At 39.6% G+C, this 503,693-nt stretch overlaps 2 protein-coding genes across 9 annotated transcripts in view; both read left to right on the forward strand.

The window, feature by feature from the left end:
* CEP152 (centrosomal protein 152) overlaps positions 1-630 on the forward strand; it is a 119,594-nt gene extending 118,964 nt beyond the window's left edge. For all 6 annotated transcript variants that reach the window (XM_082452984.1, XM_082452983.1, XM_082452986.1 and 3 more), the window contains one exon: positions 1-630. This exon is cut by the window's left edge and continues 2,353 nt beyond it. The gene's annotated coding sequence lies outside the window, so the exon portion shown is untranslated.
* A 108,507-nt stretch (positions 631-109,137) lies between these two features.
* FBN1 (fibrillin 1) lies at positions 109,138-362,524 on the forward strand. 3 transcript variants are annotated; one of them, XM_082452979.1, is made up of 66 exons: positions 109,138-109,284; positions 110,472-110,816; positions 146,113-146,195; positions 148,218-148,316; positions 157,710-157,805; positions 161,192-161,287; positions 222,120-222,317; positions 225,728-225,853; positions 234,060-234,185; positions 239,824-239,982; positions 244,798-244,977; positions 245,954-246,094; positions 247,804-247,923; positions 250,969-251,094; positions 252,751-252,873; positions 256,441-256,563; positions 257,658-257,810; positions 261,413-261,466; positions 263,063-263,188; positions 265,572-265,697; positions 266,262-266,381; positions 266,604-266,741; positions 267,585-267,635; positions 269,284-269,409; positions 271,195-271,422; positions 273,131-273,256; positions 273,376-273,504; positions 274,323-274,448; positions 274,552-274,677; positions 275,890-276,012; positions 277,285-277,410; positions 279,402-279,527; positions 287,288-287,410; positions 287,564-287,686; positions 289,139-289,264; positions 291,060-291,182; positions 292,929-293,051; positions 293,350-293,514; positions 295,681-295,749; positions 295,835-295,960; positions 297,188-297,310; positions 297,970-298,128; positions 300,903-300,974; positions 304,467-304,592; positions 307,490-307,612; positions 311,265-311,390; positions 313,353-313,469; positions 314,287-314,415; positions 315,013-315,132; positions 317,666-317,791; positions 321,586-321,735; positions 322,081-322,146; positions 322,421-322,537; positions 324,979-325,098; positions 327,085-327,207; positions 328,506-328,637; positions 330,580-330,705; positions 331,293-331,499; positions 333,343-333,468; positions 333,737-333,859; positions 344,105-344,221; positions 344,488-344,616; positions 345,385-345,504; positions 357,077-357,308; positions 359,847-360,021; positions 361,225-362,524. In XM_082452979.1, the coding sequence occupies exons 2-66, from the start codon at positions 110,653-110,655 to the stop codon at positions 361,612-361,614; spliced, it is 8,616 nt and encodes a 2,871-aa protein (XP_082309105.1). In that variant the 5' UTR covers positions 109,138-109,284; positions 110,472-110,652; the 3' UTR covers positions 361,615-362,524. The 3 variants fall into 3 exon arrangements, with proteins under 3 accessions (XP_082309105.1, XP_082309106.1, XP_082309104.1); XM_082452978.1 differs by lacking the exon at positions 109,138-109,284 and adding an exon at positions 109,666-109,842; XM_082452980.1 differs by lacking the exons at positions 109,138-109,284; positions 234,060-234,185; positions 239,824-239,982; ... (54 more) ...; positions 359,847-360,021; positions 361,225-362,524 and adding exons at positions 109,660-109,842; positions 228,035-228,102.
* Positions 362,525-503,693: the final 141,169 nt, after the last annotated feature.

Below are 503,693 nucleotides of genomic sequence, written 5' to 3' on the forward strand. Positions count from 1 at the left end.
ATGATATAAAGGAAAATATACTTACAATGAATGAAAAGATACAAAATTTCAGTAAGGAAATAAACCGTGGAAAGAACAAAATATATTCTTAATTGAAAAATTACCAGAACTATAAAATTTACTTTATGAGCTTAACATCAGAAGGAGATGCCAGAGGAAAGAGCCACTGAACTAGAAGACAGATCAACGAATATCTAATCTGAATTACAGTGAGCACAAAACACTTAAAAGAAAGAAATAGGACCTCAAGGATTTGTGGTACAATATCAAAAGGTTAACATATGTATATTTGCAGGCCTAGAAGAGAGAACAAAAAGTAAATGGGACACAAAGAAACATTTTAAGAAATAGTGGCCAAAATACCCCTAATTTTGTGTAAACTATAAATTTACATTTTAAAAAAGCTCAGCAAACCCCAAGTCAGAGCACAAACAGCTGAAAACTAAGGATAAAGAGAAAATCCTGAAAGCAGCCAGAGAAAAACAATACATTACATACAGGGGAACAATGATTTGAATGACCACTGAAATCTCAGAAACAATGAGGATGGAAGACAGTTAACCAACATCTTTAAAGAAATGCAAGGGAAAAAACAACCTGTCATCCCGAAATTCTATATCGACAAAAATATTCTTCAGTAAATGAAGGTAAATAAAGATGTTTCAGATGAAAGAAAGCTAAGGAAATTCAGAGAACTTGTGATCATAACTGCACTAAAGAAATGCTAAAAGAAGTTCTTTGGGCTGTAGGGAAATAAGAGCAGATGGAAACCTAGTTCTTCAGAAAGGAAGGAAGAAAAGAAGGGAAAACATCAGAACTGGTCAGTATAAAATAATTTTTCTCCTAATTTGTTTAAAATACATGACAGTTTTAAGCGAAACTTATAACGTTGTCTCATGGGTTTACAATATAGAGTTGACCCCTGAACAACACGGTTTTGAACTATGTGGGTCCACGTATAAGCAGGTTGTTTTCAATAAATATATTGGGAAATTTTTGGAGATTTTTGAGCCAATTTGAAAAAACTCACAGATGAACCGCACAGCCTAGAAATATCAAAAAAATTTAAGAAAAATTTGGGTATGTCATGAATGCATAAAATATATGTAGATACTAGTCTATCCTGACAAAAGCATAGGGTGAGTGATGCCCCTCTCTTCTAATTGGTGAAACTGTATCAGCCTATCATCAAGGTAAGTGTTTTTTTAAAAAATGTAGCAATGTTTCTGATTCTGTATTATGAATATGAACTAAAACTGTATGCCATAAAATTTTATAATGATGTATTCAATAGTGTATAGATTGGGCTACTGTGAAGCAAGTGTATCAATTACACTCAGCTACTATAAAGCTACTATAAATTATATTGCTGCTGACACACTAGGAAACCCCTACACTGGAGGAGATGGGGGATGGAGGGGGGGAAGCTTCGGAGCCAAGGAGGAGAGTGTAGTAGTAGGGTTGCAGAGGGCAAAGTGGAGAGATTCCCGCACAGAGGATCAGTGCCAACCAGCATTCACCAGCCTGAGAAGCTTGTCTGCTCACCCACCGGGGTAGGTGGGGGCTGGGAGCTGAGGCTTGGGCTTTGGAGGTCAGATTTCAGGGAGGGGACTGGGGTTGGCTGCGTAAACACAGCCTGAAGGGGGCTAGTGCACCACAGCTAGCTGGGAGGGAGTTCAGAAAAAGTCTGGAACTGCCTAAGGGGAAAGAGACCATTGTTTCAGGGTGCACGAGGAGAGGGGATTCAGAGCACCGCCTAAACGAACTCCAGAGACGGGCGTGAGCCGCGGCTATCAGCAAGGACACCAGAGATGGGCATGAAACGCTAAGGCTGCTGCTGCAGCCACCAAGAAGCCTGTGTGCAAGCAAAGGTCACTATCCATACTTTCCTTCCTGGGAGCCTGTGCACCGCCACTGCCAGGGTACTGTGATCCAGGGACAACTTCCCCGGGAGAACACATAGCATGCCTCAGGCTGTTGCAACGTCACACCAGCCTCTGTCACCACAGACTCGCCCTGCATTCCATACCGCTCCCTCCCCGTGGCCTGAGTGAGCCAGAGTCCCTGAATAAGCTGCTACTTTAACCCCTTGTCTTGTCTGAGTGAGGAACAGATGCCCTCAGGCGACCTACATGCAGAGGTGGGGCCAAATCCAAAGCTGAACCCCAGGAGCTGTGCAAACAAAGAAGAGAAAGGGAAATCTCTGCCAGCAGCCTCAGGAGCAGCGGATTAAATCTCCACAATCAACTTGATGTACCCTGCATCTCTGGAATACCTGAATAGACAACGAATCATCCCAAAATTGAGGCGGTGGACTTTGTGAGCAACTGTAGGCTTGGGGTTTGCTTTCTGCGTCTAATTTGTTTCTGATTTTATGTTTATCTTAGTTTAGTATTTAGAGTTTATTATCATTGGTAGATTTATTGATTTGGTTGCTCTCTTTTTTTTATATATAGATATATATATTATATATTCCTTTTTCTCTTCGTGAGTGTGTATGTGTATGCTTCTTTGTATGATTTTGTCTGTAGAGCTTTGCTTTTACCATTTTTATTTTTAGTAATTTTTTTATTTTAATAACTGTTTTATTTTTTATTATTTTTCTTTCTTTTCTTTTCTTTTCTCCCTTTTCTGCTGAGCAGCAATGTAGCTGACATGTTCTTTGTGCTCCGGCCGGGTGTCAGGCCTGTGCCTCTGAGGTGGGAGAGCTGAGTTCAGGACATTTGTCCACCAGAGATCTACCGGCTCCATGTTATATCAAACAGAGAAAGCTCTCCCAGAGATCTCCATCTCAACGCTAAGACCCAGCTCCACTCAACGACCAGCAAGCTACAGTGCTGGACACCCTATGCCAAAAAACTAGCAAAACAGGAACACAACACCACCCATTAGCAGAGAGGCTGCCTAAAATCATAATAAGGTCACAGACACCCCAAAACACACCACCGGACGTGGTCCCGCCCGCCAGAAAGACAAGATCCAGCCTCATCCACCAGAACACAGGCACTAGTCCCCTCCACCAGGAAGCCTACACAACCCACTGAACCAACCTTAGCCACTGGGGACAGACACCAAAAACAATGGGAACTACGAACCTGCAGCCTGCGAAAAGGAGACCCCAAACACAGCAAGTTAGGCAAAATGAGAAGACAGAGAAACACACAACAGATGAAGGAGCAAGGTAAAAAACAAGGTAAAAACCCACCAGACCAAACAAATGGAGAGGAAATAGGCAGTCTACCTGAAAAAGAATTCGGAGTAATGATAGTAAAGATGATCCAAAATCTTTGAAATAGAATGGAAAAAATACAGGAAATGTTAAACAAGGACCTAGAAGAAGTAAAGAGCAAACAAACAATGATGAACAACACAGTAAATGAAATTAAAAATTCTCTAGAAGGAATCAATAGCAGAATAACTGAGGCAGTAAAACGGATAAGTGACCTGGAAGATAAAATAGTGGAAATAACTACCGCACGGCAGAATAAAGAAAAAAGAATTAAAAGAATTGAGGACAGTCTCAGAGAGCTCTGGGACAACATTAAACACACCAACATTCGAATTATAGGGGTCCCAGAAAAAGAAGAGAAAAAGAAAGGGACTGAGGAAATATTTGAAGAGATTATAGTTGAAAACTTCCCTAATATGGGAAAGGAAATAGTCAACTCCAGGAAGCTCAGAGAGTCCCATACAGGATAAATCCAAGGAGAAACATGACAAGACACGTATTAATCAAACTATCAAAAATTAAATACAAAGAAAAAATATTAAAAGCAGCAGGGGAAAAACAACAAATAATATACAAGGGAATCCTAATAAGGTTAACAGCTGATCTTTCAGCAGAAACGCTGCAAGCCAGAAGGGAGTGGCAGGACATATTTAAAGTGATGAAAGGGAAAAACCTACAACCAAGATTACTCTACCCAGCAAGGATCTCATTCAAATTTGACAGAGAAATTAAAACCTTTACAGGCAAGCAAAAGCTAAGAGAATTCAGCATCACCAAACCAACTTTACAACAAATGCTAAAGGAACTTCTCCAGGCAGGAAATGCAAGAGATGGAAAAGACCTACAGTAACAAACCCAAAACAATTAAGAAAATGGTAATAGGAACATACATAGCGATAACTACCTTAAATGTAAATGGATTAAATGCTCCAACGAAAAGACATAGACTGGCTGAATGGATACAAAAACAAGAGCTGTATATATGCTGTCTACAAGAGCCCCACTTCAGACCTAGGGACACATACAGACTGAAAGTGAGGGGATGGAATAAGATGTTCCATGCAAATGGAAATCAAAAGAAAGCTGGAGTAGCAATTCTCATATCAGACAAAATAGACTTTAAAATAAAGACTATTACAAGAGACAAAGAAGGACACTACATAATGATCAAGGGAGCAATCCAAGAAGCAGATATAACAGTTGTAAATATGTATGCACCCAACATAGGAGCACCTCAATACATTAGGCAAATGCCAACAGCCATAAGAGGGGAAATCGACAGTAACACAATCATAGTACGGGACTTTAACACCCCACTTTCACCAATGGACAGATCATCCAAAATGTAAATAAATAAGGAAACACAAGCTTTAAATGATACATTAAACAAGATGGACTTAGTTGATATTTATAGGACATTTCACTCAAAAACAACAGAATATGCTTTCTTGTCAAGTGCACATGGAACATTCTCCACGATAGATCATATCGTAGGTCACAAATAAGCCTTCGTAAATTTAAGAAAATTGAAATCATATCAAGTATGTTTTCCAACCACAATGCTATGAGACTAGATATCAATTACAGGAAAAAATCTGTAAAAAATGCAAACACAGGGAGGCTAAACAATACACTACTGAATAACCAAGGGATCACTGAAGAAATCAAAGAGGAAATCAAAAAATACCTAGAAACAAATGACAATGAAAACACGACGATCCAAAACCTATGGGATGAAGCAAAAGCAGTTCTAAGAGGGAAGTTTATAGCAATACAATCCTACCTCAAGAAACAAGAAACATCTCAAATAAACAACCTAAGCCTACACCTAAAGCTATTAGAGAAATAAGAACAAAAGACCCCAAAGTTAGCAGAAGGAAAGAAATCATAAATATCAGATCAGAAGTAAATGAAAAAGAAATGAAGGAAATGATAGCAAAGATCAATAAAACTAAAAGCTGGTGCTTTGAGAAGATAAACAAAATTGATAAAACATTAGCCAGACTCATCACGAAAAAAAGGGAGAAGACTCAAATCAGTAGAATTAGAAATGAAAAAGGAGAAGTAACAACTGACCTTTTGCAGAAATACAAAGGATCATGAGAGATTACTACAAGCAACTGTATGCCCATAAAATGGACAACCTGGAAGAAATGGACACATTCTTAGAAAAGCATAACCTTCCGAGACTGAACCAGGAAGAAACAGAATATATAAACAGACCAATCACAAGCACTGAAATTGAGACTGTGATTAAAAATCTTCCAACAAACAAAAGCCCAGGACCAGATGACTTCAGAGGTGAATTCTATCAAACATTTAGAGAAGAGCTAACACCCATCCTTCTCAAACTCTTCCAAAATATAGCAGGGGGAGGAACACTCCCAAACTCATTCTACGAGGCCACCATCACCCTGATACCAAAACCAGACAAAGATGTCACAAAGAAAGAAAACTACAGGCCAATATCACTGATGAACATAGATGCAAAAATCCTCAACAAAATACTAGCACACAGAATCCAACAGCACATTAAAAGGATCATACACCATGATAAAGTGGGGTTTATCCCAGGAATGCAAGGATTCTTCAATATACGGAAATCAGTCAATGTGATACACCATATTTATGTATCACCAATGTGATACATCACATATTTTTGTGATACCATACACAAAATTAAACTCAATGGATTAAAGACCTAAATGTAAGGCCAGACACTTTAAAACTCTTAGAGGAAAACATAGGCAGAACACTCTATGACATAAATCACAGCAAGGTCCTTTTTGACCCACCTCCTAGAGAAATGGAAATAAAAACAAAAATAAACAAGTGGGACCTAATGAAACTTAAAAGCTTTGGCACAGCCAAGGAAACCATAAGCAAGATGAAAAGACAACCCTCAGAATGGGGGAAAATATTTGCAAATGAAGCAACTGACAAAGGATCAATCTCCAAAATTTACAAGCAGCTCAATGTCAAAATACAAACAATCCAATCCAAAAATGGGCAGGAGACCTAAATAGACATTTCTCCAAAGAAGATATACAGATTGCCAACAAACACATGAAAGGATGCTCAACATCATTAATCATTAGAGAAATGCAAATCAAAACTACAATGTGGTATCACCTCACACCAGTTAGAATGGCCATCATCAAAAAAATCTACAAACAATAAATGTTGGAAAGGGTGTGGATAAAAGGGAACCCCCTTGCACTGTTGGCGGGAAGGTAAGTGGATACAGCCACTATGGAGAACAGTATGGCGGTTCCTTAAAAAACTAAAAATAGAACTACCATATGACCCAGCAATCCCACTACTGGGCATATACCCTGAGAAAACCATAATTCAAAAAGTGTCATGTACCAACAATGTTCATTGCAGCTCTATTTACAATAGCCAGGACATGGAAGCAACCTAAGTGTCCATCGACAGATGAAGGATAAAGAAGATGTGGCACATATATACAATGGAATATTACTCAGCCATAAAAAGAAATGAAATTGGGTTATTTGTAGTGAGGTGGATGGACCTAGAGTCTGTCATACAGAGTGAAGTAAGTCAGAAAGAGAAAAACAAATACTGTATGCTAACACATATATATGGAATCTAAAGCAAAAAAAAAAAAATGGTTCTGAAGAACCTAGGGGCAGGATAGGAATAAAGATGCAGATGTAGAGAATGGACTTGAAAACACGGGGAGGGGGAAGGGTAACCTGGGATGAAGTGAGAGAGTGGCATGGACATATATATACTACGAAATGTAAAACAGATAGGTAGTGGGAAGCAGCTGCATGGAACAGGGAGATCAGCTCGGTGTTTTGTGACCACCTAGAGGGGTGGGATAGGGAGGATGGGAGGGAGATGCAAGAGGGAGGAGATATGGGGATATATGTATAACTGATTCACTTGGTTATAAAGCAGAAACTAACACACCATTGTAAAGCAATTATACTCCAATAAAGATGTTAAAAAATAATTGCTGCTTCTTTGTTATCAATGCATAAATTGTTATACCTATAAATAAATATGAATTTATTTTTCTCATTATCTTTTCATTTTTGATGTCTAGTTAAGAATATATGTAACATGTACAGTGTTTTGTATTATATAAGACAGTATTGATATAGGTACTGACAGATAATTTGTCTTGTAAACAGATGATATAAACTTACAGTATTGATAAATATAGTACAGTACTATATATGTATTTTTTCTTCCTTATAATTTCTTAATAATATTTTCTTTTCTCTATATTACTTTATTGTAAGAATACAATATATAATGCAGTATAATATACAAAATATATGTTAATCTACTGTTTATGTTATCGGTGAGGCTTGTGGTCAACAGCCTGCTATTAGTAGTTAAGTTTTGGGGGAGTCAGAAGTTATATACAGATTTTTGGCTGCATAGGGGGTCATAGGGCTGCATAGGCTGCATAGGCTGTTCAAGGGTCAACTGTATTTAGGTGTAATACTTGTGACAATTATAGCATAAAGGATGGAAGTGACTGATAGGTAGACCTATATGGTTGCAAGGGTTGTATATTTTACATGAAATGTTACAGTGATATTACATCTTGATAGCAGTTTGCGTTGCACAGGTGCATGCATTTTTCAAAGTTCAATGAAAGTACATTTCAGATTTGTACATTTTACAGTATGTGAATTTTACCTCGAATGAAAAGTACTACAAACAGTTTTAAACTCTAGTTTATAATATGCAAGCTGCAACATTTAAAGAGATGTGTACTAATGTCTGCTATTTTATTGAAGTACATAAAGAATTGAGAGAGATTAATATATGGTTAGAGTAATGTATAAATGGATAGATATTTGATAAAGCAAGTATAGTAAATATTATTGGTATAACCGAAATAGTAGATATACAGTTGTTCACTGACAAATTTCTTTAACTTTGCTATATATTTAAAATGTTTATTAAAAATTTTGGAAATATGAGATTAAAGTGACATAAAGATTTATATTAATATGCTCCTTTGTTAATTTTTATAATGTAATGATGATATTTATTACTGGTTTAAAGATGACTTTTAACATAGCATAAGGACACTTTTTTAAACCCAGGCATAAAAATAAACACAGGTTCCAGAAATATATTTAATATAGAAGAATCTTAGCTTGGGCTGCTATAACAAAATACCACAGACTGGGTGGCTTAAACAACAAACATTTATTTCTTATTGTTCTGGAGACTGGGAAGCCCAAGATTAAGGTGTTGGCAGGTTTGGTTCCTGTTAAGAACCTTGGTTCCTGGTTTTCAGACTGCTGCCATCCCTGTGTTCTCACATGTTGATGAGAGAAAGCTCTAGTTTCCCTTCCAATTCTTATAAAGAGTTAATCCCATTATGGGGGCCCACCTTCATGATCTCATCTAAACCTAATTATTTCCCAAAGACCCAACTCCATATACCATCACATGGCAGGGGGGAGGGAGAGGGGGGTGTCCGAGCTTCAACATATTAATTTGGGGGGAACACAAACATTCAGTCCAAAGCAAGAAGGTACTAAAATAGCAAGCTCCACAGATTTTTATCATACAACAGTGCCACTTTTAGTATTTTGGTGAATACTTTCAGTATTTTATTTTATTTTATTTATTTATTTTTATTATTATTTTTTTTTTGGCTGTGTTGGGTCTTCGTTTCTGTACAAGGGCTTCCTCTAGTTGCGGCAAGTGGGGGCCACTCTTCATCGCGGTACGCGGGCCTCTCATTGTCGCGGCCTCTCTTGTTGTGGAGCACAGGCTCCAGACACGCAGGCTCAGTAGTTGTGGCTCACGTGCCCAGCCGCTCTGCGGCATGTGGGATCTTCCCAGACCAGGGCTCGAACCCGTGTCCCCTGCATTGAGGCGGATTCTCAACCACTGCGCCACCAGGGAAGCCCTACTTTCAGTATTTTATAATGTTAATTTAATCTCCCTTTCATCTAGGTAATTTTATTATGACATTAAATATTTCTCTAAAATATGATTTTAATGGGTAAATTATATGAAGTTATCAAATTAAATTAATATTTTTCCTATTATTTGACATGTCAATTATTTTTGAATTTTCACATAAATGTCACATAAAAAGAGATCAGAATAAGAGTCAAGAATCAGAGGGCAAGAGACTTCTCAGTTGCAATGAGTAAAATTCAAAGACAGTGGAACAGTGCCTTCAAGATTCCAATGGAAAAATGATTTTCAATTCATAATTCAATAGTCAGCCTGTCAATAAAATGGATAATACAAATTTACCTCAAAAAAACACTATGGATGTGCTTCACCAAAACAAGTTGGCAAACAAAGTGAAAGACACAGGATCCAGAGAAGGATCCAGTGCAACGCAGTGGAGAAGGCAGGACATTCCCAGGATGTTTGTGAAGGGAAGTTCCAAGGGTACAGCAAGCCTAGCGTGGAATCAGTCTGGAAAAACGGAAAAGGACGGAGATAGCTGAGACAGAGAGTTCTTAAAGAAAAATGAAATGTAAAGAATATCTTATGAGTTGAACTTGAGACAGTATTTTTAATTCCGTTGAAGAATTGTGGGTGAAGTAGGAGAGGTACGTTTAAAAAAATTAAGGAAATATAGAAGAGCAGTATTTCCTTTAGAGAAAACAAAAAGTTGCATGTGGAAAGAAATCTTATTGTATTCTATAGGCTCATTCCTGAATCATATTTAATTTATTATAATAAACACTTCATACTGATTTAAGCAAGAAGGTTAAGTAGTTTTATTGAGATTATCAGGGAGGAAAAGTATATATACGTCGGGGCAGGCAGGGTACGTATGAGCTGAAACTTTATTTTCTATAGTTGGAAATAAACTATAAAACTAAAAAAAAATTAAGAATCAGTATAAACATGTTATCTAGAAATTTGGAGGTAAATACTAGAAGACACATCTAAAGGAACCGAAAATTGTCCCTGGAGAACAGTAACTGGGTGTAGAAAAGGATGGGGCATGATTTTGCTGTTTTTCATTATACATGTTTTTCTTTATAAGTTTCAAAAACTCTTAATGGGAGATGTGTATGTATTCTGGTAGTCTAAAAATTGAGTTCCTTGTGTTCCGGGTTGCAAGAAGCTCTGAGGGGGGCTTACAAAGCCTAACCACGTTATCCAGTAGCCCCTATCCCCTACATGTAACATTGGGGTTCTGGTAGAATTTCTTACATCATCACCAGACCCATCCTATGACATTGTCCACAGACTAAGATAATGACTAGTTATCTCAGAGGTACAGTTGAATTGCTGCTGTGAAAGAATGACTCACTTGCAGGCATGCCAACTGGTTAAAGGCTGGGAGGGCGCTAGACGTGGTAGGGCTGCCCAGGGACCCCCACAGCTCCCTATCATGGAGAGGTTTAAACAAAAGCTAGATTAAGGCTTAGGGGAATGTTACGGTGACTTTTGTATTCGGTATAGAGTTGGAGTAGGCAACTGTGAAGTACCTCCACCCTGAGATTCTGTGGAGTTTTATTCTTATTTAGAATGGCTCCTAGTTAATATTTGGGACAAGGATTAGAACCCAGGAAGAGGTGTTAATTACCTCTTTACTTCTTTTTCTATCAGCATTAACTTACACTCAATATCTTGTCATTTTCTGTTAGTGTTCCATGTGTGTTTTAAAAGAATGTATATCATCCATCTCAGAAGTCCATGTTCCATATGTGATCATTTGATTAGCTTGACAAGTATGTTTGTTTAAATTTTCTATGTCCTACAGTTTTTTGTTCACTCAATCTGTGGACTATTATAGGAATGTGAAATCTCTAAGACAGTGAATTCATTAATTTCTCCATGGAGTCATCTCAATTTTTCTTATATATTTTGAAACTATCCTATTATGTCCATACACATTTAGAATTCTTATTCCTTCCTGGTTTATAAAACCTTTTTTTTCTTCCGGTTTTATTGAGATATAAGTGACATACAGCACTGTATAAGTTTAAGGTGTATAGCATAATGATTTGACTTACATGCATCATGAAATGATCACCACAATAAGTTTAGTGAACATCCATCTTGTTATATAGATACCAAATAAAAAGAGAAAATATTTTTTGCTTGTGATGAGAACTCAGGATTTACTCTCTTACCTTTATAACATACAGCAGTGTTAATTATATTAATCATGTTACATTCCTAGAACTTACATATCTTGTAACTGGAAGTTTGTACCTTTTCACTACCTTCATCCAATCCCCACCCACACCTCCACTGCCTCAGGTAACTACACATCTGTTCTTTTTTCTATGAGTTTGTCTGTTTGCTTTTTGAAGTATAATTAACCTATAACACTATGTTAGTTCTTGATATACAACATAAGATTTGATATTTCTATAAATTACAAAATGATCACCACAAGTCATTACCATCTGTCACCATACAAAGATATTATATTATTTTTGACTATATTCCCCACACTGTACTTTTCATCCCCATAGCTCATTCATTTTGTAACTGAAAGTTTGTACCTCTTAATTTCCCTCACCTATTTCAGGTATCCCTCTCACCACCAGCCCTCTGTCAACCACCAGTTTGTTCTCTGTGTCTATGACACTGTTTCTGTTTTATGTTTAATTTGTGTTTCAGATTCCATGTATAAATGAAATCATAATATTTGTCTTTCTCTGACTTATTTCCCTTAGCATAATACCCTCTAGGTCCATTCTTGTTGCACAAATGGCAAGATTTCATCTTTTTTATGGCTGAGTATTATTCCATTTTGTGTGTGTGTGTGTGTGTGTGTGTGTGTATGCATATATATACACACACACATACCACTTCTTATCTATTTTTCCATTGATGGACAGTTAGATTGGTTCCATATTTTGGCTATAGTGAACAAAGCTGCAAGGAATGTAAGGGGTGCATATATCTTTTTGAATTAGTGTTTTGGTTTTTTGGGGGGAAAATACCCAGAATTAGAATTGTTGGATTGTATGGTAGTTCTATTTTTAATTTCTTTTTTTTAAAATTTATTTATTATTTATTTTTATTTTATTTATTTTTGGTTGTGTTGGGTCTTTGTTGTTGCGCATGGGCTTTCTCTAGTTGCGGCGAGTGGGAGCTACTCTTTGTTGTGGTGCGCGGGTTTTTCATTGCGGTGGCTTCTCTTGTTGCAGAGCATGGGCTCTAGGCATGAGGGCTTCAGTAGTTGTGGATCTCAGGCTCCAGAGAGCAGGCTCAGTAGTTGTAGCACATGGCTTAGTTGCTCCACAGCATGTGGGATCTTCCCGCACCAGGGCTTGAACCTGTGTCCCCTGCATTGGCAGGCAGATTCTTAACCACTGCGCCACCAGGGAAGCCCTATTTTTAATTTCTTGAGGAACTTCCTTATTGTTTTCTATAGTGGCTGCACCAATTTACATTTCCACCAACAGTGCACGAGGGTTCCTTTTTCACCACATCCTTGCCAACACTTGTTATTTGTTGTCTTTTTGATAATAGCCATTCTGACAAGTGTGAAGTGGTATTTCATTGTGGTTTTGATTTGCATTTCCCTAATGATTAGTGATCTTGAGTATCTTTTCATGTGTTTGTTGGCCATCTGTATGTCTTCGTTGGAACAATGTCTATTCAGGTCTGCCCAATTTTTAATCAGGTTGTTTGTTTTTTCGTTGTGAGCTGTATGAGTTCTTTGTGTATTTTGGATATTAACCCCTTATCAGATATATCATTTGCAAATATCTTCTCCAATTCAGTAGTCAATGTTTTCATTTTTTTTATGGTTTCCTTTGCTGTACAGAAGTGTTTTAGTTTGATGTAGTCCCATTTGTTTATTTTTACTTTTGTTTCTCTTGCCTGAGGAGACATATTAAAAAAATATTGCTAAGACTGATATCAAAGAGTGTACTGTCTATGTTTTCTTCTAGGAATTTTAGGGTTTCATGTCTTATATTTAAGTCTTTAATCCATTTTGAGTTTATTTTTTGTGTTTGGTGTGAGAAAGTAGTCCAGTTTCATTCTTTTGCATGTAGCTGTTCAATTTTCCCAACACCATTTATTGAAGAGGCTACCTCATTGTATATTTGCCCCATTGCCCCATTGTATATTTTTGCCTCCTTTGTCATAGGTTAATTGCCCATAAAAGTGTGGGTTCATTTCTGGGCTCTCTGTTCTGTTCCATTGATCTATGTGTCTGTTTTTGTGCCCATACCATATTGTTTTGAATACTGTAGCTTTGTGGTATAGTTTGATACCAGGGAGTGTGATACCTACAGCTTTACTGTTCTTTCTCAAAATTGTTTGGGCTATTCAGGATCTTTGGTGTTTCCATGAAATTTTTAGAATCGTTTGTTATAGTCTGTGAAAAATACCTTCAATATTTTGATAGGGATTGCACTGAATCTATAGATTTCCTCAGGGAGTATTGTCCTTTTAACAACATTAATTCTTCCAATCCATGCACAGAGATATCTTTCCATCTGTTGTGTCATCTTCAATTTCTTTCATCAGTGTCTTATAGTTTTCTGAGTACAGTTCTTTTACCTCCTTAGTTAGATATATTCCTAGGTATTTATTCTTTTTGATGCACTGGTAAATGGGATTGTTTTCTTAATTTCTCTTTCTGATAGTTTGTTATTAGTATATAGACATGCAACTGATTTCTGTGTATTAATTTTGTAACCTGAAACTTTACTGAATTCATTAATGCATTCTAGTAGTTTTTTTTTTTTTTGGTGGTGGTGTTCTTAGGATTTTCTGTGCATATTATCATGTTGTCTGCAAATAGTGACAGTTTTACTTCTTCCTTTCTAATGTGGATACCTTTCTTCTCTTTCTTGTCTGATTGTTGTGGCTAGGACTTCCAATACTATGTTGAATAAAAGTGGTGAGAGTGGGCATCCTTGTCTTGTTCCTGATCTTAGAGGAGAATATTTCAGCTTTTCAACATTGAGTATGTTAGCTGTGGGCTTGTCATATATGGCCTTTATTATGTTGAGTTATGTGTCCTCTATTCTCACTTTGTGGAAAGTTTTTAAATCACAAATGGATGCTGAATTTTGTTAAAAGTTTTTTTTATTTTGCATCTAGTGAAATGATTATATGATTTTTATTCTTCAGGGTGTTAACATTGTGTATCACGTTGATTGATTTGTGGATGTTGAACCATACTTGCATCTCTGGGATAAATCCCACTTGATCATGGTGTATGTTTCTTTTGATGTACTGTTGAATTGAGTTTGCTAGTATTTTGTAGAGGATTTTTTCATCTACATTATCTATGTTCATCAGTGACATTGGCCTGTAATTTTTTGTGTATGTGGTTTCTTTGTCTGGTTTTGATTCTCAGGGTGCTCCTGTCTTTGTGGGATGAGTTCAGAAGCATTCCTTCCTCTTCAAGTTTTTAGAATAGTTTGATAAAGATAGGCATTAATTCTTCTTTAAATATTTGGTAGAATTCACCTGTGAAGCTGTCTGGTTGTGGAGATTTGTTTGTTGGGAGGTTTGTTTGTTTGTTTTAACTGATTCAGTTTCATTACTGGTAATTGGTCTGTTCATATTTTGTATTTCTTCCTAAGTCTTGGGAGATTGTATGTTTTTAGGAATTTATCCATTTCTTCCAGGTTGTCCATTTTATTGGCGTATAATTGTCCTTAGTAATCTCTTATGATTCCTTTGTATTTCTGTGGTGTTGGTGGTAATTTCTCCTTTTTTTAAAATTTTACTTATTTGGGTCCTCTCTCTTTTTTCTTGATGAGTCTTTATCTTTTTAAAGAGCCAGCTCTTAGCTTCACTGATCTTTTCTATTGTTTTTTGAGTCTCTATTTCATTTATTTCTGCTCTGATCTTTATTATTTCTTTTCTTCTACTGACTTTGGGTTTCATTTGTTCTTCTTTTCCTAGTTTCTTTAAGTGTAAGATTAGGTTGTTTATTTGACATTTTTCTTATTCCTCTTAGAACTGCTTTTGCTGTGTTCTTTATACTTTGGATTGTTGTGCTTCCATTTTCATTTGTCTCCAGGTATTTTTTGATTTCCCTTTTGATTACCTCAGTGATCCATTAGTTGTTTAATAGCATATTGTTCAGCCTCCACATTTTTTTTTTGCAGTTTTTTTTTCTTATAGTTGATTTCTAGTCTCATAATGTTGCTGGAAAAGATGATTTCAATCTTCTTAAATTTACTGAGACTTGTTTTGGGTTCTGTCATGTGACCTATATCAGAGAATGTTCCATGTGCATTTCAAAAGAATGTGTATTCTGCTGCTTTTGGATGGAATATTCTATATAAAACTATTAAGTCTATATTATCTGTCATTTAAGGTCAGTGTTTTCTTATTGATTTTCTGTACAGTGATGTATGTGGGGTGTTAAAGTCCCCTACTATTACTGTGTTACTGTCAATTTCTCTGTTTATTTTGTTAATATTTGCTTTATGTGTATTTTCGTGCTCCTATGTTGGGTGCATATATATTTACAATTGTTATATTTTCTTGTTGGCTTGATCCATTTGTTACTATGTAATATTTTATTTTTGTCCTCTTGTTACAGTCTTTGTTTTAAACTCCATTTTGTCTGATACAAGAATTGGTATTCCAGCTTTCTTTTTATTTCTATTGGCATGGAATACCTTTTTCTGTCCCCTCATTTTAATGTGTGTCTTTAGAACTGAAGTGAATCTCTTGTAGGCAACATATATATGGGTCTTTTAAACAAAATCTATTCAGCCTTTGTCTTTTGATTTGAGCATTTACTACATTCACATTTAAAGTAATTATTGATAGGTATGTATTTATTGCCATTTTTTAAATTGTTATGTTTGGATTCTTTTCTCTTTTTGATGTGTATGTATCATAGTTTTTGGTTTGTGGTTACCATGAGTTGATAGATAGATAGATAGATAAATAGTTATTTTAAGTTGAGGATATCTTAAGTTCTAATGCATTCTAACGACCTTGCGTTCCCCCTCCCCGTCTGTTTAATGTATTTTTACATCACATTTTACATCTTTTTCTTTCGTGTATCCCTTAACTGCTTATTGCGGATATAGATTATTTTGCTACTTTTATCTTTAAACCTTCCCACTAGCTTCATAAATGGTTGATGTACTGCCTTTACTGTATATTTGCCTTTACCAATGAGATTTTTATTTTCATAATTTTCATATTTCTAGTTGTAGGCTTTTCTTTTTCACTTAGAGAAGTCCCTTTAACATTGTTTGTAAAGCTGGTTTAGTGGTGCTGAACTCTTTTCGCTTTGGCTTTCTTGTGAAACTCTTTATCTCTCCTTCAAATATGAAGTATAGCCTTACTGGATAGAGTATTCTTTTTTTTTTTTTGAACAAATTTATTTATATTTTTATTTATTTATTTTTGGCTGCGTAGGGTCTTTGTGGCTGCGCGTGGGCTTTCTCTAGTTGCGGTGAGTGGGGGCTACTCTTCGTCGTGGTGTGCGGGCTTCTCATTGCAGTGGCTTCTCTTGTTGTGGAGCACGGGCTCTAGGCATGCGGGCTTCAGGAGTTGTGGCACACAGGCTCAGCAGTTGTGGCTTCTGGGCTCCAGAGTGCAGGCTCTGTAGTTGTGGTGCATTGGCTTAGTTGCTCCGCGGCATGTGGGATCTTCCCGGACCAGGGATCAAACCCATGATCCCTGCATTGGCAGGTGGATTCTTAACCACTGCACCACCAGGGAAGTCCCGTGGGTAGAGTATTCTTAATTGTAGGTTTTTTCTTTCACCACTTTAACTATATTGTGCCACTCCCTTCTGGCCTGCAAAGTTTCTGGTGAAAAGTCAGCTGATAATCTTATGGTAGTTCCCTTGTATAAACTAGCTGCTTTCCCTTTCTGCTTTTAATGTTCTCTTTTTATCTTTGATTTTTGCCATTTTTATTACATTGTGTCAACCTTTTTGGGTTCTTTTTGTTTGAGACTCTCTGTGCTTCCTGGACCTGGACGTCTGTTTCCCTTCAAGGGTTAGGGAAGTTTCCAGCTATTATCACTTTAAGTAAGTCCTTTACCCCTTTCTTTCTCTTTCCTGTTTCTGAGACCCCTATAATGAAAATGTTAGTATGATTAATGCTGTCCCAGAGGTCTCTCTCTTAAACTTTCCTCATTTCTAAACATTCTTTTTTCTGGCAGCTTATGTGATTTTCACTATTCTGTTTTCCAGTTTGCTGATCTGTTCCTCTGTATCATCTAATCTACGTTGATTCTTTCCAATATATATATTTTTAAATTTCAGTTATCGTATTCTTCAGCTCTATTTGGTTTTTCTTTATATTTTCTAACTCTTTGTCAAACTTCTCACTGTGTTCATCCATTCTTCTCCAGAGTTCATTGAGCATCTTTATGATCATTACCTTGAACTCTATATTGCATAGATTGCTTATCTCCACTTTGCTTAGTTCTTGTTTCTAGGGTTTTATCCTCTCTGTGTTTATTTGCATGTATTAGGTAGGTCAGTTATATTTCCTAGTCTTGGAGAAGTGGCCTTTTGTAGGAGCGTCCTATGGGGTCCAGCAGCACATTCCCCTCTTGTCACCAGAGCTGTATGATGTAGGGGTGACCCCTGTGTGGGCTAAGTGGGCCCTTCCGTTCTGGCAGGGATGACGACTGTGGGCACACTGGTAGGTGGGACTGATCCTCAGCCTGATTGGCTGCCAGGCCTTACCTCATGTGGAGGCTGCCAGCCACTGGTGGGCAAGGCCAGGTCCTGGCTAGGCTGGCTGCACAGCCTAGGGGTTCCAGCTGGTGGCCAGTTCTGGGTCCTGGCTCAGCTGATTGTGGGCCCAGGGGCTCTGGGGCTGTTCCTGTCCTGCTGGTATGTGGTGCTAAGTCCCAAGATAGCTTACTGGAGACCTTGGGGGAGTCCAGGACTGATGCCAGCCTGCTGGTGTGCAGGGCTCTGTCCTCATGCAACTGGCTGCATACTTGGAGGGTGTCTGGGGACTGATGCCGACCAGCTGGTAGATGAAGCCAGGGCCCAGCACTAATAGCCTAGAGAGAGGACTTCAGCATGGTGCTTGCCAACACCAAGTGTTCTCATGGTAAAACAAGATCCCCAGCATGGCTGCCACCAGCATCTCTGTCTCCAGGAGGAGTCCCAGTAGCCTCCTGCCTTTCTTGGAACCTTCTCTAAGATCAGCAAGTGGTTCTGACCCAAGTTCCTTTCAAATTACTACCTCTCTGCATCTTGGAGTGTGAGATTTTACATGCCCTTTAAGAGCAGAGTCTCCATTCCTTACAGCCCTCAGGCTCTCCTGTATACATGCCCTGCTGGCCTTCAGAGCCAGACATTCTGGAGGCTTGTCTTCCCAGTGCAGAAACCCCAAGCTGTGGAGCCTAACATGGGCCTCGGAACCTTCACTCCTTGAGGAGAGCCCCTGAAATTGTGATTATCCTCCCATTTATGCGTCCCCTACCCAGGGGTGTGGATCTTAACTATTCTGCATCTCTGCCCCTGCCTACCTGTGTTGCAGTGGTTACTTCTTTAAAGCTTTTGTTGTGGAAAATCTTTTCTGCTAATCTTCAGGTCATTACCATTGTTAATAGTTGTCATTTTGGTGTGCCTAAGGGAGGAGGTGAGCTCAGCTTCTTCCTACTCTGCCATCTTGGCCACTCCCTTATTAAAACTTTTTAAACTACCTAGTGGCCTCCATTATCTTTAGTAATGTTTTCCCCCTCCATTTAAAATGAATATAGCTATACCAGATTTTTTCATTAATATTTTCCTGGTCTGTCTTTTTCATCCTTTGGCTTTTAACTTTTCTGTATAATGCTTTCCTTGTGCAGGATTTTAGTTCACTTACAATGCAATCCCACAAGTTAGATATTATTATTATTACCATTAGCTATTGCTTGTTGAGATTTGTCCACATTCTTATTATTTTTCTTATTATTAATAGTATGTCTTCTATTTCATAGTATTTTATTCTATTTCAGACCTTTCTTTTGAGATTATTTTCTTTCTTCCTGATTTACTTACTTTAGTAGTTCTTTAGTAAAGATAAGTTGGGAGTTAATTCCTTCAGTTTGTTTGTCTGAAACTTTATTCCTTTTAATTTATTTTATATTTCAATATTCAGTATTTCAGAGTTCCAGATTAGTCGTTATTCAAACTTCTAAATCCATGATCTAAGACTCTTGACTTCTTTTTCATGTTTTCTATTTCTGTATCTCTTGAGTTACATTCTAGTTAATTTCTTCAGCCCTATTATTCACTACACAAAGTCTTTTTTCAGCTGTGTCTAATCTCCTGTTTAACCTGTCATTGAATTTCTAATTCCAGTTTCTAAACGTTTTGTGATTTTCAAAAACTGATTTCTAGCTATTTTTCATAAACTCTTATTCCTTGCCATATTTTTTATTGCCTCCATTTTTGTTTAAACATATTAAACAAAGTTATTTTTGTTTTTGATTTTTCTAACATATCCAATCTTTATAGATGCAGTTCTGAAGTTTGCTGTTTCTTCTGCTTCTGACTCATGGTGTTTGGTTTCTTTATGAGTTTGGTGATGTTTTTTAAATGAGAGCTCAAGTGCCTAGGGACTTTATCCTTAGGAATTTACCAAAACCTGGGTTTAATTAAGGTGTGCTACTCTGCAAGGAATAATGTTTGCTTCTCAACATATCTGTGGGGCCTTTCCAACTTGAGAACACTGAAAATAAAAAATAGGGGAGGAACTTCAAGATGGCGGAAGAGTGAGACGTGGAGATCACCTTCCTCCCCACAAATACATCAGAAATACATCTACATGTGGAAAAACCCCTACAGAACACCTACTGAACGCTGGCAGAAGACCTCAGACCTCCCAAAAGGCAAGAAACTCCTCACGTACCTGGGTAGGGCAAAAGAAAAAAGAAAAAACAGAGACAAAAAATAGGGTTGGGACCTGCACCAGTGGGAGGGAGCTGTGAAGGAGGAAAGGTTTCCACACACTAGGAAGGCCCTTCGCGGGCGGAGACTGGGGGTGGCGGAGGGGGGAAGCTTTGGAGCCGCGGAGGAGAGCGCAGCCAACAGGGGTGAGGAGGGCAAAGCAGAGAGATTCCCGCACAGAGGATCGGTGCCCACCAGCACTCAACAGCCCAAGAGGCTTGTCTGCTCACCTGCTGGGACAGGTGGGGGGCTGGGAGCTGAGGCTCTGGCTTCGGAGGTCGGATCCCAGGGAGAGGACTGGGGTTGGCGGCGTGAACACAACCTGAAGGGGACTAGTGCGCCACAGCTAGCCAGGAGGGAGTCCGGGAAAAGATCTGGAGCTGCTGAAGAGGCAAGAGACTTTTTCTTGCCTCTTTGTTTCACCGTACGTGGAGGAGAGGGGCTCAGAGCACCACCTAAACGAGCTCCAGAGATGGGTGTGAGCTGTGGCAATCAGCGTGGACACCAGAGACGGGCATGAGACGCTAAAGCTGCTGCTGCAGCCACCAAGAAGCCTGTGTGCGAGCACATGTCACTATCCACACCTCCCCTCCCGGGAGCCTGTGCAGCCCGCCACTGCCAGGGTCCCGTGATCCAGGGACAACTTCCCTGGGAGAACACATGGCGTGCCTCAGGCTGCTGCAACGTCACTCCAGCCTCTGCTGCCACAGGCTCGCCCTGCATTCCGTACCCCTCCCTCTCCCCAGCCTGAGTGAGCCAGAGCCCCCGAATCAGCTGCTTCTTTAACCCCATCCTGTCTGAGCGGGATCAGATGCCCTCAGGTGACCTACACACAAAAACGGGACCAAATCCAAAGCTGAACCCCAGGAGCTGTGTGAACAAAGAAGAGAAAGGGAAATCTCTCCCAGCAGCCTCAGGAGCAGCAGATTAAATCTCCACAATCAACTTGATGTACCCTGCATCTGTGGAATACCTGAATAGACAATGAATCATCCCAAATTGAGGTGGTGGACTTTGGGAGCAATGATATATATATTTTTTTCCCTTTTTCTTTTTTTGTGAGTATGTATGTGTATGTTTTTATGTGTGATTTTGTCTGTGTAGCTTAGCTTTTCCCATTTGTCCTAGGGTTCTGTCTGTCCGTTTTGGGTTTTTTTTTAGTATAGTTTTTAGTGCTTGTTATCATTGGTGGATTTGTTTTTTGGTTTGGTTGCTCTCTTCTTTCTTTCTTTCTTTTTTTAAATTTTTAAATTATTTTTAATTTTTAATATTTATTTTAATAACATTTTATTTTATTTTTTTTCTTTCTTTCTTTCTTTCTTCTTTTCTCCCTCTTATTCTGAGCTGTGTGGCTGACAGGGTCTTGGTGCTCTGGCCGGGCGTCAGGGCTGTGCCTCTGAGGTGGAAAAGCCGAGATCAGGACATTGGTCCACCAGAGACCTCCCAGCTCCATGTAATATCAAATGGCAAAATACTCCCAGAGATCTCCATCTCAATGCCAAGACCCAGCTCCACTCAATGACCAGCAAGCTACAATGCTGGACACCCTATGCCAAACAACTAGCAAGACAGGAACACAACCCCACCCATTAGCAGAGAGTCTGCCTAAAATCATAATGAGGTCACAGACACCCCAAAACACACCACCAGATGCGGACCTGCCCACCAGAAAGACAAGATCCAGCCTCATCCACCAGAACACAGGCACCAGTCCCCTCCACCAGGAAACCTACACAACCAACTGAACCAACCTTAGCCACTGGGGGCAGACACCAAAAACAATGGGAACTATGAACCTGCAGCCTGCGAAAAGGAGACCCCAAACACAGTAAGTGAAGCAAGATGAGAAGACAGAGAAACACATAGCAGATGAAGGAGCAAGGTAAAAACCCACCAGATCTAACAAATGAAGAGGAAATAGGCAGTCTACCTGAAAAAGAATTGAGAATAATGATAGTAAAAGTAAAGATGATCCAAAATCTTGGAAATAGAATGGAGAAAATACAAGAAATGTTTAACAGGGATCTAGAAGAACTAAAGAGCAAACAAACAATGATGAACAACACTATAAATGAAATTAAAAATTCTCTAGAAGGAATTAATAGCAGAATAACTGAGGCAGAACGGATAAGTGACCTGGAAGATAAAATAGTGGAAATAACTACTGCAGAGCAGAAAAAAGAAAAAACATTGAAAAGAATTGAGGAGACAAAGGATTAATCTCCAAAATTTACAAGCAGCTCATGCAGCTCAATATCAAAAAAACAACCCAATCCAAAAATGGGCAGAAGACCTAAATAGACATTTCTTCAAAGAAGATATACAGATTACCAACAAACACATGAAAGAATGCTCAACATCATTAATCATTAGAGAAATGCAAATCAAAACTACCATGCGATATCATCTCACACCAGTCAGAATAGCCATCATCAAAAAATCTACAAACAATAAATGCTGGAGAGGGTGTGGAGAAAAGGGAACCCTCTTGCACTGTTGGTGGGAATGTAAATTGATACAGCCACTATGGAGAACAGTATGGAAGTTCCTTAAAAAACTAAAAATAGAACTACCATACGACCCAGCAATCTCACTACTGGGCATATACCCTGAGAAAACCATAATTCAAAAAGAGTCATGTACCACAATGTTCATTACAGCTCTATTTACAATAGCCAGGACATGGAAGCAACCTAAGTGTCCATCGACAGATGAATGGATAAAGAAGATGTGGCACATATATACAATGGAATATTACTCAGTCATAAAAAGAAACGAAATTGAGTTATTTGTAGTGAGGTGGATGGACCCAGAGTCTGTCATACAGAGTGAAGTAAGTCAGAAAGGGAAAATCAAATACCGTATGCTAACACATATATATGGAATCTAAAAGTAAAAAAAATCATCATGAAGAACCTAGGGGCAGGATGGGAATAAAGCCACAGACCTACTAGTGAATGGACTTGAGGACACGGGGAGGGGGAAGGGTAATCTCGGACAAAGTGAGAGAGTGGCATGGACATGTATACACTACCAAATGTAAAATAGATAGCTAGTGGGAAGCAGCCGCATGGCACAGGGAGATCAGCTCGGTGCTTTGTGACCACCTAGAGGCGTGCGATAGGGAGGGTGGGAAGGAGGGAGAAGCAAGAGGGAAGAGATATAGAGATATATGTATATGTTAAGCTGATTCACTTTGTTATAAAGCAGAAACTAACACACCATTGTAAAGCAATTATACTCCAATAAAGATGTTAAAAATAAATAAATAAGTAAAAAATAATGGTTTTTTTGTTTGTTTTTTGCACCCAATAGAATTTCAACTGCAAACTATGACTTTGGTTAGAAATTTCAGGAAATAATTTTTATTTCCTTCAACCTGAGGCAAGTATGAAGTAACAAAGTTTTTTTATAATTGACCTCTTTGGAGCTTTTGTTTCTTGTTTTTCTATTTTGCCCACTAAGAGGGTTATCTTCCAGAGGTCTCACTTTCTTCTGTACCCCTTTTCCCATAGGCCAACAGGGATTGACAGATGGTTTTAGTGCAACATTTGGCTTCATTGTTGGCCCACCCTCTCAATTCATGCTGTCTTGTGATTTTGGGCCTCTGAAGATTTTCCTAACTTTCTTTCTGTATCAACTATTCATTTAATGACTTGTGGGTTTTTAAAAATGCATGTATCTTTTATCCAGTATTTTAAAGTGTATTGTACTAGGAGAAAAATCTGTTACTATTTAGTTTAGCATACTGAAGAAAATATAAATACCTTGCTTCCTTTCATTCTTTCTTCTTTGACTTTTTCTTTTTTCCCCTCTCTCTTTCTTTCTTCTCTGTTGCTTTTATTGTTTATTTTAATCCTTTTTCATTATTTCATTTTTCTTTTTGTCATTTTATTTTTATTTTCAGTTGTCCTTGCTATTTTTTTCTCTTTTCTGTTTACTCTTACGTTTCTTTTCTTTCTGTGTTATCCTTCTTGCCCTTTTATTCCTTTCCTTTCCTCTATCCTCTTCTTTTTCCTTCTATCATTCATGTAATTTTCCACCAGAGGCCAAAGAATGTTTCTTGGTTTAACACAGAATAATACTTTAATAGTCTCTTTTTAGAAAATTAGCTTACCCATCACTAATTAGGGCAAAGTTTCTATGTCATTGGAATGAGATCAAATTTATAGTGCCTTTCAAATTTATAGTAAGTGCTCAATAAATGTTTGTTTTTGAATAAAACTTTATTAAAGGTTCCAAGTCTACTATGGTAAGCACATTGTGAAATCAAAATGTGGCCAAGTAGACTGTACCTGTGACTCAGTCAAGCCTAACTCAAACTGACAGAGAAATCGATGGAATGTTAATTGATAGCAGCTGGATGACTGGCATGAGTGCAGCCACAGCAAAGGGCCAAGGATCTCTCAGGGAGTATAAAATTTACATTTATCAGAGACCCCAGAGGCTTTTTAATGAGAATGACCTCTGGTTAAAATTAGAGTAAAAGGGAAATAAAGATAGTAATTTGGAGACTTTTGGTCTTAGCATATTTTCCACTTAATAGCCACGGACTTAGAAAATGAAACTCATGGAAGTCTCATAATAGTAGTGACCTGGCCTTAATGATCTCAAACATCCCATTCGGTGGGTTCACGACTTGTTGGTTAGCAACACTGGAAAATATATTTACTAAGCGGAGAAAACAGGGATAAGTCCCAAATTTTTTAGCAACACTGGAAAATATATTTACTAAGCGGAGAAAACAGGGATAAGTCCCAAATTTTAAGTACTCTTATCAGTGTCTTGGCTGGTAGAAAACAGGCTGTGGTGATTGACTTTGCCTCTTAGAGTAGCCTGAGAGGGATTGCTTACTCACTGGAATTGAAAGATAATCTAGATGGGTTTGAAGTTAATAAGACTGGAGTTTTTGTGGATTACTAGCTGGCTGTGTAACTGTAAAGACCTCCCACTATACAAAAAGTCCTAAGTTGGTACTGGAATAAAGTCACAAGGCTAAACCTTACTGCAGGTTCTAAGATATGTTTTTGTTGGGGGACTTGGACAGTCTCCTTTTGGGGGCTTGGGATTTTCCTAAGAGAAATTAGTAGTCACCCTCTCCACTAAATGAGGCCTCCGGTTTGTGAATATAAAGCTGGCTGATGCAACTAGGTTGGAATACACTAGTTTGACTTCGGGTATGTTCGAAATATTGAAGTATAATTAGTGTTTAACTGTATACTGGTGAGTTGTTTATCTATTTTTTCCTTCGTCAGTAAACACCTTTATTTTCTGGAACATTGTAAAGCAAATTCCTGACATTGTAGTATTTTACCCATAAATAATTTAGAATCCTGGCTACTGCTGAGAAGGGTCAAGGTTATCCCCAGCTGGTCCAATAGATAGAGGAAGCCCCAAGACCTGAATCTAGTACATGATACTTCCTCCTCACCTGCTGATGCTAACATTTGCATAGCGATTTCTATGTATATGTCAGGAACATTTTAAGTGCTTTACATTTGTGAGCCTATTTAATACCCTTGATAAACTTGGAGGGAGTTGATTTACTTAGGGACCCATAGGCTATCAAACCAACTCTACCACCACCTCGGCCATCAGCACATGCCCCACTTCTGTAAGAAGTGCTGGGAACTGTGACAGTGTGGACCACTCTTGGCTAGGGTTTCTCCTTTTTTCTTTCTCTCTGAGCCTCAGGAAGATGGAGCTGACTTTACTGCTTGCTAGTGTTTTACCTATATGTAAAAAGTCTATTTCTCTGAATAAAAGACCATTCATTCAAGAGAAAAGGATCTGTTTTCATTCTTGGAACTTGAAAGGTATTCCTTCATCAAACTAGTACTCGACGTCATCTTTACATGTTTACCATTAAATAGTGTTTATTTCAGTATGGGTTCTGCTTCTTTATGATGATTATGAAGAAATGGAAGAAGGTATACTGAACAGATAGACTTAGTCTGGAACTAACCAGCTTGCTTTCCCTCAGAAGGTACAAGGAAAGTAGGCAAATCAATAGGGTATAATACTATATCCATCTGCTGTAAATTATTATCTACTATGGTGATCGTTCAGGTTGGAATATTTTAGCTTGGAAAAGGGAGTCTTTTCCAACTCTGTAACCCAAGGAAGGCTGATCATTTGCATTTTAACAGGAAGGCTGATCATTTGCATTTTAACTCAAAAAATAAAATTTGAGAGTTACTTGGATATTTTAAAGGGAACAAATGAAGAAATTGTATAATATTTTATTTCATAGTTTAAAAGTTATGAATATAAAGTTTTGCCTCTGAGAATTCAGGTATTTAAAAGAGGAATTTTTCACCGGAGAAAGGCCCTGAGTAGGGATCTTCCTCCGAGATTATGTAATTATTTTCATATATAACTATTTCTATATGCGTGTGTGTGTGTGTGTGTGTGTGTGTGTGTGTATCCTTGTAGCACTCTTATGGGTTCATGTTTACATTTAATGTTTAGTCCTTGGAAATATTTTTGGTCAGTATTACATATTTCTAAGTAGTCAGATAGTGGTCACAATGCTTTATATTGAATAACCCATCCTTTCTTCAAATGTATAAAATCCCACTTGGTTCCCAGAGTAATTTCTTAAATATAAGTGTTTCTGACCTTTTATCCTGTTCCATTAGTGTCCATAGTTCTGGCACCAATATTATACACTGTTGAAATTCAGATAACTTTAAAATAAACTTTCATATCTTATAAGGGAATTCTTCTGCATCAGAATTCCCTAGAAAATTCTGAAAAATTCTGATTCCCGGGCACATTCCAGACCTACTTAATCAGACTCTTAAGGAGAAGAAGTCCGAGAATATGTCTTTTTGGAAACCTCCCCTTCAACCAGTTAATATAGAGCTATATCATGATATTTAATGGCTATATAATATCTATTCTATGTGTATATACTTTATTGCTATTACAAACAATATTATAAGAAATATTACTGACCCATAGGCATTTGTCCAACTATTTACTTAAAATCAATGCCTAGAAATAAATTTTCTGAGTCAGAGTGTGCATATTTTTATGAATTTTGTTACCTAATTCCTATTGGTCCTCTAGAACGATTTAACACTCCCCTTTGTTATTGTATGAGAGTACCCAGTACCTACATCCTTCCCAATTCTGGGCATTCTATTTAATCTTTGCTCATTGTATGAATAAAGACTATTTTACTGTACTTATTTTTTTGAATTTTGTTTTATTTATTTTTTTATACAGCAGGTTCTTATTAGTCATCCATTTTATACATATCGGTGTACACACGTCAATCCCAATCTCCCAATTCATCACACCACCACCCCCCCGCCGCTTTCCCCCATTGGTGTCCATACTTTTGTTCCTTACATCTGTGTCTCAATTTCTGCACTGCAAACCGGTTCTTCTGTACCATTTTTCTAGGTTCCACATATATGCGTTAATACACGATATTTGTTTTTCTCTTTCTGACCTACTTCGCCCTGTATGACAGTCTCTAGATCCATCCACAACTTGACAAATGACCCAATTTCGTCCCTTTTTATGGATGAGTAATATCCATTGTATATATGTACCACATCTTCTTTATCCATTCGTCTGTCGATGGGCATTTAGGTTGCTTCCATGACCTGGCTATTGTAAACACTGATGCAATGAACAGTGGGATGCATGTGTCTTTTTGAATTACGGTTTTCTCTGAGTATATGCCCAGTAGCGGGATTGCTGGGTCATATGGTAATTCTATTTTTACTTTTTTAAGGAACCTCCATACTGTTTTCCATAGTGGCTGTATCCATTTACATTCCCACCAACAGTGCAAGAGGGTTCCCTTTTCTCCACACCCTCTCCAGCATTTGTTGTTTGTAGATTTTCTGATGATGCCCATTCTGACTGGTGTGAGGTGATACCTCATTGTAGTTTTGATTTGCATTTCTCTAATAATTAGTGATGTTGAGCAGCTTTCATGTGCTTCTTGGCCATCTGTATGTCTTCTTTAGAGAAATGTCTATTTAGGTCTTCTGCCCATTTTTGGATTGGGTTGTTTGTTTCTTTAATATTGAGCTGCATGAGCTGTTTATATATTTTGGAGATTAATCCTTTGTCCATTGATTCATTTGCAAATATTTTCTCCCATTCTGAGGGTTGTCTTTTTGTCTTGTTTATGGTTTCCTTTGCTGTGCAAAAGCTTTTAAGTTTCATTAGGTCCCATTTGTTTATTTTTGTTTTTATTTCCATTACTCTAAGAGGTGGATCAAAAAAAATCTTGCTGTGATTTATGTCATAGAGTGTTCTTCCTATGTTTTCCTCTAAGAGTTTTATAGTGTCCGGTCTTGCATTTAGGTCTCTAATCCATATTGAGTTTATTTTTGTATATGGTGTTGGGGAGTGTTCTAATTTCATTCTTTTATATGTAGCTGTCCAGTTTTTCCAGCACCACTTATTGAAGAGACTGTTTTTTCTCCATTGTATATCTTTGCTCCTTTGTCATTGATTAGTTGACCATAGGTGCGTGGGTTTATCTCTGGGCTTTGTATCCTGTTCCATTGATCTACATGTCTGTTTTTGTGCCAGTACCATATTGTCTTGATTACTGTAGCTTTGTAGTATAGTCTGAGGTCAGGGAGTCTGATTCCTCCAACTCCATTTTTTTCCCTCAAGACTGCTTTGGCTATTCGGGCTCTTTTGTGTCTCCATACAAATTTTAAGATTTTTTGTTCTAGTTCGTAAAAAATGCCATTGGTAATTTGATAGGTATTGCATTGAATCTGTAGATTGCTTTGGGGAGTATAGTCATTTTCACAATGTTGATTCTTCCATCCAAGAACATGGTATATCTCTCCATCTGTTCGTATCATCTTTAATTTCTTTCATCAGTGTCTTATATTTTCTGCATACAGGTCTTTTGTCTCCCTAGGTAGGTTTATTCCTAGGTATTTCATTCTTTTTGTCCCAGTGGTAATGGGAGTGTTTCCATAATTTCTCTTTCAGATTTTTCATCATTAGTGTATAAGAATGCAAGAGATTTCTGTGCATTAATTTTATATCCTGCAACTGTACCAAATTCAGTGAATAGCTCTAGTAGTTCTCTGGTGGCATCTTTAGGATTCTCTATGTATAGTATCATGTCATCTGCAAACAATGACAGTTTTACTTCTTCTTTTCCAATTTGTATTCCTTTTATTTCTTTTTCTTCTCTGATTGCCATAGCTAGCACTTCCAAAACTATGTTGAATAATAGTGGTGAAAGTGGGCATCCTTGTCTTGTTCCTGATCTTAGAGGAAATGTTTTCAGTTTTTCACCATTGAGAATGATGTTTGCTGTGGGTTTGTCATATATGGCCTTTATTTGTTGAGGTAGGTTCCCTCTATGCCCACTTTCTGGAGAGTTTTTATCATAAATTGGTGTTGAATTTTGTCAATAGTTTTTTCTGCATGTACTGAGTTGATCATATGTTTTTTATTCTTCAATTTGTAAATATGGTGTATCGCATTGATTGATTTGCGTATATTGAAGAATCCTTGCATCCCTGGGATAAATCCCACTTGATCATGGTGTATGATCCTTTTAATGTGTTGTTGGATTCTGTTTGCTAGTATTTTGTTGAGGATTTTTGCATCTATATTCATCAGTAATATTGGTGTGTAATTTTCTTTTTTTGTAGTATTTTGTCTGGTTTTGGTATCAGGGTGATGGTGGCTTCATAGAATGAGTTTGGGAGTTTTCCTTCCTCTGCAATTTTTGGAAGAGTTTGAGAAGGATGGGTGTTAGCTCTTCTCTAAATGTTTGATAGAATTCACCTGTGAAGCCATCTGGTCCTGGACTTTTGTTTGTTGGAAGATTTTTAATCTCAGTTTCAATTTCATTACTTGTGATTAGTCTGTTCATATTTTCTATTTCTTCCTGGTTCAGTCTTGGAAGGTTATACCTCTCTAAGAGTTTGTCCATTTCTTCCAGGTTGTCCATTTTATTGGCACAGAGTTGCTTGTAGTAGTCTCTTAGGATGCTTTGTATTTCTGCGGTGTCTGTTGTAACTTCTCCTTTTTCATTTCTAATTTTATTGATTTGAGTCCTCTCCCTCTTTTTCTTGATGAGTCTGGCTAATGATTTATCAATTTTGTTTATCTTCTCAAAGAACCAGCTGTTAGTTTTATTGATCTTTGCTATTGTTTTCTTTGTTTCTATTTCATTTATTTCTTCTCTGATCTTTATGATTTCTTTCCTCCTGCTAACTATGGGTTTTGTTTCTTCTTCTTCCTCTCATTCCTTTAGGTGTAAGGTTAGATTGTTTATTTGAGATTTTTCTTGTTTCTTGAGGTAGGAGTGTATGGCTATAAACTTCCCTCTTATAACTGCTTTTGCTGCATCCCATAGGTTTTGGGTCTTCCTGTTTTCATTGTCGTTTGTCTCTAGGTGTTTTTTGATTTCCTCTTTGATTTCTTCAGTGATCTCTTGGTTATTTAGTAACGTATTGTTTAGCCTCCATGTGTTTGTGTTTTTTTACGTTTTTTTCCCTTAATTGATTTCTAATCTCATAGCGTTGTGGTCAGAAAAGATGCTTGATATGATTTCAATTTTCTTAAATTTACTGAGGCTTGATTTGTGACCCAAGATGTGATCTATCCTGGAGAATGTTCCATGCGCACTTGAGAAGAAAGTGTAATCTGCTGTTTTTGAATAGAATGTCCTATAAATATCAATTAAATTTATCTGGTTATTGTTACATTTAAAGCTTGTGTTTCCTTATTAATTTTCTGTTTGGATAATCTGTCCACTGGTGTAAGTGAGGTGTTAAAGTCCCCCATTATTATTGTGTTACTGTCCATTTCCTCTTTTATAGCTGTTACAAGTTGCCTAATGTGTTGAGGTGCTCCTATGTTGGATGCATATATATTTGTAATTGTTATATCTTCTTCTTGGATTGATCCTTTGATCATTATGTAGTGTCCTTCCTTGTCTCTTGTAACATTCTTTATTTTAAAGTCTATTTTATCTGATATGAGTATTGCTACTCCAGCTTACTTTTGATTTCCATTTGCATGGAATATCTTTTTCCATCCCCTCACTTTCAGTCTGTATGTGTCCCTAGGTCTGAAGTGGGTCTCTTGTAGACAGCATATATATGGGTCTTGTTTTTGTATCCATTCACCATGCCTGTGTCTTTTGGTTGGAGCATTTAATCCATTCACATTTAAGGTAGTTATCAATATGTATGTTCCTATGACCATTTTTTTAATTGTTTTGGGTTTGTTTTTGTAGGTCCTTTTTGTCTTGTGTTTCCCACTTAGAGAAGTTCCTTTAGCATTTGTTGTAGAGCTGGTTTGGTGGTGCTAAATTCTCTTAGCTTTTGCTTGTCTGTAAAGGTTTTGATTTCTCCATCAAATCTGAATGAGATCCTTGCTGGGTAGAGTAATCTTGGTTTTCGGTTCTTCCCTTTCATCACATTAAGTATATCATGCCACTCCCTTCTGGCTTGTAGAGTTTCTGCTGAGAAATCAGCTGTTAACCTTATGGGAGTTCCCTTGTATATTATTTGTCATTTTTCCCTTACTGCTTTCAATAATTTTTCTTTGTCTTTAATTTTTGCCAATTTGATTACTATGCGTCTTGGCATGTTTCTCCTTGGGTTTATCCTGTATGGGACTCTCTATGCTTCCTGGACTTGGGTGGCTATTTCCTTTCCCATGTTAGGGAAGTTTTTGACTATAATCTCTTCAGATATTTTCTCTGGCCCTTTCTCTCTCTCTTCTCCTTCTGGGACCCCTATAATGCAAATGTTGTTGCGTTTAATGTTGTCCCAGAGGTCTCTTAGGCTGTCTTCATTTCTTTTCATTCTTTTTTCTTTAGTCTGTTCTGCAGCATTGAATTCCACCATTCTGTCTTACAGGTCACTTATCCGTTCTTCTGCCTCAGTTATTCTGCTATTGATTTCTTCTAGTGTATTTTTCATTTCAGTTATTGTATTGTTCATCTCTGTTTTTTTGTTCTCTAATTCTTCTTGGTCTTTGTTAAACATTTCTTACATCTTCTTGATTTTTGCCTCCATTCTTTTTCCCCGGTCCTGGATTATGTTCACTATCATTATTCTGAATTCTTTTTCTGGAAGGTTGCCTATCTTCACTTCATTTAGTTGTTTTTCTGAGGTTTTATCTTCTTCCTTCATCTGGAACATAGCCCTCTCCGTTTTCATCTTGTCTGTCTTTCTGTGAATGTGGTTTTTATTCCAAAGGCTGCAAGATTGCAGTTCTTCTTGCTTCTGCTGTCTGCCCTCTTGTGGATGAGGCTATCTAAGGGGCTTGTGCAAGTTTCCTGATGGGAGGGACTGGTGGTGAGTAGAGCTGGCTGTTGCTCTGGTGAGCAGAGCTCAGTAAAACTTTAATCCGCTTGTCTGCTGATGGGTGGGGCTGGGTTCCCTCCCTGTCAGTTGTTTGGCCTGAGGCGACCCAACACTGGAGCCTACCCAGGCTCTTTGGTGGGGCTAATGGCACACTCTGGGAGGGCTCACGCCAAGGAGTACTTCCCAGAACTTCTGCTGCCAGTGTCCTTGTCCTCATGGTGAGACACAGCCACCCCCCGCCTCTGCAGGAGACCTTCCAACACTAGCCAATAAGTCTGGCTCAGTCTCCTATGTGGTCACTGATCCTTCCCTTGGGTTCCGATGCACACACTACTTTGTGTGTGCCCTCCAAGAGTGGAGCTTCTGTTTCCCCCAGTCCTGTCGAAATCCTGCAATCAAATCCCACTAGCCTTCAAAGTCCGACCCTCTAGGAATTCCTCCTCCCATTTCCGGACCCCCATGTTGGGAAGCCTGACGTGGGGCTCAGAACCTTCACTCCAGTGGGTGGGCTTCTGTGGTATAAGTATTCTCCATTTTGTGAGTCACCCACCCACCAGTTATGGGATTTGATATTATTGTGATTGCACCCCTCCTACCATCTCATTGTGGCTTCTCCTTTGTCTTTGCATGTGGGGCATCTTTTTTGGTGATTTCCAGTGTCTTCTTGTTGATGATTGTTCAGCAGTTAGTTGTGATTTCAGTGTTCTTGCAAGAGGGAGTGAGAGCATGTCCTTCTACTCTGCCATCTTGAACCAATCTCCCTACTGTAGTTTTAATTTGCATTTTTTGAATATATTTATATGTGCATGGACACCATTTTTAGATTGGACGCTCTGAAAATTATTTCTTTTTGGGAGAAGTGTATCTGTGTGTGAGTTGAGACTGGAGGGCCTCAGGAAGAATGAAGAGGATGAAGCATAACTTGAACTCACATTGGTGGAGAGTTCACTCTGGGGGAGATGGGATTTGGAGCAATGATACTGTTGTACTATTTTCCTAAATCCTTCCTTGTAGGGGTATAGTACTTCTAGAAATTACTGAAGCCTAGCGGTTATTATTCTGGGGTGGGGTGGGGCTGAGGGTGGAGATTTGTATATAAGAGATGGAATTTTCTGTAAACACGTGGACATCAGACAGTTGTTCTGAAATTGGCAAGGCCATCTAGGAGAAAACACAGGTGGGAGTTTGGAGTAGAGTTTGCGAGCAACCATGCAAAAGAGTAAGTCTCGATATTTCAAGAAATATCAAATAGGAGACTAGATTTCTTACAATTACCCAAGATGGATGTTTGAATTATTTTATTTATCCTTTTTTATATCTCAAGTAGTTTCCCTGTGTCATAGATATCGCAAATATTTTCCTCTATTTATTGTGTCCTTTTTTAATGTTTATGGTGGCTTTTGTTTTTTGACATATAGACATATTGTTTTCTTTTATGATTTTCATCTTTAGTGCCTGGCTGTTATTCACATTTTTCCAGGCGAAATTTTTTATCATTTGGCTAAGTTTTTAAAATGGCAGTGAAATTCTGTGAATTTGATTAATTTAGGTAAAATTGACATTTTTGTGGTGTTGAGTTTTTCAATTTGAGACATATTACATCTGTCCTTTTATTTTTTAATTATTTTTTAAAATTTTATATTGGACTATAGGTGATTTACAATGTTGTGTTAGTTTCAGGTGTACAGCAAGGTGATTCAGTTATACATATACTTATACCTATTCTTTTTCTAATTCTTTTCCCATTTAGGTTATTACAGAATATTGAGCAGAGTTCCTTGTGATATACAGTCGGTCCTTGTTGGTTATGCATTTTAAATGGAGCACATCTGTCCTTTTAATTTTTTATGTTTTTCAGAAAAATTTTCTACTTGTATTGCCTTTGCTTTCTTTATGCAAGTCCTGCATATTCCTTAAGTTTATTCCTAGATATTTTATAATTTTTGTTGCTCTATTTTATAATTTCTAATGGACCAATATTGGAATATAAGGAAACTATTGATTTTTAAGTATTAATTAGTAAAAAGCTGGTTTTTTACTAGTTTTAATAGTCTTTCCAGTTGTTTTTCCTGTTGGTCTAGGATGGCAATCATCAGCAGTAAATAATAATGATTTTGCCTTTTCCTTTTCAAAAAATATATATTCCTTGTTTTGTTAGCTTCTCTGCTTGTGTTGGTTAACACTTCTAGAATGATTTTAAATCATAGTAGTAACAGGATCCATTCTTGCCTTATATCTACTTGAAAAGAGAATGTCTTTGTAGCACTGGTTCTCAAAGTCCCATCTCATATTCTTTAAAAAAAGTTCAGTAGTCAAATATATTTTGGAGACAAATATTAATATATTTAAGGCTCTGAAGTATCTGTAGTAAATATACTTGTTTAAATTTGTTTAATATATGCTTGCCACTTTCTAATAGTATTTAATAATGAACTATAAACTCCTCATCCCTTATTTTTTTTAACACAAGAACTACAGTCTTATTCAACTAGTGCTCTACATGTTTAAGTGTGTTATTGGATTTGGTTTTAAACAATTTTAAGCCCACTTTACATAAATTCCTTTGATTCCTATTTTACTAGTAGTTGAACGACAACTCTTACAAAATACATTTTAGTATTTACTTAAGATGATTTAAATGCATTTTCCTTTGATCAATGTGATAATTCATAATAATAGATTTTTTATATTAAACTATCTTTGAATTCCAAAAATGAACCATTCCATGACCATTGGGTTTCGTATCTTTGGTATTCTTCTTATTTGCTAATATTTTATTTAATATTTCTGGATTTACTCTCACAAATGGCATTGATCTCTAGTTTTCTTTAACATGTTGTTATCAGCCTTATGCCAGCTTTATAAAATGAATTAAAGTCTTTCCTACTTTCTCTGTACCTCAGACCAGTATTGTAGCATAAAAATTCTCTGTTCCTCAAATATTTGAAAGAACTTGCTGGTGGAGCACATAGGGTCTGATGCATATTTTGGAAGTAGTTCTTTTGACAACCCTTTCAGTGTCTTTCATGGTATATCCAGATTTTCTCTTTGGTCAGTTTTTGTGGCAGGTTGAGTGCACCAGAGGACCCAATTAATGATATCCTTGTATCCATGTTCTTTGCAGTGTGGCTTTGCAGCTCTTCCCATCAAAATGTGAATTTCCTTTCTCAGCACCTTAAATCTTGGCTGACCTTGTAACTTGCTTTAGTCAGTAAAATCTGATAGAAGTGACAATGTTTCATTTCCAAGCTTGGACCTCAAGTAGACTTGTGTAATTCTGCTCTTGCTCTTGGAACCCTGCTACCTCTATATGAATAAACCCAAACTAGCCTGCTGGAGAATGAGAGAGCACATGGAGGAAACTGCAGTGTCCCATCCTAGACTGCCTGAAGTCAGTCATCTGCTAAACATGTGCAAGATCCCAGGAAGATTAGCAGAGCTGCCTAATCAGTCTGCAGCTGACTGCAAACTAATGAGTGAGCCCAACAAGATCAAAAGAACTGCACAGCTGACACACAGACTCATGAGCAGTAATAAATGCTTATTGTCTTAAAATACTGACTTTATTATGCAGCTATTGTTAACTAATAGTTATATTTCCTTAGAAAATTATCCTTTATGATGATAGTTTAACATTTATTGCAATAGTTTTATATGGCTTTCTCTTATGAATTTTCTGTATTTCCTTCATATTGGTAGTAATACCTTCTTTCTTAATATTTTTACTCATTTCCTTTTGTGTGTAACTATGTGTTTAGTTTTGCCAATGTTCTATTTTATTGGTCTTTTCAAATAATACACTTCTAAAATATACTTAACTGTAATATGCTCCAGTATATAATTCTCTTATTTCTTCTCATATTTTCTTTTTTGTATTTTCCTGGAATTTATTATGTTGCTATTTTTTTCTAAATTTTTTCATTTAAATTCTGACTTCATTTTTGTTATTTTTTATTTAATGAAAATGCATTAAGACTATGAATTTTCCTCTCAATTCAGCTTTGGCAGAATCTCGTGTTTTAAGGTACAACATTGTCATCTTTGTTATGTCTTATTATATATAAATTATAATTATAATCACTTTTATTTCTTGTTTCACTATAAAATTATATAGAAAATGAATTTTTGGTTTTTAAGTGTCTTTGAAGTTTTCTACTTATCCTTTAGTTATAAACTCCCAATTTTATGGCACTATGATCAGAAAATTTGGTCATTACAATTTTGAGAACATGAGAATTTTTGGGTGGCTTGGGAGAGTGTTACTTTCTGAAAATAAACCCCTCAATTTTCAACCAAAACAAACCCCTTGATTTTGCTTATTAGTAAAAGGTGAGACTCTTTATAGTTCGGGTGTTCAATAATACATTGGGTAGTTACTATAATATTACAGAAGAGAATTATAAAACAAACAAGAAGGAGGTAATACAAAATGGGCACAAGAAATGTTGATGGAATTGCCAGGATAAGCAGAAAGGGAAAAGAAATTCTTGTTAGCACTGGTCTTGTTTGATAATGTTGCCTTACTGTTTTAGTTTAGTTAAGGATTGTGTAAGTCAAGACACCCTGAATGTTGTCCTATCCCCCGTCCTACACCCACTCATCCTAGTCCATGGGAATATAACTTTTATCACTTGGGGAAAAACAGCAATTTTGCCAGCAAGTACCAATAGGTATAACAGTCATGGTGTGGACCTGCGTGTAGGTTCTGTCACCTAGCCTGCCCTGGGGAGAAAGCTATGGGGTTCCGCACCTGGATGGCTAACTGGGAAGACATGGTTCGTAATGAGAACAGCCAGGCAGTAATGATCTAGGATGCCTAGATACAAGAAACCCACCAACCCTTGCAAATGACTTTTACCAACAATAAATAAGATATCCATGTCTAACTTCAAACTACTGTGTTATATACAAGCTATATTCTTAATATATATTGATATGATCCCAGCTGATAATTTTGCTGCTATTCACATCTTTGTCTATGAAAGACTGGATATAAATTTTTACCAGAAAATCAAAAGGAATTTCAGATCTCTTCACTATCAAAAATACAATACTTTCTTCTTTTTATCTCTGACATTAAAAAAATACAATTTTATCCAGTTTTGTTAGTTTTTAATATTAAAGAATAGGAGAAGAGAAGGGAATTAGTTATGGCTTCTTAATCAGCTGGGTCAAACCATGCTTGTCAAATGGATGATTTGAAGGAGGTAAAGTACTTTGAAAGAAATAAATATTGTGTAACAGTAAATCTTGACTAGACTCTGAAATAGATAAACAGAGAGTAAAATTATTCAATCTCTTTTTTAGGGGAAGAAATGCTTCTTTGCACATCAGGAAGGAAACCACCAGGGGGCCTAGTAGTGTACAGGCTTGGTAAGTTGAAGTTCGAGTTTAATATGGCTGCATCCTTCCACCCTGTGTTAAGTTGCCAAGAGCCCTTAGCAACTGCAGATATCAGGGAGTATTTCTGTTTTTCTTTTTTCTTGCTAGATGTTTATGAAAATGAAAAAAACCCCAACACATTTTAACAAAATTCTATACCTGAGGTAGAAAACCTAAAGTCCAAAGGGCTGAATCTAGGTCTTTGCTTAATAATTATTCCATGTATGAGGACAATTCTGAAAACAAGTCTATTTTATCAGTAGTTGCAGGTTCAACTTCAGTAGCATTTTTAGTGGGGGTAATTATAACCTACATGACAATGAATATAAATGAGTAAGCAGTAACTTGTGACTTTGTTGCTGATTGTATCTGTCAGGGTTTGGGACAAGTTTTAGAAATCACCCTATGGAGGAACCTGTCCTCCATGTACCTCCTAGGTCCTTGTTTAATGTTTCTTTGTGTCATTCCCCCAGCTTCTATAAGCCTTTGCTTTTAGCCACCCACACCTCTCCGAGGACTGACCTTGTGTCCCTGGAGTCACTTTCTCTGCAAGCACAGGGTGTCCCCCTGCACCCACAGTGTGGCCCATAGCCAGTGACAGGTGGTGTGAGGGTCTGAAAGCCCAGCTAGCTACATTGCCTCAACTTAGGTCAACCTCTGAGATATAATTTATCACGAGAGCACTTCTGTGAGATCTGGCTGAGACTGGAACTATGCCTAAAATTTTACCCTAACTTGGCTTCTTCCCTTTCCCAGTCCCACTCCCCCAACCCCTTAATGGTTTCTCCTAGAAGCACTTCATTAATAAATTACTTGTATACAAATGCTCATCTCAGACCTGCTTCTGGAAAACGTGACCCAAGACACAGCTTAAGTATTTTAAGAAGGGATTTAATACAGGGAAGTACGTGCTTTCAAAATCATTGAAAGAGAGCAGAAATCAGAGGCCACCCTTAATTTTAAGAATATACTGCCACAGGGGACTTCCCTGGAGGTCCAGTGGTTAAGACTCTGCTCTTCCAATGCAGGGGACGCCGGTTTGATCCCTGGTTGGGGAACTAAGATTTCACATGCAAGCTGCATGGCCTGGCCAAAAAATAAATAAATAAAATAAAATAAAATAAAATAAAAGAATATACTGCCATAGTCATAATCCAAGGGAAGCTGCTGCCACCATGGGCACAACTACTTCTCAGCAGCTAAAGCTGGTGACTCTGGCTACTGTCATGTAGATGCCATGTCTTTAAGATGTTGCTTCCAGATGGAGCTATCTAAAATCTAGAGCACATTGGGTCTGACTCAGTTCCAACTTCCTACTCATGATACTGCAGCTAACTTGCAGAGCCTATTTTAAATGTAGAACCTAGCTGCAAGGGAGTCTGGGAAATGTATTTTTTACTTCTCAGTTTCCTCAGTACAGGAAGACACCCTAAAAGTAAGTAGAAACAGTAACTGGTGGCTAATTGATCATAATCACAACACTAGGGATGACAGGAAATGAAACAACATGCATTAACTTCAGGGACCTCGTGTGTAATGTGTTTTGCCTGGGACATGTGTCTGCTACTCTCAATTCCTACTATACCCCAGAGCTGGCTAATTGGTACTCATCTTTAGTGTTTGATTTACATCAGCATTTTTCAAACTGCAGGTTATCACTAATTAAAGGGTCATAAAATTACTGTAGTAGGTGTAGTAGGTATTTTTTAGCAAGAGAAAAAGTATAGAATTAAATGAAATAGAATAGAAAAATTGTATTGTTTCATGAGATGTCTGTTTTGGTTTTGTGTGAATAAGTGGGTTGCACTCTAGATTATATTTCTTAGTGTGGATCATGGTCAAAAGGCTTGAAAAACAGTCCCTTAAATGTAACTCCCTCAATTCCATGGTAGTTTAAGTCTGGGTGTGGCACCTCTCCTGTGTATTGCAGGGAACTTTGATTCACTCATGACAGTTCTTATTACACACACACACACACACACACACACACACACACACACATTCACTGTCTGTGCTTCTCATTGGACTCCAGCTCCCAGAAGAGAGGTCAGATACTGTGTTTGTCTTGCTTTCTGTTACCTTGGCATGAGGTCTGTCACATAGTAGCTTTTTACATCTGTTGAATGAATAAAGGAAAAAGGGATTGTTTTGGACCCTTGTACCATTTAGCTACTCCTAGGATTCGTAAGAAGACTCAAGACTCAGAGAAGACTTTGAAGAAGTACATAAGCTAGAAATAAGATTAGTAACAGGAGAACTGAAAGGATATCCCAGCACAGATCAACCAGTAATATAGAGCAAAAGCATCATGGTTCCTCTTCACAGAGGAGATACTCTGACCAGATCAGCATAGAGGCTCCTCCTCTAGCCTCACTGCAAAGGCTGGTCACCAGGTCCTTAGTGCAGGGGAATAGGAAGCATGTGAAAAACACATTCCAAATGGGTTTGTGTAATTTATTGACTAAAGTTCTCATCTGAGTGTGGGTTCCATTATTCTCAGAAAGTCTTTATGTATTCCCGAGGAAGTCTTGAATCAACGAACCCTTAATGGAATGATATGTAGATCATATCATTCCATTAAGGGTTAGGTGTTCCTACCTAACCACAGAGTGAAGATTCTTGTGAGTAAAGCCAGTAAACAGTCTCTTACGCCTTGGAGAATTCTTCTGGAGGGTGGGTATGTGCAACTACCATGTTACTTAATGAAATGTACTGATGGTGAGTTGAGTCATGGTACAACAATATATTGAAAACAATAAATGAATAAAGTCAGCATATATTAAACGTTTATTGTGTGCCAGTGACTGTGCTAAGAATGTTATGTCATGTAATTCTTACAACTCTGGAAGGTTTTAGCCATATTTTACAGGTCAGGAAACTCAGATTCAGAGGGAGTAACTAACTTGCTCAAGGTGGTGGAGCAAAGACCTGGCAGTGAGGACTCAAACCCAGATACATCTCACTCCTGCGCCTGTGCTCTCAACCCTCTGGCAAATCAAGTGGTGACTAATTGTCTAATCCCTTTTCTAGCCCTTAAGTATTGCCTTCTGCTTCTTTGTGGCCCAAGATCTACTTTAATTTTTCCTGTGGTTGATGACCCATGATATAAGATTCCACATTCATATACCATAATTGCAAAAAGCTTATGTGGATGGCCAAGAAAAACTTCCCCTTCAGATTGCAATCACTTGGAAACACTTGCCTTTACTCTCTAAGCTTGGATTTACGGTTGGAATGCATAAGCATTCCGAGTTATTCTGCTTGTTCATCTATTTAAAAACAAATTTGTTGAATACTTATTACGTGTCAGGCAGAATTCTAGACATTGGAGATACTGGCCAAGTCCCTTCTCTGACAAAGTGTACATTCTCATATCGACATTATCTTACTGGAGGAGATAGATAATTAAATTTCAATTTGATGTCTATAAGATAAAAGGTGGTAGGGAGAGGGGCAATACAGTGGTAGGGGATTAAGTGATATAAACTAAATATTATGTATAAAATAAGCTACAAGGATATATTGTACAACACAGGGAATACAGTCAATATTTTATAATAACTATAAATGGAGTATAACCTTTAAAAATTGTGAATCACTATATTGTACACCTGTAACTTATATAATATTGTACATCAGCTATACTTCAATGAAAAAAGTGGTAATAAGTACTAATAAAACCAGTATTGGGAGATAGTGACAGCTGTATATGTGTGTGAATGTGTAATGTATTTTTTCTGGAATGGTCAGGGTAGGCTTTTGTGATAAGATGACATTTGAGAAAGGATATAAAAAAATGAGAGAGTCCTGTGGATATGTGGGGTAGCACTTTCAAGGCAGAGGACCAACCAGGGTAAAGGCCCTGGGGTAGAAGTGCATTTGGCTAGTCTGAGAAACAGCAAGGAGGCGGATTTCACTGTAGTTAAGTGAGGAGGAAATGGTAGAGATAAATGTAAGATAATATTTGGTCTTACAGGCTCTGGTCAGGACTCTGGCTTTACTCACAGTGAGACATTATAGAACATTTATCAGGGGAGTAGCATGATCTGAGTTACTTTTCCGAAGGATCACTCCTGTTGATGGAGGGAGGCTATAATAAAGGGAGGCAACGATGGAGGCTGAAAGCCAGCCAAAAGAGGAGGCTATGGGAGTACCCCAGGTGTAACAAGTATTGGACTCACACGGCATTGGTGGAGCTGGAGGAAAGAGGTGAGAACCTGGATATAATCTGAAGAGAAACTTATAGGATACAGAGTTCAGGTGAGTGGATGGGGCTGGAGATATTTCAGGGGAGTTGTCAGCATAGAGATGGGAATGAATGAGACATTTGAAGAGGGAAGGTAGAGAGAGGGAAGAAGAGGTCCTAGGATTGAACTCCGGGACACCAGTGTTCAGAGGTCAGAAAGATAAGGAGGAGCTGACCAAAATGCCTGAGAAGCAGTGGACAGTGATGGACAAGGGAAACCAAAAAGTATGGCATTCTGGCCAGAGCCAAGTAAAGAAAGTGGTTCATGAAGTGAGGGATCAACTACATCAGATGCCGCTGAGAGGCTGAGTAGGACGGGTTTTAGATGATTGAGGATTTCCCGTTGGATTCGACAACATTGAAACTGTTGACAATTTTGATAAGAGCTGTTTAGGGGAGTAGTGGCATAGAACAAATGAGAAGAGGGTGTTGAGATAGCAGGAGATATTCAATGAACTTGAAGAGATGGCAAAAAAAAATTTCTCAAACTAAATGCAGAGGAAAAAGAAAAAAAAAAAAAAACCCAATCAGAACAGAACGTCCAAAACCTGCAGGATAATTTCAAAAGGTATAATATACATGTAACTACAATACCAGGAATAAAGCAGAAGAAATATTTGAAGTAATAATGACCAGGAATTTTCCAAAATTAATTACAGACACCAAATCACAGAATCAGAAACCCAGATAACAACAGGCAGAATAAGTACAAAAAGACTACCCTTGCACACATTATATTCAAACTGCAGACAAAGAGAAGACTTTGAAAGAAGCCAGAGGAAAAGAGCTCTTACCTATAGAGGAACAAGGATAAGAATTACAACAGAACTTCCCTGGTGGTCCAGTGGTTAAGACTTCATGCTTCCACTGCAGGAGGTGCAGGTTTGATCCCTCGTTGGGGAAGTTCTGCATGCTGTGGTGCAGCCGGAAGGAAGGATGGAAGGAAGGAAGGAAGGAAGGAAGGAAGGAAGGAAGGAAGGAAGGAGAAAGAAAGAAGGAAAGAAAGAAAAACAACAAACTCCTCATCATGCAAGAAAAAAGCAAAGTACTTAAAATGATGAAAGAAAAAAAAAAACCCTACCAACTTAGATTCTGTATCCAATGAAATTATCCTTCAAAGTGAAGGAAAAATAAGGTTTTTCTCAGGGAGATAAAACAGAAAATTCATTGCCAAAAGACCTGTCCTGCAAGAAATATTAAAAGAAGTTCTTTAGGGAGAAGGAAATTCATATTGTTAGAAACTTGGATCTATATAAAGCAGGGAGAAGCATCAGAGAAGAAATAAATGGCGATGTATAAAATCATTTATTTTTCCTATTCTTAATTGTTCCAAAAGATAGCTGTTTGTTTTAATTAATGATAATAGCAATGCATTGAGTGATAATGTCATACAGATAAGTGAAGGGCAGTGATGTCATAAGAGACAGGGAGATGAAGGGGATACTCAGTTATGAGGTGCCTGCACTGCATGTGAAGTGGAACAGTGTTATTTGAAGGTGGACTTAGATTAATTATAAATGTGTATTGCCAACTCTAAGTCAACCATTCAAATTTCTTTTAAAAAAAGTATCATTGATAAGAGAGAAAATGGAATTATATAAAATTAATACCAGAGAAGGCAAAAAAAAAAAAAAGAAAAAGAAAAAAAGAAACAAGGAATAAATACATTGAATAGAAAACAGTTAACAAAGATGGTAAATAAGTTTACATTATATATCTTTGCATATACCATTGCTTGTTTTAAGGGACTTTATCATTACCCTCCATCTCTCAGTTCCAAGCAGATCAGGTGTGAGGGTACCCGCTGCATTTGTGGAAACAGTTCCCACAGTTCCCACATCTGTGAGAACACAGAACAACAGTGCCCTCAGTTTGGGTTCCTTTGCCTATTCCTGGGCCTCTTTTGCCTTTGCCACCTCCTTTGTGCAGTTGACTTGAATGGAACCCGGGGAGTCTTAGACCAGAGGGAAAACCCTTGACCAATGTTGGGGAAGAATTGTTTATGCCAAAGGGAGACTGTGTTGACTGTTCTGCTCATTTCTCTGCCCCACAGAGCCCTCAGGAAAGATGTCTCCCTCAGAATTTTCTGATAAGCTAATGTGGGTAGGAATGACAATAAACCCTTGGGGAAATAACCATACAATTCATATCCTGGAATTCCATGACGCTATCTACCCATGAGAATAATAAGCAAGTTCTGGCTCTGTGCTTCCCCCACTGGAATAGTCTAATTTCCAGGTGCATTTATCAAATGTTAGTTTTGCTATAAGTCATATACCACAAAGCTTCAAGAGTTGATATTGATCTAATGAGTAATCATTCGATAAATATTGTCAATTGACATAATGTTCAATTTTGGGATTCATATGGAGTAAGTAAAAGGGCTCTTGCCAGTGCAGGACCTTCAGAAATATTTCCATGTTTTTTCTCATCAAGCATCTCCTTCCCATGGTGCCTTTCTACCTCTTCTTCCTCTATTAAAATTCTATTTTTAATCTTTATTTTTACTGTAGAATTAACATAGGCTCATTTTGTCACAGTAAAAAATATACAAGTGATTCACTGTTATATTTATTTGTCACTGAACTGAGTCCATTCTTCATGCCCTATATAGAATTAACATTTAACTTGATCATGATAAATGTGTTTTCAAGTACTGAGAAACAATTGCCTAGGGTTATGATGTTCTGGAGTGACAAAAGATCCAGTTCTCACTCTTCAGTTTTTCCTAGGGATTCCAAGAATGTCTGTTAGGAAAAAAATAGAATCTGCCTTTATTTTCCACACTCAACAAATACTGGTCAGTTTATTTGCCTTCAGAGGTCCATCAAATATTAATCATTGTAAATTACTACAGCTTCAGGTTCCCAAGAGGGCATTTAAAATGTTTCCCGTATTTTAATGCATTCAGATGCTTTCAAATAATTAGACCAAAATTTCCTAAATTGATGTTCCACGGATGTTAATAGCTTGCCACAAAAGTTTTTTGCTAAAATATTTTTGAGAAATTGTACTAAAATAACTTTAAAAGTATAAAATACTAATATAATAAATTTCTAGAAAGGGGTGTATTGTTAAATACTTGGACAGTGTTTAATAGGACAGTTTTTATAAGTCCCTGCATGATGAGTTATCAGTTAACAGGCAGCTTTATTATTAGTTTTTAGTAGACATTTTCAAGGGAAACTATGGTAATATATTAAAATTCAAGAAGTCTGAACTCACAAAACACCTTAGTAACCTTGTTTGTGTTGTGTTTGTTTTTGTGCATGAGGCACTAATCATGTAGCTACTTGGCTTGAAGATAAGATGATAAAGTTTATGATAGAACCAATATTCTGGCTGATTAGAAGAGATGAAAAGATTCTTAGGACAGATCAAATACTTAGAGTAGGAAGCTGGAGGTGGGGATAGGTGGGAGGAGATTTTTTTTTTTTTAATTTATTTATTTATTTTTGGCTGTGTTGGGTCTTCGTTTCTGTGCGAGGGCTTTCTCTAGTTGCGGCAAGCGGGGGCCACTCTTCATCGTGGTGCGCGGGCCTCTCACTATCGTGGCCTCTCTTGTTGCAGAGCACAGGCTCCAGACGCGCAGGCTCAGTAGTTGTGGCTCACGGGCCTAGTTGCTCCGCGGCATGTGGGATCCTCCCAGACCAGGGCTCGAACCCGTGTCCCCTGCATTGGCAGGCAGATTCTCAACCACTGCGCCACCAGGGAAGGCCCTGGGGGGAGATTCTTGATAAAGAACTTGGAAGTTGGAAATAGGTCAAGGGGTTGGTGAAAGGAAGAAAGGAAGAAATGAACTGACTTCCCCAAAGCGATACAAAAGATCAGATCTTTTGTATCTGATCTGGATCTGTGTACTGGATCTGTAGCTGCATCTGCAGAGGGAACATCCAGAAATGAAGCCGTAGCATCCACTTCTTGCTCCAGAATATTATGGAGCCTTCTCAATTGTTGGCAGTTTATGGAATCCTATTATCCTAACCTGAGGAAGAAGAGACACATCCATGGCAGTTGGTATAGACTCCTTGCTGAGAAGAATGGAGGTGGCCAGAGAGAGCTCATACATGGTGAACAGGGAAGAATGCATTTCTCCTGGGTTATATTTCCAAAACAAGATGGCCTGTGCTAACCCAAGTTGCTGCTGTGTCCTTTTGCAGGTTAACGTGGAATAAATTACGTTGCCTCAGGAGACACAGACTGTTTATCAAGCGGTTGCACTCCGCAGAAGGGAGCTGAAGGGCATGTAGCAGAAAATAGTGAGTTTGGAGTAAAAAAATCTGGGTCCCAATATAGGCTGTCGCTCACAAGTAGTGTGATTTGGGACAAGTTACTTAACCTTCCTAAATCTGTGGGTTTTTGTTTTTTGTTTTTCATTTCTAAAATGGGGATGGTGTCTGCTTATTCAGAACATACTAAGATGTCTAGAATAGAATTTTGCACATAGAAGCCACTTATATGAATACACTTTAAGAGCTCCAAATATCTTTAATTAAGCTCTGATTCAAACTAAAACAAGAGGCCCACAAGTTATTTCAAGTGAGAAACTTTAGAGACTAAGAAGCAACATGGTTTTAAAACATGAAAACATGATATTTTGGAAAAGAGAAAACTATAGAGCTTCATTCTCTGAGTTCATAGTCTCAGTGCTCACTTTCCCTGCCTGTCTCCCTCGTCCCTACCATGCTTTTCCTTTAGGAATGGTTTCTGGCTCTGGGGGATTCCACACCAACATGGCTCAGGTCCTTATATTCTGAGTAGACACAAAACTTCACTCAGGAGCATGAATCAGCCTGTGCCCAGAAGGGAACACAGGTTGCAGCAGCCCTGACGCTGGAGCCTGGGCACAATGCAAGGAGCGCGATGGCAGCACAGCAGCAGGCGGCCTGATGGGCAATATGGATATTCTCACTGTCCACATCCTCCCAGCACCGTGTCCAGGGGGCTTTAGGCAGGACTACTTCCTTTCTTAAGGCAAGTCCATTGACTGACAATCAAACTCGGGCTCAAATTTGACCAGTGCTTTAAAATACAGTGATTAATAGAAAATTTGGGATCTAGTAAGACCAACATATCAGGATGCAGTTGCCATTGGAAAGATGGTTTATTATTCACAGTTCCCAAGAGGACGGGGTAAGCCATGCCGTGGCAAGGGTGCGGTTTGGGGGGACACATGGGGAAGTACCAGGGTGTTGAAGAGGCAGAGGGAAAGGGAGAAACTGCTGGCAAGAGATTTTATTGTGGTTTCTGCAACGATGGGATTTATAATTTGCATCAAAAGCATTGTCATACTCTCCATCTAACTGGACAATTTGTATTATATTCTCATTCCATCATTGGTTTCTTGATGCACCATAATATTAAAAATAATGTAAACTATTCTAATTAAAATAGAATTATCAGCAAACCCAGAGGCAAAGGAAGCTTTTATGTCAAGGTAGGATGGTTTTGACCATTCAGAATTTGCATAGTGGCTGACTATGAGGAGAATTCTGAACTTTCTGTGTAGTTACAAAGCAGGTAACTCAGAGACTAAAGGTGGTAGACTTGACACTTTTGTGGTCCCCAGAGAGTAGGCTATATGTGAATGGAGTTTGAACTAAATAAACTCTATACCTATCCAGCTATAGGGACCATAAGATAACAGATGGAGCAGCTCAAGGAGAGAAGACAATAGGCCAGCTTGATGCCCAGTTCAAGTCTTGGTTTTCATCTCAAGAATACCAGACCACAAAGAACTAGGCACCACTTCTGGTCACAATACAGCCAGAGTATTTTCTGTGTCTCCATAGAGATAAGTTGCTGCTGACGTCAACCCCAACATGCCTGAAACAGGGTGGCCAAAGGCTCCCTGGACAGGGCTGGCTGGTAAACCGTATGTGGAGTGAGCCATACTAGGAAGTGAGCGGAGGCAATCTTGTAATAGAACAGGGGATCCTGAAACAACAGAGAAGATGGTCATGTTGGTGCGCCTAACCTAGGACAGTTCCCCATGGTTTTCTGGTATTTATGTTACTGCTTATTTTTCTGTAGCACTGACTAATAAATTGAGGGCTGAATGGGGTGGTGAGTACCAGTCTAGCCCCCGCAGGGATGACTTCTTACTTCTGACTTTGTGAGTCCTTGCTTTGGATCCTTGTCAGTTTTGTCTTCCTCTGCTACCTCCTCATCCCTCCCAGTTCACATATTTCCCTAATGATATCTGACTCACAGCTGGCCCTCTAGAGAGTCTGAGGAATATCTTATACTAAGTGCCTGCATTGTTCACCTGTGTGAAATCAGTTGGGGGCTTTGCACTATTGGATCATTTGTTTTTATGTTGGGCCACCTAAGAGGACATTGGCTCTACTGCTATCTAAGTTTTTCCTTTCCCCTGTGGTGTCTGGCTCCAACCTTCTGGTGATACCTCAGGGTATATCCCCTTTACATTTGTTTTGATCACCGAACTGACAGCTAGAACTGACTTAGATGTCCTGGGTGGTAAGATTTAATGAGTAGATTTTATTAATTCCTACATAATAGAATTTTAAAATAAGTCTTCAGAAGCATTTAAAAATGTGTCATGTATTATTTTAGGCATGTGAACTATGAAATAATGGCAATAATGATGTGTTTAAACCCATTAAATCATGTAGCTAGCTGAAAATGTTCCATAAATTAGAGTGGGAGTAATAACTGTAGGTCAAATTGAATTCTGAAAGATGACCACACAGGGACTCGGCAGGCTCAAGAACATGAATATACTCTGAGGCAGAAATCATTTTAGTGGAATTTCCTGAGGTCCACAGAGAACGTATATAGTTTATAAGACAAGGATAGTGTGAAGGTCCAGGCATTCAATAACTGATGCAGAGGTCAAGTAGGATGGCCTGCTGGGATAGTTCTGCCATGTGTCAATCAGTGTTGGACAAGTTCTGTGTGTAAAGGAATCTGGAAGGCACTGAGGAATTCACAGCCGATTGGCTCTAAGGTGCTTTTATGCATCCCATTCAGTTCTCTCATGAATCCTAGTAAGGTGGACAGAGCACCTTTTAAGTTTTAATGCACATAAGAAGCAACTGGAGCTTCTGTTAAAATGCAGATTCTGCCACTGTAGGTCTAGAGTGGAGCCTGAAATTTTGCATTTCTAACAAATTCCCAGATGATCCTGATGCTGGTGTGTGTGGTAAGATCTTACAGGGCACAAATGATTCCATTTGGTCTGGCCAGGAAAAGTCAGAAAGTTTCAAGGCATAGTGGAGAAATCAATGGACATCATATGTTTGCTTGAGTAAGTTTTACCCTGATGCTATTGGCTAATAGTTAAAGTATTTAGTGCAGACCTCCATAATAGAACTTATCATGATGAATTGTATCTTTCTGAAGACTGAGCTGCTTCCTCTAGTGACCTGTAGGTTCCTTGAAGAGAAGTAATAGCAGTGGTGTTGGTGTTGATGTTGAGAGGGTGAGGTGGTAATAAGTAACGACATAGATGTCAATCCTGAGAATAATAGCTAAAATTTATTGATCACTTACCTTGTGTCAGGCATTGTACTAAGTCCTTCATATTGCTGCCCTTAATTGTTACCACAATCTTTACCATGGGATAAGTACTATCACATCCCTAACCGAAAGAGGTATTTAAGGGCTAGAGAAGATGAGTAGCTTAGAGCTGATCTTTGAACTCAGGTCTGTCTAGTTCAAGACAAAGGCCATATCTTACTGTTCTTTGTCTTTTGACAGCTGGCACAGAACTGGAGAGGGGAGGCTCTCCAGTTCTTTGGGACCAAGATGAGGTTGGACTTCCTCAAAACTGTCACAACAATAGAATAGGCTGCCCTGATGGAGTGAATGCCCTGACGCATTCTTGGATTCTTGAACGAGGTGGGCAAATGGACTAACTTGATGGTTTTCCAACAGTGTTTTTCAGAGCTGTTTCAGAGGTGACCTGAATGGAGTCTGAAGTATAGGCTTAAAGGGCAAGTTCTGAACCCTCCTCTTCTTTTACCAGAGTTAGCACTGTTTTATCTGATTTGTATATTTGGGTCGGTGTAAGGTTGTGTTTGAATAAGGTTTTCTGATGCTATACATATATTTAAAGTCTTCAGACCAGTTGATCTCTAAGATCTTGTCTAAAATTAACATTGTGTAATTTGGCCAAGGTCTTATGCCCATGAGTGGGCAGAGCTTGGATTAGAATTCAGGTCAACTGGCCCTTTCTTCTAATCATGCTATCCTGATGCCCAGACCTAGTATCCCCTTCCTCACACAATTCACTGACAAAGTTACTGCTCGGAGGCCCAGTAGTCTGCAGAAAAGAACTGAAGGTTGAGTAACAAAACCTGACTCCTCCACTAATTAGCTGTGGAACTTTGACCAATTGTATATTTATCCATCAAATATTTATTCTACCTCACTGTGGACCAGGCACTGTTTTGTGCACTGGGAATATAATGGTGAACAAGGCAGACAGAGTCCCTGCTCTCATTGAAAGGGTGATACAGAGAATAAAAAGTAGATAGATAAACAAGGTAATTTCTACTAATAAGGACCACCACACACACAAAAAGAAAATAAAATGAGTAAGATCAGACTGGAAGTGAGAAGCCTCGAATGAGGATTTACCTTGGGTTATAGCAGAGGCTCATGAATAGCTCTTTACCCTTTCACCTTCCAACAGGATGAAAAATTCTCTAGAAAAACAAATTTTAAAAAACCCCAAGGAGATCCACATTTCTTCCCAGTTGGATCCATCCTTTTGGTGTTGGCTGACCGTACTCAGTGGGAAGGAGCAGACATTCTCAGATCTTCTGACACCCCATCTTCAGAAGACCTGCCCTGGGACCCTGAACAGATGCTCAGGTAGGGACAAGAAAGCCCCGGGTGTGGCTCTGAAATATTCTGGGTCTCCCTCCCCCTTGCTTCTCACAACCAGCCTAAGCTGTGAGCAAATGTCATAAGAAGCAAACATTGGCTTCCACGCGATTATGCTGTTTCCTCCTTCTGCCTTGCCTTGGCAGGCGGTTTGCTTTTGTAAAAAGAACACTTCACTAGGAGGCCTGAGCTCCAGTTAGAGATTTGTCACTAACTAGTTGACTGGCCTTGGAGAGTCCTGAAATTTTAGAGCACAAAAAGATCTTAGGGAAATTCTTTATTTTACAGAGAAGGAAATGCGATTCCAAGAGGTCGACCTTAATTCAAGGTCATTTGGTGCGTGCCGTCAGGCCTAGACCCTCAGGTCTCATGATTTCCAGAGTGGTGTTCTTTCTATCATAAAATGTTCTTACCCCTTAACTGGGCCTCAGGTACCACATCTGTAAAAGGAAGGGACTGACTTGACTCATGGGCCTGAACAATGCACAGATGTGCTTTATCCAGCCAGCATGGGGTTGTAAAAGTCCCTCAACGGGAGTCCTTGGGGTAGGTCATCGAGTCTCCAGTTTGACACAGATCCGGTGACTCCCTTTCACCATTCTGTCATCTGCCCAGCCCTCGTTTGCAAGACGTTAGGACCCTGGACCAGAGGAACCCTAAGATCCCTTCTAACCTTGAATGTGTCTGATCCCGAGTCTTCTCCCTTCACGTTTTTAGACAGCAGACAGGATTTCTTATGCGATAAGAGAATCCTTTGGACTGACTTTGTCCCTTTCTGGCAAAAATACCACCCATCAAATCAGAGAGGAGTGAGAAATTACAAAAGTTTAGTCATCTCAACCCAGGGAGGCCAAAATCTGACTAAAGACAGCCTCAACTTATTAAGTTTAACTTGTAGAAAACCACCGGGCAAGATCAAGGGGGTGAGCTCCTTTGGGCTTAGGAATAAAGGGCCCCTTATAGCTAAAACTCCACCCTTTTGGGGAGACCCCTGCATCACACATGCAGAAAGTATGTGAGGCTGGAACACCATGTTTTCTGGGATGGCAGCGTCCCAGTGGATCCAATCTGAAGTTTAGTGCTGGGAGGAGTGATGTTGGCTGCAGACATTGGCTTTGAATGAAACAATGACTATGCATGCTTCAGGGAATTTTACTATGAGATCACCCCGGCTGTGCTGGGCTTTCTTCACACAGCCTGTTATCTATAACAGCAGAGTTAGAAAAGGCAGTGAGCCTTTCCCCTGCCCCCCAAAGTGAAACTCCTTCTCCACCCCTGCTGTATCCCTGCCCACAGAACACTGGCCCCAGATTTAAGGGGGATTTTACCTCACGTCTCTCTGCAGTCGAGATGCAAATTGCTGCGTGGCTTGCTCCCTCAAAGGACCCGTGTAGCCTGAGTGACAAAACGTCAATTCCATTTTACCTCATCTTCCTGATCTCTTTATCCGTTCATTTACTCATTTCTTCAATAATTAATGCCTGCTATGAGGGCTTGCTAGGTACCAGACATGATTCTAGTTCTTGGGATACATGAGTGAACTAATCAAGAAAAAAAATTCTTGTGCTTACATTCTATCTGTGCAATAGGTAGTTATTCCGTATGTATCCTAAAAAGGTCTAGAGTTTTTATGGGTATCTTTTTGGCTACCCGACAGTCTCTTTGATGGCATTTTAAGGGATACTAAGGGTCTAACACATGTTCTCTTCACCCACTTTTCTCCTTACACCCTCACTGACTGTGGGGAGCAAAAACATGATTTCCAAGATTCTACACCTCTTTTTCTTCCTCCAATTTTTTTTTTTTTTTAAACAACAGCTCCTGTTTATTTTCTTATTTTTATTTATTTATTTTATTTATGGCTGTGTTGGGTCTTTGTTTCTGTGCAAGGGCTTCCTCTAGTTGCGGCAAGCGGGGGCCACTCTTCATCGCGGTGCGCGGGCCTCTCACTATCGCGGCCTCTCTTGTTGCGGAGCACAGGCTCCAGACGCGCAGGCTCAGTAGTTGTGGCTCATGGGCCCAGTTGCTCCGCGGCATGTAGGATCTTCCCAGACCAGGGCTCGAACCCGTGTCCCCTGCATTGGCAGGCAGATTCTCAACCACTGCGCCACCAGGGAAGCCCTCTTCTTCCAATTTTATAACCAGTAGAAAGCCTCAAGGCTTAATTATCATAGCCTCAACTCCCTCCCTAGCCTTCTGAATGCCCAAAAGGGGCTTTTTAAGCCCCCTGGTTTATACCTAGAGTTTAAAGGCACTTCTCCGATGTCCATGTGAAAACTCAAGCTGCCTGTAAATGAACTGGTCTCTCCACAACCAGGTATCCATCCTGGTTTTGATATCTCTGTCATCAACACCAGTTTTTGTTTTTGTTTTACCCCCTCTCATTTTCCAGGTTTGAAACCTTGTGTTCAGTCACTTCTTTTTTTTTTTTTAATTAATTAATTAATTAATTTATTTTTGGCTGTGTTGGGTCTTCGTTTCTGTGCGAGGGCTTTCTCTAGTTGCAGCAAGCGGGGGCCACTCTTCTGATATCTCTGATACTCAATCAGCTAATCTACTGCCTGCCTTCATCTTGTTGCTTGTGTCTGTTCCTGTCTCTTTGTTGTCACTGCCTCCCCCAGCTCATTCTTGGATCAGAACATCAGCCTTGCAGGGAACCTCCCTGACTTCAGCCCCCCGCCCCGACCCCACTCCAGTCTGTTCTGCACGTGGACCCCAGACGACTGTTCCCTAAACATTGCTTTCATCTCACCACTCCTTACCCCTAGCAAATGTAAATCCCTTGCCAGGTTTCTGAGGCCCTTCATGGTCTGACTCCCCTTTACTGATCCAATAGCTTTTCCATTTTCCTCTACACGTGCTCTCTGCTCTTAGTCAGGTGGGTCTCTTAATGTTCCTCAAACACACAAAACTCATTCCACTTATGTTCACGCTTTTTCTCCCCAGCCTGGGCAGCCTCCTCTTCTTCCTTTAGCCTAAACAGATCACACACCTATCATTCGGAGTATAACTCCAGTGTCACCTCCTCCGTGAAGCCTTCGTTGACCAACTCAGAACCCCCTTCCCATGAGCTTCCACAGGTCTGCAGTTCAACCACAGTGTTTAGCGATCGTTTCCATTAGTCTTTAATGGTTTGTCCATTGTTTCACCTATTAATCACATCTCCCCAAATGAGTCCAAGCTCTCTGGCCAGGAACGCTGCACTACACCATACTATACAATTTCATACCTAAGTCTTTGAGTCTAAGCGCTTTGGTTGACTGTATTTAGGTAGACTCTGTCCCAATCCACATTTCCCCATGAAATAGAACGCTATGGCACTTCATCGTCCACTCATAACTCCACCATGTCAGAGATAAATACTAGTTTATTTTTATTAAGAAAAAACTGTATATAACTAGCCATGTTTATCCCATCTTTTAGAATCCTTATTTATGCACACAGATACATTATGAATTTTCAGGCACATGGTTTATTCTGGTGTTCTTGCTCATATCTTTTTAAATTTGTTTAAAAATACTAATCAAATAAGAATTAATTAAAACCCCTCACTTTTTTTTTTTTTTTTTTTAAAGTTCTTATTTTTTTTCACAATTTATTTATTTATTATTTTATGGCTGTGTTGGGTCTTCGTTTCTGTGCGAGGGCTTTCTCTAATTGCGGCAAGTGGGGGCCACTCTTCATCGCGGTGCGCAGGCCTCTCACTATCGCGGCCTCTCTTGTTGCGGAGCACAGGCTCCAGACGCGCAGGCTCAGTAACTGTGGCTCACGGGCCTAATTGCTCCGCGGCATGTGGGATCTTCCCAGACCAGGGCTCGAACCCGTGTCCCCTGCATTGGCAGGCAGACTCTCAACCACTGCGCCACCAGGGAAGCCCCCCTCACTTTTTTTAAACCTTCTAGTCCCCTGATACCAAAGGAGGAAAATAATTTTAAAACACCATTAGAGAGGTTCACTCATCTTCAATATGGGTGTTTTCTTGTCAGAGGGCTAAGGTTTTACGATCATTTACATCGAAGAAAAATCACTTTATGCCTGTCAACGTGAAAAATAATTTGCTTCGAAGAAACGGGAATATGGTTGTTTATCCTTTGGCAATATATGCAACTTCAAACTCAGTGAGCTAAAAATCTGTTCCTTTCAGAATATAAATTGACTGTCAGGAGTCTGTGTACCAAATGATTATGTGCTGCATATTTCTCTCTTAATTCATGCACACCATGTATTGTATAACATTACCTCATATGCCGTAATCATCACGTGTCACATGCAAGATACATAAAATACATCATGAGTGTCTCACCAGATATCAAAGCCATCCAAGTATAATTAACTTATTTACAGACTGTTTCTAGTTCTTGCCCCAGAACATATAAACATCAGATATCAGAAGTCAGTCTAAATGTTTGAATATCCTATTGTAGTAAGTTGTAATATCTTAAGTTTGCCACTCTTCGGTTATCTGTACGTTTAGTCTGGATTTCTTTCAATTGTACTTCTTGTTTTCTAATACTTTGGAGCAGTTTAAAAGATGACACAAACAGAAACTCCTTTTCATATTGAATAGGCTCATGAACTGTGAATTATTGCCTGCGGGTCAGTCACCATTTTAATGCACCGTAGGTTTTTCCAGAGTTAAAAGACTCTATCTTGCTTCGTTGCAGAGCAAAACTTATACTCCTTTTAATTCAGGAGAGTCCATAGGGGATAGAAAAATCTGCAGAAGAGAATGGAGCTGATTTTCTTCACAAATCTCATGGACATGTTGAGGTTTCTAGCAATTTGGGATCTGTACTACCTCAGTGAAAGATAACACCCAGAACTTGGAGGCCACAGAAGGAAAATGCATGGTGTGGCTTGGCCTCCATTGTCTTTTCAGTGCAGGGTGATTGTGTCCACAGAGCTCAGACATAGAGGATATGAGCTCTGGTCCATGACTTTGTGCATGTCCCTTACTCACCAAGGGCACAAACCTTATAAACAATACTCCTCCACCCCACTCCATTCCCCTCTTCTTCTGACAGCTGCCTCATGTACCCTCTACTTTTCCCATGTGCATCAGTGTCTGGAACAACATAGGGGTAACACAGGCCACACAGGTTGGGGAGACTCTGTGTCAAGAACAGTTATTTGCTCCCCTCACTTCACACTGGTTAGAATGGCCATCATCAAAAAGTCTACAAATAATAAATGCTGGAGAGGGTGTGGAGAAAAGGGAACCCACCTACACTGTTGGTGGGAAAGTAAATTGGTACAGCCACTATGGAGAACAGTATGGAGGTTCCTTAAAAAACTAAAAATAGAACTACCATATGAGCCAGTGATCCCACTCCTGGGCATATATCTGTAGAAAACCATAATTCGAGAAGACACATGCACCCCAATGTTCACTGCAGCACTATTTACAATAGCCAAGACATGGAAGCAACCTAAATGTCCATTGACAGAGGAGTGGATAAAGGAGATGTGGTACATATATACAATGGATTATTACTCCACTATAAAAAAGAATGAAATGCCATTTGCAGTGACATAGATCATCCTAGATAATGTCATACGGAGTGAAGAAAGTCAGACAGAGAAAGACAAATATCATATGATATCGCTTATATGCGGAATCTTAAAAAAATGGTACAAATGAACCTATTTACAAAACAGAAATAGAGTCACAGATGTAGAAAACAAACTTATGGTTACCAGGGGGGAAAAAGGGGGAGGGATAAATTGGGAGATAGAGGTTGACATATACACACTACTATATATAAAATAGATAACTGGTAAGAACCTATTGTATAGCACCGGGAACTCTACTCAGTACTCTGTAATGACCTATATGGGAATAGAATATAAAAAAGAGTGGATATATGTATATGTATAACTGATTCACTTTGCTATATAGCAGAAACTAACACAACATTGTAAATCAGGTATACTCCAATAAAAGTTAATTAAAAAATAAATAAGCAACAAGAAAAAAAAAACAGTTATGTGCTCCTTGCCTTGGAAGAAATAGAAATTCTTGGGCTTCCCTGGTGGCACAGTGGTTGAGAATCTGCCTGCTAATGCAGGGGATACGGGTTCGAGCCCTGGTCTGGGAAGATCCCACATGCCGCGGAGCAACTAGGCCCGTGAGCCACAACTACTGAGCCTGCGCGTCTGGAGCCTGTGTTTCACAACAAGAGAGGCCTCAATAGTGAGAGGCCCGCGCACCGCGATGAAGAGTGGACCCCGCTTGCCACAACTAGAGAAAGCCCTCACAGAAACGAAGACCCAACACAGCCATAAATAAATAAATTAATTAATTAAAAAAAAAAAAGTAATAGAAATTCTTCCTCTCGAGAAAACTTGCTGATTTCAAACAAAAAGAAGTAAGAAAAAGAAGCAATCCTTACTCCTTAGAAGCCCTCACCCATTCCTACTTTAAAAAGCAGGACCTTGTGCCTCTTGAAACAAAACCCTCAGGCCAAGGGTTAAAACGTCTGAAGTTCAGAAGCACACTCAGACACTTGTTGCCGGTCAAGAATCAGTGGCCGAGTATCAGGGTTCACCAACCATCTACCCTGAGGCAGCTGGCTGTCTCCACGTTCATCCTGGTAAGTCTGCTAGGAAGAGCCCCAATCTCAGGGTGGAGGAAGCCTGAGCTTTCCCAGAAGACCGCAAAGGAAAGGAAAACTCTTAAGAAATCTTGCCAGCTTGGATTGTAATTTCAGCACTTTTATGACAAATTCTTGTAACGTTTACTCATTTTTCCAATTTTTTTTTCCCAGAAAAGGGTACATCTCTGCCTCCCAGGGTTTTACAAGTAATGCTGACACATTTTTGTAGCAGCTGTCATTGAACGATACTTACTTTTCTCCTACTTTTCATTATGAAGTTAGAATTCATTGATGTGGGACATATGAAGTATTTTTTTCTGTGGTTTGAGACCATCTTGAGGCAGCAGCAATAAAGGAAATGGGTGGGGAATTGTTACTGACTCTATTGAACTTGAGTTCTCCCAAATTGAACACATTATCTTTCTATAAATTTATTCTGAGCTCCCTAAATACCAAATTCCTTTCTTTTGCTCATTCCAACTTTATCTCTTCTCTTTTAAACTAATCTGAAATGTGAATTATTTTTCCTAGTGAATGACATAGAATAACTATGTGGAACAGGGATTTACAAATAATAAGTAGTCAATAAATTGTTCCAGAATGAAAGACATTCAACTGTGGTTTTAACTGTCATGCTTAGGAGAGGTGAATTCCAACAAATCATTCTTTTCCTGCCCTTTAAAATCATGTTGACTTCTTTCTAATGCATATTTATAGTAAATTATATATAGTATAAATGAGATAGTAAAATATCTCCCATAATTGCCTCATTACAATGATAATATTTTGATGTGTATTTTTTGTATTTTATATATATAAAATACATACACATACATACATACAAAGAGAGATTTTATTGAGGTAACATTGGTTTATAACATTATATAAGTTTCATGTGTACAACATTAAATTTCTGCTTCTGTGTACCCTACAGCATACTAACCACCAAAAATTTAGTTTCCATCCATTACTATACTGTTGATCCCCATTACCTGTTTCATTCTCCCCAACCCCTTCCCCTCTGGTAACCACTACTCTCTTCTCTATATCTATGTGTTTATTTTTGTTTGGTTTGGTTTGTTCATTCATTTTGTTTTTTTGTTTGTTTGTTTTTTATATTCCACATATGAGTGAAATCATATAGTATTCGTTTTTCTCTGTCTGACTTATTTCACTTAACATGATACCCTCCAGGTCCATCCATGTTGTCGTAAATGGCAAAATTTCATCTTTTTCACTTTTTTAGGCTGAGTAGTATTCCATTGTGTGTATGTGTGTGTGTCTATATATATATATATACATAGACACACACACATATGTATACATACACATATATATATAAGCATACATACCATGGCTTCTTTATGCATTCATCTGTTGGTGGGCACTTAAGTTGTTTCTATATCTTGGCAATTGTAAATAATGCCTTGATGACTATAGGGTTATATATATCTGTTTGAATTAGTGTTTTTGTTTTCTTTGGGTAGATACCCAGAAGTGGGATTGCTGGATCATATGGTAGTTCTAGTTCTAATTTTTTGAGGAACTTCCATACTGGTTTCCATAGTGGCTGCACCAATTTACATTCCCACCAACAGTGTATGAGGGTTCCCTTTTCTCCACATCCTCACAACACTTGTTTATTTCTTAACTATTTGATTTCCTATTTTTAAAATTTTCCATTATATTGTGAGCATTTTCCCAAATCATTAATGGCATGATTTTTAATAGGAATATCATGTAATATCATATGCCATATTCATATGAATATATCATAATATATTTAACTATCGCCCTTTTGTTAGTCAACAAGATTATTTCTAATATTTCAGTCTTATAAATATTGAAATAAGCAACAAAATGACATAGAATAACCTTATACAAAAATCTGTTTTTATTTTTTATTTTTATTTTTTATTTTTTTTTAACATCTTTATTGGAGTATAATTGCTTTACAATGGTGTGTTAGTTTCTGCTTTATAACAAAGTGAATCAGCTATACATATACATATATCCCCATATCTCCTCCTTCTTGTGTCTCCCTCCCACCCTCCCTATCAAAAATCTGTTTTTAGTTCTGAGTGTTTCCTTAGAGTTGATTTCTGGAATTGAAATTACTAGGTAAATATGTATTGACATTTTAAGACATTTTTATTATATACAATTTAAAGCATAAAGAAAATGAAAGAAGAGTAAAGTGAAACCCATGTACCCATCACTCAGCCTCAACAATGATCAACTTACAAACAATCTCGCTTCTTCATCACTACCCACACTCCCACCCACGCCCCCACCCACAACCCTGGGTGTTTTGAAGCAGATCATACCTTCTAGGTCTATCCATGTTTTGCAAATGGCAAGATTTCATTCTTTTTTTTAACTGGCTGAATAATATTCCATTCTGTATATGTACCACATCTTCTTTATTCTCATCTATTGATGGACACTTAGGTTGCTTCAATATTTTGGCTACTGTAAACAATGCTGCAATGAACATAGAGGTGCATGTATCTTTTCAAATTATTGTTTTTGTTTTCTTTGGAAAAATACTCAAAAGTGGAATTGCCAAATCATATGGTAGTTCTATTTTTAATTTTTTGAAGAGCCTCCATACTGTTTTCCGTAGTGGCTGCACCAATTTGTATTCTCACCAATAGTACCTAAGGGTTCCCTTTTCTCCACATCCTTGCCAACACTTGATTTTTGATGTCTATTTAATAATAGCCATTCTGACAGGTGTGAGGTGATATCTCATTGTGGTTTTGATTTGCATTTCCCTGATGATTACTGATGTTAAGCATCTTTTCGTATGTCTTTTGGCCATATTCTTGAAAAAAATGTCTTTTCAGGTCCTCTGCCATTTTTGAATTGAATTGTTTATTTTTTAAATACTGAGCTGTGTGAGTTCTTTATATATTTTGGATATTGACCCCGTGTCAAATATTTGCAAATATCTTCTCCTATTCAGTAGGTTGCCTTTTCATTTTGTTGATGGTTTCCTTTGCTGTACAAAACATTTTAGTTTGATGTAGTCCCATTTGTTTATTTTTGCTTCTGTTGCCCTTGCTTGCAGAGACATATCTAAAAAAATATTGCTAAGACCGATGTCAAAGAGCATACTGCCTATGTTTTCTTCTAGGAGTTTTATGGTTTCAGGTCTTTCATTTAACTCTTGAATCCATTTTGAGTTTGTTTTTGTATAAGGTGTAAGAAAGTGGTCCAGTTTGATTCTTTTGCATGTAGCTATCCAGTTATCCCAACACCATTTATTGAAGAGACTGTCTTTTCCCCATTGTATATTTTTGCCTCTTTTATTATAGATTAATTGACAATATAAGTGTGAGTTTGTTTCTGAGCTCTCTTTTTGTTCCATTGATCTATGTATCTGTTTTTGTGCCAGGATGATATACAGTTTTGATTATTATAGCTTTGTAGTGTGGTTTGAAATCAAGGAGCTTAACACCTCCAGCTTTGTTCTTTCTTGTGATTGCTTTGGCTATTTGTGATCTTTTGTGGTTCCATACAGATTTTAGGATTATTTGTTCCAGTTCTGCAAAAAATGCCTTTGATATTTTGATAGGGATTGCAATTGAATCTGCATATTGTTTTGAGTAGTATGGACATTTTAACAATATTAACTCTTTTAATTCATGAGCATGGTATATTTTTTCCACTTATTTGTGTCGTCTTCAACTTCTTTCATCAGTGTATTAGAGTTTTCAGAGTACAGGTCTTTCACACCCTTGGTTACATTTATTCATAAGTGTTTTATTCTTTTTGATACAATTGTATTTTTTATTCATTTCTCCTTCTGATAATTCATTGTTACTTTATATAAACACAACATAGTTCTGAGTACTAATTTTGTATCCTGCAGCCAATTCGTTTATTAGTTCTAATAGTTTTTTGGTAGTGTCTTTAGGATTTCCTATATATAGTATCATGTCATCTGTAAACAGTAAGAGTTTTAATCTTTCCTTTCCAATTGGGATGTCTTTCTTCTCTTTTTCTTGTCTGATTGCTGTGGCTAGGACTTCCAAAATTATGTTGAATAAAAGTAGCAAGAGTGGGTTTCCCTGGTGGCACAGTGGTGAAGAATCCACCTGCCAATGCAGGGGACATGGGTTGAAGCCCTGGTCCAGGAAGATCCCATATGCCGTGGAGCAACTAAGCCCGTGTGCCACAACTACTGAGCCCGTACTCTGGAGCCCATGAGCCACAACTACTGAAGCCCATGTGCCTGGAGCCTGTGCTCTGCAACAAGAGAAGCCACTGCAATGAGAAACCTGTGCACTGCAATGAAGAGTAGCCCCTGCTCTCTGCAAGTAGAGAGAAGCCCGCGTGCAGCAACAAAGACCCAATGCATCCAAAAATAAAAAAATAAAATAAATAAATTTATTTTAAAACAAAGAGTAGCAAGAGTGGCATCCTTGTCTTGCTCCTGATCTTAGAGGAAAAGTTTTCAGCTTCTCACTGTTGAGTATTGCATTAGCTGTAAGTTTGTCATATATGACTTTTATTATGTTGAGGTATGTTCCCTCTATACCCACTATGTTGAGGGTTTTTATCATAAATGGGTTTTAAATTTTGTCAAATGCTTTTTCTCCATCTATTGAGATAATCATGTGACTTTTATTCTTTGTTTTGTTAATGTGGTACATTACCTCGATTGATTTGCAGATATTGAAATATCTGTCCTTGCATCCTGGAATAGATTCCACTTGATCATGCTGTGTGTGCCTTTTATTGTATTCTTGAATTGCGTTTGCTAATATTTTGTTGAGGGTTTTTGCATGTATGTTCATCAGTGATATTGGCCTGTAATTTTCTTTTTTTGTGGTATCTTTGTCTGTTTTTGGTATCAGGGTGATACTTTCCTTGTAGAATGAGTTCAGAAGTGTTCCTTCCTTTTCAGATTTTTGGGATAGTTTGAGAAGGATAGGTGTTAATTCTTCTTTAAATGTTTGGTAGAAACACCTGTGAAACTGTCTGGTCCTGGACTTTTGTTTGTTGGGAATTTTTTAAAAAATTCTCATTCACTTTATTACTGGTAACTGATCTGTTTATATTTTGTATTTCTTTCTGATTCAGTGCTGGGAGATTGTATGGATCTAGGAACTTATCCAATTCTTCCAAGTTGTCTATTTTATTTTATTGGTGTATAATTGTTCTTAGTAATCTCTTAATGGTCCTTTTTACTTCTGTGGTGTTGTTTGTAACTTCTCCTCTTTTGTTTCTGATTTTATTTATTTGGACCCACTCTCTTGATGAATCTGGCTAAAGATTTATCAATTTTGTTGTCTTTTCAAGGAAACTGCTCTTAGTTTCATTGATCTTTTCTATTGCATTTTAAGCCTCTATTTCATTTATTTCTGCTCTGATCTTTATTATATCCTTTCTTCTACTAACTTTGGGCTTTGATTGTTCTTTTTCTAGTTCCTTTAATTGTAAGGTTAGAGCATTTATTTGAGATTTTTCTTGTTTTTTGAGGTAGGTCTATATTGCTGTAAACTTCCCTCTTAGAACTGCTTTTGCTTCATCCCATAGATTTTGGGATGTTGTGTTTCCATTTTCATTCATCTCAAGGTATTTTTTGTTATACTCTTTATTTGTTGACTCATTGGTTTGTTTCGTAGCATGTTGTTTAGACTCCATGTGGTTTTGTTTTTTCCAATTTTCTTATAATTGATTTCTAGTTTCATATGGTTGTGGTAGGAAAAGATACTTGATATGATTTCAAGTCTTAAATTTATTGAGACTTGTTTTGTGGCCTATCATGTGATCTATGCTGGAGAGTGTTCTATGTGCACTTGAGAAGAATGTGTAATCTGCTTCTTTTGGATGGAATGTTCTTTATTTATATCTATTAAGTTCATCTTATCTAATGTGTCATTTAAATCCAATGTTTCCTTATTGATTTTCTATCTGGATGATCTATCCATTGATGTAAGTGGGGTGTTAAAGTCCCCTACTATTATTGTATTACTGTCAATAACTCCTTTTATATCTGTTAATATTTACTTTATGTATCTGGGTGCTTCTATGTTGGGTGCATAGATATTTATATGTGTTATATCCTCTTGTTGGATTGATCCCTTTATTATTATGTCATGCTCTTCTTTGTCTCTTGTTACAGTCTTTGTTTTAAAGTCTGTTTTGTCTGATGTAGGTATTGCTACCCCAGCTTTCTTTTCATTTCCATTTGCATGGAATATCTTTTTCCATCCCTACACTATTAGTCTGTGTTTTAGATCTGAAGTGAGTCTCTTGTAGGCGCATATGTATGGGTCTTATTTTTTTAATCCATTCAGCCACACTGTCTTTTTATTGGAGCATTTGGTCCATTTACATTTAAACTGATTATTGATAGGTATGTACTTATTGCCATTTTGTTAATTGTTTTCTGGTTGCTTTGTTGTTCTTAACTGTTCCTTCCTTCTTCTCTTGTTCTCTCCTCTGATTTGATGACTTTCTTTAGTGTTACTTTTGTATTCCTTATTTATGTGTGTTACAGATTTTTGTTTTGTGGTTAGCATGAAGTTCATATATAACCACCTATGCATATAGCAGTTTATTTAACTTGATGGTCACTTAAGATTGAGCACATTCTAAGAGTGTTACATTTCTACAACCCCCCCCCCCAATGTTATGTTTTTGATGTCATATTTTACATCTTTTATTTTGTGTATCACTTAACTAATTATTTTATATATAGATGATTTTGCTACTTTTTTGCTTTTAATCTTCATATTAGCTTTATAGGTGGTTGATCTACTACCTTTACTGTATGTTTGCCTTTACCAGTGAGTTTTTTTTCCCCATAATTTTCTTGTTTCTAGTTATGTCCTTTTCTTTTTTATTTAAAGAAGTCCCTTCAACATTTCTTGTAGGGCCAGTTTAGCATTGATGAACTCCTTTAGCTTTTGCTTATCTTGGAAGCTCTTTATCTCTCCTTCAGTTCTGAGTGATAACTTTGCTGGATACAGTATTCTTGACTGTAAGTTTTTTCCTTTCATTCCTTTGACTATATCATACCAGTCACTGCTGGCCTGTAAAGTTTTTGCTAAAAAAATCAGCTTATAGTCTTATGGGAGTTCTCTCATACATACTAGTTGTTTTTATTTTGCTGCTTCAAGATTATCTCTAATTTAAAAAAAAAATTTATTGATTGAATGATTTGATTTTTGGCTGCATCGGGTCTTAGCTGCAGCATGCAGGATCTTCGTTGTGGTATGTGGGCTCTTCGTTGCGCCACACGGGCTCTCTAGTAGTGGTGTGCAGGCTCCAGAGTGTGTGGGCTCTGTAGTCGCAGCACTGGACTCTCTAGTTGTGGCTCACGTGCTCAGTAGTTGCGGCGCACGGGCTTACTTTCCCCGCAGCATGTGTGATCCTAGTTCCCCGACCAGGGATCGAATCCACATTCCCTGCATCAGAGGTAGATTCTTAACCACTGGATCACGAGGGAAGTCCCTCTCTTTAACTTTTGACATTGTAATTATAACGTATCTTGATGTGGGTCTCTTTGGGTTCATTTCATTTGAGACTTTCTGTGCTTCTTGGACTTGGATGTCTGTTTCCTTCACTAGGTTAGGGAAGTTTTCAGCCATTATTTTTTCAAATAGGTTTTCTGTTCCTTTCTCTGTCTTGTCTCCTTTGGTACCCCTATAATGCAAATATTAGTATGATTGATGTTGCCCAGAGGTCCCTTAAACTATCCTCATTTTTATTTTTTATTTCATTTTATTTTTTATTTATTTTTGGCTGCATTGGGTCTTTGTTGCTGCATGTGGGCTTTCTCTAGTTGTGGCGAGTGGGGGCTACTCTTCATTATGGCACACAGGCTTCTCATTGTGGTGGCTTCTCTTGTTGCAGAGCACGGGCTCTAGGCATGTGGACTTCAGTAGTTGTGGCTCGTGGGCTCTAGTGCACAGGCTCAGTAGCTGTGGCATGCGGGCTTAGTTACTCCACGGCATGTGGGATCTTCCCCAATCAGGGCTCGAACCTGTGTCCCCTGCATTGGCAGGTGGATTCTCAACCACTGTGCCACCAGGGAAGCCCCTATCCTCATTCTTAAATATTCTTTTTTATTTTTTGCTTTGCTGTTTTGATTGATTGATTTCCATTACCTTGTTTTTCAGTTCGCTGATGGTTCTACTGCATCCCCTAATCTATTGTTGATTCTGTCTAGTGTATTTTTTATTTCAGTTATTAAGTTCTGATTGGTTTCTTTTTACATTTTCTATCTCTTTGTTGAAGTTCTCACAGAGTTCATCCATTCTTCTCCTGAGTTCAGTGAGCATCTTTCTGACTATACTTTCAAATTTTTATATGGTAAATTGCTTATATCTCCACTTCATTTAGGTTTTTTTCTGAGGTTTTGTCTTGTTCTTTAATTTGGAATGTATTCATCTGTCTCCTTATTATGCCTAACTCTCTATGTTTGTTTCTATGTATTAGAAATATCAGCTACATCTCCCAGTCTTGAAAGCGTGGCCTTATGTAGAATGTGTCCTGTGTGGCCTGGTGGGGCAATCCCCCTCATCACCAGAGCTGGGTGCTCCAGGGGTATCCCCTGTGTGGGCTGCATGTACCCTCCTGTTGTTGTTGGGCCACAATTGCTATGGATGCACTAGTATGCGTGGTTGGCCCCCAGGCCAGCTAGCTGGGAGTCCTGGCAGCAACTGCTGCAGTTGTCTGGTGGATGGGTCTGACCCCCACCCTGACTGGCTGAGATGTTTGGCTTCAACTGCTATGGGCGTCATGATGTGCAGGGCTGGTCCCCTGGAGGGGAAGCTGCTTTGGAGGAGTTCTGATGCCAGCTAGGGGTGCCCACCAGGTGGGGCAGGGTGGGAGCTTCTTTGGAGTTGTGGGGGGGGGGGCAGTTCTGGCCCAGGCGAGTAGGTTGGGCAAGGCTGGTCCTCAGAAGAACACTGGGGCAGGGAGCATGGTATTCGCTATGTTGATTCCTAGTGACAGAAATGACACCCTCCAGCACTGGGCCAGTTAGATGGAAGGAGAGTAAACAGGAAGGAGAGTAAACAGTGCTTCCATCTCCAGAGAAGGTCCCACCAGATCTCTGCCTCTCCAGCACACACTCTGAAAAGTAGTCAATGAATCTATCTCTTATATGACCCAGGTAATTTTCAAGCTCCTGCCTCTGCACTGGGATTTGGAGAAAGTGAGTCTGTGCATGAACTTGGTTTCCCATAGCCCTCCAGCTCTCCTGGACGTAAGCCCTGTTGATTTTGAAAGAAATACGTTATGGGATCTTATCTTCCCAATGCAGGTCTCGTGGTCTGGGAGCCTGAAGTAGGGCTCAGACCCCTCGCTCCTTAGGGGGAAAACTCTGAGACTGTGACAGCCCTCCTGCTTGTGGGTCACGGTACCCAGGGTGTAGGTTCTGACTAGACTGTGTCTCTGCCCCTCCTCCCCATCTTGATGTGTCTTTTTCTTTATATTTTTAGTGGTAGAAAATCTGTTCTGCTAGTCTTTAGGTTATCCTCTGAGGTAGTTGTTCTATATGTAGTTGTAGTTTTGGTGTGTTTGAAGGAGGAGGTGAAATCAGGATCTTCCTACTTCTACCATCTTGATCAAGAGCCTCAGGCAGCTCTTATGAAATACTTCTGTTCTCTTTGTCTCACCAGTCTGTTTGGCAACCAGCTCTATGCAGAGTTCTTCCAGCTTCATTCAAGTGCAATGGTATAGCCACTTCCTCAAGATGGCCCCATGGCTACTTCACATGCCTCTCACCTTCTGCACACATATACTTCCCAGTAAAGCCTGCTCTAAGCCCATGCTTGGAAGAATGACAGAGTTAATGCCTGGTGGGGTAAAACATAAATGGATGTTACTTCCTTTCTTTGCCTGGATACGGTTCTATGAAGCATTTTGTAGTGCTCTTTGTCCACTTGCTAACACATCTTGTCCTGACTCCCCATCTTTCCCTGTGCTGTGCCCACCCCGCCTCCTGTGGTAGGCAGTCTCTAAATGGCCCCCAATGTACCACCTCACGATGTTCATGCCCTTGGGTAATCCTCTCTTCTTGAGTGTGGGCTGGACCTAGTGATTCTTCTAAGAACAGAATATGACAACAGTGGGAGGATGTCACTTCTGAGATTAAGTTGTATAAAGACTGTGACTTCCATCTCGTTTGCCCTCTCTTGCTCTCTTTCTCCCTCTTGGAACTCAGCTTGTGGGGAAGGCCCCCTGTCATGTTGTGAGCCTTGTGTAGAGGCCCATATGGCAGGAGACAGATATCATCGACCAACAACCAGCGAGGATGTAAAGGCTGCCAACCCCCACCTGAGTGAGTTGGGAGCAGATCCTACACCAGTCCAGCCTTGAGGTGACCACAGCCCCAGCAGATGCCTTAATTGCAGCCTTGTGAAAGACCCTGAGTGACAGGCAACCTCACCTAAGTTGCTCCTGGATTTCTGACCCACAGAAACTAGGAGATAATAAATGCATTGTTTTAAACAGCTGTGTTTTGGGGAATGCATTTGTAACACAGCAACAGATAATGAATGCATCCTACACCCTATATCACCCCTATCCTTCATTCCTTCTCCCTGGGATCACACTCCACAATAACGTGCTCACACATAGGTTTTGTCTCATGCTGTGCTTTCTGAGGAAACTTGGCTAAGACATATTTTCTTCATGCTCTCTGGTGTTTATTTGTTCTTTAGCTCATTCTTTTTTCTATTTTTAAATTTTATTTATTTATTTATTTATGGCTGTGTTGGGTCTTCGTTTCTGTGCAAGGGCTTTCTCTAGTTGCGGCAAGTGGGGGCCACTCTTCATCGCGGTGCGCGGGCCTCTCACTGTCGCGGCCTCTCTTGTTGCGGAGCACAGGCTCCAGACACGCAGGCTCAGTAGTTGTGGCTCACGGGCCCAGTTGCTCTGCGGCACGTGGGATCTTCCCAGACCAGGGCTCGAACCCGTGTCCCCTGCATTGGCAGGCAGATTCTCAACCACTGCGCCACGAGGGAAGCCCCTAGCTCATTCTTTATGTTCCATGCAAACCTATTTATTTATTTATTTATTTACCCTAGAATAAGGTAAATCCTTTTGATCTGCTCTCTCCTCTCTTTTCTCAGCTCAGGATAGTTTTCCTCAGGATAGTGGTGTTTTGGCTGTTGTTTCTGTACCAGGTTTTCTCATTTCTCCCTCGGGAATGCTTATAAGTTTTTTTGCCATGTGTCTTCCTTCCCTTACTATTATTCATTCTCTCTCTCTCTCTCTCTGTCACTTTTCCTTTGCATCCTGAAGTACATTCTCATGTTGGTATTTCACATTTCTGATTCAGTTTTCAGCTAAGTTAGTTATTTTCATTACCAGCTCCAAATGATAGTGACTTATAGAATTGATAAAGATACCTTTTATGAAAAACCCTTATTTCTAATTAAGTTTTACATTTCCCTTTATTTGGTTGATAATATAAAAGGTTATGGTAAAAGCCTAGTACCCTGTGGAATTCAGGAGAGGGGCAAATCAATGCAGGACCAGGTGGCAGTGACTTGAGGACAATGTAGAGAGAGTGAAGGGTGTGCTATTAGCTTGCTTTAACAACAAGCACAACTGTATTATGATCAGCCTACGTTTCCCATGAGATTTCACCAGAAGAAGTGCAGGCCACACAGTATCATCCTCTTCTGCGTTCCCCTAAGACTGCAGGTAGCCTTTCTGTGATTTCTTGTCTCCTTCAAAGCTACACTTGATATGCATTTGAATTAGGTTTCATTTATGTCAGAATATTTAGGGTGGGACCATACTACTGTGGTTTATTCCAGGTTCCACCCTCTCCCAGGAATGGCCTTGGCAGTAAGCAAGTAGTGTCTTTATTTCACAGCTGGGAAAAACTGGTTCATAGAGAAGTTAAATAATTTATCCAAGATCAGAAATTGAGGGGAATGGCAGAGAACTTTATAACATTCTCCTATATGCAGAAATTATTCATTTTAACAATTATACTGTTTTGAAATAAGTATATTTGAAAGTTTTTTTTAATTTAAATTGGGGAAGACTTTTGGTGAAGTCCTCAAAATTTATCTTCAGTATGTCCAGTTTTCCATTTCTTTTCCTCCTTCCCTCTTTTTCCTATCTCTGCGTACCTGCGATGTTTCAACAAATGATCCCTTATCAAAACATGGTCTAGGCAAAAGAGCTGTATCTGTACCCTCGTATAAGAGAATTATTTATCAGTGTTTAAGTTACTACTTATCCCTAAGATTTATAAATAAGTGAGTCTCTAATTGTGGAATATGGGAACTCCAAAACCTGAGATAGAGATTTGGTGAACTGAGGTGAAGAGTGGGGAAAGAAGTTTGGAAAAAATTTCTTTTCTTGGTTCTTGGAGCTTACCATGTAAGTTCCACTTACTTCTGCGGTTGGAATCTGCCTTGCAGTTACTAGCAGGATGCCCCTAGGAGACTACATCAGGAATAGTTATCCTACTTGGCTCAGGCTTTCAAATTTAAAAAAATAGACTGTATTTTAAAAATCAGTTTTAGGTTCACAACAAAAATGAAGAGAAAGTACACAGAGTTTCCAAGTATCCCCTAACTGTCCCCACCCACAGCCTCTTCCACTGTCAACATCTTGCACCAGAGTGGGACATTTGTTACAACTGATGAACCTACACTGATACATCACCATTACCTGAACTCCAAGAGTATACATTAAGGTTCATTCTTGGTCTTATACGTAATATGCATCTGGGCAAATATATAATGACATGTGTCCACTATTATAGTATCATGCAGAATAGTTCTACTGTCCTAAAAATTCTCTGTGTTCTGCCTATTAATCTCTCCCTCCTCCAACCCCTGGCAATCACTGATCTTTTAACTGTCTCCGTAGTTTTGCCTTCTCCCGAATGTAATATAGTTGGATTCATACCGTATGTAACCTTTCAGGTTGGCTTCCCTCACTTGGTAATGCTAAGGTTCTTCCATATCTTTTCACAGCTTGATAGCCCATTCCTTTTAGTGATGAATAATATTCCATTGTCAAGAGGTATCACAGTTTATACATCTAGTTTACCTACTGAAGGACATTTGGTTCCTTCCAAGTTTTGGCAATTATGAGTAAAGCTGCTGTAAACATCCAAGTGCAGGGCTTTTTTGTTTTTTTGTTTTTTAACTAGGAGGCCATCAGCATTATTTTTTCTACATGTATGTATGTTATACAAAATTAATACATACATATGTATGCTTAGTATACAAAATTAATAAAGAAAAAGCAAACATTTCAGTGTTCATTGTATTTTTTAACAGCTTTACTGAGGATTAATTGACATTCAAAAAAGTGCAGTGTTATTCATTTTTTATACAGCAGGTTTTTATTAGTTATCTATTTTATACATATTAGTATATATATGTCAATCCCAATCTCCCAGTTCATCCCACCACCGCCCCACCACTGTTTTCCCCCCTTGGTGTCCATACGTTTGTTCTCCACATCTGTGTCTCTATTTCTGCCCGGCAAACTGGTTCTTCTGTACTGTTTGTCTACATTCCACATATATGCGTTAATATACGATATTTGTTTTTCTCTTTCTGACTTACCTCACTCTGTATGACAATCTCTAGGTTCATCCATGTCTCTACAAATGACCCAATTTCGTTCCTTTTTATGACTGAGTAATATTCCATTGTATATATGTACCACATCTTCTTTATCCATTCATCTGTTGATGGGCATTTAGGTTGCTTTCATGACCTGGCTATTGTAAATAGTGCTGCAATGAACATTGGGGTGCATGTGTCTTTTTGAATTATGGTTTTCTCTGGGTATATGCCCAGTAGTGGGATTGCTGGATCATATGGTAATTCTATTTTTAGTTTTTTAAGGAACCTTCATACTGTTCACCATAGTGGCTGTATTAATTTACATTCCCACCAACAGCACAAGAGGGTTCCCTTTTCTCCACACCCTCTCCAGCATTTATTGTTTGTAGATTTTCTGATGATGCCCATTCTAACTGGTGTGAGGTGATACCTCATTGTAGTTTTGATTTGCATTTCTCTAATAATTAGTGATGTTGAGTGGCTTTTCATGTGCCTCTTGGCCTTCTGTAGGTCTTCTTTGGAAAAAGGCCTCTTTAGGTCTTCTGCCCATTTTTTGATTGGGTTGTTTGTTTTTTAATATTGAGGTGCATGGGCTGTTTATATATTTTGGAGATGATTCCTTTGTCCATTGATTCGTTTGCAAATATTTTCTCCCATTCTGAGGGGTGTCTTTTCGTCGTGTTAATAGTTTCCTTTGCTGTGCAAAAGCTTTTAAGTTTCACTAGGTCCCATTTGTTTATTTTTGTTTTTATTTCCAATACTCTAGGAGGTGGGTCAAAAAAGATCTTGCTGTGATTTATGTCAAAGAGTGTTCTTCCTATGTTTTCCTCTAAGAGTTTTATAGTGTCTGGTCTTACATTTAGGTCTCTAATCCATTTTGAGTTTATTTTTGTGTATGGTGTTAGGGAGTGTTCTAATTTCATTCTTTTACATGTAGCTGTCCACTTTTCCCAGCACCACTTATTGAAGAGGCTGTCTCCTCCATTGTATATCCTTGCCTCCTTTGTCATAGATTAGTTGACCATAGGAGCATGGGTTTATCCCTGGGCTCTCTATCCTGTTCCATTGATCTATATTTCTGTTTTTGTGCCAGTACCATATTGTCTTGATGACTGTAGCTTTGTAGTATAGTCTGAGGTCAGGGAGTCTGATCCGTTTTTTGTTTTTCTTATTTTTTTCCTCAAGATTTCTTTGACTATTCAGGGTCTTTTGTGTCACCATACAAATTTTAAGATCTTTTATTCAAATTTTGTGAAAAATGCCATTGGTAATTTGTTAGGGATTGCACTGAATCTGTAGATTGCTTTGGGTAGTATAGTCATTTTCACAATGTTGATTCTTCCAATCCAAGAACATGGTATATCTCTCCATCTGTTTGTGTCATCTTTGATTTCTTTCATCAGTGTCTTATAGTTTTCTGAGTACAGGTCTTTTACCTCCTTAGGTAGGTTTATTCCTAGATATTTTATTCTTTTTGTTGCAGTGGTGAATGTGATTGTTCCCTTAATTTATCTTTCTGATCTTTTGTTGTTAGTATATAGGAATGCAAGAGATTTCTGTGCATTAATTTTGTATCCTGCAACTTTACCAGATTTATTGATTAGCTCTAGTAGTTTTCTGATGGCATCTTTAGGATTATCTATGTATAGTATCATGCCATCTGCAAACAATGACAGTTTTACTTCTTCTTTTCCAATTTGTATTCCTTTTATTTCTTTTTCTTCTCTGATTGCCGTGGCTAGGACTTCCAAAACTATGTTGAATAATAGTGGCGAGAGTGAATATCCTTGTCTTGTTCCTGATCTTAGAGGAAATGCTTTCAGTTTTTCACCATTGAGAATGATGTTTGCTGTGGGTTTGTCATATATGTTGAGGTAGGTTCCCTCTATGCCCACTTTCTGGAGAGTTTTTATCATAAATCTCTGTTGAATCTTATCAAAAGCTTTTTCTTCATCTGTTGAGATGATCATATGGTTTTTATTCTTCAATTTGTTAATATGGTGTATCACATTGATTGATTTGCGTATATTGAAGAATCCTTGCATCCCTGGGATAAATCCCACTTGATCATGGTGTATGATCCTTTTAATGTGTTGTTGGATTCTGTTTGCTAGTATTTTGTTGAGGATTTTTGCATCTATATTCATCAGTGATATTGGTCTGTAATTTTCTTTTTTTTTGTAGTATCTTTGTCTGGTTTTGGTATCAGGGTTATGATGGCCTTGTAGAATGAGTTTGGGAGTTTTCCTTCCTCTGCAATTTTTTGGAAGAGTTTGAGAAGGGTGGGTGTTAGCTCTTCTCTAAATGTTTGATAGAATTCACCTGTGAAGCCATCTGGTCCTGGACTTTTGTTTGTTGGAAGATTTTTAATCTCAGTTTCAATTTCATTACTTGTGATTTGTCTGTTCATATTTTCTATTTCTTCCTGGTTCAGTCTTGGAAGGTTATACCTCGCTAAGAGTTTGTCCATTTCTTCCAGGTTGTCCATTTTATTGGCACAGAGTTGCTTGTAGTAGTGTCTTAGGATGCTTTGTATTTCTGCGGTGTCTGTTGTAACTTCTCCTTTTTCATTTCAAATTTTATTGATTTGAGTCCTCTCTTTTTCTTCATGAGTCTGGCTAAAGGTTTATCAATTTTGTTTATCTTCTCAAAGAACTAGCTTTTAGTTTTATTGATCTTTGCTATTGTTTTCTTTGTTTCTATTTCATTTATTTTTTTTATTATTTTTTTTTTTTGTAGTTCTATTTTTCTTTTTTTTTTTTTTTGTTTCACGGGTTTTTTTTTTTTTCCACACACACACACTGTATTTTATTTTTACAAGAGATAAATAGACTGTCACCAAGCATTGTACATGGATGACCACAACAAAAGCAACAATGATTGCAATTACCAAACATGAAACACACTCATACTATGTCATAATATTGACATTCAGTCCAGTAATCCTCCACTGTAACAGCTCCTTTACTTTGCAGTGAAAATTGATTTGTATATTCTTTGCCTCTGAGTCCTTGTGGGATTTTTTTTTTTTAATTCAGACAGAAAGTCACAAAAATTATACTCGTCCTCATCAGTTCACTCAGTCCCATGTAATTAATTGTTTTTCATCTTGATCTTTTGTTAGCACTTTTATGAGTTCATCAGTTTTTCATCAGAGTTCTGAAAATGCTTATTCATTCAGTTCAGCAGTATAGTCAGTTACCAGAAACCTGTACTTGTCAGAGTCTTTTCCATGAATTTTTTGTAGATGAAACCCTTTTATAGGAACATATTTGCAAAATCATCAGAGTACACCCAGAACTGTCTGTAAATGACAAAAGACTTAAAAATGACCACGGTAAAAGATTTGATGAAAGTTCATAATAATGCAGATGACAAGAAAATTAGTTATTTCTGAGATATACATTTTAAAGTAATAACTAGGATTGTTACTTATAACATTATACCAGAACATGTAAGATTTTTAGAAATTTCATGTAATGTCTGAAACATTTATATTAACATATTTCCATACATATTTCCATACAAATACAAGATTTTTAGAAATTTCATGTAACGTCTGAAACATTTATATTAACATATTTCCATACAAATAACCCAATGAAAGTTTAGTATTAGTTGTTTTGTTTGCTTTTTTATACTGCAGGTTCTTATTAGGCATCGATTTTATACACATCAGTGTATACATGCCAATCCCAATCGCCCAATTCAGCTCACCACCATCCCCACCTCACCGCAGTTTTCCCCCCTTGGTGTCCATATGTCCATTCTCTACATCTGTGTCTCAACTTCTGCCCTGCAAACTGGCTCATCTGTACCATTTTTCTAGGTTCCACATACATGCATTAATATACGATATTTGTTTTTCTCTTTCTGACTTACTTCACTCTGTATGACAGTCTCTAGATCCATCCACGTCTCAATAAATGACTCAATTTCGTTCCTTTTTATGGCTGAGTAATATTCCATTGTATATATGTACCACATCTTCTTTATCCATTCGTCTGTTGATGGGCATTTAGGTTGCTTCCATGACCTGGCTATTGTAAATAGTGCTGCAATGAACATTCGGGTGCATGTGTCTTTTTGAATTACGGTTTTCTCTGGGTATATGCCCAGTAGTGGGATTGCTGGGTCATATGGTAATTCTATTTTTAGTTTTTTAAGGAACCTCCATAGTGGCTGTATCAATTTACATTCCCACCAACAGTGCAAGAGGGTTCCCTTTTCTCCACACCCTCTCCAGCATTTGTTGTTTGTAGATTTTCTGATGATGCCCATTCTAACTGGTGTGAGGTGATACCTCATTGTAGTTTTGATTTGCATTTCTCTAATAATGAGTGATGTTGAGCATCTTTTCATGTGCTTCGTGGCCGTCTGTATGTCTTCTTTGGAGAAATGTCTATTTAGGTCTTCTGCCCATTTTTGGATTGGGGTGTTTGTTTCTTTGATGTTGAGCTGAATGAGCTGTTTATATATTTTGGAGATTAATCCTTTGTCCGTTGATTCATTTGCAAATACTTTCTCCCATTCTGAGGGTTGTCTTTTCGTCTTGTTTATGGTTTCCTTTGCTGTGCAAAAGCTTTGAAGTTTCATTAGGTCCCATTTGTTTATTTTTGTTTTTATTTCCATTACTCTAGGAGGTGGATCAAAAAAGATCTTGCTGTGATTTATGTCAAAGAGTGTTCTTCCTATGTTTTCCTCTAAGAGTTTTATAGTGTCCAGTCTTATATTTAGGTCTCTAATCCATTTTGAGTTTATTTTTGTGTATGGTGTTAGGGAGTATTCTAATTTCATTCTTTTACATGTAGCTGTCCAGTTTTCCCAGCACCACTTATTGAAGAGACTGTCTTTTCTCCATTGTATATCTTTGCCTCCTTTGTCATAGATTAGTTGACCATAGGTGCGTGGGTTAATCTCTGGGCTTTCTATCTTGTTCCATTGATCTATGTTTCTGTTTTTGTGCCAGTACCATATTGTCTTGATTACTGTAGCTTTGTAGTATAGTCTGAAGTCAGGGAGTCTGATTCCTCCAGCTCCATTTTTTTGCCTCAAGACTGCTTTGGCTATTCGGGGTCTTTTGTGTCTCCATACAAATTTTAAGATGATTTGTTCTAGCTCCGTAAAAAATGCCATTGGTAATTTGATAGGGATTGCATTGAATCTGTAGATTGCTTTGGGTAGTATACTCATTTTCACAATATTGATTCTTCCAATCCAAGAACATGGTATATCTCTCCATCTGTTGGTATCATCTTTAATTTCTTTCATCAGTGTCTTATAGTTTTCTGCATACAGGTCTTTTGTCTCCCTAGGTAGGTTTATTCCTAGGTATTTTATTCTTTTTGTTGCAATGGTAAATGGGAGTGTTTCCATAATTTCTCTTTCAGATTTTTCATCATTAGTGTATAGGAATGCAAGAGATTTCTGTGCATTAATTTTGTATCCTGCAACTTTACCATATTCATTAATTAGCTCTAGCAGTTTCCTGGTGGCAGTTTTAGGATTCTCTATGTATAGTATCATGTCATCCTCAAACAGTGACAGTTTTACTTCCTCTTTTCCAATTTGTATTCCTTTTATTTCTTTTTCTTCTCTGATTGCCGTGGCTAGGACTTCCAGAACTATGTTGAATAATAGTGGTGAGAGTGGACATCCTTGTCTCGTTCCTGATCTTAGAGGAAATGCTTTCAGTTTTTCACCATTGAGAATGATGTTTGCTGTGGGTTTGTCATATATGGCCTTTATTATGTTGAGGTAGCTTCCCTCTATGCCCACTTTCTGGAGAGTTTTTATCAGAAATGGGTGTTGAATTTTGTCAAAAGCTTTTTCTGCATCTATTGAGATGATCATATGGTTTTTATTCTTCAATTTGTTAATATGGTGTATCACATTGATTGATTTGCGTATATTGACGAATCCTTGCATCCCTGGGATAAATCCCACTTGATCGTGGTGTATGATCCTTTTAATGTGTTGTTGGATTCTGTTTGCTAGTATTTTGTTGAGGATTTTTGCATCTATATTCATCAGTGATATTGGTCTGTAATTTTCTTTTTTTGTAGTGTCTTTGTCTGGTTTTGGTATCAGGGTGATGGTGGCCTCATAGAATGAGTTTGGGAGTGTTCCTTCCTCTGCAATTTTTTGGAAGAGTTTGAGAAGGATGGGTGTTAGCTCTTCTCTAAATGTTTGATAGAATTCACCTGTGAAGCCATCTGGTCCTGGACTTTTGTTTGTTGGAAGATTTTTAATCCCAGTTTCAATTTCATTACTTGTGATTGGTCTGTTCATATTTTCTGTTTCTTCCTGGTTCAGTCTTGGAAGGTTATACCTTTCTAAGAATTTGTCCATTTCTTCCAGGTTGTCCATTTTATTGGCATAAAGTTGCTTATAGTAGTCTCTTAGGATGTTTTGTATTTCTGCGGTGTCTGTTGTAACTTCTCCTTTTTCATTTCTGATTTTATTGATTTGAGTCCTCTCCCTCTTTTTCTTGATGAGTCTGGCTAATGGCTTATCAATTTTGTTTATCTTCTCAAAGAACCAACTTTTAGTTTTATTGATCTTTGCTATTGTTTTCTTTGTTTCTATTTCATTTATTTCTGCTCTGATCTTTATGTTTTCTTTCCTGCTACTACCTTTGGGCTTTGTTTGTTCTTCTTTCTCTAGTTCCTTTAAGTGTAAGGATAGATGGTTACTTGAGATTTTTCTTCTTTCTTGAGGTAAGATTGTATTGCTATAAACTTCCCCCTTAGAACTGCTTTTGCTATGTCCCATAGGTTTTGGATCATTGTGTTTTCCTTGTCATTGGCCTCTAGGTGTTTTTTAATTTCCTCTTTGATTTCTTCAGTGATCTCTTGGTTATTTAGTAACGTATTGTTTAGCCTCCCTGTGTTTGTGTTTTTACATTTCTTTCCCTGTAATTTATTTCTAATCTCATAGTGTTGTGGTCAGAAAAGATGCTTGATATGATTTCAATTTTCTTAAATTTACTAAAGCTTGACTTGTGACCCAAGATGTGATCTATCCTAGAGAATGTTCCATGTGCACTTGAGAAGAACGTGTAATCTGTTGTTTTCAGATGGAATGTCCTATAAATATCAATTAAATCGATCTGGTCTGTTGTGTCATTTAAAGCTTTTGGTTTCTTATTAATATTTTGTCTGGATGATCAGCCCATTGGTGTAAGTGAGGTGTTAAAGCCCCCCACTATTATTGTGTTACTGTTGATTTCCTCTCTTATAGTTGTTAGCATTTGCCTTATGTACTGAGGTGCTCTTATGTTTGGGTACATGTATAATTTTTATATCTTCTTCTTGGATTGATCCCTTGATCACTGTGCAATGTCCTTCCTTGTCTCTTGTAACATTCTTTATTTTAAAGTCTATTTTATCTGATATGAGTATTGCTACTCCAGCTTTCTTTTGATTTCCATTTGCATGGAATATCTTTTTCCATCCCCTCACTTTCAGTCTGTATGTGTCCCTAGGTCTGCAGTGGGTCTCTTGTAGGCAGCATATATACAGGTCTTGTTTTTGTATCCATTCAGCATGCCTGTGTCTTTAGGTTGGAGCATTTAATCCTTTCACATTTAGGGTAATTATCGATATGTATGTTCCTATTACCATTTTCTTAATTGTTTTGGGTTTGTTTTTGTAGATCCTTTTCTTCTCTTGTGTTTCCTGCTCAGAGAATTTCCTTTAGCATTTGTTGTAGAGCTGGTTTGGTGGTGCTGAATTCTCTTAGCTTTTGCTTGTCTGTAAAGCTTTTGATTTCTTCATCAAATCTGAATGAGATCCTTGCCAGGTAGAGTAATCTTGGTTATAGGTTCTTCCCTTTCATCACTTTAAATATATCATGCCACTCCCTTCTGGCTTGTAGAGTTTCTGCTGAGAAAGCAGCTGTTAACCTTATGGGAGTTCCATTGTATGTTATTTGCCATTTTTCTCTTGTTGCTTTTAATAATTTTTCTTTGTCTTTAATTTTTGTCCATTTGATTACTATGTGTCTTGGTATGTTTCTCCTTGGGTTTATCCTGCCTGTGACTCTCTGTGCTTCCTGGACTTGGGTGGCTATATCCTTTTCCATGTTAGGGAAGTTTTTGACTATAATCTCTTCAAATATTTTCTCTGGTCCTTTCTCTCTCTCTCCTCCTTCTGGGACCCCTATAATGCAAATGTTCTTGCATTTAATGTTGTCCCAGAGGTCTCTTAAGCTGTCTTCATTTCTTTTTATTCCTTTTTCTTTATTCTGTTCCGTGGCAGTGAATTCCGCCATTCTGTCTTCCAGATCACTTATCTGTTCTTCTGCCTCAGTTATTCTGGTATTGATTCCTTCTAGTGTATTTTTCATTTCAGTGGTTGTATGGTTCATCTCTGTTTGTTTGTTCTTTATTTCTTCTAGTTATTTGTTCTTTAATTCTTCTAGGTCTTTGTTAAACATTTCTTGCATAATCTTGATCTTTGCCTCCATTCTTTTTCCGAGGTTCTGGATCATCTTTACTATCATTATTCTGAATTCTTTTTCTGGAAAGTTGCCTATCTCTACTTCATTTAGTTGTTTTTCTGGGGTTTTATTTTGTTCCTTAATCTGGTACATAGTCCTCTGCCTTTTCATTTTGTCTGTCTTTCTGTGACTGTGGTTTTCATTCCACAGGCTGCAGGATTGTAGTTCTGCTTTTACTGTCTGCCCTATGGTGGATGAGGCTATCTAAGAGCCAGGTGCAGGTTTTTATGTGGAATAAGTTTTAAGGAGAGTGTGATTGTTGGATTGTATGGTAACAGTATATTTAATTTTGTAAGCAACTGCCAAAATGTCTTCCAAAGTGGCTGTACAATTTTGCATTCCCACCAGCAATAAATGAGAGTTTCTGTTGCTCTATTTTCTTGTTAGCATTTGGTGTTGTCAGTATATTGGATTTTGGCCATTTTAATAGGTGTATAGTGGTATCTCATTGTTGTTTTATCTTATAATTCCTTAATTGCATATGATGTGGAGCATCTTTCCAGATGCTTATTAGCCATCTGTATATCTTCTTTGGTGGGATATCTGTTCAGGACTTTTGCCCATTTTTAAAATGTGGAATACATTGTCTTACTGTGAAGTTTTAAGAGTTCTTTGTATATTTTGAATAACAATTCTTTATCAGCTATGTCTTCTGCAAATATTTTCTCCCAGTCTGAGGCTTGTGTTTTCATTCTCTTGAGACTCACATTTCTATACATGAAAAATACTTTCTTTTTCATGTTCATTTACAGCCTCGTTCCTGAGAAGCAGCCAAAAGAGCTGAGGTGAAATGAAAAGGACATTATGTTCTGGTACCCATGGGGTATGGGGAACCTAAAATGCACAAGTTATTTCTTGTATCTTCTCAGCTGCTGAATTATATACATCTCATAACTAGAAGCTTATATAGAGGGACCAAGGAATGGGGTATGTGGCTTCTGGGATTGAAGTTACTCTTAGGGATTTCTGCTATATTGCTTGGAACCTCAGGACCTTGTTGTCTTGGACATTTCAGATTATAAATATGTGTTTCTTTACCATATTGACTGCAGGACCAGCCCTGCCTCACAGACCTACTTATCAATGAAATGAATTCCTCCAGTGTGTATTGATATCATTGTGGTTTTAATTTGCATGTCTCTGATAACTAATGATATTGAACACCTCATTATGTACTATTTGCATATCTTCTTTTGTGAAATTTAAATATTTTGAACATTTAAAAATGCGTTGCATTCTTATTATTGAATTGTAGGAGTTCATTATATATTCTGATATAAGTACTATGTCAGATATATATACATAATATATATATATATGAAACACATAAATAAGATAGATAGATAGGTCTGAAACAACCATTTCTCCTTTTGCCTTTGTATTTTCTTAACAGTATCTTTGATAAGCAAAAGGTTTTAATTTTGATGAAGTTCAATTTATCAATTTTTTCCGTTTATGATTAGTGCATTTGTTTTACCTGTCTAAAAAATCTTCGCCTACCCAAAGTTCACAAAGATATTATACCCTATATTTTTATCTAAAAATTTAAAATTTTTATTTTTCACATAAATCTTTTCTGAGTTAAGTTTTTCGTATTGTGTGAGGTAAAGCTCAAGACTTATTTTTACCCATGTGACTCTCAGTTTTCCACCATCATTTATTGACAAGACCATCCTTTCTTCATTGACTTACCTTGGCTCTTGTATAAAAATCAATGGATCAAAAAGTAGAAGGGAGACCTTCAATATAGCAGAGGAGTAAGACGTGGAGATCACCCTCCTCCCCACAAATACATCAGAAATACATCTACATGTGAAACAACTCCTACAGAACACCTACTGAACGCTGGCAGAAGACCTCAGACTTCCCAAAAGGCAAGAAACTCCCCATGTACCTGAGTAGGGCAAAAGAAAAAAGAAAAAACAGAGACAAAAGAATAGGGATGGGACCTGGACCTCGGGGAGGGAGCTGTGAAGGAGGAAAAGTTTCCGCACACTAGGAAGCCCCTTCCCTGGCGGAGATGGGAGCTGGGTGGCAGGGGGAAGCTTCAGAGCCATGGAGGAGTGCGCAGCAACAGGGGTAGAGAGGGCAAAATGGAGGGATTCCCGCACAGAGGATCAGTGCTGAGCAGCACTCGCCAGCCCAAGAGGGTTGTCTGCTTACCTGCTGGGACAGGTGGGGCTGAGAGCTGAGGCTCTGGCTTCAGAGGTCAGGTCCCAGGGAGAGGACTGGGGTTGGCTGTGTGAACACAGCCTGAAGGGGGCTAGTGCACCACAGCTAGCCGGGAAGGAGTCCGGGAAAAACTCTGGACCTGCGTAAGAGGCAAGAGACCATCGTTTTGCGGTGCCCGAGGAGAGGGGATTCAGAGCACTGCCTACATGAGCTCTGGAGACGGGCGTGAGCTGTGGCTCTCAGCACGGACACCAGAGATGGGTGTGAAACTCTAAGACTGCTGCTCCAGCAACCAAGAAGCCTGTGTGCAAGCACAGGTCACTATCCACACCTCCCCTCCCAGGAGTCTGTGCAGCCCGCCACTGCCAGGGTCCCGTGATCCAGGGACAACTTCCCCAGGAGAACACATGCCGTGCCTGAGGCTGTTGCAACGTCATGCCAGCCTCTGACGCTGCAGACTCACCCCGCATTCCATACCCCTCCCTCACCCTGGCTTCAGTGAGCCAGAGCTCCCTAATCAGCCGCTACTTTAACCTCTTCCTGTTGGAGTGAAGAACAAATGCCCTCAGGCGGCCAACACTCAAGAGGCGGGGCCAAATCCAAATCTGAACACCAGGAGCTGTGTGAACAAAGAAGAGAAAGGGAAATTTCTACCAGCAGCCTTAGGAGCAGTGGATTATATCTCCACAATCAACTCCAAGGTGAAACACGCCAAGACACATGTTAATCAAACTGTCAAAAATTAAATACAAAGAAAAAATATTAAAAGCAGAAAGGGAAAAACAACAAATAACATACAAGGGAATCCCCATAAGGTTAACAACTGATCTTTCAGCAGAAACTCTGCAAGCCAGAAGGGTGTGGCAGGACATATTTAAAGTGATTAAAGGGAAAAACCTACAACCAAGATTACTCTACGCAGCAAGGATCTCATTCAGATTCAGAAGGAGAAATTAAAACCATTACAGACAAGAAAAGTTAAGAGAATTCAGCACCACCAAACCAGCTCTACAACAAATGCTAAAGGAACTTCTCTAGGCAGGAAACACAAGAGAAGGAAAAGACCTACAATAACAAACCCAAAACAATTAATAAAATGGTAATAGGAACATACATATGGATAACTACCTTAAATGTAAGTGTATTAAATGCTCCAACCAAAAGATGTAGACTGGCTGAATGGATACAAAAACAAGACCTGTATATATGCTGTCTACAAGGGACCCACTTCAGACCTAGGGACACGTACAGACTGAAAGTGAGGGGATGAGAAAAGATATTCCATGCAAATGGAAATCAAAAGAAAGGTAGTACAGCAAGTCTCGTGTCAGACAAAATAGACTTTAAAATAAAGACTATTATAAGAGATAAAGAAGGACACTACATAATGATCAAGGGATCAATCCAAGTAGAACATATAACAATTGTAAATATTTATGCACCCAACATAGGAGCACCTCAATACATAAGGCAAATGCTAACAGCCATAAAAGGGGAAATCGACAGTAACACAATCATAGTAGGGGTCTTTAACATCCCGCTTTCACCAATGGACAGATCATCCAAATTGAAAATAAATAAGGAAACACAAGCTTTAAATGATACATTAAACAAGATGGACTTAATTGATATTTATAGGACATTCCATCCAAAAACAACAATACACTTTCTTCTCAAGTACTCATGGAACATTCTTCAGGATAAATTATATCTTGGGTCACAAATTAAGCCTTGGTCAGTTTAAGAAAATTGAACTCGTATCAAGTACCTTTTCCAACCACAACGCTATGAGACTAGATAACAGTTACAGGAAAAAATCTGTAAAAAATACAAACACATGGAGGCTAAACAATACACTACTAAATAACCAAGAGATCCCTTAAGGAATCAAAAAGGAAATCAAAAAATACCTAGAAAGAAATAACAATGAAAACACGACGACCCAAAACCGATGGGATGCAGCAAAAGCAGTTGTAAGAGGGAAGTTTATAGCAATACAATCCTACCTCAAGAAACAAGAGACATCTCAAATAAACAACCTAAGCTTACACCTAAAGCAATTAGAGCAAGAAGAGCAAAAAAAAACCCACAAAGTTAGCAGAAGGAAATCAATCATAAATATCAGATCAGAAATAAATGAAAAAGAAAAGAAGGAAACAGTTGCAAAGATGAATAAAACTAAAAGCTGGTTCTTTGAGAAGAGAAACAAAATTGATAAACCATTAGCCAGACTCATCAGGAAAAAAAGGGAGAAGACTCAAATCAACAGAATTAGAAATGAAAAAGGAGAAGTTACAACTGACACTGCAGAAATACAAAGGATCATGAGAGGTTACTACAAGCAACTATATGCCAATAAAATGGACAACCTGGAGAAATGGACTAATTCTTAGAAAAGCACAACCTTCCGAGAGTGAATCAAGAAGAAATAGAAAATATAAACAGACCAATCACAGCCCTGAAATTGACACTGTGATTAAAATTTTTCCAACAAACAAAAGCCCAGGACTAGATGGCTTCACAGGCGAATTCTATCAAACATTTAGAGAAGAGCTAACACCTATCCTTCTCAAACCCTTCCAAAATATAGCAGAGGGAGGAACACTCCCAAACTCATTCTACGAAGCCAACATCACCCTGATACCAAAACCAGACAAAGATGTCACAAAGAGAGAAAACTACAGGCCAATATCACTGAACATAGATGCAAAAATCCTCAACAAAATACTAGCAAACAGAATCCAACAGCACATTAAAAGGATCATACACCATGACCAAGTGGGATTTATCCCAGGGATGCAAGGATTCTTCAATATACACAAATCAATCATTGTGATACACCATATTAACAAATTGAAGGAGAAAAACCATATGATCATCTCAATAGATGCAGAAAAACCTTTCAACAAAATTCAACACCCATTTATGATAAAAACCCTCCACAAAGAAGGCATAGAGGGAACTAACCTCAACAGAATAAAGGCCATATATGACAAACCCACAGGCAACATCATTCTCAATGGTGCAAAACTGAAACCATTTCCTCTAAGATCAGGAACAAGACAAGTTTGTCCACTCTCACCACTATTATTCAACATAGTTTTGGAAGTTTTAGCTACAGCAATCAGAGAAGAGAAAGAAATAAAAGGAATCCAAATCGGAAAAGAAGAAGTAAAGCTGTCAATGTTGGCAGATGACGTGATACTATACATAGAGAATCCTAAATATGCTACCAGAAAACTACTAGAGCTAATCAATGAATTTGGTAAAGTAGCAGGATAGAAAATTAATGCACAGAAATCCCTTGCATTCCTATACACTAATGATGAAAAATCTGAAAGAGAATTTAAGGAAACACTCCCATTTACCATTGCAACAAAAAGAATAAAATACCTAGAATAAACCTACCTAAGGAGACAAAAGACCTGTATGCAGAAAAGTATAAGACACGGAATCAACATTGTGAAAATGGCTATCTACCCAAAGCAATCTACAGAGTCAATGCAATCCCTATCAAAAAATCTATGGTATTTTTCACAGAAGTAGAAGAAAAAAAATTCATAATTTGTATGGAAACGCAAAAGACCCCAAATAGCCAAAGCAATCTTGAGAAAGAAAAACAGAGCTGGAAGTTCAGGGTCCCAGACTTCAGAACATACTACAAAGCTACAGTAATGAAGACAATATGGTACTGGCTCAAAAACAGAAATATAGATCAATGGAACAGGATAGAAAGCCCAGAGAGAAACCCACACACATATGGTCACCTGGTCACCTTATTTTTGATAAAGGAGGCAAGAATATACAATGGAGAAAAGACAGTCTCTTCAATAAGTGGTGCTGGGAAAAGTGGACAGCTAGTTACATGTAAAAGAATGAAATTAGAACACTACCTAACACCATACACAAAAATAAACTCAAAATGGGTTAAAGACCTAAATGTAAAGCCAGACACTATAAAACTCTTAGAGGAAAACATAGGCAGGCAGGACACTCTATGACATAAATCACAGCAAGATCCTTTTTGACCCACCTCCCAGAGAAATGGAAATAAAAACAAAAATAAACAAATGGGACCTAATGAAACAAAAGCTTTTGCACAACAAAGGAAAACATAAACAAGGCGAGAAGATAACCCTCAGAATGGGAGAAAATATTTGCAAATGAAGCAACTGACAAAAGATTAACCTCCAAGGTTTACAAGCAGCTCATGCAGCTCAATATCAAAAAAACAAGCAACGCAATCCAAAAATGGGCAGAACACCTAAATAGATATTTCTCCAAGAAGATATACAGATTGCCAGCAAACCCATGAAAGGATGCTCAACATCACTAATCATTAGAGAAGTGCAACTCAAAACTACAATGAGGTATCACCTCACACCAGTCAGAATGGCTCTCATTAAAAAATCTGCAAAGAATAAATGCTGGAGAGGGTGTGGAGAAAAGGGAACCCTCTTACACTGGTGGTGGGGATGTAAATTGATACAGCCACTGTGGAGAACAGCATGGAGGTTCCTTAAAACCTAAAAATAGAACTACCATATGTCCCAGCAATCCCACTACTGGGCATATACCCTGAGAAAACCATAATTCAAAAAGAGTCATGTACCAAAATGTTCATTGCAGCTCTATTTACAATAGACAGGACATGGAAGCAGCCTAAGTGTCCATTAACAGATGAATGGATAAGGAAGATGTGGCACATATATACAATGGAATATTACTCAGCCATAAAAAGAAACGAAATTGAGTTATTTGTAGTGAGGTGGATGGACCTAGAGTCTGTCATACAGAGTGAAGTAAGTCAGAAAGAGAAAAACAAATACCATATGCTAACACATATATATGGAATCTAAAAATTAAATAAATAAATAAAAATGGTTCTGAAGAACCTAGGGGCAGGACAGGAATAAAGATGCAGACGCTGGGAAATTACTTGATGACACAGGGAGTGGGAAGTGTAAGCTGGGATGAAGTGAGAGAGTAGCATGGATTTATATGTACTACCAAATGTAAAATACATAGCTAGTGGGAAGCAGCTGCATAGCACAGGGAGATCAGCTCCGTGCTTTGTGATCACCTAGAGGGGTGGGATAGGGAAAGTGTGAGGGAGACACAAGAGGGAGGAGATATGGGGATATATGTATATGTATAGCTGATTCACTTTGTTATAAAGCAGAAACTAACACACCATTGTAAAGCAATTATAGTCCAGTAAAAATGTTAAAAAGGGGCTTCCCCAGTGGCACAGTGGTTGAGAATCCGCCTGCCAATGCAGGGGACACGGGTTCGATCCCTGGTCCGGGAAGATCCCACATGCCACGGAGCAACTAAGCTCGTGTGCCGCAACTACTGAGCCTGTGCGCTACAGCCCGTGAGCCACAACTATGGAGCCCGTGTGCCGCAACTACTGAAGCCCGTGCGCCTAGAGCCCATGCTCCACAATGAGAGAAGCCACTGCAATGAGAAGCCCGCGCACCTCAACGAATAGTGGCCCCCGCTCGCCGCAACTAGAGAAAGCCCGCGTACAGCAACGAAGACCCAACACAGCCAAAAATAAATAAATAAATAAATAAAATTAAAAAAAAAAAAAGTTAAAAAAAAATCAATGGCTCATATACATGTGCATCTAATTCTGGACTCTCTTGTTTATTCCATTGATCTATGGAATATCCTTTCACCATTACCACACTGTTTGGATTACTCATTTGATTACTTAATCATAGGGTAAGTCCTCTAACTTTGAGGTTTATATTTCCAAATTATTTGGGGAAATTCTGGTTCACCCAAGATTGCATAGCCCTATCCCTCTCAGCGCCTTCTCCTTACAACTCAAAGTCCCTGGACAAAACACAATTATGAGCATAGGAAGTCTCTGAAAGGTGGAAAAAAGAAGATGGGCTGCCTAGAGATTTCACGACTTAAGGAAGAATAGGTGGTGAGTTTCTGAGTTTCCCTATAACCTCTTATATATCTTGAACAGGGAGCTGCAGAAACCTCTAACCTAGAACCACCAACAGGCACAGACAAAATGCTCCCCCAAATCTCCCAAACAAATGACAAATAACTCTGTTCCTCCTTGTCAAAGAATGGGGAAAAGGGTGGCCTAACAACAAAAAGCATTTTTGGCCATACCTGCACTACTCCATCCAAACACCAATGGAAAAACCACAGCCCCCTCTCCAAACCACAAAAACAGACTGTGTGCTCCAGTCCCTCAGCCTGTCATCAGGGCTGAGTGGGAAGCTGATCTTCCATTCCCTGCTCTGATTTTCACATCAGGGTAGTGTCTGCAGAGTCCACTGGTAAGCTGAGACTCCATGCCCACTGAGCAGCAACAAGAATTAAGGAGGCAGTGCGAGGTAGTGTTAGTCACCAGTAGGTTGAAAGGAGAGATAGATGAATCCACAATTATAGTTGGGGACCTCAATACCCCATTCTTAGCAATTGATAGAATTACTAAGCAGAAAACTGCTTTGGCTATTTTAGATCCTTTGTATTTTCCCTATAAATTTTGAATCAGTCTTTCAATCTGCATAAAAGCCTACTGGGATTTTATATGGAATTATGTTTGTCTATAGGTTGTAGATCTATAGATCAGTTTAGGAAGAATTTGCTTCTTAATATTGAGTCTTTCGATCTGTAAACTGTTATATCTTTCCATTTATTTAGGTCTTTAAATTCTTTTTGCAATGTTTCATAATTTTAAGTGTACAAGTCTTGCACATATTAAGTTTATTTTCTATTTTTGATTATATTTTAAATAATAGTTTTTAAAAATAAAAATGTCTTTATTTAGCCTTCAAGATATTTTTGCTAGATATAGAATTTGGGACTAACATTTTGTTTTGTTTTGTTTTAATTCTGGAGGCATTGTTCCATATTTTTCTTTCCTCCATAGTTTCTGATGAGCAGTCAATATTCATTTTTGTCATTGTTCGCCTGTATATAGTGTGTAATTTCATTGTCTCCTTTCAGGATTTTCTCTTTCTCTTTGATTTCCAGCAGTATCAGCATAGTTTTCTTCATGTTTATTCTTCTTGTGGTTTGCTGAGCACCTTCAATATATAAATATAATTTTCTCCAAAATAGGAAATTTTTGGGTCACTATTATTCAAAAGTTTTTATGCTCTCTGCTCTCTCTCTCTCTCCTCTCCTTCTATAATGTCAAATACATGCATGTTTGACCCTACTGTGTTCCCATAAGTCCTTGAGATTCTGTTAATTTTTTTCTCAGTCTTTTATTCCTGTGTTCTTCATATTGGATACTTTCTTTTGATTGATATTCAAGTTCTCTGACTCTTTTCTCCATCATCTCAATTCTATTGTTAAGCTCATCCAGTATATTTTTAATTTCAGATATTTGTCAATTCTGGAATTTCCCTTCTGTTCTTTTTTATCATTTCTATTTCTCTACCTTTTCATTCATTATGGGCATATTTTCCTTTACTTCATTGATCAGAATTATAATACCTGCCTTAAAAATTCTTGTCTGCTAATTCCAACAACTGGATCACTTTAGGGTTTGTCTCCATTAATTGTCTTTTCTCCTGAAAATTACTTGCATTTTTCTGTTTCTTTGTATGTTGAGTATCTTGGATTGTATCCTAGACATTGTGAATTTAAGTTGTATAGACTTTTGATTTTGTTGTATTTCTCCAAAGAGAGTTGTGATTTTGTTTTCTTAGGAGGCAAGTAACTTGTTGGACTCAAACTATGAACTCAGTCTCTTTGGCAATAGTTCAAATTACAGTTCACTTCTCATATCCTTAACTGGGTTTGTTGCAGTCTGTCTACCTATACAAATTTAAGGGTTAGGCAGATATTTGGGATGAATGTATACACAAAATTTGTGACTCCCCCTCTCTGGTGTTCTCCTTTTTGGGGTTACACCCTCACTTTCCAGCAGCTATGTCGCCCCAAACTTTGTATTCTGTTTCTTTGGTCCAGAAAGTCTGTGGATTGTCTCTCAAGTTTTAGTCACCCTGCAGAATGCTGGTTGCAGCCTGTCATCAGACTTAGTGCCATAAAAACGGGATACACACCGCACCCTGTGCCATATGCTTCCTTTAGGTGTGAACTCCCCTCCGTAATCTGACTGCTTTTCTTCACACTGCAGTCTTTTAGATAATTTTGTGGTGGTTGTTGTTATTTTTGTTGTTTTGTTCTTTATATTTTTTCCAGGATTTATTGTTATTATCTGTGGAAGGGTCAGGCTAGTAGGAGCCTATTCAGCCAAACTAAAAGGAGTCTACCCAATGGTAGTGTTTAAAAGTTTTAAAAAATCCATTTTACATTATTTTCTATGCTAGCAAATAGAATTATAATGGACTTCTATAAAGATCTGTGTGCTGTATCCTTGCTGAATTTATAGTTCTAGTCACTTTTTTGTAGATTCTTAGTGTGTTCTATATACACCATCATTCTAAATTTTGAACACACCATCATACTATTCCTTAACCTTTTAATGTCTAGAATATTTAATAACGCCCCCTTTTTTATATTCCTGATAATGGTAATTTGTATCTTCTCTCACTTTATCTTGAAGAGTGCTGAACTTATATTATCCATAACAAGCTTTTAGGAATGTTGAAAATATTAGACCGCACCCTAGGAGGTGTCACCTTGGGCTAGGCAGTTCCCTGTGGCCAAGGGCAGTGTTCAGTTAGGGACACAGCTGTGAGCTGTTAGCAGTTAACATTCCCAGCAACTGGGGGATGGGCACATTGATCCAGAAGAAGAGATCTTGGCAGAGAACAGTATATTATCCACTTTGGAAGAGAAAACACATTTTGAGTGTGAGATAACTTTGAGCAAAAGCAGGGTGTTAAATAGCAAGATATTTGCAGAGACAATATTAAATTTGGCTTGGTGAGGGCCAAGGGGCAGAGAGGTAAACGTGGAAAGGGCCCAAAACAATGCCCAGAAACTTGGGTTCCCTGGGCCCCTAGGGGCCAAGGAAATTAGTAATGTCTAACCTAGACACAATGATAAGTCTGCCCAACTAACTGTCAACTTTGCTTTCTAATGCTCATGGTTATCCTGTGCTGTAGGGCACCTAGACTAATGGAAATGGATATTTATTTTTACTCAGTACAGAATAAAATATTTCAAAACATGGGTCTTCAGTGAAAAATTAATAAAGGGAGCCTTTGGTGGTAAAAGGTTGGAGGTCTTTGGCCTGGAGCATCAGGTGAAAGCCTTTTGGCTTAAAATCTGCAGCAGGAATATACTTCTAGGTTTCTGACCAAGAGGGTAATTCTAATGTACTCTCAAATCTTAAGTAAATTTTTTTTGCATATTGTAGACAGGTTTTAAACAAAGAATTCTCTTCTCTTAAAAGAATAAAACACATTTGTAAAGTTTTCTTTAACTGATGTCATTTGAGTATCTACATGCAATTATAATATTTATCATTCACAGATCATCCAGAAGTGAGTGTGATACATGAATGTAGTTTCTTAACCATCTCCCCAAATTCCAACCACTGCTCCAAATGGAGGTGTGTAGTTCTTTTTTATCCTGGTGTTTCCTAGGAAAAGAGTTCGTTTTTGGTGTCCCACCTTTCCTCTTTAATTACTCAAAATTATTACCCTGCTTGCCTTCCGAATCTCTTCCTAAGAATATGTCTGAAACTCAAAGAACAAATGCTGGTTAACAAGAGGGTTATCCGTTCGAGATCAATTTGCAGGTTTATCAGGAATCAAAACTCTAAACTCTAGGAGAATGCAATTTTAATTAGCTGATGAATGTGATTTCTTACAGATGCTCAAAAATCTAAACCCCGAATCTCTCCAAAGCAGCCCTCTGCATCTCCTTGCCTACTGGCTACTCCACCTTGGTTGAGCTGCCTTCAGAATTGCCACGTAAAAAAAGAATCAAACTCACCATCTTCTCCCTTCTGCATTCCCAATTTCTCTCCTCCTCCATTTCTCAATTTTGTTCATCCCCCATCCAACCATCTTCAAGTGTCAGTGTCATCTGGCTTTCCCTCTGCATTGCTTTTCATATTCAGTCATTCACCCAGCCATGATGGTTCTACCAAAATCACACAATCATTTTTCTATTCTGTTTCATGTGTGCTCCCACCTCCCTGGAGAATGCTCTCATCACCAAGACCCAGAGGCTGCATTAGCCTCCTGACCTCCTTTCTTAAAGATTTCTGTTCTTCAGTCCTTCCAGCATGGTGACAAAATATTAATTTTCTAAGTCATGTCACTCCCATGCTTTAAGTTCTTTAATAAGGTGTATTTCCTTACAGTCCTCAGTCCTCTGGCCGCAACCAACTTTCTAATCTTGTCTCTCACCCTCCTTCTGCTTTATACAGCCCACCTAGTTTTATCCACCTTCTACACAGGTTGTATACTTCCCTGTTTTGTTTGGCCTTCCCTTGTACAAGAATTCCCGCTCCCATATGAGAGGAGGGCTCCACTGCTCTCCTGCAAAAGATTTTTCCAGTTTTCAACCTCTGGCTAATCTCCTCTTTTCTCCATGTCCTCTCTGGCTCTACTCTCTCTCTCCTCTGAACATCTAGAATTCCGATTCTCTGTCTACTTAGTATTTAAGTATATATTACTTAATTTTGTTAGTTCCACTTTCTTAGTGTACAGGGTTTAAAATATTATATTAGACATAACTGTGACCCTGTGTCTCCCTTCAGCTGAAGGTGGATCCCAGGCTGATCCTTTTCTTTTGTGGAACACATAGGAGAAGCTGAGAAAGGGGAAAACTCTGCCTACCCAAGGTCTGTGGGCTGGGAGGGTAGGTTGCAGAATCCTAGGAGAGAGGGTCGGGGAGGAGAGGAAGAGAACCGGGGTGAGGACAGGTGGCATTGTTGATCTGAGAGATTTGGTGAGAGTGAAATAGGGTTTGAGGGAGGGTTTCGGCAATAAAGTCTTGCTGTGTGCAGCGTGGAACAAAATTCCCTTTACACCTCCTCAAGAGACCTTCAGTAAAGACTTACAGTATTTTTTACTGAAGATTGTATCAGATGTTTTCTCATGAAGTCAGATTCTGTTTCTTTTTTATGTGTGCTATGCACTGAATGTGTCCTCCTCAAATTCATTATGTTGAAGCCCTAATCTCCAGTGTGATTATTTAGAGATGGCGTCCTTGGGAAGTAATTAGGGTTAGATGAGGTCATGAGGAAGAGGAAGAGTGAGAGCTTGCTCGCTGTCTGCCATGTGAGGACTCAGAGAGAAGACTGTCATTTGCAAACCAGGAAGATGGCCCTTACTAGGAAGTGAATCAGCCAACACTTTGATCTTGGACTTCTGGCCACAAAAACTGTGAGAAACACAACTGTCTGTTGCATAAGCCACCCAGTCTGTGGTATTTTGTTACGGCAGCATGAACAGACTAATAAAATGTGACACTGTGCTGTGATAGGCTTTCAGGTGAGGACAAGAAGGTCTAACTCTGTGTACACACACACACACACACACACACACACATTCTCATCCAGTTTGTAAGTTCTTTTGGAACAATATCTTTTATTTCTCAGTATCTCATACAATGCCAAGCAGTACCGTGACTATAAGAACCCCACTTGCTACCCTGACTTGTTGGTTTGTCTTTGGTAATCCTGGACCTTTGTGCCCCTCTTCACCCAGTTCCAATAGATCTGTCATGGTCTTCATGGGGTCTCCCAGTGAAGTGCATGGGTCCCAGTGACTATGCAAGGAGACACATCAGGGTTTGGGAAGAAAAGAAAATGAAAACACATACATATATGCACACACACAAAATCATCCTTTAGAATTTTAATTTTTGGTATAATTTATAATGTACATGCAAAGCACAATAGGCATATAATGAAAACTTCTTGGTAATTACAGTATTAGACTTGAAATCTCCTTTGGGAGGATGTAGTTCAGGATTCCCATTCCTAGATTTACTTCAGGGAGCTGGTCACTTTACAAATACAGATGCCTACGGCCCATCTCAGTCCTACTGCCTCAGCCTGGGGTGAGTGTTAGGAGGAGGAATATGAAGTTTAATAAACTCCACAGTTCCTTCCGAAGCAACCCCCTCATGGCTCTGTTTCCCACTGAAATCTAACACCCTCATTTTCCTGAAGAGAAAAGTGACTCTTGAAGAAGTAAAATGACTTGCTGAGGACACAGCAGATTAGTAGCAGAGTCTAGACCCATGTCTTCTGTCTTCTAATCCTGTGCTTGTTCCATCTCACATAAAATGTGGTTCATTTTCAAGCTATAAGCATAGTTTCCTAGCGTTTCCCAGACTCTCCCTTCTCCCATTCTATCACTCTGGATACTTCCCAGGGGTTTATTATTTGTGGAAAGATATCCAGAGTGATGTCATTAATATCATTGCTCGCAGACTCATGCACAAACCGAGAAAGTTCAAGCTGCAGCATGTTATGTTGCACAAATGACTTAGTTTCCAGATGGAACTCACAGGGGGCAAATTTTAAACCTACTAAGTCATGTTGATTGGGATTAGAAAATACAAAAGCATGTGAACTTTTGTAGATGTAAGAAACACAAAGGGAGGACCACTAGCAAACCTATTGTCAGCATAGGTGGATTAGATACATAGCAGTCCTAGCAGTTAAATAGAGAATTTAGAGGAAGGAACAGGTTTGGGGAGTTTGCCGATACATTAGTTATCTATTTCTGTAGAACAAATTACCTCAAAATGTAGTGGCTTTAAACACCACACATTTTATTATCTCATAGTTTCTGTGGGTCACCAGTTGGGCACTGCTTAGCCAAGTGCCTCAGACTCAGTGTCTCTCACAGCTGCTAGCAAGGTGATGGCTGGGGTTGCAGTCTCCGCTGAAGGCTTCCAAACTCACCCATGTGGGTGTTAGCAGAATTTAGTTCATCCAGGGCTGCTGGACTGAGGGCCTTAGGTCCTTAATGGCTGTTGACCTGAGACCTCCGTTGGCTGCTTGCCACGAGGCCTCTCATAGGGCAGCTCAGAACATGGCAGCTGGCTTCCAGCAGCTGGAGCAAGCAGGAGAGCCAGAAAGGGTAAATAAGATGGAATCCAGAGTCTTTTTGTAATTTAATATTGGAAATTATGTCCCATAAGCCCCACTCCGTGGGTCCAGCCCACACTCAAGGGGAGGGGATCACCCAAGGGTGTGAGTACCAAGAGGTGGGGCTCGTTGGGGGCCATCTTGAAGGCTGCCCACCACGCCTGTGGGAGGACTAGGTGGAGATCCCCAGCAGGAACATGGACATCTGAATTTGAAGCTCTAGGGAGATATCTGGGCTGCAGATACAGATCTGGGAGTTAGAAGCATTTTATGAGCAGGAGGTGAAATCATGGGAACAGATAAAGTCAGCCAAGAAGAACATTTTTTTTAAGGTATCCATTAATTACTAGTATCCACAAATTGTTAACTTCTTAGAGAAACTTCATCCTGAAAGTAAAAACAAAACCATGTAGGAAAAGATAAATGTCACTAACCAAAGCTGCTTGTCACTCCTAATGTGATTAAAACTTTCAGATTGGCCACGAAAATTTGGGTTAGGCCATGTGGCATTTCCTGTTAGGATTAGAATATTATTAAGATTCTGAGGAAAAGCTCATTCCCCACAAAAATTCCATAACATAGGTGACTAAATGAAACCTGGAGAGTCTCCTGATGAAGAAAAATAGTCTAGCTTGTTCTTCATCAGTTTCAAACTACAGATCTGATGGATCTCAGAGTTTCCAAGTTTGGGGTGGTGAATATTATAAATATTCATATGATTAATTGTAGTCATTTAAAGGCCTACTCCCACACTCCCACGATACACCTCCTGTTCATAAACACCCAGCCCAGGGCGTGTCACAGAAGCTTGGAGAGCTAGGACTATGTCATAGTGAAGGATGGGGAAACACCTCATATGACCCCTTTGGCCCTTGATCTTTCTCCCCTCTGTGCCTTTGCCTCATGGCCATTGCTTCCTCCTGGAATGTTCGACCCAGACTGTTCTATGCAGCCAAATCCTACCCTCCCTTCAAGGCTCTGCTCAAATTCCATCTCTTCCATTAAGGCTTCCTGACTGGACCACCCCACCTCCCTCCTCCCTGGACTCCTGTTTTGGTGCCACTCATTTTTGGATACTAATGGCCGGGGACATTTTCTGTGCTTGCTTTTATCTTATTCATCAGGGGTTGGCAAACTATGGCCTGTGCGGCAAATCTGCCCCCACTGTCTGTTTTTAATGCGGCCTGCAGGTTAAGAATGGTTATTGCATTTTCAAATTGTTGAAAAAACTTGAAGAATGCTAATATTTTGTTACATGTGAAAATTATATGGAATTCAAATTCAATGTCCGTAAAGTTTTATTTTGGTCAATAAAATGCTTGCAGACATTTGCTTTCTTTTGCCTCTCGGCCCACAAAACCTAAAATATTTAGTCTCTGTCACTTTATAGGAAGGTTGCTGACCCCTGCTACAGGCACTCAGTTCCTCCCTCCTGAGAGAGGGTGTTGCCCTTCAGGGAGGTCACCATTCTGACACTTTCTGGTTGCTTCTGCCGGGTCTACCGTGGTCTGGAGCACAGAGCTGGTGTTTGGTAAATGCTGTTGAATGGAGCTGAGAGGAAATGTGTTTTTAATTTGTGTTGGATACAATGTTATGTCCTTTCTTGCTATCCAGGCCTTTTCTTTATTCCCCTCTGCTGTTGGGTTGGTATCTGTTATGTCTGGTAGAAAAAATGACAGGGAATACCAGGGTGGGTCACAGAACTCACGGAAAACACGAATGAAGTGAGGTCTGGGAACCAGAGCTTTTGTTTTGGGTGGAGAGGAACTGTTTGCTTTGGAGGATTGAGGTAATGAAAGTTATTTCAATAACATAATTTAACAGTTGTACATGCTTTCTGCCAGAAGTACAGCTAGGCAAACCTCGCCCAGGGACCCCAACTGCAAAATGCAAAGGTTAAACACTGAATGAGTTCCCCTAACTGTTCAGCAGAACACAAAACTATACACACACCTTGGTTAGACTATGTAAAATATACCATATGGTCAAAGACTGGAGGGTAACTGAAAAAATACGATCGTTGTGTTAGGGTGGTAGGATTATGGGAAAATACTTTTTAAAAAACTTTTCTTTAGTCGCTAAAATATTTCTATAATAAACAAAGCTTCTGAAAATGATTAAAATGAAAAAATTCTTTTAAAAAATATTATTCTTTTTTTATTGAAGCATAGTTGATTTACAAATGATGTTAGTTTCAGGTATACAATTAAAATGAAAAATTCTGTTCCTTCACTGCATGTAAAAATTTTTACCTGTTTCTTTTTTTCTCTTTTTCACCTTTCCCCCTCACAAAAACAGAATTTTACAGTGAAGTGGGAATTTCTTAGGATCCTGAGCATAAATACAGACACAAACATGTACAAATTTTCCCTAAAAGAAATATATATTTATGTCATTTTAGACTGTTCTCCATTAAACCTTAATCTCACTAAAACATTAAATGGGAAGAACATTACTAACCTCTCACTTAACACAGTACCTGCACAACCAAGGCTTAATCAATGGTAATTTTAACTGTAAGGCCCTCTTCCAATGCCCTAGACCTTGTGATTCTTCTAGGCAGAAATGGAATCTCCTTCATGGTTGAATCCTGAGTTTCTGACACAGTGTCTGGCACATAGTGCCTGGCTTTCAGTTAAAATGGTTAAGTGAATAAAGAAACTAAGCAATAATTTTAAAAAAGGGAGGGAACATACGTGGAGGTACTCTGCTAGCAAGAAGGCAACTTAATTCTTTTTTAAAAAAAATTAATTATGAAGTATAGTTGATTTCCAATGTTGTGTTAATTACTGCTGTATAGCAAAGTGACTCAGTTATACACACATATATATATATACATTCTTTTTCATATTCTGTTTTTTACATCTATGTGCTGTTTATTTACATAGATTATGTCTTCATTGCATTTAATATCTTTTTTCTTTTTGCTTTTCCTTTTTCTTTTTTTCTTTTTTTTAAACATCTTTATTGGAGTATAATCACTTTACAATGGTGTGTTAGTTTCTGCTTTATAACAAAGTGAATCAGCTATACATATACATATATCCCCGTATCTCCTCCCTCTTGTGTCTGCCTCCCACTTTCCCTATCCCACCCCTCTAAGTGGTCACAAAGCACTGAGCTGATCTCCCTGTGCTATGTGGCTGCTTCCCACTAGCTATCTATTTTACATTTGCTAGTGTATATATGTCCATGCCACTCTCTCACTTCATCCCAGCTTACCCTTCCCCCTCCCCGTGTCCTCAAGTTCATTCTCTACGTCTGCGTCTCTATTCCTGTCCTGCCCCTAGGTTCTTCAGAACCTTTTTTTTTTTTTTTTTTTAGATTCCATATGTATGTGTTAGCATATGGTATTTGTTTTTCTCTTTCTGACTTAGTTTACTCTGTATGACAGACTCTAGGTCCATCCACCTCACTACAAATAACTGAATTTCGTTTCTTTTTATGGCTGAGTAATATTCCACTGTATATATGTGCCACATCTTCTATATCCATTCATCTGTCGTTGGACACTTAGGTTGCTTCCATGTCCTGTCTATTGTAAATAGAGCTGCAATGAACATTGTGGTACATGACTCCTTTTGAATTATGGTTTTCTCGGGGTATATGCCCAGTAATGGGATTGCTGGGTCATATGGTAGTTCTATTTTTAGTTTTTTAAGGAACCTCCATACTGTTCTCCATAGTGGCTGTATCAATTTACATTCCCACCAACAGTGGAAGAGGGTTCCCTTTTTCTCCACACCCTCTCCAGCATTTATTGTTTGTAGATTTTTGGATGGCCATTCTAACTGGTGTGAGGTGATACCTCATTGTAGTTTTGATTTGCATTTCTCTAATGATTAGTGACGTTGAGCATCCTTTCATGTGTTTGTTGGCAATCTGTATGTCTTCTTTGGAGAAATGTCTATTTAGGTCTTCTGCCCATTTTTGGATTGGGTTGTTTGTTTTTATATTGAGCTGCATGAGCTGCTTGTAAATTTTGGAGATTAATCATTTGTTAGTTGCTTCGTTTGCAAATATTTTCTCCCATTCTGAGGCTTGTCTTTTTGTCTTATTTATGGTTTCCTTTGCTGTGCAAAGCTTTTGTTTCATTAGGTCCAATTTGTTTATTTATGTTTTTATTTCCATTTCTCTGGGAGGTGGGTCAAAAAGGATCTTGCTGTGATTTATGTCATAGAGTGTCCTGCCTATGTTTTCCTCTAAGAGTTTTATAGTGTCTGGCTTTACATTTAGGTCTTTAATCCATTTTGAGTTTATTTTTGTGTATGGTGTTCTAATTTCATTCTTTTACATGTAGCTGTCCAGTTTTCCCAGCACCACTTATTGAAGAGACTGTCTTTTCTCCATTGTATATTCTTGCCACCTTTATCAAAAATAAGGTGACCATATGTGGTGGATTTATCTCTGGGCTTTCTATCCTGTTCCATTGATCTATATTTCTGTTTCTGTGTCAGTACCATACTGTCTTGATTACTATAGCTTTGTAGTATAGTCTGAAGTCCAGGAGCCTGATTCCTCCATCTCCGTTTTTCTTTCTCAAGATTGCTTTGGCTATTTGGGGTCTTTTGTGTTTCCATACAAATTGTGCAATTTTTTGTTCTAGTTCTGTGAAAAATGCCATTGGTAGTTTGATAGAGATTGCACTGAATCTGTAGATTGCTTTGGGTAGTATAGTCATTTTCACAATATTTATTCTTCCAATCCAAGAACATGGTATATCTCTCCATCTGTTTGTATCATCTTTAATTTTTTTTCATCAGTGTCTTATAGTTTTCACATACAGGTCTTTTGTCTCCTTAAGTAGGTTTATTCCTAGGTATTTTATTCTTTCTGCTGCAATGGTAAATGGGAGTGTTTCCTTAATTTCTCTTTCACATTTTCATCATTAGTGTATAGGAATGCAAGAGATTTCTGTGCACTAATTTTGTATCCTGCTGCTTTACCAAATTCATGGATTAGCTCTAGTAGTTTTCTGGTAGCATCATTAGGATTCTCTATATATAGTATCATGTCATCTGCAGACAGTGACAGCTTTACTTCTTCTTTTCCGATTTGGATTCCTTTTATTTCTTTTTTTTCTCTGATTGCTGTGGTTAAAACTTCCAAAACTATGTTGAATAAATAGTGGTGAGAGTGGACAACCTTGTCTTCTTCCTGATCTTAGAGGTAATGGTTTCAGTTTTTCACCATTGAGAATGATGTTGGCTGTGGGTTTGTCATATATGGCCTTTATTATGTTGAGGTAAGTTCCCTCTATGCCTACTTTCTGGAGGGTTTTTACCATAAATGGGTGTTGAATTTTGTCAAAAGCTTTTTCTGCATCTATTGAGATGATCATATGGTTTTTATCCTTCAATTTGTTAATACGGTGTATCACATGGATTGCTTTCCGTATATTGAAGAATCCTTGCATTCCTGGGATAAACCCCATTTGATCATGGTGTATGATCCTTTTAATGTGCTGTTGGATTCTGTTTGCTAGTATTTTGTTGAGGATTTTTTCATCTATGTTCATCAGTGATATTAGCCTGTAGTTTTCTCTCTTTGTGACATCTTTGTCTGGTTTTAGTATCAGGGTGATGGTGGCCTCGTAGAATGAGTTTGGGAGTGCTCCTCCCTCTGTCATATTTTGGAAGAGTTTGAGAAGGATAGGTGTTAGCTCTTCTCTATATGTTTGATAGAATTCGCCTGTGAAGCCATCTGGTCTTTGGCTTTTGTTTGTTGGAAGATTTTTAATCACAGTGTCAATTTCAGTGCTTGTGATTGGTCTGTTTATATTTTCTATTTCTTCCTGGTTCAGTCTCGGAAGGTTGTTCTCTTCTAAGAATTTGTCCATTTCTTCCAGGTTGTCCATTTTATTGGCATATAGTTGCTTGTAGTAATCTCTCATGGTCCTTTGTATTTCTGCAGTGTCAGTTGTAACTTCTACTTTTTCATTTCTAATTCTACTGATTTGAGTCTTTTCCCTTTTTTTCTTGATGAATCTGGATAATGGTTTATCAATTCTGTTATCTTCTCAAAGAACCAGCTTTTAGTTTTATTGGTCTTTGCAATTGTTTCCTTCATTTCTTTTTCATTTATTTCTGATCTGATCTTTATGATTTCTCTCCTTCTGCTAACTTTGGGGTTTTTTTGTTATTCTTTCTCGAATTGCTTTAGGTGTAAGCCTATGTTGTTTATTTGAGGTATTTCTTGTTTCTTGATGTAGGATTTTATTGCTATAAACTTCCCTCTTAGAATGGCTTTTGCTGCATCCCATCAGTTTTGGGTTGTCGTGTTTTCATTGTTATTTGTTTCTAGGTATTTTTTGATTTCCTTTTTGATTTCTTAAGTGATGTCTTGGTTATTTAGTAGTGTATTGTTTAGCCTCCACGTGTTTGTATTTTTTACATATTTTTTCCTGTAATTGATATCTAGTCTCATAGCATTGTGGTCGGAAAAGATACTTGATACAATTTCAGTTTTCTTAAATTTACCAAGGCTTGATTTGTGACCCGAGATATGATCTATACTGGAGAATGTTCCATGAGTACTTGAGAAGAAAGTGTATTCTGTTGTTTTTGGATGAAATGTCCTATAAATATCAATTAAGTCCATCTTATTTAATGTATCATTTAAAGCTTGTGTTTTCTTATTTATTTTCATTTTGGATGATCTGTCCATTGGTGAAAGTGGGGTGTTAAAGACCCCTACTATGATTGTGTTACTGTCGATTTCCCCTTTTATGGCTGTTAGCATTTGCCTTATGTATTGCGGTGCTCCTATGTTGGGTGCATAAATGTTTACAATTTTTATGCCTTCTTCTTGGATTGATCCCTTGATGATTATGCAGTGTGCTTCTTTGTCTCTTGTAATGGTCTTTATGTTAAAGTCTATTTTGTGTGATATGAGAATTGCTACTCCAGCTTTCTTTTGATTTCCATTTGCATGGAATATCTTTTCTCATCCCCTCACTTTCAGTCTGTATGTGTCCCTAGGTCTGAAGTGGGTCTCTTGTAGGCAGCATATATATGGGTCTTGTTTTTGTATCCATTCAGCCAGTCTGTGTCTTGGTTGGAGCATTTAATCCATTTACATTTAAGGTAGTTATTGATATGTGTGTTCCTATTACCATTTTCTTAATTGTTTGGGGTTTGTTATTATAGGTCTTTTCTTTCTGTTGTGTTTCCTGCCTAGAGAAGTTCCTTTAGCATTTGTTGTAGAGCTGGTTTGGTGGTGCTGAATTCTCTTAGCTTTTGCTTGTCTGTAATGGTTTTAATTTCTCTGTCGAATGTGAATGAGATCCTTGCTGGGTAGAGTAATCTTGGTTGTAGGTTTTTCCCTTTCATCACGTTAAATATGTCCTGCCACTCCCTTCTGGCTTGCAGCATTTCTGCTGAAAGATCGGTTGTTAACTTTATGGGGATTCCCTTGCATGTTATTTGTTGTTTTTCCCTTTCTGCTTTTAATATTTTTTCTTTGTATTTAATTTTTGATAGTTTGGTTAATATGTGTCTTCGTGTGTTTCTCTTTTCATTTATCGTATATGGGACTTCCTGCACTTCCTGGACTTGATTAACCCTTTCCTTTCCCACATTAGGGAAGTTTTCAAGTATAGTCTCTTCAAATATTTTCTCAGTCCCTTTCTTTTTCTCTTCTTCTTCTGGGACCCCTATAATTCGAATGTTGGTGCGTTTATTGTTGTCCCAGAAGTCTCTGAGACTGTCCTCAATTCATTTTATTCTTTCTTCTTTCTTCTGCTCTGCGTTAGTTATTTCCACTATTTTGTCTTCCAGGTCACTTATCCGTTCTTCTGCCTCAGTTATTCTGCTCTTGATTCCTTCTAGAGAATTGTTAATTTCATTTATTGTGTTGTTTATCATTGTTTGTTTGCTCTTTAGTTCTTCTAAGTCCTTGTTAAATGTTTCTTGTATTTTTTCCATTCTATTTCCAAGATTTTAGATCATCTTTACTATCATTACTCTGAATTCTTTTTCAGGTAGACTGCCTATTTCCTCTTCATTTGTTTGGTCTGGTGCGTTTTTACCTTGCCCTTTCATCTGCTGTGTGTTTCTCTGTCTTCTAATTTTCCTTCACTTACTGTGTTAGGGGTCTTCTTTTCGCAAGCTGCAGGTACGTAGTTCCCATTGTTTTTGGTGTCCGCCCCCAGTGGCTAAGGTTGGTTCAATGGGTTGTGTAAGTTTCCTGGTGGAGGGGACTGGTGCCTGTCTTCTGGTGGATGAGGGTGGATCTTGTCTTTCTTGTGGGTCAGACTGTGTCTGGTGGTGTGTTTTTCGGGTGTCTGTGACCTTAGTATGATTTTAGGCAGCCTCTCTGCTAATGGGTGTGGTTTTGTTTCTGTCTTGCTAGTTGCTTGGCATAGGGTGTCCAGCACTGTAGCTTGCTGGTTGTTGAGTGGAGCTGGGTCTTAGCATTGAGATGGAGCTCTCTGGGAGAGCTTTCGCTGTTTGATATTACATGGAGCCGGTAGGTCTCTGGTGGGCCAATGTCCTGAACTCAGCTCTCCCACCTCAGAGGCACAGGCCTGACACCGGCTGGAGCATGAAGACCCTGTCAGCCACACAGCTCAGAAGAAAAGGGAGGAAAAAAAGAGGTAAAGAAAAATAATAAAAATAAAATATTGTTATTAAAATTAAAAAATTATTAAAAATAAAAAAAATCAAAGGGTAATTTGAAGACAGAAAGAGAGAGCAACCAAACCAAAAAACAAACACACCAATGATAACAAGTGCTAAAATATATACTAAAAAATAGCAAAAACCAAAACAACAAAACAAAACAAAACTAAACTAAACAGACCGGCAGAACCCTAGGACAAATGGTAAAAGCAAAGCTATACAGACAAAATCACACAAAGAAGCATATACATACACACTCACAAGAAAAAAAGGAAAAAAAAAATATATGTATATATTAAAAAAAGAAAAGGAAGACAGCGACCAAGTCAATAGACAAATCTACCAATGATAATAACCTCTAAATACTAAACTAAGATAAACAAAAAACAGAAACAAATTAGACGCAGAAAGCAAACCCCAGGTCTACAGTTGCTCCCAAAGTCCACTGCCTCAATTTTGGGATGATTCGTTGTCTATTCAGGTATTCCAGAGATGCTGGGTACATCAAGTTGGTTGTGGAGATTTAATACGCTGTTCCTGAGGCTGCTGGGAGAGATTTCCCTTTCTCTTCTTTGTTCGCACAGCTCCTGGGGTTCAGATTTTGATTTGGCCCCGCCTCTTCATGTAGGTCTCCTGAGGGCGTCTGTTCCCTTTTGGGAAGCCTGAGGTGTTCTGCCAGTGTTCAGTAGGTGTTCTGTAGGAGTTGTTCCACATATACATGTATTTCTGATGTATTTGTGGGGAGGAAGGTGATCTCCACGTCTTACTCCTCCGCCATCTTGAAGATCTCTCCATATTCTTTTCCTTTATGGTTTCACCGGATATTGAATATCGTTCCCTGTGCTATACAGTGGGACCTTGTTGTTTATCCATTCTATATATGCCAGTTTGCATCTGCTAATCCCAAACTCCCAATCCATCCCTCTCCCAACCCCGTCACCCTTGGCAACCACCAGTCTATTCTCTATGTCCGTGATTCTAGTTTTGTTTCATAGATAGGAGAAGGCAACTTAATTCTACCTTTAGTTCTTTTTCAAAGCCAAGTCCCATTCATTCATATCACATCCCAAGAGGGACTGATCGACACAGAAGCACAACCAAGCAATGTAACACACTAGGGCTTTGTCTATGGCTGGAGAGGTTTAGGTCTTTCCTTAACACACAGAGTGATAAGGAAGACTGGGGTGAGGTTTTAAAGTTGCCGTCATATCACCATCTTGAAAGGAAGTTAATGCATTTATCTGTTCATTCAACAAATATTCTTTGAGCTCCTGTTATTCACAAGGAATTCTTCTATGTGTTGGGGATGTGAGAGGGGCTAGAAACTGAAGCAGAGAGGCAGAGAAGTTGACTACAGCAGCTTTTATGATCCCTTTGTTTCCTGGGAGATCTTAGTGACTGCAGCATGGAATAAATGGAGCTCTCACATAGGATGCAATGTAGGTTCGGATTGCAATGAAGCTCCAGGGGTGAAACCTTAGCTTCCCAGAAGACACCAGGGAAGTGTTATGGATACAGGGAATAGCTCCAGTGTACTGAAAACCAAGATCTTGAGTGAGATTTTATGGCAGATGGATGAGGTGATGAAATGAAAAGTACTTTTAACTTGTTGTCAAAAGCAAGGTTTTGAATCCAGCCCTGACTCCAGTTCTAGTTCTATGAATTTAAGCAAGTTTCTCAGTGTTTCCGAATGTGAGTTTATTCATCTATAAAACTGAGACAGAAATATTTTCCCTTATAAGTTTGTATTAGTTATCTATCCCTGTGTAATAGACTACCCTAATAATTAAGTGGCTTAAAACTATAGTGATACTGTATATTTATTCTGTGAATTCACTGGGCAATTTTTCTGCTGATCTGCTAGGATCACACATGTGGCTGCATTTAGTTCGTGGCTTGGTGAGGGTCTCAGATTAGCTGGGGCATACTTCTTCATCCTGAACTTCTCCAAGCCATGGCCATTTCAGGGCAGCATCTAAGAGGGTGAAGGAGGAAGCTGCAAGGTCTCTTAAGGCCTAGCCTTGGAAGTCACACAATGTCACTTCCACCATATTTCTATTGGTCACAGGAAGCCACAAGACCAGCTCAGATTAAAAGGGATGGGAAATAGACTCCAGTTCTTGATGAAAGATGATAAGAAATATTGTGGCCTTATTTTACAACCTCCTATAAAGTGCTGGTGAGGATTAAATGAGATTATCTATGTGAGGGCATTGTTTTTCTGCTATACGTATGTATGGTTTTTGGTAGCGTCATATATGCATTATACTTTTGTAACTGCAAAATTCTACAACACTCAGTCAAAAGCTAGTTTTTGATGATATAGCTGGTTGTATTATAAATGATCTATTTACCACCATCCATGGATCAATGGAGGGAGTTAGGACTACATGAGCGTCAAGTTAACTCATTTCATAAAGAAAGGTTTTAGTCTGTAGTGAATGGCTTAGTATCTGATTTTAGAGTATGCTTCTTATGCTCTTGGAAATGGTTTATCTCAATCAATTATAAATATCCTCAAAAGTTCTTGAGATGGTATAGGGAACACCTGGACATTTTGTGTGTGTGTGTGTGTGTGTGTGTGTGTGTGTGTGTGTGTGTGTCTGACAAACATACATGCTCCCGGTTTTTGGTAATAGTATTTCAGTCATTCTTTATAGAGTAACCCCTTTCCCATGACATGCATTCTTATTGGGACCATCCATCAGGATGCTCCATCAGTCTCTGGCCAGGACTGGGGGCAGCTTCCTTATTCTAGCTAGGCCAGTTGGACCCTAGCCTTTGAATCTGAACCCTGAGTGGGGTGGCAGAAGGATCCAATGATTGGAATCAATTCACCCAAATAGTATCACGCTGAAGAAGGTCTCCATTTGTTTCTGCTGCCTCTACCCAGACCTGCCTGCACTAGTCCCCATATAATTCCAGCATCAGGGTCAACGAGCCCTCTTATAACCTGATAATACTTAAAGCAGTTTTTTTGCTTAAAGTGTCTAGAGTTAGTTTTCTTGCTGGTAGATAGAGAAGCCCGCTGACACATGTATTTATTCAGGGGATATAAAGTGATGAGAATGGTCTTGAAGCTAAAATATCAGAAGATTCCAACTGATAAAACAACAAACTAGTTATCTTTTGTAACAGTTTCTAGGACACTGTACACATTTCCTTGAATAAGGATCCTTGGCCTTAAGGATCCATAATCCATCTAGGAGGAATAAGTACAGTGATTTAAAAAATAGTTTAGCACAACAATGTAATAAATATGCCAATTATCAGTGCCCAACATAATGCTTGGCACACAGTAAGCATACTACAATTATGTATTACAATTAATAAATTATTAAATGAATGATTCAGCTAATAAGTACAATGAAGTTTGAACAAGAGAGAGATATCACGAGCAAAAAGTCCTCATGAACAAGGAGGGATTTGAGCAGATTCTCTTAGGATGGGTGGAGTTTTTTGAAATGAAGAGGAGAAATAAGGGAATTCTAGCCCCGTGGACTTATTTTGCAAAGACTATGATAAGTTTAAAGAGAGGTGGCTCCTGAATCATCTGGCATCAAGAAAATCTTATTGCAAATACATAATTTTCTTCATTTGCTACTGAATTTTGGTACTGGTAGCACATTGCTCTAATATATGTCGATTGCCTAGATAATGGGTGTATTTCTTACATATTTGAAAGAAATCTCTTTCAGTAGTTATGTTTTCTCCCCCTTCTCACGCCAACACTATAGTTAAATCATGAGACTTATTGCCTAAAGAGGGGAATATATGGCCTAGGACTCCCACCCAATATGAAGAGGAACTAGAAAGTCTCTCCTCTACTCGAGGAAGGGGCCAAGGAGAAAAAAGGAGGAAAAAAAAAGGGCCAAAGCCTGAAGCAAGCATTTAATCTAAATCTCCTTTAGAGGTGAGACCCTGGAAGGCAGTTTAGGGTTAGGTTAGGAGGTAATAGAAATGTTCAGAAATGCTGGAAGGGGGGACTTGCAGGGCACCAGCGTTCACTCTTGGCTTCGTGGGCAAAAGCCTTAGAAAAGCCCTATGTTCAGCTGCTGCTGTCCAACACGTCACTGAGGGAGGACTCTAAGAGAGAACACAGGGTGTCTCACATGCTGCTGGAGTGTAGAGAGAGCAGGCAGTTTCCGGATTCCCCAGAGGGTGCAGCACAGTCCAGAAAACTGGTGGGCAGGACAAGGCCTTTGTGGATCTCCAACGAAGCCCTGCTTCTCCTGAGCCGTGGTCCCCCTGCCCAGATTCTTTTCCCAGTCTGAACACCACCCTTACCTCTCCCTACCTGGGGAGCTTTTAAAAATGCCTGTGTCAAGGCTCCACTCGAGACTATTTAAATCAGAACCTCCAGGGGTTGAGTCCTGGTGTCAGATTTTTTTTTCAAGTTCCCAGGTCATTCTACTGTAGAGCCCGGGTTGAGAACCACGGCCGTAAGTAAAGTCTAGTCACGTGTTTGGATTTAAGTTAAACATCACTTCCTCAGGAAAGCCTTCCCTGGTCAGCCACAACCTAGGTCAAGTACTCCGTTATATATCCTCCAAGCAAACAACCAGGACTTCTCCTTCTTGGCATTTAAAATTTGAGTCATCGTTTGTCTCGAGTCTGCCTTTCCCTGTAGACTACTATGTGAGGGGAGAAACGTTTCTGCCTTGCTCACCCAGGAGCTTGGTTCAACCACACACCAACTGGGACACAGTTTGTGTTCAGTAAATGCCTCTTGAACAAAGGCTCGCCTTTACTCAACCATGGGTGTGTGATCAAGGCTCCAATTCATGAATCTGGTAAGAGAATTTTTGCAGGTGAGGACTCAAACTAGGCCACATACTTATAGGGCTGTGATTTTAAATGGGCTCCTATTTTTGACAGTTTCACTGTTTTCATCTTCGAGATCATGGTGTCATAACAGTTCGGCAGGCTCATCATCACCATTGCAACCCTGGGTGGTCAACATTACTATTCCCGTCTTGCAAGTGGAAAGAAGTTAAATAACTTGCCCAGGTCCCTATACCCTATGGTCCGGGCACAAATAATCGCAAATAAGGAAAACCCCTTTCAACAGGATTCCTGTTTGTTTGTGCTGCGCTCTTATTTCTGGCTTGACAGCTGGTGGCTACTCCACGGGGATTTTCTGGGGGTCTCCAGTACCAGTGCCTAGGGCCCAGTGTGTGATTTCCTGCCCTCCTACACCATTATAGGGTGCAGGCACCACGGGGCCTTAGCTATATAAGGATACCATAAATACTATATTCTCTAAAGTCACTGTGCCCTGCTTGTCCTGGAGAGGAAGCCGTGTGTGTGTGTGTGTGTGTGTGTGTGTGTGTGTGTGTGTGTGTGTGAGAGAGAGAGAGAGAGAGAGAGAGAGAGAGGGAGAGGGAGAGGGAGAGAGAGAGATAGGGAGAGAGAGAGAGAGAGAGAGAGGGAGAGAGAGGGAGAGAGAAAGGTAGAGAGAGGGAGAGAGAGAGAGAGAGAGAGAATATGAATGTTCGGGGAGGTGAAATAGGGTCTAGGTTCGTCCAGGAGAAGCCCAATCTTAGCTGTGGGCTGGGGAAAAGGACCGCCCCTTCAATGCCTCCATCCCAAATCCCAGGTTCCAACATTCACAGGCCTCTGGGTCGTTATCCCACTCAGACTCTTGGAGCATCTTGGGTTCAGCCTGGGTGACTTGAACCAAGACCCAGAACCGCGCCTCGAGTGGGCTCTCGACGCCGGTGGCAGCGGCGGAGCCCCCTCCCCCGCTCGCACATCAGCCCCGGCCGCCGCCGCGCCCCCGCGGCGCCCTGCCCCGGCCTCCGGGCCTCCGGCCTCCGCTCTGTGCCCAGCCCGAGAGACGCAGTGAGGCGGCGCCGGGGAGACGCGAGCAGACGGGACGCGTCTCCTCTTTCGCCGGGGCCGCTGGGGCCTCCGAGCCGCCGTCTCCAGCGCGCGTTCTAGGTACAGGTGGCACAGCCTTCCGCGCCCGCAGGGCTTCCCAGGTCGCGGGGGAGGCTAATCTCGGGTCTAGATCTCCCAGCCGCAGAGCGGGTGAAACCGCTACTCGACTTCTTCCCATTCCCTCAACTCCTCACCCCAAAACGCGAAATCCCAGGCCGGGCAGGACCCGATCACCTCTGCCTCCTCCCACTGCGCTAATCCTGCGAGCGAGGGAGGCCCCCGCGCCGAGGCGGTGGCTGGCAAAGGGGAGTGGAAAGGGAGGATGGATGGGGCCGAGGGGTGGGGTGGTGATGAGGGGGATGTAGGAGGGGGTGTCATTTTCTTTTTCTTTCTTTTTTTAAAAAAAGTATTTCTCTCGCGAGAAACCGCTGCGCAGACGATACTTGAAGAGGTGGGGAAAGGAGGGGGCCGCGGGAGCCGCGGCAGAGACTGTGGGTGCCGCAGGCGGACAGGCGGCCACAGCTGGGACAGCTGCGGGCAGAGCAGGGCAGCGGCTGCCGCGGCCAGGACCAAGGAACAGCCGCCGCCGCCTCGGGAGCCGGAGCCGCCACTTCTCCAGTGGGTGCAGCCGGGGTCCCGACAGGGGTCGGGCGGCCACCGGGGCTGGAGCTTCAGCCACGGCGGCTTTTGCGTTTGCGCCGCGCTGAGGGCAGGGACAGGGACTGGGGTGAGGGGCTGTCCCGGAACGTCCAGAGCTGGCGCTGGCCCTCCCCTGCCTGACAGCTTCCTGGCCCGGGGCTCCCGGTGCCGGGCTCGGCGTCAGATGCTCGGGGGGCGGTGGCAGTGCCCGGAGCCGGCCGGGGACGGCGCGGCGGGCTTCCAGCCCCGCGGCTTGGCGGAGAGGACAGGCTGGGGAGCTGGGGCGTCAGAGCGCGCATCGTGCGCAATTCGTGCTAGTAAAAAATAAACGCAGCGAGCTTGCCCCAGGGTTTAGAACTGCTCGGGACATGGGTACTTTGAGGCGCTTTTTTCAGGCGGCGCCCGGGAGGCCGAGGGGCTGGCTGGAGCCGCTGCCGCCGGGGGCCTGGGCTTTTCAGCCAGCTGTGGACCAAACGGTCTTCACTTACCCAAAGTAACTGCGCCACGCGCAGGCGGCGCGCGGGTTGGGCTCGGGAATGGGGACCCCGAGGCTTCAGCATCCCGAAGCCCTGAATGTCTCCTCCGCTTCGGCGATTTGTCTGTTGCAGCTGGCAGGGGCCGCCTGAAGTGGGAGCAGCGCCTGGAGAAGGCGGGAGGAGCCCGGCCCGGGGGACGGGCGGCGGGAGAGCGGGACCCCGGCGGCGCGGCGCGCTCCAGGGCGCAGCGGCGGCCCCGGACCGAGCCCGGGGCGCGGCGAGAGGCGGCGGGAGCCGGCGGCCGCTCGACATCATGCGGCGAGGGGGGCTGCTGGAGGTCGCCCTGGGATTTACCGTGCTCTTAGCTTCCTACACGAGCCATGGGGCGGACGCCAATTTGGAGGCTGGGAACGTGAAGGAAACCAGAGCCAGCCGGGCCAAGAGAAGAGGCGGCGGAGGACACGACGCGCTTAAAGGGTAATGGAACGGGCCAGCTCCTTGGGTGTGGGTGTCCCCTCCCTCTTCTCCCGAGTATCAAGATCCAGAGGAACTGACAGGGTCGTTTCTGGACAGTAGAAGGATCCTTGACAAGACCTCCTGGGGGCACCTTAGAGATGCAAGGGTTATCCAGTTCTCGCCGCGTTTGTGGCTAAACCACCTTGCCTGTACGCTTTAAGGATTTCTGCCCCAGAGGAGAGGTCATGGCTAAAAGGAATCTTGGGCCATTGTCGAGGCTGATTTTGGGAGGTGAGAAGGGTTCTTTGAGGAAGAAGGGGAGGAGCTGCGACTGGGAAGAGGGGCAGCCCAACCTTTCCCTTCATACAAATTCCGGTTGTGTTTAGGGAAAGTACTTGCCTCGTGGGCATCTTTGTAGATGCTCTGTTTTTAAGGGAGCAAGGAAAGAAAGGAGTTTCAGGGACAGACAGTCAGAGAAGACACATAGTTAATGGTTGGTTCTCCTCTAAGTTATGCTTGTTAAAATTAGGGACTGAGTTTTCATTTCAGATGTCTACACTGGAAGCAGAGCAGGGCAAGTGTTTCTGAGAAGTTGTTCTGCGGTTGTTAGAAGCTCTTTATTTCATCCGGGCAGTAATGCTGCTGTGGCTGGCCTTGAAGGAGTGTTTTTAACCTGTCGTGTGTGTTACTCAGATGCAACTGAGCATTTCACCAGCTTCTCATGCCCCTATTACAGAAAATGTTTCAGCAGAAAATATTTAAATCAAGCAGGTTGACTCTATAAGGATGGCCAGTTCCCTGAATTGAAGAAGGGTGGGAGTACCCTTCCCTTAAAATTGTTCAAATTGAAAGGGAAGTATCTCTTTCTGAGAGTGTTTAAATTCAAGCCTCCGGAGAAGCAGCAGGATGGATTATAAATGACCCATTTTGTCCCCTTGGAGGATCCTGTAATGAACCTAGACAGTAAATACACCGAGGTTTCTATTAAGTTCTTAAGATTCTCATTGCTGCTCTTTTTTGAGTAGTTGTGTAGTTTGATTATATGACCCTGAGTGACCAAGTGATGGTGTCCACTTGGATATGTGGCTGGACATTTCACGTATTCTTTTTTGTTATGGGCTGTTTTTACTATATATATGTAGTGAAATTTGTGTTTGTATGGCCCAAGTATGGGAAGGAAAAAGTACAGTAAACTGAACGGACCAGTTTTTGAGTCCTGCTCTAGATCTGGGACAACATGATTGTCAGAGCCAAGCACTTAGGCCGTGGTGAAATATGCATGATTTTCTGACCCTAGGAAATAGTTATGATTAACTTAGTTCCATCTTGGCCTTTGTGGAAAATAAATCACGGATTCCAACAGTGCTGGAAAGGAAATTTGCTTATCATGTTAAGCCTGATACTGATCAGGCAGCAGACGTGTCTTGCCCTGTGTGCACGGCCCATGGCCAGTTCAGTAGATGGACTGAAACTGATTTTCACCCGTTCTCAAAAGGACCTGATTTAGCCTAGCATTTTTCCTTCAAAAAATGTATTTCTGCCATATATATTATCTTAATAGCTAAGCTCGATGGCATTGCTCCCATAGAGAGAGAGGAAGTAGGGGTTTAATTCTGTGGATGAAGGTCTGCAGGGAGACATTAGGCCTAGCCAGACATTTGTCTCGTCTCTATGTGCTATCACCAACCAGCATGTTTCCTCGGGAGGCCCTAACTCAACGTGAAAACAGAAACTAAGCCTTACTTTGTTGCTTAACAGGCTGTCCATGCTTTTACTCACACCAGCACTTAGTTCATCTGGGTTTTACATTTTTTTAAGATTATAAAGAAACACTTCTCTGTGTTATAGTATTTGGTCACTAACGTGGACGTTACCTTATTGCAAACTCTTCATAAAGCCTTCCCCAAAACATGGTATTAATAGATCAGTAATTATGAGTGTTCCTAATTCTCATGTTATCTATGAGATTTTGCATACATATGAAAAGTTTAACAAATAATTATAATTAACTTTTATAGCATAACAATATATATTAATATGCTATAATAATGAACCTTTATAATATAAAGGTTTTTATTTTTATAGTTCTTATGTTATCTAAAATGTTATATGTATATAATATATGTATTATATACATATACTTGGGGTAAAAAATAAAAATTTAAAAGGATATACAATTAAAAATATTTAATCGTAAATACCTCTCAGACACCATTGTCTTATGTATTTTTCTAGAGATAGTATAAAACATATCCATATATATATATATAATATATATGTATATATATATACACACAGATAGATATGTGTGTGTATCCTTTTTAATGCATGGAATATACCATAAATACTGTTCAAACCTTGCTTACTCTTATATATCTTTAGTGCATCCATCAATCAACTCATAGGGATCTACTTCGTGCATTCTCTTGGCGTATAGAATCCCATAATGTGGCTGGAACATTTCCCTAATGATGGCTCTTTAGATTATATTAAATTTTTTGCTGTTACCAACATTCTTCTACTTGCATGTTTGTGTACATGTGAATATTTATATGTAGTATAAGTTAATAAAGGAAAATAGAATTGCTGGATCAAAGGTTTACCCATAAGTTTTAAACAAATGCCAATTTTGATCTTAAATTTGAATAGCCTTTAAGATGTATTCTCTCTGCTTATTGCTATTACAGTCTCACATGAATAAGTCTTTTAACCACACCGTGCTGTATACATCATCAGGAAGAGCAGTTGTGTGTTCCATTTTTCCAGTTATTGCTTAAAACTTCTACTTTTTCTAGTTAAAATAGTACCAGCTTCAGAACTAACCTCTCTGACTACAGTAAAACCTGTTTACCATTTTGATGCACAGTTTATGAAGTGAAAGTGATTTGTAACCCCTAAGTCCGCCTGATGCCCAGTTGGTGGCAGCAACTTTCAGCACCTCACTAATATCTTCTCTAGGTAAAAGGTGCTTTAAACTCATCAGTGTCTTCCCTGCGTTGGTCTGGGCTCTCCTACAAATTACTGCCTTCTTCTCTTTCTCTGATGTGACAGGTGACCACAGAATTTGCCTGGGTATTCTTCTTCTTGGGATATGTATTCCTTTCCTGTCAGCTCCTTTGCGTCCCAGACTAGGGACCTGCGTGGTTTTTCCCTCTTTGGGTGTGTAGTCCTAGGCTGTCTTTCTCTCCTCCCATCCTGTTGCAGGTGTTCTTTTTTTTTTCCCTTCTCACTGGGCAGCAGACATTGTTCCACAGTGGAAACTTAAGCATCCTCAAGTTTCTTCCCAGCTTTCGCTGTGTTTTCTTAGAGTAAATCGCCAATTTCTGTTTTTACAGGAAATCCTTTTTTTAATGGAATGAGTGTGGTCCCCAGTCACTCTGAAAAAATTGCATTTCTCTGTATTTTGAAATGAGAGTTTTGCAATTTTCAAAAACGTTTTCAAGTAATAAATGTATAGTAGTTTTTGTTTGTCTGGGCACTGCTTAACATGTGTGAGATGACTTTATGAGAAATAATAAAATCCTAGCTTTATTGTTTGAATTTTAGTTCAGAAGAATTTTTCTCAGCTAAATTCTTAACTTCTGTGATTAGGCAAAAAGTGTGGGAGACAATCTAATTTAAAAAAAACACATAACTCTACTTGAATAGCAGTACTTATGCACCATTTATTTATGTTTGCCTTATTGCTTTAGCTCCCAAATAAGGAAATATTACAGTTTCCCATCAAAGGGAAAAATTCTTTAGAGTGAAACCTCCTTTGCCCAAATCTCTGATAAGATGGACTGAGAACGTCTATGCTTATTGCCTGGCTTATAAGTGTATGAGACTGGTTGTATTTCACACAATTTGTCCCCTTGTGCATGATTCCTTTTGGTCTTTGTTTATTTGTTTATTTTTTTTCCAGGGGTCTTGTTACCAGAAATACACATGGAACAGTTCATACACAGGATAGATTATGTGATGACAAACTCAGAGGGATTAATTACACAGACGTCTGTTATTAAAATAAAGAACTTTAGCAGGGCACACAGAAAAAGTTCTGTAGACTTCATAAAGTCCATTTTACTTTATAAAGAAGACTTTAAGACTTCATCCGAAGTCAGATAGGCTAATAATTAAATATGGGGAAAAACTCCTGCAGTGGTATGATTTGTCATTTCATTTACTGAATAGATTAAGCTAAAATATTGCAACACCATTAAAAAAAGATATTCTTAAATAAAAGGTTTCAGCAATTCCACATTTTAAACAAGAAGATGGAAACAAAATATTTATTTATGGGATTTATTTTGTAGCATTTAAGACATAGAGATTATTTACAAAAATGCATAAGTTGTTGGTATCACAAATTAATTTAAACATATTGATACATCAAATTATAGTGAAATGAGGTTAGGGATGATGGAAATGGCAGTACAGACATCCCTACAAGCTTATTTGGAATTTTTTAAAAAAATAGTGAAACATTCCTCTGTCTTCTTGTATAGCAGGTACTTAAAAAGATTATAGTATTATGCTACTGACTCTAATCAAGCCAAATGCTGAACAAATTATTAGGATACTCACACATAATTTGTTTGCTTTTTCCTGCAATAAACCAAACAATAAGCCTAACCAATTTCTGAATTTTAGCGTTAATTTTCAAGGTGAAAATAAGATTTAAAAAACGTTTTCTTGAAAGAGAAATAAACTGTATTAACAATTTCTGTGTGTCTAGAAACTAACCCAACAAATAGGCCTATTCTAGAAACTTAGAATTTTGTTCCATGAAATTTTTAAAGAAAGCTGACATCAGTAACATATCAGGCCTGAGTTATATGGCAGGCATATGAGAGTTTAATATTTCAAGTTTGTTAAGCTTGATTTTCCCATTAGATTGTAAAATCATCAAAAGCAAGAATCCTGTCATAAGCATTTTAACACTAACTTGTCGAAGGTGGGATTCAAAGAATTCATTAATTCAAGAAGCCTTGATTGAATGCTATCTTGAATTTAGCTTTGTGGAATGCCAGAGACATAGCACCCACAGCCTGGAGAGGCTTAATATTTGGTAGGAGAATCAGATGCATTACAAAAATCAGGAGGCAGCAGAAAGGTATGAAGGGACATGGGATCTAGGAGCAAGTAAAAAATACATAATAATAACATTTGTAGCAGTGGTAGGTGACGATTAGAGGGCATTTAAGTACCAGGCACTCCTCTCAATGTTTTACATATTATAGCTCATTCTATGCTCATAACATCTCTATAAGGTGAGTCCTTTTATTACCTTCCCTTTACAGCTGTGAGAGCTGAGGTACGCAAAGGTTAAGTTTTAAAGACAAATTCTTAATATTAAATTTTCTTTCTCCATTAATTTTAGTTATGGTTTTGGTTTTCATTCCTCTGGACAAAAATGCAGTACTAAGACTTTGGTAAAATTCCACTTAAAATTCCTAATATTCCTTCATGCTAGTTCACAAATCCCAGGTATAGTTAATAACATAGTAATATAATATTTTGTCAAACAAGAAACTTTGATATTTCTGCAAAGACACTAATAAAACACAGAAGGACTTATAGAATGTCTGAGCTGTGGGGTCTTTGGATAGCACGTGTATTTTAGTATTATACCTTGAACTTCTATTGAGTGTGGTAGGTAACCATCACAGGCACCCTCCGTCTGCATTGCCCATGGTTCTGAGCTGGAGACGTTCCTCATTATGTCATTCAGAATCTCTTGCTCTCATGTTCCACATGCGGAACTTCTTTCAGAATAGAGTTGCAAGAGATGTTTCTCTTTCCAGGGGAAACTGGTATGTGTCTTAAGTTTTCATCAATATGATGAGCTACTTAATTCTTTCTGTGTCATTTTTCACCTTGGTTGTATCCTATGGGAAAGAATAGCAAGCTCTGGTATATCACTCACTATTGCACTGTACATATATTATTCATTTAATACACAGCTCCTTTATGAGGAAGATTCTACCTGCTTGCCCATTTAACAGATGAGGAAACTGAGGGATGCAGTTTTTCAGTAATTTTAGTTATTCCTCCAGGGACATAAACTAGGAAGAGATAGAGTTGGGGAATCTGGCTTCCTAGTGAGCGCTCTTAACCAATATATTTTAATGATTCTCAATTACAATAAATCCTATATGTGGTAACTTTCTTTCTTCCACATTCTTGATACCTTCATTTCACCAGAATCTTCTACCATTGCTGTGGAGAAAGACTCAGTGTTTATCGAAGGCAGATGCAGTCCCTATGACTAGGGACGCATCATTGTGGGAACCGGATTTTTCAGAAAAGACTTCACAGTGAAAGTCTGTCAGGGGTCAGCAAACCGTGGACCAGACTGCCTGTTTTAGAAATAAAATTGTATTGAAACAAAGCCATGCCCATTTGTTTACGCTTTATCTATGTCTGCTTTCACACATAGTGGCAGAGTGAGAGTAGTTGTGACAGACAGTAGGGCACCGCAAAACTGAATTATTTGCTGCTTGGCCCTTTACAGAAAAGGTTTGCTAATCTCTGGTCTATGTGATAAATAAGTGACTATTTAGTAGTACTGAGAACTTCTTGAAGGCTCAGTTTTTGTTTGTTTTATCACTAGGTATACCTAGGAACTGGGCACATGGTAAGAATTCAGTAGACAATTTTTGAATGTCTGACCGATTTGATTGATTGACTGGGTAAGGTAAATTATATATATATTAGAGCTTGGAGGAAGTATAGGAGAGAAATAAGGAAAAATTTGAGTGAAAAAGGCATGAAACAAAAAGGATATGAGGTGTTTGGGATTGAGGGACATTGAGTATGATGGGCAGGGTTTGCACTGCATGGCTTCTGGGGGGGGCACGGTTCATAGTGTAGCCTATGCAGGTAGTGCCCCCTGAAGGTGTGCAGCATGCAGCCGTGTGTGTCTGTCCATAGATTGGGGTGGGAGAGGGACTAAAGGACACATGATGCTACTATCTGATTGTTGTGAAAGCTGAGGATGGTGAGCTAGTAAAGGATTCTAAGATGGGAACACGATCTGATCTCTGCCACTCTGGCCAAAGTGTCAAAGGTATGTGGTTTAGCGAGTAGGGAGACTAGAGGCAGGGAGATTTGGGAGGCTGATATAGGAGTCGAGTCATGGTGAGAGTGGGTGATGGCCAGAGCAACAGCAGTGGAGGGGGTGAAGAGGAGGCTTGAGTGGCAGCATGAGCAGTCCTTGACCACTTGGTTGTGAGAGGCAAAGCCGAGGAGGCACCTAGGGTACTCCCACGTCCATATACATTGAAACTCATTATATGTAAAAACATCATAGCATCATTAATGAGAAACTAAAGAGAGGCAAAGTCTTTCCTAGTCCCTCTACTACAAGGAAACAAGCTATCTTTGTTTGTGAGTGTTTTGGTTATCTTATTGCTATGTAGCAAATTACCCCAAATGTAGTGGCTTAAAGCAGCAATAGTTTTATTATTTCTTATGATTCTGGAGGGCAGGAATTTGGACAGGACACAGTGGGGAATCTTGTCTCTGCTTCCCACAGTGTCTGTTGGGTCTAGAATGAGTAAGATGACTTCTCCACATGTGTTTCTGGTTCTGTGATCATGGACTGGCACCTGCAGCTCTGTTTACTTTGGTGTGGTTGGTCCAAATGGATGGACAGAGGAAGGGACGAAAGGAAGCAGAGAGCCACTCGTCTGGCTCTGCTGGGGGCCTTACAGGTTTTAAAGCTATCTCCTATGTGATCTCCTGCCTAGGCCTGCCCCTGGGGATGGGGCCACTGAGTGTCTTCTTGCCAATGGGGAAACTGAGCCCCAGGTGCCGCTACCAGGCCTTGTTGAGGGTAAGTGTCTGTTGGGGCTGGATCTTGAACAATAGCCTCTTGATCTCTGGTCACATGTTTTAACCCCATATGTTGTCCACAGACGGAGTTGAATGGCTAAGAGCTGGCTGGAAGGGCTTAAGTGGGTTCATATGTTATCAGACTTGGCTGAGTTTCTTGGTTCTCCTGCACAGAGTCTCAGATTGTCTCCCTTTCAATATGGACCATCCAGCAGCATAGCCAGACTTTTTACAAGGCAGCTCAGGATACCAAGAAAACAAAAGTGGAAGCTACCAGACTTTCTTCAGACAGCCTAGTCTGAAATTCCATGCAAGTCACAGACCTTGCTCAGGTTCAAGGGCATGGACTAATAAGCTCTGCCTCTTGATGGAGGTGAGGCGCAGCCTATGTCTGCAGGGAGGGGAGGAATTTGGGGCAACCTCTTTGGAGATTAGCTGCCACAGTGAGGCAGCGGGTTTTTGAGAAGGATAATCAGATGTTTCAATTCTAACTTGATCGAGTCTGATTGACTTAGTTTCCCATTGAAGATGCTTCATTGTATTTTGCTTACTGCAACCTCAGAATGCAAAACGCAACATGAATAATGTATCTCTGTGCTCTTTTAGATTAATGTTAAGGGCATTATTCTTAGTTTGCATTTAAAGAACTCACAAACCCCAGTTCCTAAAAAACTGGCAAATTTTGTTTTTCCAAATAAAAGAATTATAAAACTCCTAACTTTCCGCCCATTTCCTTTAGCCTCTAAGAAACTCAGGGACAAATTTAATGCACAGTCACTTAATTTTATTAATTTAGGTATCTGATATGTTTTACATTCCTTCTATGTGTGATTTTACTTTCAATTTCTATTAATGGCCCCATTTCTATATATCTGTTGGTATAATATACCTCAGAAACATTTTTTTTCTGGAATCAGGGATTATAATTAGTAAATAAAGATAGATGTGCAATTGTCAATAGAATTGGTATTGTAGTGAGCTGAACTAGATTATTTTTTGTGTAAATGGAGTAGCCACATTGTTAATAGAATAAAATTGGGTTAGGAATACAGTCGTTTGGATTGTAAATCCAGAGCTCTATGATATCGAATCCTAGTTTTAAGTTCTTGTGACTTACCACTTTCTCAAGTGGCTTTTTTTTTTGTTGTTGACGTTATCACTGAGTCTATTTATTCAGCCTCCTCAGAGCGGAAGGGAGAGAGGAAAATTCGCTATCTCCACCATTCCCAGCCAAAGATGTATTCCAGACGGCAAGCAGGCTCAGAGCGGGGGAACTGTGCCGTTAGACAAGTGATTTGGTTCAGTGTTTTGAAGGGTTGTGAATTCCTAGACCATCAGTCATACTTACATTCAAATATAAGTATCCAAACACATCTAAGTCCAAATATAGTACAACCATTCTATGATGTTGGTGTTGGGAGGCAAGATTTATGTCGGCTCTATGGACGCATTATGTCTGCTGTTAAGTTCATGGTTTTGAACTGAAGTGTAGTAAAACCTCTATTAATAAAGAGATGTATTCCAGAGACAGGCTTTCGTTTTATTTTGTTTTGTTTTTCTGTTTCTTCTCCTTTTCCTTTGTCCTCTTCCTCTCTTTCTTCTTCTTTCTCGTTGCCATTTTCTCCTCCTTTTTCTTTTTCATCACTGTCATCTCATCTTCTTTTTCTTCTTCTTCTTTAACTTCCTAAGCTGAGCTACAAATAAATAAAATAGGGATAATAAGAATATCAAATAAGGGTTAAACATTAAGAAAAAGAAATTCTAAATAAAATGTTCATTTTTACTTGGGGGTCTTGGGGTGTTCAAAAAGAAAACCAGAGGTAAGGTTTTTGTTAGGGGAGGAAGGAGAAAGATTGAGGGAGGCAGGAGGAGAGAGTTTGGAGAAAGTTCTAGAGTGGAGTCCAATCAGCCAGTGGACCTGGGCTGGACAGAGAAGATGCTGGTGTCTGACAGATACTGATGACAACCACCTCAGTCCTGGCCACATTGGTACCAGGCTCTTCAGGATACCGAGGGCTTATGGAGGAGAGGCGGGACATAAAAGAAAGATGCTTGGATGTCAGAAAAGATTCCTGTAAAAACATTTAGAGGAATATCATGGAAAAGCAGGTTAATCCATCATTTATTATGAACTGTGTATATGGTGCCGTGTTGCTGGGTGCATCCCCTCTCCTCATGGATAATGTTTTTTTGCCTGCCATTTCCCCTTCCCATTTGGTGCTAATTTATGAGATCGTGTAATCAGACCCTAATAGGTTGGTGCCTTTGATGAGTAACTGTTAAAGACTCTTCTTATTTGTAGATGTTGTTTTTTCATGACTCTGATCTTCCTCCATAGTCAGGCCATCCATCTTTATCAAAGTATTACAAAATGGTTGTAGTGGCACAGACTTTAGAAATTTATAGATGCTGAAACTGCGGCCCAGAGAAAGTTCGTTAGAAAGTTCTCAGGGTTCTTATTTTCTTCTCGACTTCATAGGTGTGGAAGCTGAGCCACACGGTGGCAAAGGCGGATTTAACTAGAAGTGTGTTATTGGGTAGGAGATGATGCCTCCTATTTGTCTCCTTACCCTAGAAAGGGTGACTGATATCTGCAAGTCCTCAACTGTGCTGCAAATAAGCAAACTTCCTACATCATGTGGTCATGAACATTTTTCTTGTTCTTGTTTATTTGGCCTTAGGCAGTGCGATCAGTCTCTCAGTGGGCAACCCTGATGGCAGGCTGCGCACTGGAGCTTTAGCTCCACAGTTCTACCTTGCTGTCAGTGGAAGCCTCCAGATTAGGTGGGGTTGAGTGGGATGGGGCTGTTTAAGGGAGGTGATTGCTAGTGAGGGTTGTAGGGAGGGGGTGGGAGAAAGAGAAGTGGGAGCCTTCTCTGGGAGTCTTATGGGTAACTCCCCCCATCCCCACACTCACACTAATAATTAGCAATTAAAGCGTCAGATGTCCTAGGATGAACCATGGCAGTTCTAGGTCTGTAAGCTCAGACTCTTATCTTATAACTTGCTGACTCAGCTATCTACACTACTAATTTATACTTTGAGATTCCAAGCAAGAAGCATGCCAGTGAAGAAAAAAAATCTTAAATTCTTGTCTTCTGTATCATCTATCCCACCAGTTTTGTAGAACACTTGCCTACTCCAAGTGACAACTATTTATTGAGCATCAGCTATGTTTGAATTGGACCTAATGCTGAATTCTCAGAAATGAACACCCTGTCTCAAGCCTGTTGATATTATTATCTTCTTCCAGTGATTCTAGGCAGAAGTACATGTGGACTCTCTTTCTCTCCCTTAACTGATGGGGTTAATGTCTGAGCTGATGTGAACAAGTGCCTTTCAGGGAAGGACTTGATATGCAACCTTCAAGTCGGCACCTAGTTTTTAGTCTTTCATGGACTGCTGCTGCTTCACACCCCAGAGTTTAGGCCACTGACCTCAAGTTCGCAAATTTTATATCCCATTACCACCCTGTGAGCTCTGTATCCCCCAGGGCCACATAGTTGATGTTTTAGCTGGAATCTGAGAAAGTGTTTGCACATTTCCTGAAGAGTTGGCTAAGAGTGATTTGGCAGTTCAGTCATAAAAACCCAGAGCTAGTGGCTGGGGTATACGTTATAATTACCTCACACTGTTTCCTATTTGAGCCTGGTTGTGGGTAGCTGGGTAGAGTGGTATTGCTTGTGGGATTATATTTGAAAGGACCAAGGAGTCATTTTCAGTGAACACTAATAACCATTGGCTGTGTTTTCAGGGAGGCTTGGAAGTGTGGATACAGACATGCCTGGGGTCAAATCCTGGCTCCACCACCTACTAGGAAGGAATCTCAGACAAGTGCCTTGACCTGTCTGAGCCTCAGTTTCCTCACTTGTAAAATGAGATTATAATACCTTTCTGAGTTGTCCCAAGATTTAATGAGATAATACATTTCAAGTTCCTAGTACAGGGCCTGATGCATTTATGTAAAGTTAGATGATCATTAATATCTGGATACCACAGTCTCCACTTTCTCATCTTGGAGCTAATTACTCTCAGAAACGTAGGAAGCAAACTTGAACTTCAAAAATTTTTAAATTATAATCTTAATGGAAACTTACTTTGTCTGTGGAGATCTGGTTATACATACCTAAAGTCGACGTATGGATAAGGTTTTTATTTTTTCAATTTCCCCTTCCCCCAAATTATTCCTTGTTAGTATTGCCCCCCCCCCACCACCACTGCCCCGCCAATGCGTCCAAAGAAGTTTGCATTTTTTTACTGGCAGATCTGGCAAACGGTCTTGTCTCCTTCCTGATGAACACTTTTTTTTTCAAGAACCTTTGTGAAAGGAATTTAGATTTTAGGAAATGGAAGCACTGGCCTGAAAACCACTTTCTTTGGCAGTATTGCAAAGAGATGCCCTGAGAGTTGGGACCGTTTTGTGGTCACATGGTTGGCCGTTTTGGAAATGTGCTTTAATTGCCTTATCAGTGTAAAGACTTGGTTATGATTGGTTAGACAAGATGACCACTGGTAATTCCAAGTCATACTACCTTTCAGCTTTTGATCTCAGAGGTAAAGAGAGAAACTTTCCCAGCGTTCACACATCAGATCTCACTGAGAACTCTGGCACTGCTCCTGTCACGTGCCCATCACTGTGACCAAAGAAATTGGGCACTTGGGCTGTCCAGGACTGAGGGATGTGGAATGGGTTCCTCTTAGGAAAGAGGAGTTCAGGTAGCAAAAAAGAGGAAGAGGTGCCGAGTGGGAAACACAACACATCTGCCTCTGGACCAAGAAAGCTCCCTTTTCCACAGACCCAGTACTCCATCTCGCTCCGTCGTTGCTGTTCTCTCTAGGCGCCTTGTGGACAGGCCTTGCTTGTGTGATTTGGGGCCAGGCTGACTCAGATTAGCCGCCCCTGAGAAGAGCCATGGCCTTCACTTTCCAACTGAGCATTCCCTTCCTTTGGCTTCATGCCTTGCAGCAACGTAATGCTCAGTCAGTACAAAGGGATTCTTATTTGTTGTTTTTCTTCTGTGCCCTATTTCTTTTGAGAAATTGAAAATCTTTTTAGTTTTTTCATTTTCTTTTAATGATTCCCATTTTGATTTTAACGAGAGTTGGCTTTGAAGAGATCTTAAACTATTGAACATCTGGGAAAGTGGACCAAAACATACATTATCTTAATTTAGACAAAGCTTTGACAGAATTCCTATACCCTGCACCCTTATACACCAACCTCTGGTTAACTGATTGTCAATAAACTCTAAGAAGTTGCGGTTGCTTCTTATTTATTCACAGCCTATAAAAATAAGACTGCTTTAAATAAGGAATAGTTTAAACAGATAATAGTTATTTTTCTGCTTGTCATTAAAACTGTTCAAATTACCTAATATCTCTCATTCCCTTGGGGTAAATCACGCAACCACCAATACCATAGAAGTTTATAAAAAAGCAAAAATATAGATACAAACAAACAAACAAATACCAGGTACTTTCTCTACTCTGCCAACTTCCCAGGAAATAAATAAACCTCAAATAACAAAATAAGCTTTTCTTTTTAAACTTTTGAACACCTTTTAAGAATTTTACAAGAATATGCACGCCAGGTTTTCCTACTGCTTCTTCTTCTTTCTTTTTTTTTTTGTCAGCAGTTCTGACTTATTATATTGTTGAACATTTGGCAGAATTCTAGATAACATGTCTAATTTGACCTTAGATTGACCCAACTGCTCATATGCATTTGGGCCCCTCCTTGAAAATAAGTTGACACATTGTCACACATCGAGGAATAACAGGCTTCCTTGCTAAATTATTTCCTCCTTTCGTTTCCTATTTCCCATGACTATAAGAATTCTTCCATTTGTGAACATGTCAGCCCTTCTACGGACCGGATACAAATCAGTACCTTTCCCCTCAAACTCTTTTATTAACTGATAGATTTATGTTTGTCATAAAGAAAGATACGGTGTCCTTATGAAAATGAATCATGTCAGAAAGTAGTTCCATGCCCAAGGGAACCCATTCCCTGGGCTGATATGCTTAATTATTTGCACAAGGGTGATTAAGTCATTTGTTCTTGGATTCCTCGTCTAATGAACATTAACCTTATTTGAGTAGCCGCATATGTGAGATTCATAGAAGCATTTTGGTTGGTTCTTGCCACTTGCTTAAGATGGTAAACATGGTGAGATTGGACTGTTATTATATCTACATGGGAATCCCCATCCTGCTCAAGAATGTTGGGTTGCATAGCAGATAGAAATGGTTGTTATATGAATGGAAAAAAAAAAAAGCAGAAGTGTGGTGTCATGATATGTAGGAGAGTATGGCTATAGGATGAACTAGGCCAGATGCTGGTGCAAAGTTGTTGTTTTCTAACTTTTTAATACGGAAAATTTCAAAAATATACAAAACTGGAGAGAGTACTACAATGAAGCTCCCACTTCAGCAGTTATCAATGGATGGTCAATCTTATTTTATCTACTTCTCTTCCCTGCCACAGATTATTTTAAAGTGAATCCCTGAAAAATAATTTAATTAGCAAACGTTTCATTATGCATCTGTAAATGGCAAGGACTCTTTAAGAAACAAACACAATGATAACTAATAAGAACCTGCTGTATAAAAAAATAGTAAATTTCAAAAAAAGAAACACTATCACATTTAAAATTAGCATTACTTTAAAAAATATCAAATATCTAGTGAGTATTTGATAATATTATTTTGATATTTGCTAATACATAAATTTGATTAGTATTATCAAATTTCCCTGATTAGGTTATACATTTTATTTTTTTTAATAGTTCATTCAAATCAGGATCCAAATTAAGTCCATATTTTATAATTGGTTGATAAATCTCTTAAAATATTTTAAAATATATAGATTGTCCCTCTGTCATTTTTTTCCTTGTAATTTATTTATTGAAGAAATTGGTTCATGCTGTATATCACTTCTATGCGGAATGTAAAAAAGCTGAACTCAGAAGCAAAGAGTAGAGTGGTGGTTTCCAGGGGCTGGAGGGTGGGGGAAATGGGGAGAGATTGATCAGAGGGTTACACACTTCTAGTAATAAGATGAAAAAGCTTTGAGCGTCTAAGGTGCAGCATGTTGAGTATAGCTAGTAATATCGTATTAAATACTTGCAAGTTGCTAAGAGAGGAGATCTTAAATGTTCTCACCACACACACACACACACACACACACGTAATTATGTAACCAAGTGCAGGTGTTAGCTAATGCTTTGGTGGTAATCATTTTGCAATATGTAAATGTATCAAATTGTCATGTTGTATACTTTAAACTTATACAATATTATGTGTCAATTATATCTAATAAAGCTGGGGAAAAAATAAAAAGAAATTGGTTCATGACCTGTAGAGCAGTGTTACTTAAAATGCCAGTCCATTAGATGCTTGTTTTCAGTCTGTGATGAGATGAGAAGCAGGTGCCAGACTATAAATGCAGTATGTCACTAAGCACACTATTTAGCTGAGCTGGTATTTTTTCATAGCAAGACTTTCTAGATGAAGGAAGCAGTGAGGTGACTTACATTCAAGCTTAAGCTCCTTATCTCCTTATAGATTAGTAATATATAGTGTGTGGACCAGCACTGGCCAGTCCTTGGATCACACTTGGAGTACACAGCTGCAGGGTTTCTTACAGTCTGTTGGTAACTGCTTCCCAGTGGTGGTGGTGCTTATTGTGTCCCTCTGTTCCCTGTATTTGCTGTGACTTGCTAATTAGAGCTAGAAGCTTGATTCAATGCAGAATCAACTTTTTGGCAAGAAGACTTTGTAAGTGGTGTTTGTGCTTCCATTCAGAGGCGTATCATGTCTGCTGGTCTCTCTTTTTGTGATGTTAGCGGCCATTGATGATCATTGTCGAGGTCCATTAATTTATTAGGGGAGCAGAATGGGAATATTTGAATTCTGTCATTTCTTATAGGTTTATTAGTACTGGAAAGTTTTACATCTAGTTTTGAACTTACGCTCGATGCCTCACAGCCAGCAATGTCTGCAATGCTGCCAGACATGCTTTTTCTGCCCTTGTCTAAACTGACCCATGACTTCGACGGTTGTGGAAGGATTATTCAACATCTAATGCTAGGCATAGCGATTATGAGGTGTAACACTGTGGAAAATTTACACAGAAGGAGCCAGGCACTTGTGAGGGCAGATAAGGAAGGATATAATTCTCCAAGGGTTCATTCCTCTCCTGTCAGCCCATTATCTTTTGTGCGAGTCAAGACGGAGACACTCAATGCATTTAGTAGGAGTTTCAGGCAAGGGGTTATAAAAAGTTGGTGAGCTTTTGGACAATGAGTGGAAAGAAGATGTTTGCAGATATTTTAACATCATTCAGAAGGGAATATTTGTACCCTCATTTCAACATTGCTTTCTCAGGAACGCTCTTTTTATTTAAGAAATAGGAGCTTTTAACTATACTTATTGTGGTAATCATTTTACAATATATGTAAGTCAGATAATTATACTATATACTTTAAGCTTATGCAGTGCCGTATGTCAATTATATCTCAATAAAACTGGAAAAAAAAAACAATCAAAAGGAGATAGGAACTAATACTAATAAGCTTTAGTGATTCAAATGAAAGATTCTGAAAAACACTGGTATATCCAGATCCCCTTGGGAAAGGTATAAAGGGGTTAGAGCTGCTCCAGTAGCTTCGCTGTGAGTGTTTGTGGGGCACAGTGTGTGTGTGTGTGTGTGTGTGTGTGTGTGTGCGCGTGCGCGCACACCCGCGGGTGCTTGCACTAGCATACAAGCTGCACTTCCTGTGTGTTTCATGTCAGTGAAAGATGTATGCCATTCTTTGGGGCCTGACATATTTCTACTACCTGGTGTCAAACTTCCTGGGAAACTGATTTTAAAACAGAAGCTTTATCTTTGGGAGCTGCTATAGAGAAGATCTGGAAACCTTTTAGGTATGTTAGGAGGTAGAATGGGGTGGATGTGCCAGCAGCAGCTCCTTCTCAGAGGCTGTCACTATGTGCAAGTGTTGGTTAGTATTTAGCACCCACTCTGCTTGATGATGAAACACCATTACTGTCACACCTTCTCCGGAGCCCAAAAGGTATTGAGAAGACACTGCTGGCATCGCTCAGGCCGAGAGGGATATCTTTTAGATTGGATTTCAGGAAAGAGCTGTGCTGGTGTTTGGGATGAGAGTTGCCACTTTCTCCATGTAATGGGCAGCGTGCCAGCAGCCTCTGAATGAAGTCATAGAGACGTGAATCTGGAGAGTTTTTTGGAACATCATCTGGGTCACCCTGGCCTTTGTGCAGCTTATTGTCTTCCTAAGCCAGGTCAGATAGTGCCTGCATGACCTGATGGTTTTGCTTGAAGCTACTTTTCAGAAGACAAGATGTACCTGTGTTCAAGTGTATACACAGAACACATTCCAGTAGCAGCTATGAGTAGGTGTTGAATTATCCACATTTTGAATCTCTACATTGCTCCCCATCCACCACTTCCCCAGACACTGAACATGTTAAGAGCTGAGAGATATTTTTTACCAGAGGGAACAGGGCAGGATATTCACCATGTAGAAACTTTCAGAAACAGAAGTACCAGTCTGTAGGAGTGAATGTTCCTAAAAATGTATTCCTTTTACCATTGCTTTCCTTCTCCAATATACTTTGTGAGATCTGCTTAAAAATTTTGTTTCTGCAGACCTAAGAAAAGAAAACCAGAGCACAAAAAATTATGCACAAATGAGTTTATATAAAGGAACACATTCTCTTTGGGGTATTTATGGAAACATCTTTTCCAATCTCTAATCTAAAAATCTTTAGTACTAGCCTTGGAATGTTTTATTAATAAATTCTTTTGGTTTTTAATTAGTGATTTATGACATGTTTCCATTGTGTAGCCTTTGAACAATTACTTCACTTCCCTGACTTTCAGGTTCCTCATCTGAAAATGAGCACAGCAATGCATATTCTTTTTTTTTTTTTAAAGATTGATTGATTGATTGATTGATTGATTGCTATGTTGGGTCTTCGTTTCTGTGCGAGGGCTTTCTCTAGCTGCGGCAAGCGGGGGCCACTCTTCATCGCGGTGTGCGGGCCTCTCACTATCGCGGCCTCTCTTGTTGCGGAGCGCAGGCTCCAGACGCGCAGGCTCAGTAGTTGTGGCTCACGGGCCCAGTTGCTCCGCGGCATGTGGGATCTTACCAGACCAGGGCTCGAACCCATGTCCCCTGCATTGGCAGGCAGATTCTCAACCACTGCACCACCAGGGAAGCCCCCGCATATTCTTGATAGGATTTTGGGGAAGAGTCACACAATCATTTTGTAAATTATAAAGCTCTCTAAACATTGCTAATTATTATTTTTATTCTACATGGTGATTTCATATGGACTAGATAAATTCGTGATTCAGATTCCTTCAAATTTAAATTAGACTGTTTTTATTAAAATTGTTCCAATATCCAAAAGTTTAGAAATAAATGCTTACAACCTTACCTTAATTGCAAAGCTTAAAAAAAAAAAACTTTGTCAAGTTCTTAATTCCTAATATTGTGAATTGTTAATTTCTATGAAATAATCTCAACTACCGCATGCCATTAACTAGCTTCCTCTGCCTTTTTAGAAACTTAAATTCTATCAATGATTTATTTTTCTTTTTTTTGTTGTTCCTTAGCAACAATGTTGCCTCTGTTCTGATGATAAGGTTTCCTAGAGAAATGTTTTTAAAAGACCCATTGCCTGTTGGCACTTGTGAAATAAGAGTTTGAGATACAAGATCTCCAAAGCTTTTGAAGCTGTAAAATATTTCTAAATGATCGATCAGAAACATGGAAAAATTTTACTGTCATACCCCATGAATTCCATTTATGTGTGTCTTTTGTTATGTATTTGATTTTTCATTTTAGTTTTTTAAACTTAACAATGTGGATGAAATGACATTGATTTCTTATTAGAAATTATCTTTTTCATCCCTTTATTTTATCATTTAATTTCTTATAAACATATTTATCTTTTTGTTAAATGAAATCCTCACCACTCTGGCAGAATTCTCTCAAACTTAGGTTGTCTTAATTGGAAGTACATTTGAAATCCTAAACCTTCATTTACCATTTAAGATGCAGGTATTGTGTGAGGTGCTGGGCTTGTAAAGATAAATCTGAACTTTCTGTCTTTAAAGAGCTCACATTCTAAAAGAGGGGGTAATTACTCAGTTCCAGGGGATCTGAAATGCCCAAATAACTTGAATACAAGAGTGAAGCCACTAAATACAGTTCAAAACCGACCTGCTCCCTCGCTTCATTTGGAAGCCGCTCTTTTTGGAAATGGCTCATGGAACCCTTTGGTCTGTGAACTAGTCCTGGGTCCTGATTTTATATCATAGTTGCTGGTGACGTAGGATCTTCTGGTTTGTAGAATAATTCAGGTACATTGAGGATTAGAATATCCAGTTACTCCCCGTTTTTTAAGTTCCTGATTTATGGACTTAGGGATATCCTGTATTGGCCCTAATGGGCTCCTGCTGGGGGTGGGGGATGGCACTGGGCCTGGGGCTGGGAAGGCTTCCATTCTGGCTGCCCTCTCAGGACTCTGGAGTGGCCTGGGTTTAAGGTGGTTGGTTCTCACAGCTCACCGGGCAGCTTGCTATGGCTGCAGGGACCATGGGTTTGAGTGGCCAATTTTTCCTCTGGTTGCCTGCCGTGGAATGTGTTTTCCCATAAAAACAGCATTTTAAGTCTGTGGTCAGGTTCCCAGACCAGCCTACAATAGCCTATTTAGCTGATAATGTAGCTGAGAGGCTGCTATTTGGCTAGACAGGGGACCAAACCACCACCTATTAACATTGTTTCTATTGGAAAAGCCATTCCAAGTTCTAAATACCAGTATAGAAGTGACATTTTGGAGCCCTACCTGTTTGTCAGTTGGGAGCTGCCACTCCTTGGAACTGGAGTGTTGAATCACCCTGCACTCCCGACTCCTGAAGGATGCCATGCTTTCGCCTAAGCCTGACCCCACTGGCCAGTTTTCCTGTCTTTTCCTGGGGCTGCCGGTACATTCAGAAGATATTATCTCCCTGGACAGAGCTCTTGGTCTGAGAACTTCTGGGAAGTGGTGAGAATCATGGTTTCAATCCCCTGTTTCTTCTGTGGGTGGTAAAGAGGTGGAAAGGGACCAGTTGGAGCTTGGGAGCAGTGAGTTCCATAGACACCATCCTGGGCCTGCCTGTTCTGGATCACCTGCTTACTTTGTTTGTATTTCAGTCATCTCTAGAATTTTGCCCACCCTTTACAAAAGTACGGTATAGCTTTGGCTTGAGTAAGTGGAGCAGATATCCCAGTCTAAGACAATATCACGCTAGTCTTGAACTCATAGGTAAATCCAAGGGATTGCAGAGTTCTGGGAAGCAGTTCTTTAGAGGGATTACGGGTTTATGTGATACCGCTGGTTAAATCCTCGTAGAGGCTGGAGAGATGCAATTTTGAGACACACTTTTTTTTTTTTTTTGTCTGTTTTGAGGAAATCCCTCCTCATCCTTATAGAATCAAATAGTAAAGTTTCAACTTCATAAACAAATACACCTCTCCCCATGTTTAGATGGGAGTCCCTTTTGTACACCCAGCTAGGGGTGTGATGCCAGCGGGCCAGACAAAGATCCCTTGCTTTAGAGAGAAGTAGGTCTAGTGCAAGTTTACTACGGCAGCGAGTTAGTCAAACCATTGCCTTTAGAAGCTTACGAGGCCGCACAGGTGATTTAGTAGTCTGCGCAGACTTTTGTGTTCTCAGTACTGTGCAATCCACAGTACCAGAGGCGGAAAGTGCCCCACGTATCAGTGGGATTAGGACTTGCTGCACACATCCATGTGCTTCTGGTCTTCATGGTTCAACCTCTGGTTTCCTGTTCCAGTGCACCCTGTGGCTTTAAGTTCTTCCTTTTCTATTTCAAAGAAAAGCACACACATGCACACGTTCCAGTCACCTATAAAAGATTCCAACAGGATTTAAGTTGGCCGCCACTCCAAAAAGACCTCCCGAATTTGGGGAACTGCCTTGGCAGCTCTCTGTTTCCTTAGCTAAGAAAGGCTGAGGGTGTGTGTGTGTGTGTGTGTGTGTGTGTGTGTGTGTGTGTGTGTCCCTGATATGGTGACCTAAATTCTTTGGCTCTTAAGTTCTTGAGCTATTGCTTCTGATCAACACAAAATTCCCACCAAAACACAACTTAGGGTATACAGCAAATGAAACTGTGGAGGCCACACCCTCTCTGTGCTGTCCGGTGCTGAGTTACCCTGATCACCGTGGGAAAAGCCTCCGTTCAAGCAGCACATCTGGAGGAAGCTCTCGAGGCTGCCTGGTGAGCTTTGTGATGGTTGTCTTTTGGAATTGGCCACACATTCTGGCTCCATCGATGACTTTGATCAGTCGCAACAACCTGCCCTAAGAAAATACACTTATAACTTTTGCTGAGTTGAGTTACCTTCGGGATTTTTGATTTTCTTTTGCTAAATAAATAAGGATAATCAGATATTTATATATGAGTGTTTTCTCTACACTGGTTTTGTATTTTCTAGAAGGAAATATATTGATCCCTGAGTTATAAACATTGATAACTTCACTGATTAGAATAAGTTAATGATCAGAATATCAGCAAAATAACCAAGGCATGAAACCATTATGTATTACTGTTTAACTGTCTATAACCTTTCAAATAAGCGTGAAATATTCTTCCCTTAAATAGGTTCGTTTTTAACAAATAGTTCTCACTATTAGTTCTCCATGTTGGTGGCATTTACAGATGGCCTCTTTATGACACCAAAGTTCATCTTTGTTAATTGTGCTTTGTACTTACTAAGGCATTTAGTCAGTGTTATCTTGTGTGCTTCTAAATGGACTCCAAGATATTCTAGGCATAACAAGCATGGTTTCTCTGCTTGAAAAACTATTAGACTGGGATCAGAGGGGCTGGGGGCAGGTTTCACAGATGAGACTCTAGACATAGAATTATTTAAAGTATATAATTGTAATAGAGCATGTGTAGGTTTATGAGAAGTGTGTCTGGAATTGTGTTGGTGGGTTGAAACATGGTGGGATTAATCAGGGAGGAGGGATTAACACTCTGCGGGGGGAGGGGGGATGGAATTATACATTAAAAGGGAAAGATAGAAGAGCTAGTATAAAGATGGAAGAAGAGTTTAGATTTAGTGTGTGTGTGTGTCGGAGGAGGGGGCTTGTGCCTGACAGACCACTGAGTCGGCGAAGAGAAGGAGTAGGGCAGGAGGGTGGAAGTTGATGGTGATGAGAGCGGGCAGGTAAGACAGGCCTACCTGGTGGGGATCTGAAGCTAATAGTGAGATGTTTAACATTTTACAGAGAGTAAAGATCCATCTCTGGATCAGAGGAGAACAGAATTAAGCATGGTGAACATGAAAACATGCTTAGCTCCATTGTCCTAACGGAGTAGAGAGGAACTAGGAAGCCAGGAAAAACAGAATGTAGTATTAGTCCAACAGTGAAAACACCAGGATTTGGACAAGGGATTTACTTATGGAGTTAGAGAATTTAAGAGTAGTTTCAACAGTGGGATGAAATAAAACTAGTGACCCCTCTTAGCAACTGGGAAACATCAAGTTATAATTCAGAGAGTCCCCTTCCATGCTTACCCTGGGTGATGAGGCTAAACACCCTTGTTCTGGGCTCCGTTAGCTCCCCAGGCAGACCTTGATGTCAGTGTTTTACCTGTCATATTGACAGGCTTTGCATACGGGTCCATCTTCTTTCGAGAGCAAAGACTATGTCTTAGTCAATTTTGGGGGAATGTAACAGTTTAATTATAATTGCATGGTAAAAATATTATTGTTATTTTACTTTTTTAATAAACTTTTAATTTTAGAACAGTTTTAGATTTACAGAAAAATCACGAGGATAATACAGAGAGTTCCCATATATCCTGGACACAAATTCCTCTGCTGTTAGCCTCTTATACTAGTTTGATACATTTATTACAGTTAATGAACCAATATTGATATATTTTTGTTAACTAAAGTCCATTCTTTATTCAGCTTAACTGATTTTTTAACTGAATGTCCTTTTTTATGTTCTGGATCCCATCCAGGATACCACATTACATTTAGTTATCATATCTTCTTAGGCTATGACAGTTTCTCAGACTTACCCTATTTGTGATGACCTTGACAGTTTTGAGGACCGTTGGTCAGGAATTTTGTAGATTATCCCTTAATTGGGATTCTTTTGGAAGGAAGTCACTATGCACAGCTCACACTTGAGGCGTAGGGAGTTATGCATCACCTTCTTGAAGGCAGAGTATCTACATAAATTATTTGGAATTTGCCAGCACAAGAGATTTCTCTCTTTTCTACCATTTATTTATTTATTCAATCATTTATTTATCAGTCTGGACTCATGGACATTTATTTTATACTTTGGATTATAATCCAATACTACTTTTGTTATTTTGTTACTTAAATGGTGCTAGCTTTGGCCACTGGGAGCTCTTGATTTGGCTTTTGTATCCCTGACATGTCCCCATCATTGTGGATATTTGTTTCTTTGTTTGGCACTTTCTTACTTTCTTTACTTTCTGTCGCCACAAGATGCTCCAGACTCACCTTGTACATTTCTTGCCCAGTCCTGGAGTCAGCCATGTTTCCCAGGAGCCCTGGTTCCTTTTATTGGAGAATGGTATCAGAAACCAAGTGTTAGGTCTGGGTGTTAGGTATACTTGTCTTAGTCACTTTTATTTATCTAACACACTGCCTAACACATAATAGATTCTCACTAAATATTGTTGAGCGGCTTTGTGCTGGTGGACAAGATGATTATTCATGTGCCCTGTTGTGTGCTCAGCAGTGAACTTACTAACTGCACAGGAAGATAAGTTATGTGATCTTGGATACCTTGAGTTTGAGGTAGTAACAGAACATTTGATTCTAGGTGTCCTGATAGTAGGAACTGAAGAGAGAAAGAGAGGGGGAGGAAGAAAGGGAAGGAAGGAGGGAAGAGAAGAGGAGGGAGGGAGGGAAGGAAGTCTTGAGAAACAGACAGACATTGACTTTGGAGGAAAGGATAATGGAGTCACCAGTCTACCAGAGATGGGAGAGAGCAAGAAGGGGATAAAGCTCCTGCAAATGGTTCTTCTTCTTGTTCCTTTTTGAGATCATTTTAATTAAGAAAAACTGCATGAGGTAGGTTAGAGGGGTTGGCTGGCTGGCTTGAGTCTTCAAAGGAGAAAACCAGGATTGTCTGTGTCCCAGCCAGTGTTGACTCAGACAATCCAGAAATGAGTCCCTGGGTCTGGAGGGCCTGGCTGAAGCTTGAGGAGGCCATGGAAGCTGTCTTCACTACCAGGGTTCGAAGTTTCATTGCTCGACTTGTTGTGACTGGCAGATGGGCTGGAACAGTCACATGTGGTGTTCAGATCACTGCTGGGAGATGTGACCTCTGCCTTCGGCTGTGAAGAGGGCCAGAATACAGGAAATAAAATAAGGGGGTAGTGTTTGCAAAGTTTATTGAAGCAGTGGATCCCTTTATCGGATAGCACTCATGGTTTTTCTTTTTACCTTGATAAAATTTGTCAAAGAACGAATAAACTAACGATGTGTGGTTCACAATATATGTAGCTCATTTGTGTTTTATAGTTTCTTCATTATCTGTCTCATTTTTGACAGTGAAAGTTATGATTATTTTTAAACTCTGGAACAGTGGGATATTAGGATGTTTACCTTGAGGCATGTTACATGGGCATTTGGGCACCCATCATTATGTGGGAGGCATATGCTTTTTGATACCCCTCCACGCTTATAGTCAAGAGGGCTAAATCATAACTTTTCTGCCTAAAGGTCAAAAAAGCAGGCAACTCACAGAGCAGGGTCCATCTCATTAACCTTTATCTAATGCTTGTTATTCTCCTTGCCCAAGGTTTTATCACTTCACAAGCTGAGAAACTCATGCATATGAAATAAGAGCCCCTTGAATTTGTCTTTATTACCCCGGTCATGCCTGAAAAGGAGTTTGCACTTGGGATAGGAAGCAGAAAGGCTCTCTTGCTGAAAGACAGGCCAGACTCGCAGAAGTGAGTTGGCTAAGGAATGTGGACACACTGCAGACATCTTGCACTGAGGCTAATTCTTGCAATGATGTGGTCAGACGTGGTAGAGCCCAGCTGTTTGCTCCATTGAGAGGGGCTTTAGCTAGCCCACACAGTCTCTGAGTGCTGTGTCTGAACTGGATCCAAATATCCAGCCTGCTGAGGCTCACCCAGCCCCCAGAGTGATTGGAGTTGGCTTATTGCAGAGCACAACATTCAAAGAAACTGGTAAGAAAAGTTACAGACAAAGACTAAGTAATTGAAAAAAATGTAATGTATAACAGTAAAGTGGAATCTAAACATATTTTCCCCTTCCCCCATAAACTATTAAGATACAGGTAAAAACCGTTTATGCTTAATCTTTGGTCAGTTGATGGACATTTTGTGATTTTTTTTATCCATGCCACCATGAATGCTACTGGGTGAATATCATCTTGTCCCCTAAATACATCTTTGCCTTAACATAGGGATTAAGACAGTGTACTCTAGAATAAGACTTCCTGAGTTTAAATCTCCATTCTCTACTTCCAAGCTATGGGACCTTGGCTAGTTTGTTCAACCTTACTGTTAAAACGGTAATAATAAGGTTTAGCTCGAAGAGTTTCTATGACGATGAAATAACGTATCTTTAGCACTTAGTATATCTTTTCCCTTTGAATTTTACCTTTAATTTGCGGAATACCACTGCCACTTGAATGGAGCTTTATCTCTGACTTTTATTTGGTGGTGGGTTGGTAGGTATGGCTGATGAAGTGAAAAGGAAGAAGAAGAGGTACAATTGCTACACTTTGATTTACACAAAAAAGTAACTCCATTAATGATTTGTCTTCTTTGTTAATGATTTTCATGCTGAAACCTTAGAGTAAAATCTTTTAGAATGGAAATCATCCAACTCGTCTACTTTAGACTTTACATATCTTAGAACTTTCCAACTTATAAATGAATGAAAGACATTCATTTATTTCTAGAATTATAGGTGTTTTTTTCTGTGTGTAAGTAGAACAGATGCCACCCAGCTTGTTTGAACATGTTCTGTTAGTTTGCAGTTCTCAAAACCAGTCAGCAGAGGAGAAATCTTACATCTTTCTAATACTTTGCATTAAGCCACAAGACATAGTAGTATTTAGTGTTGTTGAAGAATGAATGGTAACGAGATTAATGCAATTGTCATTTGACGATGTTGGTTGAAATTAAATAATATATTAGGCTTTCCCTGGTGGCGCAGTGGTTAAGAATCCACCTGCCAATGCAGGGGACACGGGTTCGAGCCCTGGTCCAGGAAGATTCCCACATGCCTCGGAGCAACTAAGCCCGCAAGCCACAACTACGGAAGCCCGTGTGCCTAGAGCCTGTGCTCTGCAACAGGAGAAGCCACCTCAATGAGAACCCCGTGCACCGCAGCAAAGAGTAGCCCCCGTTCACTGCAACTAGAGAAAGCCCGCACACAGCAACGAAGACCCAACGCAGCCAAAAATAAAATAAATTAATTAAAAAATATATATATATTACTTATTAAAAAGGACAAAGTTATTAAACTCAAAAAAGTCAGAGCATGCAAACACAATAAATCATAATTCAACATTATATAGAATTTTAAGAAATGCAGTGAAATGAAAATGAGATAATTAATGAAAGGGAACTGTGAATGCCTCATTCTAATGAAGCAGAAAGCACCTGTTTATGAGATAAGAAGTTCATACTTTTAAAGTAAAATTGTTGCTTTAAATAAAAGATGATGATTCATTCAATGAATGAATCCAGAATCTACTGTGTATCAGGAGACAGAAATGTAAAAATAAAATGTCTGCTCCCAAAGCACTAAAAATCTACAGGAAAGTTAACTAAAAATTACAGTGTACTATGAAAAGTAATGATAGAGGGTGTTTTAGAAACTCAGAAGAGGAGCTCCCAAAGGTGAAGGTAAGATTGGAAAATCTTCCTAGAAAAGAAGGTGCAAGGATTAGGAACCAAGATGGCGGAGTAGAAGGACGTGCTCTCACTCTCTCTTGGGAGAACACCAGAATCACAACTAACTGCTGGACAGTCATCGACAGGAAGACACTGGAACTCACCTAGAAAGACACCCCACATCCAAAGACAAAGGAGAAGCCACAATGAGACAGTAGGAGGGGCACAATCACAGTAAAAGTGAATCCCATAACTGCTGGGTGGGTGACTCACAGACTGGAGAACACTTATACCACAGAAGTCCACCCACTGGAGTGAAGGTTCTGAGCCCCACATCAGGTTCCCAACCTGGGGGTCTGGCAATGGGAGGAGGAATTCCTAGAGAATCAGACTTCGAAGGCTAGTGGGATTTGATTGCAGGACTTCGACAGGACTGGGGGAAAGAGAGACTCCAATCTTGGAGGGCACACACAAAGTAGTGTGTGCTTCAGGACCCAGGGGAAGGAGCAGTGACCCCAGGGGAGACTGAACCAGACCTACCTGCTAGTGTTGGAGGGTCTCCTGCAGAGGCGGGCGGTGGCTGTGGCTCACCGTGGGGACGAGGACACTGGCGGCAGAAGTTCTGGGAAGTACTCCTTGGCGTGAGCCCTCACAGAGTCCGCCATTAGCCCCACCAAAGAGCCCACGAAGGCTCCAGTGTTGGGTTGCCTCAGGCCAAACAACCAACAAGGAGGGGACCCAGCCCCACCCATCAGCAGTCAAGCAGATTAAAGTTTTACTGAGCTCTGCCCACCAGAGCAACAGGCAGCTCTACCCACCACCAGTCCCTCCCATCAGGAAACTTGCACAAGCCTCTTAGATAGCCTCATCCACCAGAGGGCAGACAGCAGAAGCAAGAAGAACTACAGTCCTGCAGCCTGTGGAACAAAAACCACATTCACAGAAAGATAGACAAGATGAAAAGGCAGAGGGCTATGTACCAGATGAAGGAACAAGATAAAACCCCAGAAAAACAACTAAATGAAGTGGAGATAGGCAACCTTCCAGAAAAAGAATTCAGAATAATGATAGTGAAGATGATCCAGGACCTCGGAAAAAGAATGGAGGCAAAGATCAAGAAAATGAAAGAATTGTTTAACAAAGACGTAGAAGTATTAAAGAACAAACAAACAGATGAGCAATACAATAACTGAAGTGAAAACTACACTAGAAGGAATCAATAGCAGAATAACTGAGGCAGAAGAACGGATAAGTGACCTGGAAGACAGAATGGTGGAATTCACTGCTGTGGAACAGCCTAAACAAAAAAGAATGAAAAGAAATGAAGACAGCCTAAGAGACCTCTGGGACAACATTAAACACAACAACATTCGAATTATAGGGGTCCCAGAAGGAGAAGAGAATGGACCAGAGAAAATATTTGAAGAGATTATAGTCGAAAACTTCCCTAACATGGGAAAGGAAATAGCCACCCAAGTCCAGGAAGTGCAGAGAGTCCCATACAGGATAAACCCAAAGAGAAACACGCCAAGACACATAGTAATCAAACTGGCAAAAATTAAAGACAAAGAAAAATTATTGAAAGCAGCAAGGGAAAAACGACAAATAACATACAAGGGAACTCCCATAAGGTTAACAGCTGATTTCTCAGCAGAAACTACAAGCCAGAAGGGAGTGCCATGACATATTTAAAGTGATGAAAGGGAAGAACCTACAACCAAGATTACTCTACCCAGCAAGGATCTCATTCATATTCGATGGAGAAATCAAAAGCTTTACAGACAAGCAAAAGCTAAGAGAATTCAGCACCACCAAGCCAGCTCTACAAAGGAACTTCTCTAAGTGGGAAACACAAGACAAAAAGGACCTACAAAAACAAACCCAAAACAATTAAGAAAATAGTAATAGGAACATACATATCGATAATTACCTTAAACGTGAATGGATTAAATGCTCCCACCAAAAGACACAGGCTTGCTGAATGGATACAAAAACAAGACCCATCTATATGCTGTCTACAAGAGACCCACTTCAGACCTAGGGACACATACAGACTGAAAGTGAGGGGATGGAAAAAGATATTCCATGCAAATGGAGACCAAAAAAAGCTGGAGTAGCAATACTCATATCAGATAAAATAGACTTTAAAATAAAGAATGTTACAAGAGACAAGGAAGGACACTACATAATGATCAAGGGATCAATCCAATAGGAAGATACAACAATTTTAAATATATATCTACCCAACATAGGAGCACCTCAATACATAAGGCAACTGCTAACAGCTCTAAAAGAGGAAATCGACAGTAACACAATAATAGTGGGGGACTTTAACACCTCACTTACACCAATGGACAGATCATCCAAACAGAAAATTAATAAGGAAACAAGCTTTAAATGAAACAATAGACCAGATAGATGTAATTGATATTTATAGGACATCCCATCCAAAAACAGCAGATTACACTTCTCAAGTGCGCATGGAACATTCTCCAGGATAGATCACATCTTGGGTTACAAGTCAAGCCACAGTAAATGTAAGAAAATTGAAATCATATCAAGCATCTTTTCTGACCACAACACTATGAGATAAGAAATGAATTACAGGGGAAAAAACATAAAAAACACAAACACATGGAGGCTAAACAATATGTTACTAAATAACCAAGAGATCACTGAAGAAATCAAAGAGGAAATCAAAAGATACCTAGAGCCAAGTGACCAAAAACAAATGACAGAAAACACAATGATCCAAAACCTATGGGATGCAGCAAAAGCAGTTCTAAGAGGGAAGTTTATAGCTATACAAGCCTACCTCAAGAAACAAGAAAAATCTCAAATAAACAATCTAACCTTACACCTAAAGGAATTAGAGAAGGAAGAACAAACAAAACCCAAAATTAGCAGAAGGAAAGAAATCATAAAGATCAGAGCAGAAATAAATGAAATAGAAACAAAGAAAACAATAGCAAAGATCAATAAAACTAAAAGCTGGTTCTTTGAGAAGATAAACAAAATTGATAAACCATTAGCCAGACTCATCAAGAAAAAGAGGGAGAGGACTCAAATCAATAAAATTGATAAAGGAGAAGTTACAACAGACACTGCAGAAATACAAAGCATCCTAAGAGACTACTACAAGCAGCTCTATGCCAATAAAATGGACAACCTGCAAGAAATGGACAAATTCTTAGAAAGGTATAAGCTTCCAAGACTGAATCAGGAAGAAACAGAAAATATGAACAGACCAATCACAAGTAATGAAATTATAACTGTAATTAAAAATCTTCCACAAACAAAAGTCCAGGACCAGGTGGCTTCACAGGCGAATTCTACCAAACATTTAGAGAAGAGCTAACACCCATCCTTCTCAAACTCTTCAAAAAAATGGCAGGGGAAGGAAAACTCCCAAACTCATTCTATGAGGCCACCATCACCCTGGTACCAAAACCAGACAAAGATACTACAAAAAAAGAAAATTACAGACCAGTATCACTGATGAATATAGATGCAAAAATCCTCAACAAAATACTAGCAAACAGAATCCAACAACACATTAAAAGGATCATACACCATGATCAAGTGGGATTTATCCCAGGGATGCAAGGATTCTTCAATATACGTAAATCAATGTGATAAACCATATTAACAAATTGAAGAATAAAAACCATATGATCATCTCAATAGATGCAGAAAAAGCTTTTGACAAAATTCAACACCCATTTATGATAAAAACTCTCCAGAAAGTGGGCATAGAGGGAACCTACCTCAACATAATAAAGGCCATATATGACAAACCCACAGCAAACATCATTCTCAATGGTGAAAAACTGAAAGCATTTCCTCTAAGATCAGGAACGAGACAAGGATGTCCACTGTCACCACATAGTTTTGGAAGTCCTAGCCACAGCAATCAGAGAAGAAAAGGAATACAAATTGGAAAAGAAGAAGTAAAACTGTCACTGTTTGCAGATGACATGATACTATACATAGAGCATTCTAAAGATGCCACCAGAAAACTATTAGAGCTAATCAATGAATTTGGTAAAGCTGCAGGATACAAAATTAATGCACAGAAATCTCTTGCATTCCTATACACTAATGATGAAAAATCTGAAAGAGAAATTAAGGAAACACTCCCATTTACCATTGCAACAAAAAGAATAAAATACCTAGGAATAAACCTACCTAGGGAGACAAAAGACCTGTATGCAGAAAAGTATAAGACACTGATGAAAGAAATTAAAGATGATACCAACAGATGGAGAGATATACCATGTTCTTGGATTGGAGGAGTCAATATTGTGAAAATGACTATACTACCCAAAGCAATCTACAGATTCAATGCAATCCCTATCAAATTACCAATGGCATTTTTTACAGAACTAAAACAAAAAATCTTAAAATTTGTATGGAGACACAAAAGACCCCAAATAGCCAAAGCAGTCTTGAGGGAAAAAAACGGAGCTGGAGGAATCAGACTCCCTGACTTCAGACTATACTACAAAGCTACAGTAATCAAGACAATATGGTACTGGCACAGAAACAGAAACATAGATCAATGGAACAAGATAGAAAGCCCAGAGATTAACCCACACACCTATGGTCAACTAATCTATGACAAAGGAGGCAAAGATATACAATGGAGAAAAGACAGTCTCTTCAATAAGTGGTGCTGGGAAAACTGGACAGCTACATGTAAAAGAATGAAATTAAAATACTCCCTAACACCATACACAAAAATAAACTCAAAATGGATTAGAGACCTAAATATAAGACTGGACACTATAAAACTCTTAGAGGAAAACATAGGAAGAACACTCTTTGACATAAATCACAGCAAGATCTTTTTTGATCCACCTCCTAGAGTAATGGAAATAAAAACAAAAATAAACAAGTGGGACCTAATGAAACTTCAAAGCTTTTGCACAGCAAAGGAAACCATAAACAAGACGAAAAGACAACCCTCAGAATGGGAGAAGGTATTTGCAAATGAATCAACGGACAAAGGATTAATCTCCAAAATATATAAACAGCTCATTCAGCTCAACATCAAAGAAACAAACACCCCAATCCAAAAATGGGCAGAAGACCTAAATAGACATTTCTCCAAAGAAGACATACAGACGGCCACGAAGCACATGAAAAGATGCTCAACATCACTAATTATTAGAGAAATGCAAATCAAAACTACAATGAGGTATCACCTCACACCAGTTAGAATGGGCATCATCAGAAAATCTACAAACAACAAATGCTGGAGAGGGTGTGGAGAAAAGGGAACCCTCTTGCACTGTTGGTGGGAATGTAAATTGATACAGCCACTATGGAGGTTCCTTAAAAAACTAAAAATAGAATTACCATATGACCCAGCAATCCCACTACTGGGCATATACCCAGAGAAAACCGTAATTCAAAAAGACACATGCACCCGAATGTTCATTGCAGCACTATTTACAATAGCCAGGTCATGGAAGCAACCTAAATGCCCATCAACAGACGAATGGATAAAGAAGATGTGGTACATATATACAATGGAATATTACTCAGCCATAAAAAGGAATGAAATTGGGTCATTTGTAGAGACGTGGATGGATCTAGAGACTGTCATACAGAGTGAAGTAAGTCAGAAAGAGAAAAACAAATATCGTATATTAACACATATATGTGGAACCTAGAAAAATGGTACAGATGAACTGGTTTGCAGGGCAGAAATTGAGACACAAATGTAGGGAACAAACGTATGGACACCAAGGGGGGGAAAGCTGTGGGAGGAGGTGGTGGTGGTGTGATGAATTGGGCAATTGGGATTGACATGTATACACTGATCTGTATAAAATTGATGAGTAATAAGGATCTCCCATATAAAAAAATAAATTAAATAAAATTCAAGAAAAAAATAAACAAAATATGATGATCAAAGTATAACAGCACATATTTAAGAAATTAACAGTTATAGTTGGGCATTAATTGAGAAAGCAAAAGAACTCTCTACTTCCCCAGATCCTCATCTCTTAAGGCAACCAGTTTTAACCATTTCTGTTTTTAGTTCTTCTCACATTTATGCCAGTGACACCGTGTTCTGTGTTTGTACTTCTATGTCTAGATTTAAACAGTACCTATTGGCTTCTTGCCATGAAAGATAGGGACATAGCTCACTTAGATCTATACCTTTTACTCTCTCTTCTCCTCCCATTTTTAAAATAATTATAGAATGACTTTCAGCCATTCTATAATTATTTGGTATTTATAATCACTTGGTATTTATAAACATTATATATCTAAACCTCTATTTCTTGGATCAGTTGCTTTATTTCTCTCCACACCTTTCTTTCCAACTCGTTTCTTGATTTATGATACATAAAGGTTTAAAACATTTACATTTTGTTTTGTAACCATTGTAAATTGTAACATTTTTCATGTTTTGTCTGTGGGTTGATTCTAAAGGTTGAGGAAGCAATAAAGAATGTCTATATTATTGTGATTTTTCATGTATCTTGGAAAATCTTTTGAATATCTTGCTTTGCAGGGCTGATAGGACTGATCCTGGACTCTTTTTTTCTTAGCTTTTTTACCCTGTTATATGTGTTGTTACTCCATAAATACACTCCTTCTTGTCAGACAATATGTCCTGAGTTTTGTCTGAAAAACATCGTTACTCCAACAGCAGACACCCTACAAAGGCTCAGGGATCCTCTGAAGTTATTCCAGGGTTTGATTTGGGGTTGGACTGAATCCAGTGGAGTTGTTGTAATGGGCTGTTGGTGGGGAAGGTTTGAGGTGGTTGACTTTGGCTTGGATTGTCATTTTAGATTGAGAGAACTCTTACGAAGCTTGCGTGTCCTCCTGCCCCAGCCTTCTACCCTATCTTTTTCCTCTCATTCCCCTTTCTAAGATTCTGAGTTGCCCTAGGAAGTTCTGGGCACTCTGAACTGAAGCTTGGGGCACTACTTTGTCACAGGAGGGAAAAAGAATTGAGAGCCTTTGGCTTAGAATTCCTAATAAAGTCTTTCTCTCTTTCTTAATCTCTTATGGTACCTTTGGCTGAGTAGCTAATTTAGGTCAGAAGATGATTCCACCACGATGCTGCTGTGTGTTTTCATTGTCCTTTTCATCTGTAAGCTTTTCATGTTCATTATTTCATCTGATACACACACACACACACACACATAATGTGGACAAGGCAGACATTTCATTATCCCAGTTGTAGAGAAATAAACTAAGGCTCAGAGAGGTCCTAACGTCACGCACATATTAAGCCTCTATCCAATCATTTTCTGTCTAGCCTTGGAGAAGCCTTGGGCTGTTGGGTATGGATTTGGGGCCCTCTCCCTGGCTCCTCCATCCTTCTTTCTATTTCTTTTTCTGACCTCGGCATCAGTTGGTCTGAAGTGTGCATTTTTCCCTGCAGAGTATTCCAGGTTCTCTGGGGCTGTAAAGGGAGTACAGGACAGGGCAAAGACTTTACCTCACTTCCTAATCCTGCATTTGGTTAAAGTAGTGAGTTCAGAGGAAATGCAAGAGGGTTCTGTGCATATACAGGTATGCATTTTAGCTCTGCAGTTGTTCTTAAAGGCTTATACTTATGGGACTACAGTATTTATACCAGCAAGCCTTGGAATAGCTCCTAGTTTGTGAAATTGATTGCAAAACCTTTGACCTGCCTTATCAGCCCCTGAACTCGAGGAACTGGCATCAAGGTTTAGGCCCTCAGATGTGGCAAAATGAAATGAATGAATGGTTTCTTTTGGATCTCTGTGTGTTATACCCTCTGCCTTAGTTTCCAGTGGAAAATTTGTTAGATCTTTACCCAGTTGCTCCCTTAAATTGTTAAATAGGATCATTTGGATCCTGAATGTATCCTGAATGGAGGCTTTGCTCCAAGACATGTGATGAACTGTAAACAAGGAAGCCAGAGTGACATTGGCTTTGTTTTCCTGTAACTGCTGGTATCAACTATGTTTCCAAATTTTGGCTAAAGAAATATTTACATGTTTTGGCTTTTTTTTTTTTTTTTCTAACTAATGTCAGAGTGTGCATTCCTGTAATTCTGGTGAAAGGAAGAATGTGGTCACGTTTTACAGGGTAGCTGGGCCATAGGAAAAAATATACACAACTTCAATGGATAGAAATATAAAACCTTACATTCAGTAGATTTTATGATGACTTTCCTTAATTAGATTGGTAAATTTATTGTTTAAACTAGTCTCATATGGCTCCATAAATTTTTATATCTGTGCATTGTGATAGAAAGCACTGCATTTTGTTCCTGTGGTTTTTATTTTCCTGATGTGCTGTATGCATAGGTGATATTAAGCATATCCGTATTGGTATCATTATGTTAAAATATCCCAAACTACTAAGCCAGCATTGAGTCCCATGAGTTTACTTTTCTTGTCTGCAAAGATTAATACTGTTCTAATAACTCAGGATTTTTTTCCTTTTATTTGGTCATGTATTCTTTTTTTTTTAAAAAAGTATGGCATTCTCATGATTGAATTTTTTTTGTTTTTGTTTCAGACCTAATGTCTGTGGATCACGTTATAATGCTTACTGTTGCCCTGGATGGAAGACCTTACCTGGTGGAAATCAGTGTATTGTCCGTAAGTAAATAGTCTGTCATTTTTCATGTTCTTGTTTTGTTGTTTTGGTTGCACGGTGATTCTTAGTATTTGGTCTTTTGTAAGTGCATACCATTAATATGTTTATAGCAGAGCCTTCCAGCTCTAAGATTTTCCTACTTTCTCTGAATCCAGCTTGGGAAATATATTAACTTGGTCAAACCACTGTTATACTTTAATTCAATGACTTCCTTTAGAATGTTTCTGAGATAGAGGGAATAGAGCCACAGGGATACTTTGATCAAGGTTTCATATCATGGCATACCTTGTGCCTGGCTGCATAGACTATGTAATCACTTTGATGGGGTTTTGAAAAACAGTTTATCATTGCTGCTTTCCTTACTGTAATTTCTAACTGTGTTGGCCACCCACAAGCCCACCCAAACCTTGAATGTTGAATTTGGGTGATCGAGGCTAAAAGCAGATCTAACTCTTAGACAAAGGAGAGAGGAAGCAGATAGAGCATCACATGAGGATGAGTGAAAAGACTAGGGGAAGAACTCAGATGGTACCAGAGATTCCTCTACCGACTCTGCTTCTATGGCAAAGCCCCAGATTCTCATCATACCCCACAGATGTTGAGCGACAAATCACATGCAAGACGAGGTGCTATTTAATGGCGATACTAAGTCAAGTTAGTTATGGCATCTGTCCTCCATGAACTTTTACAGTCATCATACCTGTGAAACAATTTTTGTTTTCAGAAAACTCCGTTTGTTTAATGGGAAATTTAGAGCTGAAAGGACACTAAGGAATTACTTCACCCCCCTTCTTATTTGGCCTAGAGTGGTCTGTGGAGAAGAAGAGATTATTTCAACCAGCATTCTCTTGGTGACCTGAAAAAGTTAATCCCTTTCCCAATTCTTGATTTTAACTAAAAGCAACTTATTCATTTGGCACATTGTGGTTTACTTCAAGATCAAAACTGACTCACTAAGAGAGGGATATAATGGTATTTGGAGTTTTCTAAATGAACTTGACAACAAAACCCTTTCCCTAGTGTTCTGTAGAATCTCTGAGAAATGCTGACTTCAGGTATTAAATAAATGTTTGTAGGATCCTTTGACAGCTTATTTCCTAATAGTTTTCAACCTCCATCCTAGGCTCTTCTGATGTTTCAGTGCACTGTCTATCAAGGGTATTATTTTTGGCCTTGTACATTTCATTTGCCCTTGCATGTTTGTTCAGGAGTTTGAAGGAAAGGATCAAGCCTATGAGTATAAAAAGTAGTGACCAAATCTTGGTCTTCTGTTAAATATAAATCATTTACCATTTGAACTTATTCTTTAGTCCAATAGCAGAGCATTTGGTACCAGTATGATATTAGTCTCTGGGTGGCATGAAAATGTTAATAATTCTCTAAAAGATGAATGGCTTCCTGACTGTAGGATCAGTACTACCGAAGTGGATTCACACGTCTTCTCTCAGACTTTGGATGTAATTCACAACAGGACTAAATGTAGGATACAAGTTGCTCCATAGATCATATGTTCTCAACTGGCAGGGTCTTATCTAGGGAAGTAGTCTTAGCAGGGCACAGTATTTTTATAAAAATTAGTAAACTTTAAGCATTTATAATAACATAGGCTCCCAAGAATACTGCTACAATTTTTATATTATTACATCTTAAAGTTAGTATAAAAACGATGTGTGTGTGTGTGTTTGTGTACACACACACACACACACAGGATTTTTGTTTATTTTATTTTCCCTTTATAGGATATCCTGGGCTTTTTGACAGATTGAGAGCTGTGGAATAAGCAAAGAGAGGCTGGAGAACCATTGATACGGATAAGGGAGTTGCCGAATCTTATAGCCAGAGTTTATTTAGTCCAACAGATTTGTTTTATAAATGCATAAATCTGAAGCCTAAAGTCACATAGGTCACGATGGCAAAGTTAACAAGGAACCTGATAGGCCAGGTTTCCTCACTTGAGGATTAGGGCCCTGTAAATCACCGTGCTCTGAAGCCATGTGCTAACAGACCTCTGGTTTTGTTCACAGCCATTTGCCGGCATTCCTGTGGGGATGGATTTTGTTCTAGGCCAAATATGTGCACTTGCCCATCTGGTCAGATAGCTCCTTCCTGTGGTTCCAGATCCAGTGAGTATAACATGTCATTATATATAATATTATTTTATGTGGTTATGCCCTATTTTCTCCTAAATTTGCTTTTGGCTTTTCTCTTGCCTGCAATACATTTTTTTTCACTAGAACATCTGCCTTCTCTGTTCTGCCCAAAATACTTGGAATGGCTTTCCTCAATCTGGGCTCTCATTTCCCTTCTTCACTTTTTATAGGGAAATTACCTATGGGAAATAGCTACTATGAATAACATAAAGATTATGGCTTCCTTCTGTGTAGGTATCACCTTATTCATTTTTGTGTCTCCAATGTAAACACCATAAAAGATGCTCAATGAAATGACTGTTTAATGAACATTTTTTGGCTCAAGAAAACTAAGCATTCTTCCTTGTGGTACTGAAATATGAATCTGATTAAACACTTTTTACAACTTGAGACCCCTGCTTTTGCAAGAAGAAAATGTAAGGAGTCATCATGGCAGTTTATTGGGGATGATTTATCATGAAGCACAAACATATTTTCCCTTTCAGAATTTTACCACTTTGTTCATTCTGTTCATTATTCAGAGACTTTGCTTGCTTGTTCTATTGGTTTTTGTTTTGAAATGCAGGGTTCTCAGCAGTGAATTAGGGGAAATGTGGGGCTTGGGAAGGAGGTGAGTCATTGGTTGTTAAAAAAGTTAAAGTTCATGTCTGTATAAATAGCCCCTCAACACCTTGACCATCACCAAGGCAAAAACTTAGGTTCCTTTTCCATTCCCCATTTCTGATGGGAAAATACACTCCTCTTACAGTGTGTTCTGGTTTTGACAAGGTTTTAAGGAGAGTATCGTGGAATAAGCACATTCTCTTTCGTCGATTGCAAGTAGAGACTTCCGCGGGGTCAAGGTGCAGTACCTGTTAAGAGTCCTCGCATTTAACCGTGGCTCTCATGAACCAATTAACAGGATGGGGCAAGTAGTGCAGGGTAGCAGACCCTCTTGGTGCCCACTCACATACCTTGGCATTCATGGGTGACACAAGTGACTCTGCCTGGGAGCTCTGTAACATTTTTCTGGCCATGGAGCATGTAGGACAAGCTGGAAGGCTGAGGGGATTAATTAGAAGCACCTTTTAACCAATGATAAATGGAGAGTGTTGGATAAGTGCCCATGCTTCCTTGCCTCTCCTTTTGCATAACTTCGAAGTGTGTTATGCACTGTCTTCTAAAGTTCCCTAGTGGAATTGAGCCCTAGTTGCCCACAGTAGGAATAGGCTTGATAATGTACTTTATAGGCTTTCTTTCACTTTCCCAGTCTCTTACCAGTGTTTCCTGAAATTACTTCTAAAATAAACTACTCACATTTGAATTATTGTCTCAGAATTTGCTTCTGGTGGAAACCAAACAGAGAAAGTCTAGCACTAAATACAGACAGTTTTAGGTTGGGATAGAAACTCCCCCTTGGGCTGGGACTCATTTACTTATTGCAATGAGTGTAGCATGTTCTTACTTGATCTCAGCTTGGTTTTAAATGTGTGTCCTCCAAGGAAGGGTAGGTTAGTTCTACATGTCAGGAGCACTTGAGCTGGAGGAGTAGCAAGAGGTAGAGAGCTCAGCTGGCAGCACTTTGGGGAACATGTCGGATGTCTCCATCTCCATCAGGATGACCTCCAGGCTGCCTCTGAGGAGAGAGAGCCTCGGGGTGGGGAAGGAGTCTCCATATCAAGTTGGGAATAGAACCATCTCTCAGATTGGTTCTTGAACCCACCAACAACACTGCACTCCACTGGGGGAAGAAAATATTGCCAGATGGCAAAACTGGGTATCCAGCTGGAAAGGTCTTCAATGATAGTGTGAGCTGCTAATGATTTAATCAAGTAAAAGTCATGAGATGTGGAGAAAGGATGTTAACAAGATCAGAGGGAAAAGCTGTGGTCCTAATAGACTTTAAGCTAGCAGTGAGGTGGGAGGAATATTGTGGTAAGGTCTTGTGGGCCAGGTTAGGGCAGAGGCTGAAGTTCAAGACAGGTGGGTGGTGCTCTCTGAGATGGTTTGGGGTCATCTACGGTACTTGGACATTGGACAAAGCCCCCAAGTAGCTGGTGGATGAGAGTGGTGTGAGAGGGAGGGTATGTTTTCATCAGGGTTTTTGAGGCATTTGAAGCCTTTAAAATCATTGGCTCGGACTCTACCTGAACTAATAATGTCCAGACAGCTTGCACAACTAAAGATGGCAGAATGTTTTAAATGAAGGGTAGCTGGGTATGATCAGAATTCATTTCTGATCTTTTTAAGTGATGTTCTAGGGAACAGCTCTGCCGTCCTATAGAACTTCCTGCCCGCGGTGTGGTAGACAAATTTGGATAGATCACTTTGCTAACTGCCCTGCTAACAGAAGAATAATCCAACTCAGTGAAATGTTTGCATTCACTACCTGTGGTTCTGCTAAGAGGGAGTCAATATCATTTTATCAGTATTTCCTATGAGAAACTTTATACTTGTTATGTGATGGAGTCAAGGAGGGCTAGGCAAGTTGTAGGACCTCTGAGGCCATAGCCTTCTCATTTGAAAATATAAAGAATGAAAGGAGGGTTTTTCTTTCAGGTTATTTTCAACTTGTGTCCTGTGACTTTTAAAATAGGGAATGATCTCTTAGTGGCCTGAATGAGAGATCGCATTTCCAGAAAGTCCAAATTGCCAGCCAGCAACTCCTTTGGACACCAGGAAGTCGTGGCTTCCCTTAACCTATTGGGAGTCTTGCTGCCAGTCATTGAGGCACCAGGGCAAAAAGAGGATTGGCTAGACAGGGTCAGCGTGAGTTTTCTAGACTTTAACTCCAGGTCTATTAGGACTGCTCTCTACTCTATCAGTCTCTGAGGCCAGAGATGGATCCTGAGCAACCCTAATTCTCAGAAAGACCTGTCATGGGTGATCCGTGAATTCACTCAAACTCTCCTTAAATATATAGAAATATAAAATAGATTATCTTCTTAAATAATATACAGTATGTTGTTATAAAAGGTGCTCCCTAAATTTCACATTTTAGACTTTGGAGATCAATTTTATGCTCATCCTGTTTTATTCTTTATGTTTTTAAAAAGGATTTAAAAATTAAACTTATTATTTTGAGATAATTTTAGATTCACATTCAGTCGTAAGAAGTGCTGTGTAGAGATCCTGGGTACCTTCTATCCAGTTGTCCCCATGTTAACATCTTGTGAAACTATAGTGCAATATCACAGCCAGGATATTGACACGGATACAGTCAAGATACAGAACATTTCCATCACCACCAGATCCTCATGTCACTCATATTCATTTCCTCCTACATTCTCCTTAATCCTGACCGCCACTAATCTGTCGTCTATTTCTATAATTTTGTCATTTCAAGAATGTTATATAAATGGAATCACACAGTATGTAACCTTTTGGGACTGGCTTTTTTCACTCAGCATAATTCTCTGGAAATTCATCCTGTTGTTGTTGTTGTATATATCAGTAGTTTGTTCTCTTTTATTGCTGAGTAGTACTACACGCTATGGATGTAACACAGTTTGTTTAGCCACTCACCCATTGAAAGACATATGGGCTCTTTCTAGTTTTTTTGATTTCCAAACAAAGCTGCTATGAGCATTTATGTACAGGTCTTCGTGTGAACATAAGTCTTTATTTCTCTGGGATAAACGTCCAGAACCTCAATTGCTGGGTTGTATTGTAGTTGCATATTTAGCTTTTCTAGAAACTGCCAGCTGTTTTTGGAGTGGCTGTACCATTTTACATTCTCACCAACAATACATGAATGACCCAGTTTCTCTGCATTTTTACCAGCTTTGGGGGTTGCCACTATTTTAAATTTTAGCTATTCTGATAGGTATGTAGTAATTACATCATTGTAGTTTTAATTTGCATTTTTCTACTGGCTTATGATGTTTAACATCTTTTCCTGTGTTTATTTGTCACCTGTATATATCTTCTTTTTTTTGTTGTTTTGAATTTTATTTTATTTATTTTTTTATACAGCAGGTTCTTATTAGTTATCTATTTTATACATATTAGTGTATACATGTCAATCCCAATCTCCCAATTCATCCCACCACCACCGCCCCACCACTTTCCCCCCTTGGTGTCCATATGTTTGTTCTCTACATCTGTGTCTCTGTTTCTGCCCTGCAAACCAGTTCATCTGTACCATTTTTTCACCTGTATATATCTTCTTAAGTGAAATGTCTCTTCACATCTTTTGCCAATAGGATTCTTAACTATTTCACTGTTTATATAATTTAAATACTAGCTCTTTGTCAGATATGTGATTTGCAAACATTTTCTCCCACTCTGTAGCTTGCCTTTTCATCTTCTAACAGAGCAAAAGTTTTAAAATTTCAGTCCACTTTATCAATTTTTCCTTTAATGGAAAAAAATCACGCTTTTGGTTTCAAGTCCAGGAACTCTTTGCCTAGCCCTAGATCCTGAACATTTTCTCCATTTTTTCCTAGAAGTTATAGAGTTTTACATTTCACATTTACATCTGTGATCCATGTTGAGATGCTTTTTGTATGAGGCGTGAGGTTGAGGTCTAGGTGTAGTTGATACCTGTGGATGTCTAATTGCTCCAACACCATTTATTTCTGAAAAGGCTATCCTTCATCCATTGAATTACTTCTGCATTTTTGTCAAAAATCAGTTGGGCATATTTGTGTAGATCTACTTCTGGGTTCTCTGTTCTATTCCATTGATCCATTTGTCTGTCCCTTCTCCTATACCATACCGTCTTGATTACTGCAGCTATGTGGTAAGTTTTGAAAGTTGAGTAGAGTAATTTCCTCCCACTTTATTCTTCTTTTTCAAAATTGTGATTCTAGTTCCTTTGCCTTTCCATATAAATTTTAGATTCATCTTGTCTGTATCTACAAAAAAAAATCTTTCTAGGATTTCGATAGGAATTGCTTTAAACCTGTGTGTCAGTTTGGGGAGTATTGGCATCTTTACAGTTTGAAACCCCTTTTAGTTGGATAAAATTTTATCATTTTTAATTCACTTCAGTTTAGTTAGAATTTGGGGGCGCTGGTACTCCCAACATGAATCCAAGCTCTAAGGGTGTCAGAAGGCCAGGGGAACAATTGTAGAGCAGTGTGTTAGTGAGTTTGAGTGAGTGTGCTGCAACCACATGCTGAAAGTGTAAGAACACTCAAAGGATGGGAAGGTGGCACTGTAGCTAGTCTGGAAGAAGTGACCTTTTTCAGGGCGGTGTGGGATTTATATGAACAGGAAGAAGAGGAATGGGTGGAATCTGCTCTGATTTGTCCATAGAAACAGTTGAGCTCTTTGCTTTCTAGTTAGCCCTCTATGGAAGTGCCTTTTTCACTGCTATCATATAACTTGTCTTTCTCTGGACTATTTGCAGCTCTGCTAGGTTTTTTGTTTTGTTTTGAGACACTTTAGTGAAGTTGCTTTTCTAAGGCACATAGATTATTTATGCACTTATGGAAAATGTCATTGCTGTTATCTCTCCCAGTGAAAATTATTTCTGTCCTGCAGTGACTCTGGTTGCCCCTATGGACTGTTGTCTCAGGTGTCAAGTCCAGAAGTTAGTCTAGCTGTTTAATTTGCCTTGTACTTTTCCTAGTGCCTACATTAAAATCACATGTTGCCATACAGATACTTATTTGCAAATTGCTCCCAGTGTTCTTTCTGCCCCTTGTGCCTGCCAAGATAATGGAAGTTTTTAGAATCAGTCCCAAGCTAATGCATCCCAAAGAAAATCATTACCTGAGAGGTATTTAGACCCAAGTCCCAGCCCTGCATCTCTCTTGTTCCAGTAGCGTGTTTACATCGCTCTCTTTTGGTTGGTTATTTTAAGAATTAACTTGTGCTGGGCTATAATCTAAAGAAAGTTTCTTCTACTCTTTCTGATACCTGGCAAATGGAAGGCATTCAGTAAATATTTGTTGAATGATTGAAGTGACTGACTGACATCTTCTGGAATGAACATAAAATTTGTTTGGGACTCTATGTGGAGACAGGTTAATGGCAACATTTTCTGTTAGTTCTAGGATGTTGAGCCTTACTTGAAACCCTTTGAGGCTGTCTGCCCATCTTGGAGGGGAAGTTCTCCTCAGGGCCAACTGCACGTGGCAGCATAGACCTGTACACTGACACTTAAACTCCCCTAGTATTTTCAGTTTCTGGTAAAATCTTAACACAGATTGAGTTTAGGAATCTATTCTAACTTGAGGTATTTAGAGCATCATATGGGTTCAAGTGAAGCCCTTATTTTTCAGTTGGCTTTTTCTAGCAACATAGAACATGGTCTCCTAATTGCCAGACATCTGGAATTCTTTGTCACATCAGAGTAAATTTAGAATATGCATCAATGGCAGGACTCAATCAAAAATAAAACCAGTTTGTATATATATACTGTCTACACTGTGTCTGCTGTGTAGCAAAGCTACAGATCTAGTTCCTTTATTTCCTCACAGAAATCCTGAGTGATCACTCCCACCTTTAAGGAAATACTTTTTCCCCTCAAGATCTAAGACTCACAAAGAATGCGAATTTGGTAAACATGTTCGTGGCAAAGCAGGAGATTAAGATGCTGTTATCTTTTGATGAGCTTGCCCCTCTGGCCCAAGGAGACATGGTTCATTGGTTTATTTCGACCACTGGACTAACCATGCCTTATTGTTTCACACGTCTGACCAAGTGCTTTTATTTTTTAAAGGAGAAAGAGTATTTTATGCTGGAAAAAGTTCACCTGAAAGACAGTGTAGGAAAAAGTATAAAAGCATATCAGGGAAGTTTTTATGATATTACATTTAAATGTAAGCTTACCATTCTTCCCAGAAAGAAGAATTCATTCTCTTTTTCAATTTGAACAAATAATGTAAAGTCACTATTTAAACTACTGTTAGCTTTTTTATCTCAAAGTAGCTAAATGGCTTTGTTGCTCATGTGGGAATGGAAATTAGCTCTTGGCATGAACCACTTTAATTGAAATCAGTTTGTGGGTTGAGTTCCTATGCTGCTTGACAGATGACATCATTTCCTGTGCTTTTCCCAACCCTCACTGTTTTGCTAAGATAGGATGAAGCTAAGTTTAACTTCAGATTTTAAAGCAACTATACACCTTTTCCTGACCTACTTAGAATATTATCCAAATTTTTCATCAAGTCATTTCTTTTGTATATCTGTAAATAGTTTTTTAGTTAAAAACGCATTTTGGCTGAGACGTTTTAATAGAAATCATAGGAGCCTAAAATAACTGTTTTAATCCGTTTTCTGGATTGGTTGATTTCTATAACAATGCTCCAATAAAGGAGTTATTTCTGCTTTTATATGTGGGGCAACAAAGATAAAAATATTTTTAATAGCAACCTATTGAGTGCTGTATAAGTGCTTAGGCAACTACACAGTCTCAGTGTTTGAGCATAGCTTTTGGTGTCATTATCATGGAGCATGCATTAAGTAAACAGGAATTAATGTAGCAAAGTTTTATACAGCACCTGTGTACGGGCAAGGGATGCTCTGAGTAATCATGATTCTTCCCACTCCCCACTCTCATGATGCCTTTAGACAAATGTGCTGGGGATAGGAGAAATAACTTAAAAAAAAAAAGTTTGATTATATAACATATATTTCCAGAGAGAATTATTAAGTACTCTGGAGTCAGAACAAAGAGGGCTATTATCTAGTGGCGGAGGGAGGAGAGAACAGAAATCAGAAAAGATCAAGGGAAAGAGCAGACATTTGCAGTGGGTCTAGGAGATAGGTAGGATTTCAGTATTTGGTGAGAACTGTGTGTGTGTTATATGTTAGGGGTTGGGGCGAAGAGACAAAGTGACAGGTTAAAGAGGAGATTCCATGAAGAGACTAGCACCAAGTGCCAGGCATTTGGTACGGCACTCAGAAATATTTGTTGAGTGAGTGAGTGACTGATAAAGTACACTGGGGACTGAGTCATAGGATGTATTAGGAGTAGGCAAAGCAGCCCTGATAGGCTCATGGGAGGGCTTTGAATGCTGAGATGGAGGGGTTCTTAACAGAGCAGACGTAGGAAGTCTTTGACGGTGTTTCAGCAAGTATGCGACATGTTCTCGAAAAGGTGCCTCACTTTCAACTTGACTTAGCTCTTCAGTACTCTCTGAGGGCATAGTAAGTATTGGGTTCTGGCACCTTCCTTTTCCCTGTTGGCATGCTGAGATTTGTGTAGCACTTGACGAAAATGGCCCTTTCTCCTGAAGTCAGCAGCCCCTTTGGGATTCTGAACTGAGCATCCTAACGAGGGGTACTGAAGAAGGTGTCTGCTGGGAGGGGTCTCCTCTCTGCTCTTGGGAGAAGATTTGGACCCTGTACTCCAAGAAGGCTGAGCGTAGGAGCAAGCATACGCAGCTGATTTCTGCTCTTACACAGAAGAAGGGCTTTTCGTCCCCTGATGTGAAATTGTTGAGCCTTTTTCTCTAGGGATTTACTCCCACAGCTTGGAGGACAGGGCAGAGTGAGCCAAATTTCCATGCCCACTCCTGGCCTCCTTGGGTAGGGATGTGTCAACAATGATTAATTCGATCAAGCCTTTAGTCTTCTCCAAGTAAGGTAGTTGACTGTTTCTAGAGGACTAAGGAACAGCCTGGGATTTTGAGAGTGCCTAAATTACTGAAGCAGAGGCAGCCAGAGCCCTGGAGGAGCCAGAGCCCACACCGCGCTGTCATTCTCTCTCCCAGGCGTCTTTCACTCCAGCTCCTTCTAGCGCCTCATCGTCTCAGTCTAAGTCAGCCCGCCTGCCCGTGGTCTTCCTGCTCTGGGTGCTGAAGCTCTCACACTTCTGTAGGTGACAGTGTGATAAAGAGTGGGTTTCAAACACTGTGGGTCTTAGTTGGTTTAAGGTTACAGTTTAAACCAGCAGCTCTTTCTGAGCCGAATCCAGCTGTCTCTGTTACCAAGCAGTCTTGTTATTAAATGCCGTTTTAGGTACTTTTTCCCTTCTTTTTGCTGCCTCCAAAATTTCTTTTAACAAAATTTCTTGGAATTTGTCACCCTGAATGTTTTCCTGCCCACCTACCTGGGACCCTGCATCTTTTAACAAGCAAATTATTGCCGTCATAATCTTGTCTCGTCTGGTCCCTCAAGGCACTCTTTTCTTGTTGGTGTAAATTACAGAAATGACATTGAGTGGTAAGTTCTGCTAAATTAGAGAAGTCATTGAGCATTATTAAAGTGAGTATCGAAGAAGCAATTACATTGCATTGTAAATGATTTTATGCGCACAAAATGACATGTTTAGCATTGTCAATTAGGTTATTTCTGCGTAAATATATGAATCTTGATAAACCATTTTATTTTCTCTTCCAATCACTGCAGATCAACTCGTGTGAACTGTTGCTATCTATGTGCTTAAATTGCAAAAATAAATCAGTCTTTTTTTTTTTTTTCCTTTTCAAGTCCAACACTGTAACATTCGCTGCATGAATGGAGGTAGCTGCAGTGATGATCACTGTCTGTGCCAGAAAGGATACATAGGGACTCACTGTGGACAACGTAAGTAAACCATAGTTATAAGTATTCTAGACGTTAATCTATAGAGACAAAGAGAAGACGGAGATAAGTGCTGGTGGATTTTCTTTGATTTCCTGGGACATGGCATTTTTAGAGATGTCCAGGGACTCTTACAGATGAACAGATCACTTACCCAACACACGTAGTACCAAATTTCTGACTGGAACCTTGGAAATGGGTTGTTTGATTCATTTTTCTTTCACTTACCTCCACTACCCTGCTTACCTCATCTCTGATTTACACCCAAGGTGCAGAATTCTTGTTCACTCCTGATGTATGCCTTCCGTTTGATTGCTCAACATCTCCACCATCTCTTGAATTTTCAATAAGCATCTCCAATAGAGTATTTCAAAACTCAACTTCACCTTTCTCCCCAAACATGTTCTTTTTTCTTGACTATTGATGTCTGTATCTCTCTAGTTTCCCAATCTAGATTCTGCTCTTATAATATTTATCATACTGCTGGCCAGTGTGTTGGTTCATTCATGAACACTGTTTATTGGGTGTCTACTCTGTATCAGCCCCTGTGCTTTGCAGAGATGAAAATTCCTCTAAAAGAGCTCACTTTTTATTACACTAAGAAGAATATATATACCCTGCAGAAAATTTAGAAAAGTTTAAAAATATAAAAAATAAAATTTTCTACAATCCCACCATTCCAGATATTACCTTTTAGTCTTTTAATGCATATTTGGTATGTGAGATCCATTGTATGCATAATTTTTCATATAACTTTTTTACTTAATATTTTATTAGAAGAATATTTCATTTTTTTGAACATTTAAAAATACATTTTAATAGTTGCATAATACTCCATTATATATAGGTTTTACTGTTTATTTAGTGAATTGTTAATGATGAGCATTTATTCATGTTGTTTCCAATTTTTGCCATTGTATATGTATTTGCTATGATGAATAATGCTATTATAAGTAAATCAAAGTTTATGTAATACCCTCCTGACTGTCTACACACTGCAATATAGTAAGAATGACGATTGAGTCTTTGGCAGCCCAGATCAGCAGCATGGAGGGAGGAGAGGTAGGACGGCCTCCCCAGTGTGGGAGACCCTTGAGCTGAGTCTTAAGGGGTGGGTAGGAGTTCCCTTGTCAGACGATAGGAGGTGGGCCTTTTAGGCAGCCGGCACAGCATAAGCCAAAGCAGCAGAACATGACATAGCATGGGAGGTCAGGCTTTGGCGTTGCTAGGACTTAAGTGCTGAGGGAAGTGATGGGAAGGAAGCTAAGGTCAGAATGGAAGTCATGGGCCATTGGAGGGCCTTTATGCGTACCGTTTTCTCACCCAAAGTAGAGCCAGGGAAGGGGAGTGAGAAGACAATGACCAACAACATTCATCTGTTGAGTTATTTACTCTGTTTACTGTATGCTAGGCACATGTTCAAACTCTTTACACGTATTAACTCATAACAACAGCCCTTTGAGGTAGAGGCCTTTTTTACCTTCTACGAAATGAAAAAGCTGGGGCAGTAACTTGTCTAAGGCTGTACAGGGAGTAATCAGCAGAGTTGGGATTTGAACCCAAGCAGTCTAACTTCACAGCCCATGCATTTAATGCTATGAAATACTGGCCTATACACATCACTTACAGTGGTTTACAATGAGAAAGACCACTGGTGGCCAGTGTAGAGTGGGAAGAAACAGAAGCAGGAAGAATAGTACTAAGGCTATGGCTAGAGAGATGGTGGGATGGGGATGGATTCAAAGGCATTTTCAGAAGGGGAATCAGAAGGAGCTGCTGTGCATCTTCTGTTTCCTTTGATGCTCCCAGAGGGAGTAGAGCCCAAAGCCCAGTGCACGACAAGCACTCAGGTAACACCCGTAGAATTAGAAAACCTTTCCTAGACTTCAGTTTCCTAATCTGTAAAATGGGAGGGTTGGCTTAGGCAATCTCAAAATTTCTTTTCTGCTTAAACCTCTTCATTCTCTCCTAACTGTAAATTAAGAAGCAAATTAGAACAATGAATATACGTAAACTTCTCTAATTTTGTGATGATCAGTGGACTACTGCTATAATTTTTGGCTATAAGGGGTTGTCTCAGTTCAAGTGCACTGATCCCAGTGGATGCTGAGACAGAATTAGATGCACAAGAGATTTATTGGGGAAAAAGCCTATGAGAATCAAAGGGAAAGAAAGCAGGAGTCAGGAGAGAGGACCTTCAGACCATGATGCAGGTCACACCCCTGGGCAAGGAGGGAGGGAAGAAAAGACTATCACGATTGTGTAGAAGGAGGCTCAGACTATAGTGCAACTTCACGAAAGCCTTGGTCAGGCTGATAGGGAGCCCAGAATAAAGATTGCCCATCAGAATAGTTTCATGATGGGCAGAAATGTCCAGTCTCCACCATGCTTAGTCACTGGGTGGTAGCAGCCAGGAGAGTGTGCCCTTGGCATGAACACAGTAGCAGATCTGAAGGTGTAGCAGCTTCAGGCTGTCGGCCAACTAAGCTCCTCTAGGTAGGTTTTCTTGGAGGGAGAGCTGAATGGCTCAACTCCATGACTGCCACAGGGGTACAGGAAAAATGTGTGGGAAATATATGAAGGAGGAATTAATTTAAATGGAGGTGTTAGGGAGGCCTCATGGAGGAGTAAGGTTTGAGCTGGGCTTTGAAGAGTGAGAGGGACTGGCAAATTTGGCAGGGGCAGACTACCACCTGTGGATTAAGATGCCTAGAAAGAGGCCATGCATAAGTGAGTTGCAGGAAGTTGTACGGAGAAGAGTGGTTCAGGGCATGAGCTTTCAGATCTTATTTTAATGCCTTTCTTGACAAGTAAAATGTCCCTCCCTCAAGGATGGCTGGACTTATCTTACCAATATTTTCCAGAGATTCTCTTATAACATTCAATTGGGTCTTTATTATGGTGCATAAATTACTGAATGTCAGTATTCATGTTTTGTCGTTGGCAGTTAATAGTGTGATTTAACATGCTGCATTTCTGTAAGGATGACAGTAGAGAGGCCAATGTTTTCCCTCATGAGAACCCTCTGGAAATTAAACATAAATCATAAGAAAAGAGTCAGCTTGCTAAAATGCAGTTCTCATCAGGGGTATCTCTTATAAACCACCATTTTAAGTGCAGAACTGAAAGCATTTCTCACATGCTTCCCAGGATGAAACTGTCAGCATTAACACAGGTGCATACTCACCTATTCCAGGTAGTTTTATCTGAGTTGACTGAGGAACATCCGGGAAACTTGAACTGTACAGTAACTGTTTAAGACAAATACCAGGGTGATTATTTAGTGTTTTTATTGTTGTCCTTTCAGGGGACAGTAAGTGTTACTTTATTAGCATCTACTATCAGATGAAGCCCGTCAGCCTCTCAGCTCCTGTCTCCTTATTTTACAGCTGTCTGTGAAAGTGGCTGTCTCAACGGAGGCAGGTGCGTGGCCCCAAATCGATGTGCATGCACTTACGGCTTCACTGGACCCCAGTGTGAAAGAGGTAATTTTTTTTAACGTATTGGTGTCAAGATGTTCTAGTGGCTAAAGCTATGACTGATTTCAACATGCATTGGGTTCTTGCGGCTGCTTCGTGAATTTTGCTGAGCTTTGAGGGGGTTTCTGAATTGTCACTGAGAAGGTTCCTAGGATGACAAGACAATGGCCCTAAGTCTATGCATGTTATTCAGTAAGTCTTGCCAGGGGACTGCAGGACTCAATAGTGCGCCTATGCATAAGTACCAGTTGGCATCAAGATAAAAAGAGGAAAATTTTCCATAGAGTAAGGATTGAGCTCATTATTATCCTAGTAAATTAGGGAGGTGGCTCCAAATAAAACATCTGTGTGGCAAGGGGAGAAATCCAGAATGGAACAAAAATTGCACCTAAAGATCTATTAGGACCTATTGGCTGTAGTGGCATACAAGCTCGGCATTCAAAGTTCACTAGAAATACTGACTGCTGAGAAACTGTGCTTTCACACCTGTAGTTTATTCAGTACTCACTGCAGCCCACTGACGTGTATAATCATCATCACTTTTCTGTCTGAGAAGATCAAGGCTCGGGGAGGTCAAGGGAGCTCCCTAAGGTCACACACATAATAAGCAGCTTTAATTTGAATGTGGGTTTTCAGTTTTCAAGTCTGATGTATACTGCTGCTCTTAATTAAAAGAGACTTCTACCTGATTTGCCTATGCATACGAATAGGATATTGAGATGTATGTAAATGTGCAGTCTTCTTAAATACCCACTGCCCTGACCTTTGCTTTGTTGATCATCTTGTCTTTACATTCATAGCCATGTTTTCATTGTTCCTAGTTTTATAGCGAAGATTTTATTGTGAAGATTTAGGAGGTTCCTTTCATACAAAACTGCAAAAATACTCATGAAAAAATACCCATTGAAAAATATTCATGAACTTTTTAAACTGCAGTCATCACCTTTATCCAAAGTTGTATAGAGATCATTTTATTCTAAGATGGAAAGTAAAGATTCAGTAGCAAGTGTTGAATATATGTTATTTAAAAGCAAAGAGCACAGAGTGGTATGTGAGAAATTGTCTTCTGTTTGTAGTTTTATGAGTTCGTCTAAATTCAGTTCTTTGCTGATAAAGCAACAATACCTATTTTAGCAAGTAACTCTATTATTACTGGATAGATTATATTGTATCTCTGTTCACAAGGCCACTGCATGGTATGGATATGTGATGCATTCTGGACTCTTGGCCCTTACATTGTACTTGGCATCGTTTTGGAGTCCCTCTTTAGAACTGTTTCTCTTTACAACTTGATGTATTTTTATTGACTTGGAGCTAATATATATCTAATGGTCTCAAGAGTAATGAAGACAACTGTTTTGATTAGGTAGTATCATTCTGTGGCCTTATTATTTACTCAGTGATTATGATATAGTATTTAAATTGTTGAGATTAAAGTTGTTAACATGTAACTTGAACAGTGTGAAACTAATTCTGGAAGTGACAATAGTGGGCTTAATTTGTTTTAGAAAAATCACTAATAGAATGAAGTTACAGAGCATTTTACCTCTAAGAATCTGGTTAATAATTTGCTGCAAAGAATATTGATACCCATAGTTACAGATATTGATAAAACAGTCTAAAATAAAGAGGGCATGATATTTAACCATTCCACACTTATTTCTTCAAAGACTTGATCATTGACCAAGATTAAGAAATGATGTGAATGGGTTAAGTTACTAAACTGCTAATCAAAACTGGCATATTACTTAGGGATTTCTCCAAATTTTGGGGTGTCTTTAACTGCTTTCCTCCGTGATAAGGGTATCCTAAAAGTTGCACTTAGGTGTAAATACATTTTGGCCCCATAGAATCTTCACAATAGTGATTATCTAAATAAAATTAATCCCCAAATGGCAGATTTTCAGACATTTGTGGTTGTGGAGAGTCGGGAGGAAGCAGGCTCTCTTTAATCATTGCCCTTTGCCTCTTCTACCTGGGAATACAGTCCCAAACCTTCAGTGGGAGAAGGGAAACATGAGTGTGATTTCTCTCACCACATGGGAGAGGGGAGGCTCTTTGATTCCAGGATTGTATTTCCATTTTTAGTCTTCACTGTTTTCTGCTCTTGTGGAAGTCATCTGCTTACCTCTTTAAAGAATTAGAGGCAAGATATCCTATTACTCAGACGAATGCTTGTGATTTCAAGAGTGATTAATAAAAATATAGGACTGAGTCAGGACAAATCCATCCTGAAGCATAGGGAAGTATTCAGTGTCACTTCTGATGGTGGGATAGTATACTTACTAAGTTGTTCAACTATGTAGGCCAGTTGCATTATGTTTTAAATGGAATGTGACTTTTTATTTATTTATTTTTTAAAAATAAATTTATTTATTTCTTTTTGGCTGTGTTGGGTCTTCGTTGCTGTGCGTGGGCTTTCTCTAGTTGCGGCGAGCGGGGGCTACTCTTTGTTGCAGTGTGAAGGCTTCTCATTGAGGTGGCTTCTCTTGTTGCGGAGCGCGGTCTCTAGGCACGTGGGCTTCAGCACTTGTAGCATGCAGGCTCAGTAGTTGTGGTGCATGGGCTTAGTTGCTCCACGGCATGTGGGATCTTCCCGGACCAGGGATTGAACCCATGTCCCCTGCATTGGCAGGTAGATTCTTAACCACTGCGCCACCAGGGAAGCCCTGGCTTTTTGTTTTTAAAAATGAACTTCCAGGAAGTCTTTACTAATTTTCTTTCCTTCTTCTAGGAGGCTGAGCCCAGGGCCTCTTCTGCATTCTCTCTGAGCACTCTCTCCACGTCTTTTGATAGCACTTACCACATTGTATTGAAATAGCAGGTTTCCATGTCCATCTCCCCCATTAGAGTGTAAGCTCTTCAGCAGCAACTGTGGTTTCATCATCTTTTAAATTCCTAAGCCAAGCTTAATGCATGATGCACAGTGTATGGCCAATAAATGTTGAACTGAATTTATTTTGAAGCGCCAGAAAATCTTGAGATATGATTATCAGATGATGAAAAAGTATCTCCTGGAAGTAATTGCTGCTTGCCTACTTGTGGACAATTCTGGATATTTCTCATTGGTTTCATTTTAAACAGAGCTTGCAGTGTTGAGTCCTAATTGAATTTGGCCCCATCTTTCAGGGCCACATGACTGTCATTTTTCAGTTGGCAAGGATGCAGAAAAGAAGGTATGTTTTGACCTAAGCCAGGTGGCAATAAACAAACAAACAACTTCCTATCATGATGTAATACACATGGAAGGGGACATTTCAAATGTGTTACGAGTACCTCTCAGGATAATCATCTTTGTCCCTGAGAGGTCTTGCAACTATATGTCTGCAGCTACATCAGAGAGCCAGTACAAGTGTAGACTATCCTTTGGGGGGGTGATACTGGCAGGATTTGGATCACTTTAAGCTAGTAAGTGAATCTTAATAACCCATGAACATAGTGTTTTGGTTTGTGATGGAGACAAGCAGTGGATCCATGCTTGAATTACGAATCATAACATTCATTCAACAGATGCAGTCAGACTATGAAGCAAAGTTGTCTCACTTGTAGCTTTTAGCCAGTAAAATATGTTGTAAAAAATTTTTTGACTAGTCAGCCTCATTGGGCAGGTGACAATGATACTATTGCCTGCCTATGTTCAGAGGAAGAAAAGAAGAGGCCTGTGACTTGTTTGGCCTGTAATGTTTACTTTTTAAAAACTGAATGTGAGTACCTTCAGTTATAGTCTCTAGCTTGCCACAATCCCTACTATTCCCTATTGTCTTACATCCTGCTCCCTTTATTCATTTAGCTTACTTTTTAACCCCTGTGGGCACTTGAGTTTGCCACCTCCTGCTACATTCTGTATCAAAGATTGCATCTCTTTGTGTTTTGTTTCACATGCCAAGTTTCTTTCATTGTTCTTCCTCTTATATATTTTTTTTTCTGTAAATTTACATTTATGGTTTTCCTGATTGCCCCCTCCCCCTCACTTTTGCCTTCTCTCTGCTTGGGTCTTGAGCAACCAGTAAAACTTATCATTGCCTAAGCTCAGTGGTATGGTGTGTTCGCATTTGTTATTAGAATATTGAAATGAGGTCAGTGCCTGTTTTGGCAATGACAACATAAGCTAGTTGTGTATTGCCATAGTTACTGCCAACAAGACTATTGGAAGCACACTTTCTCTTGCCATCTTGCCTCAGAATGCAGACTATTTAAAATCTTGTTAAATGCTCTTATATTAAACACAGTGAATCATGAATCATGTGAGTGGATGAGACTTCTCAAGCTAATGAAAAAAGAAAGAAGAATGATGGAGCTAGACCTGAACTTGGAGATGGGGTGGGGTTACTGATGAACAGGCCTGAGGAAGAAGAGAACAAAAGATAGACACTGAGAAAACATGGAGAGAGGCAAGAGAACTAGGGGAGCACTGAGCCAAAGAAACTAAAAGCAAGAAGGACTTCAAGAAATAGCTTGGCAGTTGTTAGACTCTTCAAGGATCAAGAAAGAATGAGAATAACAAAAGGCCCTTTGATGTGATAACAGGTGACATGGACTGGTTACTTAGAGGGGGCCAGACAGTATGCGGAACACTTGACTTTGGTGATTTGCAACAACCTTATGAGAAAACTCCTATAATGAGTCCCATTTTATAGAGGAGCAAACAGAGGCAAAGAGAGGTCAAAGAGCTTGCCCAAGGTCAGATAGCTTGTAAGTGGTACAATCAACAACTGGACCCAGCCGGTCTGGCTCATAAGCCTGTGTACATGACCACTGTGCCATACTTGGGTTTCACTCGGAAAGAGGTCATTAGTAACTACAGAAAATTTTCTGAGAAATTATAAGAAGAAATCTAGAACTAAGAGTTTTAGAGTGAAAGTTATAGATTGGGGGAAAAAAGCCTTTCAAGAAATTTGGCAAGGTAGGTAGTTTTCCTCTCTGGAGGAAGAGTTGAGCTAAGTTGCTTTTAAATCATTTTAAAAGCCAAGAGAAAGGAGTCTTGAGTATTGCTTGGGTGTATGTAATGCAGGGTTTGGGGATATTTCTCTGTTTGATTGATTCTGATATTTTAAATATAATAATCCATTCTTGGAGAGAGGATGATTCCTGTCTGTTTGCAGTACATATAAATCGACTCCAAATGACTGAACCAACATTCAAAAATGTAGCCATAGAAAATGAATATTGTCGTTTAGTGCAGTTACCATGGAAGGTTATATAGTTTTCCTACAATATTACAACTCTTCGAGCCATATATGGAAACTCTTTTCTGTAATTACCTTTACAGAGTCAGCAATTCATTCAAATGAGCATGTGACCATTTTTTTCCCTTTATGGGAGTCATTTGAGTTTTTAGAAACAGCCTAAAATAGTGTCAGTTCTAGTGACGACAGTCAATAATCAAACACATTCGTTGTTTGGGGTCGAAAATTGACTTAGATTAAAAAGCAGTGAAAAGAATTGTCTTGCATGGTTCTTAAAACACATGGAATTAGATTAATATTTTAATGTCAAACTTTAAGTGAGCCAGAGTATGAAGCCTTTTGGAAGCATAAGTGCTAATAACAAGAAGTTTTCTATCATTACTCCATCTGGAGGTCTTCATTATGTACCGTCTGAATGTAAGCATGGACACGAATTCTTCGAAATCCTGAATCGTTTGTTCAATGTTAAACTCCTACCCAAGTCTAAACTGTGAAGACAATACTTGGATTTTTCCCAAATCAAGAAAGTCTGTTGGCTGTTCTGCAGGCTATTAGTAGAAAAGGTATAGGGGAAAGCGTTACTGAACTGATAGCTTTAAGAAAAAGGAACAATGGGGGGGCAAATATGGAGTAGAATAAAAATCAAAGAACGGCAAAAATTAATAGTCCATCAGAGAAGCATGACAATGAAGGTGAACTAAGTCTGGTCATCATACTTGCCCTCTTAAGGGATTCCAGTATTAATGGAGCTGGAAAAGGCATTTAGTTTTTTGTTTTTGTTTTTCTCCAGTAATTGAAGAATAGAACAGAGGACAGGTAGGCTGGTTGTAATTCTCCTTCATTCTCTTATGTGCAGTTGATATATGAGCACCTCTGTTATCTTCATAACTTAGTTTCTCTGATGATTCACAAATGATGGTTTTGCACAGGGATCTTTTTTAATGATTTCATAGAAGAGAGTTCAAAAAGCTATCCTGAAAGCAGTTGATAAGCATTTATTTTGTAAAGCCAAGAAAGCAGTGTCTGCGTTGTGTCTAATGAATGGAAAAGACTAACATATAATGATCCAAATATATAAATAACCAGGTGGTGCATTTCAGATACATTTGCCTCATTAAAAGAAAGCAGAATCATGGCCTACTCTCAAAGGGCTGTCTAGAAAGCTTCATGGAATCAAGTGCTGATTTTCTTGTGCTTTTTTCCTTGCAGTTTTTCTGGAAGGTGTTAATGAAGTGTTTGGAAGTAAATTTTACAGCGCTGCATTTATGACACTAATTTTACATAATTTTATACTTTAGGCAGCTATTATTAAAGTTCCCAGAGTAAATGCCATAGGCGAACTCCCATTCTCACAGTGTCTTTGGAAGGCAGAGCTCTGGGAACTATGCTTATTTTCTTTTCTCTAAAAAGGCAACAAGTAATAAACTGTTGTTTCTAAAAAAATGTTGAAGCCCTCTGTGAGCCTAGCTTTTGGTATTTAGTCTAAATGGAAAGTAAATACTAATGTGTAGATAGCAGAGGCAGAATGCCTTAAGTGTTACTATGCATCTAAAGTGGTATTGCAACATTTCTCAGTTGGTGGCTCATTGAGTAAACTTGATTTTCCTAAAATAGTTCCAGGAAATACATCTGTTGACATAGACGTTCAGTTTCTGTGGTTGAGGAGCTGTGTGCAAGTAGGGAACGTATGCTACCATACCATGCACACGCCTGCTATCACCAGCAGGACTAGTGAGATGCAATCATAAAGCAGTTTAATTTTTGTCTCCCACTCACTGTCTCTCTCAGTCCACTCAGTGGGCTACGTTTTCCCCTGCTGGGGGATGAAATTTTCTGGTCCTTTTCAGACTTTCTCCCCTGCGGGTCTCTCACGTGAGCAAAGGCATCTATAGTTGACTTACAATGTTGTGTTAATTTCTTCTGTACAGCAAAGTGACTCAGTTTTATATATATACACACACTTCTTCATATTCTTTTCCATTATGGTTTGTCACAGGATATTGAATATAGTTCTCCGTGCTATACAGTAGGACCTTGTTCTTTATCCATCCTATATATAATAGTTTGCCTCTCCTAATCCCAAACTCCCATTCCTTCCCTCTCCTCCCCTCCCTCCCACAAGTCTGTTCTCTATATCTGTGAGTCTGTTTTTGTTTCATAAATATGTTGATTTGTATCGTATTTCAGATTCCACATATGGCATCTGTGTTCTTACATTTCCTTCCTCAACCCGGGGTGACCACTGGTACCTGCAGCCATCTGAGGCCTCTGCAGCTCTAGGAGCCCTCTGAGAAAGAATCTAAGCTCACTCCACATCAGCTTTCTCCTACAGTGGCCCACAACTAGTTAGCAGGAAACACTCATACATTTTTTTTTGCCACAATAAATTGCCAGAGTGCAAACCAACTTGGACATGGTAACAGCCTCTCCCTTGAACCGTGTCTGAGCATCTGGCCAGCCAGTTTCCAAGCGTTAGACAGTCTGCAGTCCACAGCGTCCTCCAACCTGTTGTGGATACATAACACACATCGTGCAGTCTGAGCATTCTCCTTGAAGCCCCTTTCATGACTTGTCATCATAATGTGGTCTTCCACCAGTTTCCTAGAGAGAGCTAGTGACAGTTCAGCCCTCTCCCAAGTAACTCCCGTCCCATCTCTTATTACCTCGGATGTTTTGATATTCTTGATATGCATGAGTGTTTAAGAGCCCTGTGACCAGATTGTCATCACATCCTTTGCAAATTCTGCATCATAGTGTCACACTTGACTTAGAATGTGGCATCGGTTGTCTTGTGCTCCAGTTCAAATATCCATTTTAACATCCTCTAATATTATCAAAGTGAATAATTTAATAAGCTATTAAATTTGATGTTAAATTTGGTATCATGGTTTAATCTTCAGGGACAGTTTTTTAACTTTATTGGTTTTTTTTCTTTTCTTTTCTTTTTAGCTCTTATGAACTTTAAAAAAAGATGAAACTAGTTTTTATCAGTAGCCACATTTAATATTTGCACCACTTTTCCGTTTTTGGATACTCAGAACACTAGAGCAGCACTGACTAATAGAAATATAATGTGAGCTACATATGTAATTTTAACTTTTCTAGTAGCCACATGAAAAAGTAAAGGGAAACAGGTAAAATTAATTTTAATAATATATCTTATTTAACCCAATATATCCAAAAGTTTTATTTTAATAGGTACCCAATATTAAAAATTACTGAGATATTTTGCATTCTTTTTTCCATACTAAGTCTTTGAACTCTAATGCATATATTATGCCACATCTCAATTTAGGCCAGCTAATAGCGACATGTGGCTAGTGGCTACCATATTGGATAGCACAGTTCTGGAGCTTTGTTTCTAGTCACATCATCACTCACCTAAGGTCTCTATCAGGTCTCTAATTTTCTTTCTTCCTGCTGCTGTTTATTTAACTCTTAAGAAAGCAGCATCTTAGAGAATCATAGCCTATGTTGATATGTAAAAGTAAACCAATTAAAAAAAAAAACACAGAGCTAGGGACCTCAGATTAGAGTCTAATTTCTCAGGATATTTGTCTAAGTGGAGTTTTGTTCAAATATATAAGTGATAAATGAAATCTCTTGTAGTCATGTCAATTAGATATAACAACTGTAGCAAATATTTCATAAAGGCTCAGCCCTAAGCTAGGCAATAAGGTGGAATCAGAGGGGAGTATATAGTTCTTGTCATCAGGGACTTAAAATTATTTTTTAGAAAGGTAGAAATACATCTGTGAAAGAGTTAAAAAAGCAGGGCAAAGATTTATTTAGTTAGGCAGAGTAGATGAGGGAAAGTGCTACAGATGAAGGGAAGAGACAGTACAAAGATTCAGAGGCTGGAATTGACCAGGGGAAAAGGGAGGAAACAGTCACCCTTAGGAAGTCCCTGCTATGCCAGACTCTCAGTGTTTGGAGACCTCCTAGGAAAGAAGAGGAGGGGGGCATGATGTCAACTTGCTTAACTCCAAAGAAGGAAAGGCCTATTTCAAGTCTCTCTGTGGTGCCCTTCTATTCTACTGAACTGTGCTTCTGTACAATTTCTATATGAGGCATGGTATTGGGATTTTAAAAAAATTCTCCTTTGTATATATAACTTAGTGGCTGGACTGGTCTATTTCTGAAACTGTTTTAGCTTAATCCTATGGATAGGAGTCTGGAGACCCTACCAGTTTTATATGCTCAATTGAGAGTCCTTTGCTTAGTGTTTACGTTCCTTAGCAGTTATGGCCTCTAGAGAATCTGTGCTGTTTTTGGTTTATAAATATATATGGAACAAATATATGGGACTTTGTGGTCCAGATGATGTGCCAAAGTACTTTTTGCAGAACATTAGTCCCATGGGGGTTCCATGAAATGAAGTTTCCATGGTCAGAAGGATTTTGGAAACTCTGTACCATGTCCTCTTCTTGAAGAGGCACTGGATGTGTTAGCATATTAGCTCTTGGGAGTCCTGCAAGAAGGTAACTCTTTTTACATAGTTTAACCCAGCACTTTCAAATCTATTAATTTTAGAATTAATTAATTTAATTTATAAATTAAATGTAATCCCCAGGGTTTGGTTCTTAAATATTCTAAAGTATGATGATGAATGGGTAAGATGTGGTATATAAATACAATGGAATATTACTCAGCCGTAAAAGAATGAAATTCTGCCATTTGCAACAACAGGGATGGACCTAGAGAGTATCATGCTCAGTGAAATAAGTCAGACAGAGAAAGACAAATACTCTATGTTATCACTTGTATGTGAAATCTAAAAAATAAAGTAAATAAACGTATATAACGAAACAGAAACAGACTCACAGATATAGAGAAGAAATGAGTGGTTATCACTGGGGAGAGGGAAGGCGGGGAGGGACGAGATAGGGGTGTGGGATTGAGAGATACAAACTACTATGTATAAAACAGTTAAGCAGCAAGGATATATATCATACAGCACAGGGGAATATAACTGTTATTTTATAATAACTTTAAATGGAGTATAATCTATAAAAGTATTGAATCACTATGTTGTACACCTGAAACTAATATAATATTGTAAATCAACCATACTTCAATTAAAAAAAATACAGTATGACTTAGGCAAAGTGAACTCTTCCATTAAATAGTGATAAGTTCCTGGTTCTGAAAGGTTTGATGTGGTTGGCATGCATGTCATCTGGTTCTTTTCAGTCCTTGGGAGTGCTACTTACCAGAACTAGCAGTATCAGATATTCTTGCAGCTAGAGCTTCCTTTTATAGATTGGTTAAATTCTCTTCTTTCAAAGTCAAGATTAAGATGTATTCCTTCCCCAATCCTTTCCTGACCATAGGGAACTCCACCACCAACCCCATCAATGTCGTTGCAACTTGACTGACATCACCACCTCTGTCTGCCTGGACCCCATTCACATTTCCATTTGATAGTTAATGCATGTATTAAACTTTTGGTATTTGTCATACACTTTACCCGAATCAGCCACGTTAGTATTTTTACTTCTCTAATTAATTCTTGTTTTTCTTGCATTTTATTACATTTTTAAATAATTGGGTGACCTAGTCCTTGTCTTTGGGGATATATACTGATGGGTTTCAATGTTGTTCACTAAGAGGCGAGGAATGAGTGTATTCATCTTGTCAAAAAACTTTTTTCCGTGACATTGATTTTTGTGTTGAAATACTTACATCAGCATAAAAATATCTAGAATCCTATTTCATGGCTTTTAAGAAGCCTTATAAGCAAGTTAAAAATATTTTCTTCACTAAATGAAACACAAATGACATTAACTTAAAATGTAGAAATATGTATATACAGAAATATGAATATATGTGAATATTTTATATATATTCAGTATTTTCTTTAAAAGTTAAATTCAGCCTATTAGACCCCACAATTTGGGAATTACAAAATTTGCTAATCTAGTTCTAGTTTGGGAGCTAATAATATGCTGATTTATATATAGTCTTCCAACCAGGCTATGATCCCTCCCATAGACCAAAGAACAAAAACTGTATCTGATATTTCTTGCTACCTCATTGAGTACCAAGCCCAGTGCTATGAAAAGAGTAGGTGTTAATTTACTTAATTTAACTGTGGGATCTCAAGGTTGATGAGAGAGAGTATTTAAATGTGAAATATACTTTAATACAATTTTATATCTGCTTAATACAACATTTTTTTAAAAAGTACTCTGAAAACCTACAAATACATCTGTATCCTATGGAAATATTAGTATAGCTATTGATAATTGAAGTATGTGGGAACTGAATTCTGTGGGACACATGAAAGGAAATGTTCTCCAACTTTCCTACCATATTCCCTCTGCAGCAATCCCTTTCCTCTGAACTGTTTCAGAAGAGCTTTATAAGTAAACAAGAGGTTGGAATATTTATTTCCTCCGGAAATAAAGAACGTTCTAAAGGTGCACTTCATAAAATAGGCCCATTTCTATCTCTCTCCCTGGAGAGCCCTTATCCTCCTGCCTGCCTTCTCTTAGGAGACATTGTTGACCTTCACTGTTGGACACTCAACCAGGTGAAAAGAGAAGACTTGCTGGTTTGGGGGCAGATTTTACCTACATTGAAAATGTTCTTTTAAATATGTATTAGCTCTTAGGGATCATTTCTTTCCTAACATCCCAGTGGAAAAGCTTATATTCTGTTAAGGATTCTGGTGAAGTAGTCTTTAAATGAAAACTAGTGAAATTTAAAAGACAAAGGCAAAGCCGTGAAGCTCCAGAAGCAAATTTTGATTCATTCTCTGTATAATGGTTTGTAAGCTTCACTTGCAGAGTGGGGAATATTTTAGAACTTTCTTGTTGCTCTGAGAAACATAAAAAAGCAGAGGCATGGGGCTTCCCTGGTGGCGCAGTGGTTGAGAGTCTGCCTGCCAATGCAGGGGACACGGGTTCGAGCCCTGGTCTGGGAAGATCCCACATGCCACTGAGCAGCTGGGCCCGTGAGCCGCAACTACTGAGCCTGCGCGTCTGGAGCCTGTGCTCCGCAACAAGAGAGGCCGCGACAGTGAGAGGCCCGCGCACTGCGATGAAGAGTGGCCCCCGCTTGCCGCAACTAGAGAAATGCCTCGCACAGAAATGAAGACCTAACACAACCATAAACAAATAAATTAATTAATTTAAAAAAAAAGCAGAGGCATACATCCATCTTAATAATATAAAGCTGGCTTTGGAAAGCAGCGTGTAATAGAAGTTAGAATTGCCTTCTTTGAGGAAAACAACCCTTAAATACTGTAGAATAGTCTCTAATTAAAAAAAAAAAAGTATTATGTGGAATTGGATAGAGCTGTTTCTTTTCAGGCCTTATTTAGTATTTACTTCTTTCTACATTTTTCCATAGTGCCAAACAAAGCGAGCTATCACAAAACCAAACAGAAGATGATGACTCTGAGAGGTCATTGCAGCCCTTTACTGAGTCAGCCTGAAGTGCGTACAGGCCTCCTCTGTTCTCATGCCTCCTGAGTTGTTATTCTTTTTTTTTTTTTTCCTGAATGAGAGGAAATGATAGGGAAATTGTTTTCAAAACTAAATTTTATTCCAAAGGAGTCCTCATTCCAACTTGTCAATATCACATGACATTCATTTTTAATGTCTTTAAGATACCTAATTAGGAGACATTGTGCTTTATAAATTACCTCACCATTCCTGGAAAACTGCTTAAGAACTCAAGAGTGAAGAAAATCCTGCCATTTCTTGGCTGTGAAGTCTTGTCTCTCAGCCACGGTCTCCGAATCTGTATCACGGGAATAATAATAGTACCTATCTCGTGAGATTGTTAGGAAGATTAAATGAGGTAATATACAAAGTACTTAGCATGGGGCCTGGAACATACTTAATACATGTTTAATAGGTATTTGCTATTAACATTCTCGTTCTCATGAAAGTGAGAGTAATCTTTGTTGAAAATGTTGTTTCAGAAAAGGTATCATGAAACTTTCAGCTGCTACTACAGTTAACCTAAATGTAGAGGTCCCAATGTAACTATGTTTTCCACTTAGAAGTTTTATTTTCTTACTGGAACAGCATGTTTTTTGGATCTTCTATACAGGTGAAGCCCAACATTCTTATTTTGATATCATATCAACCATATGCTTTTCTTTAACATACACCCAATTGTTGCAGTTGTAGCAAAGGCTAATACCCCAATAGTGCAAATATTAACAAAGGGAGGAGAAAGCGAAGGGGTGAGTGACAACCATTTCCATGAAATATAATGGTGACTGCAGCCCTGAAAAACATCAGTTTTCACAACAACTGACCAAGGGTTACTAAAAGATTTTGCTTACTTATATGCACAGATACAGAAAGAGAATGAACTTGTCTCTTTGTAAAAGGCCAGCCGTGAAATATAAGAGATACTTAGCTATTTTAGAAACGTGGCATTGTAAAGTCAGTGAGAGATAATAGAAAATTATCCATCACCAAATAAACTGAACACCTATGTAAAGTATATATTCAACTTTCTAGGTGAATATGAGAACTTGAGTCTATAAATATGGCATAGTCAGTTTAAGTGTGTGGCGAGGTGCTTTTACTTGTAGAATCCACATGCCATTCTTCTTTAGTTGCAAAGGACTAAAAGTGTTAGTCCCAGAGGACTAAAGCTAGAAAAGCCAAAACACTGGGGTATCTTAAACCTATAAATTTCAAACCTCACTCAGTAGAGTTCAGTTCTGTCAAATGTATCCATAAAAAGCTATGATAGTCATCTAAAAAGAAAATGTTCCAAGAAGAAGAGATGTGAGTTTATTCACCATGTAGCAGTTATATCCCAGGCACTATGCTAATGGCTGGAGATGTATAATAGTACATGAAACACAGTTACCCCTGCCCTCTGGAGTTACATTCAGGTGGAGGAAGCGGAGATTAAACAAACACAGAAACACCTAAGTACCAGTGTGGCGAAGGCCATGCAGGAATATAGAGGGGATGAGAGCAGAGAATAGTGACGCATACGGACTGGTGGCCAGGGAGGCCTCTCTGAAGGATGAGAAGTCTCCAGCCATGTGCAGAGTGAAGGGACGCTTTCTAGATAGAAGGAAGAATATGGGTAAAGGTCCTAAGATGGCAAACATCTGTGTGTTTGAGGAGGTGAAAGAAAGCTTTGTGGACAGAGTCCAGATGGTGAGAGTGAGTGATGGGAGACGAGATGGGAGCAGTGGTCAGGGGAACGTTGTAGGGGGGCACTGCACATTAAGACAAGTGCAGTAGTGCTGTGACACCATGCTCAGGAATAATAAGAGCACTGTAGACTTTCCTGCAGACACTAGAAGCCTGGTGTTCAGGTTGTCCACGAGAATCTGCCCTAAAGAACCCCCCAGTACTGACTCAGGGCCGGGAGAGTTCTTGTAGATTTCCTATGCCTTTCAAGACAGAGGGATCTTGAGTTTTGTGTTACTTGTATTGCCTTTCCTATTATCCTTGTGCTTTTACAGGGACTCTGACCCCTAGCTTTCCCCCAGGAAAGTAATTAAACTGGAACTCAGATGCCCTTAAAATACATAAAACAAGTACATCATGCAAACGGCTTGTTCAGGCATCAAGTATTTTGAGATAATGCATGCTTTTGAGTGGACGCATGCAGACTTGTCCCCAGGGAACGCATTTGGATGTCATAATAGCAATTCTGGTATCAATAAATCATTCACTATTTGGACAAGTCACGGCCACCACCTCAGTCACTAGATACATTTGTAATGGTTTCTGTGAACAATAACAACAACCACCTAGCAACATACTGTTTTGGTCATGTCATTTTTATATGACTTGTTGGATGGATAAACTGTGTCTAATATATCTTGAAAATTGAGCAGCAAATACTGGTGGAGGCCCACTGTACACAATACATGAAATCATGCTGCATGGTGTGTGACTTTATATAAGAATGACATGTGGGTGTTTTTTGCTAGTTTTTCAGTACTTTTCTGTTCCATGAGGGAAGGGCTGTATCTATCTTGTTTACCATTTTATCTCTAATTTTGGTCACCTAGTAGCTTGATAAGTATTTGTTAAATAGATGAATGGATAAGTGAATAGTTTTTAGGAAAAGTTTATTTCTTGAATTCCTTAGAACTCAAGTTAAGAAATGAGTGATCTAACATCTCTGCTTTTTTTTTTTTTTTTAAATTATTATTTATTTATTTATTTATTTTATTTTTGGCTGTGTTGGGTCTTCATTTCTGTTCGAGGGCTTCCTCTAGCTGTGGCAAGCGGGGGCCACTCTTCATCGCGGTGCGCGGGCCTCTCACTATCGCGGCCTCTCTTGTTGCGGAGCACAGGCTCCAGACGCGCCGGCTCAGTAGTTATGGCTCACGGGCCTAGTTGATCCGCGGCATGTGGGATCTTCCCAGACCAGGGCTCGAACCCGTGTCCCCTGCATTGGCAGGCAGATTCTCAACCACTGCGCCACCAGGGAAGCCCATCTCTGCTTTTAATGGATGGTTTTCCCCTTGCCATTTTTAAGCCATGAGGAGTGTCAAATATAGCCAAGTGAATTCTGCAAAGAGTTAGTATTTCAGAGAAGCCAGAGTTAGGTGATCCCTTCCATCTACTCTGTGCTTTATAGATGTACATACAACCTCATCTGGTCCTTGGAGCAATCTTGCAAGACTGTTCATATTGTACAGTAAAGGGAACACATTGTGTCTTGTCTAAGGCAGGTGTGTAGGAATGAGAGCTCTGTTTCCTAACTCAGCCCATACTGTGTGCATCCATATTCTCCAACAAATATTTGCCTGGCTCTTAGACCTACAGTAATCTCTAGGATTGCTTTTAGCTATCATTCATTATCTTTTTATCTTAGCTCTATCCTTCTTCTTTCCTCTCCATTTCATGCACCTCTTTGTTTTTTAGTTTATTTTATTATTTTTTTTTATTGAGGTAGAGTTGACTTACAGTGTTATATTAGTTTCAGGTGTACAGCATAGTGATATGAAATTTTTATAGACTATATTTCATTTATAGTTAATATAAAATATTGGCTATATTCCCTGTGCTGTACAGTATATTCTTGTAGCTTATTTATTTTATACATAGTAGTTTGTACCTCTTAATCCCCTATCCCTATCTTTCCCATTCCCCCTTCCCTCTCCCCACTGGTAACCACTTGTTTGTTCTCTATATTTGTGAGTGTGTTTCTGTTTTGTTATATTCCTGAGTTTGTTTTATTTTTTAGATTCCACATATAAGTGATAACATAGAGTATTTGTCTTTCTCTGTCTGATATATTTTACTAAGCATAATCCCCTCCAGGTCCATCCATATTGTTGCAAATGGCAAAATTTCATTCTTTTTTGTGGCCGAGTAGTATTCCATTGTGTGTGTGTGTGTGTGTGTGTGTGTGTGTGTGTGTGTGACATCTTCTGTATCCATTCATCTGTTGATAGACACTTAAATTGCTTCCGTTTCTTGGCTATTGTACAAATTGCTGCTATGGACATTGGGGTGCATGTATCTTTTTGAATTAGTGTTTTCATTTTCTTTGGATATATACCCAAGAGTGGAATTGCTGGATCATATGGTAATTCTATTTTTAGTTTTTTGAGCAATCTTCATACTGTTTTCCACAGTGGCTACACCAATTTACATTCCTACCAACAGTGTACAAAGGTTTCCTGTTCTTCACATTCTCACCAGCATTTTTTATTTCTGATCTTTTTGATGGTAGCCATTCTGACAGGTGTTAGGTCATATCTCATTGTGGTTTTTGATTTGCATTTCTCTTTCAATTAGTTATGTTGAGCATCTTTTCATGTGCCTGTTGGCCTTCTGTATGTCTTCTTTGGAAAAATGTCTATTCACATCTTCTACCCACTTTTAAATCTGGTTGTTTGTTTTCTGGATATTGAGTTGTATGAGCGGTTTATATAATTTGGATATTAACCCCTTATTGATCATATCATTTGCAAGTATTTTCTCCCGTTTGGTAGGTTTTTTTTTTTTCATTTTGTCATTGGTTTCCTTTTCTGTACAAAAGCTTTTAAGTTTAATTAGGTCCCATTTGTTTATTTCTGCTTTTGTTTCCTGGTCTTAGTAGACAGAGCCAAAAAAATATTGCTACAATTTTTTTTTTTTTAAACAATGGTTTCATGAGCAGTGATGGGGGGCCTCTGTGTTTTGTTTTGTTTTTTACATTTATTTATTTTTATTTATCTATGGCTGTGTTGGGTCTTCGTTTCTGTGCGAGGGCTTTCTCCAGCCATGGCAAGCGGGGGCCACTCTTCATTGCAGTGCGCGGGCCTCTCACTATCGTGGCCTCTCCCGTTGCGGAGCACAGGCTCCAGACGCGCAGACTCAGCAATTGTGGCTCACGGGCCCAGCTGCTCCACGGCACGCGGGATCCTCCCAGACCAGGGCTCGAACCCATGTCCCCTGCACTGGCAGGCAGACTCCCAACCACTGTGCCACCAAGGAAGCCCAATATTGCTACAATTTATGTCAAAGAATGTTCTGCCTGTGTTTTCTTCTAGGAGTTTTAGGGTTTACAGTCTTACATTTAGGTCTTTAATCCATTTTGAGTTAATTTTTGTATATGGTGTGAGAAAATGTTCTAATTTCATTCTTTTACATGTAGCTGTCCAGTTTTCCCAGCATCACTCATTGAAGAGACAGTAGTTTTTCTGTTGTATATTCTTGCCTCCTTTGTTGTAGATTAATTGACCATAAGTACATGGGTTTATTTCTGGGCTCTCTATTCTGTTCCATTGATCTTTGTGTCTGTTTTTGTGTCAGTACCGTGCTGTTTTGATTACTGTAGCTTTATAGTACAGTCTGAAGTCAGGGAGCATGATACCTCCAGCTTTGTTCTTTATTCTCAAGATTATTTTTGCTATTTAAGGTCTTTTGTCGCACACCTCTTTGGGCTGCTGATACTTGGCTATTTCCATTCTCTCAGTCTCTAGACGAAGTTTTAAAATAATTTTAGGTGACTAGGCAAGTCTCTTGGATTGAATTAGTTGGGAAGAGCTTGGTTTTAATGTAAGTAGATGTTGTATGATGAAAACACTTTTCCCAAGGCAAAAGACGAATATAGTGATGGATGTGGGAGTTTAGCTGAAATTGAACTGTGAATAGAATAAGAGAATGTAGTCCCAGTGGAACCTGAATACACATAGGCATGGAGAGTCTAGCTGTATGAATGAATGTACTGCTGCTGTGTCACTCTGCTCTGGTATAATTTCCATAAGCATGAAGTTAGACCAGCTATATTGGAGTCTGCGTTCAGTGAAGGGTTTGGTTTCTTTTTATGATGAGTTTGTTTACTTGATGCACATGCCAGGAGGTTTGCAGTTTTGTTCTTATAAAAATGACTGGGAATTTAGAGTAGCAGAATAGTCTCATCTAGAGCACAAGTTCCATGAGAACAGGGATTTTTGCCTGTTTTGTCACAGCATCTAGAATAATGCCTAATGCATAGTAGATGCTCAATAAGTATTGAATAAAAGAATGGACCTGACATACACCCGGCCGGTCACTTTTAGCAACAGGACTGGGTTCAGAGTGAACCAAATAATTTATGTGTGACTATAATGATGTAAGAGCTAACTCTGCCTCACTTACTCAAAGACAGTCAGCTCAGGCCGAGTTGGAGTTGGTGTTTGATTCTTGTCTGCCCCTCTGTACCAGTGCGTGCAGTTCTATTCACTGTTTCAGTGGGTAGCTTCCTACCCCTCTGACTTACTCTACTTGATTATGAAGTTATAATTAGCTTTAATTTAACCCTGTAGGACAGAATAGTAACTATAGCTAATCTGTGGCTGAAAATAGGGGGATATGAATGAAAAGAATTAAAATGAATTGCTTTGAGTAGCCTGAAGTGACAAGGATTAATATACTATCAATTTTCTTCTCCTGAGAAACATGTGATCACAAGGAGATCTTTCTTTCAGAGGACATTCAAATTTGGGTGTGTGGCTTTTGGTATAGTCTAGCACCACTGGAATGGTTGAAGTAGATTTTGTTTCTTTTTTTCCCATGCCCTTACCATGGTTGCTCAAAAAGAGCCAATCTAATCTCTTGACTGTAGAGTTATCTGTCATCTATAAGCTGAGCATTATCTTGCCAAGTCCCATTGAAAAGCCAATTTATGAAGTGTACTTGGGGCAGTATATAATACTATGTGAAGCATCTCAGAAAGCCTAAAAAGGTAATATCAGAGGGGATATAATGTGGAATTTCCAAGGAGAGGCTGAGAGAGAAAGAGATCAATTGATTGATTGATTGATTGATCTCCAAAGGGCAGGGAATATATTTCATATTTCGTAGTGCTAGGAAACTGAAGATTTTTAACAGATGCTTTTTAATTGCCCCAAGAAATACAAGTGTCACGTTTGTTAGATTTTCAGGAACTAATGGTCCAAAAGACCCTGTGTTTTCTTTTAGCCATGGTGTGTGCATAGTGGCCTTATGTTCTTTGATAGTGTCACGGTCTGGGTAGGTACGAAGATCTGTCAGCTGAAAAGCAACTGGGAAAACTGGAGAGGAAGAAAAAGAAAATTAAAATAAGATGTTGGATTGAGAAATAACAAGAAGGGCGGATATTTCAGGCTTTCTTTTTTAACTTCAGTAACTGCAAAAAAAAAAAAAAAAAGAAGAAACACAAATGTTTTAATCTATACCTTCACTTTCAACATTTACATTTTGTAGCTATCCACTGACTCCTATTTCTTCTTTAAACTCTAATTATACAATATTAAACATACTTCAGAAACTTCTTCACTAAATAAGTATAAAATGTTAACATGAGGTTATGCTATCACAGCAAGTATTCTCATCCAAAATATTTCAAAGAAACTACAGGGAAGGCCAATTACTGTCTTGAGAAACAAGGAAGAACTTGTTCCTTTATCCATCACAAATTTATTCTTAGACTCATTGTTTGGGCTCTTTTCCCATGTTATCTTTCACTAATTTGTTCCATCTTAAAATAACATTCGTATTAATATAGGATTAACTGATTTTAGAATGAATAAGTTGTTTAATGGACTCCCTTTCTAACTTCAGGAAGTTAATACTAATGATAACTCTCTTAGTCCTAATGGTTGCTAAAAAGGATATGCACCCTACCACATTTAGAGGAATTTGGACGAATCGAATCTAAGTATGCCTGGGTTTGATTAAATATGGAAGAGGTATTTGCACTTCCTAGGACATGGCGCCTGAAAGTCCCTGATTTATAACTTAATTTTTCTTTCCTTAACACTTTGTGAAGGGATAGGACATAGAATGCTCTTTTCTTACGTAGTTCTTCTCTGGATCAATGTGGACTGAGGTGAGACTTATAGATTAGTTCAAAGAACTCCACCTCTAAGTTAGAAGATTGCTCCAAGTTTTCTCCTCATTGCTCTTCAGAGTCCTGAGCTATTCCAAACATCCATAGGTTTCAGAAGGTTAGCTCCTGGGAAGTTGAGACTTTATAGAAGATAAAAAATGAAAGTAACAATTCTCTTCCTTCCCTGCTTTTTTGAGAGGGTGGTAGAGATATATGTTCAACTGTATGTAGTTGAAACCACATTGCAAAAAGAAAAAAGAAGGGCCATTATTAAAACTAAGCCACAGACATACCGGTACTCATGTAACTATTTAGTTTCATACTTGAAATTAGTCCTAAATTCAATTAGTATATTTCTAAGAATTGATTTTTGCCAGGGAATTATCCATTACGAGCACATAAAGAATAACTTCTTATCATTCTCTACGATAATTGCTACATTCAGACATTTATCATGACATCCCATAAGATGTTTCATTGCTCCTGGTGGCATCTCTGGTCGCCACATTGCATTTGCACAGCCTGCCCTCCTTTCAAAGCTGTATTCACCACTTGGGTATATGGTCACTGAAAGTGTCTACAAGCTTCACCAAGTTGGAGATGTGTTTTTCAGGCTGACATTTTTTACTTAAAAATTAATCACAGGATGCACTTTGGAGAGCACAGGTCTAGAAATGGAACAATAACAGAGGATAGTCAAACCACAAACATGTCTAGTCAGTCGAGCTCACAGTGTTGCCACACAGACTGAAAAAATAACATTATTACCAGCAAAAGTATTGTCTTGTCTATAACATTCAGTCACGATCCCTGCGAACATACTTTTTGAACATACATGTGGAGAGAGGTACCCTGTGCTTCTTACCTTGGAGATTTGAATCCTCTTCCTTATTTTTCTCTTTAAATGAATGAGCTAAAAATGAATCTGAACCATTTGCCAACTTTATTTTTTTCTTCTCAAATATTTGAACAAAAATACATATTCAAATCTTCAACTTCTTCTTGTGGACAGCCTATTCCAAGATTGTTTGTTGGTATAAAAAGCAACATTATTTTAGCAACAACTAAGTAATCACAGCTTAATTTCTTTTTGAATTGAATTGTTAAGCTGCACAAAGCAATCATTTTTTGTGCCAACTGAAGATTGCTTTTACAACAAAATATGTATCATAAATATGCTAATCTTAATTTGTATGCCATCTCAGACCTTATGGGAAGGGGTTGCAAATAGGATGATCATGTTGTATTAGCTAGCTCACTTCCTAACTTTCACTAATTAATTCATGCATTATGGAGAATCACCAACACACGAAATAGAAAAGTAAAAATGACACTGTTGAGTAATCACAAGCTGTTGACTATAGAATCTTCAGGGAAGGAGGGGCAGTGAGCATTCTTTGGACAACTTAATTCCAGAACGAACAGGCTTTGTTTATTTAAGAGGCTCCTTTGTCTGTTTCCTGATTGCATTCTTATTGTGCAAATGCCAGAGTGTATTACAATGGATAAAATGGGGAAAAAATAAAGTATAATTTAAGTGGGCCAGGAAAGAGTGACAGTAGATGTTTGAATGTTCCCTTGGAGTTAATCAGTGGTTCATAAACCTGAAATACTTTATCTCGAGAACTGAGTTTCTGACTCAAGATACATAGGAGAAAATAGTAGTTGGCTTGAGAAAGGAAGAACCTTGGTTCACATAAATTTATACACAGATTCCTTTATCATGGGAGAATTGTAATTAGGGATTGAGAATCTTGAGAACATGATTGTGACCTAGTTATTCCTGTACTGCAAGTGCTCATAGGAGGTACTGGCTAGACCTGCAAATAATGAATTAAGAGATTCCAGCTGGGATATGATGAAAGCATTTTTGGGAATCTCTGTATCTTGGCTGGACCACATGGGTTATAACTTGGAGAGGCCTAAACTAGTAGTAGTATATGACAGATTTATAGCCCAATTGATGCTGGGCATCAGAAAAAAAGGCTGAGGTTAAAAAAAAAATTGACTGGAGAATTACGAGCTTTAAAAGAATTGCCATTGGAAGGGAGGCTGAAGAAGGAAAGCATGAATTCCTTATATGAAGGGAAATAAAAATAATAAAGATTGATGGTGAGACATTGAATGGGAAGCATGGTGGTTTGTTTTTCACAGCATCTCTCTCCTCTAAGACGCCTTATCCACCTCCGTGCTCCGTAGCTCTCCCTGCCACGTCTTCCACCTAACACACTGTATAGCTTATTGATGATCTAGCTCTTCCCCTACATTATTAAACTTCTTGAGGACAGGGTTTACATTTCTGACCACCACTCTCAGCTACTTTTCTGTATCCTCACTGCCAGAGTAGTGTTTGACACATAGTTGGCTCTCAATGAAAGTTTGCTGAATGAATGAGAGAATGAGCCAGAAATTCATTTTAGTCTGTCTTTCTTCTTGATCCCTTCCTCCCTCCCTCCTTCCCTTCCTTCCTCTAGCAAGTGCTTACCAGGATATACCAGGCCACAAAGGCCAATAAAATAAGATGCCTGTACTCCTGGAGCTTGCAGTCTGTTGGGCCAAATCTAATCCTGTAAATGAGGGAGTCCAGGGCAAGGTGATAGTGCTGGGACAGACATGTGCACAAAGAGCCATGGGAATCTAGAAACAAAAGCATCTAAATCAGACTGAGAGGTCAAGGAAGATTTTTCTTGGAGGAATGGAAAATTAAGGGTTTATGGAACCTAGAAGGATGTGTATGAGCTGATGAAGAAAAAGACCTGGCCTGGAAGAACAAAACAGCATTATCAGGGAAACTGTAGGTAGCTCATTGTGAATGGAGAGATGCCAGAGCAAATGGAGTTTGTAGATAAGCAAAATGGAGAGTAATTTAAAAATCACTGACTTTACAAGGTGTTTCAGTGTTTTCATTGGATGAGTCAAATATACTAAGACGCCATAATACCTTAGACAAATAGGCAATACCGCTCACTATGATCATCCTACCTTTTCATTTCCCAGCTCCCTATTTGCTGATTCCCAGCTTGATATCCTAGGCTAAGGTTTAAGCAGAGCTCTAAAGCAGGGTTGCCATTTCCCTGCCACCACATTATTTGGAATGTGGAGACGTTCGTTTTAGCTTATGATAACTGGTTGCAAGGCTGTAGAGGCTATGTTAGGACAACAGTCCTTTCAGCCTAATTTTGTCATCTGTGACTGTGGGCAGGGGTTATCTCTGAGAGAATACTCTTGCCTTCCATGTTATTTGTGCATGAACTGTTTCCAGTCTGTAATCTGCACATGTTCTCTTCTGGACCTGTTTTTATGTTTAGCCTCTTAGGAATGCCCAGCTGTTGGGTAAAGTGGTAGTTCTGTGTTAATTGGATCTAATGTAACCTCCAAGTTTTAGTATGATTATCTTTTTATATGATGGATTTGTCATCCATATTTGTTCATTTAAATTGATATTTAAAATTAAAAGGGAAAAGAGTTTGAAAAAGAATAGATACATGTATATGTATAACTGAATCACTTTGCTGAACATCTGTAACTAACACAACATTGTTAATCAACTGTACTCCAATATGAAATAAAAATTTTTAAAAAATTAAAAAATAAAATAGCATCCCATCTCCAGCCAAAAAAATTAAATTAAATTAAAGGAACAAAGCAACAGTGATTTTCATAAAATTGGGTGCTGTTTTGTGCCTGGAGTTTCCAAATGGGAGACTCGTAGTTGTCTTGATCTCATGTCATCTGCAAGCCACTGCATACCCTTGACCTTTCCCGTGTTTTTGATCATTTTAACAGTTCTTGGATTATTTTCTAGCTCATTAAATTTATACTTTTCTTTTTTATAATGAAAAGAAGAATGGGAGGTGTTTAGGGTGTGCATGTATCTGTACATGATGCCTGCACAAAGTAGATGGCTTAGTACGTATTTGCTGAATGGGGTGATATGAGATATTTTTAAAACATACATCCGATTCATCTGTACCATTTTTCTAGATTCCACACATATGCATTAATATACGATATTTGTTTTTCTCTTTCTGACTTACTTCACTCTGTATGACAGCAAAAACTAACACAACATTGCAAAGCAATTATACTCCAATTAAAAAAAAAAATTTGGTGCCTATAATTCCATTTATTTTTAGAAAAATTCCCCAAACCAAATCCTAGAGTCTTAATGCCTATCATGTAGACAGTGCTTGAGCCCTACAGGTTTATAATGGCTAAGCAAAACAAAAACAAAACAAACAAACAAAAAACATACACTTGAGCATTAGCAGATTCCCACTGTCTTTAGGACAAAGTCCAGGCTCCTTTGCAAGAGCCACCAGACCATTTGCAGTCTGAAACTTATAAACCTTTCTGTTCTTGTTTCTTGCTTTCACAACCAACAATTCACATTCTGCAATATATGTTCACAGCTCCATGCTTTTACCCTTCTGTCTGGCAAATTCTTACTGACCTGCCAGATGTGAAAGCTTCTTCCCCTTAGCCCTACTGCGGAAGAATGACTTCTTCACTATTTCTAAAACATCTTGTATGTACTTCCATGATAATGTTAGCCCATCTCGTCATTTCACTTTATGTACCTATCTCCTCATCTAGGTCGTACACCCAAGACAGAGGTTCTGTCTTATTATTTTTTTTTATTTTAATTAATTAATTAATTTATTTATTTATTTTTGGCTGTGTTGGGTCTTCGTTTCTGTGCGAGGGCTTTCTCTAGTTGCGGTGAGCGGGGGCCACTCTTCATTGCGGTGCGCGGGCCTCTCACCGTCGCGGCCTCTCTTGTTGCGGAGCACAGGCTCCAGACGCGCAGACTCAGTAGTTGTGGCTCACGGGCCCAGTTGCTCCGCGGCATGTGGGATCTTCCCAGACCAGGGCTCGAACCCGTGTCCCCTGCATTGGCAGGCAGACTCTCAACCACTGCGCCACCAGGGAAGCCCGGTTCTGTCTTATTTACCTTTGTGTGTTAGGGTCTGATATTGTGCTTCTGACCAGAGCTAGGACTCAGCACTGTGTTTTGAATGAATAAATGAAGTGACTAGGCCAGTGCCAGGGTCTGAAGATCACCCAGTCTTATGGCCCCTGCTCTACGTCATAAGGACAGGAGCCCTAAACTCAGGACAAGCAGACAGGATGAGCAGGCCAAAGATGCCAGGGCATCTGCCGGGAGGAGTGACCATGGCCAGCTTCTAGACATCCATGGGGACCTGGCCTGTCTGCCCAGCTGGCCCTCTTCAGAGAAGAGTCCTTGAATGGTGCTGCCCTTGGTTTCTTGCCAACAAAGTCTGTCCCGAGAGATCAGGCTCAGTCTGAGGCCTGAAGTCTCATTTGCAGCGTTTCTTTAGTTGTTTGCCAGGCATCTGGTTAAAGGAAATATGACAGACTTCAAGGGACTGATGAGAATCTGAGGTCTCCTTGCTGGGCCACAAATCGTAATTGAGAGCCATGTTTTAGGAGCGAAATAGAGATTATTTTCCTTAGAACTGTGATTTTATGTTTGCTGAAGCTTATTTAATACCCAACTGCCCATCCAGTTAGCTTTGTAAAAGCTTACTATTTTATAATAATAGGCATTGTGCTTTATATTTTTAGTGCATAATAAGCCACATTGTTTAATTCATGATTTATTAGATTCTGTTAGGGTATCATGAGTAATGGTGGTGTTTAGTACAGCAGTGTGATTAGATGTCATTCGTTGTGCCATGTGAGATAAATGTGCTTCATCACACGAGCTACAGATATGCCAGTTCCAACATATAATTTGAATTGTGTGTGTATTCTGGGCCATTATTGTCACATAATTCAGACTACGTAGATATAAATATATACGCAAAAATACAAACTTTCAAAAATTATTTGAGACAGTTCCAAAAGATAGATCTCAAAGAAAGATTTCTTTCCTAATTGAAATGCTCTATTACCTTCCTATTTTCAGATAATGTTCAAACTCCTAAGCTTGGCAAACAAGACCTCTTATGATCTGGTCCTTGCCTACCTCCCCAACTCCTCCTCCAGGGCTCCCTACCAGCAGGTACCTTTCATTTGTCTGAGGAACCACACCCACTTCTTTTTGTCTTCCTGTTTCACACTTACAGGTTTTTCCCAGCATTGGTTGCCTTTGTCTGCTTTCAATGCCCTTTGCCTATTGTTTTTAAACTTTTTTTGAAACATAGAAAAATACAGAGAATAATAGGACAACTGTATGTAAACTTTCCACCTGGGATTAACAGATGTTAGCATTTTATGTATTTGCCTCTATGTGAAATAAACAAACCATAACATATCAAAAAAAGCTGGTGTCTTTCCCTTTTTTTTTTTCATTCCTAGTTCCTTTGCCTTTTTCTCTCCTGAGGCAACAATTTCTTTTTACAGAAATCATATTATCTTTTCATGAACTTGGTAGGTGGTAGCAGTGAGAACCTTTCATTTATAATGTTCAGAATTTTTTCTTGAAGCCCTTTTAAAATTTCAGCTTTTTACTTAAAAATATCCTGATATCAAAGTCATACATGTTTATAATAGACAATGTGAAAAGTATTTTTAAAAAGTCAGAAAAGTGCAAAGCAGTTGGAAGAAATGCTCACAGGCTCCTGGACAACTGCTATTAATATTTAATATGTTCATTTGAGACCATTTGGAAAAGGGGCAAAAACTACCAAACATACTACTATAATCACAGTTGATATTTCCTTGACTTTATTTACTTTTAGTTTTTATTTATCTTTACATAGTCACTTACTTTGCAATCAGGACATAAATGTAGTTTGTATTATATGTTTATCCACACATACACGTTTAAAAATATTACGTAACCCCGTGTTCCCATTTTGTTGCACATATGGGCTGTACCTTTAGTTTTTATTTTTTCCTGTTATATCACCATATATGTGTAACATCTTTGTACATAGAGCTTTTTCTATATTCACAATAAAGTGAAATTATCGGGGCATGACTATGGGCACCTTAAAGCTCGTGATACATACTGCCAGTGTGGCTATACGTGCTTCTGAGTGTCTGAGTCTTGGTTTCCTCTTTGTTACCAACATATGAATTTTTTAAGTAATCAAAAGAAAATAAATCTTTGCTCATTCCTATTAATAGCCATCAGCTCTTTATAGAATTAAGTTCTTAAATCTTTATCTTATTAACTTCAAATATTTTTTCAAGATGTTTTTGTTTTTATTGGTATATAGATATTTTTGTTAATGTTACATATGCATCTTTTCCTTATGATTTCATCTATGGCTTTTGAGATTTAAAGAGTTCTCCTGCTTCCAAAGATTTGACAATTATTTTGATTTATTTTCTTTCAGATTTTTTTTTGCGGTTTGATTTTTAAATATATTTGACGCTTTAGTCCAATTTGAATTTGTTGTGGTCTTGAGACAGTACTAAAGTACCACTGTTTTGCCACACCTAGTTTAAACCAGTGATGTATATGGTGGTGGGTAGATAAATTCCAGGATCTATCTTACATTTCTTTGTACCTGACTCGTATACGAAGTGTTATTTAAATCAGACGGATGGATGTTACTAAAATGTTGGGCTAACCTAGGACTTCCCATACTCATGACGCCCCTCTGTGGCTCAGTGGGAATCTGACATTTGTCCCTGAAGGGTGTATTGCTGTTGTTTTCTGGTCGTCCTCCAGCTAATTCACGCTGGTCTTTGGCCGTTCTCTTGGAATTATGATCTCTGCCTTCCAGCAGACAATTCACACTCAGCATTAGTCAACAAACCCATTCTCCTTAGGCTCTGGAAGGTCTAAAACACAGGGTCATTCATCTGCAGGCAGGATGCCTTCCAATCACCTTTCCTCTGGGACCTGCTCACCCATCTCCTGCGGCCTGGCCAGCAGAGGCCAGTTCGCCTGGCTTGGCCAGCACATCCAGGCCAGCTCTCCTTCCTTAGCTGGCTGAAAGCCTTTTTTTTTTCTAGCTCCCCTGCTCCAGAATAAACAAAAATTCTGTTTATAGCAACAACATTGTTTTTCTGTTTTAAAGGAATGAGTATGGGGCAAGTAATTCAAAAACTGATCAAGAATTGACTTTAAAATAAGCAAGACTTTGAGTTAAAACAGCTTTTAGAACTACCCAGTTTAAATGTAGTGAGCTCCCTTTTCACCCAAAGCATTCAACAGAGATGGGAAAACATTTTAAGAAATGGTGTACAGGGGAGTCATTTCATGAGGATAACCTCTTCACTATAAGGTTCTAACGTTATATGAACCTCTCACTTCCCACTTCCTTTGTTTTTCTCAAAGTTGTTCCAACATTTATAGTAGCAGAGGTCCTAAACAAATTTTTAACTTCTAGGGTCAGTTTGGAAAAAATGAATTCTAAAAAATATAGGAAAAATATGATTGGAAAATGGGTTAGTTATCTGCCCCAGGTAGTTAGAAATACAAAGCTTACTCCTCCAGTGAGTGAAACACACAAACAAAAAAGTAGTAAGTCTTTGTAGCTAAGATAGAACTAGGACGTCTAACTTCAGACTTGTAGGGTTTAGTGCATGGCTCTATCAGTTGACAATATGTGCATCTTTTAGGTAAATATAAGAATTGATGAGCCAACTGATTTTTTAAGACAGATTTGTGGAAGTTTAATTTGCATACCATAAAATTGGCCCATTCTTAGTGTACAATTCAATACTTTTTAGTAATTTTAGAGTTATGCACCATTGCCATAATCCAGTTTTAAAACCCCCCAAAAGATCCCTTGTGCCTATTTGCAAATAGTCCCTGGCCCCAGCCCCAGCCCAGCAACCACTAAGCTACTTTATGTCTCTATAGATTTGCCTTTTCTGGACCTTTCATGCAAATGGAATCTTATAATATATAGTCTTGTATCTGGCTTCTTTATTTTGCATAACACTGTGGTATGCGTAATATGTATCAGTAGTTTGTTCCCTTTCATTGCTGCATAATATTCCATTGTATGAATATATCACATTTTGTTCATCCATTCACCAATTGATAGACATTTGGATTGTTCCAGTTTGGGGCTAATAACCCTGCTGTGAACATTCATGTACAAATCTTTGGCGATATGTATTAATTTCTCCTGGGTGGATACCTAGGTATGGAATTGCTGGATTATAGGCTAAATTTATGTTTAACTTTTTAAGAAACTGCCAAATTGTTTTCCAAGGTAGTTGTACCATTTTACACTCCCCTTAGCAATGTGAGGATTCTAGTTTCTCCATATCCTCACCACCACTCGTCTATCATTCACATTGTAGCCATTCTAGGGGGTGTGAAATGGTGTCTCATGGTTTTAATTTATATTTTCCTCATGACTGAGGATGTTGAGCATCTTTTCATTTGCTTTTCAATATACCTTATTTGGTAAAATGCCTATTCAGATCTTTTGCCACTTTTAAAATTGGGTTATTTTTCTTCTTATTGAGTTATAAGAGTTCCTTATGGTTTTTGATGCAAGTTCTTTATCAGATATTGCAAATATTTTCTCCCAGTTTGTTACCTGTCTTTATTTTTTAATGGTGTCTTTTGAAGTATAAAAGCTTTTGATTGTGACTATATCCAGTTTGTCTTTTTTTGTAATGAATTATGCTTTTTGGAATTGTACCTAAGAACTCCTTGCCTAACGCAAGATCTTATAAATTTCTCTTTTATGTTTTCTTCTAGGAGTTGTATAGTTTTAGATTTTGTATAAGTCTATGATCCATTTTGAATTAATTTTTGTCAAGGGGGTGAAGTAAGGGTCATTTTTCTTTTTTTGCATGTGGATATCCATATTTTTTGGTACAATTTGTTGAAAAAAAACTCTTGTTGAATTTCCTGGACAATTTTATTGAAATTAACTGGCCATGATTGGAAGGGTTTACTTCTGGCCTCTCTATTCTGTTCCATATATCTGTATCTCTCCCTCTACTCCAGTACCATAGTCTATTGATTACTGTAGCTTTATAGTAAGTTTTGAAGTCTTCCAGCTTCTTTTACAAATTGTTTTGGCTATTCTGGGTCTTTTGTATTTCCATATACATTTTAGCTTCAGCTTGTCAATTTCTTCAGAAAATCCCACTGGGACTTCAATAGTTGCATTGAATCTACAGATCAGTCTGTGGGGGAATGTTATATCAACAATATGGAGTTTTCCATTCCATGGACATGGAATGTCTCTCCAGTTACTTAGTTTCTTCAGTTTTCTCAGAAATGTTTTGTAGTTTTCAGTGTGCAGATTTTACACTTATGTTGTTAAATTTATTCTTATAAATTTTACTCTTTTTGATGTACTTGTGAATGGAATTGCTTTTTAAGTTTCATTTTCAGTGTTCACTTGTTAGCATATAGAAATACGATTGCTCTTTATATACTGATATTATATTCTATGACCTTGTTGAACTTTTTTATTAGTTATAGCCATTTTTTTGTAGATTCCTTAGGATTTCCTACGTACAAGATTGTGTTGTCTGTGAATAAAGATAGTTCTATTTCTTTCTTTCCAAAGTGTATGCTTTTAATTTCTCTTCTTTGCATTATTGCACTGGCTAGAACCCCCGATACAATGTTCAAGAAAAGAGGCCAGAGCAGACATCCTTGCCTTGTTTCTAATCTTGGAAAGAAAGTATTTATTATTTCACTATTATTTTTGATGTTGGCTGTAGGTTGAGGAAGTTCATTTATACTTATATTTATATTTTGTTGAGCGTTTTATCATGAATGGGTGTAGAATTTTGTCACATGCTTTTCCTGAATTTATTGAGATGATCATGTGGTTTTTGTCCTTCATTTTACTAGTATGGTGTATTATATTTGTTGATTTTCAGATGTTAAGCCAACTTTGCATTCCTGGGATAAATCCTACTTGGTCATGGTGGATAATCTTTTTTATATGATGTTGGATTCAGTTTGCTAGTATTTGTTGAAGGTTTTTGTGTCTCTGTTCATAAGGGATGTTGGTCTGTAGTGTTCTTTTCTTGTGATTTTTTTGTCTGGCTTTGGTATCAGGTTAATACTGGTTCATGGAATAAGTTGAGAAGAGAGTCAATTGATTTTTTTTTTTTCAATTAGTAGAGAGGAGGGAAGGATGTTGTAGAACAGTGTTTCTTTATGGTGAAATTCCATTTAAAACTCATTTTTAATCTCTTGTAAACAATAAATCAGTAGAAAAATTACACAAAAAAATACAAGCTTCATTTATAAAATAGATTCACTTATATAAAATTACCCTGTCAAATTAATACAAAAGTTTCTAGAGGCTTATTACTCTTTTAAAAATTGTGATACAGTTGGCATAAGATTATATTAGTTTCAGGTGTACAACATAATGATTGGTGTTTGTATACATTGTGAAATGATCACCATAATAAGTCTAGTTAACATCCCTCCCTAAACACAGTTCCAACTTTTTTTTTTCTTGTGATGAGAACTTTTAAAATTTACTCTCTTAGCAGCTTTTGAAAGGCTTATCACTCTTAGTCTCTGTACTTACCTCATCAGAGACTGGATACAAACAGTCCTCACAGATCTTCATGAGAACCGACTTTGAGTAGTGCTGGTGTAGACTCATGCTTCTCGACCTTTAGGGTGCATAGAAATCACCTGGGGATTCTGTTCAAATGGGTTTTGATTTAGTAAGTCTGGGACAGGGCCTGAGGTTCTGCATTTCTGTCAAGCTCCCGGGTAATGCTAATGCTGCCTTTCCACAGACCATACTTTGAGTACTAAGGCTATGAAATATAATGCAGATAATAAAATAAATGTGATATTTTTTATAAGCCTGTCATAAATTGCTTTGGGACATATTTTGGTTTTTCAAAGATTGTTGGGTTGTTGCTCAACAGTCACGATTGTCTAGATACCAGTTGTTTTTCTTGGCCTCCAACCTTCCTGGGCCTCCAACTGCTCATCCGTAAACCGAGGGCGCTGGACTAGGAGATCTCTGAAGTCTCTTCCAGATCTCACAGTCTGTGATTTTAAGCATCCGTGTCAAAGGAGAATTACGGCTGCATCTGCATTTTCTTTTTATATAGACCTAAGAAAACAAGAACCCAAAGTGTGTGTTACAACAGTTCTTAACAAGATGTTAAAAATTAACAATGAGCACGCTTTACTAAATTTTGGATGATACAGAAAGATTAATATCAACATTCAAGAATTTTTCCATGTTGAAGCCTTAAAAAAGTGGGTGGGCGTCTTGTTTAAACTTATAGTTGGAAATCTAATTAAAAAATAATTGACTTGCCTAAACTGTGGAGAGACAAGTAAAATAGGTGTTTATATTATGAAATTCAAGTTGACACAAAATAGCTGAAAGGCTTTCATTTCAGCCAAGTTGAAATGATCTCATTTTCCTTTATATTTCATTTTATTTACTGAGATACTTAAAACATTTTCCCCCGTTACTTAAAACGTTTTCCCCCGTTGCTTAAAAGCAAATGAAAAGGGTGGTAAATCAGTGGTAGAAATGTGTTGTCAAAACCTCCAGGGGCCATATCCTCAGTCTTCAGTGTATATTAGCGTGATTCTGCTGTTCTTACTACAGATGATTACAGCACACCCTGCAATGCAGGGTGGAGGCCGTTGGTTAGCCTCCAAAGAAAGTGACTAATAATTGACCTAATGTACAGAGCACATGAATAACATATTCTCTGGGTAAGAAAAAATATGGTTTACAGGGTGTGTGAGAGTTCATATCCCTCTTTTCAGTTCTTCCAGAAGATTTAAGATAGTCAGCTGCTTTATTAAATTTTTAATTCTTCAGTCTCAAATTCAGATCATGCATTAGATGCCACTATGCAATTCAAGACCAGACTCCTGCTTCCAGGATTTTCTTAAATGAATTGTTTAGAATTTTGAAGAGAAATAGTATCAGTCTTGTTACATTTGCATTTGCAGTGGCCTCACACAGTAAAACAACTTTATTTTAGTTTTATATATCGTTAAGCAATTGTTTCCCTTGGTGAAGAGATTTGAAGTCTCCAAAATATATATGAGTTTAAATTTGCTGAGGAGATTAGTGGAAAGTTAGAATTTTCTTTTTCTTTTTTCATTTAACACACTGAACATCACTTGAATTATACACTTACTGTATTTCTGTTATTCTTGGCTGTTCTGCCAGATATTTGGTGGATTTCCTTTTATTCATTTAGTAATAATGGGGTCAGCTCGGCAGACCTTTTATTTTTAATTGACTAACTCTTTATTATGTTATGTGCTAAGACACATCCATTAATGTTAGGAAGGACATGGATCAAAACATTTTACAGTGGTTCTTTCTGGGTGAGATTACAGTTGAACTTTATTTTCTGCTCTGTAATTTTTTTGTATTTTTTGAATATTCTATAAAGGCCATGTTCTTTTTTTTAAAATTAAAACAACCACAATTATAAAAATTAACAAAATCTAGGAATTTCTAACTTTATTTCTGTAGAAAGAGAACTTTCCATGTATGTATTTAACATATATGATGCACCTACTATATGCCAGGCATTTTGGTGGGTCTGGGGTGATTAAGGCAGGTTAGACTCAGCTGTTATCCTGGATGAGCTCAGCCTCTAGTGGTCATCTCACCAAAGTATGGTCAGTGGGGACCAATAAATGGTACCCCCAATGAATTATCATTACCTGTGAACTGATAATTTCATGCCTCTGCCATGGGGGTTTAAAGAGGATTAATTGAGATGGTGTATGAAAAGTGCTTGGTCTAATAGTTGACACATAGGAAACTTTGTTCATTATTATTGTGCTTTGAACATTCATAGTGATGGGGAAGTTATTACCTCCAGAGGCAGCCCAATCTAGGCCTGGCCAGCTCTGGGAGAGAGTGAGACCATATTCCCCAGGTGATACAGGTCTCTGAGGCGCCTCCCTCATTCCTGCGGTTTGCTGTTGCACACGACATCCCTTTAAATACCACTCCTAGCACTCTGGGCTATTACCTTAGTTCCTCCTAAGCCAAGTTGCAGTCAGGATTTTTCTGAGAATGCATCCCTATTTGCATCAGGAGGGATAGTGATGCTGTAGATTGATGAGGGCCACCTGGGGTTTTGGCCTTGTAATTAACTAAATTGGTTTTATATTATTAACAGAAAATAAGCATTTGAGAAGACAAAGATATAACAAGGAGAAAATATGTGCTGGGTCATCTAAAGCAGTTCAGATGAAGACACTGAGTCCAGGAACTTCAATTCAATTCTCTCCAAAATGTCTTTTCTCTGACCTCACAGCAAAGCACACATAAAACCCCACTGGCTTTGTATCACAGAAATGCTTCCCTGTCCCAGCAGATGATTCTAGTACATATGCTTTATTGATCTGGTTGCAGGGGGCACTGTCCAACAAATAATCCTATACAATCAAAAGCCTTCTTGGGGGATCATTTAATAGTCAGGGTGATGTTGGTGTCTGTGTGACGACGGGGACGATGGGTGAGCAAAGGTCAGCTAATCACAGGTTTATTGTTGTACAGTTAAGCTGCCACAGCGTCACTCTCGAGCTTTCCGAACGCCTGCCTCCCATACCAAGCATTACAGCCTTCCCCTAAAATTTCCAGACCACCCACTGTAACAATATAGTATATAAAAGGATCCAGATGCTCGGAAAGAGAACGGGTGAAGTGCAGAGCACGCGTGATACCTTCTCATTTGTCCTTCTCGATTTTGAGCACGGTTTTTACATAGCTGGCTCACTAGAGAGGTCAAACTTCATCTCCAAGCCTCCTTTCCAGAGTGTTTAAAAATGTATACCAGGATTAAATTTACCACCAAAAATATGCATTTTAAGACTGTACTTGATTCAAGGGTCTCTTTGCCTTTCCAACTTTGCACCTCTCTTCACTATTCCCTAGAGGACAGAGGAGAAACAGATTGTGGGATGTGCACACACACTGAGCTCTAAAGATAGATTGGACATGCAGAGTGGAGAGTATGCGTAAGAGAGTGATAACCATGAGAAAAGAGTACCAGATACGTGTGGGGTATCCATTTGCAAAATGGGAGAAGAGAACTGGCTAAATACAGATGACTTATTATAGTTTAATGCCTAATTGCTTGCAAGTTTTAAAAATGCTTCATTTTATACACGTTTTGGGAATGAGTGTATATTTGGAACTTAGGCCACTTGGCAGCTTTGCAGTGGTTCGACTTGTGGTCTATGGCTTTGCAATAGTTTGTTCAAAATAGATTTAATGGATGTGACCCCCCCTCCCAAACACTCCATTCAGGACAGGTGATTATAAGAAGGAATCTTTTCCTATGAGAATCTTTAACTAATTTACTTATACTAACCCCTTTATTTTATCTCATCATCCAAATGTTTCCCCAGTCCCTGTTTATCATGTTACTATATTAAAATTTTTTTTTACCTAAAATGATATCTCACCCTCTAGAGAGTCAGCATCAGGAAAGCAGGAGCTGGCTGCCTGTTTTCTGCTATGTCTTCAGTGCCTAAAACGGTGCCTGGCATACAGTAGATTTTCAATACGTATTGATGATAAAACTTGGTCCTTCAAGGAACACCAGCCAGGATTATGAGGAAAACATCTTCTTGGTTTGTTTGTTCACTTATTCGCTCTTTCGTTCATTCCTCAAGCATTTATTGAGGACTTGGTATTTGCCAAGGACTGTAGTGCTAGTTACTAGGTAAATCTTGCTCTAAAGGAACTTATAAATAGATACAAACACATCTAACTATAATGCAGTACAGCCTCTTCATTAAAGAAAGGACAGAGTAATGAACACTGGGTTTAAAATGTTTCATTAAAAGTTTTAGTCTTTCAAAATATTTATTAAAACAACCAACAAAATTTTTCCTTCTAACTTAAAGGCTGTGGTCAAAGAAGTTATGAGCAAAGGGTTTGTGTGGGCTGCTCTCTTTGCCTGATTTAGACTGGGGGCTCACACTCGTAGGGAAGGTGCTCTCCCCATACCATGGGCAGAGCTTTTCTGCCCTTTTGCAAGTCAGCATGTCAGTGTTTGAGTGGTGATCCACCAGTGGGCCATCACTAAGTGCCATCTCTAAAAATAGCAGAGCTTTATCCTTGAAAATGAAAATGCTTTGGTTTTAAAAATATGTTTCTGTTTCTAATGAATCCAAGGCTTGGATTTGTTTAAAGGCATGCATATTTCCCTTTGCTGATGGCAGAAAACAAAACTTTCATGCCCATGCATGAAGGGCTGTTCCATTTACAGTCTCCTGACATTGACTCAATTCCCCATTTGTAATACACAACCTGGCCACCATTTGGCAAAAAAAAAAAAAAAAAAAAGTTTATGAAAGCAAAGAAAAACCATAAGTTACTATATTGTTTCAGAATATGTAAAGTTTCTCTGAAGTAGACACATCATAGTAATCCATGGTCTCTTTGGAGCCTACTGTGTATCAAAGTTGTCGAAGATGTCACAGCATCACAGCATGGACCTCCGGAGAGGAACCTTACAACCATCTGGCCCAGTCTCTGCCTTTTGTAGAGGATGCTGTGAAGATCCAGTGAACTGAAGTTACTAACCAGGGATCACAGAGCTAATTGATGGGAGTCCCGACTCGAATCCATTCTCCTAACTTCCAGTCTGATGTCTCCTAAAATGTGGTCTGTCGACCACTTGCATCCTAATTGCCAAGGCTGCTCAGTAAAAATGTGATTCCTATTCCTCACAAGAATCAGAATTGTTGGAGGTCCAGTCTAGAAATTTGCATTTTAATAAGCCCCTCAATTATTCTTATGTACCTATGACTGTAGTCTGAGAGGTAAAGCCCCTAGTTGAGAGAGAGATTATTTTTCCATAGTGTAACAGTAGGAAATTTTTCATTTGAAGGTTGTTGATTCATTGGCTTAACTGGAAATTGTTGATAAAGTCTGAAAAGATAAGTGTGATTCTTTAAAAGTTTGAACTGAGTCTAATGAAGCTTGAGTTGGCATTTAATATGTTCACATCTGCTTGTGTTTTCATAAATACCTTTATGGATGAATGTTGAGGGCACTAATAAAGTGGTTACCTGTTTGTTGAGAGGAACTGGGCAGAGGGTAAATGAGGGGGGGAAGAGATTTTTCAGTGAATACTTTCTGTGCTTCTTGAGTTTTGAACCCTGTGAGTGTATTGCCCATGTTGAATTTTAGAATCATATAAAGGTTTAAAAAGTGTTGACATTCACTATAGGACCTTAGCAGGTGATTGCTCTGACTCTGCCCAGGCTACATGAACACATGCTCTGGAATCTAGATCTCTCCGTAGCAGAAGGCAATGAACATTTCCAAAGGTCAAGGCCAGGAAGGGAAAGATTGCCGATTCAGTTAGTTTTAAGGAAATCAGTAATTGGCTTGAAAAGATAAGTCACTGTGATTGTGTACATACACCCATGATCTTAAAGCCCTCCCTGACAGACCACTCGCCACTGGGAATTCAGGTGACCTTGGGCAAATCACTCAACTCTCTTGAGACGTAGTTTTCTAGTCTGTAATAATAATGATGAAAGCTCACTCCTTTTCAATTTGCCATTATTTTATTTAACCTTCACAATAACCCTGAGGGGGCGAATAGTATGGTACCATCTCTATTGTTCAGATGAGGAAGTTATGGCCCAGAGAGGTTAGTCTGTTTAGGAAGGGTCACATAGGTGTGGGGCGTGTAACTTCCACAACCAGATTCTTTCCACTGTGACACGAAGTGGCATGGATTGGACAATTTCCAAGGTTCCTTCCAGAATTAAAGTCCTTGAGTATAGGAGCTATTCAGGGCTCAGTCAACTTTTGTTAGTCTTTGGAGAAGTCCAAAAGAAATTGAAGCCACGGGTCCTTAATTTTAGGAGCTCGCATTGTAATGATAGTATCAGAACATGCGTATATGAAGAAGACCGAGGAGAACTTACAAGTTCAGTACATTCCAAATGCACATTATAAATATACTAGAAGTTCTTGTATTGCATAGCACAAACCAATGCACCTAACTACCAAGAGGGTGGGGAATTCCAATTCCCAGCGAATAACATTCTCTTCCATGAATAATAATAGGAACTCTCTTTGAGCACCCATTGGGGTAAGCCCTTGTTATGCATTATCTCATTTAAACCTCACCACACCCCTCTGAGAAAAATACTATCCCGCTTTTATAGATAAGGAAATGGAAGCTTAGAGATCAAGTGATTTGAATAATTGTATTGTAGGTGATGGAACCAGGTCACTAAGCAGAATCCAATACTGGTTTTCGATGTGTGAGCTTCCCACAGGCCTGTTTTGTCTTCGTGTTTGAGAATGCATAGGATGGTTTTATTTTTCTTTTTATTTATTTATTTTTTAACATCTTTATTGGAGTATAATTGCTTTACAATGGTGTGTTAGTTTCTGCTTTATAACAAAGTGAATCAGTTATACATATACATATATCCCCATATCCCCTCCCTCTTGCATCTCCCTCCCACCCTCCCTATCCCACCCCTCTAGGTGGTCACAAAGCACCGAGCTGACCTCCCTGTGCTATGTGGCTGCTTCCCCCTAGCTATCTGTTTTACATTTGGAAGTATATATAAGTCCATGCCACTCTCTCACTTTGTCACTGCTTGAGGATATGGGGAGGGGGAAGGGTAAGCTGTGACATAGGATGGTTTTAGATAAGGGTGTGTTGTCGAGAAAATTTAACCAATCCCTGCCAACACCAAGGGCAAGTTTGGTTTCAATTTAAGTCACCTTTACTGTGTTCATTAGTAAACAATGGGCCTGTGAATTCTGCATTCGTGCCTCAAAACTGTTTATTCTATCAGCCTGGCTTCTCCTGTGTTACCTCATTTTGTAATCCGTTACCTCATTTTGCCTCCCTCATATATGAAGTAGAAATAGACAAACTCCCCCTTGCAGATAGATAACTGACGACTTGACAGCAAATGATGGGCGCACTCAACAATTTGACCGGCTTTGTCTCTGTGAAAAAAGGGTTTTGCGGATAAAGTACTTTAGTCTTTCTCTTCAGTATAATTTGTTCATTGCTTTTCTGCTACCAGATAGGAAAACTTTCCTCTGTCACCCTCATCTTTTTATATGCCATCATCTCTTTCAATCTTTTCCCCACTGCCAGAGTGAATCCATTCTGCAATTGAACGCTGCAGAAACCTCTTGACAGTTCAAAGTCTTAGCGTTTACCCAGTCATTCTGGGAATTGAGGACAGTTTACATTGTTTCCTTAGTTCACACGGACACAGGCAAGGTTCATAGCTTGCCTGGGTTGGCAGACAGTTTTTGAGGATTGTAAAAACTGTGCTTTGCTCGGGTCCCTGGCTCCTTGCAGAGGTCTGCCTGCCTATCCTTGGTCTGTGTCCTCGGCAGGCCTTTTGCTTGAGTCAGACACCTCTAATGAGAGAGTTCTTGGGTTTCAGTCTGGGGGAACCCAGCCTCCACCCGCCAGACTTCCTGGAGAGCTCTCTGCCGATGCTGAAAGTGCCTGGAGCCTTGAGGATTGGATCGAGCTGCCTTTCGAAGGGGTCTCAAAATTCCTTAGACATAATATATTTGTGGCTACAATTTGTTAAGAAAGGAACCAGGCTGTTCTAGCCAATAAATTGTCAAAGGAACACATACCTAAGATAGAGAAAATGGTTTGCAGTGCACAGCCCTCTTACTCCCTTTCCTGGTGTTCTGCGTTAAATATTTCCAGTAACTTTAAGTAAAGCTTATTTCTAAGCAGACCCCCTGGTTTCTGCTCTCTGCATTTACCAAAACCCTTGGGGCATATGTTGAGTGAGGGCAGGGCTTTTTATTCACCTGCTTCCTAGTCTGAATGATAACACTTCTTGTTCCCCGTGCAAATTCCAAGCGCTCTGAAACAGCTTTCTTTGTGGAAAATCAGGTAAGCAGGGCTCCCCTGTAAGGATGTGTATATGACTGTATATACAGTGCTGCATAGCTCCCTGAGTTAAGCTCTAACAAGAAAGTTGGAGCTCTATAGCACCTATAGCTACTCTTACATGACTTCAGAGATCACGTGGCTTTATAAAAATTAGCTATCAGAAAAACAGACCCAGCCGTATCACCCCAAAGAGGCTTTGCTTCTTTGAAAACACATTTGATGTCCATTCCCACTTAATCTTCTCTCTGAATCTTAGCCCTCTGCTCTGCATTTCTCTCTGTTTTTGTACTAGTACATACTGTAGCCAGATATTTTATATGATTTTTGGGGCCTTTTCATAATTCTGCCCAACTTCATATGTATAGAATTCCCAAAGCTAGTTGTCAGTGTGCCAAAATAGCCTTTACTTTAGCAAAATAACTTCATGCTTTGCTTGACTGGGCTATAAGATGACTTAGATAATTTATGCTTCTCTTTACCACACTTCAGGGAGTACCTGCTTAGAAAGGGTTTTACGTCCTGGCTTGGAGGAGCTCTAATAATTTAAACCCTCCCTTCTGAAGTTACCAAGATATCAAAAAACTCAGCCTCATGGTAATAATGTTGAAATGTTGTTCAAAATGATACCCAAGTATTTGTAATTCTTTATATCCTGAACTACACTACTTAAATAAACTGGGGGAAGGTATTCTGGGATGGGGAGTAAGTTGCAGGAAACAAATGTATATGCATAGAAATATATAAAATTTGTTATAGGATCAAAGATTGAGCAGTTTAGATGGAATAAAGAGAATTCAAGTAGGGAGATGGAAAATGGGGTTGGGTGGTAGCTTGGCTTGACTAAGAGGACGTGGGGTGTGAATTATTATTTATGACCAGCCTGTGTGGGTTGTTCTTTTACAGGAAAACATATTTGAGTGGAGAATAAAGCCACTCTAACTTGTGACTTAGCCACCAAAGGGAAGCCTAGTTATTCAGACCTCAAAGCCTTAATCCCAGCAAATTCATCTCCTGGTGGTACCTTAATTATATTTTAGGCATAGTGTTTAAGGTGAGTGTTAAGTTTATTTATTTATTTATTTAAGTGAAGTGTAGTTGATTTACAATGTTGTGTTAAGTGAGAACCTTGCAAATGCAAACGTATCAAGTGATGGCCAATGTCATAGGGACCCTCCGCAAACAGCTAAGTATGCTCAGAGCGGCCCCAGTGGAGGAAAGATGCCATAGAGAAAAACCCAGTAGTTGCCTAGTACCTTTCCTGAAACCTTCACTTCATCCCTTTCTTTTCCCTTCCCCAACCTGGACCCATCTTGCCTAGCCTTCTCAATGAATACTTGGCTTGAACTTAGTTCACTCAACTTTGTCGCTGACACACCCGTCGTACTGATGGAATCCTGGCTTAAATGGAGCTTGCTCAGCTGTGCTTTTAGACAAACCCTTCTGGCTGACCTGGTTTAAACCTGGCTTTCTTGACGCCATCTCTGGCATGTTCCAAGGTTAAAAAGGACTCTGCTGCCCCTTCCATCGCTCCCCTGGAGGGGAAACCAATTGCCACTTGGAACCGGAGTTTATCAGGCTCACATCCAGAGTAGTAACATGATTTAGTGAGAATAGTACTGGACTAGGAGGCAGGAAACAAGTTCTAGTGCTGGCTCTGCTTTTCAATAGCCATGTGATCTTGGGCAAGTCATTTCTCTGCCCTCATCAGTTTTTTCATCTGTAATGAAAAGTTAGGACCTTTTTGATCCTAGAAGCCAGGGAGTCACATAATGTTAACAAACTCTTGAATAAATGGAGATTTTGATTCTAAGTGCTCATCTTTCCACCTACCACACTGCTTCTTTCCACAAAGCACAGACTCTTTCTGTTGTAGTTTTGTAGTGTGCACTCAACACTCCTCTTAGTCTTGAGCTGGGGAACCTCAGATCCCTTCCTTCACCGATACAGTCTGCTACAAAGAAGGGCATCCTAAAAATCTGTGAGTTGGGGCAGGTGATTCTGCTTATTAATGTATCTTTAAGAAGCTTTCTCTTAAGTTAAATCACTGTGTTATCAGCCCCTTTCTGGGTGATGATTTCAAAAGTATTACTAATAAAAACTATGTATTTGGGACCCTTCTAGGTATTTGACATATAATATTTCACCTAAACCTTAACAACCATATAAGGAGCTGTCCTTATCTCCACTTGATGCATGAAGGATTTGAGTGGCAGAGTGGGCATGGCTGGAATTCGAATCAGACTCCTTGTGTGTGGACAGCCACTATCTTCGCTATGAGAAGTACCTGCCATTGACATAAAAAGTACTACCTGGCATTTTGTGCAAGAAATTGCAGGGCGACTCTCTTGTTAAGGTCTCAAAGAAAATGATTGTTAACTGCATTTCAGATGCTTGGAATTTATGCTGTGCCAAGCACTTTTCCACTTAATTTTAAATCCATGGGTATTTCAAGGGGAATTTAACCCATATGTTTCTGATTCACTTGTACTTAACTCATCAGAGAGGATTGTTTTGTAAACCCTAGCCTCTTCTTATGAGCACTTTCAAGCTCATATTTGGCTGGCATTGGCTGGATTTAGAATCTGCCATGGTTGGAGCTTGATTTTAAATCTTTCTTTCCAACCCCTATTTCATGGTGGTTTTATTCCGTGAGTGGATGGAAATTGAAGGTGAGTCATAAAGACTCTTCCAAAACTGTGCCAAGATTCCACTGATAGAGAAAGAGAGCCACTAACCTTTGAGGTTTGTTGTACTCACCTAAAACCTTACCCCCATTAAGCTGTTAACCTATGCATGGTTATAATCTCTGAGGGTAAAAATTAAATTCATAGATGTTGCATTTTCTCCTGAAATGATGTAGAGCAAAATTGTCTTTGAGAGATAAGGTATTTGTGGTGATTAGGTACATTACTACCTTTAAAAAACCCTTTCGCTTAAATCCTCTACTTGGGAGAGACCTGAGTTATACAGCTGGTGGAAAGATTCTTTCAGAGATCACCATTAGAAATTTAGCAGGCAAAAACTTGTTTATTATCTTAGCATGTAGATGAGTTGGGTACATTCAGTTCTGATAACCTGCTGAGTTGGAGAATTAATTAACTTCACATGAGCTCATCTGAGGAATGTGTATAATTGCTAGTAGTTGTGCATGACCCAAAGGGAAACAAGAACAATTTTTGTATCCGGTTAACAGCTTGGTACAACAAACATATATATGAAGCATCTTCTGTTCCTGGCATTTGGGGATAGAGGATGAGAAGTCAGAGACACACAAGAGACTATCCCTCCTCCTAGGGAATTTACCATTCATTAGGCTATACCTGTATGCTTCTATCTATGCCACAAGGCCAAATGGTGTGAATGCCAAATAGGCAATGTAAAAGGGCAATGCATCAGGGGAGCTCAGAAGATGAAGATGTTCATTTCGATTGAAACAGGGATTGTGTGTGTTCCTTGGGCTTCCCCCAAAATGAAATGTTTAAGTTTAGGCTTGAGAAGGCTTTTGAAGGGGGGAAGGGCATTCTGGGCTGAGACAACCAGACATGTTCTTGGATAATACAGACCATGCCAAATAGTTTTCCCAGATCTCTGCGCTGTGTGTAGACGTGGGGTGGGGTGAGTCTGCACAGGTGGATCAGAGCTCTAAAGCTCAAGCTGGGTTAACAGGTATTGTGTACATTCCTCAGTAACGAGCAGCTGGGATCAGCCTGACAGCCTTTAACTGGGCACAGATTTTCAGTGCTGGGAACCTTTAGTCTTGGGTCAAGGAGAACAAGGAAGGGAACAAGACACGAAGGAACAGTGTGTGAAATTTACATAAATACGGACATACATAACATATACAGATGAAATTAACATACATTATACATGGTCTTATGTTTGAATAGTGCACAAATGAGGGTCAGTTCTATCTGATGCAGAAGAAACCTATCTAAAGATGCATCTTATGTGAAAAAGAAACCAATCAAATGAGGCATCACCGTATCATTGTCATAGAATAAAAAGAGCTACTACTATACAAGATTAATTATTTTACATCCTTTATCTCATATTATTCTTACAAGCACGCTGGCTATTGTTATCCTTATTTATAATTAAGAAAAGTGAAGATGAGAGAGTAAATAATTTGCCCAGGGTCACATAGCTGGATTAGTCACTTACACCTCAGTTTGCAGATACATTGTGTATGTGGCTTAACCTTTTCTCTTTCTAATACTTTTTCAATGCAACATATGACACATTTAAAAATATATGTCATATATATGCTAGTTACAAAGCTAATAAAAGAATACACACCACCCAACATAAGCAGTAGAACAATGCCAATACCTATTTGAGCTTCCCCATCCCATTGCTGGCTTCATTCCACAGAGATAACTACCTCTGTTATCAATTTTAGTGCATATATTTTTCAACTGACACCAAAATTGCTTCTGTGCTATCATGGTTTAAGGTGAAAATGTTAATAAAAACAAAATTGGAATAATTTGCATTTCATGCAAACACCTCAACACCACTGAGGGTTTAAATATAACTCAAGATTTAAGAGTATGGGAAGTGGGATACAGACACTGATACAAACACTGCTTTAATCTCAAGGGTTGTGATTTAATCCTGTGGTACACGAAGACAGAAAAAAAAAAAAAATGAGACCTAAGAGGAGGTATGAAGTAACAGACAGGGCCTGATCTAAGATATGAGAGATCGAAGTTCTAATTCCATCTGCCATCAATTTATTTTATGACATTGGAAAATTACTTCACCTCTCTGAGTTTTAATTTACCCTTGTATAAATTATATGATCTCTTTGAGAAAGGCAAATTAGTATAGTGAGAAAAGCACAGATTTTAGAATCAGAAATACCAAAATTAGAATTTTCATTCTGCCACTTAACATTTGTATAGCCTTGGGCAATTTTCTTTACTCTGAGCCTCAGTTTCCTCTTCTATAAAATGGGCGGGAATCTCTTTCAGAGACTTGTGAGAATTGGGTGAGACCACATGTAAAAGTAACCAGCACAATGCTCTGTAAATGTTTGATTTCTTTTCCTTCTTCTATAAGTTTCTTTCCAATTCTAAAATGAGAGGTTCCAGTACTCATCTTATACATAAATTTTTGAAGCACACCAGCTCATAATTATGGAATTTCCTGTGTTAAAGGGCTAAGCGTTTCTCTCAAATCAGACTTGTCATTAGGAAGTTTTCCAAGGTCTGGATGAATCTTTTCAAATTAACAACCAGGATTAAGAACAAACAAACAAACAAACAAACAGACAAACAAAAACCAGTTCCACTCACACAGGAATGAGGGGAGGGGAGTGGAAAGGAAAGTGTGATAAAAGTTTACGTACCACCCTTTCCCTTCCCCTACTCTGAGACAAAACAACAGATTATGAAGCTAAGAATTCGTTTTTATTGGTTGTATAGACCATCTGTGTCTGTGTAAAGTATTAGCACTGTTACCCTATTTCAAGGCTAATTCCCCGTGTTAATGCAAAGGCAATAGCTACCTTCCAGCCTCTCTGGACCCACCAACCTCCTCGGCATTTACATAGTTCTTTGCTTTCTGTTCAGTACATTCTTATTGACATATAGTTTGAAATTGCCACTGTTTGGGAATAGCTCCAGAATTCCATGAGTTCCAGATGTCCACTGTATTTGTTTATGATTGTTATGGTAACAAACTGAATACATATATCAATTGGGAACCTGGGAGAGGGGATAGTGGTCTTTATTTTCAGTTAAGGGATGTATATGGGGGACATCACTTTAAAAATACCTCAACTGTTAGGAAAATAAGATAGAGAAGCATGGTCTTTTCAAACAGAGGTATCAGTGAGCTTATATAAAAAAAAAATGGAATGTATTTTACCAATGAGAGTTGGCAGTAGCTCTTGGGATGGTGATGATGCATGTGACCATTTCTCTGTTGATTAATTTAAAATGTGTGTACATCAGAGAGCAGAGTATTAAGGCGGGTTAGCAGAGACTACTCATGTCCCAACGCTAGACACCTTATCCAGTTGCCAGGAAGGAAAATGAAGTTGATTTTTAGAATATGAGTTCAGGAAGGAATAATATCTGGAATTCTCTTTTGAATTTGGGTGAAATTTATTTACGCGCTTGACCTGCTTTGCTTAGTCTTTTTTGCTCTCAATCTTTAAAATACATGCTACATAAAAATTCGAGGAATGCAATATCTTATTCTTGGATCATTCTCTTACATATATGTTGAATGACGACAAAATCTATGTACTTGGTGTCTCAGTTAGAAATGAGTTTGTATGAAGTAATAGAAAACCTAACCAAGGTGGCTTAAACAAATTAGGGGTTAATTCTTCTTATGCCACAAATGGATTTGGAGGTATCAAAAATGTCATCAAAGGCTTTTCTTTTCTTTCTGCTTTACCACCCTTAGTGCATGGACTTTTGTCCTCATGATTGCAAGCTGGCTGATGGACTTACAGGCATCACATCTTTCTAAAAGGGTGAAAAGGATAAGGGACAAGGGGGCAAAATGAGTGTGTCTCATTATATCAGAGAATGAAAAGCTTTCTTTGACTCTCCACCCTGTAGGCCTCCTCTTGCATCTTCTTGACCAGACCTGGGCACGTGTCCATTACTAGCTGGAAGGTGGCTAAGGAGAAAGTGATTGTGGATGGGGCTGGATCAGCTGTCCACCTGTGCCTTTTAACATGCACAGGGCAGGGCTTCACGAATCCAGGCTTGGACCTGATCTGCACGTCAGCCTTTCCTTTTGCTCTATTTTGCAAATCCCAACAATTGTTCAAGAGAGGGGACCAAGCAAGAGAGTAGAGATGACTTAAAACAAATCTATCAGCTCTTCAAAACAGATTAAAAGGTATATGTCCTGTCATCTGTGCATCAGCGGCATTATCTGTTTCTAAGAGTAGCTAAATAGATCAGCAGTCTGTAACCATGTTCTGTGTGGGAGAAAGGGAAAAGTAGAAGAACTAGGACCTCTGGTACGTATTTTGTGTACATGGTTTGATTTATTACTCATGCAACCCCAGGCGGTAGAAGAAACTGATTTAAAGGGTAACTGCTCACTGTCACATTGATAATTTGAGACTTAGGATACAAATCAAATGTGATAGATTCAGGGAATCACACGTAGCAAATTATAGCTTGGGCAAAGGGGATGAAAGTGTAAATGATTATGGATTCAGAATAACTTGGAAGATATGGAATTTTCCATATTTATCCATTTAAAAGTACTCGCATGCTTGTTACGGACCCAGAAACTAGTCTAGGCCCTGGGGATACAAAGTTTAATGATATAAAATATTTGTCCTTAAGGCTCACAGTCTGATAAGAGGTAGTTATGTAAGTCAGCAATTACTATTTAATAGTAGTTTAATTAGTGCCACAGAGGGAGGAAGAGGAAAGTGGTCAGGGAAGACTTCCAGAAGGGCAGTTAGCTGGAAAAATAGGGGAGGCAGGGCATTCCAGGCAGAGGGAACAGCATTTGCAAAGGCATATGTATTGGAAACAGCACCATGAGTTGAGGAACTACATTTCGCTCAGTGTCACTAGAGAGGGACTGCACATAGGGGAGCAGCAAGAGACAAAACTGGGTAGGGACCATTTTGCAAAGCACCTTAGGTTCCAACTTCAGTTAAGTTCACTCCTGCAGGTTAGAAGAAAAGGGGATCTAGAGCAAGGCAATGACAGCTGGGCTACAGAGGAGGGGCAAATTAAGAAGCTATTGGGATGGTAAAGTCTGCAGCGTTTGTGGGGATGGTTGAGTATGGGGTACGAGGGCTTCTGTGACACCCCGCCCGTCAGGTTTGTGGACTGGGTAATCTGGGCTATGACGACACACTTCACCGAAATAACAAGTATGGGAGGAGCAAGTCTGGTAGAAAAATGAGTTCCTGTCAGACACATCTTTCTACTCAACACTCTGCCCTTCTTGGGTGATGGAAACAATCTTCCCTCCCCAACCTGGTTGCTCCTGTCCTGACTCAGGCCAGCTGAAAGGCCACCAGGGCATCTGAATGGTCCATGGCTCAGCCACTTGAAGTCCATCAAACAGGTGGAGTGTCTGACTTAAGATCCACAGGAAATTAGTTGCTGAGCTGAGACTGAAAGGCAGGCCTCCTGACTGTTGAGGCTTACTGCCTTTCAGTTCTACCCCCGTGTTGTAGTCTGCCTAAACAGGTGAGATAAAACCATCAACAGTTGCCTGCTGCCGTTTGGGGATAATCAGCTAGAGCTTTGTGTGTTACGAGGACTTAGCTACCGATTTAAGTATGTCTGTGATAATTTTCCTGCAAGTTTATCTGTTTCCCTGTGGCCCCCTCTTGAGTTACAACTGAGATAAGAGGACAGCTTGCTGAAGTGGTTTTGGTTTGGGCTTGTGTTGGGAGGGGTTTTATATTTTCACTTTTCTCTGAGAATGTAAAGTTATATATTTTATAAAACTCAGATAAATCTGGACAAGTTATCAAAGCAGTGGCACACTCTTATGAATGCCTTTTTGTTAAATAGTGCAGAGGCTTATTACCTTTTTTTGATACTTTTAAGAATCTGATGAAAAAGGTACAAACGCACACACTGTATTGGGTGAAGTCGGTTGGTGAAGAAACAAAACTAGCTTACGATGCAGAAAGGCAGATTTGTTATGAGGAACCAGGGTGTCCCAGGAACTCAAGGGCAGTGGCGCAGCAGGGCTTTCTTGAGGGCTGGGAGCAGGGGCCAGATCCTCTCTCACCTCTCCCTGGGGCCACGTGGTCTCTGTCCTTGCTCCTCCCTGCAGACCTGGTCCCTACTCCATGGAAATGGTCTGCTCTGTGCTGCTTCCAGTACATACTGGCCCACAGCTCCCGAGTACCATCACCTGAGGTTCCAGCCACCGTAAAGATTAAGACCGGTGCCCCTCCATCCCATTTCCAAATTTCTGGAAGAGAACATATGATTGGCCTGCTTGGACCTGGCACTCAGATACCGGGCTCACTTTGCCATGTCTCCAGGTCTACCATGTTGCTACGTGTGATTTACATACAATTTCAGGGCACCTTTGGGTCTTCTGAGTCCCAACTGTGATCTTCAAGTTAAGAACCCCAGACTGAGGAAACTTGAATGCTAACAGCCCAGCAGCACTTCGTTTTAGCCGTAAAAATATTGTCGGAAATGGAACATGCATTTGAGTAGAAGGTATTTGCACAGGCATAGAGCTTAAGAGCACTTGCTGTGTGCAGGAGTTGTGAATTTTGAATATCAGTAGTTAAATCCCAGGATGGTGAATATGATGTAGATTGAATTATAACACTCTCCAAGGTCGTGGATATTATATCCCTAACTTTTACCCTGAAAGGTTTGGAAATTCAATTTTAATTATTGTTAACATGCTTCGTAAATATCCAAGGGAATACAATATAGACCTGTTCATACATCCAGAGAGCCAAAATCTGGCTCAAGTTGTTTTTTCTTCCACAGTTGGAGAAAATTGTGGTGTTCGGCTTGCCTCTTGGGGCATGTTAAACCACTTTTAATGCTGTCTCTTATTATTTTCTAACCATATGCACTTTCCACACGTATCTAACTAACAGCCTCAGATGAAACCCCAATGTCTGGCCAAGCTGATGTAAATCTTTAGTAAGTGGTAGGAAAGAGCAGAGTAACACAGTGCCTCTTTAGTGTTCAGACAGGACACGATTTAATAGTTGTAGACTTCGTAGTCTCAGGCACAACTTTAGATTTTTTTACCAGTTCTACAGAGTGGAAATTTCTGAGCCATACAGCATTCTCCCACTGGCTGCACTAGGCAAAACTTAGCTACAACTAGATTGGCCTATCTGCCTATATATTATAGTATTAATATTTAGCTCTTCAGATCATTAACCTGGGATGTCTGGGACATAATTATTATAATACTTCCAAAGAGCATGGTGCATATTTGTAGAATTGCTATCCTGTGCTGTAAAAACAGTTATCACGTACAAACATATAAATGTCCCAGAACATCAAAACTTGTATGTTACCAGTGAAGCTGCCAGGAGGCCACCATGATCGTCCAGTTAGTGACACATTCTCAGTCCGTGGGATAGATCTTAAAAATGGATGACTGTAAAATAACAGCAAAAATGCAGTTCTGAGGCTCTGATGCTTTTAAGTCTTTGGTCTCTGCCCTATTTTGATATCTGAGCATGCACAGATTTTTGTCAGGAATCTCCTTTTGTTGATTAATTAAACCTGCTGATTGGGTTTTGGTACTGCGGCCTTGCCCATCCTCTCAGCTTCGGTGCCTGTCTTCTACACGGTTCACTCACGTGTTCTGAGTAATGCTTGTTCTTTCTTCCAACTTGTCTGTCTTCAGTTGAGTTCAGCGCCAGACCCCGAGCTGGAAACAGTCTCAGGAATTTTTCATTCATCAGACATTTTCTTCCAAAGAAAAATTCTGAGAATAGGAGGGTCACCTTGAGAACTACTTGATAGTATTGTATATTAGCATAGTTCAGTGTTGCGTGTGTGTGTGTGAGTGAGTGTAGGGGTGGGAGAGGGAGAGAGGGAGAGGGAGAGGGAGAGAAGCAACCTATGTATCACATACCCATAAGCAAATGAACATTTGGTAAAAAGCCAATTTAGAAATAACACTTCCCAACCAGTATATCTAAACTATCTCACTGTCGTTTATCTGTCTTGGTATTACAGAAAGCCCATATTTATATGAGGCACTTCTCAGTTGTGGTTAAGTGGCTGAACTTTTGTCCTTGCTTTAAGTTTTTCACCAGATCTCTGAGAATTGATAATATCACTGGAATGTGGTATGTATCTGTTTCCTGTAGAATGAACTTAGGGCTGGCAGCTAGAATGCTAGTGGTCTTGGATTCCCTTGCCCTGTCATTTCATAGAAGCAGCAGTGAAGTTCCCCTGGAGGAAATCCCACCCACCACGCCAGGATTCCGTCACATATTGTTGGTCTGAGCCGTGTGTACTTTACACTCAGGTTTCTGTGAGACTTGGCCAAACGTGTTCGAAGTATGAATTTCAACCATAAAATTTATATATAACTATCTGAATGTGATACGACTAAATGCTTGCTCACAAAGAGGAAGAAAAGGATGAGAAGTTTCACGAAAAAGCTGAAGTACACAAAGACATAATTTCATTATACATAGGTTTTGTTTTGATAGCATTAAGATTGACAGAGAATACAGTTCTATGCAGAGCCAGCCTCATCGATTCAAATCACCTGTCCTTCACTGGGGACTTGATTGTGAAAATGTGAAGAACTTTTATACTAGTTATTGGTAGTTAGAGCCTAGTCTTCCCTCAGATTCTCCATTTCAGTAAGTGACTGGCCGTATATCCAGCTACTGAAGCCAGAAACCCAGGAGACATCCTTGTCTTTTCAGTTTCCCTCACCCTTCACATCCAATCCATCTTTCAGTTCTGTTGGTCCTGCCCCCGCCTCCCCCCCGCCACCCCCGCGAGGTGACTAAAGGACATCCCCCACCTGTCGACTTCTCTCCATTTCTACACCACCACCTTCCTTTAGTCACTACTACGTTTCTTCTCATTTCCACTCTTGAACCTTCTAATCAGAGTTCTTTAAAACTAACACATTGTGTTTTCAGTGGCTTCCTGTTGAATTTAGAGCCAAATCCAAACTCCTTACCGTGGCCTAGACTGTGCTGTGTAATCCAGTCCCTGCCTAATGTTCCGGTTTCCCCATGTGCCCCGTTCCCCTTCCTCTCTCAGCTCTGTTCACAGCGGCCTTCTCTCGTTACTAGAGAAGCCAGGCTACCTCCCAGCTGTCTCTGAAACCTGGAAAGTGCTTACTCTCATTTTCACAGATGGTCTGCTCTCAGCCTTTAGGCCTCAGTTTAAACGTCACCTCCTCCAAGAAGTCTTCCCTGATAACCCTTACCAAGTCAGGTATCCGCAATTACTTTTTATCACAGCAGCTTGCTTATTTCATTTGTAGACTAAATCACAACCTCAAATCTATAGTTCTTTTTAATGTATTTACCTGTATTTGTTGACTACCTCCCCCAACCAGGTTTTAAACTCCATGTGGTCAGGGACTTTATCCCATGCTGCCCACTGATACAACACAATTAATATTTGTTGAATGAATAAAGGATCCCTGATTACATTTTACAGTTGTAAAGTTTACTCATTGAACCTGATCATTGAACTCAGAATATCTGATTTTATTTCATGCAGTGGGATTTTTTTTTTTATGGTGGTGAAATACATATACATAAAGTTTGCTCTTTTAGCCATTTTTAGGTGTGTGGTTCAGCGGCATTTTAAGTACATTCACATTGTGTGTAGCCATCACCACCATCCATCTCCAGAACTTTTTCATCTTCCCAAAGTGAAACTCTGAACCCATTAAACAATAACTCCTCATTCTTACCTCCTCCAGCCCCTGGCAACCACCATTGTACTTTTTCTCTATGAATTTGACTATTCTAGGTACTTCTTGTAAATGGAAGTTGCAGTGGAATATTTCTAATCAATTTGTTTTTATTATCCCTGTACTAACATAGGCCTTTACCTTCCAAATATGAAAATATCATTTATCATAAAAATCTTCCAATTTTAATGATCAAACATTCTATTAGGATACTTTGGAAATTTAACTCATTGTTCGTAGAACTTATATTTGGAACTTAAGCAGTATTACAGGGCACTTTTGAGATATACGAGTTGATCTAAGAATATGTTGGTCCTGGAAATTTTTATATTGAATATCATTGATCATAGGGCCCTTTACTCTTATGTTGTTAATCTTGCTTTTGGATGGTAGAGAATGTTTTCTACTTCGTGGCTTTGAAGAAAATATAAAAGAACAAATAAATCAAATTGTTATATAATACTATTGTTTTTGTCTTGCTGTTCAATAGCTGATGCTCTGTGGTGAAACTGCAGTTTGGTTTAATGTGGCACTCATACAAGCCATTTTAAAAGTGAATAAATCAGAGCCAGCTGGTTCTTTCAAGTTGAATTTGCAGACCATTAAAAATGAAGACACTCTCTGTGATTTTATTATCTTGATGGTAAATATATGGCCTAAACCAGAATGTGACTTTTATCCACCCCCTAACTATTTTGTTTTTTTCTAGTAGAAGTAGTTTAGAGATAACTCTGGGGGAAAAATGGCAATCAGTAATGACTTGTAGGATGTACAGTGAGGGGATGAATAATGTCAGGTAAGTGATTATTTGGAAATGAGATAGTCTCTTCCCTGAACAAGATTGCTTGCTGTTTTCTTCATCATGGAGCAGAATAAAATGTGGTAATAATTTTCTGTAGTTGAATTGCTGACACACAAAATCAGATCTGCAGAACTATGGCTTGGATTTTGGTGGATTGCTTAGTCTATGTGCTAGATTAAATGCTATACAACAAATCACCTTGTTGCTGCAGTTTTTTATTAATTAATTAATTTGTTTATTTATTTTTGGCTGCATTGTGTCTTCGTTGCCACGCGCAGGCTTTCTCTAGTTGCAGTGAGCGGGGCCACTCTTCGCTGCGGTGCGTGGGCTTCTCATTGCGGTGGCTTCTCTTGTGGAGCGTGGACTGTAGGCGCGCGGGCTTCAGTAGTTGTGGCTCATGGGCTCTAGAGTGTAGGCTCAGTAGTTGTGGCTCACGGGCTTAGTTGCTCTGCAGCACGTGGGATCTTCCCCGACCAGGGCTAGAACCCGTGTCCCCTGCATTGGCAGGCGGATTCTTAACCACTGCGCCACCAGGGAAGTCCTTGTTTCTGCAGTTTTGAATGATAGTTATATTAAAGTTTGTATGGCAATACTTTTAACTTATGAATTAAAGAAGTTGAAAGACAGAGGAAAACATTAACACAGAAATAGTGTTGTGCTTATTCCTATGCTTTATTTCTAAAGTGCTTTAAAAAAATTAGTTATATATAATTAAGCTGTACCACAGATACAGTTGCTTAAAGTAAACATTTTGCATAGTGTAGTTTAGAAAAATTTGCCAAAAGGTCATATTCTTTAAATAACGTTGTGTAGACCATGTTTAATAGGCAGTCTTGCATGCAGTATTTTATAGAAACGTATGGATTGGAAATTAGATTCAAAATTTATTGTGTCATTAAAAAAAAAAAAAAACAGCTTGAATGAAATAGGAGATGCACTATTACATAGTAAAAGTATCCCTGAAAGGAATTCCCATCCCTCCCCAAGAATTTTTACTACAAAAAATTTCAAACCTACATCAAAGTTGAAATAATAATATAAAGTATACCCACATACCTTCTACCTATGCTAAATATTTAACATTTTCCCACTTTTATACACATAATACTCTGTATGTATATATGTGTATATATATATTTGTGTATAATATATTAATATATGTATATATTATATGTCTAGTTATCTACATGTTATATATTATATATAATTTATGTATATTTAATTTGTATATATTTAATATACATTATATATTTAATTATATATAATATACAATATAATTTATAATACATATTGCATAAGTATGTATTATTATATATGTATGATAATTACATATTGTGTATATATTTGTATATGTATATTTATGGTCTGTTTGTTTCGCTAAATGATTTGAAAATTAAATTGCATACATCATGGCACTTCACCTCTAAACAATAAGGCTATCTCGTATATAACTGTAATACCATGATCATGTCTAAGAGAACAATAATTCCACAATATCGTCTAATATCCAGCCCATATAAAATTGCCCCAGTTGTCTCTTTTTGAAAGTGTCCAGCTGAGTTTTGGTTATTATATCTTTTTAATCTAAAATAATAATTCTACCTTCTTTTTTGTGTATGAGGGGTCATTTACTTTTGGAAAAGTTCAGGCCAGTTGCCTTTGAAAATCACATAGGCTGAGTTTTCTGATTGCTTCCTTGTGGTGTTATTTATCTTGTTCTTCTATCCCTGTATGCCCTCTTGACTGGAAGCTTGGTCTGGAAGCTTGATTTAAGGTTTGACTATTTTTGGCCTAAACTTCTTAGATAATGTTTAGTACTGTGTATTTCATCATGTCAGCGGCTGTGTGGAAAGATTTCAAAATGGTCTGCAGTAGTGCAATTCTGGAGGAAATTAAGAGTTAACTTTTGGTGTTACTGATGGTAAGTTTGATCAATGTCTTTGGATCCTGCTTGGAGAAACCCCCTGGAATTTTACTCAAGTACCAGCTCCCACACTGGACAGGGAAGCTGGAAGTGGGAGATCATGGTAGTGGAGTGATGCCATGTATGTAAATGTGCTTTGTGACACTGGGAAGGGAGAGCTTGGAAATGTGAATTCTGTTGACTATTAGGACAGTGGAGTAGTCTGTGTTTAGCCTTCTTAAATTTTGATTTGTTGTTTGGTTTAGTGAGCTTGTGGTCAAAATAATTAATAAAGAATATGATAAAGTGCCTCATAGTCAATCAACACTATGGAAATGAAGACTACTTTGTCGTGATTAGAATGTCTCTCCTGGTTGAAAGATACTGAGTTATGTTGAGGGGCAATGATCCCAGCTTATGGACTGTCTCACATTTCTAAGGTTAGACTTTCAGGTGAGCAGTCAGCTGTCTTGCAAACATTTTGCAGACTCACTTTGGGGGCTTTTACAAAATGTGAATGTCCAGCCACCACGCCACATCTACTGAATCACATTCCAAGAGGGAGGCATATGGGAGGGCAGGGGTGAGGCCCAGGCATCAGCATTTTGCAAAACATCCCTAGGTGATTTGGTTATGTCCTAAGGGTAAGAATGATTGGAGTAAGAAGAAACAGCAGCAGTTATGAGACTGATGACGATCATGGAACGTCTTTGCTTTCATTTTGCTCAGACCGAAAGTTCTCTGACCTCCTTCCTCAAAAGGTTGTATTGAAATTCCACATGTTAGGAGCTTAATGTGTCCCAGGCCAAACTACCTGGAAGGAAGAAGCATGCTGTGACCCTCTCTATCATGGATAAATTGATATCTCATTGCTTTGTTTGTAATTTTTATGAAAAGATGGATTTAAAGTAATTGGAGGCTAGTGCCCAAAATTATATCCTTGTGCCTTCCCTGCAGTTTGTGGTTTAGTGACTGGGTAGGAGTGACAAGAATTCATTGTACTACAGTTCTTTTTCTGTGAATGATGCACTTGCTTCAGGGGGAAGTCTGATTGCAAATGAAAGTGAAGTAACGCCACAGGTCACAGCATTCTGAGCTGCAGGGCTGGGAAGGAGCTGAGGATCAGAGGCTGCAGATATACGTTGGTTAGATCCCAAGCCTTGAGGCCAAATCTGTTGGGACTGGGGAACAATCCTTGAGCCTAACCACTCATAATGGGAACATGTAGATGCAGAATTTCCCATGAACCAGCCACACTAGAGTAAGCCAGTTAAAAACAATTAAAATTGCATTTTAATTTTAGAAAGGCTTGGCCTATTGCCCTAGTTCATGGCGGTCTTATAAGGAAGTGATTGTAGAGCAACTTGTGAACAAAAAAGTGTTTTTAATATGATATTTTATTTGCATGAGGAATAATGATTTACGTTGAGGGAATGAGTCAGATATTATCCAAGCATTGAATTAGGCACATTCCCTGTCTAGCGCTGGGACTGTCTGAAAAAGAGTATGTAAATTTAGCCTAGTATCACGTAAGTGCTATGGGAATAATTGTAAATAATTGGATTATTAGTAAGGAATTGGGAGTGTGGGCAGATTTTTTCTGTGGTTGGAGTATTGGACTAAAAACAGCATAACTTTGGCAATCTAAATGAAGCACAGGACAAAAAGCACATGCTGCCAAATCGGAATGACATTTGAAAACCACGTTAATACAGCATTTACCTTCCAAAACATTTTTAGATCCAATTCTGTTTCATCCAGATTATGCCTCTCCCTCTGCAATCAGCCATTTTTGTTGAAAATTTGACTCTACAAATCCACTTATGTCCACTTACTAAGCTGCATGGTCAAATGGGCTGGTTCTTCTCTTTGTCTGTAGTGATAAGGATCTAGTGTGGAAATGTGTTAAGTCCATAGATTCTGTTATACATACTCAAACTATTTGCCAGATATTTAGTGTATTTACTAAAGATGGATCCCTATGGGCTCTAGAGATGCCTAATGAATATTGTCAGAATTAACAAGTGCTGTTTCTATTCCATGTGTTTCATATTGAAATGAGGGCAAAAAGTTGTTGACCCTGGAAAAGTTTTAAGGGTTATTTTTTCTTTTGATGCAAACCTTCTGATGAGGAATTCATGTCTGAAGTCATGAACCAGTGTTAGATAGGACTGACTCAGATTTTCCTAGCGTTTTCTAGTGGACCTTGATTTTGCTGGTGTCAACTCACAAAACACTGTATTTGCATGTACCCGGAATCTTTGCAATCCTCGTATGTAAGATAATTCCATAGAGTATCTTGGCAAAATGAAGAGGAAAAACAAATCCAAGCAGTGTTGAAAACTGCAAACTAAAATTCATGTTCCATTATGTTTTTTAAAGATTGAAAAAATGGCATACCAACAAGAGTCTATTTGATTAAAGTATTTGCATTTGTCTCAGTAAGTCAAGAGGAAAATAGGAAATAAACCTAAATTTCCTTCCTCGTTACCTAACATGGAAGGTTTTATTTATTTTTTGAACAGAAGATTATGTTGCTGTGATCTTTCTAGTCTCAAATATAAGATATATATAGTCATAAAAATCTTGATGGCTGTTGCATGAGATTAAATGATTGAACAATTTATGATATAACTTGATGGAAAATTATGCAGCAATTAAAGCCATGTTTTAGAATAGTATTTACATGGGAAAATGCTTTTGGCAATGTTAAGTAAAAAAACAGCAGGATTCAAAATTGAGTATTTGTTATAATTCCCATTTAGTGATAAAAAATAAAACACATGTAAAATTATGTAGGATAATATAACTGTTATGTTATCAGGCTTTCTTTAGATGCAATTACATGTGATTTTTATTTTCTTATTTATATGTTACTGACTTTTCCTAATTGTCTGAAATAGTTATTTTCCAATCAGAGAGAGGGGTGCGATGGGATAGGGAGGGTAGGAGGGAGATGCAAGAGGGAGGAGATATGGGAACATATGTATATGTATAACTGATTCACTTTGTTATAAAACAGAAACTAACACACTATTGTAAAGCAGTTATACTCCGATAAAGATGTTAAAAAAATTATAATATGAAAGAAACCATCTATCAGAGAAGTATTTAATAAATGCCCCTAAGTACTATTTGGAAGAACTGAGCCAAAGAAAGAATGATGACTACAGCATTTGACTTTGTCCAGGCAGTTACTGTGTTTAGGAGCGACTTGGTTGCACACCACCATGGTGCTGAGTGACTTTTTCTTTATTGACAGAATGAAATGAGGGCAGAGATTTTACTCAACAGATCAAGCATTTAATTTTTGTATTCTTGTTTGAATACAGTAACTATGGAAAACAATAGCAGATTTTGAATAGATCTGGCATATTATGAAGAATATTAAAATACACTTAGAATTTGACAATATAAAAGTAAAATGCAATCAGCATAAAAAAAATGCAGAAACAAAGTAAAAAGACAATAATAAACTAAAGAAGTATCAGGAGATAGGGCTGGAAAGGTGGGCCAGAGAATGTAGAGACACCAGGAGAGCAAAGGTCTGAGGTTGGTTTTCTGGAAAGATAATGCTGGTGGTGTTTCTGTACCGATTACACAATTTTTGGCCTATTTGCATATTCCGTACTAGTATTTACTTAATATTTTTCTTTAAATTGAATTATAAGGTTTTTTTTTTATTCGTTCTCATCATAGCAAACATATCTATGAAATTATGAGCCTGGTAGGTTTGTACTTTTTAATAATTCAAATTCAAATTAATATTTGACTATTCAAACAAGACAATCTAAGGTCGTCTTGCATCCCATCATAGCACACTTTGGTAAGCACTGGCATGGAGAGAGGGAGGTGTGGAGGTGAGGACTTGGCGTTTTGACCATTGTGTCCATCTCTCAAGTGCTGCCGTAATTTGGGCCTAATCCTCTTGCTGTGCTTGACTGGGTGAAGCTTTGTTTGTGGAATTTCTTAGAAGCCTCATCTTCCAGCACAGGCATTAATTAGGGCAGTGCCATTGACCACAGGTGGCTGACTCATTCCAGCAAGGAAGAAGGGAGAGTGAGGAAGAACATTTAGTGATGGGGAGCAGATGGGACTGTAATTGCAACAGAGGGGCAGGAGGAGGGAATACACAGGATAGAGGGATGCAAGCTGGGAAGAGTCAGCTATTGTCCAAATGTTGTCATGGTTCAGCCTGTTCACTCTTGTGGGTACTGTGATAAAGGGTTGTCCTTAGTGAATTGCATATCATGACTCATGAGCTACTCGGAGAAAGAAAGAAAAACATCAAAATGAAAGTATAGCCCAGTGGTTTATTAGCACACCCAGTGATTTTCATAAACCTGTAGAATTCAGTGGTGAAAGGAACTTACCGAGGTCATTTAGTCCATCCCTAGACTCATAGGAAGCACTCTTATCTGTGCACTTCCAGAAATGACACGAGGAAGCATGCGGTGCCGGTGGTGGATAGGAGCCCAAGAGTCTTGCCACGGCCCAGCCTCCCTTATCGGCCAAGGCCGCTGTAGAACAGAAAGGGTTATTATGGCCCAGATTTCTCCCATGGGGAGGCTGGGGACAGCCTGGCTTTGGTCCTCACTACATCTTAATCTTTCTTGTTTGCTGGCTGCTGAATCCAGATTGACTTTCTCCCTTTTCAAAAAAAAAAAAAAAAAAAAGGAGACAGATTTTGTACTGGTGAGACTGCTTGGAAATGGAACTTCTCCGGTGGTCTTAGCTTATCCCTGTTTGCTTTAAGATGATCCTTTTGCCCAAGGGATACAGTGATTTCAGATCAGTGCCCTCACTCTTTTAATACCTGATGTCTTTTGCATATCTAACTTTTCTGCTTGTTGATTTTTGTTTTGAATGGGTTTTTTTTTTTTTTTTTTTGGTTTGCTTGTTTTTTGTATTTGAAATAAGGTGGACCCAATCCAAAAGACACAAGTAACCATTTCCCTTTTTCAAGAAACTCCAGAGAAGAAGGTGCCATGATTTGCCTCGTTGCAAGTTTTGAAATTCTTTGCTTTCTCCAACCTAAATAATAATAGACTGTAAACTCTATGAGGGCAGGGATTTGGGATCTTTGAATCACTGAAGGATCTATATCAAGCATAGGGGCTGATTCATAATAGTCACTGATACAGTTTCTTAAGTGAATGAATGTGTAAATAATATTATGATGTCATGTTTGGATAGCATGTCACGGTTGTAAAGTATTTTCCATGAGCTCATCTGATCCTCACAACAGTGTCTTCAAAGTGGATAGGAACTGGTGTTTTTATCCTCATTTCGTAGGTGAGGTAAACGGGGCTCAGAGGCGGCATGGTCTGCCCAAGGCTTCACACGGAGTCAGTGATGTGCGGTTCTATTCCTGAAGACCGTTTTGCAACTTGGAGTCCAGGAAGACAGGCCCAGCTGTTCTTCTGCATGATAGTTCCTGCTTCTCTGGACTTTCATGGAATTCTCCTTCTTTATTTTCAGATTACAGGACAGGCCCGTGTTTCACTGTGATCAGCAACCAGATGTGCCAGGGACAGCTCAGCGGGATTGTCTGTACAAAAACACTCTGCTGTGCCACGGTCGGCCGCGCCTGGGGCCACCCCTGTGAGATGTGCCCAGCCCAGCCCCACCCCTGTCGCCGCGGCTTCATTCCAAATATCCGCACAGGAGCTTGTCAAGGTAAACCCCGGGCCGATGGAGTTATTAATGGATTCATCTTATTTGCTCTGGAGAGCCATTCTCCAGTGAAGTTGGAGAGAATGGAAAAGCAGTGTCAGAGGCATAACTTCACGATTTCGCTGACGGCATGATATCCAACTTAGGCATTAGGAGCGTGGCTCCAGAGACAGCAGCTGGCCCCCCTGGATTTTTCCTTGCCAGTGGTTCCCCCCTCCGACCCCAAAAGTGTTTCCCGGGGGTGGTATGATTCTGTTTAAAGCAATGCTGTATATTAGAGCAATGCTGTGTATAAACACAAAGCAAAATTTGTGAATAAGGTAGTTTGTTTTTCTTAATTTTTTCCCCCTTCATTTGAAATTGCTGGAGTTCCTCTGTCTCATGGGTTGTACTTAGTTGACCTGAGGAAAATTGTTCCTCTCTCCATTTTACATGCTACATGATGGGTTTCTTTTTGTTTGTTTGTTTGTTTGTTTTTTTACAAGTCAGAAATAAATTAGGATTTGTTTCACAGTTTTAAATATCCCCAGATGTTGCCTGCTTGCTTCTTCTCCTGCCTCCCATGGAAGCCCTTACTCTGTTTTTGGCTTTTACTCCTGTTCTTCCAGCTGTACAAATTCTTTTATTGTCTGGATGTCTGGCAGGAAATAGGAGGAAGTGAACAGAGGCAGCTTCGCACTAAACTGATGGGACTGAAAACTCCCAGGCTGTATCTGTTTCCTTTAGACATCTTCAGTGCTTTTTTAGCAAGTTGCAGTGTTTAGAGAAAATTCAAGGTATGCTTTTCTGAGGCAAATAGATACTAGTTCGATTTTGTTCTGTATGTTAATTCTAAGGATAGTATGCAATGAAACAGAACTTGAGCTTAATCACACAGTTCTGTGGATCTCCATTAAATTCTACTTCAGTAAATTTCATTTCTGATAAACACGGTTGATCCTGGTCCCTGGCTTCTATGTACAACGTGCAGCTCTTTCGTATGCCCTTGAATGTATCTTTCTGAATGTTAGGAGCAGCGAGAAGTCACTTTGAAATCCTAGAATTACAAAAGGGTAAATGGTACAATTTCATAAAATAAAGAGTAAGTTTTGTCCCCCCTTTTTCTTTCGTGCCTTCTTATTTTTCTCATCCTTGGAAAGTCTCAAGGAGTTTTGAAAAAATTCTTGGCCATGGTGTTTCGGAGTCAGCTAATACCCATGAACTCACAGAGAGTGACCAGAAAGCCAGATTTTGAGTACTCCACTGCCGCCCATGAGTCCTAGTCAGAGGCCGAGGTGCTGAGAGAATTCAGGGGAAGAGATGAAGAGGGAGAGGGAAGAGCTTCTCTTTAGCTTTGATATTCATTTCATACAACCTGGACTTTTCCAGCATTTTCTTCCCGTTCCTTCCTGACTCTTCAACATCCAGTGGAAAAAAGAGTTTTTTTAGCAGAAGAAAATTTGTGAGAACCCATGGACTCAAAGTGGTAGTTACATTGCCACTGTGAGAATGAAATTCTTCATGTTTGGTTGGTTTTTTCCAGAGAAAGTCTGTTATCAGCTTGGGGTACTCTCTCCTTGCTGGTGTTTTTAGTCTTTCGGCCACATGTGAGGGGCTGTGAGCAATGGGTTCAGAAAGGAACTTATTCTGTCTTCAGCCTTGGAACGTATGACCAGAAGAGAAGTGCCCTCGTGTATATTTCCTGTTGGCCAAAAATCATGATCAACAAGACTGCCTAGTTTTGCTTCTATGTCCAATTTTAATTTCAAATAACATTTTAATAAACATATTCAACATATCAAGAATGGAAAATTCTGGTGTAAGACAAAATAGAGATCAGCTGTAAAACATAATCTCATTATACTCACATATTCTCGTTCATCTGTGAGCCAGGACATTTCATTTAAAACAGTAAGTGATACTTTTGTACCAAAGTATCAAAAGTGATACTTTCTGTTGTTAAGTTAGTACCCCTTTTCCTGCATGGCAACTTGTTTCAAAAACACAGATTATTAGAGATTTTACAGTTGGCAATTGCTCTCTCACTTCACACAATGAAGAGTAAAACTAAAGGGTACATAGGCTTCCAGATTTCTAAAAAATACCCAGAGGAAGAAAAGTTAGACTGCCGCCCTGGGGTTTCTTATTAAACCAGAATTTTGTGTGTTATGGATGAAGAGATGGAGAGAATATACATGTACTTTTATAAACATCTTTCTAATGAGCCTGGAATGATTACTTTTGTTCCTGGAAGGGTAATATTTGGGGTTCCATGTAGGACCATAGTGATTTCCTAGGTGCTGGGGATTCAGCAGTGAACAAAACAGACAAACTGCTCCCTGGAATCTTGTATTGAAAACATTTGATTTATAGAATGAAGCAAAGCAAACAGATATTTATTAGGTCAGCAAGTGATTGGTCCTATGGGGCAAAATGAGCAGAGTAAGGAAGGGTGGTGAGTGATGGGGGGCGTGGTGGGTGTTGCCATTAGACTGGCATTGGGAGGGTCCCCTGCTGCAGTGGGGCAGAGATCTGACGGGTAGGACAGCGGGAGCCATGTAGCTCTACAAAGAGTAGTCCAGGCAGGGGGCCATCACTGCAAAACCCTGAGGCAGGAGCGACCTTGTTGTATTTGAGGAATGGCAAGGAAGCTATGGTGGATGGAGAGGTGTGAGAGAGGGCGGAGGATAGGAGATGAGTTCAGAGAGGAGAGGGGTCAGGTAGACTCCTCTAGGACTTAGCATGGCCTTAAGTGTTAAGCTGAGCTGGAACAGGATCCGACTTACCTTTAAAAAGGTTCCCTCTGGCGGCTGTTCTGCTCTCACTTCTTGGCCTGATTTCCTGTGTTGTTTAATTTTTATTGTGCAAGACAATTCTCCAGAATCTACGGTGAACATTTTCCATCTCATCTGTATAAAAGCATTAGCTGTCTCATGTAGTCTGAGTGATCTCATTCAAATAAATGCTGTTTGAACTGAATCACTCCATACAACTCTTAAAGACAGTGTTATTATAGAAATGTGTTACATTTTGATTCTAGGCATTTCTTGAATACTTCTAGTTATTACTGTCAATCTTTTTATCATAGTATCCTTGTACTTTGCAGCATGCATAATAAAACTCACAAAAGTTAGTACCAACATTCTCCTCTGCATGAGGGAAGATGGAAGGTAGGAAAATAAAGAATACTTGTGACTTCCAATAGAACATTATTGACCAAGTTATGTTACTCAAATAATTTATTTCGCATAATGTAATTGTGAGAAACAGTGTCTCTCATCATGTTCCAAATATTGTGATGGACAAATAGCTCATTGATATAAGTGTGATAATATAAATGTGGGCAAACTATCATGTTTTCTTCTGCAATGAATTTTATATGTATCTCTCCTCCCCCACCCCCTGCCCCATCCCTTGCTTCTGAAATCTAACAGATGTGGATGAATGCCAGGCCATCCCTGGGCTCTGTCAAGGAGGAAATTGCATTAATACTGTTGGGTCTTTTGAGTGCAAATGCCCTGCTGGACACAAATTTAATGAAGTGTCACAAAAATGTGAAGGTAAGAAATATCATGCTTTGCAGTTAAGGGGTGGAGGGGCAGGCAAAACCCAAATCAGTGACAAGCTTTTTTGCAAATTGTTCCTAAATCCTTCTGTCTTTGTCATTCCTGTGAATGTGTACATATAATATCCTTACCGGGAATAATATGCCTTTCTGCTATTGAACCAGAAAAAGCCTGCAGCTTTTTCCATTTTTATAGACCCAAAATAGGAGATCCATCTGAATCAAATTAAATATTAAAACATGAAATATTTTGAACCAATATTTGGGTTAAAATGTTCAAGATACATGTTTTTGTATAGCTCTAGAGACATGAATTTAAATTTGATCATTACATGTCATTCAGAATGACATATCTTCTGTTGTTTTTCTAGTCAAAATGTATGTTTGATTTTTTTTTTACCTTTGGAGAGATCTATTAACACTTATATTTATGCTCCTAGTACAAGTTTAGGATTTCCTTTTCTGCCTATCAAATGGAAACCTTTTAATGTTAATCAAACAGAAAAATAACTTGAGGTAAATTTATATATTTGCATTTAGTTTATAGATTGAGCTTCTAAAAATGTGTGTACAGAGAATGTGTTCACATTCACCACTTCTGCTATTTGCCAAAAAGAGCCCTGGTTTCCAAGTGTAATAAATATTTTTTTCATGAGACAGAAACATCCAGGAAGTAACTAGGCAGCATTGAATTCTTTTCTTTAGTGAGTTCATGTACCTTATATATGTAATGTCTGAAAACAATGTAACAGCATTCTGAAGGCAGCATCTCTCATCAAGCTTAGTGGAGAAAACTTTTTCCTTCATTCTCAACTCATTGTCTTTGGGGTGATATAAGATTTCATTTAGATGCAAGCACTTTTGTTGAAAGCAGTTGCTGTTGTATCTATATTCCTAAACCCTAGCACTGAGGAATACTTCATTCTAAGTCATTTGTCAGGAATTGGATCATTAATCTTCTTTGTTGATCTCCAGGGTATATCATACATGCAAAAGGCAGCTTTAAGTCTGAGTTACATTTAAGAAGTTTAACATCTACTTGCCCTGAAACTGAATAACTGTGTTAAAATTATCTTTATGGGTTAAAGTTGTTTTTAAGTTATTTATCATCCTATAATTTATAATGATATGTTCTTGAACATGTTATAAACAGTTGAGGTAGCTGTGAAAAATACTTAAGTTCTTTCTAAGGATGTAGGGCTTCTTAAGTTTCAATGAACAATAAAGTTGACTCTCTATAGGCCAATGTAATTTAGAAGTTATACTGTGGATTAAGTTAGAAGTAGAGAATGTTGATACTGAAAGGGCAAAGAACTTACCTGGTTTCACCCTTTTACATTATATATTAAGGAACTGTCTTGGGTGTGTTAAACGCCCTGACTGAGGTCATCAGACAGTGCTAAAATTTACTTTTTTTAAAAATAATTTTTATTGGAGTATAGTTGATTTACAATATTGTGTTAGTTTCTGCTGTACAGCAAAGTGAATCAGTTATACATATACATATATCCACTCTTTTTTAGTTTCTTTTCCCATATAGGTCATTACAGAGTATTGAGTAGAGTTCCCTGTGCTATACAGTTAGGTCCCTATTAGTTATCTATTTTATATATATTAGTACGTATATGTCAATCCCAATCTCCCAATTTATCCCTCCCCCCTTCCCCCTTGGTAACCATATTTGTTTTCTGCATCTGTGACTCTATTTCTATTTTGTAAATAAGCTCATTTGTATCCTTTTTTTAGGTTCCACATGTAAGCAATATCATATGACATAAAATTTACTTCTTTTGAGTCACATTCTGGTGCTTGTTGTACCATATTATATTGTCTGTTTTCCTAGATGCAAGCCATTACCTCTACTTTAATAACTCTATTTCCTAATATTTTGAAATACTTAAAATATTATGGTATAGATTTCCAGGTATTATCATACATATCTTTTATGACATTAATAAGCTCTTAAGGTTTATTGCATGTAAAATCCACATCAACAAATGGGTCATTTTTAGGCTTTCTCAGCTTACTATATTCAGTTACAAGAGATGTAGTCAGCTTCAAGATTTAGGGCAATATGCTTCCTGTGGCTTGTCCAGTCTGTGTTTTGTTTTCTGGAATTATGATAGCTTCCAGTTTCAACTAGAGTTGTTTTTCTGTGACACTTTCTTTCACTCAGACCAGTCAATTAACATCAGTCAGGATTGCTCACCTTCTCTCGTTGTGAACTAGATAGAAGATGCACAGAATTAATGCTCGGATTGAAAGAAAAGTGATTCAAAGTCCTTTTATTAGTGCTAAGAAACCTATTATAGTAGTGTGACCAATGGACCAGAAATTCAGGCTGAAAATTACTTAATCCTTTTCCACAATTTTTTTTTTTTTTCCGGCTACATATTGAAGTCAGTAGCAAGATAAAAACAGAATACTTCTGGCTAGACCTTTTTTTTTTTTTTTCTCTTCCCCATCTCCTGTTACGTTAAATTCAGATGATGGGTTTTTCCCCTTCCCTTTAATTTTTCTATGCAAAATTGATATTGGAAGAGAATGTCTTGTTAGTGCTGCATTTATTCGGGCCTGGAGACTGGTTTGGGCATTGCTGCCCCGCCTTACTCTGGTAGGAAAGTAGTCGGAAAGTCCTCTGAGAATGCTGGGTGAGTGGGTCCCCTCCTTCGACTTCCTGGCTCTTCTCCAGTTCCACCACTGCACCATGGGAATGGCATGACTTTGGGCCTGGGGTGATCTCCAGGCAGTCAATAGAAGGAATTCCAGAAAATCTGACCCCCACCACAGAGAAGATCAAGAGCCCATATATGCCCTAGGAAGATGGTCAGGCCACGGTGGGGTTCTGTGCCCTTGTGAAAGTGGTTCTGGCACCTTTGCCATTACTTTGAGTGGCTTTTTTTTTTTTTTTTTAACTTGAAATAGACTATTTTATTTTATTTGGTGATTTACAATTTTTTTGAAATTGTTATTAGAGTATAGTTGCTTTACAGTGTTGTGTTAGTTTCTGCTGTACAGCAAAGTGAATCTGCTATACGTATACATATATCCCCTCTTTTTTAGATTTCCTTCCCATTTAGGTTACCACAGAGCCTTGAGTAGAGTTCCCTGTGCTATACAGTAGGTTCTTATTAGTTGTCTGTTTTATACATAGCAGTGTATATATGTCAATCCCAATCTCCCAGTTCACTGAATGGCTTTTTAAATGTATCTTCCTCTTGACTTGGAGAGGAAGGAACTGGGTACCTGGAAGCCCAGAATAATTTTTAAAAATTCAATCAAAAATTGGTTTCAGCCAATTTACAAGATGCTTACCTTCACGCCGTCAGTGATGGTGAAAGCAGCTTTGTGTGAGATCTTCCTTTTGCAGAATTCTCCCTCACTTCTTAAAATATCCCCCTTTTCCCAAAACTTTTTGAAAATGTCATGTACCTAGTTTTATATCAACACATGCAATTTAGGTACCTTTGAAATGTAAATTAGCGAGCTGAAGCGATTAAATAAAAATTATTAAATTTTCATAAACTTAAGAAGAAAAAGATTGAGATTTATAGCTGTGACTTGAGAAAAAGGGAAGCAGAGTTCATGCCCACCTTCACTGTTGATTTTCCCAGTGACTCTGGAGTGTGCCCCCTGGAAGAACACACGAGCCTTTTCTTTTTGGAAACCAAATCCATATTTGCATAGGTTACTGTGGGAGGAAATTAAGAAATAAAACGTGTAATTAAAAGATTAAGTTTTATTTCTGGAAGAAGTCCCTTGCATTCCTAATTAACCACTAATATTTTGGGATTTAGATTATCACCAGCCCAGCCTTCAGCAATTACAACACTGTGTGATGCAAAGGACTTTTTAAAAATGTAACTCTTAAGTCTAGTCTCTCCCTATTATGTAAGCCAAAAAAACCTTAAGACTTCCCTTTTCTAAAATAATGGCCTATTTATCTGATGGCTACTTGCTATCAGGGACTCTTATCCTGCCAGACACCAAGGAGAATTCCTGGGGCTACTTAACCCATTGCTATCTTGGGGCTCCATCCTCTGCAGTTTGGTGCAGGCCCTGATTCACTGTTCAAGGTCACCAGCTCCTATCCAATTGCTGAACAGAATCTCTGTGGTATAGGCACAAGAGCCCTGGGAATCAGGTAGACCTGGGCCGAACCCTGGCAATGTCCCTCATCCTCTGTGTGATCTTGGACAAGTCAGTTACCAGCTCTGAGTTACATCAACTTTCAAATGAGGAGATTGAACACGATGGTATCTGGGAGTTCTTTCCAGTTCTGCAATCAGGCCTCCATCTCCACATTTCTTACTGTTTCTCAGTTGGGATCAGACAGCTGGGGCTACGTGAATAAGAAACCATGCAAACTGGCGTGCGTGGTGTGACTATAAACTGGTAATAATAAGGCTGATGTTTTTTTCGACCTGACTTGAAGTATCAGCTTGTTTGTTTTTTAGTCACATATTTTACATTGGATTTCAGGTGTCTAATAAAGCAATAATAATAATCTCACAGGTTCAGTGGCATTTATAATTATTAGTATCACATATTGCTTTTTAACAGCTGCCACAATTTTTGGTTGATTTTTTTCTCACTTCGTTAGCGATCTAGACAGTCAGGTTAGCTGGTTTCCCCCTTCTCTCAGTCATGTCAACATCCATGATCTTGGATGGAGCTCCTGGAGAGCTGGGTGTCCCAGGGATGCCTGTCCCAGAACTGGGACCCGGCTCTATCCCATCTGCCCTCCACAGTCCTTCCTCCCCTCCTGCTAGAGGAGCCCCAGGTTAGGGAAGAGGCCAAGGGATGGGAAGAATGCCTGGAGAGAGCAGATGAGACAGAGGGACAAGAAGGAAGAAGAAGAACAAAGGACAGGGCAGCAAATCAGGAGGAAAGAGACCTACCATTTGTGTATCTTCTTAGGTCCACAGCAAGAAGCCAGTGAGGCCACGGGCATAGCTACTTCCAGCAGCTCTGTCCTGCCCCAAGAAAACAGGGGGAAATGTTCAGAGCACAAAAGTAGCTCTTCCCAGCCAAGTTCTACTTCCCACCAGCCTCCTCGAACAGATTTACTTTTACAGCTGGCATTTGATACAGACTGACTTACAGAAACGCTGAGAAATCCACTGATCTCAAATTCTCTCCTGTGTAGGATCCCTGACATTCTATTAAAAGTGTGCTAAGAGCCTGGAAAAATAATAGATTAGTATGAATGAGTTTCAGAGTGTAAGTGATTTTGTGATTGAAATGCTTTATTCCAGACTTTTATTGTCAGGGACTCCCACCACGGCCTGCTCATGAAATCAGAACTCGCTTCCCTTGCTAGGAAGTGATGGGACTGAGAAGCGGGGTGGTTCAGGAAACTAGAAGGGCCCTAGACATAGAAAGGGAAAGGGTGTGTCACTGAGGAGAGGACATTGAAGGGGCCATTTAATAAGTTCCTTCAAATTGAACAGTTTGGCCTGGTACTTTTAGCTTTATCTGTGTGACAAGTAGGGAGGTACACTCTACGTTGTGTTTCCTGACCTGCTGACCTTTGAAGGTGTGCACCCTAAGTGGAAACCCTGCCCCTTCCTCCTGCCCAGCCTGTGGCAGTTGAAGACTTGGGTTTAACATCACTTTATACACGAACCTCTTTGCTCTTGTTTCAGGTTTTACATGTGCCAGTTTTCTGAAGACCTCAGTGGAATGCAAAAGCTGTGCCTAGGCACCGGAATTATAGAAATCAGGTTCTACGATCATACCTACAGTGTGAGGGTTAGATGAGTTGACACACATAAAGCATTTAGACAATGCCTGGCACTCAGTACATATTAATTCTTCTTCTTCTTCTTATCCTCAGTAAAGGGTCCAAATCTAATGTAGCCAGCATATGAAAGATGTTTCCTCCACACTGCCAAAGTTAATCCTTGTTTTTTTTTAAATTTTTTTTTAATTAATTTATTTATTTTTGGCTGTGTTGGGTCTTTGTTGTTACGCACGGGCTTTCTCTAGTTGTGGCGAGCAGGGGCTACCCTTCGTGGCGGTGCGCGTGCTTCTCATTGCGGTGGCTTCTCCTGTTGCGGAGCACGGGCTCTAGGTGCACAGGCTTCAGTAGTTGTGGCACACAGGCTTAGTTGCTCCGCGGCATGTGGGATCTTCCCGGACCAGGGCACCAACCCGTGTCCCCTGCATTGGCAGGCAGATTCTTAACCACTGCGCCACCAGGGAAGTCCCAGATTCTTGTTTTTAAATAACTTTTTTTTCCTGATATATGCTGTCACTTAAATAACCTCTTTGGATATGGATGTCTACTAAGTGGCCTTAAAAAGGATGACAGCAGTCATTTATACAAACAAGTAGAAAAATGTTTCTTTCAGTAGACTCTTTCTGCTCACATGATTTTTGATAGGCATCATGTGACTTAGACATTAACTTTTAGGGACATTTTGAGAAAGGTGCATTTGTGTTAATACCTTTGCGTTATGGTTATAACCTCCTCTCTCGTTAGATGAGGCTGTCAGATCCTCTAGGCTCTTTGATATACTTGTTTGGCTTTTTGTTGGTTTTAGGTCGTAGTGTGGCTGGTAAATACAGAAGGATCGATGTTAAAGAACTGCCTTAAAATGAGCCTTGAGAGTATGGTTAGATTAAGGTTATGCCAGTTGTAGACCCTTAGGCTCTGTCCTCGGCTGTTTCTCTGCCTGACTTTCACTGACTCCACAGTGACGTTTACATCTGTCGGAGTAGAATATGCACCTTTCCCTTACACAACTTCACAAGGACGATCTGTCTGGGTTAACACCGACCCTAACATAAGCGGTGACATATTGCTCGGTTTAGCCTCTAGCCTAGCCTAGAAGAATGGGGGTTTTGCTTTTAAAAAGGTTAAACTGCGTGGAAACAGTGTCACTGCTGTCTTTTTGACTAACAGGGTGAACTGGAGTCAGAAGACACTTGAACTCTATTTTGGCCCACTTAGAACTCTATTTTGTTTTACCAGTGAAGAGCAGTACTTTGACTAGAGAAGAAAAGTTCTTATTTTCAAACTACCCACACTGGCAGCCTGGCCATTGCAACGGTTCCAGGAGGCTTAGGTCAGACCGTCCCTCTCCCTGGGTCAGTGCAGAAAGCCCCACTTGTCTTAGGGAAGAGGCCACATAGATACCTTGGGCCCTGAGTTCACTTTTCACCTAAGCAGGACATTCTCAGTTTCTTCTCTCCCCACACTGGTGCCACATCTGTCCACAACTGCCAGTGTCTGACTGTGGCTCTTGAAAAGGTCTCCTTGAAGGAAATGGTCTGATTTGTCTAAGTGACTTCGACTGCTTCCTTAAGGAGACCCAGTGGCCTCAGGCCCTGAGGACTAACCACAACTCTGACCTCAGCCAACCCCACAGGGAATTGGGGAATTGGAGTGGTTTTCAGAGTTGTACCCTTTGGGGCGAGATGACCAGACCATTATCCTTCCTCCACAATCAGTCGGTGGATGTGGGCGCCTGGGAAGGTTGTAACCCCGGGTGAGGCAGCTCTCGGCTGCTCAAGTGGTCCCTGAAGGGGCTGAGAGCTGGAGGCCATCTCCTGACAGCACTCCCAGATCTGGGACAACAAGTCATTTCCTGAAGGGGGATTTGGGTGAAGCATCTCAGGGTTCACCACAATTCACTCTCTGAACCCAGAGAAAACCATCACAGTGGCAGTTTGGGAGCCCCTGAGAATACCAGGTTAGCCACGTCTTGGTCAGCAGTCAGACCACGTGGTCTTCTCTGTAGGATTTCAGTATCTGTGGAAAATCAGATCGAAAACAAATGCAGGAAGTGATGCAGAATATACAGTGAATAGAAAGGGAGCTTAACTCAATGTGCAAAACACGAAGAGAAAAGGGAAAACAAAATTTTAAACAAAATATTTGGAATATTAGCAGGCTGTAGGGGCTTGAAACAACAGTACAGTTTCAGATTTTAAAGGATTTTAAGAAAGGATTTAAAGAAAGAATTTCTTTCATTTTGCTCTAGTCTTTCAAATTTGCTAAATTCCTTGGGTAAACCTGTCTTGAGAGAAGAAACACCCATTCTTTGAATTAACTATTTTATAGGCAGCTTTTATTCTCTAAAGATCGCTGTTTCTGGGAACATGATTTGACGAGTGTTACCTCTGAATTCTTGTAATGATGAATGGTTTTATACTGTGTTCTACAAATACTGAAACTATTCTTTTCATTCCAGATATTGATGAATGCAGCACTATTCCTGGAATCTGTGACGGGGGCGAATGTACAAACACAGTCAGCAGTTACTTTTGCAAATGTCCCCCTGGTTTTTACACCTCTCCCGATGGTACCAGATGCATAGGTAGGTGTAATTAGAAACAGCATGCACAGTTTATGTAAATCAGTTCCATAATGGACATCATTCTAAGGGAGACATAAAATTCGTTAAGGGAGACATATAATTTCTCACTTGAGGTAAAATGTGCTTTTATGGAAATCTGTTAAGTAGTTGAACACCCTCTTGAAGAACAGAGGCAACTGTGGTCTTGTTTTGGGAATTTTTGCCTCCCATAAAGAGATGATCCAGGAGACCCTACAGATAAACTCAGTCTAAAATTAACTTTGCAGTTATGTGACCGTCAGACCTTGAAGCCATCTTTGACTCCTCTCTCTCTTTACCCCCACCCTCAGTCATTTCCCAGGACCTATGTTAATTTAGATCTGAAATTTTGCAATAATCTTTTAATTGCTCTCCCTGCTTCCTGGCTTCCCTACAATCCATCTTGTCAGATTTATCTTCCTAAAATGGTGCTTTGATTAAATAACTCTCTTGCTCAAACACCTCTTGTAGTTTTCCATTAGGATTTGGAAATTAGTGATTTTCAGTCTATATCCCATGGAATCTTCAGGTGCTGCAAAGCCCTCTAGGGCTGCTAGGGTTGGAGAGGGGGACAGGGCAAAGGGGGAGGCTGAGTGGAAAGGGTTCCTGCCTTCCCCTCCCCCTTCATACACACATGCCAGGCAATTTTCCTTTTATCTGGGTGGGTGTTAGGCTTCCATCTGGGTGGGTGTTAGGCTATCCATATTTTGCTATTACAAAATATCAATTAAATAAGAGGTTCTGTTGTTCAAAAACATAGATCTGACAATTGCTGGATTTAATGGTTGCTAAGAGTTCCTTCAAAGTCCAGTGTTCTAGAATAAAGTTCAAGTTCAAAAATGGACAGCCCGATAGAGAAGGAGCTTCACTCTGTGACCCCTCCCAACCTTGCTGACTTCTCAGCACAGTAACTGCTTCTCACCCCCAAACAGGCCATTCACAGCAATTGCTTCATTCATGTTGCACCACTCAGAACACATTCCCCAATGCAAGCCTCCTTTCACACTCCTACTCAGGTTCTCTATCTTTGAAGGTGTCCCAGATCAGCTTACCTGAAAGCAGTTTCCCCCCCGAATCTAAGGATATCTTATTAGAAATGGTTTTATAGGGAAATTCTGTGTTTCTGTATGTTTTTATCTCCCTAATTAAGTTGTAATTCTCCTTAGAGAACAGTGACTGCTATCCTTATATTCCTGGTGGTTCTCAGCACAATTCCTTGCATGTAGTAGGCACTCAGTAAGCATGTGTTGACTATCAAAATAACTAATCCCTTATTAATAGGACCAAGCTGGGGAGCCTATGGCAGAAGGCCTCGGAGGAAAGTGAAGTCTATCTTTTGATGTTTGTTTCTGGCCCGTAGTTTCAAAGACATGCAGCTTCACATCCTCACCACAGGCCATGAATTTCAGACCAAGACAGAATTGCACTTGAAATTCTGAATTCCTTTTTAGTTAGTCACACATAATAAAAGCTGAGGGCAGTCTCTCCGTTGACATTTGAATAAGTACAACTCATGAGGGAAACATATCTGGACTTTTCCTTAGAAGCAATGGTCGGTGGTGCCCGGCTTGCCTGATTTTCCAGAATCTATCCATAGATCTTGGAACTGCAGTGAAAGGATGGCAAGTGCAGTTCATGTAGCTCCTTTTTCTCCCCAAACTGTCCCAATTAACACATGACCTCCAGTGGATATGCCTAGCAGAAGTCCTTTCCTGGCCAGATAATAGGTAGATTTTTTTTTTTAACCTTCAAAGAGAGCCCCAAACAGCATTCAAATGATTAATCCTTTTAACACATTTACATATCAGAAAGTTGACATTTTTAAAGTTCTTTCCTTTTTACCTAATATATCCACGCTAACTTTTTACAAAAGAAGGGAACTAAGATTCCTGGGTCACCTCCTCGGTGTGAGGTATTTTATGGAAATTATCTGACTTAATGTTCAAAACAGTACTGTAGATGGGAAGAAGCTGAGGTTTGGGAAGTTTAGATAAATAATTTGCTCCAGTTGTTTAAGCAGTTAATAAGTGAGGGAGCTGGGATTCCAACTTGGGCTGAGTCTACAGTCCGGACTCTGCCCATTGCTTCCTCCCAATGACCATCGGATGCAGTAAACGTTCGCTTGCCATACCCCTAGGCAAGCACTGTTCCTCCTTCCTTGGAAATTTATGATACCCATAATTAGCAACTTACATAAAGTGATCCCAATGACATTTCTGCCTTCCCTACTGCTGCTGTTTCCTGCCATGGTAAACCACAGAGACCCCCAAAATTATCCCCAGTGGCAAGAAAATATGTATAGTCTCCAACTTTTAAACAAACCCAAGGTTTGTTGGCAAGTTGGTTATTTGGAATTAGTGAATCTAACCAATAGGAAACCCCACATGTAGATAGTGGTATGTGGTATCTTCCTTATACATCTCTTTTAACCATGACATTCGAACTGTTACCTTCTGTTACCGCATTCTGCGACTCTCTCACCAGTTCTAACACTGCCTTTGTCGTGTAAGCGCTGGTAGAATTATTGCATTTTATTTTTGGTTTTGTGATCTTCGTTTGGCACTTTATAATACTTTGTGTAAGGCTGTCTTTTCATAGTAGTGTGTTCTGTCTCATCAATTCCCAGGAGTCTTAGAGATGTCTGGTACCTAGCTTGGGCCTCACAGCTCCTAGCTCCTAGTTGGCCCCAACAATGTTAGTGATTGGTTAGGGGAGACCTGCTGACAGGCTAGGATGACCTGCAAACACCTATTGATATTTAATCCATCATATATTTGTTTCGATGTAATGTGATTTCTGGGTCCTGAGAGTAAGGCCAAGTGATTCAGAAGTGGAGAAAGGAAGAAAGTTTCTTACTCCTTTTCTGCCAGATGTCTTGGCCAGGGCAGATTTAAAATAGATGAAGGTGTCTAAGGTTTCTCCAACCTTCATTTACCTCCTCTAAGTCTTACCATGCTTCTCCCTCAGCTCCCATAGATCTTCAGATTACTTTAAAGCCACCCCTTACCCTCTATGCAAAGCGATCCAGCGCCAGATGATTTCCTTTCCACTTCCTTTGGCACTACCATCTGATGACATGGAAGACTTCAGGCTGGCATGCCCAAGGGTCAATTCCTCTGAATGGTTCCTGCTTTTCACAACTCTTTGCACTGGTTTTCTTTACAATTATAAGTTGTGTAAATGTGTGTATTCTTAACAAAAGCTCTCCTGCGGGGAAAAAAAAAGTTGTAAAATGATTATTGTATATGCAGGTGCCATTTATAAATCAGGAACTGCCAGCAACGCATATGTGGCTGGTTAATTCTTCCAGTCCTACCATTCACCATTTTGTTCAAGAGTCTCCGACCCATTGATTTATCATATAAGTCAGCCAGCTGGGCAGTAAAATAATATCATAGATAATTTGCAAAATAATAGACATAAGGCCATTAAGAGCTTGCTGTTGGCAGCTGTGGGTCCCAGTTTTGCTCTGAAAGATGGCCCACACTGAAAATTGTACATACAAATTTTGGTCAAGTGTTTATACTGGGTTTTGACCACCAAATTCATTTGAAGCTGGGATATAAGCCAGTTTTGAACATCTCTTCCCATTCTTAACAGCCTTTGGTTTCCATGCCCCAATATTAATCCTGGGGTATATGAAGTATTAGTGTCTTTAAGGCAAAGCAAATTAGGAAGCAGGAAGTTCTGTTTCTCCCCCTTCTGCACAGGGGAGGTGTCACCCATGTCTCCACAGAGCATTCTTTGTCTGCACTCCCCACTCCAGCCATTTACCCTGGACCAGGCTGGAGTAAAACTTGTTCTGCCTCTTTGCTGAGACTATTAGTCTGACCAGAGGTGCAGGAACTGGGACCACAGAAAATTTCTGGAAAGCACACTTATACTTGCTAGTGGTTTAAAGTACTTTTTAGAAATAATCTCATATCCTTTAAAGCTGGCCCATAATTTTCTTTTATAGTTTGTCTAGGTTTGATGTAGTCATCTTTACTCGACATTAATAATTTATTGCATTTTTATTTATTTATTTAATTTATTTATTTATTTTTATATTTATTTTTGGCTGTGTTGGGTCTTCGTTTCTGTGCGAGGGCTTTCTCTAGTTGCGGCAAGCGGAGGCCACTCTTCCTCGCGGTGCGGGGGCCTCTCACTATCGCGGCCTCTCTTGTTGCGGAGCACAGGCTCCAGACGCGCAGGCTCAGTAGTTGTGGCGCACGGGCCCAGTTGCTCCGCGGCATGTGGGATCTTCCCAGACCAGGGCTCGAACCCGTGTCCCCTGCATTGGCAGGCAGACTCTCAACCACTGCACCACCAGGGGAAGGGGAAGCCCCCTCGACATTAATAATTTAAATGTTTCTAAGTCAGCCTTGGTTTTTTCATTTTATTTCATTTTATTAATTTATTGCAACCTTCAAGAGTTTAAGGCTTTGTGTTTTTGAGAATGATGTAGATGAAAACAGTGATAGGGGTGACCCTGTCTGATCAAATGATGGTTAATATGCAGACTTACAGGAAACATGAGGACAGATTTTTGACTACAAACAAATTCTTCACCTTACAAAAGGGTTTCCCAGTTATATTCCTTCAAATGACAAGCATATTCAAAATACTAGTTACATTTCAAAACTTATTTTATAGGAACTGTACAGAAATACATTTTACTTAAAGAGAGATACACCCGTAACATATGATAGTTAGATCAAGGGGTTCTGCACTTGGCTACCTACCTCCTGTATTCCACAGCATGACCTCAAAGGCTCATGAAGCAGTTAGGTTTCTCCTTTGTCACAGGCTCTTTTCTGGTAACCCAGAGTTGTACTTCAGTGTATCAATGTTGTCACGACAGTCAGACATGATGTAACCCAATAAAAGTGATATATAGAAATGTCTTCCCCTGTTGCTTTGAGAAGATACCGCTCTGCCACAAAAACAAAGTTCCTTCAAGAAGTATTGTATCCTATAGCACTAAGAACTTGCAATCATGTACATTTTGAACTTGTAAAGAATTAGTGCCTTATCAAATCTGTTAGGGCCCCAGGGCAAAAGGAAACTTCGATGAAGGAGCAGTGGATCTGACTGCAAAATGGCTCGTTCCTTTAAAAAAAAAAACAAATCTCACACGTCTGACTCACGGTTTCAGACTGAAAAATGAGAAAGGTCTTTTAAGAGATGTAACCTACAGTGCAGACTTCATGTTGTTTTAAAATAGATTTATATCAATATTTGCCTAAAGTGGCTCAAATTAGGTTGTTTGAAACCAAGGACAACACAGTCTCCCTTCAGTATAGAGACATGTCTCTAGACCTAATTAACCATCACCGCCAGTGATTTTCTCCTTCTCTCTTTTCCTATGACCCATATGGTTGTAATCATTTGTTCCCACCTTGGGGACGGAATGTGGGACTTGGGCCAAGTGCACCAGCTCACAGGGGCAAAAGGTGTGAGATGGAGGGATTTCCGCCTGAGCGCTGTTCCCGAGTGGCGCTCACAGCTTACCTTCCAGGGCTGAGTGTCACCTCATCCTGCTCGAGCCCCACTGGGAAATGTGGAGGTGCTGGGGCAAAAGAGAGTCGTTTTACCTTTGATCTCAGTGATGTGTGTGGCGGTTTCTTTGTCCTCTCAGATGTTCGCCCAGGATACTGTTACACGGCTCTGGCAAACGGGCGCTGTTCTAACCAGCTGCCGCAGTCCATCACCAAGATGCAGTGCTGCTGTGACGTCGGCCGGTGCTGGTCTCCGGGGGTCACTGTCGCCCCCGAAATGTGTCCCATCAGAGCAACGGGTAAGAGCCCTTCCATTTATCCAGAGTATCTCTGCTCAACCCCCCGCGAGCCCAGGGGCAATGTTCGTGCTGCAGATTTAGTGGAAACCCGGGTAAGCGAATGACATTCCAGAAAATAAAAGAGATGGCCTTCAGGGAAATTTCCTCAGGTAATGAACAGGGGAAATACAGAGGTCCATACAAATGACACTGTTGGCAGGTACTGTATCTTACTTAGCTTGCGTATTACCACTGGGTAGCAACCTGACCAGTCAGAAGAACTGGTTCCTTCCTAGTCTCCTGTATTTCTTTTGGCTCTCTGTATTTCTTTTGTATCCTCAAAAGCTCAGCAGAATAAAACTCAACTCCCTCAGAGCCTTTCAGGTGAGTTATTCGGGATACACATTTCCTCCTTCCCTAACGTTTGACCCTCTCCTCTTCTTGGTTGCCAAGTCCTGTTGATTATTTTTTCTTTTCGATTTCTCTTTTCTGTCATATTCATTTCCACCTAAAGCTCATTTTCTTTCATCTGCACTATTGCAGTAGCCTCCTAACTGGTCTTTGTGAAATCCACAGCTGCCACGTAACATTTCCCAAAGCCTAACTCATCTGAAATTCAGTTTTAAAAAATTGTGTCTGGGGAAAAAGTAGAGAAAGGTGTCCAGAAAATTTTTTGCAGGATGAACTCAGGCAATATCCAGTGGTCCAAGTCACTCCATTTCTTGAAAATAAAATTTTACTACTTAGCAGGGCATTTAGAGTCCCCAAATCTGATCCCCGTTCATCTTTTAATTCTTGTTCTTTATAGTAGCTTTATTTTCTAATTAAATTATGCAATCCAGCTTTCCTTGAACCCAGTCGGAGCATTTCTAAACTCAAATATTCTTTTTTCTCCAAACTTCTCCCCAGTTCAGGTCCTTACTCCCTACTCCCCACCCCTGCTACCTCTGCCTGTTATTTGCCCTCTTGTTGGTTGAGATTCCTCTCAAATATGACCTAATCCCTGCACATCCCAAGACCACCACTGCTGAAAGTTCTGCCTTCTTGCTCAGTGCTCTAGGTTTGTACTGTTGCTGTGATACAGATCCCATCTGCTCAGGTTTGTGCCTCTGTGTGTTCATATACAGCTTTTTTACTAGTTAATAAATCTCATTAGGGGGTTTCAGTCATCATTATAGTGCCTTATTCCTTCTAATTTTTTAACACTTCTCTGGTACTTAGCGAGAACTTGCTGATGGGAGGCATTCACGGAGAGTGTACGACTTACTAGGTGACGTCTTTCCCACCAGTTCTAAGTAAAACTTGGGGTAGTAACTTCTTCTCAATCCGGTTCCTGAAAAGTATGTTTAAATCAGGAAATTTTAGGGGAGAACATCAAGATGCGGATGGATGAATGCAGAGCTAATGAAATACTTCAGAGTGTGCTATTCGCAGAATATGAACGCCCCATTATCATAGGTTATAGACCTGCTCACGGATGTTATTTCTAAATTTCTATTTATGACTGAGAATTATGTGTGTGGATTAAAGAAGCAAGAAAATCTTTCAATAAATTTTAACATATAACAAGTCATATATTTTGCCATATATTTTGACTGTCTCTGGCCTAAAAAATATAAGGCACCCTTCTTAGTTCACTAGGGGGACCATTTAGTCGGTCACTGTTTTGAAGCACATGACTTTCTACTAAGACATACAGCTTGGATACCAGGAGAATCACTTTTTAAATGTATATGTTAACTTAGGAACCAGCAGCATTGATGTGGATTCTTTCCTATGTTGAGACCTTGAATAGAAGAGGGAGGACCAGAGTAGGCTTAGGTGCTGAAGACCTACTTTGGGACTCATGGGGCAGAAGGCCGGGTTCCCCTATGTAGCTTTGCGGGGAGCTGCTCTCCCAAAGGGTACCACTGAAAGATGCACAACCCTGAGACAGGCCCAGAGCAGAGCAGATGGATAGAGCAAACTAATTTGCAGGTAGGTGTGTTTGTTTGTTCAAATGTTCCAGTACCAGTACTACAGAGCTCTGGGTTCTTAACTTATGGAGAGTGATGACATAGGAAGGATGATTTCAGATTGGTCAGCTTTTCACTTTAAAAAAAAATCAGTATCCTCTCCGGGTTAAATGGAGATAGGAAAGTTGGACATCAGTTGAACAAAATCAGCCCCAGCTTGCTGATTCTGAATGTAAAGGGGCTCAACGGAAAGTTATTAAGCTGAAGAAAGTAGGAAGAAGTACAGAGCCCAGCCTGATACACTTTCATGGAGAGGTTGAGATGAATTTAATGGCATGCTTAAAATAATATACCCACCTAGTTAGCAGAAATGCTGATAAGCTATCCAACTTCTTTTATAGAAATCCTAAAAGACTAAAAAAAAAGGTTGATTGGTGCTTGGAAGCTAATAAGTACAATTGCCATTCAATTAAATCCAACATAGTTAATAAATTCCTCTTCTGTGCAGTTTTCCAGGTGAGGCCGAGAGTGGGATTTCATCATGAGTTAGACACGATCCTTGACTTCAGAGACTGCACAGTCTTAGTGGTAGAGAGTTGGTAGAAAGCAGGTAGCCAGGAAATGATGGGTATGGCACATCCAGGTGATAATTCTATAAGGAAGATCACTGTGGTTTAACAACAGGGACTGTAGCATCCTGATTCAGGGAAGCATAAACAATATATAAATCCTTTCCAAATACAGTCAAGTACTACAGAATCTTTGTGGGTTGAAATTCCAGATAAACAATGCAGTAGTAGAATTCTCTGAAAGCATAAACTTAACCTGAGTTGGAAATGTCAAATATGATTGAAAAAGTTTTAGTAATGGACCAGAAAAAAACAACAAGGTACATGGTAGCTAGGTATGTTTAGCCAAATGTAAATGGACAGACTGTCCCATGAGGTTGAAATATGAATACATTTCAGTACGACATATCACTGTGTCATAGAATAAGCCAGATTCTAGTCCACAAGGAAAATAAAAATACTAGCCTAATTTCTATTAATGGATGAAGCTAGTATAGAAAGTACCTATGGGAGAATCCCTGTGTGACAGAGGTAATAAAATAATCAACATTCTGGAAAGAGGGAAAAAAGAAATTTAAAAAATGATATAGTTTACTTATAGAAGGGAACTATGACAAAATATGGCTATTTGTAGGAAACATGAAAATGAGTGGTTAAGTAAATACATTTCTCGACACCTGAATACTGCTTAAAAAGACCTGTTTGGAAGCCTCCCTCCCCTGAAATGTGTCACAAATCTAAACATGATTTATTCTAATAAAGAACTGGCATTGTGAAAAGTAGGAGTCAGTCTGTATGGGCAATTATAGGGAAAACAGTTGACTAAGTCAGAGTGTACTAGTTTGGGGGATCATTCTGCAGCATTAACACCAGACTCACCAGCCCCTGGTATTCCTTCTGCCCCATGGGCTGCTTCTTCTTTGTCACTTTGTTGTCTTTTACAAATAGGTGTTCCTCAGGGCTCTGTCTCCTTTCTCCCATCTCTTCACTTTCCACACCTTCCTTATGTGAGCTCATCCGTCCCCATGGCTTTAAATGACGCCTATCTACTGATAACCCCAAAACTTAGCAGCAGCCCTGACTTCTTCTCTAGGCTTCAAACTCTCTCTCTTTTTTTTTTATAACTCTATGAAATGCATACAATGACTCCTCCCATTTTATTTATATTTATTTATTTATTTATTTATTTATTTATTTTTGGCTGTGTTGGGTCTTCGTTTCTGTGCGAGGGCTTTCTCTAGTTGTGGCAAGCGGGAGCCACTCTTCATCGCGGTGCATGGGCCTCTCACTATCACGGCCTCTCTTGTTGCGGAGCACAGGCTCCAGACGCGCAGGCTCAGTAATTGTGGCTCACGGGCTCAGTTGCTCTGCAGCATGTGGGATCTTCCCAGACCAGGGATCAAACCCATGTCCCCTGCATTGGCAGGCAGACTCAACCACTGCGCCACCAGGGAAGCCCCAAACTCTCTTTTAAAACTGCTTTGTGACATCTCCATGTGGATGTCTGATATCTCAAAATTCATATGCTCAACGTAGAGCTTTTACCCACCAAACCTGCTCCCATCACAGTGTTGCCCATCTCAGCAAACGGCACCAATGTCTACCCTGTTGCTCAACTGGAAAACTAGAAGTCATTCTTGATTTCCTATTCCCTCAGCTCTGACATTACTCCTTCCCCAAACATAGCCCATTCATCTCGAAAATAATCTTCAAATGTGTTTACTTCTGTCCAGTTCCATCGCTGGCTCCCTTGTCCAGCCATCCTTGTCTTGCCCTTGGTCTCCTGTGGCAGTCTTACTTCCCTCCAGTACAGTCTCCAAATGCCAGTGAGAATGATCTTCTGAAAATGTTCATCTGATCATGTCCCACCCCTGCAGAAGACTACCAGTGACTTCCCAAGGCATATAAAATAAAATCCAAGCACTAAAAAGTGCTGTTTAGAGTCCTGTGGGATCCACAGGTGGGAAGACTGGGTGGAGATCATGGCATTTTATTCTGTTCTTCCTTGAGGTGAATTTTGACATAGGTAAAGACTTCCTAGGTTTTAGGAGGGACATGTGGTACACACTCTGGGGAGTTTGTTTCCAGTTTTGAGTTATTGTTCCAGTCTGGTTGCTGCTGTAGGTTTTAGGAATGCTGGCTTGGGAAAATAGCCAAGTCAGTTGGCTTTTTTCCTTTTCTCCAATTGACCTACGTGGTTTGATGATCAATTTTATTCAAAATTTCTTTACAAAATAAGGATGACTTCCATGGGCCTATGGCATATGCTACCGCTCAGCTGTTGTGTTGTGTTGTGTGTTTTTTTTTTCCAGAGGATTTCAACAAGCTGTGCTCTGTCCCTATTGTAATTCCCGAGAGGCCAGGATATCCTTCCCCACCCCTTGGCCCCATTCCTCCAGTTCACGCTGTTCCTCCTGGCTTTCCTCCTGGACCTCAAATTACAGTCCCTCGACCGCCAGTGGAGTATCCATATCCATCTCGGGAACCACCAAGTAAGAGCTCAAAAGTCATCTAATTACCGTTCTTGCATTAATCAGGTTAACTTTTTTTTTTTTTTTAAATCTCAGATCTTTGCTTCCACTCTTTTTATTTTTTTAAATTTATTTTTATTTTTGGCTGTGTTGGGTCTTCGTCTCTGTGCGAGGGCTTTGTCTAATTGCGGCAAGTGGGGGCCACTCTTCATCGCGGTGCGCGGGCCTCTCATTGTCGCAGCCTCTCTTGTTGCGGAGCACAGGCTCCAGACGCGCAGGCTCAGTAGTTGTGGCTCACGGGCCCAGTTGCTCCGCGGCATGTGGGATCCTCCCAGACCAGGGCCCGAACCCGTGTCCCCTGCATTGGCAGGCAGACTCTCAACCACTGCACCACCAGGGAAGCCCCAGATTAACTTTTTTGTTGTTGTTTATGCTGTTTAAGTCATTAAGTAAGTTAAACCAATCCTCAAATATTTCATTTACAGAGTGTAGTATATAAGTTTCTCAACTGGCCTGTTGCATAAAGGAAAATGGGCAGTTTCATATTCTCCAGAGATTAATGTCCTTTTGCTATTGACGTTGTGGGAGAAATTTAAATCTGATTCACAGGATCAATCCATAGAGGAGGCATAAGATGACTCTTTGGGTTATATATCATGCAAAGGAGTTTTGCAAATAGTTAAATACCAGTAACTCGCTGCCTTTGTTGTTTCCCTACGCTCGAGGCCTGAGAGTGAGGCGGAGGGAGGGGTGGGGAGAAGCGGGCAGAGGAGAAGGCTACAGCGAGGCCGCGGTACCTGGCAGCATGCGCCACGGTGCACACGTGCTGTCTGTAGGCGAGAATGGAAACATGCTCTGTTGACGCCAGGCGACCTTTGCCCAGAGTGTCCTCCTTCCTTTATGATTCAGCATCTTGCCCATTATTACTGGATTCAGTGCTGGTGGAAGATGCCCTAGTTAGACCTAATTTTAATGGGGTTTCATGTTATTCCTTCAGGGGTGCTGCCAGTCAACGTCACTGATTACTGCCAGCTGTTTCGCTATCTCTGTCAAAATGGACGCTGCATCCCGACTCCTGGGAGCTACCGGTGTGAGTGCAACAAAGGATTCCAGCTGGACCTCCGTGGGGAGTGCATTGGTACGTGATAGACCACTAGCTTGGCACCAAGAGGCTACTGCATTGCTGTTCCATGACTGTATAGGTTTTCTATGGCTGCTATAACAAATTGTCTCAAACTTAGTGGCTTAAAACAGCACAGATTTATTATCTTATATTTCTATGGGTTAGAAGTCCGACCCAGGTCTTTCTGGGCTAAAATCAAGGTGTCGGCAGGGCTGTGTTCCTTTCCGAGGCTCTTGGAGAGAATCCATTTCTTTGCCTTTTCCGGCATCTAGAAGCCGTCTGTATTCCTTGGCTGAGGGCCTGTTTCTTCATCTTCAAAGTCAGCAGTGTAGCATCTTCAAATCTCTAACTCTCTGGTTCTCTCTTTGCATTCCTTCTAACACGTTTAAGGATCTTTGTGATTACATTGGGCCCATCTGTATATAATCCAGGAGGGATGGATTCCGCTGATTAGCAACTTAATTCCCCTTGCCATGTAGCATATTCGCAGGTTCTGGGGGTTAGGACATGAGCATATTTGGGGGGGGCATTATTATGCCTACTATAGTGACTTTTAACTTTCATTGTAAAACACATTCAAGGCGTTGCTGGTAACTCTAACTTAAGCCATCCTATCGAAGCCTGACCATTAAAATAAAGCATTAGAAATGTCCCCAAATTATGAAACTTTGCATGGTTTACTAATTTGAATGGATAACTTACCAACTATCTCTAGTTAGCAAGGAACTGAAGCAAGGAACTTTAAGTTGTTGATAAGGCAGTTAAGCTAGTGAAGGAAGGAAATGTAACACAAGGATAATTTGTTGGATTGGATAAGAACACCCAGTTGCCATCTAATTTTTAAAAAATAAACTGCTCTCTTAGGTCTATTATAAATCCCAATTCCAATTATGAATCAGGCAGAAATAAGTAGTTCTTGGTTTCTCATGCTATATAGTTTCCTGGTGATATGAAAGCCCCTTCGAGTAGCATGTTAGGAGAGAGTCCTTCAATCCTGAGAGGTCCTCCAGAGCTGGGTAAGAAAGGCAAAGGGAACGTCTAGCTCAGGGTTGTGAGATCAGACTTGCATCTGCCACAAGAAGCATGTGACTTCGGACAAGTGGGTTACCTTCCATAAGCTTTAGCTTCCTCATCTTCACAAACAGGAATAAAAACCAGTTTACCGGTAAGTATACTGATAGCTCTAAATGAGTGTAAAACTAGTGGGAGCCTGTCTAGGGGCGGGGTGGAGGTGGTAGCAGCCTTGATGGTAGGTGAGAATTGCCCTTTAAACAACAACAGCTTCAAGGTTTGTTGTAATATTCTTAGTGGAACTCAGAAAGGAATGCTTAGATATGGTTAGGCCTTCTTTTCATTGAAAAATTGAGCTTCAAGAGACACTCAGAATTGTGTCCAGAAGCCACTTCTGAAATATTTGTCTGTTTGGTTCCCTTATGTCAGACCCAAGGAAGAGAAAATGTTTATTGGCTTGGAGTGTTGAGTTGCTACGTATTTGGCATTTTTCTCTGAAAAATGACACAGGAAAATAATACATTCTAACTGCTCAACCAGTTAAAGTGGCTGGTGACACCGTTATTGTAGTGGAAAGAAAAAAGATCTTTTCATTATGCTATTTATTTCTTAAAAGGAAAGTGTTTTAGCATGTAAAGGAAACCAGTAAAATGGTCTTAGAGTTAGGAGTTACTGCGATCTAATGTCTTACTAAGATATACTGTGTTTTGCAGATGTTGATGAATGTGAGAAAAACCCTTGTGCTGGTGGCGAGTGTATTAATACCCAGGGCTCCTACACCTGTCAGTGCCGACCTGGCTATCAGAGCACACTCACCCGGACAGAGTGCCGAGGTACGTATGGTCCTAGCTTGGCACGTCGGACATGTATGCTAAGTAAGGAGTTGGCTTTGAAGGAATTCCATAGAGTCTGAATAACCCTTGCCAGGAGAGGCTAATATGCTCCCATTGCTTTTTTGCACTTAATTCCAGAAATGGTTACTCTGAAGGATAGCATCATAAAATCTGGCAAACATTCAAGTTATTTTAAAAGATGTTTCTGGTGCCTGTGGGAATATCTTCTTTTCACTTCCTTTTTTTTTTTTTTTTGCCTCATCACTATATTGTCTTAACTTTTAATCCGAGAGCTAGGGAATGGGGTTGTCCTTTGTTGACACAGAAACTGAGAAAAGTTTCAGGTGAAATTTTACGCAATTAATTGCTTCATGGAAAGGCCTGAAGGATAAGAAGTGCCTGTAAGTTCTTGCTGCTTATTTCGTGTAGCCAGCGGCAGCCAGTTGGAAATGCAGCATCTCAGGCCCCACTTGAGACCTGCTGAATCAAAATCAGCATTTTAACAAGATCTTCCAGGGACCCTTACGCATGTTAAAGTTTGAGAAGCACTGCTATAAAGTTGCCTCACAAAAATTTCCCTTCAGATTTGTTTATTAATTGACTTATTAAGCCACCCAATATACCTCTTATTGGATGACTTTGATGTACTGAGTTTCTGAGATAGAAATAATTAAGATATGCTCCCCACCTCAGGGGACTATATCTATATAGATATAGTCCCTCAGGGGACTATATCTATATACATCTATATCTCTATAAGTTGGGTGCAGAATGATCTGTTATCATTGATCAGTAAAGCCAGATAAAAGCAACAGAACTCTGTTAAAATTAAATACAAGGAAAGATAGGGAGGTTTGTATCACTTTAAAAATTTGTCAGCCATTAATGAGTTAATTTTATTTGCCTCTTTTAGCAAAAGTTCTTCATATTAGTTGAAGGCATACAGATGTTTTTATTTTTTATTAGTGACTGTTTTCAAAATCTTTGAATTTGGTTCTGACTTAGGGATTTCTTGCCATCAGTGTATTTTAGTACTCTGCTTATAAATGGCAATTTTGAGCAGAAAAACCTGGAGCACAGCATTTCAATCTGTTAATATTTCTATTAATGGCCTACTTACTGAATTACAAATATAGTTTGAATTTTTAACTGAGTTTAGAACCTTCTTTATAACTATTGTTTTAAATAATCAGCACGTACAAACAGTATACGAGGCATTTTGCAACCGTGGAAGATAAACCGAAACCAGTGTTTCAGAAGACAGCACTACTAAATAAGCAAATAGGAGACATTCTTGAGAGCATTCAGCTGGGGCAGGGGCCAATCAGTGTAGATGCATGTTATTGTCATCACTCTGAGACTTAGTTTATTAGAGACTGAAGATTACCTAAAAGCCTCAAGCACTGTCTTCTTTAAGAGCTAGTGCTAAGTTTAGCCCAAGCACAAGAAGTTGGTAACGTGATCACATTTGGGGGTAGATGAAAGTTGCCACAGAATGGTCAGAAAGGCTGTATACTTAGCTGAGAAGGACACGAGGAACTGAACAGAGGGGACAGAAGAAACATACAGAAACACGGTAGAGACTTTGAATGGCAAGCTTTTCGTTTATTTTTGTAAGGCAGCAGGAGCCCGATGGCATTTTCACATTAGCGAGGAGAGAAAAAGCTGAACTCTTTATCCTGTTTATTTTATTCTTGGGCCTCCATAGATTATAGAATCCTAAAAAAAAAAAAAAAAAAAAAAGTAGATTATAAAATCTTAAAAAAAAAAAAAAAGTCTGCTGAAGAATATGTGGCTTTTACTATTTTTTGGAGTGTGGAGCAGGTCAGATTTTAGTAAGGATTAAGAAATAAATGAGAGAGAAAAAGATTGTAGGTTGTTGGCACAAAGATCAGACAGAAGAAAAGCCCAGACTGCCTCAGCTAGTCCAATGACTCGTGTGGAAACCACTGCTGGATCTGCCCAGAAAGAAAGTGCGTCTGAGGGTCAACCACAAGACACCGTGCAGACACAGGGTAGACAGAATAACCAGTATGCCATGAATGCACATTCTTGTCGTCCAAAGGATGTTTAGGGCCCTTATACCCAGGCACATGGCCTCAACTCTGCCTGGGTGGGTCTGCTCCCATCCAACTCCGCTCAGTGCCCTGGCCTCTATCTCCTGGGGAATAAGCCCTGGCAAAGGTTGTATGCTCTGTAGACAAGGTGGTTTGTGTTCATCCTTTCTGATGTTCATCCAGGCATGTAGCCTAGAAACTGAGGGGAATAGATAATCCAGGGTAACTCGTTGCCCACTTTAGGTGAATTACTAATCTTTAAATGAGAGATCAGATGCAGGTTATCTGAGCTATTGTCATTTTTAACACTTCCATATCATGCTCTGTTGTTTACTTTGGCATATAATACTAAACATGAAAGAAAAAAGGGGAAATGTCCCCATAGTACCAATATTTTGTTTGGTAGATAGAATACTCATAAAGTTATAAAAGAGACTAAGAATATATAAACAAATAAAACTGTATTTGGACCAGAGCGGCCGTAAGGAAGGTAGACATTTCAGAGTCAAATGATTGACGGTTTTCAGATGGAATTAGGTTTTTAAATTGGTTTTTTTTTTAAAATGTCATTTCTGTTTAACTGTTCTGATACAGCTAACATCAGATCTGCCTTTTTGATCGTGTCTTAAAAGACACCATCCAAAGTTCATTGTAAATAATGATATATACTGGCTCATTGAATTACCTAGGAAAATGGTGAAAAAGAACCTATTTTGTTTACAGAACTGAGATTTAGGGAGTCTTATTAGAAAGTAAAGTTAAATTGAATGCTATTATGTTGGCATTTTTTTCTTTCATATGTCTTTCAAACTTTTATTAGTAACCCTAAATTTTATATTATTTAATACTGAGTTTATGTTGAAGAATATTATTTAGTAACCAAAACCCAAGACTAAGATCATGAGTTTAGAGACGGTGAGAGGAAGAAATAAAATAACTTAAAATCCCCTAAATAAAGCTATTTCTTCCTTTTTGACTTCGATTTTAGACATTGATGAATGTTTACAGAATGGCCGTATCTGCAATAACGGACGTTGCATCAACACAGATGGCAGTTTCCATTGTGTGTGTAACGCAGGATTTCATGTTACGCGTGATGGGAAGAACTGTGAAGGTAATATAGTGTAATAATAATTACAGTATAATCATGTCATTCCCCTATTCCATTGCAGTTTCAGTATCAAAAGCCTTTAACAAGACCAAGTCAAACATTGAGTGAAAGGTCAAAGTATCAAATATATATTCACCTATTGTTATCTGGGAGGATGCCTAACTTTCAACAGTATTAGTTCCTTGAATTCACATTTGTGTGAGTCAAATAACATTGTAAGTATAGGAGCAGAGCTTACTATTTAAATATTCCTGGTGATGAAACTTTTGTAGCATAAATCATTACTTCCAAATTTTATACAATCAGAATTTGTACATTAAAAAAAATAGGACACACCTAATCTCGTATATTCTTCAGTCACTTATAATCCTTTTGTTTAAAGTGTCTATGTAGTAATGAAATATTACTAATGAGTATCTGAACATGTAAAATTTGAGAGAAATGTTGACGAGAGTCAACCCTTTTTATATTGCCTCTTGAATTAATCACCTCTCTTTGAATTGGGCTGTTTCATTTTGTCTTTTCCCCGGCCTTTTTTCCCCTAAATTGAAAATGTGACAATTATTGATGAGTTTCCACTTCTTAGACCTTTAGCAAAAAATGAAGAATGCTCCTTATCATCTTTCCCAATGTCTTCGGGAAAGATCCCAAGAATCTATTCATACATTAAAGGAATTTCAAAATTGTTCTTAGAAACATTTTTGGCAGAATATTATCTCAGTGATTCAATTCAAAGACTTAATGCCAAAATTCTCAGTTGGGATAGAGTCTTGTTTAAAAAAGAAAAAATCATAAATTACTTCGGTCTGACTAAAGCCTGTAAGTGAAAACACACTGTGTCTAGAAGAGCAAGTGCCTCCTAAGACAGCTGTAATATTAAATAAAATAGCATACTGATGAATTGAAAGAAATATCTGTATGCTCAAGGGATCCTAAAGGTTAGCTGTCATGGCTATACTTTATAGTCAAGTCTTGCATTTTAAAAATACATTTTTCCTACCCCTATTTAAAATTGCTTCAAACTACAAGCAGTTCTCTGGTTTCTACTTTTTAAAGAATCAAGAAGTAGCCTCAATACATTTCACATTTCATCATTCTTAGTTTCGATTTTGTTTTTATTTTCAGTATATTAGAAGTAATGTGGATCTGTAAATATAACCATCAGGCTGTTAACACACCTTTCAGTTTGTAAACTGCTGTTCCTAAAAAGAGCCTTGGTAGCTTTTATTGAGTTAAATTTCATATATATATTTATATGAAAATATATATTTATATGAAATTTCATAGATATATATTATATGAGTCTAATACATATACATGTGTATATATATATACATGCATATACATGCATGTATATATATATTACATATATACGTATATGCTTGTGTAAGTATATATATGTCTATATATACACACATGTCCTAAAATAAATTTAGCCCTATAGTTTGCATGCACATGTCAAAAATTGAGAACTTGAGATACATATTTCATATGGCCACTCTTCTCTTTGTAAGCTATAATTTGGGTGAAAATTAACCTTAGACAATAATAACAAAAAGTAAAGAAATGTGACGAAACAGAATTATATTGATCCAGATTGGCTTCCTTTGTAAGCTTACTCATCTGGCCATAAGAAAATATATCTTTTGTATTTTTCAGATATGGATGAATGCAGCATAAGGAATATGTGCCTTAATGGAATGTGTATCAATGAAGATGGCAGTTTTAAATGTATTTGCAAACCTGGATTTCAGCTGGCATCAGATGGGCGTTATTGTAAAGGTTTGTGCTATAAAACTCTAAATCATATTCTTCACCCGTTTTTTCTCCTCTGTACATTGCTTAGAGCTACCACCTTTCCTTATTGATTGTCCCTATTTAAAGTACCCCTAAATCTGGATTAAGAAACCTGACTGGAACTCCTTCTTAAGTCCAGCCATCCAGAGAGCTACGATTTATGCCCAGAAGGCTGTTCTTACTTCAGAAAGGGTGTTTGGTGTCTTCTCAAAGGAGCCTGGTAGGCTCCATAGCAAATGAATGGGAAGCTGAACTACCATTTGGACTACCAACAGCTGTGAGCATCTTTTTAGATAAGCTGAGTTCTGCCTCTTCCTTACAGTTGAGGAATAATGACAGTTGGCTTCTTGATGGCTGTCATTTGCCACCTCTTACATCTTCACCTGGACAGAATATTGTAGACTCTTATTGCGGTGATCTCTTCGTCATAATTTCCTCCAGATACCTTAAGAAACAGAATTTATTTAAGCTTTATCAAGTCACAGAAGCAAAAAAGGGAAACAGGATTAAGCAGAAGAAATAAAGGAACCAGGAGCCATTATTTAGCTTTGTAACTTTTGAAGTAATCTTATTGCTCCAAGTAGTGAAGCAAAATGAAGATTTTTATTTGTGCTGTTGAAAATTGGGGTCCTGAGAAGAGTTATCAGGAGATAACTGGAGTTATCAGGAGAAGAAGTTAAATTTGTGCTTAGTGTCTCTGCCTAATGCAGCCAAGGATGAGTAATTATTGCCCTTGTGTCCAAGATCTGAGCTGCAACCAGACTTCTCAAGGAATCTCATACTCAAAATAGATCCAGAGGAATCTGCTATAATAGACACTCACAACCATAGTTTCAGATGTAGGAGGTAGAGAGAGCATCAGGCTAGTCAAGATGGAGAAGGCAAGAAAAAGTCCTATGGTGCCTCTTCTCTCGGTGCCCTTGTATTAAGTCTTCAGCATGATGTGTATTTTCTCTAGGCTTAAAAGAGCTTCCAGCCCTTGGTTGTTTACCTACATTCTCTATGACCTTCACATCAATAGCTCTTAATATCGTGGAAATCTGCCTTCACAGCAAGAGGAAGTTGTTGTTGTTGTTGTTTTTTTCAAATTTGAAGTAGGAAATTGGTTTCCGTGCTTTTGAGCTATGCGTTGGGAGGAACTTATAGTTGGGGAGACAAGATTAACGCATGGAAATATTAAGACAGCATACAACAAAGCACCAAACTGTGCAGATTAAGTGCTGTACAAGTGAAAAAGAAAGGGGAAGGGAACGATTGCCGGAATATTTGGGACTAGGCTTCCAAACAAAATAACAGAAGGAAATGTGAAAGTCCCTTTGTGAACAGAACTCTTCTGAGAACATACACTCCTCTCTCTTACCTATGCACAGAGGATGCTAAGATTCACTTTCAGTACCTATAGGCTGCCAGTGACCCAGGCCACAGACTCTTAAGGGTGGCCAATCGATAATGCTGTTGTAACTATTTCAGAAGATATTATGACCTCACAGGTGAAGCTCGGTTTTGCAACTGTTTGCAATCAGTGAACTAGTATCTTATTGATAAATGGATTGTTCCAGTCATTTGAAAGAGCCTGATGATTAAAAGTCTGCTCTGACTTTTAACCTTCTGGCTTAAGAATCAGAGCTAGAGAGAAAGAGGGGGGGAAAATGCTCCATATTCTTACCTGTGTCATCTTTATTCTGACGTGTAGAGAAGGTGGAATACACACACTTGTAGTAAGAATAAAGGAAGAAAAAAGGAAAAAATTTCTTGTACGCTGAATTTCTTTTCCATCATTTTTCTCTTGATATCATGGGATAAGATTTTCTCTTAGTGCTGAGCATTTGGCTCTTTTTTTAAATTTGTTTTTATTTACTTATTTATTTATTTTTGGCTGTGTTGGGTCTTCGTTTCTGTGCGAGGGCTCTCTCCAGTCGTGGCGAGCGGGGGCCACTCTTCATCGCGGTGCGCGGGCCTCTCACCGTCGCGGCCTCTCTTGTTGCGGAGCACAGGCTCCAGACGCGCAGGCTCAGTAGCTGTGGCTCACGGGCCCAGTTGCTCCGCGGCATGTGGGATCTTCCCAGACCAGGGCTCGAGCCCGTGTCCCCTGCATTGGCAGGCGGATTCTCAAACACTGCGCCACCCGGGAAGCCCTTGAGCATTTGGTTCTGATCCCACAAAGATGTGACTGTTCAAAGCTGAATGAACAATGCTAATTTAATCGCTACAGTTAACTGATCTGATGAACAGCCTGGTCTCCCTGATCACTCTCTGAAGGTGGAGGCCACTCACTTTGAACAAGGCCCTCTGGATCTATGTTCCATCGCTGTCCCCAGTAAAAAACCTTTGGATTACGTTTCAGGCTGTAGTCACCACTGTTTCACTGTAGATCTCAATTTGAACAAAAAGGTGACCTGAATAACTGAACCAGTTTGAGTTCACGTATTTAAATATAACTGCTGTTTTAAAATACAATCTGTACACGGAATCTTGGACCATCTGAATATATTTTGTGCCAAATAACACAAGCTATGTAAAACGCAGAGGTGTTTCAGTCTCAATTTGCCTTTTTAAGGTCAGAAGAAAGGAAATATTCACCTACACCAGTTGTATATTATAAAAGGAGTTGTAATAAAACGACTTGTTTCTAAGTGTTATATGTTTTCCAAAACACAGTTTTGGTACCATTTCTATTTCCATGTTGGAAATAGAACATGTTTGGTACCATGTTCAGGGGGGAAAATATCTGCTATTATTAGTATGTGCCCAATAAAATCTTTTACCAGACCTCCCTAAGGATACACATACGATACTATAAAATATTTGTAATGCTTAAGAGAGATTTTTCTTTGCTGGGTTCCAATTGATTACAGTGCTGTTGTTGGCTAGGAATCGTCATCAAAATCATCTATATTCATTTTCTGTTCCTTTTTTACGGTGTTCCATCCAGGCTTTAGTTCTGTTGTCTCCTCATGCCATTCTAATTTTCCCAGAGAGTTAAGGCGTGAGTGATACTGGAATGGACACCAGTCTGGGTGTTGGATGCCAAAAGGAGAAGCTTCCTGCCCAGGCCAAAGATGTAGTTTATTATCAAGCTAGATTTCTGACAGTCCTGGAAAAACTGCCATGTGAAACATTACACAAGACCCTTTGTCTTTTAGCTGTCACTTTCCTTCTTCTTCCAATTCTGTTTTTGCCTTTGTGATTCTTACTTTGGATAAAAAAAAAAAAAAAAAAAAAAAAAAAAATCTCAGGAGAATATTATTGAAATAGCTTTCTATGGAAAAGAAATAAACTCAGACAGTTTATCTCTCTCAATTTTTGTTCCTGTTCTCTCAAAGGAAAATGAAATGCATCTCACTGAGCTTTTATTGTTGACGCTGCATATTATTGTAAATCTTCCCCATTTTCAAGTCTTAGAACTGTAAATATGTTATGGCTTTAGATAAAGTCACTTTATTTATTTATTTTTTTTCTCTCTTTTTTTTTAACATCTTTATTGGAGTATAATTTCTTTACAATGTTGTGTGAAGTCGCTTTATTTTTAATAAGTGCTTTTCCCCACCACAGATATTAACGAGTGTGAAACACCTGGGATCTGCATGAATGGGCGCTGTGTCAACACCGACGGCTCCTACCGATGTGAATGCTTTCCTGGACTGGCCGTGGGCCTGGATGGACGTGTGTGTGTCGGTAAGGTTGAAGCCATAACTAGATGTACGATAGAGATCCACCCTCTGTCAGTCAATAAAATCCGCCAATAATAAATGCACTTGACTGTAGCAGATATGATACAATTAATATTTGTGGGGGCAACAAACCAACAGGGTCAGTTCTTTTCTTGTATGACATGGATATTAGCTTAAGGGATAGAAAGATGAGCTGAGATAAATGCAAACCAAGGGAATCCCCACCTCTCCTTCTCCCTTGTCTTTCCTAATCACCTAGCTGTCCTCAGTTTTCTCCAACCCTCCTTTGTTGATAATGGTCTTTGAAATTGACCTGTATATGCCCATTATCTCAAGGTGAACATTTCATTTTCATCTAGGGAATTAAATGTCCCAAGGGAGGTATAGAATGCAAAGGAGGATATGGATAAGTAAGAAACTTATATGATAATAGTTTTATGTGGCTTTATAAGACGTTTGAGATTTGTTGATAAATAGATACAAAGTTTTTCCAAATTATTTTTAAGAAAGGTAGTCGGTAGGCCCTTTGAATTGGGAGAGGATTGGACATAGCTGGAAATCCCCTCCTGGTGGTAAAGATGATACTGCTTAGTTAGACCAATGTCTGCAGATTTGTATAAATGAACCTTTTACAGATTAAACATCCTCCTTTTTGAAAGTACATCTAATTCAGATATTCAATAATTGCATGTTTATTTTGAGGTGGTCTGTATTTCTAATGAAGATCTTATTTATCATAAGGTGAGATTGAATGGTCATCCATCATTCATTCAACATTTATTAAGTGCCTTCTCTGTACGCTCCTGGGGAAGAAAAACATGAGTGAGGTATAACCCTAGCCCTTAAGGACCTCACAGTTGGGTAAACCATAATAGTCCCTAGAGAACTGAAAGAGTCTAGTAATTAGTTTCCAGTGCTTGGAAGCTGAATGCAGAATGATTTGTTTCGTTTTGTTTTCCATTGGGACCTAATACCAGAGGCATTCTCTGTGAGTTAGAACAGGGACAATGGCTAAATAAAACCAGCTTCAACTTTGACCTGGGGGGTTCCCATCTGTTTGAAACGATAGTATGATGACAGATGCTTCTTCCTGTGTAGACACACACATGCGGAGCACATGCTACGGTGGATACAAGAGAGGCCAGTGTGTCAAACCCTTGTTTGGTGCTGTTACCAAATCTGAGTGCTGTTGTGCCAGCACCGAGTATGCTTTTGGGGAACCTTGCCAACCGTGTCCTTCACAGAATTCAGGTATGTATGTGGTGTCATGGGGATGCCCTAGTACTCCCAGCCTTCCGCCACCATCTGCAGTCTTTGCATTTTTGGAAGTCACGGGGAAAGATTGAATCTGCTCTCCAGGTGCATCATGTACCTTGCTGGGGTCTCGGCAGGGGCTGCTCAGCCTCTGCTCAGACGTTCCTCACAGGCCCAGCCATCACTTGGATTAGGCAGCACATTCATGCCTCCCATCTGAACTCCTCCACCTCAGTAACAGTCGTGCCCCTTAGGGTATGTGCAACTTGCCTTGTTTTCTAAAGTAGCTTCACAGTGTTTACATTTTGTAGGAACTATTATAAAAGCAGAATTCTACAGAGTGTAAAAGTAAATAATTTTCAGATTACCTGAATGTTTCCAGCTTTTTTTCCAAAAGGCCATTTGTGAATTTTGTTCAAATCCTTCATGCTGGTTTAGGTGTGCTTTTCCTAAATGATTTTATTCAACTCTAGGGAAAAAGTGTTTTTCCCAATTTGAGTGACATGGCATAGCGAAAAGAAAACTGGCCAGTGAGTCAGAATCCTGCTCCCCAGCCACAGGCAGACAAATTACTTAATTGGAGGTTCAGTTTTTTGTGGATTTTTGTTTATTTAGGAATTTTTCTCACCTAATTTCAAAAGGATTTGAGATGGCTTACATTAGTAAACAATTATAAAGTAGAATAACATGGAAAAGGGATCTTCGTTTTTTTCATCTACAAAATGAATTGTCTTAGGTAATCCAGAAGATCCTCTCCAGTTGTAAATTATTTCTGTTTGTAAGGCAAAAATAGTTTATTGAAATGAAAGCAACAGACTGTCAACATTTGAACGTAATTTTAAGGTAGCTTGGCAGTTGACTTCTAATGTCCTAAAATAGAATAAGTCCTAATATTGAAAACATGTAGCTCTGATTGGTTGGTTTACATCTAAGATTCAGTTAGTTCATTTCTGGCCTAGATACTATCAATTAAAGACGAACTCACAATTTTTAAACATTTGCCATTTTGAAAATGATAATATTTGAAATCAAGCAGAAATTAAAACGTATTATGAGAAGTTAGAGAAAGTTAAGTGGAAGACTTTAAAAGTCTTTAAAATGGGGGAATGCCAGTTAAAGAAAGAAAGCTTTATTCTGGATGACTGCTTCACCCCGTCATTTTATATATGATTACTAACAATTAAATACATGTTTGCAATAATACTTTGATTATATAGTATACAAATATAATTGTATCTAAAAAGATACTTCCATGCAACTTTACAGTTGTATATTATTAATATCATCCTTTTAAAGTAAAGTTTGTTACTTTAATTTTTCAAAGTACTTTCCTCGCATACTTTGAATTTACAAGATAGATGGGTATCCTAAAAACTGGTACAAGTATATAGGTGATTTGTCCATGTCTTGAATGAGTAGAATAGCCAAAGCTTAGAATCCAGGATCCTTGGTGCATATAGTTTTTTGTTTTTACATTTTCCTCTGGACCAATTACATCTCCAAAGAATTCTTATGCTCCGTAGGAAAATGAAATATAAAAGATGACCCAAAGAAACCAAATTTCTTTAAGTGGTAAAGCTTAAAGAGAGTTACATTTGAAGCTCAGTTCCACTACCTTCTGTTTTATATTTGAATCAATTTACACAAAAGTGGTCCACATGTGGAAATGGTTCCATCCCGTTTGGTTTCTCCACCTCTTTGATAGATGAAAATGCCAAATCATGAAGGATTGAAATGTAGGATGTCCCTTATTTCAGGAGAGAGGAGGGATTTTAAAGGTGACTGGAAATATCCAGAAGGAATATGTTTAGTCAATTTAATGAGAAATTCTAACCACTTAACATCTAAAGCTCATCTTTGTGCTCTGGAAGTCAAATAAACTATATGTGTAGATACATCTCACTGGCTGCTGAGCATTTACTCCTTGTAGAAATCGGTCAGTTAAAGCCACAGAAGAGTAATGATTAGGAATTTTCTCTTCTGTCCTCATTCCACTGTCTCCATGGCACAACACTGAGTTAGCTCAGCAACACCTACCATTTATTAAGTGCTTGAGTTGTGCTGAGCACTTTACATGTTCTCTCAGTAAATCTACAGCACTACCATGTGAGTTGGGTATCATTTTCTACACTTTATGTAAGAGGGAACTAGAAGAGGGAAAGGGCTTGCTCTCAAGACCCTCAGCAATAAGCACTGTCATCAGCATTCAAACCCATGCGGATCTGAATTCACTACAGAGTCTAGTACCAGATCCTGCCCAAATGGAAAAGAATAATGACAATAATTTGCTTCCATGTAGGCTAAGCATCAGCTAATTTAACGCTAATTATAAAACTGCTTTCAGCAAAACTGGCATGATTTTGTTTTTCCTGTTTTATTGCTTACCCTATTTCACAAGTGCTTTAATTAATTGCTAATGTGAGAGAATAAAGAGGATGTACTTCTTTCTGCTGCCAGTCCCTGGCTTTCAAACACAATGGCAGCCACCTTCCCATTTGTTCCCTTTTTGGCTCCTTTTAAGATGATTTAAAAATTAAGGGATTTCACCACTTTTCTCAAATTTATGTTTGGTAGAAGACAGAGGCTCTGAAGGAGTCAACCTTCATTTTTTAATCTGTATAAATCCTTTGCATCCCCTGTCATCAGGAATGCAATTTTCTAGAATGTGGAGGTATGGGAACTATTTGCTTCAGCACTGAGGTACAGGTGGCCTATGTAAAAAAGCCCCATCCCTAATATTCACTTCTCCTGCCACCTAAGCACAAATGATCTGCATTTGACCATGAGATTCTGTAGTTGCCAGAAACCATGGGCAACTAAGGGAAACTTAGTTTCTTTTCCTTGGATTAAGTGTGGTTCCTGTTAGTTCTCCATTTCCATCATTCACTCTTAGGTTTATCTAAATATTGTTGGAATTGTGTATAAAGCATTGCATCAATTTTAAGAAATAGAAATCTGATTCCATCACAAATTTGGGAACATATTCTATATACCTCCATTTCTTCAGTAAGATCCAGTTTTAACATTATGCAATACATTTCCTATGGATTTATGTAATAGAATGAATCTGGCATCCTGATAAATATTAACTTTAAATATACACATAAATGCAAGTGTAGATACCGTGTTATTCTTGTGAGGGGAGACTAGAGAATTTGCAGAGAGAAATGAGAAAATGTTAAGAACTTGATTGTACTGAAAAAAATAGCTCGAACTAAGAAAAAAATTTATTTCCAAGATGGTGGGAAAGAGTTTTATTAACAGTTAAGAAACCACATTTTAACAGGCACATTTCACTGTAAGTGTAAAGTGTTCCCTGGTGACAAAAAATCAAGCCATAGGAAAAACACCTTTTCCGAAAGTGCTTGTACAAGGAATTGCTGGAACTCACGTATATCCTTATAAGTCGTTTTTCACGGTGATTACGGAGCCTTTAAAATAGGAGCCTGGTGTGACTCCCCTAGGAGATGCCTCCTTTTCCGTTACCACTTTATTTCAGTTCCACTCACTTTGGAGGAAATGATGTGTGCAAAGCCAAGGGCAGGATTGACCTGGTCTGCAAACAAGGGAATCATTTACTATCTGTTAATTTATTGCAGCGGAATATCAGGCGCTCTGCAGCAGTGGGCCAGGAATGACGTCAGCAGGCAGTGGTAAGGACTTAGGACTTGTTTTGAAATTTACTAAGCATGTGCAGAGGCCGCACTGGGCCTTCCTGTGGGTTTCCACTTGGTCCCTTTACACCAGTCTGGTCCGACCCCCCTCTCTGGCCATCACTGCGTGATCTACCTGGGACACTTAGAAGCCCCCAGTGGCAGAACAGCTGTGGCACAGCGGGTCCTGGGATTGCTGGGTGTGGGTGTGGCACTCATCACTGAAGGGTTGGGCGCTCTCCCAGGGTCACTGATGTGAACGAGATACAGTGACCGTGGTGGCTCGTTCGTGAGAAGGGGCAGGCTGGCCCTCCTTTGGATCTACCACTATCCAGTACAATCCAGGGTTACGAGCTCAATTGAACCTATGCGCATTTTGAACACTTTCTTAACGGTCAAGTGCTCAGTCATTCTCAGATGGCAGTAGGGAGCCATCTTGTGTTTTGTAGCAGGTGGTGATAGCAATTAACTGAGTTGGAAGAAAATGAAATGTTTAAGTGTAGACGTTAGAAGTAGAGAAATACTGGTGCCATAAAAGAAATTAAAGGGGAGAATTGGAGCAAGTGTAGAACTAGGTGACAAGAAAGAGGAAGGGATTCCTTTATTAATAAAAAACTAAATGATTTGATTCAAGAGAGTTCTGGGAAAAAATTGACTGACTGAATTGATTGTCAGTTCATTCTCTTGATTGATTTCATTATTATGTGTGGATAAAGAAAGGGCGAGGTGGATATTTGGAGGAGAAAAGAGGAGAAGTAAGGAAATGTATAATGAATAAGGAGTTAGTGCGGAATAAATAAGTTGTGATACGAACCTGGATAAGGAAAAAAAAAAGGTCAACCTTGATTTATAGAAGAGTCGGGCAACAAGATTTGAGACTAGCCACTCACTGACTGCCACTCGGCATCACCCTTGACTCTTAGAGCTCTCCTCAGGCTGTGAGCAAACGGAAGAGGAGGACCCAGGTTCATCTGGACAGAGTAGCAGAGGCTTTTCCAGAGCAGGTGGTGGTTGAGCAAGCTTCGGACCAATGTGTAGGCTTGCTCCAGGCATTCCCCACACAGAGTGAAGAGGGCATTATGTGTTTATGGCAGAGTAAGAGATTTAAAGTGAATAAAGGGTTCATATTTTAATTTAATCTTGAGAATCCTGTCGAACCTACGAAAGTCTGAACCATGAGAATGACACAGTCACCTTGTTTTTAGGCCGTTAAGTCTGGTGGCAGTGTAGAATGTAGATTGAAGAAGGACAGGCTGATGGCAGGGAGACCAGTTGTAGGAACCTGGGCTCTGTATTTGATCAACCTTTCCACCTTGATGTTTGGACAAAAAGAAGTCCAGGAGTTCTCCTCTTGATTAAGGATTGGTAATCTTGTAGTTCTAGCTCAGATGCCAAGTTCCTCTCAGGGACTGATGGAAGGAAGACTTGAGTCAGAATATCTTGTAGTGAGAAAAAGGGATCAACATTCTCATCAAGGAGAAACTTTATTTTCATGAGGTCCTAAGGTCTTTACAGTTATTGTAATGTTATTTTTTGATAGTTCATTTGATGTTTACTTTAGAATGTTAATGATTTTGAACTTTTTTTGTGGTGTAGATATAAATGAATGTGCATTAGATCCTGATATTTGCCCAAATGGAATTTGTGAAAATCTCCGTGGGACCTACAAATGTATTTGCAATTCAGGATATGAAGTGGATTCATCTGGGAAAAATTGTGTTGGTAAGACGTTTCACCTGTTTTCTAAGACATTTCATGCATCATGCATTCTTTTGTTGCTTGAGGGAAACTGCTCTTGAGTAGATTAAAGGACTGGACAAATGGATGCTCTACACTTTGGGTGTCAACATAGCTGAATCCTGACAATTTATATCTTTTGTTTAACTATGTAAAGGATGGAACATGGCAACTGTCCCTCTCATACAGCGTGCAGTTCTCTAATTGCGCAGGTTGAAGCCGAGTGCTGCCCCTACGAGATGCCTTTGTTATTAGGGTGCTGCTAATTGTCATTATGTGCAAAGTAGATATAGCAGTTATTTTCAAAACAGCAGAAATCTTACTTTGAGCATTTTCACCTGCTTTCCTTCTAAACTATGTGGCATTTGTACTCACATAAAAAGAACTCACAGTAAATCAAAGTATCTTCTCTCCCCCCCATTTAAATCAGCTTTCACCTGAGTTTCAGGCTAAGCAAGTACCTAAAAAAATGGAGGATAGGAGCAGGTCATGGGAGTCCACAGGCTTATCACAAAACCCTCTGCTTTCGACTGCAGGTTTCTTCTTCTCTCCCTAACTTTTATTGCTGGCCTAAACCTGGCGCTTCCTTCTTTATGGTCTACAATTGAATTTTGAGAAATGATTTCTTTCTCTCTCACACCCTTAATTTTAGGGCCCCTTTTTTGGGGGTACAGTTGTTATATGAGCATACATGGTACTTTCAAACTAGACTCAACTCAAAAAACAGTTTTACTATTTCATTTTTCTGTAGGAGCCTCTCTGTATTGGCAGACATGAAAAATCATTATTTATTTGGGCAGGCCAGAAAGTCACAGAGATGTTTTAGCTTCATCCAAAAATCACGCAAAAGGGAGAGTTTGGGAGGCAGAAGGGATTCTTCCTTCAGTGCTTTAGTGTCTACTCCAAAGTTGGACCCATTATCATCAGGTCAGAAGTATGTTCATAATTCAGATTATTTTCAGAGGTGTGAAGCTAGGAATCAAAAATCCGCTTCAGCCACTTCCCACAGAGTTCCAGGGACTGGCTATTTTATATCTTAATCTTTAATTCCTCAAATTAAAGTTCCAGATTCTTCTGACATCATCAAAGTTTAAGAATTGCAATAGTGACCTTTTTGGGAAGTATGAGCATTCCTTATATGATTTTGACAGAATTCTCAGCATGCTATTTGCTCAGACAATATATAACTTTATACTTGATTTTCCCATATTTTAAGAACTTTATAAACACAGCCCTCCATATCTGTGAGTTTTGCATTCACGTATCTAACCAACCTCAGATTGAAAATATTTGAAAAAAAATTCCAGAAATTTCCCAAAAGCAAAACTTGAATTCGCCATACACCAGCAACTATTTTCATAGCATTTACATTGTGTTAGGTATTATAAGTAATCTAGAGATGATTTAAAGTGTATGGGAGGATGTGCATAGGTTATATGCCAGTACTATGCCATTTTATATAAGGGGTTTGAGCATCCACAGATTTTGGTAACCTGGTGCGGGGGGTGTCCTGGAACCAATCCCCTGCAGATACCAAGGAACAACTGTTAGTTGCTGATTTAAGTATATTTACTGCTGTGAACCCATGCAGCTCTCCAGTGCTGAATTTGTGTATCCTTTATGTAAGGGCTACTAGCTTGTCAAATGGTAATCTAAGCAGAATCTCTCAATGTATAAAACGTCTCTTGTGAATATGTAGCCTATTTTGTGGACTGAGTGATGTACCTTAGCTCAAAGAGGTATAACAAACTGTTTTAAGTTCTGCATTTCCTAAATTATCTAAGTAATACATATCAAAAGTTTGGTTTTGTATCAGACTTGCCTATTATTCAGCTGAAAGCAAGGAATTTTCCTCAGCTCTCTGAATCTCGAGTCTAAATTCCTCATGACAATTATAAACTCTACAGATTGCTTCATACTTTATAAACATAACTGGAGACCACTTAAATTATTCTAGAGAAGAGACACCCATCCTGGAACTAATACTTATCAAAGATGGACCATACTCTCTAAATATTTATTTAGTTCCTTAAGACAATAGGATTAGTCCTTTTAATTCTGGCACAGTGAAACAATTATATAAATATTAATGATTTCCAGCAAATCTAGGTTTTCTTCCTGCTAAAGAAAGAAGAGAATTAAATAGTGTCTGGTGACTTTAGACTTTGCAGATACCTAGTATAGATAATCAGCTCAAGCCCCTATTTTCCTAAAATAGGTAATTTCAGCAAAGATCAATGGTAGAGGAGTTTTGCCTCTTTCCTTGAATTAATCATATCATTATGACCTTAAAAACAGCCTAAAAATGCAAAGAAATTGCATGCAAAGGATGGGATCTTTTAAAAGTTTATGTTTTTTGGTTTTCCAGATATTAATGAATGTGTATTGAATAGTCTACTCTGTGACAATGGACAATGTAGAAATACTCCTGGAAGTTTTGTCTGTACCTGCCCCAAGGGATTTATATACAAACCTGACCTAAAAACCTGTGAAGGTAAGATGTATTTTTGTTCTTATACCATGTACTTTGCTGCCTTCTGGAATGCCACTGGAAAACCACGAAGGTAAATTAGAGTCACTTCTATTTTAGACAGTTGTGTCACTTCGTTGAGATTCTGTGATCCTAAATGACACTCCTATGCACTTTGTAAGCTACTGATGGTACTTACCTGCAATTGGTATTTTATTTGCCATTTATTTTGCATTCAAATGCCATTTAAAAGTATTCACTTTGTATTTGCCTGCAATTGGCATTTTATTTGCCATCATTTAATAGATGAAGAAAATATTAGATATGTGCTATTTGAGTTAGTAATTCAGAAATCACACTTACATTTGCTCCAGATTTTCTGAATAAAAAGATTCAGCCATGTGTTGAACATAGAGATGGGCTCAGTTATTATTTTTGGCATTCCATCTGGCCTAGAAAAAAAAATCTATCTAGGTCAGCTTTACTATCTAATGAAGACTATGTGGTAGCAATTGAGACCAAAGTTTAAATATTCATTTGTACCCAAGACTAGTCTTTAGCAGTAACGTAGACCTGTTTTTGTTTCAGACATCGATGAATGTGAATCAAGTCCTTGCATTAATGGAGTCTGCAAGAACAGCCCAGGCTCTTTTATTTGTGAATGTTCTTCCGAAAGTACTTTGGATCCAACAAAAACCATCTGCATAGGTATTTGTCTTTCTGAGAATGATTTTCCTATGTTTATCAGGGCTGCTGTATTTAATGTCTGCTTTTATTGCAAAAGGGTTTCAGTATGGAAGAACAAAGTTTTAAATGATCATTATTCCTTGTTTCATGATGCTATTCTTGCTGTAATTCCAATGCACATGTTTGAATTTTTGATATAGATTCTATTGTCTATTAAATATCATCACCCCCTTGCCCCTGCAGAAACCATCAAGGGCACTTGTTGGCAGACTGTCATTGATGGGCGATGTGAGATCAACATCAATGGAGCCACGTTGAAGTCCCAGTGTTGTTCGTCCCTTGGTGCTGCCTGGGGGAGTCCGTGCACCCCATGCCAAGTTGGTAAGAGAAGCAGGTGCTGCAGCTCCTGTGCCCACTGGGCACTTTGCTCGGAAAGGGGAAGCCGAGAACTTTGTTCATTTAGGTTCACACGGGAAGTTTAGAAGATTTCATTCTGATGACCTCAATGAAACATGTGGCTGAATAGGGAACTAAGAGAAGTGTCAAGGACAATAGTTTTATGTGATTTGGTTAATTGATTGTTTTCCATCACCACACTGTAATGTAGTTATCTGGAGTTGCTTTCCTAGATCAGCAATTCCTATTGGCTCTCTCAGGAACCTCATGATTAGGGGTCCTGAACTTTTTACAGGCGCAGATTTTCTTCCCCGCAAAATGATTGATGTAAAGCCACCAGTGTTCATCACTAAACTAAAGTTGTTGCAAAGCTGAGGTTTGAGAGCCTTGCTGATTCAATGTTTAGATATATAAATGTGTGCATTTATATAGTGTGAATGCTGCAGGGCATGAGATCTTCCAGTTCTAGACTTTGTTTTCCACATTCATGTTACAGTAATCCTATAGTGTGATTCATATTTTAGGGCTAATAGCAAGAGAGAAATTGAGTCAATTTCCTTCTTAGTCATCACCTTAGTTTGATCTTTAGGGTACCTTTGGGTCTTTTAGGATATCTCAGATGAATTGAGCTTTATTCAAGGAGACATTTCATTCTTCTCCTTCACCTATGCAATCTCAGAGACACTTTGTCGTCTCAGACTTATTCATAGCAATAAAATCGGTTTCATGTTAAAGGTCCTCTTTCGTGTTTCTTATACCATGTCATACAAAGTCTGGACATTGTTATCTCAAATTTGTTTTTTGCTTTTTGTTTGTTTTTTGGTACAGATCCCATATGTGGTAAAGGCTATTCAAGAATTAAAGGAACACAGTGTGAAGGTATTTATGATTATTTATAAATCATAAATTTCTGTGTGCCTGAAGAATGCTTGTGTTAACTTGGACTGGATAAAGCTGTCATATAACTTCCCAGTGAGAAATGTGTAGCAGGGGAAAAAAAATAATGAGAACTGCCGAACGTAACAGACGTGAGTTTCACAAGCATATATGCTATTGCCAGCGTCAGATCCCTGTGGCCAAAGGGCAGGGAGGCTGAAAATGCTTTAGGCTGACCATAGTTTTGAGTGACTACAATTTCAAACTGCTGTCTATGAGGAAGACAGAAAACGAAGTTTTTGATGAGGCTATATAATTTGCATTTTTCTTGGTTTGTCCTGTTTTTTTGTTGTTGTTGTTTGTTTGTTTCATGGTCACAGATGATGAGAAGGACACACTCTAGTGCCTCGTTTTTGAAAGTCTACATGGGTTCTCTCCAGTTTCCTGTGATTTTTTTCTCATGGAGTCCCAGATAGACATAGGTCAGGGTGACTAACACAACCTGACATGACACAGCAGCTGAAAAATTTTTAAAACAGCAATTAGTCCCATATGTGGAATGAAATGAACTTTTTTTCTCAGCTAAAATAAAGAGGAACACTACATCCCCCACCCAAGGTCTTGCTTTCCAAATGATGACTGAATCCTTTGGCCTCTCTCTGGTCCAGACCCACTGTTAATAACTTATCTGACCTCAGCAGCACATTTTGGTACACAAGTGGCCAGAACAAAACAAAACAAAACAACCCAAAAAAGGTAAATTTCCCCCTCCCAATTTATTTCTCTTATGAGGAGAGATTTAGAATATTTTTTTCAACATCCCTGGCTTGGAAAGTTATTTCTTCTAAATAGAGACACAGTGTGTGTGAGTTTCTTGACTAACGCTCCCCTTTTTTGGCATTGGCAAGTAAGTGCCTTTCTTTGGGTTAACTTGATGGTGAATATTTTTCCAAAAAAATGTGCAGAGAACATAATGCTCTCCATTAAGCAAACTGGGAAGGACTAGTATATTTGAGACAGATGCAATGAATGATGAATGAATGAATGTGAGTATCTTCCACCGCTCCCCAACTCAAGCTGGGACCACCAAGGCTTTGACAGAAGAGCCTGGGACCATTGCTGAGTTAGAACTAGATACGCACTTTCTTGGGATGTCTCAGCACTTCTCAAAGGAGACTCTTCTGACTGGCCCCACATATTCCTCGATGATGGATTTTTTTTCTATGCTCATCTTCAAGCTACTTCTTCTTTGCTAGTTTGAAAGACCAGGCTTCTCTTTCTCTACTCACTTGCAGCCCTCTGGTCTCATAAAGCTAATTGTATGGCCCCTGGGAGCCTTACCTGAGATGTCTATAGTACCCAGACCTGTCCCCAAGAACTCCCACCAGCTCCATGTCTTTACAACTCAAAAATTACTCCCTGAGACTGATGGAGAAACTGTTATATCTTTGGTAATAGGTGGGCTCAGTCTGGTTGCTTTTCAAACATCCCAGAAATTCTACATGAATTATTTGGAGGCAAACTAGTTTTGTAAACTTATCAGGTTTAAAATGATCTTTTCAGTTGTGGTAATAATATGACTCCATGAATGGAATGAAGTAGAATGATGTTATACAGATATATTAACTTCATGCTCTTTTTCCCCTCATAGATATAGATGAATGTGAAGTGTTCCCGGGAGTATGCAAAAATGGCTTATGTGTTAACTCTAAGGGATCATTTAAGTGTCAGTGTCCCAGTGGGATGACTTTGGATGCCACAGGGAGGATTTGCCTAGGTAAATACTGTTCGTTACTTTTCTAATGCATATTTCTTAACGATTATTAAAAACTCAGTTAACAAGATAGAGCTGAATATTTGGTTCCAAGTACAGACACACACACATCCCAAATTCAGCATTTCTATTAGGATGCATTGTGGTTTCCTTGACAAATAGCCTTCCTGACTCAGCTCTTTATTAATTCTTTATAAAAAGAGTAGAGAACATGTCAGTGAAGAGGAACTTTAGTTCTTTATTGTTATCCATCACGGTTATTATTCTAGAGCTCTTAAATCTGCCCTCCATGGGCCATGGGCAGAGAATCCTAGGTGACTGGTAAGGAGAACACTTTTGCTTAATTGGAAACTGTAGCCTTAGCCTGCTAGGCAGGGCTGCTGTAAGCCAGAAGGACAGGTCTTTGCAGGAAACTCTTGTGGGTATCAGGAGTGAAGAGTGTAACAGCCTGAGGAGGGAACCTGAGGGAACGAAGGCTGTTGTCAATATCAGCCATGATGAGATTCTCCATGACAACTGCTAGAACCCAAGCGACAATGACGTGGAAGAGACTGGACACCAAACCCTGAATTCTTAGAAAGCTGCCCTGTGGACTCATAGTGGCAGTAGATTTGAGGTCCCGCAGTCATGCTTGTGGCGTCTTAGGCTTATTCTGGTGTCACCACTATGGCTTCTGACCGCCAGGAATACGTCCTTTGGATCACTGGTTTCAGAGTCCGTGACTCTGCAGGTGATGCTCAGCCGTATTGTGTATCTGAAACCACTCTGAAGAGCATCTTTAGTGAAGGACCACTGTAGGTGGTTGCAAGAGCGGCATGCAGTTAAGGGATCTGCATCCTTTATGAATTAGGATTAATCAGCCTTTAAATATAAAACTTTATGGTTTATAATGTAAGCAATACAGAATAGAAAAGCTGGAATTCAGAGACTAGAGTCTTTTCATAACTATGGATGTCAGTTCATCCTATCCTGAGTCTTAGCTTCTTTGTTTAGGAGATATCAGCATGTAATGAGAACGCTTTTCCAGGTTCTTCAGTTGAAACATGCTTCAGGATTTAGTTTAGGATTCATTTTGAAATTAACCATCTTATTAAAAGAGGCAACCCGGATGTGAAGTTGCTCAGAAGGCTTCAGTAGCTTTCTAACATTAAAGGAAGCTCACACTCCCACAAGTATCCAGAAGAATGTGCACAAAAGCACATGTTGAGGTGAAAGAAATACTTGAGAAGGGAAGTGGATGGCTTTTCTTTGCTGTTTTTCCTCTTTAATCACAAGGAGGGCAGTCCTCATTTCAGAGTTTACTATTCCACCTCTCCAAAAATGAAGTGGATCTGAGAAAAAGGTGCTGGTGCTAGCTGAGATGTTCTCCAACAATAAAGACTGCAGTTGGCTTTCAGCTAGAGAGGAGATGTCAAGACATCATGGAGTGCATGCACTGGTAATAGGCATGGTCTGTACAGGGAGAAAACATCTCCCAAAAGAGCATTGCAGCATTTCTTCGAATACTGCTCCTTATGTAGAATTATCAGAAAATATCTAGAGTTCAAAGGATACTTGCCGCAAGAAGAGGTGCACATAAATAAGAGCTGCCAGCTTAAGAGTCTTTATTAAGAAGGAAAACCCACCACCAAGCCTAGGTTCCTTTGAGGAAAAAAAATTAATTTCAGTCAATAAGTTCGTAGTAAATTGTTATGTGTCCTGTACTTGGCCTAACACAACGTTGGCAGTTTGGGGCAGTGAACACAGAGTAGCTCTCCTCAGCTTCCCTCCGTTCGTCCCCTCTGGCAGATATCCGCCTGGAGACCTGCTTCCTGGGGTACGAGGATGAGGAGTGCACCTTGCCCGTGGTTGGCCGCCACCGCATGGACGCCTGCTGCTGCTCTGTGGGGGCAGCCTGGGGGACCGAGGAGTGTGAGGAGTGTCCCCTGAGGAACACACCTGAGTATGAAGAGCTCTGTCCCAGAGGACCCGGATTCGCCACAAAAGAAATCACAAATGGAAAGCCTTTCTTCAAAGGTACGGTGGTTTCAGTGGTTGATTTCACTCTTCTTTTAGGTCAACAGGATGCATTTTCAGGAGCACAGAGTTCTACTGACAGAATTACAATGAATGGCATCCATGCGGTCATCCCTGGATCATTTCGGTGTGCCTTCTCTGATTTCTGAATTTTATACGGCAAAATGTCCACTCTGTCACGGATTTTCTTTTTCTACATCTCAGGACTTCCTGAGTCACTTGCCTCTCCCATGTAGTCACTGTTAAGCGTTAAATAGATTTTAATACCATCCTAAAGCTAAGCAGAAACGAAAGAAAAATCTTCTTGGGAAATGTTTATGCCATCTACTAAAGCCCTAGAGGTAACCTTTATCTGCTGATTTGAAGCATCCAAGTCACTTTGGTCCACCTGACTATAGATAACGGTGTGAGAAACCCAGTGACAGGTCCTCTTTGGCCAAATACAGCAAAATTCATTCCTATGGCAAACACTCCAGTGACTTATATTTCAAATTTTATTTTCTTATGCTATAATATAAAACCCATGTTAAAAAAAAAAAAAAGGAAGTTACAGATTTAATCTAATTCCAAAATTGAGTTAACTTCTTATGCACAATGATACAGACCTTGTTTACTTCAGCATACGGAAAAATCATAATGGGTTTCTCAGAATTCCGATTATTCAGGGAGGCCCAGCTTATGTTCTCAGTATAGAGTTTTGTGTCAGTTGCCCATTGTGTCTGGACCTACTTATTATACTTCATAACTAAATGAATTTCTAAAAATGGGAAATGAGTATATAAATATCACTTAATTATCCTTATATTAAAAAGTGTAGACTTTTTTTTTCTACTGAGCATTTGGTTCAAGAAGTCCTGGGGTTAAAATTGTACTGTCTAGAGAGACAGTTTCTAGACGGCCCTCTGAAATGTCTCTTAAGTAAATTCAAAGGAACTTGGATGATTTGCTTACAAAAGCTGTGGCAATCCATTACCGCAGAAGGACTAGATGTTCTTGAGATTTAATCTGCCGGTTCTGTATCTCATGACATTAGGTAGAAATGAACTTGTATTTCTTGAGCTCTAGGTCTTGCTTTAGAAAGGCCCCTAAAAGGGGAAACTCAGATTACTCCAATTACATGTTACATATGCAGTCTCCAAGAAACTCTGGTACACATTAATTATATTAATGCAAACTTCATATTAATTGAGAAAATATTTTAAATTAGTACACATTATTTGAGAACATGTTTTAAATAGTATACATCATTTGTAAAGAATTAAAATTATAAATGGCATCTCCTTTGAAATTCTTATTTTTAGGTATTAAAAAAAAGCATCAGAAAGCATAAGTGAATATCTCATTCCACTACACACTCAATTGCTTCCTGTAGGACAATATATTTGAAAATCTTCCACATGCCTTACATATAGACACTAGTGGTTTAGAATTTCTTATTCTTTCATTCAGCAAATAGTTCAGCGTTTGGTGTGTGCTGGGCTTTTAGAAGTCCAAATAAACGCACTCTTTACTTCTTCAATAATACTTTCTAAAATGTAGACGTTTAAAAGCCTAGATCTGTTTACAAAGTCCTATTTCTCATGGATCATCACAGATGTTTTAAAATGAGTATGACCAAGACCCTCTAACTTCCTGGGTTTAAAATGGGGTGTTGAGATCTCCTAATCGGTCACTTACGGACTTTTCCCACATTTGATTTTCCTTGAAGACATCAATGAGTGCAAGATGATTCCCAACCTCTGCACCCATGGCAAGTGCAGAAACACCATCGGCAGCTTCAAGTGCAGGTGTGACAGTGGCTTTGCTCTGGATTCTGAAGAAAGGAACTGCACAGGTCAGTGAAGGGGCTCACCCTGGAGGGATACCCTTTGGAACTCTTGGTCTTAAACATGTTGCCACAAGAAGTAAAGCTATCCTGAGGCTCATCTGCTGCCACTTGTTGCTTTTGTGCAGACATCGATGAGTGCCGCATATCTCCCGACCTCTGTGGCCGAGGCCAGTGCGTGAACACCCCCGGGGACTTCGAGTGCAAGTGCGATGAAGGCTATGAAAGTGGATTCATGATGATGAAGAACTGCATGGGTGAGTGCGTGACCATTTGATCAGGCCAGGGAAGAAACATTCCAAGAAGCTTTGGTGACTCATCGCCTGTGTCGGTTCTTCCTGCTCCCCCAGTGCGCTGGTCTCCTGACCAGTGAGTCAGGCATTGGACTGTGGCAGAGGGAGACTGACATGTGGAAGGAATGAGGGAATTCATGCTCTGGGGCAGCGGGTGGCCTCAGACACCAGGTATGGGTCCCTGAGAAGTGAGTTTAACACCTGGAATAGACACCCCAGGGAAGAGAGAACAATTCAAACATAAGCTATATTAGGGGTCACATTCTAGGGTTTCGGTTCATCATTTTTAGAAAAGGAGATTGATTAAGATAGTTTCATTAGATCAGGTTCCCTAGCAACAGGACTGAGATGGGGGTATTTTTTGAGGGAGTGCTCTTAGAAGGAACCTGTAAAGAAGTGAGGGAAGCAGCTTAGGGCAGGGGAAGAAGAGAAGCAAACTGTTCGACTGGATTTTAGCTTTAACCTGATCCCACAGGGGCCTTGGAGTGTGAATAGTACCCGAGAGCCGTCCCACCTCGAGGCCAGGAGGCTGAGATTTTATACTCCCATGTCAGTTGAAGCAGTTATTGGCCATGGGCAGCCCCCAGCATGGGAGCGGGGTATAATTTCTCACCTCCCAGGCATTTCTGAGTGAGGTGGATAGAGGTTCTTCAAGAAGGAAACCTGTGAGCCATTAGCAGCCAGAACTCCCAGCAACTGGGCAATGAGTGCACTGGCCTGGTCGTGGGGACCTGGCAGGACCACCACCCACAGCTTCAACAGGGGTCATTTCCACTTTGCAGATATTGACGAGTGTCAGAGAGATCCTCTGCTGTGCCGAGGAGGCGTGTGCCTAAACACTGAGGGGAGTTACCGCTGTGAATGTCCTCCTGGCCATCAGCTGTCCCCCAACATCTCAGCATGTATAGGTAAGGAGGAAGACCACTAACCTGCCAGCAGTCGTTCGGCCCACACCCCTGCCAGAGTCAGAGGCTTACGGCTGGGTGCTTGGTATTCTCATCTTCTATACAGACATCAACGAGTGTGAACTGAGTGCGCACCTCTGCCCCCACGGCCGCTGCGTGAACCTCGTAGGGAAGTACCAGTGTGCCTGCAACCCCGGCTACCACTCCACCCCCGACAGGCTGTTTTGTGTTGGTAAGTTCTGTATGGTATGTTATTTATTTTCTTTAGTCTCTTTCGAAAGCACTCAAGCAATGTTCTCTGAGTTCTGTTTCCATCGCTAGTTACTTTTGCTTAATCTTTCCTGTTTTCCTGGAAGGAAAAGTCTTCTCAGGGTGGCTCACGATCTTTAGATCTCACCTCCCCCATCTGTTTAAAGAGCCAATTCAGTGAAGGTTGTACAGTGTTTTAGCTCTAGCAAGTATAATTTGACCCATGCTGCTTTGACTAGTGAACGGTAGCACACGCTTTGTTTCTGCCTATGCACACCCAGGCACATCAGCCAGTGATTACTAAGTACCGCCTGAAATAAACGCAACCTGGTGAGTGCCGGGAGGAAGACAGAAAGCTTAGGGTGTGATCTCCACCCTTAGGTGGTTTGGAGCAGCTCAAAGATTCCAAAGAATAATTATTGGGAAGAAGACCATAGCATGTTTATAGCTTACAATGCAATAGAGGCCAAGTCTGGCAGTCCTTAAAAATGAGGTTTTGTGGGACAAACGTTTTGCTTTGTGGCTGGCCCTTAGGAGGTTTAGTTGTGCTGGGAAGAGCGGCACAGAAAGCCCCATGGCTTTATTGTGCCCAGAGTCAAAGTGAAACTTTGTAGAAACAGCCAGTTTTTGCCTGATTTGAGGTATACCCCATGTGGAACTGCCAAGTCTCACATGGTTTCTACCCAAAATCATAAATCAGCCCAAATTCTTCTGAAGCATGGCCCAGGACAACTCAGAAGTCCAGCTCAGGTCCTTGAAAAGGATTGGAACCTCAGCCAAACTGAATGTCAAGTTTGCAACGGAATCTGTGACCCAGAGAATTTCACCCACGTGCCCCCTGTTGTCACTGAGATATGTCCTAGCGCCCAGCACTTCTCCTGCATTGTGTGTGGCACACCATATGTTGTGTTCATCTAACTCCCCAACTGCAGTGCAAATATTATGAAGGCAGGGAGAGTGTCCATCTCATTCACTGTTAGATTCTCATCTGTAGCACATAGTAGGTGTGTAGTTAATACTTGTTGAAGGAACCAAACAATGCAGTGACTTGCAGACTTGCAGTTGCCCTGGGATGCTTTTATAATTTTGTATTTTGTTTTGTTTTATTTGACCCATACATACATACCTGGAAACTTCAAACGTGTGCCATCATCACAAACACAGAGGAAGGTGATATTATTTTCCTTTTTCTTAGACATCGATGAATGCAGCATAATGAACGGTGGCTGTGAGACCTTCTGCACAAACTCTGAAGGTAGCTATGAATGTAGCTGTCAGCCAGGATTCGCACTAATGCCTGACCAGAGGTCCTGCACTGGTAAGTCAGTTTTAGCTTCCTGGGAACTCTCTCACTAACAGGTCCCTATGTAGAGTGGTTCAGGGCCTGGGCTTTGGAGTCAGACAGTCCTGAATTCAAATCTTTGTTTTGTCACTTTTTTGGCTGTGCGTCCTCAATGAAGATCCTTGGTATCTGATCCCTCATCTATAAAATGGGGTTCACATTGCCTGTGTGGAAGAGTGTGTACAGCACTCAGCAGAATACCTGGCACATGCTCAATAAGTGGAATATAAAATACATTTTCTTCATTGATCAGAGTTTTGAAGAATCTGATCTCATGGCCTATTTCAGTGCTACTCAGGGTGTGTTCCTTGGACGGGCAGTCTCAGTACCACCTGAGAAAGTGTTAGAAATGCAAAATCTCAGGCCCCACCCCAGACCTACTGAATCAGAAACTCCTACGGGGGCATCTCAGTAGTCTGTTTTCACAAGCCTTCCAAGTGATTTTGGATTTGTGCTAAAATTTGAGAACTGCTGGTGTAATTTACACTGCCTGTTGTATCACATGGGCTAGAAGAGCCATGTAATCAGCCGAAGATGGGAAATGAAGTGGGTAATGTAGATTTTAATTTTGGCTCAGGTTAAGAAGAAAACTTAGGTTTAGGAACCAAAGTTATTTTATTGGACCTAGTAAAATCTCCGTTAAAAGCCCTAGATATAAATTTAGCTATAAAAATTAAATTTTGAAAATCTAAGCAGATATGCTTATTTCAAGCATTTTTTACCTTAAAATATCTGTAAAACAGCAAACAATGGACATTAGGCATTTAAATTTGACAATTAGAAAAATAAGATTCATAATCATTTTTGAATGATAAATTTGTATCAGAGATAAAAGTGCCAATTAAATGGTGGTCTTTTTTTTTTTTTCCTGAGTTTGGACTTTACCTAAATGTTTATTACATTTTATTAAAATTTTATTACATATGTAGTACTAGTAGTAGCTAATTTATTGAACACTTAGTATGTACCAAGTGCTGATGTGCATTTTTTTTTTTTTTAAATGATGGTCTTTTAAGTGCATGTGGACCTCCATCCTGAACTGTAGGTTATAAATCTTGAAAATGGTTCTCTCCTTTTTTACCCAAGATAACCTGATGGGATAATTTATGTAAAGTGTCATTTGGATTTCAGAGCTAACAGTCTTATGCGAGCAGGCTGAGTTTACTTGACTTGGGTCACTTAACTTTTTCATCAGTGATTAATGGAACCCTATCAACAACATGCCATTGTTGGTTTTATTCTCTGCAGACATTGATGAGTGTGAAGATAACCCCAATATCTGTGATGGTGGTCAGTGTACAAACATACCTGGAGAGTACAGGTGCTTGTGTTATGATGGATTCATGGCATCTGAAGACATGAAGACATGTGTAGGTAAGCAAAGGAGACAGAATTTTCCAATTTGCTAGTTATTCACAAACACTGTTAAATTACATAAAGATTTGTTTGGGTAGTGACTAGATCCTAAGGGAAGAGTAAGAATATTTAGGAGCATAGTACTCATAAGAATCCAAAGCTAGCATTCCAAAAAGCAACTTTCTTGTGACTGTGATATGATGCTCTTGTCAGATATGTTGTATGGACTGAGCTAACCATTGGTCAACTCCAGTGACCAAAAGACATTTCTTTTATGTCTATGCATTATTTCTGTCCACTTAACCCTCCTTCTGCTGTGACTAGAGTTTAGGCTTTTAAATTGTTTGCTTAAGGCAAGCAAAATTTATTTCTGACAAGAATGCAATAAATTCTAGAATGGATTGTTTTGGAGAGTTTCTGTTGCTGTCTTCAAATCTGTCAGACTTTTTAATGTAATATCTAATCTGCCTTTCATCCCATTTAGTATATTTTTAATCTCAGACATTGCAGTTTTCACCTCTAAAAGTTTGATTTGGGTCTTTTTCTTTGTATCTTCTGTGTCTCTGCTTAATATGTCCAATCATTTCTCTAGCTTTTTAAATACAGGAATACAGTTATAATAACTGTTTTAATGTCCTTGTCTACTAATTCTATCACCTGTGTCAATTCTGGATCATTTCAATAAATTGACTTTCCTCTTCATTATGGGCCATATTTTCCTCCATCATTGAATGCCTGGTAATTTTTGCTTGGATGCCAGACATTATAAATTTTGCCTTACTAGGTTCTGAATATTTTTGTATTCCTAAGCTTTATTTTGGAACATAGTTAACTTATTTGGAAACAGATCGGTTCTCTCAAAGTCTTGCTTTGAAGCTTTGAAGCAGCAGTTAGGGTAGGGCTAATTTTCTCTATTGCTGAGGCAAGATCCTTCTGGATACTCTACTCACTTCCCTGTGAATTACAAGGTTTTCCAGTCTGGCTGGTAGGAGAAGGCACAATTCTACGCCTTCTGGGAACTCTGATGATTGTTCCCTCTAATTCTTTTGGATGGTGCTTCCTCCAGATTCGAGAGTTTCCTTACATGAAGGTACTGATCACTACTCATCTGGGTGCTTGACTGGGACCCTCTGCATATCTCTGGAGTTCTCTCTCCTTCTCTCTCTCTGTACATCTCTATTCTGTCCTTTACTCAGCCCTATGAACTCTAGCTACCTTGGCCTTCCCCCTCACCTCTTCAACTCATGGACATTTCCTGGTTCCATCTGTCATCCCCCTCCCTATGCCATTGCCTTAAAACTCTCCCTACACAGTAATCTGGGGCATTTGTAGAACCCACCTAGTTTGTTTTTTCTCTCAGGGATCATTGTTTTTGTTGCCTATATTGTCCTTTCTTGTTGTTGTTATTTTAGGTGAGAAGGTAAATTTGGTTCCTATTATTCCATCTTGGCCAGAAGCAAGAGTCTAGAATTGAAATTTTAAAAATCACATCACATTTGTGTCTTTCAAAAAACGCTTACCGAATATTTGTGAAGTCCTAGAAATTAAAGTGAATGTCATAAAAAAAGATAATTTTTAATTTGGGAAAGAAGTGCAGTTTGTAACTATCTGCACTAAGACTACTAGTTTATCTATCTTTTCTTTCAAGATATGGAACTAAAATGTTGGTATCATGCAGTCTGAATTAAAATTTTCATCTTGCAACGGAATAGGCTGTTTTAAAAAGTTTTCTAGACTGTCACATAAACAGGCTCTATCCCCAACCTCGAGTCAGTCAGTTTATTTGATTACTTGACCTCCTGCTTGTGGCCCAGAAAAAAAGCAGGTCTTCAGGGTTAGCCTTCAACGTAGAAAGCAAATGTGAATTGGGCTACATAAATATACTTTTTTTTTGAGTGAGAACATTTCATCTTTTCTATTTGTTTGTCATAGTTGCTTTATCTCAGGGGAAAATTTTCAGTGATATCAAACAAATGGTTATATGTATTAATAATATCTGTGTTTTACAGATGTCAATGAATGTGATCTGAATCCAAATATCTGCCTAAGTGGAACCTGTGAAAACACTAAAGGCTCATTTATCTGCCACTGTGATATGGGATATTCAGGCAAGAAAGGAAAAACTGGCTGTACAGGTATGTTTTCTCAAATTGAACAATAAAACCGTAAGTGGTTAAGAGATTGCTACCATAATTATAGATTAACATAAGTTTTAAAACTATTAATATTTTAATTGCATTATAAAGCATTTTGTATAGTATTTTTTCATTAACTTAGCCTGCACTTCTTTGAAATTTGTCATACTTTAGATTGGCTCTAAGGTGAGGTTTTTTTCCCTTCACCTGTGAAAAAAAGGCACATGAGATAAATTACCACCATAAATAACACTATAAATATCAACATTTTATGAGGTTAAAATAACATTTTTATATCAAAGTAGTTAACGTGCTAACTACCAAACATATCCCTTTATTAAAGCAGACCTTTCCCAATAGCCTCCATTGCCAACCCTTTCATTTAAGGTTTTATAAGTGAAATGACTTTTTAAAGAAACACATCCTATTGTAAAGCAATTATACTCCAATAAAGATGTGGAAAAAAAAAAAAAAACCCAACACATCCTACAATTCATATATTTCATCAAGTCTCATCAGTCTTCTAGTTTCTTAAATTAATGTGCTTTTGTTCAATTAAGTTGCTTTAGCCCTAATTAGCAGTGATACTTAGTACATGGAACAATAAAGTTTTACTGTAGTTACCTATAGTAATAAAACAGATTATGGCATCTAACATAATTTAAAACATAATGGAGACCCTGGTGGGCTTGAATTAGGTAACTGCATCATTTCTTTACAAATAATAGACTTTAATTTCAAAAGCCAGTTTGGCAAGCCATCGTGACTTAAAACAAACGTTAAAATATTTGCAGATTGGCAGTGTGGTACAGGTACAGGTCCTTTTCTTAATTATATCAACGTTTTTCAAGAAAGTTCCCAATATATGCATGATCACTTTAAACTGTTCAGTTATGCAAAGTTTCAAATAGAGATATACAGACATCACCAATAAATAACTATTAGTTCAAAAATGACAGATTCTAGCCAAATTATTAAAAAGAAGCATGTAGCTAGAATGCTTTCATGCTCACTGTATTAGTCTTCATATGAAGCATGTCTAGGGGTCCATTCTGATAAAGGGCACAGAGTTTAAAATCTCTAGTCCTCATGTGGTCTCTGGGGTACAAATGATGCTTATATCAGCATATCTGTGGTTCAAGATATATTTTTAGCTTTCATTAAAAATATAGGACTTAGGGTAAGGGGTGTTGGTCTGGTAGTAATGCAGGGGAAAGTAGGACAGTTCTATATTGCATTTTACCTAATAGAGGCTAATACCATTGTTTGGCAAGGTTGAACTCACTGCAAGTCAACCCAGAGAACCGTGATTCTTATGAAGGGAGAAGTTAATCTAATGGGACAGTCTTCTTTCCCTATAAGAAAAAGATCTCTAGAATGTCATGCTCCAAATTCCCGCTAACAGAGGCATGTGCAGAGGCTGACTGTTTTAGGCCTCTTATGAAGAAAGCTTAAATTCTCATGCAACATTAATATCATTTTAGGTACATGAGGTATAATGCATGTAATGCCCTTGGCACAGTGCTTGGCATACAGTAGCTGGTCAGTAAATAGTAGCTATTGTTGTCCTTATAAAATGAGACACATAGACACAGTGTCTAGAAGCCATTTTAATTAAAAACATAACTTCTGGTCTAGCAAAATTCTGTACTTCTATTTACTGATATGCTTGAAATCAGTTTAGAGAAGGAAGATCTTACTCTGTATATTAAAAGGCTTGTTTTTCATAATTGAGTGACGAGAGCTGTGTACTCCACATTAGATGAGATGACACCAGTTTTACATTAAGAACAGCAGGCTTTTAGTAAATTACATGAACAGAAACATGGATTTGAAGTCCAAGAAATATTCTGTGTCTTTCCCCAAGGGGCAACATCCCCCTTCCCACTTTTAAATTATAGCCTAAAATGATTTTTCAATTGCATAAAATTCAGCTAGTCCTGTAGGGAAAAGCATTGAATTTCATGGCCCTTCTGATACCATAGCAGCATGGTATGGGATATCCTCATGTAAAGGAGTAGGCCTCTGGATTTTATTCCTAGTTCTTTTACTGGTTCATGAGCTTGAAGAAATCACCAGGGTACTCCATAGTTACGCAAGTGTTCCCCTCGGGTAAGAGCAGCCCTGCAGTGAAGTATGGAAGGAGAGGGTGTGTTAGGGCAGGAAGAAAAAGAGGTTCTCTGTAAATCCTGCTATTAACAACCAAGGGTATCACATGTGATTGGAAATGACTTACACAAACAGGAATTGGCAGCAAGTTCGCTATACTCAAAAACAAGTTTTAAAAAAATCTGAGCCAAAATGTTTTTTGAATCCCATGTAACTAGGGCTTTTTTAGCCTGCTTTTAGTTTAAAATTTGTGTCACTCACAACTTAGAACACCATCGGGTTACCTCGGTGATAGTATGTTAAAGACAAGTGTTTATAATGTCCCAGGCAACTAATGTAAATAGAGATATGTATCTTGCTTATTAATGGGGTAAGCAAGCCTCACAACAAATAACAGTGAAGAACAGACCTGGAAATATGTTTTGATGACAGACAAGAGAAATATATCTACTTCTATTTCCGTACATATATAATACGTATACATACATATCGTATGTACACATATATTTTAATGAGTACCTTGTAAAGGAATTATAAAAATATGTATGCTATTTCATAGGGAGGAACTTTGTTTCACGAGAACTTAAAAAATGTCCTCTGGGTTCCATTACAGCTTTGTCTAAATATTTCAGCTCCCTTGTCATTACTGATTGTTTCCATTTTAACAAATAAACATGTTTTTTTTTCCCCCCAATCACTTTAGCAGTGTTCAGAATCCACCCACTGACTTACATTCCCAGCCCACACAGATGTTAAGTGTTTCTTTTTTCTCCTTAAGCTTTGTTCAAATCGTGGATATGGCTGAGGGGAACGTTCAATTTAATGAAGGGAGAATGGACATTTTCCTGTAACCTAGAACACATCTCTTCTATCCTTGGCTTAAGGGGGCTGGATTACAGTTTTTCTGTGGCCCACACATACAAGGCTTCTGATGCCCATTCTACATAATTGTAGTCAGACAACAAATTGAAGGAAGAAAAACTAGGTTGCTGCCAGGTGCCATCCTTGGTGCGTCCTGGCTTTCCCATGGTAATCTGTAAGAATGTACCTACCATCACATGCTTGCTCACTCGGTCAGTGAGTAAGGCATACAATTAAAATCAGGATTGTTTTCAGTTAAAATAGCAGGATTGCTGGGCAACTCCATTTCTCAATCGTTCAGCTTTTCATATGAGACATGTTGCTATGGGTATAGTCCATGAAAGAGAATCACGTACTTCAAAACCACCAGCACTCAGTGAAAATTTGCCCTCATTTCCTTCCAGCTCCTTATCACTGCTAATTGTCCTCCACTGGCTGTCAGCCTGTGAAAACTCTGTGGGTGTTCAGTTAAATAGTCGTGGCTCAAATTTGGGTCCAAACTGAAAAATCCAAGTAGCCTTCACGTTTGGCCTCTCCATTCACCCTAACGCCCTCTTCCCCAACGACTCACCAAGGAGATTCCACAGTGTGCCAGCCCTGCTGGACTAGGGTTCTCGTGACTGATGCCCAGATGGCAGGAAGGCAGGCGTTTGTGTGGGTGACACAGCCTCTCCCGCCATGACTGTCAGAGGAAGCCAGAGCAGCTCAGAGCACAGTCTCTTTCTCGAGTGTCAGATTCAAGTGGAACACACCCAGAACCTGTGCATGGGGTCTGCTCAGACCACACCCTTGCCCTTCACGAGAGCCATGCAAGTAGGACCTTTGAGTCTCTGTGAGGGAGCTCTGGTGGGGTGAAGGAGGTTGCAGTGTCAGCCCTAAATTTGAATTTCTTTGCTTTTCTTGGCGTGTGCTTAATCTTAAAAAGGAATTTTCTGTCTGGAGCAAACTTGTGGGGGAAAGAGAACATTTGTACAGAAAGAGATGTTCTTGGCAAGCGTGTGCTATGTTTCCCTCACATTATTGAGGAGTGGAGTGTTTGAATATGGTGTTTTTGTTTGGTTGTTTCCCTTATGGCTCAGTTTCCCCTTCTGTCTGCTTTTATAACGAAGTACAGTCTTAGGCCCATGTCTGCCGTGGAAACAATTAATGAATAATAGTTGGTGTGTACACGCACACACACACGTGAAGAAACCTTTTATTCAGAGATGCCTTTAGACATTATGACCAAGTCTTTCTAATTCACTTGTGACATACCGGTAGTGTAAGCCATTGAGATAATGACTTATACAAAGATTCACAAAATGGAAAATTGAATATGGGCACCTGAGTTACTTGTCCCTCCTATTCCAAAGCCCATGATACACGGCCTCTTGCAAATATAATTTATTTTCACCCTGAAAATGTTGGGGTAAAACTGCAAATATTTTCTTGAATTAGAAATTTATGTTCATATATTATTCATGATAACAAAAAGGAGGGAGACTCTCCTTTTAAAAAACAATAGTTATTTTCTTAATTGCAAGATTAAATATGGAAGGTAAAAAACCCACATGAAAATAAGAGTATCTTTGGACATTAGAAAATTGAAAAGAAAAAGATAACAGGATTACTAGATTGACAGGCTATGATCATCTCTGAAAATTGTACTTAGTAGAAAAGATTAGTGAATATTTCTATAAGTCTGTTAATACCGCCAAGATTTCGAAAGCAGACCTTTAATCAGGACTTAGAATAAAGTCCTGATGTGACTAAAGAAATCAGCTTGACTAGGCAGCTGTGGCTCAAGACAAAGAGCACCAAACAGGGGATGGGAAACTGAGTTCCAGGTGTGCTGGCTCTGCCCCTCACTGACCTTGGGGCCGTGACAAGTTCCCATGCCTTTGGGGACCTCTGTTTGCTTCTCTGAGAAACTGAAGATTAGGAAAGTCAAATTCTAAGGTCTTTGCACTTAGAAAATTCCTTGATTCTTTAAGATCTGGAGGTTTCAACACTTAGGCAATCGAAAGTCATTGTTTCTACCTAACTCAGAGATCAGGACAAATAAAGCAGGGACATTATGGCAGCACACTGCAAGAGTGGTGCTTTGCATCATTAACTCTGAAGGGAGTGATTATCTGAGGAAGAAAGAAGTGTCCGTGGCCCTGCCTGGGAGCCCTTAGGTCAGGCTTCCTTTCTTGAATTCCCTGCCTATTTACCACTGTTATCCCTGGGCTGGGCTTCCTCCTCATTTCCTTGGAATGTGCCGTGCTCAATTAGTCAGTTGATTAAAGCTCCCAGTCACAAGTTTAAAGCTGCCTGGCATGTGCTTCCCTTGACCTGCCTTAATAACTCAGTAGGTTCATGTGGCTGCCAAGGTTACATTAAAATTCACCTACACAATACATTGCAACTGTTAGAACATTCTTCTAGGCGTGTTTTCATTTTATACTTATTAGTGATATTGCAAAATATTCTTGTAGGAAAAATAACATTATTTTATTTTGTGCTTGCTCTAGAAGTTATAACAAAGCCAAAGATCTCAGGACCATTTCAGAACTTCAGATGGAACATTTGGCAAACAGCATGTTTCCAAACACTTTCAAATCATTTAATTGGGCTTCTTAAGTAAACAAAAGGGTAAACCTAAGTTGCTTGCCCAGTTTATTTTTCATGTCGCTATTCAAGTGATCACTGAAAATTCTTGCAACATTTCGTATGCCAAGATTTACCTTCTTAACCTAAGTTTTATGTTAGACATTGGTTTCCGTACGGAATCATTGTATCCATACTTAGGAGTTCTTGTTCTTAGTTAATGAAAAAGTTGGTTAGGAGGCTAAGTGCCTGTCTTTCATTATGAAATAGATCAATTTCGGGAAATAAGATTCTGGTACCAATTCCAATAATGATCACCAACTCCCTGTCTTACAGTTCAACTCAATTCTGACAACCATCTACCTGGAGATAGTGTCAGATTCCACAGGTTAAGGACTCAGTCCCATGAAATTGTCCACACTTCAGGTGCCAGCCGCAAGTCTAGGTTGTCTGTTATGAGTGCTTCTGACCAGTTGGCTATAAATCAAAGGTTCCCACCACCTCCTTGAATTTGATTAATTTGCTAGAGTGGCTCACAGAACTCAAGAAACCAGTTTACTCGTTAGGTGTATCAGTTTACTATACAAGAGTATAACTCAGAACAGCCAGATGGAAGAGGTACATGGGGCGAGGTATGGGGAGATGGCACAGAGCTTCCATCCCATCTCTGAGCAAGCCACTCTCCCCAGGTCCTCACTGTTCACCAACCTGGAAGCTGTCCAAACCCTATGTTTTGGGGTTTTTCTAGAGGCTTTATGACAGAGGCACGATTGATTAAATCACTGACCTTTGGTGACTGATTCAACCTACAGCCCCTCTCCTCTCCCTAGAGGTGGGGGGTGGGACTGAAAATTCCACCTCTCTAATCATGCCTTTGGTTCTCTTGGCAACCAGCCCCCATCCTTAAGTGCTTTCCAAATGTCCGTCACCTCATTAACATAACAAAAGACACCTTTTTCACTCTTAGCACTTAGGAAATTCCAAGGGTTTTAGGAGTTCTGTGCCAGAAACAGGACAAAGACCACATATACACTTCTTGTTATAAATCACAATATCACAGGAAACAAAACATATTTTACTTTATAATTTATAGTCTCTTCTTTTTTGTTTTATTAAATTTTATTGGAGTATAGTTGCTTCACAGTGTTGTGTTAGCTTCTACTGCACAGCAAAATGAATCAGCCGTACATATACAGATCTCCCCTCCCTTTTGGATTTCCCTCCCATTTAGGACACCACAGTGCATTAAGTAGAGTTCCCTGTGCTATACAGTATGTTCCCCTCAGGTACCTATTTTATACATAGTATCAGTAGTGTATATATGTCAATCCCAATCTCCCAATTCCTCCAACCCCGCCCCTTTCCCCCTTGGTATCCATACATTTGTTCTCTACATATATTCTCTTCTATAATGCTTTTATATTATAGAATCTATCTTGGCTAAATTTGGAAATGGAATTTTGAAGAATGGAGAATTTTTGAGAATTTGAAGTCTTTTAGCAATGTGGCCCTAATCTGGTTCTCCCTTTACTGAAAAATCTCTCTTGAATTGACTTGAGTTTTACAGGAAATATGCAAGAAGACTTGGGTCCCAAAGTGCTAGCTAGAGAAAAGATAGTTCACACACTGCCTTAAGGAATATTCTCTGCAAATGCTTGAATTAGCAATACCTAAAGTAAAACTTTTATAGAAATAAAGCGTGATTAAATAATACGGTGTTTTACATTTAAGAATAAAATATATTTAGTGTATAGAATATGATTGAAAAAGCTTTTTAACATGCCAACAACATTGTATTCCTTTGTCTATATGAGATATGAAAGCAATGTGCATCATTTCTCTATAGTTGATTTAATAAAAATATTGGGAATAGAAACAAATGACCATGAGCATTAATAGGATAGAATGTTAGGCAACTCACTTTTTAAGATCTTCAAGTGGAAGGAGGTTCATTTTGTTTTGCAGTGGCTGGACACTTACCTTAAAATAATGGAAAATAATTAGAGTTAACAACAGCAAGTAGCATTATGTTGTTCTTAGTACATTGAAATTTAAATCTGTTCAATTTATGTAGCATATACCTGTGGATGCTAAACCAATCTATGTTATACTGTGAGAAATGTGAAAGCAAGTCACCTTTTGAATATTGCTAAGTTATTTAAAAGACCCAAAAGGCATCTTTGCTAAACTTTTTTTAAACCACTGGTTATTTTTTCCAGACATCAATGAATGTGAAATTGGAGCACACAACTGCGACAGACATGCTGTATGTACCAACACGGCAGGAAGCTTCAAATGTAGCTGCAGCCCCGGGTGGATTGGAGATGGCATTAAGTGTACTGGTGGGTTGGAAAATAACAGAAACTGCTTCTCATGAACTGCATGGATTATAAATATGAACATATCAGTTCTGTAAAGAAAACTTTAATTTGTGTTTTACTGATTTTAAATGTCACATTTTCTGTTCATAATGATGTGTGACCTCTTTCCTTAAGATCTGGACGAATGCTCCAATGGAACCCACATGTGCAGCCAACATGCAGACTGCAAGAATACCATGGGCTCTTACCGCTGCCTCTGCAAGGAAGGATACACAGGCGATGGCTTCACTTGTACAGGTAGGCTCGTGCTGGAAACAGCTGTGTAAACGGCAGTCAGAAAAGCAAGGTGCTCGAACGTCTTTCAAACCATCAGTTCTTTTCTGAAGGCTGGGTCAGTTACAGACAACTTGGAACAGAAAATATTGGTTATTTGAAACGACATTCCTGTGGAATGGGAATCTGTAGCCGACTCAATTAGGGAGACCTCAGAAACTAAATATATATTTACATAGATGTATATATAGTTATATAGTTGATATATGTGTCACTGTATGTAATGATGTCATGAGTTTAAAATAAATCACACTTCCTTTCATCACCCTTAGCCTTTATATTTTTGTGCCTGTTTCTCACTGCTGACTTGTTTTCCATATTAAAACCAAGTGTGAACTTGCTGTAGGAACCTATGTGAGGAAAAGAAATTAGACATTCTGGATCAGATCAACAGCATATATTTTTCTTCCACTTGCCATCGTTGTTATCATTCCACATTGGTATAAGTAAGAGTTTCATAACTGCTTTGAAAGGAATTCATTCACTTCCAGTTTTACAATATATTAATGACATTTTCTTCTCAGTGCTAATGAGTAGTCGTAGAATTAATGTGAACTATTACATATATTTAAATATGTATGATTAGAAACATGATTATAAAGAAATGATATATACACTTATCATGACCATGTATAATACAGACAGCACGTTTTAAGTCAGGGCATTGGTATTAAATAAGATACTGAAGTACATTTTTCATTGGCCGTTAGGTGGCATAGAAGCTCATAGGACCTGAAGCGTCAGTTTATCCTTAAATGACTTACAAGAAGTCATTTAAACATAAAAGGGGCTGAGGGCCAGTAAGTGATTTACCTGGATTTTGTTTTAGCTCACTAAAAGTTTTATCATTCTTGAAATTGTTTTTGCTTAACCCAGTGAAGTTTTGTCATCATAAACTTCCCATTGCTTTTTAGAAAATATTCCAAGTTTCATGTACCAGGCATGTGTGGTTCATGTGTCTGATATTTAACACCTGTGATTAGTAGCAAAACTCAGAAGAGATTAAGCAGGAATCTTTGGTCTCCTCTGTAGTTGCTATTCTAGGTCTTTTGCTGTGCCCATCTGAGCAGAGCCTGAAGCTTGAGAATCAGGCACAAACCATGACGTGTTATTTCCTGTCATGGATGTGTCCTCATGTTGATGATCCTGCTTGCAGAAGTCTTAGTGTGAATGATCTGTTTGACTCATTACCCATTAGAGATAATTTAGCATTCAGGATTCTGTATCTGAGCCCCATGTTTACTATATAGTCAATATTAGTATTCAAAAGAGAAAATTGAGTTTAATGTGTCAAGTAGAAATTATGATGAAATAGCGCTACCCTCAGGAAGCTGACAATTATAAAAGTTGCTGGACCTGAGGAATCAGAAAACTCCTAACTAAGGAAGAGTAACTTGTGTTTCTTTCTGGCTGTAGATCTTGATGAGTGCTCTGAGAACCTGAATCTGTGTGGCAATGGCCAGTGCCTAAACGCCCCGGGAGGATATCGCTGTGAATGTGACATGGGCTTTGTGCCCAGTGCTGACGGGAAAGCCTGTGAAGGTGAGTGATGGGCAAGCTGCCGGGGGGGCCTTGCAGGGCCTGATGAGATCAGGTTATTGAAACATTCCTGATGCCTTTCATTTGTTTGTTTTTTACACCAAGTTGTGTTTTGGCTTCCCATCTAACCTGGTCAGTTCAGTTTGTGGACAGATTGGGTCTCCAGCTGGACCATTTCTCTTTGTGCAGAGAAAATCTCAGCTCTTTGGCCATAAGCTGCACATCCAGCCCTGGCCAGATGATTTGCAAGAGTACACCCATTAGTCGTAGGAGAATGGGGGTAACCAACTCAGTGCAACATATGCATCCCCATTGCTGGTGGAGAGAGCTCAAAGTGCTGGTGCCCTGATAGCGAAGGATTCTTTCCAAATATGGAGACACAGTTTTTAATCTCTGCTATGGTTTTGTTTCTAGAAATAAAGGCTTTAAAATAACAGCAGAGTGGATAGTCTTGTCCGTAGGTAGAACAATGTCCTGGCTATGTCTCACACGGTCTCCAAATATCTAACACATATGGACGTGGAACAGTCTTTCGCAAATCCACTCAGTAAGGAACCCCGAGGGATGATACCCTATGTCAAGACGTCTCTCAGTGTAAGGCTCCATCTTCCTGAGAAGTGTTGGTCAGACAGGAAGAGTCCTGAGAGCCTGCTGGCTGAGGATGGATCCCACTAAGAAACACAAGATTCTCCTCTTTACCCACACTTGTCAGATTTAAGCACATTATCCCTCATTGAGAAGAATTAGTGACCACAGTGAACTGAAAAAATTTCAGTAGAAATAAACACATGGTAACGATCGACAGTAGAGGTTTAAACAAGACCCTGATTAATGTCTTAACTAATCGTTGTTGCTTGTTACTAGGACATTAACTCAAAAGTCAGTCTTCAGCTGTGACATGTATACTAATTCCCTCATATAGTTCTATGTAAATACTTTTCTTTGTTATGGAACCATTGGATGTTCTTTATACAGTTTATATGAAATAGGCAGAGTTTGATATAAAATTCCTCTGAGGCAAGAAACTAATTATGCTGTTGATCATGTGCCTAATGCCTTGTTTACTTCTGTGACTGTGAACATCCAAGGAAAACAGGTACTGTGCCACCTCTGGGAGCAGAAATAGGCACAGTGAAAATTTTGCTTCCCTTAATGCTATAAGGGAATGTTTTGTTTGTTTGTTTGTTCTTAATATAAATCATCACTGGCAGAGTGTTCATGGCTATTAAAAGCCAGTCTCAAGGCTGCAGATGTGCCTGCGTGCCAATTACACAAGCAGCATGTTAACCTGAGGCAGGGACAGAGGCCTGGAAAAAGCCTCCGCAGTTTTTAGATCTCCATTAACAACTGCAAACACGCACCATGGTACTAGGGACACAGAGGACTATAAAAACTGATGATAAAAGTTACCACAAAGCCTTTGTGGTTCTTAAAATTTTAACTCACAACAAAAACAGTGAACGTGTAGATAAGAACAACCAAAGAATTTAGTCTAAGTTGGCTTGTTTGGCTCTTACTTCACAAAAGCGATGTGGAGCTACGTAGAACACCATAATGAGATACATAAAATGCTTAGTCCACTGCTTGGCATGTGATAGGGGCTGAGAAAAGGGAAGTTCTCACCTAGGAGACTTCCTTACAGATGACAGATCATCTGAAAGTCTATAGGAGAAGGACCTAGGTCGATGTCAGATAGTCTTCATTTTCTTAATAATAACATCGTTTGCCTAATTACATTAGGCAGTTTCTTTAGCAAAAAAAATAATTTAATTTCTCCCCCTTTTCCTCCTTTCCCAAGATATTGACGAGTGCTCTCTTCCGAACATCTGTGTTTTTGGAACCTGCCACAACCTCCCTGGCCTGTTCCGCTGTGAGTGTGAGATCGGCTACGAACTGGACAGAAGCGGGGGGAACTGCACAGGTAAGGCATCCGTTTGCAAGGAAATCTGCTCCCAGACGTCCCAGGGGACCCAGCTGTTGGGGCCTCGCAGGATCGCACAGGGATATCCGCAGAGTCACAAAAGAAAAGCAGGGATGAAGAAAAGCATTAGGAATCACAGAAGAAATTTCTTCAGACCTGGAACTGATTAGATGTGAGCATGCAGAGGAAAAAGTTGAAGAGAGTTGAAGGTGCAGAATTAGCAGCCTAGAATCAAGCTCATGGTTACAGAGGGGCTTGCCGTTCCTTTTCTACTTGGGCACATTTTTGGAGAGTTTCCTTTTGAAGGATGTGCCCTGGGATCATGGGTTTTGTCTTGAACTTCTCTGCTGAGATACCCACTCCTTCCGAGCCCTGGCCTGTTGGTGGTCACCAGAGAACACGGTACCTAGAAGTCAGCCACTCATTTCTAGTGTGTAGATCATTTTCTCCTAGAGCAAAGAACTCTTCAGGAACATTAAAAAAAAAAAAAAAATTAGAAAAGCCATAGCGGGCACTCTGTAGACCCTCACTGGTTGATTTCGGCACTGAGTTAAGACTCTGAGAGCCATTTTCAGTTCTCCACCCTAGCGTCCCCTTCGATTCAAGGATACTAAGGAAATAAGTTCCATTCTGTATGGGCTCAGGATTTCAAGAAAACCCTAATTATTCCAGCTGCCTAAACAAGCCATGACTCAGTGGCTCTCCAGTTATGACCACCTCCCTGAAATTGCTCAGGACTAAGGTATTCTTGCCCAAGCACACCTACTTCTCTTGGTTTTTCAAAAAACTATTATGACACCAAGCCGGCCTCTAGCACACAAGCAGGAAGTCACCTCTCCACTGCCATGCCTTCTCCTCAGTTCTCCGAATCACCACCAGCATCATTCTACCCACCCTGATTTCTGTTAGTCTATCCTGTCCCTCTAAGGTCACATGCGATTTGAGCAAAAGAATTTTACCACAGTGGAACCTCCAAGAGGGTTACCAGGGCCGAGCAGGAGGACCGGAGCAGAAAGTGTCATCCTCATTTCCCAATCTCTTCTCTCTGAATCAGCGTGTCTGTTCTTGAATATTTTACACGTATTCAGAATAGACAAAAGGATTGCACAGGGGTGGAATTTGCCAAAACCCATGTCTTAAATATCTGGAATTCTGTACATGTTTTTGGAATAGAAACTGAAAGGGAAATATTCAACCCAGCATCAGTGATGGGAAAGAGACTCTTAGCAGGCCTGAAGAAACACGCTAGGCCTTGTGTGTGCGTTTGTGCTTGCGCTCAGCTGCACCGAGGCAAGCACGCCCAGCGGGGGAGGCAGCAGAAGTCTCCTGCTCCTGACGGTTCCCTGGGACATCTTGCTCTCATTTGATAAAATAACAAGCTGCACATATTAAATATATTTTCTTAAAACCTGTGTCTGAAGTTTTGGTTGACCGAGGTCACAGTAGTGTTTTGCTTTCAGTTACCTTCACTGAAATATTTTTCCTAGTTCCAAAGTTATATTTTCTCCTGATGACAAATTTGAATGCTAAATGTGTTCCAGGGGAAAAAGACCAAAGACCATGACATATTTCCTTCCTGAGGGGTTTTATTTAAGAAGTGGAAGACTATATTTCTAGGGGTAATTACAACCGGAAACTCTTAAAAATTCTAGTGGGGAGCCCTAGATTTGGTGCTACCGTTTTATGGCGCTGCCTTCCCCGCGTTGGCTCGGGTGATAACGCTGCCCCTTTGCTGTTTGGTTTTAGACGTTAACGAATGTCTGGATCCAACCACGTGTATCAGTGGGAACTGTGTCAACACCCCAGGCAGCTATACCTGTGACTGTCCACCCGATTTTGAGCTGAATCCAACTCGAGTTGGCTGTGTTGGTAAGATCTTAAAAAACTTTTCAGAGAAACGTACGGTTTGTTATTTTTAAAGCAACATTGAACGTTGCATTCTCAAATTTTTTAAAAAGTAATCGTATAAAAATTTAAACATTTCCTAAATATGGTTTATACTTTCAGGTCCTTTTCTCTAGGTAAATTCCCAGTATATGTGTTTTGGGCACTTTTTAGTTTCTTAGTAAATTATGGTTATTAAACAATTTTGGAAGTGGGTTTGAATTTTCAACCCTTACGTAGAAAGAATTTGCCTGACGCTATTTTGTTTGTATATGGTAAATAGATACCCGCTCTGGAAATTGCTATTTGGATGTTCGACCTCGAGGAGACAATGGAGATACAGCCTGTAGCAATGAAATTGGAGTTGGTGTTTCCAAGGCTTCCTGCTGCTGTTCTCTGGGTAAAGCCTGGGGTACTCCTTGTGAGCTGTGCCCTGCTGTGAACACATGTAAGTGGACATCCTCCTATTTATTATTATCATCCAGCTCAGTCCAGTTCTCCTTTCTAGCTCCAGAGAATAGAAGCCACAGAGGGAGGGAGCTGCCACTGGTCTCTACTCTTTAATCAGGGAGGGGAGATCAGTCCTTTCAGCCCTGTTGAAGAATCCCACTCCCAGTTTGGAAGTCAGAACATGTCCCCAGTTGGCTTGCACTAAAAAGTCAAGTAGGGCAGGCAACATCTCATTTCTGTCTGAGTGAAAAGAAGATAGCAGTATTTTAAAGAAGATTTTCCAGGCTAGGTTACTTATATCATATTAGGACACATTGATCTCTCCTCTTGTCATCTATTGGCTAGTCTTAGAAGCTCTAGGACAGACGGGAGTTTCCCTGGGTGAAAAAGAAGCAATTAACTAAGCAAATATGAAATGGAAGATCATTCCATTCTTGTGGTATGACTTGAAAGAAAGCTTTAGAGTGTGATTTTAAGGACATAAATAATGTCTTCTAAAAACATAAAAGGCTTTCCTTTTTTCTAAGTGGATGCTGTATTACGATTTAGAGTCAGATGTAGCTTCTGGGGCAAAGGTCAGTGGCTGCTGCTTACAGGGTATATTGGGATAGGTATTGATTCTTTCCTTGCTGAAGGGTCACTTATTTACTTTTTCTAAAATTATTTGTCGAGTACCTAACGGATGTACTTTGGGTGTGCAGAGGTGATAATTTATGGATAATTGGATGGCTAATTCTCGTCTAATGGGTGGTTCCTGCCTTCCAGGAGTATACAGTCTAGCAAAATATGACCTAAACATAAGAGCTGTAATTCAATGTAGACCTCAATAAGGCAAGAAAGAAGAGCAGACTCAGTGCCATGAGTGGGAGAAAGAGCACACCTGGTTCCAATTAGGACTGTGTCACTTGCCACCCATGTAACTTTGGAGTCAGCAAGCCTGTTTCCTCATTCATAATAGGCCTCATAGGATTAAATGAAGTCACTCATGTAAAGCACTCAGCACAGGGATGGATGCTTCGCAGGCACCTCCTTCTCTCCTTTATTCAGAAGGGGAAGTCAGTTGTGATTGGCACTGTGTGGTGATAACTTGGTGCATGTCTTAATTGGGGCTTGAAGGAAGGGTGTGACATGAAAGAGGGGACTTAAAAAGAGTGGATGGTTGCAGAAAGGGGAGAGAAAAATAAAAGAGGAGGACAGTTAATTTCACTGATGTTGAAAGAATCAAAGCAAGATGGTTAGGTGGGGGGGCAGGGGGAGTCGGTTCTATTGAGTAACAGTGATTAACCAAGCGATAGAGGTCCACCCCACCTCAAACTGGATCAGAGCTAGAACTGCAGTACATACATATATACATTTATGCATATATACATATAATTTCAGAAATCGAGGAGGGGGATTATCAGATTTGGAAAGACCATGATCATTATGAAAGAACTGATTCTTACAGACGCTTGTCAGGATGATACAGCAGATTCGGGTCATTCTCATCCAGGTGTTCCTGTATGAATCACACTGGCTGGTGCATGGCACTGAAAGAAGTGTTTTCGAGTGAAATACTTGGATGACAGAATTAATGGAGGGAATCAAAGGACACTGTAAAAAGTTGGTTTTGGAAACCAGGGGAATTAGTGTTGCCATCCATAGAAACAGAGGGGCACGAAAGCTCTCTAGTCATTAAGGAGAGAAGTGGGATGGGAACCAAGAAAGAACAGCTTTTCCTAAGGCTCTGTTTGGAAAGGGTTTTGGAGACAAGCTGATTAACAATATGAAGGGAAGTTGTGATTCCCAGGAAGTAAGACCGAACAAAACATAAAAATGGAGGAGATGGTTACAAAATAAAAAGGGAAAGAAAAATCTTTAAAAAGAAATAATGATGGAGATAGAGAATAAAATAGTTCATAAGAACATAAGACCAGAGAGTAGGCGGAAGGTTCAGAGACTGAGGACAGTAGCCTTACATTTGGCACACATAGAAAAAGCCATTTGAAAGGACAAGTATATACAAAGATGTTAACCTGCTTCAGGTGAGTGGGGTAACTGCCAGAGATTCCTGAAAATGAATATTTTCAGATGGATATGTCAGTTTTTCTCTTGAGGATACTATTTCTAGAAATTTTAGATTCAGAAGAACTCAGTCTGATTTTTTGTTTGTTTCTTTCCATAGCTGAGTACAAAATTCTTTGTCCTGGAGGAGAAGGTTTTCGACCCAACCCTATCACGGTTATATTGGAAGGTAATTCTATTTCGCTGATCTTAAAGCGCGCACCTTTGGAACTGCCTCGGGTTTATTTACAATGCTGTCGTTGTCATTTTGATAGATATCGACGAGTGCCAGGAGCTCCCAGGGCTGTGCCAAGGCGGGAAATGTATCAACACCTTTGGCAGTTTCCAGTGCCGCTGTCCGACGGGCTACTACCTGAATGAAGACACCCGAGTGTGTGATGGTAAATGGCCCTTTTAGGATGACAGGTTCTTTCAGATATTAAGAACTGACCTCAAAAACCAGCATACAGTCAGTCACCAGGGAAACTGAGACTCTAGCAATACAGCACAATAGTCCAAGTGCAAACATGGCCAGGAAACGATGCCACACATGTGGCAGCTTGCGCTCATGTTAGTGACAGAATATCATGTCCAATACACCCTAAATCGCCCTGTTTTTTTTTTTTTTTTTTTTTTGAGAGAAATGGTGTTTTGTTATCTTGAGCCATAGTCCTGTTTATTCCTGCAGAGTTTTCCATGCTCTTCAGAAAAGCCATTTTTATTGGAGTAGCACAGGTCTCGTTTCAGTGGCTTCTATATTCTGGACAGTTCTGGGCTCTTCTTCTTGTCCTTTACCACTTATCATTTGTACTAAGCATTTAAATGCGCTTCTCTTTGGAGGCAGCCCCTTTGGTTTTATGATGCAAGTGATGACTCCTGTTCATCCTGTGTTACTGGGAAGATGGAGACTATCGACCACTGTTAGCTTTCAGAGCACGTGGACCATTGACCAGCGTGGGGAAATGGTTTTCATCTATATACAGGAGTCACACAACAGATTTGGGAAGAGACCTCCCTGTGTCCTGGAGGGGAAATATTCCTCTGGTTCTCCAAAAGGCTTATTAGGTGACCCGGCAGTGACAACCTTGTTGAGTATCAGTCAAGCATCACAATACACATGACACAGCTTAAGACCCACGGAGTTAACAAAAATTAGAATCAACCCCTGTGTTTGAACATGGGGAAGGAGGCGTGATATACCTACTTCTGTGCTGTCTTACCAGTGCAGATTCATGAAGCCAGTTTTTGATGGCTTCAGGATATATCATATCCTTCCTGAGATTTTGTGAACATGTGAAATACCTAGCTATCTTCCTGAAAGATACTTGAGAATTATAATTTCTCCACATTACCATCACTGCACATGTTTGAGGATGTTTTGGACTCGTTTATTAAGAACTCACATCAGAAGGTAAAATCTCCTTTTCTAAAACTCCTCTCCTGAAAATGCACACATTAGCACAGACTAAGGACACTGATGAATGACACATCCATTTTCCTTATCCAGGTTGCGAAGTGCCCTGTGGATTTTCTCCAAGACCATCAACATTTATACTGACCCTGAGTACCAGACCATTCCAAAGAGTGAAATTTCCATATTCACATACCACTTTCTCTTTGGATTATAGATGTGAACGAATGTGAAACTCCCGGAATCTGTGGTCCAGGGACATGTTATAACACCGTGGGCAACTACACCTGTATTTGCCCTCCAGACTACATGCAAGTGAATGGGGGGAATAATTGCATGGGTAAGTCCCAACTTTTCTTTATAGTGCATGTTTGTTTGGTCCTCATCTGCAAAGAGAAAAAGAGCTTCCGAGCCAGCAATTAGTCCTCAGCATTATGTTACTCATAAGAGCGAGTACTGCCACCCTTTCACTGAGAGAGCCTCCTCCCCTGTAAAGCATAAACTGGGCCTTTTCTCACCACCTCGTGTGGGTGGTTGGGAGTTTTCTTTAAAATGTAATGTTGGAAAATCCCAAACAAAGGTTTAATAGTACTTCTTTTGTTTGACTTTGGGTGTATCTTTATACAACTATATTTACAGCACTGACCTACAGTATTAAAACATCATGAGTCGGAAATGAGAAAATCACTGCCAAATAGCAGGGGAGAATTGTTACTAGGAGACTGGGTGGAGAGTCACGTAAAGTTTATTAACACCGTAGCTACATAATGACTAAGTTCTGTGGCACAAAACAACAGGGAATATATTTCTCAAAGTCCTTTTTCTTGTAGTAGCGTAGGACGACGGAGAGCTGTGTGAGAGCAGGCTTTTCCTGCCCTGATTGAACTCAAGTTACAATACACTTCAAAAGAGATTCACTCCTTAAGTATCCCCTTAGAATCTCCCTGTCGTGATTTCCCCATGGCATCACCATTCCCTTAACTTCTTCCTTTCTTCTAGATATGAGGAGAAGCTTGTGCTACAGGAACTATTATGCTGACAACCAGACCTGCGACGGAGAACTGTTGTTCAATATGACCAAGAAGATGTGCTGTTGTTCCTACAACATTGGCCGGGCCTGGAATAAGCCCTGTGAACAGTGTCCCATCCCAAGCACAGGTGAGTTTTAGTTTCACCGTTACCAGAAAGATAGCTCGGTACATTACCCACAAATTGTTGGGGAGATGAATCTCAGCAAGGGAAGAAAAGGGTGCATCGTTGATCTTCATAAGAAAAGATTAGCTCACAAGGGCAAATAGTTAAATTCACAGTTGATCTTGGTCCTTGCAGCTGAAAACTGAGTCACAGAATATGCTTTCTAATTTATACCCAGGTTCATTCACCAGACGTATAGACTCAGTATATCACAAAAATATAAACACTGTTATCATTGTTATGGAGTCTGCCATATGACTAAAAGTCTGGAAACACTGGGCAAAGCAGTATGACAAATAAATAAACCATAGTCCTATCAGTTTTACTTATTTATAACTAATCTTGTTCCAGAAAGAATTCAAGGTGGCCCACAAAGATGCAAATGTAAAATAAGAAGGCCTAATGCAAATGGCAGGCAAGGGTAAGAAACTCAGAGCAAGGAACAAGGGTAATACACACGATCCACGTTGGGAATTCCTACACACTTGCCAGCAACGAGCAATAACTTGGGCTCTAAACCTTCTAGCAGCTCATATAGAGAGAGATGTGATCGAATCTAAGAGTCTCAATGACCACAAAGCAAAATCAACACTAAAGACAAGCAGAAAAGATCAACTCCTTGATATTGAGATCTTAGAGAAATTTCTTCTTATATCCTCATGCAGAAAAATCCAAATAATGTTATCTGTTTGGAAAAAAAAAGTCTAATTTACATCTTAGCAGTAAATGAAGCAAAAACTTTGGTGCAGTGTTCTTACACGGTAGATGATATATGTCATATATATCATGAGGACATCGTTTACTAATGATGATCTAGATTATCTTTATGATTTAGATTGAATGAACTACCATGCAGAGTACTGATCTGAGAATTGTGTGGGACCTACTGCATTCCCCACAGTGATATGTAAAATCCTAAACCTATTGTCTGGTGCTACCTGACAGTGCATAAAACAGAAGATTCTTTTTTAGTAAAATATACCATTTCATCCACTGTTTACTCTGGAAAGAGTGTAATAAGCATTGCTTAGAATTACGAGTTGTCTCCACTCTGCAAGATGTTGTTCGACCAGGGGTTGGCAAACAAGAGCCCATGGGCCAAATCCAGCCCTCCTCCTATTTCTGTATGGCCCACAAGCTAAAAATAATTTTGACATTTTTAAATGGTTGGAAAAAAAGTCAAAGGAATGATATGTCATGACCTGAAAATTTTATGAACTTCAAATTTTAGTAAATAAAATTTTACTAGAATTCAGCCCCACTAATTTATTTACATATTATCTATGGTTGCTTTCGTGAAATAGTTGAGTAGTTTCAACAGAGACTGCACAGCTTGCAAAACCTAAAATATTTACTTTTTAGCCCTCTAAGAAAAAATTTGCTGACCCCTGATCTTGACCAATGGCCTTCAAATCTTTTGATCATACATACCTATCGTTAAAAAACCTGGAGGTTACACACACTTGCTGTGTGTATTTACAAGTAAAAGTATATGTGTATATGTCTCTATATGTTTGTTTTCAATTATATTGAGAAATGCATTGATTATTTTCATAAACTGTTCTATTATAAAATATACACAAAATTAATTTTAAAATTGGATTTTACAAAGACAGACATCCTAGCATTTTCTTTTTTACCTTGCTGGATCATTGTACATTCCCCTGCAGACCACTTTGGAGATCTCTGATAAAGACTATCATTTACTTTCAGAAATATCTGTCTGAGTTTTAAGAATCTGCATACTCTTAATATAAAATGCAAGGTTTCGTCTTCATGTTGAATATTGGCCAAATCCAGCCATGGCTGTTCATTAGCTATGCAGTCTGCACACATTTTAGGAGTCCCTGAAATTTGGATGGTCAGTGGAGGTGGCGTGACACTTGTTGGAAGTGGACCCTCACTCCTTTTTCTATAAGGAAATAAAAGCACTAGGAAGAGAACATGTTACATTTTGATTAAAATACTTTTGGAAACCTTTTACTAATTTTCAGTAGGTTTGACCCACAAGGCAATGGCCATCTTGAGCTTAAATTGATACCATGCTATACTGGTTACACTCATGATCTGGAATTACAGAATCGCAGAGTTAAAAGGGACCACAGATGACATTTAGTGCATCCTTTATTATCAACTTTGATGAATTCAGGTGAAGGAGAGAAAGATAAAGGGTCGGGGGGAGGGAGAGAGAGAGAACAAGAGAGCTGCACCAAAAGAAATCCAGCTCCAAAACTTGAAGTAATGAGGTAAGTTGGTTCTTTGACGTGAATTAGTCATTAATAGACCTCATATCAAGAACTTAGCTAGATTTGCCATGGTCTCCCCCAGTCTATCGAGGAAATGGCTTTTGTATACATTCGTTAAATCCTAGATCCCTTAATGCAGAGTGGAAAGAGGCACTCATGCCAGTCCCTGGGTTCAGAGCTGAACAACATCCTTATAGAAACCCAGATTCCTACAGGCAAGATCATACAAATGAGTGGCATATGATATAGAAACCTCTGCTTCTGCCTCATTATTACATCAACATGAGGTCACTTTTCCTTCAGTGTTTGTCTTAAGGAGAAGTTTACACCATCTGTAGGAATTTTCAGATTAATTTTTTATTTTAAATTTTTCAAAATACAGGTAAATACCTTTCAAGAATGGATACAAAGTAATTTTGTTCAGCCTAATTATTGCTCTCTGCTGACCCCTGTTCCCACCCCGCTCAACCCACCTTTGTTCAATCACTGCAGATGAATTTGCTACACTCTGTGGAAGTCAAAGGCCAGGATTCGTCATCGACATTTACACTGGTTTACCTGTTGGTGAGTTATGATGCCTTTGTTGGAACTTTTTGTCTCTGCCTATGTGTTAAGAAAAGGAAGTACACACTGTTATTTTCTCAGTTTGCTTTTTTTTTTCTTAGAAGGAACAAATCATTAAACAGTGCCATTTAGCTTTATTGAAACTCTGATTCTTAGTTTGAAACAAACAGTACAGACACCCTGTGTAGCTCCACCTAATTGGCAGCAGCATTTGTCGGTCATGATTAAGGGGACCGGAAAGCTTTTCACAGAATTACAATCAAGCTTAGTTAAACCAACCCTAGGCATCAACAAAGAGAGATTCTGGGAGTAGGGCCAGTTGACGTTTGATTTGACTATAATTCCCAATCCTTCCATCTGACTAAGACCTGAGTTTAATATGACTGTTCATACCAATCCTTATGTGTAGGTGGATCAATTTTATCTCACATAGAATCTCCTCAGGTCATCCGCTTTGGGATTTTTAGATGTGAAATTAAAAAAAAAAAAAAATCTTTCCAATCTGAGGCCCTGTCTGGTAACTGGAGCAGACACCACTGCGGTGCTAGTGAAGCTTATGCAAGATTCAGAAGTACTGCACAGCGTTCAGCCAATGGAAGTGATGCCTTTGTGGTTTAAAACCAAATAACATGAAAGCAGATGGAAAGCTACTGCATTCTCAGTCTTTCCCCAGTGTGATTTATATGGCTCCTTAGATGCCCCTGTTAATTCTGAGCAGTTGTGTCTAGTAGCAAACATCACCACTTGGTCTGTTCCATCTTATTCCTAATAAGTAAACTGAAATCCGCATCAGCCTTTCCAATGACCTTGTTTAAGAAAACAAGGGTCTGCTCCAGCAATCAGCGTGGCTCTCTTAGTGCCAAATACATATGGCTCCGTAGCCTAGTCAACATCCAAAGAAACTTCATGATTTGGAAAGAAAACCTGTTAAATGGCATTGGCCTGAAACACCCGGCTCTAGCTGCTTTGTTTTTCCCCTTCCCAAAACAGATCTTTTCATCTCCTTAGAATCTCTGATCTGAAGATAAGCGGTCTTTAATTGTAGAGTCCATCGTTCTCCGTGGATGGACCAGGCGTGTACCCCAGCAAGGCCTACCTTCTAATGTTGGCAGCAGGCAAAGACTCAAAATAGCATGAACAACATCCACTAATAAAACTGGAAAGGCCTCAGACATCCTCTAGTCCACATCAGCTAGGCCTTGCCTTACCGTTGAGGGGACAGAGGCCGAGACAGGCGAAGGGACTCAGCTGAGGTCACCTGGCTAATTAATAACAGAGCTGAGACCAGAATCCAGTCCTGACTCACAGCTTGCTTTGCCGCTAGCTCTTGAAAACTGGAAATGTGATAGTTAGCAGTATACTTATTGTTAGCAAATTCCAGCATGACAAAATATTTAGATGACTGAGAAACTTTGTTTTATTTAAGCTTTATACTCTTCTTCTGAAAGGTCTGAAGATTGTTGGCATATAGAACCCATTCGTGTGGGGTTAAAACTATAGCAAGTTTATTAATCTTGTCTTTAAACGTAAACTTTTCCAAGTTGAAGTTCAAATGGAATCCAGACAGGAAAAGAAAATATAATTTTTAATATATGCTTTTGCTCTTTTATGCCTAACAATGGCTAGAAATTTGACCCAGCCTGTTATTGTTAAACTTGAAAATACATCTCTTATATTTAAAACAAATGAATGTGAACATAACATTTCATGTTTTAACCCGTACCTAGTTCAAGAATGTCTGAATTTTTTTTTTTTTTTGCTTTTTGCTGATAATTCATAGTTGTGATATTTCTTTCCCTAACTTTTTAAGAACATGAATGACAAATGTGTGAAAAATCTAAAACATAATTACTTGTATTCAAAATGGAAATATACCCTTTGATATTCTAAGCTGGTTTACTTCCATTAAAGAGGTCAATTTGTCCTCAAACAAAATCACGCCCTTTAGAAAAAGGTCCAACATAAGTCCATGTCCTGTCAAATTTCTTCTTTAAAACAGATTGGCTTTAGGGTGTGATTCTTCTGAAAGCTCTTGTGAGTTCCACTTAAGTCTATAGCCATCTTCTTACAATTTATGCAAACAAAGTATCTTGCAGAGGCTCCTGACTGTGATATGTAAAGGAAAGTATCTCAACAACAATAACAGAAACCTAATGGATTGGAAAGACCAAAGCTTTACATTCCCTCCCGGCTTCTGAAGTGTTTTGTGAAACTCTGCCAGAGGGCTGGTAGGGGGGCCCTCTGGGAATAACAAGCACTTCGCTAACGGTTTTGTGAAGATTGTTTGACTGTGGAAAAGCATACGAGAGACAGGACAGCCTGTTAGCGGATTCCTGGTATCGAATCCCAACTCTGCCTCCTGTTGGCTGTACAGTCTTTGGCAAGTTCCATGCTCTCACTTGGCCTTAGTTCCATCATCTGCATCATGAGGATAGTCAGAGTACCTAGAGACCATCTCATAGGGTGGCCCTGATGATTTGGTAACTAAATCCAGGTTAAATGTTTGAGAAATATACCAGGCATATAGCAAGGGAGACACTACTGTTACTGTCACTGTTACCGTTACTATCCTAGAGGACACTGAATGGTCAGGAGTTCAGAGCAGGTCAAACAGCGAGTGGACCCACCAGGCTGGTGAGGAGACCAGACTTGCCCACGTGGCTCCCTCACCAGCTGGCCAGCCTGCTTTAGCAGCCTTGGTCCTGGCCCTGCTCTCACTCCTACTTTGGTCCTGTTTTAATGCTCACCAACCCCACTTCCAGGTACTGGCTCTTCATTGAATACATTTTAATTGGCACTTAACATTTGTCAGACAGTGTACCAGGGGCCGGTAACACCGTAGCGTAGAAGCCAGCCCCAGCGCCTGGGCTTGGGAAGCCACGGTCTACTGTGACAGTCCTTCCTTGGTGCTTGCTCTGTCTTCATGGTCAGCCCAGGCCCAGCTTACATCCCCAGACCTGACTTAACCTCCTTTCGAAAGCCATGTGAAGGAGAAAGGGGGTGTTGAAGTGGAATTTGGAAGATCAGAGTTGGCCGTGACCATGGGCTCCTCCTCTGTTCTTCACCAGCTCTCCTCTCCCATTCTAGACCAACACCACCACACAATTGGAGAGAGACCACTTTCTCTTGGCAGTCACTTTTATTCTACTCATCTGGTGCACAGGGCCCGGTGGGGACAAAGATGGCTCCTACCTGGACAAAGCCGATGTTATAAAACAAAACCAGAAAAACAGATAGTCAATCAGATAGACACATGCGTGTCTGACACGCAGTCTAGTTATCTCAATTTGCCGTTCACTGACGTCCCCGCTTCCATCACCACCCCAGCACACACGCACACACGCATGTACAACACATACACACGCACTTTCTCTTCTTTGGCTTTAGACCTTACATAGAATGAATTAGAAGCAGCTGACTTTCAATTCCAGTTTACCCTGCAGAGGCACCATGTGCCGTTCCGTCACTCACACGTACCTGCTCTGTTTCTAGATATCGATGAATGTCGGGAGATCCCAGGGGTCTGTGAAAATGGCGTGTGTATCAACATGGTTGGCAGCTTCCGATGTGAATGTCCAGTGGGCTTCTTCTATAATGACAAGTTGTTGGTTTGTGAAGGTAAGAGAGGCTGTCACTATATCGCATCCAGAAATGAGCCACCCCATGAGCTACATACCCACACACACGCACGTGGTCAATTTCACAACATTGGAATTTCAGAAATCCATCAAACTCTAGCAATGGTGAAGGGCACCATGTGGATCAACAGACATTTCATGTAAAAATTCCCTAGCACGCAGCGGGGAAAGCAGGATGTCCATTCCCCAGCCCTCTCCCCCCACACACAATGTATTAGATTTCCCAGCTGATATGGAAAAGCCTCGAGATCCCGGGTGTGTCCAATAGATGGCTATTGTTTCACATTGCTTGAAAGTGAGCATGAGTGGTGGGCAGTCATCTTGAGCTGAACCTCAAAATCAGTGTTCTCTTCCAAACGGAGCCTTTGCTCCTCCCAAATGAAAACAAGGTTAATGCAAATATTTCAAATGCATGAGAGAATTCCAAATGGCAAGAACAGCAAATTCGATTTTATATGAAGAATGTTGGCATGCGTGCAAATGGTACTTTTTTCATTTTCAAATTACCTCCGCTTGCCATGTGTTTGTGCTGTGATTCTGCGCATTCCTTACCGCACTTCATATTTTTCCGACATCTGGGGAAGATAGTGTTCTTTTACATTTTAGTAAAAGGGACGTTACTGGTTATTAAATATACCATGGGCCCTAGGACAGCTAGAATAATTTTCTATTTAATACTTAAACTTAGAGCCTCTAGCAGAGTTTTTGTTCATGTTAGAAAGGCTTATTGCTCCTTAGAGCATGTATTAGAGCACATAGGTCAACATTTTAATATTAAAAAATCTTTTTCTCCTAAACTGGGGACAACTTATAGACCATGAGTCAAGTTACAGCCCCAAGCACATGCTTGTTAAATTCTCCTCACCAGGCTTTCTGTTCCTATGGCCAAGTTGGCCCACGTCCCTTCCTCTGCCTGCTCTGCGGGGGAGTGGGAACAGGGTGACAGCCATTCCTAGCCTTCCTAAGGAGATAGTCATTTTGGGCTTTGGTTCGGGCCCTGGGCTTCAGGTCGTCAAGGATCAGGTGTGGGGAGGAGGCATGATGTGGGAATGGAGAAGAAAGCCCACAGCAGGTGACCTTACAGTGCGAGAGGTGGCTGCCTGCTCATAGCCACTGTCTTCCACCTGTCGTACATGCCTCAGGATGTCTGCCGCCTTCTGTGGCATCTCCCCTTCTCTTCCATTCAGAGCTGGTTACTTTACCCAGGTGCCTCTTTGGCACTTAGATCTGCTGAAGCAGCAGCCATTGGCCAGAAACCAGAGGCAAGGCCACCCAGGGCCACCACGTCAACCTAGACCTTGCTACACACATGAGACTGAAAACCTACAGCTGCACCAGCATAAGGCACTTTGCTGTCAGGGTAGCATTCAGTGGATATGGAGATTACAAAGCGCTCCAACTTTCGGTTTCCGTTTCGTAGGATATCCATCTTCAGGGTGAATGTTTAATCCAGGGTCAGCTGCTTCCCAGCACACTCTTAGCTCGCAGAATCAGAAAAGGAAGGTTGATTTAGTACATGCCTCAGCCAGACTGAAATTGGAATGGATTCCAGAAGTGAGTTAGGGAGGATCCCTGTGTCTGCCCTCCCCAAGTAGGTCTATAATCAGATGTTAGGCATCTGATGCATTACAGAAGTGCTTGTCTGTGACACCGGTTGGCTTCTCCAACTACACAAGGTACCCTCTGTGTTTCTGTACACCCTTCATTAAGAGCAGGGCAGGCCTGGTGGGTGAGGTGGTGCTGGGTCCTGGGTCCTGGGTCCACTGTAACCCAAGGTAGGCATATTCTGCTTCTGTATCTGTTGTACAGAGAGGCACACCCCATATTAGACGGTAACTCCCACTGACTGCCAATAGTCCTGAGGTTTTCCCACCACAGAAGCACACACCTAGGAGGCCTAGGTTGATGTATTTGCCGCCCCCTGGTGGGAACTTCTTTGGCTGAGCCGACTTCTGCATGAAACCCCAGTACTGGTGCTGGGGCTGACTCCCACCTGTGTTACAGGCTATTCCCTTTACTGGATTTAGACTGAATTAGAATGTTTCATAAGAGCAGGGGAAGGGAATACGTATTTTGCCCCATGCTATAGCCTGGACCGTGCAGTAACTTTTGCAATGCCGTGAATTTGAACTGTATTAGGTAGCTGTCAAAATTTTTAAAAGATAGACAAACAACTCCCTGAGCATAGTCAAAGCCCTGGAGCACACAATATCCATTTTATTCTTTCCTTTGATAGTGAGCGTTTGGTTATTTTCAGTGGTTTTATGTGCAATCTCTCATGTTAAGTCTCCTTGACTTGACTGCCATGTGGCAGAAGTTTCAGCAAGAGCCTGTGCAGCCCTGCAGTTCAAAGCACTGTCTGTGGACCAGGAGCACCCAGCATCACTTGGGAGCTTATTGGAAGCACAGAGTCTCAAGCCTCTCCCCAGACATGCTGAATCAGAGATGCCTTTCAAAAAAATCCGAAGTGATTCATATGCACATTAAGGTTTGAGATGCTCTGCTCTGCAGACCTCACAACCTTCCAGACAAAAGCAACCCAACTGAATCCTAAAACCCCCAGGCTTTGAGCAAATACAAGATTTCCTAGGATACTGGTCTATACCCGTGTCAAGTCCTGGCCCTTGAAGCTGAGTTTCACAGCTTTTTCTAGACATTAGCAGCATTAGAAGCCGTGTGTGGTGATAAATCAAGTATTTGCATTTCTGAAAAATATCTGTAAAACAGAAAAATTAGAAAACAAATTTTCCATCTTCCATGGTTTGTTCAGTAGAACCGATCAAAACGAGAAAATATAAATCCACGTTGTTTGAGTGGCTTCATCAGCTTGACACCAGATTCTGCCCTCCCTGTAATTCAGTTCTCTCCTGCTTGTAGATATCGACGAGTGTCAGAACGGCCCGGTGTGCCAGCGCAACGCGGAGTGCATCAACACTGCGGGCAGCTACCGCTGCGACTGCAAGCCCGGCTACCGCTTCACCTCCACAGGGCAGTGCAATGGCAAGTAGTCCCCGCCGCCCAGCGCCCACCCGACGGGCCAGCCCCATTGAGCTGCAGATACCTGGATTTCTTTGAGATGGTTAGGTTGAAGAATACATGACTTCTGAGTTGTAGTAACTAAACTGGGAAAAAGGGAAAATTGTTGAAATGTCTTCACACTTAGCTCTTTTCTCCCTTTGGAGGTGTGACGTTTCCAAATTTGCCTCTCTGCTGCCCTGCTGCAAACGCCCACTCCCACAAATGCACACACACACATACACACTCCCTAACTGGTATTCAGGACCAGATACTTTTTTTTTCCTTTCACATAATCCCCCTGGAGTGGGTGAGGTTATCACCATTCTGGCCACATACCCCAAGTCTAGATGGCAAAGCTCTCCTGAGCTGGGCAAGATTAAACTGCACAAGCCAAGGAAAAAGAACCAACAGTATCACTTTTTCTCCTAAACAGCTTACACAACTGAGGGCAGCAAACGTTGAAAGCCTTTTATTTGCTATGTCACCTACAGTAAAATGAGAAACTGTCTGCTAGAGGTTAAATTTTTTTGCTGTTCCCGTTTGTCAGGGATGCGGCAGAAATAAGAAGGATGATCGTGCTACCAACTTAAATTGATGGTAAAATTATTAGGTATCTGATGGTATCCTGTAGCCAGTGGTGTGAAAATAAAAACACTGGTGTTTCAGCCCAGGAGGAAAGTAGTACCTCAGAATGATTTTCATCTGAGTTTTTTAGTAATTATAAATCACTGTATATTTAGCAAGGAGGTCAGGAAGAGTGTGTTATTTTGCTTCTGGCTCATTTCACAAGGAATTTCCTGGATATTTTATGCATTTGTGAATGAAACAACACCAAGGAACGTGGTCAGATTTTCCTTGGATTTCCTTGCCCACCAGTGATTAAGTGGTGGGAAGTGCACTGCTTTCCGTAGGGTTATTTTGCATTGTTTTATGAGACTTTGGTGGGAAGAGGGTGTAATACCAGAACAAAAACTCGTTTTGAGAATCAAGACTTGTTTTGGGGGTTTAAAGGAACATGTGCAAGTATTTAGCATTTTGTCAGCAGAGCAGTTGTTATCCTCGTACTGAAAAAGAAAACAAAACAAAACAGGACAGGAAAAGTGAGGACGTCTCTGATATGAGTCACAATGCCCTCATGAAACTTGGCACTCATACCACTTCCCTGCATTTTGCTTGTAATTTATATTTATTTGAAACTGCGTGAAATAATTCCAATCAAAATAAGGAATTGCTGATAATATAGAACATGTCATTTCACACCATTTCATGCTCAAGCAAGATGAGGGAACAACTATTTTATACATCAAGACAAGACGTCCAACCAGGGCCTGCTGGGGCTTAAGCCCTGTCATGTTTTCTTGTAGAATAGTTACATAAATAAAGCTCATCCAGCGTTAACCAGCGATAAGTACTGTGAAGGAGTGTTGTCTGTAGCCAAATCTTCATTTCCCTCATTCATCGAAATCCTCACAAGAAAGGGAATGTACTTGAATTTGAGTTTTGCAGCTATTCAGCCTCTAGGGCTGAAGAATTCACTCTGGAAATGTCTTCACTTACATCTTACTTTTAAAATCTTTTAAAATGTCTTTAAATACTGTCCTATACATGGCATTTTTTCAGACATATTGTAAAATACTCCTGTCTTCCTGTGTTTAAGATGAAAAGAACTAAAACTTCCTTATCATAATAAGATTTTTATTTGAATCCATAAGTACATCATTTCAACAGCTGGCCATAATACCCGCATTGTTGCTGAGAGATTTTTAGAGAACAGTTAGGTATCGAAGCCGAGGATGCTGGTCTGACCTGAGGAGGTGTGGCATTAGAGCAAATGCAGCCCCCTTCTGAAATGTACTGCCCAGCTAAAGACATATTCTTCCCAGCCATTTCCTCATGGTCTCCTCTCTGTCTGCTGACTGCGTGGGTGTTTTTCCCCAGTACCCTGTTTAAATCTCCCACCTCAACCTCAGACAGAACCTTCTGGGAGTTTAAATCTTGCTGCCTGTGGAAACCTAGTTTTCTGGTCTCAATACAAAGTGAATTTCACAGTTAAGTTCTCTAGAATTGTAACTTTCTCTTTCACCAGTAGAACTGCAAAGTAATCCACGTTTCATTTTTTAAAAATCATCATGAAATAGGCAACGTAGGAAAGAAAATCCCTAATTGAGGATCCCTTTCTAATAAGATTCTTAATGCTCTCCATTTTCTGTGGGTCCAGAGATAAGACAGACCTGGTCCTTGCATTCTCCCAGATCCATATTACCAGAGGTTACCCAAGGTTTGGGCCAACCCTCCTCAAAATCAGCTCCCTCCACAGAGCTTGGCAATGGAAATCAATTTCCTCTGCCTATCTCAGGGAGCAGCTTGCTCATTTTAAATCCGTTTTCTCTGATGGAAATAATCCTAATTTGTTCACTAGCATTTCTGCATAGGCTAGCCGTAGCTCCCAAGCTACTCTCTCCCAATTTCCCCTCTTCATGATATACTCAACCCCACCTGAGACTTTTAAAGGATATGGTGATTCATCAACTCTAAATGTTTTGCATATTGGAAGGAAGTAGTTCTAAAAATGGCAGCCTGAGCGCGTGAAATGGAGGGAATATACTCTCTCCTGGCTTGGGCACAACTGCTTTGTGCAGCACAAAGTGCCTGTTCCCAGTTGCCGTCTTCTCAGTAGATAGGGCAGGCAAACAGCAAGTGTGGATAATTCAGCTGAGAGCAGGGTGCTGCGGTGCTCTACAACATCTCCACCCAAGGCGGCATCCTGCCATTTGCTTTCTTTTGTGACAACAGGAAAATCAGGATAACGCAGTGCCCCTTGAGTTAACATTTTCCCTAAACGTAGACTCTTGAGAGCTTTAGAAAATGAGAGGCATAAGTAGGCATGTAATTATGTCACCTGTGGATTCCTGCAACAAATTTGGCCCCTCAGATAATCAGGTTTCAGGAGAGCATCACTTGATGACAGATATAATTTAAAGCCTAAAGACTGGCAGAAGCAAGATGAGAGGGCTTCCTTCTGAAAGAATATGGATAAAAAAGAAAGAAACATCATTAGGATTGTCAAGTGCTGAAAGGAGCCATGTGTAGACAGGAAGACTTGGTTCAGATGGAACAAAAGGTTATAGGAGTGAGACACAATAATGCTGGGTAAGTGGAACAAGGGACGATGCGGGCTGTCCATCATGAAAACCTATCTCAGCAATGGGATTTGTTTGATTTAAATTTCTAGAGGAAGCCATGAAGCTTCCATGATTTGAGGCACCAAATCTTGACTAGACAAAATACTTCCATCAATTACACAGTCTAGGATACTGCTTAGGCAGATCATCAAATGGATTACCTACCCGTTTGGACTTTTCCTCCCCATTCTACTTCTAAGTTTTCTCATCTTTTAGAAGATCTTTTTGGATACCGCCCCTGTTTTTTTCATTGCTTGTGTACTGTTAATATGGTCTGAATGTACCCAGTAAATGAGAGTAAGTTTTAACCAATTTTGAGTCAAAAATAAATATGTCGGCATCTGTCTTACTGGCTTAGTTTAGAGCTAGGATTAATCCTGAGAGCAATACCTAGAAGTAAGTTATTTGATTTGATTTTGTCTTCTAAGTTTTCACTTAATTTTTATCTACAGATCGCAATGAATGTCAAGAAATCCCCAATATATGCAGCCACGGACAGTGTATTGACACAGTTGGAAGCTTTTATTGTCTTTGCCACACTGGTTTTAAAACAAATGCTGATCAAACCATGTGTTTGGGTGAGTATGTGACTATCATTTCATTTTTTCTTCATAACCTATTGAAAAATTCATTTGTATCTGAATATATTTAAAGTTAACACTAAACCTTTCAGTAGTTGTTTTGTTATTTATAAAACAAAAACAGAAGCATGTGTGTAGCATTAATATCCTTTGGTATTTAATCTTTAGTAATCTGAACATCATAAACCTCTTTCTTGATAATCATTTGGCTGTCAGTTCAGAAAAACTTTTGACTAAGAGATAAATTGAGAAAGATATTAAGACAAAAAATTACTATTTATTAATGTTAAAAGCCTATTATTCTTTTATAATATTTATGTGAGTTTGCCTTATTGGAAAGGGGTTGATTGTTTGCGTATGAGCATTTTTTGAGACGCGTCTGTAGTTTGTATCAGATCCTTAAAGACAAATTTACAGATCATTTTCCCAGGGGAAAAGAGCTCAAGATTTTAAACCTCTTCCTTGGTCTTAGTACTGAATCAGAATGTTGATTTAGAATAAACTTCAAATATGTAATCAGTCAATTTCTCTCTTTCCCTCCTTTCTGTTTCTACTTTAAAGCAACATCCATTAAGTCTTCTGGGGACTTCATGAACATGAATCAGTTTCACAGCTGGAAAAAGAACAATCAATAGAGTAATGTTTCAAGTGCTTGCCTTTGGCTGTAATTGGCTTTATCCATTAGGGAACATTCTCATAAAGTTTGGTCATCTTCAGAGCAGATAAGTTTTAAGTTGAAGATTATAATAGGCCCTGCTCATCACTGGAGAGATAATCCCTACATATCAAATGAAGCCCTGCCCAACTTTCATTCTCCCTCTTCCATCTGAATTATCTAGAACCCTCTACCAAAGAACCTGCCCAACTAAAGACCTTCACTTGCTTGGCTAAGAATGAATCAAGGCAGAAGTTTTTGACTCCTGGCAGGGTGACTCATCTGGATACAGTCTTCAACCACAGACACACATGTTGGAGTCACACTGGGCTCAGCAGTAGCTTCTTGATTTAAGATCACAGATAACTTATCTTTATGTCCAAAATTTGAAAGGAAAGGAAATCCTAACTCTAAACACTACATTTTGCTAATCTGAGGTGTTCCCTTCCACTCCTTCCCCATCTCTTTGTCCTTGCCCTCCTCCTTCTGCCTGGTGATATAACAAACCAGCAATATCAACTTTTTTCATTTTAATTTCTTATTTCCTCCTTAATATAATGTACACCTACTCTTTACGAGAAAAGATCGATAGCCGCTGTCACAAGATGCAAAGACACGGAAGATGCCAAAATAGCTTTACAAATAGTCGAAGTGAAAAGTCATAGACCAATAAAAAGACAAAATATACCGCAAGAGAGGAGCCATATTAGGGCCATCACACTGGGATAGTTTAGAAGGGAGATAAGTCACCATTTCACGGGGGTGGTCGTGGGTTTTTAGGGGTGGACTGGGAAAAAGAAACATGTCTAAAATTCCAGGTGAGTTAGAAAGCTAATTTATTTTGTTGCTGATTTTGGGGTAATATCAGGTGACTCACTGCTTTTCGGTAAACTGGAGTGAGAATCTTAAAGGCTGAAGTTTGCCAAAGGTGGCAGTGAATCAAGACCCAGATGCGCACAGAATTTTCCATTTCCCAGTGAAAGTATTTGAGAAGAGTGGCAAGGGTGGAGAATTCTAGAAGTAAATAGAATGAAATAGTTCTTGTCCAGTTCTCATGTCCTTAGCTTGCCTCCTTTCACATGCCAACCAAGGAAAGGATTTTCTCCCAAGGCTTAGAACCTTGCCTTTTGCTGGTTCCTCGCAGGGAGCTGCCGCTGCTGGAACTAATACCAACATCGAATCTAGAAGTTCTCAGCCTACGTAGGACATTTTGTGAACTCTAAAATGCCTTTTAACCGCAGGTAACCATACACCCTCTTCTTCTGTTAATAATCATGTTTTTCTATGTCCTTTGTTCCTGCTAGACATAAATGAGTGTGAAAGAGATGCCTGTGGGAATGGAACTTGCCGAAACACGATTGGTTCCTTCAACTGCCGCTGCAATCACGGTTTCATCCTTTCCCACAACAATGACTGCATAGGTGCGTGTGCAAAACACTCAACCACCAAAGGAAGGCAGTTTTATGTGTGTTCTTTGTAATTAGCATCATCTCCAGCGTGCTGGCAATCTTTTTTAATATATGCCATCTTATGCGTGACAAGTGGTTAAAAGAGTTGTTAAACACAATGTGCTAATTAAGTGTCAAATATAGTTACTACATCTGTTACTTTTATTAATATACTCATTAGCAGCTATAATTTTTATGTCTACTATGCTGTGAATTAAATACATTTCAAACTAAATCGAATATGTTTTAAAACATACAAAAGCTATCCTTTGTATAGAAATTAAGTAGTTCAGGAGCAGTGTGGACCTACTTGTCTAGATGTTTCATTATAGCCTCCCTTCAAAGAAGTTAAAATTCTTCTTATAAAATATGCTATATTATTCACAAGCAAGGGTAAGGAACCAAATTTTGTATTGTGCTAGAGGCTACTTTTATATACTTCTGATTACAAGAATACTTAATAATACCCTCAGCTGTATTGTGTATTAGTAATTCAGTTTTAACCTTTAAAAATGAAACCTAAAGGATGATCAAGGTGAAACTCATATAAAATCCTAATATAAATGATCAATCTCTAATTAGTAGAATTATGTCATCTTGTTATGTTCCGATAGGTGAATAAAGGCAGGTCTATTGTTATAAACTAGATCATATTGGAATTTCTTAAGTCTGCCTGAGCCAGCAAAGGCCACTGAAATTCAGTATAAGTATTTTTCCCTTTAAAAGTTTTGATCATTGATGGGATTATGACATTTTCTTTGGAACATATCAAAGGATATTTTTTTGGCAGATGTTGATGAATGTGCAACTGGAAATGGGAACCTTTGCAGAAACGGCCAATGCATCAATACAGTGGGGTCCTTCCAATGTCAGTGCAATGAAGGCTATGAGGTGGCTCCAGATGGGAGAACCTGTGTGGGTGAGTGCTGCTTCAGAAAGACCCTCCAAAGGTCATCTCAGAGACCACTCCAGGAATCACGCAGTCTCTATCACAATCCTTCCTTCAGAAACCTGGAGGAAAAAGATCAGAGTAGAAGTACACTAATCCTGCCTGTATGTGTGTATGGTATATATACCACTCTTCCCCTTTATCTTTTAAAATTAAGTGTTTGTAATTACAGAAACAGTTACAACGTTCAATGTAACAGACAGTTAAATTGTTCTATAAACAACTGTAATTCCCTTTCTTTTATTCTTTTTCTTCAACACAGCTTTGTGGTAAGCTCTTATACAATCCTTTGGGTGTCCTCAAAGATCTTCATACCCATTGTCTTTTCACGTGCTCTGCTTTCCTGGAAAGTAGATCAAATAAAATATGGTTGTTAGATACATTGCACACTTCTGAAAGCTAATAAAGCTGATTTTTATTGAGCTGTTAGTTTTTCTCCATGGTAGAGTTTGTGGACTTTAGATTTACGTATTTCTTAGATTTTATTCCAGTTTCTTTCAGTTTTAGTTGCTTGATGGAAATCATGCTAGTGGGAACCTCTTTCTTCTTTTTCCCTTTTCTTTGCAGATATCAACGAATGTCTCCTAGAACCTGGAAAATGTGCACCAGGCACCTGTCAGAACTTGGATGGGTCCTACAGATGTATTTGTCCACCTGGATACAGTCTCCAGAATGACAAGTGTGAAGGTAGGAGGGCTATCAATATTTGCAAATTAGCAGTATTGGTTACTGCATTGACATTATCAAATTTTTGAGATGGTGTGATGGTGTCTTCATTTTGGAATACTTTATCAGGAACAACTCCAAGGGTAGGGTATGACTTATGGGCTCAAAATTAGATGGTGAGACAGGAACATCAATTCTCATGCTAATCTCTGATGAAGCTATTTTGCTCTGTGTATATGGGTGGTCACATGACCCTGACACTTTTCCAATATACTTTTATGCAGCTGGTAAAAAGTTCTGGATTACATGTTTTTAAGTGCCAATGGGCTGCAACTAAACATAGCTTCCTGATTCCAGTTAAAATCTTTCAGTGACCACATTCAAGGTTGGATGAATGTGGCTATATAATTTGTCTATGTTATTTTGACTTGTAGAATGGTAGAAATGTGTAACTACAAATAAATTATCACCAAATTTTATAGTACCACATTCCTCAATACGTATATCATTGCATTAAATGAAGGACATTAATTGCCAGAACTTCATTAATGAATAGGGTGGAAAGGACTTTTAAGAAGTCACCTAGTCCATGCTCCCACCTTTAAACAAGTCTGCATCTAATCCATAATGAGTAGGAATTGTCCACTTTTAATATCATCAATGACAAATGTTTATTATGTATCTAATTTAACTCTCAGTCAAGAGATAATATTCTAAATGAAAACACTTTTATCAAAATTAGACCTAAATACAAATTATTGTGTTATTTTACTTCTATTAGAGATCAGCTTTATTCACTCCATGATTGATGCAAAATTACCCTAAAATGAACAGAATGAAAATGTATAGAAAGAAAAATGACTTCCAGAATAGTTCATGAATGTGTTCATTCTAAATCTTTGTCCCTACCCTTATGAAGTTGGCACCTACAGTTTGATTTCTACCGTAACAACAACAAAAACAAAAAGGAGACATCTGAGCATTTTTACAAAAGTTGACTTTTAAGCAAAGGTTGGATGTCGGGGTGGAGGGAGTGTAGGAATGGAGCAATTCAATCAGCAGCAGCAGTTCAGATAATAAGCCACAGGAAACATGATGCAACTATAAATGCAACATAAGAACATGAAATGATGAAGCAGCTAGTTTTGCATTGTACAGGAAGATACTTTGCACTGCACATTTCTAGAAAATAAATGGGAATAAAGCTGTGTAATGCGAATACATTTTGGTGTGGGTAGAACTCATTGCACAAACCTGAAAATAAAGAGTCGCAAGATACAAGGGGTATCTGTTTCGTTGAAAAAAAAAACTTCCATAAAAATAGCATGGCTCAGAATCAAGACTTACCTCTTTTTCACTACAAATTCCTGCTGAAAGTCAGGGAAAAAGATGGGTACGTCTCTTGGAAAGAGTGGTCATACTTTTTCCACAAGTAGGGTCATCATGTAGTTCACTGACCAAACCAAGACAATTTTGAGGAGGGTACTATTAATAATGAGTCCAGGTCAACAGGCATAAACTAGGACTCTCCCAGGCAAACGAGAACATACTCAAGCCATTGAAACTTCCCTGCAAACCATCCTTAATTACTCCTTTACAGTAGATAAGGTATATTAATATGCTAAAGGAAACATGCCACAATTATGTGTGTCAAATTCCTATTATCTATATGATAAAAGAAAAACTATAGTCTATACACAGAAGATATTTTTGTGTCTTCAGACAAATTAAACTGCAAATGAGAGACAGGAGCCTCATCTCTTGTGATATCTTTAGTTTGTATTGCATAGGATTATTTTCATGAGTACTAGTGTCCTGGTAAAAGTCATAGTTTTAGGATATTGTAGCATGGGATATTGGGGAAAGGCACTGTGGATAGATGGGTGGAGGGGAACAAATTCGGTTCAAAGGCCTACATCTCTCACGGGGTAACTCATTGGCAGCACAATTAAAATTTCAGAGCGTCCGCTTACTGTGTAGTGGTGAAGTCAGACTCTAGAGTTTCTTGCTTCTTTCCTAGTTTAGGGTGGTATGAAATTACTCCAACTTTTCTAATTATCCAAGAAATTCAGTCTGGGTAAAAGATGTTTCTCACTGCATCCCTAAGAAGGCACTTGCAGAGTCCATTTTTACAATAAGAACCATCAAAACTAGTTTTTTAAAAGTCATCACAGGGACTTCCCTGGCGGTCCAGTGGTTAAGACTTCACCTTCCAATGCAGGGGGTGCAGGTTCGATCCCTGGTCGGGGAGCTAAGATCCCAACATCCTCATGGCCAAACAACCAAAATGTAAAACAGAAGCAGTATTGAAACAAATTCAGTAAAGACTTTAAAAAAATGGTCCACATCAAAAAAATCTTAAAAAAAAAAAGAAAAAATAAATAAAGTCATCACAGTCTAGAAGTCCACTCACAGCATCACGATACAGGAAAAATCTTCATTGTTAGAAGAGTTTTGAAACTCAGTTACACTTTGTACTTTTACATTGTGCATTTGGTATCCGATGGTGTCTCCATCATGTTTTGACTTTGTTTGACGCATGTACTTCTTTTAGATATTGATGAATGCGTTGAAGAACCAGAAATTTGTGCCTTGGGCACATGCAGCAACACTGAAGGCAGCTTCAAATGTCTGTGTCCAGACGGGTTCTCCTTGTCCTCCACTGGAAGAAGGTGCCAAGGTAAGTGCTTTTGACCTTTGGCTTTAGACTTTCATTACTCTGTGTTTATTTGTTGTGGTTTTATTTTTTAAACATGGCGAAGTTTTGATTCTTTGTGAAAGAGAAGATGGAGTGTTTTCATTCATCCAGACATCTAATGATTACCATATGTCAGAAAGTTCATTTTTACTTTTAAGGTTAAAAACTCATCCATCAAATTATGGTTGCTTGTACAACAACTGTCCTGGCACTTTAAACCTGTCTCTCCCCCTGGGAACACAGATGCCGATAGGTCAGTCAGCAGGGGACCAGCCATGAGCCACTGAACATGGCAAAGCCTGGGGGAAGTTCAGTTACAAGTTGTCTGCCTCTGAAGAGGTAACCTCTGTAAATATGGGCCAAAACCTAGACTTTCAGACAGAAAAGTGCAGATTAACTCATGTGCTCCCGGGATATAATGCCTATCTCTTACATCACAAGTTTTCTAAGAAAACAGAGAAATCATAAATGTGAACCGACCAGGATTCTTGCTGGCCCACAGTCTGTTTTCAGGAATGATACTTGTGAACTTAAAAAAAAAAAAATCAAAAGGAGAGCCTGAACTTAAGCATAACACAGTTTGTTATGTCTCAGCAGACTATTCAGATTTTACTAAACAATCAATTGTGTGTGTCCGTCTACTTATACAGACTAGTTTAGTGAATTCAGGACAAAAAAAACACATGCAAACAGACATATCCTCCCCCCCACCCCCGTCCCACCCCCTTCCGGTGGTTTTTTTTGTTGTTGTTATATTTTTTTGTTCAGTTTTTTTCCCTTGGTTGTTTTGTTTTGTCTTTTGCTTCCATGTTACCAAGTAAGAGGCAATGAATATCATTTAAGATTCCAAATATTGGGCTTAGGGGTCTCAGCCTTGCCATTTATAGCCTAGGGCAAGTCATTGAATCTTTTGGGAGCTCAATTTTCATATTTCTTATTTTTAAACGACAATAAGAACACCCGCCCAACCAGTCTTATTGAATACGTGAGAAAGCTTTGTTCATTTCTGAGTTCTTCATAGGCTCTTGCTATTGTTGTTCAGATTGATTAACTTTGTACTTTTCAACGGGTCATTTGGTCAACTAACATTTAGGGGTGTGAAGGGGGAGAGTTGAGAATCCTCTGTTGGTTTGATCCTGTAGGTAGCTATCAGAGGCCCATGTGGATTTCTGGGTTACGGGTGGGATGGTGCTTGATTCAAGCAAATATTCTGTCTGTATGGTACAGACCAGCCAGATAAATTCTAACTCCTACTCCCTTGTTTTTGTGTGCCTTTGGCTTGGCCGAGTTTGGAAAGAAAGCAGTGAGAAACCAGGTGTGAATCTGCCGATGTGGCAGGCCAGAGGAAATTCATAGGCTATTAATTCAATTTGCACTGGCCTGTCACAGAGCAAGCTAACGCTGCAGGAAGAATCAGCCCAGCTGTGAGCAGCCCTGCCACATGCTCAGCTCCAAGAGGCAGAGCCAGAATTGAGGAATGCAAGCAGGGAAAGTGACTTTTGTAGCTCTGATGAAATTTCAAAGGTCATTAAGGCTCTTTGCAGATAGACCGGTACACAGGCATCCTAGCAAGCCCTCGTTAAAGGATGTGGGCATGCAAAACTCTCTTTCCTGATGCAAGGCACCTTTAATTAAAAAACAAAACCAATTCTAGAGGATCATCACAAGCAAATGTAAATCTCCCAAAGAGCACAGATTTTGCTAGAGCCAGGGCATTAAGAGCTGGGTTTTTATTGTAAGATGACAAATTAGGAGTCAGGCTTCTGTTGACCATAAAATGAGAAAATTCCACAGAACCACAGATAATGTTTTTGAAGGAACAAATGTGATATAGGACTCAGGTGAACAGACCCTGGCACCTAAAGGCCACAGATGTAAATGAGCCACTCCCACTTACAAAGTTCAGTGAAGGGAATTTGTCACTTAGGCTCACTCTAAACTTCATACCTAGATTTTTTTTTCCCGGGGTGAGGTGATAGAGCGGTGTTGGGGAGCTGGGCTGGGGTATGGAATAGGGTCAGTAATGAAAGGAGAAGAGAGTGAGAAAATTAACAGACCAATACTAGCACATGCATGTATCTAGGTTTAAAAGAAACATTACAAGCTGAAAGACAAAGGAGAGAATTGAGTTTTGATATAATTGTTGAGACATTTCTGTGAGTAGTCATTAAATTATATCTTAAGACAGTTGTAGGCATAAATAATAAAAACTGGACCAATAAACACAAAACACTGTATGTGACGATGAACTTGAAGAACAAAGCACATCAAAAGGTGTCCTTCAAGAAACTACAATTTGTTAAATCTTGACACTTCTCAGCAAAGCAACCATTTAAATAGCAGAGATACTGCGGGACAAGGATAGGCTTTTATTGCTCTTCACCTTCAGAAGAATAGTTTGCTGAAAGGTGCCTTTCAGGTCCCAGCCATAATGGATATGAAAATGGAGTAGAAACTAGAGAGATAGTTTATCTAAAAGAGTTGGTAGCCATGAAGAGTTCAACAAGTTCATTGGAGAGGTCAACAGAATTTGACTTATTGGAGCCTGGTAAATGTGGTTGACTGATTGATTGATTGATATTTTTCCTTTAATTCATAAAAAGTTTTCTGCTATGATCTTTGGCAACTCAGTTATTCTTGCCTTGTCTCCTTTTCCGTGAAATAAAAGATGGTGAAATTGTCTTAAGTGAAATCATAAATGGCTATAATAATATGCTACCTGGAATTGAAAACAGTGACAGGAGAGAGCAGACCTGGTCACACATAAAGAAAGGGGGATTGTGCAAAATGGATATGAAAGCATTTCCTTAAAACCTTCAGATTTTAGCCTCTGTGTAACTCAGAGGAGTTTGCAAAGCTTTGGAGGTCAAATTTGAGGGAAAACATACTCCAGGCTCTTGGATGAGCTCACTTTTTAGAGTCACCCAGTTTGCTCTATAAGAAATGGAAAAGTCAGTTACCAAAACTGTCAAGCAATTTTGGAGACTGTTGTAGGAACTAGATCCCAGCCCCATGTTCCATGTTGGAGTTACCAAGAAATAACTGATGTTAAAGAAATATATTCTTTGGAAGAACAATTATTCTCCTTCACATCCACCCATCTCCCTGTCCTCCTCTTTACCTTCCCTCTCTCTGTGGAGCTAAATAAGCTTCTGTGTGTGTGCAAGTGTGTACACACACGTGTGTAAAATCTGCAGAAAACCTCACATATATTTTGTAGACAGAAGCTGCGTGAGTAGCTGCTTCAGTGAAATACCATTGAGTTGTATTTTTGCCAGTCCACAAAATTGCCACATCTTTATTTGCTCTATGCCTGGAATCTGGGGTTTTATTTTGGCTCCAGGGCTTAGGGGACACAGAATAAACAGCATAGTGTGATATCACAGTGAGTACTAGAACTGGGAGGTCTACCTTAACTTGTGCTTGCTAAATGTTATACCATCTCTGAATGTCTCCACCCTGAAGTCACTGATGACGTCAGCATTGAAATGTGGCAGTGTTGGTTTTTATTATTCACATCACGTTATTTTGGAACATTGGATAAAATGAGAAATAGTAAGGTAAGAGCCACATAGATTTGTTCATCAGCTCTCACTACAAAGGTTACTTACCACTCTAAAGATCTCAGCTCAATTACTATTATAATCACTTAAAAAGTGTGACTTTAGTAATGAGAAGAGATCACATTTAACAGGGTGGATTGTTTCTTACTCAGTATTATACAATAATGACTTAGTAGGAAAGCAGCTGAGGGGTCTCTTGAATTTGTGCTGCAGATTTGCGAATGAGCTACTGTTACGCGAAGTTTGAAGGAGGAAAGTGTTCATCACCCAAATCCAGAAATCACTCCAAACAAGAATGCTGCTGTGCCTTGAAGGGAGAAGGCTGGGGAGATCCCTGTGAGCTGTGCCCCACTGAACCCGATGGTATGTCCACTATCTGCATTTCTCTTTGGCCATTCAAGGTACAGGCTGTAAGATTGTAGACCTTCAAAACGTAAGGCAATTTAATTGTAAGTCCAACTAAAATGTTCACTAAAATTATCTTATCTCAGGAGCTAGGTAGTTATTTTCTTCTGAACTACGTTATGACTCAAAGCTGCCCAAGTAGTAGGTACACCAGCTCTGGGAGCCTTGTTATCTTTCTCTGGTTTCTGGGCTTGGCTTCTTCATCATGTTCCAATACGCGCAGCTTCCACACAGTACTTGGGGAGGAGCCTATAGTTAATTGCCTTTGGCCCATCTATTAACAAGAGTTCATCTCCATCACAGAGGCCTTCCGCCAGATCTGCCCCTATGGAAGTGGAATCATTGTGGGACCCGATGATTCAGCGGTTGGTGAGTGGCTTGTGCTGGATTCTCAGCATTTCTTAATATTTTCAACCAGCCTCTTCCTTGTCCTTTCTCTAGCTGTTATTTCTCCACATTTATCTTGGAAAATTAAGCTCTTTTTTTTTTTTTGGTCTTTTCACTTAGATACCAATTGTATTATTGTATTGCATGTTAATATTGCAATACTAGATATTTCATCGATTAGGCACTGAAATGATAATTTACCTTTGTGTTTCCAAAAATACATCGTTATTCACTATGTTTTCCTCCTTTGCTTAAGATATGGATGAGTGCAAAGAACCTGATGTCTGTAAACACGGGCAGTGCATCAATACCGATGGCTCCTATCGCTGCGAGTGTCCCTTTGGCTACATTCTGGAAGGGAATGAATGTGTGGGTGAGTAATAAAGCGGTTTCTGTTATTGGGATTTTACAAATCAGAAATTAAGCTATTCAGCATTCACGCTAGGAAGAATAAGTACCAAGATGGGACAGAAATAAGTTTTATATACTTGTTCACATATCATTCATCTAGCAATACCAGCTGAGTCCCCACCATGTACCAGGCACTGTGCTAGGTTCTATGGCTACCGTAGTGAACCAAGCCAACATGGTCCTTCCTTGCATGGACCTTACAGTCTGATGAGGAGGGCACTGAACACATTTGAAGAGATAGTAGAAAGGACAGCGTATATAATGAAAGCCTTTGTGAAATTTAAAGGTAAAAAATTGTTAATGGTCATCATCTTATTCTCTTAGTATGTAAAACACAAAATTTACCCAAATTTTGTTACAGTTAGTACTATGAAAGGCTGTGTACCCAGTGTACATTCCTCTTGTTTTAACCCCCTTATGAAAATTTCAAAGAATGGTTCCTACGGCTGATCTCTGACCTCTTTTATCTAAGAAATCCAAAGCCATTCAGTGTAACCTAAATTAATAATGGCATAAATGCTGAGGGTTTGTCTGTGTCCGTTAGAAGATGCTCTTTCCATATAGGGAATCAGGGCATGAGGTTTTTGTTTGTTTGTTTGTTTTTTAACACCTTTATTGGAGTATAATTGCTTTACAATGGTGTGTTAGTTTCTGCTTTATAACAAAGTGAATCAGTTATACATATACATATGTTCCCATATCTCTTCCCTCTTGCATCTCCCTCCCTCCCACCCTCCCTCTCCCACCCCTCTAGGTGGTCACAAAGCACAGAGCTGATCTCCCTGTGCTATGCGGCTGCTTCCCACTAGCTATCTATTTTACATCTGGTAGTGTATATATATGTCCATGCCACTCTCTCACTTTGTCACAGCTTACCCTTCCCCCTCCCCGTATCCTCAAGTCCATTCTCTAGTAGGTCTATGTCTTTATTCCCATCTTACCACTAGGTTCTTCATGACTTTTTTTTTTTTTTTTCCTCTTAGATTCCGTATATATGTGTTAGCATACTGTATTTGTTTTTCTTTTTCTGACTTACTTCACTCTGTATGACAGACTCTAACTCCATCCACCTCACTACAAATAACTCAATTTCGTTTCTTTTTATGGCTGAGTAATATTCCATTGTATATATGTGCCACATTTTCTTTATCCATTCATCCGATGATGGACACTTAGGTTGCTTCCATGTCCTGGCTATTGTAAATAGAGCTGCAATGAACATTTTGGTACATGACTCTTTTTGAATTATGGTTTTCTCAGGGTATAAGGGCATGAGGTTTTAACCACCTTTCTAAGCCTCAGAATGTAATATGGTGCAGATGGATTACAATATTTCTAATTACCTTACAGCTCTAAAAACCAATGATATTGTGATTTTTATTAACTTGAAAGAGATGTAATATTCTTGAGAGCAAAATGCAATTTCATAGCAGAACAAAAGCAAAGTTGTCAATGTTTTCTATTCAGTATCTTCAGTTAGTGCTACGATGTATATGAGAAATAAGCCTCGTCACCCAGGGTCTCTCTGCCATACCCTCTTGCCCTCACTTGCTGATTTCAGAACCTAACATGAGACATAGCCCTTGATAATAACCCATCATCACTCTTCTGTGCTCTAGACAGCTGGGATAGCAATGTTATTTCTCTGAAATGTTCCTTTCCCAAAGGAAGGTACTCTCCCCCAAGAGCTGTGTCAGAATAAGAACAGTCAGTATTCTAGGTGGATGGGTTAGGAGACATACATATTTTTTAGACTCCCTTGGTAAGATTTGTTCTCTCTCCACAGTTGTTTAGAGAGATCATACCCTAAACACATTTCTTTCTAGCCTTTCTTCTGCCTAATGTAAACCATCTGGTTTCAACAAAATCAAGAAAATCTACTTGAATCTTGACTTTATCTTGTGTATTAATTTTGCTTAACCTCTGGTCTTTTATTTTGCGTATGTTTAGTCTTCTATTTTATATCTGGCAAAAATGCATCATGTTTAAGACTTCTTGGAGAATGATGTAATGTAAGGCCAAACTGGAGATGTATTTCTAGCTTTAAGTAAGCGAAAACTTTTGACTTGTGAGAGAAGCCTTGTTTTAACCCTTTGAGTATCTATTCCCAGTAGATGTACTTCATAATGTAGGAGGCTGGGGACACTCATGGTGAAGAGCGCTGTAAGGGCTACGAAGCCCAGGTACCATTACTGTTACTGCCACTGCCACTTAGCAAGTCAAATTTCACAGCTATAAATCTGCGGTAGTAAGACACGTGCACTCCCTTCTCAAGGACAGAATGAGAATAAAACAAGATGTTAGAGATCAAAATATTCCGACAGAAAGAAAGGTATTCTCTGAGTCCAAGTCCATTTTTCTCCCAATCCATCATGTTTTGACTACACTTCTGATCACCTGCAGATACTGATGAGTGTTCGGTGGGCAATCCTTGTGGAAATGGAACCTGCAAGAACGTGATTGGAGGTTTTGAATGCACCTGTGAGGAGGGATTTGAGCCTGGTCCAATGATGACTTGTGAAGGTAAGCCTCTTAAACACAGAATAGTTGGTTACATGTTCTGATCACAGGGACAGTAGTTGGTTGATTACAGTTCTGAATATTAAATACCACTCAGGGTATATAAAATAAGGAAAATCTGGGCCTGGTGGGCCATGCTATCATTTCTTCTCTATGTGGCCTCCTCTCTGCAGAGAGTATCTGAAAAAGATGTAAGTGGTTCATGGAACAAGTTATGCCGCATCTCATGCAGAGTTCTTGTTGGTGTCTCTACTACTAATACTTATTTTTTATTTTATTAAATTTATTTATTTATTTATTTATTTTTGGCTGTGTTGGGTCTTCGTTGCTGCACACAGACTTTCCCTAGTTGCGGCGAGCGGGGGCTACTCTTTGTTGTGGCGCACAGGCTTCTCATTGCGGTTGCGGTGGCTTCTCTTTGTTGCCAAGCATGGGCTCTAAGTGTGCGGGCTTCAGTAGTTGTGGCACGTGGGCTCAGTAGTTGTGGCACGTGGGCTCAGTAGTTGTGGCTCGCAGGCTCAGTAGTTGTGGCTCACGGGCTGTAGAGCTCAGGCTCAGTAGTTGTGGCGCATGGGCTTAGCTGCTCCACGGCATGTGGGATCTCCCCGGACCAGGGCTCGAACCCATGTCCCCTGCATTGGCAGGCGGATTCTTAACCACTGTGCCACCAGGGAAGCCCTCTACTACTAATATGTAGATACAACACCTGCCTTGTCTACTACCCTCTTTCTTATTTTCCATTCCCCCCCCGCAACCTTTTTTCTTTGTATCCCGTGTGCCCTTTCTTTTTCTATTTCTTTTCTACTCATAGAAACATCTACACACTGAGATAACCACCAATATCCTTTAACCGTCTGGGAGCAATCACAGCAAAAGAGGCTGTCCATACTCTCTAAGCAACTGTCAGTATGCCTGGTAGGATATAAGGAAAGAAAGAGGGATGTAAGGAAAGGGAGGGAGTGTCTAGAATAGTGGTTCTCAAAGGGTGGTCCCTGGATCAGCCACATCAGCATCACCTGGGAACTTGCTAGAAATGCAGATTTTCAGGCCTCGTCCCAGACCTCCTGAATCAGAAACTCTCAGAGTGGGGCCTAGCAGCCCTCCAGGTAATTCTGATGCACTCTCAAGTTGAGAACCACTGGTTTAATAAAAGAATGAAGGGGAGGAGACAGTAAAGTGGGTATTAAAGTGAGCTCTTCATTAGAAATATGACCCATCAATACTCATAGTCAAAGTTGTTGGTGAATTTTTAAATCATGATCTAGGGTCTCACTGATGTTCTCAGTCAGGACCATTGGCCTTAGGGAGAAACACGATATCAAGATGGTCTGTTTTAACCCTGCTTTTCCAAAACATATTCTGATGGTTCCAAACTATGTAATCTACAGAAATCACTTCTATCTATTAATCTATCATCATTATTATTCCTAGCTATTTAAGGCTATAACTTGGGCATCAGTGTGAAATTATTCAGAACACCATTTTCTTGGGCATAAGAATCACTGTTACTTCACAGGAGCCTCTCTTATTTGGGGAAGGGGAGGTGGTTAATGATATTGGATGGGTTGCTTCTGTTCTGACAGCAGTTGACTTGGCAGTTGTTTTGGCTGAATGGGGTAAAACTGATCCCCACTCCATGTGACTTTAGGGAGAGGCAACTGGTCAACTTGAGACTTCAAAGCCAGGATTTCAGAAAAGCTCCCAAATGTAGGGTGACCTGTAATTTCTCATCCAGCCAAATAACAGTTAATAGTTATACCAGCACAATAGGCATAAACTGAGTTTGTACTGGAAGAAGCAAGATGTATGATCACCCTACTTATACCAATTATAAAATAACCAACTCAATTTTATAATTCTTTGAACATCAAAGACTGCTTGGCCTATCCATGTTTATGACAATGAAGCATTACCACTTTTGCTAAAAGTATATTCCTTTTTTTGGTTGATGCCTATGATCCATTATTCTCTTACTACGTTCCGCCACAGATATAAACGAGTGTGCCCAGAATCCTCTGCTCTGTGCTTTCCGATGTGTGAACACTTACGGCTCCTATGAATGCAAATGTCCCACTGGATATGTTCTGAGAGAAGACAGAAGAATGTGCAGAGGTGAGACACTCATGTTCAAGGTCATCTAAGCCAGGGAGCCCTAACTTTGTCTATGATGGGAGGCGTCCCTCCAAAGCTTCCCATCAGTAGAGGAAGGCTGGGAATTGGGGAACACTGCTGTAGTCCGTGGATAATATGGGGGTTGTCATTGCTACCTTTTCTCCTAAATTGTAGCTTAAAGCTGAGTCGAGGGCTGCACTACAGATCCTTTATAGTTCACCATGCATTGCATGCCTGTGACATGCCAGCCATTCTGCAAGGTGTGAAGATATAAAGAAAAAAAAGACATTTCCCCACATGCAAGAAGCTCAATATGAAGAGGTTGAGACAGATATAAATAATCATATCCCAGTATGATAACTGAGAACACAAAAGAAGGAATATGAATATTAAAAAATAATCCCTATCACTAAGGAATATTATAGTCCAAGAATGGGGTAACACATGGAATCTACTTTAAACAATGCTTACTGTGAACACCTGCAATTTCCAAAGCACTGGACTAAGCTCTGTTATACAAAGATGGGTAAATCCTGGGGATCCTTGAAGAGCTCTGATTTGCTCCTCCCAAAGTCTTAAATGAGCAGATATCTGTTCTCCTCAAATGGCTTACATAGAATTTTTCTTAAAGGTAGGAGAATTCCCTAAGTGAGAGCTCCATGTCACATGCAGGCTCAAGTCCAAATTTTTCAGCTCAGATAATATAACGGGGAAAGATAAAGAGAGGGAAATGCCATAGGACAGAAAGTAATGAATGAAGAAGAGCCACACTTCCAGAAAAAAAAGGAAATGGAGGGAAGAACCAGTAGAGAAGAAGATATTTGTGGATGCTTGTCTTTTCCTCAAAGTATAAAAACCAAAACTTTCATTATTGTATTTCACAATGATTCTAATATATTATTCTGACATTAAGATATAATCTATTATATTGTTATAAGTATTGTATAATGGAAGCTTTGGTTTATTATTATATCAGTATGATAATGCTGTTGTTATAATTATCATCATATTATGAAAGCCTTTTATAAGGCCTCTTTAGTTCAATTCGTCAAAAAGAATTGGAAATCACACTTCCTGCCTTTGAAGACTTTATCAGAGAGAAATGTCTTCATTAAGTTCAAAGGGGGTTAGAAGACTCCTTCCCATCTTAAGAGACCACCTCCCAACAATGCAAAAGGAAGTAGGTTAATACTGAAATAGTGTCAATGAAAATTGGTTACTGAATACCATTTTGTGTTTAAAAGGCAGGAAATTAAGGCAGCTCCTTTTATGAATTTGTGGTTGTACATTCTTTCCAGATGAGGATGAGTGTGAAGAGGGAAAACACGATTGTGCTGAAAAACAGATGGAATGCAAGAACCTCATCGGCACGTACATCTGCATCTGTGGACCCGGGTATCAGCGAAGACCCGATGGAGAAGGCTGCGTAGGTAAGGGCATCCCCACCAAAGGAGCTTTGAACGAGTGGGAAGTGACAAAGGACAGAAGAGACGTGGGCTCTGAGTCCTTGTGGACACTGTGTTCTTCTCGCCTCTCTTAACCTCATATCATGACTTCCCGTAGAGGTCCCCTTGCCTCTCGATTATCTATGAATTCCCCCAGCAACATCCTTCTCTTCCTCTGAGCTGGCCTCTGCCTGCTTTCTAGGCCCATTTTGCTGCCAGGATTAGAAGACCAGGTTATTTCCTCTAGTCCCTTCCTTTACCGTTTTTATACTCCTTTGTTGTTTTGGGGTCAGTTCTTTCCACCACGTTGGAATACCTCTCTATTGACTTAACCTTCTACCATCCCCCTGACATTGAGTCCAGATGCCTGGTCCCTGTGAACCGGGAGCATTACTAGACCACGGGGATCTACATCCCGAGAAACTGGTCTTGTCTAGATTGAGGCCCAGGCACTGGTATTTTTTTTAAAGCTCCCCAGGTGATTCTAATGTGGCTTCAGCCTTGAAAACCATAGTAGACCAGGGATTGGCAAACCACAGCCCTAGGGCCAAATTCAGCCTGGCCGTCCGCCAGCTGTCTTTGTAAATAGACTCATATTGGAACCCAGCTGTAACCATTCATTATTTTCCATGGCCGTCTTCGTGCCACGATAGCAGAGCAGAGTGGAGCAGTTGCAACAAGAGATCAAATGGCCTGCAAAGCCTAAACTGTTGACTGTAGATTATATAGTAATACTATAACATTACTGTTACTTACAGAAAACGTTTCCTGACCTCTGCTTTAGTTAGTAAATATAAGAAAAAAAATACTAGAAAATTCCCACATGTATCCTTTTCCTTTTTAATATTCAGTCAATCAATCCCATCAGGAAAGTATATTGTATGTTGTTGGTCAAGAAGCTTAAGAAACTCGTTGTCCTCTTACTCTGTAAGATACAGAATTAAACGGAAGTTGAAGAGCAGACTTTCAAAGCACAGGAAAAGCATGTGGATTTATGATCATACACTGGATCTTCTGGGATCAGTGGTTTTCAGCCTCAGGTGCACACTGGAATCACTCGGAGAGCTCGGGTCCCACCTCAGATATTCTGATGTAATTGGTATCAGGGTGGCCTTGGCACTGGGAATTTTGAGCTGTTTTAACGCTGTTCTGGATGTCACCTTCCAAGCCTCTGCCTCTCGTAAGGAGATCTCTGCCTCAGGGGCTTGAAACTATTCTCAGTTGGAAGCGCCTAGGCAAATTACTTTACGATCTTTCTAAACAATCATAAGACTCTCCAGCTATTTTAAGGCTTTTTTTTAAACCTGGGAGACTGAATTATGATTCCTTAATATTATTGAAGTATTATAATAAGCATACTCTACACTGAATCAGAAGATTAGTATAGATAAACTCCCTCAGGTCAAAACTGACCATCACAGACATTATTCTGGTGAAGTATCGTAATATTTCTTTAACAGATCGATCTCAAGGTTTTTTTCCCTTCATTTAAAATAATCCTTTGAGAATCCTCTACATGTACAGATATGGAAAGTTTTAAATTTTATTAAGTGAAAAATGTAAATGTACCTAAAATGCTATCATCTGTTTAAGTATATAAAAATGCTATCAATTATGTTTTTAAAAGGGTGGAGGTACACGCATGAATGGTTGTATTTGTTTGTATGGGCATAACTCATCTCTAGAAGGATACTTTAGAAACTGGCAGTAGCAGTGGTTGCTTCCCAGGAGGGGAGTTTGGTGGCTGGGGAAAGGGGAGGGAGGGGCACATTTGCTGAATATTCTTTTGTACCTTTTGAATTTGGAACAATGTGAGTAGGTTACCTATTCACAAACTAAATTTTTAAAAGAAAAAGAATCCATCTTTGTACAAAGCAGACAGATGACTCCTCTTGTTTTTGGTCCTTCAATTAATTAAACCACACAGATGAGAATGAATGTCAGACCAAGCCTGGGATCTGTGAGAACGGGCGCTGCCTCAACACCAGGGGGAGCTATACCTGCGAGTGCAATGATGGCTTCACAGCCAGCCCCACCCAGGATGAGTGCCTTGGTGAGTACAGATGACAGGATGCTTTTGTAACCCCCCACTGGGACACTTGAAACCAGATCTCTTATTTGAGATGATAGAAACTGTTGAAATTTGAGCAAGGGTTAGAAATGTTCATATTTTGGAGATGACTCAATGACCGTGATTGTCCATTGGGTTTAGCACCACCCTGCTGCTAAATTCTTCCTTTGCTAATTGTATCATCATTATTGAATCACTTGCTTGGAATTTCTTTCTCCTCAGCTGCCTCTTTAAGCCCTTGATGCTCAGGATCCGTTTCCAAGTGTTTCTCTGCCCCCCTCTATAGCATGACTATTCCCCCATATTTCTGGGAGCAGACAGAGTGATAACCTTGTTGAGGCCAATGCCTTTCTGCCCACTTACTGAATTTCTTGTCTTTCTTGTTTTCCCCAGATGTCATCCTTTCTCTCTTACTGCCGTTTCCAGCTTTCCCTTCTTGCTCCTTCTCACCCAGGGTAAAGTGTTACATCCTTCTTGGGTTTTATATCTGACCAAATTCTGAATACCTTGTTATGCTCCTAACAAACATTCCCCCAAATTTTCTCTTTGCAATATCATGTCCCTTCCAGACAACCGGGAAGGGTACTGCTTCACAGAGGTGCTCCAAAACATGTGTCAGATCGGCTCAAGCAACAGGAACCCAGTCACCAAGTCTGAATGCTGCTGCGACGGAGGGAGAGGCTGGGGTCCCCACTGTGAGATCTGCCCTTTCCAGGGCACTGTGGCTTTCAAAAAACTCTGCCCCCATGGCCGAGGGTTTATGACCAATGGAGCAGGTAACTTTATTTTGTTCTGATTTTTGACCAACAGAGCAGGTACTTCATTTATGGTCCAAAAATACTTTCAGGGAATTGGTTTCATGAAGAACAGATGAGAATACAGAATCTATAATATGGGCCTAGGCTGAGTTGCATAGTATAGGTTGACAAAAAGTCTTCATTATGGTATTTTAGATATTCAAGTTCATGTTGCCAAAGCGTCCTTGGTCTGATTAAATTGTGTGTGCTTGAGTCCCTGCCTCTGCATTACGAGTCCGCAACTTTTCAAGCCAAAGTTTGTTGTAAGTCAGTTACTGGTTACTCACTCAGAATATAATTTTTTAGATAAACTTTGGAATAAGTGATCACTAAATTCCTAAACTAGTCCGCCAATGTGTATTTTATCTCATAAAATTGGCTGAAATATACTGCATGAAAGACGTATAAACAATGCTGATACACAGTCAGCCTTCCATGTCTGTAGGTTCCACATCCGTAGATCCAACCAACCCTGGATTGATGATATCGATTCGAGGTTGATTGATTGATTGAACCTGCAGTGCCAACTATACTATGCCATTTTATACAAGGGACTTGAGCGTCCGTGGATTTTGGTATCAGTGAAGGGGTCCTGGAACCAATGCCCTGGATATGGAGGGGCGATTGTATTGGCAATTAAGACAATTGCCTCTGGAAAAGTGCAAGCTGCTTGAACTTGTGAGGGATGAGGAAGCTGTTGAGGTGTCTGAGGCAACTCTGAAAACAAATTTCAGGCCTGTGTTTATCAACAGTAACTGCAATTGTTTTTAGTCTCATGAAAGAGAAAGGAGAAAGACTTTTTGAGCTCCTTGGGAGGAAATCAGAAGTGAGAGGAGAAGAAAGAGATTAAAGAGGATTTGTGTTCATGTTAGAAAGATGTGGCTAACGGTGGAACAACAGAACTGGATGTGGTAAAAGACGGAATAGATAAGATGGAATGACCAAAAGCAGTTTATGATTCTTTGGAGGATATGAAAATGAGATGGTGGAAAGACTCATTTCTTGAGACCAACACGGGTATGCTAAATTGCATTTCAGAGTAAACTTGAAAAAATCAGGAAAAGTAAGAGCTGTTGATAGAAAATGGTTACTTGGGAATCAAAGGCTAAGAACTCACTTGGTATTGGCATCCCGCCAAGCAGTAAGGAAATAGATGGGTCAAGATATGGGGGACAGTATCTTTAATGCCCAAGAGTACATATTGACCAAATCTTTCTCCCTGTGGTGGAGCTGTGAGTAAGGGTCTCTCTTCCCTAGCAGGCTGCAAAAACTCAGCCCAGCCATCCACTGATGCCTCCCTCAACCAAAGGAGGGAAGTTTGGTCCCATTTCCCCAGTAGTATGCAATTTGTTATTTTTCAGGATTAACTTTAAACACAACAAAAAGAATAGAAAGAAAACTTTCCTTATTTTGGACATATACACTATTAGAAGAAAATGGGATTTTCTTATCAAAAGGATCTTCTGCTGTGATTCATTTACGAGATGTCTGGAGGAGGCAAGCTTGATGGCATGAGATGGAGCAAGGAGCTAAATATGTCTAGATGAGATGGTTGTTCTCCTGGACCCAATGGAGAAAAACAATATAAACTTAGAAGAGCAATTATTAAGTTTTCCCCTATAGTCTAATAAAGTTATTCATTTCCCTTTCAATATAGTTACCATTACATATGAAACTTACGCTGTCGTCCCTTTGGTTTAATTCCTTAGGTCCATAATATAGTCACACAGTTATAGTATTTACAGTGAAGTGACCCCTATGTATGAATGTTGTCCACTTTATAATGTCCTTCTCATTTTACTTTCTACTCATTACATTATAGATATTGACGAGTGCAAGGTTATTCATGACGTTTGCCGGAATGGGGAATGCGTCAATGACAGAGGATCGTATCACTGCATTTGTAAAACTGGCTATACTCCAGATATAACCGGAACTGCCTGCATAGGTAAGTGCTCTATTTCTGATGCTCAGGTTTATTCCCAGGTGGAAATTGTACATTATGGTGAAAAAAAAAAAAAAAAAACAATCCTCAAACTAAAAATCTAAAAAGCCTGTGTACTTTCTTAAGGAAATGTAAGACAGTGATCAAAGACTACACAGAATTTACTTTTTCCTTCTTCAAAACTAGGATTCTTTGTTAGATGCTGTGGGTATTGAGCATTTAGGCATCTTTTTAGATGATGGGCGGTCACACTGTATCTCTTTGATCATAGATCTGAATGAGTGCAACCAGGCCCCCAAACCCTGCAATTTTATCTGCAAGAACACAGAAGGGAGTTACCAGTGTTCATGCCCGAAAGGCTACATTCTGCAGGAGGATGGAAGGAGCTGCAAAGGTAAAGTAGAATTTGCCTTCACCCACTCATCTGTCTCGTGGGCACATGGTCGCATTCCTTGTGCCTTCGAGGGATCCAAAGCTGAAAGACCCTCTCTGCAGGCAAGAAGTGCTTCCCTGGGGTAAGTGCCTCCCTGTGACCCACCTCCTTTTCTGGTTGGAGGGAGGCTGAGGCCAGGGAGATTGCAGAGGACCAGTGGCAGCAGCTATCCTCACTGCCTGCCCCATGGGCATCCATGGGGTACGTCCATGAGCATCTCAGACAGCAGGGCCAGCTCTCCAAGGCTCAAGTGGATCAGACACCTGATCACATTAATGCAATAAATAGAAAACAGAAAGCATGTAATCAGTCTATTCAATAACTATATAGCCCAGCATGGTCCTGCCTACCTCAGGTTAATCAGTGCCATGATCCTAGAGAACACTGTGCCTAATCAAGTAAACACTTTGTCTAGGTTTTTGTTCTGCAAAATAGGGCCATTCCTGACCCCCAGCAGCTTGAGACACAGATATTACAAAGAATTAAGAAACAGCAAAACTCTCTGAAGAAATTCCTGATCAACCAGAAGTTATCCTTTGCAAAATTATATTGGTATAAATTTGTTCTTGTAATAAGAACTTCACATATTGAGTGAATAGCACAAGTGAGTCAGACTCAAGGATAATTTGAAGAAGGAAAGGTAGACCAGATGGCAGAATAAGAGTTAGTGTGTTCTGCCATGAAGCCTGGAAGGAGGAAAAGGGAAGTAAAGAAAGTTAAATGGTAGGATGGAGTGGAAGAGGAGAGCAAAGAGAAGTAGAGCCATCAACCCTTTTCCTCTGTCTGCTGAAAGGGGGAGAGTTAAGATGCAGGTAATACAGGATAACATATGGAGAATGCTTGAAATTTTCCTGTGCAGCACAAGTCCTATATAATCCTGCAGTATGGGGAGAGGAAGTTGAGAGAGCTACTCAAAAATTCTGTCTTAAAACATAGAACTTATTCTACATCTGTGGCTCATAGTGAGTTCTGGGCAGCGTGAGGCTACAGCTCACAGCCACAAACTTATTTGTGTAAATGTAAAACCAACTTCAGGGGGAAAATGTCTCTCAGTGTGTATACTACCTGTATGAATCAAAACAAATTTACAGCATCTTTCTAACTTGTGGGGGCAGAAAAATCCTAAAAATTTCTAGCAATTAAGAGAGAAAATGAAAATAAATTAAATGTATAGTAGTAGTTATGTTCTTTTACAATGTATTAATAGGGAAAACATCTGTAATACTCTGATTTTAGGAATACAAAAAATTTTTTACAGATCTACTTACAATATAAGACTCTCCTATTTTTCCCATAAGGTCTAAATTCTTCTACATACTTGGCATATATGACTAAATATCAAAATGAATGGTGCAGATACATGTACTATTGAAACAGAGGAACGAGGCTAGAAGGATGACCCCAGGGGAAATGAAGGACCAGCACTCACCCCATGAGAGATGGGTAGGAACCAAGTAAGAGGAAAGAAGGGGATTCTTGGATTCCCCTTCTTGGATGTGAAAACAGCAAGTGTTGCTGTTATTAATGGTGTAGTTAAAGATAGTATTGTAAGGTTGGAGGCAGAGACAAGATGGTGGGTTAGAAGGATGTGACCTCACCTCTTCTTATGAAGACACCAAAATCACAACTGCCTGCTGAACAACTATTCACAAAAAAACCCCACTGGAACCTACCAAAAAATATACAGTAAGTCCCCTACATACGAATGATTTCCATTCCGAGAGTGCGTTTGTAAGTCTAATTTGTTCATAAGTCCAACAAAGTTAGCCTAGGTACACAACTAACACAATCAGCTATATAGTACTGTACTGTAATAGTTTTATAATACTTTGCACACAAATAATACATTAAAAAAAACACAAAAAATAAACATTTTTAATCCTACAGTACAGAACCTTGAAAAGTACAGTAGTACCAGCTACACCAGTGCTTTTTTTACACTTGCTTCCAGACATCCTGGGCTTGAAATAAAGATACTGTACAGTACTGTATTCTATACAGTACTGTACAGTAAAGTACACAAAAGCACAACCACTTGTAGAGGATGCACACAAGACAATGTACACCAGACACATGAACTAACTTACATGATTGATTGGACAGGTGAATGCACATTTGCATCTTTCAAAGTTCTCAACTTGAAGGTTCATATGTAGGGGACTTACTGTATCCTACATCCAAAGACAAAGAAGAAGCCAGAATGAGATGGTAGGAGGGGCGCAATCGCAATGAAATCAAATCCCACACGCACTGGGTAGGTGACCCACAAACTGGAAAATAATTATACCACAGAAGTTCTCCCACAGGAGTGAAAGTTCTGAGCCTGACACTGGCTCCCCAGCCTGGGGGTCTGGCAACGCTAAGAGGATCCCCCAGAGAAACTGGCTTTGAAGGCCAGTGGGGTTTGACTGCGGGAATTCTACAGGACTGGGGAAAACAGAAAATCTGCTCTTGGAGGTGCACACAAGATCTCATGCACACCAGGACCCAGGGAAAAAAGCAGTGATCTCATAAGAACCTGGGCCAGACCTACCTGCTGGTAACTGGAGGGGTCTCCTGCAGAGGTAGGGGTGACTGTGGTTCACAGTGGGGACAAACACTGGAGGTGGTGGTTCTGGAGAGTACTGATTGGCATGAGCCCTCCTGGACACTGCCTTTATCTCACCAAGACCTGGCCCCACCCAACAGCCTGTAGGCTCCAGTGCTGGGACACCTCAGGCCAAACAACCAACAGGGCAGAAACACAGCCCCACCCATCAACAGACAGGCTGCATAAAGTCTTCCTGAGTAAACAACTGCCCACTAAACACACCCCCTGACACAGCACTGCCCACCAGAGGGATAAGACACACCTCCACCCACCAGTGGGCAGGAACCAGTCCCTCCCATCAGGAAGCCTGCACAAGCCTCTTAGACAGGCCTCATCCACCAGGGGGCAGACAGCAGAAGCAAGAAGAACTACAACCCTCCAGCCTGCAGAATGGAAACCGCAATCAATCACAGAAAGTTAGACAAAATGAGACAGCAAAGGCATATGTCCCAGATGAAGGAACAAGATAAAAATCCCAGAAGAACAACTATATGAAGTGGAGATAGGCAATCTACCTGAAAAAGAATTCAGAGTAATGATAGTAAAGATGATCTAAGATCTTGGAAAAAGAGTGGAGGCACATACTGTGAAGATACAAGAAATGTTTAACAAAGACCTGGAAGAACTAAAGAACAAACAGACAGAGATGAATAATACAATAACTGAAATAAAAAATACACTAGAAGGGATCGATAGCAGAATAATTGAGGCAGAAGAACAGATAAGTGAGCTGGAAGACAGAATGGTGGAAATCACTGCCATGGAACACAATAAAGAGAAAAGAATGAAAAGAAATGAAGACAGTCTAAGAGACCTCTGGGACAACATTAAATGCACCAACATTCACATTATAGGTGTTCCAGAAGGAGAAAAGAGAGAGAAAGGACCTGAGAAAATATTTGAGGAGATAAATAGCTGAAAACTTCCCTAACATGGGAGAGGAAACAGTCACCCAAGTCCAGGAAGCACAGAGAGTCCCAGGCAGGATAAACCCAAGGAGGAACACACCAAGACACATATAGTAATCAAACTGACAAAAATTAAACACAAAGAAAAATATTAAAAGCAAGAAGAGAAAAGAAACAAAATACAAGGAAACTCTCAGCTAATTTCTCACCATAAACTCTGCAGGCCAGAAGGGCACAATATATTTAAAGTGATGAAAGGGAAAAACCTACAACTAAGAATACTCTACCCAGCAAGGCTGTCATTCAGATTCAGAGAAATCAGAAGCTTTACAGACAAGCAAAAGTTAAGAGAATTCAGCACCACCAAACCAGCTTTGCAAAAAATGCAGAAGGAACTTCTCTAGGCTGAAAAGAAAAGGCCACAACTAGAAACAAGAAAATTATGAATGGAAAAGCTCACTGGTAAAGGCAAACATACAGTGAAGGTAGGAAATCACCTACACCCAAATAGGATATCAAAACAAGCAATGGTGAGACGAGGAGAGTACAAATGCAGGATATTGGAAATGCATTTGAAATTAAAAGACCAGCAACTTAAAACAATCTTGTTTATATATAGATTGCTATATCAAAACCTCATGGTAACCACAAACTGAAAATCTGCAATAGATACACACACAAAAAAGAAAGAGAAATCCAAAAGAACAAAAGAGGAAGGGAAGAGAAAAGACCCTCAAAAACAAAGCCAAAACAATTTTTAAAACAGCAATAAGAACATACATATCGATAATTACCTTAAGTGTAAATGGATTAAATTCTCCAACTGAAAGACGTAAACTGGCTGAATGGATAGAAAAACAAGACCTGTATATATGCTGTCCACAGGAAACCTATTTCATATCTAGGGACACATACAGACTGAAAGTGAGGGGTTGGAAAAGGTATTCCATGAAAATGGAAATCAAAAGAAAGCTGGTAGTAGTACTCATATCAGACAAGATACACTTTAAAATAAAGACTGTTACAAGAGACAAAGACAAAGGAGGACACTACATAATGATCAAGGGATCAATCAAAGAAGATATAACAATTGTAAATATATATGCACCCAACATAGGAGCACCTCAGTATATAAGGCAAATACTTACAGCCATAAAAGGAGAAATTGACAGTAACACAATACTAGTGGGGGACTTTAACACCCCATTTTCATCAATGGAGAGATAATCCAGACAGGAAATCAATAAGGAAACATAGGTCTTAAATGACACATTAGACCAGATGGACTTAATTGATAGCTACAGAGCATTTCATCTGAAAGCAACAGAATACACATTCTTCTCAAGTGCACATGGAACATTTTCCAGGATAGATCACATGGTGGGCCACAAAGTGAGCCTTAGTAAATTTAAGAAAATTGAAATCATGTAAAGCATCTTTTCCAACCACAACACTATGAGATTAGAAATCAACTAAAAGAATGTGGAGGCTAAACAATATGCTACTAGGGACTTTCCTGGTAGTCCAGTGGCTAAGACTCTGCACTCCCAATGCAGGGGGCCCAGGTTCAATCCCTGGTCAGGGAACTAGATCCCACATGGTGCAACTAAAGATCCTGCATGCCACAACTAAAAGATCCCACAAGTAGCAACAAAGATCCCATGTGCCACAACTAAGACGCGGCACACCCAAATAAATATTTAACAATATGCTACTGAACAACCAATGGATCGTTGAAGAAGTAAAAGAGGAAATCAAAAAATATCTAGAGACGAATGAAAATGAAAATACGACAATCCAACACCTACAGGACGCAGCAAAAGCATTTCTAAGAGGGAAGTTTATAGCAATACAATCTTACCACAGGAAACAAGAAAAATCTCAAGTAAACAACCTAAGCTTACACCTAACGCAACTAGAGAAAGAACAAACAAAACCCAAAATTAGTAGAAGGAAAGAAATCAAAAAGATCAGAGCAGAAATTAATGAAATAGAGATGAAGAAAACAATAGAAAAGATCAATGAAACTAAAAGCTGGTTCTTTGAAAAGATAAAATTGATAAACCTTTAGCCAGACTCATTAAGAAAAAAAAGGGAGAGGGCTCAAATCAATAAAACTAGAAATGAAAAAGGAGAAGTTACAACTGACACCACAGAAATACAAAGGATCATAAGAGACTGCTACAAGCAACCGTATGCCAATAAAATGGACAACCTAGAAGAAACAGACAAATTCTAAGAAAGGTACAATCTCCAAAAACAGAACCAGGAAGAAACAGAAAATATGAACAGACCAATCAAAAGTACTGAAATTGAAACTGATTTAAAAAATCCCAACAAACAAAAGTTCAGGACCAAATGGCTTCACAGGCAAATTCTATCAAACATTTAGAGAAGAGTTAACACCTATCCTTCTGAAACTGTTACAAAAAAATTGCAGAGGAACACACCCAAACTCATTCTATGAGGCCATCATCACCCTGACACCAAAACCAGACAAAGATACCTCCAAAAAAGAAAATTACAGGCCAATATCACTGACGAACTTAGATGTAAACATCCTTAACAAAATACTAGCAAACCAAATCCAACAATACATTAAAAGGATCATACACCATGATTAAGTGGGATTTATCCCAGGGATGCAAGGATTTTTCTATATCTGCAAATCAATCAGTGTGATAGACTACATCAACAAATTGAAGAATAAAAACCATATAATCATCTCAATAGATTTGCATAAAAATCTTTTGACAAAATTCAAAACCCATTTATGATTAAAAAAAAAAAAGAACTCTCCAGGAATTGGGCATAGAGGGAACATACCTCAACATAATAAAGCCCATATATGACAAACCTACAGCTAACATCATATTCAATGGTGAAAAGCTGAAAGCATTTCCTCTAAGATTAGGAACAAAACAAGAATGTCCACTCTCGCCACTTCTATTCAACATAGTTGTGGAAGTCCTAGCCATAACAATCAGAGGAAAAAAAGAAATAAAAGGAATCCAAATTGGAAAAAAAGTAAAACTGTCACTGTTTGCAGATGACATGATGCTATACATAGAAAATCCTAAAGATGCTACCAGAAAACTACTAGAGCACATCAGTGAATTTGTTAATGTTGCAGGATACAAAATTAATACACAGAAATCTGTTGCATTTCTATACATCAACAACAAAAGATCAGAAAGAGAAATAAAAGAAACAATCCCATTTATCATCACATCAAAAAGAATAATACACCCAGGAATAAACCTACCTAAAGAGGCAAAAGAACCGTACTCTGAAAACTAAAAGACACTGATGAAAGAAATCGAAGATGACACACACAGATGGAAAGATATACCATGTTCTTGGATTGGAAGAATCAATATTGTCAAAATGACTGTACTACCCAAAGCAATCTACAGATTCAATGCAATCCCTATCAAATTACCAATGGCATTTTTCACACAACGACAACAAAATATTTTAACATTTGTATGGATACACAAAAGATCCCAAATAGACAAAGCAATCTTGGGAAAGAAAAACGGAGCTGGAGGAATCAGGAGGAATCAAGTATAGTCTCACTTCAGACTACACTACAATGCTACAGTCATCAAAACAGTATGGTACTGGCACAAAAACAGAACTATAGATCAATGGAAGAGGATAGAAAGCCCAGAAATAAACCCATGCACCGATGGTCAATTAATCTATGATAAAGGAGGCAAGGCTATACAATGGAGAAAAGACAGTCTCTTCAATAAATGGTACCTGGAAAACTGGACAGCTACATGTAAAAGAATGAAATTAGAACAGTCTTGAACACCATACACAAAAATAAACTCAAAATGGATTAAACACCTAAACGTAAGACTTGATACCTTAAAACTCTTAAAGGAAACCATAGGCAGAACACTTTGACATAAATTGAAACAACATCTTTTTCAATCCGTCTCCTAGAGTAATGGAAATAAAAATAAAAATAAACAAATGGGACCTAATTAAACTCAAAAGCTCTTGCACAGCAAAGGAAAAACCATAAACAAAACGAAAAGACAACACACAGAATGGGAGAAAATATTTGCAAATGATGCAACCAACAGGGGATTAATCTCCAAAATCTACAAACACTTCATGCAGCTCTATATCAAACAAACAAACAAACTACCCAATCAAAATATGGACAAAAGATCTAAATAGACATTTCTCCAAAGAGAAATGGAGAAATGTGCCCCTTGGCCACACAGATGGCCAAGAGGCACATGAAAAGATCCTCAACATCACTAATTATTAGAGAAATGCAAATCAAAACTACAGTGAGATATCATCTCACACCAGTCAGAATGGCCATCATCAAAAAGTCTACAAATAGTAAATGCTGGAGAGGGTGTGGAGAAAAGTAACCCTCCTACACTGTTGGTGAGAATGTAAATTGGTACAGCCATTATGGAGAACAGTATGGAGGTTCCTTAAAAAACTAAAAATAGAGCTACCATATGAACCATGGTTCCTTTTGAACCATGGTTTTATCTGGAGAAAACCATGGTTCAAAAGGATACATGCACCCCAATGTTCATTGCAATGCTGTTTACAATAGCCAAGACATGGAAACAACTAAATGTCCATCAATAGAGGAATGGATAAAGAAGATGTGGTACATATATACAATGAAATATTACTTAGCCATTAACAAGAATGAAATAATGCCATTTGCTGCAACATGGATAGACCTGGAGATTATCATACTAAGTGAAGTAAGTCAGACAGAAAAAGACAAATATTTCAATATGATCAATTGCTTATCAATATAAGCAATATGATATTGCTTATATGTGGAATCTAAAAAAAAATCATACAAATGAACTTATTTACAAAACAGAAACAGACAAACTTAGAAAACAAACTTATGGTTACCAAAGGGGAAAGGTGGGTGGGAGGGACAGATTAGGAGTTTGGGATTGACATATATACACTACTGTATTTAAAATAGACAACCAACAAGGACTTACTCTATAGCACAGGGAACTCTGTTCAATATTCCGCAATAACTTAAGTGGGAAAAGAATTTGAAAAAGGATACATGTATATGTATAACTGAATCACTCTGCTGTACACCTGAAAGTAACACAACATTGTTAATCAACTATACCCCAATATGAAATAAAATTTTTTTAAAAATCACTGAATTGTCCCCCTCACCTGTTTGCAGGTAAGCTTCAGTAACCGTGTGACGGTGCTCTAGCAAGTCCCCTGGGGTCATAGAGAAGGGAGGCCACCTGCTGGCAGGAGACATACAGCTGCCGATCATGCAGAAACCAGAAAAGCGGAAACAGCAACTCCCCAGCAATGGAAAGAGCACAGGATTGGCTCCTTTTTAAGAGATGTTAGCACTGGGAGAAATATGGGCAGTTCTTTAGTTCAGGTCCACTCCAGATATTAGTCTAGCCAGGAACTGGCACTGATTTGCAGCTCCAAGCACAGCTCTGTATACAGTGATAAAAGAAGATCACAAGGGAGGGAGGGAGGCAGGCAGAGAGCCAGGCAGGAAGGAAGGTAGGCCGATAGATTCCTAAATTCTCTGCAGTTTCTTTTTTTTTTTTGATTAAAATTCAACTAAAAGCTGGAACACACTTTGTATCTCTTGAAGGTTTAAAATAGCTATGGAGTTCAGAAAGAGCCACAAGCTCTGGCAGTGAGGAAAGAGGCCTGGTCAAAGCGGAGGATTTTATTGAGAAGTGGAAAATAATGTTGGATAAATACTGTAGGCAGTCTTTTAAAAAATGCTATTAGCTTATCAGAATGATTTTTTTTTCTTTCCTTTGTTTCCTTCCTGATTACTCAATTTTGTTTTATCCAAAGGAGAATCTAAAAAAAAAGTTAGTTTTGTTTGGTTTGACCTGGTTTACCAGCTCATTTGAGAAGATTAAAAACAGCAAACAGGAAAGAACCAAGCCGAGAAATTCATTTCCACCCTCAACATTTCTTTTTTTAATTAATTAATTTATTTATTTATTTTTGGCTGTGTTGGGTCTTCATTGCTGCACGCGGGCTTTCTCTAGTTGCGGTGAGCGGGGGCTACTCTTTGTTGCGGTGCGCAGGCTTCTCATTGTGGTGGCTTCTCTTGTTGTGGAGCACGGGCTCTAGGCGCACGGGCTTCAGTAGTTGTGGCTTGTGGGCTCAGTAGTTGTGGCTGATGGGCTTCAGTAGTTGTGGTGCACAGGCTTAGTTGCTCCGTTGCATGTGGGATCTTCCCGGACCAGGGCTCGAACCCATGTCCCCTGCATTGGCAGGCAGATTCTTAACCACTGTGCCACCATGGAAGCCCAACATTTCTTTTTATATTTTAACTTGAATAGATCTTTTCAGTGCTTTGGAAATTTTTGAGAATCCTTAATCTTTTATTTCATTTTGTAATTCATTTAAATTTTATAATTTATTGGACATTTCTTTGCTGAGAAATTTCTGCATTCCTATAACTAAAGGGAATGGGTTTTTCTTGGATCCCCAAAGAAATGCATTTTTGGTCTGAATTGAAACCATACTTTATCTTTCAAACCCTTATCTCCTGGATTCCTCCTAGCCATTTGCTGTGGCTCTCTTCTGACCAGGTCATTTGAGATGTAGAAAAGAAAACTCAAGAGCTGCTCCCTAGGGCAGCTTCTAGGTATCTGGGCTTTAGCTCAATTCCAATGCCCATCTTGCATTTTCTTATAGATCTTGATGAGTGTGCAACTAAGCAGCACAACTGCCAGTTCCTGTGTGTTAACACCATTGGCAGCTTCACATGTAAATGTCCTCCTGGATTTACCCAACACCATACTGCCTGCATTGGTAAGTGGGAGGGGAAAAATCCTATATGGAGTGCCGCTATTCCTCTAAGGGATTGTTTTCGAGCACTTCTGCTGTTGGAATAAGAAGATAAAACTCAAAAATATATGTGAGTACATGTATGTGTGTCTGTGTGTGTGTGTGCATGCGTGTATGTGAAAAGTTATTGGCCTTTTCTGAGCAAATCACCCTTCTTTCTTTCTTTCAAACAACACAAAGACAGCTCCGGGGAAGTTTCACCCTCTCCTTTCCCCCACTGCTTCTTACAGATAACAATGAATGCACCTCTGACATCAACCTGTGTGGGTCTAAGGGCATTTGCCAGAATACTCCCGGAAGCTTCACCTGTGAATGCCAGCGGGGATTCTCACTTGATCAGAGCGGTGCGAGCTGTGAAGGTGAGTAGAGCCCTTAGCTTGATCCAGCTGGTCGGTCCTTGTGGAGCTGCCCTATAAACACCTGCATCGTCATCCTCTAGGGGACATCAGAACTGAGCACAGGGGAGACAGCCAGCTGAAGATGGGAAACGTTTTCTCTAGTTTGCACGGGTCCCATATCTTAGAGATCCATCTTTTGTCTCATGCTTGATTGTGTCCGTAACACATGCTTCTCCCGAATATAACAAGACTTTTTCTGCTCAGTTGTTAATTCAGTCGAATAGGGAATGACCCAGTCAAGAAAAATAGCTAGATTCCTGAATTTGACTAATTTTCTAGTCACTGGATCCAGAGTCTTAGAAGGATTCCCTCAAGGTGGATTAAATACATGAGGAATAGCTCTTCTGCTAATATATGATTAAATGTTTTACTTGTAGTTTTTAGGATTTTGTTCTTGTACTGACATTTTGGTTTCTAATTCTGGCACAAATAAGGAAATATAAATAATTTACACAGCTGTCTCATAGAGTGCTCTTGTGCCTTGCGTTAGTTTCTTCATCATTTTTATTTGTGGACTTTACCAGGGATGTATGAATGTTTTTTTCCTTGGACTTATCAAAAGCTCCAGAGTAGATATTCTTGAAGTTTTTGGTGGTAGAATAATTTTTTAAGGATCAGATTTCTGATGAAATTGTCTTTCACTTTGAAATGCATATAAATGTTGCTTCAGAGAACACCTCTGAGACAAGCACTGATGTGACTTAAAGGCGACTCTGCCTTCTTTTTCAGATGTGGACGAGTGCGAAGGGAACCATCGCTGCCAGCATGGCTGCCAGAACATCATCGGGGGCTACAGGTGCAGCTGCCCCCAGGGCTATCTCCAGCACTACCAATGGAACCAGTGTGTTGGCAAGTAGTTTTCCCTTGTTCACAAGATGAATTGCTATCAGCTCCCATGAGCCAGAAAACTGCTTTCTTTCTAAAAAGTTTCAACTTGTCATTGAAGCAACAAATACTCATTTCAAATTGTCCGTACCTGTTGAATCCAGAAGGAAGCCACAGCCTTTGCAAAGTAGCAAACTAAGAAAAAAAAAAAAATGATAAAGGGTATTTTGAGGACATTTGAAATGAAATATCCCCAGAATTCCTTGACTCCCAATATCCCCTTGCTCTCCTGCTTCACTGCTAGTCATCAGCCCACATGGAGTTCTCTTCACCTTAGAGGCCAACAAAATCCTGCTTCTGACTGTAGTTTATCAGCCAGCCAGAGGCTATTATGAGCAACTTTTGGCCAGAAGACGCAGAAGTGGTTCCATTGAGTGCTATACATCTTTGGGGCAGAGTGCAAGCAGCAAACACAAAAAGTTTTTTTCAGGATTGCTAATTTGTTTTGAATAATAAGGGAGTCCCCCAGAATCTCCCATTAAATTGAAGCTGTCATTTTTGATTCCACAGTGTCACAGGAAAATAACTCTTAATGCACATCAGAGAATCCCAACATTGCAAATTTAGAGGGGCCCCAATCCATCTAGCCCAAGCCCTTTGTTTTACTGATGAAGGCTTAGAAGCCCAGGAAGGAAAGGTAGTCTGTCCTTACCGGTTCTTTGGTGGCAGGACCAGAGCTAGAACCCAAGGCTCTCAACTTCATGTTTTAGAGCTGCCTTTCTAGTGTCACCTTCACTTGTTTTATTTTTTCATTCAGCAAGTAGCACTGCAAGCTTTGTGCTCTGGTGACCTGTTTTGGCCGCCACTCTCTTGGGTACAGGGCCCTCCTTAGCAAAAACAAAGAGCGACTGCCTCCTGGGTGGCTGCTCCACATTGCAACGCTTGACTTGACTCCAAGTGAAGACACATTTGGTAGGTGTTCATTTACCAAACGTGTGTCTCTCTCATCTGGTTTGATTCTTTACAAGATGCGGTTTTGCAGAGGTGAGTAGTGTTGGCTAAAATGACCGCAGTGCTAGAGTTTAGGCTGTACAAGCTTGCTGATTAGCTGTCTGGTTTTAATAAAAAGCCCTTTGTTATCAGCTCAGGAAGGTCTTCGATTTTAATCACCAGTTTCTGACACTGTTCACAGAACTTCCAGCATGAGCTTTGTTGCTTCCATATCCAGCATATGAGCCTATCTGCCCTTATTACGTAGGTCCCTTGAATGAAATTGGAGCTGTGGAGAAGAGTATAAAAGAGGTGAGGTCTGTCACTGCTGGGCCTTACCCTCCTCTTCCTACACTCAGTCCAGAAATAGTAGAGATAGCCAGGTCATGCCCTCGTTGCCTGGAGATTCTGTTTTGGCCCCATGAAGATCATCTCCTGCCTGGGACTTGTGGAAGAATGAGTCTATTAGGAAGTGGGAAGAGAGGGGAGGATCAAGATGGCAGAATAGGAGGATGTGGAGCTCACATCCCCCCACAAACACATCAAAAATACATCTACAGGACTTCCCGGGTGGCTCAGTGGTTAAGAATCTGCCTGCCAATGCAGGGGACACGGGTTCGAGCCCTGGTCCGAGAAGATCCCACATGCAGCGGAGCAACTAAGCCCCTGAGCCACAACTACTGAGCCCGTGTGCCTAGAGCCAGTGCTTGGCAAGAAAGAGAAGCCACCACAATGAGAAGCCCACGCACCTCAGTGAAGAGTAGCCACCGCTCGCCGCAACTAGAGAAAGCCCGTGCACAGCACTGAAGACCCAATGCAGCCAAAAATAAATAAATAAATTTATAAAAAAAAAAAAATACATCTCCATGTGGAGCAACTCTCACGGAAAACCAACTGGAAACTGGCAGAAGACTTCTTATTCGACCAAAGTGGCAGGAAAGATCTCCAAGAAGCTGGGTAGGGTGGAAAAAATAAAATAAAAAAGAAGGCATCGGGATGCGACTGGAACCCCTGGGACGATCTGTGAAGGAGGGAAGGTCCACGTGGACAGCCCTCACCCCGAGGAGCTTCCTTGCCTGCTGGGAGGTCTGCTGGGACAGATGGAGGGAACTGGACTCTGCTTGTGAGGGGTGCACACGTGCCGGCTTGCTAGCAGTCAGGGCAGAGAGAGACCAGCACTGACAGCTGCCACCTTGCCACACTTCTCAGTCTGAAACTCATGTGGGGCTGGGCTGCCAGTATAAGCAGTGACTAAGTGCGGAATCTCAGGCAGGGACGGGTCTGGCCACGGTGGATTTTGTCAGCACACACACCAGGTGGTGCCACAGAAACGCATGACTTGGGTGGACAGGCCCTGGGAAAGGAGTACGCAGAGGTTGTTTCCTGGCAAGAGCACTCATCTCCACCCATTCCACCCCACAGCTTGGAGCCGGATCTGGGGTGGGCAGGTCCTCAGAGTGGCCTGTCACAGAGGCAGTCCAGGTTCCAGACAGTAGCACAACCACCTCGATTCCCGCAGCCACAGCACCCTGGCCTCCAGCACCAGCCCACTCCACACCACAGCCTGGCACTAGGTCTGGGATGAACACAACAGAAAGGGACACAACCTTGGGCTGCTTCTCAGCAGAACCATGGACACCTGCATGGGTGGCACTTAGGTTTGCTGTGACCACACAGGCCTTACTTGCTTCAGCAGTCACCTCCTTTGGGACAGAGCACACACTCAAGGGCAACAGAGCCTTGTCAAACCTGACCCTCAGGGCTTCTACTCCAACAACTGTGGAGCAGACACCACCCTGACAGGGCTGTGACAGCCACAGAGCAAAGAGGAGGCCCCACCCAACATCCAGTGCAGGCTATGGATGCACAACACCAATCACATCCTCTATCAAAGGAATAATGGCCAGCACACTCTGAGGAAAGACGTGGCTAGCATCCATACCATAAATAGCCTTCTCACCAAAAATACTGGAATCACACAGTCTACACAGGGATGCTCCCACATAAAACACCCCTCCAAGACCACAGTAGATAACTTTCTCTGTCTCTATGAATTTAGGAGAAACAGTTAAGTGAAATGAAAAAGCATAGGAACTATTCCCAGTTAAAAGAATAAGAGAACCCCCCTGAAAGAACAGATAATGAAATAGACCTCACCAGTCTACTAAAGCCAAGTTCAAAGAGGAGGTAAGAAAAATGCTGAAGAATTAATAAAGATTATCAATAGAAATGAAGATTAAACAATGAACTAGAAACTATAAAGGGGAACCAGTCAAAATTAGACAACTCAATTGCTGAGATAAAAACCAATCTAGAAGCAATGAATAGCACACTAAATAACACAGAAGAACAAATAAGTGATCTGGAAAACAGAATAATGGAATTCACCCAATCAGAACAGCAGACAGAAAGAAAAGTGAAAAAAAAATGAAAGCAACATATGGGGCCTATGGGATAATACAAAGTGTGCCAATCTACATATAACAGGTGTTCCAGAAGGAGAAGAGAGAGGGAAGGGGATCTAAAGTGTATTTGAAGAAATTATGGCTGAAAACTTCCCAAACCTAAAGAAGAAAACAGATATCCAGGTACAGGAAGCACAAAGGGTCCCAAACAAGATGAAACTAAAGAGACCCACACCAAGACATATCATAAATAAAATGGCAAAAGTTAAAGAGAGGATTCTAAAGGCAGCAAGAGAAAGATTCAGTTACAAGGGAACCCCCATTAAGACTATCAGCTTATTTCTCTGCAGAAACTTTGCAGGCCAGAGGGAGTGTCATGATATAATCAAAGTCTTGAAAGGGAAAAACCTGCAACCTAAGATACTCTGCACTGGGCAACATTATCATTTAGAATACAAGGAGAGAGAAAAAATTTCTCAGATAAACAAAAACTAAAAGAATTCAGCAATACTAAACCTACCCTAAAAAAAAAAATACGGAGGGAATTCCCTGGCAGTCCAGTTGTTGGACTCCACGCTTCCACTGCAGGGGGCACGGGTGTTATCCCTGGTCAGGGAACTGAGCTCCCATATGCCATGTGGTGCAGCCAGGAAAAAATATATATATATATTGAAAGGTCTTCTCTAAATAGAAAAGCAAGAATCTATAGGAAAGGGATAATCCCAATAGGAAAGGCAAATATATAAAAGGATTGAAGATCACTTAAGCCAGTACATAGATTAAAAAACAATCAAAAAATTGTTGTAAAGGTGATTATATCTACAATTAATAGCAAAAGCATAAACATGAAGATGTAAAATAGGACATCAAAATCACAAAATTTGGAGGAGGGGACTAAAAAACGTAGATTGTTTAGAATGTGTTTGAGCTTATATGACTCTCAGTTTAAAGCAAGTAGATATAGTTATGGGTCAACATACTTGAAAACCAGGGTAACCACAAATTAAAAACATAAAATAGATTCACAAAAACCAAAAAGAAGGAAACTCAAACATAATATTTAAAAAACCATCAAACCACAAAACGAAAAACGAAAAAGAACACATGAACAAAGAATTACAAAATCAACTGGAGAACAAGGTTTAAAATGACAGTAAGTACATACCTCTCAATAATTACTTCAAATGTCAATGGACTAAATGCTCTGATTGAAAGACACAGTGGCAGATTGGATAAAAAACAAGAACCTATAATATGCTGCCTACAAGACACTCACTTCAGGGAGAAGGACACACACAGATTGAAAGTGAGGGGATGGAAAAAGATATTTCATGCAAATGGAAATGACAAGAAAACAAGGGTAGGAATACTCATATCAGGCAAAATAGACTTTAAAACAAAGTCCATAAAGAAAAAGAAGGACATTATATAATGACAAAGGGATCACTACAAGAAGAGGATATTACACTCAATAATACATGCACCCAATATAGGAGCACCTAAATATATAAAACAAATACTAACAGACATAAAGGGAGAAATTGACAGGAATACAATGATAGTAGGAGACTTTTACACCCTACTGACACCAATGGACAGATCCTTCCTCAGTGAGGCAGCAGAGGTCCTAAATGACGCAACAGACCAGTTGGACTTAATTGATATCTACAGGACACTACATCCAAAACAAAAACACCAGAATACACATTCTTTTCAAACGCACATGGAACATTCTCTAGGATAGACCACTTCCCAGGTTACAAAACAAGCCTCAAGAACTTTAAGAGAATATAAATTATTTCAATCATCTTTTCTGACCACAATAGTATGAAATGAGAAATCAACCACAGAAAGAAAAATGGGGAAAAAATGAACACATGGAGACTAAACAACATGCTACTAAAAAACCCAATGTGTCAACAATGAAATCAAAGAAGAAATCAGAAAATACCTCGAGACAAACAACAATGGAAACACAATCTTACACAATCTATGGGATGCAGCAAAACCAGTTTTAAGAGGGAAGTTCACAGCGATACAGGCCTTCCTCAAGAAACAAGAAAAATCTCAAACAAACAACCTAACATACCACCTAAAAGAATTAGAAAAACAACAAGCAAAACCTAAAGTCAGCAGAAGGAAATAATAAAGATCAGAGAGGGAATAGATAGAGATTTTTTAAAAAACCAGAAAAGATCAATAAAACCAAGAACCAGTTTTTTGAAAAGATAAACCAAATTGACAAACCACTAGCCAGGCTCATCAAGAAGAAAAGAGAGGACCCAAATAAAATAAGAAATGAAAGAGGAGAAATAACAACTGATACCACAGAAATACAAAAAATCATAAGAGAATACTATGAACAGTTATATGCCAACAAATTGGACAACGTAGAAGAAATGGACAAGTTTTTAGAAACATACAGCCTGCCAAAACTGAATCGAGAAGAAACAGATAATTTGAACAGACCAATCACTAGAAGTAAAATAGAATCTGTAATGAAAAAAATTCCCTGCAAACAAAAGTCCAGAACCGGACTGCTTCACTGGGGAATTCTACCAAACATACAAAGAAGAACTTATACCTAGCCTTCTCAAACTATTCCAAAAGATTTAAGAGGAGGTAACACTCCCAAAGTCATTATATGAAGCCACCATCACCCTGATGCCAAAACCAGACAAAGACACTACACAAAAAGTAAATTACAGGCCAATATCTTTGATGAATATAGATGCAAAAATCCTCAATAAAATATTAGCAAACTGAATCCAACAATACATAAAAAGGACCATACACCATGATCAAGCTGGATTCATTCCCAGGTCACAAAGGTGGCTCACATGCAAAATCAATGTGTTGCACCACATCAACAAAAGGAAAGACAAAAACCACATGATCATCTCAACAGACGCAGAAGAAGCATTTGATAAAATTCAACATCCATTCATGATAAAAACTCTCACCAAAGTGGGTATAGAGGGAACATAGCCCAACATTATAAAAGCCATTACGACAAACTAACAGCCAATATAATGTTAAATAGTGAAAAGCTGAAAGCCTTCCCACTAAAATCTGGAACAAGACAAGGATGCCCACTCTCACCATTTCTATTCAACATAGTATTGGAAGTCCTAGGCACAACAATCAGAGAAGAAATAAAAGGTATCCAAATTGGAAGGAAAGAGGTAAAACTGTCACTATTTGCAGATGACATGATACTCTATATGGAGAACCCTAAAGACTCCAGACAAAAACTGTTGGAACTAATAAATGAATTCAGCAAGGTAGCAGGATACAAGATTAATATACAGAAATCTGTTCCATTTCCTTACACCAACAATATGAGAAAGTAAAAAAAAAAAATCCTGTTTAAAATCACATCAAAAAAATGAAATACCTAGGAATAAACTTTACCAAGGAAGTGAAAGACCTATATGCTGAAAACTATAAAACATTAATAAAGGAAATTGAAGATGATTCAAAGAAATGGAAAGATATCTTATGCTCTTGGATTGGAAAAATTAATGTTAAAATGGACATAACTACCCAAAGCAATCTATAGATTTAATGTCATCCCTATCAAAATTCCTGTGACATTTTTCACAGAACTAGAAAAAAATCCCAAAATGTATATGGAACCACAGAAGACCCAGAATTTTCAAAGCAATTCCAAGGAAAAAGAACAAAGCTACAGGCATAAACCTTCCAGAATTCAGACTATAATACAAAGCTGCAATAATCAAAACAGCATGGTATTGGCACAAAAACATACATATAGATCAATGGAACAGATAGCCCAGAAATAAACCCACGCACCTACAGTCAAGTAATCTGCAGCAAAGGAAGAATATACAATGGAGAAAAGACAGTCTCTTCAGCAAGTGGTTCTGGGAAAGCTGGACAGCCGCATGTAAATCAGTGAAGTTAGAACACTCCCTCACACCATATACAAAAATAAACTCAAGATGGCTTAAAGACCTAAATATAAGACATGACACCATGAAACTCCTAGAAGAGAACATAGGCAAAACATTCTTGGATGTAAATCGTAGCAATATTTTCTTAGATCAGTCTCCCAAAGCAAAAGAAATAAAAGCAAAAATAAACAAATGGTACCCAATCAAACTTAAAAGCTTTTGGACAGCAAAGGGAACCATCAACAAAATGAAAAGACAACTTATGGAATGGGAGAAAATATTTGCAAATGATGAAACCTACAAGGGGTTAATATCCAAAATACACAAACAGCTCATACAACTCAGTATCAAAAAAACAAACAACCCAATCAAAAAGTGGACAGAAAACCTAAACAGTCATTTCTCCAAAGAAGACATACAGATGGCCAATCAGCACATGAAAAGAGGCTCAACATTGCTAATTATTAAGAAATGCAAATCAATACCACTGTGAGGTATCACCTTACACCGGTCAGAATGACTATCATCAAAAAGTCTACTATCTCCAAAAAAGTCTACTATCATCAAAAAGTCTACATCTGGAGAATGTGTGGAGAAAAGGGAACCCTCCTGCACTGTTGGTAGGAATGTAAATTGGTGTAGCCACTATGGAGAACAGTGTGGAGATTATTTAAAAAACTAAAAATAGAGCTACCATATGATCCAGCAATCCCACTCCTGGGCTTATATCCCAAAAAGATGAAAACTCTAATTCGAAAAGATACATGCACCCCAGTGTTCATAGCAGCACTATTTACAATAGCCAAAATGTGGAAACTACCCAAGTGCCCATCAACAGACGATTGGTTTAAGAAGATACACACACACAATGGAATATTACTCAGCCATAAAAAAATGAAATATTGCTATTTGCAGCAACATGGATGGACCTATATAATATACATAAGTGAATCACTTTGCTGTACGCATGAAACTAACACTATTGTAAATCAACTAAACTTCAGTTTTAAAAAAGTGGGAAGAGGTTTGGGGGTTTTGATGCCCAGAAGATACCAGTTCAAACTGGTCTCATAATTCTTGGGAATTATAGTTACCCAGAATGAGCATCGTATTGCCTTGGGCCAGAATGGCTTCCCCAGAGCCATGCAGAGCAGATCTCTTGGTCCAGCCCTCCCTGAATCCTTGCTCCTAGGCAGCCAGAAGTTCACTCTTGGAAGATGGATGGGTTTAGGGTAAAGGGCCACGGATATCATTGCTTTCTAGAAAATATCAAACTTGCAGCTTGAAGTTGGGGCTGACCCATCATGACCTAGAAGAAATTAGTAAAGGAAAGGCTGTTCTACATTTGGAGTTCTCCCAGTGGCTCTCCCTTAACACCACAGCGAAGACACACTATGCAAGCCTGATGCTGGAACCTTTGAGTTTAGAGGACAGAGTAAGTCGGTTTCCATCTGCTTTTAAGGAGTGTCTTTCAGAGACTAATGCTATTTCATTCAAATTAGAATTGTCTCTTTTTATGAAAAGAGCAAAACCCTCACCAACTTAAGTAACAACTGAAAGAATAAAACAAAGATTTTGGCGTGTAGAAAAATTCCTTGTGGAGCCATTTGCTCCAGGGTGCACGCACAGGATGAAAAAGGTCAGGAAAAGTGCAAAACATGTTAAACAAATCATGGTATTTGTATATTGATAGAAAGGGTGAGTGCACAAACAGATTGTTTTCAAGCTGTAAACACTGAACATTCGCCAATTTCTTATCTGAATCCGTGCTCCACTCTACCCCATCTCTCCAACCCAGATAAGCAAGTTTAATTTAAACTTATTAGATTCTCAGGGAGGAAAAAATGTAAAATAAAGTAGAAAAGAATGTGAAAAGGAGACAGGGAGAGTTCTTGACAGGAATAGATACTCCAAGTTAAAAAGAGAGATACTCAAATTCAGAAAGAACCTTAGCAATGATCTAGTCTGATCTGTTTCCTAACATACCAATCCCTCTCCAACCTAGAAAGGTACTCACCTTCTCCCAAGATAGCCCAATCTATGCATAGAAAACTTTAATTCTTAGAAATATCTTTTTCATAAAGAATGAACCTTTTCTCCCACTAACTCCTAACCATAGGTCCTATTTCTGCTCCTTGGAACAAAACAGAATAAATCTAAGCTCTGTATTAACAGGTCTTCCCCACATATACCCATGCCTTAGAGGTTTTATCAGCCAGAGTCCCAGCAGGTAACAGATGGCTGAGCCCAACCAAAAGCTCAGGATACAGGAGGGGAGCTTGTGGATGCTACATTCCGATCAGCCTTGTAGAGCCGAGGGCAGGTGAGAAGTCTGGAGGTGGATAAGCAAGGCAAGGAGAAGACGTTCAGCCCAGAGATATTCCCTTCACCAAAGCAACTACCCTCGGTTCTTCATTCATCCTTGGATGCCCATGGTCTCCATTAGTTTCTATCACACAGCTCACCTCTAATTTAAAATAAGGGAAAAAAGAACACAGACGATGGCATATTGAATCATTTTGTTTTAGGAACCTTAGAACCTAAGTGACCTTGGGTGGGTACTTGAGAGTCCTTGGATACAAAGGATCTCAAACAGATGCATAGCTAGGCACTGAGCCATAGCAGGCAGCTCAACCAATAGCTTTCTTATTGTATATCTACTCCTTCTTCTCTCTGTAACTACATACAGGCAAGAAGTGGTGGCAGGGGGCAAGTCGAGAAAGGAAGGGGGAGGAAGAGAAGGAAGAGAGGAAGGAAGGGTGGAAGGCAATATGAATTTTGTGTGTGTGTATGTATATATATGCAAGTATCCTGCCCTCACCGTTTTTACCCACCTGTTCTCCTAATTAAAAAAAAAAAAGATATTTTCTTAGAAACAATTTTGTTCTTGAAAAATGAATCTACCTCAGCAAATGAAAAAGTAAAAAAGGACCAGTTTAAATGCGGGTGAGTCTTTTGAGAGACACTGTGATATACAGGAAAGCATGTGACTTTTGTAGTCAGACAGACCTGGGTGTGCATCTCTGCCCTGCGGCTGCTGCTGGGAGATCTTGGTGGGGCTTTCTGAGTCTTGCTTTCTTCACCTGGAAAATAGGGATTTTAATACCTACCTCCGTGACTGTTAGGCAGGTTAAGTAAATGGAGTGAAGTACCTAGTATCCCATCTGTCATACAGTAGGCATCTAATAAGTGTTAGTTGCCTTTCTCCTCCTCTCTTCCATTGGAAGTAGGTATTTGCTAAGTGAGGAGAAGGTCAATCACATGCATTCATATGAACATATGCCTGAAAATGGGCTATAGCAGTTAAGAAATGTCTTACCAGCAAACTTCCGTGCTGCCCTACAAAGGCAGGTCTACAAAAATATATTGGAAATTTCAGAAAAGTATACATCAGACATGATGAGAAACTTGAGGGTTTTTTTCCCCTTTGAATTGATTTTTTAAAGTTAGATTTCTTTTTCCTACTTATTGCCATCAGACTTGGCCGGTCCCTATCTGTAGCTGGTTCTGCAGCATCTGTGTCTCTTGTAGGTTTTCCCCAATTATTGCCTGTGAAGTCTGCACTGAATCTGCTCCAGCCATACTTAGCTTTAGACATGGCCCAGACTCTGGGCAGGAGGTGGTTTGGATAAGGGGGCCCATTCAGAGATGGGAGCAGACATACCAGAAGACACTACTCATCCCCAGGGCAAGCACCTGGGGGCTTTTACGGACTTTTGAAAATGAAGTCCTAGTGGGCTGACACTTCCTGCAGGATGTCAGCCCTTGCCAGCCCTACTCATCCTGAAAAAGGAAGGCTGAGAAAGCAGCCCCCAGGAGTATGGTTCATCTCTGCTGTGGAGATAACCATCCTATTACTGGGCACTTGTGAAGCAAAGGTGCAGAGAACTGATTCCTGCCCTCCCACCCTGAACCCTGAACCTCAGCCATGACCCATCCCCCCACGTTCTTCACGGGATGCGCCCGTGGAGCAGGACATACAAGCGTTGGCTTCAGATGAGAACTGGAGTCTGCCGGTCCTCAGAATGCCATTCCCTGATGTACTCTGCCCGGTGCACTTGACCTCAGAAACCACGTTTGCTCACCCTATGGCAAGAGACCACATCTGTTTCCACATCCTTCTCTCTTGTTCCCTTTCCCACCGCAGCCACCTCTGCCTGTGTTACCCTTCCCAAGAGCCTAGGGGAGGGCCAGCTGGCCGGCAGCAAGTGGCCTGATCCAGACACCTCCAGAGAAACCTCTGGCTGGTGTCACATATGCGGCGTCTTCTGTTTTCTTCTGCAGATGAAAACGAATGCCTCAGTGCTCACATTTGCGGAGGAGCCTCCTGCCACAACACGCTGGGGAGCTACAAGTGCATGTGTCCCGCTGGCTTCCAGTACGAGCAGTTCAGCGGTGGGTGCCAGGACATCAACGAATGTGGCTCTTCTCAGGCCCCCTGCAGTTACGGCTGTTCCAATACCGAGGGCGGCTACCTCTGTGCCTGTCCACCTGGCTACTTCCGAATAGGCCAAGGGTAAGCACTGCTAGCCGTGGTCGTGGTTGGAGGCTTTCTCACTCGTGACATAATTAAGTATATTTAATTCAAAATGACCTGTCCTGGGAGAGCAGAACCATACTTTTTATGATTCTTGAGTTAATTCCAATTAGCGCTGCAAAGGTTTTAGGTTATTTTATTTGAAAGGGGACGTCTAGGTTTCTGGAAGTTCATAGAATGTCAAACAAAATAATGAAATGACATTGTAAATACCTCGCTCTATGGCCCATCCGTCTCATCCTCTTGATCTTCACATCTTGTTGGAAAGCGATTCATCTCTCAGGAAATACAGGGGCTGCGACCCATGACAGAACTGGACTCAGGCTGCGCTTTGCTGATGCAGCCTTCTCCTGGGGCAAGCAGGATTCTGTCTCGACTTAAAATGCCTTCTCATCTAGCTCCTGTTAGGATAAACCAAAAAGATACCTCTTGTGGAGTCCTTTACGGTTTTAAAGTATATTTTACATTTCAGACTTAAATTTACATTAAAAATTGCCAAAATAGCATTAAATATAAGAGTTAAAAGAATTACTGTATTTTCCAGGTAGAATACTTCACCACATTGTATGTGTGAGAGCTGGGGCAGGAAAGATGTGTTTTTATTCTACTCAGTAATTTAAAAGTTAGTGTTCAGTTTTCAAAGTTTAGGTCTTCTTCCCCACTGAATTAATCTGGACTTGGTTGTCTTGGTTTTGGCTATTCTGTGAAGGAGCTCAAATTTTAACTTTTTAATTAGGAACACAGACATTACACATATATACATACACACCAACACACACACTTATATATACTCCCACACACACAAAGTCACACATTCCACAACACACACATACATGTATATATCAAATTGTTAATTTTGTGGTCTTTGATTTCTTGACACACAAACATCAAGTGATTCATTTTGGGGTGTGTAGAAGGTAAAAGAATGTTTCATGGGAAGCACACAGAATGCCAGCAATAAGACTCAAATTTCCAGATGTTTGTGTCTGGCTCTCAGTAGACTCATTCTTTATAAGTTTAATGCCAGAACCATTTTCCCAGCAAAAATTGTGACACTCCAAACTGGCTTCTGGCCAGTGGGACTTTATAGTCACACTTCTTGTAAGTGGTGTTCCAGGGATATGAAAATACTGGAAGGGAGTTCTGAGAAAGGAGCCAAAGCCTGTGAATTTGGGGTTTGCCTTCCAATAATTTAATCATTATGTGAATGCACACACATACAGGATGAGCATTTATCATTTCATCCATTTTATTGTTTCTGCACATTTCATGGTGCAAGATTAAAGGACAAGGAAAGGAAATGTGTCAGGCTCAGCAGGATTACAGAAAATATTAGAAACCTGTAAATTGCTGCAAAATGCAAAGTGTTCTTCTTATTGGCATTATATTTTGAATCTTAAAGGCATAAAGGAAAATGAGCTATAAAGAACAGATCAACTAATACAGAAAGAGAAAATAGTATCTGGTCTACATTATGGACCCAGTAGTGGACCCAGTAGTAGAGATCTACCCATTTATAACAATTTGGGCTCCTCCGTGCGTCACTAGAGTGGACCCTACCCCAATGTAAAGATTCTTTTAGGATCGTTCAAATATTTCAACACATTTTGAAAGAGGAACCTGGTAAATACATTCCAAGTGGCCTATGAAATAGTAAGCAGACTAACAAAACAAGGTACTTGTGAAACAGGCAAGCCTCCCTCCATAACTTGGCTTTAAAAACTGAAAGGCAAAGAAAAACAGCTGAACTAGTTTTCTCCTGGGCATGGGTTTGTTTATCCAGCCTCACATGAGTCAGAGCCAACGGACCCAGTGGTTTTGAATGATTTGAAACAATTTCCCACAGTTGGGCAAGCTTTGATAACATGTATTTTATACATGGCATATCCTCACAATTTATATCTAAATCAACCTCAGTTATCACCTAGAGCTTTCTCCTTATCTCCAGGAGGAGCTTCAGCCAAAGTGACAGGTCTGATAATAGGAGCGATTGCTCGGAAGCTGGAGTGGTGAAGGCTGGTGACGGCGGTGGTGGTGGAAGTGGAGGTGGCAGCGATAGTACCAGTTAAGCAGGAAGAGGGCAAGGAACTGAACAGTGATGTCTCACACCTTTCTCACGCATGTGGAGCCTGTTTCATAAAAAGAAGGCATTTTTATTGAACCTCCCGAGTCACATGGTCTCCCTCATCCTCCGTTCTTCTCTGGTTTCCACTCCCCGTTTCCTCCCCAGCAGTACAGCAAAACACCTGCCACATGTCATTTGGGAAGTGAAGGGACAAATATATATGCAAAACGGGGCCTTGAGAGACAGTAAAAAGAAATCAGTCAACCCAGGGAACTGAGAATTTGAGGCCAAACACCGAGGGCTTCAGTGTTGTTCTCAGAACCAGCCGATCACCCAGTGGACCAATAATCAAGGACTGAATGTCACTAGGGAGGGTCCAGGCTTCACCAGAACTCCTGCTCCTCCATCTCCCAATTCTAACGAAAAACATCTCTGTTTCCCTTCTACCATAGGCACTGTGTTTCTGGAATGGGCATGGGCCGAGGAAGCCCAGAGCCACCTGCCAGTGGGGAAATGGATGACAATTCCCTCTCCCCAGAGGCGTGTTATGAGTGTAAGATCAACGGCTACCCCAAACGGGGCAGGAAGCGGAGAAGCGCAAATGAAACAAATGCCTCCAACACTGAGGTAGGTCAGAAGGTGGTCTCTCCTGATGTCTCCTACTGCAGAAGGGTCCTCCAGATTCCTATGGTTTCCTCCAAGAATGCCCCAAAGTGTGAAAAATCTCCCTGAGGAGAAAATCCGGACATTCCCTGAGCTCTAGGCTGTATTTCACAAGGGTCTGTGGGGCTCTCTGGAGCTTCTTGCTGCTTTTAGGGAGTGGCCCATTCGAAGGTTTTCACATACTTGCTCATTTCCTCTGTCTCGCCGAAAAGAAAGTCAAACACCCACCCAAAGTCTGCTGAAAGGACAAGGTCTGAGATCCAGGACAGCAAGTGGGCAGGATAGTGAAGTGATATAGTCCTCCCTACACGGGGATGCCAAGTTCTGAAAGCTAGAGGCTCCTCTACTGAAAAGAGCCATGTGGAGTGTGAGGGAACTTGGATTCTAGACAAAAACAACATGGAGCTCAAGCAGCCTGGTTTTCTTTGCCTACGGCTGCTGCAGCCTTTCAGTCAACTCAGAAATGCAGATACTCACCCAGACCTCTGGCTGCAGGCCCGGAGAATCCAGCACATGTGGTCCCAGAGAGGCAAGCAAGAAGCCAGTGAAAAGCATTGAATATTAGCAGATCATCAGAGCCAGGAAGTAGGTTCATAGGTGTGTCTTTCGGTGGGGATGGTTTTGCGTCAGTGAATAAAATTGAAATAAACTGGTTCTTTCTTAGCATCAGTGCTGCAACCCATCTGCTGTGGTTTGGGAAATGAGATAAGTCTTTGGAAAGAAAATAATATATTAAAACAGTGGTTCTCAAACTTGAGTGTGCATCTGAATCATCCGGAAGGCTTGTTAAAACGGATTTCTGGAAAACATCCCCAGGGTTTCTGATTCACTAGGTCTCAGGTGACACCAAGAACTTGCATTTCTAACAGATGCCCAGGTGATACTGATGCTGTTGCTAGGGGACCACACTTTGAGACCCACTGCAATAGAAGACCGCCAAATACAAGTGATTTCAACTTTCTCCTTGACATGTTTATTTTTTAATATTATAAAAATGTGCGAATTTAACATTCGTGGTTTAAGCAGTATTTTATGAATACTCACTTTCAATACAGTATATACAACATGAGAAGAAAGTTGTGTTAGTGTGAGATTTGAGTCACTTTTTCTTTAGTAAGTGGCATATTTTTTACCTTTTCTTTAACACATTGCCATATGTCTTTCCAGGATCAGCCTGAGATAGAAGCCAATGTGAGTCTTGCAAGCTGGGATGTTGAGAAGACAGCCATGTTTGCTTTCAATATTTCCCACATCAATAACAAGGTCCGAATCCTAGAACTCCTTCCAGCCCTTACGACTCTGACGAATCACAACAGATACTTGATTGAATCTGGAAATGAAAACGGCTTCTTTAAAATCAACCAAAAGGAAGGGATCAGCTACCTCCACTTCACGAAGAAGAAGCCAGTGGTTGGAACCTATTCATTACAAATCAGTAGTAGTCCACTTTATAAAAAGAAAGAACTTAATCAGCTAGAAGATAAATATGACAAAGACTACCTCAGTGGTGAACTGGGTGATAATCTGAAGATGAAAATTCAGATTTTGCTTCATTAATTCACCATCCAGAGACCAAATAATGAAAAAACAAAGATAGATAGGTAGAACTCAATTTTTCCCCCAATCAGAATCTTCATATTATAGGTACAGTCTTTCACCACGTAAATTGCTATAAATAAGCACTATTCTTGTATTACAAAAGCAAGGTACAGGTGACTACCCTAGTTCAAAACAACCACTTTCTCAGGCTTCTCATGTATGTAGCTAAGCTACCTTGTCATATGTGTTTATTTTTGAAAACTGGGACATGTATTTCCACTGGGGGTTGGCCATTCATGCTGACGTGCCATCCTTCTAGCAGACGTACAGGAATGTGCTTTCAATTTATGGACTGTTCTATTTTTTCAAATTGTAAAACTTTGCTTCTCCAAATACAAGTATTAGGTTGGCCATTTATAATATCTATTTGGTGCTAGTAAATTCTCAAACTAGATTTATAAATGCACTGTAATATTTACACAACTTAGAAACCAAATTACAAGTATTCAGTTCAAATACTTCATTAATTTCAATCAACCAAAGTTAGTTCAGTAGCTTATCTCAGTTATGAGTATAATACATTCATTACATGTAAATTAAGTGTGTGTATACTGTAATCGTGCTATTTTTTATCATTGAAACATTTATAAACTAGAATAATAATGCCCTTAATGTGAGGGTTTGTAATGGTGCTTATTAAGACCAAAGACTTGTTAAATGTATACACCAAGTGGTAATGAAATTTCTGTGACTGGCCCACACATGCATGGAGGTCTGGGAGGACCAGGAAACAGCCTCAGCAGCCAGAGGATCACCAGTGCATCCTTCATCACACCTGTGCAATATGCCAAGATTACCCTCGGCCATTCCTGTCAACAAGGGGTCCATGTCATAAATGACACAATAAAACAGTCTCTTTTTTAGTGTACCCCTTGGCTTTGTGTTCTTGCATGGATGTGGGATTGGAGGGGCCATTCTGGAGACTAAATAAAGTCTCCTGAAATTAAACTATCCTGGATCTGTTAGTTACAGCATCTAAAGGTGCCAAATATACAACCACTAGAAGAAATTTTAACATATTTGAGTCAGTCCTTTGTTTTATTCATTCAAGACAGCGGAGTTATTTCTCACCAACAAGATATTTAGACTGTAGCATTATTTCTAAAACGTGACCTAATTAATCCTGTGACTTTTAAACTACTAGATTTTAGTACTTAATAACATCAAGTTCATTGTCTTAGAGCACATGCGTTCCATTATAAAAATTTATCATGCCCCCTCCCCTCAAATATACAGTGTTGGCAAGCTTAGGCGTTCCATCCTTTTTTTCTCCCCTAAACATCTGTTGTTAGTCAGTGCTAGCCTAATTACAAAGGGATAATCCCAAATTGAATCCAATTGAATGCTATAACTCTTGTTTTCTGAATGTCATAATTTGAAAATGCTGTTTTATTTTAAGAGCAATACTGAATATTTAACAGTTAAGCTTGTTCAATTGATAATGAATTTTTAAAAGCCCTTAGGGCATTTAAGGCTAGTGAAAATAAAAGTGAAATGAGGTTGCCGCATGGAGAAGAAACCATACAGGACACAGAAAAGTCCTCTCAAAAATCTTCAGAAAACTAGGCTGATGAAGATGGAGTGGTATATTCTAGAAGATAAAACCAGGGTCAGTTGGTGTAAAGCTCAGTTTAGCACTTACCTTCCTAATTGTCAAGCTACCCATTGAGAGACTGTGTTTCCTTGCAACGTGGTGAGCTCCCTTGTCACTAGAGTGTTTCAGTCTAGGCAGCCAGTGAAACAAGGATGCTTTCTTCCACTAACAAGCCATGAACATCTCAAAGTATTCTTTTTTAAAAATCTATTATTTTGCCATCCAAAAAAATTTCATCTCTATTGAGCATCAATTATGAGCGAGTCGAATGACTAGTTTGGAAGGGATTTGTACCTTGGTTAGGAAGTTAAAATGACTCAAAATTTCCTTTTATCTCTGCGCCTATGGTTCTCTGATGGAGGTATACTAAAATTGTTAGAGAAGAATATATAGCATATGGTAAACAACAGCTTGCAAATGGAAAATGTCTTTGGTAATTTAACCTGAACTGCATTATCTTCAATAATGGATTTTCTTTATAACAACAGAACAAAATAGAGTTGGCACAGAGTAGATCACTTTGATATTTTTAATAGTCTCAGTGTGGATTTTATTTATTTAAGAGCCAACGATTCTCAAACAGCCTATTTTCCGTGTTTCTGACTGTAACAAAACATTTTCCTCACTGTTCCATTGTAAATATTCCTCTTGCCGGAACTTTTTTTTTTAATTCTGAGATTTAAACCTGTAACTTTCAATTGTCTGTGACCTTTTGACTTTACTTTCAATGGTTGAAGAATTTGGTTTTATAAATCTCAGAAGCTTGAAAAGTCTTGTCTCTACCCCTCAGCCCATTTCACTTGCCAATAATTATTTTGTAAGTAGGGTTGAAATGAACTCAGCTGGCCTTATGAAATGTTTAAACTTGCACAAACAACGACATTTTTGTTCAACAAATAGCACTTCACTCAGCCAAAACTGCTTTGGACATTGCCATTACAAATACGGTTCAGCTTCAGAAATCATGTTTGTAAATTAGATAAGCCAAAATAAAGGACAATTAGGTTGATATTATATTAGCATACTTAAAAATTATATACCTGTAAATTGTTAGTTTTTTTTTTTTAAGTCAGTCAGCTTTGTCCACAGAATGTATTATATTCTGACTTTAACTGTAGTTCCTAGAGATAGGTTACAAACGTAATTATTAAATGGTTTAAAGACATTGTTTTTAAATGCTAGTAGATTACCGGGAGAAAGATTAGTTTTCACATACATTGCTGAAGACAAAATTATTTCCCCCTTGCCAATTTTAAACACTTTGTCAAAAAAAAAAAAAAAAAAGAAGGCAAACCAATTTACCTTTTAAAGCATTTTGATACCCAATATGAGCCTCACATTATGTACTGTTAGAAAAGGATTCTTGGTATTATGAGTTTAGGGTTAGAGAGAAACAAGGCGGCTCTGAATTTGATTTTGCAAATTCCCATGTGTATCCAAGACTGGGTTCACTTACAAGATTGGGTCTCAATGAAAGGTTCTAACATTCTCACAAATGTCTTTATAAACATAAGGGTCTTGTACATTTGACACCTGACATACATTTGGCAGAACCTGGCAATGTCACCAAATCTGTTATTTCAACTAACTGCTAATGAATCCAAAATGTTTTTTTGGCAACGTCATAACCTCTTTTCAGGACATAGGCTGTTTTGCATCCTTGATGTAAGCTGGAATTACGACCTCTACAAATAGAGGTCAGTTTCATTTTTACTATTGGACCTTGGAAGGTGCCTTCTTTTTAACTGAATGAAGTCATAGCAGGTAAGTAGCTGTGATTTCCCACTAGCTCAACTCTGCTCTCTATCCATTCCACACAAATATTCACTGTCATTTTTGGTCTTTGCAGCTACTCCCATTTCATAAATCAATGCAGCATTACCCTCTCTATGTTCCCTTTTGCCCCTCAAGGGTTGGTTGTAGTGTCAGCTATAAGGCATCACATTCAGTATATTTCTAGAATCCTTAGCTCGAGTTCAAAGTTAAGCAACACTGAGGTAGAGTCGATTAGCAGAAAGCAGCTGCTCCATTCAGCAGTTTCTGGGTAACTTTCATACCCCACATGATGTGTTTTTTGCAGCTGTACTGAGACTTGCAGAAATCAGAAGAGGTCTGTTCCCTTTTTAATGGAAAATTCTCTCTGGTGGAGAATTAAATCAAACCTGAATGATTTAGCTTTTTCTTTTCCTGGAAATGGAGACGTGAAAAAATCCCGATGATAAACACACATCCCATCAATCCCACCAGCCATTTACATAAAAAGGTCACAGTCCTGTATAGTTGTATCTGCATGGCAAGCTCTGTTCTGGGTTTTCCCAACAGCTCTGCTATGATGAGACCTATCAGGAAAGATTAACAGGACCTTGATATATCAGAATTTCAAAAGCATGACAGGCTGGATTGGGTTTGTGTCCATGTATTTTCGTTGCTACATGAAATCAACATGATATGCTATTCAGTCTTTCTGCCTCCAGCTGCACCAAGATTATCCCCCTTCAGCGTGTTCACTGCACCTGTCTACAGCAGTTCTGTGATCCAACTCCAGTGATCCTGTGTCTCAGGAAGGTTGCAAGTTCCTCTGAGGCCTGCTGCTTCCTACACACTTGTAAACTGACCGCACCAGGCTCTCTTGTGGGTCACTCCCCACAAGCATTGAGCCCAGGGGTCAGTCTACTGTAGAACCAGCTCCCTAGGAGAAAACTGCTCCTGATCATGCCCCCTCATCCACACCCCCCCTCACAGGCCTCTCACCCACCAGGAGAGGGCATGGAATCTGGGACACCATTCCTAAAGGCTCTCCATCTCAAGGTGTCTTTCCCTCAGGGTCTGCGATTCTTCATTCACAGAGTTCTGACCTTTCCTTATCATATCGAGAAAGTTTGCTGAGAGTGCAGTTCAGTCCTGAGGTCCTCGGGAGCACCGGATCCAGAGTCCTGACACTGTAGGCAATCTGGGGTCAGAAAACTGTGTTCAGGAGATTGGCCAAGATGGCCAAGTAGAAAGACCCTGAGCTCACCTCCTCTCACTGGAACACCAAAATCACAACAATCTGCAGAACAACCATTGATGAAAAAGACCAGAACCTGCCAAAAAAGATCTTCTACAACTAAAGACATAAAGAAGAGACAGGTAGGAGGGGCAAATTCACAATACAGTCAAGTCGCATGCCCCTGGGTGGGAAACCCACAAACTGGAGAATTACATTGCAGAGGTTCCCCCAAAGGAGAGGTTCAAGCCCCTTGTCAGGCTCCCCAGTCCAGGGGTCCTGCACCAAGAAGACAAGCCCACAGAGCATATAGCTTTGAAGGCCAGCAGGGCTTTCTTCTGGGAGTCACAGAGGGCTGAGAGAAATAGAGATTTCACTGTTAAGGGGTGTACACAAAATCTCACATGCTCTAGGACCCAGGGCAGAAGGAGTAATTTGAGAGGAGCCTGGGTCAGACATACCTGCTGATTTTGGAGAGTCTCCAGGAGAGGCAGGAAGTAACTACAGTTCACCCTGGAAACATGGACACAGGCAGCAGCCATTTTTGGGAGCTCCTTCTACCATGTGGACACTGCTACTTCCAGTGCCATTGTGGAGTCCTCCCTCTAGCTCATTAGTGCGAAGACCTGGTCCCACCCAACAGCCTGTAGGAGCCAGTGCTGAGATGCCTCAAGCCAAGCAACTAACTGGGTAGGGACACAGCCCCACTCATCAGCAGACATGCTGTCCTAAGACCCCCCTGAGCCCATAGCCACCTCAGAATGTGGCCCTGCCCACCAGAGGGCCCAGGGCCCAGGACCCAGTTCTACCCACCAGTGGGCAGGTACCAGTCCCAGAATGCCCTGGGGCCTAGCCCTGCCCTCCACGGAGCCTGCTCTAGCCTCTGGACCAGCCTCACCCACCAAAGGGCAGGCACTAGACTCAAGAAAACCACCATCCCATAGCCCATCAGCAGTCCACACCCTGCCTTGTGACCAGCTGGACCCAGCCCTGCACACTAGCAGGCTCACACAAGCTTTGAGACACCCTGGGCCCCATACCCAACCAAGTCAGGAACTACCTCCCACCACCAAGGATCCAACACCAGCTCTGTGACCTCTGAGTCTTACAACCGGACTCCAGGAACTGGCTCTACCCACCAGTAGGCTGACCCTAACTCCAGGACCTGGCTTCACCCACCAGTGGGCAGGCAATAGCCCGAGTCTTCTGGACCATGACTCCACCCGCCAGTGAGCCAGCATAAGGCCCAGGGTCCCCTGGGGTTCTGCAGTCAGCCACCTCATGGCCCGGTCCCGCCAACCAGTGGCCAGCAGCCTCTACAGAAGGCAGGGCCTGGCAACCAACCGGACCAGGGTCCAACCAAACCTACCAGATTGCCCACAGAGTCAGCCTACCACAACAGAAGGATCCACACCGTCCTCATAGGGGAGCCTGTAAAGCATATAGCCCGGTAACAAGAGGGGAGTGTGCTGCTGAGACTCATATGACCTCTCCTACAAAAGGCCACTTCTTCAAGCTTGGGAAACCTAACCAACCTACCAGACACAAAAATAAAAACAGCAACTTAGGCAAAATGAGGCAACAGAGGAACATATTCCAGACGAATGAACAAGAGAAAACCCCAGAAGAACTAAGTGAAATGGAGAGAGGCAATCTACCCGAGAAAGAGTTCAAAGAACTCAGGAGAAGAATGAATGCATAGAGCGAGAAGTTAGAAGTTTCTAACAGTTAGAAAATATAAAGAACAACCAGATAAAGGATACAATAACTGAAATGAAAAATACACTAAATGATACAAAGGAATGGGTCAGCAAGCTGAAATGATACAAAGGAATGGGTCAGCAAGTGGAAATTACTGACACTGAACAGGAGAAAATGAAAAGAAATGAGGACCATTTAAGAGACCTCTGGGACAACATAAGCACACTAATGTTTGCATTTTAGAAGTCCCAGAAGGAGAAGAGAGAAAGAAAGGTGCTGAGAACATGTTTGAAGACAGTAGCTGAACACTTCCTTAACCTGGGAAAGGTAACAGATATCAAAATTCAGGAAGGACACAGAGTCCCATACAGGTTAACACAAAAAGGAACACACCAAGACACATGACAATTAAAATGGCAAAAATTAAATATAGAGAGAATATTAAAAGCAGCAAGGGAAAAGAAATGTTATATACAAGGGAATTCCCAAAAGGCTATCAGATGACTTTTCAGCAGAAACTGCAGGCCAGAAGGGAGTGGCATGATATATTTAAAATGGTGAAAGGGAAAACCTACAACCAAGAATACTCTACTCAGCAAGGCTCTTGCTTAAATTTGATGAAGAGATCAAAAGATTTACAGACAAGCAAAAGTTAAAAGAGTTCAGCACCATCAAAACAGCTTTGCAAGAAATATTACAGGAACCTCTCTAGATGAAAAAAGTCAACAACTAGGAAGATGAAAATTACAAAATGAAAAAGCTCATGAGTAAAGGCAAACATACAGTAAAACATACAGTAAAGTGGATACAGAAAATCATCCACACACATAGCTAGTAGGAAGGTTACAAGACAAGAGTAGTAAAATCATCTATATCCACAATAAGCAGTTAAGGGATACAGAAAACAATTAGCTGTAAAATATGTTATCAAAAACAGTTATAGTGAGGAGGAGTGTACAAATGCAGGATTGTTAAAATGCATTTGAAAGTAAGATAAGCAACTTAAATCACATATATATATTTCTAAATATATAAAAGCTTCATGGTAACCAGAAACTAAAAATTTATAATAGAAATTTAAAATGTGGATGCCACATATATACAATGGAATATTACTCAGCCATAAAAAGAAACAAAATTGAGTTATTTGTAGTGAGGTGGATGGACCTAGAGACTGCCATACAGAGTGAAGTAAGTCAGAAAGAGAAAAACAAATACCATATGCTAACACATATATATGGAATCTAAAAAAAAAATGGTTCTGAAGACCGTAGGGGCAGGACAGGAATAAAGATGCAGACATAGAGAATGGACTTGAGGACACGGGAAGGGGGAAGGGTAAGCTGGGACGATGTGAGAGAGTGGCATGGACTTATATACACTACCAAATGTAAAATAGATAGCTAGTGGGAAGCAGCCACATAGCATAGGGAGATCAGCCTGGTGCTTTGTGACCACCTAGAGGGGTGGGAGAGGGAGGGTGGGAGGGAGACGCAAGAGGGAGGAGATATGGGGATATATGTATATGTATAGCTGACTCACTTTGTTATAAAGCAGAAACTAACACACCATTGTAAAGCAACTATACTCCAATAAAGATGTTAAATAAATAAATAAATAAATAATAAAATGTGGATGCCACGAGTGGGAGACAAGATGGCGGAGTAGAAGGACTTGAGCTCACCTCCTCTCATAAAAACATCAAAATCACAACTAACTGATGAATAACCATCAACAAAGAGACTCAAACCTACCAAAAAAGATAATCTACACCCAAAAATGAAGAAGCCACAGTGAGACAGTAGGAGGGGGGCTTTCAAGATATAATTAAATCCCATACCCATCAGGTGGGCATAAATTACTTGAAAATAATTTATCACAGAGGTTCTCCCACAGGAGAGAGAGTTCTGAGCCCTACATCAGGCTCCCCAGCCAGGGGGTCTGGCATCAGGAGGAGGAGCCCCCAGAGCATTTGACTTTGAAGGCCAGTGGGTCTTGAGTGCAGGACCTCCACAGAACTGGGAGAAACAGAGACTCCACTCTTGGAGGGCACACACAAGTTTTCATGTGCACTGGGACCCACAGCAAAGCAGTGACTCCATAGGAGCCTGAGCCAGACATAACTGTGGGTCTCAGAGGGTCTCCTAGGGAGTCAGTGGGTCACCTGTGGCTCACTGTGGGGGCAAAGACACTGGCAGCAGACATCCTAGGAAATACTCATCTGCATGAGCTTTCCTGGAGGTTGTCATTTCGGCACCAAGACCTAGCCCCACCCAAAAGCCTGCAAGCTCTGATGCTGGGATGCCTCAGACCAAACAACCAACAGGGTGGGAACACAGCCCCACCCATAAACAGATAAGCTGCCTAAAGTCTTCCTGAGCCAAGAGCCGCCTGTTAAATACACCACTTGAGATGACCCTGTCCACCAGAGGGACAAGACCCAGCTCCACCCATCAGTGGGCAGGCACCAGACCCTCACACCAGGAAGCCTGCACAAACACCAGGACCAACTTCACCCACCAAGGGGAAGACACCAGAACCAAGAGGAAATACAAACCTGCAGCCTGAGGAATACAGACCACAAACACAGAAAGTTAGACAAAATGAGATGGCAGAGAAATATGTTCCAGGCAAAGGAAAAAGATAAAACCCCAGAAGAACAACTAAGTGAAGTGAAGATAGGCTATCTACCTGAAAAAGAATTTAGAGTAATGATAGTAAAGATGATCCAAGATCTTGGAAAAAGAATGGAGGCACAGAACGGAAGGATAAAAGAAATGTTTAATAAAGAGCTACAAGCAAATGAACAATACAATAACTGAAATGAAAAATATACTAGAAGGAGTCCATAGCAGAATAACTGAGGCAGAAGAACGAATAAGTGAGCTGGAAGACAAGTTGGTGGAAAACACTGCTGCAGAACAAAAAAAAAAAAAAAAGTACAGTCTCAGAGACTTCTGGGACAACATTAAAAACACTGACATGTGCATTATAGGGGTCCCAGAAGGAGAAGAGAGAGAGAAAGGGCCTGAGAATATATTTGAAGAGATAATAGCTGAAAAATTCCCTAACATGAGAAAGGAAACACTCACTCAAGTCCAGGAAGCACAGAAAGTCACATACATGATAAACCCATGGAGGAACACACTGAAACATATTAATCAAAGTGACAAAAATTAAAGACAAAAAGAAAATATTAAAAGCAACAAGGCAAAGCAACACACAACATACAAGTGAATCCCCATAAGGTTATCACCTGATTTTTCATCAGAAATTCTGCAGGCCAGAAGGGAGGGGCACAATATATTTAAAGTGATGAAAGGGAAAAAACTACAACCAAAAATACTCTACCCAGCAAGGATCTTGTTCAGAGTCAACACAGAAATCAAAAGCTTTACAGACAAGCAAAAGCTAAGAGAATTCAACATCTCCAAACCAGATTTACAACAAATGCTAAAGGAACACTGCTCTTGGCGAAAAAGAAAACGGCACAAGTAGAAACAAGAAAATTATGAATGGGACAGCTCATTGGTAAACACAAACATACAGCAAAGGTTGGAAGTCATCCACATACAAATGTGATATCAAAACCAATAATGGTGAGAAGAGGAGAGTACAAATGCAGGATATTGGAAATGCATTTGAAATTAAGAGACCAGCAACTTAAAACAGTCATGTATATATAGAGACTACTGTATGAAAACCTCATGATAACTGCAAACCAAAACTCTGCACAAGATACACACACAAAAAAGAAAAAGGAATCAAAACACAACACTTAAAGATAGTCATCAAATCAAAAGAAAACAGAACAAAAGAGTAAGGGAAGAAAAAAGACATACAAAAATAAATCCAAAACAATTAACAAGATGGCAATGAGAACATACATATTGATAATTACCTTAAATGTAAATGGATTAAATGCTCCAAGCAAAAGACAAAGACTGGCTGAATGGATTAAAAAGCAAGGCCCATATATATGCTGTGTACAAGAGGCCCACTTCAGCTCTAGGGGACAAATAAAGACTGAAAGTGAGGGGTTGGGTAAAGGTATTGCATGCAAATGGAAATCAACAGAAAGCTGGAGTAGCAATACTCATATCAGACAAAATACAGACTATCACAAGAGACAAAGACAAAGGAGGACACTACTTAATGATTAAGGGATCAATCCAAGAAAAATATATAACAATTGTAAATATATATACACCCAACAAAGGAGCACCTAGATACATAAGGCAGATGTTAACTGCCATAAGGGGAGAAATTCACAGTAACACGATAATAGTGGAGGCCTTTAACAGCCCACTTTCATCAATGGAGAGACCGTCAAGACAAAAAATCAATAAGGAAACACAGGCTTTAAATGAAACATTGGACAAGATGGACTTAATTGATGTTTATAGAACATTTGCCAAAAGCGGAATACACATTCTTCTTATGTGCACATGGAACAGTCCCCAGAATTGATCATGTGCTGGGCCACAAAGCAAGCCTCAGTAAACTAAAGAACACTGAAGTCATATCAAGCATCTTCTCCGACAACAACACTATGAGATTAGAAATCAACTACTAGGAAAAAAAAAACTGTAAAAATCACAAACACGTGGAAGCTGAGTAATATGCTACTAAATAACCAATGGATCACTGAAGAAATCAAAGAGGAAATCAAAAAATACCTAGAGACAAATGAAAATGAAAACACGATCATCCACCACCTATGGGACACAGCAAAAACTTTTCTAAGAGGTAAGTATATAGCAATACAATCTTAAATCAGGAAGCAAGAAAAATCTCAAATAAATAACCTAACCTTACACCTAAAGAAACTAGAGAAAGAAGAACAAATAAAACCCAAAGTTAGTAGAAGGAAAGAAATCATAAAGATCAGAGGAGTAATAAAGGAACAGAGACAAAGAAAATGATAGAAGAGATCAATGAAACTAAAACCTGGTTCTCTGAAAAGATAAATAAAATACATAAACTTTAACCAGACTCATCAAGAAAAAAAGGGAGAGTACTCAAATCAATAAAATTACAAATGAAAAAGGAGAAGGTACAACAGACACCACAGACAGACAAAGCATCATAACAGAATATTACAAGTAAATATAGGCCAATAAAATGGACAACCCAGAATAAATGGACAAATTCTTAGAAAGGTACAATCTCCCAAAACTGAAGCAGAAGAAATATTGATAGAAAATATGAACAGGCCTATCACAAGTAATGAAATTGAAACTGTGATTTAAAAACCCCCAACAAACAAAAGTCCAGGACCAAATGGCTTCACAGGTGATTCTATCAAACATTTAGAGAAGACTTAACACCTATCCTTCTGAAACTCTTACAAAAAAATTGCGGAGGAAGGAAGACTCCCAAACTCATTCCATGAGGCAACGATCACCCTGACACCAAAACCAAAGATACTCCCAAAAAAGAATATTACAGGCCAATATCACTGATGAACATAGATGCAAAAGTCCTCAACAAAATACTAGCAAACTGCATCCAATAATACATTAAAAGGATCATACACCATGATCCATTGGGATTTATCCCAGGGATGCAAGGATTTTTCGATATCTGCAAGTCAATCAGTGTGACACACAACATTAACAAACTGAATAAAAAACCTACGATCATCTCAGTAGATGCAGGAAAAGCTTTAGCCAAAATTCAACACACATTTATGATAAAACCTCTCCAGAAAGTGGGTACAGAGGGAAACTACCTCAACATCATAAAAGCCACATAAGACAAACCCACAGCTAACATCACACTCATAGGAGAAAAGCTGAAAGCTTTTCATCTAAGATCAGGAACAAGACAAGGATGTTCACTCTTGCCACTTTTATTCAATGTAGTTGTAAAAGTCCTAGCCATGGAAGGGAAAAAGAAATCCAAATTGGAAAAGAAGTAAAACTGTAATTGTTTGCATATGACATGATACTCTACATAGAAAATCCTAAAGATGCTACCAGAAAACTACTGGAGCACATCAATGAATTTGGTAACGTTGCAGGATACAAAATTAATACACCAAAAACTGTTGCATTTCTATACGCTAACGATGAAAGGCCAGAAAGAGAAATTAAGGGAACAACCCATTTACCATCACATCAAAAAGAATAAAATACTTAGGAATAAACCTACCTAAGGTGGCAAAAGACCTGTACTCCAAAAACTATAAGACACTGATGAAAGAAATCAAAGATGACACACACAGATGGAAAGATATACCATGTTCTTGGATTGGAAGAATCAATATTGTCAAAATGACTATACTACCCAAGGCAATCTACAGATTCAATGCAATCTCTATCCAATTACCAATGGCATTTTTCACAGGAATGGAACAAGAATTTTAAAAATTTGTATGGAAACACAAAAGACCCCAAATAGCCAAAACAATCTTGAGAAAGGAAAACAGAGCTGGAAGAATCAGACCCCCTGAATTCAGATTACACTACAAAGCTAGAGTCATCAAAACAGTATGGTACTGGCATAAAAAAAGGACATAGAGATCAATAGAAGAGGATACAAAGGCCAGAAATAAACCCACACACCTATGGTCAATTAATCTATGGTAAAGGAGGCAAGACTGTACAATGAAGAAAGGACAGTCTCTTCAATAAGTGATGCTGGGAAAACTGGATAACTATGTGTAAAGAAATGAAACTAGAATATTCGGTAACACCACACACAAAACTAAACTCAAAAGGATTAAAGAACTAAATGTAAGACTGGATTCTATAAAACTCCTTGAGGAAAACATATGCAGAACACCCTTTGACATAAATGGCAGCAGTATCTTTTTAGATCAGTCTCCTAGAATAATGGAAATAAAATAAAAAATTAACAAACAGGACCTAAATATACTCAAAATCTTTTGCAAAGCAAAGGAAACCATAAACAAAATGAAAAGAGAACCTATAGAATGGGAGGAAATATTTGCAAATGATATGCCCGACAAGGGATTAATCTCCAAAACATAAAAAAAAGCTCATAACAGCTCAATATCAAAAAAACCCCAAAACAACCCAATACAAAAATGGGCAGAAGATCTAAATAGACATTTCTCCAAAGAAGACACACAGATGTCCCAGAGGCATATGAAAAGATGCTCAACATCACTAATTATTAGAGAAATGTAAATCAAAACTACAGTGAGCTATCACTTCATGCCAGTCAGAATGGCCATCATTAAAAAGTCTACAAACAATAAATGCTGGAGACTGTGTGGAGAAAAGAGAACCCTCTTCCTACACTGTTGTTGAGAATGTAAATTGGTACAACCATCGCTGAGAATGTAAACTGGTACAACCATTGTAGAGAACAGTATGGTCTCCTAAAAAAAACTAAGAATAAAACTAAACATATGATCCAGCAATCCCACTCCTAGGCATCTATCCAGGGGAACCATAATTCAAAAAGATACATGAACCTCAATGTTCAATGCAGCACTATTTACAATAGCCAAGACATGGAAGCAACCTAAATGTCCAGCAACAGAGGAATGGATAAAGAAGATGTGGTACATATATACAAGGAATATCATTCAGCCATTAAAAAGAATAAAATAATGCCATTTGCTGCAACATGGGTGGACCTAGAGATCATCATACAAGTGAAGTCACACAGAAAACAGACAAACATCATATGATATCACTTACATGTGGAATCGAAAAAGTGGTACAAATGAACTTATTTAGAAAACAGAAACAGACTCACAGACTTCAAAAACATATTTATGGTTATCAAAGGGGAAACGTGGGGGAAGGGATAAATTAGGAATTTGGGATTTACACATACACACTACTATATGTAAAATACATAATCACTAAGGAACTCCTGTATATCACAGGGAATTCTATTCAATATTCTGTAATAATCTATATGGGGAAAAAATCTGAAAAAGAATGGATATATGTATGTTACAACTGAGTCACTTTGCTGTACACCTGAAAGTAACACAACATGGTAAATCAATGGTATTCTAATATTAAAATAAATTAATTAAAACAAAAACAAAAATCTATAATAGATACATGCAAAAAAGCAAAAGGAATCCAAAGACAAACAAATCACAAGAGAACAAAAGATACCTGTGAAAAAACAACCCCAAAACAATTAACAAAATGGCAAAAGAACATAAGTATCAATAACTACCATAAACATAAATGGCTTAAATGCTCCAATCAAAAGACAGGGTGGGTGAATGGATTCAAAAACAAGACCCACATATATGGTGCCTAAAAGGGACTCACTTCAGATTTAAAAACACACACAGACTGAAAATGAAGGAATGTAAAAAGGTATTCCATGCAAATGGGAAATCCAGGGTAGCAGTACTTAGACAAAATAGACTTTAAAGACTGTTACAAGAGACAAAGGAGGACATTATATAATGATCAGTGGATCAATCCAAGAAACTATAACAATTGTAAATATATATACACCTAACACAGGAGAAGCTAAATACATAAAGCAAGTATTAATAGACAAAAAAGGAGAAATTGACAGTAACAAAACAGGAAGGGATTGTAACACCCTACTTACATCAGTGGACAGATTATCCCGATATAATCAATAAGGAAACACCGGCCTTAAATGACACATTAGGTCAAATGGACTTAATTCATATATAGAACATTCCATCTGAAAGCAACAGAACACACATTCTTTTCACGTGCACATACAACATTCTCCAGGATAGATCACTTTCTAGGCCCAACAAACAAGCCTCAGTAAGATGAAGAAAACTGAAATCGTATCAAGCATCTTTTCCAACCACAGCACTCTGAGACTAGAAATCAACTGCAGTGAAAAGACTTACACAAACATGTGGAAGCTAAACAATATGCTACTAAATCAATCAATGGATCACTAAAGAAATCAAAGAGGCAACTAAAAAATAAACGGAGGAAAATAAATAAATAAATAAATAAATAAACGGAGGGACTTCCCTGGTGGTGCAGTAGTTAAGATTCTGCCTGCCAATGCAAGGGACGTGGGTTTGAGCCCTGGTCTGGGAAGATCCCACAGGTCACAGAGCAACTAAGCCCATGTGCCACAACTACTGAGCCCGTGTACCACAATTACTGAAGCCCACTTGCCTAGAGCCTGTGCTCTGCAACAAGAGAAGCCACACAATGAGAAGCCCACTCATTGCAACGAAGAGTAGCCCCTGCTCACCACAACTAGGGAAAGCCTGCCGCAACAAATGAAGACCCAACACAGCCAAAACTAATTTAATTAATTAATTTTTAAAAAATTAAAGGGAGAGAAATGAAAATGAAAACACCTTGATCCAAAATCTTGGGGAACCAGCAAAAGCAGTTCTAAGAGGGAAGTTTATAGCTAGTGATACAAGCTTACCACAGGAAACAAGAAAAATCTCAAACAACCTAACCTTACACCTAAAAGGAACTAGAAAGAGAACAATCAAAGGAAAGAAATCATACAGGTTTCAGCAAAGTAAATGAAATACTTTCCTCTATCTTTTCTACCTGTTTTAGTCTAAGAGTTGGTTCTTTGAAAAGATAAAGAAAAATGATAAACCTTTAGCCAGACTCATCAAGAAGGAGAGGGCCCAAATCAATAAAATCAGGAGTGAACCTATGATCAAGGGATCATTCCAAGAAGAAGATATAACAATTGTAAATATTTATGCACCCAACATAGGAGCACCTCAGTACACAAGGCTAATGCTAACAGCCATAAGAGGGAAAATTGACAGTAACACAATCACAGTAGAGGACTTTAACACCCCACTTTCACCAATGGACAGATGACCCAAAACGAAAATAAATAAGGAAACACAAGCTTTAAATGGTACATTAAGATGGACTTAATTGATATTTAAAGGACATTCCATCCAAAAACAACAGAATACACTTTCTTCTCAAGTGCTCATGGAACACTCTCCAAAATAGATCATATCTTGGGTCACAAATCAAGCCTTGGTAAATTTAAGAAAACTGAAATCATATCAAGTATCTTTTCCAACCACAATGCTATGAGACGAGATATCAATTACAAGAAAAAATCTGTAAAAAATAAACACATGGAGGCTAAACAATATGCTACTAAATAACCAAGAGATGACTGAAGAAATCAAAGAGGAAATCAAAAAATACCTAGATACAAATGACAATGAAAACATGACGACCCAAAACCTATGGGATGCAGCAAAGGCAGTTCTAAGAGGGAAGTCGATAGCAATAAAATCGTACCTCAATAAACAAGAAATGTCTCAAATAAACAACCTAACCTTACACCTAAAGCAATTAGAGAAAGAAGAACAAAAAAACCCCAAAGGTAGCAGAAGGAAAGAAATCATAAAGATCAGATCACAAATAAATGAAAAAGAAATGAAGGAAACGATAGCAAAGATCAAGAAAACTAAAAGCTGGTTCTTTGAGAAGGTAAACAAAATTGATAAACCATTAGCCAGACTCAGCAAGAAAAAACAGGGAGAAGACTTAAATCAATAAACTTAAAAATGAAAAAGTAGAAGTAACAAAGGACACTGCAGGAATACAAAGGATCATGAGAGCTTACTACAAGCAACTCTATGCCAATAAAATGGACAAATTGGAAGAAATGGACAAGTTCTTAGAAAACCACAACCTTCCGAGACTGAACCAGGAAGAAATAGAAAATATGAGCAGACCAATCACAAGCAGTGAAATTGAAACTGTGATTAAAAATCTTCTCACAAACAAAGGCCAAGGACCACATGGCTTCACAGGCAAATTCCATCAAATATTTACAGAAGAGCTAACACCTATCCATCTCAAACTCTTCCAAAATATAGCAGAGGGAGGAACACTCCCAAACTCATTCTACGAGGCCCCCATTGCCCTGACACCAAAACCAGACAAAGATGGCACAAAGAAAGAAAACTAAAGGCCAATATCACTGATGAACATAGATTCAAAAATCCTCAACAAAATACTAGCAAACAGAATCCAACAGCATAGCAAAAGGATCATATACCATGACCAAGTGGGGTTTATCCTAGGAATGCAAGGATTCGTCAATATATGGAAATCAATCAATGTGATACACCATATTAACAAACTGAAGGATAAAAACCATATGATCGTCTCAATAGATGCAGAAAAAGCTTTCAACAAAATTCAACACCCATTTATGATAAAAACCCTCCAGGAAGTAGGCATAGAGGGAACTAACCTCAACATAATACAGGACATGTATGACAAACCCCAGCCAACATCATTCTCAATGGTGAAAAACTGAAACCATTTCCTCTAACATCAAGAACAAGAGAAGGTTGTCCACTCTCACCACTATTATTCAACAGAGTTTTGGAAGTTGTAGCTACAGCAATCAGAAAAGAAGAAGAAATAAAAGGAATCCAAATCAGGAAAAAAGAAGTGAAGATGCCACTGTTTGCAGATGACAAGACACTATACATAGAGAATCCTAAAGATGTTACCAGAAAACTACTAGAGCTAATCAATGAATTTGGTAAAGTAGCTGGATACAAAATTAATGCACACAAATCTCCTGCATTACTATACACTAATGATGAAAAATCTGAAAGGGAAATTACGGAAACATTCCCATTTACCATTGCAACAAAAAGAATAAAATACCTAGGAATAAACCTACCTAAGGAGACTAAAGGTCTGTATGCAGAAAACTATAAGACACTGATGAAAGAAATTAAACATACAAACAGATGGAGAGATCTACCATGTTCTTGGACTGGAAGAATCAACATTGTGAAAATGACTATACTACCCAAAGCAATCTACAGATTCAGTGCAATCCCTATCAAACTACCAATAGCATTTATCACAGAATTAGAACCAAAAATTTCACAATTTGTATGGAAACACAAAAGGCCCCGAATAGCCAAAGCAATCTTGAGAAAGAAAAATGGAGCTAGAGGAATCAGGCTCCCTGACTTCAGACTATACTACAAAGCTACAGTACTCAAGACAGTATGGTACTGGCACAAAAACAGAAATATAGTAAAAATGGAACAAGATAGAAAGCCTTGAGATAAACCCATGCACATATGGTCACCTTAGCTTTGATAAAGGAGGCAAGAATCTACAATGGAGAAAACACAGCCTCTTCAATAATTGGTGCTGGGAAAACTGGACCGCTACATGTAAAAGAATAAAATGAGAACACTCCCTAACACCATACACAAAAATAAACTCAATATGGATTAAAGACCTAAATTTAAGGCCACACACTATAAAACTCTTAGAGGAAAACATAGGCAGAACACTCGACAACATACATCACAGCAAGATCCTTTTGACTCACCTTCTAGAGAAATGGAAATAAAAACAAAAATAAACAAATGGAACCCAATGAAACTTAACAGCTTTTGCACACCAAAGGAAACCATAATCAACACGAAAAGACATCCCTCAGAATGGGAGAAAATATTTGCAAATGAAGCAACTGACAAAGGATTAGTCTCCAAAATTTACAAGCAGCTCATGCAGCTCAATATCAAAAAAACAAACAACCCAATCCAAAAATGGGCAGACCTAAATAGACATTTCTTCAAAGAAGATTTACAGATTTGCAACAAACACATGAAAGAATGCTCAACAGGGGGGAGGAGAGAAGATGGCGGAAGAGTAAGACACGGAGATCACCTTCCTTCCCACAGATACAGTAGAAATACATCTACACGTGGAACTGCTCCCACAGAACACCCACTGAACGCTGGCAGAAAACGTCAGACCTCCCAAAAGGCAAGAAACTCCCCACGTACTTGGGTAGGGCAAAAGAAAAAAGAAATAACATAGACAAAAGAATAGGGATGGGATCTGCACCAGTGGGAGGGAGCCGTGAAGGAGGAAAGATTTCCACGCACTAGGAAGCCCCTTCGCGGGCAGAGACTGCGGGTGGCAGAGGGGGGAAGCTTGGAGCCATGGAGGAGAGCACAGCCACAGGGGTGCGGAGGGCAAAGCGGAGAGACTCCCGCACAGAGGCTCGGCGCCAAGCAGCACTCACCAGCCCAAGAGGCTTGTCTGATCACCTGCCGGGGCGGGCGGGGCTGGGAGCAGAGGCTCGGGCTTCAGTTGGATCGCAGGAAGAGGACTGGGGTTGAAGGCGTGAACACAGCCTGAAGGGGTTAGTGCACCACAGCTAGCTGGGAGGGAGTCCGGGAAAAAGTCTGCAGCTGCTGAAGAGGCAAGAGACTTTTTCTTCCCTATTTGTTTCCTGGTGCGCGAGGAGAGGGGATTCAGAGCGCCGCCTAAACGAGCTCCAGAGACGGGTGCGAGCCGCGGCTATCAGCGCGGATCCCACAGCAACAGGGGCGCAGAGGAAAAAACGGAGAGATTCCCGCACAGAGGCTCGGCCGAGCAGCACTCAGCAGCCCAAGAGGCTTGTCTGCTCACCCGCCGGGGCGGGCGGGGCTGGGAGCTGAGGCTCGGGCTTTGGTCGGATCCCAGGGAGAGGACTGGGGTTGGTGGCATGAACACGGCCTGAAGGGGTTAGCGCACCACAGCTGGCTGGGAGGGAGTCCGGGAAAAAGTCTGCAGCTGCCGAAGAGGCAAGAGACTATTTCTTGCCTCTTTGTTTCGCAGCGCACAAGGATAGGGCATTCAGAGCGCCGCCTAAACGAACGCCAGAGACGGGCGTGAGCCGCGGCGATCAGCGCGGGCCCCAGAGGCAGGCGAGAGACGCTAAGGCTGCTGCTGCCGCCACCAAAAAGCCTGTGTGTGAGCACAGGTCACTCTCCACACCGCCCCACCCAGGAGCCGGTGCAGCCCGCCACTGCCAGGGTCCCGTGATCCGGGGAAAACTTCCCCGGAAGAACGCACTGCGCGCCTCAGGCTGGTGCAACGTCACACCGGCCTCTACCACCGCAGGCTCACCCCGCCTCCTCTGTACCCCTCCCTCCCCCGGGCCTGAGTGAGCCAGAGCCCCCGAAGCAGCTGCTCCTTTTACCCCATCCTGACTGGTCGGGGAACACGCGCCCTCAGGCGACCTACACGCAGAGGCGGGTCCAAACCCAAAGCTGAACCCCGGGAGCTGTGCGAACAAAGAAGAGAAAGGGAAATCTCTCCCAGCAGCCTCAGAAGCAGCGGATTAAAACTCCACAAACAACTTGATGTGCCTGCATCTGTGGAATACCTGAATAGACGATGAATCATCCCAAATTCAGGAGGTGGACTTTGGGAGCAAGATATATTAATTTTTCCCCTTTTCCTTTTTTTGTGACTATATATGTATATGCTTCTGGGTGAGATTTTGTCTGTATAGCTTTGCTTTATAATAGCTTTATTTTACTTCACTATATTATAGCCTCTTTCTTTCGTTCTATTTTTTCTCCCTTTTACTCTGAGCCGTGTGGATGAAAGGCTCTTGGTGCTCCAGCCAGGCATCAGGGCCGTGCCTCTGAGGTGGGAGAGCCAACTTCAGGACACTGGTCCACAAGAGACCTCGCAGCTCCACGTAATACCAAACGGCAAAAATCTCTCAGAGATCTCCATCTCAACATCAAGACCCAGCTTCACTCAACGACCAGTAAGCTACAGTGCTGGACACCCTATGCCAAACAACTAGCAAGACAGGAACACAGCCCCATCCGTTAGCAGAGAGGCTGCCTAAAATCATAATAAGGCCACAGACACCCCAAAATACACCACCAGACATGGAAGTGCCCACCAGAAAGACAAGATCCAGCCTCATTCACCAGAACTCAGGCACTAGTTCCCTCCACCAGGAAGCCTACACAACCCACTGAACCAACCTTAGCCACTGGGGACAGATACCAAAAACAACGGGAACTACGAACCTGCAGCCTGTGAAAAGGAGACCCCAAACACAGTAAGATAAGCAAAATGAGAAGACAGAAAAACACACAGCAGATGAAGGAGCAGGGTCAAAACACACCAGACCTAACAAATGAAGAGGAAATAGGTAGTCTACCTGAAAAAGAATTCAGAATAATGATAGTAAGGATGATCCAAAATCATGGAAATAGAATAGATAAAATCCAAGAAACATTTAACAAGGACGTAGAAGAACTAAAGAGGAACCAAGCAACGATGAAAAACACAATAAATGAAATTAGAAATACTCTACATGGGATCAATAGCAGAATAACTGAGGCAGAAGAAAGGATAAGTGACCTGGAAGATAAAATGGTGGAAATAACTACTGCAGAGCAGGATAAAGAAAAAAGAATGAAAAGAACTGAGGACAGTCTCAGAGACCTCTGGGACAACATTAAACGCACCAACATTCGAATTATAGGGGTCCCAGAAGAAGAAGAGAAAAAGAAAGGGACTGAGAAAATATTTGAAGAGATTATAGTTGAAAACTTCCCTAATATGGGAAAGGAAATAGTTAATCAAGTGGTGGAAGCACAGAGAGTCCCATACAGGATAAACCCAAGGAGAAACACGCGAAGACACATATTAATCAAACTGTCAAAAATTAAATATAAAGAAAACATTAAAAGCAGCAAGGGAAAAACAACAAATAACACACAAGGGAATCCCCATAAGGCTAACATCTGATCTTTCAGCAGAAACTCTGCAAGCCAGAAGGGAGTGGCAGGATATACTTAAAGTGATGAAGGAGAAAAACCTACAACCAAGATTACTCTACCCAGCAAGGATCTCATTCAGATGTGATGGAGAAATTAAAACCTTTACAGACAAGCAAAAGCTGAGAGAGTTCAGCACCACCAAACCAGCTTTACAACAAATGCTAAAGGAACTTCTCTAGGCAAGAAACACAAGAGAAGGAAAACACCTACAATAACAAACCCAAAACATTTAAGAAAATGGGACTAGGAACATACATATCGATAATTACCTTGAATGTAAATGGATTAAATGCTCCCACCAAAAGACACAGACTGGCTGAATGGATACAAAAACAAGACCCATATATATGCTGTCTACAAGAGACCCACTTCAGACCTAGAGACACATGCAGACTGAAAGTGAGGGGATGGAAAAAGATATTCCATTCAAATGGAAATCAAAAGAAAGCTGGAGTAGCAATTCTCATATCAGACAAAATAGACTTTAAAATAAAGACTATTACAAGAGACAAAGAAGGGCACTATATAATGATCAAGGGATCGATCCAAGAGGAAGGTATAACAATTGTAAATATTTATACACCCAACATAGGAGCACCTCAATACATAAGGCAAATACTAACAGCCATAAAAGGGGAAATCGACAGCAACACAATCATAGTAGGGGACTTTAACACCCCACTTTCACCAATGAACAGATCATCCAAAATGAAAATAAATAAGGAAACACAAGCTTTAAATGATACATTAAACAAGATGGACTTAATTGATATTTATAGGACATTCCACCCAAAAACAACAGAATACACATTTTTCTCAAGTGCTCATGGAACATTCTCCAGGATAGATCATATCTTGGGTCACAAATCAAGCCTTGGTAAATTTAAGAAAATTGAAATCGGATCAAGTATCTTTTCCGACCACAACGCTATGAGACTAGTTATCAATTACAGGAAAAGAGGTGTAAAAAATACAAACACATGGAGGCTACACAATACACTACTTAATAACGAAGTGATCACTGAAGAAATCAAAGGGGAAATCAAAAAATACCTAGAAACAAATGACAATAGAGATACGACGACCCAAAACCTATGGGACGCAGCAAAAGCAGTGCTAAGAGGGAAGTTTATAGCAATACAAGCCTACCTCAAGAAACAGGAAACACCTCGCATAAACAACCTAACCTTGCACCTAAAGCAGTTAGAGAAAGAAGAACAAAAAAACCCCATAGCTAGCCAAAGGAAAGAAATAATAAGGATCAGGTCAGAAATAAATGAAAAAGAAATGAAGGAAACAATAGCAAAAATCAATGAAACTAAAAGCTGGTTCTTCGAGAAGATAAACAAAATTGATAAACCATTAGCCAGACTCATCAAGAGAAAAAGGGAGAAGACTCAAATCAATAGAATTAGAAATGAAAAAGGAGAAGTAACCACTGACACTGCAGAAAAACAAAAGATCATGACAGATTACAAGAAACTCTATGCCAATAAAATGGACAACCTGGAAGAAATGGACAGATTCTTAGAAATGCACAAACTGCCGAGACTGAACCAGGAAGAAATAGAAAATATGAACAGACCAATCACAAGCACTGAAATTGAAACTGTGATTAAAAACCTTCCAACAGAGGGATTAACCAAGATGGCGGAGTAGAAGGACGTGCTCTCACTCCCTCTTGCGAGAGCACCAGAATGACAACTGGCTGCTGGACAATCATCGATAGGAAGACACTGGAACTCACCAAGGAGGACACCCCACATCCAAGGACAGAGGAGAAGCCACAGTGAGACAGTAGGAGGGGCGCAATCACAGTAAAATCAAATCCCATAACTGCTGGGTGGGTGACTCACAGACTGGTGAACACTTATACCACAGAAGTCCACCCACTGGAGTGAAGCTTCTGAGCCCCACGTCAGGCTTCCCAACCTAGGGGTCCGGCAACGGGAGGAGGAATTCCTAGAGGATCAGACTTTGAAGCCTAGTGGGAATTGATTGCAGGACTTTGACAGGACTGGGGGAAACAGAGACCCCACTCTTGGAGGGCACACACAAAGTAGTGTGCGCATCGGGACCCAGGGGAAGGAGCAGTGACCCTGGGGGAGACTGAACCAGACCTACCTGCTGGTGTTGGGGGGTCTCCTGCAGAGGCAAGGGGTAGCTCTGTTTCACCATGGGGACAAGGACACTGGCAGCAGAAGTTCTGGGAAGTACTCCTTGGCGTGAGCCCTCCCAGAGTCTGTCATTAACCCCATCAAAGAGCCCAGGTAGGCTCCAGTGTTGGGTTGCCTCAGGCAAAACGACCAACAGGGAGGGAACCCAGCTCCACCCATCAACAGTCAAGTGGATTAAAGTGTTACGGAGCTCTGTCCACCACAGCAACAGTCAGCTCTACCCACCACCAGAGCCTCCCATCAAGCCTCTTAGATAGCCTAAACCACCAGAGGACAGACAGCAGAAGCAAGAAAAACTACAATCCTGCATACTGTGGACCAAAACCCACAGTTACAAAAAGATAGACAAGATGAAAAGGCAGAGGGCTATATACCAGATGAAGGAACAAGAAAAAACCCCAGAAAAATAACTAAATGAAGTGGAGATAGGCAACCTTCCAGAAAAAGAATTCAGAATAATGATAGTGAAGATGATCCAGGACCTCGGAATAAGAATGGAGGCAAAGATTGAGAAGATGCAAGAAATGATTAAAAAAGACCTAGAAGAATTAAAGAACAAACAAACAGAGATGACCAATACAATAACTGAAATGAAAACTACACTAGAAGGAATCAATAGTAGAATAACTGAGGCAGAAGAACGGATAAGTGACCTGGAAGACAGAATGGTGGAATTCACTGCTGCGGAACAGACTAAAGAAAAAAGAATGAAAAGAAATGAAGACAGCCTAAGAGACCTCTGGGACAACATTAAACGCAACAACATTCGCATTATAGGGGTCCCAGAAGGAGAAGAGAGAGAGAAAGGGCCAGAGAAAATATTTGAAGAGATTATAGTCGAAAACTTCCCTAACATGGGAAAGGAAATAGTCACCCAAGTCCAGGAAGCACAGAGAGTCACATACAGGATAAACCCAAGGAGAAACACGCCAAGACACATAGTAATCAAAATGGCAAAAATTAAAGACAAAGAAAAATTATTGAAAGCAGCAAGGGAAAAACGACAAATAACATAAAAGGGAACTCCCATAAGGTTAACAGCTGATTTCTCAGCAGAAACTCTACAAGCCAGAAGGGAGTGGCATGATATACTTAAAGTGATGAAAGGGAAGAACCTACAACCAAGATTACTCTACCGGGCAAGGATCTCATTTAGATTTGATGGAGAAATCAAAAGCTTTACAGACAAGCAAAAGCTAAGAGAACTCAGCACCACCAAACCAGCTCTACAACAAATGCTAAAGGAACTTCTCTAAGTGGGAAACACAAGAGAAGAAAAGGACCTACAAAAACAAACCCAAAACAATTAAGAAAATGGTCATAGGAACATACATATCGATAATTACCTTAAACGTGAATGGATTAAATGCTCCAACCAAAAGACACAGGCTTGCTGAATGGATACAAAAACAAGACCCATATATATGCTGTCTAAAAGAGACCCACTTTAGACCTAGGGACACATACAGGCTGAAAGTGAGGGGATGGAAAAAGATATTCCACGCAAATGGAAATCAAAAGAAAGCTGGAGTAGCTATACTCATATCAGATAAAATAGACTTTAAAGTAAAGAATGTTACAAGAGACAAAGAAGGACACTACATAATGATCAAAGGATCAATCCAAGAAGAAGATATAACAATTATAAATATATATGCACCCAACATAGGAGCACCTCAATACATAAGGCAACTGCTAACAGACATAAAAGAGGAAATCGACAGTAACACAATAATAGTGGGGGACTTTAACACCTCACTTACACCAATGGACAGATCATCCAAAATGAAAATAAATAAGGAAACAGAAGCTTTAAATGACACAATAGACCAGATAGATTTAATTGATATTTATAGGACATTCCATCCAAAAACAGCAGATTACACATTCTTCTCAAGTGCGCACGGAACATTCTCCAGGATAGATCACATCTTGGGTCACAAATCAAGCCTCAGTAAATTTAGGAAAATTGAAATCATATCAAGCATCTTTTCTGACCACAATGCTATGAGATTAGAAATGAATTACAGGGAAAAAAACATAAAAAAGACAAACACATGGAGGCTAAACAATACATTACTAAATAACCAAGAGATCACTGAAGAAATCAAAGAGGAAATCAAAAAATACCTAGAAACAAATGACAATGAAAACACGATGACCCAAAACCTATGGGATGCAGCAAAAGCAGTTCTAAGAGGGAAGTTTATAGCTATAGAAGCCTACCTAAAGAAACAAGAAAAATCTCAAGTAAACAATCTAACCTTACACCTAAAGAAACTAGAGAAAGAAGAACAGACAAAACCCAAAGTTAGCAGAAGGAAAGAAATCATAAAGATCAGAGTGGAAATAAATGAAATAGAAACAAAGAAAACAATAGCAAAGATCGATAAAACGAAAAGCTGGTTCTTTGAGAAGATAAACAAAATTGATAAGCCATTAGCCAGACTCATCAAGAAAAAGAGGGAGAGGACTCAAATCAATAAAATCAAAAATGAAAAAGGAGAAGTTACAACAGACATGGCAGAAATACAAAGCATCCTAAGAGACTACTACAAGCAACTTTATGCCAATAAAATGGACAACCTGGAAGAAATGGACAAATTCTTAGAAAGGTATAACCATCCAAGACTGAACCAGGAAGAAACAGAAAATATGAACAGACCAATCACAAGCAATGAAATTGAAACTGTGATTAAAAATCTTCCAACAAACAAAAGTTCAGGACCAGATGGCTTCACAGGCTTCACAGGCTTCTCTATCAAACATTTAGAGAAGAGCTAACACCTATCCTTCTCAAACTCTTCCAAAAATTGCAGAGGAAGGAATACTCCCAAACTCATTCTATGAGGCCACCATCACGCTGATACCAAAACCAGACAAAGACACTACAAAGAAAGAAAATTACAGACAGATATCACTGATGAATATAGATGCAAAAATCCTCAACAAAATACTAGCAAACAGAATCCAACAACACATTAAAAGGATCATACACCACAATCAAGTGGGATTTATCCCAGGGATGCAAGGATTCTTCAATATACGCAAATCAATCAATGTGATACACCATATTAACAAATTGAAGAAGAAAAACCATATGATCATCTCAATAGATGCAGAAAAAGCTTTTGACAAAATTCAACACCCATTTATGATAAAAACTCTCCAGAAAGTGGGCATAGAGGGAACCTACCTCAACATAATAAAGGCCATATATGACAAACCCACATCAAACATCATTCTCAATGGTGAAAAACTGAAAGCATTTCCTCTAACATCAGGAATGAGACAAGGATGTCCACTCTCACCGCTATTATTCAACATAATTCTGGAAGTCTTAGGCACGGCAATCAGAGAAGAAAAAGAAATAAAAGGAATACAAATTGGAAAAGAAGAAGTAAAACTGTCACTGTTTGCGAATGACATGATATTATACATAGAGAATCCTAAAACTGCCACCAGAAAACTGCTAGAACTAATTAATGAATATGGTAAACTTGCAGGATACAAAATTAATGCACAGAAATCTCTTGCATTCCTATACACTAATGATGAAAAATCTGAAAGAGAAATTATGGAAACAGTCCCATTTACCATTGCAACAAAAAGAATAAAATACCTAGGAATAAACCTACCTAGGGAGACAAAGGACCTGTATGCAGAAAACTATAAGACACTGATGAAAGAAATTAAAGATGATACCAACAGATGGAGAGATATACCATGTTCTTGGATTGGAAGAATCAATATTGTGAAAATGACTATACTACCCAAAGCAATCTACAGATTCAACGCAATCCCTATCAAATTACCAATGGCATTTTTTACAGAGCTAGAACAAATCATCTTAAAATTTGTATAGAGACACAAAAGACCCCGAATAGCCAAAGCAGTCTTGAGGGAAAAAAACGGAGCTGGAGGAATCAGACTCCCTGACTTCAGACTATACTACAAAGCTACAGTAATCAAGACAATATGGTACTGTCACAGAAACAGAAACATAGATCAATGGAACAAGATGGAAAGCCCAGAGATAAACCCACGCACCTATGGTCAACTAATCTATGACAAAGGAGGCAAAGATATACAATGGAGAAAAGACAGTCTCTTCAATAAGTGGTGCTGGTAAAACTGGACAGCTACATGTAAAAGAATGAAATTAGAATACTCCCTAACACCATACACAAAAATAAACTCAAAATGGATTCGAGACCTAAATGTAAGACTGCATACTATAAAACTCTTAGAGGAAAACATACGAAGAACACTCTTTGACATAAATCACAGCAAGATCTTTTGTGATCCACCTCCTACAGTAATGGAAATAAAAACAAAAATAAACAAATGGGACCTAATGAAACTTCAAAGCTTTTGCACAGCAAAGGAAACCATAAACAAGACGAAAAGACAACCCTCAGAATGGGAGAAAATATTTGCAAATGAATCAACGGACAAAGGATTAATCTCCAAAATATATAAACAACTCATTCAGCTCAATATTAAAGAAACAAACAACCCAATCCAAAAATGGGCAGAACACCTAAATAGACATTTCTCCAAAGAAGACATACAGACGGCCACGAAGCACATGAAAAGATGCTCGACATCACTAATTATTAGAGAAATGCAAATCAAAACTACAATGAGGTATCCCCTCACACCAGTTAGAATGGGCATCATTAGAAAATCTACAAACAACAAATGCTGGAGAGGGTGTGGAGAAAAGGGAACCCTCTTGCACTGTTGGTGGGAATGTAAATTGATACAGCCACTGTGGAGAACAGTATGGAGGTTCCTTAAAAAACTAAAAACAGAATTACCATATGACCCAGCAATCCCACTACTGGGCATATACCCAGAGAAAACCATAATTCAAAAAGACACATGCACCTCAATGTTCAATGCAGCATTATTTACAATAGCCAGGTCATGGAAGCAACCTAAATGCCCATCAACAGACGAATGGATAAAGAAGAGACGAATGGATATGGTACATATACACAATGGAATATTACTCAGACATAAAAAGGAACGAAATTGAGTCATTTGTTGAGACGTGGATGGATCTAGAGACTGTCATACAGAGTGAAGTAAGTCAGAAAGAGAAAAACAAATATTGTATATTAACGCATGTATGTGGAACCTAGAGAAATGGCACAGAGGAGCCGGTTTGTAGGGCAAAAGTTGAGACACAGATGTAGAGAACACACAGATGGACACCAAGGGTGGGAAACTGCGGTGGGGTGGGGATGGTGGTGTGCTGAATTGGGCGATTGGGATTGACATGTATACACTGATGTGTATAAAATTGATGACTAATAAGAACCTGCAGTATAAAAAAACAAACAACACAACTAATACTAAACTTTCATTGGGTTATTTGTATGGAAATACGTTAATATAAATGTTTCAGACATTACATGAAATTTCTAAAAATCTTATATGTTCTGGTATAATGTTATAAGTCATAATCCTAGTTATTACTTTAAAAAGTATATCTCAGAAATAACTAATTTTCTTGTCAACTGCATTATTATGAACTTTCATCAAATCTTTAATCGTGGTCATTTTTAAGTCTTTTGTCATTTACAGACAGTTCTGGGTGTACTCTGATGCTTTTGCAAATATGTTCCTATAAAAGGGTTTCATCTTCAAGAAATTCATGGAAAAGACTCTGACAACTACAGGTTTCTGGTAACTGACTGTACTGCTGAACTGAATGAATAAGCATTTTCAGAACTCTAATGAAAGACTGACGAACTCATAAAAGTGCTAACAAAAGATCAAGATGAAAAAAAAAATTAACTACATGGGACTGAGTGAACTGATGAAGATGAGTATAATTTTTGTGACTTTCTGTTTGAATTAAAAAAAAATCCCACAAAGACTCAGAGGTAAAGAATATACAAATCAATTTTCACTGCAAAGTAAAGGAGCTGTTACAGTGGAGGATTACTGGACTGAATGTCAATATTATGACATAGTATGAGTGTGTTTCATGTGTGGTAATTGCAATCATTGTTGCTTTTGTTGTGGTCATCCATGTACAATGCTTGGTGTCAGTCTATTTATCTCTTGTAAAAATAAAATACAGTGTGTGTGTGTGTGTGTGTGTGAAAAAAAGTAAACTACAATGAGGTATCACCTTACACCAGTCACAATGGCCATCATCAAAAAATCTACAAACAATAAATGCTGGAGACGGTGTGGAGAAAAGGGAACCCTCTTGCACTGTTGGTGGGAATGTAAATGGATACAGCCACTATGGAGAACAGTATGGAGGTTCCTTAAAAAACTAAAAATAGAATTACCATAAGAACCAGCAATCCCACTACCGGGCATATACCCTGAGAAAACCATAACTCAAAAAGTGCCATGTACCACAATGTTCATTGAAGCTCTATTTACAGTAGCCAGGACATGGAAGCAACCTACGTGTCCATCGTCGGATGAATGGATAAAGAAGATGTGGCACATATATACAATGGAATATTACTCAGCCATAAAAAGAAACGAAATTGAGTGACTTTTAGTGAGGTGGATGGAGTTAGAGTCTGTCATACAGAGTGAAGTAAGTCAGAAAGAGAAAATCAAATACCGTATGCTAACACATATATATGGAATCTAAAAAAAAAAAAAAAAGGTTCTGAAGAACCTAGGGGCAGGATAGGAATAGAGACACAGACATAGAGAATGGACTTGAGGACACGGGGAGGGGGAAGGGTAAGCTGGGACAAAGTAAGAGAGTGGCATGGACATATATACACTACCAAATGTAAAATAGAGAGCTAGTGGGAAGCAGCCGCATAGCACAGGGAGATCTGCCTGGTGCTTTGTGACCACCTAGAAGGGTGGGATAGGGAGGGTGGGAGGGAGGGAGATGCAAGAGGGAGGAGGTATGGGGATATACGTATATGTGTAGCTAATTCACTTTGTTATAAAGCAGAAACTAACACACCATTGTAAAGCAATTATACTCCAATAAAGGTGTTAAAAAAAAGGAAGGAAAACATAAAAGTTACACCTGATACCACAGAAATACAAAGGATCATAAGAGACTACTACAAACAACTATATGTCAATAAAATGGATATCCTCTAAGAAATGGATAGTTTCTTAGAAATGTAGTATCTCCCAAAATTGAACAAAGAAGAAACAAGGAATTTAGAGAATAATTTACCAGAAAACTAATTGAGCTCAATGAATTTGGTAAAGTTTCAGGATACAAAACTAATACACAGAAATTGGTTGCGTTTCTAAACACTAACAACAACTATCATAAAGAGAAATTAAGGAAACAATCTCATTTACCATTGCATCAAAAAGAATAAGATACGTAGAAATAAACCTACCTAAGGAGCTAAAAGACATCATATTTAGAAAACTATAAGACACTGATGAAAGAAATTGACAACAACACAGATGGAAAGATATACTGTGTTCTTGGATTGCCAGATTTAATATTGTTAAAATGACCCTACTACCCAAGGCAATCTACAGATTCAATGCAGTCCCTATCAAAATACCGATGATATTTTCACAGAAACATTTTTAAATTTGTATGGAGACACAAAGACCCCAAAGAGCCAAAATAACCTTGAGAAAGAAGAACGGAGTTGTAGGAATCATGATTCCTCTCTTCAGACTATACTATAAAGCTACAGTCATTAAAAGAGTATAGTACTGGCACAAAAACAGACACAGAGGTCAATGGAATAGAGAGCCCAGAAACAAACCCACACACTTATGTTCAATTATTCTCTGACAAAGGAGTCAAGAGTATAGAATGGGGAAAAAACACTCTCTTCAATAAGTGGTGCTGGGAAAACTGGACAGCTACATGTGAAAGAATGAAATGAGAACATTATCTACAAGCAAAAGTAAACTCAAAATGGATTAAAGACCTAAATATAACACTGGAAACCATAAAACCTTTAGATGAAAACATAGGCACAGCAGTCTTTGACATAAATTGTAGCAATATGTTTTTAGGTTTGTCTCCTAAACCAAAGGAAATAAAAGCAAAATAAACAGAACCTCATTTGACTTAAAAACTTTTGCACAATAAAGGAAACCGCTGACAAAATGTAAAGAAACCTACTGAATGGGAGTACATTTGCTAATGATATGACCAATAGGAGGTGAGAAAGGGAATATTTCCTGCCATATCAGTAAACACAGGATGTCACTGTCATCAACAATTGCAGCCCTCTAACGTGAGCCCTGAGGGAACTCAGGAAGGAAAAGAATACCTGCCATCTAGCAGCTATCAGACTGCAGCCATTCCCTATGGTGAGCCCTGAGGAAACTCAGGATGTGAAAATACAGGATAGTGGCCCCATATAGCTGAGGTGCATATCAAGGGAATGAGTTCAGTGAGCCCAGACTCTTGAATTTTCCCATCCACAGAAAAGCGCTTAATTCCTTAAAGAAAACCAGATATCTGAAATTCTCAATAATCTCTTGATGTTCCTGACTACCTGTCCTTTGTTGCAAAACTTCTATGTAACCTGGCCCCCCTCCTCGCCTCCTCAGAGCAGTTCTCTTAAGGTTACTTGAGATGCTGCCTCCCAGGCTTGAAGTCCTAAAAATTCCCACTGAATCAAACATAACTCTCAACTTTTAGGTTGTGAATAATGTTGTAAAGTCAACAGGGGTTAATATGCAACATGTATAAACAGTTCATACAGCTCAACATAAAAAAAAAAAAGCCTAACTTTTCAAATGGTCAGAAGACCTGAATAGACATTTTTTCCAAAGAAGACATATAGATGGCCAACAGGCACATGAAAAGTGCTGAACATTGCTAATCAGAGAAATACAAATTAAAACCACAATGAGATATCACATCACACCTGTTAGAATGGCTATCATCAAAAAGAACACAACAAATGTTTACATGGATGCTGAGAAAAAGGAACCCTGGTACCCTGCTGGTAGGATTGTACATTGGTGCATCCACTGTAGAAAACAAAACACTAAAAACAGAACCACCATATGACCTAGCAGTTCCACTCCTGTGTACATATCCAAAAAAACTCCCACCAATTTGAAGAGATACACGTACCCCAATGTTCACAGCAGCATTGTTTGCAATTGCCAAGATATGGAAGCAACCTAATTATCCATCTATAGATGAATGGATAAAGATGATGTGTATAATAGGATACTATTCAGCCACACACAAAACATGAAATTTTGCCATGTGCAACAACATGGATGGACCTGGAGCATATTATGCTGAGTGAAATAAATTAGAGAGAGGCATATACTCTGTTATCACTTATATGTGGAATGTAAAAAATAAAATGAATATAATGAAACAGAAACACACCCGCAGATAGAGAGAACAAGTAGTGGTTACCAATGGGAAGAGGGAAGGATGGAGGATCAATAAAAGGGTAGGGGATTAAGAGGTACAAACCCTTACATGTAACATAAGGAAGCTACAAAGATTTATTGTACAGCACAGGGAATATAACAAATATCTTATGATAGTTATAAATGTGTAGCTCTTAAAAATTGCAAATCACTATGTTGTACACCTGTAACATAATATTTATATCAACCATATTGCAATGAAAACAATTAAAACAAAAAACTGTGTTCAGGTCTTAGTTCCCTTTCTAAGTTATTTAGCCAGGGCAACTCACTGTCTGAGTTTTGTTTCCCTCATCAATATTTGGGGGTTAATAACAACACCTTCCCTATGCCCTCACACAATCAGTGTTGCTCAATATATGTATATATATATTTTAAATCTAACACCCCGAGCTTAAGAAGCACTTGTGACCAGTGTACCTCTCTACCTCATCCCAATCCTCAGTAATTAGTCTCATTGTGCAGGACTAAAGGTGTCTCGCCAAAGGTCTCTCACCGTAGACAAGTAGAACTGAGATTAAAACCCGAGACCTTCTGACAACAAAGATTGTACTCAACTCTTTGTATATGCCAAAAGAAGAATGAACAGAATATGTGAAAGCAAAACAGGAACCTGTAAAGCTAGAAAATACATTTGTGATTCAAGATCTAACCTCCTGTCTTCTCTCTCAGCAACTATCTGAAGACCAAAACAATGAGACACCCCTTGCTCAACCCTCCTGCTTCCCCTTCCCCGACCTCCCTCCACCCTCAGTAAATGTTCATCCTGACCCTGTAACCCACTGCTGCCTCCCCTGTGTCACGTGAGATGTCTGATGGCAAAGAGTCTACCTTGTCTTTGGAGCTCCACTGCCCAGCTCAGTACTTTGCTGCTGGGCTGTACCACACAGGCCTGCAAGCCTTGTGGTTGCCCAGCCTTGAGACTGAGGAGTCCAGAAACAGCAACAGAGACATCAACGGTTTATCGTAAGATTCCCTATCCAAGGCAAAAGCAAAAGGTCCTAGAGCGACACCCCACAGTGTTAAGGCTGTCGACAAGCAGAACCTGGCAATCTTCGCCACTCAGGGGAGATGGAGGCTACAATTTAGAGGGAGAATTGATGTTAGGTTGGCTCACCAGTTACCACGGAAACCAGGACCTGGGGCATGAATCTCACAGCCCCTCAGCTTAACAACCATCACGAGGGCAGATGTTTCCCTTTAATAGACTAGCAGGTGGAGCCATTCTGGCCTAAGGATTAGAATAATCACGAGGTGGGGCAGAGGGCAAGCACCTTCATGCGAGCAGGGTTTAGGTGAAGCAGGGACTGGTCCAGCAGGGGATGAACAGAGAGCAAAAAAACAGCCATCCTGAGTAGTCTGGCCCTACACTCCACCCCTACATACTCTGCATGACCCTTACCATCTTGGTCCACCCCTCTCCTGCAATATCCCTGTGTTGAGGTATGTACAAGTACACTGAAACCAGATACCACAAATGCAATACAGAAACAGCTGCTAAAGAGTATCAAAAGAAAGCCAGGCACGTATTGGGTCAAATTTTCATTGATGCCCAGAGGAGGACGACAATGGCATTTCACTGTAGACCCAGGTATCAGGCTCATTTGACAACGAGGCCACCATTGTCACCCGGTCCAAGAACAGATTCCCTCCACTCAGACTCAGTACAAAGTAAAAGATGTCTAATAGGCACAGTACAGGGAAAATCATGACCACTAAGCAAAATTCAAGCAGTAACAGTATTGTGAGATAATACCACCCCTGCTTGTGTGTTTTGCCCTGCCGTGCAGTACCATCCCGCCTGCCCATCCTCAGTCCCCATAGCTGTGCTGATGTCTGGAGAGGCAGTGTAACAACAGACCACAGGGTTAACATAATGGTGCCTTTCTCCAGGTGGGGGCCCGGATTAACGACCTTAGTGGTCTTAGGTGGGGCTGGGTAAAAGACAGGTAAAATCTGTTAGTCCCTTTCTAATCCTATTCCCCACAGGGCAGCAAACTGTGATTTAAAAACCCCCAACAAACAAAAGTCCAGGACCAAATGGCTTCACAGGTGAATTCTATCAAACATGTAGGGAAGAGTTAACCCCTATCCTTCTGAAACTGTTACAAAAAAATTGCAGAGGAAGGAACACTCCCAAACTCATTCTATGAGGCCACGATCACCCTGACACCAAAACCAAAGATACTCCCAGCAAAGAATATTACAGGCGAATATCACTGATGAACATAGATGCAAAAGTCCTCAAAAAAATACTAGCAAACTGAATCCAATAATACATTAAAAGGATCATACACCATGATCCACTGGGATTTATCCCAGGGATGCAAGGAGTTTTTGATATCTGGAAGTCAATCACTGTGACACACCACATTAACAAACTGAATATAACCATACGATCATCTCAGTAGATACAGGAAAAGCTTTAGCCAAAATTCAACACACATTTATGATAAAACCTCTCCAGAAAGTGGGTACAGAGGGAAACTACCTCAATATCATAAAAGCCACATAGGACACACCCACAGGTAACATCACACTCATAGGAGAAAACCTGAACACTTTTCATCTAAGATCAGGAACAAGACAAGGATGTTCACTCTTGCCACTTTTATTCAATGTAGTTGTAAAAGTCCTAGCCATGGAGGGGAAAAAGATATCCAAATTGGAAAAGAAGTAAAACTGTCATTGTTTGCAGATGACATGATACTCTACATAAAAAATCCTAAAGATGCTATCAGAAAACTACTAGAGCACATCAATGAATTTGGTAACGTTGCAGGATACAAAATTAATACACCAAAATCTGTTGCATTTCTATACACTAATGATGAAAGACCAGAAAGAGAAATTAAGGGAACAACCCATTTACCATCACATCAAAAAGAATAAAATACTTAGGAATAAACCTACCTAAGGAGGTAAAAGACCTATACTCCAAAAAGTATAAGACGCTGATGAAAGAAATCAAAGATGACACACACAGATGGAAAGATATACCATGTTCTTGGATTGGAAGAATCAGTATTGTCAAAATGACTGTACAACCCAAGGCAATCTACAGATTCTATGCAAGCCCTATCCAATTACCAATGTCATTTTTCACAGAAATAGAACAAAAATTTTTTAAATTTGTATGGAAACACAAAAGACCCCAAATAGCCAAAACAATCTTGAGAAAGGAAAACAGAGCTGGAAGAATCAGACCCCCTGAATTCAGATTATACTACAAAGCTACAGTCATCAAAACAGTATGGTACTGGCATTAAAAAAGGACATAGATCAGGGACACTCAAAGCAGGGCAGGCCCATTTTCTCTTCCTTTCTTAAAAAGTAAAAAGAATTGCAGTGGTGATCATTTTGAAATGTATAGAAATATCAGGTCACTATGTTGTGCACCAGGAACTGCCATAGTGTTGTAGGTCTATTATATACTTCAAAAAGCAAACAAACTCATAGAAAAAGAGATCAGATTTGTGATTACCGGAGGTGGGGGGGTGGGGAGAAGGGGAATTGGATGAAGGTGGTCAAAGGTACAAAATTCCATTTGTGAAATAAAGAAATACTAGGGATGTCATGTACAACATGATTAATTAACACTGCTGTATGTTACATATAAAAGTTGTTCAGAAAGTAAATCCTAAGAGTTCTCATCACAAGGAAAAAACTTTTTTATTTTTCTTTTATTTTGTATCTATATGAGTTGATGGATATTCACTAAACTTATTATGGTAATCATTTCATGATGTATGTAAGTCATATCATTTTGCCATATACCCTGAACTTACACAGTGCTGTATGTCAGTTACATCTCAATAAAACTGGAAGAAAAAAAAAAAGTACAATGTAACCAAAAAACAAAATACAAAAATTCAGATATGGACTGTCCCAACTCAAAAAAAAAAAAAAAAACGGACATAGAGATCAATGGAAGAGGATAGAAAGCCCAGAAATAAACCCACACACCTATGGTCAATTAATCTATGGCAAAGGACGCAAGACTGTACAATGAAGAAAGGACAGTCTCTTCAGGAAGTGGTGCTGGGAAAACTGGATAACTACATGTAAAGAAATGAAACTAGAATATTCTGTAACACCATACACAAAACTAAAGTCAAAAGGATTAAAGAACTAAATGTAAGACTGGATTCTATAAAACTCCTAGAGGAAAACATAGGCAGAACACTCTTTGATATAAATGGCAGCAGTATCTTTTTGGATCAGTCTCCTAGAAAAATGGAAATAAAATCAAAAATTAAAAAATAGGACCTAATTATACTCAAAAATCTTTTGCACAGCAAAGGAAACCATAAACAAAATGAAAAAACAACCTATAGGATGGGAGGAAATATTTGCAAATGATGTGCCTGACAAGGGATTAATCTCCAAAATATACAAAAAGCTCATACTGCTTAATATCAAAAAAAAACCCAAAACAACCCAATACAAAAATGGCCAGAAGATCTAAATAGACATTTCTCCAAAGAAGACATACAGATGGCCCAGAGGCATATGAAAAGATGCTCAAAATCACTAATTATTAGAGAAATGTAAATCAAAACTACAGTGAGGTATCACTTCATGCCAGTCAGAATGGCCATCATTAAAAAGTCTACAAACAATAAATGCTGGAGAGTGTGTGGAGAAAAGAGAACCCTCTTCCTACACTGTTGCTGAGAATGTAAATTGGTACAAACATTGTGGAGAACAGTATGGAGGTCTCCTTAAAAAAAACTAAAAATAGAACTACCATATGATCCAGCAATCCCACTCCTGGGCATCTATCCAGAGGAAACCATAATTCAAAACGACACATGAACCTCAATGTTCAATGCAGCACTATTTACAATAGCCAAGACATGGAAGCAACCTAAATATCCATCAACAGAGGAATGGATAAAGAAGATGTGATACATATATACAAGGAATATCATTCAGCCATTAAAAAGAATAAAATAATACCATTTGCTGCAACATGGGTGGACCTAGAGATCATCATACAAGAGAAGTCACACAGAAAACAGACAAACATCATATGATATCACTTACATGTGGAATCTAAAATATGACACAAATGAACTTCTTTACAAAACAGAAACAGACTCACAGACTTCAAAAACATATTTATGGTTATTCAAAGGGGAAAGGTGGGGGAAGGGATAAATTAGGAATTTGGGGTTTACATATACACACTACTATATGTAAAATACATAATCACTAAGGACCTCCTGTATATCACGGGAAACTCTATTCAATATTCTCTAATAACCTATATGGGAAAATAATCTGAAAAAGAATGGACATATGTATATTACAACTGAGTCACTTTGCTGTACACCTGAAAGTAACACAACATGGTAAATCAATGGTATTCTAATATAAAAATGAATTATTTAAAACAAAAACAAAAATCTATAATAGATATATGCAAAAAAAGCAAAAGGAATCCAAAGACAGTCAAATCACAAGAGAACAAAAGATACCTATGAAAAAACAACCCCAAAACAATTAACAAAATGGCAAAAAACATAAGTATCAATAACTACCATAAACATAAATGGCTTCAATGCTCCAATCAAAAGACAGGGTGGGTGAATGGATTCAAAAACAAGACCCATATATATGTTGCCTATAAGACACTCACTTCATATCTAAAAACACACACAGACTGAAAGTGAGGGAATGTACAAAGGTATTCCATGCAAATGGGAAATCCAGGGTAGCAGTACTTAGACAAAATAGACTTTAAAGACTGTTACAAGAGACAAAGGAGGTCATTATATAATGATCAGTGGATCAATCCAAGAAACTATAACAATTGTAGATATATATACACCTAACACAGGAGAAGCTAAATACATAAAGCAAGTATTAACAGACAAAAAAGGAGAAGTTGATAGTAAGGGATTTTAACACCCTACTTACATCAATAGACATATTATCCCGATATAATCAATAAGGAAACACTGGCCTTAAATGACACATTAGGTCAAATGGACTTAATTCATACATAAAACATTCCATCTTAAAGCAACAGAATACACATTCTTTTCAACTGCACATACAACATTCTCCAGGATAGATCACATTCTAGGCCCAAAAAACAAGCCTCAGTAAGGTTAACAAAACTGAAATCGTATCAAGCATCTTTTCCAACCAAAACACTCTGAGACTACAAATCAACTGCAAGGAAAAGACTAACACAAACATATGGAAGCTAAACAATATGCTACTAAATCAATCAATGGATCACTGAAGAAATCAAACAGGAAACTAAAAAATAAATTGAGGGACTTCCCTGGTGGTACAGTGGTTAAGAGTCTGCCTGCCAATGCAAGGGACATGGGTTTGAGCCCTGGTCTGGGATGATCCCACATGCCACGGGGCAACTAAGCCCATGTGCCACAACTACTAAGCCCATGTGCCACAACTACTAAGCCCATGTGCCACAACTACTGAACCACACTTGCCTAGAGCCCATGCTCTACAACAAGAGAAGCCACGCAATGAGAAGCCCACACATTGCAACGAAGAGTAGCCCCTGCTCACCGCAACTAGGGAAAGATTGCCACAACAATGAAGACCCAACACAGCCAAAACTTATTTAATTCATTCATTTTAAAAAAATTAAATGGAGAGGAGTGAAAATGAAAACACCTTGATCCAAAATCTTGGGGAACCAGCAAAAGCAGTTCTAAGAGGGAAGTTTATAGCTAGTGATACAAGCTTACCACAGGAAACAAGAAAAATCTCAAACAACCTAACCTTACACCTCAAAGGAAGTAAAAAGAGAACAACCAAAGGAAAGAAATCATAAACATCACAGCAAAGTAAATTAAATAGTTTCCTTGATCTTTTCTACTTTTTTTAGTCTAAGAGTTGGTTCCTTGAAAAGATAAAGAAAATGATAAACCTTTAGCCAGACTCATGAAGAAGGAAAGGGCCCAAATCAATAAAATCAGAAGTGAACGTATGATCAAGGGATCAATCCAAAAAGAAGATATAACAATCGTAAATATTTATGCACCCTACATAGGAGCACCTCAATACACAAGGCTACAGCTAACAGCCATAAGAGGGGAAACCGACAGTAACACAATCATAGTAGAGGACTTCAACACCCCACATTCACTAATGGACAGATGACCCAAAATGAAAATAAATAAGGAAACACAAGCTTTAAATGATACATTAAGATGGACTTAATTGATATTTATAGGACATTCTATCCAAAAACAACGGACTACACTTTCTTCTCAAGTGCTCATGGAAAATTCTCCAAGATAGATCACATCTTGGGTCACAAATCAAGGCTTGGTAAATTTAAGAAAATTGAAATCATATCAAGTATCTTTTCCAACCACAATGCTATGAGACGAGATATCAATTACAGGAAAAAATCTGTAAAAAATAAACACATGGAGGCTAAACAATATGCTACTAAATAACCAAGAGATGACTGAAGAAATCAAAGAGGAAATCAAAAAATACCTAGACACAAATGACAATGAAAATATGACAACCTAAAACCTATGGGATGCAGCAAAAGCAGTTCTAAGAGGGAAGTCTATAGCAATAAAATCGTACCTCAAGAAACAACAAACGTCTCAAATAAACAACCTAACCTTATACCTAAAGCAATTAGAGAAAGAAGAACAAAAAAACCCCAAAGTTAGCAGAAGAAAAGAAATCATAAAGATCAGATCACAAATAAATGAAAAAGAAATGAAGGAAACGATAGCAAAGATCAAGAAAACTAAAAGCTGGTTCTTTGAGAAGGTAAACAAAATTGATAAACCATTGGCCACACTCATCAAGAAAATAAAGGGAGAAGACTTAAATCAATAGAATTAGAAATGATAAAGGAGTAACAACTGTCACTGCAGAAATACAAATGATCATAAGAGATTACTACAAGCAACTCTATGCCAATAAAATGGACAAATTGGAAGAAATGGACAAATTCTTAGAAAACCACAACCTTCGGAGACTGAACCAGGAAGAAATAGAAAATATGAACAGACCAATCACAAGCACTGAAATTGAAACTGCGATTAAAAAATCTAACAGGGCTTCCTTGGTGGCACAGTTGTTGAGAATCTGCCTGCCAATGCAGGGGACACGGGTTCGAGCCCTGATCTGGGAAGATCCCACATGCCGCGGAGCAACAGGGCCCGTGAGCCACAATTACTGAGCCTGCGCGTCTGGAGCCTGTGCTCCACAACAAAAGAGGTCGCAATATTGAGAGGCCAGCGCACCACGATGAAGAGTGGCCCCCGCTTGCCACAACTAGAGAAAGCCCTAGCACAGAAACAAAGACCCAACACAGCCATAAATAAATAAATAAAACAAATACGCAAAAAAAAAAAATCTTCTAACAAAGCCAAGGACCACATGGCTTCACAGGGAAATTCCCTCAAATATTTACAGAAGAGCTAACACCTATCCATCTCAAACTCTTCCAAAATATAGCAGAGGAAGGAACACCCCCCAAACTAATTCTACGAGGCCACCATTGCCCTGACACCAAAACCAGAAAAAGATGGCACAAAGAAAGAAAACTAAAGGCCAATATCACTGATGAACTTAGATGCAAAAATCCTCAACAAAATACTAGCAAACAGAATGCAACAGCACAGCAAAAGGATCAAACACCATGATCAAGTGGGGTTTATCCTAGAAATGCAAGGATTCTTCAATATATGGAAAGCAATCCATGTGATATACCATATTAACAAATTGAAGCATAAAAACCATATGATCATCTCAATAGATGCAGAAAAAGCTTTCAACAAAATTCAACACCCATTTATGATAAAAACCCTCCAGAAAGTAGGCATAGAGGGAATTTACCTCAACATAATACAGGCCATATATGACATACCCACAGCTAACATTGTTCTCAATGGTGAAAAACTGATACCATTTCCTCTAAGATCAGCAACAAAACAAGGTTGTCCACTCTCACCACTATTATTAAACAGAGGTTTGGAAGTTGTAGCTACAGCAATCAGAAAAGAAGAAGAAATAAAAGGAATCCAAATCAGAAAAAGAGAAGTAAAGATGTCACTGTTTGCAGATGACAAGATACTATACATAGAGAATCCTAAAGACGTTACCAGAAAATTACTAGAGCTAATCAATGAATTTGGTAAAGTAGCTGGATACAAAATTAATGCACAGAAATCTCTTGCATTCCTATACACTAATGATGAAAAATCTGAAAGGGAAATTAAGGAAACATTCCTATTTACCATTGCAACAAAAAGAATAAAATACCTAGGAATAAACCAACCTAGGGAGACAAAAGACCTGTATGCAGAAAACTATAAGACACTGATGAAAGAAATTAAACATACAAACAGATGGAGAGATATACCATGTTCTTGGACTGGAAGAATCAACATTGTGAAAATGACTACACTCCCCAAAGCAATCTACAGATTCAATGCAATCCCTATCAAACAAGCAGTAGCATTTTTCACAGAACTAGAACCAATAATTTCACAATTTGTATGGAAACACAAAAGACCCTGAATAGCCAAAGCAATCTTGAGAAAGAAAAACGGAGCTGGAGGAATCAGGCTCCCTGACTTCAGACTATACTACAAAGCTACAGTACTCAAGACAGTATGGTACTGGCACAAAAACAAATATACTAAACTGGAAAAATTAGAAAGCTTTGAGATAACCCATGCACATATGGTCACCTTAGCTTTGATAAAGGAGGCAAGAATATACAGTGGAGAAAAGACAGCCTCTTCAATAATTGGTGCTGGGAAAACTGGACAACTACATGTAAAAGAATAAAATTAAAACACTCCCTAACACCATACACAAAAATAAACTCAAAGTGGATTAAAGACCTAAATTTAAGGCCAGACACTATAAAACTTTTAGAGGAAAATATAGGCAGAACACTCTATGACATACATCACAGCAAGATCCTTTCTGACTCACCTCCTAGAGAAATGGAAATAAAAACAAAAATAAACAAATGGGACCCAATGAAACTTAAAAGCTTTTGCACAGCAAAGGAAACCATAATCAAGACGAAAAGACAACCCTCAGAATGGGAGAAAATTTTTGCAAATGAAGCAACTGACAAAGGATTAATCTCCAAAATTTACAAGCAGCTCATGCAGCTCAATATCAAAAAAACAAACAACACAATCCAAAAATGGGCAGAAGACCTAAATAGACATTTCTCCAAAGAAGATATACACATTGCCAACAAACACATGAAGGAATGCTCAACATCATTAATCATTAGAGCAATGCAAATCAAAATTACAATGAGGTATCACCTTACACCAGGCACAATGGCCATCATCAAAAAATCTACAAACAATACATGCTGGAGAGGGTGTGGAGAAAAGGGAACCCTCTTGCACTGTTGGTGGGAATGTAAATGGATACAGCCACTATGGAGAACAGTATGGAGGTTCCTTAGAATACTAAAAATAGAACTACCATATGACCCAGCAATCCCACTACTGGGCATATACCCTGAGAAAACCATAACTCAAAAAGTGTCATGTACCACAATGTTCACTGAAGCTCTATTTACAATAGCCAGCACATGGAAGCAACCTAAGTGTCCATCAACAGAGGAATGGATAAAGAAGATGTGGCACATATATACAATGGAATATTACTGAGCCATAAAAAGAAACGAAATTGAGTTATTTGTAGTGAGGTGGATGGACGCAGAGTCTGTCATACAGCGTGAAGTAAGTCAGAAAGAGAAAAACAAATACTGTTTGGTAACATGTATATATGGAATCAAAAAAAAAATACAGTCATGAAGGCCCTAGGGACAGGGTAGGAATAAATACTCAGACCTATTAGATAATGGACTTGAGGACACGGGGATGAGGAAGGGTAAGGTGGGACAAAGTGAGAGATTGGCATGTGCATATATACATTACCAAATGTGAAACAGATAGCTAGTGGGAAGCAGCCCCATAGCCCATAGGGAGATCAGCTTGGTGCTTTGTGACCACCTAGAGGGGTGGGAGGGAGACGCAAGAGGGAGGAGATATGGGGATATATGTATATGTATAGCTGATTCACTTTGTTATAAAGCACAAACTAACACACAATTGTAAAGCAATTATACTCCAATAAAGATGTTAAAAAAAAAGAAATGAAAACAGAAAAGTTACAACTGATACCACAGAAATACGAAGGATCATAAGAGACTAATACGAACAACTATATGCCAATAAAATGGATAACCTCTAAGAAATGGACAGATTCTTAGAAATGTACTGTCTCCCAAAACTGAACAAAGGAGAAACAAGGAATATACAGAATAATTTACCAGAAAACTACTAGAACTCAATGAATTTGGTAAAGTTTTAGGATACAAAACTAATACACAGAAATTGGTTGCATTTCTAAACACTAACAACAACTATCATAAAGAGAAATTAAGGAAACAATCTCATTTACCATTGCATCAAAAAGAATAAGATACCTAGAAATCAATCTACCTAAGGAGGTAAAAGACATTATACTTGGAAAACTATAAGACACTGATGAAAGAAATTGATGACAACACAGATGGAAAGATATACTGTGTTCTTGGATTGCCAGATTTTATATTGTTAAAACGACCATACTACCGAAAGCAATCTACAGATTCAATGCAGTGCCTATCAAAATACTGATGACAATTTTCACAGAAACATTTTAAAATTTGTATGGAGATGCAAAGTCCCCAACGAGCCAAAATAACCTTGAGAAAGAAGAACAGAGCTGTAGGAATCATGCTTCCTCACTTCAGACTATACTATAAAGCTACAGTCATTAAAAGAGTATAGTACTGGCACAAAAACAGACACAGAGGTCAATGGAATAGAGAGTCCAGAAATAAACCCACACACTTATGTTCAATTAATCTCTGACAAAGGAGTCAAGAGTATAGAATGGGGAAAAAACAGTCTCTTCAATAAGTGGTGCTGGGAAAACTGGACAGCTACACGTGAAAGAATGAAATGAGAACATTATCTACAAGCAAAAGTAAACTCAAAATGGATTAAAGACCTAAATATAATACTGGAAACCATATAATACTGGAAACTCAGTAAGGGGAAGAAAACTAAAATCATATCAAGCATCTTTTCCTACAACACTCTGAGACTAGAAAACAACTGCAAGGAAAAGACTTACACAAACATATCGAAGCTAAACAATATGCTACTAAATCAATCAATGGATCACTGAAGAAATCCAAGAGGAAAGTAAAAAATAAATGGAGGGACTTCCCTGGTGGTGCAGCGGTCAAGAGTCTGCCGGCCGATACAAGGGACATGGGTTTGAGCCCTGGTCTGGGAAGATCCCACATGCCAGGGAGCAACTATGCCCAAGTGCCACAACTACTGAGCTCGTGGGGTACAACTACTGAAGCCCACTTGACTAGAGCCCATGCTCTGCAAGAAGAGAAGCCACACAATGAGAAGCCCGCGCATTGCAATGAAGAGTAGCCCCTGTTCAACGCAACTGGGGAAAGCCTGCCGCAACAATGAAGACCCAACACAGCCAAAACTAAATTAATTAATTAATTCTTAGAAAACCACAACCTTCCCAGACTGAACCAGGAAGAAATAGAAAATATGAACAGACCAATCACAAGCACTGAAATTGAAACTGTGATTTAAAATCTTCTAACAAACAAAGGCCAAGGGCCACATGGCTTCACAGGCAAATTCCATCAAACATTACAGAAGAGTTAACACCTATCCATCTCAAACTCTTCCAAAATATAGCAGAGGGAGGAGCACTCCCAAACTCATTCTACGAGGCCTACATTGCCCTGACACCAAAACAAAGCAAAGATGTCACAAAGAAAGAAAACTAAAGACCAATATCACTGATGAATATAGATGCAAAAATCCTCAATAAAATACTAGCAAACAAAATCCAACAGAACAGCAAAACGATCATACACCATGATCAAGTGGGGTTTCTCCTAGGAATGCAAGGATTCTTCAATATATGGAAATCAATCAATGTGATACACCATATTAACAAATTGAAGCATAAAAACCATATGATCATCTCAATAGATGCAGAAAAAGCTTTCAACAAAATTCAACACTCATTTATGATAAAAACCCTCCAGAAAGTAGGCATACAGGGAACTTACCTCAACATAATAAAGGCCGTATATGACAAACCCACAGCCAACATCGTTCTCAATGGTGAAAAACTGAAACCATTTCCTCTAACATCAGGAAAAAGACAAGGTTGTCCACTCTCACCACTATTATTCAACAGAGTTTTGGAAGTTGTAGCTACAGCAATCAGAGAAGAAGAAGAAATAAAAGTAATCCAAATCAGAAAAAGAGAATAAAGATGTCACTGTTTACAGATGACAAGACACTATACATAGAGAATCCTAAAGATGTTACCAGAAAACTACCAGAGCTAATCAATGAATTTGGTAAAGTAGCTGGATACAAAATTAATGCACAAAAATCTCCTGCATTCCTGTACACTAATGATGAAAAATCTGAAAGGGAAGTTAAGGAAACATTCCCATTTACCATTGCAACAAAAAGAATAAAATATCTAGGAATAAACCTACCTAGGGAGACAAAAGACCTGTATGCAGAAAACTATAAGACACTGATGAAAGAAATTAAAGATACAAACAGATGGAGAGATATACCATGTTCTTGGACTGGAAGAATCAACATTGTGAAAATGACTACACTCCCCAAAGCAATCTACAGATTCAATGCAATCCCTATCAAACAAGCAATAGCATATTTCACACAACTAGAACCAATAATTTCACAATTTGTATGGAAACACAAAAGACCCCAAATAGCCAAAGCAAACTTGAGAAAGAAAAACGGAGCTGGAGGAATCAGGCTCCCTGACTTCAGACTATACTACAAGGCTACAGTATTCAAGACAGTACGGTACTCGCACAAACACAGAAATATAGTAAAATGAAATAGGATAGAAAGCCTTGAGATAAACCCACGCACATATGGTCACCTTACCTTTGATAAAGAAGGCAAAAATATACAATGGAGAAAAGACAGCCTCTTCAATAATTGGTGCTGGGAAAACTGGACAGCTACATGTAAAAGAATAAAATTACAACACTCCCTAACACCATACACAAAAATAAACTCAAAGTGGATTAAAGACCTAAATTTAAGGCCAGACACTCTTAGAGGAAACTCTTAGAGGAAAACATAGGCAGAACACTGTACGACATACATCACAGCAAGATTCTTTTTGACTCACCTCCTAGAGAAATGGAAATAAAAACAAAAATATACAAATGGGACGCAATGAAACTTAAAAGCTTTTGCACAGCAAAGGAAACCATAATCAAGATGAAAAGACAACCCTCAGAATGGGAGGAAATTTTTGCAAATGAAGCAACTGACAAAGGATTAATCTCCAAAATTTACAAGCAGCTCATGCAGCTCAATATCAAAAAAACAAACAACACAATCCAAAAATGGGCAGAAGACCTAAATAGACATTTCTCCAAAGAAGATATACACATTGCCAACAAACACATGAAAGAATGCTCAACATCATTAATCATTAGAGAAATGCAAATCAAAACTACAATGAGGTATCACCTTACACCAGGCAAAATGGCCATCATCTAAAAGTCTACAAACAATACATGCTGGAGAGGGTGTGGAGAAAAGGGAACCCTCTTGCACTGTTGGTGGGAATGTAAATGGATACAGCCACTATGGAGAACAGTATGGAGGTTCCTTAAAAAACTAAAAATAGAACTACCATAAGACTCAGCAATCCCACTACTGGGCATATACCCTGAGAAAACCATAACTCAAAAAGAGTCATGTACCACAATGTTCATTGCAGCTCTATTTACAATAGCCAGGACATGGAAGCAACCTATGTGTCCATCATTGGATGAATGGATAAGGAAGATGTGGCACATATATACAATGGAATATTACTCAGCCATAAAAAGAAACGAAATGGAGTTATTTGTAGTGAGGTGGATGGAGTTAGAGTCTCTCATACAGAGTGAAGTAAGTCAGAAGGAGAAAATCAAATACAGTATGCTAACACATATATATGGAATCTAAGGAAAATTAAAAAAAGGTCATGAAGAACCTAGTGGCAAGATGTGAATAAAGACACAGACCTACTAGAGAATGGACTTGAGGATATGGGGAGGGGGAAGGGTAAGCTGTGACAAAGTGAGAGAGTGGCATGGACATATATACACTATCAAACGTAAAATAGATAGCTAGTGGGAAGCAACCGCAGCACAAGGAGATGAGCCCAGTGCTTTGTGACCACCTAGAGGCGTGGGATAGGGAGGGTGGGAGGGAAGGAGATGTAAGAGGGAAGAGATATGGGAACATATGTATATGTATAACTGATTCACATTGTTATAAAGCAGAAATTAACACAACATTGTAAAGCAATTATACTCCAATAAAGATGTTAAAAAAAAAAGAAGATGTGGCACATATATACAATGGAATATTACTCAGCCATAAAAAGAAACGAAATTGAGTTATTTGTAGTGAGGTGGATGGACTTAGAGTCTGTCATACAGAGTGAAGAAACTCAGAGAAAAACAAATACCATTTGCTAAAACATATATCTGGAATCAAAAAATAAAAAATGTTCATAAAGGACCTAGGGGCAGGATGGGAATAAAGACGCACACCTACTAGATAATGGACTTGAGGACACGGGGAGGAGGAAGGGTAAGCTGGGACAAAGTGAGAGATTGGCATGTACATATATACATTACCAAATGTGAAACTGATAGCTAGTGGGAAGCAGTCCCATAGCACAGGGAGATCAGCTTAGTGCTTTGTGACCACCTAGAGGAGTGGGATAGGGAGGCTGGGAGGGAGACACAAGAGGGAAGAGATATGGGGATATATGTATATGTATAGCTGATTCATTTTGTTATAAAGCAGAAACTAACACAACATTGTAAAGCAATTAGACTCCAATAAAGGTGTTAAAAAGAAAAGAAACAAAACTGAGTTATTTGTAGTGAGGTGGATAGACTTAGAGTCTGTCATACAGAGTAAAGTAAGTCAGAAAGTGAAAAACAAGTACTGTATGCTAACACATATATGTGGAATCTAAAAAAAACCAAAACAAATGGTCATGAAGGACCTAGGGGCAGGATGGAAATTAAGACGCAGACCTACTAGATAATAAACTGTAGGATACGGGGAGGAGAAAGGGTAAGCTGGGACAAAATGAGAGAGTGGCATGGACATATATACATTACAAAATGTGAAACATAGCTAGTGGGAAGCAGCCCCATAGCACAGGGAGATCAGCTCGATGCTTTGTGACCACCTAGAGGAGTGGGATAGGGAGGGTGGGAGGGAGACACAAGAGGGAAGAGATATGGGGATATATGTATATGTATAGCTGATTCATTTTGTTATAAAGCAGAAACTAACACACCATTGTAAAGCAATTATACTCCAATAAAGGTGTTAAAAAAAAAAGAAAGGAAAACAGAAAAGTTACACCTGATACCACAGAAATACAAAGGATCATAAGAGACTTCTACAAACAACTATATGCCAATAAAATGGATATCCTCTAAGAAATGCATAGATTCTTAGAAATGTACAATCTCCCAAAACTGAACAAAGAAGAAACAAGAAACTTAGAGAATAATTTACCAGAAAACTACGAGAGCTCAATGAATTTGGTAAAGTTTCAGTATACAAAACTAATACACAGAAATTGGTTGCATTTCTAAACACTAACAACAACTATCATAAAGAGAAATGAAGGAAACAATCTCATTTACCATTGCATCAAAAAGAATAACATACCTAGATATAAATCTACCTAAGGAGGTAGAACACATCATACTGGGAAAACTATAAGACACTGATGAAAGAAAATGACGACAACACAGATGGAAAGATATACTGTGTTCTTGGATTGCCAGATTTAATATTGTTAAAATGACCCTACTACCCAAGGCAATCTACACATTCAATGCAATTCCTATCAAAATACCGATGACAATTTTCACAGAAACATTTTTAAATTTGTATGGAGACACAAAGACCCCAAAGAGCCAAAATAACCTTGAGAAAGAAGAACAGAGCTGTAGGAATCACGTTTCCTCACTTCAGACTATACTATAAAGCTACAGTCATTAAAAGAGTATAGTACTGGCACAAAAACAGACACAGAAGTCAATAGAATAGAGAGCCCAGAAATAAACCCACACACTTATGTTCAATTATTCTCTGACAAAGGAGTCAAGACTATAAAATGGGGAAAAAACATTCTCTTCAATAAGTGGTGCTGGGAATACTGGACAGCTACATGTGAAAGAATGAAATGAGAACATTATCTACAAGCAAAAGTAAACTCAAAATGGATTAAAGACCTAAATATAATACTGGAAACCATAAAACCTTTACATGAAAACATAGGCACAGCAGTCTTTGACATAAATTGTAGCAATATGTTTTTAGGTTTGTCTCCTAAACCAAAGGAAATACAAGCAAAATAAATAGAACCTCATTTGACTTAAAAACTTTTGCACAATAAACCACTGACAAAATGTAAAGAAACCTACTGAATGGGAGAACATTTGCTAATGATATGACCAATAAGAGGTGAGAAAGGGAATATTTCCTGCCATATCAGTAAACAAAGGATGTCACTGTCATCAACACTTGCAGCCCTGTACGTGAGCCCTTAGGGAACTCAGGAAGGAGAAGAATACCTGCCATCTAGCAGCTATCAGACTGCAGCCATTCCCAAAGGTGAGCCCTGAGGAAACTCAGGATGTGAAAATACAGGACACTGGCCCCATATAGCTGAGGTGCATATCAAAGGAATGAGTTCAGTGAGCCCAGATTCTTGCATTTTCCCATACATAGAAAAGCGCTAAATTCCTTAAAGAAAACCAGATATCCGAAGTTTGCAATAATCTCTTGATGTTCCTGACTACCTGCCCTTCATTGCAAAACTTCTATATAACCTGGCCCCCATCTCGCCTCCTCAGAGCAGTTCTCTCAGGGTAACTTGAGATGCTGCCTCCCAGGCTTGAAGTCCTAAAAATTCCCACTAAATAAAACATAACTCTCAACTTTTAGGTTGTGAATTATGTTTTAAAGTCAAAAGGGGTTAATATGCAACATGTATAAACAGCACATACAGGTCAACATAAAAAAAAAAAAGCCTAACTTTTAAAATGGGCAGAACACCTGAATAGACATTTTTTCCAAAGAAAACATACAGATGGCCAACAGGCACATGAAAAGTGCTGAACATTGCTAATCAGAGAAATACAAATTAAAACCACAATGAGATATCACATCACACCTGTTAGAATGGCTATCATCAAAAAGAACACAACAAATGTTTACATGGACGTTGAGAAAAAGGAACCCTGGTACACTGTTGGTAGGAATGTAAATTGGTGCATCCACTGTGGAAAACAAAACACTAAAAACAGAACCACCATATGACCTAGCAGTTCCACAACTGTGTACGTACTGAAAAAAACTCCCACCAATTTGAAGAGATACACGTACCCCAATGTTCACAGCAGCATTGTTTGCAATTGCCAAGATATGGAAGCAACCTAATTATCCATCCACAGATGAATGGATAAAGATGATGTGTATAATAGAATACTAGTCAGCCACACACAAAACATGAAATTTTGCCATTTGAAACAACATGGATGGACCTGGAGTATATTATGCTGAGTGAAATAAATTAGAGAGAGGCATATACTCTGTTATCACTTATATGTGGAATGTAAAAAATAAAATGAATATAATGAAACAGAAACAGACCTGCCGATAGAGACAACAAGTAGTGGTTACCAGTGGGAAGAGGGAAGGAGGGAGGGGCAATAAAAGGGTAGGGGATTGAGAGGTAAAAACTATTACATGTAAGATAAGCAAGCTACAAGGATTTATTGTACAGCACAGGGAATATAACCAGTATCTTATCATAGTCATAAATGTGTAGCTCTTAAAAATTGCAAATCACCATGCTGTATACCTGTAACATATAATATTTATATCAACCATATCGCAATGAAAAAAGCTAAAACAAAAAAATTTGTTCCGGTCTTAGTTCCCTTTCTAAGTTATTTAGCCAGGCCAACTCACTGTCTGAGTTTTGTTTCCCTCATCAATATTTGGGGGTTAATAACAACACCTTCCCTATGGCCTCACACAATCAGTATTGCCCAATATATGTATATATATTTTAAATCTAACACCCCGAGCTTAAGAAGAACTTGTGAACAGTGTACCTCTCTACCTCATCCCAATCCTCAGTAATTATTCTCATTGTGCAGGACTAAAGGTGTCTCGCCAAAGGTCTCTCACCTTAGAGAGCTAGAACTGAGATTAAAACCCCAGACCTTCTGACAACAAAGATTGTACTCAACTCTTTGTATATGCCAAAAGAAGAATGAACAGAATATGTGAAAGCAAAACAGGAACTTGTAAAGCTACAAATTACATTTGTGATTCAAATCTAGCCTCCTGTCTTCTCTCTCAGCAACTAACTGAAGACCAAAACAATGAGACACCCCTTGCTCAACCCTCCTGCTTTCCTTTCCCCGACCTCCCTCCACTCTCAGTAAATGTTCACCCTAACCCTGTAACCCATTGCTGCCTACCTTGTGTCACGTGAGACATCCGATGGCAAAGAGTCTGTCTTGTCTCCGGAGCTCCATTGCCCGGCTCAGTACTTTGCTGCTGGGCTGTACCACACAGGCCTGCAAGCCCTGTGGTTGCCCAGCCTTGAGACTGAGGAGTCCAGAAGCAGCAACAGAGACATCAACGGTTTATCGTAAGATTCCCTATCCAAGTCGGAAGCAAAAGGTCCTAGAGCGACACCCCACAGTGTTAAGGCTGTCGACAAGCAGAACCTGGCAATCTTCACCACTCAGGGGAGATGGAGGCTATAATTTAGAGGGGGAATTGATGTCAGGTTGGCTCATCAGTTAGCACGGAAACCAGGACCTGGGGCATGAATCTCACAAACCCTCAGCTTAACAACCATCATGAGGGCAGATGTTTCCCTTTAATAGACTAGCAGGTGGAGCCATTCTGGCCTAAGGATTAGAATAATCATGAGCTGGGGCAGAGGGCAAGCACCTTCATGCGAGCAGGGTGTAGGTGAAGCATGGACTGGTCCAGCAGGGGATGAACAGAGAGCAAGAGAACAGCCATCCTGAGTAGCCTGGCCCTACACTCCACCCCTACATACTCTGCATGACCCTTACCATCTTGGTCCACACCTCTCCTGCGATATCCCTGTGTTGAGGTATGTACAGGTACACTGCAACCAGATACCACAAATGCAATACAGAAACAGCTGCTAAAGAGTATCAAAAGAAAGCCAGGCACGTATTGGGTCAACTTTTCATGGAAGCCCGGACGAGGACGACAATGGCATTTCACTGTAGACCCAGGTATCAGGCTCATTTGACAATGAGGCCACCATTGTCACCCGGTCCAAAAACAGATTCCCTCCACTCAGACTCAGTACAAAGTAAAAGATGTTTAATAGGTACAAGACAGGGAAAATCATGACCACTAAGCAAAATAAAAGCAGTAACAGTATTATGAAATAATACCACCCCTGCCTATGGGTTCTGCCCTGGCGTGCAGCACCGTCCCCCACCTGTCCATCCTCAGTCCCCATAGCTGTGCTGATATCTGGAGGGGCAGTGTAACAACAGACCACAGAGTTAATATAATGGTGCCTTTCTCCAGCTGGGGGCCCGGATTAACGACCTCAGTGGTCTTAGGTGGGGCTGGGTAAAAGACAGGTAAAATCTGTTAGTCCCTTTCTAAACCTGTCCCCCACAGGGCGGCAAACTGTGATTTAAAAACCCCCAACAAACAAAAGTCCAGGACCAAATGGCTTCACAGGTGAATTCTATCAAACATGTAGAGAAGAGTTAACCCCTATCCTTCTGAAACTGTTACAAAAAAATTGCAGAGGAAGGAACACTCCCACACTCATTCTATAAGGCCACGATCACCCTGACACCAAAACCAAAGATACTCCCAAAAAGGAATATTACAGGCCAATATCACTGATGAACATAGATGCAAAACCCCTCAACAAAATACTAGCAAACTGAATCCAATAATACATTAAAAGGATCATACACCATGATCCACTGGGATTTATCCCAGGGATGCAAGGAGTTTTCGATATCTGGAAGTCCATCACTGTGACACACCACATTAACAAACTGAGTAAAAACCATACGATCATCTCAGTGGATACAGGAAAAGCTTTAGCCAAAATTCAACACACATTTATCATAAAACCTCTCCAGAAAGTGGGTTCAGAGGGAAACTACCTCAACATCATAAAAGCCACATAGGAAACACCCACAACTAACATCACACTCATAGGAGAAAAGCTGAACGCTTTTCATCTAAGATCAGGAACAAGACAAGGATGTTCACTTTTGCCACTTTTATTCAATGTAGTTGTAAAAGTCCTAGCCATGGAGAGGAAAAAGATATCCAAACTGGAAAAGAAGTAAAACTGTCATTGTTTGCATATGACATGATACTCTACATAAAAAATCCTAAAGATGCTACCAGAAAACTACTAGAGCACATCAATGAATTTGGTAACGTTGCAGGATACAAAATTAATACACTAAAATCTGTTGCATTTCTATACACTAACAATGAAAGACCAGAAAGAGAAATTAAGGGAACAACCCATTTACCATCACATCAAAAAGAATAAAATACTTAGGAATAAACCAACCTAAGAAGGCAAAAGACCTGTACTCCAAAAACTATAAGACACTGATGAAAGAAATCAAAGATGACACACACAGATGGAAAGATATACCATGTTCTTGGAATGGAAGAATCAGTAGTGTCAAAATGACTATACTACCCAAGGCAATCTACAGATTCAATGCAATCCCTATCCAATTACCAATGTCATTTTTCACAGAACTAGAACAAAATTTTTTAAAATTTGTATGGAAACAAAAAAGACCCCAAATAGCCAAAACAATCTTGAGAAAGGAAAACAGAGCTGGAAGAATCAGAACCCCTGGATTCAGATTACACTACAAAGCAACAGTCATCAAAACAGTATGGTACTGGCATTAAAGAAAGGACATAGATATCAATGGAAGAGGATAGAAAGCCCAGAAATAAACCCACACACCTATGGTCAATTAATCTATGGCAAAGGACACAAGACTGTACAATGAAGAAAGGACAGTCTCTTCAATAACTGGTGCTGGGAAAACTGGATAACTACATGTAAAGAAATGAAACTAGAATATTCTGTAACACCATACACAAAACTAAACTCAGAAGGATTAAAGAACTAAATTTAAGACTGGATTCCATAAAACTCCTAGAGGAAAACATATGCAGAACACACTTTGACATAAATGGCAGCAGTATCTTTTTGGATCAGTCTCCTAGAATAATGGAAATAAAATCAAAAATTAAAAAACAGAACCTAATTATACTCAAAATCTTTTGCACAGCAAAGGAAACCATAAACAAAATGAAAAGACAACCTATAGAATGGAAGGAAATATTTGCAAATGATGCCCACGACAAGGAATTAATCTCCAAAATATACAAAAAGCTCATAATGCTCAATATCATATAAAACCCAAAACAACCCAATACAAAAATGGCCAGAAGATCTAAATAGACATTTCTCCAAAGAAGACACACAGGTGGCCCAGAGGCATATGAAAAGATGCTCAACATCACTTATTATTAGAGAAATGTAAATCAAAACTACAGTGAGGTATCACTTCATGCCAGTCAGAAGGGCCATCATTAAAAAGTCTACAAACAATAAATGCTGGAGAGTGTGTGGAGAAAAGAGAATCCTCTTCCTACACTGTTGTTGAGAATGTAAATTGGTACACCCATTGTGGAGAACAGTATGGAGGTCTTCTAAAAAAAACTAAAAATAGAACTACCATATGATCCAGCAATCCCACTCCTGGGCATCTATCCAGAGGAAACCATAATTCAAAAAGATACATGAACCTCAATGTTCAATCCACCACTATTTACAATAGCCAAGACATGGAAGCAACCTAAATGTCCATCAGCAGAGGAATGGATAAAGAAGAGGTGGTACATATATACAAGGAATATTATTCAGCCATTAAAAAGAATAATGCCATTTGCTGCAACATGGGTGGACCTAGAGATCATCATACAAGTGAAGTCACACAGAAAACAGACAAACATCATGTGTTACCACTTATATGTGGAATCTAAAAAATGATATAAATGAACTTATTTACAAAACAGAAACAGACTCACAAACTCCAAAAACATATTTATGGTTATCAAAGGGGAAAGGTTGGGGGAGGGATAAATTAGAAATTTGGGATTCACATATAAACACTACTATATATAAAATACATAATCACTAAGAACCTCCTGTATATCACAGGGAACTCTAGTCAATATTCTGTAATACCCTATATGGGAAAGTAATCTGAAAAAGAATGGATATACATATATTACGACGAAATCACTTTGCTGTACACCTGAAAGTAACACAACATGGTAAATCAATGGTATTCTAATATAAAAATGAATTATTTAAAACAAAAACAAAAATCTATAATACATACATGCATAAAAGCAAAAGGAAACCAAAGACAATCAAATCACAAGAGAACAAAAGATACCTATGAAAAAACAACCCCAAAACAATTAACAAAATGCCAAAGAACATAAGTATCAATAACTACCATAAACATAAATGGCTTAAATGCTCCAATCAAAAGACAGGGTGGGTGAATGGATTCAAAAACAAGACCCACATATATGCTGCCTAAAAGGGACTCACTTCAGATCTAAAAACACACACAGACTGAAAGTGAGGGAATGTACAAAGGTATTCCATGCAAATGGGAAATCCAGGGTAGCAGTACTTAGACAAAGCAGACTTTAAAGACTGTTACAAAAGACAAAGGAGGACATTATATAATGATCAGTGGATCAATCCAAGAAACTATAACAATTGTAAATATATATACACCTAACACAGGAGAAGCTAAATACATAAAGCAAGTATTAATAGACAAAAAAGGAGAAATTGACAGTAACACAATAGTAAGGGATTTTAACACCCTACTTACATCAGTGGACAGAGTATCCAGATATAATCAATAAGGAAACACTGGCCTTAAATGACACATTAGGTCAAATGGACTTAATTCATATATAGAACATTCCATCTGAAAGCAACAGAATACACATTCTTTTCACGTGCACATACAACATTCTCCAGGATAGATCACATTCTAGGCCCAACAAACAAGCCTCAGTAAGGTGAAGAAAACTGAAATCATAACAACCATATTTTACAACCACAACACTCTGAGACTAGAAATCAACTGCAAGGAAAAGACTTACAAAAACATATGGAAGCTAAACAATATGCTATTAAATCAATCAATGGATCACTGAAGAAATCAAAGGGGCAACTAAAAAATAAACGGAGGAAAATAAATAAATATATAAATAAAAGAAGGGACTTCCCTGGTGGTGCAGTGGTTAAGAGTCTGCCTGCCAATGCAAGCGACATGGGTTTGAGCCCTGGTCTGGGAAGATCCCACATGCCACGGAGAAACTAAGTCCATGTGCCACAACTACTGAGCCTGTGTGCCACAACTGCTGAAGCCCACTTGCCTAGAGCCTGTGCTCTGCAACAAGAGAAGCCACGCAATGAGAAGCCCGCGCATTGCAACAAAGAGTAGCCCCTGCTCACCGCAACTAGGGAAAGCCTGCTGCAACAAATGAAGACCCAAGACAGCCAAAACTAAATTAACTAATTAATTTAAAAACAATTAAATGGAGAGGAGTGAAAATGAAAACACCTTGATCCAAAATATTGGGGACCCAGCAATAGCAGTTCTAAGAGGGAAGTTTACAGCTAGTGATACAAGCTTACCACAGGAAACAAGAAAAATCTCAAACAACCTAACCTTACACCTAAAAGGTACTAGAAAGAGAACAACCAAAGGAAAGAAATCAAAGATCACAGCGAAGTAAATGAAATAGTTTACTTGATCTTTTCTACCTGTTTTATTCTAAGAGTTGGTTCTTTGAAAAGATAAAGAAAACTGATAAACCTTTAGCCAGACTCATGAAGAAGGAGAGGGCCCAAATCAATAAAATCAGAAGTGAACCTATGATCAAGGGATCAATCCAAGAAGAAGATATAACCATTGTAAATATTTACGCACCCAACATAGGAGCACCTCAATACACAAGGCTAATGCTAACAGACATAAGAGGGGAAATCGACAGTAACACAATCGTAGTAGAGGACTGTACACCCCACTTTCACCAATGGACAGATGACCCAAATGAAAATAAATAAGGAAACACGAGCTTTAAATGGTACATTAAGATGGACTTAATTGATATTTAAAGGACATTCCATCCAAAAACAACAGAATACACTTTTTTCACAAGTGCTCATGGAACATTCTCCAAGATAGATCATATCTTGGGTCACAAATCAAGCCTTGGTAAATTTAAGAAAATTGAAATCATATCAAGTATCTTTTCCAACCAAAATGCTCTGGGATGAGACATCAATTACAGGAAAAAATCTCTAAAAAATATACACATGGAGGCTAAACAATATGCTACTAAATAACCAAGAGATGACTGAAGAAATCAAAAAATACCTAGATACAAATGACAGTGAAAATACGATGACCCAAAACCTATGGGATGCAGCAAAGGCAGTTTAAGAGGGAAGTCTATAGCAATAAAATCGTACCTCAAGAAACAAGAAAGGTCTCAAATAAACAACCTAACCTTACACCTAAAGCAATTAGAGAAAGAAGAACAAAAAACCCCAAAGTTAGCAGAAGGAAAGAAATCATAAAGATCAGATCACAAATAAAAAATAAAGAAATGAAGGAAACGATAGCAAAGATGAAGAAAACTAAAAGCTGGTTGTTTGAGAAGGTAAACAAAATTGATAAGCCATTAGCCAGACTCAGCAAGAAAAAAAAGGGAGAAGACTTAAATCAACTGAATTAAAAATGAAAAAGTAGAAGTAACAAAGGACACTGCAGGAATGCAAAGGATCATGAGAGCTTACTACAAGCAACTCTATGCCAATAAAATAGACAACCTGGAAGAAATGGACAAATTCCGAGAAAACCACAACCTTCCGAAACTGAACCAGGAAGAAATAGAAAATATGAACAGACCAATCACAAGCACTGAAATTGAAACTGTGATTAAAAATCTTCTAACAAACAAAAGCCAAGGACCACACGGCTTCTCAGGCAAATTCCATCAAACATTTACAGAAGAGCAAACACCTATCTATCTCAAACTCTTCCAAAATATAGCAGAGGGAGGAACACTCCAAAACTCATTCTACGAGGCCTCCATTGCCCTGACACCAAAACCAGACAAAGATGTCACAAAGAAAGAAAACTAAAGGCCAATATCACTGATGAACATAGATGCAAAAATCCTCAACAAAATACTAAGCAAACAGAATCCAACAGCACAGCAAAAGGATAATACACCATGATCAAGTGGGGTTTATCCTAGGAATGCAATGATTCTTCAATATATGGAAATCAATCAATGTGATAAACCATATTAACAAATTGAAGCATAAAAACCATATGATCATCTCAATAGATGCAGAAAAAAGCTTTCAACAAAATTCAACACCCATTTATGATAAAAACCCTCCAGGAAGTAGGCATAGAGGGAACTTAACTCAACATAATAAAGGCCATATATGACAAACCCACAGCCAACATCGTTCTCAATGGTGAAAAACTGAAACCCTTTCCTCTCAGATCAGGAACAAGACAAGGTTGTCCACTCTCACCACTATTATTCAACAGAGTTTTGGAAATGGTAGCTACAGCAATCAGAAAAGAAGAAGAAATAAAAGGAATCCAAATCAGAAAAAGAGAAGTAAAGATGTCTCTGTTTGCAGATGACAAGATACTATATATAGAGAATCCTAAAGATGTTACCAGAAAACTACTAGAGCCAATCAATGAATTTGGTAAAGTAGCTGGATACAAAATTAATGCACAGAAATCTCCTGCATTCCTATGCACTAATGATGAAAAATCCGAAAGGGAAATTAAGGAAACATTCCCATTTACCATTGCAACAAAAAGAATAAAATACCTAAGAATAAACCTACCTAAGGAGACCTGTATGCAGAAAAGAATAAGACACTGATGAAAGAATTTAAAGATACAAACAGACGGAGAGATATACCATGTTCTTGGACTGGAAGAATCAACATTGTGAAAATGACTATACTACCCAAAGCAATCTACAGATTCAGAGCAATCCCTATCAAACTACTAATAGCATTTTTCACAGAACTATAACCAAAAATTTCACAATTTGTATGGAAACACAAAAGACCCTAAATAGCCAAAGCAATCTTGAGAAAGAAAAACGGAGCTGGAGGAATCAGGCTCCCTGACTTCAGACTATACTACAAAGCTACAGTACTCAAGACAGTATGGTACTGGCACAAAAATAGAAATATAGTAAAATGGAACAAGATAGAAATCCTTGAGATAAACCCATGCAGATATGGTCACCTTAGCTTTGATAAAGGAGGCAAGAATATACAATGGAGAAGACAGCCTCTTCAATGATTGGTGCTGGGAAAACTGGACAGCTACACGTAAAAGAATGAAATTAGAACACTCCCTAACCCCATATACAAAAATAAACACAAAATGGATTAAAGACCTAAATTTAAGGCCAGATACTATAAAACTCTTAGAGGAAAACATAGGCAGAACACTCTACAACATATATCACTGCAAGATCCTTTTTGACTCACCTCCTAGAGAAATGGAAGTAAAAACAAAAATAAACAAATGGGACCTAATGAACCTTAACAGCTTTTGCACAGCAAAGGAAACCATAATCAAGACGAAAAGACATCCCTCAGAGTGGGAGAAAATATTTGCAAATGAAGCAACTGCCAAAGGATTAATCTCCAAAATTTACAAGCAGCTCATGCAGCTCAATATCAAAAAAACAAAAAACCCAATTCAAAAATGGACAGAAGGCCTAAATAGACATTTCTCCAAAGAAGATACACAGATTGTCAACAAACACATGAAAGAATGCTCAACATCATTAATCATTAGAGAAATGCAAATCAAAACTACAATGAGGTATCACCTTACACCAGTCACATTGGCCATCATCAAAAAATCTACAAACAATACATGCTGGAGGGGTATTTATTTGAGAAAAGAGAACCCTCTTGCACTGCTGCTGGGAATGTAAATGGATACAGTCACTATGGAGAACAGTATGGAGGTTCCTTAAAAAACTAAAAATGGAACTACCATATCACCCAGCAATCCCACTACTGGGCATATACCCTGAGAAAACCATAACTGAAAAAGAGTCATGTACCACAGTGTTCATTGAAGCTCTATTTACAATAGCCAGGAAATGGAAGCAACCTAAGTGTCCATCATCGGATGAATGGATAAAGAAGATGTGGCAAATATATACAATGGAATATTACTCAGCCATAAAAAGAAACGAAATGGAGTTATTTGTAGTGAGGTGGATGAACCTAGAGTCTGTCCTACAGAGTGAAGTCAGTCAGAAAGAGAAAAACAAATACTGTATGCTAACACATATATATGGAATCTAAGAGAAAAAAAAAAAGGTCATGAAGAACCTAGGGGCAAGATGGGAATAGAGACACAGTCCTACTAGAGAATGGACTTGAGGATATGGGGAGCGGGAAGGGTAAGCTGTGACAAAGTGAGAAAGTGGCATGGACAAATATATAGACTACCAAACGTAAAATAGCTAGCTAGTGGGAAGCAACCACATAGCACAGGGAGATCAGCTCGGTGCTTTGTGACCACCTAGAGGGGTGGGATAGGGAGGGTGGGAGGGAGGGAGATGCAAGAGGGAAGAGATATGGGAACATATGTATATGTATAACTGATTCACTTTGTTATAAAGCAGAAACTAACACACCATTGTAAAGCAATTATACTCCAATAAAGATGTTAAAAAAAAGAAGATCTGGCGCATATATACAATGGAATATTACTGAGCCATAAAAAGAAATGAAATTGATTTATTTGTGGTGAGGTGGATGGACCTAGAGTCTGTCATACAGCGTGAAGTAAGTCAGAATGAGAAAAACCAATACCATATGCTAACACATATATATGGAATCTAAAAAAAAAAAAAAAGTCATGAAGGACCTAGGGGCAGGATGGGAATAAAGACACAGACCTACTAGGTAATGGACTTAAGGACACAGGGAGGAGGTAGGGTAAGCTGGGACAAAGTGACAGACTGGCATATACATATATCCATTGCCAAATGTGAAACTGATAGCTAGTGGGAAGCAGCCCCATAGCACAGGGAGATCAGCTCGGTGCTTTGTGACCACCTAGAGGACTGGGATAGGGCGGTTGGAAGGGAGACGCAAGAGGGAGGAGATATGGGGATATATGTGTACGTATAGCTGATTCACTTTGTTATACAGCAGAAACTAACACAACATTGTAAAGCAATTATACTCCAATAAAGATGTTAAAAAAAAAAGAAACAAAACTGAGTTATTTGTAGTGAGGTGGACGGACCTACAGTCTGTCATACAGAGTGAAGTAAGTCAGAAAGAGAAAATCAAATACTGTATGCTAACACATATATATGCAATCTAAAAAAAAAGGTTCTGAAGAACCTAGGGGCAGGACAGAAATAGAGACGCGCAGACATAGAGAATGGACTTGAGGACATGGGGAGTGGGATGGGTAAGCTGGGACGAAGTGAGAGAGTGGCATGGACATATATACACTACCAAATGTAAAATAGCTAGCTAGTGGGAAGCAGCCACATAGCATAGGGAGATCAGCCTGGTGCTTTGTGACCACCTAGAGGGGTGGGACAGGGAGGGTGGGAGGGAGACACAAGAGGGAGGAGATATGGGGATATATGTATATGTATAGCTGAATCACTTTGTTATAAAGCAGAAACTAACACAACATTGTAAAGCAATTATACTCCAATAAAGGTGTTAAAAAAAAAAGAACTGAAAACAGAAAACTTACACCTGATACCACAGAAATACAAAAGATCATAAGAGACTACTACAAACAACTATATGCCAATAAAATGGATATCGTTTTAGAAATGGATAGATTCTTAAAAATGTACTATCTCCCAACACTGAACAAAGAAGAAAAAAGGAATTTAGAGAATAATTTACCAGAAAACTACTAGAGCTCAATGAATTCGGTAAAGTTTCAGTATACAAAACTAATACACAGATATTGGTTGCATTTCTAAACACTAACAACAACTATTATAAAGAGAAATTAAGGAAACAATCTCATTTACCTTTGAATCAAAACGAATAACATACCTAGATATAAATCTACCTAAGGAGGTAAAAGACATCATACTTGGAAAACTCTAAGACACTGATGAAAGAAATTGATGACAACACAGATGGAAAGATATACTATACTCTTGGATTGCCAGATTTAATATTGTGAAAATGACCATACTACCCAAGGCAATCTACAGATTCAATGCAGTCCCTATCAAAATACCAATGACAATTTTCACAGAAACATTTTTAAATTTGTATGGAGACACAAAGACCCCAACGAGCCAAAATAATCTTGAGAAAGAAGAACAGAGCTGTAGGAATCATGCTTCCTCACTTCAGACTATACTATAAAGCAACAGTCATTAAAGGAGTACTATAAAGCTACAGTCATTAAAAGAGCAAAAATAACCTTGAGAAAGAAGAAGAGAGCTGTAGGAATCATGCTTCCTCACTTCAGACTATACTATAAAGCTACAGTCATTAAAAGAGTATAGTACTGGCACAAAAACAGACACAGAGGTCAATGGAATAGAGAGCCCAGAAATAAACCCACACACTTATGTTCAATTAATCTCTGACAAAGGAGTCAAGAGTATAGAATGGGGAAAAAACACTCTCTTCAGTAAGTGGTGCTGAGAAAACTGGACAGCTACATGTGAAGGAATGAAAGGAGAACATTATCTACAAGCAAAAGTAAACTCAAAATGGATTAAAGACCTAAATATAACACTGGAAACCATAAAACCTTTAGATGAAAACATAGGCACAGCAGTCTTTGACATAAATTGTAGCAATATGTTTTTAGGTTTGTCTCCTAAAGCAAAGGAAATACAAGCAAAATAAATAGAACCTAATTCGACCTAAAAACTTTTGCACAATAAAGAAAACCACTGACAAAATGAAAAGAAACCTACTGAATGGGAGAACATTTGCTAATGATACGACCAGTAAGGGGTGAGAAATGAAATACTTCCAGCCATATCAGTAAACAAAGGATTTCACGGTCATCAACAACTGCAGCCCTCTAACGTGAGCCCTGAGGGAACTCAGGAAGGAGAAGAATACCTGCCATCTAGCAGCTAACAGACTGCAGCCATTCCCTATGGTGAGCCCTGAGGAAACTCAGGATGTGAAAATACAGGATAGTGGCCCCATATAGCTGAGGTGCATATCAAAGGAATGAGTTCAGTGAGCCCAGACTCTTGCATTTTCCCATACGTAGAAAAGCGCTAAATTCCTTAAAGAAAACCAGATATCCAAAGTTTGCAATAATCTCTTGATGTTCCTGACTACCTGCCCTTCGTTGCAAAACTTCTATATAACCTTGCCCCCCTCCTCGCCTCCTCAGAGCAGTTCTCTCAGGGTTACTTGAGATGCGGCCTCCCAGGCTCGAAGTCCTAAAAATTCCCACTAAATAAATCATAACTCTCAACTTTTAGGTTGTGAATAATGTTGTAAAGTCAACAGGGGTTAATATGCAACATGTATAAACAGTTCATACAGCTCAACATAAAACAAAAAAAGCCTAACTTTTAAAATGGGCAGAAGACCCGAATAGACATTTTTTCCAAAGAAGACATACAGATGGCCAACAGGCACATGAAAAGTGCTGAACATTGCTAATCAGAGAAATACAAATTAAAACCACAATGAGATATCACATCACACCTGTTAGAATGGCTATCATCAAAAAGAACACAACAAACGTTTACATGGATGTTGAGAAAAAGGAACCCTGGTACACTGTTGGTAGGAATGTAAATTGGTGCATCCACTGTGGAAAACAAAAAACTAGAAACAGAACCACCATATGACCCAGCAGTTCCACTCCTGTGTATGTAACCAAAAAAAAACCCCACCAATTTGAACAGATACACGTACCCCAATGTTCACAGCAGCATTGTTTGCAATTGCCAAGCTATGGAACTAACCTAATTACCCATCTATAGATGAATGGATAAAGATGACGTGTATAATAGAATACTACTCTGCCACACACAAAAAATGAAATTTTGCCATTCGCAACAACATTGATGGACCTGGAGCATATTATGCTGAGTGAAATAAATTAGAGAGAGGCATATACTCTGCTATCACTTATATGTGGAATGTAAAAAATAAAATGAATATAATCAAACAGAAACAGACCCACAGACAGAACAAGTAGTGGTTACCAGTGGGAAGAGGGAAGGAGGGAGGGGCAATAAAAGGGTAGGGGATTAAGAGGTACAAACCCTTACATGTAAGCTAAGGAAGCTACAAGGACTTATTGTACAGCACAGGGAATATAACAAATATCTTATGATAGTTATAAATGTGTAGCTCTTAAAAATTGCAAATCACTATCTTGAACACCTGTAACATATAATATATACATCAACCATATCGCAATGAAAATGTTAAAACAAAAAACTGTGTTCAAGTCTTAGTTCCCTTTCTAAGTTATTTAACCAGGGCAACTCAGTGTCTGAGTTTTCTTTCCCTTGTCAATATTTGGGGGTTAATAACAACACCTTCCCTATGCCCTCACAGAATCAGTATTGCCCAATATATATATATATCTTAAATCTAACACCCCAAGCTTAAGAAGCACTTGTGAACAGTGTACCTCTGAACCTCATCCCAATCCTCAGTAATTATTCTCATTGTGCAGGACTAAAGGTGTCTCGCCAAAGATCTCTCACGGTAGACAGGTAGAAATGAGATTAAAACCCGAGACCTTCTGACAACAAAGATTGTACTCAACTCTTTGTATATGCCAAAAGAAGAATGAACAGAATATGTGAAAGCAAAAGAGGAACCTGTAAAGCTACAAATTACATTTGTGATTCAAGATCTAGCCTCCTGTCTTCTCTCTCAGCAACTAACTGAAGACCAAAAGAATGAGACACCCCTTGCTCAACCCTCCTGCTTCCCCTTCCCCGACCTCCCTCCACCCTCAGTAAATGTTCATCATGACCCTGTAACCCACTGCTGCCTCCCCTGTGTCATGTGATACCTCTGATGGCAAAGAGTCTGCCTTGTCTCTGGAGCTCCATTGCCCAGCTCAGTACTTCACTGCTGGGCTGTACCACACAGGCCTGCAATCCTTGTGGTTGCCCAGCCTTGAGACTGAGGAGTCCAGAAATAGCAACAGAGACATCAACAGTGTATCATAAGATTCCCTATCCAAACCGGAAGCAAAAGGTCCTAGAGCGATACCCCCACAGTGTTAAGGCCGTTGACCAGCAGAACCTGGCAATCTTAGCCACTCAGGGGAGATGAAGGCCACAATTAAGAGGTGGAATTAATGTCTGGTCGGCTCATCAGTTACCACGGAAACCAGCACTGGGGCATGAACCTCACAGCCCCTCAGCTTAACGACCATCATGAGGGACCATGTTTCCCTTTAATAGACTAGCAGGTAGAGCCATTCTGGCCTAAGGATTAGAATAATCATGAGCTGGGGCAGAGGGCAAGCACCTTCATGCGAGCAGGGTGTAGGTGAAGCATGGACTGGTCCAGCAGGGGATGAACAGAGAGCAAGAGAACAGCCATCTTGAGTAGCCTGGCCCTACACTCCACCCCTACATACTCTGCATGACCCTTACCATCTTGGTCCACGCCCCTCCTGCGATATCCCTGTGTTGAGCTATGTACAGGTACACTGAAACCAGATACCACAAATGCAATACAGAAACAGCTGCTAAAGAGTATCAAAAGAAAGCCAGGCACTGATTGGGTCAACGTTTCATCGAAGCCCAGACGAGGATGACAATGGCATTTCACTGTAGACCCAGGTATCAGGCTCATTTGACAATGAGGCCACCATCGTCACCCGGTCCAAAAACAGATTCCCTTCACTCAGACTCAGTACAAAGTAAAAGATGTCTAATAGGCACAATAAAGGGAAAAACATGACCACTAAGCAAAATACAAGAAGTAACAGTACTGTGAGAGAACACCACCCCTGCCTGTGGGTTTTGCCCTGGCGTGCAGTACCGTCCCGCCTGTCCATCCTCAGTCCCCATAGCTGTGCTGATATCTGGAGAGGCAGTGTAACAACAGACCACAGAGTTAATATAATGGTGCCTTTCTCCAGCTGGCGGCCCGGATTAACGACCTCAGTGGTCTTAGGTGGGGCTGGGTAAAAGACAGGTAAAATCTGTTAGTCCCTTTCTAAACCTGTCCCCCACAGGGCGGCAAACTGTGATTTAAAAACCCCCAACAAACAAAAGTCCAGGACCAAATGGCTTCACAGGTGAATTCTATCAAACATGTAGAGAAGAGTTAACCCCTATCCTTCTGAAACTGTTACAAAAAAATTGCAGAGGAAGGAACACTCCCAAACTCATTCTATGAGGCCACGATCACCCTGACACCAAAACCAAAGATACTCCCAAAAAGGAATATTACAGGCCAATATCACTGATGAACATAGATGCAAAAGCCCTCAACAAAATACTAGCAAACTGAATCCAATAATATATTAAAAGGATCATACACCATGATCCAGGGGGATTTATCCCAGGGATGCAAGGAGTTTTCGATATCTGCAAGTCAATCAGTGCGACACACCACATTAACAAACTGAATAAAAATCATACAATCATCTCAGTAGATGCAGGAAAAGCTTTAGCCAAAATTCAACACACATTTATGATAAAACCTCTCCAGAAAGTGGGTGCAGAGGGAAACTACCTCAACATCATAAAAGCCACATAGGACACACCCACAGATAACACCACACTCACAGGAGAAAAGCTGAAAGCGTTTCATCTAAGATCAGGAAAAAGACAAGGCTGTTCACTCTTGCCACTTTTATTCAATGTAGTTGTAAAAGTCCTAGCCATGGAGGGGAAAAAGAAATTCAAATTGCAAAAGAAGTAAAACTGTCATTGTTTGCAGATGACATGATACTTTACATAAAAAATCCTAAACATGCTACCAGAAAACTACTGGAGCACATCAATGAATTTGGTAACGTTGCAGGATACAAAATTAATACACCAAAATCTGTTGCATTTCTATACACTAACGATGAAAGACCAGAAAGAGAAATTAAGGGAACAACCCATTTACCATCACATCAAAAAGAATAAAATACTTAGAAATAAACCTACCTAAGGAGGCAAAAGACCTGTACTCCAAAAACAATAAGACGCTGATGAAAGAAATCAAAGATGACACACACAGATGGAAAGATATACCATGTTCTTGGATTGGAAGAATCAGTATTGTCAAAATGACTATAATACCCAAGGCAACCTACAGTTTCAATGCAATCCCTATCTAATTACCAATGTCATTTTTCACAGAACTGGAACAAAAATTTTAAAAATTTGTATGGAAACACAAAAGACCCCAAATAGCCAAAACAATCTTGAGAAAGGAAAACAGAGCTGGAAGAATCAGACCCCCTGAATTCAGATTACACTACAAAGCAACAGTCATCAACACAGTATGGTACTGGCATTAAAGAAAGGACATAGAGATCAATGGAAGAGGATAGAAAGCCCAGAAAGAAACCCACACACTTATGGTCAATTAATCTATGGCAAAGGAGGCAAGACTGCACAATGAAGAAAGGACAGTCTCTTCAATAACTGGTGCTGGGAAAACTGGATAACTACATGTAAAGAAATGAAACTAGAATATTCTGTAACACCATACACAAAACTAAGCTCAAAAGGATTAAAGAACTAAATATAAGACTGGATTCTATAAAACTCCTAGAGGAAAACATAGGCAGAACACTCTGATATAAATGGGAGCAGTATCTTTTTGGATCAGTCTCCTAGAATAATGGAAATAAAATCAAAAATTAAAAAACAGGACCTAATTATACTCAAAATCTTTTGCACACCAAAGGAAACCATAAACAAAATGAAAAGACAACCTATAGAATGGGAGGAAATATTTGCAAATGATGTGCCCGACAAGGGATTAATCTGCAAAATATACAAAATGCTCATACTACTCAATATCAAAAAAACCCCAAAACAACCCAATACAAAAATGGGCAGAAATTCTAAATAGACATTTCTCCAACGAAGACATACAGATGGCCCAGAGGCATATGAAAAGATGCTCAACATCACTAATTATTAGAGACATGTAAATCAAAACTACAGTGAGGTATCACTTCATGCCAGTCAGAATAGCCATCATTAAAAAGTCTACAAACAATAAATGCTGGAGAGTGTGTGGAGAAAAGAGAATCCTCTTCCTACACTGTTGTTGAGAATGTAAATTGGTACACCCATTGTGGAGAACAGTATGGAGGTCTTCTAAAAAAAACTAAAAATAGAACTACCATATGATCCAGCAATCCCACTCCTGGGCATCTATCCAGAGGAAACCATAATTCAAAAAGATACATGAACCTCAATGTTCAATCCACCACTATTTACAATAGCCAAGATATGGAAGCAACCTAAATGTCCATCAACACAGTAATGGATAAAGAAGAGGTGGTACATATATACAAGGCATATTATTCAGCCATTAAAAAGAATAAAATAATGCCATTTGCTGTAACATGGGTGGACCTAGAGATCATCATACAAGTGAAGTCACACAGAAAACAGACAAACATCATATGATATCACTTATATGTGGAATCAAAAAAGTGATACAAATGAACTTACTTACAAAACAGAAACAGACACACAGACTTCAAAAACATATTTATGGTTATCAAAGGGGAAACGTGGGGGAAGGGATAAATTAGGAATTTGGGATTTACATATACACACTACTATATATAAGATACATAATCACTAAGGACCTCCTGTATATCATAGGGAACTCTATTCAATATTCTGTAATAATCTATAAGGGAAAAAAATCTGAAAAAGAATGGATATATGTATGTTACAACTGAGTCACTTTGCTGTACACCTGAAAGTAACACAACATGGTAAATCAACGGTATTCTAATATTAAAAAAAATTATTTAAAACAAAACCAAAAATCTATAATAGATATATGCAAAAAAGCAAAAGGAATCCAAAGACAAACAAATCACAAGAGAACAAAAGATACCTATGAAAAAACAACCCCAAAACAATTAACAAAATGGCAAAAGAACATAAGTATCACTAACTACCATAAACATAAATGGCTTAAATGGCCCAATCAAAAGACAGGGTGGCTGAATGGATTCCAAAACAAGACCCATATATATGCTGCCTAAAAGAGACTCACTTCAGATCTGAAAACACACACATACCAAAAGTGAGGCAATGTACAAAGGTATTCCATGCAAATGGGAAATGCAGGGAAGCAGTACTTACACAAAATAGACTTTAAAGACTGTTACAAAAGACAAAGGAGGACATTATATAATGATCAGTGGATCAATGCAAGAAACTATAACAATTTTAAATATATATACACCCAACACAGGAGAAGGTACATACATAAAGCAAGTATTAATAGACAAAAAAGGAGAAATTGACAGTAACAAAACAGGAAGGGATTGTAACACCCTACTTACATCAGTGGACAGAGTATCCAGATATAATCAATAAGGAAACACTGGCCTTAAATGACACATTAGGTCAAATGGACTTAATTCATATACAGAACATTCCATCTGAAAGCAACAGAATACACATTCTTTTCACGTGCACATACAACATTCTCCAGGATAGATCACATTCTAGGCCCAACAAACAAGCCTCAGTAAGGTTAAGAAAACTGAAATCGTATCAAGCATCTTTTCCAACCACAGCACTCTGAGACTAGAAATCAACTGCAAGGAAAAGACTTACACAAACATACGGAAGCTAAACAATATGCTACTAAACCAATCAATGGATCACTAAAGAAATCAAACAGGAAACTAAAAAATAAATGGAGGGAGTTCCCTGGTGGTGCAGTGGTTAAGAGTCTGCCTGCCAATGCAAGGGACATGGGTTTCAGCCCTGGTCTGGGAAGATCCCACATGCCACGGAGCAACTAGGCCCATGTGCCACAACTACTGAGCTCGTGTAACACAACTACTGAAGCTCACTTGCCTAGAGCCCGTGCTCTGCAACAAAAGAAGCCACGCAATGAGAAGCCCATGCATTGCAAGGAAGAGTACCCTCTGCTCACCACAACTAGGGAAAGCCTGCTGCAACAATTAAGACCCGACACCGCCAAAACTAAATTAACTAATTAATTTAAAAACAATTAAATGGAGAGGAGTGAGAATGAAAACACCTTGATCCAAAATATTGGGGACCCAGCAAAAGCAGTTCTAAGAGGGAAGTTTATAGCTAGTGATACAAGCTTACCACAGGAAACAAGAAAAATCTCAAACAACCTAACCTTACACCTAAAAGGAACTAGAAAGAGAACAACCAAAGGAAGGGAATCATAAACATCACTGCAAAGTAAATGAAATAGTTTCCTTGATCTTTTCTACTTTTTTTAGTCTAAGAGTCAGTTCCTTGAAAAGATAAAGAAAACTGATAAACCTTTAGCCAGACTCATCAAGAAGGAGAGGGCCCAAATCAATAAAATCAGAAGTAAACCTGTGATCAAGGGATCAATCCAAGAAGAAGATATAACAATTGTAAGTATTTATGCACCCAACATAGGAGCACCTCAATACACAAGGCTAATGCTAACAGCCATAAGAGGGGAAATCAACAGTAACACAATCATAGTCCAGGACTTTAACAGCCCACTTTCACCAATGGACAGATGACCCAAAATGAAAATAAGTAAGGAAACACAAGCTTTAAATGATACATGAAGATGGACTTAATTGATATTTATAGGACATTCCACCCAAAAACAGAATACACTTTCTTCTCAAGTGCTCATGGAACATTCTCCAAGATAGATCATATCTTGGATCACAAATCAATCCTTGGTAAATTTAAGAAAATTGAAATCATATCAAGTATCTTTCCCAACCAGAATGCTATGAGACGAGATATCAATTACAGGAAAAAATCTGTGAAAAATAAACACACGGAGGCTAAACCATATGCTACTAAATAACCAAGAAATGACTGAGGAAATCAAAGAGGAAATCAAAAAATACCTAGACACAAATGACAATGAAAACACGACAACCCAAAACCTATGGGATGCAGCAAAAGCAGTTCTAAGAGGGAAGTCTATAGCAAGAAAATCGTACCTCAAGAAACAAGAAACGTCTCAAATAAACAACCTAACTTTACACCTAAAGCAATTAGAGAAAGAAGAACAAAAAAACCCCAAAGTTAACAGAAGGAAAGAAATCATAAAGATCAGATCAAAAATAAATGAAAAAGAAATGAAGGAAATGATAGCAAAGATCAATAAAACTAAAAGCTGGTTCTTTGAGAAGGTAAACAAATTTGATAAACCATTGGCCAGGCTCATCAAGAAATAAAAGGGAGAAGACTTAAATCACTAGAATTAGAAATGAAAAAGGAGAAATAACAACTGTCACTGCAGAAATACAAGTGATCATAAGAGATTACTACAAGCAACTCTATGCCAGTAAAATGGACAACCTGGAAGAAACGGACAAATTCTTAGAAAACCACTACCTTCCGAGACTGAACCAGGAAGAAATAGAAAATACGAACAGACCAATCACAAGCACTGAAATTGAAACTGTGATTAAAAATCTTCTAACAAACAAAAGCCAAGGACCACACGGCTTCACAGGCAAATTCCATCAAACATTTACAGAAGAGCAAACACCTATCCATCTCAAACTCTTCCAAAATATAGCAGAGGGAGGAACACTCACAAACTCATTCTACGAGACCTCCATTGCCCTGACACCAAAACCAGACAAAGATAGACAAAGATGTCACAAAGAAAGAAAACTAAAGGCCAATATCACTGATGAACATAGATGCAAAAATCCTCAACAAAATACTAAGCAAACAGAATCCAACAGCACAGCAAAAGGATCATACACTATGATCAACTTGGGTTTATCCTAGGAATGCAAGGATCCTTCAATATATGGAAATCAATCAATGTGATACACCATATTAACAAATTGAAGCATAAAAACCATATGATCATCTCAATAGATGCAGAAAAAGCTTTCAACAAAATTCAACACCCATTTATGATTAAAACCCTCCAGAAAGTAGTCATAGAGGGAACTTAACTCAACATAATACAGGCCATATATGACAAACCCACAGCCAACATCATTCTCAATGGTGAAAAACTGAAACGCTTTCCTCTCAGATCAGGAACAAGACAAGGTTGTCCACTCTCACCACTATTATTCAACAGAGTTTTGGAAGTTGTAGCTACAGCAATCAGAGAAGAAAAAGAAATAAAAGGAATCCAAATCAGAAAAAAAGAAGTAAAGATGCCACTGTTTGCAGATGACAAGACACTATACATAGAGAATCCTAAAGATGTTACCAGAAAACTACTAGAGCTAATCAATGAATTTGGTAAAGTAGCTGGATACAAAATTAATGCACAGAAATCTCCTGCATTCCTATACACTAATGATGAAAAATCTGAAAGGGAAATTAAGGAAACATTCCCATTTACCATTGCAACAAAAAGAATAAAATACCTAGGAATAAACCTACCGAGGGAGACAAAAGACCTGTATGCAGAAAACTATAAGACACTGATTAAAGAAATTAGATACAAACAGATGGAGAGATATACCATATTCTTGGACTGGAAGAATCAACATTGTGAAAATGTCTATACTACCCAAAGCAATCTACAAATTCAATGCAATCCCTATCAAACTAGCAGTAGCATTTTTCACAGAACTAGCACCAAAAATTTCACAATTTGTATGGGAACACAAAAGACCCCAAATAGCCAAAGCAATCTTGAGAAAGAAAAACGGAGCTGGAGGAATCAGGCTCCCTGACTTCAGACTATACTACAAAGCTACAGTACTCAAGACAGTATGGTACGGGCACAAAAACAGAAACATAGTAAAATGGAAGAAGATAGAAAGCCTTGAGATAAACCCATGCACATATGGTCACCTTAGCTTTGATAAAGGAGGCAAGAATATACAATGGAGAAAAGACAGCCTCTTCAATAATTGGTGCTGGGAAAACTGGACAGCTACATGTAAAAAATAAAATTAGAACACTCCCCAACACCATACACAAAAATAAACTCAACATGGATTAAAGACCTAAATTTAAGGCCAGACACTCTTAGAGGAAACTCTTAGAGGAAAACATAGGCAGAACACTCTATGACACACATCACAGCAAGATTCTTTTTGACTCACCTCCTAGAGAAATGGAAATAAAAACAAAAATATAGAAATGGGACCCAATGAAACGTAAAAGCTTTTGCACAGCAAAGGAAACCATAATCAACGCGAAAAGACAACCCTCAGAATCGGAGAAAATATTTGCAAATGAAGCAACTGCCAAAGGATTAATCTCCAAAATTTACAAGCAGCTCATGAAGCTCAATATTAAAGAAACCAACAACGCAATCCAAAAATGGGCAGAAGACCTAAATAGACATTTCTCCAAAGAAGATATACAGATTCCCAACAAACACATGAAAGAATGCTCAACATCATTAATCATTAGAGAAATGGAAATTAAAACTACAATGAGGATGGATTAACCAAGATGGCGGAGTAGAAGGATGTGCTCTCACTCCCTCTTGCGAGAGCACCAGAATCACAACTGGCTGCTGGACAATCATCGACAGGAAGACACTGGACTTCACCAAGAAGGATACCCCACGTCCAAGGACAGAGGAGAAGCCACAGTGAGACGGTAGGAGGGGCGCAATCAGAGTAAAATCAAATCCCATAACTGCTGGGTGGGTGACTCACAGACTGGCGAACACTTATACCACAGAAGTCCACCCACTGGAGTGAAGGTTCTGAGCCCCACGTCAGTCTTCCCAACCTGGGGGTCCGGCAACGGGAGGAGGAATTCATAGAGGATCAGACTTTGAAGCCTAGTGGGAATTGATTGCAGGACTTCAACAGGACTGGGGGAAACAGAGACCCCACTCTTGGAGGGAGCACATGGAATAGTGTGCACATCGGGACCTGGGGGAAGGAGCAGTGACCCTGGGGGAGGCTGAACCAGACCTACGTGCGAGTGTTGGAGGGTCTCCTGCAGAGCTGGGGTGTGGCTCTGTTTCACCGGGGGGACAAGGACACTGGCAGCAGAAGTTCTGGGACGTACTCCTTGGCCTGAGCCCTCCCAGAGTCTTTCATTAGCCTCACCAAAGAGCCCAAGTAGGCTCCAGTGTTGGGTTGCCTCAGGCCAAACAACCAACAGGGAGGGAACCCAGCCCCACACATCAACAGTCAAGTGGATTAAACTTTTACTGAGCTCTGCGCACCAGAGCAACTGTCAGCTCTACCCACCACCAGTCCCTCCCATCAAGCCTCTTAGATAGCCTCATCCACCGGAGGGCAGATAGCATAAGCAAGAAGAACTACAATCCTGCAGCCTATGGAACAAAAACCACATTCACAGAAAGATAGACAAGATGAAAAGGCAGAAGGCTATATACCAGATGAAGGAACAAGATAAAACCCCAGAGAAACAACTAAATGAAGTGGACATAGGCAACCTTCCAGAAAAAGAATTCAGAATAATGATAGTGAAGATGATGCAGGACCTCGGAATAAGAATGGAGGCAAAGATTGAGAAGATGCAAGAAATGTTTAACAAAGACCTAGAAGAATTAAAGAACAAACAAACAGAGATGAACAATACAATAACTGAAATGAAAACTACACTAGAAGGAATCAATAGCAGAATAACTGAGGCAGAAGAACGGATAAGTGACCTGGAAGACAGAATGATGGAATTCACTGCTGTGGAACAGACTAAAGAAAAAAGAATGAAAAGAAATGAAGACAGCCTAAGAGACCTCTGGGACAACATTAAACGCAACAACATTCGCATTATAGGGGTCCCAGAAGGAGAAGAGAGAGAGAAAAGACCTGAGAAAATATTTGAAGAGATCATAGTCGAACACTTCCATAACATGGGAAAGGAAATAGCAACCCAAGTCTAGGAAGCGCAGTGAGTCCCATACAGGATAAACCCAAGGAGAAACACGCCGAGACACATAGTAATGAAATTGGCAAAAATTAAAGAGAAAGAAAAATTATTGAAAGCAGCAAGGGAAAAACGACAAATAACATACAAGGGAACTCCCATAAGGTTAACAGCTGATTTCTCAGCAGAAACTCTACAAGCCAGAAGGGAGTGGCATGCTATACTTAAAGTGATGAAAAGAAAGAACCTACAACCAAGATTACTCTACCCAGCAAGGATCTCATTTAGATTTGATGGAGAAATCAAAAGCTTTACAGACAAGCAAAAGCTAAGAGAACTCAGCACCACCAAACCAGCTCTACAACAAATGCTAAAGGAACTTCTCTAAGTGGGAAACACAAGAGAAGAAAAGGACCTACAAACACAAACCCAAAACAATTAAGAAAATGGTTATAGGAACATACCTATCGATAATTACCTTAAACGTGAATGGATTAAATGCTCCAACCAAAAGACACAGGCTTGCGGAATGGATACAAAAACAAGACCCATATATATGCTGTCTACAAGAGACCCACTTTACACCTAGGGACACATACAGACTGAAAGTGAGGGGATGGAAAAAGATATTCCATGCAAATGGAAATCAAAAGAAAGCTGGAGTAGTTATACTCATATCAGATAAAACAGACTTTAAAATAAGGAACGTTACAAGAGACAAGGAAGGACACTACATAATGATCAAGGGATCAATCCAAGAAGAAGATATAACAATTTTAAATATATATGCACCCAACATAGGAGCACCTCAATACATAAGGCAACTGCTAACAGCTATAAAAGAGGAAATTGACTGTAACACAATAATAGTGGGGGACTGTAACACCTCACTTACACCAATGGGCAGATCATCCAAAATGAAAATAAATAAGGAAACAGAAACTTTAAATGACACAATAGACCAGATAGATTTAAGTGATATTTATAGGACATTCCATCCAAAAATAGCAGATTACACGTTCTTCTCAAGTGCGCATGGAACATTCTCCAGGATAGATCACACCTTGGGTCACAAATCAAGCCTCAGTAAATTTAAGAAAATTGAAATCATATCAAGACTCTTTTCTGACCACAACACTATAAGATTAGAAATGAATTACAGGAGAAAAAAACGTAAAAAACACAAACACATGTAGGGTAAACAATACGTTACTAAATAACCAAGAGATCACTGAAGAAATCAAAGAGGAAATCAAAAAATACGTAGAGACAAATGACAATGAAAACACAATGACCCAAAACCTATGGGATGCAGCAAAAGCAGTTCTAAGAGGGAAGTTTATAGCTATAAAAGCCTACCTAAAGAAACAAGAAAAATCTCAAATAAACAATCTAAACTTACACCTAAAGGAATTAGAGAAAGAAGAACAAACAAAACCCAAAGTTAGCATAAGGAAAGAAATCATAAAGATCAGAGCAGAAATAAATGAAATAGAAACAAAGAAAACAATAGCAAAGATCAATAAAACTAAAAGCTGGTTCTTTGAGAAGATAAACAAAATTGATAAGCCATTAGCCAGACTCATCAAGAAAAAGAGGGAGAGGACTCAAATCAATAAAATCAGAAATGAAAAAGGAGAAGTTGCAACAGACACCGCAGAAATACAAAGCATCCTACGAGACTACTACAAGCAACTTTATGCCAATAAATTGGACAACCTGGAAGAAATGACAAATTCTTAGAAAGGTATAACCTTCCAAGACTGAACCAGGAAGAAACAGAAAATATGAACACACCAATCACAAGTAATGAAATTGAAACAGTGATTAAAAATCTTCCAACAAACAAAAGTCCAGGACCAGATGGCTTCACAGGTGAATTCTATCAAACATTTAGAGAAGAGCTAACACCTATCCTCAAACTCTTCCAAAAATTTGCAGAGGAAGGAACACTCCCAAACTCATTCTATGAGGCCACCATCATCCTAGTACCAAAACCAGACAAAGACACTACAAAAAAAGAAAATTACAGATCGATATCACTGGTGAATATAGATGCAAAAATCCTCAACAAAATACTAGCAAACAGAATCCAACAACACATTAAAAGGATCATACACCACGATCAAGTGAGATTTATCCCTGGGATGCAAGGATTCTTCAATATACGCAAATCAATCAATGTGATACACCATATTAACAAATTGAAGAATAAAAACCATATGATCATCTCACTAGATGCAGAAAAAAGCTTTTGACAAAATTCAACACCCATTTATGATAAAAACTCTCCAGAAAGTGGGCATAGAGGGAACTTACCTCAACATAATAAAGGCCATATATGACAAACCCACAGCAAACATCATTCTCAATGGTGAAAAACTGAAAGCATTTCCTCTAACATCAGGAAAAAGACAAGGATGTCCACTCTCACCACTATTATTCAACATAGTTCTGGAAGTCCTAGCCACGGCAATCAGAGAAGAAAAAGAAATAAAAGGAATACAAATTGGAAAAGAAGTAAAGCTGTCATTGTTTGCAGATGACATGATACTATACATAGAGAATCCTAAAACTGCCACCAGAAAACTGCTAGAACTAATTAATGAATATGGTAAAGTTGCAGGATACAAAATTAATGCACAGAAATCTCTTGCATTCCTATACACTAATGATGAAAAATGTGAAAGAGAAATTATGGAAACACTCCCATTTACCACTGCAACAAAAAGAATAAAATACCTAGGAATAAACCTACCTAGGGAGACAAAAGACCTGTATGCAGAAAACTATAAGACACTGATGAAAGAAATTAAAGATGATACCAACAGATGGAGAGATATACCATGTTCTTGGATTGGAAGACTCAACATTGTGAAAATGACTATACTACCCAAAGCAATCTACAGATTCAATGCAATCCCTATCAAATTACCAATGGCATTTTTTACAGAGCTAGAACAAATCATCTTAAAATTTGTATGGAGACACAAAAGACCCCGAATAGCCAAAGCAGTCTTGAGGGAAAAAAACGGAGCTGGAGGAATCAGACTCCCTGACTTCAGAATATACTACAAAGCTACAGTAATCAAGACAATATGGTACTGACACAGAAACAGAAACATAGATCAATGGAACAAGATAGAAAACCCAGAGATAAACCCACGCACCTATGGTCAACTAATCTATGACAATGGAGGCAAAGATATACAATGGAGAAAAGACAGTCTCTTCAATAAGTGGTGCTGGTAAAACTGGACAGCTACATGTAAAAGAATGAAATTAGAACACTCCCTAACACCATACACAAAAATAAACTCAAAATGGATTAGAAACCTAAATGTAAGACTGGACACTATAAAACTCTTAGAGGAAAACATAGGAAGAACACTCTTTGACATAAATCACAGCAAGATCTTTTTTGATCCACCTCCTAGAGTAATGGAAAGAAAAACAAAAATAAACAAATGGGACCTAATGAAACTTCAAAGCTTTTGCACAGCAAAGGAAACCATAAGCAAGATGAAAAGACAACCCTCAGAATGGGAGAAAATATTTGCAAACGAATCAACGGACAAAGGATTAATCTCCAAAATACATAAAAAGCTCATTCAGCTCAATATTAAAGAAACAAAAAACCCAATCCAAAAATGGGCAGAACACCTAAATAGACATTTCTCCAAAGAAGACATACAGACGGCCACGAAGCACATGAAAAGATGCTCAACATCACTAATTATTAGAGAAATGCAAATCAAAACTACAATGAGGTATCACCTCACACCAATTAGAATGGGCATCATCAGAAAATCTACAAACAACAAATGCTGGAGAGGGTGTGGAGAAAAGGGAACCCTCTTGCACTGTTGGTGGGAATGTAAATTGATACAGCCACTATGGAGAACAATATGGAGGTTCCTTAAAAAACTAAAAATAGAATTACCATATGACCCAGCAATCCCACTACTGGGCATATACCCAGAGAAAACCATAATTCAAAAAGACACATGCACCCGAATGTTCATTGCAGCACTATTTACAATAGCCAGGTCATGGAAGTAACCTAAATGCCCATCAACATACGAATGGATAAAGAAGATGAGGTACATATATACAATGGAATAGTACTCAGCCATAAAAAGGAACAAAATTGAGTCATTTGTTGAGACGTGGATGGATCTAGAGACTGTCATACAGAGTGAAGTAAGTCAGAAAGACAAAAACAAATATTGTATATTAACGCATGTAGGTGGAACCTAGAAAAATGGTACAAATGAGCCGGTTTGTAGGGCAGAAGTTGAGACACAGATGTAGAGAACAGACATATGGACACCAAGGGGGGAATACTGCGGTGGGGTGGGGATGGTGGTGTGCTGAATTGGGCGATTGGGATTGACATGTATACACTGATGTGTATAAAATTGATGACTAATAAGAGCCTGCAGTATAAAAAAACAAACAAAACAACTAATACTAAACGTTCACTGGGTTATTTGTATGGAAATATGTTAATATAAATGTTCCAGACATTAAGTGAAATTTCTAAAAATCTTATATGTTCTGGTATAATGTTATAAGTCATAATCCTAGTTATTACTTTAAAAAGTATATCTCAGAAATAACTAATTTTCTTGTCAACTGCATTATTATGAACTTTCATCAAATCTTTAACCGTGGTCATTTTTAAGTCTTTTGTCATTTACAGACAGTTCTGGGTGTACTCTGATGCTTTTGCAAATATGTTCCTATAAAAGGGTTTCATCTTCAAGAAATTCATGGAAAAGACTGACAACTACAGGTTTCTGGTAACTGACTGTACTGCTGAACTGAATGAATAAGCATTTTCAGAACTCTAATGAAAAGCTGACGAACTCATAAAAGTGCTAACAAAAGATCAAGATGAAAAAAAAAATTAATTACATGGGACTGAGTGAACTGATGAGGATGAGTATAATTTTTGTGACTTTCTGTTTGAATTAATAAAAAAATCCCACAAGGACTCAGAGGTAAAGAATATACAAATCAATTTTCACTGCAAAGTAAAGGAGCTGTTACAGTGGAGGATTACTGGACTGAATGTCAATATTATGACATAGTATGAGTGTGTTTCATGTGTGGTAATTGCAATCATTGTTGCTTTTGTTGTGGTCATCCATGTACAATGCTTGGTGTCAGTCTATTTATCTCTTGTAAAAATAAAATACAGTGTGTGTGTGTGTGTGTGTGTGTGTGAAAAAAAGTAAACTACAATGAGGTATCACCTTACACCAGTCACAATGGCCATCATCAAAAAATCTACAAACAATAAATGCTGGAGAGGGTGTGGAGAAAAGGGAACCCTCTTGCACTGTTGGTGGGAATGTAAATGGATACAGCCCCTATGGAGAACAGTATGGAGGTTCCTTAAAAAACTAAAAATAGAACTACCATAAGAACCAGCAATCCCACTACTGGGCATATACCCTGAGAAAACCATAACTCAAAAAGTGCCAGGTATCACAATGTTCATTGAAGCTCTATTTACAGTAGCCAGGACATGGAAGCAACCTATGTGTCCATCGTCGGATGAATGGATAAAGAAGATGTGGCACATATATACAATGGAATATTACTCAGCCATAAAAAGAAACGAAATGGAGTTATTTGTAGTGAGGTGGATGGAGTTAGAGTCTGTCATACAGAGTGAAGTAAGTCAGAAAGAGAAAATCAAATACAGTATGCTAACACATATATATGGAATCTAAAAAAAAAAAAGGTTCTGAAGAACCTAGGGGCAGGAAAGGAATAGAGACACAGACATAGAGAATGGACTTGAGGACATGGGGAGGGAGAAGGGTAAGCTGGGACAAAGTGAGAGAGTGGCATGGACATATATACACTACCAAACATAAAATAGCTAGTGGGAAGCAGCCACATAGCATAGGGAGATCTGCCTGGTGCTTTGTGACTACCTACAGGGGTGGAATAGGGATGGTGGGAGGGAGACACAAGAGGGAGGAGATATGGGGATATATGTATATGTATAGCTGATTCACTTTGTTATAAAGCAGAAACTAACACACCATTGTAAAGCAATTATACTCCAATAAAGGCGTTAAAAAAAAAGGAAGGAAAACAGAAAAGTTACACCTGATACCACAGAAATACAAAGGATCATAAGAGACTACTACAAACAACTATATGCCAATAAAACGAATATCCTCTAAGAAATGGATAGATTCTTAGAAATGTACTATCTCCCAAAATTGAACAAAGAAGAAACAAGGAATTTAGAGAATAATTTACCAGAAAACTACTAGAGCTCAATGAATTTGGTAAAGTTTCAGGATACAAAACGAATAAACAGAAATTGGTTGCATTTCTAAACACTAACAACAACTATCATAAAGAGAAATTAAGGAAACAATCTCATTTACCATTGCATCAAAAAGAATAAGATACCTAGAAATAAACCTACCTAAGGAGCTAAAAGACATCATACTTAGAAAACTATAAGACACTGATGAAAGAAATTGACGACAACACAGATGGAAAGATATACTGTGTTCTTGGATTGCCAGATTTTATATTGTTAAAATGACCATACTACCCAAGGCAATCTACAGATTCAATGCAGTCCCTATCAAAATACCGATGACATTTTCACAGAAACATTTTTAAATTTGTATGGAGATGCAAAGACCCCAAAGAGCCAAAATAACCTTGAGAAAGAAGAACAGAGCTGTAGGAATCATGATTCCTCACTTCAGACTATACTATAAAGCTACAGTCATTAAAAGAGTATAGTACTGGCACAAAAACAGACACAGAGGTCAATGGAATAGAGAGCCCAGAAATAAACCCACACACTTATGTTCAATTAATCTCTGACAAAGGAGTCAAGAGTATAGAATGGGGAAAAAACACTCTCTTCAATAAGTGGTGCTGGGAAAACTGGACAGCTACATGTGAAAGAATGAAATGAGAACATTATCTACAAGCAAAAGTAAACTCAAAATGGATTAAACACCTAAATGTAACACTGGGAACCATAAAGCCTTTACATGAAAACATAGGCACAGCAGTCTTTGACATAAATTGTAGCAATATGTTTTTAGATTTATCTCCTAAACCAAAGGAAATAAAAGCAAAATAAATAGAACCTAATTCAACCTAAAAACTTTTGCACAATAAAGGAAACCACTGACAAAATGTAAAGAAACCTACTGAATGGGAGAACATTTGCTAATGATATGACCAATATGGGGTGAGAAATGGAATATTTCCTGCCATATCAGTAAACAAAGGATGTCACTGTCATCAACAATTGCAGCCCTCTAACGTGAGGCCTGAGGGAACTCAGGAAGGAGAAGAATACCTGCCATCTAGCAGCTATCAGACTGCAGCCATTCCCTATGGTGAGCCCTGAGGAAACTCAGGATGTGAAAATACAGGATAGTGGCCCCATATAGCTGAGGTGCATATCAAAGGAATGAGTTCAGTGAGCCCAGACTCTTGCATTTTCCCATACATAGAAAAGCGTTACATTTCTTAAAGAAAACCAGATATCTGAAGTTCTCAATAATCTCATGATATTCCTGACTACCTGTCCTTTGTTGCAAAACTTCTAAATAACCTGGCCCCCCTCCTCGCCTCCTCAGAGCAGTTCTCTCAGGGTTACTTGAGATGCGGCCTCCCAGGCTTGAAGTCCTAAAAATTCCCACTGAATAAAATATAACTCTCAACTTTTAGGTTGTGAATAAAGTCAACAGGGGTTCATATGCAACATGTATAAACAGTTCATACAGCTCAACATAAAACAAAAAGCCTAACTTTTAAAATGGGCAGAAGACCTGAATAGACATTTTTTCCAAAGAAGACATACAGATGGCCAACAGGCACATGAACAGTGCTGAACATTGCTAATCAGAGAAATACAAATTAAAACCACAATGAGATATCACATCACACCTGTTAGAAAGGCTATCATCAAAAAGAACACAACAAATGTTTACATGGATGTTGAGAAAAAGGAACCCTGGTACACTGTTGGTAGGAATGTAAATTGGTGCATCCACTGTGGAAAACAAAACACTAAAAACAGAACCACCATATGACACAGCAGTTCCACTCCTGTGTACATACTCAGTAAAACTCCCACCAATTTGAACAGATACACGTACCCCAATGTTCACAGCAGCATTGTTTGCAATTGCCAAGCTATGGAAGCAAACTAATTATCCATCCACAGATGAATGGATAAAGATGACGTGTATAATAGAATACTACTCTGCCACACACAAAACATGAAATTTCGCCATTTGCAACAACATGGATGGACCTGGAGCATATTATGCTGAGTGAAATAAATTAGAGAGAGGCATATACTCTGTTATCACTTATATGTGGAATGTAAAAACTAAAACGAATATAATGAAACAGAAACAGACCCGCAGATAGAGAGAACAAGTAGTGGTTACCAGTGGGAAGAGGAAAGGAGGGAGGGGCAATAAAAGGGTAGGGGATTGAGAGGTACAAACTATTACATGTAAGATAAGCAAGCTACAAGGATTTATTGTACAGCACAGGGAATATAACCAATATCTTATAATAGTTATAAACGTGTAGCTCTTAAAAATTGCAAATCACTATGTTGTACACCTGTAACATATAATATTTACATCAACCATATCGCAATGAAAAAAGTTAAAACAAAAAACTGTGTTCAGGTCTTAGTTCCCTTTCTAAGTTATTTAGCCAGGGCAACTCACTGTCTGAGTTTTGTTTCCCTCATCAATATTTGGGGGTTAATAACAACACCTTCCCTATGCCCTCACACAATCAGTATTGCCCAATATATGTATATATATATTTTAAATCTAACACCCCGAGCTTAAGAAGCACTTGTGAACAGTGTACCTCTCTACCTCATCCCAATCCTCAGTAATTAGTCTCATTGTGCAGGACTAAAGGTGTCTCGCCAAAGGTCTCTCACCTTAGACAGGTAGAACTGAGATTAAAACCCGAGACCTTCTGACAACAAAGATTGTACTCAACTCTTTGTATATGCCAAAAGAAGAATGAACAGAATATGTGAAAGCAAAACAGGAACTTGTAAAGCTACAAATTACATTTGTGATTCAAGATCTAGCCTCCTGTCTTCTCTCTCAACAACTAACTGAAGATCAAAAGAATGAGACACCCCTTGCTCAACCCTCCTGCTTCCCCTTCCCCGACCTCCCTCCACCCTCAGTAAATGTTCATCCTGACCCTGTAACCCACTGCTGCCTCCCCTGTGTCACGTGAGACGTCTGATGGCAAAGAGTCTACCTTGTCTTTGGAGCTCCACTGCCCAGCTCAGTACTTTGCTGCTGGGCTGTACCACACAGGCCTGCAAGCCTTGTGGTTGCCCAGCCTTGAGACTGAGGAGTCCAGAAACAGCAACAGAGACATCAACGGTTTATCGTAAGATTCCCTATCCAAGGCAAAAGCAAAAGGTCTTAGAGCGACACCCCACAGTGTTAAGGCTGTCGACAAGCAGAACCTGGCAATCTCCGCCACTCAGGGGAGATGGAGGCTACAATTTAGAGGGGGAATTGATGTCAGGTTGGTTCATCAGTTACCACGGAAACCAGGACTGGGGCATGAACCTCACAGCCCCTCAATTTAACGACCATCACGAGAGACCATGTTTCCCTTTAATAGACTAGCAGGTGGAGCCATTCTGGCCTAAGGATTAGAATAATCACGAGCTGGGGCAGAGGGCAAGCACCTTCATGCGACTAGGGTGTAGGTGAAGCACGGACTGGTCCAGCAGGGGATGAACAGAGAGCAAGAGAACAGCCATCCTGAGTAGCCTGGCCCTACACTCCACCCCTACATACTCTGCATGACCCTTACCATCTTGGTCCACCCCTCTCCTGCAATATCCCTGTGTTGAGCTATGTACAGGTACACTGCAACCAGACACCACAAATGCAAAACAGAAACAGCTGCTAAAGAGTATCAAAAGAAAGCCAGGTACTTATTGGGTCAACTTTTCATGGAAGCCCAGACGAGGACGACAATGGCATTTCACTGTAGACCCAGGTATCAGGCTCATTTGACAATGAGGCCACCATTGTCACCCGGTCCAAGAACAGATTCCCTCCACTCAGACTCAGTATAAAATAAAAGATGTTTAATACGCACAATACAGGGAAAATCATGACCACTAAGCAAAATACAAGCAGGAACAGTACTGTGAGAGAATACCACCCCTGCCTGTGGGTTTTGCCCTGGCGTGCAGTACCGTCCCCCGCCTGCCCATCCTCAGTCCCCATAGCTGTGCTGATATCTGGAGGGGCAGTGTAACAACAGACCACAGAGTTAATATAATGGTGCCTTTCTCCAGCTGGGGGCCCGGATTAACGACCTTAGTGGTCTTAGGTGGGGCTGGGTAAAAGACAGGTAAAATTTGTTAGTCCTTTTCTAATACTGTTCTCCACAGGGCGGCCAACCCAAACCACTGGGGACTTACCTGCCAGTGCCAGGGTCATTTTACAATGTATTCCTCTGAGGGCAGATCCTTTTGCCCTTTGGCAAGGGCAAAAGTGAGTTATTGTCTTGACCAATAGTTGGCAATGGTCCTTCCACGGTCAACAGCTGAACCTAGATGGTGTTGACTAGTTGCTTCTGGGTGAACATGGCGTAGGCACTGAGATGACTCCTCCTGGGATGTTCAGCTATGGTTCTTAGGGCTTGAGTTAGCCTCTGATACAGAGGAGAGAGTGGCCTTCTGACTCAGTTGTTGTTTAAACGCTCCATTCATCCTTTCCATCAGCCCGGCAGCAGCGGGGTTGTAGGGCAGGTGGAAATGCTAGCATATGTCATTTTTGTCAGCTCATCCCTGAACTTCACGTCTGGTAACGTGGATTCCTTGGTTACTCTCAATGCCCAGGTGGGTTCTGTAAATCACACACAACTGTTCTAGACCCTGGATAGTGGGGGTTTTTTGCATTGCTCAATGATTCAGGTAGGCCTTTTTTAATGCCGTCTACCTGTTGTAACGCACCATCAACTGCATATAGCCATTGTTCCACCACACTGTATCATTGCTCTGCCGGCTCGCATAGCTGGGGCCAGAAGCCCATGGGTACTCTGATTATTTTGCCCTTCCCGCAGGCCCCAAGCAAACCCTTCCAGGTAACTGGCCACATTCAATTCACAAGCCTGTACACGAGTTAACATCCCTAAAGCCTGTTTCTGTAATTGGTTAGGGGTGGTGGGTTGGGAGTATGCTTGTATTTTGCAGATAATCCAGGTCCTTGCATTTTGTCTGTATTCACCAGCCATACCTATGCAGTCCAAAGAGCATGGGAAGGCTACTTTTAAACTGGAAAGAGACTCTGAGGTTAGCGGGATAGCATCAATATAATGGACGAGAAAGATGCTTCTCATGGGAGTCAGCTGCTATGGCGCCCCAGATGCCAGGGGACAGCCACCTCAGGATTATCACCAACTTTCCATTTGCCGACATCTCGACACTCATGGGAGTTTCCTCGGCCTCTTAGCTGTCTTGCCAACTGTTGTGCTGTACCCAGAAGCCTGCAATCCTTATAGTTGCCCAGCCTCAAGCCTGAAGAAAGAGCCCAGAAACAGCGAGAGACATTGTAACCGTGTAGGACCCTATAGGGTCTGCCTGGGAAAGACCCCTTCCCCATATCCTCTGCTTTAGCTCCTCTCTGAAGTACCCAGATAAAAGTATCTCAGGCATATTTCCTGAGTTTTTCAGGTGCTGTAAACCACCACCAAATGGAAGAAATTAACTACTTGATGATCATGAACATGTAGCCCCTAGACCTACAGGCGCCTAAGGATTAATAAAGTTAACTGCCCTATTACCTCAACATCAACTGATCAGAATCGTGCAGGAGCTGATCACATACCCTCCACTCCCCCTCCACCTCACCTGGTCTTTAAAAATGCTTTGCTGAAACCCTTTGGGGAGTTCTGGGTTTTGGGGGGCATGAGACACCTGTCCCACTGCATGGCCCTGCAGTGAAAATCTCTCTGCTCCAAACTCCAACATTTTGGTAGCGTTTGGCCTCACTGTGCGTCTTGCATGGGAACTTGCGTTCCATAAAAACATGAACGGTTTATTGGATAGGGGATCTTACAGGTCCACAGCAAAATGTCCTGGAGTGACTCCCCACCGGGTATGGCTGATGGATGGATGGTTTGCTACTCAAGGGAGAAGGAGGCTACCATTTATAGGGGGAATTGATGTCAGGTTGGCTCATTAGTTACCATGGAAACCAGGACTGGGTCACGAACCTCACAACCCCGCAGGTTAACCACCATCACCAGGGCAGCTGTTTCTCTTTAATTCTGGCCTAAGGACTAGAACGATCATGAGCTGGAGCAGCGGGCAAGCACATCCACGTGAGCAGGGTGTAGGTGGAGCAGGGACTGGTCGAGCAGGGGAGGTACAGAGAGCAAGAGAACAGCCATCTTGAGTGCCCTGACCATACACTCGCACACAGTAGGCACTTAACATGCACTGAATGGATCAGTGACTGAGAGTGGAAGAAGTAAAAGTACAAGTGAGAACAGAAAACACCCATGTAGAAGATTAATCCACTTCCTCTGTCTCTCCCCCTCTTCCTCTCCTTCCTTTTGTGTTTCTCAGCAAATATTTTTTGAGCACTTGCCTTTTGCCACCTGCATGAAGCACTAGGGACAAAGATGAACGAAGCCAGGTTTCCAGACAGAGCAGCTCTTTCCCAGTTGTATCTTTGGTGAAGACATGGTTAGACTTTGCAGGCTCCCGAAGGAAGTAACAGGCTGTAGGGGTCCTCTCTTCTCACAGTCCTAGGAGACAGAGGACAAGATACGGGTCTATAGTAAATTCACCTTTGACATCTACAAGGCACATGTCTAGATCTTTATGATCTGGATTAGATCATAAAGAAACACCATTAGAAATTAGAAACAACATTCTAATATAGCTCCCCCTCGTAATACTGAAAAGTAGTGATTTTCAGTGGCGAGTTCACTTTTAGAGTCTTAAGTTTAAATGAAAGTTACCCTGAAATCTAACACATAAAATATAGGCAGAGCTGCTTGGGTTAAAGCAGATTTAGAAAGCCTGGGGTCTCTCTACTCACTGCCTCCAAGGTAATTCTTATTGAAACTTATAACTGAAAGGTCCTTTAGAGTCTTATTGATTCTACAAATGTAAGACAAATATAAAGTTAATTTTAAATGTTGATGCTTAAACTCTAAGCCCATTGTTCTTTAATAAGGGTATTATAAACATTTTTATAGTATTTACCTACGGCAGAAACTGACTAGATGCTTACCAACTCTGATTTTCCCTCCTGGGCCCTCAGAATGGCTGCATCTCCTAACTTCCTCTGCAGTTAGGTGAGGTCGGATGATGGATTCTAAACACCGAGATGTCAGGAGAAGTGCTATATGCCAGTTCCAGGTCAAGCCTAAAACACAATCGTACATACACAATCCTCCACACTCTAAAGAAATAAACTTTATTGCATGAAACTACTGATATTTTGGGATTATCAGTTACATGTTTTTTATATTTATAAACATATGTATATTTGTACATATGTATATTTGTCTAGGCTGTCTAGAGTCATATATACATATTTATAAATATATACATGTAATTGGATAATTAATAAGGATAATTAATATATTAGTATTAGTCATGGTAATTTATTTTCTATATTTTTAAATATATATCTCCACTTTTTTCCCTACAAAGAATCCACATCAGCGGTTCTTAACCTTAGCTGCATGTAAGAATGACTCAAGTAGTTCTTAAAAAAACTTGGTGTCCAGGGAGCATCCCAGATTCATCAATTCAGAATCCCTGGAGCTGAGATCCAGCCATTATCAGTTTTAAAACTCCAGGTGATGCCAATTTGCAGTCAAGACTGAGAACCAGTGCTGTAAATCATTAGGCTCATTGGGAAAGCCAGGCAACTTGGGAAAATCCACCAGGTAATTTTGATATGCATCCCATCCACTGTTAACACAACATCTTGAAGGCCAGCAGTGTCATCACCTAATAACGTTAACCTTAACACTTCCTGATTCTGCAAACTGCATCTTTTCCCTGGAGTTTGGGGTGCAGCCTCAGAAGGGAACAATCAAGTGGCAGAGAGGTGTGGGTGTCGCACAGTGGTTGCCTGGACTCATTAACCTACCCCGTGATAGTTACCCGACCTAGCCTTGGGGCAAGATTGCAATTGTTGCCTCCATACTGGGTAATTCCCAGGGAGTCAACATCTCCAATGTGAAGTATGTTCATAGCAAAACGTCAAGGAAACCCCTAAAAATATCTAAATCAGAAACAGGGTCCAGTTAGCTCAAGTTTCCTCACCTGGTCTTTACAAAACTGGAAAATACAAATTAGTTCTTTTGAAGCAGACAGTTATCTGGTAGTGAAAATGGAAACTCATTTCAAGAAACAATTTTCTACTAAGAGTATGCAAGTTACATGGTGGAATATGGGACCAGGCCACCACCAAGCCAGCTGACCTGCCTCCAGGCTCACACCACTCAACTCTGAAATGCTGAAACGATAACATGGTCCCACTTACCAGGAATTGGTGATGCATTGTTACCTAAACTATAAACCTCTAATATGCCTCCCAAGAAGTTTTCTGGTTCAGAAAACCACAAAAGAAAAGCTAAAGACAAAAGAACTACAGAAAAATGGGACGTGATTGCCAATATGAGTCAGAAAAAGGAAGTTTAAAATGTTTGGAATAAGAATTCTTAGGTATATTCCCATGTACTTCACGTGAAGGATGATCCAATTTATATTCCCATGTACTTCACGTGTGAAGGACCAAATTATTAGCCTGCCTAGAGCAGCCACAGGCCAGTTTTAGCCTTCCTTGAAACCTCTAACGCAGTTTTCCTCTAGAGCAGTTCAGACTTCAATGAACACACACATTAGCCACAGATCTTATTACAATGCAGATTATGAGTTCAAAGTTCTGGGGTGGGGCCTGAGAGTCTGCATTTCTATCAAACACCCATATGATGCCAATAATGCTCCAATAAAAACTTACTTACAAAAACAGGTAGCCAGCCCACAGTTTACAGTTTTGTTACCAAGCCTCCTGCGCCAGATCCCAGCAAGTAGTCCTTCTGCCCCGGGTCACTTACGCCAATAGAAGGAGACCAAGTTCGGTTCAGAAGCAAAAGAAAGCTTTGTTCTTCGTCAAAGGATGGAGAGGTGCGAGCTCGCACAGCAAAGCACAAGCTCTCTGGAAAGACCCTGGGCGGCAGCCTACTGCAGGGAGGCTTTATAGGGTCCTCGTCAGCGGGAAGGGGGCGGAGCTCTTGTAGGTCCGTGCAGCTGCGCGCTGCTAGCGCTGCTCAAGGCTCCAGATCACGGCGCCAAGCACAGCGTCTCTGCGCACGGCCCCGCTGAGCCAAGGTGTCATGCGCAGAGCTTCTGCACGCAGCCCACTAAGCTCAAGTATCAGGTGCAGCCATTTCACGCTAGGAACTCTTGTCTGAATTGCCAGGAAGAAGGCCACTGCACGGCGTACCGTATGAGCAAGTGAAACGAGAGTAAGCATGAAGGAAAAAAGGTTAGATTTTATTTTATTACCCAGGTTCTATTTCCCAGGAACTGTTAATGGGCTTTGCTGGTGCCAACCCCCTCCTCGGGCTTTTGTCTTGCTCTTCATTCTTGGGGGGCGATTAGAGGTGAAGGTCCATCTTCTGTAACATTCCTGCGGGTTTGGGTCATCATCATAATCCCAGGTGGAGGAGCAGAGCTTCTCCCCAGCTGCCTTTAGATGTGTTTGATTGTCACCAGGATTTAGCCCTAACTGTTCATATCCCTGAGTTTGACCACCATTTAGAATTTTATAAATTCTAACCTTTTGGAGACAAAGGACGCAAGACAATTTAGGAGGCATGGCCCAAATATTAGCAAGAGAATGACAGTCACATGTCAAATTTTTCCTAAAAATGAAGGTATCTAGGTCTTTTGCCTATAGCAAAGGTGTGCCCTGATGTCGAGGCTCAATGCTGTGGCCTGAATATCCCGGGTCACACTACTGTTTTTTGGAAGAGAAGCTTCTGGTCAGAGAGGCGTTCACAGAGTAGTCCAGGGGGTCCATTGTCCCAGGGCAGAATGTGAAGTTAGAATCCCCAAGTGGGGTCTGTTCCACTTAGGAGTACGCTGATCTTGTGGGCTGCCAGTTTTCCAGGTTTTTAGATACACTCAGTCTCCTGTCAGGAAGGTGTGGAGGGCCAGATCGGCGGGTGCAGGCAGCACCTGGTTACTGTGTTCCGTGAGGGTTTTCATGGTTTCTCCTATCTGGAGGGCATACTTGAGTTGTTCCATTTCAAAGGGGTTAAGGTATCCTTTTGCATGGGCTTGCAGAATGGTGCTACCATACATAAGTTCAGACGCATTTAACTTTATCTCTTGAGGCTAACAGCATGCCGACCAGGGCAATTGGGATAATGTAATCCAATTTTCTTGAGTCTCCTGGCATAGCTTGGCTGAGGTTCATTTTAAGTGATTGGATCTCTCTACTCTCCCTGATGATTGGGGTCTCTAGGCTGAGTGCACGGTCCATTTTATGCCCAGCGTACTTGTTATCCCTTTTGTCATTTGAGACATGAATGCTGGGCCATTATCACTTTATGGGGATCCTGGGATCCCAAACCTGGGGATCATCTCTTTTAGGAATAGTTTAACCACTCTGGCTGGCTGCCGTTTTGGTTCTAGCGGGAAATTCTTCTACCTGCCCTGAAAATACGTCCGCTAGCACCAAGAGATGCCTGAAGTTACCCAATGCTCTTGGCATGACAGTGAATCTGACCGTCTTCTCCAGGATATGTCCCTCTGGTCTGAATGGGCCTTATCTGGGGCCCTCTGGGGGTCTGGTGTTAGGGGGGTTCATTGTGCTGATGGGGCATATCTCAACCATCTGACTGATTATATTTTTCATGCCATGAGTTACCATGACCTCAACTAACATAGCCAGTTATATAGGGCTTCTCTCCCCTAGTGAGTTCCTTGATGGGCCTCCCGGATGGCTTGACAAGCTGCAGTTTGGGAAAGAAGTATTGCCCGTGTTTATTAACTAGCCACTCATTTCTGGGCTTTGTCTAATTCTTCCTTTGTATAGATTGAGGAGTATTTGGATGGATCTGGCCTCTTAGGTCTGAGGCCTAGTTGACCAATTACTGGTTCTAGGGTTGCCGTTTTGGCAGTTGTGTCCTCTTTGTTGTTTATTACCTCCGCATTCCCTTTTTGATGGCCCCTGTAGTGAATCACTGCCACTCTTTTTGGAAGCTGCACCTGCTTCTAGGAGTCTCAATATGTTTAAGCCCCGTTTCACCTGCTTATTCTCTGCAGTAAGCATACCCCCTTTCTTTCCAAATAGCCCTGTGTGCATGTAGGATGGCATACGCATACTGAGAGAGTCTCTGTAAACTTTCAAGATCTTCCCTGTCCCAAGCTCTGAGGCTCGGGTAAGGGCTATCAGTTCCGCCTTTTGGGCTGAAGCCCCTAGGGGTAGGCTTCGTGCCTCTACGACTTAGGTCTGGGAGATCACTGCATATCCCAGCCTTTTTCCCTCTTTCGTAAAACCTTCCCCATCCGTGAACCATTCCTCCTAGGTGTTTGGGAGAGGCTTACTTCCTAGGTCAAAGTGACTAGAATAGATCTTGTCTATGCTTTCTATACAGTCCTGCTCCAGGAACCCCATTTCTGTGGGTAGCAGGGTGGCAGGATTTAGTGTGTGACAGGTTTTTATGGTAGCCACTGGGTCTGAAAGCATAGCCTGAACTTGAGTCAACTTTCTGGGGGATAGCCATTCTGTTCCTTTAGAACTTACTGAAGTCTCAACCTGGTGTGGATTCCATACAGTGATTGGCTGACCAAATGTTAACTTTTCAGCCTCCTTTAGTGGGGTTGTAGTAGCTGCTACTGCCCATAGGCAAGGATACCACCCCTTAGCAGTTTGATCTAAGTGTTTAGAGAAACAAACAGCCACCTGAATGGGGTCCCAGTTTTTGAGCTAATACCCCAAGGGTGATTCCCCTTCTGTCATGAATGTGGAGGTATCCAGATCTGGCAAAACTTGGCCATCCCCAGGAAACCCCTAAGCTGTCTGCAGATGGCTTCTTTTCTTTCCTGGGGTAGGCTTCTCTGACCTTCTGTGAGAATGAAACCTAGGTCGGTCACCTTAGTTTGTGATATTTGAGCCTTTTTCTTGGACACCTTATATCCTTTATCATCTAGGTGGTTCAGGGTGGTTACAGTATTTTTGTCAGAGGCCTCCTTAGTAGGGTTGGCAATCAGAATGTCATCCACATACTGGAGGAGGGTGGATCTTTTAGGTCTTTAGCTAAAGTTTCCCCAAAGATGGTGGGGAAATTTTTGAACACTTGGGCAGGACTGTTTAGCAGTATTGTTTTTGTTGTGTGTTTGGGTCCTGCCATGCAAAATCAAAAATTTCTTGCAACTCTGGGGCTAATGGATACAGAAAAAGGCATCTTTTACATCTAATACAGAATACCAGGTCCTGGTGGATGGTAGAGTGGCCAGCAGGGTGTAGGGATTAGGGACTCCTCATGTATATCCTCATTGACTGGCTTCATTGACTGCCCTGAGGTCTTGTACCATCCGGTATTCCCCATTAGATTTCTTTATTGGGAGAATGGGAGTATTACAGGCTGATTGGCATGATCTAAAAAGGCCCTCATCATTTGGGCCCTGTATAACAGGGGCAGTGCCCAACAAGGCCTCCTGACGGAGAGGGTACATTTTCTATTGGGCCGTGTATGTCTGGGCTTTAGGTGGACTATCATGGGAATGGCTCCTGCAGCTTTTCCTACCCGTCCCTGGGCCCAGACCTTGGGATCTGCTCCAGGGAGGTTGACTGGCCCTGTCTGGGGAGGTTTGTCCTCAGCCATTACCATTATTACCTTGTGCCCCCTGTCTAGGGGAACCCCAATCTCCAGTTTGTCTCCCATTAGGTGGATAGTAGCTCCCAATTTATGTAAGATATCCCTTCCTAGCAGGGATATAGGGCATTTGAGAATGAGTAAGAGTATGTTTCTTCAATTTGCATTCTAATGACTCTATGAATACTCATTCTTGGGCCTTCCCTGATACCCCCATTATTTTACAACTCTTGTGACTGAGTTTGCCTGATCTGGTGTTCAGAACTGAGTAAGTGGCATCAGTGTTGACTAAGAATTCGACAGGATTTCCCCCTATGTCCAGTGTCAGCCAGGGCTCCTTGAGGGTCAATCGGAGTGCCAGCTTAGGAGCCCCTTGGCCCCATAATTCAACAGCTGTTCAAACCATGTGCCCTGGAGGGTAGTGGCCATGATCTGCCATTTCCATCCCCCTGTTCAGACTGTGAGGGATTCTCCCTTCCAGTGTCCCTCTTGTTTGGGGTAGCCCATTAGGGCTCATTCTGCAGAACTGGAAGTTTTCTGGGTATCATCCCCAACCCGAAAACATTTAATCTTCCTATGTAATACACCCTGGCCCCAATACCGGCTGGGAGATGGAGAAATTTGGCCCATCAATGGGTCTCTAAATTACAACACCATTATTTTATTACCCAGATTCTGTTTTTATTTCCTGGGGATTGTTAATGGGCTTTGCTGGTGACAGTTTGCAGTTTGAATTTTTTAAATATTACTTATCTTGTTACTGAGTGTTTTTGGTGCATTGAAGTAGAGTGCCTCATTTGCCTTGCCCTGGTCCTGGCTCTCTGTGCAGCCTGCAGACCACACGTCCAGTAGTGACGTCCTGGTGGACTGCCTCTTTGTTTATTGTTCCTGGTCTGAGACCGATTCACCTGCACTTCACTTTCAAATCCATCTGTTACGCCATCCAGCCTGCCTCCACTCCACCCCACCAGTGCTCATCTCGTGTAAAATATGTTCAAAAGCCCAGCTTTTCAAGCAGATACTGGAATATGTTCTAATTATTTATGTCTATCTACCTATATCTATATCTATATCTCTATATCTATATCTATATAGTTTCTGATATTTTAGCTTTCCCTAGATGAAATTCCTATTTCAGGGAAATAATTTTTAAAATGCTTTACTACAGTTGTAGATGCTACATTTCCTGATGGTGTGTGTATGGGCACATGTGTGTGTGTATATATATATACTCTTTAAAATGAAGTCCAAACATTTAAAAATTTTTCTTGAATGGGGCCTCACAAAAAGTTTGCCTCCACTGGTTGGGCATTTGTTCTCTATCTAATATGATCAGAATACTCTGGAGTTACTCTCCTTTTCTTCTAGAGCTTTCATCAGAAGAGTAGGAAATTTGTTCATATGTAAAAAGCATGTCAAACATGGTGAGACTTAAAAGGAGCTTTAATTGCCTCTTCAACAGTGGGGGACAGAGTTAAGATAAGCTAAACTATGTTGGCTTAAAATGACTTCAGATAATCCATCATTTCTTCATTGCTCTTATTCTTTAAATATGTGTCGTCCTTTTAAAAACACATTGACATAATTTCCAAAGTCTCAACATACCAGTCTGATGAGATGGTTGTTCTTCGTCTACTTGATATTTTATACTGAGCAGAAGTGTTTAGCAACGTCTTCCAACTTAGAGATTTCATCATAAAACTTGTTTCTACAGCTCATTTATAAAACTATGAAACAAGGTCACCTCCAGCAAGGTTTCCTCACTATCTGTTTCCAAAGAGCTCAATAATCGGCCCCTCCCTTCCCTGTCTGGCTTCTGCTGCATTGGTCACAAACCACAAAAACATTTTATCCAAATAGATACACCCATTAACTCACATACTGAGCAACAAGTTTACACAAAAATACACTTTAAAGGTTGTGGGTCGGTGGGAAGTCAAGGGAACTGGACCAGTGGGAGAGGGTGGTAGGTGGAAGAGAATAAAGGAACCTGTGTGATGGGGTGGGTGATGGATGGCCTAGGAGGGGAGATGATCAAAGAGGTAGCACAGGAGGATAGTTTTGCCTATGCTTTAAACCAAGATGGTTTTTGCCTCTTAGTAAATATTTATTGAGATCTTCTATGGACTTTGCCCTGTGCTGGACTTTATGGCAAACTCAGAGGGGGTCTACATCATTGAACCACTACTCAAGGGATTTACAATCTAGGGTTAAGATTAACACACATGAAGCCACTGCATGAGAGCACGTACACACACACAAACACAAAGATACAGAAAATATTTGATTTCTTCAATATCTGAAGTACTTCAGAAATATCTTGTTTATTCCTCATAATAATCCTGCAAAGTTAGGAACTACTGATCCCCTCTTATTGATGGAGAATCTGAGGCCCAGGAAGGGTAAATAATCTCCCCAACATCACACAGATATCAAGAGGCAGAGATAGGATTCAGTCCTAGATTTATCAAACTTTGTTTTGATCTCAGTGGTTTAACCTAATAAGAGCTTTTTTTTGGCCCAGAGTCTGAAGATATCCCTGGTTGCTTGAGCTTTCCTGGAAGGTTATTCTCCAGGTGGTGACTCAGGAATCTAGCCCTTTCCATCCTGAAGCCCTGCTATTTCCAACTTCTGGCATCCAGAATTGTCAATGAAGAGGAAGAGTGAGCAATGAATGGCACATGAGATACTGTAACAACCCTCGCCCAAAACCAATATAAATCACTTTTATTTCATTGACCATAATTAGTTTCAAAGCCCCAGTAAGATGTAAAAGGGTTGGGAAATGGAGTGGCTGGGTAGCTGTGTCCCAGATACAATTTGACCTAATGGAAGGATAGCACATATCTTTGGCAGTCAGCTAGCTCTCCCTGCTACAAACTCCAAAGCCACTAAATGTCACACTTCTGAACCATATGAGGAAGAGCTAAATTATTTGTTGCTAAATTACAAGTTCCTGAAAGAAGTTCAAAGCAGTGGGAGATCACAGGGTTGGAGCAGAAAGAAAGGAACCTGAGTAGGGTGCTGAAAAGTGGGTGTGAGAAAGACATTTCTGTCTGAGAAGAAACAGAGTGAACATGCAAAGTAGGAAAGATAATGATGCTCACAGTCATATTACAAAATATATTTATGAGGTGTATCACATGCAGTGATATGTAATCACAGGCTAAGCTCCCAGGCGAGGGCAGCTCTCTGAAAAAATAGGGCTTAGTAAGTGCTTTTCAGCTGATGCAGACTGCAGCCTTCCCAGGGACTTCTCAAAATGTAAACTCAGAGGCCAAGGACCATGGTTTTTTGTTTTTGTTTTTGTTTTTGTTTCATGTTGTATTTTGCTATTCAGCACCCGGAACTTGGCAATGGTTCAGAAAAGATAAACTGTGAATATTCCATGGATAAGGGTAGGCTTTCAAAAAGTGTGCTGAGAGATGAATAATCCAAGGTCTTCCATTTTCATTGTCCACTATTGGGCTTTTCATTACCTAAAAGAAGTTGTAAATTCCTGGAATCTTGTATTATGTATCTTTTCCACAAAAGAAGTCCTAAAAATTGGTAAGGGAGCATACAGTGGAGGTGGTGAAAGATCATTTCCATCAGAGGTGCTGGTGAAAGCTTCCTGGAGATGTGGCAGCCAAGCTGGGCTTTTGCATAGAGAGAATACCCTGCGTACAGGCACTGAAGTGGGCAAGGACAGAGTGGGCAGCAATGCCAGCTGGCACGGACAGTGTGTAGGGAAGTAGGGCCCTGAGGTTGTGGTCTGGAAGGGCTAGAATGCTCATCTAGAGTAATTTGGAATACAGTGGGTTGTTTTGGGAATATTCGGAATATTAATCCAGCAGGATTGCATAGGATCGTTGAGAAGTTGAAAGACTGAGGTGGTGGAATAAATCAGGAAGCCTCTGACTTCCCTTTTTTCATTGCTCATTTACGATCATTTGGCTAATGCCTCCCTATCTCACTGGGCATTTAGGCATGAGGGCAAGGGCTTCTGTCTCAGTCATTTGTTGAAAGAATGAAATTCTGTTGGAGTACAGGCAGGAGACCTCAGCAAGGTAATTATTTGGGGAGTGGAAGGGAGGGAATGGATTCAAGAGCACCAGTGAGGTGAGAGGTCCTTCCCCTTGCTCTGCTGTTCTGTTGAATGACCTAGGGAGAGTCAACTCTCTCCTTGTCTCCGTTTTTTCACCTTTATGTGGTTCCCTACACGTGAACACTGAGGAGATAGGATTATAGAAGAGGTTATGGATGACTAAAAGTAAAAGGGCTTGTATAAGAGCTTGTTGAAAGAAAAGTGAAGCAAGCGTGACCGGGATCTCAAAGGTTTGGGGCTGGGTGACATCTTCAGGTGGTGGGTGCTGTGGCGGCTGTGGAATGCAGAGCCCTGTGGGGAAACGGGAGACGTGAAAACAAATACCCGAGCCCATCATGTATATTGGAAGTGAGTGACTATAGAAGGTGGTTTTGCTTTGGTGGCTGGAAAAAACAGTTACATATACGAAGTAAAACAGTTTTAAGCTTATAAAAGGCCACCGGGGCAAAAGGAAGTAGGAGATCCAGTGCAGCAAGAGGAGGCAGCAGCTTCAGTGGTGGGTCTGGGTGAATAGGTGAGCCCTGCTATGCTTCAGCTGGTACATCTGTAAAAGGAAATTATATGGTTCTTCCTGAAAGCTGCCCTGGATGACTTCCCACACCCACCTGCTTCCCTATCTCCCTCCTCTGAGCCAACGCTCTGTGCTCCCAGCTCTCAGGTGCTATGAGAATTGATGCCTGGGATGGCCCAGCCCAAGTCTCTGTCTAGTTTTCTTATTTCTTTAGAGATACAGAAAGGGCCCAGGCAAAAATATGGATCCCGAGTCTTGCAAACTGCAGTGGCTAATGTGGTACCTCCACCCCAATGTGACTTAAGTGATGCGAATCCCCTTCTGAGAGCATTGACACAGGATCCCGTGCTCCAAGGTTTGAAAAGTCCTACAGCTGAATCCCAGGCCGAGGTCTTGTACATCTGGAAAGTACTTTCCAACTTGCAAAGCCCTGTCATGTGGGCATGATCTCTCCCAGACTGAGGAAGATAAACAAGCCTATGAGCCCATGTTCTGGCTGCTGTGTGTTCCAAGGGAGGGGAGGCCTTCCTGACCACATGAGGTGCCCCACACCCTCTCAACTCCCTTTCCCACAGCCTTTCAACCCCCAGAGAGTGCTGGAGGAGATGAGCTAGTGCTCAAGGCTCCCAAATCCAGGTGAGCTCTGGTTCACCCACTCTGTCTCCCAACCACAGCCAGCTAAGAGGAAGGATGCTCCCAGCTCGGGTCTGTGGCTGGAACCAGAGAGTCTCTGGAGGCCAAGTAAATTGGGTCAGACTTCTGTGCTGGGATGGGAGATTCCTTGGAGTGACTGGGTATGTGTCAGCTGCTAAATGATTCCACTCTCTTCTCTCAGCTCCTAAGCCACCGCCCTCCCCTTAGGGAGCTCCAGTTGCCAAGGAGCACTGCCTTGCCCTGTGGCTGCTGCAGCACGCATGCTTCATAATAATGAACATCATTTATGGGGCCCTTAAAATGTGCCAGGCAGCATGCTCACCACTTTACAAATGTGACGAGTTTGCCAGCTTGGGACATGAAATGAAATCCCATTCTCTCAAACTCGAACATTAAATGCCCCTGCATCCGCATTATGTCTGTGCAGGAGCTCCAAGGCCCTTAGAAGAATTCTTCTGTCCAAAGGGTCAGTCCAGATTAGTATGGCCTTAAGGCATTAAACCCAAACCTTGCCTAGTCTGCCAAGGAACCTCATTCTTTTTGGCTTTGGTTGCCACTGCTAGCGGTCACTATTGAGATCCCACAAGATTCCTTCAAACCAAAGACCCGGCATCTGAGGTGGCCACTTCCCATTTCAGGGGCCAGACCCCTTCAAACAGGCATTTCCAGCAACTGGTAACAAGTCCAAAATCAGTGTGCATGTTAGAACATGCACCTGCTATGTTCCACTGTCCTTTGTCTATGTCACCTCAACTTAGGAAATTTTAGGCATCAAACATCAAGTGCCAGGGCACAGCTCCGATTTTTATACACAGCATTCTGAGTTCACACACAAAGTTATTTTTCCCAACTCAGCTTCCCATCATACTTCCTATTAAGCTATTGATATCATCCCTTAAATATTGAAGAAGGGACCACCTCTGCATATGTAACATCAACCCTATTTCCTGTCCTGTAGGACTAGCATATTTTTCAGGGAATCACCAACCTTATTATTTGTGGGTTATCTTTTTATAAATTCCCACACCCCCTTTGCATTATTAGCTCCATTTTACAAATGAGGAAACAGGTAGATTGATGTGAAGGAACTTTTTCAAGGCCACCCAGCTCATAAGTGGTAGAACTGGGATTTAAACTCACACCTGATTCACAACACAGCACTGTTCCATCTTACTAACGTGTTCTTGGTTGGGACATCCATCCAGCTCAAAGTCAAGAGATAGAGGCTCCTTAAGTAGGTAAATGTGTTTCTCTGTGGAGCCCCTGGACCTGGGGGAAATCATGTGGAGGTAGCCCAGCTGAAAGCCCTTATCTGAACTCCACTGGAGGAGACGGACACTCCAGTGGCTTGTGAGTAGCCAGAACATGTCATGCTGCACGTGGGCTGTAGTGGTTTAGCACACATGTTGATGTTGAACTGTGGCCTGGCCTGGCACTTTTATTAGGCCGACGACCTAGGCTAAGAAGACCTGGGAGGGTAAATGTGAGAGAATCTAAAAGCATTTGTGCCAGCTATGAGCCTCAGTCCATTCCTAGGCTGGTTTTTGGCCTCAAACTCAGCACTAGCCTCCTTGGCCATAATTGTCTCTGCACTGAGCCTGAGGATTTTTGGACAGAAACCCATGGGAAGAAGGGCTTTATTTGGTCTCACTTAACAGTTATTTGGATATATAAACTTGACTTTTCAAGTATCACGCCTGATCACCCTCTTCTATCCCAATAAAGGCCCACAGTGAAACGTAATGTGCTCCAAACAAGAAGTTCAGATGGAAAATATTTGAACAGAAGTTATATTTGAGTCCCAGACAAGAGCCAAGCAGCTGATGGTGAAATCAGAGGTCGAGACTATGGGTACTGAGAAGAGACGGAGCAGGTGGCTCTGAGAGAGACCCATATTCTAGGGCGAGGGTGGAGGAATGTTAACAGGAAGTAAGTGGCGAGCCGCCAAGCCAAAGAAAATACAGGATCCAAAGCTGCCTGTATGGCCTGTCCGTAAGGAATGTTGCCAAGAATGAGCCCAGCAGGGAGGAGAGGAGTTGAAGATTCACCAGCATCTTGCTTAGCAGCCAACAACTGGGGGTGAAGTGGCGCCAGCAGTGCGTCCTGGGCTCTACCTCTTGAGTAATTCAGATGGGGTGTTTCTGGCCCTTAGATCTGGGAACAAGAGGCTTGACTCCTATCCCCACCCTCACCCCTACTTAGATTTTGGAAATTCAACACTCTTCCTCGGATTTCTATGAATTCCTGAGGACTTATATTATCCCTGTATCCTCTGCTACTTAAGCTTCTACTTTCCAGAATGTTGTGTCTGTTGTGCATCATATTGACCCAGATATCAAACACAGTGACCTCCCTCCAATTTCTGCACACCTGTGCCCTCTCTCCCTACTTCCAAAGTAGACTTTAAAGGATTTCGGTTTGAGGGGAAATGGAGGAGAGGATTCATCGTGGTGATATGCAGCAATTGTTATAGATGACAATATTTTATTCTTATTATATCTGCTTGCTTTGTACTTTTTCATGGAGTGAACACTTTATTACTACATGTGCCAAAATATGATACTCTTTCATGACCTTGGGTGAATGGATTTCATAGTATAAGCATCAGATAATAACCATGAGTATAGCTCACATTTATTGAGAATGTACCACGTGCCAGGCACTATTAAGAAATTTATAAGGAATAATTCATTTTATCCTAACAACCATCATCATTTTAGAGGATAGGAAGCTCTCTATTAAGAGATTGAGCGGTAAAGTAACTTCTCCAAGGGTACACAGCTAATAAATAACAGGAGTGGGATTTAAGCTCAGGCATTCTGACTCCAGACCTTCACTTCCCACTAGTGCCTGCCTTGATCCCCTATCTGGAGCCCAGCATCACTAGAGAGAGTGAAGAAGAGCTACATGAGTACCTGGACTATCTGTGTGAGAAGCAGAAGGTGGAGGAAGCGGGGAGGAGATGAGAGAGACTGAGAGGTTATTAAATGGTCAATAGAATCTGGGTACTGAGAGAGAATGCTCTATTTCATGAAGAGGCTGATTTTCTCCTAGAGTCGTAGACTCTGGACCTGGATCAGAGCAAAGCTCAGAAAAGAAAAGCTCTAGTGGACAGGGAAGGTACCCTCAACCCAAACCTGGAGAAACAGGGCATGAGAACTTAGCTGAGGACTCAGGTTTCCTGGAGGCTGCGCAGGAGGTTCTGTCTCTGTTCCATACTGCAGATACAAGGAAGTTCTTGGTTATTTGCCGCTGATAATAGAATACTGGGAAATAGGTAGGAAATGCAGCAAAAGAGAAGTCTTCCTCTGGAGTCTGAAGATCTCTAAGTGTCCTTTGCTATTGATCTTCAGCTTCTAATCTTTTTAATTAAAAAAACTTTTAATTTTATTCTCTAGAAACTTTTTTTCCAATTGTGTAAATGATATATTCTCACTGTGGAAAATTTGAAAAAAGGTATAAAGAAGAAAATGGTAACCTCTCTGAGACTCATCTCTACGGGAATTAATCTTATAGTAAAGGTCACACTGTAGATCAACAGAGAAAAGCATATTTTTCCATAAATGGTGATGGGATAATCAGATGTCCATTTAGCAAGAGAAGTGGAATCTTTTCTTTTGAAAGATCTCTGTCTTTCACCATCATCATCATCATCATCAAAAAATTTCTGGGTGACCTAAAGCTCTAAATCTAAGCTACGTAAGTCATAGAAAGAAAAAAAATATATATATATATATACACACATATGAAATATATGTAAGAAATGTATATATATACATATATATGAAATTTATATGAAATATCCAGAATAGGAAAATCTATACAGATAGAAAGTAGATTATATAGTAGTTGACTTGGGTTGGGGGAATGTGGGGGAACTGGGAGTGACAGCTAAGTGCTGCAGTGTTTCTTTTTAGGGTAGTGAAAATATTCTAAAATTGATTGTGGTAATGGATGCACAATTACGGGACTATATTAAAAGCCATTGAATTGTATACCTTAAATGGAAGGAATGACATGGCATGCTCAAAAAGTTCTGAGTGAAGAGAGTTTAACAGAGGATTGTTTACAGAGGTGTGAGCAGGGTTAAAGGAACCACTAGGATGGCAAACCACTGGGGACTAACAATGGGAGGTATTTACCACTGCTGGGCCTGAAGTAGCAGGAGGAGGAAAGAGTCTTACCAGAGCCTTGTGCGAGCTAGAACTGAAGAAATGCAGTGCAGCTGCTTCCAGAATGGTGGGAAGGCAGAGAGGAAGTCAGGAGAATTCATACTCCAAGCATTGTCCTTCTCACCCTCCAAGCTCATGCTGCTGCCTCCCATTGGCCAAATGTAAATAAAAGCTGGAGGCCAGGCAGTCTGGTGATATGGTTCTTAAAAAGACACAGAGCAAGGCAGAGAAAAATGAAGAATGGATCAGGATGGGAGGGTAGAAACGGAATAAAACCAGCACCTCCCACGACCAGCAAGTGCACTCAGAGGTTTTAAACAGTAGAGAAGCTCAATACACTGTGTACAGTGTGCGTGTACAAGAATGGTGGTAGCATCATTGCGTGTAGTAGACCCAAACTGGAGATGACCCAAATGCCCATCCATGCTAAAATGGACAAGTGAGCTGTGCTGTGTCCATTCACACAAAGGAACACTGAAGCAATGAAGTGATGAACGCCACACACATAATGTGGAGCAAAAGAAACAAGAAAAGTATGATTTCATGTATATAGAGTTCAAAATTGTCAAAGCTAATTTATATTGCTTAGGAATACAAACAGGACATATATGTAATGATTATCATAAAGGTCAGGATAGTGTTTTTCTCTAGGGAAGAGAGAGGATTATTTATGATAAATGCTGTACAAGGGGAGGAGGTTGGGGAGAGGAGGTCCTTTGGGTGCTGTCAGTGTTCTAGTCCTTGATCTGGCTGTGGATGCACAGATGTTTGCTTGATACATATTCACTAAAAATATATTTTATCTGCATAGTTATAATTCAGTTAACAAAAAGGAAAACACTGTGGTATAATTTTCACATATTTTCTGGGCATATACATATACATATATACACACACGCATATATAAAATATTTAACATTTCTGCACTTGCAACTTTTCTCACTAAACAACAATAGAGCATAAAGCTTTTATGAAATCCATAAAAACTCTTTTCCAAGTTAATTTTAAGGCTATATAACATTGCCAAATAGTATATATTATAAGTACCTAACTATTCCTGATTGAGAACATCTACATTGTATCAGTACTCTCTCATTTATGACACTTCTTACCTCTTCTAATGAGTAGCTATTTTAAGAAATTCTAACCCATACTTTCATACCTTGGCTTCATTTATGAAATGGGAGAAAAATGAAAAGAATCTTAATTAAAGCTCCAACTGACCCCCCAGTCTGGGTATGTCTCCCTAGATTAGCCCTTGTCACCCTTTCCACTTGTCCTTCATGCCATTTATCATCATTGTAAATATTGTAATTAGTTATCTGTTTACTTAGTTTTTAATGTCTATCTCCCCTACTGGAAACTCCATGAGAGCAAAGACCACATCTACTCTGTTGACCTCTGTCCTTAGAGCCAACATAGAACCTGCCTGACATAAAGAAGATGCTCAATAAATATTTGTCAAAAGAATAAGTGAATACATGAATGACCAAATTACTTTGTATCCAGTCTATCTGTCCTGCCCATCTTTGAAAATGAGTCCATTTCCTCCAGATAATAGCCTCACAAAATAGAGATACCACTGGGTGTCCAGCAGAGGCCACATGACCAATTGGGAAGGATGAGGGTGTGGACAGAATCCCTTCACTGTTTGTGATTTGGAATAGAGGTCTCTAAGATCCTTTGTCAAATCCTGATGTCTAAGGTCCTTTCCCAAATCCTGGGATCAGTCACCTCGTCAGAGCCAGGACTCAAGACGGGAAGAGTGGAACTTTGTATCTGAACAGAAAGAATTTGTTTAAAAGTAATTGATGAGTTACTGGAAGCCATTTTCTTACTGAAAAAAAAAAAAAAAAAAGGAATTTTTTGGAAACTAATTGCACAAGTAAATGAGCTTCAAGGGAATGACAAAAAATGGAATCTAAATGTCTTAGGGGCAAAAAAAAAGTATTACTAAAATTTGGCAATGCTTAAATAAAAGATGCATTTTTTAAATCATTTGTCTCAAAATATTAGGCCACTAACTGTCCATGGCTCATGCTCTTCTTACACTCCTGAGTTAAGAAGTATTCAAAAACCTGAGTTTTTCCCCATTTATTGGAATTAGGGACAACTGACATTTCTTATTAGAACGTAAAACAGTGAAACATAGTTCACATATGTTACATAAAATTGTTTTCTTAAAGAGATTTCCTCTGGAAAGAGACAGAAATGTGTACAATGGAAAATTGAAAATTCCCCAATATCAAGATGAGTCAGCAAATAACTTCTTCGTGACAGCAACCTGGGAACCCTGCTGAACAGACAGACCTACTTTAGTGGGAAATCAGCTCTATTTCCTGGCTTGCAGGAACTATTGTCATTTGAAGACATTTTAGGTGATATGTCTATGTCTTTGCCTGCTGAAATTTATTAGGAACAGAGCATGATATTCCCAGGACAATATTTACCCACAGGAAAGGATTTGTATTCAGTGGAATGTGATTACATCAGTCCTCTTCATCCCACCCAACCTTTCAGTCCTTGCATTCCCACAGGGTGCAAGCTGTTTGGTGCAGCTGCCAGCTTTTAATTAGAAATTCTCATATTTGCAGAGAAGTCATCAATACCTGGCTTCCTGCTTACACCTGCCCTAATACTGCCCCCAGAAAAAATATTAATTTCCCCCTTGCTCTAAAGGAAAATGCTTTTGCCAAGCATTCTTAATCTTTAGTGATGTGTTTACTCAAAGGGAGGTGGGGAAGGCAAAGAGGAGAAAATAGCAGAGAAGCGATCATGAGTTCTCTCCTTTCAGCTCTGGTCATCCAAATAATGTTGCCGTTTCCTGGTGCTTTATTTGGTGCCCTCTTATTTCTGAGATGACACCGTCCACTATGTAAATTACCCATCTATTCTTAACTGATAGAATTAATGCCTTCTATTCCCAATGGGATTGGCCTAAGAGACTGAATACTTGAGTTTCTAGGTCCTCAGGCAATGACAACAATCTGTTTAGTATGTCCTTATGTTCCTCCTAACTCTGAATCCATGTGGTTGTCTCAAATTTCATTCAGCTCAAAATTAAGTTTTCCTACAAAAATGACATAAATGGGGGGCAATACCTAGTTTTCTGCAGTGAGAACAGGACCAGATGGAGTTGAAAAGATGACTGTTTTCCCCTCTCACAAGCCCAGGGTTAACCAGCCACAGACACACTTTCAAATGTATTGGTCACCTTTCATCTGTTTGCCCTCTCTTTTTCTGGGAATAGCAATGCCCTCTCTCTGGGAAGCTACCTCACCACTTCTCTAACCAAGTAGATCTTATTGGGGCGGACAGGCTTGCTCCACCTGAGAGTCTGCCCAAGGTTCTTACACCCTGAGAAGTTGTCATATTTCTCTAGCAGGATGTCCAGTGAAGCGTAACTTAAAAACATTTTTATTTATTTAAAATCTTATGTAAGTTGAATACATTTTACTGTATTTACATGCATACAGCTTTTGTGCCCAGGTAGATGCAGAAAATCACTCTGGGACAGATTACCTTTGATGTTTCTCTGTAACACTTGAGTGGTCTCAGTTAAGCAGTCTTGGATGCTCTGCAGGGAGAAGGGTATGGTTATACACTCCAGTCTCAGAACCACTGGAATGCTTGTGGAGTTCAGCAGGATTAAAACCCTTCCAGTGAATCAAGATGGCCCTGATGGAGGTTCACTGGGATATGAAGAGCCCCAAAGAGGACCTCCTTATGCAGGAAGGAGGAGTCTGGATCAGTGCACAGGGATACTGTTTGGTGGGAAAAGCTAGTTCCAGGAGCACAGCTGATGTTCCAATCTTACTTGTTCATCTTAGAGCAGCCACGCTGGTGAGGTTGCTGTGTTTGGGAAGCAATAGCTGATCCTTGGCATATAACCAAAGACAGCCTAAACCTTGGAGCCCAGTGGTGAGGTGTATTCAGAGCCAGTACAGGGCTCACGAGTTCTCACCACAGTGGACAAGAATGCAATGGATTCTACCATCTACACCAGGACATTAGCAGCACAGACATTCTGGAGCTTAAAAGCTGGATCAACTATTTAGACTGAACAAGACCCTTGGGTTTCTGTACAATTCAAGTTGTGGGCAAAGTCTTCAAGAGGAAACACCAAATTTCCTGCTGATATGGGCAGGTGGAAAAGGTTGTCCAACAATTAATTGGAACAAATAAAAATGTTCCTGTTAGGGGCCAGATATGTACCGAAATTGGTTAAGTGAGTCGTGCTAGTGACATTTTTCATACTTACCTCTATACCCAACTATTCACTCAAAAGATCCTTAAAAAAAAAAAAAAACAACTTACTCTCTGTCAATGGTATAAGAATTAGAAAAGAGAGGGTGCCTTTATATGAATGTTTATCAGTTGGGAGGTACTTGCAGCAGAACACTGAATGCACGTAACTTGAAAGTGTTTATACAGCCCCCTCCACCACCACGTGATCAGGTATTTAACTGTGTCTATTACTTCGGGGTTAAGACTGAGTCATCCCCATTTCTATGTCAGTGGAGACATATTCTATATATGAACAACCAAGACCTAAGAGAACAAACACCTGACATCAAAACTTAACACTTCATGCATGGTATTGGTGTTTTAGCAGAGTGGTTTATGAGCATGAACCCTAAAACTAAACTGTTTTGGTTCAAATCCCAGCTTGACCACTTACTAGCTGTGTGACTTTGGGATAGTTACTTAAATTTTCAGTGCCTCTCCTTCTCATAAAATAGAAATAATAATAGTACCCATTTCATAGGCATGTAGAAAAATTAAATGAATGAAACATATAAAATTCTTAGAACAGTGCCTGACACACAGCAAACACTCAATAAAGATTAGCCAGTATTATTATTATCAAACATATTTGCTGACACAAGATATATAATTGTATTGTGGTTAGTAATATAGCAAAAGCAGACATGTATTATTTTTGCTGTTCCCCCCCCAAACAAAATCCTCCTTATTCTGGTAATAACACTTTTTTTTCTTTTGTGGAAAATATTAGTTAAGGAAAGGACACTTAGCCAAGTCCATCTAACGAGACTCAGCCCAGTGAGTTTGTTGTCATTTTGGGGATAGGGAGGGTCTCTATTAGAATTATTAGCTGGGAGGATGGTATAAGACAGACTGCAAAGAGCTGCATCCGAGAGGCCTACCTACAAGTGAAGGTATCAGTGTATTTGGTATCTAACATCAGTTGCATTAGGTATCTATTGCTGCATTAAAAATTAAAACTCAGAACTTAGCAGCTTAATGCAACACATTATCTTACACAGTTTTTGAGGATCAGGCATCCAGGAGTGGCTTAGCTGGGCAGCTCTGGCTCAGGATCTCTCATGAGATTGCAGTTAAATTGTCGCCAGGGGCTGCAGTCAACCAAAGCCTTGGCTGGGGCTGGAGGATCCACTTCCAAAATGGCACACTCATGTGGCTGTTGTCAGGAGACTTCAATTCATTACCAGGTGGGCCTCTCCACAGTGCTGTCCACAACATGGCAGCTGGCTTCCCCTAGCGTGAATGGTTGGAGAAAGGGGGAGAAAGAGACAGACAGACAGAAAGACAAAGACACTAAGAGGGAAACCACTTATGTGTCTTTTATGACCTAAATTTGGAAGCAACATACTGTCTCTTCTGCCATATTCTATTGGTCACACAGACCAACTCTGGTACAGTGTGGGAGGGGAACACACAAGCGTATAACCAGAAGGCAGAGATCACTGGGGGCCGTCTGAGAGACTAGCTACCACAATAACAGAATCAAGAGAGGGAAGGGGAGACTGAGTCTTATTGACACTGCTTGAGTCCCTAGAATATCCATGCCTTTTATGAATCAATAAATGCCTTTCTGTACTTGAGTTCTGGGCTGTGTTTTTGTTTTTTGTTTTTTGTTTTTTGTTTTTTTTGGTCCATTGCTACCAAAATGTTCTTGACTAGTACAGTTGCTAACTTTTATTGATCACATTCTCAATGACATGGAGTGCCTTGCCGTGGATTACTTCATTTAACCCTCATGACAACTCTGTGAGATAGGGACTATTATTATTATTATCTTATTGAGGTATATTTGATATATGCTATTAGGTTAGCTTCAGGTGAACATAGTTTTCTGACAAACACATTATGAAATGATCACTATGACAAATAGGGAGTATTATTTTTAATCTTCTTATCCCAGATGAAAAAAGGGAGACTGAGAGAAGTTACATGGTTTGGCAAGACGTCATGCAGCTGGTAAGTGGTAGATGCAAGTTTCAAATCCAGATGATTCCACTCTCAAACCTGCTCCTTTGCCACATAAAAGATTACTCTTCGTGCATTTCTCCTCTTGATTCAGTTTGAGATCTTTTCCCTGTGAGATGAGCTCTGAGCTTGGATTCTGCTGTGGAGTGGCTCACACACAAGCTTGAGACTGGGCTCACACCCACTGAGAACGGGGTCCATTGCCCAGGACAAAAGATGTCTGGATCACAGGAGAGAAAATGTTACTCTGCTAAACCATTCCCACTGTGGCAACCGTGGTGCATATTCAACAGAGAGCGGGGCCAGCCAGTCATCCATCACCAACCCAAAAGTTGCCTTCAGTTTCTTATCCCAGTAATTGAGGACATGTGTTACTCTGCAAACAGTACTGATGGGAAATGGCTGATAGTTCTTCCCCTCTGAAGCTTGGGAAATGAGAGGGAAGAGGAGGGGGGAACGAAGGAGGCTGCACATTTTCATTTTCTTACGTTAACAACTCTAAAAGATTAAGGGTAAGAAGGGACTGGCAATAGAATATAAAAATGCTTTGTATAAGGTTCACATTGACTCGCACTGTTAACTCCACTGTGGTTTATTAGTTCATGGGAAAAAATGACAAAAAGGAATAAAAGCCTGACTATGAATCCAGTATCAACAATTCGCAGCCATAGTAACAAAGAAAGTGCAACTCATGAATTGAAAAAAGAAAAAGCAACTGTGTATGAGTGTGTCATGGGGAGGATGTCAGGAAATGGTTACTGAGTGAAGAAAGCAGTTAACCCCTGGTGGCTAAGAGGGCAGCTCTGGATCGGCCGAGTACACGCTGTGGCTGAGATGTACATCAGGAGTTGGCAGAGAAGTTCTAATTCCTATTTGATAGACTTTCCAACTCAGCTGTAAAAATTCACTCAAGGATAAAATGACGTAAAAAAGGCTCTGCCTAACAAGAATTTCTTGGTTTTTTTTTTTTTTTTTTTTTTTTTTGGTTTAAATCAAATTTGGTTTGCATTAGTTTAGTTCAGCCCAGCTTCATTACAGGAAGACAATAGAGTGTGTGGCTTTTCATGTGTTTCCACAGCTAGCTCTGGAATGACTTGGAGCCGCCTTGTGAATACAATTGTGGATAAAGTACAGCATCCCAGAGTTCAGAACCACACCCCATCCTCTTCACCTTTGGGATATGTCATCCGTTTCTTATTTGGGTAGCCAGATGCCAGCAATGCATTGCTCCAGGACCCTGAAAGGGAGTCAAGCAAGTGCTAGTGGTTTTGGAGGTCTGGGAGCAATCACCCACATGAGAGTTGTGGGCAACTTAGGAACCGTCCAATTATCAAATATGGGGCTGGAAGCATCTCATTGGTCATCTAGTCCAATGAGCCATATGATGCTTGAATTTTCCTTTTTCCCCAAACTTTGTGCCACGCTCAGACCCCACCCTTGGGAAGGAACTCTTCTCACCTTGGGGCAATCCGTATAGTTTTGACTGCAAAAGACTCAAATTGAGTAGACATCTTTCTCCCTGTAAATTACCACTCACAACCCCGTAAAGCAAGTCAAATATTCACACATTTGAGGATGAATGGATATTTTTTCCTCAGAAGACTTCTCCAGTCTAACCATAAGAGTTCTTGATCATCCTGCGTTTAGCTCTTCTGAACACCTCCAGGGGACCTCCTAAAGTACAGTCCCTCAAATGAGCACAATACCCAGTGAATAGTCAGACTGTCCAGGGAAGGGAAGTAACACCATTATTAGCTCCATCATTCTGAGATTTTACTTTTGTTTATGTAGCCTCATATTTAAATGTTTCTAACAGCTTTATGGTATTCTAGACTCAATGAATTTACTTCCCACTAAAATGTATGTGATAGGCAAATTAATAATACTTCTGATCATTAATCACCAATTCTGCTGTACTCCCCAGGCACGTGGGAGGAGCACATGTCTCCACTCCTTGAAATTACCTGTGGTCATGTGACCAGCTTTGGCCAATGAAAAATGAGCAAAGGTGTCATATGTCAATTCAGGGTAGAGGCATTTAAGTACTCATTCTCAACTTTCCAGCCCACTTTTCCCCATCACAGCAGCTGTCAATGCATGTGTTGATTAGGAAGTGTCACGGATTGAATCAAGCTGGAATGTTGAGCCAACACATGGAGGACGGATGCACTGGCGCACTGCCTAGACATGCCATACACTTTGCTTGAGTAAAAAAACTTTTGTTGCATTATGTGCAAGATTTGGGGATTATTTGTTATTGCAGTATAAACTAAACTTTCCTGACTCAATGTATAAGTTTTTTTCATAAGTAGAATCAGATTTCCCACTCTACACATCTCTCTATACCACCTTTTTATATTTTAATATAAATATATTAATATTAATATATTAATATTTCTGATTCAGGGACTTATATTTGTTTTTCTCATAAAAATTAGTTTTAATCATTTTAGTCCAATGGACAGTTCTATTAAAAAGTTTTTTTGTATTCGATTCCATCAAACAAGGGTATTCACTCTTCCTACTACCTCCCTTGCATTTGAAACTCTGATAATAAATACTTCAGGACTGGAAAGAAGACATTTATGAAGACATTTACTTTTCTTAGCTCTCTATTCTCACAGTAATGTTCAGCCTTAATAAAGACAGTTCCAGGCTTTCTTAACTCAGCATAGAGGTTAAAAAAAAAAAAGTCCCTGGGGAACCAGTAATCACTGGAGTCTTAGTTTATTAGCTCGATAAGATCTCAGTAATGAAGACAAGACATAACTATGGGAAAAGTATATAAATGATTCACTTTATTCAACTACAAAATCATTCTATTTTGAGTACTTTTGGGGGAATCTAATGATAAATAAGACTCTTACTATTCTCAAGGAGTCTAAAGCATAGACTTGTGAAAAATTTAGGCTGAAATCAGGTTGCTTACATTGAGAAACAGCTCCAGCAATATCATTGTGGGTGACACTGCTGGTTGTGCACCCAATGGCCATCCCTTCAATTCCTTCCTCCACGTTAACCAAACCTTGACTTTGTTCAGGTATCAGGAGTACACAGGCTTTAGGAAATATAGGCCCCTTCCCCCTAGAGCAGTTATGGGAATTATATTTTCTTTTGCCAGTCATTGGTTTGGGAATGGTCATGTAATACAGTTTTGGCCACTGAGATGAAGGTGAAGTCTGCAGAGAAGTATCTGAGAATTTTTTTAAAATTTTCTTAAAAAGGGACAGAGAGAAATAGTGTTCTCTCTTCCAGCCTTAAATATGAATGTGTGTGAGAACATGGTACTTAGAGCTGCCCCAGGCATCTCTCATCATTAGAGGATAAGCATGAGGGTAAAAACGAACACAGTTAGCCAAGCAAGTCAGAAAAGGTGGAAAGAACTAGGTTCTTTATTATATGGCTGAGGTGCTGAATTAACAAGTTCAGGAACTGCCTCACCAATAGATTTCTTATGTGAGATAATACATCTCTTTATTACTTACGCCATTTTGAGTCGGGTAGGTCTTTTGTTACTTGCTGTCAAAAGTATCCTGATTGATATTATCATTAAGATGCATTTTATTGTAACATCATTATGCTGTTTTATAAAAAGTAGAATCATAATAGGAGGACGAGGAAAGCAGAAGTAGTAGTAGCAGTAATAGTAGAAATGATAATACTCTTTTACAGTTATGAGAACCTACTTTGTATGAGGCACTGAGAATCATTTTAGACAGTTTTTTCCTTTACTCTTCTAATTCAGGACCATATCTCATACATTCTGGATTACCATGTCACTCTGCTCTGTCTCCTGTGCTCTTTTTTACCTAGACCCTGACATTCAAAGAAACCAGGACATTGGGTTGTAGTTAGTTACCATGGTGGTCTCAGTCCATTCACAGAGAAGGTACAATGCCGCCCTTTCTGCATTCCACTGGTGCTGGCATTGGGTTGTCGCCACACTGCGATCTGCTACTTCTGGTGCTTGATGGAGAAAGATGGGGTACAAGAGCAATACAGGTTCTTAATGGCCTTAATGGTTTCTGGCCAGTGTGAGAGTTTTAACTCACACCTTCCCAAGTTGGTCCCTGGGAGTAAGAAGAGGGAACCCAACACTGCTGCTTCCTATATTCCCCTCCAGGCAGACAGGGCTACCAGGGGACTATGGCACATAAAAACATGAGTAAACACGATGCAAGTTTCTGTTTACAGTTTTCCTTCCACATTTCAGCAAGGAGGCCATCTGTAAAAACAGAACATTCTCAGTGTCATCACCCAAGAAAAGAAAACAAAGGCATGTGGGCATTTGGGATGATGCTTTCTGGCCCTCTTGTCCAATTCCAGCTGTACTAGACCCAGTAAATAAATTGAGTAAATAAATTGCTCTTCTAATTGGTCATAAAATCCCAGCTTGGAAACGGTCATGTTTGTTTTCTAAGAAAAGATATTCTAGTGCCAGAAGTCACCACCTCAGCCATTTTATTCTGAGGGAAGTGGGGGTTAGAAAAAGGAAAATGAACATGTAGTGTGTGGTAAATGTAAACAAAAAAATTAATCCCTGGTGGTTGCTGAGTATGCTCTGTCATAAATAGACACAAAAACATAAAGTGGGGCCTGATTTAATTTTGATTTTATATTTAATTGAAGTTAGAATAAATATGGTTTAAAAAACATAGGGAAGAGCTTTAAAGTGATAGTTTTTCCTTGTACCCTTCCCACCCTACCCCCATGTCATGCCCCAGAGGCAAGTACTACGACATCCATAATCCTGGATAATAAGCATAAATTTCTATTTCTTGATCTATCAACTCTAAATGATACCAATTTTCTCTTAAAGTGATGTTTTAGCTCCTTTATATTATCCTTCACCTTCCCTCCCCCTTATCCTCCTGATCTTTAATAATTACATTACTACTTTCAGTTTTTCCATTGGCTACCTTTGTGCCTTTAAATAACACATTTATGTCACTATTTCATCCTCCATCAACCTTAGTCAATGTTTCAGTCCCTTTTTTTCATAGAATAAACTATGACTATAGACATAATCTTTGCGTTACCAAAGCTGTTAACATTTCTTTATGCTCCAGTGCCAGGCATGTGTGCTGTCTATTTATTAATTTTAAAAGATAAAAGTGAATACACACACCTTGAGTTGAGTGTCTTGTGAGGAGCTTCAGCACACGTCCCGAGGTGAGGTGTTGGCTCAGCCATTTCACGAGGAACTCTGGTCTGAAGGGCGGGGGGCAAGGCCTCTCCACGGAGCTGGCTATGAGCAAGTGAAACAGACTAAGCACAAAGGGAAAAAAGGTGGATGGGCTAGGCCTGAAGTGAGATTGCCAGATTTATGACCTTTCCAGATGAAATGTGGATCCTCTAGCAACAGGAGTAATAGATGATATCCCTAAATCTGCCCTCAAGCTTTTCATTGATTGATCTGTGAGTATGGAACGCTTCAAAACTGAATAGTGTGAAGAGAGATGACCTTCAAGATGGCGGAGGAGTAAGATGTCAAGATCACCTTCCTCCCCACAGATACATCAAAAATAAATCTACATGTGGAACACCTCCTACAGAACACCTAATGAACGCTGGCAGAAGACCTCAGACTTCCCAAAAGCCATGTGGCTGAAAGGGTCTTGGTGCTCTGGCCGGCTGTCAGGCATGACAAGCAAAAGCTAAGAGAATTCAGCACCACCAAACCAGCTTTCCAACAAATGCTAAAGGAACTTCTCTAGGCAGGAAACACAAGAGAAGGAAAAGACCTACAATAACAAACCCAAAACAATTAAGAAAATGGTCATAGGAACATACATATTGATAACTACCTAAAATGTAAATGGATTAAATGCTCCCACCAAAAGACATAGACTGGCTAAATGGATACAAAAACAAGACCCATATATATGCTGTCTACAAGAGACCCACTTCAGACCTAGGGACACATACAGACTGAAAGTGAGGGGATGGAAAAAGATATTCCATGCAAATGGAAATCAAAACAAAGCTGTAGTAGCAATTCTTATATCAGACAAAATAGACTTTAAAATAAAGACTATTACAAGAGACAAAGAAGGTCACTACATAATGATCAAGGGATCAATCCAAGAAGAAAATATAACAATTGTAAATATTTATGCACCCAACGTAGGAGCACCTCAATACATACAGCAAATGCTAATAGCCATAAAAGGAGAAATCGACAGTAACACAGCCATAGTAGGGGACTTTAACACCCCACTTTCACTACTGGACAGATCAACCAAAATGAAAATAAATAAGGAAAAACAAGCTTTAAATGACACATTAAAAAAGATGGATTTAATTAATATTTATAGGACATTCAATCCAAAAACAACAGAATACACTTTCTTCTCAAGTGCTCATGGAACATTCTCCAGTTTAGAACATATCTTGGGTCACAAATCAAGCCTTGGTAAATTTAAGAAAATTGAAATTGTATGAAGTATCTTTTTCAACCACAACTCTATGAGACTAGATATCAATTACAGGAAAAAAACTGTAAAAAATACAAACACATGGAGGCTAAACAATATGCTACTAAATAACCAAGAGATCACTGAAGAAATCAGAGGAAATAAAAAAATACCTAGATACAAATGACAATGAAAACATGACGACCCAAAACCTATGGGATGCAGCAAAAGCAGTTCTAAGACAGAAGTTTATAGTAATACAATCCTACCTCAAGAAACAAGAAACATCTCAAACAACCTAACCTTACACCTAAAGCAATTAGAGAAAGAATAACAAAAAACCCCCAAAGTTAGCAGAAGGAAAGAAATAATAAAGATCAGATCACAAATAAATGAAAAAGAAATGAAGGAAACGATAGCAAAGATCAATAAAACTAAAAGCTGGTTATTTGAGAAGATAAACAAAATTGATAAACCATTAACCAGACTCATAAAGGAAACAGGGAGAAGACAAAATCAACAGAATTAGAAATGAAAAAGGAGAAGTAACAACCGACACTGCAGAAATACAAAGGATCATGAGAGATTGCTACAAACAATTCTATGCCAATAAAATGGACAACCTGGAAGAAATGAACAAATTCTTAGAAAAGCACAACCTTCCAAAACTGAACCAGGAAGAAATAGAAAATATAAAGAGACCAATCACAAGCACTGAAATTGAAACTGTGATTAAAAATCATCCAACAGACAAAACTCCAGACCAGATGGATTCACAGGTGAGTTCTATCAAACATTAAGATATGAGTTAACACCTATCCATCTCAAACCCTTCCAAAACACAGCAGAGGGAAGAATGCTCCCAAACTCATTCTACGAGACCACCATCACCCTGATACCAAAATCAGACAAAGATGTCACAAAAAAGAAAACTGCATGCCAATATCACTGATGAACATAGATGCAAAAATCCTGAACAAAATACTAGCAAACAGAATCCAACAGCACATTAAAAGGATCATACACCATGATCAAGTGGGGTTTATCCCAGGAATGCAAGGATTCTTCAATATACGCAAATCAATCAATGTGATACACCATATTAACAAATTGAAGGATAAAAACCATATGATCATCTCAATAGATGCAGAAAAAGCTTTCAACAGAATTCAACACCCATTTATGATAAAAACCCTCCAGAAAGTAGGCATAGAGGGAACTTACCTCAACATAATACAGGCCATATATGACAAATCCACAGCCAACATCGTTCTCAATGGTGAAAAATTGAAAACATTTCCTCTAAGATCAGGAACAAGACAAGGTTTTCCACTCTCACCACTATTATTCAAGATAGTTTTCGAAGTTTTAGCCACAGCAATCAGAGAAGAAAAAGAAATAAAAGGAATCCAAATAGGAAAAGAAGAAATAAAGCTGCCACTGTAAGCAGTTGACATGATACTATACATAGAGAATCCTAAAGATGCCACCAGAAAACTACTAGAGCTAATCAATGAATTTGGTAAAGTAGCAGGACACAAAATTAATGCACAGGAATCTCTTGCATTCCTATACACTGATGATGAAAAATCTGAAAGAGAAATTAAGGAAACACTCCCATTTACCATTGCAACAAAAAGAATAGAATACCTAGGAATAAACCTACCTAAGGAGACAAAATACCTGTATGCTGAAAACTATAAGATACTGATGAAAGAAATTAAAGATGATACAAACAGATGGAGAGATATACCAGGTTCTTGGACTGGAAGAATCAACATTGTGAAAATGACTATACCATCCAAAGCAATCTACAGATTCAGTGCAATCCCTATCAAACTACCAATGGCATTCTTCACAGAACTAGAACAAAAAATTTCACAATTTGTATGGAAACACAAAAGACCCTGAATAGCCAAAGCAGTCTTGAGAAAGAAAAACAGAGCTGGAGGAATCAGGCTCCCTGACTTCAGACAATACTACAAAGCTGTAGTAATCAAGACAGTATGGTACTGGCACAAAAACAGAAATATATTTAAATGGAACAAGATAGAAAGCCTTGAGATAAACCCACACACATATGATCACCTTATCTTTGATAAAGGAGACAACAATACACAATGGAGAAAAGACAGCCTCTTCAATAAGTGGTGCTGGGAAAACTGGACAGCTACATGTAAAAGAATGAAATTAGAACACTCCCTAAGACCATAGACAAAAATAAACTCCAAATGGATTAAAGACCTAAATGTAAGGCCAGACACTATAAAACTCTTAGAGGAAAACAGAGGCAGAACACTCTATGACATACATCACAGCAAGATCCTTTTTGACCCACCTCCCAGAGAAATGGAAAGAAAAACAAAAATAAACAAATGGGACCTAATGAAACTTAGTAGCTTTTGCACAGCAAAAGAAACCATACACAGGATGAAAAGACAACCCTCAGAATGGGAGAAAATATTTGCCAATGAAGCAACTGACAAAGGATTAATCTCCAAAATTTACAGGCAGCTCATGCAGCTCAATATGAAAAAAACAAACAACCCAATCCAAAAATGGGCAGAAGACCCTAAATAGACATTTCTCCAAAGAAGACATACAGATTGCCAACAAACACATGAAAGGATGCTCAGCATCACTAATCATTAGAGAAATGCAAATCAAAACTACAATGAGGTATCACCTCACACCGGTCAGAATGGCCATCATCAAAAAGTCTACAAACAATAAATGCTGGAGAGGGTGTGGAGAAAAGGCAACCCTCTTGCACTTTTGGTGGGAATGTAAATTGATACAGCCACTATGGAGAACAGTATGGAGGTTCCTTAAAAAACTAAAAATAGAACTACCATATGACCCAGCAATCCCACTACTGGGCATATACCCTGAGAAAACCATAACTCAAAAAGAGTCATGTACCACAATGTTCATTGAAGCTCTATTTACAATAGCTAGGTCATGGAAGCAACCTAAGTGTCCATCGACAGATGAATGGATAAAGAAGATGTGGCACATATGTACAATGAATATTACTCATCCACAAAAGAAACGAAATTGAGTTATTTGTAGTGAGGTAGATGGACCTGGAGTCTGTCATACAGAGTGAAGTAAGTCAGAAAGAGAAAAACAAATACCGTATGCTAACACATATATATGGAATCTAAAAAAACAAACAAACAAAAATGGTTCTGAAGAAGCTAGGGGCAGGACAGGAATAAAGACGCAGACGTAGAGAGTGGACTTAAGGACACGGGAAGGGGGAAGGGTAAGCTGGGACGAAGTGAAAGAGTGGCATGGACATATATTCACTACCAAATGTAAAATAGATAGCTAGTGGGAAGCAGCTGCATAGCACAGGGAGATCAGCTTGGTGCTTTGTGACCACCTAGAGGGGTGGGATAGGGAGGGTGGGAGGGAGATGCAATCAGGAAGAGATATGGATATATATGTATATGTATAGCTGATTCACCTCGTTATACAGCAGCAACTAACACAACAATTTAAAGCAATTATACTCCAATAAAGATGTTAAAAAATAATAAAAGATGTGAAGAGTGAAAAAAAAAAGTGAATACACAGCATTTATATTGTGAGTGGATAAATATTGCTCACTGCTGAACCACGTAGCATACTAAGATTATTTTATTTTCAACAGATCTCCTGGGCTGTGTAGGGGGAAATAGTTGTAGTATCAAGGCCAAAAGGATTCTTTCTTACACATTATCAGTTGCTTAAAATCATACCTCTTTATTATTTTTGTCATGTTTTGGCACGACTCTCTTGTGTAGGTTTTTGTTTTCCCTGGATTTTCTAATGGCTTTTGCCTTTTTTCTACTGACAAAAGAATAATGTGCTTTTACACTTTCCTCAAGTTTTTTCATCCTTCAGTCATGCTTGCAAGGCTGCCTCTCTAAGCAATGCACTCTCTGGATTCATGACTGACCTCTGAGACATCCCTTTACTGCACTCTGGGGTTGGACCTCCGTTTCCTGTACCCCATGTTTTGTCTTTCTTAGTTTTCTTTCTCATTTTTTTCTAACATGCATCCTTAAGTAACTTCAAGCCAGGATGCCCTTGCTTGTCTGAAAAGATCTTTATAATGACCTCACACTTGCTGAATAGTTTGTCTGAATTCAAGACTCAAAGTCCTCAGCCTCGTGCTAAGCCTGAAAACAATTTTCATAGGCTGAGTTATGAGTACACTTCCATAAACATATTTTCCCAAAGTTTCATCAAAAATGAAAAAAAAAATGCAGGGAATTACCTGGCGGTCCAGTGGTTAGGACTCTGCGCTTCCATTTCAGGGGGCCTGGTTTCCATCCCTGGTTGGGGAACTAGGATCCCACGTGCCATGCGGCACAGCCAAAAAAAAAAAAAAAAAAAAAAAAGTGCAATTTCAAAAATATCTCCTTGCGTTTCTGACTCTGCTCCTGACCATTCATGGAAACAGATTGCTCAGAGATCACAGGTAACTGCCCCATCTAACAAGCTAGTTTCCGCCTGCAGGCCTAGTGGTGGTGACCATCCCCGAACCTGCTCCTTGACCTGGAATGCAGGTAATTTTGACAGGCAGGAACTGCAAGCGCTTGGGAATTGAGGATTCTGACTGGGACGGGAGAGGAGAGGGAGAGCCAGAGAACAGGAGCCGAGAGCCCAGTGAGGGTCAGAGGAGGACCAGTGGCACTGGGGGTGTGAAAGGAGAGAGGGAAGAAGTGAGGGGAGGAGGGGGGGAAATATGCAGAAAGAATGTTTTCTTTCCCTCCCCCGTATTCTCCAGATCTTTAATAGCTAGATTCCTACTTTTGCGGCTACCTTTGTGACTTAAGTAACGTATTTACATCACTATTCAGAGAGAATCACATCAATATTCAGAAAGAAAAGCAGAGGGTTTGGCCTGTCTGTGAGTTGATTGGGCTAATATTTTTAAAATCACTTTATTGAAGTATGATTGATGTGTAAAAAGCTGCACATATTTAATGTGCACAGTCTGATGTGTTTGGGGATAAACACACACCCATGAAACCTTGACCACCATCAGGGCCATAAACGTGCTGCTTTTCAGAAGGAGGGTGTGGGTGGGAGGGGAAGGGAACACTCGAGAGCACACCCACCGGTCTGTGCGAGGGTGCCTGCGGGCAGGCCGAGGGAATTGAGATCTTGAGGGGCTTCAGTTCTCTCTCTGTGCTCCAGAGAGAGGCTTCTGGGCCTGTATGACATATGTGACAGGTACCAGAACCTTCTACCTACCTACAGGGAACAGAAAATGCCCCAGTGCAGCCAGGATCCAGAGGAGCCTGCGGTCACATTAGCGCCTTCAGGGTTCCAGCTTTGGGAGCACCAGGAAATAGCACCGTGGAGAGGGAACTGACACCCTCTAGAGGGCTTCTCACAGGGGCCAGGGATGTGGCAAGTTAACCCATCCAGTGAGTGAGGAGGCTGGAATGGATGGCTGACCATCAGAACTAGGTACGAGCACAGGTGAGGGCCCCCTGGAGATGCCCAGGTAAACCTGGGGGAGGCTGAGGTCCCGCTTCATGCACAGGGGGCACAGACCCTTGAAATATAAGTCATGACTGTTAGCTCTGTACCTGCAGCTTGGTGACAACTATGGATGTGTGAAGTCAAGTTGATAAGGCAGAGAAAACAAACTGCCACTTTATACTTTTTAAAGGGCCCTCCCCAGTAACAACTTGTATGCCATCAAGAAACCCAATCCAACTCAGTCTTTGGAAACCAGATTAAGCTGGTCCGACTTCCATATTTCAGCTTCCAACTCCTCATTTTGCAGATTGGTAGAAGAGGGAGGGAAGGAGAGAGAGAGAGAATACTATTTCTTCTCTTTTTAACCCCACCCCTTTACTTCCTCTAATGTAATAAACAAATAAACAAATAGCAATTTGCCCAAGATTTTCGTTAGGGAAACCACTCTCTCCCTACTCCAAAACAGGTTTTCTATATGTAAAGGAGTAAGTACATTCTTTGAAATAATGTGGAGAGACACGAATTCAAATGGTGAATTGAATTGCACCTCCAGAACTGTGGAGCTCATGGGGATGATAGAGATCTAGCACTTTCTAGATCCATGTGCTACATGATATTGAAGAAAGTCTATCAGTGGACAAGAGAGATTGAGTGTTGGACTGTGGATCATGATGACAAATGCCAACCCCTTGAGAAGATTTGCTCTGAAGAGCAGTATACGAAAAAAAAAAGACACCTTCCTTTGTTTAAACCTGAGCATTGTGATATTTAAAAAGAGAAAAGTGGCTGGAGAAATAAATAAATAAAATGAGAACTGGGCTATCTATGGAAGGGTGGAACTCAGGAAATGAAGAGTAGGAGAATGGAAAGCAAAGGATTACTATGGGAAAGGGAGGTGGGAGTGAGAGCAGAGAGCCCTGTGAAGGGAAGTGCTGTGTGGGGAGGGGAGGAGATGCCCAAAGGGCGGTCCAGGCAGATAATGGCAGCCTGGGGGAAGCTGAAGCAATCACAGGAGAGAAGACAGGCTGGGCGGGAGTAGACCAAGCCAAGGGACTTTACAGTCTATCTGGGGAGAGGCTGGGAGGAAGAGAGAGGTTGAGGAGAGGAGGAAGGATGGCCCGGGTCCAGACAGCCTCACACGGAGACTCTGAGCAATGACTCACGGCTGTTGCACAGGAGACGGGCTGCACAGCCCCTGGGTTGTACAACCACTTGAAATCATCAAGAAGCTTAGCACATTAAGAAGTTATCAAAAAACATTAAGGGGAGAGCCAGCTATTGTTGTAACCATCACTTTTCAGCCCTGTGAAGTCCATCTTGTCGTTGACAAGTCAGTCTCTTAAGCCATGCTTTTCTTCTTCCCTTTTAATGCCCTGTGGCTTCCTTTCCTTAACATTTCTCTCTGTGGAACTGGAGCCTCCCCTCACCTCATCTCTTAGTAATTTGACTAAGTGGTCAGTGACATTAGCACGAAGGGTAGGAGTTTACCCAAATCTTAGAAGATGGTATCTCTGCCTTTAAAGGACTATTTAAAAGGGAGGTGAGATGCTATACGGTAACGCTCTGGAAAGTAGATGTTGTCATCATTGTGTCCAGCTGTGACAAGTCTTCAGTGGCACCACAGTTCAGGGGACAGGCAGCATCTCCCTGTCCCTCAGTTCCAGTGTCATAAGCACAGAATGATGGTGGGGTAAGGATGGGAGTCAGGGTTGAACTAGATCAGAAATGGCTCATAAGTTTCTTCTTGCATCTTGGAAGTATTTTCCTATGATGCTGTGGTGAAAGGGATTCTGAGACTGTATCATGGCTAAGTGGGAAAGGGCTATTAAGGCTCAGCAGAAATAATAGCAGTTTTTTGAGTGTTCTGTGAAAGTCACTGTTCTAAGTGATTTAAACTAATTATCTCATTACTGTCCCATTTTATAGATAGGGAAAATTGTAGAGAAACTTGATTAGTGGTGTCTGCCATGATCTTGAGAAAGATAAGAGGCAGGATGGGTGCTATGCGTTTTTGACTTCTGCACCAAATAATCTCTAAATTTTTCTTTTTCTTTGAATGCTCTGATAATGGATGAGTGATTACAGCAGTGATCTGTCTTAGATTTCTGTCCTAACAGGTATCCCTTTTTGCCACTGCCTGTCCTCATCACCCTTCTTTCCAGGATCCTAAGAGCTTCTGCTTTAATTCATTGAAGCAGTCACGGGCTCCATGGCAACTTTCACACAGCAGACCCAGGAGAGATGCTGAAACTTGCCTTGCTCTTTCTTCGGCCTCACATAGGTGCTCAGTCAATCATGCTCTACTGGTTGTTCAGAAATTCACTATTTTCCCAGTGTTGCCCAAGACCTGAGTTTGGTGACCATCCTCTGCTCTGTGGCACATTACTGATGGAGATGTCCATCTTCCTTAAAGTTCCTTCTGGCACATACTGAGATTCGTGACCATAGATTATAGGTCAACTCTGTATCCATAGCACTGGGAGGATGCTGAAAAAAGGCAGGTCATTTTCCTCCTAAATTTTCATCTTTCGTGTGTGCCTTCAGAGCCATCAAAGTTTTAGGAATGATGATTACTTCTTGTCTCCAGCACTCTAGTGTATATATTAATGATAACTTTGAAAGTATATAAAATGCATGGTTTACACAATTCTTTTATACAATTAGCTTATTTTTATTGGGTTGGCCAAAAAGTTCGTTTGGGTTTTTCCATTTTTCCATAAGATGTTACAGAAAAACCCGAACGAACCTTTTGGCCAACTCAATATTTTCATCCTTGCAACAAAGTGGGTATAATTATCTCTATCAACCCAGGAAGAAATCAAGTCTTAAGGAGTCCTCACACACAGCTAGAAAGAAGCAGAACTGAACTGGAATCTAGATCCTTTGACTAGAGGCCCACAGAATTTACAAGAGCAAGAAGTTGGTGAAAATCTTGGAGAATAAATTGAGTAAGGGGATGGGCAGCTAGTTTCACTCACTATAGGTCACCCCCACCCCTTGCTCTGAATAGGATCCAGGAAGCTTGGGTTCAGAGTCAGGTCATGGGAATAAAGCTATAATTAAGTGAAACAGCTGTTGAAATGAGCAGCAAACATTTTGGCTTCCCCTTCCCTTTCAGAAGCCTGTATGTTAGTGGTTTCCAATCCATGTCCTAAGGAGCCTTGGAGTTTGTGAAGGTTCCTCAGGGTTAACATGACAGCATGGTGGAACAACTCTGCAGTGCCAGTTTCATCTGCTTTGGATACTGGGTATCTGCATATGATTCAATTTGAAGAAAAAAAACATTCCTCTACGTAGGAAAAATCTTTGAAAATCATCATGAATATTTAATCTCTTGCCCATTTAGTTCTCCAGGACATCTAGATAATTTTCAGCCAAGAAATTTGCCAGTAAAAGAGGTAAACATGACCTATACTGACACAGAGGGAGCTAGGATCTGAAGTAATCATCAGGCTTAAGACATAGGATTTAGAAGCCACAGGGACTTGGTCATCCAGGGTCAGAGGAGGTGGCCCACCAAGTCCATGATGGTGGGTACTCTGAGTTGAGCAGGGCCTCATCCGGGAAAATGTGGTGCTAATAGGAACTGAAAATGGATGTAGGGGATCACATTTCAGGTTTTTCTCATACCTACACCAGAGTTCTACTCATTTCTGGTGATCCAGGTTGGGCTTCACTCCCAAGAGCCTCGACGCACTAAGTTCAACTGGAAACCCCACCAACCACATTAAATAGAACTGGGTCTTGTCTTCTGTTTTTACCTGCCACTTTCATAAATGTGTAAAATCAATATTCAACCCTGTCATCTGGCTAGACTTGCTGAACTCCATAAATTCTACTAGCAAGCCTGACTCATTTCAGGTCAGGATTTAGGACTGGGTAAAGAATTAGGAGCTAGAATGGATACAGGTTGAAACTTGATCACAAGCCATCAGCAACAGCATCCTGAACCTGTTATAGAAAGTCAACAAACATTTTTTATTTTACTGCAAAGAAAAAATCAGGGATCTTGTCAGAAATCATTTTGGGGACTCTGAAATAAAGACGTTTCAGAGGCATGAAAACAAGACTAACAGTACAATGAAATGCTATCCTTTCCTTGACCCCTTGTATCATAGAAACAATAGCTGATATACAATACTACTTCGGAGAGGAGGAAAAGACCTTGGAAAGTTTAATCCTGGATATCCTTGGCCTGGGGTTAAATATCAAGATGGAGCACTGGCCTGCCCATGAGTCGTGCATATTAATTCCTGAGTACTGCAGCCACTCAGCCTAAGTCATCCCTGGTAATTACACCTCCCCAAGGCAGTGCCCCGAAAGCACTGTTGCATTAGGCAATTGTGGCAAGCTGGTAACCTGATAGCAGCACATTATGTAGTTATGTGGGAACTCTGGTTTCTGGAACAGATTGAGGTTCCCAAGCTCTGGTCTTGTGCTGTTTGGGTGTGTCTTTCACGAACACTCTTTATGTAGAAAACAGACTAAAACACTAACACATCTTTAGGATGTTTTTTAATAACAGCGTGAAGTTAATCCATCTCTTTCAAAAGATCTTGTCAAAAAGGAAAAAGTTGCTAAAAACAATAAATAACTTCCTCCTCTGTCTGACATTACCTAGTTTCTTTAAATACTGTCCTTTTGGGTAAGTTCATGTAACATTTCAGATTTAATAAATGAAAGTGTGTGGGGAAAAGTAATGAGGGTTCAAGTCCCAGTTTTCATACTTATAATAAGAACCAAATTCCCTGTGCCTAGTCATCCACACCTTACAAAAGCTGACTTCAAGAAAATAGGAAAACAAGGAGAAGAAGTAAAGTAGAGCATCTTAATTATTCAACCTGAGGGACTTGAGTTAGGTACTTAGGAAGAGAAGAAAAAGGGAAATTGGATGTCGCGTTCCAGTGGCAGCAACACTGGTCAATTTGAGCCGTACAAGCTGTACTCCCATGTCTCAGAGTGAAGATTCAGACGATTTATGGGGATTTGGCTCTGCTCATCAGATATCCTTAAAGCTTCCTTCTAGAGCCATGTTGGGGGACCTGGAGAACATAGGTTTACCATGAGCAGGTGGAAGTGGGAGCTCGGGGAAGAGGAGGAAAGGAGGGTGGAGAGATGGAGAGAGAACATTGCTGAGAGGACTAGGAGAGGAGGGGAAGAACTCAGCAAAGCTTATGAGATTTCACCACATCTCTCTGATATATGAAGGAGAACTTCAGGCATGCTGTGAAACTTAGACATGCAATCTGAGAAAAGAGGATTTTGGACAATATGTTTAACGTTTGTGTCAACAATTGGGCTTGGTCACACAAATGAGTAAGTGCCAGGTCCCTGGCATAGTGGGCAAGGCCCTTTTTGGCCTACTTCCCTCCTGAGCTCCCTCGTCAAGCATGATTGCGCCTGTGTGTAGGATGGTTGCTGGTGACATACCTGAAGGCTTGTTTCCCATCAAACACTATAGACAGATAAGTAAGCTAGCTCAGCTGTGACACGTGCCCTTTGGCACTCCCTCTTAAATGAGCTAGGGAGACAACCATATGATGTATGATAAGTGATGCCATATCTTAGGTGCTTCCAGAGGTAAGATTTTAATGTTTGGGATGATAGCACTTCAGAATTATTTGCTCACAGCTTTCACATAAAGGAAAATTTCCAAAGGAAGGAGAACAATCACTCAGGTATCTAAAATTTTACTAGAGGAAATTCCCCAAAACACTTTATATCAGAGCATGTTGTCTTTTTATGACATGTTAGTTGGATTTAAAAAATTTTCTCATTTAAGATCAGCATCCCAATACTTATGTTTTTAATCAAATCCAGTGCCCTGCTATTCTTAGAGTTGTAAACCATGGCCCCACTGTGTCCTAAGAGACTTCTTTCAGCTGGAACAGGCAGGCCCAGGAAGCCACAGAAGTTCCAAGTTGTGCTGTACCCCCTGACATTGTCCAGTTTGACCAGAGTGGACTCGCATTAAGGACAGCTCAACCATAGGAAGGCCAGTGACCTATGGTCTGGTGAGAAAAGAGGAACTGACCCAATTAGATTCCTTTCTTGAAATGTTTGGATTTGGGAAACTGAGATATTGACTTAGCTGTAAGAAGGTCATGTAGACTTAGGGGCTGGGATGGCCATCATGGTACATACTAAATGAGAAGAGAATAGAATAGATGCAGAGAAACAGAAGGGGAGGGGAAAGAGAGGAGGAGAGAATGCCCCTAAAAAGAGTGGTTTTGATTCCCGGCAACTTCCAGGTCCCATGAGTTCCCGTGGTGCTTCATTTCTTGTTTTTGCATCCCTGTGACTCTTCTTGGCTTCCTAACCATCACACTCCCTACCATCACTCCCAATAACAACTCCCATTCCCAACTGCCACCACCTCTACAAGTGGGCTTGCCTGGCTCTTTATTCCTTCCAACCATGAAGATGAATGCCTGAAAAAAAATCTCTCAAACTCTATCTGGGATTTCCTTTAAAGCCACCAAACCAAGAGAAATACAAAGTGCCAATAAAGAAGAAAGCAAGTGTAAGTAAAAAAAGAAGTAATCACAAACTAGATATGAGATCTGACCAAAATTTAACTAAATTTTGTTCAATTTAAACTTTTAAAGTTACATTTAAGCTAAAAAAATGTACACCGTGATAAAAAGGAAGAATGAAAGAAGACAACATTGAGTAGAACAGGAAAAAACTTAAACTTTTAAAAAAGAGCAAACAGTAAAAGAAAAAACTAGAGAACTCTGACATTCTTTCTGAAAGGAGAAATGCCAGAAGGGGATACCTACTATGTGCTAATGGCTTTACACATTATCTTGTTGGATTCTCACAACCAGCCCTATTTTACAGGAGCACAAACAACTCAAAATAGTTAAGTTAGCCTGCCAAAGTTAGAAAGCAAAAAAGAGCAAAATTCTATGTCTGGCTGGCTCTAGAGCTGACGCTCTAAAGGAACAATCTGAAGGAAAAACATGTTTGTCCCAGAGGCTCTGATCAGGCGGCTGTCAGAAAAGGCTCACTGGTGCTGAGATGAAGTGCTCTGAGAGGGACTAATCTTCAGCAGGTTTTCCCACCTGAAAGTCTCAGCGGCAAAGCACTGAGGCTTCTGTTCTATCAAGTGTTTGCAATGGTTGGGATTTTCTGTACAGCTGGATCTTTTACAAAACAAATCCTGGCCTGAGACATGATTACTGAGAGAGACAGCTGTAGGGTGGGACTTGTGTGTAGCCTCATCTGAGGTCAGTATTGGGCAAACAAGATTAGGCAAAAAGGATGCATCTTGTAAAAAGCCTTGGTGATATTTACCGAAGGAGGAAACTGCCAGTGAGAACAGCACAACCTCGGTGGTGGATAGTTTATAGTGTCTAGATGTAGGACATTTACCATTGAGGGTATCCTTGCTTTCCAGGCATTGGAAGGAAAGACCTTATTTGGAACAATTAAAAAAATAACTCGGCTACAGTGTTTGAAACCGACGTGCCCATGACTTTATTATAGCTGTCTCAAGAGGCTTTGAACTCGAAGCAGTTTTTTAACCCCTCTCCAAAATATGACATTCTGTGAGATATCCCTATTCTATAAGGAAGCACATTTAAGAGCAGAAAGACAGGAATGAATTATGCTAGATTGTATACTGCAAGCTAAGTCAGGCAAAAATTGGGACATGGAAATTCTGACTCCCAGGCGCAGGTTTTGCACTTTGGTGCCGTTGTTTTATAACACTCAAGGAGCCTTGTGTTACCTCTTGCTTATTTATTCATTGGTCACATATATATTGAGATATATGTCTGAGATATGAAAGTCACTTTGCCAAGAGCTAGAAAATTCCAAGAAGACAAAATCTTAGCCCTTGAGGTCTGATATGTGGACCAGTCCTCCATCATGGGACTGAGAAATATTACATCTAAATTCTCCATTGTAGGATTGGGAAAATAGAAATGATTTTATATAGTATATTAAGTGCTATGTGAACACATAGGAAGAGAACTACTTTGGTCTGGGGGAGTCAAAGAATGCTTCACAGGGGAAGCAAAGAATAAGTAGATGTTTCATGGGAAGAAGAAAAGTAACAGAAACAGTCTATGCGTGGCTTTGAAAACAAGAAAGAGCAAGCATGTTTGGAAAATAGCAAATAACCCCGTATGCTGATTGATTGGTGAGTAAAGATTAGAAAAGTTACCAAGAGTCAAATCATGAAAAACTTTGTGTGCTAACATAAGGTTAGAATTAATGCGGTAGGTGTCACAATTCTATAAACAGCTTTTAGAAAGGGGAGTGCTATGATTATAGCTTTAGAAAATAATCGTGATTCAAATTAAACATGAAAAATTAAAAATAAGCATTTATATAAACTCTCTCTACAACTGATGGTGAAGGAATTAATAAAGGTGTGAACTCCAAGGATCTGTAGAGGAGACATCAGACGAGAATTGTCAACTGCATTTTGAATGATGGTTAGCCAAAAGAAGAGGAGCAGCTGATTGAACAGAGTAGAGAAAGCTAATAAAAGCTAAAAGCCTAATAAAAACTAAGAAGAGGAAGCCAAGAAGAAGCAAGATGAGCTACTCTAAAGAATTTTGGAAAGGTCAGGAATGGATGGTCCCTGTTCCTTATGAAGATGAAGGGAATGGGTGGAGCAAAATCAAAGAATTTGTTGAAGGTCTGCATAAGCTACAGACCCTTCTCTACGCCCCACAGCCAAGTGAGCAACCCGCCCTTGCCCTGGCAGAAAGCAAGACATTTGCTCTCTGGAGATGCTGAACCAGCAGGGTTCTGGTCTCAGTGATACCAGGGAGCTAGATAGAAATAGGTTGAAGTGGAAGTCCACATTCTGAAGGGTGAGACTTGGAAACCTTCCCTTAACTCCCTGAATGTTGACATCAAGCTTATACTCCCCATTGAGGTGACTGGCAACTCCTTCTTTGGAGAAAGTGACCAGCCTCCCCCACCAAAAAAAGAACTACCAGTACTGACATGGGAGTTACCCAACAAAATGCCTGGGTTCCATCTCATGACTCTACAAGAAAGCTCACCAGTCAGTAAGTCCTACCCCTGTACAGAGGGCTTCCAATCAGCTTTTTATTTCTTGACACCTAAATGAAAACAGGCAGCCAAAGATCTCCAGATATAAAAGGAAATTCTCTAATATGAAAGGTAGATTTAAAAATCAAAAGCAACTAGAATGGGAAAAAAATAAACCATGGAGAAAAGAGAGGCAATGCAAGAGAAAAGAACTTTTATTAACAGTTATTACATCTGTGAAACAACAGGATGAAATAAAAAGGGAATAATGAGTGAACAAGAAAAACCTCTTGAAAATTACAAATATAAAAGAACTATTTTTTAAAATCAATAAAAGAATTGGAAGATAAATTTGAGAAAATATTCTAGAAAGTAACAGAAAAAGATAATGATGAAATATAAGAAAGTGAAACCCTCACACCAAGGCATATCATTGTGAAATGTCTGAATACTAGGGATAAAGAGAAAACCCTAAAAGCTTCCAAAGAGAAAAACAGTTCCCACATAAAGAATCACAATGGCATTGGATTTCTTAAAAGTAATACCAGAAGCTAAAAGATAATGGAGAAATGACTTCACGATTCCAAGGAAAATAATTACTTTCTACCTAGACTTTAACACCTGGCCAAACTTTTTGTTTCAGTATAACATTAGAATAGAGGTATTGTCAGATATGTGAAGTGTGGTACACATTTATGGTCACCTATATTTGTCTCTCCTTTCCTTCCTGGTACACAGAAAACTATACTTCCCAAATCTCTCCAAGTTAGGCAGGGCCATGTGCTCTGATCAAGTGGCTGTGAGCAGAAGTGACATGTGCCACTTCTTGGACAAAGGATTGAAGAAAGAGGTATGAGCTCCATCATGTTGAGATGGTGGACCCACAAGATTGAAGCAGTTTGGAACGCTGAATCACCACATGAAACACGGCTGCCCTGGAGAGTTACCTGACCTCCAGCAGACTTTTGTAAGCCAGAAGAGACATAATATATTAAAGCATTAAGATGTGAGTCTTATTTGTTTCTACAACATAGTTTAGCCTAACCTAACACACAACCTACCAAAAGTATTTCTAAATGCACCATATCTCAAGAAATTAATGGCTACCCTACAACCCAGCAATTCCACTCCTAGGTGATAAACCAAAAAGAAATGGGTACATACATGCTACATACCATAGCAAAAAACAAAAGAATAAACTACTGGTATGTGAAACAACATGGATGACTCCCCCAAGCATAATGAAAAGTAAAAGAAAGTGAGATATAAAAGAGTATATACTTGGGCTTCCCTGGTGGCGCAGTGGTTAAGAATCTGCCTGCCAATGCAGGGGACACGGGTTCGAGCCCTGGTCCAGGAAGATCCCACATGCCGTGGAGCAACTAAGCCCATGCGCCACAACTACTGAGCCTGGGCTCTAGAGCCTGCGAGCCACAACTACCGAGCCTGTGTGCCACCACTACGGAAGGCTGCGTGCCTAGAGCATGTGCTCCGCAACAAGAGAAGCCACCGCAATGAGAAGCTTGCGCACCACAACGAGGAGTGGCCCCACTCTCCGCAACCAGAGAAAAGCCCACGTGCAGCAACGAAGGCCCAACGTGGCCAAAAATAAAATAAATAAAATAAATAAATTTATAAAATAAAAAAAGTGTATATACTTGATGATTCTTTTACGTGAAGTTCAGGAACAGGTAAAATTGATAGATGGTGATAGAAGTCAGAATAGCGATTACCTTGTTGGGGATGGAGTGATGGTGGAGGACATTGGGAAGAGGCATGAGGGTGCCCTGAAAGCACTGGAGATATTCAATATCATGATCTGGATGGTGGTTACGTGCATGTGTGTATGTATGTATATATATATATATATATATATATATATATATATATATTATATATACACACACACACTAATTTATTGGGCTGGACATTTAAGTTTAGTACACTTTACTATATGTTTGTTGTACCTCAACTAAAAAAAATTTTTAAAAGAAACTAGTGGAGACTGTGACTCACCCAAATGAGGACATAAGCCAAAAGTAGGAAAGTATGGGATCCAGGCAATAGGAAATCCCCCAGAGGACAGAGATGAAGGGAATTCCTAAGAAGATGGCAAGTCATAGGATGGAAATAGGCTGGACAGTCACTGTTGGAGCCAGAGGCAGAGGGATCAAAGAGAAGGATCTAGAAAAAAGGGAAAAAATAAACCTGTAGACTATCTTAGTGCTCAACTCTATTCAAGGGAATGTTACTATTCTATCAAAGAATTTGGGGAGGAATTAATGATAAACACATGAAAAACTAAGCAAAAACACAAAAAACGCTATTATTAATGAAAAATGTTACATACATAAACATGTTACCATATTAACTATGGCTGAGCTGTAAACTGAACCAAAATGTTGTTATACAATTACATTAGGAGGATGGAAAGCAGGAAAGTAGGGTGGGAGGAGTATGCAGCAAAGGGGTATGGTAAGAAAACTGAATTCTCATCAGGTGCAGAGGAAAACCAGAAGAGAGTGCCTAAATTAGAAAAAAAAAAAAAAAAAGGAAATAGCTGCACATGCATATTATTTAGCAAATTGAAAGCAAAGAAAATAACAAACAGTTGAAAATATTTTGCCTCAAGATGGAGAAGGATAGGCAGAGGATTGCTATTTTTCATTACACACCTTGTTATATCATTGACTTTTAAAGCTACAATATAAAGTATTTCCGCACCATGCTGAAGCAATTAAAAGACATCTCAGAAAACTCTAAGAAATCTAAAATAAAAGAAAGTAACTCATTTCAAAGCATATTTTGATCTAATTAGTTTTTTTTAAAGGCACGTTTATAGTACCTAGTAATTTTCATTGGTAGAGGAGGTTTGTGAGATGATGTAAAATCATGCTGTAATCCGCTGGGGGATCCAAAAAAGCTGGGACATCAAACCTTGTCAACCTCAGGGGCTTACTTCAAAGAAAACAGTGTCATGAGGAAAAAAAATTCTATCAGCTATCAATTCTATCATAGCTAATAGCATGATAATATCGTACCAGAATTTTTAGGTGTAATCATTTTTTGTCACTATTTTAAGTCCTGATTGTGTGATTTAAATGTGCTTTTAAAAAGTTAGGTTCTGTTAAAGAGAGCATGGTCCCCTTAAAACAAGGCAATCTGTATCTAGAAAGGCCTAGTCCTGCAACTTAAGAGCCACCAGTGTAGGCAAAAATAATAGGTACAGTGCTAGTTAAGATGCTAAGAGTAGCAAGTAACCAAAAAACTCAAAGTGGCTTAAACAATTAAAAAGAAAGGGGGGGGGGGAGAATTTACTCATCCAAAAATGCTCGGAGGTAGAGAGATACCGGGCAAGGTTACATCAAGGATGTCACCAAGTATCTAGTTTCCTTCTGTTGCTTTCTGCTTCACATGCGATGGTGTCAGCTCTATCCTAAGGCTGGCACCTCTTTTGGTTTTAAGATTGCTGCTACTCTTTGCCAGCACTAATGTTTCCTCGTTCAAGTCCTTTGGGAAACAGTTGGCATCTGTGACAGATAATGCCAAGCAAAAGTCTCCAATTTGTTTGCAATGGACAGGCTTAGGTCACGTGCCTACTGTTGAACAAGTTGTTGGCCAGGAGATGAAATGCACTGGAGCATTTCAAGTGGGTTCAACCTCTCTAGAACCACATTGATACTTAAATGGAAAGCAAAAAGCTATTGGGAGAGGAGGAGTCGAGACAGACGGAGAAACATCTTTTGTTCAAAGGAAGCTGAGAATGTGTTGGCAGTTGCAAATGGACCATCTTAAGATTGTCACACAGTCCATATATGGGACCTGAAAATACTTATTTCTTTAATTCCTGTTGAAACTTGAAGAGAGAAAGAAAGTCAAGAAGAGCAGAATATTTGGAAGAACAAATGGGGACTTTTCCATAAGTTATATGTAGGAAGAAGCATGTCTCTCCTGCTAGAATAAAGACTAGGGTAACATACATAAATCTATGGTGAAACAAAGGCTTTAGGTTTTCTGACTAAATCAAGTGATCTCAGAATAATAGGCAAACCCTGAGAAAGTCCCTAAGTCGACTCCAGCCTGGGGGAAAACCATAGCATATCAAGCTGTAACTTAAAAGGGTTTGTCCAAAAGATCAAAAGATGTAGGATTGGATTCTCCTGAGATTCCTAGGTTGAATTATTTCTATTAAAAAAGGGACAATAATGTCCCTCTTACACAGTGGTCATAAGGATTAAAACAGATATTTAAGTATGTGTGAGAAGTAAGTATGAGACAGTTTGAGGAGAATATGAATAACTGTAAAAGATTGAAAAAGCAGCCTCAGTTCATAATTTAAGATCTTTCTCTATTTCTAAATGAACCATTTCTCAAGAAATTAATGGCTACCCTATGATCCAGCAATTCCACTCCTAGGTGATAAACCAAAAAGAAATGAGTGCATACATAGTACATACCATAGCAAAAAACAAAAGAATAAACTACATGATGAAGAGTAAAAGAAAGTGAGATATAAAAGAGTATACACTTGATGATTCTTTTACATGAAGTTCAAGAACAGGTAATACTAACTGATGGTGATAGAAGTCAGAATAGTGATTACCTTGTTGGGGATGGAGTGATGGTGGTGGACACTGGGAAGAGGCATGAGGGAGCCCTGAAAGCACTGGAGATATTCAATATCTTGATCTGGATGGTGCAAGAGGGTTCCCTTTCCTCAACAACAACAAAAAAATTTTAAACTACTGGAGACCATAACTCACCAAAATGAGGACATCAGCCAAAAGTAGGAAAGCATGGGATCCAGGCAGTAGGAAATCCCCCAGAGGACAGAGATGAAGGGAATTCCTAAGAAGATGATGAGTCCTAGGAAGGCAGCTGTACAATAGGCTGGAGAGTCATGGTTGGAGCCAGAGGAAGTCTGATAAATGTTACACTTAGCTGTAAGTATAAGGCACTTAAAATGGAAAATTGTATAGTTGGGTGGAAAATTACACTACCTTTGACTCCTTTTATCACTTGTGAGGCAGGCCTGCCTTTGGGGACACTGCCATGCTATTTTAAGGGGCACCATCGCATCTATTGGAGGCCCATTGGAATTGCAACCCTAGTCCCAGGAGGGAATAAAGTCACATGTATAATGCTGGCCATGTAATCTCAAACCAGTGGGTGATGGAAAATGTCACACAGTGGCAGAAAAACACAGAAAGATTCCATTATTTCAACAAACATGAAACAAACACTGTTCTGGTGTGCATATGAGTTCAAGAGAAATTGAGTGGTCATTTTAAGATATGTGAATTTCATCACTTTTATTCTGTTCGCATTACTTTGGTCAATATGTTTGTTGTGAATGCTGCAACAGAATATTTGATGAGAACTCTTGTTGTTTAGGCTAGACTGCTGCCACAGTAGAACCATAGTACTTAATTTTCTCTACTATTATTCAGATTATTTATATTAATCATGTGATCTTTTAGCCTATTGGCATTAAGAGCACTAAACAAGCTCAAACATGGTAGTAATGAACAACACTGTTCTGTGAGTATGGGTTATATTTACACTAGTTAATGTTTATAAAATATTGGGGATATTTTAGACTGATTTTTACAAAGACAATAAATGGCAAGCGAATATATTTCATTTTGCCTAATATCTCATTGTGTTCTCTCTTAAATGAGAAAATATTTAACAGTTGTTTTGCAAAATAGCCTTTAAATTAATAGATATCCTAAAGCAATTTTTAAATATATATTTTTTACCTATTAGAGATATGAAAAATTTATAACAAGCAAGTTCATTGACTTTTTCTTTTTAACATCTTTATTGGAGTATAATTGCTTTAGGATGGTGTGTTAGTTTCTGCTTTATAACAAAGTGAATAAGCTATACATATACATATATCCCCATATCTCCTCCCTCTTGTGTCTTCTTCCCACCCTCCCTATCCCATCGCTCCAGGTGGTCACAAAACACCCAGTTGATCTCCCTGTGCTATGTGGCTGCTTCCCACTAGCTATCTATTTTACGTTTGCTAGTGTATATATGTCCATGCTACTCTCTCACTTCGTCCCAGCTTACCCTTCCCCCTCCCCGTGTCCTCAAGTCCATTCTCTACGTCTGCGTCATTACTCCTGTCCTGCCCCTAGGTTCTTCAGAACCATTATTTATTTATTTATTTATTTAGATTCCATATATATATGTGTTAGCATACGGTATTTGTTTTTCTCTTTCTGACTTACTTCACTCCGTATGACAGACTCTACATCCATCCACCTCACTACAAATAACACAATTTCGTTTCTTTTTATGGCTCAGTAATATTCCATTGTATATATGTGCCACATCTTCTTTATCCATTCATCTGTCGATGGACACTTAGGTTGCTTCCATGACCTAGCTATTGTAAATAGAGCTTCAATGAACATTGTGGTACATGACTCTTTTTGAGTTATGGTTTTCTCAGGGTATATGCCCAGTAGTGGGATTGCTGGGTCATATGGTAGTTCTATTTTTAGTTTTTTAAGGAACCTCCATACTGTTCTCCACAGTGGCTGTATCAATTTACATTCCCACCAACAGTGCAAGAGGGTTCCCTTTTCTCCACACCCTCTCCAGCATTTATAGTTTGTAGACTTTTTGATGATGGCCATTCTGACTGGTGTGAGGTGATACCTCATTGTAGTTTTGATTTGCATTTCTCTAATGATTAGTGATGTTGAGCATCCTTTCGTGTGTTTGTTGGCAATCTGTATATCTTCTTTGGAGAAATGTCTATTTAGGTCTTCTGCCCATTTTTGGATTGGGTTGTTTGTTTTTTTGATATTGAGCTGAGCTGCTTGTAAATCTTGGAGATTAATCCTTTGTCAGTTGCTTCATTTGCAAATATTTTCTCCCATTCTGAGGGTTGTCTTTTCATCTTGTTTATGGTTTCCTTTGCTGTGCAAAAGCTTTTAAGTTTCATTAGGTCCCATTTGTTTATTTTTGTTTTTATTTCCATTTCTCTGGGAGGTGGGTCAAAAAGGATCTTGCTGTGATGTATGTCATAGAGTGTTCTGCCTATGTTTTTCTTTAGGAGTTTTATAGTCTCTGGCCTTACACTTAGGTCTCTTAATCCATTTTGAGTTTATTTTTGTGTATGGTGTTAGGGACTGTTCTAATTTCATTCTTTTACATGTAGCTGTCCAGTTTTCCCAATACCACTTATTGAAGAAGCTGTCTTTTTCTCCATTGTATATTGTTGCCTCCTTTATCAAAGATAAGGTGACCATATGTACGAGGGTTTATCTCTGGGCTTTCTATCCTGTTCCACTGATCTATATTTCTGTTTTTGTGCCAGTACAATACTGTCTTGATGACTGTAGCTTTGTAGTATAGTCTAAAGTCAGGGAGCCTGATTCCTCCAGCTCCATTTTTCTTTCTCAAGGTTGCTTTGGCTATTCAGGGTCTTATGTGTTTCCATACAAATTGTGAAAATTTTTGTTCTAGCTCTGTGAAAAATGTCATTGATAGTTTGATAGGGATTGAATTGAATCTGTAGATTGCTTTGAGTAGTATAGTCATTTTCACAATGTTCGTTCTTCCAACCCAAGAACATGGTATATCTCTCCATCTGTTTGTATCATCTTTCATTTCTTTCATCAGTGTCTTATAGTTTTCTGCATACACGTCTTTTTTCTCCTTAGGTAGGTTTATTCCTAGGTATTTTATTCTTTTTGTTGCAATGGTAAATGGGAGTGTTTCCTTAATTTCTCTTTCAGATATTTCATCATTAGTGTATAGGAATGCAAGAGATTTCTGTGCATTAATTTTGTATCCAGCTACTTTACCACATTCATTGATTAGCTCTAGTAGTTTTCTGGTAGTGTCCTTAGGATTCTCTATGTATAGTATCCTGTCATCTGCAAACAGTGACAGCTTTATTTCTTCTTTTCCGATTTGGATTCCTTTTATTTCTTTTTCTTCTCTGATTGCTGTGGCTAAAACTTCGAAAACTCTGTTGAATAATAGTGGTGAGAGTGGACAAGCTTGTCTTGTTCCTGATCTTAGAGGAAATGGTTTCAGTTTTTCACCATTGAGAACGATGTTGGCTGTGGGTTTGTCATATATGGCCTTTATTATGTTGAGGTAAGTTCCCTCTATGCCTACTTTCTGGAGGGTTTTTATCATAAATGGGTGTTGAATTCTGTTGAAAGCTTTTTCTGTATCTATTGAGATGATCATATGGTTTTTATCCTTCAATTTGTTAATATGGTGTATCACATTGATTGATTTGCATATATTGAAGAATCCTTGCATTCCTGGGATAAACCTCACTTGATCATTGTGTATGATCCTTTTGCTGTGCTGTTGGATTCTGTTTGCTAGTATTTTGTTGAGGATTTTTGCATCTATGTTCATCAGTGATATTGGCCTGTAGTTTTCTTTCTTTGTGACATCTTTGTCTGGTTTTGGTATCAGGGTGATGGTGGCCTCATAGAATGAGTTTGGAGGTGTTCCTCCCTCTGCTATATTTTGGAAGAGTTTGAGAAGGATAGGTGTTAGCTCTTCTCTAAATGTTTGATAGAATTCTCCTGTGAAGCCACCTGGTCCTGGGCTTTTGTTTGTTAGAAGATTTTTAATCACAGTTTCAATTTCAGTGCTTGTGATTGGTCTGTTTATATTTTCTATTTCTTTCTGGTTCAGTCTCGGAAGGTTGTGCTTTTCTAAGAATTTGTCCATTCCTTCCAAGTTGTCCATTTTATTGACATAGAGTTGCTTCTAGTAATCTCTTATGATCCTTTGTATTTCTGCAGTGTCAGTTGTTACTTCTCCTTTTTCATTTCTAATTCTATTGATTTGAGTCTTCTCCCTTTTTTTCTTGATGAGTCTGGCTAATGGTTTATCAATTTTGTTTATCTTCTCAAAGAACAAGCTTTTCGTTTTATTGATCTTTACTATCATTTCCGTCATTTCTTTTTCATTTATTACTGATCTGATGTTTATGATTTCTTCCCTTCTGCTAACTTTGGGTTTTTTTGTTATTCTTTCTCTAACTGCTTTAGGTGTAAGGCGAGGTTGTTTATTTGAGATTTTTCTTGTTTCTTGACGTAGGATTGTACTGCTATAAACTTCCCTCTTAGACCGGCTTTTGCTGCATCCCATAGGATTTGGGTCATCAAGTTTTCATTGTCAGTTGTTTCTAGGTATTTTTTGATTTCCTCTTTGATTTCTTCAGTCATCTCTGGGTTATTAAGTAGTGTATTGTTTAGCCCGTATGTGTTTGTATTTTTTACAGATTTTTTCCTGTAATTGATATCTAGTCTCAAACCGTTGCTTTTGGAAAAGATACTTGATACGATTTCAATTTTTTTAAATTTACCAAGGCTTGATTTGTGATCCAAGATATGATCTATCCTGGAGAATGTTCCATGAGCACTTGAGAAGAAAGTGTATTCTGTTGTTTTTGGATTGAATGTCCTATAAATATCAATTAAGTCCATCTTGTTTAATGTATCATTTAAAGCTTGTGTTTCCTTATTTATTTTCATTTTGGATGATCTGTCTATTGGTGAAAGTGGGGTGTTAAAGTCCCCTACTATGATTGTGTTACTGTCGATTTCCCCTTTTATGGCTGTTAGCATTTGCCTTATGTATTGAGGTGCTCCTATGTTGGGTGCATAAATATTTACAATTGTTATATTTTCTTCTTGGATTGATCCCTTTATCATTATGTAGTGTCTTT

Source organism: Balaenoptera physalus, assembly GCF_965194825.1.
Source record: "Balaenoptera physalus genome assembly, chromosome: 2".
NCBI classification, from domain to species: domain Eukaryota; kingdom Metazoa; phylum Chordata; class Mammalia; order Artiodactyla; family Balaenopteridae; genus Balaenoptera; species Balaenoptera physalus.

Excerpts from the sequence above, each read along its gene's own strand:
- FBN1 (XM_082452979.1), top strand. The coding sequence starts at position 110,653 with ATGCGGCGAGGGGGGCTGCTGGAGGTCGCCCTGGGATTTACCGTGCTC. Across the intron at positions 293,515-295,680 it reads GTGCCCTGCTGTGAACACAT|CTGAGTACAAAATTCTTTGT; the intron begins GTAAGTGGACAT and ends TTCTTTCCATAG. Across the intron at positions 313,470-314,286 it reads CCACAACAATGACTGCATAG|ATGTTGATGAATGTGCAACT; the intron begins GTGCGTGTGCAA and ends TTTTTTTGGCAG.